The sequence below is a fragment of the Giraffa tippelskirchi genome, chromosome 5 (genome assembly GCF_054371585.1).
Source record: "Giraffa tippelskirchi isolate mGirTip1 chromosome 5, T2T-mGirTip1v1.2.pri, whole genome shotgun sequence".
NCBI lineage: Eukaryota > Metazoa > Chordata > Mammalia > Artiodactyla > Giraffidae > Giraffa > Giraffa tippelskirchi.
The window spans coordinates 102,808,724-103,385,439 of NC_137279.1; the positions used below are offsets into that span (position 1 = coordinate 102,808,724).

The window sequence follows — 576,716 nt, forward strand, 5'->3', positions numbered from 1 at the left end:
TTCAGAAAAGCCCTCAGAAAACCTGTGAGGCAGGCAAACTGTGATGCTGGTCAGTGTTCAGATGGCTCTCCTGTGCTTTCCATCTGCTCTTCTCATCTCCTGCCTTCTCCCCACAGCTTTGGGATCCTCCTCATTGAGGTGCCCCACTCAGGTTCCCTCTCCCTGCCCACAGGCACCCTCTGCATATTCTAGTCCCTTTCCTTGACAAAAATGTACCCATCCTGGAAAATGTTCTTAATAGAATGGTAAGTGAAAATAATAAAGTAAGATAAAATATTGTATAAGTAGTTGCTATGGGTGGAGTTTTAGTTAAAGGTAGATATTTAGGCAAATCACCATACAACCCTCGATGCATATGTTGAAGTCATACCCCTGCACCTCAGAATGTGACCTTATTTGCAAGAATGGTCATCATGAAAGTAATTATTGGAGTTGAAGTGAGGTCATATTGGACTAGGGTGGGTCCCTACTCCACTATAACCGCTGTTACTATAGAAACAACACAATGTGGAGAGACAAACATGGGAAGAAGGCCATGTGAAGATGAAGGCAGAGACAGATAGCAGAAGCTGAGGAACAGCAGAGATTGCAGAAAATGACCAGAAGCCAGGGCAAAGGCCTAGAAGAGAGTTTCCCTGCTGATCCCAGCAGGAACCAACTCTACTAACACCTTCATCTTAGATTTCTAGCCTCCAGGACCACGAGACAATACATTTCTGTTGTTTAAGCCTTTCAATTTGTGGCAGTCTTAGTAAACTAATAGAGATAGTATAATCCCGATTTTGTTAAACAAAGCAAACTCGTATATATTAGGGATTCTCCTTCTCTCTGTCGGAGAAGGCAATGGCACCCCACTCCAGTACTCTTGCCTGGAAAATCCCATGGGTGGAGGAGCCTGGTAGGCTGCAGGCCCATGGGGTCGCTAGGAGTCGGACACGACTGAGCGACTTCACTTTCACTTTTCACTTTCATGCACTGGAGAAGGAAATGGCAACCCACTCCAGTATTCTTGCCTGGAGAATCCCAGGGACGGCGGAGCCTGGTGGGCTGCCGTCTATGGGGTCGCACAGAGTCGGACACAACTGAAGCGACTTAGCAGCAGCAGCAGCAGCAGCTTCTCTCTGTCTCTCACACATGCACACACACAAATACGAGAAAATATATACTAAAGTTAATAGCAGTTATTTTGGGAAGGTAGATGAAGAGTAATTTTGCTTTATACTTTCCCCTGCACCTTTAGGTATTTTCTCAGTTCTCTTATACTCTGCAATACTATGTATTATTACCTGGACAAATCGTCTAGCTTCCGTAGCTTCATCTGTAATTCGAGAGAAGCCCTATCAATCTTCTAGGATTGTTGTAAGAATTAAGTGTCCGACACACAGTAGGTCCGTTGGTGTCCCTAGACTAGGGACAGCAACTCCAAAGAAGTAAAGCCAGGCATGATATATTGCCTGTGGTTCTTGTGTTCATCATTAGGGGACTGCTCAGTTCTTACCAAGAGGCTTTGCCAAGGCTACTAACCGGAACACATGGATGCTGCTAAGCACTGGTCCCTGAGTGCGGTAAGGGTGGGTGTGGGGAGCTAACTGGAGCTAACTGGATGCCTTGGGCCTGGGAAAGTTAGCAAAGAAAAGCAAGAGAGGGGACTTTCCTGGTGGTCCAGTGGTTAAGAATCCATCTGCCAGTGCAGGGGACGTGAGTTCAGTCCTTGGTCCAGGAAGATTCCATGTGGCACGGGGTAACTAAGCCTATGCACCACAACTACTGGAGCCTGCATACCCTAGAGTCTATGCTCTGCAACAAGAGAAGCCACCACAATGAGAAGCCCGCACACCGCAACTAGGGAGTAGCCCCTGCTCTCCACAGCCAGAGAAAGCCCATGCAGGAAGGAAGACCCAGTGCAGCCAAAAGTAAATAAATTTCAAAACATCATTCTATTTAAAAAAAAAAAAGCAAGAGAAGGTGGAAGGCTGATTGAAGTAAGATTGATTAAATGAGGATAACAGTCTACTTGGGGTAACATGTCTCGGTTTGGGATATGGATCCCATGGGGCAATGAAAAAGAAAGAGGGACCAAGACAAAGTAGAAAACATTGTCAGGAAAGCAAACAATTCCCTCCAATAGAAAGAATGTTCTGCCTCCTCATTTCTTCTCTGAAAACACTCCGGGAATGGTGTGGACAATGCAGCTTATAGCTTTCCACAGCCCACGGGAAGATGTTCTTTCCCAAGGAGGGTCGTTCTCCAAATGTCCCCTTTCTATCACATCTGTGATAAGACATTCTTTCCTGGAGACTGTTCAGATTGATGTTACTAAAACCTTTAGCTTTGCCTCTGAATTATCTGAAGGCTTCCCTGGTGGCTCAGATGGTAAAGAATCTGCCTGCAATGCAGAAGACCAGGCAGGGTTCAATCTCCAGGTCGGGAAGATCCCCTGGAAGAGGGCATGGCAACCCACTCCAGTATTCTTGCCTGGAGAATTCATGGATAGAGGAGTCTGGTGGGCTACAGTCCATGGGGTCTCAAAGAGTCTGACATGACTGAGCCACTAACACTTTCACTTTCTTTCACTTGACTTATCTGAGCAGAGAGTGTGAGTTGTCTTCAATCTTCAATTTAGCCATTTATGAATTCAAATTAATCATTGGTCTCCAAAAATTGAGGGGTTTTTGCTTCTTCATACCTAGCTGTGTCTTTGCTATCCTGATTCAAAATCCCAGCAATTTAGGGAAACGTTGGATCCCCACAAATGATGTTCACAATTCATGCATTTATGGGAGGTCACTGATGGCTTTTGTCCACTCCTCTGGCTAAAATCTACATTATCTTCTTTCACTTTATATTTGCAAGATTATGTAGCAAAATGGGAAAACAGTTATAATATTAAATAGTGAAAAGACAACACAAACATTGCATTTAATTATGATTCTGGCAATGTAAAAATAAATATACAAACAAAAAAATACACACACAGAAAATAAGCCTGGAAGAAAACCAAATAGTTAATAGTGGTTATGTTAGGGTATGAGGATTGTGGATTTTTTTCTTATTATTTATTTACCTAACATTTTTAATGTAATGGAAAAAATGCTTTTATAATTAAGAAACAGACTTATTAAGATAAGGTAGGAGGCAAAAGGAATAACAAAGTTTGATAAAATAAATAAAACAGGAAAGCTAGTTATAGATAAGGCGCTCTGAAAGTAAATACACATAGCTCGCAGCTCAGAGTGTGTGAACCAGTGGAGAAATAGGACCACAGAACTCTTATGGGAGACATCTTGTCTACTCTGAGAATGACCAAGAGGAAGAACAACACAAGATTTCAGACCTACTGGGCAATTGAGAAGAGCCTGAAAGCTAGGAGTCCAGGCACATTAGAGGTTGGAGGCTATCGAGACACTGTGAAGAAGTGACTAAATGTGGGGGTTTCCGGGAACTGCTTCAAGCATGACATGTGAGGCGCTGATACTGTTTATTTTTAGAAGTCCTGTTGAGAGGAGTATCTTTCACCCTCACTAAATTAACTATGCTCCTTGGAACTATGGACATCTTTCTGCTGTAGCAGCAATAGGATCAAAGCACGTGTTTAGAAAGAGAAGTGAAAAACACCAGATGTGAGCAAAACCACAAGGGGAATTTCAGACAGGCAGAGTGCACCGGATTACCCAATTTGGAATATGGCCCAGGCCCCGGGACGGGTAGACCCTCTGAGGACCTGGGTGGAGGGACAGAGATTATGGATCCTAATTTAAGCCAAATGCTGCTAACTTGATCCGTGACCTTGCTCCAGCCATTGACCTCCTCCAAACCACTTTCACCATCTGTGAAATGGAAGGACTGGCTCATTTCTTCACAAGAACAGCTGGAGGAAACCATACAAAAGCTAGAGGTAATAACGAGGCATCAGCTTGTGATCCTGAAGACTGCTGGCAAATTGTATTAGAATATATAAATACCACAGTGTATACACACTTGCAGCATGTATGGGAAGAATGTGTATAAAAAATGTGGGATTAAAGACTGTCACATCAGTTCAAAAAGTAAATAATCTACATGTTGACAATTGCAGGGGGTGTGACAGGATATTTTTTTTCCTGTCACACATAGTTCTTTAGGTCTCCTGGGATCACCCAAGATGTAGACTGAATAAATGTGAGATTTGGATACTGCTTAAGCTTCAAATTCCAGCTTTCTTTACCATCTAGTTATATGTAGCCATGGGTAACTTACTCCATAGGTTGATACCTTTATTTTCCCTTCTATGAAATGGGACTAAAACTAGTATCTACCAACTAGACTTGCTGCGAAGATTAAATATAGTATACCTGAAGAGTTTAGAGGAGTGCTGGGTAGATATGCTAGTTATTATTATCTTCCAAAACCTTCAATGTGGACTTGAAAGTTCTCTGCATTTCTTTATTCTCAGTTTTCTCATCCAAATGTTTCCAACATCCTTTCTCTGTTCAAGAATATTTCCTGTCTTATTCATCTATGTGGGATACTGCTCCCTCCAGACTTAAAACCAGTCTTACTCAACCAGTCTTACTCACCCTCCACCAAAGCCATTAATTTATTCCTATTCTTGCCAGCTTTGTAGGAATTGGGGTCAATTCCTACATTGACTCCACAACCAGAAATCTATGAAGCATCACTCCATCCCCTGTTCTTCCCTCCCTTGGTGTCTTACATAACAAGATGCCCTCTTAACCAGAGGTGTCCCGCTAAAGCTTAAAAAATATGGGTTTCTTCTCTTTAGGAAAAGTTGTCGGTCACAGTGTAGAATAAGGAATCACCTTGGAATCACTAAGGATGGCTATCTTTAGAAGGATTGGGCAAGGAGAGAAGGACTCATGGGTTTAATAAAATCCTCTGCCCAACCCTCTGGTGAAAAGTTGTCACTGAAGAGGAAGAGGGACGTGGTACTGGGTCCCAGAGGGCAGACATTGGAACTCATCCTAGATCATATAGCCGGGAAGTGGCTGCACAGGAGACCAGGAAAAAAGAAAAAACAACCTGAACAGCGAGAGTTACAATATTTGGGTGAAATAATGGAGGAGAATATTGAGGAATCACTTTCTCCAAAGTACCAGTGTGAATGAACCCTACTTTGGCAACCCTGGAGCGGCAGAAAGTGCTGGACACAGACACCACAACCCTTCCCTGGATAATGTTTGTTGCAGCCTCACCAGCACTAGCATCATTCCTTTTCAGGAGCACTTAGTTTTCCACCGGCACCAAGTTTTGATTTTGTGATCATTGTTATTGTCCTTATCATTGCCACCTTCAAATCTCTTCGCCTTTTTTCATCCCTCCACCATATTGTCTTCTAGGGTGTTTTTACTGCACTGTCATAGGACTCCCTAAAAACAATTTAATTTCATAGAAATGTCTGAGCCCCTATTTTATGATTAAATTCTAGTAAACACAAAGATGAGCAAAATAGTCACTGCTCTTAAGGAGATTCTGTCACATGGTTTAGATAGATTTAAATTGCTGGTTAACATATAATCCAGTGACGGCCTTGTGGTGGTGGTGGTGGTTTAGTTGCTAAGTCATGTTCAGCCCTTGTGACCCCATGGATTGTAGGCTGCTAGGCTCCTCTGTTGGAGAAGGCGATGGCACCCCACTCCAGTACTCTTGCCTGGAAAATCCCATGGATGGAGGAGCCTGATAGGCTGCAGTCCATGGGGTCGCAAAGAGTCAGACATGACTGAGCGACTTCACTTTCACTTTTCACTTTCATGCATTGGAGAAGGACATGGCAACCCACTCCAGTGTTCTTGCCTGGAGAATCCCAGGGACGGGGGAGCCTGGTGGGCTGCCATCTATGGGGTCGCACAGAGTCGGACACGACTGAAGCGACTTAGCAGCAGCAGCAGCAGCAGGCTCCTCTGTCCGTGGAATTCCCCAGGCAAGAATACTGGAGTGTGTTGCCATTTCCTTCTCCAGGGGATCTTCCCAACCCAGGATTGAACCTGGGTCTCCTGCATTGCAGGCAGATGCTTTACCAACTGAGCCACCAGGGGAGACCCCAGTGATGGCCTCGGTCCCGCTAATTGTCTTCCCTATTCGCTTGCTTTGTCCAGCTCATTTTTTAAACACATAGTTATTGAGTATATACTGTATGTTAGGCACTGGCCTAGCCTTAGGAGTCAACAACAAATACACATCATCTTACCTTTAGGAAGCATAACTAAGATGTGATAGAACTGGGCTTGACAATATAGCTGGCTGACTACAAAAGGAATAGGAAACACTTAATTTACCTGTCTCTCCTCCTGTAGAGTGAAGTGCACTCCACCGTCATGCAGTGAAGATGCAGTTGAAACATGCATCTCTCCTCCTGTAGAGTAAAGTGCACTCCAGTGTACTTTGTTTTCCCAGCCTTCATGCAGTGAAGTTACAGCTGAAACATGTGAAGTTCTTCTTTGAGTCCAGCTTCAGAGGCACTTGAGAAAAGGAGGGTTAAGGACAGATCTCCTTGCAGTGGCGAGAAGCTGGGACCTCTGCATCTGTGCTCCACACCACTATGTTCGGGAATCAAGTACCCTTCATATTACTTGCTGATTCTGTATGTGTTAGAATCTTTTCAATATTATAGATAAATAAGAAATAGCTTCAATTTCTTAATGAACACCTCAATAATTGAAGGTAAAATCTATTATATAAATATTAAGCTACAAGAAAGGGAAGGTCTTCCAAGGAAATGCTTTTCTTGTTAGGAGAAGCATTTAAGATGAAGGTAAGTATCAAATTTCCATTGACAGTGATAAAATTACTTTTTATAATATTAAATTGCACAGCTGACCGAATATCTGTAGTAAATCTCAGGTCCTCTGCCCACTCAGGATAAGATCTCAAGGCATGAAGGAATGACCTACTGTGACAAACTCAGACAACTATTGATTAACTGTGCTCACAGAACAGCATCATATTAGAATGGGAAGGAGCATTACAGATGGTGAGGACTTCTCTGGTAGCACAGATGGTAAGGAATCTGCTTGCAACGCAGGAGACCCGGGTTCAGTCCATGGGTCAGGAAGATCCCCTGGAGAAGAGAATGGCAACCCACTCCAGCATTCTTGTCTGGAGAATTCCATGGACAGAGGAGACTGGCAGCCTACCATCCATGGAGTTGCAAAGACTGAGGGACTAACACACAAACTATAGATTGTGTCAGATTATCAGCATCATGCAGTGAAGATGCAGTTCACTGCATAAAATTTGCAATCAGATGGTCCTAGATTCAATTTTCAGCTCAGAGTCTCTTTGCCACCTGGGCCTTGGCCAATTTACTTAGCTTCTCTGCCCCTTTATTTTCTAATTTGCATATTGCAGATCAGAATTTTTATCCAGGAGGGTTTTTTTTTTAAAGGACTGCTGCTGCTGCTTCTGCTGCTAAGTCACTTCAGTCGTGTCCGACTCTATGTGACCCCATAGATGACAGCCCAAAAGGCTCCTCTATCCCTGGGATTCTCCAGGCAAGAATACTGGAGTGGGTTGCCATTTCCTTCTCCAATGCATACATGCATGCTAAGTCACTTCAGTCATGTCCGAATCTGAGTGACCCTATGGACAGCAGCCTACCAGGCTCCTCTGTCCTCAGGATTTTCTAGGCGAGAATACTAGAGTGGGTTGCCATTTCCTTCTCCCTTTAAAGAACTAACGTAACATAATTGAAGGCACTTGGCAAAGAGAAGGCACTCTGTCAATGTTCTCTTCTGTATATTTTGCAGCTGAGGAACCAAAACTTGGAGAATTGGTCTAATTTGCCTGAAGACCCATGATTAACCAATGTCATCCCTGGACTAAAGCCCCAGGCTTCCCAATGCCTAGTCCAGCTGTCTTTATCATTTCCATAAGGGGACTTGAAACAAAGATAATTGGAAACACATTTATCTCTGGATTTCTAAAGCTTGAGAGGATGAAATAGAAAGAGAGGAGGAGGCTGAAGTGGGGGGAAAGGTGTAAAAAGCAGATTTACTTCCCTGGTTTTGCATGACTTTCCTGAGTTTACATTGCTTGAGCACATACCCACTGATGGTGGAGGGAAGTGGTGTAGCGTAGCCAAGGTGAGGTGAAAGACTGCATGACATCAATCCACAAAGTAAGTAGTCCACATGTTCCCAATGGAGGGAGGTGTGACATGGTGTCTTTTTTCTTCTCTCACATATAACTCTTTAGGTCTCCTCAGGCCACCTCGGACCTAGACTAGTTTTCCAGAAGGTCCTACATGAACCATTTCTTCAGAGTTCTGAGTTTGCTAGTGTGTGGACTTGGCAGAGAAGAGCAAACTAAAGAGGTTATGCACACAAAATCACTTGTGACTTGAAAATTATTTCAGTGTGCGGCTGGTGCTCCACGTGGTTGAGTAGAAAGAGCCCTGGGCCAGAGACAGGACGTCTGACTGCTTTCCCAGCCCTGCTGCTAACTAGCTGGAGGGTGGGTGGGGGGTGCCCAGAAGAGGAAGTTAACCTCTCTACTCATCTGTATTGTAACCTATAAAATGCCACCAGAAACACTTACCACATTTTATTTTCCTTTATCCTCACAAGAACTCCCTGAGGTAAAGAGTATTCTTTCCATATTAGAGGGAAAGACATAGAGGCTTGGAGAATTGTGACTTGCCCAATATCATCAGTGAGTAAATGGCAGAATCTGATAGAAACTGGACTTGGGGAACTTCCTTGGTGGTCCAGTGGTTAAGATTTTGCCATCCAATGCAGGAGGCGTGGATTTGATCCCTGACTGGGGAGCTGAGATCCCATATGCCTCATGGCCAAAAAAATAACCCAAAACATAAAACTGAAGCAACTTTGTAACAAATTCAACAAAGGACTTTAAAAATGATCCATATGAAAAAAAAATCTTTAAAAAGAAGAAATTAGGCTTGAACCAAGAATGTATTCTTAACCTCCAAGATAGACTACCTATATTTTGAGGGGAGAAATGAATATTAAAGTTTTAAAGTACTGTAAAGGAGTTTAAACAAATGTTTGTTACAATCAAGGGGTTGTAATCCCAAGGAGTTGCCTGTGCTCAAGTCATTTTCAGCTCATTGACTTTCTTATTCATTGCTTTTCATGTGGATCTGTGAGTATCAAACCGCAGTTATCCTCTTTCACCTCATTTGTTTTTGGTGTCAGGTCTCCTCCCACACTGGCTGCTCTCAGGAGGAGCCAGCACCATGTCTTGCCAAGTGAGGGAATGTAAGTGTGGGAAGCCATGCTCACACACTCAGAAGCAGGCTCACAAATGTCTACACTCATCAACACACGTGCATGCACACACATATATACACATATTAGTTTGTTATCCACATGCACCATCCATGGTTTCAGAACTTGGCAATTTAAGAATCTGTCATTATTATGACTGTGTATGTCATGTATAAATAATTTCCCAGAATTGGGCTTTGGAGTGAAAAATGCTGTGATAAAGTGATAGAAGGTGGAGGAATGCATGCTAAGGAGAATACCAAGAAACTTAGACACTTCTGGTTTCAGCCCCAACTTTGAATTCTGCTGTAAGCTTATGGATTTCTCCCAGCTCATTCAGCCCCCTGAAAGACTCCTACCCTTGGTGGGCAGTAGGTTTGACACAACATCAGTCTCTTCATGAACTGATTCTAAGCTTTCACACTCTTGTCTGCAGATTTGTTTTGGGCAGTGGTGGTCATCAGACTGTGAACCTCAGAGGTTCGGGGTCACATCTGTGGAATTCTCCCTTCAGTGGTTTGGCACTACATGCAATTAGCTCTTTGGTGATGGCAACACTTCGTTGCTGCTACTGCTTTTGGTTTGGTTTGCTTAGGAGGCAGACACAAAAGATGTTGATCCTCATTTAATTGTTAATATGTATAGCCCAGAACTGTTGTGGCATTTAACAAATGAATTTATTCATTGCATATGCAAACACCATGGTAATATTGTGTCATTTTTGCATTAACCCTTAATTGCTTCCCTGGTTGCTCAGACAGTGAGGAAGTCTGCCTGCAATGCGGGAGACCTGGGTTTGATCTCTGGGTCAGGAAGATCCCCTGGAGAAGGGAAAGGCAACCCACTCCAGTATTCTTGCCTGGAGAATTCCATGGACAGAGGAACCTGGCAGGCTACAGTCCATGGGGTCACAGAGCTGGGCACGACTGAGTGACTGACACAGGTTAATGGTTACAAAGCACGTCCATGATTAGTGTCACATTCAGACTCCCCTTTGAGAGGTAGAAAGGGATAAAAAAAAATATTACCTACTTCATGAGGATTAAATTTGTGAGGATTAAATGCAATAAACCACTTAGCATTGGGGCCTGGCACAGAGTAAACACTATTAAACATTTCTAGTAGCACCCTGCTGGCCCGTATCACTGATGAGGAACCACAGCTCAGAGATGCTAAGTTCAGGTTGTCTGGTTAAGTGGTGGAATTCAGTTAAGAATCTGTCTCCAGACTCCAAGGCCATTTTAGGAAATTATCAGTTGACACTGCAATTGTGGAAGGAAACAAGCCCAGCCTCAGAGGAAGAGCATGCATGACAGTTTTATGGTGGGTGAGTAGGCAGAAGTGTTTAGAGATAAAGCACTGACCCCTCAAGAGGGAGGACGAGGACCAGCCATGTGCCACAGGTGGCTGTGCTATTCATTTTTGGTTCTGCAAACGCTGTCTTCCCTCAGTGCCTTCACATATATTGTCCTGTTTCCCTCCTGCTTCCTTCTTCTCGCCATCCCCTTCACTTGAGTCATGCTCCAGGCTTCCAGGCTCAACACAAACAGTTCTTTAGGCAGCTTTCCTGCACACCTACTCATACAGGCCCCCACAGCGTGTATGCCGTGAGTATGTGTGAGTATGTGTGCTGTGTCCTAAGTTGTTTCAGTAGTGCCTGACTCTTTGCGACCCCATGGACTGTGGCCTTCCAGGCTCCTCTGTCCATGGGATTCTCCAGGCAACTGGAGTGGGTAGCCATTCCCTTCTCCAGGGGAGCTTCCCAACCCAGAGATCGAACCCAGGCCTCCTGTGTCTCCTGCATTGCAGGCAGATTCTTTACTGCTGAGCTACAGGGGAAGCCCCTTGTGAGAATACTTGTCTGATATTCTCCCCAGCTGGAATGGAAGCGATGAGAAATTATCAACTTTATCCCACTTGCTGGCTGGTGTATCCCCAGCACCCTTATGGTGTCTGGCACATTTGTTAAATGTGGACCAGCTGCTGGCCAGTAGAAAGATGGAGAGGAAGAAGATTAAGAAAGAAGTGAGAAGATACCAGCACGAACTTAAAATGTTTTGCCATTTTGCCGCAGATCTGCTCTGGGTAGTGCTACTGGAGGCGTGAGGAAATGTAGAGCGGGCAACTGGAAGGAATTGAAGGGAGACTCCAACGCACAGGAAAGGCATGGAGAAGTGAAGCAAAGTCAAGAGTAACACACACACAGGGAAGGGCCCATCTTAGGCCACAATTTCTACAGACAGTTGAAAGGAGGCTAAGAAGGAACCATTTCTCAGCCTCTTGTTGGTTGCCTTTTGCTAGAAAGAATCAGGATGCCTGCTCTCCACAGATGACTGACTACAGAACACAGAGGGGAAGAGGGAGGGAAGGCGTTTCCACTGGGGTGATATATTTCTGACCCTGCCTGTTGACAGCAAACAGTGGCGGTGGTGGGACTTTTGGCAGGAAGCGTCCACCTCTGGGGTCTGGGGGAGTCAGGACGGAGCCAAGAGGTAGAGCAACTCTGGCACCCCAGAGCCCCGGCTTCTTCCCTCTGCACCCTCGTGGAGGAGAATCCACGATCTCTCCTGCTTCCTCCTGGGTTAGGACAGCGGAGGGAGGACATGAGGCTGGTCTCCAGCGGGGGCCATTTCGTTTACATTCCCACCCCTGGGCCCTGGGAAGCCCCGAGTTCCCACACTCACTGAGGCAGGAAGGTCGCCACGGACACCTCATCTGTCCGGGTCGCTGACTGACTACAGATAAGCAGCAGCTGCTGCATCCACACTGGGGTTACCTCCCAGATTGCCCACCCTGGAACCAGGCGGACAAGGGTGCAACCTCTGCCCGCCAGTAGGGCACCCACAGGGCTTCCAGCTGAGGCCCGATGACTGCCGTGGGGGTCCCCTGCAAAACTCGCTTTAGCAGAGCTGCCGGACGTGACCAAGGAAAGACAGAGCCTTAGAGGCACCGGCCCACAGCTGTCAAGCACTTGACAGTTTTACAGTACTCTGCTGCATACTTTTTCTCACATCACTCTGACCACCACCCGTGAAGATCTCAGAGCAGGTGTTTTTGTGTCCATTTTGCAGATGAGTAAACAGCCTCAGGATGTTTGATAGATTTGCCCCAAGTTCTCACAGCTAGGCAGTGGTGAAAGCTGTTTTTGCACTGCCTAGTTGGTGGGTCTTTCCATTAGTACATGCAAACACAATATACCAAGTGGACAAGTTCCAGTTTTTATCCCTGAAAGAGAACTCTTTCTCTGCCCCAGGTTTAACCTGTCTTCTACTCAGGCCTGGGCTTTAATGAAAAACCCTTCAGGCTTGGAGTCTGAGTCATGATTCCTCTTCTGGTCAGCCAAGTAACTTAGCAGCTGTGTGATTCTGGAGTTGATTTTCCTGAATATTCGAATCCATGTGTTTAGAATGGAGGTGATGTTGCTTAAGTTGTGGGGCTGTGATAAGGGTTAAGAATAACAATAAACATCTATTGAGTATTTTCCATACCCTCGGCCCAGTTCTAAACCTTCATGTGCACTGATTTATTGAATTCTCACAACAACCCTGTGTGGAAGAGTGCTCAGTCACTCAGTCATGTCTGACTCTCTGCAGCCCCGTGGACTATAGCCTGCCAGACTCCTCTGTCCATGGGATTTCCCAGGCAAGAATACTAGAGTGGGTTAACATTTCCTCCTCTGGGGATCTTCCCAACACAGGGATGGAACCCGCATCTCCTGAGTCTCCTGCATTGGCAGGTGGATTCTTTACCACTAGTGCCACCTGGGAAGCCCCTACAACAACCCTAGTTTGACTCATATGTGCATGTTCTTTTACTTCACAGATGAGGAAACAATGGGAGAGAGGTACCCCAGGTCACACAGCAAATAGCAGAGCCAGGATTCTCACCCAGGCTGTTTGACACCAAAGCCAAGTGCTTAATCTCCACGTATACTCACTATGCAAATTATATTTACTATCTACAACAGGTAATCAGTAGCTGTTACTAGGAACTGGGGTGGGTATGGCCTGATTTATAAGCAAAGTGAAGGGTTAAGTATCTGAACTAATTAGGTAAACCGAAGGCTGGGCCACTCAGAAGTATCTTCAGTTCAATTTGCCATGGTTTCTCATTTCCCACTGTCAGCATCATTCCTTCAGAGCAGGAAGACACCTCAGGGACATTTGGCAATGTCTGGACACATTTTTGGTTGTCACAACTGTGGGAGTGCTACTGGCATCTAATGGGTAAAGCCAGGGATGCTGCTAAACATCCTACAATACACGTGGCATCCTTGCATCAAAGAATTATCTGGCCCCAGTGTTAATATGCTAAGGTTTAGAAATTGCTTTAATATTGAGTATTTTGTATCAAGACTACTGTTAACACAAAGTTGTCACATAGAAGGGCAAAGTAATGTCCTGTTTAAAATATGCTGACACAGTTCAATGTATGCAATATTTGTTATTACTATTGTTGTTGTCACCTTCACTGTTGCCAAGCAAAGATGTGTGCCCTAGAAATGATCAGCCGATTTGAGGCTTGTGGTAGAGTTAGAAAACTGAAGATGCTTTTCTGTCAAATTATGTTATCCTCCAAATTGTTGACATTTCTTCTAATTTGTTGAAATAGTTCATAAATAAACTCACATTTATGTTAAATAAAACATTTATGTTAAACTCACATTAAACTACATGCCACTTCCTTTCAGCAGGTAGTTCTATGAATCCCAAATAGTTCTCAGTTCAATCAGCTCTTCTTATGTCCCCCTCCCATTATGTATACACCAAACAGGTTTAAAAAAAAAACTCTTTTCTGACTTTGATTTATTTATTTTTAATTGAAGGATAATTGCTTTACAATACTGTGTTGTTTTCTGCTGAATAGCAACATGAGTCAGCCATAGGTATACCTCTGTCCCCTCCCTCTTGAGCCTCCTTCCCACCTCCCACCCCATACCACCCTCTAGGTTGTCATAGACCCCTGGTTTGAGTTCCCGGAGTCATACAGCAAATTTCCATTGGCTCTCTATTTTACATATGGTAGTGTATATACTTCCATGCTACTCTCTCCATTTGTCTCACCCTCTCCTTCCTCTCCGCAGCCCTTGTACCTCAGTCTGTTCTCTATGTCTGCATCTCCATTGCTACCCTGTAAACAGGTTTATCAGTACCATCTTTCTAGATTCCATATATATATGTGTTACTATAGGATATTTGCTTTTATGTTTCTGCCTCATTTCACTCTGTATAATATGCTCTAGGTTCATCCACCTCATTAGAGCTAATTCAAATGTGTTTTGTTTTATGGCTGAGTAGTATTCCATTTTACATATGTACCACAGCTTCTTTATCCATTCATCTGTTAATGGACATCTGGGTTGATGTTAATGGACATCTGGTTTGATGTCCATGTCCTAGCTATTGTAAATAGTGCTACAATGAATATTGGGGTATATGTATCTTTTTAGATTTTGGTTTCCTCAGGGTATATGTCTAGAAGTGGTGTTGCTGGGCCCTATGGTAGTTCTGTACTCAATATGCCAGCAAACTGGAAAACTCAGCAGTGGCCACAGGACTGGAAAAAGTCAGTTTTCATTCCATTCCCAAAGAAGGGCAATGCCAAAGAATGTTCAAACTACCACACAATTGCACTCACTTCACATGCTAGCAAATGATGCTCAAAATTCCCCAAGCTAGGCTTCAATAATATGTGAACTGAGAAATTCCAGATGTTCAAGCTAGATTTAGAAAAGGCAGAGGAACCAGAGTTCAAATTCCCAACACCCACTGGATCATAGAAAAAGCAAGAGAATTCCAGAAAAACATCTACTTCTGCTTCACTAACTATGCTAAAGCCTTTGACTGTGGATCACAATAAACTGTGGAAAATTCTTCAAGAGGTGGGAATACCAGACCACCTTATCTGTCTCCTGAGAAACCTGTATGCAGGTCAAGAAGCAACAGTTAGAGCTAGACCTGGATCAACAGACTGGTTCAAACTTGGGAAAGGAATCACCCTGCTTATTTAACTTATATGCAGAGTACATTATGCAAAATGCTGGGCTGGATGAAGCACAAGCTGGAACCACGATTGCCAGGAGAAATATCAATAACCTCAGACATGCAGATGACACCACCTTTATGGCAGAAAGTGAAGAGAAACTAAAGAGCCTCTTATGGATGTGAAAAAGAAGAGTGAAAAGGCTGGCTTAAAACTCAGCATTCAAAAAACAAAGATCGTGGCATCTGATCCCATCACTTCATGGCAAATAGATGGGGAAACAATGGAAACAATGACAGACTTTCTTTTTTTGGGCTCCAAAATCACTGCAGATGGTGACTTCAGTCATGAAATAAAAAGATACTTGCTCATTGGAAGAAAAGCTATGACAAACCTAGACAGTGTTTTAAAAAGCAGAGACGTACTTTGCCAACAAAGATCCATATAGCAATGTTTTTTTCAGTAGTCATGTATGGATGTGAGAGTTGGACCATGAAGAAGGCTGAGCAATGAAGAATTGATGCTTTTGAACTGTGGTGTTGGAGAAGACTCTTGGGAGTCCCTTGGACTGCAAGGAAATCCAACCGGTCAATTCTAAAGGAAATCAATCCTGAATGTTTGTTAGAAGGACTGATGCTGAAGCTGAAGCTCCAATACTTTGACCATCTGATGGGAAGAGCTGACTGATTAGAAAAGACCCTGATGCTGGGAAAGATTGAAGACAGGAGAAGAAGGGGATGACAGAGGATGAGATGGTTAGATGGCATCACCAACTCAATGGACATGAGTCTGAGCAAGCTCCAGGAGATGGTGAAAGACAGGGAAGCCTGGCTGCAGTCTATGGGGTCGCAAAGAGTCAGACAGACATGACTGAGCAACTGAACAACAACAACAAAAATGGTAGTTTTATTCCTAGTTTTTTAAGGACTCTCCATACTCTCTTCCATAGTGGCTGTATCAATTTACATTCCCGCCAACAGTACAAGAGCATTCTGTTTTCTCTACACCCTCTCCAGCACTGGTTGCAAAACAGGTTTTTTAAAGTCTGATTTTGTTGGCCTCTTTTTGAAAGTCCCATTAACTACTAACATCTTTGAAACAGTAAAAATTTGCTTCGTCAAACAGAACTTTGATCAGAAGAACCTTCATGTGTGAAGTATATGTGATCCTTGGCAGCACATCCAGCTTTCTTACGTTGTTGGAGAACACTATGCCTCACATCACTATGACTCGTTGATTTCCATCTTATTGTGCATTAGCTTCAAATATTCGATAAATAATCTGGAAAGGAGTTGTATCAATCACTTTAGGCTAGGTTATGATGCAATAACAAATGATCCCAGTAGTCTAACAACGAAAAACATTATTTCTTGTTCATGTAGTGTGTTCCTCATATACTGGTTGTGGCCCTGTTTCGTCTTTTTCATTCATCATTTAGGCTGCAGGAACAGGCCCTATTTGTGACATGGTGGTGTCATAACAGGAGGAAAGAGCAATGGTGGAACATGATAATTCTTGTAGCTTCTGCTCAGAATTGGCACACATCCCATATGCTAACATTCCATTGGCCAGTGCAAGTCAATAGCCAAGCCAGATGTCAATGGGGGCAGAGATGTATATTCTTCCCTATAGGCCCCACAGGCAGGGGCAGTGACCATTCTGAACAATAACATAATGTACTACAGGACTCTGTCTTTGCCACTGAAGTTACGAACTTCCTCACAGTTAGGGACTTGGCCTCGAATCACCTTTTCAAGAGATTTTTAGCAAGAAATGGAAGAAGAATATAAAGTGAAAGAGTTGAAGCGACCGAAATGTCAGATTCTAATGATTGATTTGTTGAGGAGCTGTGGTAGATGGCAAATGATAAGGAAAAGGCAAGAATCAAGGATGGCTTCTAGGACTCTAGGAGTGATAAGTGATAGTGCCAACTACTGAGATAGAGAATGGAGAAGGAGAGGAGGTTTAGAAGAAGAAAGGGAAGGTTTTATTTTGTGTTTGTTTCCGTTTTGTTTTTTTAGATCGAGAAGACAACTTTATAGCTTCTTAGATCTGTCCCCTGAAAATCCACTTTGTTGGTCCTATCACACTCTTCTCTTTTTTTAAGGAGTGGCAAATTTTATTTTTGACCCAATAAACATGAGGTGTCTTTGCAACATGCATGTAGAAACGTGCAGGAGACAGGTTAACTATGAATGTGTTCCCAAAAGGGTACTGAGCTAGAAACAAAGATTTGAAATTCAATTACATACAAGTAGTAGTAAGTAACAGCTATTATGATTATACTTATTGAGCATTTACTATGTCAGGCACTGTGAGAAGTAATTTACATACATTTTCTTACTTAATGTTCACCATATCTCTAGTCTGTGTAGCTTGTCCTCACTGTGTAGATAAGGATAAGGATATGAAATCTAAAGAAGCTTAAAAAAGCAAACAAAGCTTCGCCAAAGTCTCACAGCTAGGAATTTTTAAAAAACACCCAAGAACTTTATCTCTATAACCCACATTTCAACCGATTATGCTCTTAGTTGGAACCAAGACAGCGAATGAGAACATCCAGGCACTAGAGAAAGAGAGAAAAGATAAGAACAGTGGGTCAAAGGTAGGACACTGAAGAATATGAATATTCAAGGATCAAGGGGAAGATCCCTTAAAGAAGATAGAGAAGGAACAAGTAGGAGGAAACCAGAAGAGTATGTCTGAGTAGCCAAGTGTGTAGAGAGTGACAATGAAAAGAGAGGATCTAACAGGGGCAGCGACTTCAGCGTACTTGAAGAGCAGGGCTGGGAAAAGTCTTTGGGTGTTGACAGTTAGGCCTAGTTCCTGACAATATCTCTCTAGAAGCATCTATAACCAGTCATATTCCCCACCGAGAACCCCAGGAATAAAATATGAACCATAGGTGGCTGGTCATGTGCTGACTTTTGAAACACCAACCTGTTGCTGGTTCGTTTTCTTTGAGCTCTGCTTCCAGAGACTGCCTTGACTTTTTGACTTATTTGAGTAGGTCTTTGTTTCTGGGTCTTGGTGACCTGGCTCTTGGACTCTTACCTGTGTGTACGTGTCTGAGATTCTGGCCTATTCTCTCAGTTTAGGAAACCCAGCCTTACACCTTATGCCTACTGTGGTTACTATGTACTCCCAACTCCCAATCTGAGCAAATAAGTTTGGACACAGTCCCTTAATCCACAAGGCTGTGTCTTCTGCTAATTTTCTGCAACTCAGCTTCTGGAATTGAAATGAGGAATGTGGTTTCACATGGTGGCTGCAGTGGCTTCTCTGTTGTTGTTGTTCTTTAGTCACTAAGTCATGTCCGACTCTTTGAGACCCCATGGACTGCAGCCCTCCAAGCTCTTCTGTCCATGGGATTTTCCAGGAAAGAACACTAGAGTGGGTTACCATTTCCTTCTCCTGGTGATCATCCTGACCCAGGGTTAAACCTGTGTCTCCTGCATTGGCAGGCAGATTCTTTATCATCTGAAGCCACGCAAGCCCTATCTGCTCTGTAGATGTGGCTAATTACTGACAATAGGGCTGCTAGCTTTGAGATCATAGGTTACTGGTCAGACCTTGCCAAGCCTCACAATGCCCTGTTGTCAGAGCAGGCTCTTTGTCTTCAGATGAGTCCTCCCAGTTGCTGTGATTTTTAAATCCAGCTCTAACAGTTTATGGAGATACAAGAGTTATACTTGGGGACAAGAGGACACTGATGTGAATGGGACTTCTTATGTCTGCCAAGAAAGCAGGATGCTGAACAGTTGTTCAACTGTAGCCAGGAAGGCTCCAGTATGGGCACCACTGGGACTTTCTCACAGCCATGACATGACTGGTCCATGAAATGGCCAACTTCAACCATAGTGTAGATGAGTATCCAGACCTCCTCCACTTCCAGGGACCCTTACTGAGTGAACCAGTATTAGGGGGCTCCTCTGAGGTAAGGGCACCAGAATCCTCTGGTATCTCTGCTCTTATATTCAGCTGGAGGAATGTATCCAGCAGCCTTCCATGACCACAACCCCCCAGTGAAGGTTATTGGATTTATTGAATAAAAATAAAGAATACCTAGTTAAATTTGAATTTCAGATAAACAAATACTTTTTTTAGTATGTGCCATAAGACATTCAGAATATACTTATACTAAGAAATTATTCATCATTTATTTGAAATTCAAATTCTGCTAGGTGTCCACCAAAACCCCATAACCTGAGACTCAGTAGGAATTCCTAGGCCTTCAGATCCATTGGTCTCCACTTGCCCCAGGAAGGCACTGGGGCATTTTGTGAAGAAGAGAAGCAGAGAACTAGGTCTGTGCTAGAACTACTGGGGTCTTGATCTTATCTGGTCCCCTTATGCTCCTGGGGCAGCTCTGTGTCTGAAAATCCATGAAATCAGACCTTCTGAGTGCCTATGATCTTTTTTGCCTTCCATCATCTGTATCTGGAAGATCAAGAGTGAAAGATGGGTTTTTAGACGTATCTTGACATGGCAACCCACTTCAGTATCCTTGCCTGGAGAACTCCGTGGACAGAGAAGCCTGGTGGGCTACAGTTAATGGTGTCCCAGAGTCAGACATGACTGAACAACTAACACTTCACTTCAGACAACTTGTAGAGTCCATGATCTGTGGCAGCACCTGGTAATCGGTATCCTGCATGACTTTCCAAGGGATGGTTTTACATTTCCTGGACCATGTCCTAATAAACCCTTGAACACCTCCATACTTACCCTACAAAACTGTGCATCATATAATCCACAATCCAGCAATTCTGGATTAATTGAAGCATTAGCACCTCCAAAACAGCCTCCAGACAACTCCGGTTTGGTGTAGCCAGGTGTCTATCATTCTGTATTAAGAGGCCCTGATCACTTGACATAGACATTCCAAATGAGGCTTGATAGCATTTTGCCCTTTTCTGTGCAACTGACCTAGTAATGACCTCCCAAAAAAGAGAAGGAAGTTGGCCTGAGTGCCGAGCTGGACAATTTTTCATGCAACTCAAGTCTCCTTCCACCTTTGCCCCATTATAGCACTAGCTGACACTTACCCTTCTACACTGAATTTATTAATACAGGTCCTTAACTGTATCAGTACATTTAATGTTTATAATAACCCTAAGAGGAATATGCTGTTACTATTCCTGTTTTACAGATGAGGGAACTGAGGCAGAGAGACTAAGTAATTCCCCTAAGCTCACACAGGTTAAAAAATTACTAAGAAGTAAAATTTGAATGTGGGCATTCTAGCTCCAGTGTCTATCTTCTTAACCTGTGTGTCAGCCCCCAGCTTGGACCCATCTTAGTTTAACCTAACACTGTTGAGCTTGTGCTGTTAACATCGGTGCTCCTGATCTAGCAGGGCCCTGTTCTGTCCTCCATTATTCCCAAGCAGAATGGCTTGCTGTGAAGATGTCTTCAAGACCTCGGGGGTCTAATGCATGATAGTGAGCTCAGTCTGCAGTAGCCTGAAACAGCCTGGAAGCTTAGCTCATGCTATGCCAAGTGGCTTGCCTTATTTTAAGAGCCTTGGGTACTCCATTGGCTGCACACCCAGCAACAGAACCACAGGGCAATGGTCTATGTTGTAAGCCTGAATACAAGGGGTAGAAGAGGCATCCAACCTTGGAAGAGCCTGACTTGAGTATTTTACAATCATTCAGCCCAAATTTTCTTTCAGACATCTACCTGTGTTCCTAATCCAGATCCAGGGCCTCTTAGGTGCAACTCAGAGAGGTATGAAATACTAGAAGACCTCTATATGAGTAAGGTGTTCACATCCTGCTAGAAAGACCTGAATGCAGCCTCAGCTCAACCACCCACCTGCTCCTCTACCAAAACACAATCTGTGGCCCTCTCCAATATGATGTGTTCTGATACACTACCACAGTCACTTTGCTAACAAAGGTCTGGATAGTCAAAGCTATGGTTTTTCCAGTAGTCATGTATGGATGTGAGAGTTGAATGTGAATTCCATGGAATTCAGGAATAAAGAAGACCGAGAACCAAAGAATTGATGCTTTCCAACTGTTGTTCTGGCAAAGATTCTTGAGAGTCCCTTGGACTGCAAGGAGATCAAACCAGTCAATCCTGAAGGAAATAAACCCTGAATCTTCATTGGAAGGACTGATGCTTAAGCTGAAGCTCCAATACTTTGGCCACCTGATGTGAAGAGCTGACTCACTGGAAAAGACCCTGATGCTGGCAAAGATTGACAGAAAGAGGAGAAGGGTGACAGAGGATGAGATGGTTGGATGGTATCACTGACTCAGTGGATATGAGTTTGAGCAAACTCCAGGAGATGGTGAAGGACAGGGGAGCCTGGTGTGCTGCAGTCCATGGGTTTGGAAAGAGTCAGACATGACTTAGTGGCTGAATAGCAACAACCACGATCACCTGGACCTTAAGTAAAGATGACCTGGGCTTCCTAAAACATAGCGATGACTCCTTCGGGTCCTCATACACCTCCAGGATTCCACCTGTGGGACTTCCATCTCTGGTCTGTCCCTCTTGCCCTGTCCTTACTCTGTCTTAGAAGTAACAGTTTTATAAAGAAGGCATGCTTCCCTCCCTGCGTTGCTCCTCCCTCCACTGCAGCCATTTACTCCCTGGTGGGTAAAAGAGAGTTTCTATTTGCACAGTCTGTTAAAACACTGCTTTCTAACCAGAGCCCTTGGGCCTATCAAGTCCACATCCACCAGCCTGCCATCCCTAAATGGATGACAAGAGTAGTGCTTAAGGAATACCTGCATTCTTCTACTGCTCACACACAACTGACTGCTCGGTGGCTAGTGTCATTGCTGCAGATTTTGCTTTCAGAAATTATTGACTCCCTCTTTCAGAACTGCTTTTCTGTCCAACAATACTTTTCATCCTTATCACTTTTCTTGCACTTCTTCTCCCTTGCATTACTGATACTCTTGCAGCTAGAGAGTATCTGACAAGGTATGCAGCAACTCGAAGGAATCTTGATGAGTATACCAAGTTCTGTCCGGCAGCAGCCTTCAAAATGAAGAGTTGACTATGGGATGACATTTCGTCCTCCCCTAGCACATTCATTCTACCTACCTAGTGAAAGCTGAGGATGGAGGGTAATAATAACACCACCAGCAATGAAATTTGTCCTTTCTTGAATTCTCACTATGGGTCAGGTACTGTGCTAATTGCTTTGTGTATATTTTCTCACTTAATCCTCACAACAATGCAATAAAGAGTATACTATTTAACTTCCAATTTACAGCTGAGAAAACTGACTTGCCAAAGATCACATAATGAGTAAGTAGTAGAGCCAAATTTCACATCAATTTAAAGCCTGGGCATTCAGCCACCTTGCTGTCATTGTCATATATCAGCTAACTTCCTCCATGCTCAGTCTCCCAGCTTCTTCTGTTCTTTTCTCTACTCCTAAATCGCCAGCCACAACCTCAGTGATGAGGGGGAATAAACAAAAGAGGTATTCCCAAGAGGAAGTAGACTAATTATTACATCAAGACTGACCTCACCAACTGGACCACGGGAAAGAGTGAGGGCACAAGGAATGTTTTAATTTGGCCCTTTGAAACAGAGATCCTACTTAAAGTAATGAGGGATTTGTTATACTTTCCCGTTTCATTCACTGATGGAGCCCAAACACCTAGAACCATGCTTAGCTGGTAAAAGTGTTAGTAACTCAGTCATGTCTGACTCTTTGAGACCCTGTGGACTGTAACCCACGAGGCTCCTCTGCCTAAGGACTTCTCCAGGCAAGAGTACTGGAGTGGGTTGCCATTCCCTTCTCCGGGGGATATTCCCGACCCAGGGATCAAAGCCAGGTCTCCTGCATTGCAGACAGGTTCTTTACCATCTGAGCCACCAACGGGGAAGTCTAGTAGTAGATGCTCAACAAATACTAGCATGGAACTCAGGAAATTGGGATTGGTCCAATGAAGAACACAGGAGTCCTAGGAAATCTGACTGGTAGGAAAGTGGCTTTTAGTGGAACCAGATGACAGAGTCTACGGAACAGTGGCACACTACCTCCCAGCTACTCTTCAGGTTTGCTTCTTTTTTTCCTATTCCAACCAATAAATTCTGTTTACCCTTCATGTATTTTTTCTACCTTGTGATTTCTGCTTATTCATAAATTCTGCTTTCCTATCATACAGTCCTGCCTCCTTATAGATTTGGCTTGTATGACCCTCCAGAGCCATCACTCCATCATATGTCATTCTTTCAACTCCAGTCTCCAAGAGTACCTGTCCCTTTTCCTCCACATTTCCCGGTTTGAATCCCAAAAGGACGCTGATTGTCCAAACTCATCTCTTCCATCCAAGCCCTGATTTTTGGAGGGGCAGCCCTAATATCAGGGGCCAGTTCCTGGTCCAATCAGGAGCCATCCCTGGGTAGAGAACAATCTTGCTCTGCTTCTCAGAGCAGGGGGCTGTGGGTGGGGCAGTTTCATCTTGAAGAGGAAGTTGGGTGTGGCAGGCACTTTGTTGACATATCCAGTATAGGAGTGCTCCTGGGAGCCCATCTCTCATCTCTGAAAAGTGACTTTGTAAGTTACAACTGTTCATCAGGCATTCCCAGGAACACCAGGTAAATGCAGCTGGTAACTTGCTAAGTTTGGAATTCCACTTGGCCTGCCATCTCTTTGCACTCTTTCTTCTGGGACTGCCTTGGTGTGTCACCTATTACCTGTTTGGAGTTGGCTTTTTTTGGACTCTTTTCTACTCAGGCGAGTTGGCTTCTGACTAGACTGCTTGACTCTTGGACAAGGTAAGTGTTTGGATTCAACTTTGGTTCTGAATCATGCTTTCAGCTTGGATGAAATGGCCTCCCATCCTGCTCCTTTGCCCCCTGCTTTCTACTCAGATTACCTCTGCTCCAAGTTATCATGTGCCTGAGGGTGCCTCCCCTTCCCAGTCCCCCAACATACTCCCGAGGGAATGACATTAAGAAATAGTTGGTGACTTCAGTGAAAGCAATTTTAGAGGAATGGTTGCAGTAGAAACCAGATAGAATCAAGTTGAGGAGGTGGAAATAGCAAGTATAGACTACTCTTCTGAGATGAAAAGTAGAAGAAATCACCTGCATGTCAAGATTTGTGCTTTTTTTTAACTTAAGAGTTTGCGTGTGATTATTAAATACCTAATTTTGTAAAACATTTTGAAAAAATAAAAGTTATAAAGAATAAATATATAATTCCCTGTAATCCAGCTACCTGCATAATTATGATAGTTACTCATTTTTGAGCACCTACTAAATGGAAGAATTGTTTTAATCACTTGATTAACAGTATTTCTATTTACTATGTATTATAAAGTCCTAACTAGGCCAGAATTAAGACAGATATGTCTGTGATATAGAGTAAGACAATATCCTTTCCTCTCAAGAAATAATTGGCATCCATTGGTGTACAAGGGGGCTAAGAGTTTGCTGGGGGAAAACTCAAATTCTGGCTTCAGAAGGGTTTGGGTTGTGCATAGACATGTCTGGGGTAGTCCCAGAGGTAGACAGTGTGGGCAGGTACAGTGGGGCCCCTAGGGAGAGCACAGCCTGTTGAGGAAGGGGTCTGCAATAGTTAAGACTGGGCTTGAGTCCTGCAAGGCCATGGCCAGTCTTCCTGTTATGCAGCAGGGCCCAACTCAGCTTCCTCATGTGTGTCTTTCCAGAAGAAAACAAAGAGAGGCCTCTCTGTAAAAGAAAGAGCCATTTTATGAAATTCTGAAATGCCCTGGGGCCTGTCACCTGGTGGGTAACTGGGTGTAGCATCCAGGAAAAGAGCTTTTCCTTTCTCACTTTGAGAGTGGATGCTGACAGTCATCACAGGGGCTATCCAGCCCTAGATGTCCCACAAAACCAGCACCATGGGGCCAGCTCTAGTGGCAGAAAACATTTTTGTTTAATTCACAGCAAGGTAATGGTAGCTGACTTTAGTGAGTTCAGTAACACTTTACCTTGAGCATTAATGCTGAAAAATGGACTCTCTTACTTCCTGTTTTTCAAAAGCATCGTTGACTAGGGGAACAATGCAGGGCTCCAAATGAGGCATGGGTGTGGGCTTCTAGCTCACCCTGGTGCTAGCAGAGCCTGTGTCATGGTGTTAGGCTAAGTGAACTGGAACAATCATGATGGCATAACTGATTCAAGAACACAGGTAAGAGTTGCTCACTAATGACTCAACAACACATTTTCAATGAAGGTATTTGCACAAACAGCACCTTCCTGCCCTGTATAAAACCAAGCTCCCCACCCCCGAGTACCACCCACCCCAAATTTCTCTCCACAGCATTTACCAATTTCATGTACCACAATTTTTCTTATTTCTTTCTCTTTTAAAAAAGTTGTCTTTTTCCTACTGTAGAATGTAAGCCCATGAAAGTAGTGTCCAGGTCTATGGGTTTATTGCTGTGTACCCAGAGCCTAGATCAGGGTTGGCACAGAGCACTCAATGGTCACTGGGCTCATCTATTTTGTAAGTTTCTGAAATCTCTGGGGAAGGATGAGAACCATTAAGATTTTTAATTAGCATCTGGATTTATAGCCTGGAGGAACCTAGAATATGTGCTTGTGTTTATAATAACCCTATAAAGTCCATACTATAATATGCCTATTTTGCAGAAGAAATTGGGGATTAGAGCAAAAGCAACTTGCCCCAAGCCTCGTAGATGATAAGAGCCAAGGTCAGAATAAACTGGTCTAGTAAGTAAGTAAGAAGACTGTGCAGAAGGTGTTGCCAAAGTTGAGGCAACAGCTAACAAAAGCCATAACTGATATGGTAGAAATGCGAACAGAAAAAAAGAGATGGAAAGGAAAGAAGCTGTGAAGACTGATTAGAAACATCAGCACAGAATTCAATGCACTGATAGAAGTAGCCTATAAAAATCAAATGAGGAAAGAGGGATTTCTTCTAAAAGGGAGGTAACTTCATTTCCTTTCAGGGAAAAAGAGAGAAATAAACAGGTAAGTAAATGTAAGTCCTTGCAGCTTTGAGCATATTTACGGTAAAATTAGGAGACAAAGAGATGCAGGTTTGATCCCCTGGAGGAGGGTATGGTAAGCCACTCCAGCATTCTTGCCTGGAGAATCCCATGGACAGAGGGAGCCTGGTGGGCTACAGTCCATGTTCCAAAGAGTCAGATACAACTGAAGCAACTTAGCCAGCACACATGCATGATAAAATTATATTAATGTGGATTTCATACTTGGTTTTAATTGGGAAACAGATGAGAGTAAAATACCTTATGGAAAAGGAGTCAAAGTTGTGTCTTAACATGGAGAAGACTCTGGCAATAGTGTCCAAGGAATGTGTCAAGAAGGAGTACAAAGACTTGGGGAGAGGGGATTCTTCTTTATTTTTTTAGAGATTATTTATTTATTTATTGGCTGCACTGGGTCTCTGTTGCTGCTCGCAGGCTTTCCCTAGTTGTGGTGAGCAGGGGCTACTCTTCATTGCATTGCACGGGCTTCTTATTGCAGTGGCTTCTCCTGTGGTGGAGCAAGGGCTCTAGGGTATGAGGGCTTCAGTAGTTGTGACTCAAGGGTTCATTTGCCCCACAGCATGTGGAATCTTCTGGAACCAGGGATAAAAGCCATGTCCCTTGTACTGGCAGCTGGATACTTTACCACTGGGCCACCAGGGAAGTCCGAGAGGGGATTCTTAACATTTTAGGACCAGGGGATTTTTGGGGTTTCCTGGTGACTCAGAAGATAAAGAGTCTGCCTCCAATGCAGGAGCCTGGGTTCAATCCTTGCATCAGGAAGATCTCCTGGAGAAGGGAATGGCTTCCTACTCCAGTATCCTTGCCTGGAGAATTCCATGGACAGAGGAGCCTGGCAGGTTACAGTCCATGGGGTCACAAAGAGTCGGATGCAACTGAACTATGAACACTTTCACTTTCAGGGGGTTGTTAATCAGAAGTCCCTGGGCAATATAAGAGACCCCCGAAACAGGCCTTCAATTAGGGAAAAATAACTATAGGACCCAGGTGACAATGTCAGGCCACCTCCACCTTCCCCCTCACCCTTGACCCATCAGTTGGTATTGCAGACTATGCTGTGATTCTTCCAAGGGTTCTAGAAGGGGAACCAGAGGCAGATGACTGGATCAGAATGGCCAGCTAGGATGGTCAGTCATACATGGTGAGAGGCAGGTAGGGAAACTGAGAAGTAATACATACAAGAAGTGTCAGAAGGCAACATCCATCCCAAATCACACTGGATACTGGCTCTGGGGGTGGTAATGTATTTGTTCACTCAATCAATATTTACCGAGTACTCTTTATATGCCAGGCTCTGTGCCAGGCACTGGGCTAAGTGCTGGGAGTCGAGCTCCTAATAAACTATTTCCTTATTTCTCCCCTCTCTTCTGGAGAAAGAACTGGAATGACATCGGGCTCTCACTGGCACAAGGACTAGGCAATGGCTACATCTGCAGGAGGCAGACAGTGGCTTGAGCAGAGGGGTCAGGTTGGGGATGACATGGCCTGGCTGATATAACACTTAGATTATTCTGGAAATTTCTGTTTATTTTCTATGCTCAACTTAGTATTATTTATTTATGGTTGATAAGCAAATTAACTACTTTATAGTTTCTTGTAAGTCATTTCTATATATACAGTTATGACATTTGCTTGTGGAGGGGAAGGACTTTCAATTTTCAGTCTTAAAAGCAGCAGTGTGCCTAAATTACTGGGCCTGATAATTGTCTAAAACAAGTGTAGTTCAAATCACTGAATAGAAGCAGCAGCAAATAGGGGAAAGGGCATAATTCATCACCTCTTTATTATATGGCCAAACCTAAGTCACAGCAGGGAAGCCACAGTAGAGTGTAGGGATTTTAAATCACTACAAGGATAGAGGTCAGTGCATAGATAATCTGGAGAGATGATCCCACCCACAACCCTTTAAGACTACATTTGGTAACCACTTGACTCATAAGGGCAACCTGGCAATGAACTTCCCAAGTTAGGGTGTTCACCCCATTTCACCCAGCCTGCAAGTAGGCCTACAAGTAGGCCTACAAGTTTACTCCTATTTTCCATGGTACAAGAAGGGAATTGCAGAAACAGAGCTAGTGAAATCAACAACCCTAGTTCCTTGACTTATTAAATAGAATAGAGATGAATAGTCAAACAATTATTTGCCATTGTGGAATGTGTTTTCCCTAGTAACAATGTTGTACATACTCATAAGATTTCTATAATAGTCTATTTCAATCACTCTCCTATACAGGCTACAGACTCTTACACAGCATGTAGCCTAGTGTCTTTTGTGTACCTGAAACTCAAATTGTATTAATTGAAAGATAATTATACCAGTAGAAAAAGGGGAAAGAATAGTAAAAGAAATAAGAGGAGGAACCAAAATGAAAGTTCACTTTTAAATCATATTTAATTATGGATAAATGATTACAGGCATGGGTTCTAACTGAAAAGATTTCAATCTCTGCTCTAAGGTAAACAACAAAGATTGCAGGAGACTGATTTTAGGAGCTCCTTTTAAAAGTTTCTAGATCTGTGGTCTGTATCATTTTAAGTCTCAGTCCTGTAAGCATGAACGCTAAGTCACTTCAGTTGTGTCCGACTCTTTGCAACTCCATGGACTATAGCCCGCCCAGCTCCTCTGTCCATGGGATTCTCCAGGCATGAATACTGGAGTGGGTTGTCATGCACTTCTCCAAGGGATCTTCCTGACCCAGGGATAGAAGCTGCATCTCCTTACATTTCCTGCATTAGCAGGCTGCTTCTTTACCACTAGCGCCACCTGGGAAGCCAAGTCTTAGTCCTACACCCCCTTAAAAATTTAGGCCATCCATTGCTACAAAGAATTTTAAAGCAGAATCAATCAGTATACTTCAACTTAACGTTTATTAAGTGCCTATTCTATGTCAGGCACTTTTCTACACATTTAGTGTGTATTAACTTATTCAAATTTCATCACATTCTATGAGGTAGGTACCATTATTGTTTCTATTTTACCTAGGAGGGAATACTGGCACAGAGAGTAAGTAACTTGTCCAAGATCTCACAGGTTCTGTTCAGTTCAGTTCAGTTGCTCAGTCATGTCCGACTCTTTGCGACCCCATGAATTGCAGCGCGCCAGGCCTCTCTGTCCATCACCAACTCCCGGAGTCTACCCAAACCCATGTCCATCGAGTCAGTGATGCCATCCAACCATCTCATCCTCTGTCGTCCCCTTCTCCTCCCGCCCCCAATCCTACCCAGCATTAGGGTCTTTTCCAATGAGTCAACTCTTCACATGAGGTGGCCAAATATTGGAGTTTCAGCGTCAACATCAGTCCTTCCAATGAACACCCAGGACTGATCTCCTTTAGGATGGACTGATTGGATCTCCTTGCAGTCCAAGGGACTCTCAAGAGTCTTTTCCAACACCACAGTTCAAAAGCCTCAATTCTGCGGTGCTCAGCTTTCTTCACCGTCCAACTTTCACATCCATACATGACCACTGGAAAAACCATAGCCTTGACTAGACGGACTTTTGTTGGCAAAGTAATGTCTCTGCTTTTAAACATGCTATCTAGGTTGGTCATAACCTTCCTTCCAAGGAGTAAGCGTCTTTTAATTTCATGGCTGCAATCCCATCAGCAGTGATTTTGGAGCCCAAAAAAATAAAGTCTGACACTGTTTCCACTGTTTCCCCATCTATTTCCCATGGAGTGATGGGACCAGATGCCATCATCTTAGTTTTCTGAACGTTGAGCTTTAAGCCAACTTTTCCACTCTCCTCTTTCACTTTCATCAAGAGGCTCTTTAGTTCTTCTTCACTTTCTGCCATAAGGGTGGTGTCATCTGCATATCTGAGGTTATTGATATTTCTCCCAGCAATCTTGATTCCAGCTTGTGTTTCTTCCAGCCCAGCATTTCTCATGATGTACTCTGCACAGAAGTTAGATAAGCAGGGTGACAACATACAGCCATGATGTACTCCTTTTCCTATTTGGAACCAGTCTGTTGTTCCCTGTCCAGTTCTAACTGTTGCTTCCTGACCTGCATACAGGTTTCTCAAGAGACAGGTCAGATGGTCTGGTATTCCCATCTTTCAGAATTTTCCACAGTTTATTGTGATCCACACAGTCAAAGGCTTTGGCATAGTCAATAAAGCAGAAATAGATGTTTTTCTGGAACTCTCTTGCTTTTTCGATGATCCAGCGGATATTGGCAATTTGATCTCTGGTTCCTCTGCCTTTTCTAAAACCAGCTTGAATATCTGGAAGTTCATGGTTCACATGTTGCTGAAGCCTGGCTTGGAGAATTTTGAGCATTACTTTACTAGCATGTGAGATGAGTGCAATTGTGTGTGTAGTGGGCGACAATCCGAAGTCCTGCCCAGATAGTCTGAGCCACACCAGTAGCCAGTGTATACTACCTTAGCTCTGCAGAGTTTGTTTTCCCAGTATACATCTCCAAGTAAATGGTTTGTTCAAATAGCTCTTAGATGTTTAAATGTTTGGCACCTGTTTGTTGCATGATTACCTACTACCCTTCAAAATTCGTTAACTTTGTTTCTGAAAGACACATGCTTAGTTTTTTAAACCATCTTTTGCTGTCTTCTTTTCCGCAAGAGATAGTTGTTTGGATAATAACCTTTTAAGAAACAAAATAAGTATAGAATTACTTTTGTGAGGGAAAAATGGTAGCAGGCCATTCTTAGATGAGCTGGAGGTCAACATTTCAGATGTTTTTTGTTTTTATTGAAGTATAGTTGATTTTTTGGGCTTCCCAATGGCTCTGGGGTAAAGAATCCAACTGCAATGCAGGAGAGGCAGATTCGATCCCTGGATCAGGAAGATCCCCTGGAGGAGGGCATGGCAACCCACTCCAGTATTCTTGCCTGGAGAATCCCCATGGACAGAGGAGCCTAGCGGGCTCCAGTCCGTGGGGTCGCAAAGAGTTGGACACAACTGAGTGCCTAAGCATGACACACAGCACAGCGTTTTAGTAGACCTTATCATGCTGTTTTCTCCAGCTTCTGCTAGGACTATGAGGAGGAGGAGAAACTCATCTGGAGTGACGTTTCTCCTTCCCATTATTATTTCTTGCATAGGATATTAAAAGAAAGCTATTTGAAAATCTCACTTTGGTGATGAGGAGAGGAACAGCAAGTACAACCTGCATACTGGGAATTTTTCTAGAATTATTTTGACTTTCTTCATGAGATAAAAGAGAAGCTAAGTTACACTGTAAACTGTTTAAGTTTCAGACAGTGCCGTTTGGTTTGAAACATGCTGTGAATTTTAGAACTTTCTTTAGAACTTTGGTAACTTTGGCCAGGACACTTTTTTGGTTCCTCAAGATTATTAATCTTATACCTCCAAATATATTTCATATGTAGTTTAACAAATGATAATTAGAGGCTCTTCATGGGTTTGGGGTAAATGAGCCATTGAAAATAAGCCCCTGCTTAAATGACAGTGTCAGGGAGATGTACAAGTCAGGGACAGTCCCACTTCTTCCCACTTATAGGAGGGCTGAGAGGTCAATAAAGGGGCACTGTAAGAGGGTGAGCCCTTCTCTGGAGGTGGAACTGCTGTACCATACACCTTGTTTGTTTGGATAATATTCTGAGCCCCAAACCCACTCTGCTAGTTTAGTCTCTAAGAATAAGCCAAGCAACTGAAAACAGGGCCCTTGCTCAGCTAAGTCAAAACTCAAGGAATCACTAGCATTATGCGCTATGCCTGCCCACCTGGAGCACGAGAGTGTCTATGAAAGACTAAGGGAAGGGTAGTGTCACCACCATCTTTTTCTTCATGTCCACCACACTAATAAACAGGCCTCATTTCCTCATCTAAAGATTTGCTCTAAAGAAGGCATGACTCAACTGAAGCATCTTCAAATTACTGTGGCTGGTTTACAAACCATGCTGTAAAAGTATGCCCAGGCACAAACCACACTGTAAAAGTATGCCCTGGCACAAATTTACTGGCTGCTTTACAGTAAAAGGAAACCCAAGCATGTTGCTTATTATGAGAATGTGCTCAAAGTGAGAATTTTATTTTATGAATAGATAGTATATTAAGAAATTAGATAATTTATATACTTGAGTTCAATACTAGAGAGTGAATCATTTCTTAGGAAAAGGCTAATAAGACATTAAAAGTCAAAATTTAGAAACAAAATCTCTGATGAATTAAATTTAAATAATTGTATCCCAATATCAATGGAGAAAGACCACAGCAGAGAAGAAAACTGTGGAAGTTTGTTTTAAATTAAGAAAAACCTCTGGGTAAAAGATAGTAAAATTGTATTAGCCAAAAAAAAAAAAAAGAGTTGAAGACAGTTTAAGGTATAATCTTTCTTTTTTAAGATTTTTTTTTAATGTGGAACATTTTTAAACTCTTTATTGAATTTATTACAATACTACTTCTGTTTTGTGTTTTGGGTTCTTGGCTACAAGACCTGTAGGATCTTAGCTCCCTGACCAGGGATTAAACCTGCATCTCCTGCACTGGAAGCCAAAGTCTTAACCACTGGACAAGGAAAGTCCCTGAAGGTTATAGTCTTATAAAGAAAAATCAAATATTGTGAAGGCTAAGAAAAGCCCTTGTCTTTTTTCCCCACTTTGGTTAATAGAATTGGCTTTGTGATAGAGATCCTGAATTTTAACTTCTGGTAATCAGGCTAGTAGTACACTGATGAAGCAGCAATGTCAGAGCATATTCTACCAAGTCAAAGGTATATTAAAATTATGAAAGGGACATCAAGAACCTGATAAAGCTTTGTGTACCCTGCTGAGCTAATAAATAGACAACTAATTTAAGATGGATAAAACTGCTGGGTCTCTCAAGCTTCTAATGGTTTCAAAATGTATTTGTCTTATCACTTACAGGCTTTTAGTAATAATAATCTAAGTTCTGTGTATTTTCCTTTAAAAAAAGGAATAAACATTTGAGCAGTATTGTATTGTAACAATTCAATAAAGACTTTGAATTTGAGGATACAAATCTGTACCCCTTCAGCACAAAGAACCTATCCTTTTACTGTGTGAACAACATAACCAGAATCATGGCTCACTATTCAGAGTGGTTTATATAACCTTTGGGTCAACTTGTGTTTCATGGTGCAATAAGCTCTTGACACCTCTATAAACCAGAGGCAGATCTGTTGTTCGTATTCCCAAATATTGACTGCAAGCTTTGGAAAAAAAAAAAAAAAAGGACCCTCCCTTATAGAATTACGGAATGTTAGAGCAAAAGAAAACTGAAAGATGATCTTGAATAAACCACCATGTTATAGATGAAGAAAGTGAAGCATAGAGTGACCTGCTGATGTCTCATGAGGCTGGGACACAGCCTGGCTCAGAGCTCAGTTCCCCTAACTCTTAGATCCATACTCCGGCACCAATGTCATGTAGCCTCTCTCTTATTACTTGATGAATGAGTGTGGGCATCAGGAAGATAAAAATGAAAGAGATACACTCAACATCAACAAGCTCAAAATCTAATAGGGAAAATAGATATTTTGACAGACAATCCCACTACCAAAAAGCTTTATGTTATACTCTGTACACTATTGCTAGAATGGTCTTTCTAAAAATGTAATTTGGAACATTCTGTCTCTGCTCAAAACCCTGCAGTGGCTCCTCATTGCTTTTAAGGAAAATCCTCCTCTTTGTTCTCTGACCTCTTGTCTCACTGTGTCTTTGCTGATACCCCAGGGGAGCCATAGAGAACCAGTTGCTTTTCCCAAAACATGACCTGGTGCTTCAGCCTGTCAGGCCTTTGCTTATGCTCTCCTATACCTGGAACCCCTCCCTTTCATCATCTGTTAGGAGGGTTGTCTTTTTTATAAGACATTTCCTTAGGTTTCTCTCCTCCAATCTCCAGTCTCACAGGTGGAGGTGGACACTCCCTCCTTTGTTTATTGTTCACCATGCCCTGCCTATACTTCTTCTATAGTACTTCTCCTAAAGTACCTGTAGGACTATGTGATGTTGATTTCTTAAAAATATATAAATAAATGTATTTGCTCTTTATACTCATGTCTTTATGAATTAGAGGCAAGCTCCTTGATGGCAGTACCATCTTCTTTGTACCTTTAGAGTATAACTCAGCACCTCGTTCATTAAACTCCATTGAATGAACTACCCATAGAGGCCCCCTACTAAGTGCTATAGGCTTCCCTCATAGCTCCATCAGTAAAGAATCTGCCTGCCATGACCTGGGTTCGGTTCCTGGGTCAGGAAGATCCTCTGGAGAAGGAAATGGCAACCCATTCCAGTATTCTTGCCTGGAGAATCCCGTGGACAGAGGAGCCTGACAGGTTATGGTCCATGGGATCGCAAGAGTCAGACATAATTTAGCCACTAAACCACAATCACCACCACAAAGTGCTATGGCAACACAATGGAAGGAGCAGGGACCAGTGCTTGGAGGAGTACCCCAGAATGCACCAAGTTTTAGATGATTAGTAACCCATCAGAAGGCCTCAGAGGATGAGATGGCTGGATGGCATCACCAGTGCAATGGACATGAACTTTGGCAAACTTCAGGAGATAGTGAGGGACAGGGAGGCCTGCTGTACTACAGTCCATGGGGTCACAAAGAGTCGGACATGACAGGCAATTGAACAACAACAACCCATCTAAGTAGAGGGGCAGGGGCTGGCTCATACCTGGTGGCAAGAATAGAATGTAGAGGTCTAAGAAATGGTAGAAATGGTGGCAAGTTTGAAAAATGTTTGATTTTGTTGTCATTTAACTAGAAGAGTCTATAAATAAAGTCAGTCAAGGCCTGTGTGTGAAAGTCCTGGTAACCCATTAAAAGAAAAACATTCGATTGTGTCATAAAGAGCTAAAGAAAGAAGCGTTACAAAGGTTAGTATTCAAGAGTGTGAATGATTAGATCTGCCTGTCAAAAGAAAGGGCGATGATGCAACTGAGCAGATGTTGCACTAGAGATGGACAAGACTGGGAGCTGAGTCCTGGGAAGGCATTTGCTGATCTGAGGGTTCAGAGAACTGAGACTGGTCTTGGTGAGAAGTGATGAGAGCCTGAAGTGACGTAGTGGAGATGGAGAAAGGGAGAATGATTGGAAAAACACAGCAGTGGTGGAATGATGGATGGTGACTGACTGAAGATGAGGAATGAGGAAAAGGGAGGAATCATGAATGATTCTAAGCATGTATCTTGAATGTTTAAGTGAATAGCAGTGTCCTGATATGAAATGCAGGAAGGAGAGGTTTCTGAGGTGTAACACTGAGTGTGTGATGTCTGTAAGATACTTACATGAGTAAGCTGAGAAAGCAGTTGGAGATAGGTATCTCGTGCTCAGGAAGGCGCTTAGGTCATGAGTACATGGAGATGATAACTGAGTCTATAGGGGAGGATGAGAGCATCATGTGAGAGTGAGGGAAGAAGGTCCAAGATGAGGCCCTTGGGAAAGGAGGAGAGAGTGGAGGAAGAGACAACAATGACTAAATTGCATAAAATAAAGAAGTAAGAAGAAATCCAATGTAGAGTCATAGAAGCCATCGAAAAAGAAAGTTTATTTACAGAAAAGATAGTTAATGGTGTCAAAAGCAAAGAAAGGACAAAGATGATGAGGAGTGAAAAAAAAAGTCCTAGGAAAAAAGTCCTGTAATATAAGGCTGCAAACATACTCATTGGGGGCTGGAGGAAGTCCAGAATAAGCCAGGTCCAGTGTTCACCCAGTGAATCAGAGACAAAGGCTCCTTCTGTTTCCTAGTCCCATCCAGTCCATAAGCCTCGGGTTAGCTTAAGCTATGATTTATGCTAAATAGCTTCATCTATTTAGGGCTACTGAAATTGAGGGGGTTGGATTATCTCTGGCAAGAACTTAATAAAAAATTGAGGGACTCTCACATTAATTTTCATTTGCCTGAGTTGAGATTGGGATAAGGAGGTAGCTGACTAAAGAAATCTTTTTAAAAAATGAAAAAGAGCGGGAAAAGAATAAGCATTTACTATTTAAAAAACTGACCCGCCAAATAGTCCTATAAGTCTTCATTCTCCTGCCTCCACATAGTCTAGTGTCTATTTATAGGAACACTATAAGCTAGCATGGCCAATATAGGCTTCAGTGGGCCAGCAGAAATGCAATCACTAAATAATTTGTTTCAAATTCCTCAAAACTCTTTTACTAAGGGACTTATTAAGTGAGGGAAATCAACTTGAATTCTATGGGCAGGGTTGAAATTGAGGTTACAGAAACTGAAAGGAAGCACTTTTAAACTTTCAGAGCAAATTAATAATGCTATGACATACATGCAGGTCATCGGCTGACTTGGGTCACCGAGCAGGGTATGGATGAGTTTGTGGGTTACGGAATTCACACAGCGAGTCACGTGGGGCATGAACTATGCACTAGTCCAATGCAGGAGGACCTGGTAGCAGACCACAAAAGTTTGAAAGTTTTTAAAAAACAAACAAACAAAAAATGTACACCCATGGCTGATTCATGTCAATGTATGGCAAAACCCACCACAATATTATAAAGTAATTAGCCTCCAATTAAAATAAATTAATTAATTAAAAAAAAACACAGATAATTTGGAAAGCATCAATTCAGATCACAACCCGTTTGTAAGTTAAGACTTCCAATAGTTTGGGAAAAGCTACTTGACAGACTACTTTAACATGCCCCCAAAAAATTTGGCTATAAAGCGAGAGAGTGTTGGAAGTCTGTGTAAAAGATATGAATTGGTGATGGAAATGTCCAAAATTAACTTCTAATAAAACCTTCTAGATTAATTTTATGCTAGCTTATTTTTTAAGTTAATTTTTATTGGAGTATAGTTGCTTTACAATGTTGTGCTAGTTTCTGCTGTATAGTAGTAAGTCAGCTATACGTATACATATATCCCCTGTTTGGGGGATTTCCTTCCCATTTAGGTCACCACAGAGCACGGAGTAGAGTTCCTTGAGCTACATGGTAGGTTAGCTTATTTTTTAAGTTATTTTGTTTATAACAATATGCCTACGGTCTATATAATAGTATCTGGCATCCCACTCTTTGTGATCCCATGGATACCCTGCAGCATGCCAGGCTTCCCGGTCCTTAACTATCTCCCAGAGTTTGCTCAAACTCACGTTCCTTGAGTCGGTGATGCCATCCAACCTTTTCATTCTCTGTTGCCCCCTTCTCCTCTTGCCCTCCATCTTTCCCAGCATCAGGGTCTTTTCCAATGAGTCATCATCTGGCGCATCAGTTCAGTTCAGCTCAGTTCAGTCGCTCAGTCATGTCCGACTCTTTGCGACCCTATGAATTGCAGCACGCCAGGCCTCCCTGTCCATCACCAACTCCCGGAGTTTACCCAAACTCATGTCCATTGAGTCGGTGATGCCATCCAGCCATTTCATCCTTTGTCGTCCCCTTCTCCTCCTGCCCCCAATCCTTCCCAGCATTAGGGTCTTTTCCAATGAGTCAACTCTTCCCGTGAGGTGGCCAAGGTATTGGAGTTTCAGCATCAACATCAGTCCTTCCAATGAACACCCAGGACTGATCTCCTTTAGGATGGACTGGTTGGATCTTCTTGAAGTCCAAGGGACTCTCAAGAGTCTTCAACACCACAGTTCAAAAGCATCAATTCTGCGGCGCTCAGCTTTCTTCACCATCCAACTCTCACATCCATACATGACTACTGGAAAAAGCATAGCCTTGACTAGATGGACTTTTGTTGGCAAAGTAATGTCTCTGCTTTTAAATACGCTATCTAGGTTGGTCATAACTTTCCTTCCAAGGAGTAAGCGTCTTTTAATTTCATGGCTGCAATCACCATCTGCAGTGATTTTGGAGCCCCCCAAAATAAAGTCTGACACTGTTTCCAATGTTTCCCCATCTCTTTCCCATGAAGTGGTGGGACCAGATGCCATCATCTTAGTTTTCTGAATGTTGAGCTTTAAGCCAACTTTTTCACTCTCCTATTTTACTTTCATCAAGAGGCTTTTTAGCTCCTCTTCACTTTCTGCCATAAGGGTAGTGTCATCTGCAAATCTGAAGTTATTGATATTTCTCCCGGCAATCTTGATTCCAGCTTGTGCTTCTTCCAGCCCAGTGTTTCTCATGATGTACTCTGCATATAAGTTAAATAAGCAGGGTGACAATATACAGCCTTGACGTACTCCTTTTCCTATTTGGAAACAGTCTGTTTTTCCATGTTCAGTTCTAACTGTTTCTTCCTGACCTGCATACAGGTTTCTCAAGAGACAGGTCAGATGGTCTGGTATTCCCATCTCTTTCAGAATTTTCCACAGTTTATTGTGATCCACACAGTCAAAGGCTTTGGCATAGTCAATAAAGCAGAAACAGATGTTTTTCTGGAACTCTGTTGCTTCTTCCATGATCCAGCAGATGTTGGCAATTTGATCTCTAGTTCCTCTGCCTTTTTTAAAACCAGCTTGAACATCTGGAAGTTCCCGGTTCACGTATTGCTGAAGCCTGGCTTGGAGAATTTTGAGCATTACTTTACTAGCATGTGAGATGAGTGCAATTGTGCGGTAGTTTGAGCATTCTTTGGCATTGCCTTTCTTTGGGATTGGAATGAAAACTGACCTTTTCCAGTCCTGTGGCCACTGCTGAGTTTTCCAAATTTGCTGGCATATCCAGTGCAGCACTTCCACAGCATCATCTTTGAGGATTTGAAATAGCTCAGCTGGAATTCCATCACCTCCACTAGCTTTGTTCCTAGTGATGCTTTCTAAGGCCCACTTGACTTCACATTCCAGGATGTCTGGCTCTAGGTGAGTGATCACACCATCGTGATTATCTGGGTCGTGAAGATCGTTTTTGTACAGTTCTTCCGTGTATTCTTGCCACCTCTTCTTAATATCTTCTGCTTCTGTTAGGTCCATACCATTTCTGTCCTTTATCAAGCCCGTCTTTGCATGAAATATTCCCTTGGTAGCTCTAATTTTCTTGAAGAGATCTCTAGTCTTTCCCATTCTGTTGTTTTCTTCTATTTCTTTGCACTGATCGCTGAGGAAAGCTTTCTTATCTCTCCTTGCTATTCTTTGGAACTCTGCATTCAGATGGAAATATCTTTCCTTTTCTTCCTTGCTTTTCACTTCTCTTCTTTTCCCAGCTATTTGTAAGGCCTCCTCAGACAGCCATTTTGCCTTTTCACATTTCTTTTCCATGGAGATAGTCTTGATCCCTGTCTCCTGTACAATGTCATGAAGCTCTGTCCATAGTTCATCAGGCACTCTGTCTATCAGATCTAGTCCCTTAAATCTATTTGTCACTTCTAGTGTGTACTCATAAGGGATTTGATCTAGGTCATACCTGAATGGACTAGTGGTTTTCCCTACTTTCTTCAACTTAAGTCTGAATTTGGCAATGAGGAGTTCATGATCTGAGCCACAGTCAGCTCCCGGTCTTGTTTTTGCTGACTGTATAGAGCTTCTCCATCTTTTGCTGCAAAGAATATAATCAATCTGTTTTCAGTGTTGACCATCTGGTGATGTCCATGTGTAGAGTCTTTTCTTGTGTTGTTGGAAGAGGGTGTTTGCTATGACCAGTGCATTCTCTTGGCAAAACTCTATTAGCCTTTGCCCTGCTTCATTCTGTACTCCAAGGCCAAATTTGCCTGTTACTCCAGGTGTTTCCTGACTTCCTACTTTTGTATTCCAGTCCCCTATAATGAAAAGGGCATCTTTTTTGGGTATTAGTTCTAAAAGGTCTTGTAGGTCTTCACAGAACCGTTCAACTTCAGCTTCTTCAGCGTTACTGGTCAGGACATAGACTTGAATTACTGTGATATTGAGTCTTTTGCCTTGGAAACGAACAGAGAGATCATTCTGTCATTTTTGAAACTGCATCCAAGTACTGCATTTTGGACTCTTTTGTTGACCATGATGGCTACTCCATTTCTTCTAAGGGATTCCTGCCCACAGTAGTAGATATAATGGTCATCTGAGTTAAATTCACCCATTCCGTTCCATCTTAGTTCGCTGATTCCTAGAATGTTGACGTTCACTCTTGCCATCTCCTGTTTGACCACTTCCAATTTGCCTTGATTCATGGACCTAACATTCTAGGTTCCTATGCAATATTGCTCTTTACAGCATTGGACCTTGCTTCTATCACTGGTCCCATCCACAGCTGGGTATTGCTTTTGCTTTGGCTCCAAACCGTCATTCTTTCTGGAGTTAATTCTCCACTGATCTCCAGCAGCATATTGGGCACCTACCAACATGGGGAATTCATCTTTCAGTGTCCTATCTTTTTGCCTTTTCATACTGTTCATGGGGTTCTCAAGGCAAGAATACTGAAGTGGTTTGCCATTCCCTTCTCCAGTGGACCACATTCTGTCAGACCTTTCCATCATGACCCGTCCGTCTTGAGTGGCCCCACACGGCATGGCTTAGTTTCATTGAGTTAGACAAGGCTGTGGTCTGTGTGATCAGATTGGCTAGTTTTCTGTGATTATGGTTTCAGTGTGTCTGCCCTCTGATGCCCTCTCGCAACACCTACTGTCTTACTGTCTTACTGGGTTTCTCTTACCTTGGATGTGGGTTACCTCTTCACGGCTGCTCCAGCAAAGCGCAGCCACTGCTCCTTACCTTGGATGAGGGGTATCTCCTCACGCCGCCTCTCCTGACCTTGAAGGTGGAGTAGCTCCTCTTGGCAATCCTGTGCCTGCACAGCCAACGCTCCCTGGACGTGGGGTAGCTCCTCTCGGTGGCTGCCCCTGAACCTCGGGCGTGGGGTAGCTCCTCTCAGCCACGCTTCTGCACGGTCCGTTGCAGCCTCCGCGCTTCTCCGGGGGCCGCAGCGCTTGGACAGTAGGCATGGTAGGCACTAAATAGGTGCTTCGCTGGTAGCTCAGATGGTAAAGAATCTTCCTGCAATGCAAATCCGGGTTCAGTCCCTGGGTTGGCAAGATCCCCTGGAGATGGGAATGGCAATCCACTCCAGCATATTCTTGCCTGGAGAATTCCATGGACAGAGGAGCCTGGTGGGCTACAGTCCGTGGGATCGCAAAGAGTCGGAGATGACCTAGCAACTCAACACGCACACACATAGGGACTAAATAAGAATCTGTAAAATAAGGAATTAGCTATTCTAACTACAACAGAGAATAGGCCCCCGGAAAAGCTAGCAGGAGAATTTAAAGACAGTCCAAATATAGGTTAATGGGACTTAACACAGCGATAAAGAGAAGATCAACCTAAGAATTATTGGGCGTAACCTCCAGTTGTTCCCTTCTCAGCGGGGAGCATGGCCATCTCCTAAGGTCCAATCCTTGACTTTTCTTTTGTTTTTGCCCCCAATATTCTGTTACTCTCTGAGTCCTAAATATCTCTTTATTCTGACTTCTGCTGTTAGTCACCCTGCTGTAGTTGAGGGCATCTCACCACAGGGCTTTTGCAATAGCTTCCTAAATAGCCTCCCTGCCCCAGGCTCTTCCCCATTCAAACTTCCTTTCAAATTAAAAATCTGATATTTTCTTTTGTTTTGCTTAAAAGCATAAAATTCCCCTGATTTACCTTCTAAGCTTAAACTCTACCTAAGCTCCTTGGCAGGACAGCCCCCTACAAGACCTTTTATCATCTGGGACTTGCCTCACACCCAGCCTTTTCTTCTGCTCCCTACCTGGTAATCCTTGAAGCTCAGCGACCCTAAGCTCCTCGTAAGCCTCGCCCCAGGGTGTGCCATGCTAGTCCGTGCCTCTGTGTCTTTGGTGATGCTCTTCCTTTTTGTCTGGAAGGCTCTCCACCCCAACAATCTGCCTACTGCTCCATCTGTATCGGTGTTCTCTTGCTCCTGTGACAAATTACCACAAACTCAATGACTTTAACGTGACACAAATTTATTACCTTGTGTTTTGGCAAATTGAAAGTCTGAAGTGAGTCTTATGAGGCTAAAACCAAGGTGTCAGCAGAGCTGCATACCTTCTGGAGGTCATAAGAGATCATCTATTCTTTGTCTTTTCCAGCTTGTAGAAACTGCCCAGGGCTTCCCAGGTGGCTCTAGTGGTAAAGAACCCACCTGCCAATGCATAAGAGATGCGAGTTCAATCCCTGGGTTAGGAAGATCCCCTGGAGGAGTGCATGGCAACCCACTCCAGTATCCTTGCCTGGAGAATCCCATGGACAGAGGAGCCTGGCAGAGCACAGAAACAACATGCTCTTTTGGCTAATGGCCACATCATTCCAACCTCTGCTTCCATTGTCACATCTCCTCTGGCTCTGGCACTCCTGTCCCCCTTTTATAGAAGGATCCTTGTGATTACAATGGGCCCACCTAGATGAACTATGATTTTTCTATTTTCCCCAAATTAATCACATCTTCAAAGTCTCCATTGCTATGATATCGATCTTCACAGGATTAAGACACGCACATCTTCTGGGAGCCATCATTCTGTCTACCACAATTGATGTGTCCAGTTGATCTCTTAAAGCTCAGCTCATATATCACTTTTTCTCTGCTAATCTTTCCATTCAGAGCTGGCCCCTCTCTATTTTGTGTCATGTACACGCTACCATCATTGCACGGATTACCTTGCATTGCATATGTTAATTCTTTAGACATGTGTGGGCTTCCCTGATGGCTCAGTGGTAAAGAATCTGCATGCAAATGCAGGAGACACAGGTTCAGTCCCTGGGTCCAGAAGATCCTCTGGAGAAGGAAATGGCAACCCACTCCAGTATTCTTGCCTAGAAGATCCCATGGACAGAAGAGCCTGGAAGGCTACAGTCCATTGAGTCAAAAAGAGTTGGACATGACTAAAATAACAACAAAAAACACATGTATATTTCTATGCAGAACTCCTTCAGGGGCAACTTATTTATCATTGTATCACCAGCACCTAGCACAGTACATGACATATAGTAAAACTGAGCTAAATTAATTTTTAAAATGTGCTGGGAAATGTGACCATTCACTTTTATGTCACCTACAAATATAAATTTAAATGGTGACTGAAGTGTGTCCCGAACTCTCCAGCATCATCTCCTATCACTCCTCCCCCAACCCTGCCTACTTTCACAACTATTATACTTCCCCTCACATGGTCACATGGGCTTTCTAACCCTTCTTGATCATGCCGTGTGTTTTTCCATCCTCGTCTCTCTATCTATAATGCTCTTTCTCCAACTTTTCTATTTTATGAATCTTGATTCATTCTTCAAGGCACAAATCAAAAATTTACCCTCTGGAATGTCTTTTATGCTCTCTTTAAGACACAATTAACCACTTCATTGGGATGCTAGGATATTTTGTACACATCTATATTATATATCTCCGGAGAAGGCAATGGCACCCCACTCCAGTACTCTTGCCTGGAGAGTCCCGTGGACGGAGGAGCCTGGTAGGCTACAGTCCATGGGGTCGCTGGGAGTCGGACACGACTGAGCGACTTCACTTTCACTTTTCCCTTTCATGTACTGGAGAAGGAAATGGCAACCCACTCCAGTATTCTTGCCTAGAGAATCCCAGGGACGGGAGAGCCTGCTGGGCTGCCGTCTATGGGGTCGCATAGAGTCGGACACGACTGAAGCGACTTAGCAGCAGCAGCAGCAGCATATTATATATCTCACATTGTGTTATTCTTGGTTTTATACATACTGTTCCCCCATGAGAGTGTGAAAGGACCATATCCTGTTTTTACCTATCCTGGGCATATAGCAAGTGCTCAATGATGTTTATCAAATTAAATTGAACATAGGAACAGATCAGCTTGGAGGGGATGAGCATTGAGGGCAGTGGGAAGGAACCAAAGATAAAGGATGCCCTTGAGAAAGGTAAGGAGAAAGAAGGAGACTGAGAAGACTGTGTTCAGAGGACCACAGAAGTGGAGAGTGATGAAGACCTTAGGTGGAGTGACTGACCTTTAAATAAGGGGGAGAGTGTGAACAGTGGTACTAAATGCCATGGAGATACTGACCTGGAAGATCAATGAGAATGGCTGTTGTACTTGACCTGTAAGAGATCCTAATGGCTTTAGGAAGCCCAAGTTTTGGAGTGCTCAGTCAGGGATCTGGGTCCACTCCTGTTTTTAGGTCAGGAGAGAAAAGTTCTCCAGAAGATAAATGACTGGAGGAATAGTAAACCAGACTTCTTATCTGATCAACCTGTTCAAATGCCTGAGGACATGAATACCACAGCAAAGCTCCAAGTCAGGTTAAAAGGCTTGCTTCTTTCATCTGATACAGAAGGCTCAAAGGACTGGAAGAAGTTAGTTCTTAGAGAATGCAGGGGTCAGCTTGACGTGTTTCCCTATGATAACCAGAGATTTTCATCAATGGGGCACAATGAACCCGATAGTCGAGGGCTTTTTAAGATGAAAGACAAAAAAAAAAAAAAAGATGAAAGACAAATGTCCAATCTGGCTTCAGAGCTGGGAGCAATTTCTCTTCCATGGAGCTTTTCTGGATACTGGAATTTTTCTCTATGAGGCATCATATGACCCGATGAACCAATATTCTCCATGCCTCTGCCTGCCTTGAACCTTGCTCTTTTGTCTTCCCTCAAAGCTACTTTCTCCAACATATATCCTACTTGGCTAACCTTTATGGCCAGCTGTCTATCTTGATCAATTTCAAAATTGATTTAGACAAATTCTTATGCCTACCACTTGCTTGGATTTTTCCCCAAATTGATTTCATCCAGCATTCATAATAGTTCTATGATCTGTTTCTGTTACGGCCTAGTTCAGTCTACTCTAGCCTGGTAGGCCATGTAATTCTCAACAGTAGTGTGAATATTTCTTGGGGATGAAAAACAGCTTTTTTTTTTCCTTAATTTTTATTTTTTGGCTGCTCGATATGGCATGCGGGATCTTAGTTGCCTGACCAGGGATTGATCCTGTGCCCCCTGCAGTGGAAGTGTAGAGACTCAAAAACTGGATCGCCAGGGAAGACCTGCAATTTAATTTCGTGAAGTATGTGTATGTGTGTGTGTGTGTCAGTCGCTAAGTCGTGTCCAACTCTTTGCGACCCCATCAACTATAGCCCACCAGGCTCCTCTGTCCATGGAAATCTCCAGAAAAGATTACTGGAGTGGGTTGCCATTCCCTACTCCAGGTTCTTGATGTAACAGTTCAGTTCATTCTCTCAGTTGTGTCTGACTCTTTGCGACCCCATGGACTGCAGCATGCCAGGCTTCCCTGTCCATCACCAACTCCCGGAGCTTACTCAAACTTATGTCCATTGAGTCCATGATGCCATTCAACCATCTCAGATGTATAGTGTAGATATAAATACTGGGCTTCCCAGGTGGAAGGAAATGACAACCCACTCCAATATTCTTGCCTGGAAAATTCTATGGACAGCGCAGCCTGGCGGGCTACAGTCCATGGAGTCCTAAAGAGTCGGACACAATAGAGTGACTGAGCATACAGGCTGCTGCTGCTGCTAAGTCGCTTCATTTGTGTCCGACTCTGTGCGACCCCATAGACGGCAGCCCACCAGGCTCCCCCGTCCCTGGGATTCTCCAGGCAAGAACACTGGAGTGGGTTGCCATTTCCTTCTCCAATGCAGGAAATTGAAAGGTGAAAGAGAAGTCACTCAATCCTGTCTGACTCTTAGTGACCCCCACGGACTACAGCCTACCAGGCTCCTCAGTCCATGGGATTTTCCAGGCAAGAGTACTGGAGTGGGTCGCCATTGCTTTCTCTGGAGCATACAGGCACATAGATATAAATGCAGAACTTAAACTGATATAACAATATATCTGTGGTATTAAGATGTTATGGAGAAGCAATTAAAAATGTCCAAAAAATATCCTTAGGAGGGCAACAATGAGAACTAAGGGTAGAGAAACACTGTGAAAGGTGTTAAAGCTTAAATTCAAGCGCCAAGAGGAGTACAAGACAGTGGATGGTAAGGAAATGGAGGTAGCCATGGTTGGTTACTTGACTGAGAAGTACATTATGGAGAAGATTTCAGTCTACCAAACACATTTTGAGCATTTACCATTATGTGCCATGAGCTGTGTGAAACACTTTCATGTTTGTTAGCAAAAAGCTTCTCTTTATTTTAGTCCCAATGGGCATGTTCCTTGTGAGAACAACAGCGACATTTTCTGTTGAGACAGTAGCCCACCTCTCTCCTCTCTGCTTCAGTAGCTTTCACGCTAATTAAACATTTGGAGGTAACTCATTCACATTTTGCAACATAATACAATGAAAAACACAGCCCAGCTTGTGTTTGTAGAAGCTCCTTTCATGGCAGTCTTTCAACCTGTTGGGCAATTTAAAAGATGCAATTGTAATCATGACTAACTCATTAAGATGCTTGAGGGAAACCTGAACGTCCCTAACCTACTTTTGAAAAAAGAGAAGCAAGGGGAATACAGGAGTGGGAAGAATCCAAGGCAAACAATTTCAAGTCTTTGAACAAAGGGCAGACGCTGGACCCTCCTGGGCTGGGCTTGAGGAGGCTGGGACAAGAAAACAGAATGTTTCTTAAAGAAAGCCTAGTAGTCACTAGTGTCTGCGTGCTCTTCTAGAGTGTGACCTTTATTTGGTTGTTTGTTTTGACTTTTAAAGTGCCCCTCTTTGTTCTCTTATGGCATTCATTAAGAATTTACCACTGAGTCTTGGCCTTTTATCCTAGTCAGGTCATCTCTGCTGTGTATTCATCCCATGTATTTGACTCCTGAGCATTCTTGTTTTCCTACTTTCCTGCTTTTGTCCTCAGTGCTGAAGCTGGGATGATGGTGGTGGTGGAAGGCTGAAGGGGAAGGATGAATGAGCCACAGTGTCCACCGAGAATCCATAGCCAACTCTTGGCAACTTATTGGAGGTAAATCTTGTCTTCAGCTTCTTGTTGACTTTATCACCCACTCAGTGTGCTTAACTTTGATGGATGTTATCATGAGCTCTGTTTATTCACATTGTCAAGAGCACCAGTTGAACAGGGAAATATTCAGAAAAACATACTCTTTAAGTGTCAAGTTGACTTGAGAGGAAGAAACATCATTGTTTTACTGAACTTGGCATTGTTGTACAAATAAACAATCATTCATATTTTATCAAACTACTTGTGCATGTAGTCACAGTTTTATTCCTTCTTCCTGGTCAGATTTTGTACTTCAGAGGATGGAGAAGAGGAGAGGGGAAGATTTTTAAAACACCGCTTTGAATTGGGTTGGGGGTGGTCTGAGCCATGGGCTTCCCAGGTGGCACAGTGGTAAAGAATCCACCTGCCAATGCAGGAGTTTCAGGAGACTTGGGTTTGATTCCTGAGTCAGGCAGATTCCCTGGAGGAGGAAATGGCAGCCCACTCCAGTATTCTTGCCTAGAAAATCCTGAGTGACTGAGCATGCATGCACAAGTCTGAGCCACAGATAAAGGTATCACTTCAAGGGATAGGGAATCATCTCTTCTTGGGAGCACCAACGGATTGGAGCCATTGGCCACAGGAGAAGAGAGACAAGGGTCACTGGTGAGTAATCAAAAAGAGTTTCTCCCATTCTGGGTCATTTTTACATTGTAGCCTAAATATATTTCTTAAGTTTTATAAATTCTTGGAACGTCATATATACCCAAACAGTTTTTTCAATATAGTGGGTATTTGTAGACTGACCTAGAATTTAGGACACCTTGAATTTAATCCCCGCTGTGACACTGGCTGTGGAGAAGGAAATGGCAACCCACTCCAGTATTCTTGCCTGGGGAATTCCACGGACAGAGGAGCCTGGCGGGCTACAGTCCATGGGGCTGCAAAGAGTTGGACACAACTGAAGTGACTTAGCACGTGACACTGGCTGACTCTGTAACTTTCAGTTATTTTTGGTTCTCCAAGATAATATGAATGCAGTAATAGAAAACACACAGGTGTTAGGATTCTTGCAACTGTAATTATTACAATTGTAATAATTATTACAATCCTACCCATAGCACATATTAGCTTGTTGAGTAAGAAGTTCTTTAACTCCTTTGCCTTGGTGTCTTTATTTGTTAAATGGAGATAAAGATATCTCCCTTGCAGGAATGTTGTGAGGATCTTATGAGATCATGTATGTAAAACACCTCCTCCTACACATAGGAGTCACTAAGTAAATGGCTGCTCTCGTAGGAAGATCTGTGTGGAGATGGGGAAAGGCTAGGTGACAAAATGCATGGGTTGTTCTGAGCTCATTAGCTGCTCAATGGTTTCATTAGAGAATGAGGAGAATGCAGCCTGGTCCCATAGAAAACCAGGCCTGTTTTATTTCTGCAGGATCTGGTCACCTCGTAATCAGAATTTACAGGAGTAAGGGAGGTGAGGAGAGACAGAGAGAGAGAGAGAGAGAAAGAGAGAGGGAAAACGGGAAGCACGGAGGGGAGCTGTGCTCTCCAAAGGCAGAGACTCTTTAGCATTCCGTCAGCAGTGGAACCGGAATGAAAAGCAAATGGCTGACTGCTCGTGGTATGATCACCAAGGCCAAACAACCAAACTGTTTCCTGCTCAGTCTCCACAGATGTTGTTCCTTAGTCTGGATAAGTCCCCTGGAGAGTATTTTACTGAAAGAAAGAGGCAGCTGCATAACTGCCTGGTTCATGGAACTGACAAACCAGTGTGTCATCAAAGAAAGAGAGAGTCATGGGAAATAAAAGCCTGTGGTTCAACCTCCCAGTCAGGGAGTCAGGTGGCTGTGAGGTGGCATGTTGGACTCTTGCTCATTAACACAGTTTCTCTGTATGTCCTCCTCCTCCTCCTGTTTGTCTGCCTATTACTGGACTCCACTGGGTAGGCAGTGAGTGTCTACCCCAATCACTATTTATTCAAGTACTATGTACTCAACATTCATTCACACAACACCACACACCCACATTGAGTGTCTTCTATGAGAATGATGAAATAATAAGATAGACCTAGACTGTGCACTTAAGCAGGTCCCAATATATTAATAGTAACCATATATTCAACTAATTTGATAAGCAGTGTGTGTAATATGGGCTTCCCAGGTGGCGCTAGTGGTAAAGAACCTACCTGCCAATCCAGGAGATGTGAGAGACAAGGGTTCGATCTCTGGGTTGGAAAGATCTTCTGGAGGAGGGCATGGCAACCCACTCCAATATTCTTGCCTGGAGAATCCCAAGGACAGAGGAGTCTGGTGGGCTACAGTCCAAGGGGTCGCAAAGAGTCGGACATGACTGAAGCAACTGTGCACACACACACGCATGTGTAATGTGCAGAAATCAACTGTAGAGGGGCTCAGGGAAAGATGCAACAAAGCTGAAGAAGGCTTCACAGAGGAGGTGACATTGGAGCTAGTCCTCGAGCTAGGATTCCACAGGTCAAGTCTGGTTGGAGGAGAGGAGGGAGAAAGGGCATATCAAGCACAGGAAAGTGCAGGCATAAAGGTGAGGGGCATGTGGGCCACAGCACATCTGGGAGCTGGCTGGCAGGTTGATGCACCTGGAATGTGGGGTGTACCATATCGGGCAGCAGCAGGAGAAGAGGTAAGTATGGCTGGAATGCCAGGGTTTTCTGTGGCAGCCTGTAGAGTTTGGACTATACTTGTATTTTGGATAGTCCTGTGGGCATCAGTGCAGTGAATTGACTGCAAAAAGGTGAGACAGGAAACTGGGAGACCCGTTAAGAAATCAATTGTGTAGAGTGCAAAGTGTTCAAGCAGAATGAGATTGAAAATGAGTTTGCTGCATTTGACAATAGGTCTCTGGTGATATCTACAAGTAATTTCACTAGAAAAATTCATGCAGAAGTCAGGTTACTCAGCCAATGGTTCACAACATATGGTCTTCAGACCAACAACATCAGTATCACCTGGGAACTTACTAGATACGCAAATTGCCCCCCAAAACAAAACACTGGAGTCCAGAGATTTGTTTTCACATGCCCTCTGGGTGATTCTGAATAGACTAAAGCTTGAGAACCAGTGACCTAAACAAATCTTTCTCCATCTCTTCTTTAAGGATTCCTTACTAGGAATGCTATCCTTCCAATAACTGAGCTGTCTTGTCTTATTGCACTGTGTCGTATGCTTTACCAGCTGTCTTCCCCAATAGATGGAAGACCCTCAGGAGTAGGGACTGCTTTGTTCATCTCTATTTCCACATTGTTTTCACATAGTAGATGCTCAGTAAATGTAGGAAGAGGAAGCTATAGTGGGTTGAAGAAGTAAGAACAAAAAGGGCAAACTACTCCTTGAAGAAATTGGAGAGTGAAAAGAAAGAGACCCATTTCTCAACTTGTGCAAGCATGAGTTAAGGCTGGAAGAAGATTGTTGGCTGAGGGGATTAAGCCAGGAGGAAGGGAGTGAGGGATGTGAATGACAGCAGGGCAGATGGATAATGAACGGCAACATGGTCTTGGAAAAGGCAGAAGATGAAATCAGTGGCCAATGTAGAAGGATTAGCATTGGAATGAAGGAATGATTTTTCTCTGAGATACAAGAAAAGCAAAGGTGGGAGCATAGGAGGTAAGTTGTAGAGTTGAAGGGAGAGAGGTTGGGGAATTTTTCTATACTGGCAAATGGCTTGCCACTATAGAAATGGGGGAGGGCTAGGAAAGGTTACAGGGGAGGTGATGTCTGAACTAGATGTCTTTAGTGAAATGGGAAGTAAGACCTTTTGCTGGGAAGGAAACAGGGAACAGAAAGAGGCTAGAGGAGAGTGTTAAAGGCTTGTAAAACCACAGAGGTGTGGTAAGGGGTGCAGAGGCAGATGGACTGAGGTTAGAGAGCAGCAGTAAGGGATTCTTAGGGGCTGATTCATTTCGGCTGCTGAAGGGCCCACGCATTCACCCCACTGGCTTTGGCAATGGAAGCAGTATGGGTGGATTGTTTGCAGAGGCTGTTTCTGCAATAGGATGGACAATTCTGGGTACAGATCCCAATACTAACATAGAAAGCATTCTAGCTCCATATGTCATCAATGCTGTAGTATTGTGCAGACAATAACAATGTTACTTGATGTATGACAACTATGTAGCAACATAGGAAAAGATTTATGGTATGTGAAATAGCTGAGAATGCAGGATTGATTATAACTATTTGAAATGTCATATGAAGGAACAACTGAATAAATATACCAAAATGCTATCAGTGGTGGCATTACAGGTGATTTCCCCTTAATTTTTAAATATATATATATAGTTTTGGGCTTCCCTGATAGCTCAGTTGGTAAAGAGTCTGCCTGCAATGCAGGAGACCCTGGTTAAATTCCTGGGTTGGGAAGATACCCTGGAGAAGGGATAGGTTAGCCACTTCAGTATTCTTGGGCTTCTCTTGCAGCTCAGCTGGTAAAGAATCAGCCCACAATGTGTGAGACCTGGGTTCGATCCCTGGGTTGGGAAGACCCCCTGGAGAAGGGAAAGGCTACCCATTCCAGTATTCTGGCCTGGAGAATTCCATGGACTGTATAGTCCATGGGGTGGCAAAGAGTCAGACACGACTGAGTGACTTTCACTTTCATATAGTTTATAATTTTAAAAAGATATGGCAATAAATAGAATTGGTTCTTTCTCTCCTGGCTTTGTCTCTTATTAGATACACATAGAAGGCAGTATTTCAGAATAAAAAGTTGTCATGTGGAACCAGCCTACGTAACTGCCTGACTTTCTCTTATGTGGGAGGCAGAAGCAGGGAAATAAAGTCCTTAAGATGCCTTAGGGTTGGAGGCTGACAAGCAAGATATTGGGCATCATGTATAGGGGAGCACAAGGGAGGTATACGATTAAGCTCTGCCTCAAAAGAAGCTTGGAAGACCAGGCTTAAAATAAATGAGATGAGGACAACTTATTCACTTCTTAAGTGGATGATCTGAACCAACAGATGGGATTGGATCGCTCAGGCAGAGACTTGTGGGCAGGAATATATACCATGCATAAGTTAACCATGTGCCACTGGAGGTGGTCAGCTACATGGGCTGTGCCATTGCTTGGCAGGTGCGATCCTGGGCAAATTCTCAGACTCCACTTTGTCTGTGAAGTAGGAGTAATAATGACTACTCATAAGCTGGCTGGAGCATTATAAACAATCAAGCAGGTAAAGTGCTGGATGCAGGGCCAGACACTCAGGAAGTGCTCCATAAACATGAACTGCTGTTATCATTACTGATGATTGTTGTTATTATTATCTATAAATATTTATGATGGAGGAGACTGATTTAGAGTAGGGGCTCTCTGAGTTATTGGGAGGGACTTTTGGGAGGTGCCCTGAGTGAGGTTCTCTTTTACCTCTAGAATGATGCTGCGGCTTCACCCCTGCCCTTCAGGAGGGAAGAGGGGGCTGTGTAAGGAGGAACTCCACGCTGGTTCTTCTTTTTCTAGTGTTCGTGCTACTTCCCCACTTCTACGCAGGTGCATATTACTCCAGGGCACTCTTTCACCTTCCTCTCCCACTCTTCCGTTCTGTGTTTCTTCTCTTCAACTCTTCTTACTTCCCTTTTCTTCTCGAAACCCCAAGTCGTGGACAAGCAAGGAACTCTACTAAATCTTGCATGTTCCAAGTTGGCCTTTTCAAAACTTGAAATCTGTCTACTAATTCCAGCACTTGGAGTCAGTTTGTGTTCACCCTATCTACTCCTTCACTTACTTACCAATATGTCTGTTCCCCCAACCATTGTCTTGAGTAAATACTCTAAAATTATAGTCATCAGCAGACAGGCAAGTATTCCAGACCATAGGAGTTCAAATAAGGAAGGCTCTTTTGAGCTAACTATATCTTGCAAAAGAAACCAACGGATGTGTAAACTGTCCACAGGGCTCTTCTCAGCAATGAGGTACACTTTCCTGGACTCAGATGTAGATCCTAATGTGGAAAACATTCTCTGTCTTGTTAGCATCTGTTCTTCTTTTCTTGCTTAAACTTTCAGTAAGTGTGATACAAGGGAGCGAGTCGGCAGTTTGAAAGAAAAACAATTCGGTCTGCGGTCTGAGCAAGAGAACAGAGTATTTGTATTGTACTGTTCTTAACAGAAATCAGAATAATTATAAACAACAACAAGTTTGTATCCAGCAGATCCACCTACTGAATTCCAGGTTTACAGTCCACTCCACACTGGCAAATAATAATAATGTACTTTCAGCTTTGTTGGAAACTCTATCAGTGTATTTACAAGGTCATTATCTTCAGCAATAGATACCTGCTCTGAGTCCAGCAATTACCACCTCTGTCTCTGCACACATTAGCACACACACACACCACTGATTTGTACTTTCCTATAAAATTACTCTTTCCCTTTTTAATTAGAATGTTTTCAGAGCAAACCCCATCGTTAAGGCCATGTACACTTCCATGTAAATACCTGCTGCCACCCATTAATTATCTCCTGATGAATTACTCTAGAAGGAACTTTTTTTATACTTACTTTCCTTATTCCCGATGTTCCCATCCTCATACTTAGTTATTAACTACTTTGAATTCCACATAAGTGGACTTGGATGTGAGTTGCATTCAGATAGTTTAAAACATTTTTCCAGACTTCAAGGTGGAAACTTTCTGTATGCCTGGACCTCACTGCTCAAGAATTTCTTGGCTAATTGTGAGGGAAGAAAATAAGAATACTGGGTGGAAACAACTGAATAGTTTATGAGAACAAACACCTTAACATTTCACAAATATCCAGAGTTGCATAACCATTTTAGTGACTGAAACACTGCAACTCATTCAATAATATTGTGGTTTGATAATTACACATTTGTAGACTTACTCTGTTCTTGAACTAGGGTGACATGCTGATACACACAGTTTAATTCTCTTTTACATCATTATATATAAAAAGAATATACTCATTTTGAAATCGAAGCATAAAATATTGATACTTAGAAGAAAATTTCAAGTCAGGGATGCTCTAAAGTGAGCATTCTCATACTAACTTTCCTACTTATCTCATGGATAGCAAAGAATTTTGGATTGCTAATTAAGTTTCATAGGTGATATTTTCATATGGTACATAATACATACATATGTAGAAGATTTAACTATAAAAGGATAATCTTAAATGTTCCTCTCCTTGACATCAATTAAACTGAGATAATCACATTTCTAAAAGAGCAAAAATATGTCAAGGAGCTCACATCACAATTTCTTATATTACCCATTTGGGTCTAAGTGCAGTTGAAGGGTCTGACTGCCTCCTAATTCTCAGAGCTAGTTTAAATCTTGAGATTAACTCCTGCCTTCTGTAACTTATCCTTTGGCCAAACTCATGGACCTCTCAGAATGTCTTTATTGGACACTTATTCCATGCAAGATGTAGAACTGACTACTGTGGGATTATAAATATGGATAAGAAATGGTTCTTATGGTTATACCATTTACAGTCCAGTTGTATAGGCCACCTCAGGTCATTTCCATATTGGTGGCTAGAGACAAGACGAATTGAAAGCAGCCTCAGAATTAATCCCTGTGATCTTTACTTTCCCATAGCCCATAGTGCTTTATCACTGTTGTCCTTATGTTGTCTGTATGTTGGCTTTCCACACTGCACTGTGATCTCTGGAGAACAGGGACTGGGTCTGATTCCTGTCTGCACTGCCATGGAGTCAAGGACATGTTTTGCAGAGAGTAGGCTCTCAAAAAATGCCTTTAAACTAAAGAATGCATTCACTTGCTTAGGTTTCCTAGTTATAAGTAGGTCAGCTTGTTCTGTTCCAAAATGGAAGTGATAAGAAGCTGTGTCCAGACCTCTGCCCAGAGGTCCCTACCCTAAATATTATTTTGGATGTGCTTCACAGGGCTGCGGATGGGATAGTGGAATGAGACAATAAGAAATCAGAAAGAGTGGGGTTTTTGTCTCAGCTCTGTCACCAATTACTTCTATAACCTCAGGCAAGACACTTAAATGCTCTATCTCAGTTTCTTCATCTGTAAAATGGATAATAATGACTGGCTTGGCTATTTCCCACGACTGCTTTGAGGATCAAATGAGATAATACACTTAAAAGTGTTTTGAAAGCCTAAAGCACTGCACGAATGCAAGGCATTATTTTCCAAAGAAATCTTCCTTTTAATCCCTGCTTCCATAAACATTTTATTACACATTCCTGGGTTCCTGGGTTGTGTGGTGAGATGTATGGACTAGCTTGATATGTCAAGCTATGAAGTAGCTTGATATATTAACCTATGTTTGATACGTACTACAGAATCTCTTCTTCAACATGTATAGTGTTCAGCCAATTCAGCATTGGATTGTCCAAAACACCTAAGCTTTCTGTCAACATGGTACTTGTACCTCTCCCCAGTTCATATACATATATATATATATATACACACACACACACATATACTTTTCATTCAACATTTATTTAAAACATGCATTATTGAGCACTTATGTGCAATAACTACTATGCTACAAACTGGGGCAAAATAGACAAATAACACAGGATCTCTGCCATTGAGGGTTTTTTTCAGCTTATTGGATCTGAGAGAATAAATTGAGAACAAGTACCTAATTCTGCATTTGTCTTGGGAGGCAATTTTATGTGTGAGTTATAATTAGTAAGGACATATATGTATATTTTCAGTTTTGGCAAAACCAAAACTATTGGTGGCTTTTATTCATGTTTTTCTACTGCTGATGGTCTGTAGATTTTAGTTTGGTCTTGGAGACTGAGTTTTTTCCCCAGATGAAAGTTTGTGGGATCTCATTTTCCTATCTATCAGTCAAGTTATAGAAATTTAAGAAATGGCAGTAACTCTGTTTAGTTACAGGATCGCCTGAATATTTTCCTGCCAGTTCCTCCTATACAGTAGAATTTGCTTTGACTAGAAGCACTGTCCTTGGGGGAAGGCCATTCCCCAATCTAGTTGAGTAATTAAACTGCTGAATACATTTTGGGTTGACATCACCAGGTAGATCCTAGCATCTTATGTCCTCAGAGGCACCTCAAGATGGTGATGTTTGGAGACACCACCACAAGACCCCTGGCTTCTGATACGGATCATCTAAGTGCACACAGTGGAATTTAGGTTCAGCTTTGGGGAGAGACCAGTAGCAGAAAGTATATTTCAGTGCAGTTCCATTCTGGTAATCAGTCAGGCTCCTCCCCACTCTCCTTAAAGCAGTCAACAGCCATGGCTGCTACTCTGCTGAACCGTTTTCCCACTTCAGCTACATTGCTCTTTTGACTACTTATCTACTCCACCAAACCTCCTTTTCCTTCTCCTGTCATTCCTATGTCTGGGAATAGCTCAGTATACTTCAAGACACTGAGGTCCCTGCTGACTCCTTGGTCTACCCTTCCTCTCTCACCTAAGCAGTTACTGGTCTTAGGAGTCAATGGTGGTCTTTTCTGTACATCTGGAGCCCCTGCCTAAGTTCTTATCTTCCCGCTGTAGGGAATAATTTCTCATCTCTATTGTTCACCTGCCTCTATGCTCGTTCCCTGGGCTCGATATAGATTAGACCTCCAACCATGAGAAATTGTCTCTTCTTTACCTCATTCATCTTCTGGTCCTCCAGTTCTTAGTCCAGCTATTGAGGTCTGCCAGGAATCTTTCCCTGACCACCCCTGTTCTGAGACATGACACATAGTCCCTCAGCTGTGGACCCACAACATTCTACTTGTCACATTGGATATTGTCAGTTATTAATACTTGTCTCTCTTTCTTTATCCCTCAACTCCTCATATAAGATTTAGACCATGGTAAATATTCACCAAAATGTCAGTTGATTGGTTAAACTTACTTGCTCTCATCTCCCAGTCTTTGCTGATTCCAGTTTCTTCCCTTGATTTTTCAGCTCCCTTTTTGTTTCATTTTTACCAATTTATATTCATAACTTTTTTCAAAACACATTCTTTCAAATATCTCTTCAGTCATAGCCTTCTACTTCCATTTAGAACATTTACTCTATATTACTTTTGTCCTTATGGGGTCCTATGCAAAAAGTTTAACACAATAACTAATCCAACAAAATTTATATGTGAGCAAAATAATTGCTTTCCTTGAAACAGTCACCTTGAGAAATCACATACCTATTTTAATAATGTTGTCATAGCCATAGTCATTTCTGGAGCTGCTCTTTGGAGGTGATTACTTTTACACTCTTCTGGGTATATTTTAATAGTGACAACTCTAATCTTTGCAGGTGCTTTTGAAAATTTGTATACGGCCAAGTCATTAGGAATGGTATTTAGTGAGTAAGACAAATGATCAAGCTGGTAACCCCACAGGTCAACAGCTAAAAAGTAATGTTATCGACTCTTTCTGAACACATTTGTAGAAGGGAAATTCCGAAACTATTTTGACTAATTATGTTATTTTTGAAAAGAGTTTCTAGCATCTCAAGCTGACTACTTTCAATAATAGCACTCACTTCTCTATTATAAAGTGCTTGTTAAAATTCAGTTTGGAACTTCACAGACAGATTATACTGACTTACATTTGTTTGGCATTGTTTTATTGTACATTCTAGTTCTTATGTGGGGCTTCCCTGATGGCTCAGACAGTATAGAATATACCTGCAATGCAGGAGACCTGGGTTTGATCCCTGGGTTGGGAAGACCTCCTGGAGAAGGGAATGGCTACCCACTCCAGTATTCTTGCCTGGAGGATTTCATGGACAGAGGAGCCTGGTGGGATACAGTTCCTGGGGTTGCATGTGATGGATACTGGGAATGAATAAGGCCATGGTCCTTGCCCATAAGAACTTCCTGATCTGGTTGAGAAGATAGAAATTCCAATGATCTTGTGTGAAAAAATAGATAACAGTTGAAGATAAAGAAGTATTGCAGTGGAGGGACTGTCTGCAGGGTACAAATTCATTACAGTGTCTGTAGATCCTTCTCGGGACTGAAGGATAAATGATTAGAAGTTCACCAAGAGGAAGAGGGAAGGGGGCTACAAGAGTCATTCCAAATCTGGGGACAGAATGTACAGAGACTGAAACAAGAAGTTATGTTTGGGGGAATCTCAAGTCATTCAACACTGTGAATGTGTAAAGTTCACAGTGGGACTGGGAGGACAAGATTTGGAGCCCAGTCAAGTAAGGGCCTTATATTTACCATTTTTAGAAGTTTGGCTCCCTATAGGAGCCAGGGAGAGGCTCTGTGGGTAAGATTCCCCTTCCCAACAGGATATAAACTCCTACATCCAATTAGTAACAGAGGTTTGCCTCCCCTCTCCCCCCCCCCCATTTTTTTTCCCTTCCTTTCCATTCTGGCATTTAGCTCCTTACTGGAGACCTTCATCACCCCATGCCTGGACTGTTTCACAAGCTCCTGACTGGTCCTTGGACTCTAGTTCACCTTTTGCTCCTGACAGTCAATTTTGCACAGGATTATCAAGCAACCTTTCTTTCCTTCAAGTCTCACTCCTGTTCAAAACCTTCAATGGTTTTCTATGACCTGAGAGATAACCATACCCTCCATCCCCTGCTTGTCAGTCAGGGACCTGCATAATCTGGTCCCAACCTCTTCTCCCTCCTTGACTCTGGTCATTGCTAATAATGCCAGACTCATCTACTGACTCTCTTATCTTATTTGCTTTCATGATGGCTCTCCCCTGGAGTGCTATGCTCACACAAACTTTTTGTTTATTTCAGTTCTTTTCTTACAATAACAAGCCCACTTGTACCCATACCTGATCACATCCCCCACTCTCCTGTCATGAAAGTAGACATTATTTTGGTTATATTCGTTTATTATATACTGTGTGGTATTCATCCATAAATAATATAGTTTTTCTTTATATCTCCTTCTTCAGTTAGCTTTTTTAAACTATCACTTCAATATTTATCTCTATCTCTCTAGATAAATCTCATATTTATCTCTATATATGAATATAGTCTTTTGAATTGTTGTATTGCATTTCATTTTTAAAATATACCATACATTATTCATCCATTTCTTCATGGGTGGGCATTTAGTTTCCAAGTTTCAGATATTATCATCTTACAACGGGATATCCTTAGCTGATCTCCTTGTCCTATGCAAATTTTACTAACTTTTTAAGATTCTGCTTTCATCCCAGCTCCTCTGTGAAAGAAGCAGCAAAGTCTCGGTCCTCAAAACTAGCTTGTGCATCATGTGTCTTTAGTATTAGTCCATTGTACCAGGCAAACTGCGGGCACACTGCTACACAAAGTAAGGCGATTAAGAAATGTTTGCTAAATGAATGACTGACTGAATGAATGAATGAAGGGTGCAACACAATCCATTCGATGGCTCTGTTCATTTTAAATGGACTTTGGTGCCTTGGCTCCCATAGCCTTCTTTGACAGCACTGGTCCTTCTCTGTCGCATTCCTCCAGCTAGCCGGGGAGTGTGTGGATGTGTGGTTGTATGTGGGCGATACCCATCTCGCTGGATGATGTCTGTCTCTCCCGGAAAGTTCACTACCCTAGTGATTCAAGTTCAGAGTCTTAACACCACCCCTGGCAGAGGCGCGGCCCTGAGAGACGCTCCAGCGCCGAGTGAGTTAAGGCGCGTCCGGACTCGACGCGGGTTGGCAAGGCTGGAGGGGTGTCTGAGGACTCATAGTAGATCCCTCCGCGCGCAGTCCGGGCCGGCGCTTCTTCCTGCGGGAAACCCCTGGGTGCCGAAGGCGGCGGGGCCTGGCCGCGGCGACAGCGGGGCGGGGTTTGCGGTGGGAGGAGGCGGCCGAGGCGGAAGGACACACGAGGCTGCTTCTCTGCACACCCGAGAAAGTTTCAGCCAAACTTCGGGCGGCGGCTGTGGCGGCGGCCCAGGAACGGCGGACTTGGGGTGCAGGGCGTGGAGACACTGAAGCCTGAGCTTCGGGGCGCCGCGCAAGGCCGTGAGTCGCGGAAGTAGGAGGAGGGGAGGAGAAAGTGGGGGCTCCCCTGTCGGGACCCCCTCCCCATGTGGATCTGCCCAGGCGGCGGCGGCGGAGGAGGCGACCGAGAAGATGCCCGCCCTGCGCCCCGCTCCGCTGTGGGCGCTGCTGGCACTGTGGCTGTGCCGCGCGGCCCCGGCGCGTGGTGAGTATCCGACCGAAGGGTGCTGTCCCCTGCGCCCTGGCTCATGCCCCTCTGGGCCAGCCGGCCACCTGGGGCGACTATTCCCACCCTTCCGTCCTCCACTTTGCGAGAAGGCCGGGTTCGGCCGTCGGCGTGGGGTGAGGCCACTTAGTTCCTAAAGTTTGGACATCATCGGACCGCTCCCTGGGCGCGCCCCCTCCCCCTCGTCCCTCGCTGCCTGCAGCTCCCCTCCGCCTTTGGGTCCCACACACGCCTCCTCGGCCGGAGGGAGGCCGGGCAGCAAGCCTCAGAAACTCCCTTTCTTGGAGCACTTGTGTTCGGGGATTTGGGAAATTTCACCCATTTGGCTCCGTGTTTCCTGGGGTCGGGGGAGAGCCGGGGGCGGGCTGCCTGGGACAACCATCCCCGGCCGCGGACCGCAGATGGGCTGAGCGCAGGAATGCCAGATTCTGATGTGGAGGGAGCGGGGGCAGGGCCTCCCAACCCGGCGGCTTGCACCTTCACAGCCAGACTCAGCAATGCTGAAGGAAGGCCCACGGTGTGACTGGGTGGGTTTGGTTTGGATGGGGACAGGCTTTTGCGGCGCGCCCGAGTTCTGACGCTCTGAGTTCCACGGTTCCCCACGAATCCGATGTGTAAAGTTTGGCTCGAGTCTTTGAAAGGTGGAGGCAGGAGCAGTAGGAAAACTGGTGTGGCTGCATGCTGAGCCACATGATTTAAAAATCTCTACTGCTGTTATTCTTTGCTAGGCGGAGAGCTCGGGCGCAGTTTCAGAGTCTGTGTCCAGCCTCAGGAATGTGGTGTGACGATCACCAACTCCTCCAACCTGGCAGCAACTAAGGCTGTTCTTTTGGCATGGTTGGGGGTGGGGCAGGGGCGGGTGAAGAAGAGTGGATACGTTAATTCAAAGTGGTGCCTTCCAGAGCTTCTTTTTGGTTGGATATCTGCAACAGTCTTTCTGAACACGGTTGGATCGAGGAAAGGAAATTCAATCGTATCTTACCCATCCCACCCACAATCGTAGAATCCAAATTTCTTTCCATACTGTTTCGTGGAAAGAACCTGGGCTTTGGAGCTCTGCGCTTTAATCCTGGGTTCAAATCCAGCTCTGTTGTATGAACTCACCAATAAAATGGGAATGAAATTACCCAACTAATAGGATTAATTACGAGAATGTATATTACACTGGTGGCAGTCAAAAGGTATTCAGAAAGTCCTTTGCATGCAGGACTTGGGTTTTTTTTTGTGTGTGTGAACTCTCTGCTTCCAGTGGGATGGTGGCTTGTGCATGTTTGTTGAACTGGAAGTGGCCCCTTCTTTTCCTAGCCTAATCTGAAGAAACAGTTTCACCTTTACGAAAAAACCTAGTACTTGAGCTATGACTCTTTGCAAAGAGAAAGTAATGAAGATGATGGGCTTTAGAAAGATTTGCTCTTTGTACATTGTTAACAGGCAGTCGACATGCCAATCACAGATGTTGAAAAGACATTAAAGTTATTTATCACAGTGCTGGGTTGTTCAACACCAAACCTTTCTTGGAAAGTTCAAAGTCCATACACCTCCGGGTCCCTAAGAATTTCAGAAGTGGACCAAGATGCTGTGTGATGATGAACCAAAACATATGATAGTATTTTTGCCTTTCCTTTTTCTTTGAGCGAAAGCTTTAGTAAAGTATAAATTTAGGATAGAGAGGAGTATAAACAATGGGCCAGTCTGAACATTATAATCCTTGGTCTACCATTAGCTTGTTTTAGTAAATTATCTTCATGTTCTGTCATCTCCTCACCTATGAAAGAGAACCAGAAATCACTTATTTTAGAGAGTTGGAGGGCATAATAAATATGTTTGCAAAGTGATTTGCTAAATTATGTGTTTAATGGTAAGACATGTCAGGAATAGGATTACTTTGACACACAGGGCTTCTCTCATTCTAGGACCTATACTTCTGCCCTGATGAGGTACTGCTCTTACTAGCTAGCTTTCAGATGGACAAGTCGAGTGTTAGTGTTAGTTCAAAGACAGGATTTAGATATTTTGATTTCTAGACAGGTGTTCTTCAGAAGCTAAACTACATAGGAATAGAAGAGATTAAAAAGCCCTTTTCTCGGTACAGATCTTGAAACTTTTCAGAGTCTAGCAGTGAAAGCTTCTTGAATCTTCTCAATTTATTATCATTGTGTTTTGCCAAGGTATCAATTATAACACACCCTTTAAAACTTTTGAGTGTTCCTATATTTGGCTAGTGGCCAGTTGTTAATTTAAACATCACTGAGTTCCTGAAGCAGGGAGCTGTCAACCCATCTGTCTGATTGTCTAAACAGCTATCCAAGACCACCCCTTGCTCCTTGTTTTCTTTTGCTTTGCAATGGGAAGTCACTCTCTGGTTTTGCTGCCTGCTAGATGATTTCTCAGTTGAATTCTTCTCTTTCTTTTAAAAAATCACAAAGAGTAATTGTTTTTTCTTTCAGATGAAGATAAAATTTACCCTAGAACTTGTTTCTTCTTGTTCTTTCTGTTTTATTATTTCTTTTTGGGGAGGGAATGAAGGAGAGTGATTTTGTTTTTAGTCTCTCTTTTTCCTGATGTTTTTGAATTTTTTAAAAATATCTACCCACATTCTTGGTATCTCTGTGCCATTCCCACTCTGCTGCCTCTTCTGCGAGCTGCTTATAGCCTAGAACAGTAACTTTTGGTTCACCTGAACTGTAGTCGCTGACTTCAGGACCTTTAGAAAATGTTTGAATTCAGTGGGATATGCTTGGATGCTTCAGACCAGCCTTACAATACATTTAAAAAATATCACACCCGCAGAAATTCTATTTTACCCACAGAATTTGCATTGATCTAGTTCCCACTCTCTGATGCCATTCCTAGTGGTCTCACTCCGTACCTGGTCCACTGTGATAGAACAAAGCTCCACATCCTGGCTGCATCAACATCATCTGGACTGCCTCTTGGCCTCAACACCCAAGGATTCTGGCACAGTCGGTCTGAGATTCCATATTTTGAGATTCTGTATTTTTCAAGGTTTACAGGTGATTATAATGCAGTAACTTGGTTGGAGCCCAGTGATATTTCATTATTCTCCCTCAGGTGTGTACCTGGGGTCTTTCCTTTTTAATGTTAATAATTTCCAGAACAAATGTATCCTTAATCAGCCATTCCAGTTTTTAACCCTTCTGACTCCCAAAGATTTTTGAAATTGGTGACATAAAAGCTGTGGAGTAAATAATATGTTATAATATATAAGAAATAATAAGTACTATTTCTTCTTGTTCATCTGAGCACAGTGGGTACACATTGTCTCTTTAGAAGGGCTTCATATATATTTGCATGATATTATTATAAACTGCCCCCTCCCTTTCCTCTTTGTTATCTCTTTTTCTTCAAGTTTCATTCACATGTATCATTTTTGGACACTTTGTCTATTGGTCCTTAATGGTTTTAGAGCAAAAAATTCTAAGCTATGATTTGAGTGAGAATATAATCAGATTTTACATTATCCTGATACTGTGCATACACTTTTAAGTGCTTCCTTTCTTGACATCTCTTGAGCCACAACCTGAACCTTTTATTTCACTCCCACTCTTTCCTTATTCTCCTTCTTTCATCTTTCCTTTCTCTTCAGATGACTTTAAGCCAAGGGGTTTTCTTCTCCTCTACTTTTCTTTCTTTATCTGTCTGCCATATGCATTGTCTTTTGGAAAGTTCACTGGTCTAGGAGCCAGAAGACCAAATTTTTTCCTCCAAGTCAGCTGTTAATTAGTCTTGTGATTCTGTGGGAGGGGCACTACTTTGGTCCTCCATTTGCTTAGGCACTTTGTTCATTATCACTGAGCCCATTACGGAAAAGTTGAGATAAGAATCTCTCTCCTGTGGTCCTCAGTCTAGTGCCTTGTCCACTCTCCACACCTCTTCCATCTTTTGTACAAATGAGCTCATGCACACACACACAAATCCTCAAGTGCTTATTGTTAGTGTGCCTCTTGAGGAAAAGAATTGTGTCTTTTCATTTGTGTTTGTTCTAATACCCCCACCCAACCGTAGGGTCACAAAGACTTGGATGAGACTGAGTACACACAGCACACACAACCCTTGTACCTAGCATGGTGCCTTGGCATCTGATAGGCACTCAATACATATTTGTTTCATTGAACAATTACTTTTAGTAGTTTTCTTATTCTGGACTACTATAATACGTCAAGACAGTTTTTTAAAAAAGTAGTATTTGCAAGAGTTATTGCTTACCTTACATTTGGGGGAAAACTGAATTTTCCCCTTCCCCAGATGTTTTATTTAAATTTGCCATTTTGAATTTCCATGTGTGTGTGTGTGTACGTGTGTGTGTGTGTGTGTGTGTGTGTGTGTGTGGTGGTTTCTTCTCTCTCTTTTTTTTCTGATCACTTCTGCAATTCATAAAGGTCGCTTTTACTTTGGAATTTAACCTCAAAGATGCTGGCATCCACCCTCTGCCTCTCACTTGAGTTGCCTCTACTGCATCCTGTATTACTATGGCAACAATTTCTATTATTTTGTCCAGAGTTGCCTCACCTTATTGTAATTTGGACATTTTGAAGACTCTTGAAATATATTATTTTTAAAATTAGAATAAAAAAACCTTTTTTATATTGGAGGATAGTTGATTAACAGTGATATATAGGGCTTCCCTGGTGGCTCAGTGGTAAAGAATTCACCTGCCAATGCAGGAGACATGGGTTTGATCCCTGATCCAAGAAGATCCTACATGCTGCAGAGCAACTAAGCCTGTGCACCCCAACTATTGAGCCTCTGCTCTAGAACCTGGGAGCCACAACTACTGAGCCCATGTGCTACAACTACTGAAGCTGGTGCGCCCTAGAGCCAGTGCTCCACAACGAGAGAAGCCATCACAGGGAGAAGCCCATGCATCACAACTGGAGAGTAGCCCCTGTGCTCTGAAACTAGAGAAAAGTCTGTAGCAATGAGGACCCAGCACAGCCAAACATTAATAAATAAAATTATATAAAAAAATGATCTGTTAGTTACAGGTGTACAGTAAAGTGATTCAGTTATACCCATACAAATATCTTTTGTTTCTCAGATTCCTTTCCCATTTAGGTTATTGTAGAATATTAATCCAAGTTTTCCTGTACTTTACAGTTGGTCCTTATTGGTTATCTACTTTAGTAGTATGTACATGTCATTCCCAAATTTAGGATACTTTGTTTAGATGATTTTTTTTTTGAGATTTATTTCCTTGTGAACCGCATATTGTAAACTTGAACTAGACCAAGCAGATATTTACATTTAGTATTTTGTTTTTTTCCCTCCAAGAGGGTTCCGTTGAAAATCACCATCACCAATAAAAAGCAAAAGGTGACACATGGTAAATACATTTTTCAGAGAACCACAGAGGGTGAGCTATCTCCAGAATGAAGTTTGTCCCTTAAGGGCAGTGACCATGTCACACACATCTCTTCCCTGGCCTGTGCCCAGCATGTGGTCAGCTGGGCAGTGGGTCCTTCCTGATCATGGCACCTGTGACTCCTGCTCTGCCCGCCCCAGCTTTGGGACATTCTGGAACACAGGTGATGGTGAGTCAGAGGTGTCTCCTTACAGTCCTTTCTCCTTTGAAAAGATCAGTTAAAGGTGGACCCCACCTATACGCTTTTATGCTATCTCTTTTTATTAATTATTGGGTAGTTGAAAGTTTCTTCTTTGTTGACTTATTTGTCGGGAGGAACTTTAAAAATTCATCTAGTTCCTTCTATCTGTCCCATGGTGATTCTGATCCTCTTAGAACATCCTGATTAAGGTGTAGCCTACCTTTTTTTCCCTTGATCACCTCTTCTGATAGACAGCTCCCTCCTTCTGGAGGCAGATGAGTCTGGATTTGGACAGCTGTAATTCTTTGAAAGATCTTCTTATATTCAGTTGTAATCTTCCTCCTTATGACTTGCACCTATTGGGATATTCTCAGGATTTTGTCTCAAGGAGTCCTGAGCCTTTTGTGAGTGTTAGGGATCCAGAGATACCCTTTACTGAACTGACACCCACCCTTCTGTAAAAGGAGTTAAACCCAGTGAGGACCTTGAAGAGGATCCCATCACGGGTGACTGCTTGGGTTAATCACTGTAGCCCTATGTGTTTTGTGCCTCCCTCCCCAGATGGCAGTGGTGGGAGGGAAGCATTTGTTGAGCAGTGTTTCCCCAATCTCTTGTATAATAAGAACACCTGGGGTCTTCTCCTGGAGATTATGATTCAGTGAGTCTGGAATAGTGTCTGTGAATTTGTATATTTAAGAAATGGCCTGGTAACTTTTATACTAGGGAAATTTTGAAATCACTGCAGAGAATCTAGGAAAGCTAAGGGCTTTTTTGTTTTGTTTTTGTTTGTTTATTCTTTGATAGTGCTAGAGATGGTTGCTTTGACTGTGGGTCTTGTGGTCACTTTTTCTCCCTTGAAAGTGCCTGCTTCTTATTGAATACCTAGCTCACTAGGGAGAAGAAAGCCACTTTGGTATCCTCAAAAGGCTAATAAAATTATTTAGTTGTAAAAAAGTGGGTTTTTTTGGCAGTCTATCCAAAGTCTTAGGACTGCCATGTGTGTGTCATGTATGACTTTGGTGGATACCTCCTTATCCCTCCATCAGGATATTACCTGAGATGCCAGAATACATAAAAATTCCAGTTTTCTTGGTGTCTGTTAAGGAATTCTGTCCTCATCCCTTGTGAATGATGCTGTCTTTGAGGATGTCTGTCTTGTTAACCCATGAACACATATCTAGTGTCAGGGATTTCCCTCAGATATGTTAGTGAAAAAGATGTAAAGGTCATTCCTTTCAGGCAGTCCTGCTTTTGGGGTGTCTGGGCTGCTGCAGCAAATAGAATAAGGAAGGTAAGATAAAGGGGGTCTGGAGGACTTCTTGAGCAGAACTGAGCAGTCTGCATGAAGGGGCTCAGAAGTGCGCCTCTAACAAAGACACTTGGTCTTGCTGTTCGTGATAGGAAGAAGGAAGTGGCTTCAGATCTGAAAGGATACGCTTATGGCCTCTAGATGGAACAAATAGCAGTGTTCGTTGGCAGTGGTAGAAAGTTGGCTGTAGGTCTGTTCTTTCTTTTCTCCTCCCCTGGAGAACCAGCTGTGTGGCAGAAAATACATTGTGACATTAAAAAGAATAGTAAAGCCAAGAAGCAGGAATGATATAAGACATAGCTAGGAGTGAGCAAAACAAAGCAATTATTTTATTAATTTGTTTATATATGTAAATATATAAATTTCTATATAATACTCTAGTAGGAGCCTTACTTAGCTCTAAGCCCTAAGCTATCAGATTTATTATCTGTGTAGCTGTGCTGTCTTACTGGTGTGTTAGGGAGGACTGTGGTGTGTTGTCAGCCTTAATTTGTGTGTTTCCCCTAGCATCACGTGGTAGGCAGTAAGGGTATTCTACTTTTCTAGCTGTGCAGGAGTCATTGACCAAATGGAAGATAGAGACCTGCCCCCAAGGAGCTGACATCATCATGGAGACAAGACAAATGAGCATGCACAATTAGGAACATGAAGTACAGTTACTTAGTAACTTATCTATACTGGCTGAGAGCAGTTTCCTGCAGTCAATGTGACTAAGAGCTGTAGGGTCTGGGGGGAGTAAATCTAGAAGCACCAGGGAACAGCAACCCCCAGCTCACCCCTGCTGGGCTTGTCTGCTATTCTCCTCTTTCTCTGTTGGAATTTAGAAGTATCAAAACTTGACTTGGGGGAAAGACAAAGAGCCCTTTGTTTGGTGGGGGTGTAAATATAAATTTGGCACATGTTGTGGTGTCTATTATGTCTGTTAGTGGGTTTGTGGCAAGAGAGAGGGCTGTGTTCTCAGACTTGGATGCCTAGCCTGATCTTGGACAAGTTAAGGTAGAAGTATCTCCTTTGGAAGATCTGGTTCTCAGTGGCAGTCGCTGAAGGAACTTCTGGTCACAGTCAGTCAGTGACTGAAGTGCAGTGTGGACACACCCCAAGTTGCTGCCTCAGGTGGCATTGATTAATCATGCTAACATCTCCCTCACCCTCTTGTGCTTGTCTTGGCAAAACCCTGTCCTACCGGCTCCTCAGAGTTTGGGCTTTATTGGATGATTGAATGAACTCTTAAGGGGTTCATTTTACTGCCTCTTGCCACTCTTGAACCTGTAGGCCAGTTACCACGGTCCAGCTCTGGTGCCCTTGATCTCCCAATCAGCCGCTGAGGGGCCTGTGTCTCTCTTCCCATTGGACAGAAGGACCTTCCCCAGAGACCTCTAGGGCAGTTTCTGGTCTTCCAGTCAGTTGCGTCTGCAGGATACTGGCAGTGACTCTAGTTCTTTGTATCAACCAAACATCATGCCAAGATGGATTCATCATCTCACAAAGGCAGGTTGTATCCACGGGCATTGCAAAACCTGTTTCTAGGCTAAGAGTAGTGCTCTCACCTCATATATTTATTTATAGGAAGAAAGCCTGGGTGTATTTTGTGAGGAAGGGAAACATGATAATAATATTTTGGTTGGAGTCAGATATTGTCTCCCTAATAAATATGGTATCTTTTAACAAATAGTATCCCTTTAAAATACAGATTTGCTTGCTGCCTAAAATGTGTACAAGAAGCTGTGGTTACAGTATACTACCTTGTTCAGAGACAGGTGCACTTTAACATTGGTATTTGCTTCTTTTTCATCTCTTTTCACTCTCATCTCTGTTTTGTGAGGAGATTCTGGGAGGCTTTTAAGCCTCAAAGATTAAATAATCTATTTTAACTAGTACCTAACAGGGAGAACCACTAGACCATTCAGGTATGACCTAAATCAAATCCCTTATGATTATACAGTGGAAGTGAGAAATAGATTTAAGGGACTAGATCTGATAGACAGAGTGCCTGATGAACAATGGACAGAGGTTCGTGACATTGTACACAGGAGACAGGAATCAAGACCATCACCATGGAAAAGAAATGCAAAACAAAATGGCTGTCTGAGGAGGCCTTACAGATAGCTGGTAAAAGAAGAGAAGCAAAAAGCAAAGGAGAAAAGGAAAGATATTCCCATCTGAATGCAGAGTTCCAAAGAATAGCAAGGAGAGATAAGAAAGCCTTCCTCAGTGATCAGTGCAAAGAAATAGAGGAAAACAACAGAATGGGAAAGACTAGAGATCTCTTCAAGAAAATTAGAGCTACCAAGGAAACATTTCATGCAAAGATGGGCTCGATAAAGGACAAAATGATATGGACCTAAGAGAAGCAGAAGATCTTAAGAAGAGGTGGCAAGAATACACAGAAGAACTGTACAAAAAAGATCTTCACGACCCAGATAATCACGATGGTGTGATCACTCACCAAGAGCCAGATGTCCTGGAATGTGAAGTCAAGTGGGCCTTAGAAAGCATCACTAGGAACAAAGCTAGTGGAGGTGATGGAATTCCAGCTGAGCTATTTCAAATCCTCAAAGATGATGCTGTGAAAGTGCTGCACTCAATATGCCAGCAAATCTGGAAGACTCAGCAGTGGCCGCAGGACTGGAAAAGGTCAGTTTTCATACCAATCCCAAAGAAAGGCAATGCCAAAGAATGCTCGAACTACCGCACAATTGCACTCATCTCACACGCTAGTAAAGCGATGCTCAAAATTCTCCAAGCCAAGCTTCAGCAATACATGAACCGTGAACTTCCAGATGTTCAAGCTGGTTTTAGAAAAGGCAGAGGAACCAGAGATCAAATTGCCAACATCCGCTGGATCATTGAAAAAGCAAGAGAGTTCCAGAAAAACATCTATTTCTGCTTTATTGACTATGCCAAAGCCTTTGACTGTGTGGATCACAATAAACTGGAAAATTCTGAAAGAGATGGGAATACCAGACCACCTGGCCTGTCTCTTGAGAAACCTGTATGCAGGTCAGGAAGCAACAGTTAGAACTGGACATGGGAGTACGTCAAGGCTGTATATTGTCACCCTGCTTATTTAACTTCTGTGCAGAGTACATCATGAGAAATGCTAGGCTGGAAGAAGCACAAGCTGGAATCAAGATTGCTGGGAGAAATATCAATAACCTCAGATATGCAGATGACACCACCCTTATGGCAGAAAGTGAAGAAGAACTGAAGAGCCTCTTGATGAAAGTGAAAGAGGAGAGTGAAAAAGGTGGCTTAAAGCTCAACATTTCAGAAAACTAAGATCATGGCATCTGGTCCCATCACTTCATGGGAAGTAGATGGGGAAACAGTGGAAACAGTCTCAGGCTTTATTTTTTTGGGCTCCAAAATCACTGCTGATGGTGATTGCAGCCATGAAATTAGAAGACGCTTACTCCTTGGAAGGAAGGTTATGACCAACCTAGATAGCATATTTAAAAGCAGAGACATTACTCTGCCAACAAAGGTCTGTCTAGTCAAGGCTATGGTTTTTCCAGTGGTCATGTATGGTTGTGAGAGTTGGACGATGAAGAAAGCTGAGCACCGCAGAATTGATGCTTTTGAACTGTGGTGTTGGAGAAGACTCTTGAGAGTCCCTTGGACTGCAAGGAGATCCAACCAGTCCATCCTAAAGGAGATCAGTCCTGGGTGTTCATTGGAAGGACTGATGTTGAAGCTGAAACTCCAATACTTTGGCCACCTCATGTGAAGAGTTGACTCATTGGAAAAGACCCTGATGCTGGGAAGGATTGGGGGCAGGAGGAGAAGGGGATGACAAAGGATGAGATGGTTGGATGGCATCACTGACTCGATGGACATGGGTTTGGGTAAGCTCTGGGAGTTGGTGATGGACAGGGAGGCCTGGCGTGCTATGATTCATGGGATTGCAAAGAGTTGGACACGACTGAGCATCTGAACTGAACTGAACTGAACTGAACAGGCAGAGGTTGCTATGCTGGCTTGCTTATTCAACGTTCCAATAAGAGAAAAATTGGTACTATTTAAGCACTAATACGTCTTGTTGAGTTTCTGAATGTGAATAGTCAAAACACTAGATAGTGTTAAATTGTTAACTTCTCTAAATGGTAAAGTGGTATGCTGCAAAGAAACTTTTGTTTAATTCTCTGCTTTCATGTGCTTTTGTCTATAAAGTGTAGAGACTCACTGAAGTTTGAGGACGTGTATATTTTGATTATTACTTTTTAGTGTTTACTTTGCTGAGAATATGCCTTTATTTGCTAGATATTTTTAAATTGGAACATAAAGGACATTTACTTTATTACAACATTTAAAGCACTTTCTAATCTTTATGAGGATTATTAGAGAAAAAAATGTGCCTGTAAATCATGCACGTTTGGGATGTTACTATATAAAGTAGTAACAATATGTCATGGTTCCTGTGACATAAACTTTTAAGAGATTTAAGGAAAATCTGGTTGTAACTGAAAACAAACATTGTAACATTTAAAGATAGGTTTACATAGCAACAGAATTATTCCTTATGTTTACATGTAATTAACTCATATTTATGCTTTGTTGATTTTCTCTGGCACCTTTACAAGAATTTTTTTGGGCAGGAGGTATTGGGCTTCCCTGGTGGCTCATTGGTAAAGAACCTGCCTGCCAGTGCAGGAGACTGGTTAGATCCTTGGGTCGGGAAGATCCCCCAGAAAAGGAAATGGCAACCCACTCCAGGATTCCTGCCTGGGAAATCCCATGGACAGAGGAGCCTAGCAGGCTACATACAGTCTGTGGGGTCGCAAAAGAGTCAGACACAACTTAGCAATTAAACAACAATTTTTAAAGTAATTATATTTAACGGTGGTTAAGGAGTTCATCACCAGCTCGATAAACATGAGTTTGAGCAAGCTCTGGGAGTTGGTGATGGACGGGGAAGCCTGGCATGCTGCAGTCTATGGGGTCACAAACAATCGGACACGACTGAGCGACTAAACTGAAGGACCTTTGAAAAGTATAAGAAAAATCCACAGTCATACCGCTGTTAATATTCTGGTGTGCATCATTTGGTCTTTTTATCAACTCTTAAAAATTGTAGATTTATAATGTATATATGATTTTCTGTTCTGCCTTTCTTTGATTTCTCCTTTGCTTTGGTTACATATTTGTCTCCATCATTTTTTTTCCTGCATAAATGACACTGATCTTTATACAGAAATTCCCCTCTTTAGGATATTTCTATTAAGCTAGATTTCCAGAAGAGAAATTAGTATGCCAAAGAGTGATTTTTAAAAATTGGGAAATAAGCAGAAAAATATAAGAGAAAATTAAAATCTCCAATAATCCCATCACCTCCAATCAAAACCCTCACTTAATATTTTATTACATTTCATACAGTTGTTTTTCTGTGCCTCTTACTGTAATTAAGATTTTAGCATATTATAGTTCTAAAATATACTTCTGTACCACTGAAAATATTGTGAACACTTTCCTATATATGTAAATACTTAATTTTTTTCTTTATATTTCTTTCTTTTTATTGAAGTATAGTTGATTTACAATATTGTATTAGTTAGGGCTTCCCTGGTGGCTCGTTGGTAAAGAATCTGCCTGCAGTGCAGGAGAGCCGGGTTCGATTCCTGGGTCAGGAAGATCCCCTGAGAAGGGATTGGCTACCCACCATATTCTTGCCTGAAGAATTCCATGGACAGAGATGCTTGGTGGGCTACAGTCAATGAGGTCACAAAGAATCTGACACAACTGAGCGACTAACAGTTTTAGTGTACAGCAAAGTAATTAAAAAAGAATATATATACTCTGTCAGATTATAGTTTATTATAAGATGTTGAATATATATATTTCCTGTGTATAAATATTTTTTAAGAACATGGTTTTAAAGGCTGCCTACTGTTTTATCTGAAGATTCTATTATATTTTATTTAAACTGAGATCTAGTCTTGGTTTCCAGCTTTCATAATTATAAATAATGTTGTGATGACCATTCTCATGGTAAATAATGGTAGGAATATATATTTTCTTAACATAAATTCCAAGAAGTCAAATTATTTTATCAAAGAAGATGGACCTTTTTGTGGTTTTTGATACACATTGCCAAATTTCATTTCATATAGTTTGACCAAGTTATCCTGTATTAGTTGAATATGAGACTGTCCATGTTTCCAGCCATCATCAACGCTGGTTTTATTTTTACGACTCTTTAACAATTTGATAAGTGGTAAGTGCATGCGTCACCTTAATTGATCTCTCTGCTTGCAGTGATCTTGAATGGTTTTCATGTGATCAGGGGCCATTTCTATTGCCTTTTCTTTTTATTTATTTTGGTAAATTGTGTCTTTTATTCATCAAGGTATTTAGTTTTTGGTTACTGATTTGAAATATTTCTTTAAATATTAAAGGTATTCGCTTTATCTTAAATGTGTCAAAACACACATGGATACATTAAACTACATAATATCAAATTGCTACAAGTATTGATATATCAAAAATTATTTAATAGCTTTTAAAAAATCCTTTGATTTCTAATGCACTTGGTCAATTTTCTGTATATTTGTTAACTGGTATTTTCTGTAATTACTTTAAAATTCTAATCTGACTGCATCATAAATCAACAAGCTGTCAGTTGTGTGTGCCCAGAAAATGCACGTTTACTTTAGTATCTTATAAAAAGATAATGGAGGAAGAAAAAAAAAACAGTCTATTCTAAAGCAAGCTCTGTTTTTGGATGGGTGGAGGGTAACCTACTTCTGTCTTGTCTTTTTAGATATCCAGGATCTTGGAACATCCCTGAAAGGTGGACCTGATATTCACTACTAAATCTGGCATTCTGACCTAATTTATAGTTGTACAGTGGTCTAGCTGATCCATTTGGTTAGTCAACAGGATGACTAAGAGTCTTTCTCCTCTCTCTTCACCAAATTGATTAGTTGTGGGACAGAACTGACTGAATCAACCTGTTATTTTGGCACCCCACGAACACCACCTGTTTCTTAGATTTCTCCCTCCAGCCTCCCACTGACCTAGCGCAGTGCTGTGTGCACAGTGGGTAGGAGATCCATGTTGTTGCTGAAGAATGTTGCAATAAAGAAGAGTAGATTGCTTTTTTTCCCCACGCTTGTATGTTCTTAAGGCATCCTGCTGCTTTTAACATAAGAGTTCCAGCTGAACTGCTGTATGTGGCAGCTCTGTGGGTCTTAAGTGTTTGATTCAGAGTAATTTCAGGCAATATGAATGCTTTCTTAAGTATCATTGGAATTTACTGAGCTGGTTGTTTGCCAGCTATTACCATATTTAGCATGAGGAGACCTGGAGAACAAGGACATTTCTGACCAACCAAAGAAGGAAACCTCTCTGAAGGATTGCAACATTTTTTTTTAAGGTATAGGTTAAGAGAATTGCTAGAGTGAGATTCCAGTCCCCCGGTCTTTGATATTCTGCCCCATCCACAAAATTAACTTATGGATGGGAAAAGAGGTTTGATGGTGAGGCTCTTTCTCACCCTGAAGTCTATTAATACTGTTTCTGGGAGGAAATAAGAGAATTCTTACTCATAGACTGCACTGAGAGGCTTAATCAGCAGGTGAAGTTGTTGCTTAAAAACAGGTTAATGGGTATTTATTCTCATCTTTCTTCTTGAAGGCTTATTACTTTTCTGCTTTGTCATGATCTGAATTTATTTTGGCCCAATCCTTTTCTCCTTCCTACTTTTGAAATTATCAGCCTTCTCTCTGTAGCTTAAAATTTCTCTGCCGCAGTTTTTCCATTTTAAAGATGAAGATAGTATTTGAAAGGACCACTCGGTACAATTAACATAAAACATAAAACGACCCTAACATTTACATAGCAATGCGGAGTTTACAGAACACTCTTACACAATTGCCTCCTTTAATCTCACAAAATTTTGGTTGAAACTGAGCCTCTGAGGGGTTAGTTGGCTTGTATACCATTGTTTAGCCCTAGATAATAAGTGACAGAGTTGGGACTTAAACTTGTGGTTTGACTTTTAAAACCTCAGCTTTTTTTTTTTAAATGTTTAATTCTTACTATGTGTCATTCTCTTAGGGCTTTATATATATTTGCTCGTTTAATTCACATAGCTGTCCTTTGGGGTAGACAGTAATTAGCTATGCTACAGGTAAGGAAATAGGAGCTTAGACTCATAGCTTTGGGTGTTGGGGCGAATAATAAGGTGGTTAAAGGATGGAGCCAGGATTCAGACCTCTGGCTCTTGGGCCTCTGTAGTCAGCCATGGCACTTTATTCCCATTCATACAATCATGCCGTAAAACAACCTTTGAGATGGGGAGTAGGGGAAACTGAGACCTGTAACGTACTCAGGATAATGGAATTAGTAAGTGGCAGAGTTGGGACTGATTGAATGATTGATTTAGTCTACTTGTCTCCATAACCCTTACTCATTCTATACACTCAGAATACATGTTTTTAATCATTTGTATATTGATAAGATTGTCAGTTCATTGAACATAGGAGCCAGCTGTTAGAAATCATTGGTATATTCTGAATAAAAGGATTGATTTTAGTTGGCTAATGGCCCTGGCCTTTTCTCAGTTGATTTCTGTCATCAGGACAAGCAGATTGAATTTGGGTTGAGAGGAAGGGAGTTCCAATTAACGGGGTCTTTAAGCCAGAATGGGCCACAGCTATGAGCTCTTCAGAAGCCTGCTCTCGAGATCAGTGGCCCAGCTCCTGAGGGCTCTGCTGGGGGACATTTCTGTTTGTGTTTTGAGAGACTTCTCTTTGAGAGGGAGTTGTCAGCTTAGAGGGAGAAAGGGTGGGGATACCCTGGGCTCTTAAATCACTGGTCCTGTGTCCCTGTTTCTTAAGCACTCTATGCCAAGATTTCATTATTTTTAAAGTGAAGGTAATAGGAGCATGTAATTGCTAGGGTTGTTGTGAGGACTCACTAAGTTAATAAGTGTTACATTCATGGTATGTGCCTGCATATAGTGAGAGTGCAGTAAATAGCAGTTACCGTTGGTGATGTTATTTTGTGTGGCAGTATAGACTGGCTTTTTGTTGCTTTCACTTCTTTTTAATCAAAAGTGGATGAGTGATTCAGATCCTTGGTGAGAAATAGGAGCTTCATGTTTGCAGCATGTAGATTGTTCACTGGTTTCCTGTGAGCCTATAAATATTTAGGGGCATTGTATTTGAGTCTGTTCCTTTAATGGGGTATACTTCTAATTTGGAGAATTTGTCTACCATACAAATTGTATTGATAGGTGCTGAATCATTTCCCCTTATTTATTAACCAGACATTTGTGGTTGGATTAGTTTAGTACAGAAACTGCTTTTTTTTGTCTGAGATATAGCTTTGAGGAGAATATCAGGGGGACACTCTTGTTGCCCCCTTTCCTATGACATGATAAACATCATCATGTGCCATCTGGTGTCACCATGCATTTGATGCTTTAATTAGACTCATAGCACTAAATGAACTATCTCTTTGAAATAACAGAAATACCTCATGGTCTGTTACTACAGCTTTTTGGGCTCCCGGAGATTTTGGAATCTCAGACTGGGAACAACCCATCTAGTCCATCCTTGATTTACAGATGAGGAAAGCAAAGCCTCCAAACTCGTTAGTCAAATGATGTATCAGTACATCCGACCCTCTGTTTTTGAAATCTGAGAAGGGAACAGTGAAGCAGTGGGAAGGGTGAGGTGGGGGAAAAGTGGCTATGTTGAAAATGTCAGTGATAGAGAAAATATTTGCCTGTGAGACCCTGCTTGTCTCTTTGGACCTCTTTGTAGTGGTTAAGACAACCCAACAGGGCTGGAGTCGTTAGTGATTCAGAATTGGATTAGCCAGGACTGGTGGAGTTACTTTCTCAGAAAAGGGTTTCATATTTTAACATTTGTTTCCCATGACAGTTTGCTTATTCTCAAGTTTTGGCAGCCATAAGCAAATGGTTGTCAGGTTTTTTTGTTTTGTTTTGTTTTAAGACAAAACTCCAAATTTTATTTTGCCAATTTAGTAAACTGTATTCTACCTACCACTCGTTTCTGCTCCCTCTGTAATTATTTCTCAAACTTTGTTTTTCAGTTGTGGGAGTACTATGAGAGGTTTTCTTTTATAGTCTGAGATATTTATAATTTTGTATAAGCACAATGTTTACAGAAAATCTAAGTGGTGCATATGTTAACTCAAATACCCTTAAAACACTTAAAATATTTTCCAGTAACTTTAATTTCCCCCCAAGGGCAGCTGCAGCCATTTACATTAAAAGGGAGGAGGTATATACTAAGGGTAACAGTTATTTGAATGTAATTAATGTAGATAAATGGGAATGTCACTTTGGAGGAACTGGAATATTTGCATCAAAGCTGACTGGGGCATGCTTCTTCATTAATAGAGTGAACAAAACAAAAAAACTGCCCTCCTGGAGCTTATAAGAAGTAACAGTAGTTTCCATATACTGAGGGTTTATTATGTGACAGATGCTTGTGGGGAAAAGTGCTATACCTGTTTGGCTTTAGACTGCACAGTAGGTGTTATAATTTGTACTTAGTGAAAGATTAAGGCATGGTCATCCAGGTCGCCTAGTTAGTGATATAGACCAGTAGGTGGTGCGGACCGGGAGCGGGAACCCCCTTTGCCTGACTCCAGAGCTCACACATTTACTCACTGTAAGAGATGCTGTTCGTCTGTTAGGGGGAATCCTGTAGCCCTACAGATAATGTAACTTTGGATTTAGTAATATTTTCCGCATTAAGTTTTACTTTTCGTAACATCCTACCTCTGAATGGACATTTGCATAATGTGGAAACAATTGAAATGTCAAAATTCCATTCTGAGGAGTTGCAGTTCTTTCTAAATCTATTTGAAAATGGGAAGGATAGATTTATATTTGTTGTAAACCAAGGAAAGTGGTTTAGAATTGCCCTCCTGATTGCTTCTTGATCTTAAAAGAAATTCTTTAATAGATTAAGACTAGGAATGAATGTGCAGCTTTTTTAAAAAAAAAACAAAACATTTTGGAAGACTTAGAATAGCAATTCAGAGTCATATGTGTGCCAGCCTTTTAAATTGCAGATAGCTTTTTCTTGACTGGGCACTTGTATTCTTATTGTATCTTTCTGAAAGGGATATAAAAGACCATGTATTAATAAAATGATTGGAATGCCTCAGCATATGAAAGTGGACGTAACCAGTTACTAAAACTGCCCAGGACTAACCTATCTTGGCCTGGGAACTTTGAAATTAACTGTGTGTAGCGTTTCTACATATGTTATTACAGAAAAAGCATGGAGATAACCTTGGCTTTTCTTCTTTTCTGTGAATCTTTTACATGTTATCTCCTTTGTCACTGAAAATTGGTGGTCATCTATAATAACAGACGAGAGAAGTATGTTTGACATCAACAGATAATCCCAGATAATGCCTTCTGTTTTAAAATGCAATCCTAAACATGCATGCTCAGACATGTGGGTCTTTTCAGACATACTGGACTTTCTCCTTCAGATTCAGTTGTGATTAGCTGCCTGTTGAATGGTTAAGGAGAGAATGCCCAGGGATATGAAGGATAATGAGAGAATAATGACAGTAAAGGTTGATTATTTATGACTTTAGATACCCTTCCAACTCCATTTTGATGTTCACTTTAGCATAGCTGCTGAGTTTTGGAACCAGTTAGGCCTCGCTCTGAGTCTCAGCTATGAGTATTATGTGAGTCACTTCACTTCTCTTAAGTCTCAGTTCCCAGTTTTATGTAATGGGAATGATAATAATAACTAACTTGCAGGATTGTTTGTATGTATTGGAAGCAGCATACTTAATTGCATGGTTCTGGGTACAAAAATAGGTGCTCAAGTGCAGGTGGCCCCAGAGTTTAAACTTGATTAGCATCTTGTCAGTTCCTCATTGGGAAGATGTAGTCTGGGAATACTTGTCTTGTTTTAATTTCTTTTAATGATTCCCTTTGCACTGCTTCATTGCCAAGGCAAGATTATGGACCACCTGAAGAACAGACTAAAGCACTATCATCTAGTAATGTAAAGTTTACAGGATTAATTGTGTAAATTAAAAGCCTTTCTAATACTTGTGTCTGCCCAGTTTACAGCATCTTGCTCCTTTCACCTTAGAAGGAATTGGTTCATAGAAAAAAATTGTTTAATACTTCAAGTCAGAGTCAGGAAACTTTCAATAAGGAGGATCTACTTGGTTGGCTTATTTGTTTCCATCTTTCACCCCGGAGTCTTCATGGAAATCAGATTTGAAATGTTAGAAGAAGTTGGCTTTCAGCATTGGGAAAGCTTATCTAATCAGGCATGTGAAGTGGCCTATGTCAGATTTCTGTGCCAGAGAAGGCTAAGGGAGGTTTAGGAGATTATCGCTCCTGCTTGTAATTCCTGAGCATTGTTGAGACACTAGGAGAGCAGTGGGGAAATATTTTAAAAAATTGTTGAAGTTGGCTACGCCAGCCTGATACACATAATACGTCCCATCCCGATTTAGGCTGGTCTCATCATATAGGTGTATGTGATCTAATTTAATCATGTAATTGTTTATCATTTTGGGGCCAGATGGTAAAGATTTTATGTTTCACAGAATTTTGAATTTACGTACAATAATATTTTACATTAAATAGTGCTTCCCAGCTTATCATCACTTTTGTAAACATGATCTTATTTGAGCCACCAGTAAAATCAACTAAGGAGGAAGGGCTGTTGATTTTTACAGATGAGAACAAGTAAGTCTCATGGTTAAGTGAACGCCTCTCAATCACACGGTGAGTGTATGGCAGAGCCATGATTGGAACCCATGTCTAATTTCTAGGGCAGTTCTTGTTTCATTATATCACATTGCTTGCTCTGTAATGTCGCTAACTCTGAGTTCTGTCCCCCGTGATTTGAAAGGATCCTCTTCCCTTCTGTTTGATTAGTTGTGTCAGTTAGAGCTTGGCAGCAGTGAAGCAGAGGTTGAGGATTCTTTCCCCAGGTGGATCAGTTAGCTTTTCTTAAAGCTGTTCTGTGCCTGCAGTAACCATTTGTCCCTGTTGCCTGGAAAGGATGTTGATCCAAAGTGAAACAGGCTGGAGAGTGTGGCTAACTCACCTCAACCCATCACAACTTCCGTATATTCTGCCAGTGAGTACATAGTGTTGTGTTACTTTACATGCACTTTATGTGTTCTGATGTCTGTTTCTTAGTATTTTTTCCTCAGCTGTTTTTAATGTCTCAAACCTTAGTTTAGTTCTCCTTGAATGGCCTGAAGTGTCTTTGTTGTTCCTTGCACACTAAGTCGCTTTAATCGTGTCCAACTCTTTGCAACCCTGTGGACTGTGGCCCGCCAGGCTCCTCTGTCCATGGGATTCTCCAGGCAAGAATACTGGAGTGGGTTGCCATGCTCTTCTCCTTGTTGTTCCTTACAGCATGGGCTACTCCTTTGTGTAATTTTATTTTATCGCTCTTGGCATTTCTCTCCTTAATCATCATAACCTTAAATTTAAACAGAATGTAAATTGTATATACAGATAGGTGTGTCAGTCTTGCACTGTCACTTATGTAAGTGCGTTTTAGCATTTCTTTTTTCCTTTTGATCAAAATGAGGAAATAGAAAATGTTTTGTCATGGTAGTTTTATGGACACACCCACAAGGAAATGCATAGCTAGCTTCTGTGGGAACTGTAACTGATACATTTTAGGGAAGAAAATGCATGATAGCTAAAAGTTTAACTCTGCCAAATGGTCATGGGGAAAGAAAGCAAAATGATGAAACGCATATTGCACTTCAGTTTAGCTTACTAATTCTGAGGCTAAAAACATATGAGTCTGTGACTTGTTTACATATATTTGGATATGAAAGTATGCTGGGTTTTCCACAAAAATGCATTTCACAAGTTGTACTTTTCAGTCAAGGGAACCATCTCAACAATTGCTGTTTCAGGTGTGCAGTGCGAAAAAGCTTACTGCCAAGAGTGGCTGGTTGGTTGAAATTTTGACATGTCAGTGTCAACAGACTGCCAAGTGGACCATTTTGTCTCCTCTAGCAGTCCGGTTGGACATTTGGCCATGCCCTGTGGTCAGCTGAGAGCTTCCTCAATAAAAGCCACTGTCATCCAACCACATGGGGGATGCACCTCTTTCACTAGGATGGACCTCTTTCACTAGGAAGAATTTGGCAGTTGTATATCACGAGAGCTGGGATTCCCCATGCTCCATCATCCTGAGGAGAGTGTTGATAGTAGCACTGTTTTTGTTCCTGAGGCACATAGATTATTCAAAATGCATATCATTTGTTGATAGGATATTGGGAATTGATTATATTTTTTAATTTATGTCAGATTGAAGTGAATAAGCTTGTTATATTCACTGTAGTAAAGAAATATTTATGGTTTTGGTAAAGTTGGATTTTTTACTTAAACAAACATCCCGACTTTAAGTGTGTGTGTGTGTGTGTGTGTGTGTGTTGGGAGGTAGAGAGAGAAACCTTGAAACTGTTTTTTAAAAAACTGTTTTAAAATAGTGCCTAGTCTCAACTGGCACCAGAGAATAATTATCCAGAATGCTATTTAGTTCTAGCGAAAAGATTTAGGGAAGTTGTAATGAGTTTAATAACCATCTGCACAGTGACATAGAGGGACACACCCAATTACACAAGACCTGAGTCTGAGAACTGTTGACGTGCAGTCATCTCATCAGCATCTGCTCATCATTATCAACAACAATAATGGCTCAACTATGTCTTTGGGGCCACATGAAAAGACAGTGTACTCATAGCTGAGGGCAAGTCAAACCTGACAAACAGTCTTCCCTGACCCTTTGTCCTCAAACCACCATTTTGTGAGGCTTTGAAATAATTCACTTTGTTTCTTGTATGTCATTAATTTTCCTTTTTAGATACTGTGTCTTTCCAGCTCAAATTTTTGCTAGAACCAGGAAGAGTAGTACTGTGGGTCATTTTTCTAACCCATTTCCTTGTGATACAGTTCATGTCAGTGGGTTCATGGTACTTTATGTATGAAAGTGTTCAGTATCTTTTCTAGTTTACACCTTTGTTACACCTGTTGTCAAACCACTGATGAGCACTTTCTAAAGTAAGTCATTTTGGGCACTGTGAGTCAAAGGGAAGGAATCAGTTCATAGGAATAAACTGGCATGTTGAGAAGATAACATCTAATAGATTGCAAAGCATTTTCATATGCATTATATCTTATATAAGGTCGTGTGTTCATTTGTGGAAACTGAGGCAGAGACCTTGTGAGACCAAGTCCAAGGTCATATTGTAGGTACCAGGGATAGTTGGAGAACCGAAATCTGGTCTTCTGTCTATTCTTTGGTGTGTAACTGGGTCATTATTTTATTGACAGAAATATGGGATCTTTCTTTTTTTAAAAGGTACCCTTTTACCTTTGGAAGGTATGTTAGCAGTTCTTTCTAGAGTGGAAAGAAAGTAGTTAATATTTTTCCGCTTTTTGATAAAAGCCACTGTTTTCTCTAAATGTTTTTGTTACTAACTAGAGTCTTATGGCATTGCACAGCTTATGACTGAAGGTGACTTTTGGAAAATTAAAATTTTATAGAAATTAATGAGCTTTTCCATGACTTTCTGAAGGAGTGGACTCAATCTAGTGATACAAATGTATTCTTTGACTTATCAACAGATGACAGATTTGATTTTGGTGTTTTAATGTTTGATTGACTTCTTTTTGGGGCATATATATCTGTGCACAAAATGGATGCTTAATAGGTTCTCATGAATTTGGTAAGTGGTCAAACACAAGGTGAGTATGGGTGGAGCAGTGCCGTGCCTTCAGTGCCAGGGTTGCTGTGTGCACACGGGCTGTGAGACCCAGCTTACCATTTAAGAGCTGATGGAGGAGATGTGGGTTCGATCCCTAGGTTGAGAAGGTCCCTTGCAGTAGGAAGTGGCAGCCCACTCCAGTATCCTTGCCTGGAGAATCCCATGGACAGCGGAGCCTGGCATGCTACAAAGAGGGAAACAGGACAGAACCACTGAGCACACACGCATAGTTTCAGGAAGCACTCTGAGCTCTGCTACAGAAGTCCTGATATGGGACAGTGTGAGCCTGGGGAATGTGCTTAGGTAAGAGACCATTAAGAAATAGGTTTTGCTTTGCTTCTAAGAATGAGGCCTTTGCTTCTTTGTTGAGTTTAGACTCCTGTTGGTGAGCTAAGGAGAAGCAGAAGAGGAGAAGCAATTCTTGAGAACTTCATGGAGGTTATAACTGGCTCTAAAGAGTCTTGGTTAAACTACCTGAGTAACTAGTTCCTAGGACAAGTGAACTTTGCAGGAGTCTTTTTGGTTATACATACAGCTCCCTGGGATTGCTGTAAGTTCCAGGTCTTCCCTGTTTGAAATAGTAGTTGTCCAGCTTGAATGGACATCAAGTTTTGGAGGGCACAGATTGCTGGGACCACCTCCAGAGTTTCTGATTGTGTAGGCCTGACGTGGGGACTTGATAATTTACATTTCTGACAAGTTCCCAGGTGATGCTGCTGCTGTTTTGGGAACAACACTTTAAGAACCATTGGCTTACAGCATCCTCAGGTGTCTGAGTTTGGGGAGCTATGCAAGGTTAGTTGGGATCTTTACATAATTCCTCCAGTATGTGGAGGTGAGCTTCCAGGTATATTAATTCATTCAGCAAGCGTGAATGTTTCAATTGTTAGAGGATACTATGGAGAAAGCACACAAAAATGCCTCCATTTGTGAAACTTCTATGAGCATAGGCAGGGATTAACGTGATATTAGTTCTTCTGGTTATCAGTGCTTGCAGGTGAGCCTATTTCTCCTCCTAGTTTCCTTCTACTTATTTTACTGTCTTCTGGAATTTTCAAATTTAGCAATAAGGACATTGATATTAATTATCACCATCACTTTTGAGTGTTTGTTCTATATCAGATACTGTACAGCTAAGTGCTTTTCATTCATTATCCTATTTAATCTTTAGAACAATCCTGGTGTTTTCATCTAGATCTAAAAGATGAAGAACTTTAAAAACTTTAAAAAGGTTGGTAACTTACCCAAGATTATGCAGCTAGTTAATGGCGGTGCTAGGTCTGTTTGAGTGCGAGGCCATCCATACTCTTTACTACCAGCCTTTTAAAATTACAGATTGTGACCACTAGTGGGTCATAAAATCAGTTTGTTAGGTCTCAAACTGCACTTTTTGGGGAAAAAATTGAATAGAGTAGAAAATCGCAAGGTAGGATAAGCATTGTTTCTTGAAATTCTTGTTTTGGCTGGGTATATACATAGCTGAGTATTGAGTTCTGACTCAAGAATATACTTGTTATAGTAGATCACAGTAAAAATGTTTGTATGTTTCTGCCTTCTTGGTGATGGAACTTTATGTCATTTAATAATTTTTTAAAAACAGAATAGAAAATTTAGGCCTTAGAAAAGTTATTTTTTCAAGAGCACGAACATTAGTGGCAGTACAAAGACAAGATGTCTGACTTTTCAGTCCCTGCATGCATGCGTGATCAGTCTTGTCCAACTCTTTTGTGACCCCAGGGACTGTAGCCCATCAGGCTTCTCTGTTTATGGAATTTTCCAGCCAAGAATACTGGAGTAGGTTTCCACTCCTACTTCAGGGGATCTTCCTGACCCAGGAATCAAACTCATGTCTCCTACATTGGTAGGTGGATTCTTTACTGCTGAGCCACCGGGGTAGCCAGCTCCTTGTCTACTGCTGTATCCCTCACTCCATGCTGCCTCCTTAAAAGTGCTCTATATGGGGCTTATCTTTCCACGTGATAGGAAATGTGCCATGGAACCTTTTGAGATGTTGACAAAATCTGAAAAGGGAAGTTGAATCTCAGCCTGCTCTGGGTAGGTGAAAATTCTGCCACGGAGCCCCCAAAGTCTACACATAAAGCTTTTACATTTCTCCTGTTAGTTCTCATATACTCAATGAAATGAGGATAATAATATTAACTAACAGTGTCAGGCTGTAAGCATGTTTCATATATTAACTCATTTCAGTAGTGATTATTTTGACAGGGTGGCCATGGCTGGGTCATGAGCTTGGCTGTTTTGAGTGAGAAGGGGCATCCTACCAGCATGAGTTAACACTTCTCTATGCTGGCTCCAGTTCCTCATTTTGTTCCTGCTGAATTCAGAGCTATTCTTCTCATAGCTGAACTTACCTGAGCATGATCTCAGCTTTATCTTCTTGTTTCAGATCACCTACCTTTAATAGGTAGATAATTTAGGTTCCTGTTACTTTTCCCCTTAAATTAGTGCATCACTGATTTGCATCAGGGGCAGGGCTGTAGATTGTCAGCGTGAACAGGTGATGGTAGACATTGGTCCCCCACGCAGAATGCTGTCCCAACACTGTGCATGAAGGAGCTTACTATAGTCTGCCCAGGAGTGCTGAGGGACACTTGGAAATCACTTGAGAAGCTTACAAACTCTTCCAGCAAACAATCCATGGAAGCTGAAGGAATGCAAAGTCAAGGCCACCCCTCGTAGGAAGGGGAGGCTAACACGTTCCAGTTAGAAGAATGACATGTAGAAGCAAGTAAGGATGAGGTGAAAACCTTCAATCATGAATTATAAAATTCAAACTAGAAGGAGCCTGAAAGGCCTGGAAGAGTGGAGTGGCAACTTAGATGGTAGAGAGCCAGGCATGGAACCTAGGTCTTCATTCTGTGGCCCCTTTCATCCTAAGATATGTGTACTGGATTTGTCTTCTGAACCATCTGATTACAGAAAAGAGTGACTCTCCTTACCCTAGTGTGAATGAAATAAAAGCACCAGGAACATGTACCAGGCTTATTTAGTTTCTTTGAATTTTTCCCCAAATGCTGTGATCCCCCTAGGGCTCCGTGTGTCCTAGTTTGTGAAATGCTGGGGTAGAGGAACCTCCAAACTTAAAAAAACATGTATGCCCCAAGAAAAACTTTTTCTTTGGAGTATGGACCCTCTCCTCCATGTAAGTAAATATTTATAAATTGTATGCCTGTACAACTATTAAACCATATGTACATATGTTAATCTTAGAGTTCAGTTATATGTTTTTATATGGTGAATATGTACACATTCTAAAAGTTCTTCTGGTACCCCAGTGGATGGTCTTGTACCTCTTCTACCTCTAGGATATACAGGTCTGATTTTGTAGACTACTGGTCCAGACTAAAAACTGAACAGTTCAATGTCAAAACTATTGGTTCTTTCATTAGATAGATTATTTTTCACTCCTGGTAATTTGAATGTCTCTCTGCAAAATGGTTTTTGAAGTTTTGAATTAAAAAGCTATCTTTTCAGAGTAGAAGAGATAAGGACGGAGGATATTGTGAATTAGATTGAATTTCTCCTTACAAAAGATTGCTATTTTTGATCTAAGGAGAATGAAGAATTTTCCTTTTTATGGTCAATGTTGGTGCAAAACCCTTCTTTGATGTCATTAATTAAGCCTTCCCTCCTCACTGCTATTGCTGTTAACCTGCTTCATAGTCCATATTAGAGACTTCTTCAGGGGTGCTAGTGGTAAAGAATCCGCTGGCCAATGCTGGAGATGCAAGAGACGTGGGTTTGATCCCTGGGTCAAGAAGATCCCCTAGAGTAGGCAATAGCACTCCACTCCAATATTCTTGCCTGGAAAATTCAATGGGCAAAGGAGCCTGGCGGGCTCCAGTCCATGGGGCTGCAAAGAGTCCAACACAACCGAGCACACACACACGTAGTTCATGTTAAGGCTCCGTAAATGTTTGCTGATTTTTTTAAACAATACTTTCAGCCTTAACTAGAAAGCCAGTTAGAAATGACAGAGCAGTAGGATGGAGAATATACTACACTTTCCTTTGGAATGCTGTTGAATACTACTGGTTGCATGAAAGGGTTGTTGATTTGTTTTAGGCCTTCTGCAATATTACCCACAGTTGAGCAAGATTTGTAATTAGAAGTAAAGAAAATAAATTAGTTCATTTCATTTCAGAGTTTGGAAGCTCAGGACTGTGAAGATTATCAAAGACAAAGAGACTTTGAGTAAATGCAGTGAGAATTAATGTTGATAATAAGAAATTCCATTTTTGTAGTAAAATAAAAAGGAATAACACTGGTTGTCGTTTGTGGAGAGATGCTGGAGGGCAAATTAGAGAGAGGGATAAAAGTCACTGGCTACACAGCAGAGCCAGACAAGCTCAGGGGCATATATTATGTACATGCAGCTATTTCCTAATATTATTTCAGTTGTGAGGATGCAAATCATTTCAAAATTAGAGCAGCTCAGTTCACTACTGTTACTGGAAAAACGAGTTAAACCAAGCACATGTCCTACTGAGGGTGAGTCAACAGTGTCATTTTAACATAAGGAGGGATAGTACATTAAGTGAGTTATTCCAAGTCCTGTGGTTTTCCTCCAGCTGAGCAAAGATCTGGTGTTTCAGAAATAGGGCTTAGATGAAAAAAAAAACTTGCCCATTTCCTCTCTCAATTATAGCTGTTTAGTTCTCTTTTGCCTGAACCTTTCAAAAACCTCTTTTCTTAGATTTTTGTCATCAGATTTCCTGAATTTTGATGGAACACTTATTTACAGAGAATATGTTATTTATTATAGACCCATTCTGGTTTAAAACTTTAATTTCTCCACCAATTTATGGGCCAGGCTTGGTATATGGTGTATTGGTATATGATGTCAGAGATCCTTTAAAAAATATAGTAAGAGAAACAGAAAAGTAATCTATTTTACCAAGTCATTATATTCTACAGTTCTTTAGTGGTATGGATATGAAGTAAGGTGCTATTTTATGGAACAAAATATCAAACTATAGTAATGAAATTTATCCTTTTGGCTTTGGAAGAGAAGAGTCTTGTATTTTCAGTCTTAAGGAAAAACAGTGCTCTTAGCTTTCTGAGGTTTTCTCAAGGGTGATCCAATGTCACTATGGGTATGTGTCTGAGTAGCTTATTTCTTGGTTTGGGAAGGTGAATTTTTGTCTTTTTTTCCTCTCAGTGGATATCTTTAGTTAGAGAGAAGCAGACCAGATGAGGAAAATATTCTCTCTTACGGATTCTTGGTTTACCACATTAGTTATTACCCATCTTGTCTGAGTAGCAGGCCACACTTTTCCTGTTTAGTGGTTCAGTTTTTATTAACTTCACTGCACTTGTGTTCTTTGAAGGAATTTATTTCTGATCAGTTGAATTATGGGTAGCTTCATCAAATGATGATAGGTTGCCTGCTTTTAATTGGGTCATCATCTGTATGAGTAAAACTTATCAAGATAAGATGTGATCATTCTTATGATCTGGTTCCGTAATTTCCCTTTGCTTCTGTGATGCTCCTCTATTATTAAGAAGCAGCATCTGGTTACAATTTTACAAAGGAAGAACTCTATACAATTTCATCTGTTCTCTTATCTCATAGAGCAGTTTGTTTTTGTCTTTTTCCTAAGAAATAATGTATAGTATCATATTGAATCCTAGAGTTGGCAAGTTTTCAAAAGTGGGGTTCTTTTTTTGTAGAGGTAGGAGTGATACTAGTGAATAGATGTCAGTCCTTGTTAGGGCATGTGCATGAAGAGTGATTCTGAAAGGGAGCATTGGTGGCCCCTCTTATCCTGGGTACTCAGTCTTGCCTTGTTTTTGACAAGCCTGTGGTCATTAGCTGATCTTTGGCATGAGTGTTTTTTGTATATGTAGCTGGTGTGTGGGTGCTTATCTACATGAAAATGTTACAGTCACACATGTGCATGATAGAGGCTTGCAGGTTTTTGTGGGTCTCAAGTTCTTCTGACTGCATTGCAACAGGTGTACTGAGTGAAAGGATGCTGAACTAGTAGGTAAAAGAATTGTATTTTAGTCCTGATTTGGCCATCTTGTCTTGAATGACTTTGAATAAATCCCTAGTTTCTTTGAGTTGCAGTTTCCTCTTCTGTAAAATGGTGCTAATAATGATTTGCATACTTATAAGATTGTTTCGGGGATCAAATGAGATCATTTTTATGAAAATGTTTTGTAAAGTAGGAAGGTTCTTTTATTATATATTATCTTTGGCCAGTTGATCTGGGTATATTCAGCCTTCTCAGGGCTGAGAAATTGAGGGTGGGAGCTGACTTTCTGATTTGTTTGGCCACAGTGTTCACACTGGCCTTAGAGTACTTGTAGGTTTGGATGGGAGGACATAGGTAGAAATAAGATGAAGATTCCTGTGCTGGGATGTTAATCCTGTGTGAAGGTATGAAGGTGTTAGTTCCTCACTTGTGTCTGACTCTTTCTGATTCTATGGACTATAGCTTGCCAGGCTCCTCTGTCCATGGAATTCTCCAGGCAAGAATACTGGAGTGGGTTGCCATTTCCTTCTCCAGGGCATCTTCCTGATCCAGGGATCAAACCTGGATCTCCTGAATTGCAGGCAGATTCTTTACAGCCTGAGCCACTAGGGAAGCCCATGTTGCCAATCAATACCACCCCCATCTGTAAGTGCTTGTTGTTGTTGCTGTTGAGTCCTGTCCAACTCTTTGTGATCTTGTGGACTGGAGCACAACAGTTGCTTGTTAGTCTCATTTTACTGGGGAGGACACTGAGCAGCTAACTTATTTAGGATACAATTGGCCACTTTCTGAAATTCACTTCTTTAGAGTTATCCTTTGAGGGCTAAGGTATTGTGTCTTTGGAAGGTTGATGATTTGGGGTTATTTTCTGTGGAGGGAGGTGGAAACTCAAGTGCTTAAATTTATAAACTTGTACTTAACAATTCTAAAGTCAGATTACGTTGAGGGAGAGGATACTTGACTCATTTGATGTTTTTAGCATAAAACTTAGAGTATTTGAGACTTTGTGTGGTAACTTATATTTAGGTTTACTGCCAAAGTGATTACAATGCCTTGGTTTTAATGTTTTCGATGAGGTAATGTGTGCTTTGGTGGGGAGGAGGAGAGATGTTATTTAATCACCAGCAAACACTAATACGCTAATAACTACATTCACTAAATCTTTTGTGCCTGTGCTTGAATTGAGGGTTACTTGCTTTCATGCTGGTTTTCTGAAAGACTTAATCCTGTTAATGTGGTGAGGTGATGGTGAGAAGGACATTGCCACTAGGCCTGGAGTGGTACAACTGGTAAAACTCCCTTTGTAGATCCTCTTGTTCAACCTGAGTGTCACTCCCATGTTCCCAAAGTGGAATGAATTTTTATTGAGAGCATTTTAAGAGTGATAAACAAAAGAGATTAAAATATCTCCTCCGTCAGGTCATTGTGACCTTAGAAAGTGAGAACAAACTATCATTTTGCAGATTTTAGTTTTGTCTTCTTTTGTGGGAAATTAAGGACTTGTTTATGTTCTCTTTGAGGGAGATAGAAAGCGACTGGCCTGCTCCTTCAACAGTTTGGCTAGCAAAGATTTTCCAGGCACTTTCCCTGTGCCTGGCATCATAGCTGGGCTGAAGCGAGGTGGAGCAGACAAGGTGCAGGCGTTGCCCGGTCCAGAGTCTCTCTCCTTTGCTGGAACTCCCGTGGGCTGCCAGGCGGGAGGAGTGCAGCAAAGCAGATGAAATGAGTGGTCGGCCAGGGATTCTGCTTAAAAAAAAAAATTCTTCTAGGAATTTATGACTCATTTATGAGAGTAGGGGAAGCACTGAACTCCAGAAAGTCAACACCCCTTACTGGATTTACCCCTCAAATTTTAATTTAATACATTGGAGTTTAGATCATTGCTTTCGCTTTTTCTGAGAACTCTGGACTGAAACTGGGACAAGGGGAGTCTTTCAGCCTCTTTTAGAACCAAGAAAACCTTTGTTAAAGGCAATGTAACTTTCGCCAAATCAGATGTTGCTGCAGATAGAGAAACCTAGATTTCCTTCCCTTGTTTGAAGACACAAATTTTGATATGGTCACTTACTGATGTACAGATATACCTTGGAGATACTGTGAGTTCAGTACCAGACCATCCCAATAAAGCAAGTTACATGAATTTTTTGGATTCCCAAGGCATATAAAACTTAAATTTATACTATTCTGTAGTCTACTATGTGTGAAATAGCATTATATAAAAAATATATAACTTAATTAGAAAATACTTTGTTGCTAAAAATGCTGACCACCATCTGAGAATGCCATCAAATTGTAATCTTTTCTCTGGTGAAGAGTCTTGTCTCAATATTGGTGGCTGCTGACTGATCAGGGTGGTGGTTGCTGAAGACTGGGATGGCTGTAGCAATTTCTTAAAATAAGATAATGAATTTTGCTGCACTGATTGACTTTTCTTTTTGTGAACGATTTCTCTGTATCACTCAATGCTGTTAGATAGCATTTGACCCACAGTAGAACTTTTTTCAAAATTGAAATCAGTTTTCTCAAACTCTGCTGTTGCTTTATTAATTAAGTTCAATAAAATATTCTAAATCCTACATTGTCATTTCAACAGTCTTCACAGTATCTTCACTAGGAGTAGATTCCATCTCAGGAAAATGCTTTCTTTGCTCATCTGTAAGAAGCATATCATAATCATGGGGATGGTATGCTTAAGTTAAAATTTTATCATGAAATTGATCAAAATAACCACATCTTCAGGCTCTACTTCTAATGAAAGTTCTCATGTTATATTTACCTCATATGTAGTTATTTTGTCCACTGGGATCTTTTTGTAAAATTGAAATATAGTTGATATACAATATTTTATTAGTTTCAAGTATAATACATAATCTGCATACATTATAGAATGGTCACCATGATAAGTCTAGTAACCATACTGCTACTGCTAAGTCACCTCAGTCGTGTCCGACTCTGTGCGACCCCATAGGTGGCAGCCCAGCAGGCTCCGCCGTCCCTGGGATTCTCCAGGCAAGAACACTGGAGTGGGTTGCCATTTCCTTCTCCAATGCATGAAAGTGAAAAGTGAAAGTGAAGTCGCTCAGTCGTGTCCAACTTAGCGACCCCATGGACTGCAGCCTACCAGGCTCCTCCATCCATGGGATTTTCCAGGCAAGAGTACTGGAGTGGGGTGCCATTGCCTTCTCCGCTAGTAACCATATGTCCCATACAAAATTTTTGCAGCGTTATTTACCATATTTCTTATATTACATTCCTGTGCCTTATTTATTTTATAACTGGGTGTTTATACCTCTTAATCCCCTTCACTTATTTTGCTTTTACCTCATCACACTCTCTCCTCTGGCAACCATCCACTTGTTCTCTATATCTGTGAGTCTGTTTTCATTTTGTTTTGTGTTTTAGATTCCATATATAAAGTGAGATCTTACAGTATTTTTCTCTCTCTAACATTTCACTTAGCATACTACTCTCCAGATTCATCTATGTTTTTGCAAATGGCAAGTTTTTTTATGGCTGAGTATTATTCTGTTGTTATTATTATTATTCTGAGTATTATTCTGTTATTATTCTGGGCTTCCCTGATAGCTCAGTTGGTAAAGAAACCACCTGCAATGCAGGAGACCCCGGTTCGATTCCTGGATCAAGAAGATCCTCTGGAGAAGGGATAGGCTACCCACTCCAGTATTCTTGGGCTTCCCTCATGGCTCAGCTGGTAAAGAATCCGCCTGCAATGCAGGAGACCTGAGTTCAATCCCTGGGTTGGAACGATCCCCTGGAGAAGGGAAAGGCTACCCACTCCAGTGTTCTGGCCTGGAGAATTCCATGGACTGTATAGTCTATGGGGTGACAATGAGTTGGACACAACTGAGTGACTTTCACTTTCATTATTCTATTATATGTTTATATATACCACCTCTTCTTTATCTGTTCATCTGTTGATGGACACTTACATTGCTTCCATATCCTGGCTATTGTAAAGAATGTTGTTATGAACATTAGTGTGCATGTATCTTTTCAAATTAGTGTTTTTGTTTTTTTTGGGTAAATACCCAGAAGTGAAATTACAGGATCATATGGCAATTCTATTTCGAGTTTTTCGAGGAGCCACCATATTATTTTCCATAGTGGCTGTACCAGTTTATATTCCACCAACAGTTTATGAGGGTTCCCTTTTCTACACACGCTCACCAACACTTGTTATTTGTTGTATTTTTGATGATAGTCATTCTCACAGGTGTAAGGAGCTATCTCATTGTGGTTTTGATTTGTATTTTCTTAATGATTAGTCTTGTTGGGCATCTTTTCATGTGTCTGTTGGCAATTTATATGTCTTTCTCCAGAAAAATACCTATTCAGAGTCTCAGCTCAATTTTGATAGAGTTTTCTTTTTATTTGTTTTTGATGTTGATTTATATGAGTTCTTTGTACATTTTGGATATTTACTCCTTATCAGATATATCATTTGCAATTATCTTCTCCCATTCAGTAGATTGTCACCTTTTTGTTTTGCTGATAGTTTCCTTTGCTGTGCAAAAGCTTTTTAGTTTGATATAGTCTTATTCATTTATTTTTGTTTTGTTTCATTTGCCTGAAGAAACAAATCCAAAAAAATGTTGCTGAGATCAGTGTCAGAGACCATACTACCTATGTTTCCTATGTTTTCTTCTAGGAATTTTATGGTTTCAGGTCTTACATTTAAGTCTTTCATTCAGTTTGAATTTATTTTTGTATATTGTGTGAGAAAGTAGTCCAGTTTGATTATTTGGCAGGTGGTGGTTTAGTTTTCCCAACATCAATTATTGAAGAGACTGTCTTTCCCCTATTGTATATTCTTACCTCCTTTTAATTGACTATATAAACGTGGGTTTACTTCTAGGCTTTCTGTTTTGTTCCATTCATCAGTGTATCTGTTTATGTGCCATATCATACTGTTTTGATTGCCACAGTTTGTAATATAGTTTCAGTTTGGGAACATGATATCTCCATCTTTGCTCTTTCTCAAGATTATTTGGCTATTGAGGGTCTTTTGTGGTTCCATACAAAATTTTTAGGGTTATTCATTCTGGTTCTATGAAAAATACCATTGATATTTTGATAGGGATTTTCTTGAGTCTGTAGATTTCTTTCTACAGTTAGGACATTTAAACAGTATTGCTTCTAATCCGTGAGCATGGTATATCTCTTCATTTGTTTGTGTCATCTTTAGTTCCTTTCATTAATGTCCTAGTTTTCCTGGTACAAGTCTTTTATCTTTTAGCATTATTCCTAGGTATTTTATTCTTTTTGATACAGTTGTAAATGAGATGGTTTTCTTAATTTCTCTTTCCGATTATTATTATTGTATAGAATTACAACAGTTTTCTGTATTTTGCATCCTGCAACTTTACTGAATTTGTTCTAATAGTTTTTTTTTTTTTGGTAGCATCTTTGGATTTTCTACATATAGTATAATGTAACAATGATATATAGTATAATATATAGACATTTAGTATAATGTAACAGTATCTGCAAACAGTGATAGTTTTACTTCTTTTCTTATTTTAATTCCTTTTATTTATTTTTCTTGTCTGATTGCTGTAGCTAGAACATCCAATACTATTTATATTGAATGAAAATGGCAAGAGTGGGCATCTTTGTCTTGTTCCTACTCTTGGAGTAAATGCTTTCAGCTTTTCACCATTAAGCTGAGGGCTTGTCATATATGGCCTTTAGTATGTTGAGGTATATTCCTTCTGTATTCATTTATTGAGAGTTTCTTTTATCATAAATGGATGTTAAATTTTGTCTAAAACTTTTTCTGCACCTATCGAGATGATAATATGATTTCTGTTCTTCAATTTTGTTTGTTGAGAAGTTTTAAATTACTGATTTAGTTTAAATTCTGGTAATCAGTCTGGTTATATCTTGTATTTCCTGATTCAATTTTTGGGAAATTGTACAGTTTTAGGAATTTATCCATTTTTTTCTAGGTTGTCCATTTTATTGACATAATTACTTGTGGTAATATGTTATGGTTCTTCGTATTTCTGTGGTGTTTGTTGTAACTTCTTTTTCATCTTTGATTTTAGTGATTTCAGTATTTTTCTGCTTCAGTTCAGTTCAGTTCAGTCGCTCAGGCGTGTCCAACTCTCTGAGACCCCATGAATTGCAGCACGCCAGGCCTCTCTGTCCATCACCAACTCCCGGAGTCTACCCAAACCCATGTTCATCGAGTCGGCGATGCCATCCAACCATCTCATCCTCTGTCGTCCCCTTCTCCTCCCGCCCCCAATCCTACCCAGCATCAGGGTCTTTTCCAATGAGTCAACCCTTCGCATGAGGTGGCCAAAGTATTGGAGCTTCAGCTTCAACATCAGACCTTCCAATGAACACCCAGGATTGATCTCCTTTAGGATGGATTGATTGGATCTCCTTGCAGTCCAAGGGACTCTCAAGAGTCTTCTCCAACACCACAGTTCAAAAGCATCAATTCTGCGGCGCTCAGCTTTCTTCACCGTCCAACTCTCACATCCATACATGACCACTGGAAAAACCATAGCCTTGACTAGATGGACTTTTGTTGGCAAAGTAATGTCTCTGCTTTTAAACATGCTATCTAGGTTGGTCATAACCTTCCTTCCAAGGAGTAAGCATCTTTTAATTTCATGGCTGCAGTCACCATCAGCAGTGATTCTGGAGCCCAAAAAAGTAAAGTCTGACACTGTTTCCACTGTTTCCCCATCTATTTCCCATGGAGTGATGGGACCAGATGCCATGATCTTAGTTTTCTGAACGTTGAGCTTTAAGCCAACTTTTTCACTCTCCTCCTTCACCTTCATCAAGAGGCTCTTTAGTTCTTCTTCACTTTCTGCCATAAGGGTGGTGTCATCCGCATATCTGAGGTTATTGATATTTCTCCCGGCAATCTTGATTCCAGCTTGTGTTTCTTCCAGCCCAGCGTTTCTCATGATGTACTCTGCATATAAGTTAAATAAGCAGGGTGACAATATACAGCCTTGACGTACTTTTTCTGCTTAGAGATGTCCATTTAACCTTATACTGTGAAGCCTGTTTGTGTGTGTTAGTTGCTCAGTTGTGTCTGACTCTTTGTGACTCCGTGGACTGTAGCCCACCACGCTCCTTTGTCCATGAAATTCTCCAGGCAAGGATACTGGAGTGGGTTGTCATTTCCTTCTACAAAAAGGCTGATTAGTGGTGCTGAACTCTTTCAGCTTTTACTTATATGTAAAACTCTTTATCTCTTCTTCAAATCTGAATGATAATCTTTTTGAGTAGAGTGTTCTTTGTTGTAGGTTTTCCCCTTTCATCACTTTGAATATACTGTGCCACTCCCTTCTGGCCTGCACAGTTACTGATGAAAAGTCAGCTGATAGTATTATGGGAGTTTCCTTGTACTTATTTAGTTGCTTTTTTCTTCCTTCTTTTAAGATTCTTTTTTTTTTTTTTTTTAATTTTCACCATTTTAATTATGGTGTGTCTTGGTGTGAACTCTTTGGGTTCATTTTGTTTGGGGACTCTCTCTGCTTCCTAAACTTGGATGTCTGTTTCCACCCTCAGTTTAGGGAAGTTTTCCACTATCTGTCAATCTTCAGATAAGTTCTGTGCTCTTCCCTCTCTTTTTTCTGGGATGCCTGTAATGCAAATATCAATATCTGATGTTGTCTCAGAGGTCTCTTAAACTTCATTTTTAGAAGTTGTTTTTTCTTTTTTCTTTTTAGCCTCAGTGATTTCCACTATTCTGTCTTCCAAATTGCTTATCTGTTCCTCTGTATCATCTAATCCAGTATTGATTCCTTCTATTGTATTTTTTATTTCACTTGTTATATTCAACTCTGCTTGGTTCTTCTTTATATTATGTAACTTTTTTGGTGAAATTCTCATTGGGTTCATCCATTCTTCTCCTGAGCTTGTTGAACATCTTTATGGTCATTACCTTGAGCTCTTTATTGGGTAGATTGCTTATCTCCACTTTGTTGAATTCTTCTAAGATTTTTGTCTTATTCCATCATTTGGAACATATCCCCTGTCTCCTCATTTTTCCCAATTCTCCATGTTTATTTCTCTGTGTTAGGTAGGTCAGTTATGTTTCCTGATCTTAGAGAAGTAGCCTTATGTAAGAGATGTGCCATTGGGCCTAACAGCATGCTCCACTCTGATCACCGCAGCTATCTATTCTGGGGTATTGCCTATGTAGGCTGTGTCCACCCTACTGGGGTATCAGGGATAGCTCTCGTGTGCAGGCTGATTAGTGGGGCTGGTCCATGGCCTGGCTGACTGCAAGGTCATGTCTCATGCAGTAGATGTAGGCCAGCTTGAGGGCAGGTTAGGGTTCCCATGCAATTGACCATGTGACCTGGGGGTCTGAGTTTGGCACTGGGTTGCTGGAGGGTAGGGCTTCCACTAAAGTCTTGAACCTTCCAAAGTCATCCAAGAGGGTTTGAATCAGTTTATTCCAAACTCCTAAATGTTGATATTTTGACCTCTTCCCATGAATCACAAATGTTCTCAATAATATTTAAAAATGGTGACTCCTTCCTAGGTGGTTTTCAATTTCCTTGCCTAGATCCATTAGAGAAATCTCCATCTAAGGCAGCTGTTTAGTTCAGTTCAGTCACTCAGTCGTGTCCGATTCTTTGCGACCCCATGAATTGCAGCACACCAGGCCTCTCTGTCCATCACCAGCTCTCGGAGTCTACCCAAACCCATGTCCATCGAGTCAGTGATGCCATCCATCCATCTCATCCTCTGTCATCCCCTTCTCCTCCTGCCCCCAATCCTACCCATCATTAGGGTCTTTTCCAATGAGTCAACTCTTCGCATGAGGTGGCCAAAGTATTGGAGCTTCAACATCAGTCCTTCCAATGAACACCCAGGATTGATCTCCTTTAGGATGGATTGATTGGATCTCCGTGCAGTCCAAGGGACTCTCAAGAGTCTTCTCCAACACCACAGTTCAAAAGCATCAATTCTGTGGTGCTCAGCTTTCTTCACCGTCCAACTCTCACATCCATACATGACCACTGGAAAAACCATAGCCTTGACTAGACAGACTTTTGTTGGCAAAGTAATGTCTCTGCTTTTCAATATGCTATCTAGGTTGGCCATAACCTTCCTTCCAAGGAGTAAACGTCTTTTAATTTCATGGCTGCAGTCACCATCAGCAGTGATTTTGGAGCCCAAAAAAATAAAGTCTGACACTGTTTCCACTGTTTCCCCATCTATTTCCCATGAAGTGATGGGACCAGATGCCATGATCTTAGTTTTCTGAACGTTGAGCTTTAAGCCAACTTTTTCACTCTCCTCTTTCACTTTCATCAGGAGGCTCTTTAGTTCTTCACTTTCTGCCATAAGGGTGGTGTCATCTGCATATCTGAGGTTATTGATATTTCTCCCGGCAATCTTGATTCCAGCTTGTGTTTCTTCCAGCCCGGTGTTTCTCATGATGTACTCTGCATATAAGTTAAATAAGCAGGGTGACAATATACAGCCTTGACATACTCCTTTCCTATTTGGAACCAGTCATTGTTCCATGTCCAGTTCTAATTGTTGCTTCCTGACCTGCACACAGTTTTCTCAAGAGACAGGTCAGATGGTCTGGTATTCCCATCTCTTTCAGAATTTTCCACAGTTTATTGTGATCCACACAGTCAAAGGCTTTGGCATAGTCAATAAAGCAGAAACAGATGTTTTTCTGGAACTCTGTTGCTTCTTCCATGATCCAGCAGATGTTGGCAATTTGATCTCTAGTTCCTCTGCCTTTTCTAAAACCAGCTTGAACATCTGGAAGTTCACGGTTCACGTATTGCTGAAGCCCGGCTTGGAGAATTTTGAGCATTTCTTTACTGGCATGTGAGATGAGTGCAATTGCGTGGTAGTTTGAGCATTCTTTGGCATTGCCTTTCTTTGGGATTGGTATGAAAACTGACATTTTCCAGTCCTGTAGCCACTGCTGAGTTTTCCAAATTTGCTGGCATATTGAGTGCAGCACTTTCACAGCATCATCTTTGAGGATTTAAAATAGCTCAACTGGAATTCGATCACCTCCACTAGCTTTGTTCGTAGTGATGCTTTCTAAGGCCCACTTGACTTCACATTCCAGGATGTCTGGCTCTAGGTGAGTGATCACACCATCGTGATTATCTGGGTCGTGAAGATCTTTTTTGTACAGTTCTTCTGTGTATTCTTGCCACCTCTTCTTAATATCTTCTGTTTCTGTTAGGTCCATACCATTTCTGTCCTTTATCGAGCCTATCTTTGCATGAAATGTTCCTTTGGTATCTCTAATTTTCTTGAAGAGATCTCTTGTCTTGCCCAATCTGTTGTTTTCCTCTATTTCTTTGCATTGATCACTGAGGAAGGCTTTCTTATCTCTCCTTGCTATTCTTTGGAACTCTGCATTCAGATGGGAATATCTTTCCTTTTCTCCTTTGCTTTTCGCTTCTCGTCTCTTCCCAGCTATCTGTAAGGCCTCCTCAGACAGCCATTTTGCTTTTTTGCATTTCTTTTCCATGGGGATAGTCTTTATCCCTGTCTCCTGTACAATGTCACGAACCTCTGTCCATAGTTCTTCAGGCACTCTGTCTATCAGATCTAGTCCCTTAAATCTATTTGTCAGTTCTACTGTATACTCATAAGGGATTTGATCTAGGTCATACCTGAATGGACTAGTGGTTTTCCAGCTGTAGCCTTACAAAATGTATTTCTTAAATAATAAGACTTGAAAATCAGAATTACATATTGATCCATGGGCTGCAGAAAGGATGTTGTGTTAGTGCCATGAAAACAACATTAATCTCATAGTACATGTCCATCAGAGCCCTAGGGTAACTTCAGATGAATTGTCAATAAGCAGCGATATTTTGAAAGGACTTTTTATCTGAGTAGTAGGTCTCAATGGTGGGCTTAGTATATTCAGTAAGCCATGTTGTAAAGAGATATACTCTTATCTAGGCTTTGGTCCATTTATAGGGCATAGACAGAGTAGATTTAGCATATTTCTTAATGGCCCTAGAATTTTTTGAGTGGTAAATAAGCATTGGATTCAACTTAAAGTTAGCAGCTACTTTAGCCCCTAACAGAAGAACCTGTGTTTTGAAGCTCTGAAGTCAGATATTGACTTCTCTCTAACTGTGGAAGTCCTAGAGGGCATCTTCTATACAGGGATGTTTCATCTACTTTGAAAAGCACTTTTATTAATTATCTTAGCTAGATTTTCTGGATAACTTGCTGCAGCTTCTACTTAGCACTCTGTTTTTATGTTAAGGAGATGACTTCTTTCCTTAAACCTCATGAACCAACCTCTGCTAGCTTCAGACTTTGTTTCTGCAGCTTCATCACTTCTCTCGGGCTTCATAGAAATGAAGGGAGTTAGGGCCTTGTTCTGGATTAAGCTTTGACATAAGGGAGTATTGTGACTGGTTTATTCTTGTCCAGACCACTGAAACTTTCTCTGTATCAGTAATAAGGCAATTTTACTTTCTTATTCCTCATGTATTCACTGGAGAAGCACTTTTAATGTCCTTCAAGAACTTTTCCTTTGCATTCACAATTTGGCTAAGCATTTGGTACAGGAGGCCCAGTTTTCAGCCTATCTCAGCTTTCAACTTGCCTTCCTCACTAAGCTTAATCATTTTTAGCTTTTGATATAAAGCTAGATGTGTAACTCTTCCTTTCACTTGAACTCTTAAAGGTCATTGTAGAGTTATTAACTGACCTAATGTCACTTTTGTTATGTCTCAGGGAATATAGAAACCCCAGGAGAGGGAGAAAGGTATGAGAATGGCTGGTTGGTGAAGTAGTCAGACCACACATATTTATTGATTAAGTTCACTGTCTTATATGGGGACAATACATGGCACTCCAAGACAATTAAAATAGTAACATCAGATCACTGATCACAGATCATCATAACAAATACAATGGTAAAGAAAAAATTTGAAATGTTGTGAGAATTACCAAAATGTGCACAGAGACGTGAAATGAGGAGTAGCCTTGGAAAAATGGCACTGACAGATTGGTTCCATGCAGGGTTGCCATATACTTTCAGTTTGTAAAAATGCAATAAAGTGCAATAAAGGAAAATACAGTACAATGAGATAAACCTGTGTACAAAATTTTGTGTTTGCCGTCTTTCTGTCTCTTGCAGAAGCTATTAGATGAGCAAGAATGGACACAAGCACTTGCAGGCCAAATTGTGACTGTTAGTGTGCTGGGCTGTTTTTATTAAAATGCCTGGTGTGACTCCACAGAAATCTAAGTAATCTTAGAGACAAATTCTTGCTTATATGCACAGTAAAGAAAGAATATGAGTAGATGAAAGTTTTTGGGAGTTGAAGGAATAGGATTTTTCAGAGAAATTGATTAAACTTTGAAATTAGCGGCTTTTCATCAAATATTTTTAAACATGGGTAAAGTGGAAATTTGGGGCTATGTTTCATGTTTTCATTTCCCCTTGATATTTAATAAAGATTTTATATTTTCCTTCTGTTACCTGTCCCTGTTCCAAGATTGTTGCCCCAGGCATGTTCTCTGGAAATGGGAATGATATGCACTTATCATCTCCAGACTTAGATATTTTCCTTGCAGTGCTGGTTTGTGGGCTTATCTGGAATATTCTGGTTATGAACCTATGGTTCAGGACCTACTGAACTCTTGGGTTTAGACAATTCTCAGTGATGTGTGAAGGAATTTTGAGTTGAATATTGTCCACAGGTGAATAGGGTTTAGTTTTGACTATAGATACAGGGCCTCTGTGAGCCAGATAATAATAGAGAAATAACACAAATGTTAGGAATTTAGCCTCTGCAAACCCTGACTTCAGAACGTTTCGTGGGACTTTCTATAAGATTCAGACCTCCTATTATGCATTAGCATAATACACTGATTATGGTGTTCCAGTCACTTGATTCTTGGGAGTAACATTTATTGCTGCCAACCAATGATTTTTAAATATCCTTCCTGTGAGGAAGGATGCCCATGGGGAAATCTGAAGCTGTTCTCTGGGTTTTCCCTATTTGGTTTGGGGAAGTTTCCATAATTTTATATAATAACATATACAATTTAGGTTTTTTAATTTTCATTTTTGACATATTTTTGTCCCTCATTTCTTTCTTTTTAGGATATACCTCTAAATTAACAAACAGTAGAAATTGTCTACTCTGTTTAAAAAGCATTCTGAACAATGTAAGCTAAAAGGATGCTTTGTTTCTTTTGGGTGGGTAGCAAGATTATATGTATTTATAAAATTCTTTTCCAGCAAGGGTACTTAAAAGTGTGTATTTAAAATTAAGGACTTTTTGAAAAATGAACTGTACTTAACAAAATAATCTTTTAAAAACTTTAAAATGGGAGTGTTTACTGAAAGTACAGGAAATTGGTGGCAGGCAGAATTTGTCTCTGATAACAGAACAGATAGAGACCATAGAACAGGAAAGATAATAGAAGATATAAGACAATGGAGTAATACCTCAACTGGCCTTTTTTACCACTAAGGAATGCAAAAATATTTAGTCCTTTGTGTAGAGAATAATTTTATTCCAAATGTGATATAACTTCTTACCCTCTGTTGGGTTTTATTACACTAAGATCCTGACCCTTTTGGACATGAAAACCTTGTAACTATTTTGGTCAGTGACATTTTACAAAAAGATACCAGGTGGTGCTAGTGGGAAAGAATCCGCCTGCCAATCCCAGACACAAGAGATGTGGTTTCAATACCTGGGTTGGGAAGATCTTTTGAAGTAGGAAATGGCAACCTGCTCCAGTATTCTTGCCTGGAAAATTCCATGGATGGAGGAGCCTGGCAGACTATGGTCCATAAGGATTGCAGAGAGTCACACATGACTGAAGTGATTTAGCACACGTGCAAATCAGTGAATTTACTCTTGGGGAAAATGGTACTGGAAAATGGTACATTCTATCTTAGCTTAGTATTCACTTGGAATTTTTTATAACTATGTTTTTCTTCATTCGCCACCTAGATGTAAATTATTTGGCTTTCATTCAAACCATTTAAATCAATTCTTACCGTAATACACATGGCTTAAGATTCATGGGTGAGGGTGTATCTTCATTCATGCAAATTTTAAGACAGGAACTTACAAAGATGTTTTAGATTTGTGAAGATTAAAAAGTATGATTCTTCTCTCTCAACTTTTCATCCTTGTTAAAGGTCAGAAAATTTGCACCATTTTTTCCTTCTTCTTTTACTTTTCTACTCCTTACACAATATGAAGTCAGAATTAGTAAGCACGGTATCCCTACACTTATTAAAATTGGAGCTTTAGAATGTTTGAGACACATAAACTGATGATTGAGTTTTTAAATAGGTTTTGTCTGAGTTTTAGATAGTTAGTTCATTGAATATCTTATGAGTATTGCATATACCTCCTATGGTCCAGGCACTGTTCTAGGTTCTGGTTATACAAAGATGAGCCAATCATGGTCACTGCCTTTAGGGAATTTGCACAGAGTTGGGGAGAGATTGGTGAGCCTGTACTTATAATGCAGCTGCCTAATATGTTTTGGGGAGTACAGAGGAAGGACATGTAAATTAGACTGAAGGGACATGTAAATCAGACTGCAGGGTCTCTGAGGGCTTCTTAAGGAAGGTAATGGTTTATTTGTGATCTGAAATATAAGTAGGAGTTAGCAAGATGGAGAAGGAAGAAAGAGATGAGAAGTGTTTTCCAGGTGGAAGAATATGCATATGTGTAAAGATGATTATTAACAAATTGGCTACATCTGAATTAAAAGTATATGTGCACTTCTCATATCTTGCATTTCATATGGAAGAGTAAGTCCATTTTCACCCACAAACTAGAAATTAAAATTTAACTCATAAATTAATTTTTTTGCAGTCTTAAAAAATACAGCAAAACAAAAGAAAAAGGAAAAAAACATAGTGTGTAGCATACGTCAATATAGCACAGCAAGTGTTAATCAATTTTGTTTTTGCAATAAGTCCAATATTACAAAATAGGACAAAACTGGAATTTTTAAAGTCAAAGATTATTCAAGATTCATCAACTCACTGGGATGAATATCTTTATAAAACAAAAATGCTGTAAAATAATTTAAAAAATACCCTTATTCAATTTTTTGTTGGTTATATTTTCTTAAAGACATGTGAGTGTATGCATGTGCTCAGTTGTGTCTGACTCTTTGTGACCCCATGGACCACTGGGCTCCTCTATCTATGGAATTTTCCAGGCAAGAATACTAGAGCAGGTTGCCATTTCCTTCCCCAAGGGATCTTCCCAACCCAGGAATTGAGCTGGTAGTCTCTTGTGTCTCCTGCATTGGCAGGCACATTTTTTATACCACTGCGCCACCTGGGAAGCCAAATCAAAGCATCAGTTCAGTTCAGTCACTCAGTCGTATCCAACTCTTTGCGACCCCATGGACTGTAGCACGCCAGGCTTCCCTGTCCATCATCAATTCCCAGAGCCTGCTCAAACTCATGTCCATTGAGTGGGTGATGCCATCCAACCATTTCATCCTCTGTCGTCCCCTTCTTTTCCTGCCTTCAATCTTTCCCAACATCAGGGTCTTTCCCAATGAGTCAGTTCTTCGTATCAGGTGTCTGTTGCATCGCAAAGTCAATACTTTACAAAGTATTGGAGCTTCAGCTTCAGCATCTGTCCTTCCAATGAATGTTCAGGGTTGATTTCCTTTAGGATCAAGGCATACTAGTTTTTAAAAAATGGGAATATTTTGCTATGAATCTTATATCTTAAGTCAGTTTCTGTGGGTCTGTTGTCAGTATCTCTTAAGTAGAAAACAAATGTCCTATTAGATAATACCTGTAAGGGGCATAGAAATCCTCAAAATGCTATCAGGGAAATAAAATTAGTATCTCCCTTATTGCATTTATGTGCCTTTTTATCAAGGCAGATTTCAAAGAGGAAGACAGATGTTTCTCCACTTTGTTTTTATTTAAATGTACTACTTGGGATTTGAAGCTTCTGCACTTCTTCTGTTTGTTTGGATTTTCTTTCATGGCTTGATCCCAGAAAAATGGAATGAAAAATTTAGTGAAAGCTTTGTTGTTTGAAATTGCAGGGTGCTGTGAGACTTACTGCAAATCCCTGATGTCTCCCTGTCTGCCTTCAATTCTCCTATTTTTGGTAATAATGCAAGCAGTCATTTTAGAAAACTTTGCTTTGTTCATTTTACTGAGCCTCTTCCAGACACCATGTGCCTGAAGCAATAGCAGCCAGCCACAGCCAAGGTCCTAGGGCGTAAGCTCAGACTTCATCTTTCTCAAATGCTACCACTTGAAATTTGCATAAATGTTGAAAAGAAAATTAAAAGGGCCCTCTATACCTCCTCTTCACATATTTTAGGAACCCCAGCCATTCAAGGCACTAAAATGTCTTTTGAGTCATCTGTGGATATAAAAGCACAAATAGATACCATCCTGCAGACAGAGGGAGCAGGATATGGAAAAAAAAATCATGTGAGACAGACAACAGACAGAGGCTTATTTGAAGAGGCTACAAAGCAGCAAGTAATGCCAATTTAAAGCGATTACATGTTAATGCAACAAGTGAAACACATTTGAAGGCTGCTCAGATTACACTGGCTGGGGTGCAGACTTAATTACTCATGTTAGAGATTCTGAAAACAAAGGGAGGCTTTTAGACCAGTGATATGTACCTGACATGATACTGAAAAGCCTTGGAAAAACTTAGGTAAATGCCTAGAGAAATTTTTAAGGACGATTCCAGTAAGTTGGATACCTGAGGTCTGTCCCTACGTGGGTAAATTCCTGAGGCACTGGAACTGGTTAAAATCAATGACAGTTTATTCTATTGTTTGCTGTATTTATATACAAGTGAGGCTGATAAACATGAATAAATACTAGAACCTTGTCTGGACTGAGTTATACTTAGAGTTAAACAACAAAGGTTTGTGTTGTATTTCTTAAAGGTTCTTTCTGAAGTGATTCTGAAATTGATATTGAGAGAAGGCCTGCCAAAGGCATACAATAAAAGCACTTTTTATTTCATTCCTATTTATCTTAGAGTCATTTGGGCAGGTTGTATTCTGTCTGTCCCTACTCCTAACTTCCCTAGACTGTGTGGGCCGTGAGGATAGGAATTGTTTTTTTTCTCCGTTTGATTTTCTTGCAATAATTAGTAATGGGCCATGCTCAAGAGTAGTTGTTTAACAAATATTAAAAGCACCATATTAAAACTGAATGACATTTTTTGCTCATATATAGTGTTATTTTACCTTTCATGAATCACTTCTCCTTATGCTTGCAGTGCTATATACCTTTTTTTTTAAAAGCAATGAGTGACTTTTTTTTTTTTTTTAAGATAGTAGTTTAGTATCTCTTTTATTAGACCTTTATTGGTGACAGTTGTGAAGAATTTATTCATTTATTTATAGTATGACCTAAATTTCTTAGGACTCTTAGTTTCTCAGTTTGTTTAAAGTGGGGTCTCATTGATACAAGAAGTTCCTCTAAAGCCACGATTTATCATGAAATCAATTTATAAAGAATTCAATTACCTACTATGTGAAAGTAAGTGAAGTGAAAGTCACTCCATCGTGTCCAACTCGTTGCCACCCCATGGACTATACAGTCCATGGAATTCTCCAGGCTAGAATACTGGAGTGAGTAGCCTTTCCCTTCTCCAGGGGATCTTCCCGACCCAGGAATCAAACTTGGGTCTCCCTGCATTGCAGGACTCCTACTATGTGAGCAAGCCTTTTTTGAGTTCTTACTATGTATAAGACATTGTTCTAGGCTCTTTAAATGCATTAATTCAGTTAATTCTTACCAGGGCTCTGAAGGCAGAAAGAGGATAAGAGATAGTAAATGAGGGAGCTAGAATTCCAGCTGAGATCCTGATTGCAGCATTTATTCTTCAATCACTGAACTAGATTGCCTCAGTTATACAGAAGAGAAGTAGTTTCTGTCCTCTAGGAACTTAGAAGTGTAAAAGCCGAGAGAGTTAGAAGACAGTACAGAATTGAATGCTAAACTTTTTAGCATTTATTAGTGAGTTATTAGTGTTACAAGAGTAGGGGTTGGCCTGAGAGGACAGAACTGTCCAGGGGAAGCTTTCTGAGCCAGGCAGGAGGCGAGCTGGGCTGGGAGGAAGGAGTAGAATTTAGACACTAACGGGGAAGTAGCAATCAGAGGAAGCTGAGATACTAGTGGAGGCAAGGAACTGAGTTCATGGTGATCTATTCGAGCTAAAGGCTGCATTCAAAGCGGTTCCTGGTAACGTTGGACCCACTGTGGGCTGTGATCTTGAAGGCACAGGTGAGGGCTTAGACTGGAAGAATTAAGAAGTGACTTGTCCCTGGAAGAAAAAGTGCCAGGCTTGGCACTGTATCCACCCAAGGAACTGCACCGACCTTTCAGCTGGTTCTTCTGAAGCCAAGCTGAGAATAACTTCTGAGAACTGAATAAGAACTGAAAGCCACTATTTGTAGATGGGCAAGTGGTGGAAGGACACGTTGCAAGTGATACTTCTGGGAGGTTAGAGGTGATTAAAATAAAATCCTTACCATTTGGGGGGAGCTGAGAAAATGGGTAGCTTCAGCCTAGTCTCAAAAGGAGTACCTTGCATAAGCTTATATCAGAAAGCGGGGGGTGGGGAGGAACCTTCATTACACTGGAACATTTAATGGTCCTGAGTTTTTCAAACACAGATCTGGTTGTATTATTTTCCTTGCTTAGGGCAGCCCAGTAGTCTGTCCTCACCCCTAAAGCAGAAGCCGTAGTCTAACCCCTGCCCGCCTTCCTTGCTATCTCCTGTTAATCTCCCCTTTGTTTAATAATTTCTAGCCATACAAACATGGAATACCAGTCTCATTCCATCTTCGGGCCTTTACGCTTGGTTTCCTCTTTTGGGGATCACTCTTTCCCCGTATCGTCATGATGCGTGTTCTTACCAACTGAGAGAGGCCTTGCCTGGTCACCGTATCTGAAGTAGGTCCGTGTACCTCTGGCCTTCCTGGTTATGTTGTATCCCAGAACTGGGTTCTGCTTCCAGTGCAATCTGTCACTTACCACTGTGAGTTAACTTTATTTATTCATCTATTATGTCTTTGCCTAGTAGAAATGAGGTTCATGTGGACGGGGACAAATAAAAAATGATTTTTCGGACATCATGGCCTGTATCTCGCATAGTAGATGCACTGTAGTATGTTTGTTTCTTCATTCTTCCTCCTTCCTTCCTTTTTTTCCTTTTCTTTTTGCTTTTGTGGCTTTCGGGATCTTAGTTCCCTGACAGGGATTGAAGCCATACCCTGGGCAGTGAAAGTGCAGAGTCCTAACCACTGGACCTCCAGAGAATTCCCTCTGTGTGTTTCTGAATATTGGAAAACTAGTCCCCAAATACACAGAAATGTGGGGACTTCCCTGGTGGTCCACTGGTTGAGAATCCACCTTCCAATGTGGGGGATGTAGGTTCGATCCCTGGTCAGGGTACTAAGATCCTGCATGCAGCAGGGTGACTAAGCCCTAGCACTGCAACTAGAGAAAAGCCCAAGAGCCACAAAATTTAAAAAAAAAAAGAGAAAATGTGTGAAATTTAGCATCTAGATGTTGTGTCACATTGCCAAGTGATGGAGTGATGAAATTGGAATCTACTGCTTCTTTTTGTTTTTGCCCTTTTGGGGGGCAGGGGCATGCACATACAGATACACAGTATATGAGATTGATATTTATCAAGCAGTATTTATTGAGTAACATTTGTAGCTTAAGATGAGAATTCTGGAAAAAGTTACTTCTTTTGTGAGTGACTAGTTTCTCTGAGTCTCTTAACACTTTAAGCATCATTTCTTTGATTAGTATGATTGAACATTTCACTTTCTACTCTACAGATATAAAGCTGCTTTAAATTTTATGAAGTTTAACTGTTTTACATTGGGAAAGAGTAAATTGAATTTTGAAATGAGGTCTTTCCCAATCTTACTGTCATGGCTTTGAGTTATCATAGTTTTAACTTCTGTTTTTATGACAAATAATTACAGTATTCTTTTAGAAATAGCCCCTGAACAACGTAGTGTCCAAATTTTACTCATTTTACTTTTTTTTTTATTTTATTGGTCGTTCATTCATTCAGGCACTATATTGTCATGTACATCATCCAAGACTATCCAATGTATTATATAGTCTTAGGAGATTCCTTAAAGTGGACTATCATGCCTTAATACAGCTGTTGTCTCCAAGTGTGATTCCTCAAATTAGCATCACCTGGGAATTTGTTAGCAATGCAAATTCCCAGGCCCCCTTTAGACTGATTCCCTCAGAAACTGTGGGAATGGAGTTGGGTAGTTTGTGTTTTAGCAAGCTCTCCAGATGATTCTGATACACACTAAAGTTTGAGATCTGTGGTTTAGTAAATGTTAAAAGTTCAAGGTAGCATGATCCTGCAGATCAGTCACATAGCATTAATTATTAGCCTTGTAAGCCCACCTCCTCTTTGGTCACTGAATTTGATTGGTTCACTGAGACTAGGCTGTAAAGTTATTTTCTATATTGATTGCCACATATTGACTTTAGGTTGTTTATATTTCTCTGAACCTGTCAGTGTAATGATTTGCCAGGACACTTAATAGGAACAGACTGATTTTTTTTTTTTTCTTTGCATCCATGGCTTTCTGAGTCACAGGTGGCTGGCTTCTTATATCCTTCTGGATAAATCTCTCTAGGCACCAGACATGGCACTCATGTTGTGTTAATGAGGGAGCGGTCAACTGTTGGATCACAGGGGACCCTCCAGGAGTATTTAGTTCACCCCCACTTGGTTTACAGGTTAGGAAATTGATCCGCCACGAGGTTCTGCTTTTCTTGCAGGGGTGCAGTTCATTTGTGGTCAGGACAGGATTTCAGGACTTCTGACTCCCTCTACTGCACCAAGATTCCTGCAGGGGGAGGACAGAGCTGTGGCTTGCTCTGTGCCTGCAGAACATTCCTTTCCTACTGAGAGGTTGCCTTTTTATTTTTTTTTTAAGAAAAAAGCAAATAGAAAAAAAAGTCAGGAAGTACTCATTGAAACTAATAAAAGTGTCTAAAGAGAATAAAAAAATCAGTTTGAGAACTTTGGTATGGAGGAAATAACCTGACATTAACTGTTTTAATTATAGTTGTTGCATTGGGCTTATCAGTGTGGGAAGAGGGAGCATTTGAGCCCTACAGGGAAGTGGGATATGGACAACAAGATGACCCTCTTCCTGCATATGCCTGTTTGGACTACAACCTAGTGACTGCTTGTGTGATCCCCACAGCTGTCACGGAGATGGGGCTGGACTCAGTAAAGCCCTGCAGTATCATAGCTAGTGCTAGGGTGGAATGCCCCATGAAGTGGTCTCTTAATCTCCTTGGCCTTCACTTTCCAATATGTGGGTATAATAATACCTATTATGCCCAACTTGAGAAGAAAAATGTCATAGTGGGTAGCAGCATTTTACTGTGTTCAGAGGATAGTCTCTCTCATGAGATCCAGACTCCCTAGGTTCAAATCCTGGCTCTTTAACTCACGGTTGTGACAATAGGTAGGCCACTTATGCTTTCTTTGGAAATGAATTTAATGAAATTAACTACTTCATAGGGTTGTGGGGAAGATTTAATTAGTCAATGTAAATGCTTTAGAACAATACTGCTGTGTGTTAACTATTGTTGTTACTAGTTTTAAAAAATATTATTGCCTTAAGAGATGAGATTTTTATAAACTTTCATCAGTTGATAACAGTAGTGGGCAAGCAAAGGGTTCTCATGCAGTAATTGATAGCAGAGGAGTTGTTCTAATATCTAGCTTGTGCATGGGCCCTGCTGTGAGAAGAAGCTAGTATCCCCCAGAAGGGTAGACCTAGAGTCTCTGATGTTGTAATTTATTTATAGAGTGATATGCACACTCTATTCATAGAGTGATATGCACAGTTCAGTTCAGTCGCTCAGTCGTGTCCAACTCTTTGTGACCCCATGAACCGCAGCACGCCAGGCCTCCCCGTCCATTACCAACTCCCTGAGTCCACCCAAACCTATGTCCATCGAGTCGGTGATGCCGTCCAGCCATCTCATCCTCTGTCATCCCCTCCTCCTTCTGCCCTCAATCTTTCCCAGCATCAGGGTCTTTTCCACTGAGTTAGCTCTTTGCATCAGGTGGCTAAAGTATTGGAGTTTCAGCTTCAACATCAGTCCTTTCAATGAACACCCAGGACTGATCTCCTTTAGGATGGGCTGGTTGGATCTCCTTGCAGTCCAAGGAACTCTCAAGAGTCTTCTCCAACACCACAGTTCAAAAGCATCAATTCTTCAGTGCTCAGCTTTCTTTATAGTCCAACTCTCACATCCATACATGACCATTGGAAAACCATAGCCTTGACTAGATGGACCTTTGTTGACAAAGTAATGTCTCTGCTTTTTAATATGCTGTCTAGGTTGGTCATAACTTTCCTTCCAAGGAGTAAGCGTCTTTTAATTTCATGGCTGCAATCACCATCAGCAGTGATTTTGGAGCCCAGAAAAACAAAGTCAGCCACTGTTTCCACTGTTTGCCCATCTATCTGCCATGAAGTGATGGGACCAGATGCCATGATCTTAGTTTTCTGAATGTTGAGCTTTAAGCCAACTTTTTCACTCTCATCTTTCACTTTCATCAAGAGGCTCTTTAGTTCTTCACTTTCTGCCATAAGGGTGGTGTCATCTGCATATCTGAGGTTATTGATATTTCTCCCAGCAATCTTGATTCCAGCTTGTACTTCCTCCAGCCCAGCGTTTCTCATGATGTGCTCTGCATATAAGTTAGATAAGCAGGGTGACAATATACAGCCTTTTCCTATTTGGAACCAGTCTGTTGTTCCATGTCCAGTTCTAACTGTTGCTTCCTGACCTGCATACAGGTTTCTCAAGAGGCAGGTCAGGTGGTCTGGTATTCCCATCTCTTTCAGAATTTTCCACAGTTTATTGTGATCCACACAGTCAAAGGCACAGAGGAAACTCAAAACCAGGGCCTTCTCAATTTTGCTTTCAGGTATTTTCACGTGAACCATCCTAGGAGATGAATATCTTCATAATCTTCCAGAAAATGTTTCATGGACTTCAATTTTGGTTTTTATTGTTTGACAAGGTTTCTTTCTGTCTTGCCTTTCTAATTGTTACTGGGATTCTTGATAAGCATTTTGGTGATGAAAATTCTAACTCTAAAAGCTAAACGATCAAGGTATTGTAACTATCCAGCAAACAAGTGGCAGCCTTTGGGTAGACTTCCTCCGCTTTCTGCTGAACTCAATGAAAGTTTCTACTATTGCTGTTTATTTCTGAGCAGTCTCTTTTGGGAGGGAATTAGGATGGTGAAGTGCCTTTTTACTACAGGAATGAGGATTCAAGAATTTGAGAATTATTATTTTATTTATATATATATAAAATTAACTTTTCATTTTCTTTACTTAGATATCCCCCCTCCTCTACAAGCTCTATTCATGGTCTACTCCCATTCTTTGTGTGAGCCCCTTGAAGTTAGTTAGAGATTATGTTTTATTTATTTCTCTATGTTTTCTATTTCTGCCTTTTCTTTTGGATCCTAATACAGCATCTGGTACACATTAGGCTCTCAAATATAGTTTATTGAATGAATATTATTGATGTTTCTGGTTACTTCTTGAAGTGGCCTGTTTTGAAACTTCACATGAAGGCTTAAGTATTCATTGATATCATGGTGACCTAGTATCTACGGTCTTCCTGAATACTCGCTGATGAATCCTTACATTGCTTATCTTAAGTATCCAAATCCCAAGATGCTTGTGGTATATCATGGATTGGGTAGCATAACTTTAATTTTCTTAGTATCATTGGAAAAGGGTTGTAGCAGCCTAGAGAGATAGAAGCACAGAGAATTAAGAATGCTATTCAAGACCAGAGAGCAGTTACTATGGGAAGAGACTCTTGGGATGAGCTTTTCTACTATGACCCCAGAAGCCAAAATATCAAAAGATGACCTGAATTGGATGTTTCTTTAATGTCTAAGGGTTAAGATTAGTGACTTTTTTCTAATGTGCATTTGTTTTTATTTTTAGCATTGCAATGTCGGGATGGCTATGAGCCCTGTGTAAATGAAGGAATATGTGTTACCTACCACAATGGTACAGGATACTGCAAGTAAGTTTTTCTCTGTTTTTTTTTTTTCATATATCTTATTTTTCCTCAGTAGGAAATTGGGCAAAATTTGGCTCTACTATCCTATACTTAATACTTCTGTAAAATGTTACTGGTTCACTAACTTTTCTGATATAGTTTTTTGGAAGATGAGGATTTGGATGTCAGATAAATGGTTAGTAAGAACTTACTGTCTTACCCTTATCTATTTCATCACGATAAAGACTTTCAGTGAGTAACTTGTGTGTGTGTGTGTGTGTGTGTGTGTGTGTGTGTGTGTGTGTGTGTGTGTCTGTGTGTGTGTGTTCGCTTAGTCATGTCTGACTCTTTGTGACCCTTTGGACTGTAGCCCACCAAGCCCCTCTGTCCATGGGATTTTCCAGGCAAGAGTACTGGAGTGGGTTGCCATTTCCTCCTCCAGGAGATCTTCCTGACCCAAGGATCAAACCCACGTCTCCTGTGTTTCTTGCATTGCAGGCAGATTCTTTTCCCACTGAACCATCAGGGAAGCCCAGAGAGTATGTTCTTTAACATTTTTCAGTTTAATTGTTAAGTTAAGAAATCTTTCAGTTAAGAAAATTGCAGTTTTCAGATTAGAATCAATTGTCAATGTGTTAGCTCTGATCTTGTTTTTAAGTCAGACCAAATGCATGTTAACTTTAATTCTGCCTACCATAAATAAATATTAAAACCAATGTAACAGTTTTTTTTTCCTAATGTCAAATATCCAATTCTGAAGGAGAGTCTGTGAGAGAAGAAAATGCACACATGCCTGTAGAGATGGAGTAGGGAACAGGGGCTGTGGGTGAAGGTCATTATATGGATTTAAAAGAGTAAGGGTTAGGGTTAGGAAATGGCAGCCCACTCCAGTATTTCTTGCCTGGAAAATTCCATGGACCGAGGAGCCTGGCGGGCTACAGTTCATGGGGTTGCAAAGAGTTGGACATAGCTGAGCATGCACACACTAGCCACGCTAGAGAAGAATTAGGATGAGGAATAGGACTAGGGAGTATAGGCTAGTTCTCAAGAGTGTTTCTTTTCTTCCTGTCTGATCATGAAGTGTAGCCATACTTTTTGTTTGAGGAAGCCTGTGAGGTAATATTTTAAATTGCTTCTCTAGGTTTCCTATGGATAATTTCCCCCGCTTCTACCTCAATTGAAAATTTTTGATAGGAACATGTATCCATTCTATTTTTTAATAGAAAATAAGATTTGGTAACACAACATTTATCTTCTTTAATTCTTTTTGTGGAGTGTATTTGTTCTTTGCTTTGTTAGAAGTATTTGCTTGATAAGCATTTTAAGTGAGTTTATCCAACATAGTTTTTGTTTCTTTTCTGGATATTTAGCTGAATAACTTAACTGTAATAATTACATTTGTTCCAATCAAGTCTATTCTGACACCAGGATTTATGTTCTTTAATGTTATGAACAAGAATTTTTCCAAGTCAGAAAAAATTTTCTTCACCAAAGTGAAAATATTTTAAGCTGTGATGACAGTAAAGCTTAACAATAGGTTATTTGGATTGGAATAAAGATAACATTGGAAATGAAATTTTTTATGTAGCTGATTATAAGCTGTTCACTTAGTTTTTCTAGCTGGGAAAAAAATCCAACCAAAAACATGTGATGTAGTCTCCTCTAAGAATGGAAACACAACTGGAGATAATAAGGAAAGGAACTTAATACGTTAGAATTGGCCACTGAAATCTTGTTTAGTCTCTTTTTGGCATCTGGTGTCTTAGTTACTTGCCTCATTCTATTATTTAGCTATCTTGTGGTAGTTAACCCATTATATTATGATCATTTGTTGATAATGTTTGTTTCTCCCACTAGAGTATGAGAGGTCCTGGTCTTGTGCATTTTCAGTCTGGTATGTAGTTAGTGCCCAGCAGTATGTTTCTTGAACCAAAAGATGCTCAGTAGGTATTATCATTCACTCGTTTATTTATTTATTTATTGAAGGATAATTGCTTTACAGAATTTTGTTGTTTTCTGTCAAACCTCGACATGAATCAGCCATAGGTATACATATGTCCCCTCCCTTTTGAACATCCCTCCCATTTCCCACCCCATCCCACCCCTCTAGATTGAAACAGAGCCCCTGTTTGAGTTTTCTGAGCCATACAGCAAATTCCCATTGGCTATCTATTTTACATCTATCTATCTATTTTATCTATCTACATATGGTAATGTAAGTTTCCATGTTACTCTTTCTATACATCTCACATGTTTTTAAGTCTATTTGTCTTAAATAAGTAGAGACTGGACCTTTCCTCTGAGAATTTTGTTTGCTTCATGTAGTATTCAGGATGTTGGTGCCATACAGAGAGGCAATTTAGTTCTATTTAGAGATAATTCAACTTGGTGACTTATGTAGGGAGAATTTCAAATACGTTCCAAGTGTTAGCCTACATATTTGTGGTCTGACATGGGGAGAGAAGATTCTAGAGGAGACTAAACTCTGAGCACATACCAGGAATGGACACTAAGGGTCATTTTGGGAGAGAAAACAGATCTGTGAGTCTGAGGCTCTCCAACCAAGGTGAGAGAGACAAAGTTGCCCTGAGTTTTCGGAAGAAGCATTGCTAGGAAACAGGGGACTCACTTTGTGATTGACAAAAATGGAGCTGCCAGAATTCTGTTGCTGAATACTTGTTAATTATTGATGGGGTGGATTGCTTATGGATATAGTTCTAGATATAGTCCTAGACATCCCTCAAATGACTTCCAACCCTGTTGTGAGGGAAACAACCTTCTAGTGAAAAGCAGAGAAAGGGGAAGAATGGGCAAGACCATCTTCTGGGGAGACCAATGTGGATAACAAAGCTTGTAAAAAGTGATTGTTTCTCTACTTCAGTAAAAGTAATATTAGCATCTTTAGGAGTAGCAGAATCAACATAAGTGGACACAGGGAAAGCAAGAACAATATCAGGGATGCCAGGTCACTCATCCTACAGTGGCACGCCAGCCAACATCCACAGAATGTTAAGCAAAATTTAAGTAAAAATAACATTTACTTAGCAGACCTTTCAGTATATCTTCACCACTTTTCTTTTTTTTCCCTAGGGAAAGAAGTTACTTCAGCTTGTTCAGTAAATATTATTTTCACAAAATGGTATATGAATATTAGAACACTTAGAAGATTCGTAAAAATCACATTTATAAAAATCACATCAGATATACAGGACTTAATGACTGTCTTTTTATTCATGAGATTGCTTAGTGGATTAAGGAAAGAGAGCTGAGGCCAAATTTCTTTTACTGGGGTGAGTGGGTGGGAGTTAATGGAAAATGTTTTAAAGTAGAAGGCAACTGACTGTCTCTTTAAAGAGCATAATGTTATTGACTTAGCTAAATTATAATGATTGTTTATGGAAATTATTGAAATCCTTGATAAGATCACATTGACAGATGAGGACAAGGTTAGTTTTGTACACAGCTCAACTGTTTTTTTCTAACTGCTAAGTAGTCTATCAGTCTGTGATTAGATTGGGAGCCAGACAAGAAGAACCTGTGTAATCTTGCATAAAACTCAATTATTGCTCCTAAATAGTTGTTGTCAGCTCTTAATAAAGCCCTCTCACTACACAGAGGTAAGACATTTCATTCTCTCCCTTGTCCTACTGGGAGGTGTAAATATATAATTAAGTTTGGCTGTCATTAATCACTTTCAAGTTGTTTTCTCAGGCTTTCAAATATAAACCATTCCAAATCCCGCTTTGATTAAAACTCGTGGGCAACTCAAGTTCACTAGAGTGTTGGGGGTGGGTGAGGTTACAATTTGCAAAATTCACAAAATGTGTCTTTTTAAGGACACGTTTATCATAGTTATTTAAAGTCCTTGTCTGCCAGTTTTTAGCATATGGGCTGTCTTTGGGTGTATTTCTGTCAACAGCTCTTTCAATTTCCCTTTACTTCATGTTTAAGGTAGTTTTTATTGTTTTCTGGATGTTGCAAGTGATGTGTTTTAAAATTTATCTTCTACTAAAGAGTGTTACTGGAAGATCAGCTTGATGCTATGGAGGCTTGTATTTAGGTTCTGGTATGATGGGTCTGTTTTGCTCTTAGTCTGATGGTGTTTCTTAGTCCAGACTTGGAGTCTGGATACAGTCCTTATTCCCAAGGTATGACCCTTCAGTGAATTCAGTGGAAAGCATGAGGTGTTCACCACATACTGGGATGTATCTCAAGGCCCTCTAATTTGGTAGAACTTGAATTCAAACCTCTGACTCCCCAGAACCATGCTCAGCTTTTCAGCCTTCCAGCTCTTGCTTTCTGTTGTGTTCCTCATATCATCTTGTTGTGGAGTTACATGACATGTTTTGTAACATGTCTGGTTACAAAACTGGTTCTGTCTGGTCCAGGATTTCTCTTCCTCAGTTTTCAGAGGAATTTTGACAGTTCCAGATACCTTTGACTCCTTAGCTCTTAAAGGACTTCCATTCACTTGTGCTTCATGAACTGGGGAATACCTTCAGGGAAAAAGGTATATAAGTGCAGGTTTCATATATGTAGTTTGTTTTTTCCTTTGAGGCTCATATCCCTTCTAGTTTCTGCCTGCTTTGATTGCTCTCTGATACCTTTTAATATTTTGTCTGAAGTTTATAATTATTATAAATGAGAGAATTGATCTAAGTTACTCTGCCATTATTTCATTGGAAGGACTGATGCTGAAGCTGAAGCTTCAATACTTTGGCCACCAGATGTGAAGGGCTTACTCATTGGAAAAGACCCTGATGGTGGGAAGGATTGAAGTCAAAAGGAGAAGGGGGCAGCAGAGGATGAGATGGTTACATAGCATTACTGACTCTATTGACATGAATCTGAGCAAACTCTGGGAGATAGTGAAGGACCGGGGACCCTAGCCTGCTGGAGTCCATGGGGTTGCAAAATGTCAGACACGACTTAGACACTGAACAACAGCTCTGCCATTATTTTTAACAGTAAAAAATAAAATTTTAGGAGTCTTTCAAAGTTTTCTATATACCACTTAAGAGGTAACTAGCACAGTATTTGTGAAACAATAGAAAGTCACCATGAGTTGTATAGCTTCTGTGAATGGTTGATTCCTTTTGAGAATGTCTACTTTTTGCCAAAGTATCTAAGTAGAAACATTTTAAAGTAAATTATTATAAATAAAAAATGTTATAAAACATAATTGTCACATTTCACCTAAAATTTATCTATTTATGCTAAGAAACATTAAACTTAAACAACTAACAGTTTTCCTTGTCAGTATTAGGAAGTAGTGTTGGTGGTCCAGGCCTCCAAAAGCCATCCAAGAAAACCAGAGCCATTGCCTTCTTCATCCTCTTGAGAGAAGGAAATAGCAACCCACTCCAGTATTCTTGCCAGAATAATCCCATGGATAGAGGAACCTGGTGGGCTACAGTCCATAGTGTTGCAAAGAGTCGGACATGACTGAGCGACTGGGAATACAGGTACTCAAAATATTCTAGAGCCTGACTTATAGTATAGGATGCATCACCAGTGTGTTGTGGTGGTATTGCCCTAGAAGGCATTTTCAAAAGTCATGCCTGACTCAACATTTTCCACTTTGACTCACCTTGCTGGTGCACTTAGTGCTGTTCAGGGGCAGTATCAGATCAAAGAAAGGCACTGGGAAAAATATCAACTATTAAATCGCTTTCTCTTTTCCTGCTGAAACTGGTTTTGCCAGCAAGGTTCCTTCAATCTTGATAAATATTTGAAGGCAATAGTTCAAAATTAATGCAAAAATTATCATTAAAATATGCACATTTTAAAAAAAAGATGAAATCAGTACTGTTGATTTTTTTTTTTCCTTTTGCTCCAGGCTCCTGTATTGTTAGTCTGGCACTGGTGAGTAAAGTAACACATTTGAAAGAGCTCTGTTTGGTGACATGGAAAGGACAAGTTTTCATGTCAGACAGACTTGAAGTTGAGCCCCAGGTACTGTCAGTAATTAGATCTTTGGCAAGTTGAAGAGTATTATACTAGCTAACATTTATTGAGCATTTATTACGTATTAGCCTCTGTGCTCAATTAAGCTCTTTACGTGTATTTTTCTAGTCCTCAGGTAAGATTGAGCATGCTCAGTCGCTCAGTTGTGTCTGACTCCATGACCCCATGGGCTGTAGCCCCCCAGTCTTCTCTGTCCATGGAATTCTCCAGGCAAGAATACTGGAGTGGGTTGCCATTCCGTCTTCTAGGGAATCTTCCAGGCCCAGGGATTGAATCTGCGTCTCCTGTGTGTCCTGCATTGGCAGGTGGATTCTTTACCACTGAGTCACCTGGGAAGCCTCCTCATGTAAGGTAGATAATTTTAATATCCCTGTTTTACCAGTGAGTATATGAAAACTCAGAGAGGTTAAATATTTTGCCCAATATCACATAACTCTTTAAGTATCTGACCTGAGGTGTGCTCTTTGAAAATGTACTGTTTCTCTGAGTCTCAGTTTGCTTATCAGTAAAATGGGACAAAATTACCTATTTTAAAGTGGTAGTTTAAACAGGATCTTCTGAAACATTTGAAAGTGCGTGAAAGGTACTTTCAAATCAGGATTATGATTAAAATTCTATATAGTTTCCTTTAATTTTAAAGTAGAGACATAGGTAAGCTTGGGTAGCTCATAATATTGGGTTGGCCAAAATTTTGTTAGGGTTTTTCTGTACCATCTTATGGAAAAACCCATATGAAGTTTTTTGCCACCTGAATACATGGGCCAGGCTTGGCTAATGCTGCATTTCTGAGAAGTGGCCTTGACCATGAGAGCTCAGTGCAGTTAATGCAGATGAAATATAAGAAGAGAACAGTGAAGGTGGCGGTAGAGGATATTGTGTGCTAACATGCTTTTTAGTAGAAAAAATTAAACTTAAAACCTTGAAACTTCTCCCTTTTTTCCTAATGGAAGATGAGCAAGTCCAGACAGATTTTATGCAGCTGTGAAATTGAGACAGGTTAAATTCTACCACTTCTGATAAATGATGCTGCCAGCACAGGAATCACAAATTGTTAAATGCACAGCCTTATACTTGCAGTGTGAGTTATAGACATATAGATGTATGTCCTGTGAGGCTTTCTTTGTTTAGGACTTGGGTTCTGGACCTTTCAACAGAACCATTTCTAAGCTGTTGTTCTTATTAACGTTTATGTCCTTGAAAAAATTCTTTAACAAATATGTTGTGTCCCTAAGGAATTTTTCATGAAGTATGAAAAATTGATTAATAGCTCCTTATTAATATGTAATAGCAGAATTCCTGTGTTCTGTTCAACTGATCTTTATTCTTTAGGTTAGAAACTTTACAAACTTCAGTGTTAGGTGGAGAAGTAGAAAAAGGTGGTTCTTAGGCTCTGCTTGTATCCTTTTGCCTGTCTTGGGTCATTGCCAGTAAGTTAAACCAACTAATCTTGGCCTGCAAACCTGGCACAAATTGTTAGGAATTTAGCTAGGCTTCTTTCAACACAGTCCCCATTACACAGGTTAACCGTAATCCTAAGTAAAGTTTCTTTCTCATTGTTCCATTGTGTCATGTCAGCACCATTAATTTCATGTAGTAATTCCTTTATCCCCCTTTTCTTTTGACTAAGCAGGATGAGAAATATTTCTCTTTCATGATCTGGAGTAACTTAATTAAATCCTTCATTTAAAATTTTGGCTATCTGTCTTTTGTCAAGGCTAGCAAGATTGAATACAAAGGGTTTGAGGAAGTCAGAATGTGATAAAAATGTAATTATCTAAAAATTTCCAAGTACTTTTTTCTCTGTTAAGCTAGCTTAAATATGTGGGCATGGTGAAGCTTTTCATTAAGCCTCCTTCTTAGCATCCTGAGCTAGGAATTCTGTAGCTAGGAATGGAGTTTAGTGTTTCCTCCACCCCCATCCCCTCATTGTGTGAATGTATGTGTGTGTGTATATTATGTGTTTTGTTTTCATAGTTTTTAAGTTGTGTTTTGTTTTACATCTCAATGTCATTTACAATTTCTCTGGGGCGTCCTGAAGTTTTCTATACCCTATTCACTCATCATTGGTAATCTTCACTAGCACTTCATCCTCTGTGTCTGAAAATGTATAACTGACTCTCATACTGATGCCTTCAGTCTTCTGTTATTAATGCAGTTACCTTCTGTTTAAAATGTTCTTCTCCTAAACAATCTTCTACTTGGATCCAAATAAAGAGGCCTTTATGGAAAGTGAAAGCAAAGAATAATAAAGGCGTCATTTAAATAACAGATGGCATTACTCAGGATACATATCCAAGTGGAATGTTATATCCATTTTTTTTTTTTTCTTTACATAAGTTTGAGGAGAAAGTAGGTGTTAATGAGAAAAGAAGCTGATAAACCTTCTGTAGAATAGTAGCATTTAGTGCTCGGAGTCTATGTGGATTCAGGCTACCTTCCAACAGGTACTATGTGTATAGTCTTGTATCCTCAACACTGAAAGGCAGACTCTAAGACACTTTAGGATCATCGCTGTTTGTCTTAGTCAACTCAGGCTGCTATGACAGACTACCAAAGACCAGGTAGCTTAACCAACAGACATTTATTTCTCATGGTTCTGGAGGCTGAGAAGTCCACGATCAAGGTGCTGGCTTCCTCAATTCCCTGTGAGGACTTTCTTCCTGCTTTGTAGCCAGCCAGCTTCTCACTATATCTTCACATGGTGGGAAGAGAAAGTTCTGGTCCCTTTGACTCCTTTTAAGGGCACTAATCCCCTCATGAGGACCCCACCCTCTTGACTTCATCTGCTGAGTTATTTCCCAAAGTCCCCAGCTGCAAATAACATCACATTGGGGATGAGGATTTCAATATAAGGATTTTGAAGGGGTGCACTCAGTCCATAGCCCTCTTCAAAGAAAAGTTTAATTTTCATCAAACTGGTGTTTATTGAACTGGCTACTGTGATTAAGCACTGTGCAGGCTATTGTGATCAAACGTAAAGGCTGAGGAGGCCTGTGCTGTCTGACTTTCTTATTCACAAGTATTTATAGATACTTGTGGTATCTATACAGATACCTCAGGAGTGTCTGCTAATGAATGTTGTGTCTCTTTTGCATAAGACATGGTGACAGTTCTCTGATGTCTTGCCATCTTATTGGGGAGATGAGGCATACACATACATACATATATATATATACACACATATATATGTATGTATATGAACTGTGGAGATTGAGACAAGGGAATGACTGCTATGGGATGGAAGACTAAAATCAGAGAATTTTTTGTGATTCACTTATAATCTGAGAATAAATCTGAGAATATTGACTATGTCTTAGGAAATGGATAGGCAGAAGGATGGAAGTAGGGAGACTGAGGCAACTAGAAAAAGCTATGATTAACTGAAATAATCATTACCAATATTGTCACTGTTTTTTCCTTAATGACATAGTTTTAAAACTTTTTTTTTTTTTTTACATCGTGGGTGTTCTCTGTCTGTACTTCAGTTTGTGTGAGGTTTTGCTCAACTAGCTTGTGGATTTTTAATCTGTTTCACAATGACAGCTAACTGATTTGAAAAATCATTCCTTTAGCACATGTTGGCTTGAATGCCTGAGATAGGCTGTCTGGATTAAGGGATGAGGGGGGAGACCAAGGACAAAGAAGAGGGGGCAGCTGGGAGCAATCATCTCTCCTTCCCTCTGCCTTTTGGCCTTGACTGTTGAGTCTTGTGCTGCTTCCAGAACAGAGTGGCCAGGTAGGCTTTTGGACATTGTTTACAGGGAAACTCAGAATTCTAAATCTCTGAGGCAAGAAAAAAAAAAGGGTTGGGTTAGGAGGAGTGATGGAAAAACAGAGATATCAGGAGCAGGATCAGTCTTCATATAAGGCATAGTGCATTCTTGATCTGAGGCATCCCAACCTCAGATCTCTTCTGTCCAGCATATCATTGTCCTGATCCAGTTTATTTCAGGGATCCAGAGTAAGCAAGCATCTGTTAGACACATCTCTGGTTACCCCAAATTAGCTCATGTCCTTTTCTGCTTGTTTACTCTGATTATATAGTACAAATCCAAACCCTCAATTATATAGAATAAACCAGGGATGCCTATTCTGTGTGGAAAACATTTGATAGTGGTTATGATTCCTTTGCCAAGACCATGGCAGCGACTTGGCCATTTAACCGCCTGTCCCTTTAAAATTTTGAAATGCTAGTGGTTATTGTGTAAGCCAGAGACATCTCCTTAAGGAATGATTTTACTGGGCAACTTGCCCCTTCTGAAATCTCACTCAGCCTGAAAAGTACCTCAGGAACCTTTTTGACTTTAATTTTCCTCTTAGCTGCATTTGTAAGTAATATTTGTGGTGTCTCATTCTCTGTCTCATATTGTTAAAACTCATGGCCTTGAATTTCTGGGTCACTATTAGAAAATGGACAGAACTTGATTACTAATGAAAAGTTGACTCATTTCCTCCTAGGCAAAGGCTGACACTGACAATCAGAGTTTATAATTAGTTTTTAGAGAAGCATACTCTCTAATTATGGGACATCACCTATTCTTTCCTAAATTTTATGAAAATTAATGAGAGCATTATGAGCTGAGGAAATGAGTAAGATAGGTACTTATGCTGTGTTGAGATGATGTATAAAAATTATGTCTGGAAAAATGAATGAATTTAATTAAGTGGTTGATTCCCTGCAAGCTTAAATTTGGTGCATCTCTTCTGAGACGCACACAGTCATTTTTAGTCTTGTGTGATTTGTCAGTGGATCAGAGTCCATAAAGAAAGGGACTGCAGTGTCTACCACTATTCTGTGCTGAGGAAAACAGGCTTTCATGTTGGCCATATGATTTGGGGAAGAGGCCTTTCTTTCCCTTTTAGGTTCACAGTTCCTCTTTATTCTCCATATCTTGTTTAAATATATCGCTCTTTCTCTTTTGCTTATTCTTTGGTTCCTTATGCTTCCTGCAAGGGGTTAGCTGAAAGTGTGGGTTGTGCAACAGTTCCTTTATACAAGTGTGTATTGAATTGTCTGTGTGCTTAGAAGGATGAGAGTTAGGTAGCATGAAGAATGTAAAAGAAGAGACACATGCACAGTTCTTGCCCCAGGGAGTCCCTGCTTAGAGTGGGTTGATGGTCAAGACATAAATAACCACTGACCCCAAGCATTACCATCAGCAAGCATCATTGCATTCTCAGGCAGTATTGCTGAAGAAATTCAAAAGCCAAAATTGTAGAGTCATCAAATTCAGGAGGTGGAAGGGATTTTGTCAAGCACCTTTCCCACTCATCTTGTTTTATAAGATGAGGAACCCAAGGCTTAACGTGGCCAAGTGACTTGTCCTGTATTACATAACTGATTGGAATGTAGAGTGGGACTAAAAGCTGTTTCTCAGCCCCCATTAGGTGACCTAAAGATTCAGCACTATTTCTTTTCATTCTTGGTACCAACTCTCAAGGGACTGCTGTTCAGGGTGAAAACAGAGAAGGGGAAGAGAGAGAAAAGCAGAATTAAAAACAAACAACTTAGGGCCTTTATGAGGCAGCTTGAAAGACCAAGAATTTAACTCTAGCTATACATTTTATTTTTTAATATTCCACGAAACAAAACAATGTGGAAATTCTTTTGAGTTCCTCCTAAAGTAGGTCTTTAATCCTCCTAAAGGATATTAATTATCCACAGGGGCTGTAGAACATACCTAAATGGAATCATACAATTTTAGAGTTAAAGGCAATATTAGAGGTTATTTGGCCTAGCATCTTCTTTTAATACATGAGGAGACTGAGGCTCAGAGAAGTAAAGTGGCTTTTTCAAGATTCACACCTAGTGGAAGAACCAGGGCTTGATCTAGAGGAAAGGTCTGTGGGGAGCCACTCAATCAAAAGCTCTGAGAACATGCTCAAGTCTCCGATGAGAGTTTTTGTAAAATAATATACTAGCTACATTTTTATTCTCTTTCAGATAAGAAACCGACTCATTACATATCTACCTACCTACCTATCTGTCTTCAAGTATGCCCTGAGTATGTCTCACCTACCAGTAGACATGGGTTTTTAAAGCAGAATGATGCAGGAGAATGTAGCCACGTCAGGTGTGGCTTTGCCTTGCCTCCGTTTAGTAAGTGAAGTGCCTCTCAGGATGCAAATGCATCTTCACTTTGTGTGAACTTGAATGTGTACTTTCAGGGTTCTTATTTGATATTCAGTTTCTTTGGTTTGGAAGGTCACAAATCATTGTAATATCTTTAGCTTTAAAAAAATTTGTTTTGACCCTTTGGGCCTGATCCCATCTTTTTAGGGAAGTAGTAGTTTTTGTCTTGAGTCACCACATTAAGTTTATACGCTCTAATTCTTTTCCTTAATGTCTGTTCTTTTTATTATTATTGGTTCTAATTATGCAGAGTTATAACAATTGACAATGATGATTCTCTGATGATTGGGTTGCCTTTCTGAAATTAAACATGGTTCTTAACAAGTGCTCCTAAAGTGGCTGACTTCTAATAAACAAAAAGTTAACCTAAATTGCAAGCACTTGTTTTGAAGGTGTTTTTAGCCTCAGTTCAGTTCAGTCCCTTAGTCGTGTCTGACTCTGCGACCCCATGGACTGCAGCACGCCAGGCTTCCCTGTCCATCACCAGCTCCCAAAGCTTGCTAAAACTTATGTCCATCGAGTTGGTGATGCCATCCAATCATCCTCTGTCGTCCCCTTCTCCTCCTGCCTTCAATCTTTCCCAGCATCAGGGTCTTTTCCAAGGAGTCAGTTCTTCGCATCAGGTGGCCAATGTATTGGAGCTTCAGCTTCAGCATCGGTCCTTCCAATGAATATTCAGGACTGATTTCCTTTAGGATGGACTGGTTTGATCTTGCAGTCCAAGGGACTCTCCTGTGTACATTTTAATACTGTCCTTGCCTTAAATCAGGGATCAGTGAACTTTTTCTTAAAGTGCCAGATGATAAAGGTTTTAAGCTTTGCTGGCCAAGAAGCAAATTAAGGATATGATGTACATACCTATATACCTCTTTAAAACATAACCACTAAAACATGTAAAAGCCAGTTTTAGCCCCTGGGCTGGAGGTGCAAAAACAGGTGGCCTGTAGATTTTGCCCAGGGCAGTATTTGCTCACTTTTATCTTAGAGTATAGTAGCCATTTGAAATGCTTCATGTCCTTGGATGGCATGAGATATGGAAGAACCATTCTTTGTGCTAAGCTTTTTTTTTTTTAAATATACAAAAGGAATTCTTAAAGCAGCTGTTGCTGAAATTAGAACAAAGAATTATATCTGAATCTTCCTGTATCAGTTTTTATTTGATGCGACTTTTCTAGTTGAGATGATCTACACTGGAGGTCTGCACCAAAGCCAAGATCCTGTTAAATAAAGAATGTTTTTAAAAAATAAATAAAAAATCACATTTTTTTCTTTGACAGTAACTGTTCTCTTATTGTCATAAAAGTAATAAGTGTTGTGAAATGTCATTAACTTCATGAAAGTTATCTTTTGTGTGGAAAACTTTTGGGGGTGATTATTGTGATGGTGATGATTTTAATAATTATCTTTGTTCTCAAAAGCTTACAATCTAGAGGAAAACAGATAACAAACCAAATCCAGTCCCAGCTGTGTAGTTGTTGATAGAGCATGCTTCCAAGTATAGACACCACTAGGCTAAGACTTTCACATGTACTACCAGCATCAGCCATGTAGTGAGGGATTGAAGGTTTTGCTGTTTTTGTTATAAGAATACAAGAGTACATAAAACAATGATAGCATTGTGTTTTTAAAAGAAATAATCTGTATAGTATCTGGATGTATGGCATATAAATCTTATCATTAGACCACTGTTTAGTTTTGCAAGATTTCCGCTTTGTCCCTTTGGAAGCATAAACTTTGATTTCATACAGCAGATCAAGTGTAGGTGAAGGAAATTCCAAAGCTTAGGAACAATTTTTTATAAGTCATGTGAGTTTGAATATATACAAATATAGGCAGCATTTGTAGGAAACTTTTCTGTTTAATTCATCTAACATTTATGAGTGTTATGAGTGCCAGATACTAAGCTAAAAATTACTTTATTTGGATATGCTATCTCAGTGTTTCTCAACCTTTTTATCTTTATCACCCCCTTGCCCCAAAGGAGCATTTTTAGAGTTTTTTCCCCCTAATCTCTCTACCCCAACCTCAGGCAATATTAATACCATAGATATATTGTATATCAGTTTATCTATCATAGCCCTTTGGAAGACCATTATAATATCTAAGGTTTTTTTTTTTACCCCCAAGAACCATTATTTTTATGCTTTGGGTTACAGCTCTATCTTTTATGGAAACTAGTGGTTTTGGTCTTGAAGTAGGATTCAAGGCACTGTTATTTATTTCCTCATGCTGTCCATTGTTTTTATTACCTGTGGTTCTAGTCTAAGCCCATTTAAATGGGATTTTATAGTGTTTCAGGACATTTTGAAATTATATTTTTCTATGTATTATATATATTTCAATACATTATTCATTGAATGGTCTTGCATACCTATACATGTGATTATTACATTTTTTTGGGAGAATGACATATTCAGAATCTACAAAGAAATATTTTTTATTTCTCTTCAAACTTATCTCTCAAAGTTCAAAAAAATGCAGGTTTTTCTCCTGCCTACTCGCGCATTCAGGTTTGGTTTGATATGATTTGAGTACAGTTATTTTCCAACTAGGAATCCTTTTAGGCCAAACCATCATATGCTTTTGGAACTTTCTGCCATTAGATATTTTTTGGACTTCAGAATTTTACAGGTGGTCATTTCCTCATGTTAGAGAACAGAAAGCAAACACACTCAGTTTTTTTCTCTGAAATTTTAATTTTTACTGCTCAGTGTCTGAATAATCTAGCAGTTTATGCTACTGAGGCCACTTTGTAGGATGTTCTATCACTCAGGATCCTGGTGGTTCATGTAGTCAGTGTTTTATTAAAGATTAACAAAAGCACAAGAGAAAATGCAGACTCTGTATGTGTGTGTGTGTGTGTGTGTGTGTGAGAGAGAGAGAGAGAGAGGGAGAGAATGTTCTTATTTGGGGAGAAAGTATGACTTAAAAAGTCTACTCCATATAGGTTTGGCTGACTCACTTTGAATGATTTAGAGGTAAGTGAAGGTTAAAAAGTCCTGTATATATCAGGAATCTTAATTAGTATTGATAGTCCTTTGGGTAAAAAGCTCAACCTAGTGGTTCCCAAACTTTGAGTATAATTAAAGCCTTTTGAAGGTGTAAGGATTCTATGGACCCTTGCATTTTGCCTTTTGGCTTTGGTTAAGAATATGAGCACTGAATAGTTGAATGCCTTCTGTACGCCAGTTCTTGTATTAGGCACCGTGAGTCTAGTGATAATAATTCTCGGTCTCTTGGGGAAGAAACAAATAATCATATTATAAGATAATGAATGATATATGTTAGGATTATGGGAATATACAGCAGGGGGCATCAAGCCTATTTCTCAAAGGAAATGAAATTTGAGCTGAAGCTTAAAGGAATTTTAGGTCTTAACTATGAGAAGAGGGCGGGGAAAAGTGTTTGGACTGAGTGAACAGCACGTACAAAGTTCTGGAGGTGCATTAGAACGTGTTCTAGGAACTAAAGAAACCGAGCCTGGCGAGGGTGTAAGGAATGAAGGGGTGATGGTCTGGAGAAGAAGCCAGCTCTCAGTCTCTTGTTTGTATACAATGCATGATGTCAAAATATACTGAGAATTCAATAACCCTTTATAATGTCTTCACATTTTAATAACTGTAACAGCATTTACAGGCCATTTCATATGGACAGGACATTATTTAATAGTCTAGAGAGTGATTTATAAGCATTTGCAAACTCCTTGCAGTAACTGTACAATGTTTGGGAACAACTGGCTTAACTCATTTGTTTTTGCCTATTACTCTGAAGGGTGCTTTTTGTAAACTCATGTGTTTAGAATACGTTTGCCATATTTTAATCACAAGTAGATGCTTTCTCAGGATCCATTCAGTGAAATTTGGTAAAGGTATGGATTGTATGCTAGAAGACAGGAAAGACCACCTTCTGTTATGGCAGCAACAGGAGTTTTCCAATGCTGTTTGTGTACCCTTGTCCACTCTTTCAAGTGATGATTGAAGAGGCTAGGCACTCAGTTCAGCTTTTGAGCTCTGATAAATGAGCCCAGACTATAAACTGGAAGATAAGGGTGTTTGCAAATTCTTGTGTAAATAAAGCATGGTTTCCCATTGCAGTGGTTACTGATTTCATAGTTTCTGATGAAGATGAACAGTGCTATGAATTAACAGTTTTGAAGTGTATACCATGGCAGCTTCTTTCTGGTTTAGATATATTAAAATCAGTGTGTGTTTATTGCTTTATTCATATGGGGGGGGTAGTGTTGAAAAACCCAAATGCATGGAAACCAAGTAAGGTGGAGCTTCAGAAGATAATTCCCAGCCTCACAATTCCCCGTGAAATTCTTTTCCTGTGGGAAACTTTTAATTTGGAAGCATTCAGCCTAATGTGGGAACCAAGATTAACATTTTCTGAAATACTACAAGAAAAGCAGAAATGTTCTGCTCAGGAAGCTGAATTTACATAGTAGAAAAATGGGCTGTCCTACAGTATTTGGTAGTCTTTATTAGTTGTGATAAAAAAAAAAAGTTGTGTGTGTGTAGGAGAGAGAGAGAGAAAGAAAGAGAGAGAGGAGGGAGAAATTGATTGTATATTGGTCTTTGTTTCCTTTACATCAAACCAGCAAAGCCCTAGAAAGTGTGTTTTACCACAGACGGCCCAACACTGGGCCCTAACTCTGTACATGAATACTTTTTTTTTAGTTCTTTTTGTTTTTCCTTCTTGCTGAGTAAGCTATAGTATTTCCTTTTTTTTAATTTTCTCTTTCTCTTTTGGGGGAAGGGAGGTGAGAAGGGGAGTGGGAATGGCAAGAAGAAGTCAACATCACAGAACTCTTCCCTTTTTCCCTCTTTACCAGGAAGTTAGCAAGACGTCTTCCTGTACCTTTTTTATTTTTTTAAAGTCAGTAATTAGCATAACCCAGTGGTTACCTTCACACAGAGTTACAGAATCAAAAAGTTGACAACCTGATGAGATGTTCAACTGGAGGTACTGAGAGGAGGGTGACAGTGAGGTTGGATTAGTAGGTTGGGCCTCTTGAATTCCAATCCAAGAGTTTAGACTTGATTCTGGAGACTCTTGGGCATCTAGGAGTTTGTAAGCCAGAGCCTTGGGAATTAAGCATTATATAGGAACTTTAACTGGTTACAGTTAGCTTTGGCTGTTAGCAATCATTTTTATCTACTTTAACAGGGGCCCGAGGGACGGGGAGGGGGCAGGAAACTAAGCTGGCATTATGGTCACAGGAAAGAACAGACTGATTTGGGACCTTTTCAGACTGCAGACCTTTGTTACTGACCAATGCTTAATTTGGTTTCTGGGTTTTGTAATTTTTTTTCCCTCTGCCCTTACCTCATTTACCTTAACAACAGCTCCCCCTTCTCGAGCTCAGCTAGGGCAGGCTGCCACTGCGGATTGGGGGGCCGAGAGGCCTAGAGCAAGAAGAAAGTGGGTTGAAAGCAGAGTTCTGTTTAAAGAATTTTCTGCTGGAAACCAGCCCAGAGGGAGTAAAGAGGAGCTTTAATGAGGAGCAGCTGCAGGGCCGACGCAACCCACATGAGACATTCTCCCCCACTCCGTTCCACATTCTGTGTAGTTTTTAAAAAATCATGATTTTGAAATAGCTGTTTTGTAAAGCATGCCTCTCTTTTTCTTCTTCTTCTCTGTGGTGGTGTTTTGCTTTGTTGTTTTACTTTTTTAATGACCAAATCCTCACTAAAAAAAAAGCTGAAGGCAGAGCTGCAGAGAAGCCCTGGGTGCCATTTGGGCTCACCCTGCTGATACAGAACGGTCGGTGGAGAAAACAAGGAGAGAGAACACTGGCTTTTATTTGGAAAAGGGGCTTATTTCCTGCTCAAACTTTGGTCATCTTGGAGCTGACACAAGCTACTACAGTATTTTAAGCCTTTCTCTAGACGAGTGGCTATTCACTTAGGAAACTTGAAAGAACAAATTTTTCTGTCCTGTATTACTAGGGAGACTGATCCTGAATCACAGCCATTGCTAGATAGATTGGAATTGCTATTCAAATCCCAGCTTCGTTGAAATCTGTAAAGTGGCTACATGTAAACGAATCCAGGCTGCTGGTGACATGTGAGAGCTGGGGTCTGGTTTTCATCTGTTTTATTGAGAGGGGACTTATGGGCATCCATTCAGTTGGAATGTTTTCTAGTTCCGTTAGGAGAATCCTCTGTTTTTCTCTCTCTTTTTTCCCCTTCATTCCTCCCCTTCACTTCATTCTGCATGTGTGTGTTTGAATAGTAACAATGAAAGAGTGGGCCTCTTCGTGTCAGAAATGGCAGACTTTTTCAGAAAAATGCGTGACTGTATGGAGCTGATAAAGTGTTCAGATTAGTTTATGAAATTGTTTTACAGGAAAAAAGCGCCCTCCCACAAAACTTTCCCTGTACTCAAAGCATCCTCTGTGAACTATGTTCTTTCAGAGATCCAAAGCCAGAGAAGGGAAGACACGAGGAGGAAGTCACTGAGAAAACTACTTAAATAAGTTGTAAATTTCCTCCAGAGGAGGGCATTCATATAGTTTCAGGAACCAAAGGCAGTTTTTAGGGGTTGTTTTTTTTTTGTTGTTGTTATATTTTTAGAAGGTTTTTTTACATACACCTTTAGTTCAAGATGTAGGCTATTTTCCAAAAAATGATACTGGGGTAACTCAATAGAACTATAGATTTGTAAGGGGACTTGGATGATAAAGTCAACTTGAGCCATCTTGAGAAGAGAGCTATTTAATCTCTTGTTTTCAGTGGAGAGTCCCAGTTCCCACTGAGACTAACAAGGCATATGGTGTACTCCTATTACAGTTGAACGTGGATTTGCAAAGTTGAAAGGTCTCCTGTATTAGGAGATGGCGTCCTTTATTTCTGGCTGTCTCACTTACCCATCTCTCCCCTTTCTTCCTGTGTCCATAATTTCTTCCTGTGTCCATAATTCATCCCTGGGATGTGAGGGATGATCTTGTACCCCAGGATGATTTTTTTTGGTTGCCTTGCCTTGTGTTCTAACAGGCAGAGCCTCACATGAGGTTGAGAGGGGATTTTGCAACATAGGTGGTCATAGTGTTCAAGCCACCTGCCCCAGGGTCTGAAGACTTGCTCTTCCCCACAAAAATATCAGTTTGAGAGAGACACAGGGAAGACCTCACTATGGCTTAATGAAGAAGAGCCATATTGGAAGAAATAATGTAGTTTATAACATGGAATACAACTACTGTTAGATCAGAGATGGGTGAGATGGTTTGGAGAAAGCTTAATAAAGGATATAGGTTTTGAACAGATCTTTGAAACAAGGATAGAAGAAAGGAAAATAAATTAGAGATGGTAAAATGTGATACTTCTCACTGGTGATTAGATAGAAGATTTTCATATAAGGAACAGTAGATCTGAGTGTGGAGATAATTTGGAGTGCTTAAGTTATGGGTCACTAAGGAATAAGCTGGATGATAGGAGTGGGGCAGACAAATAGGTCATAAGAAAGGCTGGGCAATGAAACTAGCTTCTGAGCAGAGAAGTGACATGATCAAAATTATACTTGAGAAGGATCATTCTTTAAGTAGTGTGGTTACTTTCAGGGAGCAATTTTCTCCCTGAATTTAATGAAGAGGTGTAGATAGGATGCTGGTGTAGTTGAGATAATAGAACTGACTGAATAACAGCCAATCTAGGGGTAAAACTTCATAGAATACTTTCAGTTAAGTGATGCTTTATATTTTGATGAAGACTAGGTAAAGACAGAAATACAGTTGTAGGTAATCCAAAACTAGGGTAAATTTCTGGATTTATAGACAAACTTGCAGCAGGTCAGTTTGGTGTCCTTATCAGTACAACAGAGGTTCAGACCAATTGACTTCTGAGATTTGGTGCAGTGTTGAAATTCTGTGATTATATGAATAAAGTGTAAAGTTATCTAAATAAAGGAAACTTGGGGTAAAGATTCAGCATGTTGAATTGAAAAGAAAGAAATTACAGGACCAATTATTGCATTCAAAAAAACATGGTGTACTAATAAAGGATGGGTTGAATATGGCATAAAAGTAGTTCATGTGGAAAGAAAAGTGTGGACTTTTTAACTGAATCTGGATTTTGTAACTTTTATAAAAGTGAACACAGCTTTAAGCAGCAATAGTAGAAACAACAGTGTCCAACTCTATGCTGTAGTGGTAAGAACATATGTATTATGTGTGGGTTTTTTTTTTTTTTTCCCATTTTGGGTCCTACCTTTTAAAGAGGTTTTTGATGAACTAGAATCATCTAGTTGGGGGTAGGCAGATAGCCCAGTTTTGAAGTATGTGGGCTCTGGAGTCATACCTGGATTTGAGGTCTGCCTCTAATGTCTACTAGCTCTGAAATCTTCGTCTTTCTAAGCTTCAAGGTCCTCACATACAGAATGGACATAATGATATAGCATAACTGTTAGAGGGAGTAATAAAAACAAAATGCTTAGCAAATACATAATACATAGTAAGTTCTTCAAAAATGTTGGTAACTCTTATTATTATTACTATTGTTATCTCAAGCATACGAGAGCCACTAAAATGGTGAAGAAGTATGGAATAGTCCAAAGCATTGAATCTTGGAAAAAGAAAACAAAACAAAATAATTACCTGTAAATTCTTGAAGGGCCATATGTAAGAGAAGCTTGTTCCTTTTTTGTTCTAGAGGACAGGCATAGCCAGCAAATGGAAATTATAGGGAGGCAGAATTATTTTTTTAAATAAGATATAACTCACATACTAAAATTTTTTTAATTAAAATTTTTTATTGAAGTATATAGTTGATTTACAATGTTGTGTTAGTTTCTGGTGTACAGCAAAGTGATTCAGTTATATATATATATTAATATATATATATTTTACCTGGTGGTTTGTTATAGGATATTGAGTATAGTTCCTTGTGCTACACAGTAGGACCTATTATTTATCTATTTTTATATATAGTAGTTTGTATCTAGGAACTCTACACTCTTAATTTATCCTTTCCCCACTCTCTTTCCCTTTTCATTTGTTTTCTACGTCTGTGAGTCTGTTTCTGTTTTGTAAATAAGTTCATTTGTATCATATAATAGATTCCACATATAAGTGATATCATGTGTTATTTGTCTTTCTCAGACTTCATTCAGTATGACAATCTCTAGGTCCATTTATGTTGCTGCAAATGGCATTATTTCATTCTCTTTTATGCGTAACATTCCATCATGTGTGTGTATATACCACATCTTCTTTATTCATTCATCTGTTGGTGGACATTTAGGTTGCTTCGATGTCTTGCTATTGTAAATAGTGCTGCTATGAACACAGAAGTACAAGTATCTTTTCGAATTACAGTTTTGTCTGGATATATGCCAAGGAGTAGGATTGCTGGATCATATTGCTCTATTGTTAGTTTTTTAAGGAACCTCCATACTGTTTTCCATAATGGTTGCGCCAATTTACAGTCCCACCAACAGTAATTCATATACTATTAAACTGACCCTTTTGAAATGTACAATTCAGTGGTTTTTAGTATATCCACAGTTAAGTGTAACTATCAGCATTATATAATTTCAAAACATTTTCACTACCTTCCAGAGACTCTCCCTATTCTTTAGCAGTCCCTCTCCAGTTCCCCTCTTCCCAGCTCCTGGTAACACTAATCTACTTTCTATCTCTATAGATTTGCCTGTTCTGACCTTTCACAAAAATGAAATTATACAATATGTGGCCTTTTGTGTCTAGCTTCTTTCACTTAGCATGATATTTTCAAGGTTTGATACATATCACAGTGTGTATCAAATCTTCATTCCTTTTTATGGCAAATAATATTTCATTGTATCGATATACCACATTTTATTTACCCATTCATCGGCTTTGGATGTTTGGGTTGTTTCCACTTTTTTTTTTTCCACTTTTTGTTATTATAAATAATGCTACTGTGAACATTCTTTACAAATTTTTGCATTGATTTACATTTTATCCTTCTTGGTATATACATACCTAGGAAGGAAGGCAGAATTTGAAGACATCAGAAAGAAAAGCTGCTGGACAATGAGATCTACCCACACCGAAGACAATTCTATTGTTGAAGTAGTGAGCCAATATTTTATCTTACTTAACGAATGCATGGCATTTACTATGCACTAGATAACTGTTCTAAGTGCTTTACAATTATTTAAAACCCTACAAGGTAGGCACTGTTTTTAACTTTATTTTACCACAAGGAGGTTTAATAACTTGCTCAGGATCACTCTCAGAGTAAATGGGATTGAAATCCAGGTGATCTAATTCTAGTGTCTGCACTTTTAATAGTAGAAAGAGGATAATTTCAAGTATTTATTAAATTCTATTTCTTAGACATCATACTTAGCTGCTTTTATTCCCATAGAGGCTGTGATCATCTTTCAGGGATATTTTAGAAAGAATTATGTCTTTGGGTAGAAATTACATTAGGATGTCTTGAATCCCATGGTTCTCTTATTATTATACAGTGACGGATGGAAGTGGGGGGAAAAGCCAGCAACAAGATGTCTGAGGCTTTTTAATTGATCATACTTTTTATCAGAAAGGAGACGGTGAGTGTCTATGATAAGTACTATAGCAATTCAGTTTAACAAGACTTCAGAACATAGTCCTAATGGTGAATGGAAGCCTTAGAAAAACGGAGAAATCAAAGTTTCATGGAAATATGACAATACTTTTGAAATGTATAATTTCAAGTATTGGCAGGATATGTTAGGGTAAGTAAATGACTTTTAGTAACTGAACATATGGAACTGGTGCTGGATACATGAAGGTAGTTGCTTAAAACTAAATGAACAAAAACCAAAATAACAAGTACATAAGGGAGGAAAGAGCAGTCCAAGCCAGACTTAAACTCCAAGTGGCCATAAATTGATGGGGAGGAAGAAGAAGAGGATTCCACAATCTAAATTAAGAATTTGCCAAGCTTTGAGGTACAGAGGGAGTCATAGAAGCCAAATGTAAACCAATTAGAGTGATGGAGGTATGGTCAGCAATGCCTCCTCTTAAGAATTTCCTTATGAAGAAATCTAAGGTACCTGAGACCACTGAACTTGACAAGTTCTGAATTTTGCATAATTTTCAAATGTCATAAAATATTATTTTCTTTTGATTTTTCCCCCCAACCATTAAAAAGTGTAAAAATCATTTATAGCTCTCAGGCCATAAAAAAAAAACAAAAAACAAGCAATGGATCGAAGTAGACTCACAAGCTCTAGTTGTCACCTCTATTTTTACTGGTTTCTTAAACACATCTTAGTTGAAACATTTTTCTTTTAGTGGTAGGAAGCAACAATGTAGATTAAACCTTAGTAACAGATAATTCGGGAATACTTTTGTTTGGCTCCAGAATCTTCCCTGGTGGCTCAGATGGTAAAGAGTCTACCTGCAATGTGGGAGACACAGGTTCAATCCCTGGGTCAGGAAGATCCTCTGGAGGAGGAAATGGCAACCCACTCCAGTATTCTTGCCTGGAAAATCCCATGGACCGAGGAGCCTGGCAGGCTACAGTCCATGGGGTTTCAAAGAGTTGCTCATGACTGAGCGACTTCACTTTACTCTAGAATCTTCCATATTGCTTCATTTTTGTTTTCCTGGGAACCTTACACTTTCATTATGTTTATGAAGCTAATATTTAAGTAAATTTGTGTTCTCTGAGCAGATGCCACATGATAGTGTTGGGGAGGTGGTGATGATGGTAGCAAAGCTTGGGCAAAGCCCACCCAGGCTTGAAAGTTTGTTATTATTTATAAGGTAAATAATTCCCATATGGGAGAATCAGGAGTTGTCAGCCAAGCTTAATGCCCAGAAGACTGTTACTGTGCATGAGAATTGTGTTGCAGTTTTAACACCATCCATAACAGATTTCTCAAATAAGTTGCAAATGCTTTTAATAATATGGTTAATTTTAGCTATACTACATTGGCAATTTTTGCTGCTTTACTTAAAAAATAATTAGAAAACAACCTATTCTATTATAGAATCAAGCTGTGATTTGAATAAAGCATTCTATTTTCCTCAGTAAGTACAAAGAGAGAAAAAAGTTTTTCATTTGCAAAACTTTAAAAAATATTTATAAAGTTTTTCACATACTTTGTTCAATTCTTACATGAGCCTCATGATGGAGGTAGCTTTATTAACTATTTAAAATGTAAAAGAGCTGATAGTGAAGTTAAGTAATTTATTCAAGGTCATACCACCAGGACTCCAGATAGGCCTTCTGACGATATGAGGTGGATACTCCTCATTGGAAACTTCAGCCAGTCTTTGGTTTCAGTGCTGTGCCCTCTCCTCACTGCCTCTGATTCTCTAGCTTTACATGTTCACAAGGATGTTCAGAGCTCTACCTGCTCCTGATTCTGCTGTGCTTACTATACAGAGCTCTGAGAAGAGATGAGGAGGCTGGGACTAGCTCCATCACTGCCACTGAAGCTACTTACTAGTTCTGTTTCCTCTTCCATTCTGTCTTAGTCCCCAAATATCTGGTCCTCCTTCTTTCCTCAAAACTATGACCTCTAAAGACCTTATGTGGTTAACCAGTGGCTACTAAACATCGTGGACAGGTTGGCAAAGACAAGAAGGAATGAAACAGAACCCCAGGACTTAAAGTCTGGGTGGTTGGGAGAGTCAAGAGACAGTGACTGAGCTTTGGAGGATGCAGTAGGAGCTGGTTTTGAGGGGGAGAATTTAGTTTGGTTTAAATGTATTATCTTCAAGGTAATGGTGGAACAGCCTTGTAGTTAGTTTTCTATCCTCCAAAAAGTCAAATGGAGAAATAGGCTGAATTGAACCAAGTATCTGGGGCGACAGCCAAATGGCAAAATTTATAGTTAGAATCAAAGACTTTTTGTTCCTTTTAAATGCTTCTTAGAGATCCTGTTTAAACAACCTCTTCATTATGAAAATAGCGACTTTCTATGCCTTTTTTTATGGTGTTTGGAGAAAATTGTTATAAATATTACACACATTTTGGGATGGTTGTGCATCTTATGAATCAGTGGTGGCATGTAAAAAGATTTCTCAACATAATATTTGGGAAATGTTGTAGACTGTTGTTCTTGAATTGTTTTCGCTTCTTCACTTTGGTGTTTGTATGGTACCTTACATATTTTTAATGTTATTTTAATGTTATGCTGTGATTTTTTGGTTAGGAAAGCTGCTTGCTACTAATATCTTTGCAGATTTAAGTTTCTGAAAAGTCTCTTTGAATTCTTCCCCATTCCTGAACCTCCTTTTCCTTTGTCACAGTCTCAACCCCTTGAACATGATCCAGAAATCTAGATATGGGCCAACTGATGTCTCAGTGGAAATAAGAAAAACTTATTATTCCTCAGTGCTTAATTGAAGCCACCTGATATTTTACAGATTTTAAATTTGAGAGGATAAGGGGATCAGTCCATGCATTATCATGTGTGTCTTAATTCTATCAATTGACTTAGTCAAAAGGAGAAAGTTATTGAATTTGAAGACAAATCTCCACCATGCTGCACAATACAGTGCTGTTACAGCGTACCAGCCTGCACCTACATGAAAAAAGCCATGGTTGTATTTTGCCTCTGAATAAGGATCATAATCAAAAAGACATGAGAGTATGTGGTTAAGTACTCTAAACACTTCTCCTAAAGTGAGACAGTCTTATAGGTTGTGCCTTCAGGTTTCTCAATTCACAATCTAGTATTTTCTTGAATGAATTGCATTATCTGGTAAGTCTGTGGACTTATAAGAAGTCAAATGTTTTCATGGACTCCTCTCTTTTCCATATAGATGTCCAGAGGGCTTCTTGGGAGAATATTGTCAACATCGAGACCCCTGTGAGAAGAATCGTTGCCAGAATGGTGGGACGTGTGTGGCCCAGGCTATGTTGGGGAAAGCCACCTGCCGATGTGCCCTGGGCTTCACAGGCGAGGACTGCCAGTACTCTACTACTCACCCCTGCTTTGTGTCTCACCCCTGCCTGAATGGAGGCACCTGCCACGTGCTTAGCCGGGACACCTATGAGTGCACCTGCCAAGTCGGTTTTACAGGTAACAAGTGGGACTCAGGCCCATACTTTCATATTCTCAGCAGGTACTTCCATTTAGTGTCTTTTAGATACTATCATCTGGTTCCTTATGGTCCCCCTCTATAGTACATGGAGAAGGCAATGGCACCCCACTCCAGTACTCTTGCCTGGAAAATCCCATGGACGGCAGAGCCTGGTAGGCTGCAGTCCATGGGGTCGCTAGGAGTCGGACACGACTGAGAGACTTCACTTTCACTTTTCACTTTCATGCATTGGAGAAGGAAATGGCAACCCACTCCAGTGTTCTTGCCTGGAGAATCCCAGGGATGGGGGAGCCTGGTGGGCTGCCGTCTATGGGGTCACACAGAGTCGGACACGACTGAAGTGACTCAGCAGCAGCAGCAGGTATAGTACATGTTTATCATTATGGGAAGGAACTGGAATGTTCTAGTCAACTATCATTAACTTCCTTTTGAAAGGGGAGAAAGAGAAAGCAAAAGGGTCAAATACTCTGCAGTGGTTGACTGCCTGAAGTGTATATATCAGGACTGGGGATCATAATTACTTCCCTGTCACTGGAAGAAAAGTTGTTAGTGTTATTGATAACTTATTCCTTAAAAACTTCTCTCCCCAGACATTCAGGACACTGGCTTTTCTGGTTTTCTAAACCAATTGTTTCTTTTGCTTCTCCATTGCCTTGTCCTTGTCCTTGTCCTCATGCATTTAATTTTTGTGTTCTTTGAAACTCTGCTTTGAGCCCTCTTTTGAGCCATATGACAGCTTTCCCCAGGGAATCTCACTATCTCAAGTTTCTTCAGCTGTCATCATCTTCATCTCCTGCTGATGACTCTCACGATCATCCTTTTTGCTTTACACTGACACTGAGATTCAGGCTCGTGTTTCTAACTATCTATTGCATATTATCCTTGGAAATTCAACAGGTACCTGAAACTCAACATGTTGGTATAGATAGTGACACCAGTGTACCTTCCAAATACCCCAAGCTAGAAACTCCCTCTCATTTATCTGTACCCCACTTGGACTCAGGCATGCATTTTAATCTGAGTTACTTCTCATCTGTCTACTTCCCTCCATTTCCTCTTCTGCTCTGTAGTTGACATTCATGTCCTTTCTCACCTGGACTCCTGCAGTTGTTTCCTAGTTGGTTTCCTCACCTTTACTTTCTCCCCATCTTGTTTACCTGTCACACTGCCACATCTGTAATTATACATGCAAATCCTCTCACAAACTCACCTGCTTACCATGCCTAGTAGCTTTTCATCACCTGCAGAGTAAACTGCAGACTCTTTTACTCGGCTTTCACAGCCCTTCACAGTCTAGGCCTTGCGTCTTTTTATAGCCTCACCTTCCCACAAGCATCTCGCTTTAGTGACGCCAGCGTTCTCATCATTTCCTGAAAATGTCATACTTCCTGTTGCCTCCGTGCTATTGCATACCCCTTTGCTGGAATGCCCTTTTCCACATTTGGAGGTTGCCTAATGTTATTGTAAACTCTCAGTGACCCTCTCACGATTCCCTTACACAGTTAGTCTCTGTGTTCTATTATTTTATGTGTCATAGTTTATTGTAATTAATTTTTACATGTCTCTCATTTGACTGTATTATGAGTTCTTCAAAGGTGGGTCTGAGCTTTATTCAAAATGAACCATAAGTGTTTATTAACTTAGTTGTGAAAAGGAGAACTATTCACGGTTTCGTCCTCCAGTATATCAACAATTCTGTAAATCTAATTAGAAAATGAAAAACACACTCAGAAAACTAGACTGGATCATTCAGTTTGGAATGCTTGTTCTATTGGTTTTTCGTTAAAAGGTGTTGTTACAGTTATATTTCCGTCATGACTATGACAGCATTGATACTGTGAGTCACTGAAGAGATTTGGTGGTGAGAGAATAATTTTTCCTGATTGTCAGTTTCAAGTTGTTTTGCTCTACAAGGCAAGGGAGGGCATATCCACTTAAAACATTTTAATCCTGACTCTTGGAAATGGCAGTGATACCTTCTTCATAATTAAAACGTTACTCTGAAATAACCCTCAAATTAAAGCAGATTCCTTGCTATTAAAAAGATCTCTTCTTGGTTGTCCTTAGGGTGCTAGTCATCTTTATACATCTGCCACTTTCATCTACCAGTTTAGGAACCACCACAGGTCAAGCTCACCCTTTTAGTTTTAGGATAGCTCACTATGCCACCTCATCAGACCTTATGAGCTCACCTCACTCATAGATGAAAAAAACAGAGGCAGAAGGTTAGTGCTTGTACAAAACGTATATGGGAAACCAAGGTCAGCAACCTTCTTGTTTCAGTTGTAGGCAAATACTCTGATATACACTTTTGGCAGAAGTAACCGTTTTTATCTGTTCTCCACTTTAGGTAAGTACTCTCAGTACAATGAAGGAAAATAGGGAGAAAAATTAAGGTTTTTAATTCTGTCTTCCCTGAGGTATACATGCTGTACCTAGACTTTTTTTTTTCATCTTTTCCCTTTGATTTGATATTCCTGGTAGACAGAGAGTACTTTTGTGTACTCATGTGTCACCTCTCTCTCCCTTTTAGAGAATTTGTCATGACTCTTACTTGCTTTTCTATGGGGAGGTGGGGTCAAAGATTTGGATGTTTACCTAGACAACCAACTGGAGTATTAACACATTCAGGAGATTCTCAGATCTTTAGTTTTGAAAAAACTCAAACTCATGAAAATAGAAAGTCACGTGAATACCGAATTTACTAGTAGCATAGGAGTATTTTTTTTTTTCCCTCTCTCTCTCTACCTCAGAGAATCTGTTTTGATTCCTTGAGATCGGATACTGTCTTCCGGATTCTTTCTAGCACTTTGCTACCTGAGAGAGTCCACAAGAATTACCTTTCTAGACCTTTATTCTTATGACAGCTTCTAGTTTTTTTCATGTTTAAGAAGCCAGAGATTCTTCATCTTCTTCAAACACATCCTGCACTATTTTTGTCAAGACCGCAATTAACAAAATGTTTCCCAGAATACGTGTGCATATGTGTTGTGTTTAAGGGAAATAGAAGTCATATTGTTTTTATCATCTAAGAAGTCTGTTTAGTCACAGTGTATTGTGGAAAATATCAGTACACTTTATTTTCATTCAAAAGACATGATTTGAGAGCCCACTCTAGGGATTGGAGCCCTGCTAGTGTGACAGGTGACATAATAAAAGAAAACAGCAAACTTGGGGTATGTGTTTGCATGTGTAGGGGTGTGTATGTGAGGGAAAGAGAGGGGGTGGGGGTTTGGGTACCTGAGCGGAGCAGTAAGGATGACTTTATGGCAGTGGTGACTTATGAGTAGAATTGTCAAGACAGTGGAGCCCACTGGGTGAACAACAAGGAAGACAGCCTTCCAAACAGAGGAGTATCTTAGGCAGAAACAAAGAGGTGTGAGACACTAGGTGGATCCAGACCCTTCTGTGCTGCAGGGATTCTTGTAGGCTTCCTGTGATTCACCTACAGTCACTCCTGTGCTCCACTGAGTCTTTGTGTCTCAGCTAAGGGCCCTGGAGAGTGCTCCTGTCAGATGAACTTGGGGAGGCTCTGATATGGGCTTCCTGTACAATTCAGAGAGCTTAGGGATTCTCCACGCAATGGCTTCCTTACATCACCTGTTGGGTAAGAGATGTGGGGTGGGATGGGGTTGACACCCATTTCTGTGGGCAGTGCTTACTTCTATTATCTTTCCTGTAGGTAAACTGTGCCAGTGGACTGATGCCTGCCTGTCCCACCCCTGTGCAAATGGAAGTACCTGTACCACTGTGGCCAACCAGTTCTCCTGCACATGCCTCGCAGGCTTCACAGGGCAGAAATGTGAGACTGATGTCAATGAGTGTGACATTCCAGGACAATGCCAGCACGGTGGCACCTGCCTCAACCTCCCGGGTTCCTATCAGTGCCAGTGCCCCCAGGGCTTCACAGGCCAACACTGTGACAGTCCCTACGTGCCCTGTGCGCCCTCCCCCTGTGTCAACGGAGGCACCTGCCGGCAGACTGGTGACTTTACCTTTGAGTGTAGCTGCCTTCCAGGTAAGGAGTCCCCCTAGTGTCCTGGGTTGGGGGATGCACCTCCAGCGGGAAGGAAGGGGATGGGGTGTGGTTCAGTGTTCCTTGAGGAAGTATCCTTCCCAGCAGGGAAAAGGGGAAGTGAGAATGTTGCGTGGGGTGGTTTGCTGGTGAGAGAGGAGTTTTATGGGCCCAGTGTGGTCCGTAAACTGAACAGGGGGTAATTTAACATGTCAGAGTTTATGATGATGAGTGACTTGGAAATTGTTTATTGTCCTTTTTGGAGGAACAGTGAGAAAAAAGAGAAACAGAGCTCTGGGAAAGGATTGATAAGTCTATAGAATGGAAAGGAACACAAGGAGAGCTAGACATTGAAAAATTTATATGTGTGATTAATAAAATGCTTTAAACTGAATTGATAGTAATAATAGATGATCAACTTTCTTATATGCTTTTACCTCTGATGGAATAATGGTACCTCCCTACTCTTTTATAATTTTCCTTGAAATTCTGGTCTTTAGAAACCTCTCTGTGTAGCCTCTCTAACTTTGGGGTAACCCTACCCAGCCTTGAAGCTGGAGACTTTTGCAGCTGGCGTGGTGGTAGTGCTCTGTTAATGAGTGAGCACTTTTTGATGAGCGCTGATAGATTATGTATGGCACAATGACACATAACCCAAGACAGAAGCAAAAGAGGAGCAATGTGTGGGAGCTTGGGGCCCATTTTCTGTAGGATGGAAAAAGGATCAAGGCTGGCCAGTTCACTAAACTCCTTATAAAACTGATGAAGAGGCCGAAAACTGAGAATTTTGATTGAGAACAGAGCACAAGTGGCTGGAGCAGATGAATCACTAAGCAACAAAGATTCTGTTTTTATACAAATATCCTTAGTGCAAAAACAAAAGAAGGAAAACCCGTAGGGGGGAATAACGTGCTGAGTAAGCAGAATTGCCTCAAAAAACTATTCTAGCCACTCTTTTGGAGTATGAATCTTAGATTCTGGTGTTGTGGATATGGGTCACATGTAATGGGATCGTGTGTTTTCTCTTTTGGGGATTAAAGGTCATACGTTAGTCTTCAGGATAAAAGCAAATGGTAATTTATTCATTTCATTCAGTTAAAATTTTTTGGCTGGCAGCTATGTTCTAGGCACCATCCTGTGTACTTGGAATACACAATACAAGACACTGCCACATTATAGAAAAAGATACTACTTAACCATAAGCCACGAAAACAAGCTGTTTAATTGCCTTGCTTTCGGTTTCTCTTTCAGTGAAGAATAGATAATGCTGTCAGTTTAGACACTAAATATTTATTTACCTAATATTACTGTCATCCACATTATCTTGTAGAAGGAATAACTAAAAGATATCTTTATTCAATCCTGCTTTTGTTTGCATTTTAAGGGTTGAAAGAAGGAAACAGAAATGTAAACAATTTAATTTTGTGAATATTCTAATAGTCTGGTATTCTAATAGCCTAAGTGGCTAGTAATTGAGGTTAGTGCAATTTATTGCTGACCACTAAACGTGTCTTTTAGTTTCAAGAAAATTAGTTTTAATAGTTGCCTAGAACAGGAGGTTGATTTGGCAGCAAAGTACTAACGGGAAGTTAGAGAAGTCAATAAAGGAAGTTTTTAGCTGGGAGAGAGTGATTATTCACTCCCATAGCCTCTGCATTGTTATCCGTTAGCCACGATAAGAACCTTAGGGAATTCTGAGAGTGTGTTCAGGAAAAGATCTGTCAAACTAGAATAGTATCTCCTCCTTGAGAAAGGAAATAACCAGGGATTCCACAGCTAGAGGCTGCCAGGGCTGGTGGGATGGAGTAAGGATGTCTTGGCTGTCTCTTACACTCCGCTTATAGTTTAAAGCAAGACATTTTTTTTTTTTCTTTAATATACTGATGAAGTGTGTGTATGTGTGTGTATTTGAGATTGGGATGGGGGTGCAAGGCTAGCAGCAGAAGATTTGGCAAAGAGCAAACTAACATTTATTTAATGCCTTTTATAAGTCAGGCACTGTGCCAGGTACTTCTGCAGCCATTAGCTCTATTACACAAAATCCTTGGGGATAGGTATTATTGTTCAAGTTTTCCCAGGTGAAGCAACTCAAGTTTTGAGATGTGAAGCAATTTACCCAAAGTTGTACAGATGACATGTGGTTAGGCTGAGTCCTGAAATCCAGGCAGGTTATTTCCAACTGTTAACTGCTTCTCTGCCCCTGAAGGTACTTTGAAATGTCTAAGACCTTTTGTTAAATGTTTAGGGATGTATGGGTTAAAAAAAGTAGGTTCATGTTAAAATAAAAAGGAGATACTTCTAATTATGATCGATAGTATTTGTTACATACCAGCCTGTGTATGGGCTTCCCAGGTAGCACAGTAGTACAGAATTTGCCTGCCGATGAAGAAGACACAAGAGATGCGGGTTTGATCCCTTGGAGTAGGAAATGGCAACCTGCTCCAGCATTCTTGCCTGGAAAATTCCATGGACAGAGGAGCCTAGTGGGCTACAGTCCATGGGGTGGGGGGGTGCAAAGAGTCGGACATGACTGAGTGACTGAGCACATGCCCACAGGCTGTGTATGGGCATCATGCAGATATCCAAAAATAGTGAAGTAGGCTAGTTGCTGCCTTTCAAGGTCCCATGATCTGAAACAGATGATGTCTGCTTGGACAATATAGAAGGAAATTAAAAAAGAATTAAAAACAATAGATGATGCAATAACACTGTGAATAAATATATATTTATACAATGTGTAAGATTTTATGCTCATTGTTTTATGTCCCAGGTGGAGTTTGCAAAGTATTAACTTTATTTCCACATAGGGAAATAATGTCTGGAGATGATTTTCTTTTACAGAGTCCTTTTTATAATGCAATACCATTCTCCTGTCCCTCCTGCATTGCCCCCAACACTAGTCAAGAGACTAAAATGTTACTTAAAATAGCAATCACTATCTCAATGTAAACAGCATCCTTATTTGAAGAGAATCATTATTTCTGTTCTAAAGATGGGGAAACCAAGCCAGTGACAGGTAAAGTCACTTTTGTCCAGGTTCTGCAATTCTCAGATGGCTGCTTCCCACCACATTTCAAATCTTGGCAGTTTTAACTGAGGCCTGCCCTGATCACCCTATTTCAGATTGTAACCTCGCCCTTCCCCCTTCATCTCTGGCCTTGGTCTACCTTTTCTTTTCTTTTCTTTTTTGGTAACACTTGTCATCATCTTACTGTATAATTTTCACTATATAATTTACCTCATTATGTCTATTGTTTATTGTCTGTCTTTCCAAATTCTTCTGCCTCTTCTCCTCTCCAGAGTGAAAGCTAGGATCTCTGTTTTTGTTTGGTGATGTATCCCAAGCACCTGGAAACTGTGACAGGTATATAACAGGCACACACCTACTGACTTTACAGGCTGAGTTTAGTATAGTACGGTAGTACTGAGGGCATAACTTTGGTTTTCTTATTTTCTTCCTGGTAACATACCTGCTAGACTTAGTGTAGCTTCTCCTTCTGTACTGGTTTACACTAGTACTGAGTAAAAAGAATTGGAATTCTTTTCAACTCTAAAACTCAGTGAACTCCACATAAGTTAGTGCTTATATTTGAATGGTTATGATATAGTTCTTTTCCTGCAAAGAGCACTATAGTTACTGAGATGATTTTAGTATTATTTTAAGATTGATGGGGGAAATTAAAACTGTAAATATGACTCATCCTGAGTAATAAAGAAAGAAATGTTTCTCAGTAGAGGGAAGAAAAAAGGAATATGTTCAAGAGGGAGCTGATAGAATGAGACCAAGGAACTGTATTTCATCTTCTGCTTGGTTCAGCAACTGTTAATAATCCAGATCCTTCATAAACTACCAGTAGGTAAAGTTTTTAGCAGAAACTGTAAGGAAGAGTACTCAGCTAGAATAATTTTAGCTAAAGAACAAAATAGAAGATACATTCTTGAATCAATGACTCCCAATATTTTGGGGTTTATGAGTTAAGCTGTTTGTATGTCTGTGGATATATTAAGAAGTAGCAGTGTACTGTTTGCATCTCCTGGCTTTGCCTGTGAGTTCACAGTTGGACTGGACAATCCCTGATGAACTTTCCCTTTTTCTTTCTCTCCTGTACCTCCTTATTCCTTTATGATTTTTAAACTTCATAAAAAGCTGCCCAATCTGTTCTTTCCAAACAAAGAAGGTTTATCCTTTGTAAATCACCCCTATACTTTACAGGCTTGATTATATGTAATATCCCTATATCATTAAAATAAAGCTTAGCCACATTCTGTGGCTTTTGTGTCTGCTCTGCAGTTGCTGAGCTTAAAAACTCTTAGAAATAATTCCCTCTTGCATTCTCATATGAACAAGGCATGTGATGTTCTCTGGGGTATTATACTAATCATATTCTGGCAGATTTCTCTGGAGCAGATGCAGAAATTATTGTACCATTTTGCAGGGCGCATTCTTTTAGCCCCCTTAGTTTGGGCCCTGAGTCCAGTTTTTCTTGATGTTCCTTCAAGTTTTTCCTATCCTCCCATGCTTGACAGTTTTGCCCCTGCTATCTCCTCAGCTTTCTATCACTTACCTCCCCCTCCCACCCTGCCTTTTTGTATAGAATTTATTCCTTGTGATGTGCCAAAGGCATCTATTTCACTGAAATGCCTTCTGTATTCCCCACCTCTGGGGGGACTAGAGACTCTCTAAGATCTTTCACAACCTGTGTACCTCTAGCACAACACTTATTAAACTGCCTGTTCATCCTTTCCAATAGACACTCTCAACTGCCTGCCCTCCCGCCCCCAGTATCCAACGTTGTGCCTGGCACAAATTGAGACTCAGTAAATATTTGACAAATGAATGAATTGGATGTGATAGAGAAGAGCATTCCTATATTCTGTAATTAAAAAAAATGTTCTGAAGTTATTTCTTTTGAATCCCTTTACTGATTTCTCTGACTTCTTGGCAGGTAAAGTTAAAAAGGAAAGTAGAGCTCATTTGGGAGATACAGAGGGAGGCGGGTAGGAACAGCAGCCTGGGTGGGTGGTGGGGCTAACATTCATGGGCCAGCCATGGGGTCAGTGAGCTCACTGGGGCCCATCAGAGGATGGATAAAGTGTGCCAAGGAAACCAGTGGGATGGAATTGGGACCAATTTGCTCTTTTAACAGGCTTCTTTCCAGAGGGCAGGGAGAGAAGGTAGCCTGTAGCTGTTTACCTTTGGTGCCTTTGTCCAGTTCCAGGTATCCCTGGGTTTTCTTCACTCTCTTATCCCTGTGCACGGAAGCTCTTCCTGAGGACCTTCAGCCTGGCCTAGGAGAATCCCAGTTGTGTCATCTCAGCTTCCCCTTTCTGCTCTCCTCTTTGAGCCTCTGCACCAAGTCTTTCCACTGTCACACCTTCTAGGGACTTGAAATGAAAAGATATGGAAGCTCTCTTGAGAGATGCTGGTATCTGTGTGGGATGACAAGTTCAAACGACACTTTTCTGCTCCCCACCCTCCCTGTCATCATTTATCAGTTACGTGGCCCATGGTTTTATAACAGCACAGTCTTAAAAATGTTCCTTCTGAGTTTAATTTCTCTCTTTTTGGCCTTTTAAGGATGTGAGTTGGCTTCGAGCAGCGAACTCCTTTTAGTACAGTCATGTGAGCCTTTCCATAAGTCGGCTACACCCATCCCACCCACAGGTCTGGAGACTTGTCTGCTTCCCTTTCCCTTAAAACCTTAAAACATTTTAAAGAAGTGATTGCACTGTAACTTATTCACTTAAGCCATATCCGTCCTCTTCACCCCCTTAACCCTCTACCTTGGGTAGACTTTTTATAAGAATTTGCTAGTTATTTCGAAAAAGAGCCCTGTATCTGTATTTTTAAAGCTTAAATCCTGTCTTAATTTTAAAGGAGAACTGATTTGGCTAGAGTTTTCTCAGACATGGGAACTTTTGACCTAAGGTCAGTTTTTCAGATTTTTGGAAGAGAACTCTGGGGTCCCAGAGACCATACTGACCGAATCTAGGTAAAGTTTCTGGTTTAGGACTGACTCCTGCCTCCTAGCCATGTAGAGTAAGTCAGCCAGGTGGCCCTTCTTCATCTGTAACATAAAAGGATTAGAGTAGATAATCTCTAAGAGATGTTTTGATCCCACTGATATGTAATAGTATTAGCTAAAACACAGTGCATCAGGCATTGTTTTAAGTGCTTTTCCTTCTAATATAACAGTTTTATTGAGATACAATTTATATACCATGTAATTTTCTTTAAAACACACTATTCAATGGTTTTGAGTATATTTACAGATATGTGTGACCATTACCACAATAAATTTTAGCTCATTTTTATATGACTTCAAAAGAAACTTTGTTCCCGTTAGCAGTCACTCCCTAACCCCCCCTCCCCTCGCCCCCCCCCCCGCACCTACTCCCTCCCAGTAGTAGGCAATTACTCATCTACTCTCTCTATAGAGCTGTCTATTCTGGACATTTCATATAAATGGGAACACATAGTATGCTTCTTGTGTATGAATTATATTCCATTATATGGATTTACCACTTTGTATTTATCCATTCATCACGAAATAGACATTTGGGCTGCTTCTGCTTTTTTTTTGACAATTAAGAATAATGTTGCTCTGAACATTCTTGTACAAGTTTTTGAATGGGCATATATTTTCATTTCTTTTTGGTTTTACTTATGAGAGGAATTGCTGGGTGGTATGGTAACCCTATTTAATCTTTTCAGAACTGCCAGACTATATCCCATAGTGGCTGCACTATTTTATTAATATATTCCAACCAGCAGTGTATGAGGATTCCCAATTTCTCCATTACCTCACCAGCACTTTTTGCTATCTGTCTTTTAAATTGTAGCCATTCTAGTGGGTGTGAAGTGATAGCTTATTGTGGTCATGATTTGCATTTTCCTGATGGCTGACGCTGAGCATCAGTTCATGTGCTTATTGGCCTTTTGTATATCTTCTTTGGAGAAATGTCTATTTAGCTCCTCTACCCATTTTATAACTGGGTTGTTTGTATTATTATATTATGGATATTGTACTTTAATTTTGTTGTAAGAATTCTTTGTATCTCCTAGATATATGATTTGCAAATATTTTTTCCCTTTCTGTGGACTGTCTTTTTACTTTCTTGATTGGTGTCCTTTGAAACCCAAGTGATTTTAATTTTGATGAATTCCAAACTGTCAGTTTTTTCTTTTGTGACTTGTGCTTTTGGTCATGTGTAAGACATCTGTATCTAGCCCAAGTCTCAAAGATTTCCCCCTATATTTAATCCTAAGAATCTTATAATTTTAACTCATACATTTTTGAGTTCATTTTTGTTTATGGGATGAGGAAGGAATCCAACTTTATTCTTTTGCATCTAGATATTCAGTTGCTCCAGCACAATTTATTAAATTGTTTTTTTCTAACTCATTTAATCGTTAAAACAACCTTTCAGGTATGTCCTTTTAATTAGTCCAGAGAGGAAAGAAAGTTTAAGTATTAACCATATATAATATCTTGCCCATGTTCACTCAGCTACTGCATGGAAAGTGTGAGAATTGAATCTAGGCAGTTTAACCCCAGAGGCCATGCTTCAACCATGAATTAACTCTTTCACCTATTTGCCTTTCTGCCTAAATAACTACATTCTCAAATAATAACCATTCTCAAAAATAGTCATGAAAAGAAAACATTTTATTTCTTATATGTTATGGTTATGTTGAACTGTTTCTGCTGTCTTAATTTGTCTGTGGTTAGGCAATGGCACCCCACTCCAGTACTCTTACTTGGAGAATCCCATGGACAGAGGAGCCTGGTAGGCTGCAGTCCATGGGGTCACTAGGAGTCGGACACAACTGAGCGACTTCACTTTCACTTTTCACTTTCATGCATTGGAGAAGGAAATGGCAACCCACTCCAGCGTTCTTGCCTGGAGAATCCCAGGGATGGCAGAGCCTGATGGGCTGCCGTCTATGGGGTTGCACAGAACTGGACATGACTGAAGCGACTTAGCAGCAGCAGCAGCAGTGAATTCTGTTGTAACAGTTCACAGTTCAGTCGCTCAGTCGTGTCCGACTCTCTGCGACCCCATGAATTGCAGCACGCCAGGCCTCTCTGTCCATCACCAACTCCCGGAGTCTACCCAAACCCATGTTCATCGAGTCGGTGATGCCATCCAACCATCTCATCCTCTGTCGTCCCCTTCTCCTCCCGCCCCCAATCCTACCCAGCATTAGGGTCTTTTCCAATGAGTCAACCCTTCGCATGAGGTGGCCAAAGTATTGGAGCTTCAGCTTCAACATCAGACCTTCCAATGAACACCCAGGATTGATCTCTTTTAGGATGGATTGATTGGATCTCCTTGCAGTCCAAGGGACTCTCAAGAGTCTTCTCCAACACCACAGTTCAAAAGCATCAATTCTGCGGCGCTCAGCTTTCTTCACCGTCCAACTCTCACATCCATACATGACCACTGGAAAAACCATAGTCTTGACTAGACGTACTTTTGTTGGCAAAGTAATGTCTCTGCTTTTAAACATGCTATCTAGGTTGGCCATAACCTTCCTTCCAAGTAGTAAGCGTCTTTTAATTTCATGGCTGCAGTCACCATCAGCAGTGTTTCTGGAGCCCAAAAAAGTAAAGTCTGACACTGTTTCCACTGTTTCCCCATCTATTTCCCATGGAGTGATGGGACCAGATGCCATGATCTTAGTTTTCTGAACGTTGAGCTTTAAGCCAACTTTTTCACTCTCCTCTTTCACCTTCATCAAGAGGCTCTTCACTTTCTGCCATAAGGGTGGTGTCATCTGCATATCTGAGGTTATTGATATTTCTCCCGGCAATCTTGATTCCAGCTTGTGTTTCTTCCAGCCCAACGTTTCTCATGATGTACTCTGCATATAAGTTAAATAAGCAGGGTGACAATATACAGCCTTGACGTACTCCTTTTCCTATTTGGAACCAGTCTGTTGTTCCATGTCCAGTTCTGACTGTTGCTTCCTGACCTGCATACAGGTTTCTCAAGAGACAGGTCAGATGGTCTGGTATTCCCATCTCTTTCAGAATTTTCCACAGTTTATTGTGATCCACACAGTCAAAGGCTTTGGCATAGTCAATAAAGCAGAAATAGATGTTTTTCTGGAACTCTCTTGCTTTTTCGATGATCCAGCAGATATTGGCAATTTGATCTCTGGTTCCTCTGCCTTTTCTAAAACCAGCTTGAACATCTGGAAGTTCACGGTTCACATATTGCTGAAGCCTGGCTTGGAGAATTTTGAGCATTTCTTTACTAGCATGTGAGATGAGTGCAATTGTGCGGTAGTTTGAGCATTCTTTGGCATTGCCTTTCTTTGGGATTGGAACGAAGACTGACCTCTTCCAGCCCTGTGGCCACTGCTGAGTTTTCCAAATTTGCTGGCATATCAAGTGCAGCACTTTCACAGCATCACCTTTGAGGATTTGAAATAGCTCAACTGGAATTCCATCACCTCCACTAGCTTTGTTCGTAGTGATGCTTTCTAAGGCCCACTTGACTTCACATTCCAAGATGTCTGGCTCTAGGTGAGTGATCACACCATCATGATTATCTGTGTCGTGAAGATCTTTTTTGTACAGTTCTTCTGTGTATTCTTGCCACCTCTTCTTAATATCTTCTGCTTCTGTTAGGTCCATACCATTTCTGTTGTAACACTGGCTAATAAATTCAAGTTCACAGTTTCAGTTCCTTATAGTTTGGCTACAAAGGCTTCATCACCTCCTTGACATCTTAGTCAACCATATTTAGTCTTAGTCACCAGGGAAATCAAGTTGGGGGGGATGGCCAGTATCAGTTCTAGGACACCACCAAACCACACAGGTTCTAACAGTGGTGGGCCAGGACCCGTTATTTCTCTCCTACATTCTGAAAGTATCTAACTTTTCCAAAGAATGTTTTCATTTACGAGCACTAGACTAGAAACAGAAACTTCAGTTGTGTTTCAGGGACTGTACTTTGTGGATCTATCGATTTGCTCTCACTTTATCATAATTTTGGGTGGGCTTAAGCAGTTCAGCATTTACTGACTCAATCCATTTGTAAGACTGTCATATGATTAAACAGATATATGAGTGCATGCTAAGTCACTTCATTCGTGTCCGACTCTTTGTGACCCTGTTGACTGTAACCCAAGCAGGCTTCTCTGGCCATGGGGTTTTCCAGGCAGGAATACTGGAATGGGTTGCTATTTCCTTCTCCAGGTGATCTTTCCAACCCAGGGATCAAACCTTCATCTCTTATGTCTCCTGCACTGGCAGGCGGGTACTTTACCACTAGCATCACCTGGGAAGCCCAGAAGATATATGAGTAATATGATTAATTTTTTAAAAATCTGAGTCTATAAATTTTTTCGTAGTCTTTCTCAAGCTTACTTAATGACTCCTCTGCTTGCATAGACTTCTTACCAACTACCTGGAGAAATAGAATTCTCTTCAGTCAAGCGTTTAATTATCTCCATCTTCTACAAAGTAATTTCCTTTGGTCTCTGGGTAATTTTTTTGGTTACTTGGTTCATACTCATATACACGACTGCTACTGTATTCAGAGAAACCAGCTATGTTCCAGTGTAACAGAGCAGATGTAGAACACCACAGTAGTTTGTGCTAAGGAATGAAGAAAGCAAGGCGTGACTGATGTCTGCCCACTCACCAGACTGCAATGTCCTGAAAGCAGGAACTCTTTCTTTTACTCAACTATACCAGTGCCAATATAAGACCCAAATATGTGTTTGAGTAAAAGAGAGAAACTTAAGGGACATTTTGAAGAGGCCAAATAGTTAGTCATATGTATTTCAAATAAGGGAACGTTCAGTAAACTTCCTCTCTTGTTTTAAAGCTGATAGTCTTCCATTTTCATAGTAAAGAGATTTGGTAGCAAGGAAAGAGAAAGAAAAAAGCCTAATGTATAAATTATATAGGGGAACATACTATGGGGAATTAGGGTGAAGTTTGATGTGCTAGTTTTATTTTTCATAAAAGGGAAAAATCAAGAGGAAGGAAGCAGTGCTATAAGTGTGCAAGGGAGGATGAACAATTTGAAGAGTTGGCAAGTTTAGTTAGTAATAATGCCACCCCATATTCAGATAGCTTTTTATATTTATATTGTGTTGTACTTACGATGTGGCACTTATAACAGCCTCGAAAGACAGGCTGGGCAGGTGCAGCCAGACTTATTTTACAGATGAGGAAGCTACTTTAGAGCTTGTAATTTACCAAGTATTAAATGGCTTATAAGCAGTGAGGTTAGAACTTGACCCTTATCTTCAGACTTTCAGTTCAGTAATTTTTTTATGTCTCCCTATTCTCCCCCATGATTTTCCCAAGAAAAAAACAAAAAGGAATTTAAATTTAATTAGGTAATGTTTTATTTGTTCTTCCCATTAATCTAGCATGGAGCTGGGGAAAATCTAATACCCTTTTTTTTTAGAACCAGCTGTCCTGAGTAGACATTTATCTTCACTGGGATTTTATTTCATGAAAACACTTTGAAATACTTGTGAGGTAACTATGAAGGCATGTCATTGGCATAATGAGTCGTTTTAACTGTCTATGCCTGAGGCAAGAAAAGACAGAAGATTGGGGGATTTTTATATGGTGAGTCTTGGGTTGACCATCTGCTGTCTGTTGAACTGTAGTAATGAAGTCAGTCTGTTCTGATGACCATGTCCTGTGGAGAAGAGCAGATCACATCATCTCTGAGAATTTATCATTTCCTTTAATCCTTCTCTTACTAGGTTTTGAAGGAGTCACCTGTGAGCGGAATATAGATGACTGTCCTAACCACAAGTGTCAGAACGGAGGGGTATGTGTGGATGGGGTCAATACATACAACTGCCGCTGTCCCCCTCAGTGGACAGGTATGTATGGTGTGACCAATCAGTCAGAATGGGGCATGGGTCAGTAAGCAGAGGCAGGTTGTTACTGAAGTGGGCCCCTTTTGCAAGACTGTCTGTGCTATGTCATTGGGTATAGTGCTAACCCCATACGTCCCCCCATGTTCACTTAAAGAGATATTCTCACGGACATTTATTGGGCAGATGTTCTGAACTCAGTACCACGCTAAGTGCTGTAGGACAGCTGTCCCCAACCTTTCTGGCACCAGAGACTGGAAGATCTCTGGTGGAAGTTTTTTCCATGAACCAGGGGTGGGAGAAGGGTGGTTTGGGGGTGATTCAAGCATATTACATTTATTGTGCACTTTATTTCTGTTATTATTACATCAGCTCCACCTCAGATTTTCAGGCATTAGATCTCGGAGGTTGGGGACCCTACTGTAGAAAATAGGAGAAAGAGCATTACTGAAAGACTCTGAAGTTATTATCTGGCAAAGCAACACATTGCCTGGAACATATTAGATGCTTACTAAATATTTGAGAGGAAAAGAACATAGTTAAATGCAAAAATATAAATATTCTTACCATATACAAACAAAAAATGTTAACTGTGTGAGATAATAGATGTGTTAACTAATCTTAATTTGGTAATCATTTCATACTAAATATGTATATCAAATCATCACGTCTATACTGCTTGAACTTACACATATGTTTATGTTAAATATAGCTCAATAAGTCTGGAAAAGGAAAAGAAACTACAACTTGTCAAGTTTCAGTGTAGTATCAATGAATGTTCTAAATTATATGAAAAGATTATTAGAATATTCTTCCTTCTGCTCTTCTGTCATCAAGCTAAAAAACTCCGAAAATAAGTTGTACAGACTGGGAGAGTTCAGAGCTTATTGTCTGTACACAGAAATCTATCTTATCTTATTGTTATGACGTAATTATGCAGAGGGTTGGGCAGGTCCTCTTGAAGACATTACTTTTATGACACCTGTCTACATTTCTGTATTTTCCTTTTTTTGTATCCTTTTTTGCACATAGATTCTTCTGCCTCTGACATTAGAAGAGTAGACTTGCTTAAATTTACAACCATTTGGAAGTTTATAATGTTGTCTTCTTTTCTTCTTATTTTTGAAATTGAGTCTGTATAGACGTTTAGTTCCAATTTCTGTTTGTATCTATTTATCTAACTGAAAATGGAGACAAGTAAGAACTGATTAAGCAATTAAGAACTGGGCCTTTTGGAGAGAAGTTGTTTGATTTAATATGGAAACCCAAGAACAAGCTAATGTTATTAGGAAGAAGCTATAGTACCAGCGAAGGATTGTGCCTAGCCTTTAGTCCTGATCTTGTATTGCTGTTGTTACTACCTGATATTCTTCAGCATCTCCAAATTTCCTTCCCTCATCTTCAGCAGCTAATTATTCAGAGTACTCTTTAGAGCTGTAGCCTATGAATAGAAAAAGATTAAAAGGGTTTAGAACTTCAGTAACATGATTTCCTGGAAGGGCACGCTTTTCAGCTTTTAATCCCCAAACTGTCTGTTTAAAAAAATACTTTCCCACTGGGTTTCCCTGAAGTTGGACTTCCCCTAGAATTTCTTCTTGATATCTTGATCCTAGGACTTCACTCCCAACGCACTGGTCTTGCTGTCATATTCTCTCTTCTCTTCAGATTTTGCCATTTCTGTGGTGATTTTTTTTCTTCACAGGCCATTTTTTTTTTCAACTTAAAAAGAGTACTCTGTGATGACCTAATGGGAGGGAAATCCAAAAGAGAGGGGATTATATATATATATATACCTGATTCACTTTGCTGTAGGGCAGAAACTAATATACTATACTCCAATAAAAATTAATTAAAAATAAATAGAAAAGATTACCATAAAGTTAATTATGTGACAAATAGTAATTGGAGATATTTAATTTTTCTCTTTTTAATGATCCTCCCAGAAGTATTAGGCAGGATGAGATACACATTAGGAACCTGACCTCATTCTAAGTCTCTCCCTTGCCCTGTGGGAGAGAGTGGCTCTGTGTGGTACCAAGGCTCCTGATGCCAATGAAGATTAAATGATAATTGTGATTTCATTGTTGACTTTTCTTTGATACCACAAATATCCTTTGATTTCCTGCTTTGATATTAATTGGGAAAGCTCAATCTTGGGGAAAGGTTTCCCAGTGAAATTATATTTTACCAAAATGTCTTCCCCCAGGTTGTTTAATAGATACCTTTTTCCCCTACGAAAGTCCTTAAAAGATGTTTCTTGTTTCATGTATTTTTGTATTGTTTTTCTAGAGGGGATGGCAGAAATGATAAATATGTTCAGTGTGTCAGTATTTATTTCTTTTGACCTGCTGTCATATAAGGTACCCTTAGTCTTTGGTTTCCCACCAGTTTCCTTCCTCTTTTCACTGATGCCAATCTTTGATTTCCAGTGACAACCTTGTTTTTTTGTTTGTACCACATCTTATGTCTTCGTTCAACCATTTCTTTTTTTAATATTTATTTATTTATTCACTTTTGCCTGTGCTGGGTCTTTGTTGCTGCATGGGCTTTTCTCTAGTTGCGACGAGCGGGGTCTACTCTCTAGTTATAGTGCAGGGGCTTTTCATTGCAGTGGTTTCTCTTGTTACTGAGCACAGACTCTAGGGCATGTGGGTACAGTAATTGCAGATGCCAGGCTCTGGAGCACTGGCTCAATAGTTGTGGCACACAGGCTTAGTTGCTCTGTGGCACGTGGGATCTTCCCGGACCAGGGATCGAACTGTGTCTCCTGTATTGGCAAACAGATTCTTTACCAATGAGCCACCAGGGAAGCCCCACACTGTTTCTTGTCTCTAGATTTCCTTCTCCACTCCTTTCCCTATAGTCCTCACCAGTTTTGCCTGCCAGGAGCAGATCAAATGGTTACCTTCTTCAGGAAGACCCCCATGCCCTCTCTCTATGCTAAGCTAAGTGTTACCTTCTGGGCTCGCTTACTACCCCATACATTTCTTTGTGATAATGCTCACTGCGTTAATATTGGCATTATTCTAGGCTTGAGGTAATAGAATGGGGTCATTGAATTGTTGATGACAGCAGATACTAGAGCTCTTTATAGATTTTTGCTGTCAGTAGCATATAGCCGAGCTCCTCATTATCCCAGCCCCAACATCATTCTGAGAAGAGTAGAAAAATTGGGGATTGTAGGGTTCCTATTTATATTGGTATTAGATCTATAAATAAATTCATACAAGTATTTTCTGCTTTGTCCAAATTAAAGAAATGAATGTGGCTGGGGGCTGAGAGTTATCTAATGCTTATTAGCACCTAAATAATGTGCTGATTACAATATTTTATTTTGTGTAATCTTTGCAATAACTGTATGAAGGGTAGAGTTTTAGCTCTTCCTTTTACAGATGATAATAGACATTCAGAAGGGTTAAACAATTTACTCATGGCTCACAGTGGTTGGATTAGGGTTTGAATCTACGCTTGTTGAACTCCAAGTCTGTGCTCAAATCTATGGTCTTTTTTTTTTTAAACTACAGATCGACTGACTGTATGAGTTATCTTTAAAAATATTTTTATTGAGGGCTTTGAGTCGTTTTTAATAGATTGAACATTTAATTTATAGTTTTATTATTCTAGGTAGGATATTCTGATTTGTTCTTTCTGTGTGTGTGTGTGTTCCTGGTTACTTAGAGATTAGAAGTTAATATTAAGTAAATGTTTTATATTCAATCTGGTGGCTTTTTCACTATATTTCAGAGGCTTATTGCAACTCCATTCAGAATTCCTTTTACAGTTTTCAGCTGCAGAATTGAGGTATGAACTGTTTGTCTGGCTTTTGACAAAATTGAGAAGGAAGGGTTGGAGCCAGCTAAGAGACAAAATTTAGTTGCCAGCTATCTGAAAAAAAAAAGATGAAATTGTGTAGTTAAAAAAACGTAGGTATCAGTTTGAAGTAAATGCAGATTTGGGAATTGGCCACATTTTTAATGGGAAGAGCCTGATAAGTACCATGTTGTCTTCATAAGTTCACCTACAAAGAAGGCTTTGATCTTTTGTAGCAAGTTCTAGACTTCAACATGACCAGAAATTTTTTCCAAGTCTACTCGTGGTTTGATTTGGAATAAATGAGTCACGTTCCCTTTCTTCAGAAGCTTTTATTTACTTCTCACAGAACTGCTATCCCTTAGTTTCTTATTGAGGTATTGGGAAAATAAATGGTGCAGTTAAAAAGCTTTTCGAGCTTTTCATTTATTTAGCAGACAGTTATCACGTAAGACATTTCAGGTCCATGCTGCTTGATATGGTAGCCACTGCCAGATCTTGCTGTTGGGCATCTGAAATATGACTGGTCCAGACTGAGAAGTGCCTCTACTGTAAAACACTTGATTTTGAAGACTCAGTATGAAAAAAAAGTAAAATGTCTCACTAATAATGTTTTAAATATTGATTAGATGCTAAAATGATAATGTTTCGAATACATTGAGTTAGATAAAATATAATATTTAAATTAATTTCACCTTGTTTTCCTTTGTTAAGTTCTACCAGAAAATTTTAAATAACATCTATATCTCTTGTGATAGTTCTATTGGACAGCATTCCTTTGATGCAGAGAGGTTCTATGTAGAAGCATCCTCTTTGATCCTGAGTGGCAGAGGGATGGACATGAAACTATCCTCAAGGGGCCCTTGTATTGACCTCACTAGGGGAAAGTATGTTGGTTTCCATGTCAGGTGTGGACAGAACTGTGTCCAAGCTCTGTCCAGAGCGCTTTTACCTGACATGGTTGTCTAGAATAGTACTAATTTGTACCTACAAAGGTTAGCACTGTTCCAGACAAACTAAAGTCCAGGTAGAAGAAAGAAATTGATGTTGGGAGTTGGGCAAATGATTTACTTTTTAAAATAGGAATCTTGTTATAGAGGTAAGTCAGTAGTTATATGTTTCTTTAGGAAGTGGAAGTTTACCTAAGAATTTGATGAAGCCTGAGCACAAATATCTATACTGTTACCGTATTTGGCTCCAAGCCATCTTACGAGAACAATTCTACTCTGGCAGATATCCATTTAAGAAAAAAAAAAAGTTATAAAAGGCCCCAAAATTATTCGAAGTCGTGCAGACTAATGTTTTGTCTACATAGGTTGTTATTTGAATTTTCCTTTTAAAGGTTCATTTCCTTCAGAATTAAAGTTGACTCTAAACTCAACTCACAAATTCCTCTCTGGCAGCTTTTGGTTTTGGGTTCACTCCTAGGGCAGACGTGATTTATTTTCCTGTGCTTGTTATTAACCCAGAAATGTAATTTCAACTTGGGCTTGGAATCGTGCTTTGGGACACTAAGCAGAAGTGAACAATGGAAGTTAGGTGGACACGAGTCAAATAAACCGACCACATTTTCTCTCAGCTCTTCTTTATGGCATGATGAGCCTAAAGTGTTAGTTAAGATTCCCTTTGCTGTCAGTTGCTCCAACTTCAGCAAAAATTTTTTGGCATGAATCAGAAAGTATATATACTGCCAGAGATGGTGTCTGGGAATGGAGTCTTTTCATGGTATATTTTTATTTTGAACTCAGTGCTCCCAAGCTGTTCTCCAGAATAAGGAAGGCTTTTCTCCAAACTAGTTTTCTGTGTTTTTAATACTATAGAAATGGAGCTTTTTGGTTGAGAGTGGAAACTAAGTATATCTGGGATTGCAGACATTTTTTTCACTTGTATTCTGCATGGAGGAATGGAAAAATGCATCTCCCATTATAATTTATCTGCTGTCAGCTTGATTGTGGGGACTTGTTATTAGGCCTGGTTTTTGGAATTCTGCTTCCTCTCCCAATTTCAGTGTGCTATCAGTTGGGCAGACTGCCAAGAGTGCTAACCTGAGGTACTTTCATCCCAGAGATCTCAGAGCTGATTAATAGTCATGTTAGTGGGAACAGGGGTGAGTAGTTACTGTGACCCAATACAAAATGCAGGAGGTGAGACTGAGGGATCTTTTCTGTCTTCATGTCCATTACTCACTGTCTGACTTTTGCTCTATCCCAGAAAAGATCTAGTTTTTACTCCATGATTTTTCATGCCCTTACAGATGGTTGTAAGGTAGCTTCAGTAACAGATATTTGTTGAATAACTAACAATTATATCCAATACACTATGCTAGATGCTATAAGAGACACAAAGAAGAAATAAATCAATTCCTCTCTTTGATAAATGGTCACATTCACTAGGAAGAAATAAGAAAGTCTACACATAGCCACAATAGAAGTTAATAAGTAGGAGTGATCATGAGTTTGAAAGAAGCATGGATAGGATTTGTGGACCATCTAAGTACTTGGTTGGGTGAGGGGGAAGATTGAGAAGAGTTAACATCTATTTTTAAATGTGAGTAATGGGAGAATAAGGAGACTTTGACAGAGATAAGGAAATAGGCTAGAGATGATGATGAGTTTGAGGTGAGTTTTCCAAGTGAAAACGGTCAGCAGTAAGACCTAGGCAATCAAAATAGAGGTGGGGTTAGAGATTCAGACTTTGAGTCTTAGTTTTGGTTGCCTGGGAGGTGTGTAAGGAAAGTGTGTGGGCTGAGAAGGCCAGAGGATTTGGACCTGTTTGGATCTTAAGTCTACACTTCAGAAATGAGGAAAGGGATCTAAAGAAGGAAGGTGAGAGAAGGGAGGACTGAGAGTTCAGAAGAAGCTCTGCCATTATAGCTTCACTGAGTCAGGAGTGCATTTTAAGATTGTGCCTTTGACTCAACTCTATATGCCTCTGTTATAGCACCTGTAATATTATACTGATCTAACTTGTTTATATACTTACCTCACATAATACACTCTTAGCCTCTAGAGAATTAAGAACCTGTCTTACTTATTTTGGCATTTCCAAGACCAATTTTAACAAATGATGATAATTGAAAGAATGGCAACCAGGAGACTCAAATATTAATGTTAATTGCAGAGAGTCAGAATTTTTGAGGTCTTTAAAAATCTTCTAAAATGGAGTTTCTCTGTAAAGGAGAGAAGAAAGCCAAATTGCAAGAGGTTAGAGAGAAACATGGGTGTTGAGGGAGGAATAAAGGGAGAAGTGGAATAGATCACTTATTCAAGATTTTGTAGAGGTAAAAAAGGGGAGGGAAAGGGAGAAAGAAAGAGGGAAGTACTGGGCAGTAGCTTCAGGGTACAGGAACTTCATTCATATGACCAACCCTAGAACCTTGGCTAGACTAAGAGTTAAGGCAGCTAGGAGGGGTTGGTTAATGAAGTGGGTTATTTAGGGTGGTTTATTCTTTCCAGGGCTTTTCTGGTGGCTCAGACAGTAAAGAATCCACTTGCAATGCAGGAGACCCTGGGTTCAATCCCTGGGTCAGCCACGACTGAGCAACTAACACTTTCACTTTTCATTTTACTCTTTTAAGTTTTAGTGGGAAAAATTAGGTGAACTGGTTGTTGGGAATGGGAAAGAAGGGTGATTGAAAGTTATGGTCAGAGAGTGGAAGTACCGATTTGGGATCTTGGATTTGCAACAATGAGTATCTTCTAATGAGATCCAGAACATGAGTCTGTTTGTGATAATGAGATGTGGAGGTCTGTAGAGTTGAGGAAAGTGAGAACTCTTGGCTTAGGTGACCTTATTGGTCCTCCACCCAGATGTTGATTTCATAGGAGATGGGAGAGCAAAGAATGATAAGATAAACCATGTGTTTAAGTAATTCAAGGAAGTAGAAACTAGTCCACGAAGACAATAGAGGTGAAATGATTTAAATTATATATAATGTTTACTCAGTTGCTTCAGTCTTGTGACCCTATGGACTGTAGCCTACCAGGCTCCTCTGTCCATGGGTTCTCCAGGCAAGAATACTGGAATGGGTTGCCATGCCCTCTTCCAGGGGATCTTCCCAACCCAGGGATTGAACTCACGATGCATCTTCTGCATCCTCTGCATTGCAGGTGGATTCTTTACCCACTGAGCTACCTGGGAAGCCCATATAATGTTTAGTGCTTTTTAGATTTTAAAAGGTATACATGTTTGGAATAATTTGGATTTGAATCAATGTTTCTGCTTTTCTCTATCCAAAACAAAACTATATCCTCTTTTGTAAGGTAAGGAATAAGCATACTTTTACTTCTTTTAATCTTCTCTTAACTATCCAGATTTTATAGGATCTGGGATTTTAAAATTTATATTATAGTATTATTATTACTCAAACTTAAAGTCTTACTCATGTTCTTTAACATTACTGATATTCATACTGTTTTAAAATTCTATTTATAAGACTTTAGACTTAGTTATATGTGTAACTTGTTCTGTGTTAACTAGTAGTGCATTTATATCACAACCTTCTTACAGAGCTCATGAATATTTGAAAAATATTTTTTAATTTAGTTGCCTTCATATACAAATGGCATCATGTATAGATATTGAACTTTTAGGTCACAAATTATATTCTTATGAAGTTCCTAGACATTATTCCTTTGCTTCTTGTAGTGAGTATTATAGAGAAGTCCAATGTCTTCTGAGTTATTCTCTGTCTCCCTCTCTTTATATCTCTCCTCCTCCTTTAAAATCAGAACTTTAACCAATATTGGTATAGGCATGTTTCCTGTCATTTTTTGAGTTCTTTGGATCTGCAAACTTAGGTTCAGTCTCATCTCAGAAAAGATTGTTTCTCATTTGTTTTTGTGTCTTTAGAAATACCTTTACACTATGTCTTCATTCTTCCCCAGAGCTAAAATCTTTTCTCTCGATATTTTAATCTTTTTTCCTTTGCATTTCATAAGAGCTTCTTAAGCTCTTTTTTTGCATAACTGATTTGTTTTTCTTCATTGTCAGTTCTGTTTATAGTTGCCAATTCTGATTTGTGTTTGAACTGCATTCTTATTTTCTGATAATATTTGCTCATTTTGTCTAGGTCCTCTCTATTTCTGCCTTTCTCTCAGCCTGCCCCATTTTATCAGAGTATCTTCATTTCTTCTGAAAGAGTATATAAATTGTACACAGACACTGCATGTGTATAAAATTTTTGAGAATATAGAACCAATTCTTTCTATAATGTACTCGTTTCAGGAAGTGTGTATTTTTCACTTGTATGCTTTTCATCTACATTTTACATGGTATATCTACATCTTTTATATTGCAAATGTTCTAATGAACACCAGGTTGTTGTTTGTTTGTTTGGCTTACTCATTCTGCTCATTAGTAATGCCTTGCCCATAAATAGAGTAGTTTGATTCTCTTTGGAATCCCTGGTACAGTTAGTTTTTGCTTCCAGGGAGGTGAGGGCTCTTTCTGTAAAATGTTAACAGCCTAGCAGCCCAGAGAGGTGGGAGAGAGCCAGAGTGTGTATTTTTCCTCCTAGCAGGAATACAGAAGTCTGGTACCATTTTTTTCTCTAGGTAGAGAAGCTTCTGTGCCAGGCGTCAGTTCTCTAAACACTTGGCATTGGCACAGCATCCATCGCTCCCATACAGTGGCTGAGCCTGGTTGCTCTTTGGTGCTGTTGCATCTGGAATTTGCCCCAAAAGCACCACAGACTTTTTTGATGCTGTAGAGACCACAGGAGCCCTGGGACTCCTCAGTTCTTTAAATTGCTATTGACCTGGAATGGTGGGATGGAGTTCAGTCCATTCTTCCCACAGGAGCAGGGTGAGCTTTCTGAAGCACAAATTAGATCATGTTATTTCTTTGCTTGAAATGATTCAGTGGGTCCCCGTTGTCTTTGGATAGAGTTCCAAGGCTCTGCACATAACTACCTGTCCAACCTTATCTCCACTGATACATGCCTTATAATTAAACCACAGTGGATTTTTTCATTGCCTCAGATGAGCCATATTTTTTTACCTTCTATTCAAACCTATACACATACACTTCCTTCTGCCTGAAGTACTCCCACACCATCCTCCCCCACACCATCCTCCTACATTCCTACACAAACTAGTTAACATATAGAGTCTTTGTCTCTCTCTCTTTCAACAGTAATTTATGATTTCTTCAGCTGTAATGTACTTATTCTGACTTTAAGGTGGCATCACATGGCATACTTTTGGGTCCATTCCAATGATTCCTGAGGTCACTCTTGTACTTATCTCTGTCATTTTATAGATTTGTGCAGTCCCTGGCACTCGGGGGTCGTCTGGGTTTGGAAGACATGACATTGAACCATGGATAAAAAAGAACTTCAGAAACAGTTGAAGCAGGAGGACATTGTGATCTTAGAATATCAATACATATGCTACTATTACTGTTAATATTTGGATGATAAATTCTTGTAAATGAAACTTTACGTAGTTTGAAGGTGGAATCTGTAGGAATATGAATTTTCAAAATACACACAAAAATACTGCCTTGATGCAGGCTGCCATTAGGCCATAATCTTGGCTTAATTATCCTCCACTTGACCTGCAGGACATAGTTCTTCTGTGTTCTCTCACTCTGTGGTCCTAAGGCAACATGTATGTATTACTGCATTTCTCACCCTCTATTATAATTATTTGATTGGTTGTAAAACCCTCTTTTTTCTGTATATTCTGGGTAGAATCCACAGCTATTTTGTTTACCAGTGTGTGTAGGTCAGGCCTGGCACATAATTTATACATATTTGTTAAATGAATGAATGGAGCATTAAATTTTCTCATTGTTCTGGCCCAACATCATGCCTCCAAATTCAGGGCTATCACTGGGTCCTGTCAGGGTCTCTTCTCCTTACTTCCCTGAGATACATTAGTATCTTTCTTCATCGTGGACCAGGTCTGTGCTGTCTGTAAATCTGGACTAATTTTGTATGAGAGGATTACATTTGACTATCATTGTAAGCACTCATCACAGTGTCTAGTACCTAGAAATAGCTGAATAAGTCTATTTTTACAATTTGAAGTCAGTAGCACCACTAGGAAATAAAAGAGTGGTTCTTTGCCTGTTTACCTTCATGCAGGTGGAGGCAACTGGAAGAGGAAGGTTGCTTACCGACTGGGATGTAGTCTTTAGGGAAATCTTAGGTTTCAACTGAAGAAGTAAGGTGCTCCAACAATGTAGAGTCACCTTGAGACGTAGTTGAAGGATTAAGGTTAAAAGGCTAGATATATTTGCTGTGGTATAAACGTGATGGAGTTTAGCAGCTAAGGAAGAGAGTGGAATGAGAGATATGTATATTGATGGGGGGATGTAGACAAAGGGATGAAGAAAACTTTGGCAGTATGAGTAGAATAGAGACACCCTGTTCTACTAGGAATAAGAGTTGAAAGATGACTATTGAGTTTAGAATGATCTAAGTGAGGGGGAAAATAGCAAATAAAATTTGTTTAAACAAATATTTTGATTACTTCTCAAGAAACACTATTAGCTAGGCACTATGCTAAGTGCTAAGAGTTCACTGCTGAAGTAAATGGTACCACCCATTTCTCCGTGAAACTTGGAGCATGTGTCTAGCATATGTTTAGTGAGGAACACAGGCATAAAACATGTAATTATCTGTAAGATTTTGAACTATAATGAATAGCTAATGGGAAAAGTAGAGGTTATTTGGAGAACATATTAACAGGCAGAACTATCTGAGTTTGGAGTCGGCATGTACTGTCTTTCAGCTGTGGACAGTGGGTATGAATTATTAGGAGATCATTGAGCCTAAAATGCTCCAGGTGCAGAGTCCTGTGCAAAGACCCATAGTGGGGAAAGATTGTGATCATGTTGAGAGATGATAAAAATAAAAAGCCAGAGTGCCCAGCACTAGTCATATTTCAAGGGGAAAGACTGGAGTGATAGGCAGAAAATGTAGAAAAGATTTAGAATTTTATCCTAAGAGTAATGGCATGCCTCAGAGGGTTTGAACAGGCAAATGGCACAATCCATTACCCATGGTGAGGTCAAGCTCATGATTCTTTAGATACTATATTGATCAGGATGCATGGAAACCAGGCTTTTGTGGAGTCTGGCAAAGATGATGGTGTCTAGGGTTAGCAGGAACATTCACCGAGATTCTTGCATTTATCTGCATGTATATCTCCTATGCCTACTATACCTACAGGATCTTGTTAGACACTTGTAACTCCAGCCTCATAGGCACATTTGTGTGCTTGTACATTAGTGCATGCACACAGTCTCTCATCAGGCAGACCCTGTAGACTCCAGTGTTTGTACAAAATATTTCAACCATCTTTAGCCCTGGGAGGTTGAAGAATAGTTGAGCTTGTCCTCTGCCCTTTCACTTCAGGAGAAGAACAGAAAATCTCCTGTGTGTAGAGGAGAAGGTTTGTAGGACAGAGGTTAAAAGAATGCCCTGCTACGATAGGAAAAGATGAAGCTCCACACCTCAGGAGTCTGGGTGACTGCTGGCTGGGAGGATATATTGGAGACCAAACTCTCTTGATTTAACCAAAGAAGAGGAGGTAGAGGGTCAGGGCAAGGGTCAACCAAGCTCATTTTTTACATGTTGTTCATGTGGTGACTGTTGCAAATGAGAGCTGACCCTTAACAGGGCCACTGATGTGGTAAAAGTTTTTCCCACACACTTCACACTTGAGAGATGACTAGGAAGGGCCAGGGCTTCTTCCAGAAGTGCTAAGGCTCAGTGATCATTTCTTTTCTTTCCTTTCCACCCTTCCTCCTCTTGTTTCCCAGTCACTTGTAACTCAAGTCAGATTGATGTTTTGTTTGTGGTGTCTTGAGAAAACCATAGTGAGCTGTTCGTATCCTCATGTGTTGCAGCTCATAAAATGGTGCCTTGTGTAGTGGTCCTCAGTTCACATGGCCAGAACTTGATGCTAGTGAGGCTCAGGTCATAGTTTCCACTTCAGTACAGTCCTGTTGGGTTCACTCTGTTACAGTTTCTGCCACAAGTGCTGCTGGTAGTCTTACTCATTCATCCTTTGCTTTTAAGACCATAGATGGAGCTGTAAGAAAAGATCATTATGAAAGTGACCCCACTCCTACAAAATCAATATGGTGTACTCTTTTTTCTTGTTTTCCTTTTATAAAATAAATGTATTTTTTGATTGAAGTATAGTACATTTACAATTTTGTGTTAATTTCTGCTGTACAGCAAAGTGTTACAGTTGTACATATGTATACATTCTTTTCTAAATTCTTTCTCATTATGGTTTATCATATGATAATTGAATGCAGTCCCTGTATTATAGTAGAACTTTGTTTTTTATCCATCCTGTGTATAATAGTTTGCATCTGTTAACCCCAGACTCCCTTCCCCACCCGCCTTCCCTTTGCCAATCACAAGCCTGTTCTCTGTGTCTGCGAGTCTGTTTCTGTTTTGTAGGTAGGTTGATTTGTGTCTTATTTATAATTGAAGTGTAATTGACCTACAATATCATTTTGGTTTCAGGTGTGGAGCACAGCAATTCAGTTATATATATACATACACACACACATACACACACATATGTACATATTCTTCAGATTCTCTTCCCTTATAGGTTATTATGAAATATTGAGTGCAGTTCTTTGTACCATACAGTAGGTCCTTGACATCACTAATTATTAGAGAAATGCAAGTGAGAACTATAGTGAGGTACCACCTCACACCAGTCAGAATAGCCATCATAAAAAGTCCATAAATAATAAATGCTGGGGAGGGTATGGAGGAAAAGGAAGCTCCTATACTGTTGGTAGAAATGTAATTGGTACAGCTGCTGTGGAGGAGAGTATGGAGGTTCCTTAAAGAACTGAAACTAGAGCTACCATGTGATCCAGCAGTCCCACTCCTGGCCACATATTAAGAGAAAACCATAATTTGAAAAGATACATCCATCCCAGTGCTCATTGCAGTACTATTTACTGTACTCAAGACACAGAAGCAGCTTAAATGTCCATCAGCAGAGGAATGGATAAAGAAGATGGGGCACATGTATACAATGGGAGATTACTCAGCCATAAGAAAGAATGAAATAATGCCATTTGCAGCAACACGGGTGGACCTAGAGATTATCATAGTCAGTCAGACAGTTGTTGTTCAGTCGCTCAGTCATGTCCGACTCTTTATGACCCCATGGCCTGCAGCATGCCAGGCTTCCCTGTCCCTCACCGTCTCCCGGAGTTTGCTCAAACTCACGTCCATTGAGTTGGTGATGCCATCCAACTGTCTCATCCTCTCTTGGCCCCTTCTCCTCCTCCCCTCAATCTTTCCCAGCATCAGGATCTTTTCCAGTAAGTTGGCTCTTCGCGTCAGGTGGACAGAGAAAGACAAATATCATATATATCAATTATATGTAGAATCTAAAAAAGTATGAATGAACTTATTTGTAGAACAGACATAGAAAACAAACTTATGGTTACCAAAGAGGAAAGGGGGATGGGGGAGATATAAATTAGAAGGTTGGGATTAACATACACACACTCCTATATACAAAATAGCATGTTTATTTTTCTAATGGTGGGTTAGTAGTGTTGTCTGTAGTTGAAGGACTGCTTAGATGTTTTGCTCTTCCTATATGTTTCTCAATCCTGTTCTTCCCTCAAGATAGTTTTGAAGACTAATTTGAAATGTTGTGATCACACATCCCAGTGTTCCTTTTCAGCACTTGATTTCCACTTTTAAGTCTGTCTGTTTCTTTAAAAAAAATTATTTATTTATTTATTTTTGACTGTGCTCAGTCTCTGTTGCTGCGCTGGCTTTTCTCTAGTTGCGGTGTGCGGGCTTCTCATTGCCGTGGCTTCTCTTGTTCCAGAGCACAGATTCTGCGGCACATGGGCTTCAGCAGTTGTGGCCGGTGGACGCGATCGTTGCAGTTCCCAATCTCTAGAGCACGTGTTCAGTAGTTGCGGTGCACAGGCTTAGTTGCTCTATAGCACGTGGGATCCTCCCGGATCAGAGGTTGAACCTGTGTCTCCTACATTGGCAGGTGGATTCTTGACCACTGAGCCATCAGGGAAGCCCAAGTTTGTCTATTTCTAATTCTTTTTCTAACTAGCTGTGTAAACGTGGATAAGTCACTATACCTCTCTGGTCCTACTTTTGTTTGTAAAATGAGCACATTAGATTGAATCTAAGGTCTGTTTCATCACTGATACCAAGTGTCTGATACAGTGGCTGATATATAAACTGAGGTGAATGACCAACAGAATTCCCTGCTCTCATGGTACTTTTAGTCTAACAGAGACGGTAAAATGTAAATGAATATAAAATTACACCATTTGATAAATGACAAGATGGACTGAATGGAGTAGATGCAATGAAGGAGAAAAAAGAGGAAATGTGAGCTTGAAGATCTACCTAAGTTATGAAGAAGGTCAAGGTGGTGGTGGTGGTTTAGTCACGAAGTCATGTCTGACTCTTGCAACCCCGTGGACTGTAGCCCGCTAGGCTTCTCTGTCCATGGGATTCTCCAGGCCGCGATACTGGAGTGGGTAGCCATTTCCTTCTCCAGGGGATATTCCCGACCCAGGAATCGAACCCAGGTCTCCTGCATTGCAGGCAGATGATTTATCAACTGAGCTGTGAGGGAAGGTTGAAGGTCAAGGTATGAGATGTTAATTGGCTATATAAGTAAGAGGAAGAAGAATATTTGAGGTGGAGAGGACAGAGTATGCAGAGGCTCTGAGGTAGGAAAGAACTTGTTTAAGGAAACAACAGTAAGCCCTGTGGCTAGAATAAAATATATGAAGGAAAGATAGAGACTTGAGATACATTTAGGAGGCAAAAGCTATCACCCAGAGAATTATCAGTATGCACTAGTGGCTCTGAGTGTTTAAGGTGGCGCTAACAGTAAAGAACCCACCTACTAGTTCAGGAGACATAAGAGATATGGGTTTAAGAGACACAGGTTCGATTTGGGTCGGGAATATCCCCTGGAGGAGGAAACGGCAACCCACTCCTGTATTCTTGCCTGGAAAGTCCCAAGGACAGAGGAGTCTGGTGGGCTACAGTCCATGAGGTCGCAAAGAGTTGGATACGACTGAGCAACTTAGCATGCTAGGTGTTTAAGGTGTCAGCCTTCATACTAAGTTAGTCCAGGTTTATATGGCAGTAGAGAAAGTAGTTTCTAGAAACAAGTTATTGCCTTTCTAATAGGAGATGGATAAAACCTAATAGCCCACTGCCTTAATCCCAATGTTAGATACCAGTAGCCTGCAATAACTGGCAGGTGAAATTAGTAAGAGGGATAATTGATGCCCTCACAAACTTGCCCAGCCGAGCTTTGTGCAACATATTTTGGGAGTTCATCAGCAAGGTTTGCGTGCTGGCACAGATGATGGTACATGCTGAGACTTGTTTGGATTGAAGGTGTAGTAGCTAGGTAGGGCATGGAAAGAATGCAGCTCTGTCTTTTCACCAGGGGCTTTTATATGCTAGGTAGCTAGCTCCTAACTTAGTGCTTTCTCCTTTTCTCCCAACTAACAGAAAGTCATTTGCTTTTAGTTCACCCTATATTCTACTGGCAGACTAATGTTCATATGCAGATTTGATTATACCTTCCCTCACCTGTGAGCCTGCAATAATTTTCCTTTGTCATATCAAGTTCAAAATTCATATACGAATTCAGAGCCTCAAATGATCTCCAGCCTTTTCTTGTTTTAAACCCAACTCAAGAATACACTCTAGTCCCTTTGATATGTTCAAGATCTAACTGCACAAACCTGAGTGAACCTTCTTCCTCTAGCCCAGGCTGATGCTTTTTTGCCATAAAGTAGTGGGAAAAGCTGAATGCACCCAACCTCTCTAGAATGTCACCAAAAAACTTTACTGTTTCAATATTTAGTGACTTTTTGTCATTGTCAATTTCTACCAAGGGTCCTCTTTCCTTGACTCATGCTTCCATTCCTTTTACGTGTGCTTTAAGACCCTAGAATCAGGGACTTAGTCTGTAGGTCTTATTGATCAGACCTAGAGTTGGGTAATTAACTGTGCTGTAGTGGAAAGAACAGTAGTTTTAGAGTCAAACTGATCTGGGTTTGAATGACAGTGCCTCTCTGACTTACCAGTTTATGACTCTGGGCAGGGGTGGTAGGGTTGGTGGTTACTTAACCTTTCTGAGCCTCATGTTTCTTATTTTTAGGCTTCTGCAATGGTTTCCTCCTTTGCCAAGAGGGAGGTGACATGAAAGAAGTGCCGTATGTTAGTAGACTTTCCATTGGGAATTTTGGAACAAACAATTTTGTGGCACCCTGGTCACTCTTCTAACATTCCAAATGTAATAACTGGTTGCTGGAATTGGAATGAGGAAAAAATTCTGGCATAAATATGCCTGGGAGGGGTTTTGTTTTGTTCTGGAGAAATATGCCCGAACCTTAGGGGAAAATGATCCATTCTATGAAAGATTACATATAAACCAGGATTCTTTTGACTCTCCAGATTTGATTTCTCTAACAGTATCTGACACCAAACACAAAACGTCTTAGGTATTTGACCTTCAAAAATCAATCTCATTGGAAAAATAGTCAACTGTACTCAAAAAATATATTTGAAGTCATAAGTTTTTCCAGTAATCCGATCATATGAGTCATGATTTTAATCCTCCCCTCCCCCAGCCTCTCTCCTTCCCCATGCCTTTTGTGCTTGGGAAAACTAGATGCAGAGAGGTTGTTTTGATATGGTGAGATTCACACCTTAAGTCTTTGTTAAGGATTTGAGAGTCAGCAGCTCTAGTTCAAATCCCAGCCCTTCTGTATGCCCTGCCTCATGATAGGTGAATTATGTCACCTCTCTGAGCCCGTTTTCTCAATGAGATGGTGACCGCAACACCTCAAGCCCAATACGTGGTTCACAGTAAGCAATCAGTGACACTTGATTTCCTTTCCCAAGAGTACAAAATTTTCATTCCAAACATTATTTCATTAAGCTAGTCTGTCTCACTATAATATTTAAGTGTCTGGGTGTTATATAATGTATATGAAATATATATGAGATTTTTAAAATACACAGTGTCTTATACTCAGAATTATCGTAGAACCAATAAGAAAGAAAAACAACTTCCAAATTTCTCACATTCAGCAAGTCAGTTAAGTTTGATGGTAGCATAGGTATTTTGAGTTAGCATTAGTGTAAGAGACAAGACTCTGAGGAATTCCCAGGTTAAAGAAACTCTTCACCTGCTTCTTGGTTATGTTTTCATTTCTATATCCCACCTGCATCTTAATGACACATCTGTCATTACTCTGAGGTAGCATTTCTGCCAGTAAAGTAAGGGAGCAAAGCTTTCTGTACTAACTGACATCATCTATCCTGGGGGAAATGGTTGCTCCTGCACTTCCTCCCTCCCTCGGCAGTAGTTAATGCTGTTGGATGCAGTAGACAGATCCCCATCTCAAAGTAGGGAAACCCGCTGGAAGAGACATCTCTCAGAGTGGCTGTGCTCGTAAATAGGCTTAGAAACAGCCAGTCTTTGGGAACAGCTGGAGCTAGTAACTTGAATGTCACCAGATTCTGTTTTTCTTTTCTGTGCACTTCTGATTCACTGTTATCACACTATGTGTAGACTGGTCACATTTTTCTTTTAGTCCATGTGGCAAAGGGTCCCTAGTCCAAAAGTTTGGAAAAGAGACACAGTGACATAGCTTGTATCAGATGCCCATCCTGGAACACGAAGGTGTGATCGTGTAAATACGTGGTGGCTCCTTCAGGTATTATATGGATGAAGTGGACTGAGAAGAGCAGCACAGAAGGAGGGGGCCTCAGCACAGAGTTCCGAGTGCCCACACACTGCCGTCTTAGGGAGTGGGATCTTAGCTGGGAATACAAAAAATGCTCCTAAACCGAGTTTGCTTGCAGCCCAGTGATGGGAGATGGATGTACAATCAAAGTGCAATAGAATGATGTTGGTTCTGTAATAATGGATGTATTGGTTAAATAGGAGTAAAGAATAGGTGGTCAGTTAGGTTGGCTCAGACACAGAAGCCCCTGTTGACAATGATGGCTGCACAACTGGGCACTTTGCAGACTCTGAAAGTCCTTGAGCCAGCTGACTTATTATCTGGGGACTAGGTATCTCCCTGGTGTTTTCTGAGTATGAGTGCCCTGTGCTTTGTTGTTAAGAGGCCTCTGCATCAGAGTGCCTTTTTGAATTATTCAGTGAGTTTTTTACAAAGAAAGAATTAAGGATATCTTGAGGGTTTTGTCATGTTCTGTTTTAGAGAATTCATATGATCTGAATATTCATTCCCTTTGGTAGCTTCTTAAACCTATTAAAAGACAACTTATTATAAAACAGGTTCATCAACTTGTTTTACAACTCAGGTAACCTGGCACTTAACTGCTGGTTAATTACAAATCCCTTGCTTTTAAGTAGCTTATAAATAACTCCTATTCCTTGTCATGACGCCCGAGAGCGTTTGCCACAGTCCCTATCCTTTGCTGTTGCGGTGACCTGTGGTATATCCATTGGTGGTCTCATGTTTATCATCCTTTAGTTTGCTTCCTCAGGCAGAACAAACTGATCCTTTTCCATCTTCTGTTGCATGAGGTCAACTTTCTACATCTTATTCCACTGCTGCATCATTGGCTCCAGTCTCTTCATCTTGGCTTTGCGTTTCACATTTATAGTTTACCAAGGCTTTTATTGTCCTTAACTCCTTGATTTTTCTCTCTGCCCTTTCTTGCTCTTGCATGTATTTTTAAATTAAACCTTCTATTTTGAGATAATTGTAGTTTTGCAGAAAGTTTTAAGAACTAACAGAGAAATGCTGTTTACCTTTAACCAAGTCTTCCCCAATAGTAACATCATCACCTTGCAAGACTACTATCTAATATCATAATCAGGATATTGACATTGATATAGTCAAGATACATAATGATAGCCTTAACATTTTGATTTTTAAGGTTGCTTCTCATCCTTGCTCATCTCTTAGACCCTTCTCTCCTTGCTCTTCTCATATTCATTGTCCCAGGGATTTATCCAAATCTGATTTAAGGAACTTACAAGACTCAAATTTTCTCTCTGATAGGCTGGCTAGACTTCATGCTGTCAAGAGTTTCTAGGGATAGAACTTGCCTTCCCTAAATTATTTGCCAAGAATTTGGATGTCTCTAGGTGGCCTTAAAAGTCATGTGAGAACCGGGTTTGTTTGTGAGTTAATTTTGCCATAAGTTCACGCAGGTCACATGAGGGTGAAGAACGTGTGGGGGTTGGTATGGTACTAATCCTTTGAGACTCAGAGCCCTAAACAAAGACACTTTTCCCCCCAAAGGACAGTTCTGCACAGAGGATGTGGATGAGTGTCTACTGCAACCCAATGCCTGTCAGAATGGGGGCACATGTACCAACCGCAACGGGGGCTATGGCTGTGTGTGTGTGAATGGCTGGAGTGGGGATGACTGCAGTGAGAACATCGATGACTGTGCCTTCGCCTCCTGCACCCCGGGCTCTACTTGCATCGATCGTGTGGCCTCCTTCTCTTGTATGTGCCCAGAAGGAAAGGCAGGTAAGGCTGGCAGAAGAACAGAGCTGGGAAGGGTGAAAGGGCTGGTAAGCATTCAGGACTTCTGCCTCCGTCTCTTTCATCCCTTTTAGGGTATGTCCTTTAAGTTTCATTGTTTGGAACACGGCACTCAAGGCCGTTCTTCTGGAAATGTAATTGGTAGCCAAAGTGCTGTGAAGTCAGTCTTCTTCCTTAGGACTTTTAGCTCTCAACTCCATGTATCTCAGTGTTTCATCCCCCCAGAATGAAAGTAACTCTTGCCTTGGAAACATCTGTAACCTCCTTAAGATTTTAAGCTAAAAGACAGCTTAGAAATTAAGGTAAATTTCTCAGAAATTAAGACAAAATTACTCACAAATGGAGGTAGGCACTTACTTTTAAGAAGAAATAATCCATTTACTCAGAAAAGGTTAGCAAGAGGGAAACAATGAAGTATATTCCAGCTCTCAATATTGCCCTATAGGGGAAGGTTTTCACCAACTGCAAAGTTAACGTTGCTCTAGCCTCTCAGTTTAACAGTTCTGGGTCTAGGAATAGAGCAGTGAGAGGAGGAATGTTACAGAAGGAGATTGCTTAGCGATAGAACTTTGTGCCCAGCAGTTTTGAAATGTTCCTGTATCTATGCCTTTTCAAAAGCCCCGCCTCCAGCTTTGTAGAAGAAGCCTTAGTCACCTCTTCTTAAGCTAATTGCAGACTGGAAAATCCAGTTCCCATGTGAACTATGCAGAACATGGGGCCTAGTCATGTCTTCAGAGTCCTGAGGGCACTTGAGCAAGGAATGTTGACACTATTAAAAAGCTGCCCAAGTATAGGCTGATGATGTTCAGCTGTTTTTTTTTTTCTTCTTCTGAGGCTAATGAAATGCAGGTGGCCCCAAGATCATCAGGTAGCATGATCTTGGGAAAGTGGGTTGCCAGATAAAATACAGGATGTGTGTAATATTTGGGACATAGAGTAAATAATTATTTGTTGTTTATCTGAAATTCAGATTGAACTGGGCAGCCTCCATTTTTATGTGTTAGACATGACAGCCCAGTGGGAAGGATATCTTCCTTTTCCTGACTCCAGCATCTAACCATCTCACAAATCCCTCACATTATCTACCCTTGAGGAGGGGTCCAGCTGAAGGCTCAGAGTCAGGGTAAAGGGAGAGGTGTCTGCAGAAGCTTCTGGCTTTGCATTTAGCTGCAGCATGTCCCTAAGGCAGGATCAGGCAAAGGGGAAATTGCCTCTAAATCTTCAGATTGGATTCTGATGTGCCAGTCCTAAGGTGTTCAATCCTCCATGAAAGAGAAACTCATTCCCCAGGTAAGGGACATTTTCTCTTTCTTCTCCTTACCCCACCCCTGTGACAGGTCTCTTATGTCATCTGGATGACGCGTGCATCAGCAACCCTTGCCACAAGGGGGCGCTGTGTGATACCAACCCTCTGAATGGACAGTATATTTGCACCTGCCCACAAGGCTACAAAGGGAGTGACTGTACAGAAGATGTGGATGAGTGTGCCATGGGTGAGTACACAGAACCTTTCCTATTCCTGTCAGTCGAGCTCAGCAGACATTTCAGCTGAAGCACATTTCACTCTATGAGCTTGTTTCACCCAAAACTCAGACCTGTTACATGCCCTCTGTTTACAGCTGACCTTTCAGTGTAACCGTATAGTCTATCCTGGGAATTCAAATATATAGAAGGTTTGTGCTTGACTCTTAACATGGATCCCTACCTTAGTGACTGTTTGGAGATAAGAACAGCAGAGACACATGAGAGTTGAGATTGCCCTCGTTTGTCTTTCTTTCCCTGTTTCCTTCCTTCCTTCTTCACTTAATTATTTATTTACTTACTTTCTGATTGATTGATTTCTGATGGATTGATTGACTAGAAGGACATAAGAAATTGAGAATCAGATTACTAAAGGACTGGCCCTAATGCTACTAATCTGACTCACTTCTGTAGTCCACATTTGTGGAAGCTCCGTCGAGTGCTTTGATCCTGCTTATGGGCACTTGTGTCTTCCAGCCAACAGCAATCCTTGTGAGCATGCAGGAAAATGTGTGAACACAGATGGCGCCTTCCACTGCGAGTGTCTGAAGGGCTATGCAGGGCCGCGTTGCGAGATGGACATCAATGAGTGCCACTCAGACCCCTGCAAGAATGATGCCACCTGTCTGGATAAGATTGGTGGCTTCACGTGTCTGTGCATGCCAGGTACTTGAGCTGTTGGTATGTGGGGTCTAGAGCGGAGACCTTGCACTGTGCTTCTCTTAGGCAGAGCACTCAGTACAGTGTGGCATTTCCGTAAGCTCTGTTGGCATTTAATCCCTAGCCACGGGGCCCTTAGGGCTTCCCTGGTGGCTCAGTGGTAAAGAATCTGCCTTCAGTACAGGAGCCTCTGGAGATGTGGGTTTGATCCCTGGGTTGGAAAGATCCCCTGGAGGAGGGCATGGCAACCCACTCCAGTGAGAATCCTGTGGACAGTGGAGCCTGATGGGCTATAATCCATTGGGTCACAAAGAGCCAAACACGACTGAAGCGACTTAGCACGCACATATGCAAGGGGACCCTTAAGGACTAAGGCCCATGTTAAAATTCTTAGAACTATGGAAAACAATCCCATCATGTCAAAACCCAGATGATTGTGAGAGAAAAATTCAGAAGATTTTTAAAATGCAAGTATACTTTGATTTAATAAAGTATTTATCATAAAAATTCTTTAAATAGCAAGCTTTCCTTATCCCCTGATATATTACAAATAGCATACCATTCCATTTATAGAAAATAATTTTACCCATAATTGTATAGGAACTTGCCGTTTATCTCATGGTGAGATACACATGCTGTGTTATATCTTGGAGCTCTTCTGCAGAGGCCTCTGCTTTGAATCCTTAGAGAGCACAGCTGAACTTTAGCTTAAAATGACAGCTGTCAGGGGCTACTTGGCCTGATTACGGGTGCTAACCGCTCTAACCTTGGCAGGCCCTCCTGACTTTAACTTGTACCCGGAGTACAACAGCATCTCTGATTCATTCAGCTGGTCCTTAGGACTGGGGACCCTGTAGGCCTGGCACTGTCCTGAAAGCAATGCCTGGACTGATCAGAGAATGTAGTTGAGTCTTTGTTGGCATGCTAGGTCTTACCAAGGTCTTTGGAGGTAACCTCTTCTCCATCTCCACAGTGCCATGGATATCCCAGAATATGCCTGTGTCTGACTGATGCTCAGAGTGACTGTTTCCAATCATGGCATAGTCCTCTTTTCCCTCTGCAGAAATGTTCATACTCATAGAGGGTGTAGTCATCTTTACGAATTTGTGCTTTCTTGGCTAGAATATGCCTTTGTCTTTTTCTAAGCCACTTGTGTGGTCCATTTTGTTCAGGTTTCAAAGGTGTGCATTGTGAGTTGGAGATAAATGAATGTCAGAGCAACCCTTGTGTGAACAATGGACAGTGTGTGGATAAAGTCAATCGCTTCCAGTGTCTGTGTCCGCCTGGTAAGTGCCCACCACCTGCCCCTGTTTTCTTTGAAAGCAGAAAGCCGACTGACCGCAGGGAAGAGAGGAGGGAGAGAATGTGTGTGGGCTCTACATGAGGAAGTCATTAAAGCGAGCGCTTCGGGACAGGAGTGTGTGTGTACAGAAGTGGGGGATTTGTTTCAGCTAGTATATCTTCCAGATCCTTTGTGGCCAGAAGTCCAAGTCTATTCTGAATGGCCCATGACCTCACCGTCTGTGTGTACATTTCAGAAAGTTCATACCTCATGGAAGCCCTTAGTTCTAGGTTATTCAGGATTTTATTTTTTCCCGTGAGTCATATTCTTGAAACCCTTCTCTGAGATGATTATTTTTAGACATTTCACCCATGGGTACATTAACAGCACAAGTCAGTTCTTTCCAAAGAATGCTGTGTCTCTGCTTTTATCCCCTACAGCCATTGTGGAAGACAGGCTGAATTTTCTGCCTTAGGCTATAGCCTCTCTTGTTGTTTCTTCAGAGAGAAGGTCCCAGTTCCTGTGCAGCTACATTCACTTCTTAGGGGGTTCTGCCTGTATGCATTCAGTTCCTACTTTAAGTTGAAGTGAAATCTATACTGGGAAGAAAAAGAGGTGGGAGGGATGCTCAGGTGCCTCTGATGCCCTGAGCCTCACCCAGTTATCTCAGGTACCTGTTCAGGAGAATAATTCTCCATGTGCTGATCCAGGGGTATAAACCCTGCCAATAACAACCCACTTCCCCTTGGGCATCATTTTGATAGTAAGGAAAACATAAGATAATCCTTTGACTTGTGTCATCATGTGCCCTTTTAAGGATTCACGGGGCCAGTTTGCCAGATCGATATTGACGACTGTTCTAGTACTCCGTGTCTGAATGGCGCAAAGTGTATAGATCACCCAAATGGTTATGAGTGCCAGTGTGCCACAGGTAAGAATTTTTCACTTATTCCCCTGGTAGGTCCATCTGCACTAAATAGGAGACTCTCCTCTTCTAGCTGCCCTGCCAGGCCAGTCTACTAATAGGCTGCTCTGTGTTTAGAAGGGGCTTCTTCCAGCCTCTTTCTTGCTGCTCTCACTGTTTCCTTCTACAACACCTGCTTCCTTCACCACAATGATGGCCTGGCCTGGACATTGCCATTTGGTGTCCCCATCTTTCTAGGGCAGATTTTGGCAATGGTGAGTTTCCAGCTGGCTTGCCTTATTCCTCTGGAAAAGGGAAGAATTCCAGTTGAAAACTGTTTGTCATTGGGGCTTCTCAGCAGGAGGCCTGTCTCTGTGTTTCTTGAGGCAAGTGATCGAACAAAGGCTCAGAAATGCAGTGGTAGGCAAGTGCAGAGATTTTCTGCATAAATCTGATTGATGCTTTGAGAGTCGAATGTGTATCTGAACAGGGGAGAGAGCTCTGTCTGGGAAAGTTTGGGTCCTCTTTACTGACTCCTGCTACTAGAATCAAAAAGAATGTTTACAAATATTCTACATTTCTGATCTGTAGCGACATTTCTAATTTCGGAGTGGATTTGAATAAGCCAGACATTTCTTGTTACACATTTGCTTCTGCACAGACCATTATTGTATAGAGAAGGACTAGAAATTATTAGAAAAGATGATTTCCCAATTTCTTTTTTATCTGACTGTTTAAGAAAGAAATTATGAATATAATTCAAGACATTTTTTCTTATTTTAGAAAATGGATCCTTAAAAGATTTTAAGCATCATGTGCATGATTTTTTTTGTGATCACAGAAAAACTAACTAAGTCATAAAAATAAACAGAGAATTACTATTTCAATAGTATTAGAATATTACCACTTATTAGGCCTTCTCAGAGTGGGCCCTGTCAGATGATCCACTCAACTTCCTTTTCTTTTCACAAACTCTGGTCTCTGTTGGAAAAGTTTCAGGTTAGGTCTTCTGGCTAGATTATGCTTATGGCATATAACCTTCACTGGAGAGAATTTAAACTTTGAACTCATGTTTAAAAGGGAGGAGAGTCCTTCTAAAATCTCTTAAACGGATTTAAGGTTGGATAAAGGAACTCTTATTTGCCCCTTTTAACTGTCTTAACTTGGTCATTTTATTTAACAAGTATTGGTTAAAAACTTACTATATTTGCATGGATTCCTGGGAGGCTGGGAGGAATAAAGAAAAGTTCTATGTCCTCTCAGGTCAGAATTGGAAAGATAAGGTACATGAAGTCATTAATTTAGTACCTATATATGCAGACTGGTTTGGGAGGCAAGGCATACAGAGATAAATATATTAAGGGAAATTATAGAGAGCTATTCCCAACTGAAGTCCAGTATGCAATGAAGATGCAGTTAAAATGTCTCTTCAGTGAAATTATTGATCATTTAGAAAAAGCTATTTGAATTCTACAGATCTGACGTGAACAACTTCGTTTTAAACAAAACTGTCTAGGCTTGCCTTATAAGTCAGTGCAGATAGTCAGTTCCAATTGCTTATGGCCCCAGTAAGAATTGTTTAAGATGTGGGATGTGTAGGATTAGAGGATGCTGGAGCTACATGTATGCTCAGGTGTGGAATGTGCACCATGGGTTTTAAGTATCTTGGGTACAATTCCTTCCAAGGATTCACTGGTGTGTTATGTGAGGAGAACATTGACAACTGTGACCCTGATCCTTGCCACCACGGCCAGTGTCAGGATGGCATTGATTCCTACACCTGCATCTGCAATCCAGGCTACATGGGCGCCATCTGCAGTGACCAGATAGATGAATGCTACAGCAGCCCTTGCCTGAATGAGGGTCGCTGCATCGACCTGGTGAATGGTTACCAATGCAACTGCCAGCCAGGCACGTCAGGTAAGCCCACTCTTCACTGTCTATGGAGTTTTCACTGTTTCTCTAAAACAGTGTACACAGGTGTCTCAGACTTTGTCAGCACATGCTTAGATACCAAAAATATAGTCTTGATTCTGAGAAGCACAGCCAAAGCACAGCCAGAAACATCTCAGAGGCAGATGGCTCTAGCCTGTAGGGAAGTCAGAGACAATAGCTTCACAAAGCTGATGGTTCTGTGTATGTGTTTTTTATCAAAAGGAGGCATACCACTTCAAAAAATTGAAATTATTATTGAAAATTGAAAACCTTCTTACTTTTGTGGCTCGATTGGATTGTCTTTTTTGTTTTAACTTCCAGCTTACTCAGATGAATGAAGTTGGTCCTTCCCTCTCCATCCCTCCCGTTCTTCCCTTCCTTTCCTCTCTTTTAGAGTCCAGTATCTTTAATGGAGAAGGAAATGGCAACCCACTCCAGTATTCTTGCCTGGAGAATTCCATTGACAGAGGAGCCTGGCAGGATATATTCCATGGGGTTGCAGAGTCAGACATGACTAAGCAACTAACACACTATCTTTAATGGGTCATCTTTCTTCTGCTGTTTTTGTCTGCTGGGCTTTGGGCATTTGGGGGACTCAGAGGGAGAAGAGAGACTCTGCAACATGTCTGGGTCATTGTCAATTAGAATACAGAGCTTCCCATCCCCAGTTCATGGCTGTTTCCTGCCTCCAGTTGAATGACGGCTTGTTAGTCATGAGGGCATGCTACTCCTTGCTGGGGAAATGTTGAACTGTTTTCTCAGGCAGCAGCATTTCACAGATTTCAGTGGATTCTGTTTTACTTATTTGAGGAATAATTATGGTCACAACTGTGGTTAATGGACAGAGAAGTTCTGTGTCTCAGATCAAAGGAAAATGTATTAGTGGAAGATTAACTAGTGTGTGCCTTTGTTAGAAGGGAACCTGCCAATACAAGGAGTGATTTATTGAGAACTCATTCTCCATTTAAGGAAAATGGCCTGTGTAGGGGGCAAAGGTGGGGGAGGCGGTTAGCTGCCCTCATTTTATTTTGTTATTTCCAAATCCATTTCTTCAAACTTGTCAAAGGCCCTGGTCTTCATCCAGGAACTCGTACATGCCAAGTTTGAAAACAAAGTCCTTTTTGAGTTGCTCAAGCATACGAAAAACATCCCATGCCTTCCCAGTTGAAAATGCCTTCCCCCTCCCCACGTTTAGATAACTCTCTAAAAGAGCTGAATAGATCTTTGTGAAACCTTCCAAAAGCAATTTGCTTCCGGGCTGGTCCCCAGACATGAGAAATTGCAGTAGGAAAAGAAATTTGAGAGATTTACAAGCAATTGAATGGATGCCTTTAGAATGGTGGGGCTGTTTTAGGCTTTGCTATCGTTCCCATTGTAAAAATGTACTGGAAACCTGGGTGAGTGGTGGGCTGGAAAGCATTTTGTTTTCTTTGGGATTATATTATTATGCCAGGATGGATCAGGTGTGTTCCCTGGGGAATACAGAGACATCAAGGTGGAAGTAGCTGTCAGTGAGAAAGGCAGGCAGTAAATATCAGCGGTGTGCAGGCAGCATAGAGAAGGAAGGCACAGGTTCTCTCAGAAAACTGCCAAATTCATTCCTGTGACTGTTTGGAGAATTCACGCAAAGAGATGCAGACCACATAAAGAGATCTTGGTCTGTAACGGGCGCAGAAGGACCGGGCATATACAAGGAGCCTGGGTGAAAGGATTCATTCAATTAACCATTACGAATACACTCTTGAGTTGTAATCTAAGAATCGACAACCCATTCATAATATAGTCTGAGTTGGTAGCTTGGGGTTTGGATGAGTGTATAGATAGAAGGGATACTTTACAATCGCAGGTTATAAGTGTGGTTTCTCACTCACTAAGTACTTAAAGCGCAGTACGCTACCCAAAATCAATTCTAATACCTTTTTTCACCTGGGATCTTAAGTAAGTTTGGGGGAATTTCAAGTTATAGAAACTGCATTGACTAACTAAAAGAATCATCAGCAAAAAACAACTACAAAACAGACAAGCAGAAGGAATTCTGTGAAAGCACACAGAAACATCTTACAGATTCCAAGTGAGAATTGAATAATGAGGCTTTGGGAGGATTAGCGGGAAGTAGGGCCACATGCAGACCGTAGGTCACCCAGTTCATGTTCCAGCGTTCCAATGAGATAATTTCATTGGCCCAGCTTGAGCTGAGTGTCTGTTCCTGCTAGAATACAACATGGATTTGGGGGCAGAGTCCCATTAAACCACATGGCTTCCTGGGGCCTGCCTTGGTCTGTTGTGGGTTAATTGGGATTGTCAATCAAGGGCTAGACACATCTCCTAAAGGTATCCATTTGTAATTAAGGAATGTTGAAACCTTTGCCTCATCTGTGGCTAGCAAGGCAGCATAGCCACATTAATCACAGGGACCAGTGTGGTGCGGAGAAGTGTGTAGAATCCAGAGAGCTGGGTCCACATCCTAACTGTGCCGATGTAACTGTGCAAGTGCATGATAAAATGGGTGTATCACAAATTGATTTGGCACTGAAGTGAGAAAAATAAAGTTATATCAAGTGGGAAACAGAGTATTTTGCTCACAATAATGACTCGATACCTTTTCAATATAATAATTATTAATAAATATTCACATAAAGTTTGAGTGAATAAATATTATGGCATTTTGTTGTGGAAGTTTTATTTGTTAGTTTGTATCCTAATTATCAGGCTTCATTTTTAGGCTTTTTAAACTGCCAAGATATTCTTTTATGATATCCAAATTCATCACTAAATTCATGTTAAATAATATAATAGTGAGTATTTTTACAGAATAGTGGTAACAGTAGGGATTGTTATATCTCTACTATTTAGTTCCCTATATCTATAATTAAACTTGCCTGAACATAGTCAAACTCTACCATTCATCTGGGGAATAGACCAGGAGGAAGGCAATATACCCCAGGAGAAAGCTATGACTCTGTAAGATTTGTCCTGAACTTTAGCCCTTAATAGTAACAGTCAGTATCAAGCTTATAGTAGTAGGTACAAGTTCCAAAATTCTAATGAAAGGTTAAATTTTACCTCTGGAGCACATAGTTGTTTTCCTTGAAATGGCAGGCTTGTTTCTTTCACTTAACTTTTTGCTAGGTACTTAGGTCTGAATAGTCCTGGTTTGTCTGTCAGTTGCTCTTTCAATTAAAATGGGATTCTGTGAAAAAAGTTGCAGTTTCAGTTCCGTACTCAGTCACACAACTGCTTTTCCTGGAGACTGCTATGTATGTTGGCATGCCACAGAATGGCTTCATGTGTATTTTCTATTTCATCACACAAAACAACAGAGGGTCAAGGTATAATCAGATCATAAAGTTAATAATTTTGGCAGCTTCATCAAAGTCATTCTTAAGTAAAACTATCTTTTTTGTATTGTTTTAACTGAGTACATGGAGGTGAAGAATAAAAGTAACACTAGTACAGTACAGTTTGATGGCACTTTCTGGATTCCTGCTAAGATGCCAGCAGTCATACGTCCATTGCTTTTTTTTTTTCAGTAAGATATTTATTGTAATCTAAAGCCATAGCTTTATCATCAAGATGGAAATATGGGAACTGGGTAATAATTTGGTTGGGTACAGTCTGATATTCCAAAGCAATCATGTCCATGGAGATCAATTAATAAGACCTACATAAGCAGTTAATGTTTTAAATTCAAAGATCCAAAACCAGGATTTTTGTCTTCCAACACCAACTCCTCTTCCTCGTTCACGACATCTGTCAAGAGTATTATATTTTCCTAGACATGCAGGTATGGTAACTCTGAATTTCCATGACTTCTCCCTTATTCTCTTCATTGACTCAGTTTCCAAGTGATAAAGACTATAACTCTTATGACCTCTCACATTCATCCTTTTGCTTTCATTCCTACTGGCATGTCCTTTGCCTTGGGCACCATTTCTTTAAACCAACTCCATGTCATGGCCTGCCCAGTGTTCTTCTCACGTTAATCCATCCTACACTATTCACACTGACCTTTCATGCCACTCCAAATCATTGGCTTGCTAACCAGGGCCCCATTAGTGAGATCGTTCATGGATGCTTCTCATCTCACCATTTGCCCATGTGTCCCACCCCTGGGGTTAAACAAATCACAATACGGCTCTTACTGTGCCTCCTGCTGGCTGTCAGCTGCCTTGCAGATTTCTTCAATGCTGAGCCACACATTTTTTTTTTTTTTAATCTTCAGTGTTTCTGAAATTAGGAAGCACTTTATATTCAAGGTCATAGAAAACTGTCAGCCTCAGAATTAAGGCAGAAGTGATGACAGACTCCTTGCTGCCTGTGACTGAGAATTTTTCAGTGTGTAAAAGGGATCAGTTCATCTAATTGTCATTGAAGCTGTATATTAACTTTGGATCCCTAATTTGTACTTAAAATGAGGTAACATATGCTATAAACTGCTCTGGATGCTCGAGGCAAAAGAGGTAAAAATCTCAGCCCTGATGGAGCATACATCATGAAGAACTGTTGCCAGGTTCTGAAGACTGTCTGTCACAGGGCCTGGTGAACTTTTTTTTTTTAATCAATTAATTTATTTTAATTGCCTCCATTGCTTTTGTAACATTAGTGCAAATGCCAACACAATAAAAAAGACAAATAGTGGCTTAGTGTGATTAATATAAGCATTTGACCTCATGATACTTTTGACAAGGTCTGGAGGACTGAACTTTCAGAAATGCTACTTTCCTGTATTCAGGGTTGGCTAGATACTCATTAGATTTCTTAACACCCAGCATCACAAACAAAGATCATTGGTATTTCTGTGCTAATATTGCACGGTTTCTCTTTGCTTTCATCTTTGCAGGTGTTAATTGTGAAATCAATTTTGATGACTGTGCAAGTAACCCGTGTGTCCATGGAGTCTGTATGGATGGCGTTAATCGTTACAGCTGTGTCTGCTCACCAGGATTCACAGGTAATGGTCCTTTTTGTTGGGAGACTCCTTCTTTAGCCCCCTCACTTTGGGAAAAGGGCATCTAAAGGTTAGCTACTTTCAAATATATCTGACTTCTTTGTCTCTTGGAAGGTTAGAAGGTTGTTTCTGTGCTTCTCTGGCACAGTTTTCTACTTACAGGCCTTCCCTGAACTGTAACATGAAACTTTTCATTAGTTAGGGTTTTTAGGCCATGTGTTTATAGCTACTTAAAAAGAGTTTCTTTTCAAACCATGACTTTCCATCACTGTGCTTAAGTTACATAGCTTTCAAATTTTTCTATACTTAGTAGTGAATGCCTTCTGTAAAGGCATGGCCAAGGTAAAATTCTATGAACACCTTATATGATTTTTTCTGAGTACTTCCTCTTATAAGTACTTGGGTAAGGTCAAAACTTAGCAAAGCAACCTATTTTTGGCTAGCATAGTGGGTTTTATTTTCTCTCCAGGAGGGAGAAAGTAAGTGACTAAAATAAAATTGGTTATAATTCTTCTCAAATTCTTCTTAATTAAACCCCCCAGCTAGAACATTTATATATGCACCATGTGTGCACACACACAAACTCACATGCATCTTTTCTCTTATCTCTTTTGTTGCTAATTACCTTTACCTTTTACCTTCCTGATCAAAAAGTACTAGGAGCTACCAAGGAAATATGAAGCCTCTTTCTGATACAGCTGTTTGTCAAAGGCACCATCAGAGGGTGTGTAATGTGCCAATCCCATTCTTTCTAGACAATGCCACACACAATAAGGCACTTACATAATGATGTTACCATTTCCTAAATACCATGTGGTCATTTGCAACCAATGTGAGAAACTTCCCACGGAGCTTTTCAAACTATGATGTCAAAAAGCCAAGAGATGCCTCTTTCTTGCTGGGAACTTACCTCTCTCTGTATTTCACAATTCTTTGCACTGCTTAGTGTGATGGTGGACACGAGAGAGGAATGTTTGTGGCCTGCGTGGTCACCGTAATCTCTGTTCACTGGAATATCACTCAGAAGACCAGGATGATGAGAGCTCTCATATCTAGTACCCAGCACTGCTGGTGTGGAGCCAGATGTACTTCTGTATCCTGAAATATGTTACTCCAACATTAAGTGACAGCCAACTGAAGTCCTTTCAGACAGAATGGCATATGTGCTTCTTTTACATAGGTAATAAGAAGAGAATGGCTACCATTTATTAAGGCCTTGTTTCGAGGTAGGAATTAAATCAAGTGCCTAATCTCATTTAATTGCCACTGCTATTATTATTTCTACAGTATTGATGAGAAACCCTGAATTCAGAGAGCTTAAGTAACAGTACCAATGCGCTGGGGCCAGCATTCCACCCTGGGGGGTTCTATTATAGAGTTCATACTCACTGCCACTTGACTGGACAGCATAAGTGGGTGCCTGCTGTGGTTTCTTTTTAGATATATAAGCCTTAGACTCGACTTAAATTTTTTGGAAATGTCAGTGAATCATATGCTCTCTCTTTTTAACATTTAGCAAATCAGGAAGGTCATGGAGGGAGGACATAGGCTAAAAATATTCTAAAATAAACTTAAGGTGTAGCATGAAACTGCATAACCAAGGAATGGAATGTTTTGGTTACTGGGTGGTACCCTGTTCTTGGAACTGTTTTCTATGTCTGTTTTTTCTATTTATTTTTTTAAGTCAGTTGCTGAAAATATCAGAGGCCACTGTGTTATATACTCATGACCCATAAATATAAGGTGTTTTAGTCTTGCCTTTATTTTAATACTGTTAACATTTTAGTACAATTTTAATAACAGCTTGAACAGATTTAAGGGAATTATTTTTCCGGACAAAATTCTCTGTTCCCTGCAGACCACTTTATACTTACTTATTGAATAGGAAAAGTAAGAAATCATGTGGCACTTCAGTACACTACTTTTCAGTTGTATAAACTACTTTTTCAGTTTCAAATTCATGTCCATTATTTTGTTGACTTCTTTGCTGCTGCTGCTGCTAAGTCGCTTCAGTCGTGTCCGACTCTGTGCGACCCCATAGACGACAGCCCATCAGGCTCCCCCGTCCCTGGGATTCTCCGGGCAAGAACACTGGAGTGGGTTGCCATTTCCTTCTTCAATGTATGAAAGTGAAAAGTGAAAGTGAAGTCGCTCAGTCGTGTCCGACTCTTAGCGACCCCATGGACTGCAGCCTATCAGGCTCCTCCATCCATGGGATTTTCCAGGCAAGAGTACTGGAGTTGGGTGCCACTGGACAAATAACAAGAAAAAAATTCAGTAACTATATATAGTGACAGATGTTAACTGGACTTATTGTAGTGATCATTTTTCAATATACACAAATATCACATCATTATGTTGTATACCTGAAACTAATATAATGTTATATGTCAATTATACAACCCATTCCAGTATTCTTGCCTGGAGAATTCCATGGACAGAGGAGTCTGGCGGGCTACAGTCCATGGGGTTGCAAAGAGTCGGACACGACAGAGCGACTAACACTTTAAAAATGAAAACACATTAGTCAGGAGTAGGGAAACACAATTTTAGAAAATATTACTGGAAAATTCCCAATAATTTCCAGATATAAGATACTGGTAATGTTCACTCTGATTCTCAGAGCTACATGATTTAACCACATTCTTACTATATTTTTAGGCTTTAAATCATTATTTGTATTTTGAAATCCAGTATCAACTGAAACAGGTGAGGTTTTAAAAGCTTTACAACTACCAAACCCTAGTGACTTTCAAATAGCATTTGAAAGGCTAAAGATGATGAGTAGCTACCAATATAGCTAATCCTCATCACAGTGTCATTATGCAGCTGTATAAAATCACCAAATTCAATGAAAAAAAAATAGATTCGAAGTTTACAATCTCGTCTTTCTTTCAGTCTCTTATAGGATTTTCTAATCAGGAATAAAGTGAATAAATATTTATAAATTATAAATTTGTAAATGTTGAACATGCAGTTGCTTTTGGTTCTCCAGCCATTAGCGAAGGCACACGGCTAAGCACAGAGGAGCATTGGGTTATGGGAAAAGTGGTAGAAAATAAGTTCATGCCTTTAAAAGGATTTAAAGTATGATCAGGAACCCAGACTGCGTACATCAGAAAATGACTAAAGACTAGGGATGTAGTCAAAAGCAAGGTATACACATTCAAAAAAGTATAAGTGATGAAGGAAAACAAATGTTTAGAATCAGGGGGAAAATGGGCAAAGGGCATTCTTTTTCCAAAGAAGATACACAGATGGCCAACAGGTACAGGGAAAGATGCTCAGCATCACTAATCATTGGGAAAATGAAGATCAAAACTATAGTGAAATATCATGTCACACCTGAAAGATTGGTTGTTATCAAAAAAATAAGAGATAACAAGTGCTGGTGAGGGTGTGGGAAAAGGGAACTCTCATGCACTGTTGATGTGAATGTAAAATGTTACAGTTATTATGGGAAAACAGTATGGCAGTTGTCAAAAAATTAAAAATTGAACCACCATAAGGTCCAGGAATTCTACACTTGTGTATCTAAAGAAATTGAAATCAATATTTCAAAGAGGTATTTGCACACACCCATGTTCATAGCAGCATTATTCACAATAGTCAAGATATCAAAACAACCAAAGCGTCCATCAGTGGATGAATGAGTAAAGGAGATATGTTGTATGTATTCAATGGAATATTATTCAGCCATGAGAGAGAGGGAAATCCTGACATTTGTGACAACATGAATGGAACTTGAGGACATTAAATGAGATAAATCAGACAGTGAAAGACAAATACTGTATGGTATCACTTAATGCAGAATATTAAAAAGCCAAAACTCCTGAAAGCAGAGAGTAGAATGGTGTCTATCAGGGTCTAGGCTGGGAGGGTAGGGGATTGGGGAGATACTGTTTAAGGGTACAAATTTGCAACTAGTAGATAAATAAGTTCTGATTGAATGCAATAACATAGTGATTATAGTCAGCAATACTGCATTATAAACTTTCAAATTGCTAAGAGAGTAGATCTTAATTGTTTTTACCACAAAAAGAAATGATGGTTATGTGACATGATTGAAGTGTTAATTAACTCTGTGGAGGTAATCATATTGCAGTATATAAAATATATCAAACCAACACATCATATACCTTAAACTTACACAATGTTATATGTCAATCATGTCTTAATTTAAAAATTAACAAAAAAACGTAGATAGGGAATTTTTATTATCCTCATTTAACAAATTAGGCAACTGAAAGAGCTTGATGTGTCCATGGTCTTAGCTAGTGAGTCTCACTGTTAGGACTGTGAGTTCCCAGAAGGCAGGCACCTCCCTAATTGTCTTTTTAGCCAGCATTTTCTAAAACTGTGTAGCACTCAGGGAGCACTTAGAAAATATTGCTGAATGAATGACCAGCACTCACATATGGAACCTCTGACATCCAACACTTGACTCTTGAGTCTGGACTATACCATGCTTTCATTCATTAAATACTAATTTGTTAGGCACCTGCCTACAAGATAAGAAACATTGGCTAATTTCTCATTCAGTAGTTACTGAGCCCAACAAGGTACATAGCCTTGTGCTGGGAGTTCATGAAATGCTAGGGTTTCCGATGCTACTTAAAGGATGAGAATTTTCTAGCGAAGCAGCTGTCAGTTCACCAGGTAGACTGCACAAAGAGGCACTTAACCCTCTCAGCTAAAGATGACTTGAAATTGATTCTGCTGAGAGCTTCAAAAGCAAATAAAGAAAATGTGAGAAGGATGACTTCTGAGAAGATTTTTCCCAAGAAAAGACAGAATTGAAAAAGCTTTTTCCTCTCATTCTCCACTGGATTTCAGACAGAGGATAGTGCTGTAGTTGAAGTGTTGTGGCTCTTATCTTGGTGCCAGTGGCAAGCATCTAAAAAAAAATCAGAAGTTGAAGCTAAGAAAGTAGTATTGTAGAATTGGTTATTAATAAAATACTTAAAAGGAAAACAGCAACTACTATCAGATTATGGGTTTTTTACCACATGAACCAACAATAATGGTTTAGAGAGCAGTAGAGAGTGAAAAAATGTTAATACCCATACTTTAAAAGGGTGTGTATCTATTTCATTTGGAATTTCCTGTTCTAATTGCAGGGTTACTCTTTCTTAAATAAAAATGCCTGGTTTTATCTGAATCAGAAAATTGTATTCTTTGAAATTTATAATTCCTTCATAGCAGTTGCTTGTCACCACTCATTTACAGAATTATGGGTTATTTTAAAATTTTATATCATTTTGGAATATATAGTTAAATCTCATTTATTCAAAACTTAACAAAGCAAAACTCCTATGTAACTGGCATACTTTATTCCACTTTATAGCAGACATCTTTTCAAAGTGCAATCTTGGGTATATTTTAGAGGAAGAACATATTCATTTCAATTTCATATATTCTGAACATTTACATTATAACTTGATGAAATAATAATTGTCTACATCAGAATTTCTCAAAATGTAGTATCTGAAACACCTACATTATTTAAAATGTTACTTTGGAGCTGTAAGGATTTTCTTTTAAAACAAGTACTTTTAGCAATCCTTGCACATTAAAATTTGAGAACCACTGGTCTATATTGAGAGACCCTGAATGGTTTTCTCAATGATCAGAGAACAATAAAATTATATTTAGATTTCTCTTCTTCCTGAGGCAGAAAATAGATTAATACAATTCTAAAAGTGAAAACAAATGGGTTTTCTTTTTAAGCAACTTAATCATTAATAGCCCACTCACTGAACATTCCTGTTAATTGAGATTTACCATGTATAGAAATGTAAAAGATTGACTAACTCTTACAAAAATGAATGCAGTAAACCAGCTGACAACAGTGATAATAAAAGCTTGAGAGTTCTCTGAACAGCAGCAAGAGGAGCAGCCAACTTTGACAGCATTTGATGTTCTCTTTTTGAATATTTGATGTAAAGTTTCCCCATTTCTAAACTGGAGTGAAGAAACACATGTCGAAACCCTACAACACCATTCCAGTATTTTGTTAACTTTGTTAAATTATCAAAGTACAATGCTCTCTGCTCCTTCCTTGCATGGCACTAAGTGCTATTGGATGTCTTATTCCTTAAGTCTTGACATTTGGTGCCCACGGCATTTTATAGCCTAGGCAGATAAAGGTATCTGCACAATAGATCTCATGGTCCTGGCTCTGTTCCCTAAGCATTTTGGATTTGACAGAAACTGTCCCCCTTCTCTACAGGGCAGAGATGCAACATTGACATTGATGAGTGTGCCTCCAATCCCTGTCGCAAGGGTGCAACGTGCATCAATGATGTGAACGGTTTCCGCTGTATCTGCCCTGAGGGGCCCCACCATCCCAGCTGCTACTCACAGGTGAACGAGTGCCTGAGCAATCCCTGTGTCCACGGAAACTGTACTGGGGGCCTCACTGGGTGAGTAGCTGTTGCGTATTCATCGTTTCTTATTGACCTGTGGCGAGCCAGTTGAGTTTTAGTACTGGCCATACCCTGAAGCAGTCAGTCAGGACTTGAGCTGAGACTAGGCTGAAGAGGTTGGTGATCCACATCATAGTCTTCCAAGTCAGCACGTCTTCCCTGCCTTCCATGACTGAGTAGATGGAAGGTAAGGAGGAATGTTTCATTCCTCATGTGGGTAGTGAGCACATGGGAGGAGTCCAGGGTTATTTTCTGAGTCTTTAGCTGTTGTGCTTTTAGTACTTACTGCAAGATTGAGTTCTGAGGGATATTCTATTTGACTTAACCTCCTACTTAAAAAAAACCCAACTCTGTTTCATAATGATACCAGTGGGTACCGCTGAAGTAGAGCTGGTCTCAGCTAACTAGAGTCTCGGCCCTGATGAAGTGTTCACAGTTGGCAAGCCCCTGAGAGTTGTGTAATGTGTTGGCAAGTAATTTTCTAGAATCACAGAGTGTGACATTTGGTTCCATGAAATAGTCCTGTGCTCTTGCTATGCCTGCCAGAGGATGGGACTTTGGCCGGGACTTAGCATTTGCCATGCTTACAACAGGTGAAAGAATGAAGAGTACGTTTAGAGGTAAATGGGACATCAAGTGATTTCCAAGATGAATTAACTCAGTATTCCTGTTTCAGAGTATAGCAGCCTTCAAAGCATCCCAACCCATTTACTTTTTTTCAAAAAAGAATCACCAGACAAGGAGGCTGTTACCTCCCAATATCACACTCTAAGTGCTAATGGTGTTCAAACTGTGAACAATATGCATACATTTCAGGTACCTTCATTTTTGTTTCATTTCCTGCTCAATACCCTTGGTGCTTTCTGGGAGCAGGGTTTCAGGTCAGAACAAAGCATGTCTCAGAAGTCAGACATCCCAGGAGCTCTTCAGGGTCACTTAGAGTCTCTGATACTACCGTGCTTTCTGAGTATCTGTTTTACACCAGAAACAAGTGATCTTAGGTTTCTTTACATTTATTTAGCAGAAAAGAAACTGCAGATTTATCAATGTCAATGCGTCTTTCAGATTGTCACAATTTGTTGTACCAACCACTCTTTACATATGAAAGCCCACTATACTTACTTAATTTTTCCAGTATTTTTGTGGGCCAGGAAGCTGTGTTTACTAAATACTCCAGATGGGCCCACATGATTCACAAGGTAACCCCAAGTGCAGGTTTGAAGAGGAACAGAAATGAGATTAGCCCACCCAGGAGCTCCTTGATCCTTCATTTCTTCAGAATTTTGTATTTCAACTGTGACTAAATTGTACATTCATACCACAAAAGTAACTTATTTCTGTCTTCTTTCAGATACAAGTGCCTCTGTGATGCAGGCTGGGTTGGCATCAACTGTGAAGTGGACAAAAATGAATGTCTTTCTAATCCATGCCAGAACGGGGGAACTTGTGACAATCTGGTGAATGGATACAGCTGCACTTGCAAGAAGGGCTTTAAAGGTGATGCAGAAGTACATATTTTTATGCCCTTTTTCTGCCTTTTTGTTGGTGCATACCGCTTGACTCACTTTCTTTCCCCTTTTTCCTGCTCATTCAGATAGCAAACTTAATTTGAGCGCTTATTATTTATAGGGCAGTTGGAGCATAAAAACATAAATAAATTTAAACATGGATTCTATTTTCAGACTAGCAGAGAGGTGAGCTATTGAAACAGTACCATTTAAGGTCAGCAACTAGAGCTCCACTCATACAACTTTGGACATTCTAATTGGGTATTCTAATTGTAAGCTCCAATGTAGGCTTGATTCTATGATAATTCAAAAGAGATATTGGTAGAAGAATGAAAATCTTGTTTTACTGTAATTGTAGCAATAATATCATGGGACAATCCATGTATTTAATACTTTTCCAACAAATTCTCTTAAACATTGAGATAGTCTTAGATGATACATAGTCACCTCTGGCCTTCTGGAAAAATGCATAGTAGTGAGTATTGTGTAAAATCACTTTTTGAGTTGTCTCTGTTATATTTCTCCTGTCACTTTTTTCTTTAACTCTCGAGAGAGAAACCTGTGGGTAAATCATACATATTTGTACTCCTTGATCCCTATAGTCATTTATTTCACAACTCAAAGTTGTGCCAGGCTACCGTGGCAGGGCAATATGTTTCAGTGTCACTTTACTTGATAACTTGAGATTTTTCTAAGATCATACTTTAGTCATTAACTTTTTGACATTCAGATATATAACATCTGTAAAGAAACTTACAGATTTAAAAGCACTTTTATTCCTTTGTCTCTTTGAGACTTGCTGATCAACAAAATAAATATCAAAATAGTTCACAATCGTACGTCTAGTGACTAACCGAGTACAGTTTGAACTCAGACTTCTATATTCTTAGACCATTATTTTCTTTTTATACGTGGCTTTAGTTCCTCAGTTTTAAGACTCTGTGTCAGGCCCTACTGCAGGCATAAAGGTGGTGGCATTTGGTAATGTCCTGTCCCCATGAATGTTTCCTTTTCTTTTTTTTCATAGTGGAAGTAGATTTTGTGTTTTGGATCAGGGGGAAGAGCTTTGTGACTTCAGAAAGCACTACCACATTGATGGTAGATACTGTGCATTTGAAAAAGTGGGCATAAATCAAGAAGCTTTGATTAACTGTTCAAATATTTTATCCCTTGATAACTTATACCCTGTTTTTAAGCCCTGACCAGATACTTTGTATAGAAGCTTCTATTTAGATACAGCAGTAGCTTTTTACCCTAGTGAACTTCTTGGTCAATTATAGAGAAATTACTTGTATTTGGACATTCATTAAACTTTCAAGCTATTAGAATATATTGTTCTTCCATTCATTTTTTGATTAAGCAGTTTTACTGACTGACTGTATGTCAGGGATTTTACACTGAAATGAATGAACAGGTGTTTCAGTGGCCTGAAGAAATTAATGCAGTTTCTGAGGTGTTTAATGTTTACCCCTGAGAGCATTGCTTAGTAATTGAGATATTGAGGAGGTTTCACTGTCTTTGATTTTTCCCCGTTTCTGTCTGCAGGCTATAACTGTCAGGTGAATATTGATGAATGTGCTTCGAATCCATGTCTGAACCAAGGAACCTGCTTTGATGACGTAAGCGGTTATACTTGCCACTGTGTGCTGCCATACACGGGTGAGTCCTGGGGTCCAGGGGCCAGAAGGGATGCTCAGTCTTGCCTTGTCATTCCAAACCTCGGAGTCTCAGACATGGGGTCTGTGGGGGCAGTGATGCTGCCCTGAGGAATCACTCCCTGATCACCTTTCCTGCCCTCACTGTCTAGGTCATCCTCTCTGAGAAAACACTGTGGCCTCTCTAGATGCAAGTGGTGGGGATACTTGTTTGCCTTTATTTTTTAGGGCTTGAAAAAATTTTCTTAATTATACATGTCTTGAATTGATACATAGCTGATGGTTTAGTCATTATCTGAATGGACTATATGGCCTGTGCTCTTGGTCTTAGTTTTGCCAACACAACAGCTACCACTCATCGGGTCATTTACTATGTGCCAGACCCTTTATATATTTTGGAGTATTTGCTCTAGTGCTCACAATAATTCTATAGAGTAGAGGTTCCTATTCCTATCACCATTTTGTACATGAGGAGGCTGAAGCAAAGAGAGGTTACTTGCAGAAGGTCACACAGGTAAGTAGTAAATCTCAGATTTGTCCCTAAGTCTTTGAATCCAAAGCTTGTCCTCTTTAACTGTCATTCCTCTCCTCACATTCATTGCCACTGCGTCCTCTGCAGAGAGGCACTACCCCTTGGATGGCGAACACACACAGAAGACATGGATGTGACTTCATTTCATATCAGGTGACTTTGTTTCAGGTGGTGTTATAGGAGTGTGCTTGGACATTTCTTTGTATTCTCCTGCCTCATTACTGCCATCTTGTGACTGGTTGTATTTGTGTGGCTCACTTGCCTCATGTCATCCATTTAATGGCTTTGCATGTTTCTCCAGTGCCTTGCATGCAGGCAGGAGCATGGCTGAGTTCTCAACTCCCCTGGAGTCTTGGCCTGTTGATAATAGCTGTTGCTAGTGACTCTAGGCTGTTTAGAGTGGCCAGATGCATGACTCTTTTACCTGAAAGACTTGATACTACATTGCTGTCTTTGTCACCTCTTTAGAAGAAACATTCATGCAGAGAAACTGCATTTAGCCATCCTGATTGAAAAAATCAATTATTGGAGATCCATAGCTATCCCAAGACAGTCTAAATAATGTCATTCCATAGCAATAGCAATCACACTTGTTGGAACTGAGCAGATCATATAATTTACAACTATAACGACTGAGAATTGATGGTAGTAGGGAGATATAAGCAGGTGTCATTATGCTTTGACACATTATAGGCTTATCTGAATGTGACTAAGGTACATAGCTCATTGGGAAAATATTTGCCTTCTTGCTATTCAACATTGTAAGAGTATCTGACTATATGCTGGCTGTTGGTTTTTCTACATATTAGGATCTTACTAAAAGAATTTACTATGCATGAACTCTGGGAAATTATATTAGATATTACAGATTAAAATTTCAGTGCTGAGTGTTGCTAAGGGTTCTGAGTGTCATTGAATTTGGCCAGCATGAAGGGAGCTAAGCAATGTTGCCTTTCCTTGTGAGCCACTGTTCTGACCAGACACATTAAGAACTGGTTAGGGGAACTTCCCTGGTGATCCAGTGGTTAAAACTTCGTATTCCAGTGCAACAGAAGCAGGCTTGATACCTGGTTGGGAGCTAAGATCCCACATGCCTCATGGCCAAAAAGCCAAAACATAAAACAAAAGCAATTTTGTAACAAATTCAATAAAGACTTTAAAAATGGTCCATATTGGACTTCCCTGATGCTACTGCTACTGCTGCTACAGCTAAGTTGCTTCAGTCGTGTCCGACTCTGTGCGACCCCATAGACGGCAGCCCACCAGGCTCCGCTGTCCCTGGGATTCTCCAGGCAAGAACACTGGAGTGGGCTGCCATTTCCTTCTTCAATGCGTGAAAGTGAAAAGTGAAAGTGAAGTCACTCAGTCGTGTCCGACTCTTCGCGACCCTATGGACTGCAGCCTACCAGGCTCCTCCGTCCATGGGATTTTCCAGGCAAGAGTACTGGAGTGGGGTGCCATTGCCTTCTCCGCTTCCCTGATGGTCCAGCAGTTAAGAATCCATTTGCCAATGCTGGAGACACGAGTTCGATCCTTGGTCCGGGAAGATCTCACGTGCCTCGAGGCAGCTAAGCCCGTATGCCACAGCTTCTAAAGCCCATATGCCTAGAGCCCATGCTCCCCAACAGGAGCCCTGCAATGAAAAGCCTACTACCCATTGCAACTAGAGAGTAGCCCCTACTTGCCACAAGGCCCGTGTGCAGCAACAAAGACCCAGTGCAGCCAAAAATAAATAAATTAATTTTATCAGTGGTCGTGGGACTTCCCAGGTGGCACTATTGGGGAAGAACCCACCTGCCAGTGCAGGAGACATAAGAGACACAGGTTTGATCCATGCATGGAGAAGATCCTCTGAAGAAGGGAAAGGCAACCCACTCCAGTATTATTTCCTGGAGAATCCCATGAACAGAGGAGTCCATGGAGTCGCAAAGAGTTGGACATAACTGAAGTGATGTAGCAGCAGCACAAAAAATGGTCCACATCAAAAAGAACCTTTTAAGAAAAGAAAAACTGGTTGGAGACATTGATGAAAATTTGTGGTAATATTTTTTTCTTTTTGAATGCAAAATTTTAGGATAAAATTTTAAATTGAGTTAGTTGTTACTTGACCTTATTTATTTATTTTGTTGCAACATTGTATTAGTTGCAGGTATGCACTATAGAGATTCAAATATTTAAAGATTATACTCCATTTAAACTTACTATGAAATAATAGCTGCATTACCTGTTCTGTATCCATGTAGATTATTTATTTTAGGCCTAGTAGTTTCTATCTCTTAGTCCCCCATCTCTACCTTGGTCCTCCCCCTTCCATCTCCTGCTATTAACTGCAGTTTGTTCTCTATACCTGTGAGGCTGTTTCTATTTTATTATATTCATTTGCTTGTTTTGTTTTTTAGATTCCACAGATAAGTAATAACATACAGTATTTGTCTTTTTGTCTGACTTGTTTCACTAATCATAATACCCTCTAAGTCCATCCATGATGCAGATGGCAGAATTTCATTCTTTTTTATTGCTGAGTAATATTCTTGTTTGTATGTATGTGTGTGAGAGAGAGAGAGAGAGAGACAGAGAGAATCACAAATCACATCTTCTTTATCCATTCATTTGTTGATGGATACTTAGGTTGGTTCCATAGCTTGGCCATTATAAATAACCTAATGCTGATTTGAACATTGAGGCGCATGTATCTTTTTGAATTAGTATTTTCATTTTCTTCAGATGTATACCAAGGAATGCAATTGCTGGATCATATTGTAGTTCTGTTTTTAGCGTGAGTAACATCCATACTGTTCTCTATGATGGCTGCACTAGTTTACATTCCAACCAATAGCATCAAGAGTTTCCTTTTCTTCACATCTTTACCAGCATATTTTATTTGTATACTTTTTGATGATAGCCATTCTGACAGATGTGTGTTGTAATTTGACTTCCAAAACAACTTAATCTCCCTTTTTAAAAAAGTTTTCATTGGAATATAGTTGATTTACAATGTGTTAGTTTAAGGTATACAGCAAAGTGAACTCTTTGTTTGTTTTTGAGCTCTTTTAGATTCTTTTTCCATGTAGACCATTACAGAGTATTGAATAGAATTTCCTGTGCTTTATAGTAGGTCCTTACTGGTTATCTGTTTTATATACAGTAGTGTGTATATATCAATCCCAGTCTCTAATTCACACCTCCCCTCCCCTTGGTAACCATAGGGTTGATTTCTACATTTGTAACTCTGTTTTGTAACTAAGTTCATTTGTACCCTTGTTTTAGATGCTAGCTATAAAGTGATATCATGTGGTATTTGTCTTTGTCTGACTTATTTCACTCCATATGACAATCTCTAGGTCCATCTATGTTGCTGCAAATGGCATTATTTTGTTCCTCTTTAAGGCTGAATAATATTCCACTGCATATATATACCACATATTTTTTATCCATTCCTCTGTTGATGGGCATTTAAATTGCTTCAGTGTCTTGGCTATTACAAATATTGATGCGATAAACACTGGGGTACATGTATCTTTTAGAATTATGATTTTCTATGGTTATATGCCCACAAGTGAGATTGCTGGATCATATGGTAGCTCTGTTTTAACTTTTTTAAGGAACCTCCATATTGTTCTCAATAGTGGCTGTACCAGCTTATATTCCCACCAATAGGGTTGGAGTGTTCCATTTCTCCATACCCTCTCCAGCATTTATTGTTTGTAGATTTTTTGATGATAGCCTTTCTGACAGGTGTGAGGTGATGCCTCATTATAGTTTTGATTTGTATTTCTCTAATAATTAGTGATGTTGAGCATCTTTCCATGTGCTTTTCTTAGCCATCTATATATCTTCTTTAGAGAAATGTCTATTCAGATCCTCTGCCGATTTTGTGATTGAAGTGGTTTGGGTTTTTTTTTTTTTTTTTGATATTGAGATACATAAGCTGTTTGTATATTTTGGAAATTTGCCTTTGTCAGTTGCTTCATTTGCAAATACTTTTTTCCCATTCTGAGGGTTGTCTTTTCATTTTGTTTACTGGTTTCCTTTGCTGTGCAAAAGCTTTTAAGTTTAATTAGGTCCCATTTGTTTGTTTTTGCTTTCAGTTTCGTTACTCTGGGAAAGTGAAAGTGAAAGTTTCTCAGTCGTGTCCGACTTTTTGCGACCCCATGGACTATACAGTCCATGGAATTCTCCAGGCCAGAATACTGGAGTGGGTAGCCTTTCCCTTCTCCAGAGGATCTTCCCAGCCCAGGGATTGAACGCAGGTCTCCCACATTGCAGGCAGATTCTTTACCAGCTGAGCCACAAGGGAAACCCAAGAATACTGGAGTGGGTAGCCTATCCCTTCTCTAGGGGATCTTCCTGACCCAGGAATTGAACCAGGGTCTCCTGCACTGTAGGCGGATTCTTTACCAACTGAGCTATCAGGGAAGCCTTACTCTAGGAGGTGGATCAAAAAAATCTTGCTGTGATTTATGTCAAAGAGTGTTCTTCCTATGTTTTCCTCTAAGAGTTTTATAGTATCCTGCCTTACACTTAGGTCTTTAATCCATGTTGAGTTTATTTTTATGTATAATGCAGGGAGTGTTCTGATTTCATTTGTTTACATATAGCTGTCCAGTTTTCTCAGTACCATGTATTGAAGAGGCTGTCTCTTCTCCATTGTATATTCTTGCCTCCTTTGTCATAGATTTGGTGACAGTGGTGTGTGAGTTTATTTCTGGGCTTTCCAGCCTGTTCCATTGATCTATATTTCTAGTTTTGTGCCAGTACCATACTGTTTCGATAACTGTAGCTTTGTAGCATGGTCTGAAGTCAGGGAACCTGATTCCTCCAGCTCCATTTTTCATTCTCAAGATTGCTTTGGCTATTTGTGGTGTTTTGTGTTTCCATGCAAATTGTAAATTTTTTTTTGTTCTAATTCTGTGAAAAATGCCATGGGTAATTTGATAGGGATTGCCTTGGGTAAAATAGTAATTTTCCAATCCAAGAACATGGTATATCTCTCCATCTGTTTGTGTCATCTTTGATTTTTTCATCAATATTTATAGTTTTCTGCATACAAGTGTTTTGCCTCCTTAGATAGGTTTATTCCTAGGTACTTTATTTTTTCTAATATAATGGTAGATGGGATTGTTTCCTTGATAATCTTTCTGAGCTTTCTTGTTAGTGTCTAGAAATACATGTTTCTGTATATTAATTTTGTATCCTGTAACTTTACCAAATTCATTGATGAGCTATAATAGTTTTCTTACAGTGTCTTTAGGGTTTCTTTATGTATCATATCATGTTACCTGCAAACATGTGACAGTTTTACTTCTTTTTTTTTCAGATTTGGTTCCTTTTATTTCTTCTCTGATTGCTGTGGCTAGAACTTCCAAAACTATGTTGAATAGTGGCGAGAGGACATCCTGGTCTTATTCCTGATTTTAGAGGAGAGGCTTTCAGTTTTTCACCATTGAGAATGACTTTTGCTTTGGGTTTGGTGTATATGGCTTTTATTATGTTGAGGTCGGTTCCCATTATGCCCACTTTCTAGAGAGTTTTTGTCATAAAGGAATGTTGAATTTTGTCAGAAGCTTTTTCTGCATCTATTGAGATAATCTTATGGCTTTTATTCTTCAATTTGTTGATGTGGAGTATCACATTGATTTGCAGATATTGAAAAATCCTTGCATCCTTGGGATAAATCCCATCTGGTCCTGGAGTTTCATTTGTTGAAAGATTTTTAATCACAGTTTCAATTTCAGTTCTTGTGATTGGTCTGTTTATATTTTCTGTTTCTCCTTGGTTCAGTCTCAGAAGTTTGTACCTTTCTGTGAATTTGTCCCTTTGTTTTAGGTTGTTCATTTTATTGGTGTATAGTTTCTTATTGTAGTCTTTTACGATTCTTTGCATTTCTATGGTATTCATTGTAACTTCTCTTTTTTCATTTCTGTTTTATTGATTTGACTCCTTTTTTTTCTTGATGACTCTTACTAAAAGTTTATCAATTTTGTTTATCTTCTCAGAGAGCCAACTTTTAGTTTCATTGATCTTTGCTGTTGTTTTCTTTGTCTCTATTTCATTTGTTTTTTGTCTGATCCTTATGATTCCTTTCCTTCTACTTACTTGGGAGTTTGTCTGTTCTTCTTTCTCTAGTTGCTTTGTGTTGTGTTTGGAAAAGATGCTGGATGTGGTTTCTGTTTTCTTAAATATACTGAGGTTTGATTTGTGACCCAAGTTGCTCTCTATCCTGGAGAATGTTCCCTGTGCACTTGAGAAGAAAGTGTGTTCTGCTGCTTTTGGATGGAATGTCCTATAAATATCAATTAAGTCTATCAGATCCAATGTGCCATTTAAGGCTTATGTTTACTTATTAATTTTCTGTCTGGATGACCTGTCCTTTGGTATTATGGGTGTTAAAGTTCCCCACCATTATTGTGTTACTGTTGATTTCTGCTTTTGTGGCCGTTAGCATTTGCTTTGTATACTGAGGTGCTCCTATGTTGGGTGCCTATATATTTGCAATTGTTATATCATCTTGGATTGATCTGTTGATCATTATGTAGTGTCCTTCCTTGTCTTTTGTAACAGTCTTTGTTTAAAGTCTGTTTTGTCTGATATAAGTATTGCTACTCTAGCTTTCTTTTGATTTCCATTTGTGTGTAATATCTTTTTTCATCCTGTTACTTTTACTCTGTGTGTGTGTCCTTAGGTCTGAAGTGGGTCTCTTGTAGACAGCATATATGTGGGTCTTGTTTTTGTTGCCATTTAGCCAGTCTGTGGCTTTTGGTTGAATCATTTAATCCATTTACATAAGTATCGATATGTATATTCCATTGCCATTTTCTTAATTTGAGGGGTGTTTTTTTAGGTCCCTTTTTTTTCCCTTTCCTCTTTTGTTCTCTTGTGTTTCCTGCCTAGAGAATTAATTTCCCTTAGTATTTGTTATAAAGCTGGTTTGGTGGTGCTGAATTCTCTTAGTTTTTGCTTGTCTGTAAAGCTTTTGATTCTCTGTCAAATTGGAATGAGAACCTTGCTGGGTATTCTTGATTGTAGGTTTTTCCCTTTTGTCACTTTAAATATATCATGCCACTCCCTTTTGGCCTGCAGAGTTTTTGCTACAAAAGTCAGCTGATGGGGATGGGGATTCCCTTATATGTTATTTGTTGTTTTTCCCCTGTTGCTTTAAATACTTTTTCTTTGTATTAATTTATGTTAGTTTGATTAATGTGTGTCTTGGCATGTTTCTCCTTGGGCTTATCCTCAATGGGACTGTCTGTGCTTCCTGGACTTGGGTGACCACTTTCTTATTTTAGGGAAGATTTCAACTGTAATCTCTTCAAATATTTTCTCAGGTTCTTTCTCTTTTTCTTCTTTTTGGACCCCTATAATTTAAATACTGGTGCATTGAATGTTTTCCCAGAGGTCTCTGAAACTGTGTTCATTTCTTTTTTTTTTTTTTAAATATTACTTATATATATATATTTCATATTGACCTTTTTGGTCCACACCCTGCAGCTTGCAGGATCTTAGTTTCCCAAGCAGGGATTGAATCTTTGCCCCCTGCAATGGAAGAGTGGAGTCTTAACCACTGGGCTGCCAGGAAAGTTCTTTTCATTATTTTCTCTTTCTTCTGTTTCACCACAGAGATTTCCACCATCCCGTCTTCCAGGTCACTTATCCCTTCTTCTGCCTCAGTTATTCTGCTGTTGATTCCTTCTAGTGTATTTTTCATCTCAGTTCTCGTATTCATCTCTACTTGTGTGTTCATTAGTTCTCCTAGGTCTTTGTTGAACATTTCTTGTATCTTCTTGATCTGTGCCTCCATTCTTTTTCTGAGGTTTTGAGTCATCTTTACTATCATTATTCTGGATTCTTTTTCAGGTAGATTGCCTATCTCCTCTTTATTTAGTTGTTCTTTTAGATTTTTATTTTGCTCTTCCATCTGCTAGATGTTTCTTTGTCTTTTTATTTTGTCAGACTTACTGTGTTTGTGGTCTCTTTTCTGCAGGTAGCAGGATCATAATTCCTCTTGCTTCCGGTGTCTGCCCCTCTTGCTTCTGGTTGGTCCAGAAGCTTGTGCTGTTATCCCCTTGAAAAGGAGTTTGATTGATGTTATGACAAGAGCCTGCACTGGATATTGAGCAGGGCCTCCCCTTGCTCTGTGGCTGTCATTGCCCTGTTAGAGACAGAATCTGCTCTCTGTTTGTTGGAGTAGAAGCCCCTAGATCTGTTTCTTAGCTGTGTTTCTGATTTGTGGTATGAGGATTAGAGCATTTCCACTGGAGAGAAGCCACTGAGTATTCTTTCTCTGGGGCTGTTCACCTGTGAATGTGCTCTGTTGTGTCCCTTTATGCCTGTTGTGTGGGCTCACAAGGTACAGTATTCTTGGCACTGCATGCTGCCCAGGTAGGAGGGTGCTGGGTAGGGATTGGAACATGGGTACCCTTCACATGGCGATAGGGGTGAGCTGGTCACACAGTTTGAGGAGGGGCAACAGAGGAGGCAGTGACAGGGATGTGCAAGCCAGCCTCGGTAGGAGCCCTCTCTAGTGCTCTGGAGGCAGGGGTTGGTATATGAGGAGAGAGCCTACAATGGCAACCTCACCCCTTGTGCATTACTCAACAATGGTGCTTCATTTCTGTGGTTGTCCAGGCTTCCTCCACGAGCATTCTCAGTTGCAGAGCTCTGCAACCCCACCCTCTCAGGCTGTCTCCTCACAACCATGTTTTGCCAAAAGTTAAAATTTCACCTTAGGTTCAAAACATTTGTTAACAAAAGAAACCACTCATTATACACAAATAAATAATTTCAATATCTAATAGAGAATTACCTATATTACTTTTAATAAACAATCATTAAAAGAAAAGAAAAATAGAACAGTAAAGAAAAGTAACAGTCCATATATCACCAAATTGGGTTTTGACTGATATCCAGACTCAAACAGTGCTGGGAAGTCCTGTGTGACAGTAGTCTGGAGCCCCAATTAGAAAAAGGTCCCAGGTAGCACATCTGCTCCATGGGGGGGACTTCAGAATTGTAGGTTGGGCGTTCCTACTTTTAATCCCAGGCCACAGACTGATATTGTCATCAGTCTGAGAGCAGATTGCAGCTCTGGTTTAATCTTTTTTTTTTTTTTTTACAGTGCCATTTGTTTTATCTGGTAAATCTTGGAATGTTGTTAAGCCCCTGGTATGGTTGGCCAGACCTCCTCCAGGGGCTCAACAATTCCAGGACCTGCCCCCTTCTCATCTTTGGTGCCATGCAACTTGCACTCACCACAGGAAGGTAGTCAAGGAAGTGTCCAGGCAGGTCAGAAGCCAGGTCAGAGGCCTGCTCTGCTTTCTTTGTCTCTCAAGCCTGAACAAGACAAGACTACATCCATTTAATTTCCCTAACAAACCAACAGCAGGCCCCTCCCCGGGTCTGCTCTCCAAACCCCACATTCCAGCACCCAGCACCCAGCACCCATGCGCACTGGCAAACACCTATCTCAGGCTGGGGCGTGCAGGGCCGTGGCATGGACCATCTGTGTAGGTCTCACTCTGTCCTGTCTGTCACAGACCAGCTCCTGGACTATCCTCTGAACCCCCAAGGCTCCCCTCTGCTCCAGCTCGTCTCCCTGCTGGTAAGAGGCCTTCCCCAGACGCAGGGACCTCTCCATACCTTCAGCCTCCCCCCGCACCCCGAGGGGTGCAGGTATCACCCTGCGTCCTCTCCTCTTCCTTTGCCTTCTTTCTTTCACCCTACCCATGATGTGGGGATCTATCTTGTCCTTTTAGGTGTCCAAGGTCCTCTGCTAGTGTTCGGCAGGTGCTCTGTGGGAACTGCTTCACGTGTAGATGTATTTTTGATACATTTGTGGGGAGAGAGAAACTCCATGTCCTCCTACTCCTCCACCGTCTTGGAAAAAGCCCATCTCCCTTTTAATGAAAGTATTCTTTTTATTTTTTTTCTGGAATCTTATATTCAGTATGCTAAGGTAGGAAATGTTGGTGGGCAACTATTAATGTCATGTTTTGATGTTGAAATAAGGAGAGATGTTACTAGATAATTAGTATCACTTCACTGGTTTCCACCTCTGATGGCCCTCTGACCAACCCCATTGCCTTTTGGAACAGGCCTACAGAGGTTTTAAGAGTAGGAGGCTGTGTCGTTACTTCTCTGCAAGGTGGATCTATGTGGCTAAGCTTCTGAGTAGCTGAATCTTAGCTATGAAGATGCAAAAACTCTCACACCTGATTGATGTCAGTTTCTAAATCCACATAACTACTTGTGATAATAACATGAAGATGACAGCAGCCCAGCAGTTGTTGAGTCCTTACTCAATGTGCTGGGCCCTATGCTAATAAGGACTTTGTAAACATTTTTTCATTTAATCCACAAAAAGCCTCTATGAGTTACATACCATCCTAATTCCCATCTTATTTATGTGGAAGCTCAGAGACTATAACTTGCCTGAGATCACACTGTGAGTTATCACATCGGATCCAAGGCACAAAGATCTGTAGGTCTCGCAGATCCCGAAGCTTATTCATTATATTAGATCTGAATTTGGAAAGCATCCTTTGGTATAGAATTTGGGGAAATCTCAGTTCCTTGGACTTTTTCTCTATAATAAACTCTACCATTTGATTTACAGGCAAGAACTGTCAGACCGTATTGGCTCCCTGTTCCCCAAACCCTTGTGAGAATGCTGGTGTTTGCAAAGAGGCACCAAATTTTGAGAGTTACACCTGCCTGTGTGCTCCTGGCTGGCAAGGTAACAGCGTCAGAATGTAGAAACCAAGAGCATTTAACAGAGTGATCTGGTTATTTGATGACACGGAGGATCTATCTTTTGAGGCTTGCCCTTTTTTGTCAAGAACACAGGCCTTGTATAAAAGCTGAAGCTGCTAACTGGAATGTTTTAGAAAGACTTTCCATTTTACATGTCTTTGCCGCCCCCTAGTGGCTAGAAGACTCCAACCAGAGTCTGAAACTAGGATGTTCTATGTAGAATTTTAGCATCTGGGCGGCAGGTTGCTAGGGGCACAGAAACCTGAAGGAACTTCCCAAAGCAGGAGACCAAACAGAATATCCTTGCAGTACCTCCACCTACCCTAGCTAAAGCTCAGCCCCCACATAAATTTCTGTGTGGGAATCGACTTCCAAAGACTGGACCGTTCATTGCCCCTTTGTTTCCAGGTCAGCGGTGTACCATCGACATTGATGAGTGTGTCTCCAAGCCCTGCATGAACCACGGTCTCTGCCATAACACCCAGGGCAGCTACATGTGCGAATGTCCTCCAGGCTTCAGTGGCATGGACTGTGAGGAGGACATTGATGACTGCCTTGCCAGTGAGTACGCCAGCCTGCTCCTGCACCCCTGGGGGAGATCAGAGCCAGGGGAGCAGAGGAGGACTTTGTGGGGGCACTTGCCTCTCGGTGCTGAGGCTGGCCATCCAATAGTTTATCACCTGTCTTTAATCTTCATATTTTAAAAATCTTCATTTTGAAGCTAGTGGCTTTAGTAGTTAATACACGGGAGTCACTTTTAAGCATTGCCTTACTGATTTTTGTACATTGTCAAAGTGGGGACAATGCTATGAAAGGTTCTAATAAAAAGCAGATCTCTTGAAGTATAATTAAGTATACAACACACTGCCAGAATTTAAATGAATCAGTCCAGTAAGTTTTGACATACGACAACTGAAACCAGTATTTAAGATACTGATCACATTCATCCCCCCGAATGTATTTCATCTCTTGTAACTTAACCCTCCTTTTTACTTTTCCTGTCTCAGGCAACTAGGGATCTACCTCTGTCACTGTAGATTTGTGTGAATGTTTTACAATTTTATTTTTCTCTGAATGCTCTACTTGGCACTTTACATCTCAGGGGAATCTTTTCATTCTGACTGGTATGAATGTGAACTGTGCTCAGCATAGTGTAAACTTTAGGGATTGTTCTGCCTACTTCTTTCTAGTGGTTATTTATCCAGCTTCAGTAGTTTCAACATATGCATGTGATGTACTTATCAGTAGTCATCTCTCAGTATCTGAGGGTACTGGTTCTAGGACCCCCTGTGGATACTAAAATCTGCAGATGCTCAAGTCCCTTATATAAAACGGTATAGTATTTGCATATAACCTATGCACATCCTCTTGTATACTGTAAATCATTTCTTAATTACTTGTAATACCTAATGCAATGTAAGTGCTATGTAAATATTTGCTGGTACATGGCAAATTCAAGTTTAGCCTTTTGGAACTTTCTGGGTTTAAAAAAAATTTTTTTCTTCTGTCCTTGGTTGGTTGAATCCATGATTGTGGAACACATGAATATGAGGGGCCGCTTGTATTCAGTTACTTGTGTGGTGATTAAATCATTAAACTTCAAACGAGCTTATCATAATGCATCAAGAATAAGGGCATCTTAATTCACAGCATATATCATTTCAGATTATCACATGGATGGCACTATACTAGGGGCTGACAGTGCCAATATAAATAAAACCTTACGTTTATGAAACTCATAGTCTCTTAGGAAATAAAGACAGATAGACAAATAATTCCAACATTATATGACTAATGGTGAAAAAAATATGTCCAAGGTACAACTGATGGAGAAATTTAAGGGAGTGGGATCAAACTATTTGGATTCCTTTCCCACATTAATTAGTATATCAATCAAATTTCTACTATTTAAACATTTTTTCCTATTTGAAGTAGGACTAACAATACTTGCAACTAGTTTAAAATTATTCAGTAAATTACTGTGAGTTGCTTGAAAGGTGCTATAGAAATTACAGTAGCTGTGTACTGTTATGTATAAGAAGGGATAATATGACTTCTCGAGTTATTCCAGTAGACACTGCAAATGAGCCTTAGAATGAAATTAGCCTAGCAGATGACTAAGGTATAAATATCTCTCTTATAAAATAAGGGCTGCATTACCCACCTGGTGTTTAGTTTTCTCTTTATGTTTATGACCTGTCTTGTAATTATATTTCAAGTTCCTTAAGACCAGGAGCCACATCTTTCTTTTCTTGTTCTGATTCGAGTGCCGTCTGTGTTGCAGAGGACTGTGCCATAATAATAGCTCAAAATTTCTTGATTAACTGTTATGGCTGTAAAGTGTTCTCTAAGATCAAGCTATGTGATATTTAAAATTTAAAAATGCTTGTTTCCTAGTTGTATGTAAATCTAAAAAACAACAAACAAAAACAAGAAAGGAAGGAAGAAAAAGGGAAGAAAGGAAGAGGGGAAAGGAAAAGAAAAGATTGATCAGCACAAGGGGACTAGTTTTATGAGTATTAATTTTGCAAAACAGTGATGCATGTAAAGTTCTTTCCAGCTATTAAACAGATTCTTATTAAGAATCTCAGGCAAGTGTTACTGCATTCATTTTTGTAAATGGAGGAGTCAGGGCAAAATAGATGTATGTAAAGAAAAGTCAGAATTGTTACTGTTGTTAGTGTGGCTCAGTTCAGGGTACTCACTTTTATGAGTCTAAGGTTAAATGGATGCTGCTGTTCAGAGTTCTAATTCTTGTGTGCAATGGCTTAGATCCTTGCCAGAATGGAGGTTCCTGTGTAGATGGAGTGAATACTTTCTCCTGCCTGTGCCTTCCTGGCTTCACTGGAGATAAGTGTCAGACAGACATGAATGAGTGTCTGAGTGAGCCCTGTAAGAACGGAGGGACCTGCTCTGACTATGTCAACAGTTACACCTGCAAGTGCCAGGCGGGATTTGATGGAGTCCACTGTGAGAACAACATTGACGAGTGCACGGAGAGGTGAGCAGCCCGTGTCCTCAGGCAGCAGTGTCTTATGGGAAAAGGGAGAAAGGGGAGGAACCTACAGGGTACTGTACTGGGACTGAGGGGCCGCAGAAGGCATCTCCCGGGATCCTACCACACCATCATCTCCTATTTTCTAGTTTCTAATTCCTTGTAGACATCTAGTTACAAGTTCAAGGCAGAGGTTGAAAAACTTAGTGAGATGAATCATCATTTATTTCTTACACAGGGAACAGAAAGAGCTATAATTCTATTTCAGCTCCTTTTGGTCTCTTATTAATTTCAGTTGACAAAAAAATCCTACTTCTTTACAGATTTGTCATCCCTCTTTAAGTAATTTCTTGGAGGTTTGATTCTTTTTTTTATTATCAACAAATTTGTTTTGTTTCTCTTCCATAAAGAAATATAGAATCAAGAGCTATTTATTTGATATGTTCCTTATAAGTTAAATTGACTTAGAGATAAAATGAAATGTGATACATGGAGAGCTACAGAAGGGCTGGGTAAAACCTGGAAGCCTTCACTTTCTCTGGGAGTCTCTAATAAGCTCAGACTTTTGAATACTCCTCAGATCTTTTTGGTTGTGGAAAGGAAGCTGAGACTCAGGCTGATTGGTGCCCATTCTTGTTTGGAAAAAGGTAGAGTTTACTGGATATAGGAGCACCCAAAGGTGCTCAGGAGTATTTGCTTCTGTAATATCTTAGATGTGAGGAACCTTACTTTTTAAATAGCAGGTCAGAGGATCCAGATTATCTAGCTGATGTTGTTTTTCCTGTGTGCTTCTCAGCTCCTGTTTCAATGGTGGCACGTGTATCGATGGGATTAACTCCTTCTCTTGCTTGTGCCCTGTGGGCTTCACCGGTTCCTTCTGCCTCCATGAGATCAATGAATGCAACTCTCATCCATGCCTGAATGAAGGAGTATGTGTTGATGGCCTGGGTACCTACCGCTGCATCTGCCCATTGGGCTACACTGGAAAAAACTGTCAGGTAATTAGATTTCATCCCATTCATTCAGCTCCCACAGAATGGTTGAATGTTACACCTGTTCCTTTCCTAGGCAAATAAGCTCCACCTGAAAGAGAAAATTCTGGGTCTTAGGAATGTACCGGAAATAAATCTGGATAGCTTCTTAATTTTACTTCTAAGATAACTAAGGTAATCTAAGTTCTTAGATAGCTTCTAAGAATTACCAACTTCTTCACCTGGTAGATTCCAAAATGGTGATACTGGCAAGATTATATGGGTTAACACACATAAAATTGTTATAGCAGGCTAACCTAGAGCTGCAGAAAATGCATATGGGAAATAAGCACATTGATATCATTTAGGAAATACAAAAAGGGAAATAAAGAACAATCAAAATACAGTTTTTAAATTCAAATACAACAGGTAAGGGGATAATGATAATTATGCCCTACAATGTTGTAACAGTCTCAAAACCAAATTATTCACGTGTCTTTCAAATTCAAATATTTAATAGTCGTTTTCATAGACTTTTAGGATGGAAGGACCCCTCAGAGCCTACTAGTCTAGCCTTTCATTTCATGAACAAATAAATTGATCCCAAGAGGGTCAAAGTGACTTTTCTAAGGTTGCACACCAAACAGCATTATGTTTAATTTTATGCAGTTTTACCTCTCAAACAATGGTGGAATGATAGAATATCATACCAGCAGTCCAAAGAATTTAGAAATAAATGCCCAAATGTAACCAGCCTTTCAGAGTACACTTCAGTGAAGCTTTGGCTGTATTGGACATGCAGATAAGCACCTCTGCATATTAAACAGCTTATTGCTGATTCTCTGGATCAGGCGGCTATTCTTCATGGGGCTTCTGCTGTTCTCACAGTGTGGTGGCCCTCTGCCCTTCCCCCTCTTTCACAAATGGTCAGTGTTGTGAGTATGGCCTTCCTCTCCCCAGGAGCCAGGCCACCACATGTGGGTTTTGGAGAAACCCACATGTTTGCCTCCTGCTTTTCAGAAGCCTGAGTTTCTCCCATCAAAATAAGTTCTTTGTTTTGTGGATAGGTTCATTTGTGCCATATTTTAGATTGCACACATATGATAGCATGGTTTTTCTCTTTCTGACTTAACTTTACTTAGTATGATAATTTCTGGTTCAACCCATGTTGCTGCAAATGGCATTATTTCATTCTAGTAGGAGTCCATTTTATGTATGTACCACATTTTCTTTATTCATCTGTCAGTGGACATTTAGGTTGTTTCTGTGTCTCGGCTAGTGCTGCTAGTAGTGCTATTAACATATAGGGGCTGATAAACCACAGGGTCCTGCTGTATAGCACAGGCAGCTATAGTCAATATCCTGTGATAAGCCATAATAGAAAAGATTATAAAAAAAAGAATGTCTATATATGTATAACTGAGTAACTTTGCTGTACAATAGAGATTAGCACAGCATTATAAATCACCTATACTTCAATAAAAAAGTTCTCATTTTTTACTAACAGTAAAAAAGTAAGCTTTTTGACAGTTTTTAGGTTTATTAACAGGCTTTAAGCCTTTAAATCCTGAACTCATATTCACCACAGACAGACTTGATCAAGCCCATGGGATTTCTCACTCCAGAGTAGCACATAGAAGCTATGGACCTATCTGACAGCTTTAGCTCTCTTTCTAGCCCCACAGCGTGGCCATGTTTCTAGACATAAGCATGATGTAGGGAATAACTTAACCAATTAAGTTCCTCATATTCTTAAACTTATCTGGTAAGAATTTTTGAATAGCAGAGCTGAAAGAATTAGACTGTATAAAATGATTAGCTTATCTGGGGACAGTGAATCTAAGTTTAAGGCTTGGGTGAGGGCTCTTTTTTTATTAATTAGTGTGCTTTCCTTTGAGTTCTTAAAATGCAGTGTAACTTTTTTTCATTCCTGGTGTCTGAATGTTGATATATGTGTCTGCCTCTGTTTCAGACCCTGGTGAACCTCTGTAGTCGGTCTCCATGTAAAAACAAAGGTACCTGCATTCAGGATAAAGCAGAGTCGCGGTGCCTGTGTCCGTCTGGATGGGCTGGTGCTTACTGCGACGTGCCCAGTGTCTCCTGTGAGGTGGCGGCCTCCCACAGAGGTGAGCCCTGCCCCCTGAGACTCAAGGGTCAGTCTATGAAGTACTAACGAGCAGCACTGTAGGGCTAGAGTTGTTATAGACAGGAGTGAATGGGCAAGACTCTGGAGAAAGGGTCTGAAATGGAAGGTGAAGGGCAGGGGAGCAAGTCTAGAGATTCCAAAAAGGAATGTACTTGACATGGAAGGAAGGCATGTTCCATTTTCAGCACCTGTTTATTTTTTTAACTGATTTACTTTTAATTGAAGGATAACTGCTTTACAGTATTGTATTGGTTTCTGCCATACAGCAACATGATTCAGCCATAAGTATACATATGTCCCCTCCCTCTTGAACCTCTCTGCCACCTCCCACCTCATCCCACCATTCTAGGTTGTCACAAAGCCCCGTTTTGAGCTTCTGAGTCATACAGCAAATTCCCACTGGCTACCTGGTTGACACACAGCAGTGTTTATGTTTCCATGCTTCTCTATCCATTTGTCCCACCCTCTCCTTCCCCAGTGTCCCCTGGCTCCGGGTCCATCAGCCTGTTCTGTGTGTCTGCATCTCCACTGCTGCCCTGCAAATAGGTTCATCAGTACCATCTTTATAAATTCCATATATATGCAGCACTTACTTATTTTTAACATGAAGCAAATCCTGAGGGTTATGAACTAGACAAGAATAAAATATGACGTGTCAGCCACCTTAGATTAGTTCCCCTGAACCTGACGTGTTGTGTGCTGTTCCGTGATGTTCCTTCCTCCACTGGGTTTCCCAGGGGTGCCCGTTGACCGCTTGTGCCAGCACTCAGGCGTCTGTATCAGTGCGGGCAACTCGCATCACTGCCAGTGCCCCCTGGGCTACACCGGGAGCTACTGTGAGGACCAGCTTGATGAGTGCTCATCCAATCCCTGCCAGCACGGCGCCACCTGCCGGGACTTCATTGGCGGATACAGATGTGAGGTAAGAGGAGCAGGCAGAGGTCAGAGACCTTCCAGAAGATGGCACTCCTCTTACAAACATGGGCATGTTGAGTTTAGCTGCATATGTCTGATTTTCACAATTCATAGATTTCTTTTCTTTTTACCAATCATGATTACATTGTTTTCTAATCACTGGTTCTTTCAGTCCCCTGTGCATTAAGTTAGAAGAGCTCTGGTAAGCTATTTTCACAGAAGTCTGGAACCATCTTACTTCCACAGGATTGCTTCCAGAATCCAGAGCTAACATACTCTGCCAGGGTGCATTTCCCAGCCTGCCCAGCCCAGTGGCCCCTGGTACTTCCCTGAATAAGTAGTTGAGATAGGAGAAGTCACTTTGAGGAATGGCCCTTTGACCCATGTCATCTTTGTAAACAGTCATTGGTCAATTGACTAATAATTCTCCGTTCTGTGTAGCATCATACTGTTACATGGGTATATTTGAGGGTGTATGTATCATTTAAGGGACATATCATTGTCTTCTGCATGCTACAGTCCACGGGGTCACAAACAGTCAGATATGACTTAGCAACTGAACAACAATAGCAACAACATCATTGTCTTTTTAATGTCTGGGCTGATAATAATTAGATCAAGATGTTGACAAAAGACCAGAGACGTGAATTTGATACCAATTTAGGCCACCAAGCAACACTGAGAAAAACTCTGCTTCTCTGCTTCTCATACATGAGCCAAAGATGGCTTCAGTATATTGGTCCCTGTTTTTTATTTTTAGCTCAAAAGCCACAGGCACCAAACTCAAATTTTGTACACATCCAGTTGTGTTAAACATAGCCCTAAGAAGTAGAATTTATTCACTTAGGGCCTGCCTGCTTTATATGTTCTGCAAAACTGCACCTGACACTGCTAGCCATAGGTAAGATGAGCCCCAGGATGTGAAGATACCAAGCCACTGCTGTCCTTTAGAGCTCTGTGACCCAGAGACTCTGGCCTGGCTGCTGAGTCATATCACCAAACATGTAAGCCCCCTCTCTGTTACCCTCTTCCCTCTGAGTTCATCTGCCCTCCTCTTCTTATCCTTTTTTATCTCTCTATGAGTCACATCTCTATTAAGGTTTGCATGAAAAGTCCAATGAAAGATGTTAAAGTTATTCATATGCAGTTTTCACTATTAATTGAACATCTTTTTATTCAGCCTATACACAGATCTTTGTTTTGAGCTCTCAAAAGTACTCAGACAACATTTTGTAACTGTTGCTGTTGCTTTATACATTCACCAAAAATGGCATTAAAAAAAAGAAAGGAGATGTTGCATAGTTTTAAACCTACTTATAAAATTTGATAGCTGTACTGGGAAGCACACAGCAATCAACTACAGTAATTTTACTATGAGGGACTCAAAGCATTGCCCAAATAGAGTCACTTCATGGTCAGTATTTTCTTCCTTGATTAGCCCCGAAAGCTCTAGAACGCCTACATCTAGCACAGCTAGCTTGCCCACCTCTTTGATGCCCCTACCCCTATATCAGCCAGTTTCTCACACATAAACATGTAGTTTCCTGAACCTGGAGATCAGTAAATACACGCATTATCTTTACTACCATCCACATGTACCACTTCTGTGAGCCACTGGGTCCTCATCACATACAAAGGAATGAATGTTTTAAAGATGGGAAAACCTGCACACAGAAGGGATGGATGGCTTTTGCACAGGCATCATTTGAGATATCCCTCAGAATATTCAGTCCTTGCCTTCCTTTTCAAGTGGCTTTTTTGGCTAGATGTGATAAACACCAGTGAGCTGTGGGTTGACTCTGCACAAGATGGTGAGTAGGGAGTGTGATGATACCAGAGAAGCATACAAAAACTGGGTGGGGTTTGGCAGGAAAGGGTCACAGTAACTTACCCGATTTCATTTGCTCTCATGATGTGCATCCAACAACAGTCCAACATTTTTTGTTCTTTTTGCTTTGCTCTTGGCAGTGTGTCCCTGGATATCAGGGTGTCAACTGCGAGTATGAAGTGGATGAGTGCCAGAACCAGCCATGCCAGAACGGAGGCACCTGTATTGACCTTGTGAACCACTTCAAGTGCTCCTGCCCACCAGGCACTCGGGGTATGAAATCAGCCTTACCTGTCTTCCATCCAGGGCATTCTCTAAGTTATAAATGCATTTTTAGTCTCGTGAAGGGATTTTTAAAACACAATTCAGCATTATTCTGAATCTTAGAGATTCAAGCCATTTCATTGCTTTCTTGCCAAGCTTTGGTGGTCTGACGTCTGTTCTCAATTCTGTCTGGTTGTTGTTGAAACCCATGAAACACAGAATGTGCAAATGACATAATGTTGCAGCACAGTTAATCTGGCTAGCAAGATCTCTTGGTGCTTCGAAGGAAAACAACCAGTAGCCTCTTGAATAAATTATTTGTATTTACCAGCTTGTGTATTTTTCTAAACTTCCAAGTCTTGCCTCCGTAAAGTGGGGAAATGAATGAAATGAAAACATTTGCCTATTTTCGTAAGCCCAAGGGGAGAAGGTTGATGGTCCAAGAATGAACTAAGAATTACAATAAGACCTAATGAGATACAACCCTAGATGGTGGATGGTGGAGCCATCATTCCACCAGGGGCATTTCCCTGCTTCCAAACAATCTCCTGGAAAGAGCTTGGAGTATTATTTTTTAGAAGAGATGTAGTTATAATGGTGCCTGCTCTGAGCAGCATGTGAAAAGAAAAAGCCATCCACAATGGTGGAAGATTGATTCTCATCAAAGAGAATAGAATGTTAGAGAAATATCTATAGTGTCTTAAACCTTTGGGTCAGTGAATTTTGGGTTTCCTTCTTGAGTTCAGAGTTGGCTAAATTAGAATGGAAAAGGACCCCAGTAGCAGGCTAGTTATTGAGCAGTGAGATTAACAGGGAAGACAAACCTAAGGAGAAACAGCCTTTAAATATTTGAAGATTTGTTCCATTAAAGGAGAGTTGTTCTCTGCTCAGTAGTTGAAAGAGAAGTAGAGGTTAATTTTAATTACTTCTAGAGGTAATATTATCCATTAAAAATCCTGTTAATATAATATAATAATTGAGGTCACATTAAATTTATGAATTTGTATAAAGAAGACGGACATCTTTAGAATGAGGAGTCTTCCTAACCAACCCATTGTGTCTTTCTGTTTATTCAAGTTTCCTTTTGTGTCTTTCAGGTCTACTTTAAAGTCTTCGTGTAGGTGTAGCACATTTCTTGTTAAGATTATTCTTAGATATTTTATCTTTTGCTATTGCTATTGAAACTGAGGCCTTTTTTTTTTTTTTAACACTTTCCTTTCCAATCGTCTTGCTATTACAAGTGGTAAGAATACAGGACTGTTTTTCTTTCTTCTGTAATTTTTTGAATTAATCATGAAATCACTTCTAGAATAGTTATTGATTTCTTTTGTTTCTTCCTCGAAAATATGTACGGATGTTCATACTTGATGGCTCTTTTATGTCTGTAGCACATTAAATGAGTTCTGTTTTAAATGGAATAACCTTTGAGCTCTCAAAAGGATATTTCCCTTCTATTTTTTGATAAAAGATATTTGTGCACTTACACTATTTTACAGAAAAAGTCATTTGTGTGATTCAAAATTTACTTCCAATTCTTACCACTGATTACTTGTAATCTATTTATTTATGGTTATACTCTTTTTAACTGTTTTTATATTTTAAATCAAAATGAATAAATTAATGAAAAGTTACCAAATCTCTCTCGAGTTCCAATTTCCTCACCTTTCAAGTGGAAAAATAATACTAGCTATGCCCTAAGGGATTGCTTCATCACTGGGTTGTGTGTGGAGTACATGTGAAGTCCTGAGTACATTCTTTGCTTACTGGTGCCCAAGAGGATGGCCACCATCCTGGGTCAAGCGTGTGTTATGCCCTGCCTGACCGAAATGGTCCCACCAGAGGCTGAGCAAAGTAGCCTGACTAATTGTGAAAATGCCACCAGGGCTGGTTTTCCCTTCCTGGAAGGCAGAATTCCAAGAACTGTCATAATTTTCTCTCCCTCGTCTTTCTCCTCCAGGCCTGCTTTGTGAAGAGAACATTGACGACTGCGCCAGGGGTCCCCACTGCCTTAATGGTGGCCAGTGTGTAGACAGGATTGGGGGCTACAGTTGTCGCTGCTTGCCAGGCTTTGCTGGAGAACGCTGTGAGGGGGACATCAACGAGTGCCTGTCCAACCCCTGCAGCTCTGAGGGCAGCCTGGACTGCGTACAGCTCACCAACGACTACCTGTGCGTCTGCCGCAGCACCTTCACTGGTGAGCTGAGCACCTTTCCAACTGCCCCAGCCACTCTGCCTCGAGGTGGGGTGGGGGTTTCAGTGAGGAAACTAGGCCCTGCATGACACATCCCAGACCCAAGGGAAGCTCTCCTGGCCCATGGACTATAGCCTGCCGGGCTCCTCTGTCTATGGGATTCTCCAAGCAAGAATACTGGAGTGGGTTGCCATTTCCTTCTCCAGGGGATCTTCCTGACCCAGAAATCAAACCCCGGTCTCTTGCATTGCAGGCAGATTCTTTACCATCTGAGCCACCAGGGAAGCCCACAGGTAGTCATTGGTGAGCTGTATGTAGTCCAGGCTGCCCTCAGAGCTGCAAGGGTGAAAATCTAGACCAGCTTAATTCAAGGGCCCAACTTTTTCTTAGGTCTGTGCTCCACAGATGTTTGTGTTTCCTGAGAGATGCTATCTCTTTTGTTATACATTAATTACATCATATTGTAGCAGAAGTATGAAAAAAAGAAATAGAATGTTGGGAGTAGTTGAGAAAAGTAACATTTTTAAATTGAGGTAAAATATACCTAAATAAAGTTCACCATCTTTACCATTTTTAAGTATACAGTTCAGTGATATTGAGGACATTCACATTGTTATGCTACCATCACCACCATCCATCTCTAGAACTCATTTCATCTGAGCAAAATAACATCTCATGTTCAAGAACCTTACATCTAACTCTGGTTTTGTCACCCTGCCTCCTGTGGCATGTAGCGACTTGAGTGACTGGGTAGTCGCTGCCATAGTGACCTTTCTACCTCTCTGGGATCCAAAGAAGCTTAGGGTCTTCTGTGACACTTAAAAGGAATATATCCAAATTGGGGTATGTTTAACCAAAAATCAACTGATGAGGGTATAAACAGGAAAACTTCAGAGGTCACAAGCAGGACCTGCACACTAAGACTTGGCTGTGTTCATCACAGATTACAAAGATGAGTGAGTCCTGCCTCAGAATAGGGGTTTTATCATAGACAGTTGCTAATTATTTCTGGAGAAGGGCAACTTGGTGACTTTGGCGAGCTGAAAGAGCTGTTTATATCTAAATATGGCAGTACCATCAGTTACCCAGAAATATGTCTTGCACTCCTAGGGTCAGTTCAAATCTTTTGCTATAGAAGTATTCTTTGGAAGTCAGATGAGAGTCTGCAGTAGTCTACTTATTAGTAATATGGAAAGTTGAACTCTGCTACATCCTGGGCTTATTATATCCAGACATCCCCCATTTCCAATTTTAAAGATATATTACCTTTAAGAACTTTGGAATTTTATTTTAAAAGGGGGGAGATGGATTTTGAAATATGGAAAACACCTAGGTACAGCATCAAAAGAGAAACAATCCATTATGAACGTCATACATTTGAGGCAACCCTGGACAGAGACTGTGAACAATCTGTCGTCTCAGACTGGTCATGATATGCTTGAAAACTAGAAGACGACTGACTCCCTTTCATTACCTCTGAGGCTTCCTTTATCTGGAAATGCTGATGAGCACTACAAAGAAAGAAGGAAAGAGGCGAAAGGAGTGGAGACCACCTTGAATTGGGGTCCCGTAGCCAGAAGTGGTGTTTCTACATTTTCCACACCTGTGAATTAAAAAATCCTTTGACTCTCAATCACAATTATGATGGGAATATTAATCTGTGGGGTTTTTTTGTATGTTTGTTTTAAATTTCTATTGGAATATAATTGCTTTGTAATGTTGTGTTAGTTTCTATTAACACAAGCTGTGTAGGTAACACTAACATAAGCTGTGTTTTAAAACAATGCCAATAAGGTTACAGAAAGGCTGGAACATTATTGAAAACAGGTGTCACTGATGAAAATTCAATATAAACTGCAAATCAACATTTTTTAAAATTAATTATTTTAATTGGAGGCTAATTACTTTATAGTATTGTGGTGGTTTTTGCCATTCATTGACATGAATCAGCCACAGGTGTACATGTGTCCCCCCCATCCCAAAAGTTTTTCCTTTTAATTTTTATTACAGTATAGTTGATTTACAATGTTGTGTTATTTTCTGCTGTACAGCAAAGTGAATCAGTTATACATATTTATCAATCCACTCTATTTTAGATTATTTCCCCATATAGGTCATTGCAGACTACTGAGTTAAGTTCCCTGTGCCATATAGTAGGTTCTTATTAGTTATTGCTTTTATCTATAGTAGCATGTATATGTTAATCACTGTTTTAGATGTATTGGCCTGGTGTAGCCTGTCTTATGAAGTAGACAGTGTTAACAAAATGCAGTGAATTTTTGCTAAATGTTTTTGACTTATGAAAGCTAAAGTGCCTTCCAAAAAGCCTAGGTGTCATTTTCTTTCTTTTTTTTTTTTTTTTTGAGGGATTAGTCATTTTTTGTACACATCTTGTTCTGTGAGTCAGTTCAGTCATGTGCCATTTGCACTTATTACTGTAGACAAGACAGATGAGGGAACTGTCCTGAGTGGGTGATGGGCCAAGGATGTTGGGCTCTAGCATGTGCCTTCCTCATCCTCTCATGTCTCCTTAGGCTTAGAACTCAATTCTCACACCTCTTGCTCCCTCTCTAATCCTTTGACTAGCTCACATCCCAGTAGTGTCCCGTTCAATAACCTGAGTTACTGCTTCCACCTTTTAAATACCCCCTTTCATTTTCTACTCGGAGGTCGTCATTGTGAAACGTTCGTCGACGTGTGTCCCCAGATGCCTTGCCTGAATGGAGGCACTTGTGCTGTGGCCAGCAACATGCCCGATGGTTTCATCTGTCGTTGTCCCCCGGTGAGTGCCACAGCGCCCACTGAAGGAGGATGCTGTCTTCCATATAGCCTGTGACAGAGCCAAGACAAAACCTGGAATTTCCGAGCTCTGTGGGGAACTTTCTCGGTGGGGACGTTTCTTAATGTTAGCCTCTTTAGGAGAAAGGGCTTCAGTTTTCCCTTTAGAACTATTGAAATACTTCCAGAAACAGTGAGCTCCCTGATCTGTGACTGTCAATCCTCAGAAGTACTAAGGGCAATGGGATATTCCCTTGGGAACAGGGCTAGTGTATTTGGCTTCGGGGTCTTGTGCTGGAGGGTAGTCTTGCTGCCCAGACTGGGACAGAGTTATTGGAAATGCTACTCTGCTCACATCCCTCGACAGCAGTTATTTGGGAACAGACTGCTTCTTCAACTAGAAGGAAGTCTAATGTTAGCCATTTGCTGTGCAAACACTTTTGCTCCTGCCAGAGTCTATAAGCTTCCTAACAGATGAGCGGAGGGATATCAAAAGGAAACCTATCCAGTAACCTTGGCCTGGACTGAGCGAGAAGTCCAAAAACGAAATGACATAGGAAAGTCTTTTAGACATCTAATCCTCTGAAGTGAGTTTTTTCCCCTGTAAAGTCATTGTATGAATGATCTACTGATGATTTGGAAAGGTGCTAATAGGTTCGGTGTCACCTTATTCCTAACGTGAACTCCAGACTTCATTTCTAGAGGCAAGCTCTTAGAGTTTTATAAAAAAGTTCTGTATTCATCCTGGAACCACCACCCTGACCTGTAGGTTGACTTGAAGAAGTCTCTTCCTAGAACTCGGTCCAGGAGGCTACCTGGAGGGATCTTAGCCAAGAGCCTAGTCTTTACCTCCCTAGAGGTGTGGCGGTGAGAGGGCTGGGGGGGAGAATGGGGTCTGCCCTCACGAGTCACCTGCCATCCTCATTTGTTCACTGATTCCCACAGGGCTTCTCTGGGGTGCGGTGCCAGAGCAGCTGTGGACAGGTGAAGTGCAGGAGAGGGGAGCAGTGTGTGCACACGGCCTCGGGCCCCCGCTGCTTCTGCCCCAACCCCCAGGACTGTGACTCGGGCTGCGCCAGTAGCCCCTGCCAGCATGGGGGGAGCTGCTACCCTCAGCGCCAGCCTCCATACTACTCGTGCCAGTGTGCCCCGCCATTCCGGGGCAGCCACTGTGAACTCTACACCGCCCCCACCAGCACCCCTCCCGCCACCTGCCTGAGCCAGTATTGCGCCGACAAAGCTCGGGATGGCATCTGCGATGACGTGTGCAACAGCCATGCCTGCCAGTGGGATGGGGGGGACTGTTCCCTCACCATGGAGGACCCCTGGGCCAACTGCTCCTCCCCACTGCCCTGCTGGGAGTACATCAACAACCAGTGTGACGAGCTGTGCAACACAGCCGAGTGCCTGTTTGACAACTTTGAATGCCAGAAGAGTAGCAAGACATGCAAGTAAGCGCCCAGGGTCCCCAGAACTGAGGGACAACGCTGTCACTAACACACCTCCGTCTCTTGTTCTTTTGCTCCTAACCACTCCGGTGCTTCAGCCCCAGCCTCCTCTGCCTTTTGGACTGGCACCCAGTTGCCCTCTTCTTCCTGGTGTCGCCCTGCCCCATTGCACGCTACCCTGTGCTCTCCCTTGCTGACCGAGGGGCAGGAATGCTCACTGCACAGCCACTCTCTCTCTCTGCCTATCTTGGCTTCCTCGCCTGCTGCTGTCACAAGTTCCCAGCGGAAGTGACTTTTGGAAGTGTTACCCACTGTCAGGCAGCCTCTCACATAATCTGCCTGCAGCATGGTTGCAAAGGTCTGTACTCTTCTCCATTCATCCCGTGCCTTTCCCTAAGACTAGGTTTCCCTTCCAGATTTATCAGGAAGCATCTGCTAGATTAGTCAGCTTACCCCTCCTGGTCTTCACTGCTGCAGTAATAGGGGACATTGTGGGTTACATAATAGCTTTCCATTTAGTCATCCTATTTGGTTCAACCCTGATTAATTCTCAACAACCTTGTGAGGCATAGGTGTTGTTAATGGCCTTTAACAGGCCAGGGAAGGGAGACTTGGGAGGTTCAAGAACTTGCCAGAGCACATATAGCTCCTCCCGACTCCTGATCTCCTCACAGAGTGGCAGGTTGGACTGGGTGGACTTGATGGTTACATCAAGGGATGGGAGTGAGGAGAGAGAAGGGGTGAGTGGAAATCAAATGATTTTTGCATCAACAGGGTTTGGGAGTCAATTTCCATTTCCCAATGTTTGAAAGATGCTGTACAAATTAGATCTGGTATCCTGTGTGGGACACACTTCTAGTGAAGATTCAATCTTGATTAGAAAAGAAATGGGCCATATCAAATGGGCCAAAGGTCAACTGTACAGCATCTCTTGTTGGTATGGGGCTACTTTCCAGTTTCTGGAAGCGCTCTCTAGAGTCTTGTTTTAGTGCTGAAAACCCAGAAGCAATGGATACAAAAATAAAGGAAACATGAACCAGGTAGATTTTTGTTTCAAATTTGTTTACAAATCTGATTTAACGTGATGAAAAGCTGTCTAGGGGCCCATGAGTTTAGTGAGTAGTTTTGTTTCTCATTTAGAGAGTACTCACTGATGCTAAGGTGTGTAGACTATATATACTCTTAAGAAGTTGGGCATGGAGAGTCACAGAAGGCTTCAGAGGACATTCAGGATCTAACCTGAGCCATAGAAGATGGGTAGGAAAATCCACATTAGTTCCAAGTGGAAAACAAATAGAGCTCCACTGTGGTCTTACCATATTCTCTGCCTCCCTCTGCCTAGATATGACAAATACTGTGCAGACCACTACGAAGACAACCATTGTGACCAGGGTTGCAACAGTGAGGAGTGTGGCTGGGATGGGCTGGACTGTGCTGGTGACCGGCCAGAAAACCTGGCAGAGGGCACCCTGGTCATCGTGGTGCTGATGCCACCTGAACAACTGCTCCAGGATGCCCGCAGATTCTTGCGGGCACTGGGCACCCTGCTCCACACCAACCTCCGCATCAAACGGGACGCCCAGGGGGAACTCATGGTCTACCCCTATTATGGTGGGAAGTCAGCTGCCATGAAGAAGCAGAGACTGACACGCAGGTCCCTTCCTGGAGATCAAGAACAGGAAGTGGCTGGGTAGGTGTTTAATTTCTGAACTTCTTAAAGCTTAATTTTATCAAGCTGAGCACTTTGATACACAGATGTCATAACTGCAACTGCACCTATAAAGATGAAAGGCCAGAAAACAAGTCAACCAAGTAACACAAGCCAGTAATCCCAGTCTTTACAGTTAGTGCTAAAGGTTTGCCTTAATCTTGGAATCCTGAAAAGTGGGCTGAAGCAAGTCAAGTGGCAGGATGTCAGAACGGGCTCCTCGTGCTAGAATCTAACCATTTGCCAGAGTTGGCGTAAATCCTTCTAGAGATGACTCCTCTTTGTATTAATCCTGGACTTCTTTTCAAGGCCCTTCATTTCTGTCTCTTTGACAAGGGTGATGTTCTGCATATATTATGTCATCCACACTCAGGATTTTTTTGGTATCTCACAATGTTCAGCTTGCTAGCTAGCTCAAGTACAGATGCAGAGAGAAAGGAGAGTAAGGAACAAAAAGCAAGAGGCAGGGGTGTGTTTTTAGAGTAGCTGTATGTACCGTTGAGTACACCAGAAGGGGGAAGGGGTAGAAGCAGCCCACCAAAGGCAACTTCACCCCATTTTCTCAATTTGTCTTATGTTGCCTAAATGTCAGAACACTTAGATGCAGCCAAACCAAGGAACGTGAAAGTGTTAGTCACTCAGTCGTATCCAACTCTTTGTGACCCCATGGACTATAGCCCACCCTAAGTGAGAATTAGTGTTTAGGATGTAAACCATATCTTAATTTCCGGAATCTTCCTGGAAACAGCATCCCAGAGGTAGAGAGCCCCGAGGCTGAGGGTGAGGAAGGGGCTCACATAACCCCTCTACCTCAGATTCCTGGGTTGACATTTTCTCGCCATTTCTCCTTGGCTCCCCTCAGCTCTCAGGTGTTTCTGGAGATTGACAACCGCCAGTGTGTTCAAGACTCAGACCAGTGCTTTAAGAACACAGACGCAGCAGCAGCTCTTCTGGCTTCTCACGCCATCCAGGGGACCCTTTCGTACCCACTTGTGTCTGTCGTCAGTGAGTAGCTCTAAAATTAAGGGGAAAGTGTGCTGAGGAAGGTGTCACTTGCAGGCAGAGAGAACGGGGCACAGCTTACAACGTGCAGCTCTCTGTTTCTTGGGGCTAGTGAGGTCAAAGTTGTTCTCTGAAGGAGTTTAGTGGGAATATTGAGAGGTGGATGTTTTATTCATCACTTTCCCTATCTCTCTGCACTTTCAGGTGAATCTCTGACCCAAAAACGCACTCAGCTTCTCTATCTGCTTGCTGTTGCCGTTGTCATTATCTTGTTTATTATCCTGCTGGGGGTTATCATGGCAAAACGAAAGCGCAAGCATGGCTCCCTCTGGCTGCCTGAAGGTTTCACCCTTCGCCGTGACTCCAGCAACCACAAACGTCGTGAGCCAGTGGGCCAGGATGCTGTGGGACTCAAGTAAGAGTTTGTCAACAAGCTACTATTCACAGTAATAACAAGTACGGATACATGGAAAATTAGATCTTGTTGAATCATGATTTTAAATTCAGAGCTCTGGCCATGCCATGCTACTATACTTGACCATGATACTGAATGCCTGCTTTGTGGCTATAAAATAAGAGTCTGGATGCTTCAATTCTGTACATATTATCACAGTGATGCTCAGCTTCTGTGATGAGACACACCTTTGTCGTAAGCTCTTGCTTAGTGGGAAAGGAAATGATATTTACTCAGGCAATGCGATGTAATATTACCCATTTTTCCCCTGGGTCAAGGCCCCTGAAAGTCTGATTATAGCCATGAGAGAGTGTGATGATAGAAAAATTATGAAAATTTCTACGTTCTTTTATGATATAACTCTGCTTTTATTTTATACCTTCATGATTCTGTCATGTCAGAAATCTCTCAGTGCAAGTCTCAGAGGCTAACCTAATTGGTTCTGGAACAAGTGAACACTGGGTTGACGATGAAGGGCCCCAGCCTAAGAAAGCCAAGGTAAGCTGGCCATGGTAGAAACACTATTATTAGCCATTGTCTGCTGATATTTCACATTTTTGTCCTTTGGTATCTAGAGTGTCATGAATGGGAAAGAAGGGTGGTAGTCTGTACTTGTTGCCCAGGCCTTGACTATCCTAGGTTGTCTCAAAAATCAGGAATATTTAGGTCATTGATGGCCTTGGGTTACTATGTAAGTTTTTCAGGAAGAACTCTTTAAAAATAATAAAACAAACATGCTTCCTTCCTCAAATGTCATGTTGATGGTACTTGAATAAGGACTATTATGTGTAAACACCGGTTTCTTTCATGGCTAGCTCTCTCCCTTATTCTCTCTGGATACTTCAAGGGAAGGTGGAGTTAGTCAGTGGAGGAAAGCCAGTGATCACTGACTTTGGAGGCTTTAAATCTTGATCCCTGGAAACTAAAGCCATATAGCAGTAAGAGGTACATTGGGCTGAGTCTGACATGAAAAAGGAGACCATTCACCCATAGACATACATGGCTGGGATATGCATGTATGCCATGGGTATTCTGAGGAAATAAATGCTTGAGGAATACAGGCATGTACTACATCATGATGGTTAAGGAAATTACTACAGTCAGGACTGGATTCAAGTCCAAATCTCCGGCACATTATTTAACCTCTTTATATCTAACTATCCTTAATCTGTAAGATAGGGAAAATAATAATGATTCTTTCAATACGGATGAATTGCCTTACCTGTTTTCTATCACATACTGAATATTCCATAAAGGTCAGCTGCTTTTAAAAGTATAATAATTGCTCAGCAAATACTTCCTGAATGCTGGCTCTGTGCTGGGCACTGGGGTGGATACAGAGTACAAGGAGGCAACCTTGAACAAGGCTTGCTCCCTGTCCTGAGGAACCTTTCAGGCAGCAGTTGAGAACTGCCATGCAATGCTGTGTAAGTACCTAACACAACGCTTAGTTAAGGAGAGTGAGCAGCGTGTGTTCTTTAGGACCAATAAGAGGAATTAAAGTCTGCTCTCTACTCGAAGGGTAGCTAGAAGTCAGTCAATCAAAGAATTGGGAGAGATCCTGGGGGCAGGCCAGAGTGATCAGGAGAGTTGTCTTCTTCTTTCAGGCTGAAGATGAGGCTTTGCTCTCAGAAGAAGATGACCCCATCGATCGGCGTCCATGGACACAGCAGCACCTGGAAGCTGCGGACATCCGTAGGACACCATCACTGGCTCTCACCCCTCCACAGGCAGAGCAGGAGGTGGACGTGCTGGATGTGAATGTCCGCGGTCCAGGTCAGTGCCTGCGAGCCTTCTCTCTTCACTGCGCCATGCCCACGCCTGGTTCCACCTTATCCCTGTGTTTGCCCCTCTCAATGATCGACGAAATCAGACTAGAAATCAGCTTGAGGAAATGAATGTCTAAGGAAAACAGGCTTGCAGAAATTATGAATTTGTATGAGAAAAGAGGCAGGATTTCATTTTGCTTCACCTTCTGCATGCATACATGCTAAGTTGCTTCAGTCGTGTCCGCCTCTTTGTGATCCCATGGACTGTAGCCTGCCAGGCTCCTCTGTCTATGGAGTTCTCCAGGCAAGAATACTGGAGTGCATTGCCATGCCTTCCTCCAGGGGATCTTCCTGACAGAGGGATTGAACCCACCTCTCCTGCATTGCAGGCAGATTCTTTACCACTGAACCACCAGGGAAGCCCTCACATAATGCATGTTCAGCAACAAAAAGGCTGATTATTTGGGATATATTTCAGTGGGATAAAAAAATAATATCCCAAAACAAAGGAATAGAGAATTTGTGTAGTTCGTACCTTTAATACTGGGTATTTTAAAATGTTGTCCAATTTAAAAAAGCATAGCACTTAGAAACTTGAACAGAAAAGCTTGTTTAACTTAGAGACTAGCTCCTCTTTACAGAAAGGATACTATCAAGGAAAAATCAATTGCCACTTATCACAAGAAGCACAGGGATTTTTTTCCCCCCAAAATAATTTTCTTCAAATTGAGCTCTTCCAGTAATAGGGTTAAGTGAACATCAATGTCCTTCCCCTCCTTGAATACTATTTGGAATTTCCCTTTCCTCCAGATGGGTGCACCCCACTGATGCTGGCTTCTCTCCGAGGAGGCAGCTCAGACATGAGTGATGAAGATGAAGATGCAGAGGACTCTTCTGCCAACATCATCACGGACTTAGTCTACCAGGGTGCCAGCCTCCAAGCACAGACAGACCGGACGGGTGAGATGGCCCTGCATCTCGCAGCCCGGTACTCAAGGGCAGATGCTGCCAAGCGTCTCCTGGATGCAGGTGCAGATGCCAATGCCCAGGACAACATGGGCCGCTGCCCTCTCCATGCTGCAGTGGCCGCTGATGCCCAAGGGGTCTTTCAGGTAAAGATCATGTAAAGAGTTGATCCCTAATGAATCTAGACTATTTTCCCTTCCTTAAGACATGTAATAACCCATTATATTTGTTCAGTGATTCTTTGAGAGAATAGGGCAGATGATAGAGTCATGCTTGCTGGATAGGAAAGCAGGAAAGGGAGGCGGGCAGACAGAGCTGACCATATACAGCCAGCTCATAGTACAGCAGATAACACCAGTCTTCTGATTGTTAATCAGTGCTTTGTTTTTTGTTTGTTTTTGATGAGGCAAAATACCTCCCAAATGAAAAGATCAGGTGCATGACACCTGCCTCCGACTAGTAGTTAGTCAGCTTCTCCCTTTACATTTATCTGACTATATGGGCTTCCAGCTGCTCCTTGGTGGTTTTCTTGACATGAATTCACAGTGCACATCTGATGCCATATTATTTTAGCCTTATGAGGAAATTGAAAGCATTCTGTATCATCTTAACTTGTACACCATAATTGAGGTTGTGGTATTTTCCCACATTCCCTCTTATTTCTTTAGAAAGCAGAAGTACGTTAGTTTACAAAGCCATTGTAGAGCTTGAGTTTGTTTGTATATTCATTCATCCTATTCCTTTATTCATTCATTCAACAAATATTAGTTGACTGACCCTAGGAGAACCTGGACACAAAGATAGCAAAACATTCCCTGCTCTCCAGGAACTTACAGTACAGCCTCAACTCTGATGCTCTTATCTTAGCTTCATTATTTTTTGTATTTGGCTGACTCTCTTTTCTGTACTTTCTTGTGTTCTAGATACTGATTCGCAACCGAGTAACTGATCTAGACGCCAGGATGAATGATGGCACTACACCCCTAATCCTGGCTGCCCGCCTGGCTGTGGAGGGAATGGTGGCAGAACTGATCAACTGCCAAGCAGATGTGAATGCAGTGGATGACCATGGTAGGGATGAGAATCAGGGATTCATATTCCTACCTGCAAAGCAGGCCTCTAGGGAAAGAAATTGTTGCATGATCCTTAAAGAGCTGTCTCAGATCCGAATCTACTGAAGATTCATTCATTCATTTATTCCTTCTTCGTTTTGCAATATTGAGTTCAGAGATTTGAGACAGTGCGAAGTCCACAGATGAAGTTGGGAAGGGATTATTAGTGAGAGTTCTTGGATCTCAGAGCAGGTCTATGAGAGGTTTCCCTGAGTAGGTTCTCAGGTATACCACTCTTATTATGAGGATATGAGAGCTGACTTCATGGAAGGGGTAGGGTGGTGAGATATTCTAACTGTATATCCTGGCATGTAATAAATAAGCAGGTTATTGTCTTCAGCATGTGACAGGGTAGATACTGCCACACGAAGGCTGTGGTACCATAGACAGATGATCCTTTTACTTAGAGGTCTTCTGAAAGCTAGGCAGCCTGTACTGAAGTATTTCTAGAACAGGGGAAAATGAAGATAATACTTTGGTTTTTCCGGTGGCTTCCAGCTGTTGTCTGAGAAGTTCAAGGTTTCCTTGTACAAGTCATGACACTTCCCGATGGGAGGAGTAGGACATGACCTCTTACTCTGTCTGCTTATAAAAATGTTTTTTCCCCACAGGAAAATCTGCCCTTCACTGGGCAGCTGCTGTGAATAATGTGGAGGCAACCCTTTTGCTGTTGAAAAATGGGGCCAACCGAGACATGCAGGACAACAAGGTACAGTCTGGGCTCTGAGCTGGGGGGCAGGTACAGCAGTGCCTCAGATTATGAATGATGCCATTCCTTTTCTCCTGTAGCTGTTCTAATGAGAATAGACAAAGATGGAAGCAGATTGGGCAAGAAATGGGTCCAGAGAGCCTGAGTGCTTGCATTGGGCTTATCCAGTGAAGTGTCAGGGTTGACCCTTAGCCTTCTCAGTCTGCACCAGGCTGTCCCTTTGATAACTTTGATGTAACCTTTTCTGCCTTTCCATCTTTGACATTTCCCTTTCTCCTGGTCTTTGTTCTATTCACACACACTTTCTTCCTTTTCACTTGTTTGTTCTTATTTGTTTTCCTGATGCTCCACGTCCTCCTACATGATGTTTTCCTGCTTCCTTTGACTTCCATGTCATGCTTCCTTTTCTTGCTCACCTATCTTCTCTGTTCATATCCTCTTTTCCATTATTTTGTTCTTTGTCTCAGATGTTTTGTCTTTCTTTCTTTCACTTGCCCTTATTTTTCTCAGTTCTCTACATGCTTTAGGTTCTTCCCCTCATACCTTTATTTCTGTTATTCCTTTTAGAACCCTATTTTGATAAGCTCAGTGCTCTTGCAGGTGAATTTATGGCTCAGGGACATGCTTTATTTCACACTTTCCCCACTAAGACATAGCCCTCAGTAGGGCAAAGCTGGCTCTTGGGGAGGAGTAAAATAATTTTTCTTTATGTATAAATTACAGATAGCCATTCAGTACATAGGTAGGTGCACACTTTTTATCTGTGGTATTAAAATTTCATGTGGGAAGGCAGTTAGGAAAAAAATGTCTAAAGGAGTGATGACAAAAAGATTGAGAAACATGGCTGTATTCTCAGGAGTGTTATTAAAATGCGCTCTGCATGGGCTTTTTCTTTTTTTTTGTTTTCTGTAGGAGGAGACACCTCTGTTTCTTGCTGCCCGGGAGGGGAGCTATGAAGCAGCCAAGATCCTGTTAGACCATTTTGCCAATCGGGACATCACAGACCACATGGATCGTCTTCCCCGGGACGTAGCCCGGGACCGCATGCACCATGACATCGTGCGCCTGCTGGACGAGTACAACGTGACCCCCAGCCCTCCCGGCACAGTGCTGACTTCTGCACTCTCACCCGTCATCTGTGGGCCCAACAGATCTTTCCTCAGTCTGAAGCATACCCCAATGGGCAAGAAGTCTAGACGGCCTAACACCAAGAGTGCCGTGCCCACTAGCCTCCCTAACCTTGCCAAGGAGGCCAAGGATGCCAAGGGGAACAGGAGGAAGAAGTCTCTGAGTGACAAGGGCCAGCTGTCTGAGAGCTCAGTGACTCTGTCCCCCGTTGATTCCCTAGAATCTCCCCACACATATGTTTCTGACACCACCTCCTCTCCAATGATCACATCCCCCGGAATCTTACAGGCCTCACCTAACCCCATGCTGGCCACTGCCGCCCCCGCTGCCCCAGTCCATGCACAGCATGCACTGTCTTTCTCTAACCTTCATGAGATGCAGCCCTTGGCTCATGGGGCCAACACTGTGCTTCCCTCAGTGAGCCAGCTGCTGTCCCACCACCATATCGTGCCCCCAGGCAGCAGCACCGCGGGGAACTTGGGTAGGCTACATCCAGTCACTGTCCCGGCCGACTGGATGAACCGCGTGGAGATGAATGAGAGCCAGTACAACGAGATGTTCGGTATGGTCCTGGCTCCAGCTGAGGGCACCCACCCTGGCATAGCTCCCCAGAGCAGGCTGCCCGAAGGGAAGCATTTAACCACCCCCCGAGAGCCCTTGCCCCCCATTGTGACTTTCCAGCTCATCCCCAAAGGCAGCATTGCCCAACCAACTGGGGCTGCCCAGCCTCCATCCAACTGCCCTCCAGCCGTTGCAGGTACCCTGCCCACCATGTATCAGATTCCAGAAATGGCTCGTTTGCCCAGTATGGCTTTTCCCACAGCCATGATGCCCCAGCAGGATGGGCAGGTTGCTCAGACCATTCTCCCAGCCTATCACCCCTTCCCAGCCTCCGTGGGCAAGTATCCCACACCCCCATCACAGCATAGCTATGCTTCCTCCAATGCTGCTGAGAGAACGCCCAGTCACAGTGGTCACCTCCAGGGTGAGCATCCCTACCTGACACCGTCCCCAGAGTCTCCTGACCAGTGGTCAAGTTCATCACCCCACTCAGCTTCTGACTGGTCAGATGTGACCACCAGCCCCACTCCTGGGGGCGCTGGAGGAGGTCAGCGGGGACCTGGGACACACATGTCTGAGCCACCTCGCAGCAACATGCAGGTCTATGCATGAAAGAGTCTGCCTCCAGCCTAGACACAGAACTCCTCTTGTAAATGCTGCTGAGGAACAAATGAAGGTCATCCGGGAAAGAAATGAAGAAATCTCTGGAACCAGCTTCTGGAGGCAGGAGAGAGGAGAGGCTCTTATCTTGTAGATAACACAAAGAAGTGAGTTCATTAGCTTCACTGTGCATCTGCAGGGTTTGGGGAACACGGAAAGGACACGGCTCCTTGTAATCTCTTGTCCGTCAAGTCCCCAAGTTCACGGAACTGCAAGATGAATACAAGACTTGGGACCACATTTCCTCTCTTCAATACAGAGAATAAGATGGATGCCTGTTGTAGACATTCTTGCAGCCTGGAGTGCATTTTTCAGCCTTGGGGGCTTCTGCCATATCCATGAGAAGATTCTGCAGTAGATTCCTACTGGGAATTGTGCCATGGAATTCTGCCAGATGTGACCTGTCTCCTATTCTCATCCTTGGAAAATCCTTTTGACTCCATTTGGTGCTTTAATTGTGCACCTCTCTGTGGCTGGAACCCCACCTGCATGGTCCAGGGCAGGACCTTTGTGCTTTGAATCATTCCTGCTCTGGAGGCACCTGCAGCCTCCCTTTTCCCTTCTGTTTTCCCAGTGTCCCTAGGAGCCTCATAGGGTTTACCTTAATGGTCTCAGCAGAAACCTTTCAAGTATGTATCTTTAGAAAATGGACATAGTCCTTTCTCCTACATATCATTCCTAAAAGAAGAAGGGGAGCAAAATATTTTTCTTTGAACCCATTTAGGGGACCAGGACCCCCTTCAAGAAGCTGCACCTAAATTCTCTTGCCTACATACTGGGTTCCTACAAACCTTACCAGGAAGAAGAGTAAGGATCTTTTTTTCCATTTGTTCACCTAGTAAGTGTGAAGGTTTATCCTTGGCAGTGTAGCTAAAATAACCCCTTAAAAAAAACAAAACCCAAACAGACCAAGGTTTGGAATGTTGGAATGACCAAGAGAGCCAAGCGATAAGCTAACTCATGTAAGAAGTGATTACCCACTAACCAGTTCCTGCCAAGCATTCTGTTCACTGCCAGCATCAAACATGTTTGTTACAGGCGTTAGAGCCCTCGGCCTGCTTCACTCACACATCCAGCAGATGGAGATTGTTGTAGTTGTTGAGCCTTAAAATGACATTCCCTTGCCATTTAGAACTGAACTTTCGTCTGCTCAAGGGCCTCCTCCCCAGCCCCCATGACAGTCACCTTCCGCTAGTCAGGTGGTCACAGTCTCTACTTCCTGACATTCCTTCTGATCCCAGGCCCCTTCACCTATCTTCCTGTCGCACTTTGTGGTCTGATTACTGGTGCACCCAGTAGGTTCTCACTGAACACCTGGGTTTTCTATGTTCAAGTGTGGGAGATAGAATGCTGGCCTAGTTTCTGTGGCCAAAGCCAGTCTTACAAGAAGGTTGGAAAGTGAGGAATTATGAGGTAGCCTTTGCTATTTTTCACTCCCATTTCCTTTCCTTTCAGGCGGTCATGGGATTCCCCATTAGGCAAGTAACATAGACATTTATCAGGGATATTTTCCTCTCATAGAGTCACCTTCTAGATGATAATGGACAAGAATAGACTTACTGTCTTGTCACCTTCATGTTCAGAGTGTGATTGCATCTCACCGAAGTCTGCTTCCTGTATTTGTGGTCTTGGCAATTTTTTTGACCCTCTGTCAAGGACACAAGCATTCTATCCAACACTAGAAAGAGGAGAAAAGTAGTTTTCTTCCTCTTCTCCCTGAGTTAGCTAACAACTGGTTCTGTCTCCACACTGTCACTTTTGCCCGGTGCTATGATACCATGACACATGGAAAATTAATTCTTCTGGGGGCATTTTGTAGATATTAATAGGTGGTCTGCCCACTCCATGTTGGCTTCAGTGATAGTTTTCCTTACTGCCTTGCCTGAGAGTGTTTATCAGTTCTTCCCATTTACCAGATTTATCTGTCTGTGGCTTCATGTGGAAACCGTATGTGTCCGTTAGCATGGAAGTTTACAAAGAGTTTTTCTAGTCCTGCCCAAGTTCACTGAACTAAAAATATACTTCATTTTTCCCTGACATAAGCAGATTATTTTTTTTTATTCTGTATTTTATTCTCTCATGTGGTAACTCTACCAACCCCTTTCATAGTGTGAAGCATTTTATCATTCTGAATGGTGACTCTTTATCCTTGGACCCATTCATTGATTCACAGATGGGGAGGACCTATTTCCATGGACTACTGTGGACCCCACCACATCTCCACTTCTCTGTCATCCCATTCCAGCCCCTCTTCTTCAGAGTGTCAGCTCTGATCCAGAAGCTCGATCCCTTATAGCCTTCTCCATCTGCAAGCACACTGTGGGCCTTACTAGCTTGCTCCTCTTTGGGATCCTTTGGGTTTTGTGGAAATAAATATGAAAGCTGCCATTACAAACAACAGGCTTCAGTGATAAGGAAGAAGACACTGTCTTTCAAGCATTTATGAGTCACTTAGATTGTTAAGAACCTGTGAGTTGTATAGTATTGAGTAAAAGAGAAAATAAGATGAAGAATTACTTTCTCATCTGGGTTCTGAAGTGGAGACTTAAGTTTGTATGGGAAACATCTTTTATGACAGGTCTAGGTCACCCTCTTTGTCCCTCACATTCTTGTTTTATCTTTAGAAATTCTTCCTTTGAGTCATCTTCTGTCTGCCTTTGGGGATATATTTCTTATTTGTTTGTTTCTTTTGTTTTTTATTAAGCATCATTTTCTGATTTACATGTTGGTGAGGGAGGGAGAGGTTTGAGGGAACGAGAGAGTGGGAGTTAAAGATTTTATGTAAGCAATCAGCTATGATGCACAAGTCCATTCTCTCATCATTGTTAAGTTTGCTAGTTCATAATTCTTGCATAAAAGAGAACCAAAGGTATAATATTCCGTTGGCAAGTGGTTTGGGGATTTTGGCCTTAACTAATACACTGAATGTACGATGACTGAGAGGACAAGTTTATGTGCCCTGAGGCTCCCACTCATAACTGTTCGGTACTGTGGCTTCTTACTTGTGTACATTTCTCTTAAAAGTGATATGATATCTGTTTGTATGAGAAACCCAATAACCAATAAAATGACTGCATATTCCTAACTATACGTGGTAAGGAAAATGCACAATTTGTTTTTAATTTTCAAAGTTTCATTCTAAAAGTAGTTACAACAAAATTTATATGGAAGCATTTTTATCACAAAATAAAAAAGTTACATGTCAAGCTCAACATGGAAGTTTTTATTTTCCATTCTTCATCCCTACTTTGCAATGATTTAACTCATGATGTCATAATTTGCTGAGAGAGAAAACATTTTCTTTTCATTCTGAATCCCATATAGCCTAGCACTAGTCTTTTTTTCTTTGTCCAAGTAGTAGTAGTTCAGTCACTCAGTTGTGTCTGACTCTGCGACCCATAGACTGCAGCACACCAGGCCTCCCTGTCCACCATCAACTCCCAGAGCTTGCTCAAACTCCCGTCCATCGAGCCGGTGATGCCATCCAACCATCTCATTCTTTGTTGTCCCCTTCTCCTCCTGCCTTCAGTCTTTCCCAGCAACAGAGTCTTTTCTAATGAGTCAGTTCTACGCATCAGGTGGCCAAAGTATTGGAGTTTCAGCTTCGGCATCAGCCCTTCCAATGAATATTCAGGACTGATTTCCTTTAGGATTGACTAGTTTGATCTCCTTGCAGTCCAAGGGACTCTCCGGTCTTCTCCAACACCACAGTTCAAAAGCATCAATTCTTCAGTGCTCAGCTTTCTTTATAGTCTGACTCTCACATCCATACATGACTACTGGAAAAAACCATAGCTTTGACTAGATGGACCTTTGTCAGCAAAGTAATGTCTGCTTTTTAAATGCTGTTTAGGTTGGTCATAGCTTTTCTTCCAAAGAGCAGGCGTCTTTTAATTTCATGGCTGCAGTCACCATCTGCAGTGGTTTTGGAGCCCCCCAAAATAAAGTCTGTCACTATTTCCGTTGTTTCCCCATCTATTTGCCATGAAGTGATGGGACCTGATGCCATGATCTTCATTTTTTGAATGTTGAGTTTTAAGCCAACTTTTTCACTCCTCTTTCACCCTCATCAAGAGGCTCTTTAGTTCTTCACTTTCTGCCATAAGGGGCTTCCCTCATAGCTCAGTTGGTAAAGAATCTGCTTGCAATGCAGAAGACCCAGTTCAATTTCTGGGTTGGGAAGATCCCCTGGAGAAGGGAAAGGCTACCCACTCCAGTATTCTGGCCTGGAGCATTCCATGGACTGTATAGTCCATGGGTTCACAAAGAGTCAGACACGACTTAGCGACTTTCACTTACTCATTCTTTCTCCAGACAGAGAATAAATAAATGCTCTTGAGGAAAAGCTTCTGCTAAATAGGAAGCATCACAAGACTAAGTTGCTTTTCTGTGCATTAAATGGACAGTGGCTCAGGAAGAAGTCCTTTCTAATGGAAATGTAGAATATCTGCTAAAGCAAGAATTGAAATTTAGGATATAACTAATAAAACTGATTGTGCTGTTAACTAAACCATTAATTTCCAATGTTATTCCTCTTTAAATTTTGGATAGAGTTAACATATATGGCTATAAAATATTTTGCATATATACATCTCTCTCTCTCTATATATATATATACACACATTACCAAGTTCTTTCATATATTTACTTGTAAAGGCAACCAGTGAGGTGTTTGACCACAAATATTTGACATTGATACTATATTTTAAACACAATTGGTATCATACTGGGGTTATTCTGAGAGTGCTATAATTTTATATAAAATACACTTGAGTCTTCATGTTGGGTTTTGAAATGATGTAAAAGAAAAATGAATTTGAGAGCTAAGGAATGTCTTGCCTAAGTCTGGTTCTCTGCAGGCTGGCTTCTTAGAGCCTTTCAGATTCTGTGGCAATGAAAATTTGCTCCATGGAGCTGTACTGAGTGGATCTGGGCTGTCCATCATATCCTGTTCCTGCAGCTGGAAGTATAGAAACCTAGTGCTTGATCATGCAAGGACTGTCCAAGGCTTTCCTGGGCATGAAATGCAAGAAGGGAGAGCAGGGCTGGAAATCTTGGGCTGCTTTATCACACAGCTGGACCAATAGACTTGGACCCCAGGCCGTGGTCACACCAGAGGGGGGACTGGGCTTCCCTGTCATGTAGCTAAAAGGCCTCACAGCTCAAGGAGGGGCAGGGAGTTCTTTTCTCAGGACATGATAAATGAACAGTCATCTTTAATGTCTGCACACTTTCCATGATGTGATGGGCACTCGGCAATCTACAAGTCTGTTACTACTTCTGCTTCCAAGTTCTCCCAATGAACACTTTCTCAGGCTTGCTGCGTGGTAGTTGGGTAATTCACCTCATTTGGTGACAGTATTTTTCTCTTTTTTTTAGGCCAAGCCACATAGCTTGCAGAATCAGTTCCCCGGCCAGGGGTCGAATCCGGGTCAGCGACAATGAAAGTGCAGAGTCCTAACCGCTGGACTGCCAGGGAATTCCCTGGTGACAGTATTTTTTAAGTGAAATATGAATCAAGTGCTTGCAAAAGTCCTAAAGAGAGGTGGTGCACGTGAAGTGTGTGTGTGTGCGTGCACAAGCATGTGTGGTTGTGGTGTGTATTTGTAGCTGTGTGAATGTGTGTGAAACGGAGTGAATATAACTTTTCCTTCTTTTGAAATGGACCTTAACAAAACACATTTGAAATATTTGCACCAGTCAGGTCCCAACTGCAAAGTGTGGGCAAACTTAATTCAAGAAGGGCTATTTGCCAAAACTGATTATGACATGCATGTAGGGTTTGAGGGAAGCCTAAGGGCTGTGGGGGGTGGAGTGTTGGGGAATCCTAAGGGGTGGTGCAAAAAGTCCTGGTTATCATCAGCATCGATTACCACTCCCAGGTCCAAAGCAGGAAAAGGCTGGGAGAGGTTACTGAAAACTGGAAGGAAGGAGTCCTATAGAATGAGTTAACTCAAAGAAAGCTGTGACTTCTGCCAGGGGCACCATGAGCCCCAGGCCCCCTCATTACAAGGAAGCCAAGAAATGAACACCCTGATCTCATTCCCCACCACACTTCCACCCTGGACTTTGTATTTGCTGAATCCATGTGGAAGTCTGAACATATGGGAGTCTGTTGCAACTGAACTGTTGATACAGGTCAGCTTCCTGGAGGAGAGATCTTGGTGGAAAAAGGAAGAGAGTGGATCTGGAAGGTGAAAACACAACAGTATCTAAAAGTTTTCCCTCCAATGATAACATTTTTTATAATAATATACAATGGAAAATTACTCAGTCTTTAAAAATGAAACAATGCCAACTGCAGCAACATGGATGGACCTAGAGATTGTCACACTGAGTGAAGTAAGTCAGAGAAGGAGAACAGTTGTATGACATCTTTTATATGTGGAATCTAAAATGAAATGATACAAATGAATTTGCTTACAAAACAGAAACAGACTCAGACTCAGAGAATAAATTTATGGTTGCTGGGAGGAAGGATAGAAGGGAAGGATTAGATAGGGTGTTTGGGATGGTCATGTACACATTGCTATACTTAAAATGGGTAACCAACAAGGACCTACTGTATAGCACATGGAACTCCACTGAATGTTATATGACAGCCTGGATGGAAGGGGCATTTGGGGAGAATGGATACATGTATATGTATGGCTGAATCCCTTCACTGTTCACCTGAAACTATCACATTGTTAATTGGCTATGTATGTTAGTTGCTCAGTCGTGTCCAGCTGTTTGTGATCCCTTGGACTGTAGCTCACCACGCTCCTCTGTCCACGGGATTCTCCAGGCAAGAATACTGGAGTGGGTTGCCATTTCCTTCTCCAGGGTATCTTCCCAACCCAGGTCTCCCCCAATACAAAATAAAAAGTTAGAAGAAGAATATATATTTATTGCTCATGTGGAAGCTGATTTCCTGGTAATTGAATTAATTACAATGTTCCAATGATAACATTTCTAAAATACTTCTACTGACAGCCTGCCATTGACATGTGAAGGCAAGAAACACAAAGTAAAAAAATCATGTATTGACAATCATGACTTAACTTCTTTTCCTGGTCAACTAGTGTGTTTCTTCACCACTTTGAGTACTCAAACTGAAGACAGTTAGGGTGGATAAATTATGGTGCTGTCACTCTATTGGAATACCACTCAGAAATGAAAAAGAACAACATGCGGCAATATGAAGAGCTGTCACTGACTTAATATTGAACAAAATAAGCCAGACACTAAAAATACATTCTGTATGATTACATAATATGAGTCAGAAAAGCAAACAGCTCATAAGGATCTGAATAGTGGGTACTTTGGAGGGACAGGGGTCTTGGCTGAGAAGATGGTAAGAAAAGTCTATTTTGGAGACTGGAAATACTTGACTTTGGTGGCGATTTCATGAATGTATACATATACAATATTTTATGTAAAATTTACTTAAGATTAGTGAATTTTACTATGGTGAGTTATACTTTAATAAAACGTATCTACAATACTGACAGAAATGTATAAACACCTAATAGAAATATTATAATATATAACTATATATAATTTTACATTAGAAAACTATAAAGCATTAATGCTTTATATTTTATAGTATATGCCTATATTTCCTCACTGATTCCATTTGCTTCCCTTTCTTCCTCCCTCTTTCCTTTTTTCAGTTACTGATTTTCATTAATTTAATTTATGGAGATGATTTCATGCTGAACAACATTGTTATTTATAACAGATAATCCATGAAGCAAATATAGTTTCAAATTCAGTTATATAAATTGTGAAACTGCAGAATTGCAAAATGACTTAAGTGAGCAAGGCAAATTAGCTGTTGACTAGTGGGTAGGAGTTCTGGATAATTAATACTTGACTGCTATTTCGCACTACCTGGTGCCAGGCTGCCCTAGCATAAATTGTTAGGGTTGAGTCTGGGTTCTATAATTAGAGACTTGCAAGCTGTGACGGTGAAGGAGCAGCTGAGAGGAGCTACCCACGTCCAAGGTCAGGGGCGGCGGCCGAGAGGAGCTACCCCACGTCCCAGGTAAGGAGCAGCAGCTGTGCTTTGCTGGAGCAGCCGTGAAGAGACACCCCATGTCCAAGGTAAGAGAAACCCAAGTAAGACGGTAGGCACTGAGAGAAGGCATCAGAGGGCAGACAGACTGAAACCACAATCACAGACAATGAGCCAATCTGATCACACAGACCACAGCCTTGTCTAACTCAATGAAACTAAGCCATGCCGTGTGGGGCCACCCAAACGGACGGGTCATGGTGGAGAGGTCTGACAGAATGTGGTCCACTGGAGAAGGTAATGGCAAACCATTTCAGTATTCTTGCCTTGAGAACCCCATGAACAGTATGAAAAGGCAAAAAGATAGGACACTGAAAGATGAACTCCCCAGGTTGGTAGGTGCCCAATATGCTACTGGAGATCAGTGGAGAAATAACTCCAGAAAGAATGAAGGTATGGAGCCAAAGCAAAAACAACACCCAGTTGTGGATGGATCCGGTGATAGAAGCAAGGTTTGATGCTGTAAAGAGAAATATTGCATAGGAACCTGGAATGTTAGGTCCATGAATCAAGATAAATTGGAAATGGTCAAACAGGAGATGGCAAGAGTGAATATCGACATTCTAGGAATCAGTGAACTAAGATGGACTGGAATGGGTGAATTTAACTCAGATGACCATAATATCTACTACTGTGGGCAGGAATCCCTTAGAAGAAATGGAGTAGCCATGATAGTCAACAAAAGAATCTGAAATGCAGTACTTGGATGCAATCTCAAAAACGACAGAATGATCTCTGTTCTTTTCCAAGGCAAACCATTCAATATCACAGTAATCCAAGTCTATGCCCCAATCAGTAATGCTGAAGAAGCTGAAGTTGAACGGTTCTATGAAGACCTACAAGACCTTTTAGAACTAATACCCAAAAAAGATGTCCTTTTCATTATAGGGGACTGGAATGCAAAAGTAGGAAGTCAAGAAACACCTGGAGTAACAGGCAAATTTGGCCTTGGAGTACAGAATGAAGCAGGGAAAAGGCTAATAGAGTTTTGCCAAGAGAATGCACTGGTCATAGCAAACACCCTCTTCCAACAACACAAGAGAAGACTACACATGGACATCACCAGGTGGTCAACACCGAAATCAGATTGATTATATTCTTAGCAGCCAAAGATGGAGAAGCTCTATACAGTCAGCAAAAACAAGACCGGGAGCAGACTGTGGCTCAGATCATGAACTCCTTATTGCCAAATTCAGACTTAAATTGAAGAGTGGGGAAAACCACTAGACCATTCAGGTATGACCGAAATCAAATCCCTTATGACTATACAGTGGAAGTGAGAAATAGATTTAAGGGACTAGATCTGATAGAGTGCCTGATGAACTATGGACGGAGGTTTATGACATTGTACAGGAGACAGGAATCAAGACCATCCCCAAGAAAAAGAAATGCAAAAAAAAGCAAAGTGGCTGTCTGAGGAGGCCTTACAAATAGCTATGAAAGAAGAGAAGCGAAAAGCAAAGGAGAAAAGGAAAGATATACCCATTTGAATGCAGAGTTCCAAAGAATAGCAAGGAAAGATAAGAAACCTTCCTCAGCGATCAATGCAAAGAAATAGAGGAAAACAATAGAATAGGAAAGACTAGAGATCTCTTCAAGAAAATTAGAGATACCAAGGGAACATTTCATGCAAAGATGGGCTCGATAAAGGACAGAAATGGTATGGACCTAACAGAAGCAGAAGATATTAAGAAGAAGTGGCAAGAATACACAGAACTGTACAAAAAAGATCTTCACGACCCAGATAATCACGATGGTGTGATCACTCACCTAGAGCCAGACATCCTGGAATGCGACGTCAAGTGGGCCTTAGGAAGCATCACTACAAACAAAGCTAGTGGAGGTGATGGAATTCCAGTTGAGCTATTTCAAATCCTCAAAGATGATGCTGTGAAAGTGCTGCACTCAATATGCCAGCAAATATGGAAAATTCAGCAGTGGCCACAGGACTAGAAAAGGTCAGTTTTCATTCCAATCCCAAAGAAAGGCAATGCCAAAGAATGCTCAAACTATCACACAATTGCACTCATCTCACATGCTAGTAAAGAAATGCTCAAAATTCTCCAAGCCAGGCTTCAGCAATATGTGAACTGTGAAGTTCCAGATGTTTAAGCTGGTTTTAGAAAAGGCAGAGGAACCAGAGATCAAATTGCCAACATTCGCTGGATCATCAAAAAAGCAAGAGAGTTCCAGAAAAACATCTATTTCTGCTTTATTGACTATACCAAAGCCTTTGACTGTGTGGATCACAATAAACTGTGGAAAACTCTGAAAGAGATGGGAATACCAGACCACCTGACCTATCTCTTGAGAAACCTGTATGCAGGTCAGGAAGCAACAATCAGAACTGGACATGGAACAACAGACTGGTTCCAAATAGGAAAAGGAGTATGTCAAAGCTGTATATTGAAACCCTGCTTATTTAACTTATATGCAGAGTACATCATGAGAAATGCTGGGCTGGAAGAAGCACAAGCTGGAATCAAGATTGCTGGGAGAAATATCAATAACCTCAGATATGCAAATGACACCACCTTTATGGCAGAAAGTGAAGAAGAACTAAAGGGCCTCTTGATGAAAGTGAAAGTGGAGAGTGAAAAAGTTGGCTTAAAGCTCAACATTCAGAAAACTAAGATCATGGTATCTGGTCCCATCACTTCATGGCAAATAGATGGGGAAACAGTGGAAACAGTGGCTGACTTTATTTTGGGGGGCTCCAAAATCACTGCAGATGGTGATTGCACCCATGAAATTAAAAAAACCGCTTACTCCTTGGAAGGAAAGTTATCACCAACCTAGACAGCATATTAAAAAGCAGAGACATTACTTTGTCAACAAAGGTCCGTCTAGTCAAGGCTATGGTTTTTCCAGTGCTCATGTATGGATGTGAGAGTTGGAGTATAAAGAAAGCTGAGCACCGAAGAATTGATGCTTTTGAACTGTGGTGTTGGAGAAGACTCTTGAGAGTCCCTTGGACTGCAAGGAGATCCAACCAGTCCATCCTAAAAGAGATCAGCCCTGGATGTTCATTGGAAGGACTGATGTTAAAGCTGAAACTCCAATACTTTGGCCACCTGATGTGAAGAGCTGACTCATTTGAAAAGATGCTGATGCTGGGAAAGATTGAGGGCAGGAGGAGAAGGGGGAGACAAGAGAATGAGATGGTTGGATGGCATCACCGACTCAATGGACATGGGTTTGGATGGACTCTGGGAGTTGGTGATGGACAGGGAGGCCTGGCATGCTGTGGTTCATGGGGTTGCAAAGAGTCAGACACGACTGAGCGACTGAACTGAACTGAACATTGTAAATCATCGCCTGCTTCTTATATCTATTTCAGACAATCTAAGCCAGCAAATACTGGTATGTAATGACCCAGGTTATGTCTTCCTGTAATAATTGTCCCGTGTTTCTCTCTCCTTCTCCTGTCTCTCCTCAATCACCCCTTTCCCTTCATTCCTGGAAAAGTTTTAAGAACAAGGACGTGGCAGAGGATGGACACCAAATAATAATCATGTTACATCAGAATCTCTTCACTATGGTTATTGCAGGACACTACATAGAAGAATTGGAAAGGAGGAAGAGAAGGTATCTTCCTCTGAGATTAATAAGACTGTATACCTAGACAATCCAAGAAAACTTACTAAAAACCTAACCTAAACCATTAGAAATTCAGTGAATAAACACAGTGTAAAATTATAGAAAAACCTTTGTTGTAAACAAAACCCAACTTGAGGACTTAATTAAAGAGAAGAGCACATTTACAATAGCAAAAACACACACATGTATCTCACAGCAATAACCTTTAAAATAATTACTAGCTGCAAATATTAACAAATACCCAGACTCCTGAATTTAAGTCATTGCTGCTTGTTGATCAGTTAAAGCCTTAGTTCTGCCCAATTCTTCCCACCTGCTAGTAAAAATCAGGAGTATATTTGATTATGCCTGTAACTTTGATAATGTTCACTATACACTGAATTTTTTAAACCTATCTCAATATCACCTACAGGCTTCTGCATGCTCAGTCGCTAAATCATGTCTGACTCTTTGTGACCCCATAAACTATAGCCCACCAGGCTCCTCTGTCCATGGGATTTCCCAGATAAGAATACTGTCATGGGCTACCATTTCCTTCTCCAGGGGATCTCCGTAACCTAAGGGTCGAAACTGTGTCTCCTGCATTGGCAGGCAAATTCTTCACCACTGAGCCAGCTGGGAAGCCCAATATCATCCCCTAACACAAGAACAAATCCCATAATAAGCAAGCCCTTCCTAACACTCACTAACTGAGACACCACATCTCCCCTTAGTGTAATTTTCCCTACAGCAAAAAGCATCAATGAATCCATCTTTGTTTGACTCACTGGGATGCTCCTTGTCGTTTGACTAAGGGACATCAGCAGAGGCCTGTGCTGACACTCCAAGACAGGGAGAACATCTTTTTAACACTGTGTTATATACAGAGCAGGACTTTCCTGGTGGCTCAGACAGTTAAGAATCCACCTGCAATGCGGGAGACCTGGGTTTGATTCCTGGAGGGTTGGGAAGATCCCCTGGAGGAGGGCATGGCAACCCACTCCAGTTTTCTTGCCTGAAGAATCCCCATGGACAGAGGAGCCTGGCAGGCTACAAGTCCATGAGGTTGCAAAGAGTCAGACATGACTGAGCACTGTCAAAATAATAGTTAATGAATTTTCCAAGAATATGTGGAACATTCATGAAAACTATACCTACAGAAATCCATCATAAAATCTTAGTATAGTTTCAAAGAATCAGTAGCATATAGAGAGTTATCTCTGAACATCTGTCAAATTAGAAACAAAAATTAAAATCTATCCAACACCCTTATATCTTTGAAAAATTATTAAATAAATCAGTTATTAATAAAATATGCTAGAAGGTATTTAGCAACTACACAGAAATTCTTATCAAATACTACCACAATTTTTTTTAATATTTATTTTATTATTTATTATGCTGTGCCAGGTCTTAGGTGTGGCAAGTGGAATCTTCAGTGGCAGCTTGCGGGATCTAGTTCCCTCACCAGGGACTGAACTCGGGCCCCCTGCATTGGGAGCACAGAGTCTTAGCCAGTGGACCACCATGTAAGTCTCACTACTACTATTTTTGAAATACTAATTATTAGAACTATGGGAAGAAACCAATGTTTTTAAAAAATTTTTATCGGGGTATAGTTGATTTATAATGTTGTATTCGTTTCAGGTATACAGCAAAGTGAATCAGTTATGCTATACATATATCCACTCTTTTTTAGATTCTTTTCCCATATAGGCCATTACAGAATATCAGGTAGAGCTCCCTGTGGTATACAGTAGGTCCTTATTAGTTATTTATCTTATATAGAGTAGTGTGCATATGAGGACTTCCCAGCTGGCACAGTGGTAAAGAATCCACCTGCCAATGCGAGAAACTCAAGAAATACAGTTTCAATCCCTGTGTTGGGAAGATCCCCTGGAGAAATCAATGGCAACCCACTACTGTATTCTTGCCTGGATAACCCCACAGAGAGAGGAGCTTGGTGGGCTATAGTCCATGGGGTCACAAAGAGTTGAACACGACTGAGCAACTGAGCACATACACACGTTACTGCTGGTAAACATATGTTCGTTTTCTACATCTGTAACTCTACTTCTGTTTATAGATATAGTTATAGAAATAACTCTATTTCTGTTTAAAGTTTTAAACTTTATAAACTTTTTTCTATTCCACATATAAGTGATATCATATGATACTTGTCTTTCTCTGTATGACTTACTTCACTTAGTATGATAATCTCTAGGTCCATCCATGTTGCGTCAAATGGCATTATTTCATTCTTTTTTTATGGCTCAGTAATATTTCATTGTATATATGTACCACATCTCCACACATTCCTCTGTTGATGGACACTTAGAGGAAAGCAACCAAAGTTTTTAACTAGAAAAACACTTGTCTAAATATTTATACCACAGCAGAAAGGCTGAATCAATAACCTAAGCATTTTTTAAATACTGTATTGAAATATTGTTAATTTACAATGTTGTGTTAGTTTCAGGTATACAGCAAAGTGATTCATATATATATATATGTATATATATATATATATACATACATACACACTCTTTTTTAGATTCTTTTTAATTGTAGGTTATTATAAGATATTGAAAATAGTTCCCTGTGCTATACGGTATGTCCTTGTTGGGCTTCCCAGGTGGCGCAAGTGGTATAGAATCCACCTTCCGATGCAGGAGATGCAAGAGATGTGGGTCCTATCTCTAGGTCGGAAAGATCCCCTGGGGAGAGCATGGCAACCCACTCCAGTATTCTTGCCTGGAGAATCCCATGGACAGAGAAGTCTATCGGGCTACAGTCCGTTGGGTCACAGAGTCAGGCATGACTGAAGTGACTGAGCACACACAGTGTGTATATATCAATCCTACACTCCTAATTTATCCTCCCCCACCCATCTATCCTCCTTGGTAACCTTAAGTTCATTTTCTGTGTCTGTGAGTTTTGTTAATAAGTTAATTTGTGTCATTTTTTTTTAGATTTCACATATAGCCACATCATATTTATCTTTCTCTGTCTGGCTTACTTCACTTAGTAGTATGATAATCTCTAGGTCCACCCATGATGCTACAAATGGTCTTATTTCATTCTTCTTTATGATTAATATTCCATGAGATATATCTACATATCTGTCTATATATATCACATCTTCTTCATCCGCTCATTTGTCAATGGACATTTAGATTGCTTCCATGTCTTGGCTATGATAAATAATGCTATGAATATTGGGGTACATATATCTTTTAGAGTTTTCTCCAGATATATACCCAAGAGTGGGACTGCAGGATCATATGGTAACTCTATCTTTTGTTTTTTAAGGAACCTCCACACTATTCTCCATAGTGGCTGTACTAATTTACATTCCCACCAACAATTCAGGAGGGCTCCCTTTTCCCCACATCCTCTCCAGCACTTATTATTTGCAGACTTTTAAATGATGACCATTCTGACTGGTGTGAAGTGTTTGATTTTCATTTCTCTACTAACTAGCAATATTGAGCATCTTCACATGTGTCTGCTGGTCTGTAGAGAAATTTCTTATTAGGTCTTCTGCCCACTTTTTGATTCAATTTTTTTATATTAAGCTGTATGAGCTGTTTGTATATTTTGAAAATTAATCCCTTGTCTATAACATCATTTGCAAATGCTTTGCTCCATTCCATAGATTGTCTTTTCATTTTGTTGATGGTTTCTTTGTTATGCAAAAGATTTTACTGGATCCCATCTGTTTATTTTTGTTTTTATTTCCATTACTCCAGGAGATGGATCCAAAAAAATACTGCTGTGATTTATATCAAAGTATTCTGCCTATGTTTTTCTCTAGGAGTTTTATAGTATCCTCTGTTATATTTAGGTCTTTAATCCACTTTAAGTTTATTGTCATATATGGTGTTAGAGAATGTTCTAATTTTATTGTTTTACATGTAGCTGTCCAGTTTTCCCATCACACTTATTTAAGAGAGTGTCATTTCTCCATTGAACTTTCTTGCCTCATTTGTCATAGATTAACTGACCATAAGTGCATGGGTTTATTTCTGAAGTCAGGGTGTGTGATCACTCCAAACTTATTCTTTCTCAAGATTGTTTTGGCATAACATTTTGTTTAAGAAACTAGACAAACAACCATAGACTAAATCTAAAGAAATACAAGGTAAGAAATAATCATGCAAGCAGAAATTAATAAAATAACTAAAAGAAAGTAGTAAAGATGGTTAAATAAAATAAAATTATAAGAAAGCACAACTAACAAGCATTAGGGAAATAAAAGCAGAATCTTTTGGCAGATACAGTAGATAAATCATGAATATAAACAAATTTATTCTAATATGTTTTGAAATAATTAGTCCTAGATGCTATAACAATAACCTGAACTTTAAGAGAACAGATAGTGCCATCATAAACCTTCCAGAGAATTAAAAAACACTCCTCAACTCAACATATGCATCTAATATAACTCTGATAGAAAAACCCTGCAAGGATAGTACAAGTGAGGAAAATTATAGATCTACCTAACCTAGAAACATAGAGACAAAAATTGTAAATCAATTATTAACAAACTGAAACTAGCAACAAGTTCACAATGATGAATATAAGCCCACTATGACTAAATTTTTCCTCAGGAAAGAAAGGATGGTTAACACTTAGTAAATCAATTGCTAGGTGTCACCACCTTAGGAAGACCCATACAATCATTTCAGTAGAATTAACAAAGTATTTGGTAAAACTGCATCTTCATGATAAAAATTATGAACTATAACAGCAAATTAGAAACCAAGACAGAATAAACTAAGAAAGAGAAATAGAGACCTAAAACTAATAAAGAATGTCTATATTATATAGAAAACATAATGATACTTATGTTTTGAAACTTAATGATACATAATGAACCTTAATGATAAACGTATAAATGTATTTCCTTTAAAGTTAAGTATAATACAGATGCCAGCTCTCATATGGTCTCAATCTCAAGTTAATCTGGAAATCCTATTCTACAAAGGAAAGAAAAAAAAAACACTATTATTGCTTATAGACCACCTGATTATATGCATAGAATGTCCAAAGTGAAAGTGAAAGTCTCTCAATCGAGTCTGACTCTTTGCCACCCCATGGACTATATAGTCGATGGAATTCTTTAGGCTGGAATACTGCAGTGGTAGCCTTTCCCTTCTCCAGGGGATCTTCCCAACCCAGGGATGGAATCCAGGTCTCCTGCATTGCAGGCGGATTCTTTACCACCTGAGCCACAAGGGAAGCCCAAAATGTCCAAAGGCTAATATAAATTTTTAGAGCTTGTTGCCATTAAAAAACCAAGAAAACTTTTAAAATCAGAACCTTTTCTATTAGTGATTAGTTGAATTCAACCAAATGGTGAAGTAAATTATATGTATTCTAGCCATAGGGTTCAGGAGTCTATCTACCCAAGTCAGCTGAGGAAAAACTGGGTAATTGAGGGTATGGGTTTAGAAGACCTCTGTGGACCAGATCGAGAACATTGACTGGTGAAAATGGGTTTGGCTCTTTAATTTGTGCCCCAGGAAGAATCATCCTTGAAGAGTGTCATCCTCATACCTGGTCCCAGCCTCAAATATCTGGGTGAGAGCAAATAGAGCTTTAACTTGAATTCTGTAATCTTATCTTCGCTGACTTGTTGTTAGGTCACTAAGTCTTGTCCAACTCTTTGTAACCCCATGGACTATAGCCTGCCAGCCTCCTCTGTCCATGGAATTCTCCAGGAAAGAATCCTGGAGTGGGTTGCCTTTCCCTTCTCCAGGGGATCTTCCCGACCCAGGGATTGAACCCATGTCTCCTGCACTGCAGGCAGATTTTTTTTTTTTCTTACCATCTGAGCCACCAGGGAAGCCTGATATTCTTCAATCAATATTCTTTAGAGTTGTCTTTACATGTTAATAGCCAGTCTCTAGTCATTCCATTCTCTTGTTACAGTTAATAATTTTTTTACATTACATTTTCCTTTTTCAATTATGGTAGAGTTTCTTTCTACTGACTGAACCCAGACTGATAGATTCAGATGGCAGTTTTTTATTTATTTACTTACTTATTATTTTTGGCTGTGCTGGATCTTCACGCTGTACACAGGCTTTCTCTAGTTATGGTGAATGGGGGTTACTTTTCATTGCATTATGCGGTGCTTCTAATCGCTATGGCTTCTCTTTTCACAGAGCACAGACCCTAGGGTGCAGGCTCAGTAGTTGTAGTTCACAGGCTCTAGAGCATTCGGGCTTCAGTTGTTGTGGCGCATGAACTTAGCAGCCCGACGGAATGTGGAATCTTCCTGGAGCAGGGATGGAACCTGTGTCCTTTGCATTGGCAGGTGGATTCTTAACCACTGGATCATCAGGGAAGTCCCAGAAGGTAACTTCTAAGAGAAATAAATGTTGCTTTTGTTGTACTTAGTTTTATCCTAAATATGAATAATGTAGAAGCATTTTAAAACCCATATAATAACACTTACATTAATTATTAGCAAAGGGACATAAGGAATCATAAGAGCCATCTCAAAAACTTGAAACTATATATTTTTTTATCTTTTAGGAGAAAAAATAGGGAGGGACACAATACATTGAGTTATAATTTTTTAATGGAAGTAAAAATACTTGTTGTTCAGTCGCTCAGTCATGTCCAACTCTTTGCAACCCCATGGACTGCAGCACGCCAGGCTTCCCTGTCCTTCTGGAGCTTGCTCAAAATCACACCTATTGAGTTGGTGATGCCATCCAACCATCTTGTCCTCTATGTTCCCTTCTCCTCCTACCTTCAACCTTTCCCAGCATTAAGGTCTTTTCTAATGAGTCAGCTCTTCACATCAGGTGGCCAAATTATTGGAGCTTCAGCTTCAGCATCAGTCCTTCCGATGAATATTCAGGGTTGATTTCCTTTAGGATTGACTGGTTGGATCTCCTTGCAGTCCAAGGGACTCCCAAGAGTCTTTTCCAGCACCACAGTTCGGAGGCATCAATTCTTCGGTGCTCAGCCTTTTTTATTGTCCAGCTCTCACATCTGTATATGACTACTGGAACAGTCCTGGGAGGCCCGGTGTGCTGGCATAAGTTCTTTTGAAGGACTGCCATTATCCCTACCATAGTTTGGCCTCAGGCCAGACTATAGGGAGGGAACACAGCCCCACCCTTCATCAGAAAATTGGGTTAAAGACTTACTGAGGATGGCCTTGCTCACCAGAATAAGACCCAGTTTTCCCCAGAGCCAGTGTGACCCATCAAGAAGCTTGCACAAGCCTCTTATCCTCATCCATCAGAGGGCAGACAGAATGAAAACCACAGTCAAGAAAACTAACCAAACTGATCACATGGACCACAACCTTGCCTAACTCAATGAAACTATAAGCCATGTCGTGTAGGGCCACCCAAGATGGGTGGGTCATGGTGGAGAGTTCTGACAAAACATGGTCCACTGGAGAAGGGAATGGCAAACCACTTCAGCATTCTTCCCTTGAGAACCCCATGAACAGTATGAAAAATACTAGCCATATGTAATCTATCAGCACTATCCCTTCAACAATATCTGTGTGAATCTATGCTAATCTGTCAGCCTAAAGATTAATGATTTATAAAGCATATTAATTGTCTTGTCTTAGAAATAGATCAAAAATTTATGTTATAAAAACTTTTTCACTGTGTAATATAAAATATACACAAGAGAGCTTGAAACAGTGCTGAAGAGTTATATTACCAGAACCGGAGCTCCCTAAAAGCTACATGAAACATACTCTTCCCTGGTCCTATTCTTCCTTGATTATAGCCCTTTCCCTTCAGCCTAGAAGTAACAACTCTCCTGACAGTTCTGCTCATAACGTCCTTGATTTACTTTTATCAACTATGCATGTATCCCTACAAATAATGCTTACTTTTGACTTCTATGCTCATTTGTGTTTTGTTTGTAATATTCATTCATGTTGTTACATACAACCCAGATTCATTAGCTTCATTCCATCAGTCACCACTGATGAAAATTAGGCTTTTTTTTCATTTTGGGGAGTATTGCTACATCCATTAACCTAACTGTCCATTTGTACACATTTTTGTAGGGCAGGAATGGAATTTCTGGACCATAGAGCATATTTTCAACTATATAAGACAATGCTAAACTGGTATCTAAAGTGATTTTATTGATTCATTGCCACTCAAGTGTAAGATGGTTCTTATCATTTTGTATCCTCATCAAAGCTTCATATTACTAATTTCTTGAGTCACTGCTAGACCTGATGGGTGGAGCATCAGATAGCAGCTTTAATTTGCAGTACTCTGTTTAATAAGGTGATTAAGAACCTTTCCATTTGTTTATTAGCTACCTGAATGTTCTCTTATGTGATGTACCTGTAGAAATCTTTTGCTCATTTTTCTATTAGATTATCTGTCTTTTCTAATTGATTTGTTAAAACCATTTATAATGCCCTTTATCAGTTATAGGGTTATTCAATACTTGGTCCAATAATAAGACAGGATTATACAACCCCTAAAATACAGTATTGTACTCCATACAAAAAATCAGAGATGGGCTAAAAGAATTTGTTAAAGCACATATTAGACAGACATTTTTACAACTATAGGATGAGGAAGGACAAAAGTATGGCATGAAACCCAGAAGATAGAAGACCTGTAAGTGAGGTGGATGAAACTGGAGGCTATTATACAGAATGAAGTAAGTCAGAAAGAAAAACACCAATACTGTACATTAACACATATATTTGGAATTTATAAAGATGGTAACGATGACCCTATATGTAAGACAGCAAAAGAGACACAGATGTAAAGAACAGACTTTTGGACTCTGGGGGGGAAGGCGAGGGTGGGATGATTTGAGAGAATAGCATTGAAACATATATATTACCATATGTGAAATAGATAACCAGTCCAAGTTCAATGCATGAAACTGGGCACTCAGTCAGTGCACTGGGACAACCCAGATGGATGGGAGGGGGAGGGAGATGGGAGAGGGCTTCAGGATGTGGGGACATATGTACACCCACAGCTGATTCATGTCAATGTATGGCAAAAATCACCACGATATTGTAAAGTAATTAGCCTCCAATTAAAATAGATAAATTAAAAAAAAAGTTTTCACATGGGAAAAAAGGATAGCTATGCGTAGTGATGAATATTAGCTAGACTTATGGTGATCATTTAGCAATATATACATATAGTAGTCCTCCATTATTTACATTTTCACTTCCCATAGATTCAGTTACCTGCGGTCAACTGCAGTCCAAAAATACTACAGTTTATCCCTAGGTATCCATGGGGAGTTGCTTCCAGGATCCACTACAGATACCCAAATCCTTGGATGCTCAAGTCCCTTAGTCTACTCTCTGGATCCTTGGTTCTGCATCTGTTGCACCAGCAGATTCAATCAGCCATAGATCACATAGTACTGCATTTATTTAAAAAATCTTGTATTAGTCAACAATTCAAAAATGTGTATTCAAGGGTCAACTGTAAAGGAAAATTACCTTCACAGTGCCTACATCATTCATTTCACTTCATCTCACTGGGTCAGTATTGAATCATCTCATATGTTCAGTTGAGTACAGGAGAGTAAGATATTTTGAGAGAGGTCTACATAGCTTTCATATATTGTTGTAAGTGTTGTATATTACAACAAGTGTATTGTTGTAATTATTTTATTTTAATATTACTTGTTTTGGTTAATCTTTTATTGTGTCTAATTCATGAATTAAAATCATAGGAGGAATGTATAGGAAAAAGCATAGTATATATAGATATAGGGTTGTTACCATCTGTGGTTTCAGGTATCCACTGCTGGTGTTGGAATCTATCCCCCATAGGTAAGTGGAAAGTATTGTTTAGAGAATCAGATTCTTTACCACTGAGTCACCTGGGAAACTCATCTTTTTCTAATGAGTATTAGACAGTTGGATATTAAATACTGCTAGAAAGTAGAAAATTGAGCCTTCTATAAGTGTGCTGGCTAATATGGCAGCTAGTAGTAACATGTGGCTATTTAAACTAACCAAAATTAAAATAAGTTTGACAATCAGTTGCCCTGACAAAAGTCACATTTAATAGGTCCATAACTGTAGAGGGTTAGTGACTACATATAAAGACTCCACCTAGAGCTTCCCAGATAGCTCAGTAGTAAAAAAATCCACTTCCCTGTGCAAGAGACGTGGGTTCAATCCTTGGGCCAGGAAGATCCCCTGGAGAAGGAAATGGCAACCCACTTCAGTATTCTTGCCTGAATAATCCCATGGACAGAGGAGCCTGGCAGGCTACAGTCCATGGGGTCACAAAGAGTCAGATACAACTGAGGATGCAACATTCACTCATTCACTCAAGGAGACAAAGAGGACCCAGGGAGAGGTCAGCTGGGATTTCAGCAGCCATTGTCGGTACTTGCTCAAACAGTATCATAAAAGCAGCCCTGACTTCTGACAGCAGCCCAGATGGTTCAACTCTAACTACAACACTGGTATCCCCAGGCCCAGGTGAAGGGATGCTCCCACCCTGTCCACTTCATGGCACAATGTTGCACTAAGTCTGGGAAAGCCGTAACAGAGGAAAGACTCGACCTTGAGTTGTATCTGAGAAGAGTTGTAGACACCTGAAGACAGTGCATTAGACCTTGGCAAGTGCACAGGCACATGAAAAGATGTTCAGTATTGCTAATTATTACAGAAGTGCAATTCAAAGCCATAAGATATCACCTCATACCTATCAGGATATTGTCAAAATGCCTACAAGCAACAAATGTTGGCAAAGATGTGGAGAAAAGGGAACATTTACACACTGTAGGTGGAAATGTAAATTAGTGCAAACACTATAGGAAACAGTGTAGAGGTTCCTCAATAAACTAAAAATAGAATGACTATATGTTCCAGCAATTCCACTCCTGGGTATATACCTGGAATAAATGAAAACACTAATTCCAAAAGAAACATGGACCTAAAAGTTCATGGCTTCACTATTTACAACCGTCAAGACATGGAAGCAACCCAAGTGTCCATTAACAGATGGTTGGCTTATGAAGATGTGGGATATGTACAGTACATGCAATGGAATATTACTCACCTGTTAAAAGGAATGAAATCTTGTCATTTGCAGTGATGAGGACAGATTAAGGTAATATTATTTTGTGTGAAATAAGTTGGAGAAAGACAAATACTGTATGCTATCACTTTTATATGAAATCTAAAATATAATACAAATAAATACACATTTAAAATAGAAACAGACTCAGATATAGAAAACAAACTATTGTTTACCAAAGAGGAGAGAGAAGGGAGAAGGTGTAAATTAAGGGTAGAAGATTCAGAGTTACAAACCACTATATATAAAAGGAGATAAGCAACAAGTGTATATTGTACAGTACATGGAATTATAGTTGTTATTTTGTAATAAATTTTAATGGAGTATATTGTATAAAAACACTGAATCACCATGCTAAATACCTGAAACTGATATAATACTGTAAATAAACTCTACTTTTCAATTAAAAATTTAAACTATGTGAAGGAAAATCCACAAATATGTGGAAATGAGACCATGCACTCTTTAAAAGCCAGTAAGATAAAGAAAACATTATAAGAGAATTTGGAAAATATCTGCAGATAAATGAAAATGAAGCCACACCATCCCATCTCATGGGATGTAGAAAAAGGTGTATAAAGAGAAAAATTTATAAAAGTGAACACTTACATTAAAAAGAAACCAAGATCTAAAATAAATAACTGTACCTTACACCTCAAGGAATTAGAATAAGAGAAAGAAAACCAAACCCAAATTCGGCAGACAGAAGGAGAAAATGAAGATCAGAGCAGAAATAAATGAAAGAGAATTAAAAATAGTATTTAAAAAAATGAAACTGAGCTCGTTTTTTCAAAAGATCAATAAAATTGACAAACTTTGAATGAAAATAAGAAGAAAGGAAGACTCCAATATCTAAAATAAAAAATGAATGAGGAAACATTACAATTAATGTTACGTAAGTAAAAAGTACAAAAGACTACTATGAATAATTACATGCTAGCAAATTGGATAACTTCAGAAATGGATAAATTTTTAGAAACAGAAAACCTACCAGGGATGAATCACAAAGAAATAAAAGGTATACATATGCCTATAACAAGTGAGAAGATTGAGGACTAATCAAAAGGCTGTCAACAAAGAAAAGCTCAGGATTAGAGGGTTTCACTGGAGAATTCTACCAAATATTTAAAGAAAAATTAACATCAAGACTTCTTAAAGTCTTTCAAAGAATTGAACAGGCAGGGGGCATTCCCAAACTCATCCTATGAGGTAAGCATTACCATGATATTAAAACCAGATAAAAAATAACAAGGAAAGAAGACCTCAGAGCAGTATCCGTTATGAATATTAATACAAAAATCTTAAAGAAAATACTAGCAAACTGAATTCAAGAACACGTTAAAGGGATCATATTCCATGACCAAATGGGATTTATACTGAATGAAAGGATGGTTCAAAACATGAGAAGTCAATCAATGTACTATACCTTATTAATAGAACAAAGGATAAAACACATATGAGCATATCAATTGATGCAAAGTATTTGAAAAAAATCAATACACTTTCATGACAAAAACACTCACAGACTAGGAAGGGAAGAAGACTACCTCAAGATAATAAAAGTCATAAATAAAAAGTTAACATCATACTCAATGGGAAACCTTTTCTTTCAAGATCAAGTACAAGTGGGCAAAGATATTCACTCTTGTCATTACTATTCAACATAGTACAGGAAGTTCTAGCCAGAGCAATCAGACATGAAAAAGACATATAAAATGGAAATGAAGAATTTAAATAATCTCTCTTTGCAGATGATATGGTTTTATATACAGAAAAACCTAAGGATTCAACAAAAGAAAAAACAAAAAACAAAAAACCTTTCTTAGAACAAATGAATTCATCAAAATTATGGGATACAAAATCAACACTCAAAAATCAATGAGCAAACTGAGATGGAAAGTAAGAAAACAAGCCCATTATCCTAAAATACTGTAATACTATAGCCTTTAAAAGTATAAAATACTTAGGAATATATTGAACCAAAGAGGTGAAAAAAGTGAGAAACCATAAAACATTGCTAAAAATCCCCCAAAGATGCTTCAAATTAATGGAAAGACATTAATCGGTAAAATATAATAATTGATAGTCATTATGATGGTTTAGTCCTGGCATAAAGATAGATATATAGACCATACGGTATAGAATTGAGAACCCAGGGATAAACCCTTCCATATATGACCAAATGATGTTCAACAAGAATGTCAAGACTACACAATAAGGAGAATACAGTCTCTTTAATAATGTTGTAGGGAGAACTGGATATCCACATGCAGAAAAATAAAGCTGAACCCTTACCTTACTTACACATATACAAAAATTAACTCAAGGTGGATTAAAGAACTAATTGGAAGAACAAAAACTATTAAATTCCTAGAATGAAAAATAGAAATAAAGCTTTAGGACACTAGATTTGGGAATGATTTCATGGTTATGACACTAAAAACCACAAGTAACAAAATAAAAAATTGATAAATAAGAAGACCACAACAAATTTTAAATCTGCAAACCAAAAGATACACTCTAGAAAGTGAAAAGGTAATCTACAGAATGGGAGAAAAATAATTGCACATCATATGTCCAATAGATGCATATCTATCAGAATATATAGGACAGTTCTTCAACTCAGTAATAAAAAATTAATTTGATTTAAAAATGGGCAAAGGACTTGAATAGATAATTTTCCAAAGAGGCTATACAAATGGCCAATAAGCAAATGAAAGAGTTTCAGTATAATCAGCAAGGAAATGCAAATCAAACCACAATAATACATCACCTCAACCCATCAGAACGGTCACTATTAAAAGTTGGGAAAATAAGTGTTGGTAAGGATGCAGAGAAGACAGAAGCCTGTAAACTGTTGATGGTAATGTAAAATCATGCAGCCATTAAGAAAAGGAGTATAGAGTTCCTCAGAAAGTTAAAAATAGAATTATCATGTATCTAGCAATTGAACTTCTGGGTATATGTCCTAAAGAACTCAAAGCAGGATCTCTAGGAGATATTTGCACACCCATTTTTAAGGCAGCATTAATCACAGCGGTCAACCCAAATGTCTACCAACAGATGAATGACTAAGAAGTATGGTATATACATACACAGAAGAGCATGCATGCTTAAAAAGAAATTATCTACATCTGTTATTATCAATGACTTAGAATCATTTACAATATATTGTGTATTGAAAAATGGCAGTGTCTAAAATAAAGGAATAGTATGTAATATTTTTAAATATAACATGCTATCTGTATTTTATGGCATATCCTAAGATGGAGAAAGAATTATACCTAAAAATTCTGTTTCAGTGTGGGAAGAGTTTATTAAAGACAGATGCAGGCTGAGGATAAAGGAAAGGCTTGCATTTTCTACTCTATGTAACTCATCTTTTATAATATATATGCATTGTTGTTAATTTTTGTAAAGAGAAACAGGTCTAAGCAGGCTATTTCCATAAAGTTTTGTGTTAACAAACAGATGCTGCAGAGTTTAGCCCAAAGATAATATTGTAGCAATAGGAGCTTCAGAATTAGTGTTTTAATCAAGAAATAATGCAGTGGTGGAAAGGACAATGAAAGGTATGAAAACGATGATAAAATAGAATGAATACAGAAGACAGATTCCCAACTGCCTTCCCCAGTTTAGGCTGCTGGGGACTTGAGAACATTAGCCAGATTTACAGACTGAGGAAATTGTAATTCCTGGTTCCCAACCTGAACTAGGAGCTCAGCAGACTCAGTGAAACTTTCATTGGTCCCTAGTCAGCTCTCTGCCGAGTTCTCCCCTTCTTCATGTCCTTTATGTCCACTGCCTCTCAGCTCAGTAATTGACTTGACTAGGAACCTGAATCTGCAGACAGGCCCTTCCTTACTGTCTGCTAATTACACTCACAATTCTAGGAATCCATCAGCAGTTGAACTTCTGGGTATATGTCCTAAAGAACTCAAAGCAGGATCTCCAACCAGGTCATTTCCACAGTACACAGGCCTCCTCCTTTGCTGCCCCCTGAGGGAGGTTCTCTCTGAGGGATTCCCTATCCTCTGCTGGAGGCTAAGGGGAGCTTTATACCAGCGCTTGAGAATGGCCAGGACCCTTCCCTCTAACAATCCCTCTTTTAAAAAAATTATTTTTATTTATGAAAAAAAATTTTTTATATTATACCAGAGTACAGTTGATTAAGAATGTTGTGTTAATTTCAGGTATATAGAAGAGTGATTTAGTTATACAAATATGTGTATCTATTCTTTTTCAAATTCTCTTACCATTTAGGTTGTTACGTAATATTGAGCAGAGTTCCCGGAGACCTGGGTTTGATCCCTGGGTTTGGAAGATCCCCTAGAGAAGGGAAAAGGCTACCTACTCCAGTATTCTGACCTGGAGAATTCCATGGACTGTATAATCCATGTGGTCACAAAGAGCTGGACACAACTAAGCAACTTTCACTTTCACTTTCCCTGTGCTATACTGTAGGTCCTTGTTGCTTATTTTATATACAGCAGTGGATACTAGTCAATCCCAAACTCCCTAGAACTCTCCAGCATTTTTTCTGCTTCTTTCCCCCCTTTCACATCAAACTTCTTGAATGTGGTCTAGACTTCCAAATCCCCATTTCACATCACAACCTTCTGGTATGTGGATCCTGGGCAGTTCCTCCAACAGTTCACACTAAAGTCGCCACGGCTTCCTTTTGCTAAATGGAGTGTTTCTGGAACTCTCCTCATATTTCACCTGTTGACCAAAGGTGCTACCAGGTGTGGGGGTGGGAAGGTAGTGTCTCGGCTTATTTTCTCAGGCTCTGGGGCTCCTCTGGCCACCTCGGATGCTCTTTCCTTTGGCTGCAAGTGAGCCCAGCAGAAAAGTGGAATGATGAAGTAGCGCAATGATGAAGTGGGCACAGCAGCCTATGAACCATTCAAATTAACACATGGGAAAATCAGGTGTATCCTAAAGTCTATAGAAACAAGAAATGGGCCCAGATACAGTGAGAATTTAGCAAGTTCTCTGTTGTTCCTCTGATTCTTTAGTCTTTCTTTCCCCAAGCTGCTGTCTTCTCCGACCCGCATGCCGACAGCCTAGCTTTTCATTTTATTCTCGCGCACCTTCCTTGGATTCTTCCACGTGCGCACAACGGCACCGCCCAGAAAACGAACTAGATGCGTTGGGCGGGGCGTGCAGCTGCAGGGGAAATCAGCTAGCCTCAGCCTGAACCAGCTTGGCCCAGGGCTGCGCTCCCACGCACCAGCGAGCTCCGCACAGCATGCACTGCTCCCGGCGCCTCTAGCGGAGGTCCCTGCAAGGCTGACTCGCAAGGCCACAGTGGCAGGGACTGACTCACTGGGGAAGAGGCTGTGCCATGAGGTCAGCGAGGACCTGCTTCTCCCCAGGCCGGTCACTAGTCCTGGCGGTACTCCTGGTTGACTCTCTTGGCAAGGATTTAATTTTTCACCCTGTGTGGGGCTTTGACTCCTATGAAATCACCATTCCCAAGAAGCTGAGCTTCCGTGGAGGGGAGCAGGGAGTGGCCAGGCACGTGTCCTACCTCCTGCAGGTAAAAGGCAAGAACCGTGTCCTTCATCTGTGGCCCAAGAGGTTTCTGTTGCCCCGGAATCTGCAGGTTTTCTCCTTCACAGAACAGGGGAGACTCTTGGAAGATCACCCTTATATACCCAACGACTGCAACTATATGGGCTGGATTGAAGGAAATCAGGATTCTGAAGCTACGATAAGTACATGCATGGGAGGTCTCTGGGGCATCCTGAAAATTGATTCCAATCATTACCAAGTCGAGCCCCGCAAAGCTTCTTCCAATTTTGAACACGTGGTGTATCTCCTGGAGAAAGAGGAGGAATTTCCCTATGATTCCTGTGACTCCACTAATGATGAAACAGAGCAGATGCCCCAGCATGAGAACATGGCTCCGATACCAGAATTTACTGAGTCATATATGCACCAAAAGTACTTGGAATTAGCCCTGGTCTTTGATAACAGTAGGTATTTATATCTGAACTCCAATCTTACTCAAGTCATAAATGATGCCATTCTTCTGACTTCAATTGCAGACTCTTACTTTCAAGATGTCCGTATGAGAATACAACTGTTAGCTGTTGAAGTATGGACAGACAGAGACAAAGTAGCACTTAATTTCCCAGAGTTGTCACAAGTTTTACGCCAGTTTGTGCAGTACAGGTCACGTGACCTACATCTTCGGGTTTCGGCAGATTGGGCACACCTGTACGTTCACAAAAAGTTTAAGGATGCACTTGGTCATCACTGGGGAAGTGCATGTAGTATGATGCCTTCTGGATCTACAAGTTCTATGCTAGATAGAAACATCCTTGGACCCGCCACTTGGACCGCTCATGTTCTGGGCCATAGTGTGGGAATGACCCATGATGACAAATACTGCCAGTGTAAGGGTAGGCATAGTTGTATCATGGGCACTGGACGAACTGGGTTTAGTAATTGTAGTTATGCCGAATTTTATTCACATGTAAGTTCAGGATTAAACTGTCTAAATAATCTCCCAGGCCTAGGCTATGTGGTTAAGAGATGTGGAAACAAAATTGTGGAAGAGAATGAGGAATGTGATTGTGGTTCAGGAGAGGAGTGTAAAGGAGATAGGTGTTGTCAACCAGATTGTAAATTCAAACAAGGTGCCAGCTGTAATATTGGACTTTGCTGTCATGACTGTCAATTTCGTCCATCTGGATACATGTGTCGGGTGGAAGAAAATGAATGTGACCTTGCAGAGTACTGCAATGGGACCTCAGCTTTCTGTCCAAGTGATACTTATAAGCAGGATGGAACCCCTTGCAAGTACAGGTCCCGTTGTGTCAGAAAGGGCTGCCGATCCAGGACTATGCAGTGCCAAAACATTTTTGGGGCTGATGCTTTGGGGGCTCCTCTTCAGTGCTATGATGCAGTTAATGTAATAGGTGATCAATATGGGAACTGTGGTATTTTAGGAGTTCGTGAGTATGAGCAGTGTCCCAAAGAAAGGTCCTTATGTGGCAGGCTACAGTGTATAAATGTCGAAACCCTCCCTGATATGCCAGATCACACTATCCTAATATCCACTCATCTGCATGAAGAAAATCTCATGTGCTGGGGCATTGGCTATCATCTAGCCATGGTACCTATGGGGTTACCTGACCTGGGTGTGATAAATGATGGTACCTCCTGTGGTAAGGAGCGGGTATGTTTTAATAGAAATTGTGTGAATAGCTCAGTCCTGAAATTTGACTGTTTCCCTGAGAAGTGCAACCGCAGAGGAGTTTGCAACAGTAACAGAAACTGCCACTGCACGTATGGTTGGGCCCCTCCATTCTGTGAGGAGGTAGGATATGGAGGAAGCATTGACAGTGGGCCCCCAGGACCACTAAAGGAAGGGGTGCCTATCTCAGTTCAGGTTGTGTCCCTTATGGCAATGCGCCTTATTTTCTTAATTATCTCAGTGATTCTTGTGTTATTTTGGAATGTCCTAGAACACTTCTGAAGCCAAAGAGAAAGAAACACCACCAAGTAGCACTGGAGTAGAACAATTCAAGGCATAAAATATATATATCAAGAAACCCAAATCGTAATCAGGCAATCCACAGTAACTCTATTTACTACACAGGGTCATAAATTGAACAAGCTTCTCATTTATCCATACAGCTCTTTTTCCCTTCAATTTATTTTACCTAATTTTCTTTGAGTTTTTGATCAGCAAATAAAAAGTATTCTTGATTTGGAAACAAATCAGTGCATCTTGCTCTCCCCTTAGTTTGTGATGAAGTTTGGATCTCCTTTAAAAAATGCCCTACTGGTTTTCTGAACACTCATATTGTTAGTTTCGTAGAATTACAGTGGATTTCAGGGTAGCGTACTGTCTTTCAGTCCCAGCAAACAAAGCCATCGTCTACTTTTCCCTCTGTCTCCCTCAGTGTCATCAATGAAATCATCAGTGTCTGTGCCCTATGTTGAACCATGAATGGTGACTGCCACATTTTGTACATAGAAGGTGATAGTTTAAGAGGGGAGTCCTTCACTGTGCGGTTCACTGTAGCTCTGTAGAAATCTGGTCTCTGACTCAGTGTTTGGGTTGGCCTTGGTTGGGTTGGGGGCTCAGAGGACCGAGTGGCCCCTTCATAGGAGTCAATGACCACCTCTTGCTCATCATCCCAGTTCTGTGACAGCCGAAGTGTTTTGGTTATGTTCTGGGCTGAACCCTCCTCCTGTTCCCTTAGCTTCCCCGGAGCTCCTTCTTCCCCAGGCAGTACTGCAGGTCAACTATACCCCACTCCAATCTCCTCTTTTCTTAGCCATGTAGTTCTTCTAACTAAAGAAGTTGTGGGGCTTCCCTAGTGGCTCAGGCAGTAAAGAATCTGCCTGCAATTCAGGAGACCCGGGTTTGATCCCTAGCTCGGGAAGATCCCTTGGAGAAAGGAATGGCCACCCACTCCACTATTCTCGCCTGGAGAATCCCACGGACAGAGGAACCTGGTGGGCTACAGTTCACGGAGTCACAAAGAGGCAGACATGACTAAGCACACACAAAGAAGCTGAGGGACACTCATGATAAAGAGTATCCCCTTGGACTGTTTGGGGACTCCTCTTAACTCAGAGTAGAAAGAACATCAAGATAGTTTTTTGATCATCATAATTCTAACTTTTATCAAACTTAGCCATCATCAGAAAACATCCTAAAAAAAGCAAGGACATGTGGTTATATAGCTACAATACTGAAAATGGTAACTACCATTTATTGTATTTACTCTGTGGCAGACAATGTTCTAAGCACTTCACCAGTGCCAATATGCATGAAAGTGAAATTCGCTCTCTCCTGTCCAACTCTTTACAACCCCATGGACTATACAGTCCATGGAATTCTTCAGGCCATAATAATGGAGTGGGTAGCCTTTCCCTTCTCCAGGGGATCTTCCCAACCAAGGGATTGAACCCAGGTCTCCCGCATTGCAGGCAGATTCTTTACCAGCTGAGCCACAAGGGAAGCCCAAGAATACTGGAGTGGGTAGCATATGCATAGTCCTGAATATAAGTCTGTGAGGTAGGTGTTATTTTCCTGTTTTCTAAAAAGGAAGTGGAGGACAGTGAGGTTAAATAACCTGTTCAAGATTATATAACTAATAATTGATGCCATTATTCAATGTAACTTTATATGAATATCTGGAAATTCAATTTAGGGAGGAGGATTTATTTAAAAACTTAAGCTTATTTATACATCATAGATATTTTCAACATTTTTGTTGTGATAAAATGTGTAAATATTATTTACATAAAGCATGCAGTGTGATAATTTAATATATATATATTGCAGAGTGACTACCAAGATCAAGGTAATAACACATCCATCACCTCATATACTTCAATTCTCAGAGGGTAAGGATACTTAGCAGCAACTCTTAACAAATTCCAGATATACAGTACCATATTATTAACTCCATTTATCATGCTGTATATTAGAACTTATTTAATTACAACTGAAAGTTTGTACCCTTTGTCTTACATCTACCCATCTACCCATTTTCCCCTCTCCCCAGTCCCTAGCAACCATCATTCTATTCTATTTCTCCTAATTGGTCCCTTTAAAAATTTTTTTCAGTTGTAAGTAATACCATAGAGTACTTTGTTTCTGTGTAGATTTTTAGTTAACCTAATGCCCTCCTGATTTATTCATGATTTTTCAAATGGCAGGAATTTTTTTGGCTAAATAATATTCCATTGTGTATACACATGTGTGTAGTTTACTAATCCATCCATACATTGAAGGACGTCGAGGTTGTTTTCAGTCTTGGTAATAGTGAATAATGCTGCAATGAATGAGAGACTCCAGCTATCTCTTGAAGGTACTAACTTAACTTGCTTTGGGTATGTAGCCAGGAGCGGGATTCCTGGATTATAAAGTAGGTCTATTTTTAATTTTTTGAGGAACCACCATAGTATTGTCCATAATGGCTGTACCATTTATGTTTCAAAGAACAGTGTTAAAAGGTCCCTTTTTTCACTACTCACCAACATTTGTTTTTGTTTTTTCTTGTTTGTATGATCATAGCCATTCTATGAGATGTGAGGTGATATTGCATTGTGGTTTTGATTTGCATTTTCCTGACGATTAGTGATGTTGAGTACCTTCTCACCTACTTATTGTCATCTGAATGTCTTCTTTGGGAAGATATCTATTCAAGTCCTTTGTCCATTTTTTTAATTGGACTATTTGCTTTTTTGCTGTTGAATTTTGAGAATAGTACATATATTTTAGATATTAACCCCTTATCAGATATATGTTTTATAAATATTTTTTTCCTATTGTGTAAGTTACCTTTTCAATTTATTGATTGCTTTCTTTGCTGTACAGAGGATTTAGTTGGGTGTAATCCCTCTAATTTTTTTTAGATTTTTGCTACCTGTGTTTTTGGGAGGCTTTATCTAAGAAATCATTGCCAAGACCAATATCAAAAATCTTTTCCCTAAGTTTTTTTCTAGGAGTTTTAAACTTTCAGGCTTTATGTTCTTGAGTATATAGTTTAGTAGTGTTAGAGATGCATTCACATTGTTGTGAAACCAATCTCTGGAACTCTTTACATCTTGCAAAACTGAACCACCATACACATTAAATAAAAGCAGTTCCCTTTTTCTTTCAGCCTATGGAAACCACTATTCTACTTAATGTCTCTATGAATTTATGTTTCTATCTAGGTACCTCATCCAAATGAAATCACATAATAATTTTTTGTTACTGGCTTATTTAATTTAGCATAGTGTCTTCAAGATTCATCCATGTCTGCATTCTTATGCAGGTGACAGAAATTCCTTCCATTTAAAGGCTGAATTATGTTTTATTATATATATGCTCACTTAGTCATGTCCAACTCTGCGACTCCATGGACTGTAGCCTGCCAGGCTTCTCTGTCCAAGGGATTTTCCAGGCAAGAATACTGGAGTAGGTTGCCATTTCCTTCTTTGTATTATATGTATATACCACATTTTGTTTATCTGTTCATTTGTTGATGGAAAGTTGGGTTGCTTCCATCTTTTACTTATTGTGTTAATGCTGCTATGAATATGAATGTACAAAAATCTGTTCATGCTTCCTATCCCTTTGGAGAAATACCCAGAAGTGGAATTGCTAGGTGTTTTGGTAATTCTATTTTTAATTTTTTGAAGACACCATACTATTTGTCATAGCAATTGCACCCTTTCACATTCCCAATAGCAGTGCACAGAAATCCAGTTTTTCACACTCTTGCCAACACTTGCTATTTTACAGTTTAGAGATAATAGACATTCTAGTGGATACAAAGTGGTTATCTATTGTAGTTTTGATTTGCTTTTCCCTAATGATTAGTGGTGTTGAGTATATTTTTGTGGGCTTATTGGCCATTTGCATATTTCCTTTGGACAAATTTTTGTTCAAGTCCTTTGTCAATTTTTAAACAATTTTTATTTTATATTGGAATATAGTTGATCTACAATTTTGTGTTAGTTTCAAGTGTAGATCAAAGTGGCTCAGTTATACACATAAATATATCAATTTTTTTTTTCAAATTCTTTTCCCATATAGGTTATTACAGATTATTGAGCAGAGTTCCCTGTGCTACCCAGTAGGTCCTTCTTGGTTATCTATTTCATATATGGTGGTGGTTTAGTCGCTAAGTCATGTCCGACTCTGGCAATCCCACGGGTAGCCCACCATGATCCTCTATCCATGGGATTTTCCAGGCAAAAATACTGGAGTGATTTGCCATTTCCTTCTCCACGGGATCTTCCTGACCCAGGGATCGAACACAGGTCTCCCGCACTGTAGGCGGATTCTTTACCAACTGAGCTACCAGGGAAGGCTATTTCATACATAGTAGTGTGTATTTGTCATTCCCAAACTTTCAATTTATCCCTCCTGCCTCCATGTTTCCCCTTTTTGTAACTGTAAGTTTGTTTTCTAAGTCTGTGAGTATGTTTCTGTTTTGTAAATAAACTTATTTTATCATTTTTTTAGATTCTGCATATAAATGATATCATATGATATCTTTCTCTAACATTTCACTTACTATGATAATCTTCAGGTCTATCCATGTTGCTGCAAATGCCATGTGCTGTAAATGGTATTATTTAATTCTTTTTTTTTTCCTTTGGTTCCTGAAAAAATTATATATACCACATCTTCTTTATCCATTCACCTGTCTATGGGCATTTAGGTGGCTTCTATGACTTGGCTCTTGTAGGCAGCAATGCCATTGGGGTGTATATACCCTTTGGAACCATAATTTTCTCTGGATATATGCCTAGGAGTGGAATTGCTGGGTCATATGGTAGCTCTGGGCTTCCCAGGTGGCACTAGTGGTAAAGAACCTGCCTGCTAATGCAGGAAATCCAGGTTCAATCCCTGAGTTGGAAGATCCCCTGGAGGAGAGCACGCTAACCTACTCTGGTATTCTTGCCTGGAGAATCCCATGGACAGAGGAGCCTGGCGAGATATAGCTCATAGGGTTGCAAAGAGTTGGGCATGACTGAAGCAACTTCGCATGTACGCATGCATGGTAGCTCTATTTTTAGTTTTTTAAGGAACCTCTATACTGTTCTCCAAAGTGGCTATACCAATTTACATTCCAACCAATAGTTTAGGAGTGTTCCTTCTTCTCTATATACTCTCCAGTATTTATTGGTTGTAAATTTTTTTATAATGGCTATTCTGACTGGTATGAGGTGGTATTTCATTGTAGTTTTTATTTGCATTTCTCATAGTTAGCGATGTTGTGCTTGTGCCTCTTTTCTTGTGCCTCTTGTCCATTTGTATGTTTTTGGAGCAATGTCTATTTAGGTTTTCTGCTCATTTTTTAATTTTTTTTTATATTGAGTTGCATGAGCTGTTTATAAATTCTGAAGATTAATATCTTGTCAATTGCATAATTTGCAAATGTTTTCTCCCATTCTGTGAGTTGTCTTTTCATCTTGTTGACGGTTTCCTTTGCTGTGCAAAAACTTTTAATTAGGATCCATTTGTTTATTTTTGCTTTTATTTCTATTACTCTAGGAGACAGATCAAAAAAGATATGCTACTAACTATCCCTTCCCCACCCCACCCCTGCCCACCCCACCCCCCACCCCCCGGTAACCATTAAGTTCATTTTCTAAGTCTATGTGTCTCTTTTTGTTTTGTAAGTAAGTTCATTTGTATCATTTCTTTTTAGGGGTAGTTAGGGACTATGGGGGAGAAGGCAATGGCACCCCACTCCAGTGCACTTGCCTGGAAAATCCCATGGACAGAGGAGCCTGGTAGGCTACAGCCCGTGGGTCGCTAAGAGTCGGACACGACTGAGCAACTTCATTTTCACTTTTCCCTTTCATGCACTGGAGAAGGAAATGGCAACCCACTCCAGTATTCTTGCCTGGAGAATCCCAGGGGCGGGGGAGCCTGGTGGGCTGCCGCCTATGGGGTCGCACAGAGTCGGACATGACTGAAGCAACTTAGCAGCAGCAGCAGCAGGGACTATGGAAAGGTCATGTACAAACTGCTATATTTAAAATGAATAACCAACAAGGATCTATTGTATAGCACATGGAACTCTGCTCAGTGTCACGTGCCAGCCTGGATGGGAACTGGGGGGTTGGAGGAGAATGTATACATGTATTTGTATGGCTGAGTCCCTTTGCTGTTCATCTGATACTACCACAACTTTGTTAATTGGATACACCCCAATACAAAATAAAAAGCTTAAAGTTTGGGAAAAAAAGATATTTCTGTGGTTTATGTAAAAGAATGTTCTGCCTAGGTTTTCCCATAAGGGTTTTATAGTATCTGGTCTTACATTTATGTTTTTAATCCATTTTGAGTTTATGTTTGTGTTAGAATTGTGGTGTTAGAGGGGCTTCCCAGGTGGATCAGTGGCAAAGAATCTGCCTGCCAATGCAAGGAGATGCAGGAGACATGGGTTTGATCCTTGGGTTGGGAAGATCCTTTGGAAGTAGAAATGGCAACCCACTCCAGTATTCTTGCCTGGAGAATCCCATGGACAGAGGAGCGTGGTGAGCTACAGTCCAAGGGGTCACAAAGAGTTGGACACAACTGAGTGAGTATGCACACACACATTGTATTAGAGAACATTCTAATTTCATTCTTTTATGTGTAGCTGTCCACTTTGCCCAGCACCACTAATTGGAGAGACATTGCTTCTTCTCTATTGTGTATTTTTGCCTCCTTTGTTGCATATTAATTGATCATAGGTGTATGGGTTTATTTCTGGGCTTTCTGTCCTGTTCCATTGATCTATATTTGTGTTTTTGTGTGAGTACCATACTGTTTTGATGAGTATAGCTTTGTAGCATAGTCTGAAGTCAGGGAGCCTGATTCTTCCAGCTCTGTTTTTCTTTCTCAAGCTTGCTTCGGCTGTTCAGGGCCTTTTGTGTCTCCATACATATTTTAAGATTTTTGTTTGTTTGTTTTAGTTCTTTGAAAAATGCCACTGGTAATTTGATAGGGATTGCATTGAATCTGTAGATTGCCTGAGGTAGTATAGTTATTTTGACAATATTGATTCTTCCAATCCAAGAATATGGTATATCTTTCCATCTGTTTGTGTCATCTTTTCTTTCTTTCGTCACCATCTTATAGCTTTCAGAGTATAAGTTTTTTGCCTCCTTGGGTAGGTTTTTCCCTAGGTACTTTATTCTTTTTGATGTGATAGCATAGTAAATGGGATTATTTCTTTATCTTTCTGATCTTTCATTGTTACTGTGTAGAAATTCAAGCAATTTCTGTGAATAAATTTTGTATTCTGTAACTTTACTAAATTGACTGATGAGCTCTAGTAGTTTTCTGGTAGAATCTTTAGGATTTTCTGTGTATAGTATCATGTCAGCCACAAACGGTGACAGTTTAACTTCTTATTTTCCAGTTTGCATTCCTTTTATTTCATTTTCTTCTCTGATTGCCATTGCCAGGACTTCCAAAACTATTGAATAAAAGTGGTGAGAGTGGACATCCTTGTCTTAGTCCTGATCTTAGAGAAAATGCTTTCAGCTTTTCACCATTAAGTGCGTTGGCTATAGGTTTGTAATAATGGCATGTATTATGTTGGGATATATTCCCTCTGTGCCCACTTTCTTGCAAGTTTTCATCATAAATCGATATTGAATTTTGTCAAAAGATTTTTCTCCATCAATTGAGGTGATCATGTGGCTTTTATTCTTCAATTTGTTAATGTTGTGTATCACACTGATTAATTTTCAAATATTGAAAAATCCTTGTATCCCTGGGATAAATCCCACTTGATCATGGTATATGATCCTTTTAATATATTGTTGGATTTGGTTTGCAAGTGAAAGTTTATAACAATATAATAGTACTTCAGAAAACAAAAAAATCCCAAATAAGCCACCTAACCTACACCTAAAACAACTAGATAGAGAAGAACAAACAAAACCCAAAGTTAGTAGAAGGAAAGAAATCACAAAGATTAGAGCATAAATAAATGAAATAGGGATGAAGAAAACAGTAAAAAAAAAAAAAAAGGTCAGTGAAACTACAAGCTGTTTCTTTCTTTCTTTTTTTTTTGGGGCTATTTCTTTAAAAGATAAACAAAATTGATAAATCTTTAGCCAGACTCATCAAGAAAAAAAAAGGGAGCAGGCTCAAATCAATAAAATCAGAAATGGAAAAGGAGTTACAACTGACACCACCAAAATAAAAAGGATCATAACAGACTATTACAAGCAACTATATGCCAATAAAATGGAAAACCCAGAAGAAATAGACAAATTCTTAGAAAGACATGCTCTCCTAAGACTGAACGAGGAGGAAACAGAAAATATGCAGACTTATCACAGGTACTGAAATTGAAACTATGATTAAAAACTCCCAACAAACAAAAGTCCAGGACCAGATGGCTTCACAGGCAAATTCTGTCAAGCATTTCAGTCCAGTTCAGTCGCTCAGTCGTGTCCGACTCTTTGCGACCCCATGAATTGCAGCACGCCAGGCCTCTCTGTCCATCACCGACTCCCGGAGTCTACCCAAACCCATGTCCATCGAGTCGGTGATGCCATCCAACCATCTCATTCTCTGTCATCCCCTTCTCCTCCCGCCCCCAATCCTACCCAGCATTAGGGTCTTTTCCAATGAGTCAACCCTTCGCATGAGGTGGCCAAAGTATTGGAGTTTCAGCTTCAACATCAGACCTTCCAATGAACACCCAGGATTGATCTCTTTTAGGATGGATTGATTGGATCTCCTTGCAGTCCAAGGGACTCTCAAGAGTCTTCTCCAACACCACAGTTCAAAAGCATCAATTCTTCGGCGCTCAGCTTTCTTCACCGTCCAACTCTCACATCCATACATGACCACTGGAAAAACCATAGCCTTGACTAGACATACTTTTGTTGGCAAAGTAATGTCTCTGCTTTCAAATATGCTATCTAGGTTGGCCATAACCTTCCTCCCAAGGAGTAAGCGTCTTTTAATTTCACGGCTGCAATCACCATCTCCAGTGATTTTGGAGCCCAAAAAAATAAAGTCTGACACTGTTTCCACTCTTTCCCCATCTATTTCCCATGAAGTGATGGGACCAGATGCCATGATCTTAGTTTTCTGAACGTTGAGCTTTAAGCCAACTTTTTCACTCTCCTCTTTCACCTTCATCAAGAGGCTCTTTAGTTCTTCTTCACTTTCTGCCATAAGGGTGGTGTCATCCGCATATCTGAGGTTATTGATATTTCTCCCGGCGATCTTGATTCCAGCTTGTGTTTCTTCCAGCCCAGCGTTTCTCATGATGTACTCTGCATATAAGTTAAATAAGCAGGGTGACAATATACAGCCTTGACATACTCCTTTTCCTATTTGGAACCAGTCTGTTGTTCCATGTCCAGTTCTAACTGTTGCTTCCTGACCTGCATACAGGTTTCTCAAGAGACAGGTCAGATGGTCTGGTATTCCCATCTCTTTCAGAATTTTCCACAGTTTATTGTGATCCACACAGTCAAAGGCTTTGGCATAGTCAATAAAGCAGAAATAGATGTTTTTCTGGAACTCTCTTGCTTTTTCAATGATCCAGCGGATATTGGCAATTTGATCTCTGGTTCCTCTGCCTTTTCTAAAACCAGCTTGAACATCTGGAAGTTCACCCCGGAAGAGTTAACACCTATCCTTCTGAAACTCTTCCAAAAAATTGCAGGGGAAGGAATACTCCCAAACTCATTCTATGGGGCCACTATCACTGTGATACCAATACCAGACAAAGATACTATGATGCCATGGAAAAGGGAAAATTTTAGACCAATATCACTGATGAACATAGATGCGAAAATTCCTCAACAAAATATTAGCAAATCAAATCCAACAATACATTGCTCATTTTTAAATCTGATTGTTTTTGGTTTTGTTGCTGTTATTGTTGGGTAGTAGGAGTTCTCTATGTAGTCTGGTTCTTTGCCCATTATCAAATGTATGATTTACAAATATTTTCTTCTATCAGTTGACTCTTCTCTCTGCTGATTGTGTTCTTTGTTTAAATTAAAATTGTACATATTTATGGCGATCAACCTGGTGCTTTGATATACATATACATAGTGGAATGATTCCTACCGACAAGTTAATTAAGAAATCCATTTCCTCACAAACTCGCTCTTTTGTTTGTGTGCTGAGAGCACAATGAAATGTACTCTCTTTTCAGTATATAATACAGTATTATTTATAGTCATCATATTGCATATTATATCTCTAGTTCTTCATCCTATGTAACTGCAACTTTGTACAGTGGTAAAAAGAAATGAACTATCAAGTCATGGAAAAAGAAAAATCTTAAATATTTATGAATGAACCATTCCTGCATCTGTTGCATCTGTGTATTTAACCAACCAAAGATCACATAGTACAGGCTTTATTTTTCAAAAATCTTGTATTAGGCAACAATTCAAACACACATTGTTCAATGGTCAACTATAAAGGAAAATTACCTTCACAGTGCCTACATCATTCACCTCACTTGATCTCATTGGGTCAAACTTCAATATCTCATACGTTCAGGTGAGTACAGAAGAATAAGATATTTTGAGAGAGAGAGGACCACATTCACATAACTTTCTTAAAAGCATATTGTTGCAATTATTTTATTTTAATATTAGTTGTTCTGGTTAATCTTTTATTGTGCCAATTCATGAACTAAAATTTATCATGGATATATATGTACAGGGTAGAGAATAGTATAAACAGATATATGGCTTGGTACCATCTGTGGTTTCAGGCATCCACTGTTGGCCTTGGAACCTATCCCCCACAGGCAAGGGAAGAGTATTGTGTAGAGAATTATTACGTGGTGCACCCACAACTTGTTGTTGTTCAGTCACCAAACATGTCTGACTCTTTGTGATCCCATGGAGTGCAGTATGCCAGGCCCCCCTGTCCCTCACCATCTCCTAGAGTTTGCCCAAGTTCATGTCCATTGACTCAGTGATGCCATCTCATCCAACCATCTCATCCTCTGTCACCCTCTTCTTCTGCCATCAGTCTTTCCCAGCATCAGGGTCTTTTCTGATAAGTTGGTTGTTTGCATCTGGTGGCCAAGTATTGGAGCCTCAACTTCAGCATCAGGCATTCCAATAAGTATTCAGGGTTGATATCCTTTAGGATTGACTGGTTTGATCTCCTTGCTGTCCAAAGGACTCTCAAGAGTCTTCTCCAGCACCACAGTTTGAGAGGATCAGTTCTTTGGCACTCTGCCTTCTTTATGGTCCAACTCTAACATCTGTACGTAACTATTGGAAAGACCATAGCCTTGACCATATGGACTTTTGTCAGCCAAGTGGTATCTTTGTTTTTTAATATAGTATCTAGGTTTGTCATAGCTTTCCTTCCAAGAAGCAATCGTTTTCTAATTTCATGGCTGTAGTCACCATCTGCAGTAACTTTAGAGCCCAAGAAGAAGAAATCTATCACTGCTTCCACCTTTTCCCCTTCTATTTGTCATGAAGTGATGGGACCGGATGTCATGATATTAGTTTTTTAATACTGAGTTTTAAGCAGGCTTTTTCACTCTTCTCTTTCACCTTCATCAAGAGGCTCTTTAGTTCCTCTTCACTTTCTGCCATTAGAGTATCATCTGCGTATCTAAAGTTATTGATAGTTCTCTCAGAAATCTTGATTCCAGCTTGTAGCTCATCCAGCCCAGCATTTCACATGTTGTACTCTACATATAATTTAAATAAACAGAGTGACAATATACACCCTTGTCATACTCTTTTCTCAATTTTGAACCAGTCAGTTCTGCATAAGGTTCTAACTGTTGCTTCTTGACCCACATACAGGTTTCTCAGGAGACAAGTAAGATGGTCTGGTATTCCCATCTCTTTAAGAATTTTCCACATTTTTTTATGATCCACACAGTCAAAGGCTTTAGCATAGTCAATGAAACAGAAGTAGATGTTTTTCTGGAATTCCCTTGCTTTTTCTGTGATCCAGCAAATGTTGGCAATTTGATCTTTGGTTCCTCTGTGTTTTCTAAATACAGCTTATACATCTGGAAGTTCTCAGTTCATCTACTGCTAAAGCCTAGCTTGAAGGATTTTGAGCATAACCTTATTAACATGGAAAGGGAGTGCAACTATCAATTAGTTTGAACATTCTTTAGTATTGCCTTCTTGGGAATTGGGATGAAGATTTATCTTTTCCAGTTCTGTGGCCATTGCTAGGTTTTCCAAATTGGCTGACATATTGAGTGCAATACTTTAATAGCATCATCTTTTAGGAACTTAAATAGTTCTCCTGGAATTTCATCACCTAGCTTTATTGGCAGCAGTGCTTCCTAAAGCCCACTTGACTTCACACTCCAGAATGTCTGGCTATAGGTTAGTGACCACCCCATCATGGCTATCTGGGTCATTAAGATCTTTTTTTGTACAGTTCTTCTATGTATTTTTGTTATCTCTTCTGCTTCTATTAGGTCTTTACTGTTTCTGTCCTTTATTGTGCCCATCTTTGCATGAAATGTTCCTTTGATATCTCCAATTTTCTTGAGGAAATCTCTAGTCTTTCCCATTCTATTGTTTTCCTCTATTTCTTTGCATTGTTCATTTAAGAAGGCATTATCTCTCCTTGCTATTCTCTGGAACCCTGTATTCAGTTGGGTATATCTTTCCCTTTCTCACTTTTTGCTTCTCTTCTTTCTTCAGCTATTTCTAAAGCCTCTCGGACAACCACTTTGCTTTCTTGCATTTCTTTTTCTTTGGGATGGTTTTTGTCAGTGACTCCTGTACAGTGTTATGAACCTCTGTCTATAGTTCTTTGGGCACTTTGTTTACTAGATCTAATCCCTTGAATCTATTCATCACCTCCTCTGTGTAATCATAGGGGATTTGATTTAGGTTGTACTTGACTGGCCTAGTGGCTCAGCTGGTAAAGAATCCGCCTGTAACGCGGGAGACCTGGGTTCAATACCTGGGTTGGGAAGATGCCCTGGACAAGGGAAAGGCTACCCACTCTAGTATTCTGGCCTGGAGAATTCCATGGACTATACAGGCCATGGGGTCACAAAGAGTTGGACACGACTGAGCGACTTTCACTTTTACTTTCACTGACTGGCCTAGTGGTTTTTCCCTGCTTTCTTTAGTTTAATCCTGAATTTTGCTATAAGGAGCTGATGATCTGAGCAACAATCAGCTTTAGGTCTTGTTTTTGCTGACTACGTAGAGCTTCTCCATCTTCGGCTGTAAAGAATGTAATAAATCTGATTTGGGTACTGCCATTTGGTGATATTCATGTATAAAGTCATCTCTTGTATCATTGAAAAAGGGTGTTTACTATGACCAGTGGATTCTCTTGGCAGAATTCTATTAGCCTTTGCCCTGCTTCATTTTGTACTTCAAGGACAAACTTGCATATCTAGCATGCATGCATGCATGCTTAGTTGCTTCAGCTGTATCCAACTCTTTGTGACCCTATGGACTGTAGACTGTCAAGTTCCTCTCTCCATGGCATTCTCCAGGCAAAGACACTGGGGTGGGCTGCCGTGCCCTCCTCCAGGGGATCTTCCTGACCTAGGAACTGAACCTGAGTCTCTTATGTTTCCTGCATTGGCAGGCGGATTCTTTACTACTGAGCCACCTGGGAAACCCACATATCTTACACACTTACAACTTATATAATGTTGTCAATTATATCTCAATTTAGAAGTATATTGACATTAAGCTACTATAGTAAATTCATTCTCAATAATCAGAGAAAGTCATTTAAAATAATGAGCTATCTTTTTCTAATGAGCCCATATTAAAAAGCTGGATATTAAATATTGCTAGAAATGTGGGAAATTGAGCCTTCCATAACTGTGCTGGCTAATATGGCAGCTATTAGGAACATGTGGCTATTTAAATTTAAATTAACCATAATTAAAATAAGTTTGACAATCAGTTGCCTTGACACAAAAGTCACATTTGATAGGTCAATAACTGCAGAAGGTTAGTGGCTATAGTATTAGACTATGTAACATTTCTACCATTACAAAAAGTTCCATTGAACTGACTAAAGACATCAGCAAAATGGTGAAACAGGAAGCCCTGACTCTCCTGCTTCTACTACAAACTGATACAATACCTCTATGAGAAATCCAAAAACCAGTTAAAAGATTATCACCCCACATGAGAATGAAGCCATCTTCATGAAATTTGGCTATAGTATTTGCAACTTGATCCACCTTCTCTCACCAGAGATCCTCCCCACTATCCCCTGATCCACAAACACACATACGCAGCACAATTCGGAGGAAACCCTCAACTCCCGTGTTCTCCTTGGGAAGGGAAAGGAGTAGTATGTAAGTACAAGTGACTTTCAAGGGGGTAGGTCAACGGACAACTGTCTGTCTTGCCTGTATTTCTGTACCGACAGTAACAAGGGTGCCAGTTCAAGGGGGTTCAAACAAAGATATAAACCAGGCACCAGGGTGTGCAGCACTACAGACTGAAGCCAGGTGGAGCTCCATGTTGGTCATTTACTACAACACTATAGACAGGCTTCAGTGTTGCAGTGGCAGCTCCTAAATAGAAACTGCCAAATCTCTTCAACAATATTTCTTGTGTATACAAGCCCAGAAAGGGCACATAGACACTATACATTAAACATACACACAGAAAAAAGACTTAAGAAATCTTCAGAATGTCTTGTCTGGCTGTGTGGAGAAAATCCATCTGTATCACACCAGTCTGGGAGAGTTGGCTGATGCTTTAGATGTCAAAATCTTAAGCAGAACAATAACAATAGCAACAAAACAAAACATACAAAGAGACAGGCAACCATAATATGTTAAAAGGAACCAATTTCATCTCTAGATAGTAAACCTAAAGAAATGGAGATACATGAATTGCTAGACAAAGAATTCAAATTTACTGATCAATGAATTCACTGAGATCACAGATAGACAACTATATACAATCAGGAAAATGATGCATGAACAAATGATATCAACAGAGAGACAAAAACCATGAGGAAAAACCAAACAGAAATTCTGGAAATAAAGAATTCAATACTTAACTGAAAAGTTCACTGGAGGGCATAACCAGACAGGAAATAAAAGTCAGCAAATTAAAAGATAGAACTTTTATCATTAGTGAAATAGAGGAAGAAAAAAGAGAATGAAGAAAGATGAAGAGAGTCTAAGGGACTTAGGAGATATGATCCATGGAAACAATGTACCCAAATGGGAGCCCCAGAATGTGAAGAACAGAGGAAGGGGCAGATAAACTGTTTGAAGAAAAAAAATGGCCAAAAGTACCCCAAATCTGAGGAGAAAAATAGACACACAAATTTAGGAAGCTCAGTAAACTCTAATAAGGATAAACATAAGGAGACATATACAGAGGCATATAGTAATCAAACTGTCAAAATTATGAATCAAAGTGAGCAGTTACATGCAAAATAATGAGATTAGAACATTGCCTCACACCATATATAAAACAAACTCAAAAAGGATTAAAGATCTAAATGTGGGCCTATTAACATTCTTATCAGATAACAGCATAAGAATCTAGTATTATTATAATAGCTATATCTACCACGACTCTATATTTTTAAAATGTGACTTTTTAAAACTCTAATCCAAAAAAATCTGAAAAGCCAAAAAAAAAACAAAAGACCTAATTATAAGATCAGAAACCATAGAACATAGGCAGAATACTCTTTGGTATAGATCTTTGCATTTTTTTTTTTTGATCTGCCTTCTAAGGCAAAAAAAATGAAAACAAACATAAATAAATAGAATCTAATTAAACCTAAAGCTTTTTGCACAGTTTACAAAAAGATAACCTATCAAATGAAAGAAAATATTTGTAAATGATGCAACAGACAAGTGTTAATATCCAAAATTTGCCAATGTCTCAAACATCAAAAAAAAACCCACAATAAATTGGCAGAAAACCTGAATAGAAATTTCTCCAAAGACAATATACAGATGACTAACAGGCATGAGAAAAGCTGCTCAACATTGCTAATTATTAGAGAAATGCAAATCAAAACAACTATGAGGTAACACATCACACTGGTCAGCAATGCCATCATTTAAAAAGGCTACAAATAACAAATGCTGGAGAGGGTGTAGAGAAAAGGGTACCCTCCTACACTGTTGATGGGAATGCAAATTGGTGTAGCCACAGTGAAAACAGTATAGAGGTACCTCAATAAACCAAAAATAGAACTACCACATGACCCATCAATTCTACTCCTGGACATATGTCTAGATAAATGTAAACACTAAGTCAAAAAGATACATGCTCATCAATGTTGATAACTTCACTATTTACAATAGCCAAGGGTGGAAGCAAACTCACATGCCAAGCAACAGATGTTTGGCTTAGGAAGATAGGATATTACTAAGCTGATAAAAAAAAAAATGAAAGCCTGCCATTGTGACAAGTGGATGGACCTAGAGAACACAATGAGATAAGTCAGAGAAAGACATACTGTATAATATCACTTCTATGTGGAATCTAAAAATTACACAATGAACTTATCTACAAGACAGAAAAGACACACAGACATAGAGAACAGACTGGTGGTTGCAAAAGATAGTTTAAAAAAAAATCAATGGAACGAGTTGATTTTTTGAAAAGATCAACAAAATTGACAAACCTTTAATGATTCTAAGTAAGAAAAAAAGAAGACTCAAATATCTAAAATAGAAATGAATGAAAAAACATTACAACTAACATCACATTTAAAAAAAGAATTACAAGCGACTGCTATGAATAATTCTATGTTAACAAATTGGATGACCTCAGAAATAGATAAATTTCTAGAAACAGACTACTACCAAGGATGAATAACAAAGAAATAAAAGATACAAACAGATCTATAACTAGTGGGATACTGAAGAGTAATCAACAGCCTGTCAACACAGAAAAGTTCAGGATCGTTGTTTTCACTGGAGAATTCTACCTAACATTTAAGAAATAATTAACATCCAGGCTTCTTAAACTCATTCAAAGAATTGAAGAGGAATGACATTCTTAAACTCATTCTATGAGGCCAGCATTGCCATGATATCAAACCAGATGAAAGATAAGGAAAGAGAATCACAGGGCAGTATGTCTCATGAATATTGATATAATAATCCTAAAGAAACTACTAGCAAACTGAGTTCAACAGCACATTAAAGAGACCATATTCCATGACCAAATGGGATTTATACTGAATGTAAGGATGGTACAAAACATGAGAAATCACTCAATGTACTATACCTTATTAACAGAACAAAGGACAAAACCCATATAAGCATCTCATATAGACACAGACAAAGTATTTGAAAAAATTCAATACACTTTTATGACAAAAATGCCTTGCCGACTAGGAAGGGAAAAAGACTACCTCAACATAATAAAACTCGTAAATAAAAAGCTGACAGTTAACATCATACTCAATGGGAAAAACTTTTCTTTTAAGATCAAGAACAATTGAGCAAAGATGTTCACACTTGTCATTACTATTCACCACAGTTCACGACTTTCTAGCCAGAGCAATCAGACATAAAAAAGAAAAGACATATAAAATGGAAAAGAAGAATTAAACTCTGTTTGCAGACGATACGGTCTGATATACAGAAAAACCAAAGGATTCTGCCAAAAAAAAGAAAACCTTTTAGAACTAAAAAATGAATTCATCAAAGTTGTTGTTGTTGTTCAGTCACCAAGTTGTATCCAAATCTTTGTGACTCCAGGAGTTCAATGACACATTAAAGCGATCATATTCCATGACCAGCAGCATGCCAGGTTTTGCTCAGATTCATGTCCATTGCGTCAGTGATACAGAAGACAAAATCAACACTCAAAAATTAGGGACATTCCTATATGTTAACAATGAACAAACAGAGATGGAAATTAAGAAAACAATCCCATTATACTAAAATTCTATAATACTTCAGCCTTAAAAAGTATAAAACACTCAGGAGTGTCCTGAACCAAAGCAATAAAAGAAGCAGAAAACTGCAAAACATTCCCCCCAAAAAAGCAAATTTGAAGATACTTCAAATTAATGGAAACACATACCAAATTGGTGTAGCTGATTAGGTGTATACCAGGGTCATGCAATAGAAGACTTAATATTGTTAAGATATAATAATTGATAGTCATTATGATGCTTTAACTGGAATCAAAATTTCTGGGAGACATATCAATAACCTCAGATATGCAGAGGACACCACTCTAATGGCAGAAAGAGAAGAGGAACTAAAGAGCCTCTTGACAAAGGTGAAAGAGGAGAGTGAAAAGGCTGGCTTAAAACTCAACATTCAAAAAACTAAGATCACGGATCTGGACCCATCAAGTCATGGCAAACAGATGAGCAAACAATGGAAACAGTGACAGACTTCATTTTATTGTGCTCCAAATCACTGTGGACAGTGACTGCAGTCATGAAATTAAAAGAAGCTTGCTCCTTGGAAGAAAAGGTATGACAAACCTAGACAGCACATTAAAAAGCCAAGACATCACTTTGCCAACAAAGGTCTGTATAGTCAAGGTTATGTTTTTTCCAGTAGTCATGTAGGATAGAGCTGAACCTTAAAGAAGGCTGAGCACCAAAGAATTGGTGCTTTTGAACTGTGGTGCTAGAGAAGACTCTTAGACTGCAAGGAGACAGTCAATTAGAGAGTCAATTAGACAGTCAATTCTAAAGGTAATCAACCCTGAATGTTCATTGGAAGGACTGATGCTGAAGCTGAAGCTCCAATACTTCAGCCACCTAATGTGAAGAGTCGACTCAATGGAAAAGACCTTGAAGCTGGGAAAAATTGAGGGCAGGAGGAGAAGGAGGCAACAGACACTGAGATGGTTGGATGACATCACTGACTCAATGGACTTGAGTTTGAGCAAACTTCAGAAGATTGTGAAGGACAGGGAAGCCTGGCGTGCTGCAGTCCGTGGGGTCGAAAAGAGTCGGACACGCCTGAGTGACTAAACTGAACTGATAATGTATCTAGCAATTCAACTTCTGGGTATATGTCCTGAAGAACACAAAGCAGGATCTCCAGGAGATATTTGGACACCCATTTTCAAGGCAGCATTATTCACCCAAATATGTACCAACAGATGAATGACTAAGAAGTGTACATACATACACAGATGAGCATGCATGCTTAAAAAGGAGAAAATTCTGTCACATGCTACAACATGAAGAAACTTCAAGGATATTATGCTAAGTGCAATAAGCCAGTCACAAAAGAAAAAACACTGTGTGATTGTACTCATATTCAATACTTTAAGGAATCACAATCATAGCAACAGAAAGATACTTCCTATGAATAGGCAATAGGGATGACATTAGTGATTTTTAGGTATAAAGTTTCAGTGTTACAAGATGGAAAAGATCTAGAGATCTGGTAAACAAAAATGTGAATATATGTTAACACTATGGAAATGTATATTTTAAAACGGTTAAGATGGTAAATTTAATGTTACTTTTTTTAACCTTGATGTTTAAATTGTGTTATTGAACAAACTGCTTTACAGATATTTGGTAAACCAACACAGAACTTTTTAGAGGAAAAAAGTTTGATTTTAGAGACCTCGATTAATTGAAACACATTTTCTTTGATCTAACATTTCTAAGAATCCATCAGAACTGGCAAAGAAGGTATGTGCTTGTATATATTTACACATAAATTTATCTTAATCACCAGAATAGAATATATTTATCAATAAGAAAAATGTAACAATGTGAAACAATGGTTGTATCATGAATACATAAAGAAAATGTTTAAATAAAGAATTATGTGAATAGTATAGAATATTATGTTTTTGTTATGGGCAATGATCTACATCTCTTATCAATCGCTTAGAAAATTATTTACACTATATTGTATATGAAAATGGCAATGTCAAAAGTATATGAATGATATGTATTATTTTAAAATATGATTTACTTTCTATATTAAATGGAATTTTCTAAGATAGAAAAATAATCATACCTAAGATTTCTGTCTCAGTGTGGGAAGAGTTTATTAGAGACATATACAAGTTGAGAGTAAAGGAATGGCTTGCATTTTCTACTCCGTGTAACTCAGGGCTATTTCCACTTTTTAAAATATATATGCATAATTTTTTAAATAAGGAAAAATACATCAAAACAGGCTATTTTCATAAAGTTTGTGTTAATGAACAAATGTTGCAGAGTTTAGCCCAAAGACAGTATTATAACAATAGGAATTGTAGAATTAGTGTTTTAATCAAGAAATACTTCAATGGCCTAAATGAAAATGGTATAGGTATGAAAAGGTTAATAAAACAGAATGAACGTAGAAGATAGATCCCAACTGCCCTCTACAATTTACACTGCTGGAGACCTGACAACATCAACCAGATTTCCAGACTGAGGAAACTAATTCCTGGTTTTCAGGCTGAACTATGAGCTCAGCACACTTGCTGAAACCCTCATTTATCCCTAGTCAGCTCTCTGACTTTTCCCCTTCTTCATGTCTTTACCTCCACTGCCGTTCAGCTCAGCAATGTGACTGGGAACCTGAACCTTCAGACTGGTGCTTAACCCTTCAGTTCAGTTCAGTTGCTCAGTCGTGTCTGACTCTTTCCGATCCCATGGACTGCAGCATGCCAGGCCTCCCTGTCCATCACCAACTCCCAGAGCTTACTCAAACTCATGCCCATTGAGTCGGTGGTGCCATCCAGCCATCTCACCCTCTGTCGTCCCCTTCTCCTCCTGCCTTCAATCTTTCCCAGCATCAGGGTCTTTTCCAACAAATCAGTAACTTAACCCTTACTGTCTACTAATTACACTCAGGGCTTCTCCTGCCTGCCGACCAGGTCATCTCCACAGTGCACGGGCCTCCTCTTTTGCTGCCCCCTGAGGGGGACCATTTGAAGGGATTCCCCATCCTCGGCTGGAAGCTGAGCACAGCTGTTCTGGCACTTTCTCACAGCACAGGAGAATGGCACCTTAAAAATCTCCATTTCCTGAGAAGATCTTGTCATATTCTCCATAGATGAAGTCTACTTGTTTTGTTGTTTCTGCTTCACTGAGTGTCTGGACCACAATACAGAAGCCAGAAATGTGAATATTCTTTTTAATTCTTGCTTCTTTCATGTTGGGAGAAGCCATTCAATCAATATGTCCACAGGGTGCACTTCTGTCCATTCCCAGAGAGACAGCAGAGGTGACTGATAAAGACTACAGGTTGTGGGGGAGGGGTGACTGCCTAAGGGTGTGTGGCAATTGTGCTACCTAACATCACCACATGAACAAAAGTAGAGTTTCATTTCTCTCAAGTGTGGAGCATCCATGACAAGAACATCTGCAAACTAGGCTTCTTTGTGATGAGTTAAGGAGCTGATTCAGGCAAAGATCTGAGAACAGTGGCTAATACATGGTAAACCTTCCATAAATAACTATGTATTTCATGGGCCCTGCAGTCCTTTTCTGGTCCACAAACAACATTGCTTGCCTGGATTGTTACAAGATCATCTTAACTAGTCTCCCAGATGCAAGCCCGTCCTACTTTTTAACCTTTCCCTGTAATACAACTTGAATTGATTTTAGTCTTCCTGGATTCTCCTGGTATTTGACTGTTCCTAGACTCTCCATCCAAATAGCATACCCACACCAAAAATCACGCTGATCCCTGGCACCCTAAGGACACACAGCAGAAAGAACCATCCGGCAAAATGAACTTAGAAACATCCACTTGCCTGAAGCCAGGTGGGGGGTTGGGAACATGAGTCAGCTCTGATTTTCTCAGGCTCTGGTGGTCCTCTGGCTGGCTCCAGGGATCCTTCTCTTTGCTTCAAGAGACTCCCAGCGAACTCTGAGAATGGTGTAACGGTGAGGTGGGCACAGCACCTGTGAAACAGCCGAATCAGCCCATGGAAAAATCAGGTGTGTCCTGAAGCCAACAGAAACAAAACAAATAGCCCAAGAGACAGTCAGCCTTTGTCAAGCTCTCTGTTGTTCTTACTCTTTAGTCCTTTTCCCTTTCCCAACCTGCTCTCTGCCTTCTCCCACCAGCGTGCAAGCAGCCTCGATTTTCATTTTATTCTCGCGCACCTTCCTTGGATTCTTCCACGTGCGCACAACGGCACCGCCCAGAAAACGAACTAGATGCGTTGGGCGGGGCTTGCAGCTGCAGGGGAAATCAGCCAGCCTCAGCCTGACCCAGCTTGGCCCAGGGCTGCGCTCCCACGCACCAGCGAGCTCCGCACAGCATGCACTACTCCCGGCGCCTCTAGCGGAGGTCCCTGCAAGGCTGACTCGCAAGGCCACAGTGGCAGGGACTGACTCACTGGGGAAGAGGCTGTGCCATGAGGTCAGCGAGGACCTGCTTCTCCCCAGGCCGGTCACTAGTCCTGGCGGTACTCCTGGTTGACTCTCTTGGCAAGGATTTAATTTTTCACCCTGTGTGGGACTTTGACTCCTATGAAATCACCATTCCCAAGAAGCTGAGCTTCCGTGGAGGGGAGCAGGGAGTGGCCAGGCACGTGTCCTACCTCCTGCAGGTAAAAGGCAAGAACCGTGTCCTTCATCTGTGGCCCAAGAGGTTTCTGTTGCCCCGGAATCTGCAGGTTTTCTCCTTCACAGAACAGGGGAGACTCTTGGAAGATCACCCTTATATACCCAGCGACTGCAACTATATGGGCTGGATTGAAGGAAATCAGGATTCTGAAGCTACGATAAGTACATGCATGGGAGGTCTCCGGGGCATCCTGAAAATTGATGCCAATCATTACCAAGTCGAGCCCCGCAAAGCTTCTTCCAATTTTGAACACGTGGTATATCTCATAAGGAAAGAGGAGGAATTTCCTAATCAGATCTGTGGCTTAACTGATGATAAAACAACAGAGCAGATGCCCCAGCATGAGAACATGGCTAGGACACCGGACTTCACTGACTTATATACACATCAAATGTACATGGAAGTAGCACTGGTCTTTGATAACAGTAGGTATTTATTTTCAAACTCCAATCTTACTCAAGTCATAAATGATGCCATTCTTCTGACTTCTATTATGGACTCTTACTTCCAAGATATCCGTCTAAGAATACATCTATTTAGTGTTGAAGTATGGACAGATAAGGACAAAATTAGAGTTAATGTTTCAAAGATAGAGCAAGTTTTAAGCCAGTTTTTGGTATACAGAACAAGTGTATTAAATACTCGGGTTCCCGTAGATTGGGTACACCTATATCTTAAAAGAACATTTTCAGATTTACTTGCACATTCCGGGGGACATGCGTGTAGTCAGTTTTATGCTGGATCTGTAAGTGTTTTTCCAGATGTAAATATCCTTGCACCCGCCACTTGGTCCACTCATGTACTGGGACACGGTGTGGGAATGCCACATGATGAAGCATACTGCCAATGTAAGGGAAGGTATAGTTGCATCATGGGTACTGGGCGATATGGGTTTAGTAACTGTAGTTATGCCCATTATTTTGCACACATATATAAAGTTTCAAATGCAAGGTGTCTAACTAATATCCCAGGCCTAGGCTACATGCTTGAGAGATGTGGAAACAAAATTGTGGAAGAGAATGAGGAATGTGATTGTGGTTCAGGAGAGCAGTGTGAAGAAGACAGGTGTTGTCGACCAGATTGTAAATTCAAAGAAGGAGCCAAGTGTAGCACTGGACTTTGCTGTCATGACTGTCAGTTTCGTCCATCTGGATACATGTGTCGGATGGAAGAAAATGAATGTGACCTTGCAGAGTACTGCAATGGGACCTCAGCTTTCTGTCCAAGTGATACTTATAAGCAGGATGGAACCCCTTGCAAGTATGAAGCCCATTGTTTCCAACAGAGTTGTCAGTCCAGGTATATGCAGTGCCAAAAAATTTTTGGACTTGATGCCAAGGATGCTCCTCATCAGTGCTATGATGCAGTAAATTTATTAGGTGACCAATATGGGAACTGTGGGATTTTAGGACTTCGTGATTTTCGAAAATGTACCAAGCGAAATTCAATATGTGGCAGGCTACAGTGCATAAATGTCGAAACCCTCCCTGATATGCCAGATCACACTACTGTAATATCCACTCATCTGCATGAAGAAAATCTCATGTGCTGGGGCATTGGCTATCATCTAGCCATGGTACCTATGGGGTTACCTGACCTGGGTGTGATAAATGATGGTACCTCCTGTGGTAAGGAGCGGGTATGTTTTAATAGATACTGTGTGAATAGCTCAGTCCTGAAATTTGACTGTTTCCCTGAGAAATGCAACCGCCGAGGAGTTTGCAACAATAACAAAAACTGCCACTGCATGTATGGCTGGTCCCCTCCATTCTGTGAGGAGGTAGGATATGGAGGAAGCATTGACAGTGGGCCCCCAGGACCACTAAGGAAGGAGGTGTCAGCCTCACTTGAGGTTGTGGTTCTTATATTAATGCGCCTTGTTTTCTTAATTATCTCATTGATTGTTGTGTTTTACAGGAAAATCATAGAAAGCTTATAAATCTAAAAAGAAACATCACTAATTAATGCTGGAGCAGAACAATTCAAGACAAAAACATGTCAAGAAACCAAAAAAGTAATCAGGCAATCCACAGTCACTATTTATTACACAGGGTCATAAATTGAACAAGCTTCTCTTTTATCCATATAGCTCTTCCTTCTTCCTACCATTCCTTAACCTAATTTTCTTTGAGGTTTTGATCAGCAAATAAAAGGTATTCTTAGCTTGGAAACATATCAGTGCATTTTACTTTCTTAGCTTTCTTGTTTTTGTTCAAGTTTGGAATATACTGAAAAGAACACCCTAGTGGCTTTCTGAATACTAGTATTGTGAGTTTTATAGAATTACAGTGGATTTCAGGGTAGAGTCCTGTGTCTGTTTTCAGCAAAGTCATTGTCTCCCTTTCCCTCTGACTCCCTCAGGGTCATCAGTGACATCATCTGTGTCTGTGCTCCATGCTCATCTATAAATGGTGGCTACCACATTTTATTAATATGTATAGAAAGCCATAGTTTAAAAGGCTCAGACGGTAAAGAATCTGCCTGCAGTGTGGAGACCCAGGTTCAATCCCTGGGTCGGGAAGATCCCCTGGAGAAGGGAATGGCTATCTACCCCAGTATTCTTGCCTGGAGAATTTCATGCTCAGAGGAGCCTGGCAGGCTACAGTCCATAGGGTTGCAAAGAGAAACAGCTGAGCAACTAACACACACATAGTTTACAAGGGAAGTACCTCAGTTAAGGATCTTCCCCTGTTATAGTCACTGTGTGGTTCACTGTAGCTCAGTTTACTTGTAGTCTCTGACTTAATGTTTGGATTGACCTCAGTTGGGTGGGGGTCTTCCCAGATGGCACTTGTGGTAAAGAATCTGGCTGCAATGCAGGAGATGTGGGTTTGATCCCTGGGTTGGGAAGATTACCAGGAGAAGGAAATGGCAACCTGCTCCAGTGTTCTATCTGGAAAATTCCATAGACAGAGGAGCCTGGTGGGCTACAGTCCATGGGATTGCAGAGAGTCGGACACGACTGAGCAACGAAGCAGCAGCACTCTAATCTACCATAACTCCTGAATTGCACCACAGTCTACGAAGGATGACAAGACCTGGCAGGGTCCTGGTGGAAGAATCCTGTGTTTTGGGTTTCTGCTTGCAGAGAAAAGTCTTTTGTGAATATGTGCTGGGGGACATCTGGCCTTAGGTTTGCCACACCCCTAAAGAGAGCAGAAGGCAGTGAGAAATATCATTCATCCCAAGTATACCCATGTCTGCTTCCAAGTACCCTTCTGCCTGGTGCTTTGGCTGGAAGAGAGGAGGACTTAGTGACCCCTTCAGAGGAGTCAATGACCATGTCTTGTTCATCATCCCAGCCCTGTGACAGCCCAAGTGTTGTGGTCTTGTTCTGGGCTGAACCCTCCTCCTATTCCCTTAGCTTCCGCAGGGCTCCTCCATCCCCAGGCAGCACTGCAGGTCAACTATACCCAACTTCAAACTCTTCTTTTCTTAGCAACGTAGTTCTTCTAACTAAAGAAGCTGTGGGAAGTTCATGATAAAGAGTGTCCCCTTTGACTGTTTGGGACTGATAAAACTATGGCTATAATACTGATAATGGTGGCTACCATTTATTGCATGTTCACTCCGGCCAGGCAATACTCCACACACTTCACCAGTGTCAATGTGCATATTCCTGAAAGTAACTCTGTGAGGTAGGTGTTATCATTTTCTCATTTTTCAAAGCACATTTGAGGACAATGAGTTCAAAAAAACTGCTCAAGATTGCATAACTAATAATGACATTATTCAATATAGCTTTATATAAATATTAGGAAATTGAATTTAGGGAGGAGAGTTTGTTTAAAAATTTAAGGTTGTTTAAACATGATTTTAAATTTTTAATTGTGATGGAAGTGTACAAATATATAAATTTAAAGTGTACTACATGAAAATTTAATATGCATAGATTGTAGAATTACTACTAAGATCAAGATAATTAACACATCCATCACCTCACCTGGAAAGAACCAGTAGGATAGTCTCTGTCATAAACCCCCCAGAAAATTAAAAATGAGGAAAATACATCTCAGTTCAATTTATGAACCTATTATGACTTCATTAGTAAAATTCCTACAGGGACAGCACAAATAGGAAAAATTATATATCATCTTATCTATAAACATAGAGGGAAATGTATAAATCATTTCCAAGCTGAAACTAGCAATGAATATTATATAAACCCATCTTGACCAGGATTTTTCTTCCTTAGGAATAAAAGAATGGTTAACATTAGTATATCAATGAATAGATGGCATCACCTTTGGAAGATTGATACAATCATGTGAATAGACTCAAGACAGTAATAGGTAAAATTAAATCTTCATGATAAAAATTATTAAATCGCACATCAATTTAGAAACAGAGAGGAACTTCCAAAACTAATAAATGGTATCTACCACCATCTACAGCAAAATAGTAATGATGAACTTATAAACAGGTATAAAGCAGATGCCAACTACATATGTTCTATTCAACTTGACCTAGAAGTCCTAGTTTTAGCCCGGAAAACAAAACAACAACAATGACAATCACCACTTATAGACCATCTGGTCATATACATAGGAAGTCAAAGAGATAGTATAGACTATTAGAACTTGCTGCCGTTAACAAGGAGAAGATAAAGTTTAAAAATTGGGATCTTATGGTGTTTAGATAAATCCAAGTAAGCTGTGAAGGACATTACATGTGGCTGTGAAGTACTGGAGTCTTTCTACCCACGTCAAGTGAGAAAAACTGGGTTTTTGAGGGGTATGGATTTGGAGATCTCTGTTGACCTAGGGAAGAACACTGATGGAGGGAAAAACGGGTTTCAGCTGTGCCACCTGTGCCTCAGGAAGAACTACCTTGAAAGAGTGCTGTCCTCATTCCGGCCTCAAATATTTTGGTGAGAGCAAATTGAGCTCTAACTTGAATTCTGTAATCTTGCCTGTCCTGTCTGGCAAATATAACTCTTCAGAGCAGATTGTGTAGATTATCAATTCATTACCAGTTAGCTCTACTATCACCCTTTCTGCCTATTCTGTGCAAATGGATCTGGGCCTTTAAATATCTTAGCTTTGTTAGCTGGCACTATGCTATCCTTTTTCAGGAGAGGGTGATGGAGAGAAAATTTAAGAGAGATTTGCTTCTCGTGCTCCAGTGACTCCCTACACAGGCTCCTCTGGCCAAGTAAGTACTTTTCCAAGTGCCAGGCACCTGAAGTGTAGACTGCCTCTGAAGTGTCCAGAGTCTGCAGTGTAGGCAGCCAGAGGCACCCAGCAACTAGTATTAATAGCAATTCCAGGAACCCACTTTTCCCCAGGTGGTTCCGTAGTAGAGTGTGTTGGAATGCCCCAGGGATATACCTTCCCATGAACAACTTTCTCCAGTGCCCTGCAGTGCCTCAGTGAGACACCTTCCTGTGAACAGCTTTCCCCAGGACCTTAGAGGTTGGACTTCTGGCATGACCCACCAGAGGGGTTCTCAGTGATTTATCTGCTATTTAGTTGGGCTATGCCCTCCAAGAAGATCTGGATCTCAGTCCTAAGAAGAGGGCAACTCTTCTGGCTGTGGATGCTAAAATTCACCCCTACGGGTGGTGGCTATATCATAAATCATGTATTTTATCATCAATTTCATTTATGCATTGTATCCACTACTGTTACTGAACTCAGGTCCAGCTTCTTGCTGCTCAAAAATCAGTACCTGAAAGAGAGGCAAATGGTGGTAAAAAGGAACACAGCTTTTAATCAGAATGCTGGCAGTCTTGGGAGAAGGTAGATTCACGTCCGAAGACCAACTCCAAAGAGTCTGCTCAGCCATGAAAGCCTTTAAAGGGGAAAAGGGAAGTGATCTCATTTAATCGTTGAGGTAGGGGTTCAGAGTCATCACCAGCCCCCTGTAGGTGCAAGCTTGTTGACTTCTTGTGATCTTTCCTCAGATGAGAGCTGTTCACACAGTTTGTTTACAAGTTTGCTGAAGGAGAAACTAGGGAAGAGATCTGGTCATGCTGATTACCTATTCTTTATTTCTACTTCTTTGATCTATGGAAAGAACCAACAGGTTAGGCAAAGCAGTCTGTGATCAAAAGATTGGGCAGATATGCTAGGTCCAGAGATAAGTAGAGCATGGCTGCCTGGTTTAAGGTAATAGTGACAAGATGAGAGGGGCCTCTTTCAGAGAGCCCTTTCCTGCAAAGAGCTCTTTCTGACCAAAAGCTGCTTACACTACTACAAAATATTTAGATTTTCTTTGTATTTTAATAGCTAATCTCTTGTCATTCTAATCTCCTGTTATAGTTAATAATTATTTTTCCTCTTTTTTTCTTTCTTTTTAACTGCTGTATATTCGATGTAAAATATTATGCAAGTTCAGGTGTACAACATAGAGATTCACAATTTTTAAAGGTTATAGTACATTTATGTGCTTCCCTGGTGGTTCAGACAGTAAAGAATCTGCCTACAATGCAGGAGACCCAGATTCAATCCCCGGGTCGGAAAGATCCCCTGGAGAAGGGAATGGCTACACACTCCAGTACTCTTGCCTGGAGATTTCTGTGGACAGAGGAGACTCGTGGGCTACAGTCATTTGTAGTTATTACAAATGTTGGCTATATTTCCTCTGTTGTACTACATATTCTTGTAGTTTATTATATACATAGTAGTTTCTACCTCTTAATCCCTGTCCCCAATCTCACCCCCCACCACACCACCAATTTTTCTTTCCCCCAGTGGTAACCTCTGGTTTGTTCTCTTTATCTGTGAGTCTATTTCTGCTTTGTTTTATTCACTACATATATTTTTCAGATTATACATATAAGTGAACATCTTTTTGTGACTTATTTCACTTAGCGTATTACCCTCCAAGTCTATCCAGGTTGTTGAAAATGACATTTTATTCTTTTTATGGCTGAGTAGCAGTCCATTGTATATTTTAATATATATATTTGTTTTTGTTGTTGTTCAGTCTTAAGTCGTGTCCAACTCTTGGCAACCCCATGGACTGCAGCAAGTCAAGCTTCCCTGTCCTTCACTATCTCCGATAGTTTGCTAGAACTCATGTCCATTGAGTTGGTGATGCTATGCAACCATCTCATCCTCTGTCACCCTCTTCTCCTCCTACCCTCAGTCTTTCCCAGCATCAGAGTCTTTTCCAATGAGTTAGCTCTTCGCATCAGGCGGCCAAAGTATTGGAGCTTCAGTTTCACCATCAGTCCTTCTGATGAGTATTCAGGGTTGATTTCCTTTAGGATTGACTGATTTGATCTCTTTGCAGTCCCAGGGACTCTCAAGAGTCTTCTCTAGCACCACAATCGAAAAGCATCAATTATCCTGCACTCAGCCTTCTTTATGGTCCACCTCTCACATCCATACATGACTACTGGAAAAACCATAGCTTTAACTATACAGACCTTTGTCGGCAAAGTGATGTCTCTGCTTTTTAATATGCTGTCTAGGTGTCTTTTAATTTTATGGCTGCAGTCACCACCTGCAGTGATTTTGGAGCCCCCCAAAATAAAATTTGCTACTATTTCCACTTTCTCCCCATCTATTTGCCATGAAGTGATGGGACCAGATGCCATGACCTTAGTCTTTTGAAAGTTGTTTCAAGCCATCTTTTTCACTCTCCTCTTTCACACTCAGCAAGAGGCTCTTTAGCTACTCTTTGATTTGTGTCATTAGAGTGGTAACATCTGCATATCTGAGATTATTGATATTTCTCCCGTCAATCTTGATTCCAGCTTGTGATCCACCCAGCCCAGCATTTTGCGTGATGTACTCTGCATAGAAGTTAAATAAGCAGGGTAACAATATACAGCTTTGATGTAATCCTTTCTCAATTTTTAACCAGTCTGTTGTTCTATGTCTGGTTCTAACTGTTGTTTGTTGACCTACATACAGTTTTTTTCAGTAAAGTAGTCTGGTATTTCCATCTCTTTAAGAATTTTCCACAGTTTGTTGTGATCCACATAGTCAAAGGCTTTCCTGTAGTTACTGAAGCAGATGTTTTTCTGGAATCCCTGTGCTTTTTCTATGATCCAACGGATATTGGCAATTTGATCTCTGATTCCTCTACCCTTTCTAAATCCAGATTGTACATCTGGAAGCTCTCGGTTCATGTACTGTTGAAGCCTAGGGTGAAGGATTTTGAGCATTACCTTGCTAGCATGTGAAATGAGTGCAATTGTACGGTAGTTTGAATATTCTTTGGCATTGCCTTTCTTTGAGATTGTGATGAGAACTGACCTCTTCCAGTCCTGTGGCCATTGATGAATTTTCCAAATTACTATATACATCACATCTTCTTTATCCATTCATCTGTTGATGAACACTTGGGTTGCTTCCATATCTTGGCATTTGTAAATACTGCTGCTGTCAACATTGGGGTGGTTGTATTTTTTCACTTCAGTCTTTTCTTTCTTTTTTAAAAAATAAATACCCAGGATAGAAATCTACAGTGTATGGTAGTTCTATTTTTAGTTGTTGGAAGACCCTGCATATGTTTTCCATAGTGACTGCACCAATTTACATTCCCATCAACTGTTTAGGAGAGTTCCCATTTCTCCTATCCTTGCTAATATTTGTTATTTGTGGTCTTTTTTCTATAACAGCAAATCTGACAGGTGTGGCATCTCACATAGTCTTAATAAGAAATTTCTCTGATGATTAATGATAATGTGTGACTTTTCATGTGCCTATTGGCCATCTACATGTCTTCTTTGGAAAAATTTGTCTGTTCAGATCTTCTGGACATTTTTTGATTGGGTTGTTGGTTTTTTGATGTTGAATTTTATGACTTGTTTATGTGTTTTGGATATTAACTTCTTCTCAGTCTCTCATTTGCAAATATTTTCTCCCATTTAGTAGGTTGTCTTCTTGTTGATGGTTTTCTTTGCTCTGCAAAAGCTTCTAAGTTTAATTAGGTTCCATTTGTTTATTTTTGCTTTTATTGTCTTTGCTTTAGGAGACAGTTACTAAAAATATTGCTGATTTATATCAAAGAGTGTTATGCCTGTGAGTTTTATGCTTTCTGGCCTTAGATTAAAAGAGGTTTTTAATCCTTTTTTAGTTTATTTTTGCAAATGGTATTAGAGAGCGCTCTAATTGCACTTGTTTCCACAGGTAACTGTCCAGTTTTCCCAATACCACTTATTGATGAGATTGTCTTTTCTTTACTGTATATTCATATATTCACAATATGGTATCTTCTTTTTATTGATCCCTTGATCATTAGGTTATGTCCTTCTTTGTCTCTTTAACAGTCTTTATTTGAAAGTCTGTTTTGTCTGATATAGATACTCTGGCTTTCTCTTGATTTCCATGTGTGTGGAATACCTTTTCCATCCCCTCACTTTCAGTCTGTATATGCATCTTTCTTTAGACCTGAAGTGAGTCTTTTGTAGGTGGCATATATACAGTTCTCAATTTTGTATCTATCCAGCCACTATATATATTTTGATTGGAACATTTAGTTCATTTTTATTTAATTATTAATATGTATGTTTTCTTGCAATCTTGCTGTGCTGTGCTTAGTCGCTCAATTGTATCCACCTCTTTATGAACTCATGGGCTATAGCTTGCCAGGTTCCTCTGTCCATGGCGATTCTCCAGGCAAGAATACTGGAGTGGGTTGCCATGCCTTCCTCCAGGGGACCTTCCCATCCTAGGGATCAAACCCAGGTTTCCCACATTGCAGGTGGATTCTTCACCATCTGAACCACCAGGAAAATCCATTGAATACTGGAGTGGGTAGCCTATTCCTTCTCCAGGGGATCTTTCTGACCCAGGAATCAAACCGGGGTCTCCTGCATTACAGGCAGATTCTTTACCAGCTGAGCTACTGGGGAAGGTAATTGTTTTTAATTGTCTTATTGGTCTTTTTTGTTCATTTCTTCTTTTGTTGTCTTTTGATTCAATGACTGTGTTTAGTATTAGGTTTTTAATTGTTGTTTTGTGTAAGTACCTGTTATAGATTTTTGGTTTGTCATTACCATGGTGTTAATATATAGCAATCTATATATACATGTGATCATTTTAAACTGCTGATCTCTTAATTTAAAGATCAACTATAACAAAACATAGTCAAATGTCTTATCTTAGAAATAGATTAAAAAATTGTGATTCAACTTTTTTGACTGTGAAATATAGTAAGTACAGAAATGAGCATAAAGGGCCCTGGAATGGTTAAACAAATATGTACAGGAAAACTTGTGCTTAAAAATTATATTACCAACACCACAGTCCCCTGGAAGCTACACAAACCATAACCTGCCCCTCTACCATCCATTCTTGATTATATTCCCTTGCCTTCACCCTAGAAATATCAACTCTCCTGACAACTCTCATCATTTCCTTTCATTATATTTATCAGTTATGTATGTATCTCTAAAAAATAAAATTCCAGTTTACCTGATTTTGTCCTTTTTCTTTTGGTTTTGTTTGTAATATTCATCCATGATGTGGCATGGATTCATTATCCATTATCTGATTCATTATCTCCATTGCCACAGTCACCTGGTAGAATTTAGAACTGTTTCCAAGAGTATTGCTATGTCCATGTATACTTGTGTACAATTGTACACATTTCTGTTGGGTACATACCTAGGAATGGAATTTCTGGATCATAGTGCTTATTTTAAACTATGTAAGCTAATGACAAACATGGTTCTAAAGTGGTTTTACTGATTTACATTGCCACTCTAGGTAAGAGAATTACTATTCTACAGCCTCATTAAAACTTCATATTATTAATTTCTTAAATCTTTGCTAACCTGATAGGTGTAGCCTCATATAGAAGCTTTTCAATAATGTGTCTGAGAATTTTCCATTTACTTTTTTGGCTCCTTGAATTTTCTGTGATGTATCTATAGAAGTTACTTGCTTGTTTTTTTTTTTTTTTTAGATTATCCTTCTTTTTCTCATTGATTTGTCAGAAGTATTAATATTTATAGTGCCCTGGGTTGGTAGAATTACTTACTATTTGATTCAGTGACAGGACAGAAAGATAGCACACTTTGAAGACAGCATTGTATTTCCTACAAACAAATGAGAGAGATACTAAGCAATATTTTTAAAGTGCATATTGCACAGATATTTTTACAATCATAGGGTGAGGAAATTGCCAGAGATCAAACTGCCAATATCTATTGGATCATAGAAAAAGCAAGAGAATTCCAGAAAAACATCTACTGCTTAACTGATTACACCAAAGCCTTTGACTGTGGGGATCACAACAAACTGTGGAAAATTCTTAAAGAGATGGTAATACCAGACTACCTTACCCGCCTTCTGAGAAATCTCCATGCAAATCAAGAAGCAACAGTTAGAACTGGACATGAAACAATGGTTCCAAATTGGGAAAGGAGTACTTCAAGGCTATATATTGTCACCTTGCTTATTTAACTTATATGCAGAGTACATCATGCAAAATGCTGGGCTGGATGGAGCACAAGCTGGAATCAAGATTGATGGGAAAAATGTCAATAACCTCAGATATGCTTCCCTAGTGACTCAGCTGGCAAAGAATCCACCTGCAATGCAGGAGACCCTGGTTCAACTCCTGGGTCAGGAAGATCCCCAGAAAAGGGATAGGCTACCCACTCCAGTATTATTGGGCTTCCCTGGTGGCTCAGATAGTAAAGAATCCGCCTGCAATGTGGGAGACCTGGGTTTAATCCCTGGGTTGGGAAGATCCCCTGGAGGAGGGCATGGCAACTCACTCCAGTATTCTTGCCTGGAGAATCCCCATGAACCAAGGAGGCTGGTGGGCTACAGTCCATGTGGTCACAAAGAGTCAGACATGACTGAGTGACTAAGCACAACACAATACGCAACATGCAGATGACAGCACCCTATGATAGAAAGCAAAGAGGAGCTGAAGAGCCTCTTGATGAAAGTGAAAGAGGTGAGTGAAAAAGCTGGCTTAAAACTCAACATTCAAAAAACAAAGATCATGGCTCCGATCCCATCAGTTCATGGCAAATAGATGGGGAAACAATGGAAACAGTGGCAGACTTTATTTTCTTGGGCTCCAAAATCACTGCAGATAGTGACTGCAGCCATGAAATTAAAAGATGCTTGCTCCTTGGAAGATAAATCTAGACAGTATATTAAAGAGCACAGACGTTACTTTGCCAACAAAGGTCCATCTAGTCAAAGCTATGGTTTTTCCAGTAGTCATGTATGGATGTGAGAGTTGGACCATAAGGTAAGCTGAGCACCAAAGAATTGATGCTTTTGAACTGTGGTGTTGGAGAAGACTCTCAAGAGTCCCTTGGACTGCAAGAAGGTCAAACTAGTCCATCCTAAAGGAAATCAGTCCTGAATACTCATTGGAAGGACTGATATTGAAGCTGAAGATCCAATACTTTGGCCACCTGATTCTAAGAACTGACTCATTAGAAAAGACCCTGATGCTAGGAAAGATTGAAAGCATGGGAAAAGGGGATGACAGAGGACAAGATGTTTGGATGGCATCATTGACTCAATGGACATGAGTTTGAGCAAGCTCTGGGAGTTGGCAGTGGACAGGGAGCCCTGGCGTCCATGGGGTGTCAAAGAGTAGGACATGACTGAGTGACTACCTGAACTGAACTGAGGGTGAGGAAGGAAAGCAAAATGACATGAAACTCAGAAGCTAGAAAAGTTTAAAATGTTCTGTATAATAAAGGACACTCTAAAAAGTGAAGCGACAAACAACAGATTGGCTGAATTGATTTCCAATTTATAAGCAGCTCCATGAAATTGAAAAGCACAGCGAAGTTTGTAATAGAAGAATGGGCAATGGATATGAACAGAAAAATGTAAGAATTATTGAATAATGTATTGTGTATTGAAAGTGGCTAAGATAGTAAATCTTAAAAGTTCTGATCATAAGACAAAGTATTATAATGATGGGTGGTGATGAATGTTAATTGTATTTACTGTGGTGATGGTTTTACAATATATACATATACTGAATTATTATGTTGTATGACTGAAACTACTATAATGTTATACAGCAGTTTTTCCTGAATGTTAAAGAAACTTAAGTGGATTGGTTGAGATAGTATAATATGTTCAACCTCACTAATAACCAGAGAATGCAACTGAGCTATTGTCTTTTTCTAAAGTGAGTCTACAAATGAACTGGATAATAAACACTACTAGAAAGTTTGTAGAAATAAGGCCTTCTTGAGCTGTGCTAATATGGCAGCTAGTAACCACATGTGGCTATTTAAATATAAATTCTTTAAAATTTCAAATTGAGTTGAAATTCAGCTGTTCAGCCACAATAGCCATATTTCAAGTGTTCAATAAACACAGGTGGTTAGTGGCTACAATACTGAACAGCTGTAACATTTCTATCATTGCAAAAAAATCCCTCCAAGAGACTGTAGTTGTAAATGAGATGTCCGATTAGGAAGCCCTGACACTGCTTCTCCCACTACAAACCAACAAAATACTCTGTGAGGACTCCAGAACACAATTAAAAACATCTGCTCCCCAGATGAGCATGAAGTGAACTGCACGGAAGATGAAAACGGATTTGTTTCATCACTATTCACGTTCTCTCATCTCATCTCTTATCCTTCCAAAATTCATAGCCCCCACACCAACTGCCATCCTTATACACATGATGTCTTCTATTCGAAAGAAAACCCTCAACTTTCATCCTTTCTTGGTATTGTAGGGGAAAGAATAAGTTTATTGAAATCACATGTAGGTTGGAGATAAAGGAAAGGCTTGCATTTTCTACTCTATGTCACTTAGGATTGTTTCCACCTTTTACAATACATACATATAATTTTGTATGTAAGAAGAAATAGGACAAAGCAGGCTATTTCCACAAAGCTTTGTGTTAACAGATGTTGCAGAGGTTAGCTCCAAGATAATACCGTAGCAATAGGAGCTTCAGAATTAGTGTTTCAATCAAGACATACTCCAGTGGCCTAAAGGCAAATGGTATACATATGAAAATGATGATAAAATAGAATGAATATAGAAGATCTCAATTGTCCTCCACAATTTAGGCTGATGGGCACTTCAGAACATCAACCAGATTGACAGACTGAAGAAACTGTGATTTTTGGTTTCCAACCTAAATTAGGAGCTCAACACACTAGGTGAAACTTTCATTTATCCCTAGTCAGTTCTCTGCTCCGTTCTCCCCTTCTTCATGTCCTTTACCCCCACTGCCTCTCAGCTCAGCAACTGACATGACTGGGAACCTAAACCTTTAGACAGACCCTCCCTTACTGTCTGCTAATTATACTCAGGGCTTTGCCTGCCAACCAGGTCATATCCACAGTACACAGGCCTCCTCCTTTGCCACCCCCTGAGGGAGGCTGTTACAAGGCATTCCCCATCCTCTGCTGGAAGCTTAGCAGGGCTGTGTTCTGGCGCTTTCTCACAGCACAGGAGAATGGCACCTTAAAAATCTCCATTTCCTGAGAAGAGCTTGTCATATTTCTCCTCCATAGGTAAGTTGACTTGCTTTGATGTTTTCTTCTTCCTTGAGTGTCAAGACCAAAATACAGAAGCCAGAAATGGGAATATTCTTTTTAATTCTTGCTTCTTTCATTTAGGAGAATTCATTCAATCATATAAATCAAGCAGAGGCTGCTTTATTCCTATTTTTTGAAGCTGTCCACTTCTGTCCCTCCCCAGAATGACAGCAGAGGTAACTGGTAAACATTACGTGTTGTGTGTGGGTCAGGCGGACCGGGTTGTGTGTGGCAACAGTGCCACATAGTAACACCATCAGAGCAAAAGTAGAGTTTCAGTTCCCTCGTGTGTGAAGTATGGATGATAAGCATTATCATCTGCACACTAGGCTTTTTTGTGAAGAGTTAATGGACTGATTCATAAGAAGAGCTGAGAACAGTGGAGGGTACACAATAAGCCTTCCAGAAATACTATGTATTTTATGGAACTGCATGCCATTTTCTGTTCCATAGACAACATCATTTGTCTGGATTGTTACAAGATCATCTAACTAGTCTCCAGATACAAGCCCCGTCTTATTTTTTGACCTTTCCCTGTAATACAACTGGAATTGATTTTAGTCTTCCTGTATTCTCCTAGTATTTGACTGTTCCTATATTCTACATCCAAAGCACACCCACACCAAAAAGCATGCCGATCTCTGGCATCCTAAGGACACACAGCAGAAAAAGCCACTAGGTAAAATGAACTTAGAAACGTCCGCTTGCCTGAAGCCAGGTGGGGGGCGGGGATATGAGTCAGCTCTGATTTTCCCAGGCTCTGGTCGTCCTCTGGCTGACTCCAGGAATCCTTTGCTGCAAGAAACTCCCCGTGAACACTGAAAATGGTGTAATGGTGAGGTGGGCACAGCACCTGTGAAACAGCCGAATCAGCCCATGGAAAAATCAGGTGTGTCCTGAGGCCAATAGAAAAAAAAAATAGCCCAAGATACAGTCAGCCTTTGTCAAGCTCTCTGTTGTTCTTACTCTTTAGTCCTTTTCCAACCTGCTCTCTGCCTCCTCCCACCAGCGTGCAAGCAGCCTTCCTTGGATTCTTCCACGTGCGCACAACGGCACCGCCCAGAAAACGAACTAGATGCGTTGGGCGGGGCTTGCAGCTGCAGGGGAAATCAGCTAGCCTCAGCCTGACCCAGCTTGGCCCAGGGCCGCGCTCCCACGCACCTGCGAGCTCCGCACGTACGCATTGCTCCCGGCGCCTCTAGCGGAGGTTCCTGCAAGGCTGACTCGCAAGGCCACAGTGGCAGGGACTGACTCACTGGGGAAGAGGCTGTGCCATGAGGTCAGTGAGGACCTGCCTCTCCCAAGGCCAGTCGCTAGTCCTGGTGGTGCTCCTGGTTGACTCTCTTGGCAAGGATTTGATTTTTCACCCTGAGTTGGGCTTTGACTCCTATGAAATCACCATTCCCAAGAAGCTGAGCTTCTGTGGAGGGGAGCAGGGAGTGGCCAGGCACGTGTCCTACCTCCTGCAGGTAAAAGGCAAGAACCGTGTCCTTCATCTGTGGCCCAAGAGGTTTCTGTTGCCCCGGAATCTGCAGGTTTTCTCCTTCACAGAACAGGGGAGACTCTTGGAAGATCACCCTTATATACCCAACGACTGCAATTATATGGGCTTGGTTGAAGGAAATCAGGATTCTGAAGCTACGATAAGTACATGCATGGGAGGTCTCTGGGGCATCCTGAAAATTGATTCCAATCATTACCAAATCGAGCCCCGCAAGGCTTCTTCCAATTTTGAACACGTGGTGTATCTCCTGGAGAAAGAGGAGGAATTTCCCTATGATTCCTGTGACTCCACTAATGATGAAACAGAGCAGATGCCCCAGCATGAGAACATGGCTCCGATACCGGAATTTACTGAGTCATATATGCACCAAAAGTACTTGGAATTAGCCCTGGTCTTTGATAACAGTAGGTATTTATATCTGAACTCCAATCTTACTCAAGTCATAAATGATGCCATTCTTCTGACTTCAATTGCAGACTCTTACTTTCAAGATGTCCGTATGAGAATACAACTGTTAGCTGTTGAAGTATGGACAGACAGAGACAAAGTAGCACTTAATTTCCCAGAGTTGTCACAAGTTTTACGCCAGTTTGTGCAGTACAGGTCACGTGACCTACATCTTCGGGTTTCGGCAGATTGGGCACACCTGTACGTTCACAAAAAGTTTAAGGATGCACTTGGTCATCACTGGGGAAGTGCATGTAGTATGATGCCTTCTGGATCTACAAGTTCTATGCTAGATAGAAACATCCTTGGACCCGCCACTTGGACCGCTCATGTTCTGGGCCATAGTGTGGGAATGACCCATGATGACAAATACTGCCAGTGTAAGGGTAGGCATGGTTGTATCATGGGCACTGGACGAACTGGGTTTAGTAATTGCAGTTATGCCGAATTTTATTCACATGTAAGTTCAGGATTAAACTGTCTAAATAATCTCCCAGGCCTAGGCTATGTGGTTAAGAGATGTGGAAACAAAATTGTGGAAGAGAATGAGGAATGTGATTGTGGTTCAGGAGAGGAGTGTAAAGGAGATAGGTGTTGTCAACCAGATTGTAAATTCAAACAAGGTGCCAGCTGTAATATTGGACTTTGCTGTCATGACTGTCAATTTCGTCCATCTGGATACATGTGTCGAGTGGAAGAAAATGAATGTGACCTTGCAGAGTACTGCAATGGGACCTCAGCTTTCTGTCCAAGTGATACTTATAAGCAGGATGGAACCCCTTGCAAGTACAGGTCCCGTTGTGTCAGAAAGGGCTGCCGATCCAGGACTATGCAGTGCCAAAACATTTTTGGGGCTGATGCTTTGGGGGCTCCTCTTCAGTGCTATGATGCAGTTAATGTAATAGGTGATCAATATGGGAACTGTGGTATTTTAGGAGTTCGTGAGTATGAGCAGTGTCCCAAAGAAAGGTCCTTATGTGGCAGGCTACAGTGTATAAATGTCGAAACCCTCCCTGATATGCCAGATCACACTATCCTAATATCCACTCATCTGCATGAAGAAAATCTCATGTGCTGGGGCATTGGCTATCATCTAGCCATGGTACCTATGGGGTTACCTGACCTGGGTGTGATAAATGATGGTACCTCCTGTGGTAAGGAGCGGGTATGTTTTAATAGAAATTGTGTGAATAGCTCAGTCCTGAAATTTGACTGTTTCCCTGAGAAGTGCAACCGCAGAGGAGTTTGCAACAGTAACAGAAACTGCCACTGCACGTATGGTTGGGCCCCTCCATTCTGTGAGGAGGTAGGATATGGAGGAAGCATTGACAGTGAGCCCCCAGGACCACTAAGGACAAACATGCCCATCTCTCTTCAAGTTGTGGTTCTTGTATTAATGCGCCTTATTTTCTTAATTATCTCAGTGATTGTTGTATTTTACAGGAAAATCATAAGAATCTAATCCAAAGAGAAAGAAATACCACGCTTTAACCCTGAAACAAGGCAGAAAAAGAAAAAAACACCAAAAAAGTAATCAGGCCATCTATAGTCACTCTACTTTTATTACACATGGTCATAAATTGAACAAGCTTCTCATTTATCCAAACCAATCTTCCTTCCTCTTTCAATTTATCTTATCTAATTTTTTGAGGTTTTGATAAGGAAATAAATGGTATTATTCATTTGGAATCAAATCAATGCATTTTGCTTTCCTACTTCACTTTCCCTTTAGTGTCTGTTCAGGTTTTGAATATCCTTAAAAGAATGCCCTAGGAGCTTTTCTGAACACTCTCATTGTGAGTTTCATAGAATTACAGTGGCTATCAGGGCAAAATCCTGTCTCTCAGTTCCCAGCAAACAAAGCCATTGTCTCCCTTTCCCTCTGCTTCCCTCACTGTCATCAGTAAGAATCATCTGTGTCTGTGCTCCCCACTAATCTATAAATATTGATTGCCATATTTTATATATGTATATATATATATATATATATATATATATATATACATATAGAAAGTGATAGTTTACAAGGGGAGTCCCTCAGTTAAGGATCTTCCTCTGTTACAGTGACTGTGCGGTTTGCTCTTTAGAAATCAGGTCTTTGACTCAGTGTTTGGGTTGGCTTCAGTTGGGTTGAGGACTCTAATCTATCATAACTCCTGCATTGTACCACAGTCTACAAATGATGACAAGACCTGGCAGTATCCTGTGGGCAAGGCCCTTAACAGAAGTCTGTGCTTTGGGTTTCTGCTTGCAGGGACAAGACTTTTGTAAATGTGTGCTGGGGGACATCTGGCCTTAGGTTTGCCACACCCCTAAAGAGAGCAGAGGGCAGTGAGGAACACCTTTCATCCCAAGTACACCCATGTCTGCCTCCAAGCACCCGTCTGCCTGGTGCTTTGGCTGGGAGGAGAGGAAGACTGAGTGGCCCCTTCAGAGGAGTCAGTGACCACCTCTTGGTCATCATCCCAGCCCATTGACAGCTGAAGTGTTTCTGTCTTGTTTTGGGCTGAACCCTCCCGCTGTTCCCTTAGCTTCCGCAGGGTTCATCCTTCCCCAGGCAGCACTGCAGCTCAACTATACTTCACTTCAGACTCTTCTTTTCTTAGCTACATAGTTCTTCTGACTAAAGATGTCATGGGACGTTCATGATAAAGAGTAAGCCCCAAGTACTTGGGGATTCTTCTTACTCAGGGGAGAAAGACCAAGATAACCCCATTCTTGTGATTATAATTTTAACATTTATCAAGCTTGACCATCAGAAAATGTCCTTAAAAATCAAGCACTTCTAGTTATAACTGCAATACTGATAATGGTGGCTACCATTTATTGTGACTTGACTGTGTGGCAGGCAATGTTCTTAGCACTTCATCAGTGTTAACGTGCATAGTCCTGAATATAGCTCTGTGAGGTAGGTATTATTATTTTACAGTTTTCCAAAAAACAAATTGAGGGAAACAATGTTGATGTTTGGCTGAAACCAACACAATTTTGTAAAGCAATTATCCTTCGATTAAAAATTAATTAATTAATTTAAAAAAGAACTTTTTAAATATTACAGATCTGTAATGATATTATCAAGAGAGCATTATGTGAATATCAGGAAATTGAATTTAGCAAGAAGGATTTATTTAGAAACTATAAGGATATTTTATTGCTGTTGTTATAATTGCTAGGTTGTATCTGACTCTTTGTGACCCCATGGGCTATAACCCACCAGATTCCTCTGATCATGGAATTTCCCAGGTAAGAGGAGTGGGTTGCCGTTTCCTTTCCCAGGGGATCTTCCCAACTCAGGGATCAAACCCGCATATCCGCCATTGGCACGTGTATTCTTTAGCACTACACCCTAGTAAATTAAAAAATTTTTTTAATTGTGATATATCATATTAACCATTTTTCCTACCATATTGAGGAATAATTGACAAATTATTATACAATATTAACATATTACAACAAATTATTATATACAATATTAACATATTTATGTTGTACAATGTGATGATTTTATATGCATAAACATTTTAGAATAACTACCAAGATCAAATAATTAACACCTCCATCATCTCACATAGTTAAATTGTTTTAAGGAAGTCTGAATGCCTACATCTGGTCCCATCACTTCATGGGAAATAGATGGGGAAACAGTGGAAACAGTGTCAGACTTTACTTTTTTGGGCTCCAGAATCACTGCTGATGGTGATTACAGCCATGAAATTAAAAGACGCTTACTCCTTGGAAGGAAGGCTATGGCCAACCTAGATAGCATATTTAAAAGCAGAGACATTACTTTGCCAACAAAAGTACGTCTAGTCAAGACTATGGTTTTTCCAGTGGTCATGTATGGATGTGAGAGTTGGACGGTGAAGAAAGCTGAGCGCCGAAGAATTGATGCTTTTGAACTGTGGTGTTGGAGAAGACTCTTGAGAGTCCCTTGGACTGCAAGGAGATCCAATCAATCCATCCTAAAAGAGATCAATCCTGGGTGTTCATTGGAAGGTCTGATGTTGAAGCTGAAACTCCAATACTTTGGCCACCTCATGCGAAGGGTTGACTCATTGGAAAAGACCCTAATGCTGGGTAGGATTGGGGGCGGGAGAAGGGGACGACGGAGGATGAGATGGTTGGATGGCATCACCGACTTGATGGATATGGGTTTGGGTAGACTCCGGGAGTTGGTGATGGACAGAGAGGCCTGGCGTGCTGCAATTCATGGGGTCGCAAAGAGTCGGACACGACTGAGCGACTGAACTGAACTGAACTGAATGCCTACAAGCAACTCAACAAATATCAGGTATAAAATGCTGTATTACGAAGTATGTTTGCCATGCTGTACATTAGATCTTCAGAACTTATTTTATTTATAACTGAAAGATGATACTTTTGACTTATATCTACCCATTTTCCCCTCTACTCTGCCCCTGGAAACCACCATGCTATTTGGTTTCTACGACTATGGCATTTTGTTTTGTTTTATATTTCACAAATTAGTCATACTGTATAGTGCTTGTATATCTCTGTGTTTCTTTTCACCTGGCATAATGCCCCCTAGATTCAGTCATGGTTTTCCAAATGAAGGATTTCTCTTTCCAGTAGTTTATTGTTGGCGTACAGAAACACAACTCTTTTTTAGAAGTATAAAATGTCCCAGTAAATACAAATAGGGATCCCAAGTGGCTAGGTGGTAAAGAATCCACCCACAATACAGGAGACTCAGGTTTGCTCCCTGGGTCAGGAAGATACGCTGGAGAAGGCAATGGCAACCCACTCCAGTATCCTTGTCTGGGAAATCTCAAGGACAGAGGATTCTGGAGGGCTACAGTCCATGGGGTCTCAAAAGAATCTGACACGACTTATTGACTAAACAACAACAACAAATACAAAGGAGAAAAACTTTGTGATTTGGGGTTAAGCAAAGATTTGTATTCAGACTGAAGTTGAAGAAAGTGGAGAAAACCAATAGACCATTCAGGTATGACCTAAATCAAATCCCTTATGACTATACAGCAGAAGTGAGAAATAGATTTAAAGGACTACATCTGATACACAGAATACCTGATGAACTATGGATGGAGGTTTGTGACATTGTGCGGGAGACAGGAATCAAGACCATCCCCAAGAAAAAGAAATGCAAAAAAGCAAAATGGCTATCTGAGGAGACTGTACAAATAGCTGTGAAAAGAAGGGAAGCGAAAAGCAAAGGGGAAAAGGAAAGATATTCCCATTTGAATGCAGAGTGCCAAAGAATAGCAAGGAGAGATAAGAAAGCCTTCCTCAGCAATCAATGCAAAGAAATAGAGGAAAACAACAAAACGGGAAAGACTAGAGATCTCTTCAAGAAAATTAGAGATACCAAGGGAACATTTCATGCAAAGATGGGCTCGATAAAGGACAGAAATGGTAGGGACCTAACAGAAGCAGAAGATATTAAGAGGTGGCAAGAATACACAGAAGAATTGTACAAAAAAGTTCTTCACGACCCAGACAATCACGATGGTGTGATCACTCACCTTGAGCCAGACATCCTGGAATGTAAAGTCAAGTGGGCCTTAGAAAGCATCACTATGAACGAAGCTAGTGGAGGTGATGGAATTCCAGTTGAGCTATTTCAAATCCTAAAAGATGACACTGTGAAAGTGCTGCACTCAATATGCCAGCAAATCTTGAAAACTCAGCAGTGGCCACAGGACTGGAAAAGGTCAGTTTTCATTCCAATCCCAAAGAAAGGCAATGCCAAAGAATGCTCAAAGTATGGCACAATTGCACTCATCTCACACGCTAGTAAAGTAATGCTTAAAATTCTCCAAGCCAGGCTTCAGCAATAAGTGAACCGTGAACTTCCAGATATTCAAGCTGGAAGTTTTAGGAAAGGGAGAGGAACCAGAGATCAAATTGCCAACATCTGATAGATCACCAAGAAAGCAAGAGAGTACCAGAGAAACATCTACTTCTGCTTCATTGACTATGCCAAAGTCATTGACTGTGTAGATCACAATAAAGTGTGGAAAATTCTGAAACAAATGGCAATACCAGACCACCTGACCTGCTTCTTGAGAAACCTGTATGCAGGTCAGGAAGCAACAGTTAGAACTGGAAATGGAACAACAGACTGGTTCCAAGTAGGAAAAAGAGTACGTCAAGGCTGTATATTGTCTCCCTGCTTATTTAACTTATATCCAGAGCACATCATGAGAAACGCTGGGCTGGAGGAAGCATAAGCTGGAATCAAGATTGCGGGGAGAAATATCAATAACCTCAGATATGCAGATGACACTATCCTTATGGCAGAAATTGAAGAAGAACTAAAGAGCCTCTTGATGAAAGCGGAGAGTGAAAAAGTTGGCTTAAAGCTCAACATTCAGAAAACTAAGATCATGGCAACTGGTCCTATCACTTCATGGCAGATAGGTGGGGAAACAGTGGAAACAGTGGCTGACTTTATTTTTCTGGGCTCCAAAATCACTGCAGATGGTGATTGCAGCCATGAAATTAAAAGATGCTTACTCCTTGGAAGAAAAGTTACGACCAACCTAGACAGCGTATTAAAAAGCAGAGACATTACTTTGCCAACAAAGGTCTGTCTAGTCAAGGCTATGGTTTTTCCAATGGTCATGTATGGATGTGAGAGTTGGACTATAAAGAAAGCTGAGCACCGAAGAATTGATGTTTTTGAACTGTGGTGTTGGAGAAGACTCTTGAGAGTCCTTTGGACTGCAAGGAGATCCAACCAGTCCATCCTAAAGGAGATCAGTCCTTGGGTGTTCATTGGAAGGACTGATGTTGAAGCTGAAATTCCAATACTTTGGCCACCTGATGTGAAGAGCTGACTCATTGGAAAAGACCCTGATGCTGGGAAAGTTTGAGGGCAGGAGGAGAAGGGGACGACAGAGGATGAGATGGCTGGATGGCATCACTGACTCAATGGACATGGGTTTGGGTGGACTTAGGGAGTTAGTGATGGACAGGGAGGCCTAGCGTGCTGCAGTTCATGGGGTCGCAAAGAGTTGGGCATGACTGAGCGACTGAACTGAACTGAACTGAAAGATTTGTAAGACATTACACCAAAAGCATAAGCCATAATTGAAAAAAAAAATTGAACTTCGTTGAATTAAAAACATTTATGTTTCAAAAAAACATTATGAGAAGGAAAATACAAATGACAGACTGGCAGGAAATGTTTGCGAACCATTTATCTGATAAAGCACTTCTATTTACAAAATATAAAGAATTATTTTAACTCAATGATAAAGAGCAACCCAGTTTTAAAGATCAGCTGAAGGCTTGGACAAAAACACATGCAAAGGTACTCAATGTCATTAGTTACTGTTGTTGTTGTTTAGTCACTAAGCATGTCTGACTTGTTTGCAACCACATGGACTGTAGCCTGCCAGGCTCCTCTGTCCACAGGATTTATCAGGCAAGAATACTGGAGTGGGTTGCCATTTCCTTCTCCAGGGGATCTTCCTGATCCAAGGATCAAATCCATGTCTTCTGCATTGCAGATACACTAGTTATTAGGGAAGTACAAATTAAAACCACACTAAGATATCACTTTACATCATCTAATGGGGTTATGTTTTTTTAAAAAGACAATACCAGGTGTTGCTAAGAATGTGAGAAACCAGACCCTCATACATTTCTGATTGGAATGTAAAATGATATATACACTCTGGAAAACACTTTGACAGTTTCTTAAAAGTCAAATGTAGCCTTACCAAATGATCTAGTACCTCCATTCCTATGAAAATCTTCAAGAGAAATGAAAATATAGGTTCACACAAGATTTGTTTGGGAATGTTCAGAGAAGCATTGTTCATAAGAGCCAAAAACTGTAAACAACTCAAATTCCCATCAACTGATCAATGGATAAGCAAATGTGGTATTTCTATACAAAGGAATTCCTCTCAGTAATAAAAGGCAAGAAAATCTGATACAAGTTAAAACATAAATGAACTTCAAAAACATTATACTAAGGGAAAGAAGCCAGTTGTAATAGAATATATGTTATCTTATCCAATTTATACAAAATATACAGAAAAGATTTATAGACAGAAAGCAGAGGTTGCTTGAGGTTTGGGGAAGGAGTAGAAATTGACTGCAGAAGAATCAAATGAGGAGGGAAATTGAGGTAAGGAAAATATTATAAAACTGGACTATGTTGATGGTTTCACAACTCTATGAATTTACTAAAAATCATTGAATCATACATTTATAATGAGTGAATGCTATTAAATGTAAATTTAAATTTAAAAAGGACCTATATATGAAAGCAACTTAAGTGTCCATCAACAGATATATAGACAAAGAGGATGTGGTACTTATACATATATATAATACGTATACATACGTATAGATAGATAGATAGAATAGAATATTGCTTAGACATAAAAAATGAATATTTGACATTTGCATGTTCTGCTGAGAGATTTATAGTCTGCTGAAAGACTTACTTTCAGTTTCAGGTTCAGAGGATTGGCTGGAAAAATAAGCAATCTGCACTTTAGTAAGTAAGAAATAAGGAGGTTTATCATGTTAATAGTAAGTTATAGTATGAGGACAAGTAATATGGTAAGAGATACATATATACATTGCCAAATTAGGAAAACAATTCCCAAAGTAGTATTTGTTGCAATTGTTCAGTTGCTCAGTGATGTCCAACTCTTTGTGACCCTATGAACCAGGCTTCCCTGTCCTTCACCCTCTCCCAGAGTTTTCTCAGACCCATGTCCATTGAGTCTGTGATGCCATCCAACCATCTCATCCTCTGTTGTCCCCTTCTCCTCCTGCCCTCAATCTTTTCCAGCACCAGGGTCTTTTCTAATGAGTTAGCTCTTTGCATCAGGTGATCAAAGTATTGGAGCTTCAGCTTCAGCATCATTCCTTCCAATGAATATTCAGGGTTGATTTCCTTTAGGATTGACTAGTTTGATCTCCTTGCTGTCCAAGGTACTCTCAAGAGTCTTCTCCAACACCACAGTTTGAAAGCATCAATTCTTCAGCACTCAGCCTTCTTTATGGTCATATTCTCCCATCCATGCATGACTATTGAAAAAACTGTAGCTTTGACTATATGGACCTTTGTTGGCAAGTGAAGTCTCTGCTTTTAAATATACTGTCTAGGTTTGTCATAGATTTTCTTCCAAGCAGTAAGCATCTTATAATTTTGTGACTGCAGTCACCATCCGCAGTGATTTTGGAGGCCAAGAAAATAAAGTCTGTCATTGTTACCATTGTTTCCCCATCTATTTGCCATGAAATGATGGACTGGATCCCATGATCTTAGTTTTTTGAATGTTGAGTTTCAAGTCATCTTTTTTCACTCTCCTCTTTCACCTTCATCAAGAGGATCTTTTAGTTCCTCTTCACTTTCTGCCGTTAGAGTCGGATCATCTGCATATCTGAGGTTGTTGATATTTCTCCCAGCAATCTTGATTCCAGGTTGTGAGTCATCCTGCCTAGCATTTCACATGATTTACTCTGCATATAAGTTAAATAAGCAGGGTGATAATATACAGCCTTGACATAATCCTTTCTCAATTTTGAACCATGCCTGGTTCCATGTCTGGTTCTAACTGTTGCTTCTTGACCCGCATACAAGTTTCTCAGGAGACAGGTAAGGTGGTCTGGTCTTCTCATCTCTTTAAGAATTTTCCACAGTTTGTTTTGATCTATACAATCAAAGGCTTTAGCATAATCAATGAAGCAGAAGTAGATTTTTTGGCACTCCCTTGCTTTTTCTATGATCCAACAGATGTTGGCAATTTGATCTCTGTTTCCTCTGTGTTTTCTAAATCCAGTTTGTACATCTGAAAGTTCTCAGTTCACTTACTGCTGAAGCCTGGCTTGAAGGATTTTCAGCATTACCTTGCTAGCATGAGAAATGAGCACAATTGTATGGTAGTTTGAACATTATTTGGCATTGCTTTTCTTTGGGATTGAAATGGAATCTGATTTTTTCCATTCCTGTGGCTACTGCTGAGTTTTCCAAACTTGTTGAATATTAAGTGCAGCAGTTTAACAGTATCATCTTTTAGGATTTGAAATAGTTCAGCTAGAAATTCACTAGCTATGTTCATAGCAATGCTTCCTAAGGCCCACTTGACTTCACACTCTAGGATGTCTGCTTCTAGGTGAATGACCACGCCAAAGTGGTTCCCCGGTCATTAATACCTTTTATGTATAGTTCTTCTATGTATTCTTGCCACTTCTTATTAATCTACTTTGCTTCTATTAGGTCTTTGCCATTTCTGTCCTTTATCATGCCCATCTTTGCATGAAATGGTTCCTTAGTATCTCCAATTTTCTTAAAGAGATTTCTAGTCTTTCCCCTTCTATTATTTTCTTCTGTTTTTCTTTGCATTGTTCACTTGAGAAAGCTTTCTTATCTCTCCTTGCTATTCTCTCGAACTCTGCTGCTGTCTCGTTTCAGCTTCTCCTTTGTCCTTGGATGTGGGGTATCTTTTTTTTGTGTGTGTGTGTTCCAACACCCTCATGCTGATGGTTATTCAGCTAGTTGTGATTTTGATGTTATTGCAGGAAAAGATGACCGCACAATGTATACATTATCATGTGTAAAATAGAGAGCTAGTGGAAGGCTGCTATATAACAGAAGGAGTCCAGCCTGGCACTCTGAAATGACCTAGAGGGGTGGGAAGGGAGGAGGGAGGGAGGCTCCAGAGAGAGGGCATATATACAAAATTATAGCTAATTTATGTTGTACAGCAGAAACCAACACAGCATTTAAAGCAATTATCCTCCAATTAAAAACAAATAAATAAACAAATATACAAAGAACTCATTCAAATCAACATAAAAATAAACAATTAAAAGACCGGCAGAGGACTCAAATAGACATTTTTCCAGAGAAGACATAAGATGGCCAACAGACACAAGAAAAGATACTCAACATCACTAATCATCAAGGAAATGCAAATCAAAACCACGAGATACCACCTCACACCTATCAGAATGGCCATCATCATAAAGACAACAAATAACAAGTATTGATGATGATAATGTGGAGAAATGGGTACCCTTGTGCACTGTTGGTGAAATTGTAAATTGATACAGCTGCTGTGAAAAACAGGATGGAGCTTTCTCAAAACATTAAAAATCGAACTGTCATGTAATCCAGCAATTTCAGTCTGGGTATATACCCCAAAAAGACAAAAACACTAATTCAAAAAGATATATAGATTCGAATGTTTATTGCAGCATCATTTACAATAGCCAAGATATGGAAGCAATCTAAGTATTCATCAATAGATGAATAGTAAAAAAGAAAAGATGTATATACATGTATACAGTGGAATATGACTCAGCTCTAAAAAGAATGAGATCGTGCCATTTGCAACAACATGGATAGATATAGAGGATATGCTAAGTGATATAAGTCAGGCAGAGAAAGACAAATACCACATGATCTCTCTTGTACGTGAAGTCTAAAAAACAAAACATGAGAACAAAACAAAATTAAAATAGACCTATAGATACCGAGGACAAACGGGTAGTGGCCAGAAGGAAGGGAATGAGAGGTGGACAGTATAGGTGAAGGAAATTAAGAAGTATAAAGCTCAATTATATAATATATAAGTCACAGGGATGCAATGTACAGCATAAGAAATATTGTCAGTATTAATGTACTACTTTGTACGGGGACAGATGGTTACTAGACTTATCATGTGATCTTTTCATGATGTTTGTAAATTGTGTAGTGTACCTGAAAGTGACATAATATTGTACATCAACAATAGTTTTCTAAAAAGAACAATAGCATGGTATTGGCATATAAATAAGTAGGTAAGTGGAAGTGTGGCACCCCACTCCAGTACTCTTGCCTGGAAAATCCCATGGACGGAGGAGCCTGGTAGGCGGCATTCTATGGGGTCGCAAAGAGTCGGACACGACTGAGCAACTTCACTTTCACTTTTCACTTTCATGCATTGGAGAAGGAAATGGCAACCCACTCCAGTGTTCTTGCCTGGAGAATCCCAGGGATGGCGGAGCCTGGTGGGCTGCCGTCTATGGGGTCGCACAGAGTAGGACACGACTGAAGCGACTTAGCAGCAGCAGCAGCATGGAGAACTCAGAAGTAGATCATAGTCTATAAAAATTGATATGTGATAATGACATATCAAATTAGTAAGAAAGTATAATTAAAAAAATAACCAATGCTGGCACAATTAGATATCTATTCATCTGGAAGGAAATAATGTGGGACATTTTCCTCTTCATACTCAAAAAAAAAAACCTCTAAATGGATTTAAACCTTACATATAAATTTTTTAATTTAAAAATTTTAAACTTTCAAGAAAATTTAACAAAGTATATCTATAATGGTGACTTAGTAACACATTTTTCAACTAACACTGGACATCCAAGAAATGTAAAGAATAAAAGGATGTATTTGATACCACTGGGGAGAGTCAGACACGACATAGCCACTAAACAGCAATAACAATTTGATAATAATTAAGCCTTTCAAGTTTTCTTTTCATTTAGCTTTTTTTTTTTTTTTTTTTGATGTGGACCATTTTTAAAGTCTTTATTGAATTTGTTACAAAACTGCTCCTGTTTTATATTTTTTGGTATTTTGGTTCTGAGGCATCTGGAATCTTATTTTCCCCACCAGAGATCAAACCTGCACCCCCTGAATTGGAAGGAGAAGTCTAAACCACTGGACCACCAGGAAAGTCCCCTTCCATTTATTCTACATGTTATATCTCTTTATTTGTTAAGAATTTTTATTTTTTGTACATAGACTTGGAATCTTCTGACCTTGATAAACTTAAAAATTAATACTAATAATTTTAAGGTTTCTTAGAATTTTCTATATACCTGTTTTCTGCAAACAGACAGTTTTATTTCATTTCCCACACTTTATTTTATTTTATTTCTCTTTGAAAGCGTTAGTTACTCTGTCATACCTGACTCTTTGCCACAGCCTGGACTGTAGCCTGCTGGGCTCCTTTGTCCTTGGAATTCTACAGGCAAGAATACTAGAGTAGGTTGCCATTCCCTTCTCCAGGGGATCTTCCCGACCCAGGGATCAAATCCAGTTCTCCTGCATAGCAGGCAGATTCTTTACCATCGGAGCCACCAGGGAAGCCCTTTATTTCTCTTTATTTTTCCCCATTGGCTAAGGTCCCCAGAATAGTATTAAATAGATGTGATGATAGCAGACATCCTTACATTGTTCCCTATCTTTGGTGGAAAGCTTGCAGCACTGTATCTTTAGCCGTGGTATTATCTGTATGTTCTTCATAGGAACCTTTTGTCAGATTGAAGAAAGTTCATCTTATTCCTAGTTGTGAAGAGTTTCTTTCTAAAAGTATCAGTGAGTTCTGGTGTTGTTGAATGCTTTTTCTTCATCTATTGAAATGATTTGTGTAACATTTTACTTCATTATGTTAATAGAGTGAGTAATATTGATTAGTTTTCAAATGTTGAACAAACTTTGCAATTACGGATAAATCAGGCTTGCTCTGGATGTGCTTATTATACCCCCTCAGATATGTCTGGATTTGATTTGCTAATAATTGTAGCGGATTTTTCATATGTGTGTTTGAGAAATAATTGTGTATAATGTTTTTTCTTATAGATGAGTCAGGAAGTTTCTTCCCTCTCTATTCTCTGAAATGATTTATATAATATTTCCATCATTTCTTCCTTAAGTAAATGGAAAAATTCAATAAGAACATCTGGGCATGAATTTCATTCTGTTTTAGGTTTTTATTTATTATGAATGCAACTTCTTTCATATACAGAGGAAAATTACTATTATATATTTCTTCTGGTCATTTTTGCTGAATTATATTTTTCAAGAGATTTGTCCATTTTATTTGTTGTTGCATTTATGGGCATGAAGTTGTTCATTGTAATTTTTATCCTTTTAATATATATAGAATTTATCACCTTTTAAATTCTTGATTAATTTGCTAGCTGTTCATCAGTTGTGTTCATCTTTTCCAAAACCAAATTTTTTTATTTTTCTGTTGTTTATTTCCGATTTTATTGATTTCTGCTCTTTATTATCTTTTTTGCTCCACTTACTTTGTGTTTAACTTGACTGTCTTTTTCTACGTTCTTAAGGTGGAAATTTACATCGTCTTTAAAGCTTTCTTATTTATGTTTATGTTTTTATATTTAATATAAACATTTAAAGCTATATATTTCCTTCTAGTTGCCTCTTTAGTTGACCCCACAAATTTGAGTATATTGTGTTTTTATTTTCATTAAATTTGAATTATTTTTCAGTTTTTTTGTGATTTATTTTTTGACCAGGTATTATTTAGCAGAATATTATTTTAAGCTTTGATAAGGCTAGTCTAGAATAGGTTTTATTCTAAAGCATGGTACTTATTACTAAGGTACTGCCTTTCTGGTGAGTACCTGGTGTGCTAATGAGGTATTAATGAGATCTCCCCACACCCTGGATGGACAGTAACTTCAACAATTATTTACCAACACTGCTGGACCTCAAATACCTCTGATCTATACTCAACCACTCTCTGTTAAGCCTCAGCCAGTCTTTTCCTGTACAGGGACAGCCTAATCCTTGGTAAAGTGTTTACATGAAACACCCACATGTATTTTGAGGCCACCTCTCTGCACAGCCTCTTGGTCCCTTCTTTGCTTGAGGAAGGGGGCATGTGGCGAAGGATGTGGGAGGCTTCCAGGAGCTGAGAGAGGCCTCCGGCTGGTGGCCAGCATGAAAATGGAAATCTCAGCTCCATAATCACAAAGAATTAAACTCAGCTGACAACCTAAATGATCTTGGGAATGACTTCTTTCCCAGAAATCCAGAAAGAAACAATACCTGGATAACAACCTAATTTTAACCTATGAGACTTCAGGCAGAGGGCTCAGCTAACCCATTCCTGGACTTTTGACTCATCAAAACTGTGAGATAATAAAAAGTTTTGCTTAAGCTTTAAGTTTGTGGTAATTTGTTATGCAACAATAGGAAATGAAGCAAATATAAAATAAAAAAAGACCTTAGAGTGGTCACAAGTACTAGATGATGGGGAAGGGATGCCTATATGCTGAGTTGAATTGGGTCTGTTTCTTCCTCAGCTGATTAGTGTGGTCTATTAAGATGAGCAACTGTACACAGATTTGGCACCAGGTGGGTCCTGTGGAAGAATCAATCATGTGATATAGAGTAGACAAGAACACCTTAAATTTGACATCACTCTCCTATTGCAAGAGTCAATAAAAGATTCATGAGAGTCTAAATATTTATTCTCTTTTTAATAAGTTAATATGCAGAAACAAAAGAGACTGGGGGAAAAAGTCAGAGTTACCATAGGAAAACAGTTTACAGTTTCATCATGTGTGTTTGGTTGGAGAGAAGTGGTAAATGCTTTCTTTTCACGGGCTAGTCCTGAATCTGGGAAGATGTCAGAGCTCTGGATTTAGAGGACATTTCCTGGGGTTGCTGATTAGTTATGTCTTCTGGAGCTTGAAACATAAGTGGTGTATTTTCATAGCCACTACATATCCTCCTATGTTTGCATTACGCAAAGCCAGAATTGAATAAACCCTAGAAGGTCTGGGTATTTCTCTTTCCTCACTCATCTCAGGAAACGGCCTCAGATGGACTTCCCCGGTGGTTTAGTGGTAAAGAATCCACCTACAATGCCGGAGAAGTGGAGACGCAGATTCTATCCCTGTGTCGGAAAGATCCCTTGGAGGAGGAAGTGGAAATCCACTTCATTAATATTGCCCAGAAAACCCCATGGACAGAGGAACATGGCCGGCTACAGTCCATGAGGTTGCAAAGAGTTGGACGTGACTAAGCAACTAAACAGCAACAGCCCTCGGCAGAAGGCCTGGAGGAAGATTTACAGTGTACATTTGTGGCTGCATTGCAGAGTTCATTCCTTCTCAGAGAAACTGAGTCTCCTCTCAGTCAAGGAGTTCCAAGTCTAAGAACAGGAAGAGAGGTCACAGTTCAGTTCAGTTCAGTTGCTCAGTCGTGTCTGACTCTTTGCAACCCCATGAGGTGCAGCACGCCAGTCCTCCCTATCCAACATCAACTCCTGGAGCCCACCCAAACTCATATCCATTGAGTCAGTGATGCCATCCAACCATCTCATCCTCTGTCATCCCCTTCTCCTCCTGCCCTCAATCTTACCCAGCATCAGGGTCTTTTCCAATGAGCCAGCTCTTTGCATCAGGTAGCCATTGGAGTTTCAGCTTTAACATCAGACCTTCCACTGAACACCCAGGACTGATCTCTTTTAGGATGGACTGGCTGGATCTCCTTGCAGTCCAAGGGACTCTTAAGAGTCTTCTCCAACACCACAGTTCAAAAGCATCAATTCTTCGGTGCTCAGCTTTCTTTATAGTCCAACTCTCACATCCATACATGACTACTGGAAAGACCATACATAGCCTTGACTAGACAGACCTTTGTTGACAAAGTAATGTCTCTGCTTTTTAATATGCTGTCTAGGTTGGTCATAACTTTCCTTCCAAGGAGTGAGCATCTTTTAACTTCATGGCTGCAATCACCATCTGCAGTGATTTTGGAGCCCAGAAAAATAAAGTCAGCCACTGTTTCCACTGTTTCCCCATCTATTTGCCATGAAGTGATGGGACCAGATGCCATGATCTTAGTTTTCTGAATGTTGAGCTTTAAGCCAACTTTTTCACTTTCATCAAGAGGCTCTTTAGTTCCTCTTCACTTTCTCCCATAAGGGTGGTGTCATCTGCATATCTGAGGTTATTGATATTTCTCCCCGCAATCTTGATTCCAGCTTATGCTTCCTCCAGCCCAACGTTTCTCATGATGTACTCTGCATATAAGTTAAATAAGCAGGGAGACAATATACAGCCTTGACATACTCCTTATCCTATTTGGAACCAGTCTGTTGTTCCATGTCCAGTTCTAACTGTTGCTTCCTGACCTGCATACAGGTTTCTCAAGAGGCAGGTCAGGTGGTCTGGTACTCCCATCTCTTTCAGAATTTTCCACACTTTATTGTGATCCACACAAAGACTTTGGCATAGACAATAAAGCAGAAATAGATGTTTTTCTGGAATTCTCTTGCTTTTTTGATGATCCATCGGATGCTGGCAATTTGATCTCTGATTCCTCTGCCTTTTCTAAAACCAGCTTGAACATCTGAAGTTCATGGTTCACGTATTGCTGAAGCCTGGCTTGGAGAATTTCAAGCATTGCTTTACTAGCGTGTGAGATGAATGCAACTGTGCGGCACTTTGAGCATTCTTTGGGATTGGAATGAAAACTGACCTTTTCCAGTCCTGTGGCCACTGCTGAGTTTTCCAAACTTGCTGATATATTGAGTGCAGCACTTTCACAGCATCATCTTTCAGGATTTGAAATAGCTCAACTGGAATTCCATCACCTCCACTAGCTTTGTTCGTAGTGATGCTTTCTAAGGTCCACTTGACTTCACATTCCAGGATGTTTGGCTCTCGGTGAGTGATCACACCATTGTGATTAACTGGGTCATGAAGATCTTTTTTGTACAGTTCTTCTGTGTATTCTTGCCAGCTCTTCTTAATATCTTTTGCTTCTATCAAGTCCATACCATTTCTGTCCTTTATTGAGCCCATCTTTGCATAAAATGTTCCCTTGATATATCTAATTTTCTTGAAGAGCTCTCTAGTCTTTCCCATCCTATTGTTTTCTTCTAGTTTTTTGCATTGATCGCTGAGGAAGGCATTCTTATCTCTCCTTGCTATTCTTTGGAACTCTGCGTTCAGATGGGAATATCTTTCCTTTTCCCCCCTTGCTTTTCACTTCTCTTCTTTTCCCAGCTATTTGTAAGGACTCCTCAGACAACCATTTTGCTTTTTTGCATTTCTTTTTCCTGCATTTCTTGATCCCTGTCTCCTGTACAATGTCACTATCCTCTGTCCATAGTTCATCAGGCACTCTGTTTATCAGATCTAGTCCCTTAAATCTATTTGTCACTTTCACTGTACAATCATAAGGGATTTGATTTAGGTCATACCTGAATGGCTTAGTGGTTTTCCCCACTTTCTTCGATTTAAGTCTGAATTTGGCAATAAGGAGTTCATGATCTGAGCCACAGTCAGCTCCCGGTCTTGTCTTTGCTGACTGTATAGAGCTTCTCCATCTTTGGCTGCAAAGAATATAATCAATCTGATTTCGGTGTTGACCATCTGGTGATGTCCATGTGTAGAGTCTTCTCTTGTGTTTTTGGAAGAGGGTGTTTGCTATGACCAGTGTGTTCTCTTGGCAAAACTCTATTAGCCTTTGCCCTGCTTCATTCTGTACTCCAAGGCCAAATTTGCCTGTTACTCCAAGTGTTTCCTGACTTCCTACTTTTGCATTCCAGTCCCCTATAATGAAAAGGACATCTTTTTTGGGTGTTAGTTCTAAAAAGTCTTGTAGGTCTTCATAGAACCGTTCAACTACAGCTTCTTCAGGATTACTGGTCAGGGCATAGGCTTGGATTACTGTGATATTGAACGGTTTGCCTTGGAAATGAACAGAGATCATTCTGTCATTTTTGAGATTGCATCCAAGTACTGCATTTCAGACTCTTTTGTTGACTGTGATGGCTACTCCATTTCTTCTAAGGGATTCCTACCCAGAGTAGTAAATAAAATGGTCATCTGAGTTAAATTCACCCATTCCAGTCCATCTTAGTTCGCTGATTCCTAGAATGTCGACATTCACTCTTGCCATCTACTGTTTGTCCACTTCCAATTTGCCTTGATTCATGGACCTAACATTCCAGGTTCCTATGCAATATTGCTCTTTGCAGCATCGGACCTTGCTTCTATCACCAGTCACATCCACAATCGGGTGTTGTTTTTGCTTTGGCTCCATCCCTTCATTCTTTTTGAAGTTATTTCTCCTCTGGTCTCCAGAGAGGTCACAGATTCTACTTTAATGACTCAATCAGGTTGCTGTTGCCTCAACCGGTTTTTCTAATTATTATGTAAATCAAACCATTTTGAAGTAGTGCCTGCCTGCTTAGTCGCTTCAGTTGTGTCTGACTCTTTGTGACCCTACAGATCTCCAGTAGCCCACCAGGCTCCTCTGTCCATAGGATACTCAGGCAAAAATACTGGAGTGGTTTGCCATGCCCTCTTTTAGGAGATCTTCCCCACCCAGGAATCCAACCCATGCCTCTTATGTCTCCTGCAGTAGCAGGGGGTTCTTTACAACCTGGGAATTAGGCTTCTTGTTTATTTTGCTCCTAGGGACTGTATGATGTTTAATCACCACCACATATCCCTGTTCCTCCAGGTAGTTACTCCCACCTTGTCTCTAGGGGGTTAAGTACCTCCACCTGCCCTGTGTTCCTCCAGAATCCTATTATTCCCATTAACATCATGGATGTTGGAAGCCAAATCTGTGGTAGCATCTCCCACCATCACCACCAGCCTACAGACAATTCAACCACAAGGCCTTGTTCTGTATACCAGTGGTCTTCTCATCCATGCATATCTTATTGCCTTGGTGGGAGGCAAAGAAACAGATAATACCGCTACACAGACCTCCTGAGAGTTGGGACTGGGGAAGAGGGGCCACTGAAATAACAGAAGGATGCAGCTACTGTCAGAGGCTCAGTACCAGAGCAGGGATAGAGAGGGATAAACTGATTCCACTCTCTTCTCACTTTCCAGCCTCCCTCTGGTGCCTTCCATTGGCCAAACCTAACTGAGAGCCTGCAAACAAGGGAGTCCAGGGCATGCATCCTGAAGGAGAACAGACTTCAGTGTCAAAAAGCAGGACAGAGATGCATGGAGAGCAAATGGTGGAGATGATGAGAGTGAAACAACAGAAGAATACCAGCTAATACATTAGGTAGCACTAATATTCTAGGCATTGTTCTATGCATTTTACATGTGTTGGATGAGTTTAATCATCAGCAAACCCTGTAGGGTAGAATGAGTACTATCCCTGACTTAGCATTGAGAAGACGGAGTCTAAGTTCTCCCACCATCTGCTCACATTCAGAAAAGAAAATCCAGCATAAATCACTAAACCAGGAGTCAGTGTGTTGGGGTTTGCAATTGTCATTCCAACAGACATGTTATAAAAGGCAAGCTATTTCTGGCTTTTCAGATTTGACCCTGAAAGGTCAGGTAGCATTGGGCCTGGGGCAATCATGTTCAATTATGTGTTGAGCATACAAAGAATGCCAAGCTAAGGGAGGAAGCAAAAGATACCCAAAAGGAACCACAGACCATTGGACGACCTTGGAGTCAGTATCTGCATCAACCACTAATGGCTTCTTATTTCCCCAGCGAGCCCACAAGGCCTAACCATGCTTTATTTATGCAAGATGCTCTCTGTACTTTCAATAAGCCCGCTTGAATTTGAACTGGCTGGAGATGATTTCTCCACTATAAACAAAAACGTCAACTATACACAGTCTCCAATGAACTGTGACTGCAGAAGTCAAGTCTAATCCCTGCTTTGATTCCACTATCTCCTTATAAAATGAGGAGGAGGGAACTATGACCTCTAAATTCTCCTATGGCCTTGACGTTCTGTAAGTCTGGTTCCTTTTCAATCACTTTGATTTTGGAAGCGCATATCCTGAAGTAACCTGTTGAACACCTTCTCTCTATGTGCCCAGACATTCCTAGGGCTATTTCAGATAGGAGGTTCTCAGGTTGCTGTACTCACAAACATTGAACCAACTCCACGACCATCTGTGTTACGACCAAATGTTTGCTCATTTGACGTGTGCATAAAGGGAGGAGGCAGATAGCAAACTTGCATATTATAAATTTTGTCATACAAAAAGGAAACAAAGACAAGACATTGCAATAAAACCATAGATTTATTGATTTTAAGGCCAAACCCTATGAAGGATGGCCATAAAATTCTTATCTAAAGAATGTTTAGGGAATGGTTGAACAAAGGACATCATTCAGGGGTTTGAAGTGAGCATATGGGCTATATCAGGGAGAAAAATAAACAAAGAATTTATATTCTCTCTGGAAAAACAACTGATGGCCTTTTCCGAAGCACTCCCTCTGACTCTACACCATGACCTTAAGGCTTAAATTTGATGCCAATTCACTGCTTCTTGGCATTAAGCCTGCATTCTTCTCTTTTATTTTTTAAATGTAGTTTTGGGGAAAAACATTTCTCTTTTAAATCTTCCCAAGACCCGAGTTTCTTCAGATATGATGTTGTTTTGTTTGACCATCCTTATCTTCAAGGATTACCAAGAAGGGACAGAGAATATGTGTATCTGCCCCATGGGCACAGATATCATGATTCATCCTGAGACGCTTCCATGCCAGTGACCCCAGGGGCTCCTATATGCTAATCACTTGAACGTTCTGTATGGTTTGGCTGAAACTCATGCTGGTCCTTGGATTCTTATCCAATTGACCTACTCTTTGGAGTCCAGATGATGGTGGTGGTGAAAGTGACCCTGTATCCCATACTTATGCCTCTGAAGTCATTAGTCATGTCCCTAGACAGAAAAATTCACACATATACATAGAGAAATCCCTTCAAAAGTAGCAAAATCTTTCCCTCTATTCATCCATTATTGGTGGGAAGGTAAAATGATATAACTTCTATAGGAAGAAGTTTGAAAGATTCCTTATAAAACTAAACAACTACTGATTCTATGACTCAATAATTTCTAGGTATTTATCCAAGAGAAATTAAAACATATACCCACAAAATGACATATATGAGAATGTTCATAGCAGCTTTTTTATTATAACAAAAACTAAAAACATTCAGGTATCTATCAGTAGGACAGATAAACTATAATATATTTGTTCTATGGAATACTAAAAACAAATAAATTATACAAAACAACATGAATGTATCTTAACATTTCATTGAGTTGAAGAAGTCATTCACAAAAGAACATATACTCTTTAATTCCATTGATAGAAATTCTGGAATTTAAAATTGATCTTTGATGGAAAAAAAATTGGAACAGCACTTGCCTATGGATGGGGTTAGGAATTGATCTGGAAGGGACACAAGGAACTTTCGAGGGTGATGGAAATATTCTAGAGCTTCACAGGGATTTGATTTACACATTTGTATGCACTTGTCAAAACTCTGCAAATGTATACTAGATATTTGTGCATTTTGTTGTGTGTAAATTTTCCCTCAAAATTTTTAAAAATGTAAATAAATATTAAACTTTAGTAACTGATATGTATGTTGAAATATTTAGAGGGAAGTGTACAGATGTCTACAAACTACTTTGTTCAGTTTAGTTCAGTCACTCAGTCATGTCCAACTCTTTGTGACCACATGGACTGCAGCATGCCAGTCTTCCCTGTCCATCACCAACACCCAGAGTTTGCTCAAACTCATGTACAGTGAGTCGGTGATGCCATCTAACCATCTCATCCTCTGTTGTCCCCTTCTCCTCCTGCCTTCAACATTTCCCAGCATCAGGGTCTTTTCCAATGAGTCAGCTCTTCACATTAGATGGCCAAAGTATTAGAACTTCAGCTTCAGCATCAGTCTTTCCAATGAATATTCAGGATTGATTTCCTTTAGGATTGACTGGTTGGATCTCCTTGCTGTCCAAGGGACTCTCAAGAGTCTTCTCCAACACCACAGTTCGAAAGCATCAATTTTTTAGAGCTCAGATTTCTTTATGGTCCAACTCTCACATCCATACATGACTACTGGAAAAACCTTAGATTGGACTATATGAACGTTTGTCGGCAAAATAATGTGAAATACATCCAAGAAGACCCATGGATTGATAGGTAAATTGGGAGATGTATAAATGTAGAGCTGTATGATAAAGCAAGGATTTTTTGGTCAGTTTTGTTGTTGTTGTTGTTGTTGTTATTGTTTAGTGTCTAAGTCATGTCCGACTGTTTGTGACCTCATGGACTATATATAGCTCACCAGGCTGCTCTGTCCATGGGATTTCCCAGGCAAGAATACTGGAGTGGCTTGGCATTTCCTTCTCCAGGGATTCTTCCCAGCCCACAGGTTCTCCGAACTTGTGTCTCCTGCATTGCAGGGGGATTTTTTTTTTTTTTTAACACTGGTCCTCTAGTAAAATGCTAATGATAGAATCTAAGTGATGAGCATGCTGGTAGAAATATACCACCTTTGTAAAAGTCTTTCACTTTGTTTTATGTTTGAAATATTTTGTGATAGTGAGGTATTTCAATTGTTTGGAGATCCCTCAATGAGGGAAACTGCCATCCACATCACGCCAGCCACACTACGGACTGACTGTTCATTAGATAATTCTCACCCAGAATACATTTTATAAGGTGTTCATTTAAAAAAAAAATCTGATATTTGTTAAGTTCTTACCATGTACCAAGCACTGTGCAATACCCTTTGCATTCATTATCTCATTTAATGTTCAAAGCTTTCTTATGGTAGATATACAATTCATGTCTTATTTTTTTTAAAATAAAAAACAGTATTCTTCAGACTAAGTACCTACCCGAAGACCCTCAACTGATAAAAAAGAAGAGCTCGATGAGATTCTGAATCTCCCACGCCAAAGCCATGCACAGAAAACTATGTTCCCTTCTTCCCTGCAGAAGAAAAGTTTGAAGCTAGCAGAGGTGGGTTCATGCGATTTAAGGAAAGAAGCTATTTGTGTAACATAAAAATGCAAGGTGAGGCAACAAGTGCTGACATAGAGGCTGCAACAAGTTATCTAGAAGTTATTTAACAAAAGATAATTAATAAAGGTGGCTACACTAAACAACAGGTTTTCAGTTCAGATGAAACAGCCTTGTATTGGAAGAAGATGCCACATAGGACTTTAATAGCTACAGAGGAGAAGTCAATGCCTGCCTCCAAAGCTTCAAAGGATAAGTTCACTCTTGTTAGGGACTAATGAAGCTGATGACTTTAAGCTTAAGCTAATGCTCATTTATCATTCAAAAAATCCTATGGCCCTCAAGAATTATACTAAGTTATTGTGTTTTCATTGTCACTTGTTTCTAGAAATTTTTTTATTTCCCTTTGGATTTCTTCAGCAACCTGTTGGTTATTTAGAAATGTGTTGTTTAGTCTCCATGTGTTTGTGTTTCTTACACTTTTTTTCGTGTAATTTATATCTAGTCTCATAGCATTGTGGTCAGAGAAGATGCGTGATGTGATTTCAATTTTCTTAAATTTACTGAGGTTTGATTTGTGACCCAAGATGTGGTCTATCCTGGGGAATGTTCCATGTGCACTTGAGAAGAAGGTGTATTCTTCTGCATTTGGATGGAATGTCCTGAAGATATCAATGAGATCCATCTCATCCAATGTATCATTTAAGACTTGTGTTTCCTTATTAATTTTCTGTTTTGATGATCTGTCCATTGGTGTGAGTGGGGTGTTAAAGTCTCCTACTATTATTGTGTTACTGTCAATTTCTCCTTTTATGTCTGTTAGTATTTGTCTGATGTATTGAGGTGCTCCTATGTTGGGTGCATGCTGCTAAGTCACCTCAGTCGTGTCCGACTCTGTGCGACCCCACAGATGGCAGCCCAGCAGGCTCCGCCGACCCTGGGATTCTCCAGGCAAGAATACTGGAGTGGGTTGCCATTTCCTTCTCCAATGCATGAAAGTGAAAAGTGAAAGTGAAGTTGCTCAGTCGTGTCTGACTCTTAGGGACCCCATGGACTGCAGCCTACCAGGCTCCTCCATCCATGGGATTTTCCAGGCAAGAGTACTGGAGTGGGGTGCTGCATAGATATTTACAATTGTTATGTCTTCCTCTTGGATTGACCCCTTGATCATTATGTAGTGTCCTTCCTTATCACATGTAATCTTCTTTATTTTAAGGTCTATTTTGTCTAATACGAGGATTGCTACTCCAGATTTCTTTTGCTTCCCATTTGCATGGAATATATCTTTCCATCCTCTCACTTTCAGTCTATATGTGTCTTTTGATCTGAAGTGGGTTTCTGGTAGACAACATATATTTGGGTCTTCTTATTGTATCCATTCAGCCAGTCTGCGTCTTTTGGTTGGAGCATTTAATCCATTTACATTTAAAGTAATTATTGATATATATGCTCCTATTGCCATTGTCTTAATTGTTTGGGGTTGATTTTCTAGATTTTTTTTCTTCTCTTCTATTTCTTGACTATATAGGTCCATTTAACATTTGTTGTAAAGCTGATTTGGTGGTACTGAATTCTCTTAACTTCTTCTTGTCTGAAAAACTTTTTATTTCTCCCACAATTTTGAATGAGATCCTTGCTGTGTACAGTAATCTTGGTTGTAGACTTTTCCCTTTCAGTACTTTAAATATATCCTGCCATTCCCTTCTGGCCTGCAGAGTTTCTGCTGAAAGATAGGCTGTTAAGCATATGGGGTTTCCCTTGTATGTTACTTGTTGCTTCTCCCTTGCTGCTTTTAATATTCTTTCTTTGTGTTTAGTCTTTGTTAGTTTGATTAGTATGTATCTTGGCCTGTTTCTCCTTGGGTTTATCCTATATGAGACTCTTTGTGCCTCTTGGATTTGATTGACAATTTCCTTTTCCATGTTGAGGAAATTTTCAACTATAATCTCTTCAAAAATTTTCTCATACCTTTCTTTTTCTCTTCTTCTTCTGGGACCCCTATAATTCAAACGTTGGTGCACTTGATATTGTCCCAGAGGTCTCTGAGACTATCGTCAGTTCTTTACATTCTTTTTACTTTATTCTGCTCTTCAGAAGTTATTTCCACCATTTTACCTTCCAGCTCACTGATTTGTTGTTCTGCTTCAGATATTCTGCTATTGATACCTTCTAGAGTATTTTTAATTTCAGTAATTGGTTGTGTGTCTCTGTAAGTTTATTCTTTAATTCTTCTAGGCCTTTGTTAATTGATTCTTGAGTTTCCTCCATTTTGTTTTCAACATTTTTGATCATTGTTACTATCATTATTCTGAATTCTTTTTCAGGTAGTTTGCCTATTTCCTCTTCATTTACTCAGACTTCTGTATTTCTAATTTGTTCCTTCACATGTGTAGTATTTCTCTGCCTTTTCATCATTTTTTTTAACTTATTGTGTTTAAGGTCTCCTTTTCCCAGGCTTCAAGGTTGAATTCTTTCTTCCTTTTGGTTTGGCCCTCCTAAGGTTTGTGTATGCTTCTTATAGGGTAAGATTTTTGCTGAGTTTTTGTTTGTTTGTTTGTTTGTTTGTTTTTCCTCTGATGGGCAAGGCTGAGTGAGGTAGTAATCCCGTCTGCTGATGATTGGGTTGGTATTTTTGTTTTGTTTGCTGTTTAGATGAAGCATCCTGCACAGGGAGCTATTGGTGGTTGGGTGATGCCAGGTCTTGTATTCCAGTGGTTTCCTTTGCGGAAACCTATCAAAGAACTTTTCTTTTCAAAAAGTTCTCACTATTTCATACCCCTAGTGTTAGTTCTCTGGTAGTCTAGAGTCTTGGAGTCAGTGCTTCCACTCCAAAGACTCAGGGCTTGATCTCTGGTCAGGAACGAAGATTCCATCAAATTTTGTGTGGGTCTATATATTCTTTTCTGCTGGTTAGGTACTCCTGTCTGCTCTCAGCTGGCATTCTGCAAGCACTTCTGTGTCTGAAGGTTTATTCCTGATGTATCCATGGAGAGAGATATACTCTACTCAAAACCTATGGGATGCAGCAAAAGCAGTCCTAAGAGGGAAGTTTATAGCAATACAATCCTACCTCAAGAAACAAGAAAAACATCAAATAGAAAACTAACTTTACACCTAAAACAACTGTAAAAAGAAGAAAAAAAACCCAAAATTAGTAGAAGGCAAGAAATCATAAAGATCCAAAGAGAAATAAATGAAAAAGAAATGAAAGAAACAATAGTAAAGATTAACTAAACTAAAAGCTGGTTCTTTGAGAAGATAATCAACATTGACAAACTTTTAGCCACACTCATCAAGAAACAGAGAAGAATCAAACCAAAAAATTAGAAATGCAAAAGGAGAGGTTACAACAGACAATGCAGAAATACAATTAATATACAGATTTTAATATTATACAATTATTATACAGATACAATTATTGTAAAGATTATACAGTGGAAGTGACAAATAGATTTAAGGGACTAGATCTGATAGACAGAGTGCCTGATGAACTATGGACAGAGGTTCGTGACATTGTACAGTATACAGGGATCAAGACCATCCCCATGGAAAAGAAATGCAAAAAAGCAAAATGGCTGTCTGAGGAAGCTTTACAAATAGCTGTGAAAAGAAGAGAAGTGAAAAGCAAAGAGAAAAGGAAAGATATTCCCATCTGAATGCAGAGTTCCAAAGAATAGCAAGGAGAGACAAGAAAGCCTTCCTCAACAATCAATGCAAAAAAAGAGGAAAACAACAGAATGGGAAAGACTAGAGATCTCTTCAAGAAAATTAGAGATACCAAGGGAACATTTCATGCAAAGTTGGGCATGGAACAGAACTGGTATGGACCTAACAGAAGCAGAAGATATTAAGAAGAGGTGGCAAGAATACACAGAAGAACTGTACAAAAAAGATCTTCATCACCCAGATAATCACGATGCTGTGATCACTCACCTAGAGCCAGACATCCTGGAATGTGAAGTCAAGTGGGCCTTAGAAAGCATCACTATGAACAAAGCTAGTGGAGGTGATGGAATTCCAGTTGAGCTATTTCAAATCCTGAAAGATGAGGCTGTGAAAGTGCTGCACTCAATATGCCAGCAAATCTGGAAAACTCAGCAGTGGCCACAGGACTGGAAAAGGTCAGTTTTCATTCCAATCCCAAAGAAAGACAATGCCAAAGAATGCTCAAACTACCGCACAATTGCACTCATCTCACACACTAGTAAAGTAATGCTTCAAATTCTCCAAGCCGGGCTTCAGCAATGCATGAACCATGAACTTCCAGATGTTCAAGCTGGTTTTAGAAGAGGCAGAGGAACCAGAGATCAAATTGCCAACATCCACTGGATCATCGAAAAAGCAAGAGAGTTCCAGAAAAACATCTATTTCTGCTTTATTGACTATGCCAAAGCCTTTGACTGTGTGGATCACAATAAACTGTGGAAAATTCTGAAAGAGATGGGAATACCAGACCATCTGATCTGTCTCTTGATAAAGCTGTATGCAGGTCAGGAAGCAACAGTTAGAACTGGACATGGAACAACAGACTGGTTCCAAATAGGAAAAGGAGTACGTCAAGGCAGTATATTGTCACCCTGCTTATTTAACTTATATGCAGATTATATCATGAGAAACGCCAGGCTGGAAGAAACACAAGCTGGAATCAAGATTGCCGGGAGAAATATCAATAACCTCTGATATGCAGATGACACCACCCTTATGGCAGGAAGTGAAGAAGAACTAAAGAGCCTCTTGATGAAAGTGAAAGAGGAGAGTGAAAAAGTTGACTTAAAGCTCAACGTTCAGAAAACTAAGATCATGGCATCTGGTCCTATCACTTCATGGGAAGTAGATGGGGAAACAGTGGAAACAGTGTCAGACTTTATTTTTTGGGGCTCCAAAATCACTGCAGATGGTGATTGCAGCCATGAAATTAAAAGATGCTTACTCCTTGGAAGGAAGGTTATGACCAACCTAGATAGCATATTTAAAAGCAGAGACATTACTTTGCCAACAAATGTCCGTCTAGTCAAGGCTATAGTTTTTCCAGTGGTCATGTATCAGTGTGAGAGTTGGAAGGTGAAGAAAGCTGAGCGCCAAAGAATTGATGCTTTTGAACTGTGGTGTTGGAGAAGACTCTTGAGAGTCCCTTGAACTGCAAGAAGATCCAACCAGTCCATCCTAAAGGAGATCAGTCCTGGTTGTTCTTTGGAAGGACTGATGTTGAAGCTGAAACTCCAATATTTTGGCCACCTCATGCAGAGTTAACTCATTGGAAAAGACTCTGATGCTGGGAAGGATTGGGGGCAGGAGGAGAAGGGGACGACAGAGGATGAGACGGTTGGATGGTATCACCGACTCAGTGGACATGGGTTTGGGTAAACTCTGGGAGTTGGTGATGGACAGGGAGGCCTAGCATGCTGTGATTCATGGGGTTGCAAAGAGTCAACATGACTTAGCGACTGAACTGAACTGAACTGATAAGAGCCCATTATGAACAACTATATGGCAATAAAATAGATAATCTGGATGAAAGGGGCATATTCTTAGAAAAGTTCAGAGTGAACCAGGAAGAAACAGAAATTATGATCAACTGAATTACAAGCACTGAAATTGAAGCTGTGATCAAAATCTCCCCAAAAACAAAAGCCCACGACCAGATGGCTTCACAGGAGAATTCTATCAAACATTTAGAGAAGAGCTATTGCCTATCCTTCTAAAACTTTTTCAAAAAATTTCAGAGGAAGGAACACTTCCAAAGTCATTCTACAAGGCCACCGTCATCGTGATACCAAAACCAGACAAAGGCAACACACAAAAAAGAAAACAAAAAAAGGCCAATATCACTGATGAACATAGATGCAAAAATCCTCAACAAAATTTTAGCAGACAGAATTCAGCAACACATCAAAAAGCTCATACACCATGGTCAAGTTGGGTTTATTCCAGGAATGCAAGGATTCTTCAATATAGACAAGTCAATCAGTGTGATATACCATATTAATGAATTAAAAGATAAAAGCCATATGAAGATCACAATATATGCAGAAAAAGCCTTTGACAAAATTCAGCACCCATTTATGATTAAAACTCTTCAAAAAGTGGGCATAGAAGGAACCTACCTCAACATAGTAAAGGCTGTATATGATAAGCCTACAGCAAACATTATTCTCAATGGTGAAAAACTGAAAGCATCCCCTCTAACATCAGGAACAAGACAAGGGTGTCCATTTTCCCCACTATTATTCAACATAGTTTCTGGAAGTCCTAGCTACAGCAATCAGATAAGAAAAAGAAATAAAAGGAATCCAGATCAGAAAAGAAGAAATAAAGCCCTCACTATTTGCAGATGACATGATACTGTACATAGAAAACCCTAAAGATAGTATCAGAAGATTGCTAGAGCTAATCAGTGAATTTAGCAAAGTTGCAGGATACAAATCAGTACACAGAAATCACTTGCATTTCTATATACTAACAATGAAAAATCAGAAAGAGAAATTAAGGAATCAATCCCATTCAGCATTGCAACAAGAAGAATTAAATATCTAGGAATAAACTTACCTAAGGAGACAAAAGAACTGTACACAGAAAATTAAAAGACACCAATGAAAGAAATCAAAGACGACATAAACAGATGGAGAGATATTCCATGTTCCTGGGTAGGAAGAATCAATATTGTGAAAATGACTATACTACCAAACACAATCTACAGATTCATTGAGATCTCTATCAAATTACCAATGGCATTTTTCACAGAACTAGAACAAAAAATTTCACAATTCATATGGAAACACAAAAGACCCTGAATAGCCAAAGCAGTCTTGAGAAAGAAGAATGGAGCTTGAGGAATCAACCTTCCTGACTTCAGATTATGCTACAAAGCAACAGTCATCAAGACAGTATGGTACTGGCACAAAAACAGAAATATAGATCAATGGAACAAGATAGAAAGCCCAGAAATAAACCCATGAACCTATGGGTACCTTATTTTTGATAAAGGAGGCAAGAATATACAATGAGGCAAAGACAGCCTCTTCAATAAATGGTGCTGGGAAAACAGAACAGCTACATATAAAAGAATGAAATTAGAACACTTCCTAACACCATACACAAAGATAAACTCAAAATGAATTAAAGCCTAAATGTAAGACCAGAAACTATAAAACTCTTAGAGGAAAACATAGGCAGAACACTCGATGACATAAATCAAAGCAAGATCCTCTATGACCCAACTCCTAGAGTAATGGAAATAAAAACAAAAGTAAACAGGTGGGGCCTGATTAAACTTAAAAGCTTTTTCACAGCAAAGGAAACTATAAGCAAGGTGAAAAGACAACCCTCGGAATGGGAGAAAATAATAGCAAATGAAACAACTGACAAAGGATTAATCTCCCAAATATACAAGCAGCTCATACAGCTCAATGCCAGAAAAACAAACCACCCAAACAAAAAGTGGGAAAAAGACCTAAACAGACATTTCTCCAAAGAAGACATACAGATGGCTAGCAAACACATGAAAAGATGCTCAACATTGCTCATTATTAGAGAAATGCAAATCAAAACCACAATGAGATATCACCTAACACCAATCAGAATGGCCCTCATCAAAAAGCCCACAAACAATAAATGCTGGAGAGGGTGTGGAGAAAAGGGAACACTCTTGCACTGTTGGTGTGAATGTAAATTGATACAGCCACTGTGGAAGATCGCATGGAGATTCCTTAAAAAACTAGGAATAAAACCACCATATGACCCAGCAATCCCACTCCTAGGCATATACCCTGAGGAAACCAGGGTTGAAAAAGACACATGTATCCTGTTGTTCATTGCAGCACTATGTACAATAGCTAGAACATGGAAGCAACCTAGATGTCCATCGACAGATGAATGGATAAAGAAGTTGTGGTACATATACACAATGGAATATTACAGCCATAAAACAGAATGCATTTAAGTCAGTTCTGATGAGGTGGATGAACCTAGAACCTATTATACAGAGTGAAGTGAGTCAGAAAGAGAAAGATAAGTATCATATTCTAATGCACATATACAGAATCCAGAAAAATGGTACTGAATAATTTATTTACAGGGAAGCAGTGAAGAAACAGACATAGAGAACAGACTCATGGACATGGGGAGAGGGGAGGAGAGGGTGAGATGTATGGAAAGGGTAACACAGAAACTTACATTACCATATGTAAAATAGATAGCCAATTGGAATTTTCTGTATGGCTCAGGAAACTCAAAGAGGGGCTCTATATCAACCTAGAGGGGTGGGATGGGGAGGGAGATGGGAGGGAGGTTCAAAAGGGAGGGGATATATGTATACCGATGGCTGACTCATGTTGACATTTGACAGAAAACAACAAAATTCTGTAAAGCAATTATCCTTCAATTAAAAAAATAAATTAAAAAAAGAATTATATTAAAGCTACACTGCGTCTCCTTTATAAACGAGACCTCAAAACCTTGATGACAGGTCAACAGCCTGTTGACCTGTTTACAACATGGTTTAATGAACATTTTAAGCACACTGTTGAAAACTATTGCTCAGAGAAAAAGATTCCTTTCAAAATATTATTGCTTATTGAAAAAGCGTCTGGTCACCCAAGAACATTGATGGCAATGTACAATGAAATAAATGATGTTTTCATGCCTGCTAACACAAAATCCTTTCTGTAGCCCATTGATCAAGAAATGATTTTAACATTTAAGTCTTATTACTTAAGAAATACATTTTGTAAGGCTATAGTTGCCATCAATAGTGATTCCTCTGATGGATTTGGGCAGAATAAATTGAAAGTCTTCTGAAAAGGATTCACAATTTTAGATGCCATTAAGAACATTTGTGATTCATTGGAAGAGGTCAAAATATCAATATTAATGAAAGTTTGAAAGAAGTTGATTCCAATCTTTATGGATGAATTTGAGAGGTTCAAGATTTCAGTGAAGGAAGTAGCTGCATATGTGGTGGAAATGGCAGAACTAGAAGTGGAGACTGAAGATGTGACTGAATTGCTGTAATTTCATGATAAAATGGATGAGGAGTTGCTTCTTATGGATGAGCAAAGGAAGTAGTTTCTTGAGATAGAATCTACTCTTCAAGATGATGCTACGAAGATTGCTGAAATGACAGCGAACTATTCAGATATAACATACACTCAGTTGATAAAACAGTGGCAGGGTTCAAGACGATTGATTCTGATTTTGAAAGAAGTTTTACTGTGGGTAAAATACTATCAAGCAACACTGCATGCTACAGAGAAATGACTGATGAAAGACAGAGTCAATCAATGTGGCAAACTTCATTCTTTTTTATTTTAGGAAATTATTCCAGAAGCCCCAGTCTTCAGCAACCATTACCCAGATCAGTCTACTTCCCTCAATATTGAGGCAAGACCCTCCACCTGCAAAAAGATTATGACTCTCTGAACGTTCAGATGTTGTTTAGCATTTTTTAGCAATAAAGTATTTTTACTTAGGTCTGTACATTGTTCTCTAGACATAATACTATTGTACACTTAATAGACTGCAGTGTAGTGTAAACATAGCTTTTATACACACTGCAAAACAAAAAAATTCGTGTGACTTGCTTTACTGTGATATTTGCTTTTATTGTGGTGGACTGGAACTAAACCCACAATACCTCCAAGGTATGCCTATATATGTTTTATGCTTCCAGCCTACTAATAAACATCCTAAGGGTCTTAATTATCATCCCCATTTTCTTATCAAGGTAATGTCTATTTTGAATATTATTTCTTTATTTATTTTCTCTAGTTACAGTGAGCAGGGGCTGCTCTCTAGTTGTGGTGTGCCAGCTTCTCACTGTGGTGGCTTCTCTCACTGTGGCACTCAGGCTCTATGGTGCTCAGGCTTCAGTAGTTGCTGCACATGGGCTCAGTAGTTGTGGTTCCTGGGCTTTAGAGCAGACATTCAATAGTTGTGGTGCACAGGCTTCACTGCTCTGCAGCATCCAGGATCTTCCAAGACCAGGGATCAAACCTGTGTCTCCTGCATTGACAGGCAGATTCATCACCATTGAACCACCGGGGAAGCCCCACGTTAATATGTTTGAAGACGACCCCCCACCTCAAAAATGAATTATCTTTTAACTCAGCCGTGCAACCCCATGAGCTGTAGCCTGCCAGGCTCTTCTGTCCATGGAGTTCTCCAGGCATGAATACTGGGATGGGTTGCCATTTCCTTTCCCAAGGGATCTTCCCAACCCAGGGATGAAAACCTGGGTCTCCTGCATTGCAGGTGGACTCTGTAACATCTGAGCCACCAGGGGGTGCCTGCTATTATTATAATCTTTTCACATCTCTATGTATGCATACATTATTCAGAAAATATAAAAAATGGAAACTAATGTATATTGTGTATCTTTTATGTGTGAAGAATCTTGGAGGCTTTAATATATTGAGTTTGGTCCAGCAAACACATTTTGAACACCACCCAAGTGCCAGACAAAGAGATAGAGATCAAGTCACATTCCTGTTCTTGAGAGTGGGATCCATGCCCACAAATAAATAATTTCCATACAATAAGGGAAATCTTCTTACAAAAGAGGGGCTGATTTAGGGTAGGGATCACAGAGGAAATAAAGCCTGGATTGAACACACTGAAGGATGAAGAAGAGAGCTAAGGATGTATAGACTTTTCAGTTTACAATTCGGTGGCATAACTTCCATTGTGTTTCTTGGGCAAATCAACTGATGCTTTGTACCTGGCAAAACCTGTCACAAGTATAGACAACATTTTGCCCAGGAAATGTGGAGAAGAGGAGATTGCAATATACCACCTGTCCACTACAGCGGGGGCTGGGTGGGTGGCCATAAACTCTATGTCGTCAAGACTAGAGTTTCTCCAGACTGGCTGTAAAAGTTAATGAGCACCTCCTCGGTGACTCATTTCCTCTCTCTTACTGATACCAATTGTTCCAATATTATGGGATATTACAGGGCTTTTTTGCAGTAGTACTCAGGGTCAACATCTCTGTCAAATATAATAGGACAAAGCCCAAGGTTGTAAAAATTTGCACCTTAGGGGAAAAGGAGGAATTCTGATAGTTTCTTAAAATAATGAATGGTTTATGCTGTTTTCTTAAAAGGTAGGATTGGAAAGCATTTCAAGACTCACCTTCTTATTATATGTTAGTCCCTTCAGATTTTTCCAAATCCCTCTACCAGACTTTCCTTTTCACATTCTCCTAAAGCACCTTAAAAAAAATCATCTCTTTCTCTGATCATCCATTAGGTGCTCTCCACTCCACTGCCCCTGCCTGACTGTGGTTCTTTTTTCATGCAAGTCTACTAGTACTGAAATGTTTAGCTGTCAAAAAGTAATTGACCTTTTTCCAAAAAAATCTTCCACCAAGAGTAAAGTATGAAACTGCTCATTAGTTAAAATGGGTATTAAGTAAGTTGCTGTCACACTAAAGCTGAAGACAATTTCTGCTTGACCTGAAATGATGAAGCAATGAAAAGCTTTACTATCAAACTCAAAATGGAGTTCACTGGTCATTTGAAGAAGAAGGCAAAGGGATCTCTGCCATTCACATTTCAAACAGGGAAACTGGAGTCAAAAAAACATCCTGCAGATATGATGAAAATTTCTTACTAAAGTGAAACCTAGGTGTCAGCTTGGCGATCTAATTAAATTTGACTCGTTGGAAAGACCCTACTGCTGGGAAAGATTGAGCGCAGGAGGAGAAGGGGGCAATAGAGGATGAGATGGTTGGATGGCATCACCAACCCAATGGACATGAATTTGAGCAAATTCTGGGAGATAGTGAAGGGCAAGGAAGCCTGGCATGCTGTAGTCTGTGGGTTCGCAAAGAGTTGGACATGATTTAGTGAGTGAACAAAAGCAATAGCTTTCCTCCAAAACTTCTCACAATTCCTTCACGTTATCAGGACTTACTTCTATGAAGCTGCTCTCTGTTTCTAAGCTTCCCAAAAATAACAGCAAATTCTTTTCTGTTTCATATCAACCTCCTTCGATATCCACCCCCATCCACCCCCATCTTCTTGGTCTTTCCTGTCTGGTGTGGTAGCCACTAACCACATGAAGCTGTTTAAATTTAATTGACAAAAATTAAATAAAATTAAAAAATTCAACTCCTCATTCTCACTAGCCTTATTTCAAGTCCTGGATGGCTGTATGTGGCTAGTGGCTAAAGCATTGATAGCCCAGATTGGGACATATCCATTATCATAGAAAAATCCTATTGGGCATTTGTACCAGTGTGTCATGACTCGATGAGAACTTACTGGATATTATATTTGTGGCTATATGCCAAGAGGTGATATTTCTACTTTCCATCAGAAAATTTGTTTTGATGTGTTTTTAACCACCCTCCTCTTTTCAGAAATGTACCATCCATCTGGAACTTCCCTGGTGGCCCAGCAGTAAAGAATCTGCTAGCAGTGCTGGAGCCACAGGAGGCTCGAGTTCAATCTCTGGGTCAGGAAGATCCCCTGGAGGAGGGCATGGCAACCCACTCCAATATTCTTGCCTGGAGAATACTTCTCTTCCATGGACAGAGAAACCTGGTGAGTTACAGTCCATAGGGTCTCAAAGTGTCAAACACAACTGAAGCAACTTAGCGCACACACACACACACCATCCATCTGGGCTTTCCAGGTGGTGCTAGTGGTAAAGAACCCACTTGCCAATGCAGGAGACATAAGAAACGCAATCCCCATCCAACTGCTTAAAGGGGAAGGGGCTTATGTTTAACAGGTAATGTAAAAAATAAAATTCATCTAGTAATATCCTACCACATACCATTAGGAAACTGAGGCTCAAAGAGGTTTAGGAGTATGCCTAATGTTACACCGTGAGTAGGAAACAGAATTAGGATTTGAACCAAGATCCTTCAGAAACCAAGCCTTGTGCTTTTCCCTCCCAGAGCATCATCAGAGTGGCAGAGGTCCTCTAAGGTAAACTTTGTAACCACGGAACCATTAGTTTTCCCTGTCCTACTATGAATTTATACACAGGCTGGAAAAAAATCCAATAACAAAGGCTGAGTAGCATCATAAAAAAAATACTGGACTGGGAGTAAGAAAGCCTGGTTTCTGATATCAGCTTCAGTCCAACTAGCTGTGAATTGAGCCAGGCAGAGTACTTCTCTGGGCCTCAGGTTCCTCATCAGTAGAGTAAAAGAGTAAAAGTTGATAAGCACCATTATTCTCTCCAGCCTTAAAATTATAGTCTGTCTAGGTTGCAGTCTAGTTAAGGTTGAATACTCTCTGAAACCTACAGCATAGTTTAATCCTTTGCTATCTATAAGAGGAGAGGAGAGCTTGTGACCCTTTCCAAATGGGTTATTAAAAAAAAAAAAAAAGCCTGTGATTCAACAAACAGCTAGATTGGGAGTCAGAAGGGTTAGAGTCAATGTTCAACACTACCACTGACTGTGACTTTAAACTTGGATTCTGGTTCAAAGGAATCTGGAACAAGGCTTCCTAATCTCTCCTTACATCGAGTTTCCAGGGTGTGAAATGGAGTAATGTCCTACTTCACTCCCAGAGATTCTGTTAGGATCTCGCTTGATGACTTAAGTGAAAACACTTTATTGTAAAATATTTTACCACTGCAAGTTATTCTGACATGGCTGCTCTGTGTTAGAACAAAATTTCAGTGACTTGTTCCTCAGAAACAAGGAGGAGCTCCAGGAGGTACTGGGGGAACCAGGAACACACTGAGGGTGATTTGTACTTTTGAGAGTAAAGTGCTCCTTAAGCAGAGCACAGAGGACATAACCTACATCCAGCCCCGATGACAAATCCTTCCAGCAAGGATAGAAACATCATGATTCTCCAGAGCGGAAGCAAGCCATCTTTATAGAAAAAAGGAAAACTAAAAGAAATCAACAATATGAAGAGATAAAAAGAGAGATTAGAAAAGAGAGGGAAAGGAAGATGGGCTTATAACAGGTATCAATGGAAATAATCAATAAACAATCTATAATAGGAGTAGAAAGTTTTATTTGAGCCACAATGAGGGCTATAGCCCAGGAGACACAGATTCAGGAAGCACGAACTGTATTCTGCTAGATCACAAATGGGGGGAGGTTTATAAAGGCAAAATTGCAAAATTACATAAGTTGTTTGTCAAGAATTGTAACAGGAGCTGGCAAGACGTAAGGGTGTTTGTTAAGCAAGGATTGGTTGGGGCACTAAATAGTTGCACAGTTACAAGGGGAGATATTGAGGTCACGAGGTTGCAGTGGCAACTGCCAGCAGATATTATTTTGAAAGTAGCTGGTGGTATCCTTGATTCTGCTACAGTTCAGAAAATTCAAGTTCTCAGGGATACAGGAACATGTCTGAAACCACATTCACAATGGCCCCCCCTACAGCTCCATTTCGGATGCCTGAACCACAGTTTTTCCATTTTGATTATTAAATGCATTCTTTTCTTTAATGGTTAAGACAGATGTACATTTTCAGGTTTAATAGGTCACAAACAGGATGGGTTTTATAATTTTCAGAAAAAAAATTTATTAGAGTATAGTTGATTTACAATGTTATGTTAGCTTCAGGTGTAACAGCCAAGTGAATTAGTTATACATATATATATATATATATCCAGCCTGGGTTGCAAAGATCTGCCAGAGAAGGAAATGACAATTAATCCCTCCCCTGCTATCCCCCGATAACTGTGCTTGTTTTCTACATCTGTAACTCTATTTCTGCAAATAAGCTATTCTAGTTAGTGTAAATTTCAGTTAAATCATATATAAACCAAAATTACTTTCCTATCCTTCAATACGTGTAATTTTCTTCCATCACAACTTACAGGATATTGCTAAGATGGGTTGTAAAAAAAAGACTCTATTTGTAATTAGGGAGAGGTTCTCTTAAATAATTAAAACACAACTTAGATATGTTCTCAATTCATATCTCATACAGTTCACTTTGACTGTAGATAAGACTTTTATGGATGGCTACTGTTTGTAAACATCACCACTGTGTGATTAAAGCAAACATCATATAATTCCTGAGGCAAGAAGATATAAGAACTTCAGAAACTGCCTGGGATCTCTAAGGACACTGAAGAAGGCAGGGGTCCTCAGAGCCTTGAATGCCAAACAGGTAATTAATCCTCCATGCCGTTGAGAGCACAGGGCTTTCTTTGAATATCTGTTTTTCTTTGCCATCTTTTAACTGGGCCAGAAAGGACAAGTTATAGTTCCAAACATGTTAATCGTGCTTGTGTTGCTGTTTTGTTTAATTTAAATTACTTATTTCCTTTCTTGTCTTATAAAGAGCATTGGCTTTGGTCTCAAATAGTGTTGAGTTAAATCCTGGCTCAGCAATCTAGAAGCTGTGAAACTGTAGGATAGATACTTAATCTCCATAAACTTTAGGGTCTTCATGTGCAAAATAAGCTAATGATATCTGGAATGCAGCCCAGTTATGGGGATTAAATTGGATGACATGGGAGCGTTCAATGAATGCCGATTTGTTAAGATTCAGTTATAGGTTACAGTAGTGCCCCTGCCTTATCCTGGTGGCACTCTTCGAAGTTTGCTATCCTCAGTCAGCTGGGGTCAGAAAATATTAAATGGTAAACTCCAAAAATACAAAAGTCATAAATTATAAATTGTGCCATGCTCTGTTCTGAGCATCCTGATGAAATCTAGCATGATCCTGCTTATTCCCACCCAGGAGGCGGGTCATCCCTTTGTCCATTGTACTGCTTCCTTCCACCCCCACTCCCACCACGCTGATTAGCATAGGAAAAACAGTATATATAGGATTCTCTAATATCTGTGGTTTCAGGGGGTCTTAGAACGTATTCCCTGCAGATAAGTGGGGAGGACTATATTTAAAAAGATGCTGAACCTCCCTTCCCCAGATTGTTGACCTGAGAGCGAAGTTTTTACCATTTGTATCTTGAAGCGGGTACAGGACAGCCAAAATACCTCTATCACTTTTGGAATGGAGGCTCCTCAGGGGAATTAATTGCAGGGTTGAAAAAACCCTGATGCTGGGAAGGATTGGGGGCAGGAGAAGGGGACGACAGAGAATGAGATGGCTGGATGGCATCACCGACTCGATGGATATGAGTTTGGGTAAACTCCGGGAGTTTGTGGAGAGGGAAGCTGGCATGCTGCGATTCATGGGGTCGCAAAGAGTCGGACACGACTGAGCAACTGAACTAAACTGAACTGAATACCATAATTAAAAGAGAGACAGAGAGGTCCTCACAGCCACACACTCTTCACTCTTTTGTTTCCCTCCTTATCAACGCTGTGTCAAAGTGTCCATATGGACCTAATCTTTAGATTTTCTGGGAAAGTTTCCATTTCAAATACTCTGTTCCACCATTTCCCTTAAACAATCTATTATTTGAGAGTTAGAACATGTATGCTGATTTGGGGATCATAAAGTGTGCTCAAATAAAAATGCAGTGAATTATTCATTTTAGTAATAATTTGGGAGAAAAATCTTGGTCCCAACGCCATGCTTACACTAAAGTAGCTGTCTAAATGGATGAAAATAGAATAGAGGTAGATATTTTAATCTTATGTGGATGGCAATGGCCAGTTTTTCAAATATAAATTCCAAAAGTTATAAAGGAGATGATAACTATGACAATTTTTGAAATTTTTAGTAGGCAAAAAAATATATTGTAAACAAGAGAAAATACAAACTGGGAAATATTTGTAGTAAGATACAAAAGACAACAAATATACAAAGAAAGCCCTCCAAATTCCTGAGGAAAAAGACAAAAAATCCAACAATAAGCTGTGGAAAGCTGTAAACCAAATATTCATAAAAGAAATTTTAAAAGCTAATCATTATATAAAAAGACATTCAACTTTATCAGTATTTTTAAAATGAAGTTTTTCTTTAATATACCAAAATTAGCAAGAAAAAAAAATTGACAAATCAGGTGTTCATTAAGGGCTGGGGGAAGCAGGATTCCTGCCCACTAGTGTTAGAATGAACACACAGTACAGCCAATTCAGAGGGCATTTTTAAAATTCTTTTAAATTTATTTTTTAATTGGATTATAATTGCTTTACAATGTTGTCTTTGTTTCTGCTGTACAACAACCTGAATTAGCTATGAGTATATGTATATCCCCTCCTTCTTGAGCCTCCCTCCTACTCGTCTAGGTTCAGAGGGTATTTTGGCCAAGAATATCAATGTGACAATTTGTGTGTTCTGTGAAATTACAACCCAGACTTCCCAGGTAGCGCTAGTGGTAAAGAACCCACCTGCCAATGCAGGAGACGTAAGAGACAAGAGTTCAATTACTGGGTCCAGCAGATCCCCTGGAGGAGGGCATGGCAACCCACTCCGGTGTTCTTGCCTAGAGAATCCCATGGACAGAGAATTCTAGGGACAGAGAAGCCTAGCAGGCTACGGTCCATAGGGTTGCAAAGAGTCAGACCCGACTGAAGCAACTTAGCGGGCTCTCACGTATGTGAATTTATACTCAAGAGAGAAGCAAAACTTCATAAAAGTTATGTGAGTGGAAGAAGGTTTATTACAATCGATCTGTTTCTGAGAAATAAAACCAGGTTACAGAATTATATGACTCTATACAAAATTATGTAAACAACACATGCCTAGAAAAATGTTAATAAGCTCTTCACTCAGTTGTTTCTCTGGAAGATTATTTCGTATTCTCTAGTTTTTCAGTGATGTTTTAATAATTTGTGTACTATTTAGTCACAGGAAAAGATAAAATTATTTTTTTTGAAGTGTGATATCTCTCCTAAGTGTAAAGGGAAGAAAGTTGAACAAAAGTCAGGAAATCTTGTTATAGCTGGAGTGATAATAAGAAAATGACTTCATACCTCAGGTTTTCTCGACTGTAAAGTGGAGATATTAGATAACATATTCAGTTTTAATTCTAACGTTAAAAAACTCACGGTTGGGATTGACTTGATTGACTTAAACTATTAAAGCTCAAATACTGCCTCATCTGAGAGAAAGCTTGCTTTCGACGCCCTCTGCTGGCTGTCATGAAAATAGCAAGGGCGGGCTCTCCAGAGTATACCAAAAGCTTTCAGACTTGAAACCATTCAGCCCAGCAGAGTTAGATCTTTGGCATTGGCTCAGAGGCCTGGCATAAGATAAAATTTCCTAATCCTTATATTTAGCTTGAGATTCCTATTTATTTATTTATTATTGAAGTATGTTGTTGTTAGGTCGCTCAGTCATGTCTGACTGTTTGCCACCCCATGGACTGCAGCATACCAGGCTTCCCTGTCCATCTCCTGGAGCTTGCCCAAACTCATGTCAATTGAGTCTGTGATGCCTTCCAACCATCTCATCCTCTGTCATCCCGTTCTCCTCCTGCCTTCAGTCTTTCCCAGCACCAGGGTATAGTTGATTTATAATGCTGTTAGTTTCTGGTGTACAACAAAGTGTTTCAGTTATACGTATATGCATATGTTCTTTTCCCAATTCTTTTCCCATTTGGGTTATTACAGAAAAGCAGAATTATTATTATTAGTAAAGTGGAGCTCCCTGTGCTATACAGTAGATGCTTGTTGATTATCTATTTTTAAGATACTCTGTATATATCAATCCCAAACTCTCAGTTTACCCTTTCCCCATACCTTTCCCCTTTGGTAGCCATAAGTTTGTCTCCTAAGTCTGTGAATCGCTTCCTGTTTTGTAAGTTCCTTTGTTTCATATTTTAGATTCCATGTAAGTGATATCATATGGTATTTGTCTTTCTCTTTCTGACTTACTTCACTTAGTATGATAATATCTAGGTACATCACATCTTCTTTATCCATTCATCTGTTGATGGACATTTAGGTTGCTTCTATGTCTTGTCTGGGGGCTTCCCTGGTGGCTCAACTGGTAAAGCATCCACTTGCAATGCAGGAGACCTGAGTTCAATCCCTGGGTTTGGAAGACCTCCTGGAGAAGGGAAAGGCTACCCACTTCAGTATTCTGGCCTGGAGAATTCCATGAACAGTATAGTTCATGGGGTCGCAGAGAGTTGGACACTACTCAGTGACTTTCACTTTCTTCATGTCTTGTCTATTGTAAACAGTGTGAAATGGACATTGAGATGCAGGTATCTTTTCAAATTCCCTTTGTTGTATAATTTGGGTTTAGCCAGAGAAAAATTTTTCCTTCATTTATGATTTGGGCTTCCTAGGTGGCACAGAGGTAGAGAATCTGTCTGCCAGTGCAGGAAATGCAGGAGACACATATTTGATCCCTGGGTTAGGAACATCCCCTGGAGGAGGAAACGGCAGTCCACTTCACTATTCTTACCTGAAAAATCCCATGGACAGTGGAGCCTGGCAGGCTACAGTCCATGGAATCACAAAGAATTGGGCACAACAGAGCGACTGAGAAGCATGCATTTACTAACATGATTTGGCTTTTATAAATTCCTGAGTCCACTTCACTAGTGCAAATGTGTTGAAATTTCAGATCTGAGTGAATCCAGGAGTATCAAGGAAAACTGACAAGGACTCTGAGATCCGTGCTTCCTGAAGCACTTCTGTCCCTGGGGGAACAGGAAGATGGCTCCGAAAAGCATGTGGCTGGTTTTTCTGATGAGCTGTGTAGCCAGCACTGAAGTCCTGGGTGGTGAGTATCTGTCACTAAGCTGGAATTGAGCCCACAGTTAATGTTCTTTGTATGGTTGTAAGCCATAGTGAAACCATCATCAATCAAATGTAGATTATAATAATTATTTTGCAAGTTTATTGTGAAGGTTGGAGGTAATGTATTTAAAGTACCTGACACCTGGCAGTCAAGAAATGATAACTATAATCAGAACTACACAGTGTTTTGTGCATTGTTTTCCTATTTGAACATATTGGGGAATTCCAGTTTGCAAAGAACATACAGACTAGTTGGAGAGATGGCTCCAACACACATATAGGCCCAGCATCAAATATAAAGTCACATGTCAGGACTTCCCTTGTGGTCTAGTGGCTAAGACTCTGTGCTCCCAATGCAGGCAGCCGGCTTCAATCCCTGGTCAGGGAACTAAGATCCCACATGCTGCAACTAAGACCGGGCACAGACAAATAAATAAACAAACAAAAATAAAATATTTTATAAATAAAATACCGAAGTAACACATCTGTGAGGTAGTAAGCAATACCGTAGAATCTACCAGTGGAGAAAGCAGGGGAAGAAAGCTGCATATACGAGCTAAGAATAAGTTATCCTGGCTGCTTTGACAGTCTGCAGAGGCCCTGCCGGTGTCGTATGTGGTACAGGGAGTGAAGAAACTCGCCTGAGCAGCACTTCTGTTGAGAAGAGGCCTCTTGAGAGGGCCCAGGGCTGCACATGACCCAGCACTTCTCCCAGCAGGAATACCTAGGCCAGGGGAGAGAGTGACGGGAAGCAGATACAAAGAGAAGCAGGGTTCTTGGGGCCTCATGTGGATGCTCGTGGCTGAAGACTGTGGGTCCAGCTACCAGCTCTCTTGACCATCTATGGCCATTCAGAACCTGGGGAACTCAACCACTTTCTCTGGAACATGCTAGCATGTGAAAGATTGGGAGAGGCTGCCCCAGCGGGCCACATTCCATGGCCATTTCTAATCAAAGGCCTGGGTAGTTAGTGCCCTGCTGCTCTGGCCCTGGCTTCCCTGAGGGGGCTTGAAATTTGCCCAAACTGTGCCATGGAGAGTGAGCTGTCCAAAAAGGGGGGGAAGGTGGGGGGAGGAGAGACAGTGAAGGAGTTTGGAATGGACATGTACACACTGCTATATTGAAAATGGATTAGCAACAAGGACCTACTGTACAGCACAGGGAACTCTGAGCAAGGTTATGTGTCGGTCTGGATGAGAGGGGAGTTTGGAGGAGAATGGATACACATACAGACATATATATATACACACACACATATATATATGGCTGAATTCCTTTACTGTTCACCTGAAACTATCACAATATTGTTGATTGGCTATACTGCAGTAGAAAATAAAAAGTTAAAAAAGCAAAACAAAAAACATCCTAACTAGTTACTATTTTCAAAACATATTACATGGGTTATAATGATAATGTGATTAGTTTGATAGCTACAATTTATTAAGTAGTTACTATTTTTTGACAATTACTAGATACTCAGTGCTAATCATTGTACATGCATTATCCCACTTAATCCTCCCAATAATCCTATGATTCAGTATATAAACAAGAAAACCAAAACTAAAAGAGTTTAAATAATGTCCCCAAGGCCAAACTTCTAGTAAATAGTGTAGTAAAAAGACTATTAGTCATCCAGGTGGGATGTTAGGAGCCAAAACCTCCTGACACTGCATGTGTATGGATGAGGAGGTCTAGGACCATGAGTGGCGGGATCAAGATTCTAGGGCTTCTGGGCACTGGCCCCTCTCCCAGGTCCCTCCTCATTCCCCGTGAGTGTCTTCAGTAGGTTACTTCACCCCTGAAGAGGTTTTCTTATCTGTCCAGTGGGGATCAGTTCAGTTCAGTTCAGTCGCTCAGTCAAACTTGCCAGTGGGGATATACATCCTTATTACTTAGGAAAGCTCTGGTAATTAAACAAGACAATCTGAATGAATGTACTTGGCCCATAGGGTTTTTTAACAAATAAATTGAGCCTAACGACTACAATGGTGCAAACTTGGTGGCTCAGATGGTAAAGAATCTGCCTGTAACACGAGAGACCCGGGTTCAATCCCTGGGTCGGGAGGATCCCCTGGAGAAAAGAATGGCAACCCACTCCAGTATTCTTGCCTGGAGAGTCCCATGGACAGAGGAGCCTGGCGGGCTACAGTCCATGGGATTGCGAAGGGTTGGACACGACTGAGGGACTAACACTTTCAATGACTATAATGACCGAGAGCCTCTATTTAGAGTAGACCATCTTGGGTGGTCAAATCCTATCTCTATCACTTATTTGCTGCGGGGCTCCAGGACATGACAACTCTCCGCCTTTGTTTTCTCCTGGAACTGAGGATAATGACAGTCACTTCACAGGGTTATTATGGGGGTGACTTGAATGCCTGGAACAGCTCCCGGAACATAGTAAAGGCTCCACGAAGTGTGAGGTGGTAGAAGGCGGAGCAGCAGCCCCAGAAGAGCAGCACAGTTGCCCCTCCAGGAGCTCACGAGTCTCCTTCAGGGAGCCGTGGCCATGGCTGTAGTATCGTGAGGTGAGTGGCGAGGTGAGGGAGGAGGAAGGAGAAGAAAGAATGAGGCAGAGAGACAAACAGTCATAGACACAGGGAGACTCAAACAGGCACAGAGACCAACAGAAAGTTGGTGAGAGACAGAGACACCAGGGTGAGTGGAAAGGCAGCAAGAGAGAGAGAGAGAAATACATGGAAAGGGTCAGAAAGACGCAGAGAGGCACAGAGGGAGCTGAACAGAGAGACATGGACAGAAACACAGAAGGACCCTCAGAAACAGACACAGGGGCCTAGAAACAGAGAGAGAGTGCTGGGGGTCTGGCTTTGAGCGTGATCCAAGGTTTGCTTCGCCCTGACCCCCTCGAGGTGCTCCAGTGTGCTCCTGGGAGCTCTGCCCTCACTACCTGGATTCAGAAAAAAATAAAGTGCCTGGTGATGGAGGATCTGTGCTAACACATTTGCCCACAGGATGCCAAGCAGAGTCACTTCAGAGTTCAAAAGAGAAATCAGAGAGAACTGAACTAGGAGCACCTGGTGTGAAGCAAGGGGCCTTCATCCTCAGACTGGAGTCAGAGACTTGGACTCCTTTCTTCCACCTCTTTCAGAATCTTTTCACCAGTGTTCAGTTGAAAAGCATGCTTCGTAATCTCTCTCTAGGCTTTTCCTTACCGAAATTCAAGCCTTTACATTTGGAGTGGTAATCAGTGGTCAGCCGTCTCCTTAAAAAGATCAATTTTTACTCTAAGAGTCAAGGACGTCTTTTACTTTCTTTCCCCGTGATAAAATAACCAAGGCATCCCAACCCTCTAATGATTTTCACTGCCACATTTCCAATTTCTTGGTTTTTTATAAAAGCCAAAGTTGAGAGGTTTGGTGGCAGGAACACAGATTCGTAAGTTAGAGAACTGAATCTGAAAAGTGGCTTTTCCACCTCCCATCTTAGACAGGTGACCACCCAGCCTGTTTCCTCACCTCCCTGAGATATATATGTAGTACAAATAAACCCCTTAGATAGTGCCTGGTGGCAGAAAGCACTCTGCACGTGGAAGCTGGTGATAATGCAACAAAAGTAGGAACAGTGGCATAAAGGTGTTCTTTTTATTTAACATCAAATGCTGATGCTCTGTATTTCTAAAGGTAGTAGAAGGGAAGGTATTTAAGCATATGAGCTTCTATGTTGCTTGTTCCTGATACATTTGAGGTACCCCTTTGTTACCCAATTTGACTGCTTGTTGCTTATAAAGGAAAGGTGCTTGACTCAGAAAAGCTGGCAATCTAGGGAGAAGGTGAACTTGTGTCCAGAGGCCAACTCCAAAGATTCTCTTCAGCCTTGATGATTTTTAAAGGGAAGAAACAGAGAAGAATCTTAATGAATTATTGATGCAGGAAATTGGATTCTGCATTATTCCCCACTGTGTGCAGAGTGGTTGAATATTCCAATGTCATCTTGCCTGCATGATCTGCCTGCAGGATTGAGAAGGGGACTATTAAGGATAGAGCCTCTTGATGAATGTGAAAGAGGAGAGTGAAAAAACTGGCTTAAAACTCAACATTGAAAAAACTAAGATCATGGCATCCAGTCCCATTGCTTCATGACAAATAGATGGGGAAAAAGTGGAAACAGTGGCAGATTTTATTTTCTTGGGCTCCAAAATCACTGCAGATGGTGACTGTAGCCATGAAATTAAAATATTCTTGCTCCTTGGAAGAAAAGCTAAGAAAACTTAGACAGCGTATGAAAAAGCAGGGACATCACTTTGTCGACAAAGGTCTATATGGTCTAAGCTATGGTTTTTCCAGTAGTCACATATGAATGTGAGGGTTGGACCATAAAGAAGGCTAAGCACTGAAGAACTGATGTTTTTGAATTGTGGTGCTGGAGAAGACTCTAGAGAGTCTCTTGGATTGCAAGGAGATCAAATCAGTTAATCCTAAAGGAAATCAACCCTGAATATTCATTGAAATGACTGATGCTGAATCTGAAACTCCAATACTTTCCATCCTCATTTGAAAAGACCCTGATGCTGGGAAAGATTGAAAGCAAGAGGAGAAGGGGACGACAGAGGATGAGATGGTTGGATGGCATCAGCAATTTGATGGACGTAAGTATGAACAAGCTCCGGGAGATGATGAAGGACAGGGAAGCCTGGTGCGCTGCAGTCCAGGGGGTCACAAAGAGTCAGACATGAGTTAGTGACTGAACAACAACAACAACAACAACATTTTTTAACTGCCAAATTCTTCATTTTTACTTTTTATCTAGGAAAACAATCAGCAGTTTAGACAAGGCGTAGTATGCATTCAGGAGAGCATAAGTCAGGAGTTAGGTTAAATTGCCTAGTGATTTCATGCCTATAATTAGGCTCTTTCAAGGTTAAACAGAGGGCTTCCCAGGTGGTGCTAGTGGTAAAGAAGCTGCCTGCCAATGCAGGAGACATAAGAGATGCGGGTTTGATCCCTGGGTCGGGAAGATCCACTGGAAGAGGGCATGGCAATCCACTCCAGTATTCTTGCCTGGAGAATCCCACGGACAGAGGATCCTCATGGGCTACAGTCCATAGGGTCCCAAAGAGAGTCAGACATGACTGAAGTGACTTAGCACATAGGCAAGGTTAAAGGCAAACAAAATGGGCAAACAGAAAAGGGCAAAAGAGATACTTTCACATTGAAACTTTTCTTGCTGTGCCTCCACTAGGTTAGTCATTGTCCATCATTCACAGGTACAAAGCGGAACACAAGCAAAGGATCTATGTCAACAATGAGTGCCATGTTCCAAGATGGAGCTGGGGCTGCTGCACAGGAAGCTGTGTTTCACTGGGGCCATAAGACCAGGCTGTGAACACCCTTGAATGCCCAGCTGAGTGGAGAGCTTATCTGAAAGCAACAGGAGATTTGTAGGCAAGGAATGAAGTAGAACAGGGCTTCCCTGGTGGCTCAGCAGTAAAGAATTTGCCTGCAATGTAGGATACAGGGGTTCAATCCCTGGGTTGGGAAGATCCCCTGGATCAGGGAATGGCAATCCACTCCCGTATTCTTGCCTGGAGAATTCCATGGACAGAGGAGCCTGTCAGGCTTCAGTCGATGGGGTCTCAAAGAGTTGGACACGATGGAGGGGTAACACACACAATGAAGTAGAACAGAAGCATAAGGCAAGCAAGTGACAGCAGTGTCATCTGCCTGAGGAGAGAGGAGATGCTATGTGACCACAACAGTCCATGGACATGCACTGGGGGTGGAAAGACTCCTGCAGCCCTCTATGGCATTACCACGCAGCCACACTGGCACAAAGTCCAAACTTACTGGCTCAGCATCCCCCTCATTATCTGGGTCCTCTGCATTTCCAGCAGTCTCAGTGACATGGCCCATTCATCAGTCCACTAGCTGAAAGGGTTTGTGCTTCTCTCTGAATCATGGTTTCCCTGGCTTCTGGGCCCTGACTCTCTCCTTCTGTTTTCTACAGCGGTTGCCTGACAGATCCTCTACACGTAAGGCAAACCTAAGTACTTGCTCTTCCTGCTGCCATTTCTCTGCTCACCCACCCCCTTAGCCTAAAATGTTCCCCTCCCCTGGTTACTGACTTACAACGCCCCATTCTCAAGTTCCTGCCAAGTTGCCATCTAACCTGTCGTGCATTCCCCTAGATAAAAAAAGGAAAAACCCACCTGCTCCCTATGATGCCTAAAACTACCAATTTATGCCCCTCATCCATTCTTGTGATCTCTTGAATTACATCTGTTTGATCTTGCTACCAGCGTGGGGATTCTGCCAGTTGCTGAAGATGTTTATTCCAATTACATATTCCATTATTGAGGGGATTAGCCCAGGGATGGGCTTGAAGGACCACTGGGTCCATGGAAAATAGTCCTGAGCTAAAACATCATTGATTGCTCGACCTCCTTAAACCCCTACTTGACTAGCAATGATGTTTAGGGTCTCCTGAAATCGGTGTCAGTTCAGAGCCAGTGCCTAGTATCCTCAAAGATCGGATTATCTCCTTTTCCCCAGTGCTGAAGTACTCTGGTAAAAGACCACAGCCCCCTCTGGAGATGCTAGGAGAAATGTGAACAGTATAAAGATGTGGCAGCAGAGAGAGATCCTTCCTCCAGGACGCTCAGCCTCTCCTCCTTCAAGGGGACCTAGGTCTTAAACTGGCTCAGCTGTTGAATTGCTTTTTCTTTCCTTTGTAACTTGTATTTGCCTTTTGTTTGTGCACAGCCAGTATCCTGAGACCTAGCTGTGCTACCGGGTGGTTTTACCACAGGTCCTATTGTTACGGATACTTCCGGAAGCTGAGGAACTGGCCTGACGCTGAGGTAAGAAATCTGGCTCACGCTCAGAGAGGTGTCTCTAAAGCAAGGGAACACCCAAAGCTCCAGGTATCATTCAACTCAGAGCCAAGGGTCCTTCCCTGGTGTTCTGAGAAGTCACCTGGCAGGTAAAGTGGAGAGAAAAGGGTTACCCCTTCAACTCCTTTAATGTTGTAAGCATCGATGGAGCACATAGAAGGGAAAAAGGTGGAAGTAGTGACATATTTCCTCTTTTTGGGCTCTGAAATCACTGCAGTGGTGACTGCAGCCATGAAATCAGAAGACATTTGCTTCTTGGCAGGAAAGCCATGACAAACCTAGACAGTGTGTTGAAAAGCAGAGACATTACTCTGCCAATAAAGGTCCATATAATCAAGGCTATGTTCTTCCCAGTGGTCACGTACAGTTGTGGTTGTGAGAGTTGGACCATAAAGAAGGTGGAGCACCGAAGAATTGATGCCTTCGAACTGTGATGCTGGAGAAGATTGAGAGTCTCCTGGACAGCAAAGAGATCAAACCAGTCGATCTTAAGGGAAATCAACCCTGAATACTCATTGGAAAGACTGATGCTGAAGCTGAGACTCTAGTATTTTGGTCATTTGATGCGAACAGCTGACTCATTGAAAAAGTCCCTGATGCTGGGAAAGATTGAGGGCAGGAGGAGAAGAGGGCATCAGAGGATGAGATGGCTGGATGGCATCACTGATGCAGTGGACATGAACTTCGGCAAACTTTGGGAGATGGTGAGGGACAGGGAGGCCTGGCGTGCTGCAGTCCATGGGGTTGCAAAGAGTTGGACACGACTGGGCGACTGAACAACAACAAATCGATGGAGAATGTGCTACAGGCCTAGACCCTGGAGGGGCTGCAAAGGCATGAGAATGAACCAGAGACAGCCTCCCCTCGGGGAGTCCATTATCAGGGAGAAAGACAGGAGCACCCTAAGCCAAAGAGGATGAGATGAGGAACTTACAGAAAGAACAACTTGAATTGCTGTACAAGATTTACCAGGCTCAGAGCTACCTGACACAGAGTGAAGCATTCTGAATACATGGAAGGGCTTAGTGTCCCCACAACCCAACAAATGCATTGGTTTTATTTCACTGAGGCTTTCCTAAGAGATACCCATGTAGCCAGTCAGAGTAAGTTACCTCGGAATGTGAGGAGTCAGGGCTGCTGTGTCTCTGAATTGTGGTTGTTTTACTGGAGTGACCGACTGGGGAGACCAGTGGGGATATGGGGTACAATCTGGGCCCACAATGGCCTCAGACATTTGTACTGCCTGTCCCCAGAGAGCCCAATGCTAACTCCACTAAAACAAAGAGGAAGATATCCAGGGAGCTTTGGAATAATATGTGTGCTCAGTCACTTCAGTCATGTCCGACTCTTTGCGACCCCATGGACTGTAACCGGCCGGCTCCTCTGTCCATGGGATTCTCCAGGCAAGAATACTCGAGTGGGTTTCCCTGCCCTTCTCCAGGGGATCTTCCCAACCCATGGATTGAACCTGCGTCTCCTGTGTCTCCTGCATTGCAGGCAGATTCTTTACCCACTGAGTCACCTGGGAAGCCCGCCAGGGAAGTCCAGGTCTATATTGGAATAATATAGGTGTGCATTTAAATCACGCTTTGTCAGGCATTAGTATGAGCTATACTTTGCTTTATCAGTTTTCTTCTGTAACACGGGGATAATACTTTCATTCCATGGGGTTGTTGGGGTTGTTGCAAAAAACCTCTGGCACATGGTAGATGCTCAATTCAAATTTTCAAGGCAAAAACAATCCATAAGATTGCTACCGAGCCTTAGCAGAGTTAACCACTCCTGAACCAGAGTGCAGAGAAGATGTTGGGAAGGACTGGAGAAATTGACTCCACAGCGCTGTGCTTCTTGATTCCTAGCTGCTATCTTAGCTCACAAAACAGTTGGAGGCAATGGAGCTGGCGTGAAAATGACAGGTAAACCCAATCTCAGACTGAAGAAGCAGAGTTCTGGGTTCTACCCTGTGAATATACAAGGAAAATATCACTTAAACCGACTGAGCCTGTTTGCTCTTCTGTCCCAGGAATCTTTGTGATTGGTACCCTCCCTGAACATGGGCTGGTAATCCAGCTTCCACACCTCACAAATTTGAAAGGCAAATGAAATTATGGATGTAAAAATATTTGAGTTTTGTAAAGTGGTTGGCACTTAGTGTGAGGACTGCTAAGTCACTTCAGTCATGTCCAGCTCTTTGCGGGCCTGTGGACTGTAGCCCACCAGTCTCCTCTGTCCATGGGATTCTCCAGGCAAGAATACTAGAGTGAGTTGCCATGCCCTCCTCCAGGACTAAATTATCATTAAACAGTAACCACATCTAATACCGAGCAAGTTCAAAGGCAAGCATTAGAGTAGCAACCACAGTCAAACCATGCTTTTATTAAATTAAGTTTTATCATGTAGGCAGATCCTGTAACAAAGCCCAGGAGAGCATCAAGTATGCATCTCTGTCTGTAAAGTGTGTGTATATAAAATGATGTTTTCAATTGGGCAGTAAGTTTCTAGTTAGAGAATGGCACATTTTACAATCAATGGCCTCAGATGTGTTGAAGTGTATTACTCTAATACATCATTATGACAGTTCCATCCTCGTAACAACTCCTTTGTGTAGCCATAATTATGTCCTCCATTTTACAGATGAGGAAGAGAGGTACAGGGACTTGTCAAGGTCACATACACAAATGAGACGCAAGTCCAGACCTCAGGCGCTTCCACTGGCCCTAAAGCTCGTGACCTGGCCCTGAGGAGACCTGACACCTGTGACATTGTGCTTTCTCCCATGGTGACAGGAAGTCTTCTGTGGGGTTTAGATACTGAGAGGAAATGGGGGCTGGGTGTGTGCATGCTGCTTGGTGAGCTAGGGTTCTGAGGTGAAGGCTGTGCTTTTCTTTCTTTTTTATTTTTTTTCTAATTTTTCTTGAAATACAGTTGATTTACAATATCCTGTTACTTTCAGGTGTACAGCAAAGTGATTCGGTTATACATATACCTCTATCAATATATTCTTTTTTAGATTCTTTTCCCTTATAGGTCTTTACAAGATATTGAGTAGAATTCCCTGTGCTAGACAGTAGATCCTTATTGTTTATCTGTTTCATATATTGTAGTATGTATATTTTAATCCCAACCTTCTAATTTATCCCTCCCCCTCTGACCCCTTTGGTAACCAGAAGTTTGTTTTTTATGACTGTGAGTCTGTTTCTGTTTTGTAAATAAGTTCATTTGCATCATTTTTTAGATTCTGCATATAAGTGATATCATATGGTATTTGTCTTTGTCTGACTTACTTCACTTAGTGTGATAGTCTCTAGGTCCTTCCATGTGGCCACAAATGATATTATTTCATTCTTTTTTTATGGCCCAGTAATAGTCCATTATTACTCAGCCCATAATGGACTGTTACTCAGCCATAAAAAAGATATACCGTATCTTCTTCATCCACTTGTCTGTAGATGGACATTTAGGTTGTAGGCTATGTTTTTAAAGCTCATATCTCCTCCTTGCCCTCAGCTCGAGTGTCAGTCATATGGAAACGGAGCCCACTTGGCATCTGTCCTGAGTTTAAAGGAAGCCAGCACCATAGCAAAGTACATAGGTGCCTATCAAAGAAACAAGCCGGTGTGGATTGGCCTGCATGACCCGCAGAAGGTAACCTCAGACTTGGCCCACTAATGGCCCCTTGGGAAAAGCAGATGGACAGCTTCAGTCTGGGAAACGGCCCCAGGCCCACTGACAAGGGCACACACAACAGACCTTCAGTCACCTGCCTCCAACTGATAGAGGCCAAGGCTTCCAGGTTAGGGACAAAGCAATGTCCTCCACTTACAGACCTATCCATTTAGAGCCCTCTCAAATCTTTTTAAACACAAAATTACCAGCTCCTCAGAGCTTTTCAAAAAAAGTTTCTATAATTATATAGGGGTATATACATATACAAATAAACACAGACACACACAGAGAGTTCATTATGAGATCCCGCTTAATTAAATTCCAATTAGATCTTGAGTTAAAGTGGAAAGCTTTCAGTTAAGCTTTTCACTAGATGCTATCATGTGTTTTATGCCACCCTTAACTTTCTTCACTAGTCTTTCATTTTACCGCTCTCAGTACCTCTTTGTAAGAAATGACATGTGAGGTTGCTGAAGTCTCTGTGTAGAACTTGCAACTTATAGATTCTTTGTGGGGCTTCTATGTTAACCAAAAAAGCACAAAGAATACAAGGAGAAAAATCCTAGACTTTGTGTTTCTTAATAAGCTTTGCTATAGATGTTACAAATAATTTACACAGTTAATTTTACATTGTTAGTATTCACACTGCTATCAACCAGTGCTCTCTCATTCAAAGACAGGATAAATATTTACATCTATTCCTATCTGATTTTTAAAATTTTATATATTTTTTTAATTGAAGGAATTTCTACCAGATTTTTTTAAATTTAATTTTTTACCTTCATGACTGAGGCTAATAAACAGTCTAACGAATTGTGCAATGAATGTATTAAAGAAATACAAATTAGAATAACAATATAATTTGACTTAGATTACTAGACTTTTGCTTTGTCTTAATGAATAATATTTTTAAGATAAAGAGAAATTTCCCAGTGAAGGAAAGGAAAGTCGCTCAGTCGTGTCCGACTCTTTGCGACCCCGTGGACTGTAGCCTGCCAGGCTCCTCCGTCCATGGGATTCTCCAGGCAAGAATACTGGAGTGGTTTGCCATTTCCTTCTCCAGGGGATCTTCCCGACCCAGGGATCGAACCCAGGTCTCCCGCATTGGAGGCAGACGCTTTAACCTCTGAGCCACCAGGGAAGTCCAAAAATGAGGGTATAAATTCTTACAAGTGAACCGTTTTTGAAAAGCAGTTTGGAAATGCATTTTAATATTCTTAAAATATTCATGCCCCTTGGCCATTAATTCTACTTCTGGAATTCTAGTTTTAAAAAATAATTTTAAGTACAGAAACAGCTTTACAAATAAAGTTGTTCATAGCGATATTCTTTGCAGTAATTATAAATTGGAAACAACATAAACATCAATCAATAAGAGAATTAGTAAGGTAAATTGTGGTACATTCTTACCATTAAAAAATGTTTGGAAAGCAAAATACTACAAAATTGAATATATATGTTTTAAAGACTACCACATTTTTCAGTACATAAAAATATTGTGATAGATAAAAATGGTTACACCACAAGTAAATATGGTAAAATATTAGTAATGTTGTCTTCCTGAAGATTAAATGGAGTGACTTTTCTATTTTCCCTTCACACATTTCTGTGCTTTCCCAAGTTTTACAGTGAAAGCTGTGTTTAAGGGGACTGCAGTGACCATCTGGGCTGTGAGCAGGTGGGCAGGCTAATGTGTACATGTCTCCCATCTCCTGTCATTTGCAGAAGCATCAATGGCAGTGGATCGATGGAGCCATGTATATTCACAGAGCCTTGTCTGGCAAGTCTGTGGGTGAGAACAAGTACTGTGCTGAGATGAATGCCAAGACCAGTAAGTTCTACCACATCCCTTCCTGAATCTCAGCTCCTTCTCTTTCCTGTTAAGAGCAAAGCTGGACATTGACTCCTCTTTGCACCATTTCACACCAGCAACTCTACAGGACAGTGGCCTTGTCACAGACATTACTCACTGACCATTTGTGACCATTTCACAATCTTTGCCATATCATTGTACCAGCCATTCAGTTATCAACATTTTCTTTTACTCCAATCACTTTTTTCTTTTTTCTTTTTCAATAACTCATTTTAACTGAAGTATAGTTGATTAACAATGTTGTATTCATTACTGCTATACAGCAAATGATTACATTCACTTTTTTTTACATTCACTTTTTTATGTTTTTTCATCATAGTAAAAGTCACATAATATAAAACACACTATTTTAACCATGTTTAACTGTATAGCTCGGTGGCACTAAGGACATTCACATTGTTGTGCAACACTCACCTTTCTCCATCTTCCCAATTTTTCACCTCTTTAAACTGAAATTCTGTCCCCATTAAACACTAAATCCCCCTTCTCTCTCCCCACATCCCTATCCCCACCTCCCATCCCTGGCATCTACCAATGACTTTTCTGACTCTATGAGTTTGACTGTTCTAGGTATCTCATGTAAGTGGAATCAAATAGTATTTGTCTGCACCTACTGTATATTGGAATGCATTTTTAAGACTAACTTCATATATGGCCTCTGAGCAGATTGAAGCCTCTTTTCTCCCCATTATGCTACACAGTGGGTTCTCACTAGTTACCTATTTTATGCACAGCAGTGTGTATGTGTCAATCCCAATCTCCAATCCATCCCCTCCCCTTTCCCCTCTAGATGTCCATATGTTTGTTCTCTACATGTGTTTATCTTAAAATTCTATCCTTTACCACGAAGGGGAAATATGTCATATTTGGGGAATCCCAGACTACAGGGAGCAAATATGTGTGACTGCTTTCAGGCTTCTTTATAGTCAGGGTTCTCCATGAGCCCAAGAAACCTCACTTTGCCTGCCTTCTCACCTCATATTCTCTGAGTTTCCTTCCAGAACATAGTGCCCAGAACCTCGGCTGCAGGCTGGGCACTATTACTGCAGCCTCTTCCGTTCTCTTGCCTGCCTTCAAGCTTTGCTTTTCATGCTCCTATGTTAGGGTTTTCAGCCTTGCTACAAATGCCATTTGGGGTGGGTAATGCTTTGTTGTGGGAGCTGCCCTGTGCATTGTAGGGTTAGCATTCTCTAGTCACTAACCAGCAGATACCAGCAGCATACACACACACACACACACACACACACACACACACACACACACAGGTTGTAACAACCAAAAATGTCTGCAGACTTTGCTAAATGTCCCCTGAAAGTGTTAGTTGCTCAGTTATGTCCAACTCTTTGCAACCCCATAAACTGTAGCCTGACAGACTCCTCTGTCCTTGGAATTTGCCAGGCAAGAGTACTAGAGTGGGTAGCCGTTCCATTCTCCAGGGGATCCTCCTGACCCAGGGATTGAACCCACATCTCCTGAATTGGCAGGCAGATTCTTTACTGTCTGAGCTACCAGTAAAGCCCTAAATGTCCCCTGGGGGGACAAAATCACTTCTGTATGAGAACCACGGCTAATAAGTGACATGAAAAGGAAACAGAATGTCAAAGATGTAAAAGATGCTTGATCTGAAAGAGAACATCCCAGTGTGTTTAAAAGGCCCTCATAGTGTCACCAGGATTCCCCCACTAGCCAGGGGGTTGAGCCTGGGCAGGGCCCGGACTGAGAACTCAGGTACTGGGGCTCAGGTGGCAAGGGACCTGGAACAGGTTTACTATTGTCTGAAGAATAAAGGTTATATGCACAAAAGAATGAGAAAACTTTCTGACAGCAAAGTGATGAACAGGTGGAGACAAACTCTGAGGTGAGCTCTAAGCAAACCTTCAGATGTAAGTGGGTCATATCACAGACCAAGGAAGGACTTCCCACAGTCTTGAAGGGACTACAGTTGCTGTTTAAGGAATAAGTCCTCTCTGATGGGAGGAATACACCAAGATCAATATGTAGAAGCTACCAAATGTAAATTTCTATCCAAGCTAAGGAAAATATTCTGAACAATCAGCACTGTCTAAAAATATAATGAGCTACCCTAGAAAGTAGTGAGAAACCCATCAGTAGAGTTAATCAAGCAAAAGTGGACATTGTGGTTGTTATTGGGGCTTCCCTGGTGGTTTAATGGTAAAGAACCTGCCTGCCAGTGCAGGAGACATGGGTTTGATCCCTGGGTTGGGAAAATCCCCAAGAGAAGGAAATGGCAACCCACTCCAGTATTCTTGCTTGGGAAATCCCATGGACAGAAGGAGCCTGGCAAGCTAAGTCGGACACGACTTAGCAGCTGAGCACACATGCATGTGGTTGTTATTGCAGCTGCAGCATTAAAAAAGAGAAAGACAAATACTGCATATTTATGCATATACATGAAATCTAGAAAGATGTACTGATGATCCTATGTGCAGAGCAGCAAAGGAGACACAGACACAAAGAATAGACTTTTGGACTCAGTGGGAGAAGGAGAGAATGTGATGATTTGAGAGAATAGCATTGAACCATATGCATTACCATATGTAAAATAGATAAGCAGTGCGAGTTTGATGCATGAAGCAAGGCGCTCAAAGCCGGAGCTCTGGGACAACCTAGAAGGATAGGGTGGGGAGATAGGTGGAAGAAAGGTTCAAGATGGGGGTGCTGCATGTATGCCTATGGCCGATTCATATTGATATATAGCAAAAACCATCACGATATTATAAAGTAATTATCCTCCAATTAAAATAAATTAAAATTTTAAAAGAGCATTAAAAGAGGCTCATGGCACATGAGAGTCAGCTAAGGAAAAATTTAAAAATATGAATTTCAGGGATCGCTTCAGACTGACAACATCAGAATCCCTGGGGCTGGATGCCAGACCGAGCTCCAGGGAAGCAGTGAACCAGTGGCCTCCCAAGGTCTCTCCCACGATTCTAAGGCTTCAGATAGAGTTCTCAAACAGAAACCTTCACACTGTCAGTCTCTGTCCACATCAGCAAAGCTCCCAACAATGAAGTATCCTGTGTGGGAACCAGAAGCCAGTCGTCCACCTGAGAACACCAGGCCGCAGGACACTTCTCTCCCCATTCATTCAGCCCAGCTCTCCACTCTCAGGATACAGGCTCTCGAGGCAGAAAAGCTCAAGGAGTGAAGCAACAATTAGAAACTGGTGAAGGTAGAGTTTAAAAGAGTATTCCCCTCAGCCCTGTCAATGTCACTTTATATTTATATAACAGGTTTAGCTTCACCAACTCAGGGGCTATATAGTTTGTTTAAGGCTCATAAGGTACAATATTAGTGTCCCCAATTACAGCCACACACATTCGGTGAGTGTGCTTCTCTGTGTGACTGGACTTGTTCCTTTTTTCTATCTGTTTAGAAAGACCAGGACCCTTTGGAAAATTGTATTTCACAGTGCTTCCTGAGTTACCTACTGGTTCACCATGAGATATTGAGTAATGATAACTAGGGTTCTACAACCGAAAAATAAATTTCATGTTTAATATAGTTTAGGTCAAGGACCTGGGCTCTGCATTCTGAATGCCTGGGGTAGGAGTCTACTTCCTTCACTTAGCTGTGTGACCTTGACTAGATTCCTTACTTCTCTGTGCCTCAGATGCCACTCTGTACAGAGGGAAAAATAATACTAATCATTGTGGTGGTGGTGGTGGTGGTTTAGTCATTAACTCCGGCTCTTGCAATCCCAAGGATTATATTCCACCAGGCTCCTCTGTCTATGGGATTCTCTAGGCAAGAATGCTGGAGTGGGTTGCCATTTCCTTCTTCAGGGGATCTAGTCAGGATTCAAACCCTGGTCTCCTGCATTGCAGGCGGATTCTTTACCAACTGAGCCACCAGGGAAGCCCAATATATGTCAGATGCTTATCAGTGTGCAGACTTGGCTCGTGGCTTTCATGGCCTGGAGGGGAGGCGAGTATGGTCTCCTACACCCCTCCCTGAACCTCCCCCTCTTTCATGGAGGAATGAGGGAGGAGAGACACTTTCCTAAGTTAGTGCCCACTGGAGAGCTTGCTGTGTTCCCCATGGTTGTTTGAAGGTTGTGCCATGTTCTCTTTGCCCCATACTTTGGCAGTGCCCAGAATGTTTGCGTCTCCATCTCATTAACACTTTGTGGCCCCAGCTCTGGGCCCTATGGCTAAGGGAGTGGTCAGGACCTATCTCCTCTTCCTCCTGAGAACCAGGCACCTCAGCTTGGTTTGCCCGGCTGTACCTCCATGCCCTCCTTCCCAGGCTCTTATCCCATTGACCTGACATAACCTGGTACCAATGCCAGGGCCAGATCTACAAGTCAGAGCCAGGCAGACAGCCAACTGGGGAGTAACTCATCACTCAATGGTAGACCCCCCAGATTGACAAGCCATTCTGTGGAGCTTATTTTCTGGAAGAGAAAAAATTGAACCTCTCCTCAAAAATACTTCAGTCCTTCCAAAGTCCTTCCTCTCTGCCCTCCTTTATATATAAGTGGCCCATTGGGACATGGCTGGCTTCAGCAGCTTCTAATTCTGTGAACTTCAAATGGGAGCTTCATAGAGCCTCAGCTGTGTTCCTTACAGCATCCTGTTTCAAACAAGAAAGGACTCCTCCCCACATCCTCCTTTTCAATTGATGTATGTCAAGCTCCATGGGGCTCGTCAAGCTCTCATCTGCCAATACAGGAGATACAAGTTTGATCCCTGGGTCAGAAAGATCCCCTGGAGAAGGAAATGGCAACCCGTTCCAGTATTCTTGCCTGGGGATCCCGTGGACAGAGAAGCCTGGTGGGCTACAGTCCATGGGGTTGCAAAAGAGCTGGACATGACTTAGCAACTAAACAGCAACAACAACAACAAAATGTCAAGCCCTGCGTTCCTCAAAGGCAATTCTGGTACGGAGCTTCTGCAATTGTGTATGATGCTTAAATTATTTTTCTTTTAGTCCGTCTTGGAGTTCTCCAGAGAAACAGAAGAAAGAGAAGGTAGAGTGAGACAGACAGAGCATGTGGGATAGAGAAATTTATTTTAAGGAATCAGCTCATGGAGTTGTGAAAGTAAAAGTCACTCAGTCACGTCTGACTCTTTGTGACCCCATGGATTATACAGTCCATGGAATTCTCCAGGCCAGAATACTGGAGAGCATAGCCATTCCCTTCCAGGGAATCTTCTCAATCCAGGGATCAAACCCAGGTCTCTCACACTGCAGGTGGATTCTTTACCAGCTGAGCCACCAGGGAAGCCCTCATGCAATTGTGGGGGCTGGCAAATCTGAGGTTCACAGCACAGGTCAGCAGGCTGGATGTTCCTGCAAGTTGATGTTGCAGGCTTGAGGCTGAGAGTAATCTGAATTCCTTCGTCTTCTGGGGACCTCAGTCTTTTCTCTTAAGGCCTTCATTGATTAGATGATTAACAAGTTATGGAGGGTAATCTGCTCTATGCAAAGTGTACTGATTTAAATGCAAGTGAAAGTGAAAGTTGCTCAATCATGTCCAAGTCTTGCGACCTCACGGACTGCACAGTCCATGGAATTCTCCAGGCCACAATACTGGAGTGGGTGGCCTCTAAATCACATCTAAATAGAAAAATACCTTCACAGCAAAAAGTAGACTGGTGTTTGACCTAACAACTGGGCACTACATCCTAGTAAGTTCAGTTCAGTTCAGTCACTCAGTCTTGTCCAACTCTTTGAGACCCCATGGACTGCAGCACGCCAGGCCTCCCTGTCCATCACCAACTCCCAGAGTTTACCCAAACTCATGTCCATTAAGTCGGTGAGGCCATCCAACCATCTCATCCTGTTGTCCCCTTCTCCTCCCACCTTCAATCTTTCCCAGCATCAGGGTCGTTTCAAATGAGTGAGCTCTTCGCATCAGGTGGCCAAAGTACTGGAGTTTCAGCTTCAGCATCAGTCCTTCCAATGAATATTCAGGACTGATTTCCTTTAGAATGGACTGATTGGATCTCCTTGCAGTCCAAGGGACTCTCAAGAGTCTTCTCTAACACCACAGTTCAAAAGCATCAATTCTTCGGTGCTCAGATCTCTTTATGGTCCAACTCTCACATCTGTACATGACTGCTAAAAAACCATAGCTTTGACTACACTTGACATCCCAGTCAAGCTGACACAAACTTTTGTACCCCATCCATGGGTCCAAGCAAAACACCCAGATAATGCTGATAAACTCAACACAGCAGTGGGTGGATTTAAATATCTGTTTATTTTCTTACAGATTTTTCAACTTGGAGCAGCAAAGAATGCGACAAGCGTCAACACTTCCTGTGCAAGTACCGACCCTAGAGCAAGAATCCAGATCCTGCCAACCTTGGCTCAAGGCCCTTTCTTCTTCCTTCTCTGCCATGCTGCCTATATGATCATTGTCTCGAAGAGTAAACATAGCAACTAAGACTGATGAAGCCCTTATTCCACTGATATTTTAAGCTCAGAGGCAGGGATGTCAACATTGGTATGACAGTGTCTTCTAGCTCTAAATATTCACTCCGCAAGCCCTTTCCATAGTATTCTCCTTTCCTCCTCCCCACCTCCACTATCTTTAGCAGATGAGGAGTGCATCTCCCACTGATGAAAGAGCCAGGTCTTTTGTCATCAGGGATAAAGGTTTGATGGCAAGAGAAGAAATTCAGGAAAAAGCCTCTTGCCCTATTCAGCTTCTGCATTCCTCCACCCTCTCTCTATTGCCCTCACCCACCTCCTGAGCCATCTGCTTACTTTTCCGTTTTTCATGGGACATTTACCAGGAAAGTCTCTGCTAAGCAGATATAGACCATAAAATTTCAGGGCCATTTTTAAATGAATGATTGTGTGCAGAGAAGTTTGTTCTGTTCCAGTTCAGTAGCGATGAGAGGGAAAAGGTGAAATAAGACTCAGAAATCACACCCAAGTGTTTCTTCATTTCCTTCCTTCTAGTATTTGCTTTCCACCTCCTTAGCATAACTCCTCCCCAGCCGCAGCCATGGTTAGATAGAGCAGAGATGGAGGTGGCACACTTGACCAGCCTCTAAGCATGAGCAAGTGGGTGGGAGGTTGTTTCATTGTAAGCCCTGCAGCTTGTGAGGGGAGGTGACAGTCCAAGCAGGTGCAGGGGTGCTGACCTGGCCTTGGGTGCTCTTGTCTTTCCGGGTGCTGACAACTCATGTCTTGCTCAAATCTCGTTGCCTTGTGAGGTTTGGGGTGGTGGCTCCAATGCCGAGGAGGTTATTGTTTCCCTCCCTAGGTCAGGAATCTACTTGGCAATGTAAAAACGAAACAATACAGACTGACAGTTACAGAAAAGGTGACTTTGGTGTGTGCTCCCATGCCCGTTTCTTAGCAACAAACACGACCAGAGAGAAAGGACATGTGGCTTGGCCGTGCAGTCAGGCTGTGTGGCCACTTGCTTCATCCACACTGCACTGCCGACCAGTGAACACACAATCTTACATCCCAACCTGAGGATGCTCCCTATCACCTAAACAGGCTAAGTCCAGCTGCCAAGCGTGGACTGAAAGAAGAGAGGGGAGATGAAACAGAGCATCAGCCTGACTCGCCTCCCCCTGCTCTCCTTCCTTTCTTCGCCCTTCCTTCCATGGCAACCTTGTCACTATTTTGGTTGTCAAAGGAAAACATCAGAAATGACGTATTGCTCCCCAGAAGCGTTAAATAGCTTGTTCACACAAAGGATAAATCTTCTCTTAGTGAGAGTTCAGACAAGATGACAGGCAGATGGTAAAAGGTCATTCTTCCAAAGCATATAGTTAGCTTCAGCAAAAAGAAACCACCAACTCCCAAGAGGGTTCTGGGGCAAGTCACGGTCAGGAAATCAAATCAAAGTATCAGATTCCATGATGGAGATGGTAAATAAACAGGGATTACCAGACAGATAGGAGTCAAGTAAGAACCTTATTAGTACCAGAAGTGAAATAATTTAAATGATAAGTGGATAACAATCCTCCCAAAAGGTAGAGGTTCTTAGTTTTTTTCTGACTGTGGCACATATGAGAGATATGGCTCAACTGTGTGTGTTAGTTGCTCAGTTGTGTCAGACTTTTTGTGACCCAATGGACTGTAGCCCACCAGGCTCTTCTGTCCATGCAGTTCTCCAGGCAAGAATACTGGAGTGGGTTACCGTTCCCTTCTCCAGGAGATCTTCCCAACCCAGAGATTGAACCCAGGTCTCCTGCTTTGCAGGCAGATTTTTTACCCTCTGGGCCACCAGAGAAGCCCATGGTTTACCTACCTCCTCTAATTCAGTTACACTCTCCAAAGAAAAATAATACATCATGATAACAAAGAAGTAGACGTGAACAAAATAAAAATCCAAAGAATAAAAACCAGCAGACACAGCAATGAAAGCAAAGTAAAACCTAACAGTTATTCTATAAATATACGAAAAGTATTTAAAATGTATTTAGAGAGAGTTCCAACTGAAAAGCATCACCAACTTAAAACATCTTGGTGAGATAACAATAATTAAGCCCCCCTCCCTGAAATTGGGCTTCCCTAGTAGCTCAGATAGTAAAGCTTCTGCCTGCAATGCAAGAGATCCAGGTTCAATGCCTGGGTCAGGAAGATCCCCTGGAGAAGGAAATGGCAACCCACTCTAGTATTCTTGCCTGGAGAATTCCATGGGCAGAGGAGCCTGGCGGGCTACAGTCCACTGAGTCACGAAGTCAGACACAACTGAACGACTAACATACACACACACACTCCCTAAAATCACTGAAATGCCAACAATCTGCCTGTATAGGTGCACAGTGCAAGCTTCATTGCCTTCCCACTATCTTATTAGAAGGCTGATATGGTTCTCAGTCAACTCTAGAACTATGTGATTTTCTTATGCATGTGGAATTTTAGTAATCCTTAATAATTCATTGAGTAGGTATATTATTCAACAAACTTTTATTTGATGCATGTTATCTGCTATGAACTCTTATCAGGAACTGATAAGCCATGAGTGAGCAAAGCAGATAAAGTTCTTTGCCATCTAGAGCATACCCTTCAGTGGGGATGAGGAATGGAAGTAGGAAAGTATTAGTCGAGGGCTTCCCTGATAGCTGAGATGGTAAAGAATCTGCCTGCAGTGCAGGAGACCGGGGTTCAATTCCTGGGTCAGGAAGATCCCCTGGAGAATGGAATGGCTACCCACTCCAGTATTCTTGCCTGGAGAATTCCATGGACAGAGGAGCCTGGTGGGCTCTAGTCTATGGGTTCACAATTAACTAAATAATAATAAATAAGTAAATAAATAAGAAAACAATTAACTAAATAAGAAGATAAAGAAGTATGAGAAGGTGACCAAAGTTGTAATCAAAATATAAAGCCAGGAAGGGCTATAGGGAGCAGGCATGAGTGGGAATATGTATGGAATAGTGTGTTTTTTGCATAACTGACAACTAGCCTGTCTCAAGCAAAAGGAGAATATATTGGTTTATGTTATTCCACACTTTATAAGTAGATTTGGCTTCAGGCATAACTTGACCAAAGGCTCAACAATGTCACCAGGATAAAGTTTTCTCTCTGTATTTTTTTTACCTTTTCTGGGAATTAACTTTATTATCAAATCCCACCTAGTTGCAAGAAGGCTGCAGCAGCTCCAGTCCTCACTTTATCGGGCAAGAACCACATCCCTTAAACAAAAGCCTCCATATTAAGCCTCATTGGACAAGAATCTCCTGAATGAGTTATATGCTCATTCCTCAACCAATCACTATGGTCAGGAGGATAGAATGTGATGGTTTACTTCAGTTCAGTCACTCAGTTGTGTCTGGCTCTCTGTGACCCCATGGACTGTAGCACACCAGGCTTCCCTGTCCATCACCAACTCACAGAGCTTGCTCAAACTCATGTCTATCTTATCCTCTGTCGTCCCCTTCTCCTCCTGCCTTCAATCTTTCCCAGCATCAGGGTCTTCTCCAAGGAGTCAGTTCTTTTTTTTTTTTTTTAATAAATTTATTTATTTTAGTTGGGGGCTAATTAATCAGGTGGCCAAAGTACTGGAGTTTCAGCTTCAGCATCAGTCCTTCCAATGAATATTCAGGACTGATTTCCTTTAGGACTGACTGGTTTGATCTTCTTGCAGTCCAAGGGACTCTCAGGAGTCTTCTCCAACACCACAGTTCAAAAGCATCAACTCATTGGTGCTCAGCCTTCTTTATGGTCCAATTCTCACATCCATACATGACTACTGGAAAAACCATAGATTTGACTAGATGGATCTTTGTTGGCAAAGTAATGTCTCTGCTTTTTAATACACTGTTTAGGTTGGTCATAGCTTTTCTTCCAAGTAGCAAGTGTCTTTAATTTCATGGCTGCAATCACCATCTGCAGTGATTTTGGAGCTCAAGAAAATAAAGTCTGTCACTGTTTCCATTGTTTCCCCATCTATTTGCCATGAAGTAATGGGACTGGATGCCAGGATCTCAGATTTTTAAGTATTGAGTTTTAAACCAGCTTTTTCACTCTCCTCTTTCAATCTCTGGTTCCTCTGCCTTTTCTAAATACAACTTGAACATCTGGAAGTTCTTGGTTCACGTACTGTTGAAGCCTCACTTGGAGAATTTTGAGCATTACTTTGCTAGTGTATGAAATGAGTGCAATTGTGCAGTAGTTTGAATATTCTTTGGCATTGCCTTTCTTTGGGATCAGAATGAAAACTAACCTTTTCTAGTCCTGTGGCCACTGCTGAGTTTTCCAAATTTTCTGGCATATTGAGTGCAGCACTTTCACAGTATCATCTTTTAGGATTTGAAATAGCTCAGCTGGAATTCCATCACCTCCACTAGCTTTGTTTGTAGTGATGCTTCCTAAGGCCCACTTGACTTCAGACTCAAGGATGTCTGGCTCTCGGTGAGTGATCACACCATTGTGGCTATCTAGGTCATGAAGATCTTTTTTGTATAGTTCTTCCATGTATCCTTGCCATCTTTTCTTAATATTTTCTGCTTCTGTTAGGTCCATACCATTTCTGTCCTTTATTGTGCCCATCTTTGCATGAAATGTTCCCTTGGTATCTCTAATTTTCTTGAAGAGATCTCTAGTCTTTCCCGTTCTATTGTTTTCCTCTATTTCTTTGCATTGATAACTGAGGAAGGCTTTTTTTTTTATCTCTCCTTGCTATTCTTTGGATGGGTATATCTTTCCTTTTCTCCTTTGCCTTTAGTTAGCTAAGTTTTATTACATGTAACTTCTCTAAAGCTCAGGGGTTTGGTTAACTTCACCTAAAGGACAAGGCCCACTGCTAGCAAATGTGTTGTTTTTGTAGGGAATAAACAAGAATTGTGCCCCTCCGGGGAGACAGAGCCCCATGGACCCGCTGGAACGAAGCAGCTAGATTTTAATCCCAACTTGACACCTTAGCCATGTACTTTTGCGCAGTGTACTAGCTACACAGCCCTGTTGTATGTGGCCCTGGGGACACATGGGCTAAGAAAGGTAAGGTTGTTCTCTGTGCTCGTGTGCGTGCTCAGTCACTTCAGTTGGGTCTGACTCTTTGCAACCCTATGGACTGCAGCCCATCAGATTCCTCTGTCCATGGAGTTCTTCTAGGCAAGACTCCTGGAGCGAGTTGCCATGCCCTATACCAGGGGATCTTCCCAACCCAGAGATCAAACCTGTATCTCCTTCGTTTCCTGCATTGCAGGTGGCTTCTTTACCGCTGAGCCACTGGGGAAACCCTGGGGATAAACAGCCATTCTTTGCAAATGTCTGTTCTAAGATCCCATGGCAGGACTTCAGAATCAGATGTCTAAACTTCAACTGGAGATGCATCTGATATAAGAAAGAGGAAAATCAGGTCGAAGTTGTTTCCCAAAATGTGCTCACTTATATATTAATAAGACTCCAACCATAATCTATGGCAGTTATTACTGTGGGAAGAGCAAAGGTTTGGAGTTAAGCGGCTCTGGATCTGACTGACAAGCCTGGAGTCTCCCGGCCTTGGTTTAAACCTGTAGGTGGGATTTGAGGATCGAGCTAGTTAAAACGTATAAAGAATTTGAGATGGGGCCTGGCAGAAACCTTACAGATGTAGTTGTCTTCTGTGAAAGCCACATGAGCTGTGGTAATTAGCTGCTTGACTACCATGCCACAAACATACATCCTCTGCTGAAACACAGGGAAACAGCTGTCTAGGAGAAACCCTGGGTCCCAGAAAAGTCTGTGGATGTGTCTTCCTGGCATATGCATGACCACATAGAAAGCAATACTATGGCCTTCAGTATCTGTGGGTTCCATATCCATGGATATGACTAACCACAGGTTTAAAATATTCCAGAAAAATCCAGAAAGTTCCAAAAAGCAGAATTTGAGTTTACCTTGCACCGGAAACTATTTATATAACATTTATATTGCATTAGGTGTTATAAATAATCTAGAGATGATTTAAAGTATACAGGAGGATATGTATAAGTTATATGCAAATACTGCACTATTTTACATAAAGGACTTGGCATATCCACAGATTGGTATCTGGGAGTAAGGGTGGGAATCCTGGAACCAACCCCCATAGATACTTAAGGATGACTATACAGACACAGGATGGTGGAGAAGGCACATATCAAGTATTAACTTTAAAATGCAACACATTTCTATCAGACGTATGTGAAGTCCGTAGTCACTACATAAATAAAGGAAAAGGAGAGCATGAACATTAAGCCAGAAGCCATTTATTATAAGATCAAATATAGGTGAAAATCTCTGTGATTTTGGGTGAGATGTCTTAGGACACAAAAAGCAAAAAGTATAAAAGAAAAAAATGATAAATTGTACTTCAAATGTTCAATCTTCTGTGCTTAAAAAGTACTGTTAAAAAGCTAAAAAACATGCCACACAGCATTGAATAAAATATTTATACAACATTTATCTGACAAAAGACTTGCAACTGAATAAGACAGATAACTCAGTTTTTTTAAATGAGCAAATGATGTGAATAGACACTTCATCAAAGAAGATATACAGATGGCTGAAAGCACATAAATAGATTTTCAAAACTATTATTCATTAAAGCATTGCAAATTAAAACCAAATGTGATTATCCCAGGAAAATAAATGTGATTCAACAGAAGAAAATCAATGTAATATGTCACTTTGATAGAATGAAGAAAAAAAAATAAATGATGATCTCAATTGATGAAGGAAAAACATTTGACAAACTCCATTGTTCTTTAATAATAAAAAGAAATCTCAGGAAATAGGACTAAAAAGAAATTTACTCAACACGATAAAAGGCATTGAAAAAAAAAAAACTCTACAACTGATATCATACTCAATGGTGAAAGATTGAACACTTTCCTCCAAAATTAGGTGTGAGACAAGAATTCCTGCTTTCATCACTACTATTCAACATTGTATGGAAGTTCAAGGTGGACAGGTTAGACAGGAAAAAGAAGTATAAAGCATCCAAATTGGAAAGGAAGAATTAAAACTATCTCTGTTCATGATCCTATATATAGAAAAATATTAGAAAGTTATTAGATCTAATTAGCAAATTCAGAAATGCTTCAGGGAACAAAATCACCATGCAAAAATCAGATGTGTTTTCATACACAATCTAAACAAACAATGAACAATCCAAAAAGGAGATTAAGAAAGCAATTCCATTTTAAATAACATTTTAAAAAAGAAAATACTTGGAAATCAGTTCAGTTCAATCTCTCAGTTGTGTCGAACTCTTTGAGACCCCATGTATCGCAGCACGCCAGGCCTCACTGTCCATCATCAGCTCCCGGAGTTTAAACTCAAACTCATGTCCATCGAGTCGGTGATGCCATCCAACCTTCTCATCCTCTGTCGTCCCCTTCTCCTCCTGCCCCCAATCCTTCCCAGCATTAGGGTGTTTTCCAATGAGTCAACTCTTCGCATGAGGTGGCCAAAGTATTGGAGTTTCAGCCTCAACATCAGTCCTTCCAATGAACACCCAGGACTGATCTCCTTTAGGATGGACTGGTTGGATCTCCTTGCAGTCCAAGGGACTCTCAAGAGTCTTCTCCAACACCACAGTTCAAAAGCATCAATTCTTCAGTGCTCAGCTTCCTTTATAGTCCAACTCTCACATCCATACATGACTACTGAAAAACCATAGCCTTGACTAGATGGAATATACTTCACTAAAAAACTGAAGAATGTGCACACTGAAAACTAAAAACCATTGCTGAAAGAAGTGAAAAAAAAAGACCTGAATAAATGGAAAGGCATCCTGTGTTCACAGATATGAAAATTTAATATTGTTAAGATGCCAATATTACTCAAAGAAATCTATAGGTTCAATGTGGTGGTGGTTTAGTCACTAAGTCATGTCTGACTCTTTATGACCTCATGGACCATAGTCTGCCAGGCTCCTCTGTCCATGGGATTCTACAGGCAAGAATACTGGAGTAGGTTGCAATTTCCTCCTCCAGGGAATCTTCCTGACCCAGGGACTGACCCAGTGTTTCCTGCATTGCAGGCAGTCTCCTACATTGCAAGCAGATTCTTTACCACTGAGCCACTAGGTTATATAGATAAGTTGTAGCAAATCCATACAATAGACTACTACTCAGTGATAAAAGGAGAAACTGCTGATAAACCCACATGGACAAATCTCAAAATCATTATGCTCTTGGCTCCTTCAGTTCAGTTCACTCTCTCCTTCATGCCTGACTTTTTGCGACCCAATGGACTGCAGGATGCCAGGCCTCCCTGTTCATCATCAACCCCCAGAGTTTACTCAAACTCATGTCCATTGAGTCGGTGATGCCATCCAACCATCTCATCCTCTGTTGTCCCCTTCTCCACCTGCCTTCAATTGTTCCCAGCATCAGGGTCTTTTCCAAGGAGTCAGTTCTTGAATCAGGTGGCCAAACTACTGGAGTTTCAGTTTCAACATCAGTCCTTCCAATGAATATTCAGGACTGATTTCCTTAAGGATGGACTGATTGGATCTCCTTGCAGTCCAAGGGACGCTCAAGAGTCTTCTCCAACCTCAAAGTTCAAAAACATAAATTCTTTGGCACTCAGCTTTTCTTATAGTCCAACTCTCACATCCATACATGACTACTGGAAAAACCATAGCTTTGACTAGATGGACCTTTGATGGCAAGGTAATGTCTCTGCTTTTTAATATGCTGTCTAGGTTAGTCATAGCTTTTCTTCCAAGGAGCAAGCATCTTTTAATTTCATGGCTGCAGTCACCATTTGCAGTGATTTTTGTGCCCCCCAAAATAAAGTCTGTCAGTGCTTCCATTGTTTCCCATCTAGTTGGCAAGAAATCATGAGACCAGTTGACATGATCTTCATTTTTTTCAATGTTGAGGTTTTTTTTTTTGAACGTTGAGTTTTAAGCTAGCTTTTTCACTCTCCTCTTTCACTTTCATCAAGAGGCTCTTTAGTTCTTCTTCACTTTCTGCCATTGGGTGGTGTCATCTTCATATCTGAGGTTATTGATATTTCTCCCGGCAATCTTGATTCCAGTTTGTGCTTCATCTAGCCCAGCATTTCTCATGATGTACTCTACATATAAGTTAAATAAACAGGGTAACGATGTACAGCCTTGACATACTCCTTTCCTGATTTGGAACCAATCTGTTGTTCCCTGTCCAGTTCTAACTGTTGCTTCTTGATCTGCATACAGACTTCTCAGGAGGCAGGTAAGGTGGCCTGGTATTCCCTTTTCTTTAAGAATTTTCCACAGTTTGTTGTGATCCACACAGTCAAAGGTTTTGGTGTAATCAATAACACAGAAGTAGATGTTTTTCTGGTATTCTCTTGCTTTTTCGATGATCCAGTGGATGATGGCAATTTGATCTCTGGCTCCTTTGCCTTTTCTAAATCCAGCTTGAACATCTGCAAGTTCATGGTTCATGTAAAGTTGAAGTCTCTCTTGGAGAATTTTGAGCATTACTTTGCTAGTGTATGAGATGAGTGCAATTGTGCGGTAGTTTGAATATTCTTTGGCATTGCCTTTCTTTGAGATTGGAGTGAAAACTAACCTTTTCTAGTCCTGTGGCCATTGCTGAGTATTCCAAATTTTCCGGCATATTGAGTGCAGCACTTTCACAGTATCATCTTTTAGGATTTGAAATAGCTCAATTGGACCTCCATCACCTCCACTAGCTTTGTTCATAGTGATGCTTCCTAAGGCCCACTTGACTTCAGACTCAAGGACGTCTGGCTCTAGGTGAGTGATCACACCACTGTGGTTATCTGGGTCAATAAGATCTTTTTTGTATAGTCCTTCTATGTATTCTTGCCACCTCTTCTTAGTTCCATTTTTCTTTGAAAATCTCCAAATTACTGTTAGAAAGACAGATTTCAATTTTAACTTTTTGAAGTATCTTCTGCTTCTGTTAAGTCCATACCATTTCTGTCCTTTATTGTGCCCATCTTTTCATGAAATGTTCCCTTGGTATCTCTAATTTTCTTGAAGAGATCTCTAGCCTTTCCAATCTATTGTTTTCCTCTATTTCTTTGCATTGATCACTGAGGAAGGCTTTTTTATCTCTCCTTGCTATTCTTTGGAACTCTGCGTTCAGATGGGAATATCTTTCTTTTTCTCCTTAGCCTTTAGCTTCTCTTCTTTTCTCAGCTATTTGTAAGGCCTCCTCAGACAACCATTTTGCATTTTTGCATTTCTTTCTCTTGGGGATGGTCTTGATCCCTATCTGCTGTACAATGGCATGAAACCCCATCCATAGTTCTTCAGGCACTCTGTCTATCAGATCTAATGCCTTGAATCTATTTGTCACTTCCACTGTATAACTGTAAGGGATTTGATTTAAGTCATACCTGAATGATCTAGTGGTTTTCCCTACTTTCTTCAATTTATGACTGAATTTAGTAATAAGGAGTTCATGATCTGAGCCACAGTCAGCTCCCGGTCTTGTTTTTGCTGACTGTATAGAGCTTCTCCATCTTCGGCTGCAATGAATATAATCAATCTGATTTTGATATTGACCATCTGGTGATGTCCATGTGTAGAGTCTTCTCTTGTGTTTTTGGAAGAGGGTGTTTGCTATGACCAGTGTGTTCTCTTGGCAAAACTCTATTAGCTTTTGCCCTGCTTCATTTTGTACACCAAGAACAAATTTGCCTGTTACTCCAGGTATCTCTTGACCTCCTACTTTTACATTCCAGTTCCCTATGATGAAAAGGACATCTTTTGGGGGTGTTAGTTCTAGAAGGTCTTGCAGGTCTTCACAGAACCGTTCAACTTCAGCTTCTTCAACATTACTGTTTGGGGCATAGACTTACTTGGATTACTGTGATATTGAACGGTTTGCCTTGGAAATGAAGAGATCATTCTGTTGTTTTTGAGATTGCCCCCAAGTACTGCATTTCAGACTTCTGTTGACTTTGAGAGTTACTCCACTTCTTCTAAGGGATTCTTGCCCACGGTAGTAGATATAATGGTCATCTGAATTAAATTCACCCATTCCAGTCCATTTTAGTTCACTGATTCTTAAAATGTCAGTGTTCACTCTTACCATCTCCTGTTTGACCGCTTCTAACTTACCTTGATTCATTGACCTAACATTCCAAATCAGTGGGCTTTGATTACAGAACTTACACAGAACTGGGAAAACAGACTCTTGGAGGGCACAGACAAAACCTTGTGCACACCAGGACCCAGGAGAAAAGAGCAGTGACTCTGCAAGAGACTGACCCAGACTTGCCTGTGAGTGTCCAGGAGTCTCTGGTGGGGGCGTGTGTCACTGGTGGCCTACTGCAGGGTCAGGGGCACTGAGTGCGGCATTGCGTGCAGGGGACCTTTTGAAGGAGGTCACCATTATCTTCATTACCTCCACCATAGTTTGGTCTTAGGTCAAACAACAGGGAGGGAACACAGCCCCACCCATCAACAGAAAATTGTATTAAAGGTTTACTGAGCATGGCCCTGCCCATCAGAACAAGACCTAGTTTCCCCCACAGTCAGTCTCTTCCTTGGGCTTCCCTTGTGGCTCAGCTGGTAAAGAATCTAGCTGCAATGTGGGAGACCTGGGTTTGACCCCTGGGTTGGGAAGATCTGCTGGAGAAGGAAAAGGCTACCCACTCCAGTATTCTGGCCTGGAGAATTCCATGGACTGTATAGTCCATGCTGTGGCAAAGAGTATGACACTGAGCAACTTTCACTTTCAGTCTCTCCCAACAGGAAGCTTCCATAAGCCTCTTATCCTTATCTGTCAGAGGGCAAACAGAATGAAAACTACCATCACAGAAAATTAATCAAACTGATCACATGGACCACAGCCTTGTCTAACTCAATGAAACTATGAGCCATACCGTGTAGGGCCACCCAAGATGGATGGGTCATGGTGGAGATTTCTATAAAGATGTGGTCCACTGGAGAAGGGAATGGCAAACCACTTCAGTATTCTTGCCTTGAAAACCCCATGAACAGTATGAAAAGGCAAAAAGATAGGACACTGAAAGATGAACTCCCAGGTTGGTAGGTGCTACTGGAGAAGAGTGGAGAAATAACTCCAGGAAAAATGAAGAGATGGAGCCAAAGCAAAAACAACACCCAGTTTTGGATGGACTGGTGATAGTAAAGTCCAAGTAAAGTAAAGTCCAATTTTGTAAAGAAAAATATTGCATAGGAACCTGGAATGTTAGGTCCATGAATCAAGGTAAATTAAAAGTGAAATTAGATGGAAAGAGTGAACATTTACACTAAATAACATTTTACTCATATAAATGTAACTTTGGAAAGCTAAGCATCTCTTCTGATTTGACAACTCTTCCCATGCAACTCATTTAATAGTATATTAAATAAACCTAATTATTTCTAACAGCTGTCTTTTTATAAGATGAAAAAACAAATCTGTATGACTTACCAGGGCTTTTTGGAAAAACTGGGAATTCTGAAGGTAGTTTTAGATGCAAAAGATACATCAAAGTACTATTTTTAAATTTTATTTTGAAAGTAAAATTTGATTTTAGGAAGGCAGAGATCAAGTTGTCAGGAGATTCAACATTTATAATAGGAAAAAGATCATGGTGCCTAAGAAGCAATATTCAATAAAACAATAAAACATTGAGAGAGAGAGAAGGTAACATGATTATAAAGAACTTTAGTTCTTTCTTAAATGACAAACTTTATTTTCTTAAATAATCAAGAGCATAATAAACTCAACACAAACCATAGAAGGTTATTCTGGTAGACATACATAGAATCTTTGTGGTTCTAGGCAGGTTACAGCATGAAAAAAAAAAAACCATAACCCTTTATATTCATAGCTTAAAGCAATAAACAGTAAATTAGGAAATAAGCACATTGAAATTAAGCCCACTTTATAAGATTTTAAATACTTCATAATTTTCAAAGTCAAGTATTATAAACCACGCCAAATAAAATCGATTTAAAAATTTTGAATTCATTGGACTCTTTTATATTCTGGAACAAACTGATGTTTTACTTTATGACCATCTCAGAGGGGTTCATGAGGTTAACACTAAGTTTATAATATTGCTAAAATATTATTAACATGCCATGCATTCATTGTCACTATCTTCAAATGAATCAATAAGTAAGCATGTTAAAATTTCTGTTGCTATTTCAATTTTCAATAAAGCTGACTCAGTGGAAAAGATCCTGATCATAGAAAAGACTGAAGGCAAAAAGAGAAGGAAACAGCAGAAGATGAGATGGTTAGATCGAATTTCATGTTCACCGATTCAGTGGACATGAAGTTAAGCAAACTCCGGGAGATGGTGGAGGACAGAGGAGCCTGGCGTGCTGCAGTCCATGAGGCTGCAAAGAGTCAGACACGACTTAGCAACTGAACAACAACGACAAGAGAACATTAATAGTTACAAGCCACAAACAAAGCTCCTTGCAATCCTCAGTAAGCATGAAGAGTACAAATGGGTTCAGAGACCAACAAAAAAGTACTTTAGGACAAGACTAATCTTTTCCTTAACAAACACATATGTTCAGAGCTGTATTTTTCTGAAATTATTGTTCCCAAATAGAGTCTCACGCACATATATTAATCATAACTTTAAACCAAAGTAATTTCTATTTCACAGAAAAAAAAAAACTTGGGGGAGACAACTGGGGTTACACACCAGCTTCTTTGCAGTCTTGAAGAGCTCAAATAGAACACAACTTTCTATAGCCATACTTTATACAACTTCTCAAAACAGCAAAAATGAACATGTTCCTTAATAGACCCAAAGATATATGTCTCTCTGAGGCATATTGGAAGAAGCAAAAACAGAAAGTTAAAATTATGCTAGTCATTAATGTTTCAGTGTTCCATCTTACTTAGAAGTTATGTAGGTATCCAATGAATACTCATTAATTCAACTTAATGTTGGTCTAAGGTTTTAAGTTACCTAAACATTTTGAAAGTTATCTTCAAGTTGACTTACTGCTGCTGCTGCTAAGTCGCTTCAATTGTGTCCGACTCTGTGCGACCCCATAGATGGAAGCCCACCAAGGCTCCCCTGTCCCTGGGATTCTCCAGGCAAGAACACTGGAGTGGGTTGCCATTTCCTTCTCCAATGCATGAAAGTGAAAAGTGAAAGTGAAGTCACTCAGTCATGTCCGACACTTAGTGACCCCATGGACTGCAGCCTACCAGGCTCCTCTGTCCATGGGATTTTCCAGGCAAGAGTACTGGAGTGGGTTGCCATTGCCTTCTCCAAACTGACTTACTACAAAACATAATTGTTGTTAAAATAAAATTTTATCAGAATAATAAATCAATTTGATAAAACACATTTTTCATTTTTTTACATTTTTGACAACTCTAAGTAATAATAGCTTATTTGATCAGTAAATCTGCATAAGTTATAGCTATACAGAATAAAAATCTACACTTATATTCATTTCTGATAAGTCAGTGAATACTTAGTTGTTTTTACTAACTAAAATTATTAAACTAGCCTCATTTACCAAATGTTTACCTAATGGACATGAATTTGAGCAAACTCTGGGAGACAGTGGAGGACATAGAAGTCTGGCATACTACAGTCCATGGGGTTGCAAAGGGTTGGACACAACTTAGTGACCGAACAACAATGAGTTCTTAAAACACGTCTGAGTTAGTTTTTATAAGAATGTTTTTTAAAATCTAATACATTGAAAATACCAGAAGTTCAATTTCCTTACCTTCTTGGAGTTTTAGAAATATTCAGTGTATATATGTGCTTATTTACTTATCTCATTAGCTAATCAGAATAGAGATCCTTTAGCTTAAGATAATTTATAACCCAATAAGTTAACAGCAGCAGCAAATAGGGAAATATTACACCCTGTCACAGCAAGAAAAGACATTTCTGAATTAGATACATAGACATCCAGACTGAGAAAAGGGAGTTTATAACTTCAATTTTAGAATTTCAGCTATGAGTCAGAATAAATTCATAATTATAAAACTCACTGGTCCATTTCAAAAAGCATTCTCTTTTGAGTAGGTACTAATTCTTAGTTAGTTCAAGCTCCAAAGAGACAAATAGACCAGCAAAAAAGACAAACAAACCAGATTCTCTGTCACCTCTCACCCAGTGAAACAAGGTCTAGCAACTATTAATCCACTTGTAGAGATCATCAAGGGAACAGACCGTAAAACCAGGCTCCTGATTGAAAAGACCAATAAACTAGATTCTCTGTGAAGAAATGACCTGGGATCTCTTACCCAACAGTGACAAATTACTTTTCTTTGCGACCCCATGGACTGCATAGTCCATGGAATTCTCCAGGCCAGAATATTGGAGTGGGTAGCCTTTCCATTCTCCATGTGATCTTCCCAACCCAGGGATCGAACCCAGGTCTCCCACATTGCAGGCGGATTCTTTACCAGCTGAGCCACAAGGGGAGCCCAAGAATACTGGAGTGGGTAGCCTGTCCCTTCTCCAGTGGATCTTCCCAACCCAAGAATCGAATCAGGGTGTCCTGCATTGCAGGCAGATTCTTTACCAACTGAGCTATGAGGGAAGCCCACTTTATATATAGAAATCATTAAATAGTCAGACCATAAATCCAAATTCCTAATAAGGAATAATTCATCCTATCCCTCAAATATCGGAGACCTATGCTCTGACTGCTGACCACTGCTACTCATCACAAAGGTGCAAACACTGAGGCGTTCTCCTCCCACCTCCCTCCATTGCTGCAATACCTCCTCTTTCAGCTGAAGTGACTTCCATAAAACTGAAAGAGCAAGAACCCTTCTCCTCCATGCCCTCCCTTCATTTTTCTCTTGTTCCCCTCTTGGGAGCCAGACAATGAAGACTAGGATATTCAAAAGCAACCACATATGTGAGGGAAATTAGAAAGTGACTGTGGGCTTCCCAGGTAGTACTAGTGGTAAAGAATCCGCCTGCCAGTGCAGGAGACACACGTTTCATCCCTGCGTCAGGAAGATCCCCTGGAGTAGGAAATGGCAACCCACTCCAGCATTTTTGCCTGGAGAATCCCATGGACAGAGGAGCCTGGCAGGCTACAGTCTGCGGGGTTGCAAAGAGCCGGACATGACTGAAGTGACCTAGCACGCATGCACGTAGGTACCCACGGGAAGGCAAAGTCTCAGAAAAGACTTGAGAAAACCTCAAGTTCACACCTCAGGCTGATCCTTAGCACAGAGATAGCCTACAACAATCAAAAGAAAACAAACAATAAACAAAAACAAAAAACTATGGAGAATAGACAGAAAGTGATTTCCAGAGCCACTGCTTCGGTTAGATTCAGTTTCAACCAAAAAGCCACAAGGCTCACAAAAGGAGCGTGGTTTGTCCTGCTACAGTTTAGATTCTTTTGGCTTTAAACAGTTACTTTGTGGCTCAAATATCACCATAGCTTTTCTTACAAACTGCAACAGGCCTCCATTCTTTGACAGCTGTGAAGCAACACTCTGCCCTGACTCCACACCATGTTACATAGAAAGTCAGATTACGTTCTCTCCCACTTGCTTATAGTTTACATTTGGTGCCAATCAATTTTACCATAAAAGCCAATTCGGCATGAAAATCTCAAGGCATTACTCAGAAATTAATTAAGCATAATTATGTAGAATGTTATTTTTTTCCCACATTATCAGCAAAATGAAAATATACTTTTAGAAGTTTTTTTCAGAGAACAGTCAAACTCTCTAAATTAGTCCTATGGGGGGGCAGGGGTACATGACTCTAGCTTGAGACACATCTTTCAGTGTTTAGGTTCTTAAGGCAAGTATTTATACTCCCTCATCAGCCCAGGAGTTCTCGTACTTCATGTCAGAAGACAAGAAAAAAGTATTCATTTTGTGGTACAATGCACTTGGGTGCTAATCCCAGGTATGTCAATCAATAGCTATGTGACCTTGAAGAGCTCGCTCAACCTCTCTGAGGTGGTTTTTCCACCTGTGAAATGAGGGGGGATAAAGATTCTTTTTGAGGATCATTGAGTAGATTTAATGAAACTGTCAAGGCAGGTAACATGTGTCCCTATACTTCAGTAGCAAATCTTCTAGCTAAAGAAAGAACATTCTTGGATGGCTTTACTCTCAGTATTTAACTGTATATTGCCTCAGGCAGTCATCATCCATGGATAAGAATTCAACAGAAAGTTTTGGCATTCAGTTAAAGTTCCTTAGATTCATGGTGAGCACAGTTGTCACAGGGAAAGAGGTGGATCATCTGCATGGGCAGTTCTAGAACAGGGGTGACACACGGTGTTCTGAATAATGAGAGGGTGGCCCAGCCTGTGACTGACTCCGTAAATGCCTGGAAGCAGCTTTTCCAACATAGTGGTTGTTCTTTGAGGAACACTGGTTGAGTACAAGAGGGGGACCCAAGACAGTGGTGAGCTTAGAGCTCTAAGCACTGACCAACACCTGGACCAGAAATGCTTTTCCTGTGGCAGTGGACAAATACATCAGCTGAACATGTCTGACCACTCTCTGTCCACTCTCAGAACACTCAGACGACCAAGAGCTGTAGCAGCAGACCAGTATCCGAGAGAGCCATCTGCTCCTGTGAAGGATACATGCATTATACATGGGTGGCCTGGATGCTCACAACCACTGCAGATTTTCTGAACAGCAGTGGACTGTGATGAGACTGAGTTTGAATGGGAGCAAATATAAAGTGGCTTGCAAAAGTTTTCATAAGAGTCACTCAGTCAGGTCCAACTCTTTGCAGCCCCATGGACTGCAGCACACCAGGCTTCCCTCTCTTTCACTATCTCTCGCAGTTTGCTCAAACTCATGTCCATTGAGTTGATGTCATACAACCATCTCATCCTCTGTCATCCCCTTCTCCTGCCCTCAATCTTTCCCAGCATCGGGGTCTTTTCTAATAAGTCAGCTCTTTGCATCAGGTGGCCAAAGTATTGGAGCTTCAGCTTCAGCATCAGCCCTTCCAATGAATATTCTGGGTTGATTCCTTTAGGATTGATTGGTTTGATCTCCTTGCCGTCCAAGGGACTCTCAAGAGTCTTCTCCAATACCACAGCTCAAAAGCATCAATTCTTCAGCGTTCAGCCTTCTTTATGGTCCAACTCTCACATCCATACATGACTACTGGGAAAACCATAGCTTTGACTATACGTATTTTTCACTGGAGAAGAGAGAGTAAATGCAGCTTTATTGGAATATTAAATTTTCTGACTTCCAATGTGATAATAGAGCAGGGAAATACCCTTAAAGTTATTTTTTAAGATTCTGAACTTCTCAAAAGACTCTTCTTAGGACACAAGTGAACATGACAGAGCCTGTGTTACAAAAGCATGCCTACTGTCCATGCTGGGACCAACCAACAGAGACAAGGGCTGGCATATGGAGCAGCCAGTGGAAAACTCCATTTGGCTGCATTGAAATGTGAGATGCTACAGACATAGATAACAGACTTCTGTGGGATTAACAGATACAAATTAGTATGTATAGAATGGATAAACACCAAAGTCATACTGTATAGCATAGGGAACTATATTCAATATCCTATGGTAAGCCATAATGGAAAAGAATGTGAAAAAGAATATATATAAACATATAATTGAATCACTTTGTTGTACAGAAAAAATTAACACAATATTATAAATCAACTATACTTCACTACACTTGATCTTAGCCAAAAGATCGAGAAGCGATCAACTATACTTCAGTAAAATAAAATAAAGAAATGGCTGACTTCCCAGGTGGCTCAGTGATAAAGAATTCACATGCCAGTGCAGGAGCCATAGGAGATGTGGGTTTGGTCTCTGGGTCAGGAAGATCCCTGGAGGAGGAAATGGCAACCCACTCCACTACTCTTGCCTGAAAAATCCCATGGACAGAGGGGCCCTGTGGGCTACAGCTCATGAGGTTGCTAAGAATTGGACACAACTGAATTGACTGGGCATGCATGCATGCAAAGAAATGTGAGATGCTAAAAGAATCTTCCCCATAACTCCCGCTTGCACCCCTTCTCCCGAGAAGAAATATTTAAATGTTGACTGGAAACAGTATTAAATTACTAGATAAAGCAGGTATCAAAAAGAGGTATCACAGGTATCACAGGTATAAAGCAGGTATAACAAGAGGAGGCTAAGCTGGTTCTGCTCCATGGCTGTATGGAAGTTCTTGGAAGCTCGTAAAACAGTGCTTAAAAATAAAGAGAACTGCCAAATTATATTGTTAAATTTCTTGTAACATCTCAGAGAACAGAAGAGAGAGCCTCAGGCTTACAGCAATTTAGAGGATTACCCTAATTTTAAATGAAGTCGCTGAGATACACAGGAGGAAGAAAAGAACTTTAAGTATCATGTTACAACACAAGACTTTTGAAATGAGCCATGGAACAAGGTCCTGCAAGCCTGGACCTGGTCCTGACCTTGGAAAGATCAGGCTTTTCTGGACCAAGCTCTCCAGAAGGAACTCCTAGAGAGACATTATGGGAGAAACCTGCATTGACCAGAGAACTGGTAGGCCATCCAAACAGTCACTTCTAGTGAAAACGACTCAGCGGAAACAAGAAAAGATGACGATATTGGCTGTTCTCAGATAACGAATCAAAGAGTAAAGTTGGACCGAGGCACTCGAGGTTGAATTTCTGCCAGCAAGATCTTAAGGAATGGAAGAGACATGTCCCAACCCCAGGTCAAAAGTTTGTACCAAGAATGCCGTCGTTTTCTATTGATTAACAATTTATCACAAACTTAGTGGCTTAAAACATTGCATTTGTTATCTCAGAATGTCCATGGGTCAAGAGCCTCTGTACAGCTTAGCTGGGTCCTTTTGCTTTTCCAGAGCCAAGACCCAGATCTTAAAGGCCATTACAGCTCTCTGCCATCTGGTTCCCACAGAAGGTTCAAACATGGTGATCTATGTCTTCAAAACTGACTACAGATAGTCTCTCTTAAAATGTACTATAAGCACAGGAGTTACTACTTGAACGCTATCAATTCTAATTCAATTGGCTGGAAGTAAGTCCCAACTTCCATCTACACTCAAAAGAAAGAAATAACACAAGGGATGTGACTCAGAGGTCATCTCAGAGTGTGTCTGCCATACATTAATACAGTACAATTCAGTATTGTGTATGTTTGTGTACATGTGCACATAGACAGGTGTGTCAGGTTCATCATCACCTTGATCTGTGTTCCTCTGGATTCAGATGTTGAACTAAGGGTTCACATGGAATTGGGAGATGATCCTAGGAAATCTGCAGGGGACTGAGGAACTGAAATAGGAAAGAGGGGCAGCTAATAAAGGATGTGTGAATGAATTATGAACTATTGACAACTTGAGCCTTTATCCCTCTAAAGAATTCTGGAAGCCCGCCTGCTTCACATGCCTCAGAGGTATCATATACTGGGGCAAGGGAACTGAGGTATTTATACACCAACAGCAGGCACTGAAAATGGTGAGGCCTGAGAGGATATGGGCAGACCCAGGCTGCAACTTCACAATCCCAAATATCACAAAGATGATCACTAGACTCCCACCCTTGGTATTTAGCATCTAACTACCCTGAGAAAAGGAAAACAGAGGAGAAGAAGATGAATAAATATTCTATATATGAACTGTTAAGTTAGTGAAATACCAGGTCTCACTTGAAATCTATCCCTTGGGGAGAGAATTTCTGAATCCCAAGCTGTAAATATTTGCAAGTACTTTTCTCAGGTGAAAATACAGTGGAGTGAGAGCATTTATTCACAAGAACTTCCAGAAGAATTCTTGAAGACCAGAAGTCCAGACAGGGCCATTCTCCGAGAAGGCAGCAGATAGAGCAAAAAAAAAAACAAAACTATCCCTTCCAGGGAGTTGTCGCAAACAGGGAAGGGCACTTGACTGGAGCAGGAACTGAAAAGATCCCTGAGCGTGAGGGTTACAGCAGAGATACAGTGGAGAGAGGAGAGAGACAGGACCCTTGGTTGGCCAGGCAAGCAAGGAGGGCCTTTGAACAGAATAGGAATGTCTAGTAAGACTTCTTTAACTCCTTGATGAGGTATAGAAGCCAGCATATCAAAGTACACACCTTAGTGAATTTTCACAAACAGAACACACCCATGGAACCAACACCCAGATCAAGAAACAAAGCATGACCATTACCCTAGAAGCCGCCCTTGCACTCCATTCTAATCATGACCTCTTCCCCAATGGTAACCAACAGCCTGACCTTAAACAATATGATTAGCTTTGCCTGTTTCATGCTTTAAATGGAATCACACAATCTCTACTCATTTTTGTCTGACTTCTTCCACTCAGCATCATGTATGTGGGACCATTTGTGTCGCTACGTAGCTGTAGATCACTCATTCTCATGCTATATAGTAGTGTATTCTGCAAATATGCCACATTTTATGTGTCCATTCTACTGATGATGGGCACTAGGGTAGTTTTTTTTTTAATTAGTTTATTTTCTATTTTTTAACTTTACAATATTGTATTTGTTTTGCCATACATTGACATGAATACACCATGGGTGTACATGTTTTCCCCTTCCAGAACCCCCCTTCCACCTCCCTCCCCATCCCATCCCTCTGGGTCATCCCAGTGTAGGGTAGTTTGTTGAAAGAATTTAGTTCGTATTTTTGTGATGTACAAAACAACCTTTTTCTCTGTCTCAACACAAAATCTTTCATCAATAATGTATGATATGAAGGGATTGTTTAAAGTGAATGCAAGGAACTTCCAGGTCCAGAGTGTCAGAGACCATGTGGGGTAGAGCAGGAGGCACATGAGAACCAGTCACATCAGGTTGATTTTTTTTTTAATTTTGTTATCTTGAATTACTCACTTGGGATTCATTCAACAAAAGTGCACTCAAGTCATCTACTCACACTGACTAGAATCCAGGCAGATCTAGAGAGAGGTCTCTAGAAACCTGTTTTATTTTTCTTCTTTCTTCCCTTCTTAAGAAATTCCTTATTCTGGAACTGTTGATTATAAAATTCCACTTAAGATCAAGGAAATGAACATGTGGCCCAATATAACAATTTAAAGTTTATATCTCTGGAATTTGAATCTTGAGAATTAAACTTTGTTTGGAACTGAGTTACCTAATTTGCACTCTAATAGAAAGTTTGTGAATTCACACTTCTGCAGTTCTCAAAGGGTCCCTGGTTCCTCTCCTTCTCAAGATCACACATAGATAGCCCTTCTTTCCAGTCTGTTCAGGGTTCTTTTGTTTACCACCAAAGAACCTGAATTGTTAAAGCTCCTCTGACCAAAAATCTCTCCCTTATATGCCTATCTAAAATGTTTCATAATTTTCAAGTTAGTAATTCCTTGAGGGTGAAAACAGGTGCAATATTACAGCTGTTGTATGAAAGTATTGGGGAGGGAATCTTTAGTAAGCTAAAATTAATTAGTGGTAAAAAATCCACTTGTCAATGCGGGAGCCACAAAAGACAAAGACTCAATCCCTAGGTCGGGAAGATCCCATGCAGAAGGAAATGGCAACCCACTGCAGTATTCTTGCCTGGAGAATTCCATGGACAGAAGAGCCTGGCTGGTTATAGTCTGTAGGGTCACAAAGAGTCAGACATGACTTAATGACTAAACAACCACAACAACAAAAGTTGTCATAGACTTTTCAGCTCTCATTTATCATTCCTTCATGAAGGGATAGAATATAGAATAGATAGTTTTGGGGTTAGAATGAGGCAGTTTGGCACACAATACCCTTTCAGGTGAAAATCTCTGGGGAACTGGGAGTAAAGTATGAGGATATAGGTAGTTGTCAGCTGAGTAGAAGCAAACAGTGGAGACAACTACTGATGGTCCTCCATATCCACAAACTCTACAGACACAAATCCAACCAAAATTGAATCAGAAATATTCCAAAAAATATTCCAGAAAGTTCCAAACATCAAAACTTGAATTTCCCAAGCTCTGGCAAATGTTTGTGCAGCATTTACATTGTATTTACAGCTACTGACATAGCATTTACATTTTATTAGGTATTATAAGTAATCCAGAGATGATTTAAAGTATGTAAGAGGATTGCGTAGATTATATATAAACACTATGCCATTTTATGGGTTTCTCTGGCTCACACAGTAAAGAATCTACCTGCAGCGTGGGAGACCCAGGTTTGATCTCTGGCTTGGGAAGATCCCCTGGAGAAGGAAATTATTCTTGCCTGGAGAATTCCATGGACAGAGAAGCCTGGCAAGCTACAGTCCATGTGGTCCAAAGAGTAGGACATGACTAACACACACACACACATGCCATTTTATGTAAGAGATGTGCCATTTTGTATATAAGATTTTGGTATACATGGGGTTCCTGGAATCAATCGTAAGGATATTGAGGAACTGCTGTGTTGTGAACGTCACTGGTTAAGCCAGTCTAACTTGTGGTAGGCAGTCAGGAGTGTGCCCTCCTATCCAGAACAAATGGCCCAGAAAGAATATTTTCTGGTTTTGTTCTTGTTTTCTTTCCCCCAGTGATTCTCTGCACCCTACTATGTGCAGCAGGTTTGGGAATCATGGAGTTAAATGACTTCTTATAATAACTTTGCATTAGATTTTACCTCAATATGTGTCTTTTGTTCATTTTTATGTGACATTGCTTTCCTGAACTTTTAAAAGGTAGTGTGGCTCAGGGTAGATTTTCCAACTTTACAGAGCTCTCTCTTCTATTGTTTTCTTGCTATGTTCGGAAGTACAGCAGCAGGCTTCCTGGGATTTCCTGGCTCTGTTCCATTCCCCAGTATTTACTTTGGCCTCCTCTTTCCTTTGTGGCTGTTGTTCTTCTCCTACTCAGTTTTGATTCCATTCCCAGCAGTTTCTATTCAATGTCCTTTAAATCCTGGACAAGAGCCCTGTTTCTTCCCAGAGTTCACATCCAGTCCCCACTTTGCAAGAATGAACTGTGCTCATCTCTTCCCAGCTTTATACTCATGTTAGTAGCTTGCAGTTAGCCATGGTGGAATTATTTATACTGTGTGTGTGCGCTAAGTCATGCACTGACTCTTTGCAGCCCTGTGGGCTGTAGCCCGTCAGGCTCCACTGTCCATGGGATTTTCCAGGCAAAAATACTAGAGTGGGTTGCCGTTTCCTACTTGAGGGGCTCTTCCTGATCCAGGCATTGAACCTGAGTCTCCTGCATTGGCAGGTGGGTTCTTTACCACTGGGCCACCTGGGAAGCCCATTTATACCATGGAAATCAGCAAACACCACAGAGTGGGTTGTTAAACAGTTACCAGCACACTGCTGGCTATGCTGCTCTGGCTCCTGGGATCTTACTGGGGAGCTGGGAATTGGAGCTTGCACTCACTGGCATTGGGATGGGCAGAACCACTCCCATTTGAGCTAGGGCTCCTGAATTGGTCTGCCTGCTCTCTGGCACTTTCTCATTGGCTGTTCCAAGGTTCTCTTGTTCTCAGATTCCTAAGACACACATTGCTGACCACTGCTTTCTCCCTCACAGATCCCACCGCAGGTTTTATGACTGTTGGTATATCCTCATCCACTTGAATTTGGGGTCACAGCGATTTGCTGTCACTTAGCTTTATTGCAAATATTTATGAGATTTTGGGTTTTCTCTACCTGTTTTTATGCAGGAATTCAGAAATTCAAAGACAATGGTACCACTATATTCCCAGAATCTACAAGTTAGATACAGATTTGCTCTAATTTTTAAATTGTCTGTGTTCAAATCACTGAAAACTACTTTGTGAAACAGTGAATTGGGCCCAGACCTGTCACTCTCCTTCCATGAAACCCCTAAAGGCCTCCCTGGGGCATGAGCTGGAGGGCTGCTGATCAGTCTCAGCAAAAGCTTTCATAGAACATCCTTCTTCTCTGCTACTAAGCCAAGATTCCCGCTTTGAGTTTGATGACCTTTTACCTGCTTCCCACAGACTCTGAATTTCCTCCAGCTTCCTGATCATGTTTAACTCATTAGAAGCCAAAGTAATAAAATAAAACAAAACAAAGTTTGAAACCTTTCATCTTCTCAACTAAGTTTGAAACCTTTAATCTTCTCATGGACAGCTAGTTTTCGGGAACTTCCTCATCCAGTAAAGAAGATTCCAGGACTCATGGTCAGAAAATATCCTCTCAGGTTTAACATGAGTTCCTCACTTGGTAAATAACATAATTTTCCACAAGACTTAACCAGAGAAAGGCACTTGAGATATAGTCTTTAAAATATAATATTACTCTATTAGTCACAATTCTCCAGAAAATAGAACCTATAGGAGATTATATATATATATATAGTTCTACTCAGATTTTCAGCTGACTGAATGAGCCACATCCACATTAGGGAGAGCAATCTGTGTTACTCAGTCTATCAATTAATATGTTAAACTCATTCAAAAATTCACTCACCAAAACATTCAGAATAATGTTTAGCCAAATATCTGTGTATGTTGTGGGCCAGTCAAGTTGACACATAAAATTAGCCATCACAATTACTAAAATGTATTGAGTATTTTCCAAGTATTAAAAACTTACAAGTTATTTAATCCTCACAACAAGCCATAAAGTACTTAAAGTTATTATTCCAATTTCATATATGAGAAAATTAAAAGTTGGGATATTAAATATATTGACTGAGGTCTCCCACTGAGTAAATAGCACATGAGGATCCAAATCCAAGATTTTATACCCTCCTGTCCTTTTTCCCTTTCTTCCCTCCTTCATTCCTTCTTTCTTTCCTCCCTTCCTTTTTTCTTTGTTTTCTTTCTTCCTTTCATCACAAATTATTTCCTCAAGAAATTAGCAGATCTTACTTCACATTAGGAAAGAGTTCTTTGTATATTGATTTTGACATAGCAGCATTTGATTTGTAACTGTTAACCTAGTTAGCAGTTACGTTAAAGAATTAAATTAATCTTTTCATTAAAGGATGAATGAAAGTTTCTGATATGGTAAGAAGTGAGAGAGTTTTTAATCATCTTTCCATTCCATACTGTGTCAGCAACTCCACAGGAGGCCTGAGCAAAATGGAACTATTTGGGCTTCCCTGGTGGCTCAGTGGTAAGGAATCCACCTGCCAATGCAGGAAACGGGTTCGATCCCTAGTCTGGGAAGATCCACATGCTGAGGAGCAACTAAGCCCGTGCACTATGACTATTGAGCCTGTGCTCTAGAGCCCGGGAGCTGCAACTACTGAGCCCACATGCTGCAACCACTGAAGCCTGCAAGCCCTAGAGCCCATGCTCCGCAACAAGAGAAGCCACTGAAATGAGAAGGCTGTGTGCTGCAACTAGAGAAAAGCCCGCGAAACAATGAAGGCCTAGCACAACCAAAATAAAAATGATAAAATTAATTAATTAAAACAATAGATGCTTGCAGAGGTGATGAGGATGTTTAAAATAAAAAAAAAGATGGTACTGTTTGAAGAGCTGTGGAGTCTGAAATCAATCCACTGGGTCTAGGCGATACCGAGGAATATGGTTCTGCCTAGAGTAGACAATTCTAGAAATTGAGGAGAGAGGCCACCATTAGCTGTGATGAATGGTGTGGGTGGTGTTTGGTGTGGGTGAGTCAGTCTCTGGGAGGATCGGGGACCTTGTGTAGATGAGACAGATGGGAAGGAAAATATGAGAACATTTCTTTGCGGAGTACATCATAAACAACATAATAGTGTATAAACAGAGTGAAGGGGGAAAGTAACTTTTAAATTAGAATAAAAGAAAACCAGTATGGGGAAGGGGGCGGGACATTTGAAGTATATTCATTCACCCATTACCAGTTGGAGGTGCTTAGAGTTTTCTCTATTGATGTTATATTTTTTCACCTATAATGTATCTGTTCAGAAACTGTCCATAAGGATACATATGAAAGCATTAATCCTGGTTTTGATGGAATATATTTTATGTTTGCTTACTAGTACTTTTCAGAAATGAGTTTTGTCTTCATATTAAGAAGAGAATAATCAAAGAAATTTCCTTTGTGGGAAAAAAAAAATCACATTTGCTGTCTAGACATTTATACTAAGAATTCCAGATATTTGACAACAATTTTCAGGCTTCAGAGTTTTCACAAGAGTAGGAGTCCTTGGCTCTACCACATGACCAAAGGTTTTCGTTTTTCTGAGCCATTTACTCTGTTGAATGGCTTAACTACCTGACCTTCCATCTAGATCCTATCTCCCCATGACCAAACATGAACTGATTTCAAAATGAAGGGGGGAAGTTTCCAACGGGCACAAGAGGAAATTTATTCTGCCCTCTTATCCTGGGCTTGCAGGTCAGCCCAAAACCAGACTAACCCAATCACTATGCATAGAAAATCCCTTACCTCATCAAGTTATGGTAAAAAATGATCTGCAGGTATAATTATTCTAGTTTGATGTCCTCCATCTTGGACCCAACAATGTTGCAGGTTGTTCAGTTCCTTCTTTAAACTTTTTTGCCAAATTCCTTCAAATCATTCTTCCTCTCATCTCTTGAAAGGTTAACAGCATTCACCCAGCAGAAATTCCCTTGATTTTCCAAGGTCCAGTCAGAATGCACCAAATGAAATGCATGGTTTCTTTGGTAGGAAGAAATGTGGTAGTGGGCAATGAGAGGAAGCCCAGCGATATCTACAGATCCTTTTCAGCCTATAGATACTGGTTCATTTTCTCACCCTTTCCCCAACATATAAGGATAATAATAACAATATTCATTTATTAAACAACTACTGTGTTCAATGTCTTACATACATTTAACCATCACCACAAACCAATGATGCAGGAACTACTATTATCCACCCCTAACAAGTGAAGAAATTGAGAAGAAAATGATTCTAAGAAAGGTTAAATGACTGTTTCAGGTTGTTCAAGTAAGATACAGAAAAGTTAAGATTCAAATCCAGATCGGCATGGTTCCAAAGTCTATGTGAATACCTCTGTACTATAAGATCTGGTAGCTGTAGATATGGAATTTGTGGTTTTACCATTATTCCACTCTAAATTCTCTCACCCATCCCACCTTCGCAACCATTTCTCTTTGTATCTATTTTTATAAAATAGGTGTTTTTGTTTTGTGAGTAGTTTAAACTTACATAAATGCTACTTTGCTTTACTTTAGCATTGCATTTAAGATACATCTATCTTGCTATTTGTGGTGTTTCTAACCATTTCATAACACTCTGGGTTATATTTCAACCACATTTTACCTATTTTCTCTCAAATGATGGATATCCAAATTACCTCCAACTCTCATATGAATTCAGTTTTACTTTTTTCCACACGTACATTAACCATTAAATAATCTATCCTCTCCCAATTTGTTAAGTATTAATATTGCTACTTCAGCTTTCTCTTGATTTATATTTGTCTAGTATGTTTTATTCCAACCATTCATTTTCAACTTTTGTGTGCCATTGTGATTAGCAGGTATCTTTTGTAGGTGGTGTAACGTCAAATCATTTTTTATTCCCATCAGATACTTTATGGTTTTTAATTAAGTTTAACCCATGTGAATTTTGTTATATTTGCTACCAATATTTATTTCAGACAACTTATTTCATATTTTCATTTCATTTTAAAATCCTCTCCTGCTTTCATTTAAATAGATTAACTTTTATTCTGCTGGTTAAATGACACATTCTATTTTTGTTCTTGTGATGGCTGCCTTATGACCAACACTTAGTTTATTTACTTGGCTTTTTTCCTGACTTTATCAACATCTAGATCTTTGCTCTAACACAGATCTCTTGCTCCTTCGGTCTTTTCCACCCCACCCCCCTATCATGTAGATATAACTAGGCTTTTTTATTAAAGTTGTTATAGTTTTGTTTTCTCATTTTCTTTATTTTGAGATTTTTCCATAGACAATGATACGTTTAACAAATTATTAGATCAATGCCACTTTTTTCTGTAGTTAGTGCCACATCCTCTCGAGTTTATTTCTCTTTTCATTTGCTGCTTCCTCCAACTTGGTTTTCATCATGAGTCTCTGAGTACCTGAGAACATATTTGTTATGCCCTAATTTGAATGACAACTTGTGTCACTTTCATAATTATTTAAACGTATTACTTCACTATCTTGAGTCCAGTGTTGCTATTAAGCAGCGCAATACCACTTGAGTTTTGTTCCTTTTCAAGCGATCTTTCTTTCTAGAAGTTTTTAGAATGTCCCCTTTGTCTATATGTACTCTGGATCCATTTTCTCCTTGACTCTTTTGCTTGTTCCTCAATAAGTTTTTTTTTCAGACTGATATGTGTCTTCTTTCTTTAAAAGTGGAAAATGTATCTTAACTATTTCTTCTGTTTTTCCTTTGGGTATTCCCATTATTCAAATATTGATGCTTTTACATCTATTCTTCCAATCTCTTAGCTTTTTTAAAACAATATTTTCTCTTTTTGCTCTTTCTTATTGGCCTTTTTTGAGAGTTTCTCAATTGACTATTCCTACTCACTATTTTTAAAAATCTATTCTGTAATATTTCTCATCTATATAGTCTTTATTTCAGCATTATGTAGAATTAGTTATATGTGAACTCTTCATTGTGATTCTTATCAATGACCTATAGAACAAAATCTTCCTTCCCCTTCTTAAGGGCATGTAGGATGATCATTTTAAATTCTTGATCTGTCTGTTTCAAACATTCTGTTCAGTGCACTAGCTTTCTTTTATAGACCTCAAGGCATGTGAGTTTAATTTGGCATATGAGTTCATGCTCCTGGGGATGATGGATACTCTCCAGCACTGTGTGATGGGGAAACACTGAAAATCTGGCCTCATTCTGTGTTCCTCAGGGCACATCTCAAGTGAGCCCCAGACATTGCAGAAACATTGATGACTATCCTGTTTGCTGCTACTTCACCAGGAGACTCTTCTGACCAAGGCTGCACAATTAAACTGCTGGGAAACAATAGCACCTGGAGAAAATATTGCTGGGTCACCTGTTAGTGGTTTGAGAATGAAGGTTTGTTAGAGTAGTTGTCAGTGTATGATTGGTCAGTCTGCAGCTCTCTTCATGAACAAGGCACCAGGGAAAGCTTTTTCAGTCTTCCTCCTCCCCTTGTGGCTTTCAGCCATCCTTTCCCTCCAAGCTCCAGCCTTCATCCAACTTCATCCCCACCTCTCTCCCACACCCCTTGGTCCAGGGCATCCTTCAGACTCCTTAGGGATTTCTCACAGCTTTCATTCTAAATTGTTCTTCAAATTTATGCTTTACACATTTTTTTCTACTGTTTTCCAAGTGGATTTAGGAAGAGGCATTCAACAGCCTATGACAGTTTACCATGTGGCCAAGCAGAAAAAATTTGGGTTTGATAAAATGTTATACAAATATAAATGATGATAATTAAGATAAATATATGATAATTATCTAATAACAAAATTTTGATAGCTCCAAAAAAAAAGGATATTACTTATGCAAATTAGTTATTTTGTGACATATTTGTTATTGACACAAAATGGTCATGGCAAGGTAGTTTGCTTTTTTTTCAGACTGTTTAAATGTCTGAGATAATGAAGGCCGGACAATAAAGGCCAAAGAAGGGATGACAGATGATGCTGGGGTGTGCTCATGGAGACTCATGGGAAACTCTACCATCACTACTCTGTGCCTTCCCTGTGCAAATATTGAATCTTTCCCTCTTGAGACTGTACATCATCTTGCTAGGTCTGCTCCCTAGATGATACTGCAAACACAAGGTAACTCCTGGAACAGTGTAACTCAGGGTAAACAACAAACACCAGTGCTCAATGCTTTTCTTCTGAGAAATATCATCAGGCTCCAAGCCCTTTCCCCTACTTTTCTCAGGACCTCACACCTAATTAGATAGATAGGAATAAATCTATGACACTTACTAGTCCTCCCTCACAAAACTCTGGAAGCTTTAGAATCAAAGGTCTGAATGTTACCCCAGGTAATCACAGAAGGCAAGACCTGGCAAAGAGAGGTTAGTTAACCAGTAATAAAATCATAAGCAACACTGATACGCCTCCCCTTTCATAGCAGAATCCACGTGGAGATGTGATGAAAGAGTCCTCAGTCTGGAGTTACAGCAAAAATAGTGCTCCCAGACATTGCCATGAACTAGTCACACACCCACAAGCAAGGTCATTTCATCTCTGGAAGCTTCATGCCTAAATCAACTTATTAGAACTGGTGTAAGTACAGATTGCATGTGAGAGCATTTCAAAACTGATGAAGTATCAGATATGCTTGGGTTGAAAGAGTATTATTATTAAATAAACAAAATTTATCTCCCTAAACATAAGGCTTGTGCCTAGATCTACACTTTCTATAGAAATAACTCCTACATAGTTTCAGATGCCTAGAAATCTGAAAACTCCTTTCCTTTTTTTTTTTTTTTTAGGTCAAACCTTTCTACAATTTTTTTTTAATTCTTTTTTTTATGTTTTTAACGCCAAAAACATTTTGTATTAGGGTATAGCTGACTAACAATGTTGTGATAGTTTCAGGTGAACAATGAAGGGACTCAGCTGTACATATACATGTATTCATCCTCCCCCAAACCCCCTCCCATCCAGGCTGGCACATAGCATTAAGCAGAGTTCCATGTGCTATACAATAGGTTTTTGCTGGTTATCCGTTTTAAATATAGCAGTGTGCACATGACCTTCACAAAGTCCTCTACCCTGGGCCCTGCCACATCCCCAGCAACCATGAGTTAGTTTTCCAAGTCTGTGGGTCTCTTTCTGTGAAAACTCCTTTCCTTTACATTGAGATATAAAGTGTAAATCTGCGTGACTGAGGATCCACTTCAACTTATCAGCCATAGGAATCTTGGCTAAAGACATTTTCTGTGCATTTGTTGACATAAGGACTATGAGTTTTTGAGGTAAAAGAGGCAGGTGTAGCTAAAGATGGTAAATCTAGATGCCCAGGAATGTTGTTTATGGTTTTTCTCTCCTAAATCAGCTTTCTTGGCAGAATTGTTTTAAAAACAAACATTGTTTACGCAAGATTCACCCTAGATGTCTAAACTTTTTAATCCGTAATAATCAATGTTTCTGATTCTTAATGTTTATCTAGCACCTGACAGTATGGACCTAACAGAAGCAGAAGATATTAAGAAGAGGTGGCAAGAATACACAAGAGAACTATACAAAAAAGTTCTTCATGACTCAGATAATCCTGATGGTATGATCATTCACCTAGAGCCAGACATCCTGGAGCGCAAAGTCGAGTAGTCCTTAGGAAACATCACTACAAACAAAGCTAGTGAAGGTGATGGAATTCCAGTTGAGCTATTTCAAAGCCTTAAAGATGATGCAGTGAAAGTGCTGCACTCGATATGCCAGCAAATTTGAAAAACTCAGCAGTGGCCACAGGACTGGAAAAGGTCAGTTTTCATTCCAATCCCTAAGAAAGGCAATGCCAAAGAATGCTCAAATTGTACTCATTTCACACGCTAGTAAAATAATGCTCAAAATTCTCCAAGCCAGGCTTCAACACTACATGAACCATGAACTTCCAGGTGTTCAAGCTGGATTTAGAAAAGGCAGAAGAACCAGTTGCCAACATCTGTTGAATCATTGAAAAGACAAGAGAGTTCCAGGAAAACATCAACTTCTGCTTTATTGACTATGCCAAAGCCTTTGACTGTGTAGATCACAACAAACTCTGGAAAATTCTTAAAGAGATGGGAATACCAGACCACCTGACCTGCCTCTTGAGAAATCTCTATGCAGGTCAGGAAGCAACAGTTAGAACTGGACAAGGAACAACAGACTGGTTCCAAATCGAGAAAGGAGTACGTCAAGGCTGTATGTTGTCACACTGCTATTTAACTTATATGCAGAGTATATCATGAGAAATGCTGGGCTGGATGAAGCACAAGCTGGAATCAAGATTGCTGGGAGAAATATCAATAACCTCAGATATGCAGATGATACCACCCATATGGCAGAAATCAAAGAAGAACTAAAGAGCCTCTTGATGAAAGTGAAAGAGGAGAGTGAAAAAGTTTGCTTAAAGCTCCACATTCAGAAAACTAAGATCATGGCATCTGGTCCCATCACTTCATGGCAAATAGATGGAGGAACAGTGGAAACAGTGGCAGACTTTATTTTGGGGGGCTGCAAAATCACTGCAGATGGTGACTGCAGCCATGAAATTAAAAGATGCTTGCTCCTTGGAAGAAAAGCTATGACTAACCTAGACAGCATATTAAAGAGCAGGGATGTTACTTTGCCAACAAAGATCCACCTAGTCAAAGCTACAGTTTTTCCAGTAGTCATGTATGAATGTGAGAGTTGGACTATAAAGAAAGCTGAGTGTCAAAGAATTGATGCTTTTGAACCGTGGTGCTGGAGAAGACTCTTAAGAGACCCTTGGACTGCAAGGAGATCCAACCAGTCCATCCTAAAGGAAATCAGTCCTGAATATTCATTCGAAGGGACTGATGCTGAAGCTGAAACTCCAATACTTTGGCCACCTGATGCGAAGAACTGACTCATTTGAAGTGACCCTGATGCTGAAAAAGATTGAGGGCAGGAGGAGAAGGGGATGACAAGGATGAAATGATTGGATGGCATCACTGACTCAATGGACATGAATTTGAGTCCCAACTCTGGGCATTGGTGATGGACAGGGAGGCCTGGCATGCTGCAGTCCATGGGGTTGCAAAGAGTTGGACATGACTAAGCAACTGAACTGAACTGAACTGAACTGATGCATTGGAAGAATTGATGCTGAAGCTGAAACTGTAATACTTAGGCCATGTGAGTCTGCAAACAGCCTACTCATTGGGAAAGACCCTGATGCTGGGAAAGATTGAGGGCAAGAGGAGAAGGGGACGGCAGAGGATAAGATGGTTAGATAGCATCACTAACTCAACGGACATGAATTTGAGCAAAGTCTGGGAGATAGTGAAGGACAAGGAAGCCTGGCGTGGATATATATATATATATAATATATATACATACATACATATATATATATATATAATATATATATACATACATATATATACACACATATATCTATCTCCATGGAGTCACAAAGAATTGCACACTGCTTAGCAACTGAACAACAACAAAACAATGAAATATGAGTCAAAGTAATCAGCTGAAAGTGAGCAGAGAAAATGGGCTGAAACAGAAGAGGAGGTGTGACTGGTCTTTTGGAACTGGGAGAGCAAATGAGCTAGGTAAATGTAGTCGAATTGCCAGTCTATGCTGAACATCCATTTGAGATGTGTGGTTGTAAAAGTAAACCTAACCAGTGCACACTACACTGTATTTTTCTTCAGCCTTGGTTAGCTGCTCAGATGCAGGCATAGAGTAGACCAAGAGTGGGTTTAACCAAAGTTGAAGGTTTGCAGGGTCAGCTTGGCAGAAAGACTAAAGGAAAGGTGTGTGCAAGGGACTGTTTGCAGTAATGCATCAACAGTAATCTGAGCTGAGAAAAGAGGCCCATGAGGATGCTAAAAAAGTGAAGAAGTGAAGGAGTCAGTGGTGGGCCCAGTGGAAGAAAAAAGTGAGGGTATATTGAAAGTGAGCTGGGAAGATAGAAGTTGTTAGAGTTGGGCTGCATGAAATGAAAACTATGAAGGTGGATAGATGTGGTACTACAAGATCCAGAGTATGAGTATAGAAACTCATACTATAGATCATCATACCAAGTAGATTGTCTCTTACATGTGAAATTTAACAAATGATATACATGAATTTATATACAAAACAGAAATAGAGCTGCAGACATAGACCTGCAATCTAACCCTTTGTGACCCCATGGACTGTAGCCTACCAGGCTCCTCTGTCCATGGGATTCTCCAGGCAAGAATACTGGAGTGGGTTGCCATGCCCTCCTTTAGGATACATACACTACCTTATATAAAATAAATATCCAACAAGGACCTACTGTATAAAACAGGGAACTACACTCAATAGTTTGTAATAACCTGTAAGGGAAAAGTATCTGAAAACACTTTGCTATAAGTCAATAGCAAGGAGAAGGGAGCATTTTAGGCTAAAGGGGTGGGTGACCAGAGAAATGGTGGCAGGAAGAGCAACCACTTAAGTTTGCTTTACACGCAAGGTGTCTGTCAGGCAAGCACTGCAGAAAAGAGAAAGAAAGAGTCAGGGTCCACAAACCAGGGAAACTGTGGTTCAGAGAGGCACAAGCTCTTCCAGCTAGTGGATTGGTGAATGGATCACTTCACTGAAACTGCTGGAAACACAGAGGGCCCAGATGATGAAGGGGATGCCGAGCTAGCAAGTTTGGACTTCGTGCCAGTGTGGCTGAATGCCAGCACTGTAGATGGGTGCAGAAATCTTTCTACCCCCAATGCATGTCTACACAGCATTGTAATTCAACTATACTTCAATAATATTAATAATAAAAAGAGTGTGAGTGTGGAATGGGAGGCTGGGGTCAAACGGGAGACAAAATCATGGGAGCGGGGACTTAAGTGAGAGGCTGGCATGAATGAATTATCTATGCAGAGACAGACATCTCCAAGAATGCTGAAGATTGAGGGTGGAAAGGAAGGCAACGATCCCTGTGCTCCTGTATTCATGAACAAGAGCAGTGGAGCAAGACTGATGATTGACTGCAAGAAGGAAAGGCACTGAGTGGCCCAGATTGATGACATGTGCTTGTAGAGAATGGGACTGTTGAGAGGAAGGAGAGGAAAAATATTTTGGCAGTATCACTGAAAAGCAAAAAGATTATGCTATGCTATGTCACTTCAGTCATATGAGTATAGAAACTCATACTAGAGATCATCATACTAAGTAGGTTGTCACTTATATGTGAAATTTAACAAATGATATACATGAATTTATATACAAAACAGAAATAGACTTCCAGACATAGACCTGCAATCCAACTCTTTGCAACCCTATGGACTGTAGCCCTCCAGGTTCCTCTGTCTATGGGATTCTCCAGGCAAGAATACTGAAGTGGGTTGCCATGACCTTCTATGCCTTATTCCAAGCACTTCAGTACCTAGGGTACCAGTGGCCAGGGTGGGGCGCATATGGTGGAAAGCAAAGAACGCAACTACCATGTGAGAGCTGCAGTCTGAGACCAAGAAAGAAGCAAAGGAAAAAAAAGTTGGCAATAAGGAATTTTCAATGGGTGATAGAACTTTGCCAGTGTCTCAGTGGAAGGACACTGGTGACAGAGCAAAGTGGGAGATTGCATTAGAGCAATAAAACACCAAGATGTATGGAGGCAAGAATCTAAAGATGACAGAAGACCTAGGAGACTTGGACTTCTGGGGGCACCTGGAAGGTCTCTGTCTTCAGGGAAATGAAGTTGCCTTTGTCTTCCCTGAAGCAAGAACCACTCTGGCTTCTCTCTCTGCCCTCCACAGAGTCACATTACACGGAGGGGTTACTGAGCAAAGTGAAGAGTGAGTGCATGACTCTTGTAAATGACAGAGGAAGATCGGGGCATGAGAGAAGGGTGGAGAGACAGAGACTCATTGGAAGATCAGATGACAGGACCCTTTTTATTGCAAAGTAGAAGATGAACATGGAACGAGTCAAATCTGGAGTGAAATGACATGACTGAGTCCCCAGCCTGCTCTTCACTAGCTGTAGGTCTTTGAGAAAGCCAGATCACCGGTCCACAGGTCACTAGCCTCGTAGCTAAAGCAGACCTTTCCTCTTCAGCAGATACCGTGTTTCAAATGACGATCATGTCTTCAGGGCTCTGGTTCTTTTACTGCAGCACTTACTGCATTGCACTTGGAAACTGTGTAGAGCTATGATAAAGTGACTGTGAAAATAGGAGACGTAGAGCAGGCTCCATATCCTCTCTAATAGCCCTTTGCCTGTGTGCCAGCACCCACTCTCAACTACTTGAAGGGCTTCTGTGAAAAGATTCATTCCCTTTGATTTCAAAAGATTTTTCTTTTTATTTCAATACATTAAAATACTGGGTTGGGACTTCCCTGGTGGTACAGAGAATAAGAATCCACCTGCTAATGCAGGGGACATGAGTTTGATCCCTGGTCCGGGAAAATTCCACATGCTGTGGAGCCTGTTTGCCGCAACTACTGAGCCCGCATGCTGCAACTACTGAAGCCTGTGTACCTTTAGAGCCCATTATCTGCAACAAGAGAAGCCACGGCAATGAGAAGCCCATGCGCCGCAACAAAGAGTAGCCCCTGTGCACCACAACTAGAGAAACCCCATGAGCAGCATAGAATACCCAGTGCCACCAAAAAATAAATAAATGAATGAATTTTTTTACTTTTAAAAATTGGGTTGACCAAAAAGTCCATTTGGGGTTTCCATAACATCTTACAGGAAAACCTGAACAAAATATTTGGCCAACACAATAATAACAGGTAACTAGACAGAGAGCTCCCTGGACTGCCAAGTGAAAGTAATTCAGACAAGGGTTCAAGGCAGACCAGGTGGGGGTACCGTAGGACATGTTACAAGGAGCACCATGGCCTCCTGAGCTGGCTGAGCATAAACAAGGCTGCCACAAGAGCCCAAGAAAAGGAGGAATCAGTGCCACCCTTTCCCACACATGCCCAGGAGCAGGGCAGCTATGTACATGTTGGAGAGATGATGTTTTTCTTTGACTCGCCCATATACTAAATGAGACCTTTTGCCCAGTTCTAGAAGCCATGGAGCCTTGATAAGCAGGGGCAGGGCTTCCGGAGGCAGGAGTCTCCGGGATCTATAAAGCCCGAACCAACACCACTGGGCATCTCCCCCAAGGACTGTGAATTGCTGGCTTTCAGCTCGCTCCTCCAAAAATGCAGCGGCTGTTGACTCCAGTGAGGCGAGTGTTGCAAGTGAAGAGAGTGATGCAGGAAGCTTCCTTCCTGCCAGCCCGCCTTCTCCCAGCAGCCCACCCCAGGTGAGTCCCGCTGGTCCCCAGGACCGCACGGGTTATTCTGAGAAGCAGCGAGGAACCAGTAAAAGAGAGACATGAGGACTCATTAGAATCCCAATCAAAAGTTGACAAGTCTTGGGCACAGCCTTAGATAAGCAAGTTAACCTCTCAAGGTCTCAGTTACCTCATCTTGTAAACAGACAGCCCACGTCTGTTTACAGAATTCCGAGATATCGAATCTCCGCCCCTGCTGATGTCAGCAAGACACATTTTACTCCCCTAGAGACACAAAGCAGTAGAAATATCAGTACCAGGGTCCACGGCATCCTCCTCCCCAGCACTGTTTTCACCTTTCACCCAGGCCCTGCTGAGACCTTCAGGATGCTGTTTCAACTGCAGTGTTAGTAAAACCAGCTGCTGCAAGTCACTGCAGCCAGATTCAGAATGGACTGAGATTAAGAAGGTGTTTCTCTGCTCTCTGATTTCAGGAAAGGGGAACATGAGTGTAAAAGATAAGAGTTTGCCTGTGTGTGTGCAATATGCTTGTGCACAGAAGCGCACACACACTCCTTTCCTTTGCAAACATTCTCCCAGTTTGGCCCAAGTACTCGCAGTCTCCCAGCATTGATTTAACACAGCAACCACTAGCACCCTAGGGTCCCTAAATGATCCACTGTACTTTAGGACTAGCCTTTTCTTACCTCCCATCTCTACCTCAAGTTCCTTGGATAGATTTTTAATATTTATTTATTCATTTATTTATTGCTGCATTGGGTCTTTTTCTTTTTGACTGCGCTGGGTCTTCATTGCTGGGTGTGGGCTTTCTCTAGTTGTGGTGAGCGGAGTCTACTCTCTAGTTTTGGTGTACGAGCTTTTCATTGTGGTGGCTTCTCTTCTGGTGGAGCATGGGTTCTAGGTGCACAGGCTTTAGTAGTTGCAGCACATAGGCTCAGTAGTTGTGGCACACGGGCTTATTTGCTCCATGGCATGTGGGATCCTCCTAGACCACATGTGTCCCCTGAATTGGGAGGCAGATTCTTAACCACTGGACCACCAGGGAAGTTCCTGCGTTCATGCTAAGTAGCTTCAGTCATGTCTGACTCTTTGTGACCCTGTGGACTAAAGCCCACCAGGCTCCTCTGTCCATGGGACTCTCCAGGCAAGAAAACTGCAGTAGGTTGCCAAGCCCTCCTCCAGGGGATCTTCCCAACCCAGGGACCGAACCATTGTCTCTTACATCTCTTGCATTGGCAGGTGGGCTCTTTACCACTAGTTCCACATGGGAAGCCCTCCACGAATGTTTAGAAAACCACCTTTGGTCCAGGGTCTTCCCTCGCCTGGTACCAAGGGAACCTGGGTATGTGGATGTGTCGGGTAGGAGGTGACACTTTCTAGGCTTTTTATTTTCTCCATGACTCCCCACCTTCCTCCACACTCTCCTCCTCTCCCTGCATACAGGCCAAATGTCCAAGCATTTTACCTGGTTTTGTATTTGTGAGGAAGGGATTGACATATATTTGCTTGTTTCAATAAGCAATCATTGGCTGCCCTCCAGGAGACAGAGCTCAGTCTTCAACAGTCTGCCCCACTTTCGACATTCTGGGTTCAAATACTTGGAATCAGGGTTCACATTTCTCTTCTAATGTACGCATGGTTCATCCCATTTTCCATGGCCTGATGGGTATTAAGAGTGCTCCTTATGACTCTCCTTTTCTCTGTGTGTCTGTTCCCTCTAACCTAACCTGCATCAGCTCTAAATCTACCAGAAGGACTGCTCCCCACCCCGTGTGCTTCACCACCTTTAAAATTAAGGGAGAAATGTGCCCTCCACTTCACTGTTGCACACTTGCTTTTCTCATGTGTTATTCCCCCGCTCCCCTTCACTCTCTGCTCCAGGTATCCTTACCAGTTCAATCACCACTTGCTATGGCACTGCCTCTGTAGCCCCCCTGCCAATTCTTCATCAGCAGAAACTCCACTCATGCATCAAGGTTGACTTCAAATCTAGTCGCTTCCTTGAAACCATTCCTGATCCTCCCACACACAGATCTCTGCTTCCTTTGAACTCCTGTGGGGGTTTTTGTGACCTTTAGCCCTTTCTGACTGTCAGCTGGGTTACATAGTATGCATGTGCTTATCTCATTCCCCCCACTGGTTGAGGAGGCTCCCAAGAAGCTTGACCTCCTTTCTTTACCCATTCCCTTCACCCCTACAGCCCTCCACGGTACAGTGCCTAGCATGTAATAACTAATTTTGAAACACAAAAGAAGGAGGCAAGAGGGAATAAAGAAATAAAAGTTTGATGCATGTTCTTGAACCAAGCAACACCAGAACAAAACCGGTTTTAAACTAAACAAAGCTATTATTTGCTTTTTAATTAATTAATTTATTTTTTAAAAATTTTTATTAGAGTATAGTTGTTACATTGTGTAAGTTTTTGCTGTACAGCAAAGTGAATTGGCTATACGTATACATGCATCCCTTCTTCTTTGGATTTCCTTCCCATTTAGGTCACCACAGAGTATTGAGTAGAGTTTTCTGTGGTATACAGTAGGTTCTCATTGGTTAACTATTTTACACACAGTTTCAATGGTGTCAATCCCAATCTCCCAATTCACCCCATACCTCCTTTCCTCCTTGATATCCATACATTTGTTCTCTATGTTTGTGTCTTTACAGTATTCTTTTTTATTGGCGTATAATTGCTTTACCATGTTATGTAACTTTCTGCTGTACAATGAAGTGAATCAGCTATATGTATACATATAAAGAGTTGGACATGACTGAGCGACTGAACTGAACTGAACTGGACTGATCCCTTCCCTCTTGAGCCTCTTTCTCACCCCGCTCCATCCCACCCCTCTAGGTCATCACAGAGCGCAGAGCTGAGCTCCCTGTGCTAAGCAGCACATTCCCACTAGCTAGCTATTATACACATGGTAGTGTATATGTCAATCCTAATCTCCCAATTCATCTCAGCCTTCCTTCTCCTGACCCTCAGCTGTGTCCATAAGTCCATTCTCTATAAATATCCAGTTCAGTTCAGTTCAGTCTCTCAGTCATGTCCAACTCTTTGTGACCCCATGAACTGCAGCACGCCAGGCCTCCCTGTCCATCACCAACTCCCAGAGCCTACCCAAACTCATGTCCATTGAGTTGGTGATGCTATCCAATCATCTCATCCTCTGTCATCCCCTTCTCCTCCTGCCCTCAATCTTTCCCAGCATCAGGGTCTTTACTCAGCAACTAAAAGGAATGCAATAAGGTCATTTGTAAAGATGTGGATGGACCTATATAGTCTGTTATACAGAGTGAATTAAATCAGAAAGAGAACAACAAATATTGTATATTAATGCATATATATATGTATTATCATTTAGAGAAAGTACACAATTAGATGGATATTCTTAACTCCTATAGTCATGTTTCTGGAAACGTCTACATCTTTTCTTCAAGGCTCTGGAGTCCATTTCCAAGTACTAACCTCCTGCCAAGACAGTTACAAAAGTTACCAAGAGACTCATTCTTGGAATCTTTCCTTGAGACTTGAGATTTCTCACTGGGGAGAGGAATGGAGTGAGCTTAGAGAAGACAGAGAGAGAATGAGGATGAGGGAAAATCCAGTCAAGCACAGGACTGAGATCCGGCTAGCTATTAGTTCCTAGTACTGGGAGCTCCTCCACAAACATTTGAGAGTATAGACTCCACTTATTTGAGTGGCACCAAATAAATAGGGCAGAGAACTAAACTTCGATCCTCTTTGGTCAGATAGGAATAAACATTCATCACTTAGACTCACTATCTTGTGATTACATGATCCACTTTTTGCTCCCGCAGTCCTTTAAAATGACCTCTGTTATAGAAAAACTGGCGTTAAGAGAAGCCCTGAGTCCTCAGGATGATGGATGGATACATTCCATCTGAACTACAATTTCTGTGGCATAGAGCTAAATTGATAAGCCTGCAGAGCCATCTTATCACTTCCACTAGCAGGAATTCTGTAGCCAGATGCACATCAAAGGAATCTGGCAGCACTCAGGACTGAAAGGACAGAATATTTCTTTAAAAAAAAAAAAAGATTTATGCGTTTATTGGCTACACTGGGTCTTCATTGCTGCTCCCAGGCTTTCTTTAGCTGTGGTGAGCGGGGTCTATTCTTCGCTGTGGAGAGAGCAAGGTTCTGATTGCAGTGGCTTCTCTTGTTGCGGAGCACACTCTAAGTCACTGGAGCTTCAATAGTCGCAGCCTGTGGGCTCAGTCATTTCCATTCCTGGGCTCTAGAGCACAAGCTCAGTAGCTGTCGTGCACTGGCTTAGTTGCTGGGCAGCATGAAGGATACTCCTGGAGCAAGGACCGAACCCGTATTTCCTGCATTGGAGGGTGGGTTCTTATCCACTGAGCCACAAGGGAAGCCCCAGGGCAGAATATTTCTAACACATGAGAAACTAAGAAGTTACCCTGGGCGTAACACTTCACCAATGTTTGCCTTGCTTTCAACATCTGGAAAATTAAGAATATTTCTAAAGTAACCAGCTTTCAGGTACTTTTATATGGAACAAATGGAAGATGTGCTTGGTGAGTTCTTTACTGCTAGCTAGAAAGAGAAATTCAGATCTCCAGGGGGATTAGGAATCCGGACTGAAAAGAGGTGCTGGGTCCAGGAAAGAAAGTTCATCTCTTCCGTCTTTACTGACCCTTTCTCCACTTTTTCCTCTGCTTCCATTTAGAATTGCCCTTGGAACTTCCTTGGAGGTTCAGTGGTTAAGACTCTGCCTTCCAAGGCAGAGGGCGTGAGTTTGATTCCTGGTCAGGGCACTAAGGTCCCACATGCCGCAGGGTACAGCCAAAAATTATAAAGAAAAAATAGAATTTCCCTCTCAGCCTTCTATATTCCCACAGCCTTTGCTTGTTCCACATGTTTTTAGCCATAAAAATACCAAAGGGACAATTACCAAGGATAAAAGGGTAAATTAAACAGAAAAATACAGCGATTCTAAATTTGTATTCATCTGATAAAAAATAGAAGAATCCTAAATTTGTATCTATCTGATATGTTCAAAATAAATTTTTTAAAATGAAAGAAATGATTGCTGTATTGCCTTTTAAGGAAACTAGCTAGAGACCATTCACAGAATTTTGATTGTTTTCTCTGTTACAGTTTTTCTACGGTTCCGGCTGTCCCCTTGGCCAAAACAGATACTTGGCCAAAGGATGTGGGTATTCTTGCCATGGAGGTCTACTTTCCAGCCCAATACGTGGACCAAACAGAGCTGGAGAAGTTTAACAAAGTGGAGGCAGGGAGGTACACCGTGGGCTTGGGCCAGACCCAGATGGGCTTCTGCTCAGTCCAGGAGGACATCAACTCCCTGTGCCTGACGGTGGTGCAGCAGCTGATGGAGCGCACGCAGCTCCCCTGGGACTCTGTGGGCCGCCTGGAAGTGGGCACTGAGACCATCATCGACAAGTCCAAGGCTGTCAAAACAGTGCTCATGGAGCTCTTTCAGGATTCGGGCAACACTGACATTGAGGGCATAGATACCACCAATGCCTGCTACGGTGGCACTGCCTCCCTCTTCAATGCTGCCAACTGGATGGAATCCAGCTCCTGGGATGGTACGTGCTGCCAGAGGCCTTATGTAAGAAGGGAGCTGGGGTAGATGCTGAAGCCTCAGTTTTGCTTCTCCGTTCCCCGGGTAGGTTCATCCACCGAAGAAAGGACACATTACGCACACAGCTGTTGTGATCATCCAACAACCACAATGACAGCAACCCCTCAGACTTGGATGCTTTCATACAGTCATTCAGGGAGCATGTTCACATAGCCATTCACTGAGTCCTCATAACACCCTAGGAAGTGGGTGTCATACCTGTTTTATGGATGAAAAAAGTGGAAAATCTAATAATTTACATGTTGTTTGTGACAGGAGCAAGAAACCAAACCAAATTCAGTATATTTCCTACTTCAGTGTTCCTGTTTGTCTAAGGTTTCTCTTAAGTCTCTAAGAGGCAAAGAGATTGGTGATGTTAAAAGATTTAAACAAGTGTAGGTGTTAAGGAGAAAGCACCCTGGTAAAAATAGACCCAAAGAATCACAGGGCAGACTATGACACAGGGTATTTCTACTCTCTCTCCCTCGCCTGGTTTCTAGGAGAATTAGAAACCTAGCTTTATCAATAACTGATGATAAGTCCCTTAACCTCTGCAAGACTCGGAGTTTTTATTTGCCTACCTGCTTTCCAGGGCTGATAGAAGAACTAAACATGGTATCAATGGAGATGTGAAAAAACATTTTCTGGACAGACAAGGCCCATTTACTAAGTTGGAAACTGGAACTTAAAACTTTAGAAACCATAATAAGCATTAATTTAAAAATTAATTATGAAATCTTGATGTTGGTGGGGACCTTAGAGATTATCTAACCCAGTACTCATTTTAAAAAGAGGCCAAGAAGAGTTTAAGCGCTTTTCTCTGTTCATGAAGCAAAGCAGTACAATTCCATATACCCATTCATTGTTTTTCCAATTGCCCTGCATGGCCTCACCATCAATAGTTCCATTGATTTGCGATGTTCCAGACTCTACATCCTCAAATCTGTCCTTAACAGTGCTTTTCTTGCTTGGTATTTGTATTATTACCTCTCCAGCAACCCCTACTACCAACACCACCAATCTACCCAACCAAGCATTTAGTTAGAGTACAAATTAAAGACAAGGGACACTCACCAGCCTTTAATAAGGAATCAGAGCCTATATTTGGGGGCATTATCAGCTTTAAGCATGTCATTTCAAATGAGTAGTTTCTGCTGAATGGTTGGGTATTCCACAGGAGAGGGCTGCAAATGCATCCGTCTTTAATGTGTTGTCTTGTTGGGAAAAATATTAAACAAACATTAGGGAGTGAATTGTTAGTCTGTACTTTCATAAAATGCATATTTAAGCTTGAGCCTAATGGCAACCTCCAAGACCAGACAAGGCCAGTGTAGATGTGATTTCTGCTTCTGAACTGGCCAGCCATCCACCTGCGACCTTTAGAAGGAAGGAGGTGGTTCTGGGGCTCACCAAGAAGTTTTGAACCACTCCAGAGAGACAGCAGGGTAAGAGGGAAGGAAAGAGCGGTACTGGCTTGAACTGCCTGAGAGACCTCTTTTCCTTACCTTTGGTTATGAAGGTAAGTGAAACCTACAGTGTATATGTATATATGTGTGTGTGTACGTAGATAGACAAAAGGGTTCAAAGTAAAGAAAAAATTCCTTCTGACACCCCATTACCAATTCCCAGAATTTAATCCTCATAGTTTCCATGGATTCTTTCAGAAATTTTCTATGTAGTTACCTGTAAGCATATACTTATCTATTCATTTTTTAACATAGCACACATTATTCCTCATCTTTACTATGTCTTAGAGGTTATTCTGTAGATATCTCTAGATACATACAAGGTCTACTTCATTCTTTTAAAAGATGTTATAATATTCTATTAATGGGTACACCAAACCTTAGTCCTACATAGATGGATATTTAGATTGTTGTATATTTTTTGCAATTATAAAATGTGTTAATATTTAAGACAATAGCTTTGCATGCTCATGATAATATGTTGTAAGAATAGATTCCTAGAAGTGGAATTGCAGGGTCGTTTAATTAAAAAGTTTGATAGAATGTGCCAAATTGCTCTTCAAAATGTACTAACTTCAAACTTTCTTTTTTTTATTTTTTTTATTATTTATTTTAGTTGGAGGCTAATTATTTTACAGTATTGTAGTGGTTTTTGTGATACATTGACATGAATCAGCCATGGGTTTACATGTGTTCCCCTTCCTGGACCCCCCTCCCACCTCCCTCCCCATCCCATCCCTCTGGGTCATCCCATTGCCCCAGCCCTGAGTATTTGTCTCATGCATCGAACCTGGAACAGTGTTCTATTTCACATATGATAATATACATGTTTCAATGCTATTCTCTCAGATCATCCCACCCTCACCTTCTCCCACAGAGTCCAAAAGACTGTTCTATACATCTGTGTCTCTTTTTCTGTCTCGCATATAGGGTTATCATTACCATCTTTCTAAATTCCATATATATGTGTTAGCACACTGTATTGGTGTTTTTCTTTTGTCAGTTTAATAAGTAAAGTATATATCATTGATTTTCCTTTGTTATTGTAAGAGAATTTTGATATTTTTATGATGTTTATTGGCCATTTTCCTATTATATACCTTTCTGATGAGACATTTATCTATGAAGGAAAATGATTTTTTGTTGGCTGTAAGTATTATAAATACATCCCCAGTTTGTCTTTTGTATTTCTGATAGAAGGTTTTCATTTTTAGGTATTCAAATTTACTGGTCTCTTTCTTAATGGCTTGTATTAATAAACACTCTTCTATAGTTTCCAAATTTTATATAACATATAAATTTTGCTTATATATATATTATGTTTATTTATTGTATATTTATCTTATACTTTTATATATTATTTTTATATTCATATATATAAAATTGGGGAGAAAAAATACTGTTTTGTTGGAGTGGTTAAATAATCTTAACAGAAAATTCTTGGGTTTCAGTGAATTTGGGTTGGAATTCTGACTAAATCCTTATCCCATCATCTATTAGCTGTGTGACTTCAGGCGAGTGACTTAAGTTCTCTGTGCCTTGATTCCTTTGTCTATAAAGAGGAGATAACTGCTTCTGACAAGTTAGGTAGAATACTAAAAGTACTGCCATGTCTTTTCCACACACCCACGTTTAGGAGCAAGCAGTACTAGATGAAGAAGTAACAAATAATATTCAAGACACAATTATTTATTGAATAATCATCTTCCTATTATAGAAGTAGTTTCATAGATCATCTGCATTAAATGTGGTTACTGAACATTAACTCTTCTCACAAAGAAAGTGGTACTAAATTTTTCAGAGCACCTTGTTTAGGATCCAGTCAGAACTGAGTTTGAATACAAAATTCCACATTCACTAAATGGGTGACCTTAGACAAATTACCTGAATTCTCTGGAATGTCATCCTCTACAAACGTGGACATTACCTGACTCAATGGATTGTTTAAAGGATTGTTTGAGGATAACTGGTGTCTAGGATTTCAAATATTAGTTTCCTTCCCATCTTTTGGCCTTCTGTGATTTGGAAAGAATTTCCACTATAGCACTACAAAGACTACAAACCTAAATTATCTTCAAAAGTGCTAATTTATGAATTTTTTGTTGAATAAATGAGGAATTTTTACAGCCTGAGTCAGAGAACACTGAGTTTTGACATTGCATTTCCAATGCAATGTCATTTACACTTCACTAGAGTGTAAGTTTCACGGGAGCAGGAATTTTTATTTTGGTTCAGTGATCTATTGCCAGTACCTAAAATTGTGCCTGGCATAGAGGAGGCTTTCATTCTACTGGAGATTTGGCAGTAATAATAATTATTTCTTTTCTCTTTACAGGTCGCTATGCACTGGTGGTCTGTGGGGACATCGCAGTCTACCCCAGCGGTAACGCTCGCCCCACAGGCGGGGCTGGAGCTGTGGCCATGCTGGTTGGGCCTGAGGCCCCTCTGGTCCTCGAGAGAGGTTTGTAGTAAACTGTGCAGTAAACACGGTACAAGGGGACTGCATGGCATGGCCGAATGCTTAGCTCTTAATTCCAGGTTGGCATATTCAGGGCTGAAGTATGGGCTTGAGGATGAAACTGCTTGCCTTCAAAAGACTAGACTGGGGAGCAGAGGGCAGGGAGAAAGGGAAGAGAAGGTTCAGCAAGGTGGCTTCATCTATACCATCACCCATCAGGATAGTGGATAGTGTTTGGATTGAATGGCATTTGTGCCGCTGACAAGGACCTTTTGGGAGCTAAACTGACCATTGAAGATGAAAGAAAATAATTGGATATAAAGTAAGAGCTTTCCTTTGAGACTTTTGGTGTCTGTTCCAGATTTCTTTAAGCCCATATAGGTGCAGAAATGGAAATATACATCTCACTTATAAAAAGGCATTCATCTAATTAACTCCCTTTGAACACCTGAGGGATAATTAGTGGGCCTTGGGCTTGGACATGAGACAGATAAAGACCAGGGGGCTTGCACAGGGATCTCCCACCCTCTCTGCTCAACGTGGGCTGCACTGTGCAGTTTCTGAATCCCCCTGTGTGCCTCACCAGGGCTTAGGGGAACCCACATGGAGAACGTGTACGACTTCTACAAGCCAGATGTGACTTCAGAGTACCCACTGGTGGATGGGAAGCTCTCCATCCAGTGCTACTTACGGGCCCTGGACAAATGCTATGCATACTACCGTCAAAAGATCGAGAAACAATGGAAGCAAGGTATGGGGCTCAGAGGGCCGAAGTCACGGACTCTACTGACATGAGGCTGAGAGTGTGTCTTAAACTCTTAAGACAAGGACTCTTTTCTCCTCTGCAAATGATCTCAAGAGAATTATTTCACATATTCTTCTTACATGCTTCCCTGGGTCTAGGCTGAAGTCCCTTTGGAAGTCATCCAAAGTCAAGTATGAAATTGCCTTTAACTTGAACTGAGTAAAAGACAGTAAACAACCCTAAGCCATAGCTGAAGCCTGCAAGTGTCAGCCACCTGGGGAGGTAGTGTGTGAGTCAGAGTGACCATGTCTTGTGGCTGCTAGGATTCATTTCTGTTGAAGTTAGGAGTGATTTGACTCAGTTTATAGTTTGCCACCTTTTAAAGTCTGATTGACGCTGAAAATTCTTACCTATATTTTCAATATACTTAAGTGTTATCAGTAATTTTCTTTCTCTGCATGGTAGCTTTGCAAGTTGATTTTATTTTCACCTTTAGCTTCTGAAGTTTTCTGCTAAAAAATATGTGCCGATTTCATAATCAGATAAGAAACAAATCTTATTTTAAAAATACAGAGAAACTTACCTACCTTAAAAAAATAAATAAAAAGGGTTCTTACCTGTTTAGCTATGCCTAGCTGGGTGTCTGAAAAAGGCAGGTTTCAGCGTGGGAAAAGGCATACGCTGAAGCGTCAGAGCACAGATGCTCTAGAGGTGGCCTAAAGCATCTTGGCCCTTTCCACTGTGCTGGGTGGGATGCTGTTTGCCCCCGTGATAAAGGAGTCAACTTAGACCTCTCAGCCTCTGCCCACCCATTGTAAAATTGCTACTGGCTAATTGGTAGCTCAGATGGTAAAGAGTCCACCTGCAATGCAGGAGACTTAATCCCTGGGTCGGGAAGATTCCCAGGGAAGGAAATGGCAACCACTCCAGTATTCTGGCCTGGGAAATCCCATGGACAGAGGAGCCTGGCGGGCTACAGTCCATGGGGTCCCAAAGAGTCGGCCACGACTTAGCAATTACACAACAGCAATCGCTCTGGCACCCTCTGAACTCATGACATTTTATGGAATTTGATCAATGCTACTTTGAATCTCAGCACCAAACTGTTAACTTCCTAAGGGCAGAGGGTGCATTGCTCTTCTCTTTGGAGTGAAAGAATGTCTGGAGTGTAGAGTCAGAGACACTGGAATCTAAAGCCAAAATCAGCGGTTTTCAAGCTGAGTGACCTCGGACATATAACGTAGCTTCATATTTTGGACACTCTGTTTTCTCCTCTGGAAAATAGAGAAAATAATACAATATGAGGTTGATTTGAGGAATTATCTCTCACAGAAGTTGGCAACGGCAGATAGGAAGAAAACATTTCTTTCTGTTTTTTTTTAAAACATTTATTTCTTTTCCTTTTTTATGAGTAGTGTGCATGCAAAGTCACTTCAGTCCTGTCCGAATCTTTGCAACCCTATGGACTATAGCCTGCCAGGCTCCTCTGTCCATGGGGATTCTTCAGGCAAGAATACTGGAGTGGGTTGCTGTGCCCTCCTCCAGGGGATCTTCCCGACACAGGGATTAAACTGACGTCTCTTACATCTCTGTGTTAGCAGGCATGTTCTTTACCACTAGCACCACCTGGGAAAGTGCTTAGTAAAATGCTTGTAAAATGAACAAAATGTGTGTTTACTGTAGGTAGGAGCTCATTCTCTGGGAGGCCTTAGAACAGGTAGATCTTGGAAAGGGTCACACTGCATCCTTGCTTTCATACTTCTTCCAGCTGGCATCGATCGGCCTTTCACTCTCGATGATTTGCAGTATGTGATTTTTCACACGCCTTTCTGCAAGTTAGTCCAGAAATCCCTGGCCCGCCTGATGTTCAATGACTTCCTGTTGGCCAGCGGTGACACACAGACTGGCATCTACAAGGGGTTGGAGGCCTTCAGGTAAGTCCTCTTCAGGAGGAGCCTAGAGGCTCATGAGGGGTGAGAATGAAGTGAGAATGGGCTTCCTCATGCCTTGAATCTGGACAACTAGCCACTCCTATGGGGCAAAAACAACAATCCTCTAACATAGTAGAAATGACATCAAGTCCTCGTGTGGGTGACTGGGTTATTGTCTACATAAGGGCCTCATCTTGTATCTCTGGGAGCAGAGGGACCCTGCTGGCACCTGCCAATCAGGTAACTTTAAGAAGTTTCAGAGAATAAGAAAAAGGGAAAGGGAGTGTGCCTAAATCATTCGGGCAATAAACATGTTATGAACATCAACTGTGTGTCAGGCATCACATGAAACTCTAGGGACATAAAAATGGGTGTGATTCCATGTTCCTTGCCTAGAGGATCTCACAGTCTGTACGGAAACACCTAGAAGCAAATAATCACAGTGCAGGATGGTAACTTGGGGAAGGTCTGGTCTCATTCTCACTTGCCATTGCCTTAAAGAACGTCTAACTTGTTGCCTCCACCCCCTCATCTGTGAAAAAGGGATGGTCCAGCATACTCCCCCTCCCTGGATGTCAATGAAGAGGGAGAATGCTGTTTACTGATGCAATACTCCAAGGCATTTAGAAAAAAAGAAACTTCAACACAAAGAGATCTCACTGGGAAGGGAATCTTTTCCTTTCTTTTTGATGTTCTCTCATTTTAAGTTTTAGAGTATTCTACCAACATCTGTCCCCATTTCTAACTACTACTGCTAACCCTGCTATTAACTAACCAAAACAGCAAAGTTAGGACAAACACTACTTCTAAGACTTGCCCCATGGAAAAAAATTTTAACATATACCAAAAATACTAGGCTAATATTTTTAATATATGAAAGTTTCATCAGTAATAAGATAAACCCACTAAATAGAAGATATGGACAAGAAATTCCCTCAGGGAAGAAATGCACATATGCATATTTTAAAATGTGCATGCCCATTAGTAACGCATATAAACAAGTTAATATTTTCTTTACGTGTGTGCTTAGTTACTTGGCCGTGTCTGACTCTTTGCAACCCCATGGACTGTAGCCCACCAGGCACCTCTGTCTCTGGGGATTCTCCAGGTGAGAATACTGGAGTGGGTTGCCATTTCCTTCTCCAGGGGATCTTTCTGATCCAGGGATTGAACCCAGGTCTCCTGCATTGCAGGCAGATTCTTGACCAACTGAGCTAGGATGGCAGCCCAATGTTTTCTTTACGTAGCCTTTAAAAATTTTGAATACCCAGACTTGAGGCTATGAGAAAATGAGCAATAGTGGACGGATCTGGGGGAGTAAAAGGGAAACATGAATCAAAAGCCTTAAAGATGTGCATAACTTTTGGCTCAGTAATTTCACCTGTTTAAAAGAACATGTAGTTATTTCTCAAACAAACAAACAAACAAAAAACCTACCACATGATCCAGCAATTTCACTCCTGGGTATACATTTGGAAAAAAAAAAACAACACTAATTTGAAAAGACACCTGCACTCTGATGTTCAGATCAGTATTATTGACAATTGCCAAGATGTGGAAGCAACCTAAGTGTCCATCAATAGATGAACGATTGAAGAAGATGTGGTTTAGATATACAGTGGATTACTACTCCATTAGATAGATATTGAGCTTCCCTGGTGGTTCAGTGGTAAAGAATCTGCCTGAAATGCAGGAGACACCAGAGACGCAGGTTCCATCCCTGGGTCAGGAAGATCCCCTGGAGGAGGGCATGGCAACCCATTCCAGTATTTTTGCCTAGAGAATCCCCATGGACAGAGGAGCCTGGCGGGCTGCAGTCTGTGGGGTCACAGAGAGTCGGACATGGCTGAGTGACTGAGCACAGACAGTTATCAGTGGTACACTCCAATAGATATACAATAGTATAAAATAGGCTACAAGGATGTATTGTACAACATGGGGAATATGGCCAACATATTAAATAACTCTAAACAGACAATAACCTTTTAAAATTGTATAAAGAAGGTTTTAATGGAAAAAAACTGTTTGTTTCATGAAAAAAAATAACATGTAGTTATTCACTATTTCAGCTAATGAGGCTAGAAATGGGGAGTTTGGTTAAAGAGGAGTGCATCCTATAATGGTCTATTTGGCAGTCTTTAAAAATAATGCTAAAGGAGATGATTTCATGTTATAGAGAAAATTAGTTAAGGACGCATGCTAAACAGAATGTATAGCATGGTTTCATTTTTCAATAAACTATAAAAGTTGGAATGGATTCCATAAGAAAACTATGACCAACGCTCTCTCTGAGCGGTAAGACTATTAGTGACACTTCCTCTGTATTTTCTGTATTTCCAAATATTGTATAATAAAAACATGTGACCCAAAGTCTTCTCTCCAGTAGCTGTTATACTTTCTGCTTGCTGCCTTCTTCCTTCATGTGGCTTCTCATATGGCCTGTTCCTTTGGCTGCCTCACAGGGGGCTAAAGCTGGAAGACACCTATACCAATAAGGATGTAGATAAAGCATCTTTAAAAGCCTCTCTGGACATGTTCAATAAGAAAACCAAGAACTCCCTCTACCTCTCCACGTACAATGGAAATATGTACACCTCATCCCTGTATGGATGCCTGGCCTCACTTCTGGCCCAGTGAGTACTGCATCTGTCCCCACCTCCTCTTACTCTGGCCTCTGGTCTGAAGGGTCAACCAAGTCTCATTCCTTTTCTTGTACAGAATTTTTTCAAAAAGGAAAGAAGGAAGGAAGGAAAATGAAAGAAATGCATTTCAAAGGTGTATGTGTAGGTAGATCGACCATCAGTATTAAACAGTGGTTCCTTGGTGGCTCAGATGATAAAGAATCTGCCTGCAATGCAGGAGACCCAGGAGTGATCCTTGGGTAGGGAAGATTCCCCTGAAGAAGGGGATGTCTACTTACTCCAGTATTATTGCCTGGAGAACTCCATGGACAGAGGAACCTGGCAAGCTAGAGTCCTTCGGTTTGCAAAGAGTCGAACATGACTAACACTTTTTCCAAACTGAAATGCATGTATCATACCAGCACATGTGTAAGATCTATTTGGATACATCAAGAAAATAGGAGAAATTTTATGCATATTTTTATCTCTTCCATTTAAAATGCTGTACTCAGTAAAGCATTGTGATTAAGAGAGTCTAGCTTTCGAACCCACAATTTATGTTCAAATCTCTTTACCATTTATTAACTTTGACCTTGGAAAAATGACTATTATGGGCCTCATTTTTCCCAACTGTAAAATTTGTATAATAACAATACCTACCGTCTAAAATTTTGATGAATGTTAAATGTCAAAAGCAATGAAAACAGTAAAAGCTCAGCAGGTGCCCCAGTGTTAGTTTTTATTTTTATAGATATTCAATTTTGTGGATTTTAAAAGAAAATACTTATAATATAGTACATGTATATAACATAAGAGAAAATATATACATGTATGATTGGACTTGTTCAGATTATTACTAAAGAGGAGATAATTTAAAAATTTACAACTGCTGAAGCATTGCCAGTCAACATGGGAGCCTTGAGGTGAATCCAGTGGTCTGACCCCCACTTGGAGGTAACTTCAGAGTTCACTGAATTCATCTTGTCTTCATGGGTAGGGAGAAGTTCCTTTTATACCCCAGAAACTCAGTTGTGCTCACTGTGACTTCTGTATCTTGGATTTTATTTATTTATTTATTTATTTTATTTATTTTTAATTTATTTATTTTAGTTGGAGGCTAATTACTTTACAATATTGTAGTGGTTTTTGCCATACATTGATATGAATCAGCCATGGGTTTACATGTGTTCCCCATCCTGAGCACCCCTCCCACCTCCCTCCCCATGTATCTTGGATTTTAGCTGTTCTCCTCTTGGCAAGTTTTCTTCCTTTTAGGCCTACTCCCAGGATCTTCCAGAACTCCCTCTTTGTGTAGAGTGCCCAGAGCCCATTTCTAGTTGCAAGAGGTTGACTAGATTGGTGGTTTATTTGCAGAGCAGAATATAATGCTGATGTGTTTTTCTGGGCTTTGATTTCTCTCCCTGTAGTCACTCTGCCCAAGAGTTGGCTGGCTCCAGGATCGGTGCCTTCTCTTATGGCTCTGGTTTGGCAGCAAGTTTCTTTTCTTTGCGGGTGTCCCAGGATGCTTCTCCGGGTGAGTCCAGTCTTTTGATCAGGCACTCCTGGCCAGTTTCATCTGGTAAAAGAAACCACTTTCTGCTTCCCCACTACTAAAGCTCCCATCTTGACAGAATTATGTTGTGACTAAGAATAAAGGAAAGCCCTGAAGTGATTTAAGCAATGGAATAAGCTGTATTTTATGTATTCGAAGCACTTCCCTGGCTACTGATTAGAGACTAGATTGATGAGGAACAAAGGTGAATATGGGAAAACCAGTTAGATTGTTTCAACAAATAGTCTAGGCAAGAAGTGATCATGGTTTGATTGCAAGTGATTAAAGAGAAGTTGATGGGTTTGACATATCCAGTAAATTTGTGCTAATTATTTTATGATGGATGTAATCAAGGGCATACATCAAAGCACTAAATGGCATACACCTTGACTAAATGAAGGTTTGCCTTAGTTTTGCTAATGCTGTGTTTGCTGATCTTGATCATTTCTTGACATTCTAAGCCACACACAGAGCACTTTTCCTTGGAGCAGCAGCTCCCACAGAGCTGACTCTACACTGGACTCGTGATTGGTAGCAGTGATGACAACAATGTAAGTTTACAGGTCTTCCTTTTGCTTCCCAGGCTCCCCGCTGGAGAAGCTGGTATCCAGTACATCAGACCTGCAGAAACGTCTCGCCTCCCGGAAGCGTGTGTCTCCTGAGGAGTTCACAGAAATAATGAACCAAAGAGAACAATACTACCACAAGAGTAAGAAAAAAAAGGTGGAAAGAGAGGAGGAGAAGGCAATTTTTCTCAGCTTCTGTGCCAGTAACTGAGTGGCAGGAATTCATCAGAAGTCTAGAATATAGCAAGTGAGAGTGATGATTTCTATAATATATAATTGGGAAAAAGGTTTGTTTGGTGCAAAGGGGGACAAATTGAGTGGGGAAGCAGAAGGCCAAGTTGGGAAGAGGTAGGAGTCAGCATGTGGCTTCTCAGTCCAAAATATAGTCACCCAAAACAGGAAACATACTGGACAATGAAGTCCCATGGAAGCCAGATGTATGGTCTTTGAAAATACTGATAGTATCTAAACAATGGTTGAAAATGCCCAGACTTTGGAGCCAGAAATCCAAGTCTAAACTGACCTGTGACACTTGCCCCCTATTTTTGAGAAAATTATTGAACTTTTCTGAGTTGCTTCCTTTCTAAAACCATACCAACTTTGCAGGATTGCCAGAGATTAATGAATTAATTAATTAATGATGTTATCGGCAAATACTACTGTTTCCTGCCAATTGCCCCCTTTCCTTACCAAATATAAAACAAAACAGTACCCCCAAAAAGCAACAAAGGAAAAGTAAACCAAAGCTAAAGTTAAGACTGGAGAAACCAAACGGTGATTTTAAAACCAGGATAACCATATTTTTTCAAGCAAAACTGGGGACCCATTATTTGCACTGAAAAGAAGACTGAAGTTATGGAACTAAGAATGTTCAAAAACAACCTAGACTTAGTAGTTAGTTTATCTGGAACCGGAGACATGTTAGATGAAAAAAGAAGACAACTAAAATAAAAAGACCTTTGAGATGAATGTTAATGGACAAAGCTTTGAAATACTACAGTGAATCAGAGTTGGAAAACTTAGGGCAAGAAGGAAGTGTCTATTAGAAAACAGGATGCTCTGAGGTACCCCTCAAGCTCAGTACCTTCGGTAGAAGGACATGATGAAGATTTCAGTGGAGGATGGGCCTGTTTACCGTAGGAAAGCGGTATATTCTATAATAAAATTTCTAGTCAACAAGTCTTAGGTACTAGCCGCAAGATAGCTGCTTCTGGTTCTTCTGCTAGCCCAGAGCTCTGCTGGGTGTAGACAAGGTGACCTTGCAGCACAACCAGGAGAGCTCCACATGAAGCTCTAGATGTCCCTGTTAGCATTTTCTCTTTCTCAGCCCCATAGAGCCCTTTGTGAATACTGCCTCCCTTCTTGTTCCACAGTGAATTTCTCACCACCTGGTGACAAAAACAGCCTTTTCCCAGGCACTTGGTACCTGGAGCGAGTGGATGAACTATATCGCCGAAAGTACGCCCGGCGTCCCGTCTAAAGGTGGTGAGTGAAATGTTGGAGTGTTAGTGGCTTAAAGATTTTCTTCTGGGCAACAGATGCAGTTTTGTTTTTTTTTTTCACTTCTTTTATATTTTTATTGGGAGTGTAATTGCTTTATAATGTTGTGCTTGTTTCTGCTGTACAACAGAGTGAATCAGCTGTATGTATACATATATCCCCTCCCTCTTAGACCTCCCTCCCACCCGCCACCCCGATTCCACCCATCTAGGTCATCACAGAACACCTAGCTGTGTTATATAACACAGTGTTATATAACACAGTGTTATATAACAGATGGAATTCTGAGGGCGTAAAAGGCCAGAGAGTTTTAAAAAAAATATTCACAACCTAAATGTTGAGAGTTATGTTTTATTTGGTGGGAATTTTTAAGACTTCAAGTCCGGGAGTCAGCATCTCAAGTAACCGAGAGAGCTGCTCCAAAGAAGTGAGGGGGGACACCAGGTTATATAGAAATTTTGTAACAAAAGGTAGGTAGTCTGAACTTCAAAAGATTATTGCTTGTTGAAGAAAACCAGATATCCCAAGTTAGGGAACTTAGCACTTTTCCAACTTTTCTGGCTTTTCAGCATAGGGGAAGATGCAAGAGTATGGGCTCACTGAAATCATTCCTTTGATATTCCTTTGACACCTCAGCTATCTAGGGCTAGTTTCTTGTGTTTTCACAAGATATCACAAGATTTCACAAGTTTCCTCAGGGCTCACATTAGAGGGCTGCCGTCTCTGACACTGTGACATCCTTTGTTTACTCATATGACAGGCAGCATTCCATTTATCAGTAGCTTTCAAAATGACCAGAGGTGGGGAGTTTGGACCATGATGACCAAGTACAACTCTTGGGACTCTTTGCCTGCAAAAGGCAAAAGCTGGGGGAGGGGCATGTCCTTAAATCTTGAATCTGAAAAAAGAGTCAACTTGTTCACCTGTTCTCCTCCTGATAAGAAGGTTGATAGAAACAGAATTAGAAGCTTGACAGAAACAAAATTAGCATCTGTAAAGGGAAGCGGGATGTGAACCTGAAACTGTGGATCTCAGTACTCCAAAGGGGCGAGTCAGTAACAAAGGTGAATAGCATCAGAGAAGGTACACACAAGTCTGTTGGAGACAGGTTCATAAGGTAACAGGTGCTGGGGATTCTGTGAGAGCCAGCTGGAGAGAGCCTTGGGCTAAGGGGCTGTGAGCAATCCCTTCTTCGTGAGATTTCTTCTGGGGAGAAGCAGTGAGATTTGGGGGGAAAGTGGGGAGAGGTGTGAGGAGAGAAGAGTTTGATGGGGGAGGATTGAGTCAGGAAGAGAACTAAGAGAATTCTTTACGGTACTTTTTAAAGGGAAATCAAAGAGTGGGAATTAGAATCCTGTAGTTCACCTACCCAGGAATCTGCCTTCAGTTTATCTTCCAAACTGGTAAAGATAAGCAGAATGGAAGAGCAAGAAGCAATTTCTTTTGTTTTTCTGGTTTTTCTGGTTTTTCAATATTTTTCCTCACTTTGGAATATGAAGGGAGAAGACTAAAAAGGCTTGCCAAGATCAGGGTAGGAAGCAGGGAAAAAGAAGGCGGTCCCAAGTAAATGAGAGACCCAGATAAAATAGGGAAACTGCAGGTAAGGCGTGTCCTCTGTTCACTCCGAACCACTGCCAGCATTCTGGCCCCTACGGGGCAGTTGAAATGTGGCCTGAGATGTTACAGGCAAGGCAGGGTGGGCAAGGGTGCCAACAGGTCAGGCAGCAGGCTCCACAAGCAGACTCTTCAGATTTTGGCCCTACCTGGGAGTCAACTGTTTGCTTATTTGTTGTATGTTCTCGTAATATGATTCTTAAGGGCAAGAGGGAGTCATTAACTATATCAAGCTAGTTCAGTCAACAAAAATAGAGAGGGGAGAAAGAGAGAAAATTGGGAGTTTTCAAGGGAGAGTTTCCAAATCAGGTTCCCTCTGTCTCCTGGTCCACAAGGTTGTGAAAGTCACTCAGTCGTGTCTGACTCTTTGCAACCCCATGGACTGTACAGTCCATGGGATTCTCCAGGCCAGAATACTGGAGTGGGTAGCCTATCCCTTCTCCAGGGGATCTTTTCCCAACCCAGGAATTGAACCGAGATCTCCTACATTGCAGGTGGATTCTTTACCAACTGAGCTATCAGGGAAGCCTGGTATCTATGAAGAGAAAAGCTGAGGCTCATTCTCGTCTCACAGGAACAATGAGCCTACACCATGAGATCTTAGCTGAAACAAAGATTTTATGTCAGCATGATGCTCTGTGGAGCTCTGGCTCTGCACTGCCCAGTCTGCTCTCCCTTCATAGACAGGACATGTCATGGGGACCTTGCCCATCTCGCAACCTTGGCTCCTGGGGCAGTGGGCTCAGGGCACTCAGGTGTCTAGATTTGTTGCTAGAGGGTGTTAACTTAAAAAATAGCTACAACCTAAAAGTTGAGAGTTACATTTTATTCAGTGGGAATTTTGGGGACTTCAAGTTAAGGAGACAGCATCTCAAGTAAACCTGAGGGAACTGCTCTGAGGAGGTGAGAGAAGGAGCCAGATTATGTAGATGTGTTTTAAAACAAAGTGAAGTAGCCTGAACATTGAGAGATTATTGTTAAAAGAAACCAGATATCCCAAATTAAGGAATTTAGCACTTTTCTGTGCATTGTTGTTGTTGCTGTTCAGTCGTTCACTAGTGTCCTTCTCTTTTGCGACCCCATGGACTGCAGCACGCCAGGCATCCCTGTCCTTCACCATCTCCCGGAGCTTGCTCAAATTCGTGTCCATTGTGTCGGTGATGCCATCCAACCATCTCATCTTCTGTCATCCCCTTTGCCTCCTGCCTTCAGTCTTTCCCAGAATCAGGGTCTTTTCTAATGAGTCAGCTCTTCGCATCAGGTGGCCAAAGTATCGGAGCTTCAGCATCAGTCCTTTCAATGGATATTCAGGACTGATTTCCTTTAGGATTGACTGGCTTGATCTCCCTGCAGCCCAAGGGACTCTCAAGAGTCTTCTCCAACACCACAGTTCAAAAGCATCAATCCTTTTGGTGCTCAGCCTTCTTTATGGTCCAACTCTCACATTCATACATGACTACTAGAAAAACCATAGCTTTGACGATACTGACCTTTGTTAGCAAAGTAATGTCTCTGCTTTTTAATATGCTGTCTAGGTTGGTCATAGCTTTTCTTCCAAGGAGCAAGCGTCTTTTAATCTCATGGCTGCAGTCACCATCTGCAGTGATTTTGGAGCCCAAGAAAATAAAGTCTCTTACTGTTTCCGTTGTTTCCCCATCTATTTACCGTGAAGTGATGGGACGAGATACCATAATCTTCGTTTTTTGAATGTCGAGTTTTAAGCCAACTTTTTCACTCTCCTCTTTCACTTCCACCAAGAGGCTCTTTAGTTCCTCTTTGCTTTCTGCCATAAGAGTGGTGTTATTTGCATATCTGAGGTTACTGATATTTCTCCCAGCAACCTTGATTCCAGCTTGTGCTTCATCCAGCCTGGTATTTTGCATGATGTACTCAACATATAAGTTAAATAAGCAGGATGACAATATACAGCCTTGACATACTCCTTTCCCTATTTGGAACCAGTCTATTGCTCCATGTCCGGTCCTCACTGTGGCTTCTTGACCTGCATACAGGTTTCTCAGGAGTCAGGTAAAGTGGTCTGGTATTCCCATCTCTTTAAGAATTTCCCAGTTTGTTGTGATCCACACAGTAAAAGGCTTTAGTGTAGTCAATGAAGCAGAAGTATACGTCTTTCTGGAATTCTCTTGGTTTTTCTATGATCCAATGGATGTTGGCAATTTGATCTCTGGTTCCTCTGCCTTTTCTAAATTCAGCTTCAACATCTGGAAGTTCTTGGTTCACATACTGTTGAAGCCTTGCTTGGAGAATTTTGAGCATTACTTTGCTAGCGTGTGAGATGAGTGCACTTGTGTGGTAGTTTGAACATTCTTTAGCATTGCATTTCTTTGGGATTGGAATGAAACTGACCCTTTCCAGTCCTGTGGCCACTGCTATTTTCCAAATTTGCCGGCATATTGAGTGCCACATTTTCACAGCATCATCTTTTAGGATTTGAAATAGCTCAACTGGAATTCCATCACCTCCACTAGCTTTGTTTGTGGTGATGTTTCCTAAGGCCCATTTGACTTCGGACTCCAGGATGTCTGGCTCTAGGTGAGTGATCACACCATTGTGGTTATCTGCGTCATTAAGATCCTTTTTGTGTAGTTCTTCTATGTATTCTTGCCACCTTTTCTTAATATCTTCTGCTTCTGTTAGGTCCATACCGTTTCTGTCCTTTATTGTGCCCATCTTTGCATGAAATATTCTCTTGGTATCTCTAATTATTTTGAAGAGATATCTAGTCTTTCCCATTCTATTGTTTCTGTGTAAGGGAAGATGCAAGAATCCAGGCTTACTGAAATCATTCCTTTCATATGCATCTCAGTTATCCGGGCCGAATCCTGTGTTTTCACATCCTGAGTTCCTCAGGGCTCCCTGTAGGCAGCGTCTTCCCCTGCTGTCTGCCAGTTATTCTTCACCTTCTTGAGTGCCCTGGAAGGCTGGAATCGCTGATGACTGTGACATCCTTGCTTATTGATGTGGCAGGAAATACTCCATTCCTCAAGGGGCAGTGGAACACCCAGACCTAGGGATGCAATTTAGGAGAGCCCCCCTTGGGCAAGAAGCAGATGTGGGAATGGGATTGCCCAGGGTGAGACTCATGATTGATGTCCTTCTTTTGTTTCTTTAAATTTACAGATATGTGGAGAGTTTCCTGGGAAAAGTGCTACAGAACGTCTGCCCTCTTTCAACTGTATAAACTCCCCTACTCTTAGCTGGTAAATAGATTGCACTGGACACAGAGCCCTGTAAGCACTGGCCCCATAGAGTGAGGGGCCATCCTTAGTGGGTCCTTATGCCTTTCCCTGCTGCAGTCACTGTCATGAGCTTGCAGAGCTCTCTATGAAGAGGAGAGACTCAGCCTTGAATCACGGACCGAAAGTGTGGAGGGTCCATTGGCTCCTTCAAGATCCAGATAACTCGCCTCTCATTTCTTATAGCTTTGTCATTATTGTTATTATTATACTTCCATGCTGTTATGTCTTTGTTTCTTAGGGTTTTCTGTGAATTCCTAATTTCCATGTTTGGTACTAAGCTAAAACAACACAATTAAAAAGCAAAGAAAGAGAGAATGACTCCTGTGTTTCTTGGAAACTAGGACACAAACCGTGCAGCAGCTGTCATGACTCTAGGCTCTGAGGCCCCATTCTCCACATGCACCCCCACAACAGTAAGCTTGGTGAGCACTCACCTCACATCTTCCCTCTTGCCCTTTCGATTCCATTATCTGAGAGGTACAGGGTGAAACACAACCTCCACTCCCAGCTTCCTTACCTAATTTAAAGACACCTTACCGGGACTCCCCTGGTGGTCCAGTGGCCAAAAAACTCATTGCTCTCAATACAGGGGGCCCGGGCTCAATCCCTGGTCAAGGAACTAGATCCCACATGCTGCAACTGAGAGTTCCCGTGCCATGCTGCAACAAAGATCGAAAATCCCTCTGCCCTTACCGAGACCCAGCACAGCCAAATAAATAAAGACATCTTACAGAGCCAGCAGACAGGGAGACAAGGGCCAGAGTTGACTTTAGGAGCTGAGGATCAAAGTCCCTTGGTCTCATGCCTTGTCAGTGTTTTCTGAACAAATAAACATAGGTCAGAGGTTAACAGGTTACATTTTTGGCTCCTCCAGCCAAAAAAAAGTTTCAATACCTAGCAGGAAATTTTCCCATTAGGATCTTTTTTCTCCCTTGAGTTGGGACACTGCTTCATCTAGAATCTTTTTGTGAAATAGCAATGGCTTGGGACTGAGGGGATGGAGCTGAGAAGGGGAATGGGAGGCATCCAGTTATTTCCTAATAAAGAGTCTCCTCCACCACCCCAGAGAGAAAGGGGAATGTGGAGGAGGGAAGACAGTTTCTGGGGTGGGGGGTGGGGGTGGGGAGGGCTGGGGGTGGGGAGGAAGCTGTAGGGTTCACGGGACACTGAGCACATGGGAAAGAGTTGCTCCTCCCACCCCCCTCTACCCCTTGGACTTCTCTGCCTGTTGTTCCTTTCACAGTAGGTGCCAGAAAATCCAAGATAAACCCCAACGTGAGCACTAAGCCTGCATCAGCTGACTCCCTTCCCAGTCCCTCTCCAGGTGCTCCCTGAACTCCTGCCCTATTACACAAGCTGCAGCTGCCACCCACAAACGCCCCTTGGCTACCAACCCCCCACCCCCACCCCAACCTTTGCCTGCTCCTCAACAAGCTGTTTGGGGGCCCTCAGTCTAGTTGGCACCCCTGGCAGGACAATATACACCTTTCCTAAGATCCCTGCAGTAGTGTCTGTAGTCATGGGAGAAAAGCCCATATTCCCCCGAGTTCTCTTATGTGTGTGTATATATATATATATAATGTTGGAGCATAGGTGATTAACAGTGTTGTGTTAGTTTCAAGGGTACAGCAAAGTGATTCAGTTACACATATACATGTATCTTTTCTTTTCCAAATTCTTTTCCCATTTAGGTTATTACAGAATATTAAGCAGGGTTCCCTGTGCTATACAATGGTTAGTCCCCTGTTGGTTATCTATTTTAAACATAGTAGTATGTACATATCAATCCGAAACTCCCAATCTGTGTCTCTCTGCCCCCAATCCTTCCCTCCTGGTAACCATAAATTCATTCTTTAAGTCTCTGAGTTTGTTTCTGTTTTGTAAAAAAGTTCATTTTTTTTTTTTTAGATTTTGCATATAAGCAATATGACACTGGAGTGGATTGCCATGCCCTCTTCCAGGGCATCTTCCTGACCCAGGGATCAAACCCACATCTCTTATGTCCCCTGCATTGGCAGGTGGGTTCTGTACTCCTACAGCCACCTGGGAAGCCCCCAAGCAATATGATATTGTATGATATTTGTCTTTCTCTGTTTGACTTATTTCACTTAGTGTGACAGTCATCTGAATTCTTGAAGAAGGGAACTTGGGGCCTTGCCTTCCCTCCATATAGCTCACTGGGGGGTCTTGGTGCTAAATCTTCCTCCATTGGCCTTAGCAATCAGGAGCTTCTGTGTCACCCAGTGCTGGAACCAGGCCTGCCTCCACTTGGGAGTCATTTGGACACTCTGTGGGGGTGATATTAAAAATATTAGTATTTAACAATGAAGATATCAGAGTGCCAGCTGAGTGTCAGCCCTGGTTCGGCTGCAGGGCACCCAGGAGGGCATTGGTCATTGTCACTACTGCACGGACAGAGGCTCCCAGCCTCTTCAACTCCTCCATGTCACTAACTTTGATACTAAGCCCTAGGCCTTCTTTTGGTAACTCTGGATCCACTTCATGAAAACGGACTCCGAAGAAAGCCCACTCCTCCTGTGTCAGGTCAGCAGACAAGGGAATGATTTTTCAGTTGCCCAATCACTATTTTCACCTTAAGGTCAGCTACTATCTTACAGATAAAGAACTTCCCTATGTGGGCAAAAAAGTCACCCAGGACAACCTAGAGCTGGAAAGAGGATGGAGTGATGACTAAGTAAGGGTATTGTGGGCTGTTTTATACATCTCAATCAAGAATACCTACATGTCATATTAAAACAGATGTGGAGGACTTCCTTGGTGGCCCAGTGGTTAAGAGTCCGCCTGCCAATGCAGGGGACATGGGTTCAATCCTTGGTGCGGGAGAATCCTACATGCCATGGGGCAGCTAAGCCCGTGCACCACAACTCCTGAAGGCTACATGCCCGATAGGCTGTGCTCCACAACAAGAAAAGTCACAAGGAGAAGCCCACGCACAGACCCCACTTGCTGCAACTAGAGAAAGCCTGCACATGGCAACGAAGACTCAGCACAGTCAAAAAATAAAATGAATGAATTAAAAAAAAAAAAAAAGATGTGGACAGTGAGCCAGTCTACTGACCATGAGGCAACTTCCTGTCTTCAGGGGACATGTTAGACACACATGTACACATTTCTAAATCTCAAAATTCTAGGAGTCAGCATTCTGAAGCCAGTTCTCTCCTGTCCCAGTATTTGTTCTGTCTCCACCACGGGAAGCAAACCCTGCTTACCAGCCAAGCTACACAAGAAAGAATTTCACTCTAAGGTTAGGCGGTATGGAGACACCACAAACCACAGATGAACATGAAGGAGTAACCAGCACCAGCTGGATCTTAAACACACTTGCCTTTTTAAATTTAGGAGCATTTATGTGGACAAAGTGATGCAGTGAATGTGTCCCATGCTTTCACTGGCCACTCATGTCTAGGAAGATACTGTGGGCTGTTCAAGTAATTTTGGGTTTCTAAATTACTTGAGTAATTCTAAATTACTTTGGGTTGCTCTGACCTTAGAGCACAAAATAAGGTTTATCTAGAGGAGTTTGGGAAGCTGAAAATTGAGTTTGACTTTTTTTTTTGGCTGTGCTAGGTCTTTATTTCTGTGCACGAGCTTGAGCTTTCTCTAGTTGTGGCGAGCAGGGGCTGCTCTCTAGTTGCGGTATGGGGGCTTCTCATTGCAGTGGCTTCTCTTGTTGCAGAGCATAGGCCCTAGGGCATGCAGGCTTCAATAGCTGCAGCACATGGGCTCAAGAGTTGTGGTACCTAGGCTCTAGAGCACAGGCTCAATACTTGCGGTGCACGGGCTTAGTTGCTCTGTAGCTTGTGGAGGTCCTCCTGAATCAGGGATCGAACCCATTTCCTGCATTGGCAGGCGGATTCTTTACCACTGAGCCACCAAGAGAAGCCTCTGAGCTCAACTTTACTTTTAACTAAATTTAACTTCATCAATCCCAGCCCGTCTTTCTAGCTAGTAGTGGACTCCGGTGGCCCCCTCCCCCCACCCCCCAACTACCAGATGCAAGACCTCTTTCCATTTGGAGGGAATGGGTTGTCTGATGTCAGGACAACCATGTCTAGATCTGGCAAAACATTACTACTAGTGCAAAGGAGGGCCCTTTGGTGCCAGGATTCCATGTAAGAGCCCTGAGTGAGACCTGCTCATCTGCTCTGAAAGAAAGGCCTATGGATGAAGGAACCAATGTTTACCAAGAGCCTTGGGCACTTCCCACAAATCACTTGTTACCCATTCAATCCTGAGAGGTGTCACTGTCCCCGTTACTGATGAGGGAACAAAGGCTTAACGGAATGACACTGTACTCAAGGTCAGAGCAGCTCCAAGCCACTTTGCTGTTCATGTCTGAGTCCATCCCCTACCAGGTGTGCAAGGCCCTGACACATGTTATAAGCTCCTGGCAGATGTCAGCACAGTGAGTGGCTACAGGCGGAGTTTCTATTGATCTTCAGTTTAGTCACAGCACTGAGGCCACAGGAACGGGTTTGCTGCTGCCAGTGGCAATCAGTTACCCTGTATCGGGCCTTCTCAGCATGGGGAAGTCTCCACAACAGGTGCTCTGGGTGTGAGGTGGGAATAGACAATCTCTTACTGACAGAGGGAAAACAACCCTCAAAAGGTGAAACCCTTAAGGCACAGGAGTACTGTTCTGACACGTTTCATGAAAATCTTAAAATCAAGTGCTATACTGTCAATCCCATACTAAACTGGGGCTTCCCAGGTTGTGCTGGTGGTAAAGAACTCGCCTGCCAAAGTAGGAAACTCAAAGAGACGTGGGTTCGATCCCTGAGTCAGGAAGATCCCGTGGAGGAAGGCATGGCAATCCACTCCGGTATTCTTGCCTGGAGAATTCCATGGACAGAGGAGCCTGGCAGGTTATGCTCCATAGGGTTGTGAAGAGTTGGACACGACTGAAGCAACTGAACATGCACGCATGCACACACCGTATGAAACTGGCTTTGTGAATTTGCCAAATATCTTCAGGCCCCATGTCTTTACTCACACTATCTTCCTCTTATGAAACCTTTCCAAACATCTCCTGGGAGCCACCATCCTCAACTCAAATCATTCTCCTCTGGTCTCAACAGAACTCACACACCCCTGTTGTGGCTCTTTCCTCACTGCTTCCAATGACCTGTGTGCTCTGTCCCCTAGCAGAGGGAGATGTCTACAGAAGCCGTCTGAGCTCTAATAAACCTCCCCCTGGGCAGAACACCTAACCCAATGCCTGGTACACATTGCTATACATGTTTGGTGAATTACATTTATCAGTGTGCATCTATATTCCCAGGGGATCTAAAATAGCACAGCGTGTGTGTGTTCATCACTCAGTCCTGTCTGACTTAGCGACCCCTGGGCTGCAGCCCACCAGGCTCCTCCATCCATGGAATTCTCCTGGCAAGAATACTAGAGTGGGTTGCCATTTCCTTCTCCAAAATAGCACAGGGATGTGCTCAAATCCTTGAAGTTTGTTCCTATAAAAATGTCTCTTAAAAACTTGAGACGCAGGGAAAGGGTCCTCTTCAGAGCACCCCCACACAGACATGTAGTCCACCCTAGATCTCTCTTTATGGGTCTCCCTTTATGGGTCTTACTCACCTACAGCCAAAGCCCAGCCCCACAGCTGCCCGCGGATGCCCTCTGGTGGCTCTTCCTGGGTAATGACAACACAAAGCTGCCCAGAGAGTAGAGGGTAGGTAGGCTCTTTATTGGGAGGTCATTGCTGTGCCATAGGAGGATAGAAGTCAGAGGAGACACAAGCAGTGTCAGCCTCAGAAATGTGGATCTCCTCTCCAAGTGGATATGTTTCTTCAGAAAATCCCACGAGGCTGGGACAGGTGAGCCCAAGGTTAGTAGCGGAACTGGAAAGCCTCGGTCACGTGCGGCTTCCAGGGCTCCAGGCTGGGGAGCAGGGAGGAGATGCTCATGACGTGCCAGGTCTCCCCATCTGACACCACGGAGCTCTGGTAGGACAGCAGCTGCACCCCTGCCTCTGCCAGGAGGCCTGGAAGTAGAAGAAACCCCTGGTTAGCACCAGGCACAGGGGAAGGAGAAGCAGGAGGCTGGGAGCAGGCTCACAAGTTTTGATTTCCAACATCAATGTTGCAACAGGGGTGGTAGTCTCAGAACTGAAGAGCTGAGACAGGGAACAAAGGGCTCTGGCCAGCTCCCTCATTATTCCAGTAGCTTCAGGAACACCTTGACCATCAGGCAAGGCAGGGGAGGGAAGATTAGCCACAAAGAGTCAAAGCCACCAGTTGGACTTGCTGGCTGGCAGTTTTATCCGGACCATCAGCAAGGGAGAAAAGCAGGGGAAAGTTCCTCTTGGCATCTGGCAAGGACATTGATATCAGGCCCCCTGAGGCCTGTAGATACTCATTCTCTGTTATACTTGTAAGTGCCCCAGGACCTGGAGCAGGTTTGGTGCCAGGGGCCTGAGGCAGGTCCAAGATGCCCACGACTGCTGGAGAGGATGCTCAGACAGGCTTTGTTGGATCAGGCTAACCACCACCCAGCCCTGCCGTCAGGAAACCTGCAACTCGATGTCTCTGAACTCCAGGATACACCTCTACAGGCAGTCTCAAACTGAGTCCTCAACGTGGTGAGCACCTGGCTAGTAACAGGTTGCTCTGCAACCTCAGATAAGGCACTTAATCTCACAACTCCACATCCAGCCCCACATGTTCTGGAACCTGCTGCAGATCTAGTGATGCCCGCAGGCATGAAGAGGGGCTGAAGGAGGCAGAAATCCACAGAGTGCAACCCCAGGACAGAGCCCTCCACACACACACACATGGCCATCCCTGCCTCCAGGGCACTGGCCAGCCCCACAGGCCCTCCTCACCAATCATGGTCGGCAGCATCGCAGGGTTGGAGGCCTGAGCCCGGAACATGAGCAGGGGCTGGCCCGGGTGGAGAGGCACTTCTGGTCTGAAGACAGCTCCGTTGAGCGCCTGCAGCAGAGGCATGGTGCCCTGGACCAAGCCCACGGCCTGGTAGGGGGCACCTGCCAGGGCCACAGTCAGGAGGCATTCCCCGAAGTCCTGCTCCCCTGGTGTGGCAGGGTTGTGGGAGGTGGTCACCTGTAGAGAGGAGGCAAAGAGGCGCAGTGATGCCCACTCCCTCCCTTGGCCTAACTGCCAATCTGTGGGGCATCAGCCTGGCCGCCACACTTAGCAATTCAGGGTCAGGGGAGAGGGCAGATGGGCAAGCCTGGCGCCCCTGAGCATGAGCTTCTTCCCTGAAGGAGGGCAAAGAGATCTACAGGATACAGATAAAGGCTTGGAGAGGAGGAGAAGGCAGAGGGAGGAGGCAGGGCTGTGAGAAGGGCTGGACAAGTAGCCCAGCCACCAGAGGTGGTCCAGCCTGGTCCCTCCAGTGCTGACTTCCTGCTCCCTGCAAAGAAGCAGTGGCCAACCCAGGATATAAGAGAGCAGGCGGAGGAGAGGAAGGGGGCCATGGGAGCTCACTGCCCACTGCCTCCGCCAGCTCCCACTGGCTGAGAAACACAGACTTTGATCTTAAAAGGGAACCAGCAGGGAAGCCACCGCAGGGAAGCCATGAGGGGCCGCAGGGGATAAGAGGATGTGTGGCGAGCTCCCGGAGTTTGCAGACTAGCCCAGACCCTGGGTGGGGTGGTAAAGGAGTTCTGGATGGAGAGTTAGAGGCGGATGCGGGGCCACCTCCCAGCTTCCAGCCGGGCTCTGAGATCTCCTTCTTGGCTGTGAAGTGGGGGTCCCGCTGGTCCTCTCGCTCACAGAGCACTTATACACACAGCACCTTCACGGGTGTCAATTCTCACGGTGATGCTCGGGGGCCGGCGGGGGGGAGGTCATGACTGTCTCCCACAGGGAGGCACTGTCACCGGCACGACTCATGCCCTCGAGGGCTCCCCATCAGTGAGCAGAGCTGCGAGGAGCTCTGAACACAGGAGAGAAAGGCAGTGCTGACAGGATGGGGGGGAGGAGATGGAAGGGAGGGGAGGGGAAGGTGCGCACATTGAGGCCGGCCTCTTTCACCAGCAGCGTGGCGTTCACCAGGTTCACATTCGCCTGGTGGGACGCGTCCTTCAGGAGGCCGACGATGACGGCGGGGGTCAGGCAGCTCCCAGAGTTCTTCAGGGATGATCCTGGGCACGGAGAAAAGTTGCCGTCAGGGCGCTGTGTGTTGAACAACACAGGAGTGGGCAGTGCACCCTGGCCCTGAGCAGGGGGTCACACGGCTCCTCACCACCCTGGGGGCCCAAGCCCAGGCTGCTGGGCAGTTCTGCTTCCCTCTGGGAGATGGAGAGGAGCCAGGGGTGGGGGACACACTGGGGGTCCACACCAGGGAGGCTCTACCCCACTCTAAGAAACTCCTCTCCAGAACCCAGCCCAACTCCACTGTCCCTGGCCCGGCCACCTGGGTCTGCCTGTACCCTCACCCCTACCTGGCACTTACACGGTTGCTGGTCTCAGGAAGTGGAAGCAGAAAGGGGCAACTGAAGCACCTGAGCCAACCTCCCTGCCTCGTCTCCTTGGGGCCCGGGCACCCGGCCACCCCTGGCCCTGCCCCTTCCAGGTATTGGCAATGCTAGCAGTCTACCCCCTCACCACCCCACCACTCCAGTCTTTCCGCAAGTGAGTAGATGTCCAACAGTCAATGGGGAGGACAGGCCTCTGCAGTGTACAGGGGACCCACTCCCCAGCTGAGTCCCTGAGGATGTCAGTCTGCCAGAGAGCCCAGCTTAGAATGTTCCAGAGCGCAAAATACCCCCAGCACCTGCCTCATCTGACACACCCGCCTCAGCTTTCACTTCACAGGTGAAGAGCCCACGGCTCAGAGAAGGGGAAGTCCCACGGCAGGTAAGCAACTGGGTCAAAATCGGAATAAAGGTTCTGTCGCTTCCCCCGGACTCCCTCCACCCACCCTACTGCCTCCCAAAGGAAACTCCGAACCTTGCGGAGGTCCCTCTCGCATCCCAAACATGCACATTTTAAAAATACTGCATAACGACTTATGAAAATGAAGCATACTTCCCAATGACTTTGCGAACCCCTCCCTTTCTGTCCTCACTTGGTAGCAAGCGAGCCATACTCAGATGGAATGTGAGACGTGGGGTCACAGGAATGGGAGCATCTCCAAGCCCCTCACTGGTCTGTGGCCTGCAGCGGACACACCCACTGGGATGCAGAGTCCACAGCCCTCTTCACCCTCCCTCTGCAGAGTCCCCACCTCACCCTGTGTCACCACCTGGATGGTCCCTTTGGGAGACCCAGCCCAGGCCTGCATCAGCGCCCCAAGAGCTTCAGCCAGACTGACCCAAGGCTTGGTGTGTGGATAGAAGATGCTGGTAAGGGCCTGGGCATTTACCTGCAGAGAAAGGGGAGCAGGACTGAGGTCAGGAAGGGGAGGGACAGGGCACCCCTGCCCGACTCGGCTCCCAGACAAGGTCTTAAGGCCAAGCCTTAGCTCCACATGGAGAGCAGGCAGCAGGGGGCCAGCCTGGTTTTTGGGTGCCTTGGGGTGACAACCTTCATCAGCCACCCACAAGATGACAGCTTGTTCCTTTTGCTGAGGAGCGCTATAGAGCCAGAAAATGGCACAGCTCCCTGGCTCTCCCTATTGGCTCCCCTAAACACAAAAGGCTCCCCCACTTCAAACTGCCAAAAGGAGAGCAGGGAAGAGAGGGAAGGGACATCTCCCTCTTTTCTGAATGTGCCAGCCATCCCTCCCCAACTCCACCGGAGATTTGATTTTCCTGTGCAGAGGAAGGAAGATGGGTCTTTGACATAAACCATGTGGAAAGTCACAGATCACTTAGACCTAGAGAGGTGGGTTTCTCTGGAATGGCTTTCCTATCTGCCTTCATTTTTATTTTCTATCGTGATTTTAAGTGTGTTTTTACACTGTCACAAAACACTCTGTCTAAATACCACAATTTGTAAGGCTGGATTTATATACATTTTTTTTTTGCCACACCACACAGCTTGTGGGATCTCAGTCCCCCAACGAGAGATTGAACCCAGGCCACAGTAGTGAAAGCACTGAGTCCTAACTACTGGACCACCAGGGAATTCCCTGAATTCATACACTTCTGATGATCCTATCACTCTTCAAATGTGGACTCCTGTGAAGTCCACCTCAGGCCTGCTGGGCAGCTGAAAAGAGGCAGAAGCCACATAATCCTCCAATGCTGTCAAGTCTAGGGTCTGGCCCGCTGGACCCCCCGCTGACAATAAACCAGCATGTTCTGGGTCACAATGTCTATTTCATCTTGTGGTTCAAGATGTCCTGGCTCTGAGTTAAGTATCTGGCCACTTACACTGAGGCAACCTGTAAAGAGAATCATCTAAGAAGGATTTAATTAGAATCCTGGGGCTGGAGGCAAATCAATCAGGCAGATGTAATGAGAGGAAAATGTGGACGTTTCTATTCCTGTTTTCACAGAGAAAACTGGCAGAGAATTAAAGAAGATGGAGTCATAATGATGGAAACAGCCAGGAGGCAGGACTCCCCAGCAGACCCTGCTGGGTCTGGGGGCCCAGGTGTGACCGCGCCCCATGGCCGGCTCCCCTTCGATCCTCTCTGAAGGGCACAGAAAGAAAGGGCAGTGAGTCCTAGAACTGCGAGGGGAGAACTGAAGGGCCAGGAAACAGCTGGGGGGTGAGAACTGCAGCGGGCAGGGGGAAAGTGCTCACAGGAGAAGCCCCACAGGCATGCACCACACCTAGTTCCTCCCCCACGCAGGCCAGGGCAGTGCTCGCCACAGGTCTGCCGAGTTCAACGGGGCATCTGTCTTCCCTAGAAGATGAGCGGGAGGCTCCAGGAAGATCCGAGGCATTTGGGCGCCAACCTGATTGTCACGCTGGTCTGTGCCTCGGGTCACAGCAGAAAGGAACTGGAGAGGACCCAGTAAAGAATGAGGGACAGTAGGGCTTCCTGGGTGACAAGGAGGTCTTTCTTACAAATGCCTCTTGTACCCGAGCCACTGCAGGGTAAAACAGGCATTTGTTCCTAATTTGAGACTAAGTTTAACGATCTGACTGAGATCTGACCACATAAGTAAGAAGGGGACATTTCATGAGTCCCTTACTTTCTCAGGGTGTAGAGGTCACGGTGGCCTGGAGAGCTGGGCTCTCAAACAAGGGCTGCACAAAGCACCCTGTGTCTTTCTCCCGCCATAACTCTGTCCTCAGAAGCGAAAAGCCCTGTGCTGAAGGTCAGCCAGGAAGGGTCAGGGACCACCCTCCAGCCCTGCCTCCCCCATTCATTATTGGTTAAGTATTTGGGGTAGAGCCACATGAGCTGCAGAAAAGCTTTACATCCTGCTTTGGGGTTGTTGTTTTTTTTTTTTAATCCTCTGAAAACTTAAAGAGTATAATTAAGGACTAAAATATAAACTCATGAAATCTTAATAACAAGAATGTGGCTCATGGCCAAAGGATTGGGATGGAGACAGGCCAAGCAAATATTTGTGAAGGGGCAGGTGGCAAGCCCCCTGAAGAAGAGTTATGCGTTCCTTATTCACCCCTGCCGTGCCGAGTCACTTCAGTCATTGACTCTTTTGCGACCCTATGGGTTGTAGCCCACCAGGCTCCTCTGTCCATGGGATTCTCCAGGAAAGACTACTGGACTGGGTTGATGTGCCCTCCTCTAAAGGATCTTCCCAACCCAGGGATCGAACCCATGTCTCTTACATCTCCTGCATTGGCAGGCAGGTTCTTTACTACTAGTGCCACCTGGGAAGCCCCCCTTATTCACCCCTGTGTCCTCAAAGGGCTATGACAGCATCTGGCACCCACTGGAGCTTCGGGACCATCTGAAGACTGAATGAATGAGACAGGACTTGAAGTATAAGTCAGGTTCAGCTTGGAGAAGAAACAAAGGCCCAGGAAGGGCCCATTGAGAGCACAGTCAAGAAGTCATGATTTGGGGAAATTAAGGGGCCAGTGGGCGTGGAGAGTTCCTTAGCAGGGGTGATGAAGGCTGTGGGGGCAGGGTGGGCCCCTTCTCAGGATTCTAAGTGGGGGGGAAGAGAGATGTGCTCAGTGTTACAAAGTGCGATGAGAACACCCTATCAAGGCTTCTCTACGGTCCGTCTCCCCCACTCACCCAACCTTGGGCACCCCGCTATCACGCCTGCCTCACTCCTTCACTCCCAAGGCCTGCAGAGAACAAAGGAGCCTTTCTCTAGAGGCATGGCGCAGGGGGGGAAAAAAACAGTGTCTCAGCAGCAAGCCTACAATAGAACAAGCTAAGCTGGCTCCAGGGTGCCGGGCCTCAGCTCTCAAGGCTAAACAACAGGGCAGCTCCTGCCGCCCCACCCAGAGCACTGCTGGCTTGTCAAGTGCAGTCCCTTATCTTGGGCTGCCAGGGCTGAATCTGGTCACTGCTCAGCCCCACTGTCCCCATTCCCAGCTAAAATATGCCCTCCTCTGACTTCTCCTTCCGGGCCCAGCCCCACAAGGCATACTTACAACCCCCGCCAGGGACTTCCCCTTCACCATGTCCACAAACTGGAGGGCGATCTCCTCCCCGCAGCGACTCTGGGCCTCCTTGGTGCTGGCGCCCAGGTGGGGGCAGCTGATGACATTCTCATGGTGCACCAAGGCCCAGTCCCGGGGTGGTTCCTGACCAGAAAGAGACATCTCTGGGTGGGGTGCTATGGATTGCCTCAGGAACTGGAGGGGGAGAGAGCAGGAGCAATGCCAACTCCTACTTCTGTTTCGCCCGGGTGGTCAGTGGATTCAGTAATAATTGGCTTCCTCCCGAATGTTCCATCACAGCAGAACAGACAGAGTCGTAGACTGGATTCCAATCTCAGCTCCATCGCTTACTACTCATGTGCTTTGGGCACATCTCCGTCTCTCTGAGCCTCAGTTTCCCTATCTGTAAGATGGGTTAATACTACCTACCTCCTGACACAGGTGTTATTTTTGGCAACATAATTTCTCCCACTAGAGACAGTAAGCCAAGGCCTTTGCTCAGCTGGGCTTCCAGCCCAAGGCCCTTTGTTCCCAACTCCCCTCCGCCCCCTACACAGAGCAGGCACTTACCTCTGTGAACACGTCCAGCGCGGCACCAGCACACTGACCCGACTCCAGGGCCCGGAGCAGGGCGCCTTCATCCACGATCCCTCCTCGAGCACAGTTCACCACGCACACCCCCTTCTTGCACTGGGCAAAGGTGCTGTCGTTCAGCAGGCCTGGGAGGGAAGGAGGCGCTGTCCTGCAGCAATGGTGTTGGGAACCACCTGCTCTGGCTCCGGAGGCCCCACCTTCCCCACCACATGTGTGGGCTCTTCCCCACACGCCTCCTTCCTGGGGGGCCACAATCTCTCTGGTCTCACTGCTCCCTTCTCAGATGCTCTGGACCAGGAGCATCTAGTGACGGATTTGGACCAGACTAAGTTGAGAAATATCTCAAACGTCCCTGAGATCTCAGTGCTTCAGGCAGTGGTCCAAGGAAGTATCCATGGGGTCACTGATCCCACATGTTGACCCAGTTCACCCAGACCCTGCGCATTTCCAGCCAGCTCACCCCTCCTCAATCTGATGCCGGGCCGTATAACAAAGCATCACTGTCCTTCATGCTCACAGGATCTGGATGCCACCTTCCCACCATAGCTGGTCCCCATCGTGGGCAGAAGGCCCAGACTGAGGGCCCACCCTTCTCTGGTCAGTGGCTTCTGTGGTCAACCCACAAGGTAGGGACACACCTACCTGTGGTGGAGGGCAAGAGAGGTGTGTGCACAGTGATAAAGTCACAGAGAGGCCAGATCTGCTCCAGGGGCAGCTGCTGCACACCGAAGGAGGCTGAGACCTCTGGTGAGATGATGGGGTCGTAGCCTATCGTCTGGGGACATGTGAGAGGGAGAGGGTAAGTGTCACTATTAATTGTTCAGTTCAGTTCAGTCACTCAGTCGTGTCCGACTCTTTGCGACCCCATGAATTGCAGCATGCCAGGCCTCTCTGTCCATCACCAACTCCCGGAGTCTACCCAAACCCATGTCCATCGAGTTGGTGATGCCATCCAACCATCTCATCCTCTGTCGTCCCCTTCTCCTCCTGCCCCTAATCCTACCCAGCATCAGGGTCTTTTCCAATGAGTCAAGTCTTTGCATGAAGTGGCCAAAGTATTGGAGTTTCAGCTTCAACATCAGTCCTTCCAATGAATACCCAGGATTGATCTCTTTTAGGATGGATTGATTGGATCTCCTTGCAGTCCAAGGGACTCTCAAGAGCCTTCTCCAACACCACAGTTCAAAAGCATCAATTCTTCGGCGCTCAGCTTTCTTCACCATCCAACTCTCACATCCATACATGACCACTGGAAAAACCATGGCCTTGACTAGACGGACTTTTGTTGGCAAAGTAATGTCTCTGCTTTTAAATATGCTATCTAGGTTGGCCATAACCTTCCTTCCAAGGAGTAAGCATCTTTTAATTTCATGGCTGCAATCACCATCAACAGTGATTTTGGAGCCCCCAAAATAAAGTCTGACACTGTTTTCACTGTTTCCCCATCTATTTCCCATGAAGTGAAAGGACCAGATGCCATGATCTTAGTTTTCTGAACGTTGAGCTTTAAGCCAACTTTTTCACTCTCCTCTTTCACTTTCATCAAGAGGCTCTTTAGTTCTTCTTTCTGCCATAAGGATGGTGTCATCCGCATATCTGAGGTTATTAATATTTCTCTCGGAAATCTTGATTCCAGCTTGTGCTTCTTCCAGCCCAGCGTTTCTCATGATTAATTAATTAATTAATTAATTAATTAATTAATTGTTAGTACTGGTATTATTAATCATGGCTACTGTTTATGGAGCACTGACTCTAAACTGAGCACTACTGTTAAGCCTTCCCTCCCTGGTGGCTCAGATGGTAAAGAATGTGCCTGCAATGCCAGAGACTGGAGTTCAGTCTCTGGGGTGGGAAGATCCCCTGGAGAAGGGAATGGCAACCCACTCCAGTATTCTTGCCTGGAGAAGTCCATGGATAGAGGAGCCTGGCGGGCTACAGTCCATGGGATTGCAAAGAGTCAGACCCAACTGAATCATTATCACAATACCTATTTATCTCTCAAGGTAATTCAAGGGGGTTGGTACTATTATTCTTCCTACTTTAGATCTGAAGAAAGTGGGGCATCCTTGCTGGAGCAGGCAGGGTCAGAATTCAAAGGGAGGTTTGCCCACCTCCAAGCTCCGGACCATGAACAGGTGCAAGAGCAGCTGGTATGTGGCTGAACCAGTGAAGCTCAGACACCCTAGGAAAGTGGGGAGCCCTGTGATGATCCTGTGGGGAGCAGTGATGCAGTCAGAGGGCACGAGGGAAAGGAGGGGAGAAGCTGGCTGCAGCTAGAGGCCCCACAGGCCAGAAGACAGGCAGGCATGCTGCCCACTTCAACGGAGCCAGGAAGAGGTGAGGAAGGAGGGCGGTGGTGGTGCCCAGCAGGGCTATCAACAAGACAGACTCACCACTGGGGAAGGGGTGAAACACCAGCGCTGACACCAGCTGGGTAGAGTACGGTTCTGTCTGTCAAAGGTTCTTTTCACAAGGCTTAAAGTGTATCTCGTCTTGGAAGGCATAACTGGGTGACTAATCAGGCAGAGGTATAAACAACTAAAGGCAGATCCTTTCAACAAGGCAGGTTTGACTGGGGAGGGGAAGGACATCAAGAGGAGGAAAGTGAGACTTAGAGGCACCTGGGTTGGGAGGATCCAGAAAGAACCACAGTCTGAGCTGGCGGGTAGGCGACAGCCCCCAACACAGAGACACCTCCCTGAGGCTGCAGAGAAGGAAGGAGGGTTGGCTCCTGGGAGATGAGGGCAGACAGGGAACTCGGGGTGTAAACTTCATCGTCCCCATGAAATCAGCCAAAGGTCATCACATATTGATGGCAAGAGGGAACGCTAGAAACGACAAAGCTCACAAGAAGGAAGAAAAGGCACAGACTCACAGCTGATGACGGCAAACACCTTTTGCATTAACTGTGTGCCTCATGGGGCTTCCCTGGTGGCTCACTGGTAAAGAATCCACCTGCCAATGCAGGAGACAAGGGTTTGATCCCTGAATCGGGAAGATCCCCTGGAGAAGAAAATGGCAACCCACTCCAGTATGCTTGCCTGGGAAATCCCATGGACAGAGGAACCTGGTGAACACAACTTAGCAACTAAACAACAAACAACAACATGCATCTCATACTTGATGAGTTAGATACTATTACTTCTCTGTTTTACATATAAAGAAACTAAGGCAGAGGTTAAATGATTTGCGTGTTCAATTGCTAGGTCGTGTCCGACTCTTTGCGGCCCTGTGGACTGCAGCCCACTAGGCTCCTCCGTCCATGGGATTCTCCAGGCAAGAATACTGGAGTGGGTTGCCATTTTCTTCTCCAAGGGATCTTCCCAACCCAGGGATTGAACCTGCATCTCCTGCATTGGCAGGTGGATTCTTTACCACTGAGCCACTTGGGAAGCCCATTAAATGATTTAACCAAGGTCATAAAGGTAGCAAGTGGCAGAATTGGGACACAAGTATTCTGGATCCAGGGTCCACACTCCTAATTTCCACCTGCTAATCAGGGGTGAAGTGGGGAGGCCCACAGCCCCCACCTGAGAAAACAGGGATAGAATGAGATGGAAACATCTCTTCTACATCAGAAAGAATCCTGGCTACCAGCCACATACCTCTCAGCAGGGGCGATGCTTTAAAGGTTGCCGAGGCAGCATGAGCAGCTGGGAAGAATGTGAAACCAGGTAAGAAGCATTTTTCTCTTTGCAACAGCAAAGACCTAACCACTTCCTGCCTGGTCTACCCAAGAGAACTTCCCCAGGCTCTCTCCTTGGGCCTGGCCCATGTCAGCCACAGTGACCTGACGGGGAAGAGGTGTAGAAGTCATAAGAATCTCAAGGGTACTGAAGTGCTCAAGAAGGCAGGACAGTTGACTGAGCTGTGCAGGTCTGCAGGACCCAAGATAAGGACTCTGAACCAGGAGATGGGCCTGAGTCCGGCCTCAAGTGCAGTCAACTGTGTGTCCAGGTACAAGTCAGTGCCTCCAGACCTAGATCCTCAACTTTAAGAAAAGCAGCACGTGGACAATTTCAAAGTGACCCCTCCTCTGACTTTTAACAATTCAATGTTCCATGAAAAGAAAGCTCCCCGAGAAAACATTCAGAGTTGGCCCAGGATTAAACCAAACACAAACAGAAAGAACACAAAGCCTAATATTTCAACAGTGGTTACCTCTAGGTGGTAGAATTAACTTTTTTTCTCCTTTATGCTTTCCTATACTCTTTCAAGTTTCCCCCACTGATCATGAATTCTTTTGAAGCCAGGGAAATATAAAAGTTATTTTAGAAAATCATGGCAACCCCATGGACTGCAGCACACCAGGCTTCCCTGTCCATCACCAACTCCCAGAGCTTGCTCAAACTCATGTCCATCGAGTCGGTGATGTCATCCAACCATCTCATCCTCTGTCGTCCCCTTCTCCTCCTGCCTTCAATCCACAGCCTTGTCTAACTAACTCAGTAAACACTGGCAAGACCCAAAGGAATCGATGACAACTGGAGCCTTGAGTTAAACATCCCTCCCTTCGGGCTAATGTCAGACTCATCACAATACTGGCCACAAAGAAACTGTTACGAGATGCTAGTCTGCTCCTCACCGAAAACCTGATAAGAAAGTACAAGGCTCAGCTCCTGATCAGCTGGGGCCTGTTAAGCCATCCCAGGGGACAGGCCAGCTTGAGTGAGTTGAGCCTCCAGAGTTATAATCTGTTATCCAGCAACATTACTGAGGACAAGAATATTAGTGTATTAAGACTCAAGTGATTCAGAACACCAGCGGGCTGCAGGCTGCCAGATTTATCCAGAAACCCACACCTGTACCTATGGCTCAAGCGTGTCAGCAGCTGCTCTAAGGGCCTCCAAGACTCCCTCTAGGCCTGTGCTGGCATAGATGGGCTCTCCCCTCACCCATCCCCACTCATACACCACATGCTGTTGGGAAGCCACCTGGCTAAACTCCCCCTTCCCTAAGTGACAAGACAGTCACAAAGGGAGGGAGGAAAAGGGATGGTCCACTCCCAGCATCTGAGCACACAAGGTCTCTCCTTACAGCTCCTGTGGCATGATGGGGTCAGGTCTTAAATCCTGATACCCTAGAGAGGGTCAGATAACAGTCATCCCATTAACAGCCTAACTGGGTTTCCCAGGTGGCACCAGTGGTAAAGAACCTGCCCGCCAATGCAGGAGACATAGAGACGCGGGTTTGATCCCTGGGTCGGGAAGATTAGCTTGAGGAGGGCATGGCAACCCCCTCCAGCATTCTTGCCTGGAGAATCCCATGGACAGAGAAGCCTGGCGGGCTATGGTCCATGGGGTCGCACAGAGTCGGATGTGACTGAGCGCACACATGCCAGCCTGATTAGTGGTTAACAGCCTGGTGACAGATCAGGAACAGGGTAAGACCCCAGGTGCTGAGAGAGAAGAGGATGATAAAAATAACATCTACAGGCTTTACTGTTCTGCTCAAGTCAGCCCAACCAGAACAACTCAGGGTCCCCCACGCCTTCTGGTCCACTCTATGTCCCTTTTTAAACAAGACCTTTTTGATGTGGAACATTTTTAGTCTTTATTAAATTTGTTACAATATTGCTTCTGTTTTCAGTTTTGGTTCTTTGGCCAAAAGGCATGTGGGATCTTAGCTTCCCAACCAGGGATGGAACCTGCAACCCCTGCATTGAAAGGTGAAACCTTAACCACTGGACCTCAAGGGAAGTCCCATCTTTATGTCTTTAGGTTGCTCTCCCAAGTTACTGTAACAAACCCAGTCCTTAAAAATTTGACACCATTACCTATGATCACACAGTGAACTCATGGCCAGGACCATTTCACAGTTTAAAGAAACTGGTAGCCCACTGGGGTGATGTATACTCAGAGATGTGAGGGGTCAAAGGGCATCTGTGTCTGTGTTCACATTCCCTCTTCACTTGCTGGCCAGGTAGTTATCTGGTCTTGCAAGTGTATCTGCAGTGATGGGGACTCACTCTCTCCTGAGACCACTTATTCCACTGGGGCCAGCTCTGTCTGTAACTCCACCTCTCCAGCCTGCACTCTAGTGATCCTTCCTGGGTCTACTTCTCAGAGAGCGTGACTCTTCTATACCAATTCCCTTTGGCTATTTCAAGGCCTCCCCTGTGACTCCCACATCTTGATGAGCTCAGAGATCCTAGTGCCTCCAACCTTTCTTAGGACGCACAGATGTGTGGGCTCCCTTGCTGTGACCCTATCTCCAAAGTTTCACAGTCTTGCAGAACATGGGGTCTTGGACTGCTCAAAAACTCACAACAGGAGTTGATCAGTATAGAGCATGAAGAATGTCACTCCCTTGTTCTGAAAGTCATCTTTTAATGCTGCGAAGAGTCACAGAATCTTTTCTATCAACCATGTCACTATTAATCACACTGAACTGTTGTCAACTAAAGGCCTCCTCTCCTGGAAAAGCCTTTATAAACACCTCTACACCCAAGTCTACTTGCTCTGGGGCCTCATATGTGGGGCACTGTATTCCAATTGTGGACATGTATTCCAATTAAATTTCCTATTAGGGTACCCAATTATTCTAGACTTCCTATGCCTCTTAGGACCTAAGTCTGAACTTTTAAGGATTAATTACTTCCCTCTGCTTCATGTCATCCACAAATGACACATCATCCAGGCTGCTGATGAGCACAGTGAGCAAAGCAGAGCCCTGCACCATCCTGAACCAATCCCCCTGCAGACTGAGATGAATACATCCTTCAGCCAATTACCAAACCCTCAGCACCAAGCTCATGATCTCCGTCTTAATCTCAAAGGTATCATGAAAGACCTCACCAATGCTTGCTAAAGTCCACATTCTACAAAAGATCTAAAATGTTCATCGTTGAGGTAATTGCCAAATAAAAGCAATTTATCCCTTCAAAGGAATTCCATGCAACAGTTTAAAAATACAGTAAATCTATCTATTCCAAGACATATGTTTTTATCTTAAAAACATGCACAACATTTTACTGTCTCTAGGCTAAAACTCCTCTATAGGTACAGAACTGTACCTATATCCCAGAAACCTGTATTCCATGTAAATACAGAGAAAAAGTCCGAGATGACAAACTGATGTTACCTGAGGGATTGGGATGGTCATCTAGGATTGGGATGGTCATCTAGGACACCTTTATCTAAATTTCAATTTTTATGAGAATGCATTCACTTATTACATGATTATAATTTTAAATAGTTAAGATATATACATCTAGGATGTCCCATGATATTACCAGTTTACTACTGATTTCCAAAGAGAAACCAAGACTAGTTTGAAACAACTTGTGTTTACACAAGTAAACACTCATCCTGCCTGGATGCTGATAAATCATCTCTTTAACAATTTGTTCAAGAATCTTCCTTCCTTGACCTTTAGAAAATCATGCTCTCCGCAGCTGCTCAAACATCAACCAAGGTTCAGATGATACAGGTCAATGATTTCTCTGCACTGAGATATGATTTAAAATGTGTCAGACCCAGAAACCTGTTAGGGAGTTGGATCAAAGTGAGCAGCTGAGTACAAAAAGGGGCCACTTTGGGCTGGTGAGAAAGAACCAGAGCCAGGCTGCTCTTGAGGGGCTGGGGTGTATGTGGGGTGGGGGTACATTCCAAGGTGTGTTTCAGGTTTTCAAAGAACATGTACCAGAAGCAAAACAGTCTAGTGACCATCCAGAGACATCTGGACAGAAGAAACCCCCAGCGAAGCAGATATATGTTGCAACACAAAAAGGTACCCACACCCTCAAAACCATGCTGGGAACAGAGCATGTGGGCATGTGGTATGTGCTATGCCCAGAGACACAGATGAGCACTCATATGCAGGGTCCAGACATCTCTGATCTGAGCCCTATCAGTCACTTCTGCTGCTGATGCTCAAGGTCCTGTATCCCTCTGTGCCTCTGGGAAGCAGCCAGGGCTGCAGTTAAGTAGCTGAGTGCTGCCAAAGGAACAGACAAACTTATCAATCACTTCAATTATTCAGGAAACTAGATGGCTTCGCAGGTGGTTCAGTGGTAAAGAATCCATCTGCCAAAGTGGAATTCTATCCCTGGGTAGGAAAGATCCCATGGAGGAGGAAATGGCAACCCACTCCAGTATTCTTGCCTGAGAAATCTCATGGACAGAGGAGTCTGGTGAGCTACAGTCCATGGAGTCAGAAAGAGTCCAATAAAACTGAGCGACTGAGCACGCATGCACGCCAAAAGAACAGACAAGCTTACCAATCACTTCAATTATTCAGGAAACAGGGTAGGGATTTTTGTTTGGCTTAAGTCACCACAAAAGTCTCACGTCCTTGACAATGAGCGTTGCCAAGCTAGAAGAGCCCAGTGTACTGTGGTGCCCTACGGGAGGGGAGCGCACGTGATAGAATGACCGCTGGGTCTGGCAACCATCCCAAAGTTACCGCATCATCAGTGAAGCACTCACATGTTCAGCTACATGTGCCCTGAGTTTTACTGAACCCCTGACCCCTGCTTTTAGATGATCAGAATTTTCCAGGAGCTGAACCTTTACCCTGAGCTCTCACAAACAAGGAAAAAGGAGAGAGTGCTTCCTGTGGCTTGTACAAAGGACATGGCTTTGGTCTGCTTCCATGATCAATGGATCCTGCTGGGCCATGCCCCCTCTCATAGGGAGCCAGAAAAAGGTAACTCTCCTTCCTGGTGCTAAAGCTTAGCAGAGATGTCTGGCTGACTTCAGTCAATATGATAAGTAGAGAAGATGCAGATTGTGGTACAAAGGGATGCCCACTTGTTCACCATCCATTTGCTATGAGCCCTTAGCAAGAACTTACAAAATGCAGAGGTTGATATAAAATTAAGGGTTACTCTATAGGGTCTCTCCTAATGCAAAGTGAGAAGGACATACAGAAAGGAAGGAGCAAGGGAAAAAGGGAAAATTCCATTCAGCTTTATGTAAATGTTTCTAGGCCTGAAATAATCTGATTTTCAAAACCACCTTCCTTAATATTTCCTGGCTGCAGTTTGAACCCACAATACCTCTCTCCACAGCCACAGTAAACATGGAGATGCCCACCAGTCCACCTAGCTGCCACACCTCTCTCGCCCACTTGGGCACCCTGTGGGTCTCCTCTCTCTTGGCACAGTCTTCTGGATGGGTCCCCAGGGTGGGGGCTAGGGAGTGGCACTGCTTCTGATGACAACCCTCCTTCAACCAGAAGAACTACTGAGCTCCAAGCACAGGATAAGACAGAGCCTTGATTGGTGGTGGGGTCAGGGAAGATTCCTGAGAAATGTGTGAGTTTTCCCAGCCACTGTGGGGGTCTATGATCTTTTCACAGTGTATGAAAGTGGAAGTGTGAGTTGCTCAGTCGTGTCCAACTCTTTGTGACTCCCTGGACTGTAGCCTGCCAGGCTCCTCTGTCCATGTGATTTCTCAGGCAAGAATACTGGAGTGGGTTGCCATACCCTTCTCCAGGGGATCTTCCTGCCCCAGGGACTGAACCTGGGTCTCTGGCATTGCAGGCAGATTCTTTACCATCTGAGCCACCAGGAAAGGCCCTCACAGTGTATAGGCAAACACATTTCCATCTCTTCTGGACTATGGAGGGGAGCTAGAAGATGGACAGCAATGGCTCCACTACAAGGTTACAAATTTGCTCCTGTTTTCTGAATTATCACAGGAGACAGAAGCAGCAAAACAAGGAGGCCCTCACAGAAGGGGAGGAAAGGACAGGCAGGATAAGACTCCTCTCTGCTTCACAGGGACTCAGGGCCATTACTCATCCCAGAGCTGAAGGATCTCCACCAAGTATTCCCAGATGCAGAGTTCAAGGGTCTAGGTCAGTGGGCCCATGTTTCCTGGCTTTACCACCTATTTACTCAGGGGCTCTAAAGAGGGCATCAGATTTTCCTAGGACAAAGCCTTCAGCTTCTCTCAAGCAAACTGCCTCTTCCAAAATTGCCACAGGAAGCCCCACATCAGGAGTGGTAACTTCTTACCTTCATCCCAAAGGACTGCATTCGGGTGGCCACCTCTCTCCCAATTCTGCCCAGGCCAAGAATTCCTAGGACCTTTCCATTCAGCTCGGTTCCCATGAACTGCAAACAGGGAAAGAAGCCGAAGTCAGCACCTGCAGTAGACCGTGGACACCGAGCCAGGCAGGGTGAGGCAAGGCCAGCCGCTCACCTTCTTCCGCTCCCACTTGCCATCCTTCATAGATGCCGCCGCCTGAGGAATCTGCCTGCAAGGACAGACACATTCAGCAGGCCCACGCAGACCCCACCAGCCCAGGAAGGAGGCGCAGTGTGAAGGCTGCATGGCCACTACATCTGCCAGGCATCCCCTGATGAAGACAAGCTCAAGCTAGGTCTGGGGGCTCAGCTTCAGAAATACCGAGGATGGACAAAGGGGCGCAGCAGGAGGATCCCTTGACAAGACCTGGCTTGGAGCCCTGGGATTGTCTCCAGCCAAATGTCTGGGAGGAGGTTCTGAGTCCATCTCAGTTGCTTGAATATTGGCCTCAGTGACTCCGGGCAGGTAAAAAGCAATAGCTAATCCTGCAGCATTTGTAGAGATAATGAAATGGTGTATTGGGGGATTTTTAACAACACCTAATGTTCCAGAAGCACAACGATTTCCATTTTCTTATTTCATTCAGAGCTACAACCTACAACATCTTCCACTGTATCAGGGCATAGCTGAATACTTATTCTCCCTTGAGAGTTAGACTACACTGGGGTGAGCAGGTACTACAGTCTGGACACTTCCAACAACCATAGCACCTCCTGTCTCACCACACACACACACACACACACACACACCCCACAAGCACACACACACACACACACCCCACAAGCACACACACACACACACCCCACAAGCTCCACAGCCTATCTCCTCCTATCAGCCAACATGGAGGTCTGAGTCTCCATGTGATTTCCAGAGGAGACAAAGGAAATTAGGGCAATGTGAGAAATCAGAGGCAAGATATGTTATGTGGATCATGGTCCTCCAGGCTCTTCCAGAAGTGAGAAAGGAAGAGATAAGAAACAATGTTTAAATATCAGCTCATTTAAAGCTCACAATAACTGCATGGCGGGGGCTGGGGGGAGAGTTGGGAGGGATTGTGGGCAATGGAGGTTAAACACCTTGCTCAGAATCACTCAGCCAGAAGTATCAGAATGAATTCAAAGCCAAGGAAGGCATCCCCACCAGTCAGTCTCCTAAGTATTTCAATGCAGGCTTTCCTGCCGGCCATAAAATTCAGCGGTGTGTGCATGTCTGCATGTGCCAGAGAGAAAACAGAGATTCCAAGATAACCGTTCCCGTATTTCCACTTCTCTGAGTTCTGATACAAAGCTTTCTTTCCTGTCTACAAGTTACCAGGCACAGACTTCTATCTGAGAATGAGGCTGACGGAGAACCTGCTCTACCGTCACAGTCCCATGAACTCATGGGCAAACTCAACAAAACTCACGGAAGAAGCCCCATCTCACTGCTCTGGCCCATCAGGCCTCACTTCAAGAAGGACAATCTCCTCACTTCACTGAGGACAATGACTTGCCTCGAGGAAGCAAAGCCAGACTGATCAAACCCGACCGAGTGAGACAAACCTGCCTCCTTCTGTCCTCTCGCCTCCCGACCTCTGCCCAGCCGGCTGCACGTGCCATCTGAGGTCTGTGTGCAGCACCACAGGGTACAGGAAACCCCCGCACCCTCCCTCTGGGTGCTCCACCCAGCTGGCCATGGTGTCTTCCCAGGTTTTAACACTGTGGGGTCCTCAGCAGGCCAGTGTGAGGAGGGCCACATGTGGGCCCAAGACCTCCTGAGAATTAAATGGAGGCCGACCTGACTTACAAGAGGAGGGAAAGCAGGCAGAACAGTGAAGCCTACCTTTGTTGCATTCTCCTCACTGTCTTTCCATGTCCTTGTTCTTCTCCAGCACCTCAGGACCAGGCATCTGGCCAAAATGCCCCAGCGCAAGGCCCATCCCGGCCTGCTCTCCACCCACATTGCCCAGGGCTCTCAACCTCACTGTCCACCACCCCACCCCACCCCACCCCTTCTACTGCTTGCTTCCTGGCTGAGAAAGCAGACTGATTAAACCAGCGCACAGTGAGTTATGAGACTGGTGATTCCTTCTTACAGGGTGTTCCTTTATTAGTTTTGATGCATCATTGATGAGTGAGGTCATGATGAGTGGTTGGGAACCTAAATCATACCACTTTGCCAACTCCTTTAAGTAAAGTTGACTTCCCTGGTGGCTCAGATGGTAACGCATCTGCCTACAGTGCAGGAGATCTGGGTTTGATTCCTGGGTTAGGAAGATCCTCTGGAGAAGGAAATGGCAATCCACTCCAGTACTCTTGACTGGAAAATCCCATGGACGGAGGAGCGTGGTAGCTTACATACAGTCCATGGGGTCGCAAAGAGTCAGACATGACTGAGCAACTTCACTTCTTCGTTTAAGTAAATTTGGTCGTGGAATAGGAGGAAAACTATTCCTGACTCCCAAGGGAACATTACCTCCAGAAAAAAAATGTGAGAGAATTAGAAAGCTGCACTGGGATCCTTCCCTCATCCCTCAAAAACACAAACAAACACACACCATTGAATTTAATAGCACGTGTGACACCAGGGCATCAGGCCTAATTACTTCTCCAGATGTTCTGGGAGATCCAAATAGCCAGCTCAGGGACCCCTTCCAGACTGGGTCCCTTCTGCTGAGCAATTCTCCCTATTCCGCCCTTTTTCCAACCTCCTCTCCTCTTCACTGACCAGTGAGTATTAGTGAAGACCTAAGATCTCAGGTAGAAATCTTGGGGAAGAGTTAGAGCAAAGGTGAATGCCCTCAGACCCTCTCCCAGGTTTTGAGAAGGGGAAAGAATCATTTCTTAGGCCCAGAAAGTTTCAGGCCCCTGAGTAGAGGAGTAAGGGGTCCTGGTTGCCTGGGTTCCCTGGTTTAAGGATCCACGGATCTGCAAAGGGACCCAGAGCATCTTTCTACCCATCCACTGGCTCCTTGCCCTTCCCAATGACCCATTACCTGTTCAGCAGCGGGGGCTCAGACAGTCACTTTACCACCCAACACAGTAAGACTTGTGTACATCTGTGCAATATTCACTGGTCCCTAGGCTGTCCCCTCTTCAAGAGATTCGACCCTTTGAGATCTCTTGTGTTATGAACCCACAGGTCATGGTCCCAGGGATCTCAGGGAAGCTTTCTATTCCATTCTCTTACATATAGATCTGCAAGGACAGTGACAGAGGTAAGCCCCAGGAGAATCGGCCTGGCTGGGGAATCCAGAGAGAGCTTTTTGGATGAATTAACACTCGAGCTTAACCTTGAAGAGTAGTTTTAAGAGTTAAAGAAAGAAATGGCAGGGACGGATACCCAGGCAGCAGAAACAGCATTTGTGAGGCTTCGAGATCAGAGAAGGCTTTGTGTGTGTGGACAACTACCGCTGTGACTGGCGCAGGGGATGGGTGTGGAGAGCAGACGTGAGTAAGGAGAAAGATCACTCATGTATTTCTCAGTGGGCCTGCTCCCAGGTAATGAACGTGATAATGAGTGATAACAAGTGATCAGTCGAGGACTGACAGCCTTGAAGGTTCTTAGCAGCCTGCACATCACCAGGCTGAAGTGTTTCTAAGTTTTTCTGGGTCAGTTTGCTTAAGGAGTCATAATAACTGACAGATCACAGCGAGTAACTCTCCTCAGAAGTTAGGGACTCACTTACCTGGCGAGACACATGATCAGTCCACAGGTGAGCTCCGCAGCACTGAGGCTGTTCCCATTGGGGGTACTGTGCATGGAAAAAGAGGGGGGTTATCTGTCAGCCAGACCAGGATTCCCACTCCTGTCCCTGTGGAAAGCCTCCCGCTCTCCTGCTCCACAAGCTTACCAGTTCTTTATTTCTCTTGTTTAGCTTTATGGGTTATTTCTTTACATTTTTAAAAATTGAAGTATAGCTGATACACAATATTATATAAGTTAAACATGTAAAATATAGTGATTTACGATTTTTAAAGGTTACACTCCATTTATACCTATTATAAAATACTGTCGCTATTCTCCATGTTGTACAATATATCCTTGTAGCTTATTTTGTACCTAATAGTTTGTACATCTTAACTACATACCCCTATGTTGCCCCTCCCTCCCACTGGTAACCGCTAGATTGTTCTCTATATAATGAGTCTGTTTCTTTTTTGTTATATTCACTAGTTTGCTATATGTTTTAGATTCCTTACATGTGATATCACACAGTATTCGTCTTTCTCTTTCTGATTTATTTCCTAATGCCCTCCAAAACCATCCAGGCTGCTACAAATGGCAAAATTTCATTCTTTTTATGGCTAATATTCTATTATATGGGCTTCCCAGAATGGCTCAGTGGTAGAGAATCCACCTGCCAATGCAGACGACATGGGTTCAATCCCTGGGTTGGGAAGATCCCCTGGAGTAAGAAGTGGCAACCCACTCCAGTATGCTTGCCTGGAGAACCCCATGGACACAACAGTCTGGTGGGCTACAGTCCATGGGGTCACAAAGAGTCAGATACGACTTATAGACTAAACAACAGCATTCCATTGTGTGTGTGTATATATATATATGTCATATCTTCTTTATCCATTCATCTGTCCATGGACACTTAGGTTGCTTCTGCATCTTGACAATTGAAATAATGCTGCTATGAGCACTGGGGTACATGTATCTTTTCAAATTTGCATTTTTGTGTTTTTTTCCAATATACCTAGGCGTGAGATTGCTGGGTCATGTGGTAGGCCTATTTTTAGTTTTTTGAGGAAGATCCATGTTGTTCTCCACTGTGGCTACGCCAATTTACATCCCCACCAACAGTGTATAAGTGTTCCCTTCTTTCTACATTCTCGCCAACATTTTGAGCTTACTTGTTCTTAATGCAAACCCCCAACCCCACACCACCAGCCCTGAGTTCTATGATGTATTCCTGCCCTAAACCCAAAGTTGGAAGAAAACCCTTTTGCCCTGGCTTTATGTTTTCCTGCGGAGGGACCCCCATTTGAGAAACACACCTGGCCTTTCTCTACCCAGACTTACTTCTCCCAAGGCAGAGAAGCATCTCATTAGATGGGGAGAAAAGTGTGTGGTTCAGCCCTTATCTGACTCCTCTTATTTCAGGATCTACCTGCCTACAGAAAACACAAATCTCTGCTGCTCCATGCCATCAAGCTTTATTTTATTGGAGAACAGTTGATTTACACTATGGTGTTAGCTTCACTCATCTGTACCTGTGACAGAGGCAGAGGGTGGCCCTTTGACCATAGACTTTTATCAAGTTGCCCAACCTGGCTTTTATTAGAAACAAAGCTAATGTTTTTATCTTCTCCTGTTGGACTTCTCTTACTTTTTCTCAACAAGTTTTGCACTGAGAAAGCTTCCTCACATGATAAATCAAAGGGCAATGTTGATTCTACCCATCTTGCAGAAAGGAAGATAGAGACAAAACCCATGAAACTATTTTTCTTTTCTCAAAAGATTCTCCTTACTGTTTTTAGAATATTAACACACATGTTTACCCTTTATCCCCTCTACTGGGTCTTTTCTTCTCTGAAAATGAAGGTTATAAGGAGAAAAAAGGTCAAGAGATTCTATTTTTAAAACATTAAAAATCAAGATAAAAGGATTCTCAGAGTCTGTCTTTCTAAGAACACATGGCTTCCTGTCACCCCCAGCTAATGACCAGACTACACCAGATATGGGAGGAGGTGCTGGGGCCAGGGGGCTGGTGCTTCTGGATCCAGGGTGAGATTGAAGGATGGGTTGCATGTGTGTTCTCAGTCACTCAGTCATGTCCAACTCTTTGTGACCCCACAGACTGTAGCCCTCCAGGTTCCTCTGTCCATGGGATTTCCCAGGCAAGCATACTGGAATGGGTTGCCATTTCCTCCTCCTGGGGATCTTACCAACCCAGGGATTGAAGCCACGTCTCTTGCATTGGCACGTGGATTCTTTACCAGTGAGTCACCTGGGAAGCCCGGAGGATGCTACTGGTTAACATCATTTCTGTTGGATACTGACCTCAGGCCGATAACCAGGTCAGTTAACCCCTACCCCTACAGAAGGAAGTGGAGAGGAGGGAGGGGAAGGTCTTGATGATGATGAGGCTCCCGAGGGAAGAGAAGAAATGGAGGACGGAGAAGTGGACAGGGATAACCTTGCCACTCCATCTTATGTCAGAGTGGTGCCAGAAATAAGGCATGCCTAGCACTGGCATGATGCTATGACCCTTGCCATGAGTTTCTGCAAAAAACAGCTCTAAGGAGGACCCCTTCCTTCTTGGCCCCGGAGTCTGAAAGAGAAACTGGGGTCCCTCCCCAGAAGGGCACAGGGAAGGGAGGAAGAGAAAGAGTGGGCAAGTCTGGTTACTAGCAAAGGCTGTGCTGCAGCACAAGAACCATCATCAAGTGGAGGCTGCAGAACCGGGCTCCATACAGAACCGTAGAGGGGGAGGGGCAGGGGTGCAGCAGAGACAGACAAATCCACTAAGGTTCTTCTGATTCCTCAACCAGGCTGCAGTCATACAAGCATCTGTGGGGTGAGTTTGTGAAGCATTTTGAGATTATCAAGACAGCTTCTATGTCAAAAACCCGGGGAACCACTAAACAGTGAGCTCCGACCTGCCCCCACCCCATCTGTTCTCAGCCTGGAGCAGGCAGCCTCCTGGACCCCCTTCTGACTCTACAGGTATCTCCTCCCTCCACTCGGTCGGTCTCCACACTCAGTCCCACCACCTCCATGACTTACTTCATGACCAGGATGCCCTTTCTGGTCGCGGCCTCCAGATCCACGTTGTCCACACCCGTGCCAGCCCTGCCCACCACCTGCAGCTTCTCTGCCGCGTTGATGATGTCAGAGGTCACCTTGGTGGCCGAGCGGACAATAAGGCCTTCACAGTCCTGAGGCAGAAAAAGAAACACCTGGATCCACAGAGTTGATCTTTGTACGGCCTCTCTGTCCAAGGTGGGAGTCTCTGCAGGCTGGCTGACGCTGGATACATTCAAGGAAAGGAAGGCATGTGTATGCACACAACTCTGAAAGCCTTCGCCAACAGTCAGGCTTGGGTTCAAATCCAAGCTCCAGCCCTGACAAGCTAAGACTCTGAGCTTCGGCCTCCTCAGATGTGTGAGGAGGAAATGAGACAGGACAGGTACAACCCCTGGCATGATATCTGGCCCTGCTCAAGGGACATCACTTCCTTCATCAGACACGGAGCTACTGATAGGGTGAGGTGGGATCAGATTCTACTTTGTGAGCCCCTATGCCTGGTACACAGAAGGCACTCAATAAATGTTGGTCAGCTGAATGACTACGTGAAATTAATCAAAGGCAAATTATTAAAAGAAAAACACTTCCTAAAATAGAAACCACAGTAGAGGGAAGGAGAGAAAACGATTAAGCTGGTTCACAGTTGCTCAGAAAACAAAGCAATATTAGACTAAAACTAAACCTATGTGAAAAATCAGACTTTTTGGATTCATCACAGCCATTTTACCTGGGCTAAGCCAGACCCGGGGACAATCGCCCTTAGGCTTGTCCAGCATCTGATGGTATATTCTGCAGAATAAGGATGCTGTGCCAAATACTCAGCGAGAAGGCCCAGGAAATGGAGCAGGAGAGCAAATGCATACTCTGCCCCATGCTGGCTGTCCCAGGTTGGTGAGCAAGCTGCAAGGGTGTCTGCATAAGCAGCAAGCTGGGAACCAGGAGGCTGGGGTTCTAGGTCCTGTGCTGCCAATGACACGTTGGGTCACTGTGCCAAGTTATGTCACCCCCACTCCTGGTCTCCTCCTGTAACACAAGAGCATTGGAATAGACATCTGATCTGAAACCTGTAACTCGCCCTGCATTTCCCCGGTGGGGCTCCCAGCTGGATCCCATGAGAACCTTCTTGCTTCCCTTCCCATCACATGGATTCCAAAGACAAAGAGGGGCTATTGGCATCTGGCTTCTAGGGTGAGGGCCCACACTGTTTACTGTGCACAAGTCCAGAGCCTAGCAACAAGTTTGGACAAGTTATATGCAGGGAGAACAGAGGGTTATTTTCCCTCCATAGAGGGGAGAGGAGAAAAGCAGCTTACTCTGCAGTCTACTTAGATCTGGAGGGCTTCTCAACACTGGGATGATTCTTTAGAAAAGGCTGAAGAACTACTTCTCTGGAGGTGTGAATGTTTCATGCATGCTCACTGGCTGGTGCCAGAGAGAGCTGCATCGAGGACCCTTCACCAGCACTCCACACCCTTTCGTGTCTGTGGTTCTGAAATAGAATGCTCCTCGAATACTCTCTCCAAAGCTGCCAGCCCTTCCCCAAACCCTGGAAATCTTCCCACAGGGCAGATTGGCTGTAGAAGAGCATATAGACTCCTCAGGAGTCCACCCCATCGCTGCAGACTCCAAGGACAAGCACAGAAACAGCACGGAGTTTTTAACAAGCAGAACCTCTCTCTGTGGAAGGATCTCCCTTACGGAGATTAATCCTACAGTCTCTCTATGTTTCCCTCAAGGGTGTGTCCCAGCTTTCTCTGAAGCCACGAGGTCTGAAGAGCCTCCAGTTAGACCAGCTAAGATGTACAGGCAGAGCTCGCCCATCCCAAGTGAGAATCTGCCTTTGCAGACTCCCATTCAGCAGACGATCTGGACATCCCTGTGGCCAGAGTTCACAAGCTTGCAAGGCCTCTTATATCCTCAGCTACCTCTGTTCCTGTTCATTCAAACACAGCATCAGTTAATTCATTCCAGGCAATTCCCTGGCGGTCCAGCAGTTAGGACTCTGCATTTCCACTGCCAAGAGCCCAGGTTCAATACCTGGTCAAGGAACTAAGATCCCATAAGCCACACGTGGTGCCCCCCCCCCAAAGTTAGGATTCAGTCAATCTGCACACATTTACTGACAGTCTGTACTCCCAGGCACCGCCCCCTTCTCAGGCCCCCTGCCATCCCTCTGAGACGTGGCTCCCTGCTCTCCCCACCTCTCCTCTACTTCTGCAAACTGCAGCCCACATCCTCTCAGAAGTCTGCTGTGGTTATAACTTTCTTCTGCAGCATCCCAAGGTCCTCTCTGGCACTCCTGCAACGGGAATCTCAACACCACATCCACTCTGCCGTCTGCTGTTCTCCGCTCTGTGTGTGCTGAATCCGTGTGACAGCTGGCCGGAATAGGCATTCGCCGCACTTGGTTTTCCTTCCTACTCCCAGTCCCTCAGCGGCCTCAGAGCTGGAAAACAGCAGGACCCTGTTCTGCTGGATTTATGGCTGTTCCAGACAAACTATGCCAACTCACCAGTGGAAACCCATTCACGTTCCTCAAGTTCATACATGCTTCCTTTCCCGAGGAGGACAGGCTTTGCCTTGGGGGTGATTTCAGCATTGCTCCTGCCTCACAACTGAACAACCAAGCGACTAAACACACACGCACGCGCTGACTTAAATAATAGGCGACACCAAGGAAAGTCTCCAGATTATGTTCCCCTGGCTACAGAGAATGCAGGCAGGCACTGTTTGGCACAATATATGTGATCCTCATTAAGTAGATGGCTATGTAACCTTTGCAAACCAAATCCTAGTGTAAAGGCTGGAAATGTGCTATTTTAAAAGAGCCTTTTAAAACATGGAATCTTGCATGGAAATTTATTCTCTTCTTTTGCTTTCTTAAAATTCAGAGATAAAGATACAAAGGTGTCTCAGAAAGTTAAATGCATTACCAGCCTGCGTTTAGTGGATTCTGACCAGCATTGTTATTTAATGAAACGGAAGAAAATATCAGAACACAGCACATATAGTATGGGTGTTCTTTCATGAAACTTGAGTGTATGTGTGTACACATATGTGTGTGTATACTGAGTTAACGGTGTAAAGTGAATTTCCTATTGTGGGTCATGGTCAAAGTCTAAAAGCCACTGATACATGGTAAGACTTAAATGTTTATCATTAGATTTGTTTAAGATGATAGAAGAGGGGTACACAGTCTAAGTAAGAGTTTTGTTGAGTTCCAACAAGAAGCTTCATTATTTCAAGCCAGTGTTTTCCAAACTTTTGACTAAGGCCCACAGTAACAAACACATTTAGCCTTACTATGTGTATCGCTCTCTGATATTTACTTTGTTTTCTTTCCTTTTTAATGCTAATCACGACCCATTAAACAGACTTCAATACCCACTAATGAGCTGTGACTGAAAAGCATGGTTCTGGGGAATGACTGTAGTTCTGACCACAGTGAGAGAGAACAAACTGGGCCTGCCAAGAATACCGAGGAGTGTGAAGGGAGGCCAGGCGTGGTTCCTGCAACCTGCTCCAGCTTCTTTCGGTATGAAAAATGTTTCAACGGGGGAGGCCGGGGCCGCTAACCCACATACCTCTCTACTCAGAATAACAAGAAGTAGCTTGGATAGGAGGTCCCTTCACTGGCCCAAGGAGACTAATCTGTATTCCAAACTTAGAGTTTTTTTTACAAAGACAGACATGAAAACTGGGCATGCCCAAATCCCTCAACAATGTAGCCAACAAACACCTCTCTTCCTGCCAGGAGTTTGCAGTGCCTTTAAAACATCCTCTAAGTCCCAGCCCCCGACTCCCAGTCAACCTCCCAACATCCTGGAACCCTGCAACTAGTGACCAAGGGCTCCCATTCTTGTCAGTTCCACTCTTACTTACCACGCCCTCATCCCACCCTAGCCCAGGGGTACAGGATTTTCATTTCCACAAGAAAGCTGGAGAGCCCCTGAGTCCCATCCACACTTCCCAGCCAGATGGTCTGGTGGAGGTGAGGATCTAGAGACCACTACACTGCCTTCTGGCCGTTGCCCAGAGCCAAAGCCACTGCTACCATCTGCACAAAGGAGGAGGTGACAAGTGAAGTGCCTGTCTCCCATTCACTCCGAGGGTGCTCCAAGGATCAGCTCCTGAGTCCTTGGCCCCCACCAAGTCAAGGCTGATCACCCTCTTCTCCCCACTTGAGCAGCAGTGGAGCAGGCAGAGGCTTAGGCTTCTGATGGTCTCATTTAGCACTCAAATACTGTGTTATTTGGCCACTAGCTTCACAGTCTGTTAACTAGGCTCCCTAATCAGCTGACAAGCTTCTGGAAGATAGGAACCAGTTAGAAACTTCTCTGAGTACAGGACTGGGGCTGGATACAGTACCATGGGGCAGGAGCCGATAAGGGTTCCAAGGAGAAACCCAGCAAGAGATACAAAGGCAGTTACGAAGACCTTGTGATTGCCTCACCGCTAGAGCAACAGCTGCCACCTCTGTGGTTTGATTTAAGGGACTCTCAAGGGAGGAGTGAACGGTGGAGGGGTGGATCCGCGCTGAGTCTGGCCGAAGCTGGTAGGAGGCTACAATGCCGGATGTGGGAGTTGAGGGGCAAGGGAGAATACTTCCGGACGGGTGGGGTGGAGACACCTGGGCGCTGGGTGCAGTACAGAAGTAAGTGTGGTGATGGGAGTGAAGAGTTCCCAAAATAAATGTTACAAGCCTAGACGAGGCTACCAAATCTCGCAGGGATTTTACAAACAAGGTAAAGAAAGATCCGAAGTAGACGGCACTAATTATATAACACGACAAGCGGTGATACGCTCCTGAGAAAGATTTGCTAAGAAATACACGTTTCATGGGAGCGTTTGGGATCGGATTCTCCATGGATCTGGCCATACCTTGCCGCGCCGAGGCCGAAGGTGAGGCCATCCGCCGAAACCGCTGGCGGAGACTAAGCCTGGACCGCCGGAGACGCGGTCACCGCTGCGCGGCCGGCGCGGGGATCTCGGGCGCCCCACCCATCACCCGCCCCTCTTTGCTCGGAGCGCTCCCCGGCGGCCGAGGGGCGGTGAAAACTCTCCGTAGTCTTGCATCAGATTAAAGGCGGGTATGGCGTTTGCTATCCCAGCCCGGCCGCTTTCCCTGCGGCTTCTGGGGGAGCTTGCTGGAGCAGCCACGGGACAGGCTGGACTCCACCAGCGTCCCCCAGGGAAGGCAGGACTCGGCTGGGCGAGCCAGGGCTGGGCCGGCCAGGGAAGGCTCGCCGGTCCCTGAGTTCGAAGAAGGGAAGCCACTTTGGCGCCCCTCCCCCCGGCACCCTCGCGCGAGGCGGGAGAGAAGGCGCCGGGCTGCCAGGGCCACTGCGCGCCAAGGCCCTGGGGAGCCGCGCTGGCACCCCGCGGACAGCCTGTACTTTGCAGTGTTGGCGGGAGACGTTCCAACGTGAAACACGCGGTTGCAAACTGAACAGAAAGTTTGCATCCTGCAGCTTGCAGACGTTGGTTCCTCCCTCCTTCTCCCTCCACCTTCCCCAGCCCCCAAACTCGGGAGACCCCCAAGACTGACACCAGGTAGGAGGTGAGGGTGGGGCGCGCTGGGCCGAGTGTGTCAACCACTGTCCACGGAGGATGACACGCAGCCCTTGTCCTTCTCACGCTCGCCTAACCTGCAGCTCGGCTATCAGCTCCTCTTTGCTCAGGTTCTGCTTCTCCACCACCTGCAGCCCTCCATCTTGCAGGATCTTCCGGCAGCAAGGGTCCAGGCTATCACTGATAAGCACTTTGCGTAGATCTGCAAAGGCCATTGCTGGAGTCGGCCTTGGAATCTGCAGCTTTTCCTGGGCACAAACACCTAAAGCGAAGCGCGGCTGCTTCGGCTGGCGGGCTTCAGTAACTGGGCAGGATTCGCGATTGGACAGAAACTCTCCAACTCTCTGTGACTCCGCCCCCTCGTCGTGGTTCTGAGCCTTCAGATCTCCTCCCACTTCATTGTCCTCTGGAGACAGTTTCTCAATCTCAGCCAAAGTATTTCTCTATAGCCGATGAGCAGACAGAAGCATTTTTTGCTGAGTAGCTGATTCATATCTGAAAATAAGTTGAGAAATATTCGCTCTCATCATGAGAGAAATATTTCCTCTTCACTTTCCTCTTAAGGACCTAACTCTTTAACAAGCATTTATTAACGCACCTACTATGTGCAAGGCAAGGTGCTGGATGCTTTTTGAATTTCAAAAAGACATAGCTCCTTTCCTCTGGTGGCTAACATTCGAGAGTACCAAAGACACAGATGTGGAAAGTTAAATAATAAAAAGCAACAGGGAACTGTTTCTGAAACCTCACAAAACCATGATTAATTCCAAATGAAAAATGTAATGAAAATTATGAATTTGAAAGAGAACAAGGGACTGGTGCATTTGGACCAGCCAAAATATTTGTTCAAGTTCAATATTCTCCTCTTCCACTACTTCCTCTCTGATTACTTAAAAAAGAAGAAGAAAAAGAAGAAAATGAGATGTCAGTCTGGCCTAATTTATATATTGACCAAGGAAGCACTTCCCAGCCCTTATCTCCTTTATGTTTAAACCCTACAACAAACATGCTCTTCCATGCCCTATCTTACAGAATACTGGAAAATCCTATTTTGGATTTTTTAAGGCCACCTAGGATCAGAAACAGAGTCAGGGACCCTCACAGATGAATTACACTCTCTTGTAATGAAGCTTTGGATAGAGAGTGTTGACCCTGCATAGTCCTATAGGATAAGGATCTTGCACCCAAGCGTTGTGAATAGTGTAGGACAACAGAACACAAAGGTTAAGTGGGCTGGATATAATGAATTCTAATTCATCTGACTTAGATGACTTGGGGTCAAGGGTTGGGGTTACCCTTGAGATACGGTGGGCTTTAGATTCTACACTGAATGGAAGCAGAGGGTGAGTCCAGGAAACAGTTGAGTGAAAGAGGTAGCCAAAATGGGTGCTTCCCAAGTTGCTTCGTTAGCCTCTGGGGCCAGGTCCACTGTCTGCTCCCAGGGCCTCCAGGGCTGCTGGGCACCTCCTGAGAGGAAGAGAAATGAAATACTCAGGAGTGCTGGAATGGGGAAGCAAGAAATCATCCAAACCAGCAAACAGCATAGCCAAATTATCTTCTTTCCTATTGGGAGTATTTGGTCTAACTTCTGATGAACAAGTCAGAAACTTGTTCCTGTTTTAAATTTTCTATAGCATTGTCTTCAAGTTATCTCATAGTACCTTGTGTAAAACAGATAGCTAGTGGGAAGCCCTGTGATGACCTAAAGGAGTGGGACAGGGGGCATGGGAGGGAGGCTTAAAAGGGAGGTTATATGAGTATACTCATAGCTAATTCATGTTGTTGTACAGCAGAAACCAACACAACATTGTAAAGCAATTATCCTCCAATTAAAAATAAATTTTAAAAAAGAAGAAAAACAACACTTAAAGTATAGCATTCAAAGAATAAATAGAAATATGCTGAAGTGCTTTAAGAGCAAGAAGGAAACCTCCCAGCACAAACTAGGGGCAGCAGGAAAGATTCTAGAAAGGTTGCCTTTGAGCTGACACTTCAATGCTCATTGAAGGCAGGCACTTGAAGAGGTCCAAGAATACAGAGATGAATACAACTTATTCTGCCTTCAAACTGCTCATGGTCAGTCACCTAATCTTGAAAGCATATAGGATATAAGAATAGGAAGCTTCCATGTAGAGGGAAAAAAATAACATTTACAAAAACCCAGAGAGGTGAAGAATCATAAGATGTTCACAATGGCTTCTCCAGGCGTATTGGCTGTGGAGGTGCCAGAGGAGCAGATAAGACTACAGAGGAGCCAGCAGTGAAAAGTCTTGTCCAGGGAAGAGGTTTCAACTTGACTCAAAAGGTAGTATAGAGGTGCTGAGCCAATTTTTAGAAGTGATATGGTTATACTGGGCTTCCCAGGTGGTGCTTGGAGAAGGCACTGGTGACCCACTCCAGTGCTCTTGCCTGGAGAATCCCAGGGACGGAGGAGCCCGGTGGGCTGCTGTCTATGCGGTCGCACAGAGTTGGACATGACTGACGTGACTTAGCAGCAGCAACACATGGTGCTAGTGATAAAGAACTCACTTGCCAATGCAGGAGACATAAGAAATGTGGGTTTGATCCCTGGGTCAGGAAGATCCCCTGGAGAAGGAAACGAAAACCCACTGCAGTAATTATTGCCTAAAGAATCCCATGGACAGAGGAGTCTGAAGGGCTACAGTCCATGGGGTGGCAAAAGAGTCAGACACAACTGAAACAACTTAACACACATATGCACACGTACGCACACACACTGTTATGTTAGCTGGCTGAGCTGAGCCTTGATGTGCTCAGTTGCTCAATTGTGTCTGAGTCGCTCAATTGAGTCGCTCAATCTGGAATGGGTTGCCACTTCCTTCTCCAGAGCCTTGATACTGTTAGTTCAGTTCAGTTCAGTTGCTCAGTCGTGTCTGACTCTTTGTGACCCCATGGACTGAAGCACATTAGGCCACTGAGTCCATCACCAACTCCTGGAGTTTACCCAAACTCACATCCATCGAGTCGGTGATGCCATCCAACCATCTCATCCTCTGTCGTCCCCTTCTCCGCCTGCCTTCAATCTTTCCCAGCATCAGGGTCTTTTCAAATGAGTCAGCTCTTCGCATCAGGTGGCCAAAGTACTGGAGTTTCAGCTTCAACATCAGTCCTTCCAATGAATATTCAGAACTTATTTCCTTTAGGATGGACTGGTTGGACCTCCTTGCAGTCCAAGGGACTCTCAAGGGTCTTCTCCAACACCACAGTTCAAAAGCATCAATTCTTTGCTGCTCAGATTTCTTTATGGCCCAACTCTCACATCCATACATGACTACTGGAAAAACCATATAGCCTTGGCTAGACGGACCTTTGTTGGCAAAGTAATGTCATTGCTTTTTAATATGCTGTCTAGGTTGGTCATAACTTTTCTTCCAAGGAGTAAGCGTCTTTTAATTCCATGGCTGCAGTCACCATCTGCAGTGATTTTGGAGCCCAGAAAAATAAAGTCCGCCACCGTTTCGACTGTTTCTCAGTCTATTTGCCATGAAGGACCTGATGCCATGATCTTTGTTTTCTGAATGTTGAGTTTTAAGCCAACTTTCTGACTCTCCTCTTTCACTTTCATCAAGAGGCTCTTTAATTCTTCTTCACTTTCTGCCATAAGGGTGGTGTCATCTGCATATCTGAGGTTATTGATATTTCTCCCAGCAATCTTGATTCCAGCTTATGCTTCATCAAGCCTAGCATTTCTCATGATGCACTCTGCATATAAGTTAAATAAGCAGGGTGATAATATACAGCCTTAACGTACTCCTTTTCCTATTTGGAACCAGTCTGTTGTTCCATATCCAGTTCTAACTGTTGCTTCCTGACCTGCATACAGATTTCTCAAGAATCAGGTCAGGTGGTCTGTATTCCTGCCTTGAGAACCCCATGAACAGTATGAAAAGGCAAAAAGATAAGACACTGAAAGATGAATTCCCCAGGTCGGTAGGTGCCCAATATGCTCCTGGAGATCAGTGGAGAAATAACTCCAGAAAGAATGAAGAGACGGAGCCAGAGAAAAAACAACACCTGGTTGTGTATATGACTGGTGATGGAAGCAAGGTCCGAAGCTGTAAAGAGCAATATTGCATAGGAACCTGGAATGTTAGGTCCATGAATCAAGGCAAATTGGAAGTGGTCAAATAGGAGATGGCAAGAGTGAACATCGACATTTTAAAAATCAGTGAACTAAGATGGACTGGAATGGGTGAATTTAACTCAGATGACCATTATATCTACTACTGTGGGCAAGAATCCCTTAGAAGAAATGAAGTAGCCATCATAGTTAACAAAAGAGTCCAAAATGCAATACTTGGATGCAGTCTCAAAAATGACAGAATGATCTCTGTTCATTTCCAAGGCAAACCATTCAATATCACGGTAATCCAAGTCTATGCCCAGACCAGTAATGCTGAAGATGCTGAAGTTGAACGGTTCTGTGAAGACCTACAAGAACTTCTAGAATTAACACCCAAAAAAGATGTCCTTTTCATTATAGGGGACTGGAATGCAAAAGTAGGAAGTCAAGAAACACCTGGAGTAACAGGCAAATTTGGCCTTGCAGTACAGAATGAAGCAGGGCAAAGGCTAATAGAGTTCTACCAAGAGAATGCGCTGGTCATAGCAAACACCCTCTTCCAGTAGCACAAGAGAAGACTCTACACATGGACATCACCAGATGGTCGACACCGAAATCAGATTGATTATATTCTTTGCAGCCAAAGATGGAGAAGCTCTATACAGACAGTCAGCAAAGACAAGACTGGAAGCTGACTGTGGCTCAGATCATGAACTCCTTATTGCCAAATGCAGACTTAAATTGAAGAAAGTAGGGAAAACCACTAGACCATTCAGGTATGACCTAAATCAAATCCTTAATAATGATACAGTGGAAGTGAGAAATAGATTTAAGGGACTAGATTTGATAGAGTGCCTGATGAACTATGGACGGAGGTTTGTGACATTGTACAGGAGACAGGGAGCAAGACCATCCCCAAGAAAAAGAAATGCAAAAAAGCAAAATGGCTGTTTGAGGAGGCTTTACAAATAGCTGTGAAAAGAAGAGATGCAAAGAGCAAAGGAGAAGAGGAAAGATATACCCATTTGAATGCAGAGTTCCAAAGAACAGCAAGGAGAAATAAGAAAGCCTTCCTCAGTGATCAGTGCAAAGAAATAGAAGAAAACAATAGAATGGGAAAGACTAGAGATCTCTTCAAGAAAATTAGAAATATCAAGGGAACATTTCATGCAAAGATGGGCTCAATAAAGGACAGAAATGGTATGGACCTAACAGAAGCAGAAGATATTAAGAAGAGGTGGCAAGAATACACAGAAGAACTGTAGAAAAAAAGATCTTCATGACCCAGATAATCATGATGGTGTGATTACTCAGCTAGAGCCAGACATCCTGGAATGTGAAGTCAAGTGGCCCTAGGAAGCATCACTATGAACAAAGCTAGTGGAGGTGATGAAATTCCAGTTGAGCTATTTCAAATCCTCAAAGATGATGCTGTGAAAGTGATGCACTCAATATGCCAGCAAATTTGGAAAACTCAGCAGTGGCCACAGGACTGGAAAAGGTCAGTTTTCATTCCAATCCCTAAGGAAGGTAATGCCAAAGAATATTCAGACTACTGCACAACTGCACTCATCTCACACGCTAGTAAAGTAATGCTCAAAATTCTCGAAGCCAGACTTCAGCAATACATGAACCATGAACTTCCAGATGTTCAAGCTGGTTTTAGAAAAGGCAGAGGAACCAGGAATCAAATTGCCAACATCCGCTGGGTCATCAGAAAGGCAAGAGAATTCCAGAAAAACATCTACTTCTGCTTTGTTGACTATGCCAAAGATGTGACATAAATGTCATCAAACAATGAAGAACAGAAAATTCAGCTGTGTATTCTAATGCTTTAGCATCCTAGAAGATTGCACTAGTCTTCCAATGATTGCTGCAAAATATTCAGACCTGATCCTCATTGGGCAAATTTGGGACATGTATCTGTCCTTGAACCATTCTCTGTGGCCTGTGGAAGGGACATGCTGACTGGCCAGTCTGAGAGAAAGCAGATTGGAGGGAAAGATTTGTTCCATCTGAAGCGTACACTAATAGTGTAAGAAAAGTGGGTCCCCAAAGGAAAATTCAGGGTGCTGAACCCAAAGAAGGGATGTGAAGACTGGGGGATGGGCTAGCAACACCATGGAAAGGAGTTTGCATTTTATTCCAACTAGGATGGGAAGCCATTGAAGGGTTAGTTACAAGAAGGGGCAAGTATCACCTAAGTTTAAAAATGATCACTCTGCTTTAACACACAAAAAGTCCTCTTTTACAGTGTTGTTTTGATGATAATGATGAAGATAACAATAAATATAAAGATGATAATGATTAGAAGAAGAATGGGTCCCTTGTTTGGCACATGAAGCCACTCAGTAAGGTACACTCATAACTTGAAAAGGCAACTCTCTGATGGTGAAACTAATAAGAATCACTGGCTAATAGATGAATTTAATCACTTGAGAAAGTAAACCATCCTGAGAGAAGGTAAATGCCTGAAATAGGACTTTGGGGAACCACCAGATCATATGAAGGGAAGAAGAATACTATTTCATCCAAATACATTTGAATGTTAAGGGGAGAAAACTCATAATATGATCAACTGTATTATAATTTTTCTGCAAAAAGAATGTATTAATAGAAAGACTGGTCTGCACCTTCAAAAGGGTGATGCGAGGCAAGTCTTGGCTTTTACCCGGCACTGTTCCAGCATAAAAAGAAGAAAACAATGCATGCGACCACAGGCATGTGATGGTCATTAGCAAGGTGAACCCTGTTGTGGTACAGAGAGAATTCATCAGATAGAATCATAGTCTATATAAAAATACTCCTGCTGATTATGCGACTCTTTTTCTTACCATTCTTCTTTACCGTCTTAGCCACCAGGGAAGACCTCTTTTTCTTACCACTCTTCTGAGTATTTTATATTCCAGATACCCTCATGCCAGTAAGTGACCACTGGGTGGGATCTCTTTCTCACCAGATGCCATCATCTTTGAGTCCTGTGGCAGAAGGAGAAACAGGCAGAAACTTATAAGCCTGTTTTGTGAAGGGTGCCTGTCACGAGGGGGATGCTCTGAGCGACAGGAGCAAGGGAACAGTGTGTTCCCTTGTGGCAGTCACCAGACAGGCAATCCTCCTGTTCACCAACATGGGAACTTTCCGATTTGTTCTCTGGTCTCTTATGAGTTAAGCTAGTGAGAGCCTCTGAAACTGATCAATACTAGGGGCTCTGAAAAAATCAAAATTTTAAACCTTTTGACCCAAAAATGGGCCCTGAGCTACTGCTTTGGGAGTCTAGTCGTCAGAAGGCTTCCTTGTGCCATCTCAAGCTCTCCCTTCCTTACCTTCAGCTGCAGTGTCTTGGAACTTATTTAGGTCACTGAGCCCTACAGGAATTCAATGAAAGCTACAAACCCTCTCATCTTCTAAACTGTGTAGACAGATTTGAGGACTCGTGAGCCTCTTGAAGCTTATTCCTGGGCCTTACAGGATACCATGACCCTTTTGTTAATGTTAAAAAAAAAATTCAACCAAGTAAAATTGAAGATCTAAGTGGCTTCAAGGATTCAAGAATGAGCAGTATCCTGTATAACGACTAAAAAGGCTCTCCTGAGGGTTGCAGAAGGAAAAGAGAAAAGAGAGCAGGGCAAGGAAGTCATTAGCAAGAGAAAAGAAAGATTTTAGGCCAGGACATCTTTTGGGGACCAGTAGTAATCTGTATCACATGAATTGCCTCTTGTTGGGGTGGGAGAGGGAAATGGAGAGGGCCCACAGGACACATTACCTCGTTGGTGCTGAGCAGAAACTGGTCCCAAACTGGCTGATTAAGATTACATTTCTGGGGAAGGTCGAAACTGCTATTAAGTCACATATCAAGTCTAGGTTTGGAATCACCGGCTTTAGCACAAGCGATGCCATTTTGGGCCTGTGGTTTTCTCTTTAACATTAGAAACCCATATTTTACATGGATTAGATATGATAATAAAATGCAAAATGGACATAATAATGATACAAATATTTACTGATCATTTTTAAGTGCTAGATATGTATAATTCAATAAATCCTCACAGCAACTCTACAGAGTAGGCATTCACTATTCTCATTTTACAAATAAATGATAAATCTGGGACACATTGCTACTTTTACCCCAATTTTGCAATTTAGGGAAGTAAAGATGACTTGCTAAAAGTCACAAGACAATAGATAATAAAGTTGAAATTATAACTTTTCCTTACATCGCTAGTTAAATTTCTAATTGTGCTGTCCTTAAATCTTTCAAAGTGAAATTAAAGGTCCTTCCGTTACTAGAATACTATATTCAATTTAGAAACAATAGCACAAAAGGCTTGAATGTTACAGCTATTGACAACAGCCAGAAGCAGGGATTCTGTGCTGCCTGAAAAGTTGTCCAAGATATTTGTATTTACTAAGAAATGAGAGTGGTAGCAGAATAATAGTCCTCCAAAATGGTCCCCCACCAGGGCTTCCCTACAAAGACCTGGCCTTGATTCTTGGGTCAGGAAGATCCCTTGGAGAAGAGAATGGCAACCCACTCCAGTATTCTTGCCTGGAGAATTCCATGGACAGAAGAGCCTGGTGGGTTACAGTCCATGGGGTCCGAAAGATTTGGACGCGACTGAGAGACTAACACACACACACACACACACACACACACACACACACACACACAAGATGTCCACATTCTAATGACCACACACACACACACACACACACACAAGATGTCCACATTCTAATGACCAGAACTTGTGAATATGTCACCCTATATGGCACAAGGGACTTTGCAGATGTGATTAGGTTAAGGTGTTTGAGGTGGGGAGATGACTCTGGGATCTGAGGGGTGGATGTGAGACAGGAGATAGAAGGGCCCCAGGCTAGACATTTACAACTGGCCTCCTGAAATGGTAAATATCCTGGCCTTATGTCCTGTGAACACCTTAAGATAACAACCATGGCAGAAACAAAAAGGGACTAAACCTTGTTTGCATAAAAAATCAGGAGGTCATGTATTTCTCATCCTTGAGGCAAGGGAGACATTTCACAGGTGCAGAAAGGCTTCTTGGAGGTCAAAAAGGAGCAGTGGTTGTTGCTGTTTGGGGGCTTCCCAGGTGGCACTAGTGGTAAAAAACCCAGTTGCCGATGCAGGAGACGCAAGAGACAGGAGTTTGATCCCTGGGTCGGGAGGATGTCCTGGAGGAGGGCATGGCAACCCACTCTAGGATTCTTGCCTGGAGAAGCCCATGGACTGAGGAGCCTGGCAGGCTATAGTCCACGGGGTTGCAAAGAGTTGGACATGACTGAAGCAATTTGGCATGTTGTTGCTTAGTTGCTAGGCACCACTCAGTAATATGTAATACTAATGTGTGATGCTGTAGGCCTCTGGGCTGGTACCCATCTTGAAAAAGAGCTGTGCATGCATTTGAGGAGGGTTCTAGGGTAGGTTAGATGTGGAAAAAGAAACCAGTTAATTGGGTAAAAGTAAACAAAGGCCTCTTGGAGGGTGCAAACAAAACCTTATACACACCAGGGCTGCCGCGTCCAGCACAGCAGGTGAGAAAGACCTGAAACGAGGGCGAGCACATAATGAAAAGACAAATACATATAATTTGGCAAGTGAGGAGTCAGGGGGCCCTCCTGCTCTCCATGGCAGGAAGACAAAATGCCTCCTTTCTGCCTGCACTTTTATTGGCAGAAGTCACATGTGATCATTAGGGAATAGCGATACTGGGGAGTTTGATTAACACAGGTTCAGCTGTTGATCAGGAATATCTTGCTTTGTTTCCATGGATACGGACCCGGGGGTAGGCAGTGAAGCGGAGGGGAGAGCACGTCCTGCCACAAGAATGTCCCTTCGGCATACTTACTAGGACAATCAGGAGGGCGCACTTTGCCACACCCCTGAGTCATGGGGCGGTTCTGGTCTCTGCTCCGCCAGGCTGCAACACAGGACCCAGGAGAAAGGAGCGGTGAACCCACAAGAGACTGACCCAGACGTGCCCGTGAGTGTCCAGGAGTCTCCGGTGGAGACCTGCTGCAGGGTCAGGGGCATTGAGTGTGGCAGTGCATGCAAGGGACTTTTTGAAGAAGGTTGCCATTATGTTCATTACCTCCACCATAGTTTGGCCTCAGGTCAAAGAACAGGGAGAGAACATAGCCCGCCCACCAACAGAAATTCCGATTAAAGATTTACTGAGCATAGCTCTGCCCATCAGAACAAGACCCAGTTTCCCCCTCAGTCAGTCTCTCCCATCAGAAAGCTTCCATAAGTCTCTTATCCTTATGCATCAGAGGACAGAGAGAATGAAACCTACAATCACAGAAAACTAATCAAACTGATCACATGGACCACAGCTTTGCCTTACTCAGTGAAAATATGAGCCTTGCAACCCAAGACAGACCGGTATGGTGGAGAGTTCAGACAAGAGACAAGACATGGTCCACCAGAGAAGGAAATGGCAAACCACTCCAGTATTCTTGCCTTGAGAACCTCATGAACAGTATGAAAAGGCAAAAAGATAGGACACTGAAAGATGAACTTCCCAGGTGGGTAGGTGCCCAATATGCTCCTGGAGATCAGTGGAGAAATAACTCCAGAAAGAATGAAGAGATGGAGCCAGAGCAAAAACAACACCCAGTTGTGGATGTGATTGGTGATGGAAGTAATGTCAGATGCTGTAAAGAGGACTATTGCATAGGAACCTGGAATGTTAGGTCCATGAATCAAGGTAAATTGTAAATGGTCAAACAGGAGATGGCAAGAGTGAACATTGACATTTTAGGAATCAGCAAACTAAAATGGACTAGAATGGGTGATTTTAACTCAGATGACCATTATATCTACTACTGTGGGCAAAAATCCCTTAGAAGAAATGGAGTAGTCCCCATAGTCAACAAAAGAGTTGAAAATGCAGTACTTGGGTGTAATCTCAAAAACGACAGCATGATCTCTGTTCATTTCCAAGGCAAACCATTCAATATCACGGTAATCCAAGTCTATGCCCTGACCAGTAATGCTGAAGATGCTGAAGTTGAACAGTTCTATGAAGACTTATAAGACCTTCTAGAACTAACACCCAAAACAGATGTCCTTTTCATTATAGGGGACTGGAATGCAAAAGTAGGAAGTCAAGAAACACCTGGAGTAACAGGCAAATTTGGCCTTGCAGTACAGAATGAAGCAGGGCAAAGGCTAACATAGTTTTGCCAAGAGAATGCACTGGTCATAGCAAACACCCTCTTCCAATAGCACAAGGGAAGACTCTACACATGGACATCACCAGGTGGTCAACACCGAAATCAGATTGATTATATTCTTAGCAGCCAAAGATGGAGAAGCTCTATACAGTCAGCAAAGACAAGACTGGAAGCTGACTGTGGCTCAGATCATGAACTCCTTATTGCCAAATGCAGACTTAAATTGAAGAAAGTAGGGAAAACCACTAGACCATTCAGGTATGACCTAAATCAAATCTCTTATGCTTATACTGTAGAAGTGACAAATAGATTCAAGGGATTAGATCTGATAGACAGTGTCTGAAGAACTATGGACAGGGGTTCATGACATTGTACAGGAGGCAGTGATCAAGAAGAAACCCAAGGAAAAGAAATGCAAAAAGGCAAAATGGTTGTCTGAGGAGGACCTACAAATAGCTGAAAAAAGAAGAGAAGTGAAAGGCAAAGGAGAAAAGGAAAGATATACCCATTTGAATGCAGAGTTCCAAAGAATAGAAAGGAGAGATAAGAAAGACTTCCTCAGTGATCAATGCAAAAAAACAGAGGAAAACAATAGAATGGGAAAGACTAGATATCTCTTCAAGAAAATTAGAGATACCAAGGGAACATTTCATGCAAAGATGGGCACAATAAAGGACAGAAATGGTATGGACCTAACAGAAGCAGAAGATATTAAGAAGAGGTGGCAAGAATACACAGAAGAACTATACAGAAAAGATCTTCATGACCCAGATAATCACGATGGTGTGATCACTCAGCTAGAGCCATACATCCTGGAATGTGAAGTCAAGTGGCCTTAGGAAGCATCACTACAAACAAAGCTAGTGGAGGTGATGGAATACCAGATGAGCTATTTCAAAGCCTAAAAGATGATGTTGTGAAAGTGCTGCACTTGATATGCCAGCGAATTTGGAAAACTCAGCAGTGTCCACAGGACTGGAAAAGGTGTTTTCATTCCAATCCCTAAGAAAGGCAATGCCAAAGAATGCTCAAACTACTACACAATTGCACTCATCTCACACGCTAGCAAAGTAATGCTCAAAATTCTCCAAGCCAGATTTCAACAGTATGTGAACCATGAACTTCCAGATGTTCAAGCTGGTTTTGGAAAAGGCAGAGGAAACAGAGATCAAATTGCCAACATTCACTGGGTCATTGAATAAGCAAAAGAGTTCCAGAAAAACATCTATTTCTGCTTTATTGACTATGCCAAATCCTTTGACTGTGTGGATCACAACAACCTGTGGAAAATTCTTAAAGAAATAGAAATATCAGTCCACCCTACCTGCCTCCTGAGAAATCTGTATGCAGGTCAGGAAGCAACAGTTAGAACTGGTCATGGAACAACAGACTGATTCCAAATAGGGAAAGGAGTATGCCAAGGCTGTATATTGTCACCCTGCTTATTAAAATTATATGCAGAGTACATCATGCAAAATGCCAGGCTGGATGAAGCACAAGCTGGAATCAAGATTGCTGGGAAAAATATCAATAACCTCAGATATGCAGATGACACCACCCTTATGGCAGAAAGCAAAGAAGAACTAAAAAGCCTCTTGATGAAAGTGAAAGAAGAGAGTGAAAAAGCTGGCTTAAAACTAAACATTCGGAAAACTAAGATCATGGCATCTGGTCCCATCAGTTCAGTCACTCAGTCATGTCCAACTCTTTGCGACCCCATGAACCGCAGCACTCCAGGCCTGCCTGTCCATCACCAGCTCCCAGAGTTTACCCAAACTCATGTCTATTGAGTAGGTGATGCCATCCAACCATCTCCTCCTCTGTAGTCCGCTTCTCCTCCTGCCTTCAATCTTTTCCATCATCAGGGTCTTTTCAAATGAATCAGCTCTTCATATCAGGTAGCAAAAATATTGGAGTTCCAGCTTCAACACCAGTCTTTCCAATGAACACCCAGGACTGATTTCTCTTAGGATGAACTGGTTGGATCTCCTTGCAGTCCAAGGGACTCTCAAGAGTCTTCTCCAACAACACAGTTCAAAAGCATCAATTCTTCAGTGCTCAGCTTTCTTGATAGTTCAACTTTCACATCCATACATGACTACTGGAAAAAACATAGCCTTGACTAGACGGACCTTTGTTGACAAAGTATGTCCCTGCTTTTTAATATGCTGTCTAGGTTGGTCATAACTTTCCTTCCAAGGAGTAAGTGTCTTTTAATTTCATGGCTGCAATCACCATCTGCAGTGATTTTGGAGCCCAAAATAATTAAACCTTCCTCATGGCTCAGACGGTAAAGCGTCTGCCTACAATGTGGGAAACCCAAGTTCAAACTCTGGATTAGGAAGATCTCCTAGAGAGGGAAATGGTAACCCACTCCAGTATTCTTGCCTGGAAAATCCCATGGACGGAGGAGCCTAGTAGGCTACAGTCCATGGGGTTGCAAAGAGTTGAACACGACTGAGCGACTTCACTGTTTCCACTGTTTCCCCATCTATCTGCCATGAAGTGATGGGACCAGATGCCATGATCTTTGTTTTCTGAATGTTGAGCTTTAAGCCAACTTTTTCACTCTCCTCTTTCATTTTCATCAAGAGGCTCTTTAGTTCTTCTTCACTTTCTGGCATAAGGGTAGTGTCATTTGCCTATCTGAGGTTATTGATATTTCTCCCAGCGGTCTTGATTCCAGCTTGTGCTTCATTCAGCCCAGCGTTTCTCATGATGTACTCTGCATATAAGTTAAATAAGCAGGATGACAATACACAGCCTTGATGTACTCTTTTTCCTATTTGGAACCAGTCTGTTGTTACATTTCCAGTTCTAACTGTTGCTTCCTGACCTCACTTCATGGCAAATAGATGGGGAAACAATGGAAACAATGAGAAACTTTATTTTGGGGGGCTCCAAAATCACTGCAGATGGTAATGCAGCCATGAAATTAAAAGACACTTGCTCCTTAGAAGAAAAGCTATGACCAACCTAGACAGCATATTAACAAGCAGAGACATTACTTTGCCAACAAAGGTCCACCTAGTCAAAGCTATGGTTTTTCCAATAGTCATGTATGGATGTGAGAATTGGACTATAAAGAAAGCTGAGCACCGAAGAATTGATACTTTCGAACTGTGGTGCTGGGGAAGACTCTTGAGTGTCCCTTGGACTCCAAGGAGATCCAACCAGTCCATCCTAAAGGAAATCAGTCCAAAATATTCATTGGAAAGATTGATGCTGAAGCTGAAACTCCAGTACTTTAGCCACCTGATGCGAAGAACTGACTCATTGGAAAAAACCAATGGGAAAGATTGAAGGCGGGAGGAGAAGGGGACGACAGAGGATGAGATGGTTGGATGGCATCACCGACTCGATGGACATGAGTTTGAGTAAGCTCTAGGAGTTGGTGTTGGACAGGGAGGCCTGGCATGCTGCAGTCCATGGGGCCACAAAGAGTTGGACACGACTGAGTGACCGAACTGAACTGAATGGAGAGATTAAGTAGCACTGAAACAAAAATAAATTTTAGAAGCTAGGAAGGGTAGTGGAAAAAAGTGAAAGTGTTAGTCGCTCAGTTGTATCCAACTCTTTTCGACCCCATGGACTTGTGGCATGACCCAGTCCTCGGTCCATGGAATTTTCCAGGCAAGAATACTGGAGTGGGTTGCCATTCTCTTCTGCAGGGGATCTTCTCAACCCAGGAATTGAATCCAGGTCTCTTGCGTTGCAGGCAGTTTGTTTACTGTCTGAGCCACTAAGGAAGAGTAGATAGAATATAAATGAACTCCTCCCATGGCCCCACTTGTAATTAAGAAGAGAATTTACATAAAATCAACAAACAGACACTGGGTAGTCCTCCTTAAGCCTAAAATGAGGCAGGATGGATAGGACGAGAAACCTTTCCTGCTTTTCCCTTCCTCAAGCATCTGTTTCCTGATGTGGTTAGCTGATTAAGGGTGACTGAAGCCAGAGATAAAAGAGACAGGAAATGAAGGGCAAAAGGCTGACTATCCCCCAACCAGCTCAAAAATATGGATTTTGAACCACTGGAGTGAGGCTCTATAGGCAAGATCTGAAAAAGGTATTTAAGGGAGGTGATCGTGAGTCACAGGGGGATGGATGCAGCTCCAGGGCACTCAGCTGACAGAGGTGGGAGACAGGAGGGGTGCACTGCCCCCAGTCCTCATTCATTCTTTCCACACACTGTTTAAGTGAGTCACTACAACAAATCAGGCAGTTGTAGGGTCCTAGCTTTCATAGAAGTTACTTCTAGTAGAAGTGACAAGCATTAATCTAATTATCACACAAATTTTGTGGGGTCATAAGCATTTAGTCCATAGCACCCTCCAAAACTTAAGCATTTCTCCCACTCCCAAACCAGGGCTCCGGTGTCAGTCTTCCTCAACATATACCTCGAGTGCAGCAGTCCTTACTTCTACAGCTCAGAGCACAGGAGATTTCAGAATCAAATACATATGGTTAAGACAAGAATTGATGCTTTTGAACTGTGGTGCTGGAGAAGACTCTTGAGAGTCCCTTGGACTGCAAGGAGATCCAATCAGCCCATCCTAAAGGAAATCAATCCTGAATACTCACTGGAACGACTAATGGTAAAACCAAAGCTTCAGTACTTTGGCCACCTGATGTGAAGAGCCAACTCATTAGAAAAGACCCTGATGCTGGGAAGGATTGAAGGCAGGAGGGGAAGGGGACAACAGAGAATAAGGTGGTTGGATGGCATCACCGACTCAATGGACATGAGTTTGAGCAAACTTCGGGAGTTGGTGATGGACAGGGAGGCCTGGTGTGCTGCAGTCCACGGGGTCGCAAAGAGTCAGACATGACTGAGCAACTGAACAACAACAACAAAGACGAGTTACAAATTCAGTCTCCATTTATGCAGTTGACATTGACTGTCAACAAGGCATTAATCTTTCTTTCTTTTTCTAATTTTATTCTCCTTCCAGATAGCAAGCTCCCTATTTCTTGGTTCAATAGTAGGAAAAAATTAGCCCTTAGACTAAGTATTGTTTTGGTCTTGCATGACAAAGCTTAAGAGAAATACCTGAAAAGAGCAAACTGTTCCCAGTGAAATCAACCACATCTCAGAACAATTTGAGAATATATATAGACATACAATAATAGCCAGCATGCAAGAAGGTAAAATTTGCCATGTACAGAATTCAATAAAAGTGACCAGGCAAAGAAACGGGAACATGTGACTCATAACAAGGAGAAAAACCAGTCAATGGCAGCAACCCAGAACTTGGCACAGATGATAGAATGAATAGACAAGAATAGAAAAGTCAGTGTGATAAATTTGTTCCATATATTCAAAAAACTAAAGGAAAGATTGAACATGTGAAGTATAGACACGGATAGTATAAAAAAGAGTCACATTCAAGTTCTAGAGATGGAAACTACAATGTTCGAGATGGAAAGTCACAGGATGGAATTAACTGCAGATTAGACATTATAGAAGAAAAAAATGGTAAATTTGAAGACATATCAATATAAACTTCCCAGAATTAAATACTACATAGAATAACAGGGCTAGGAAAAAATTAGCAATGAAAAGTTGGAAAACTTCAAGTAGGCTAATATAAATGTTATGGAAGTCCCAAAGGAGAGGGAAGGGGTCGGGGTTGGGGTGGAGAGAAAAAACATTTGAAGTAACAATGAGCGAAAACTTTTCTCAGTTTGGTGAAAATTATAAATCAACACATTCAGAAGCTCATTGAATCCCAAGCACAAGAGGCAGAAGAAAATTATACCAACTATCACAAAAAGTTGGAAAAAAATCTTAAAAGCAGGCAGCGGGAAAAAAAAACACATAATGTTAAATATAGTGAAACAAAGATAAGAATTATGGCAGATCTGTCATTAATGCAAGACAGAAGAAATTAAAACAATCTCTTTAAAGTACTAAAAAGGAAAAATAAAAATCTATCCACCTAGAATTCTAAGACCAACAAAAACATCTTTCAAAATGAAGACAAAGGGGGCTTCCCTGGTGGCTCAGTGGTAAAGAATCGGCCTGCCAATGTAGGAGACACGGATTCAATCCCTGGTCTGGAAAGATCCCACATACTGCAAAACAACTAAGCCTGTGCGCCACAACTATTGACCTTGAGCTAGATAGTTGTGCTCGGTGAGGAGTCTAGGGGCTTATGTAAGATGAGGGCTTGCAGTCAGGAGTCGGTGATGAAAAACGAAGGTGTTAGGATCTTGTCAAAAACAGTCATAAGCTGGCGTTAGTAACCCAGTAACTGAGTCTGGCAGTTCAGTGGCTCTGCAGCTTTCTTGCTAATCTGTAAAAAACAGAACTACCAAGGGGAAGGAAGTGTTTAGCATAGAGTCAAAAGATGTGTGTGCGTGTGTTAGTGGCTCAGTCGTGTCCCACACTTTGCAAGACCATGGACTGTAACCCACTCCAGTATTCTTGCCTGGAGAATCCCATGGACGGGGGAGCCTGGCAGGCTACAGTCCACAGGGTTGCAGAGTTGGACATGACTGAAGCAACTTAGCATGCAAAGAATCAAAGGAGAGAGGTGCCAAATGTAGCTCCTGCAGAGTTAGGGGACAGAAAAGCAAACTTAGTTACAGACGTGTAGTGTTAGAAGCAGTTAAAGTAAAAAAAAAAAAAAGCTAGGAATGTTCAGATCTGCTCACTGTTCTCTTTATCTGCTTTGTTTTCAGGAAAGGGAAAGAAAAAAACTCATTCTTCTTTTTTCCTTTTCATCCAGAGGTTTTAAATTTAGAGATTGACACAGGACTTGGGCTCTTAAGAGAGGAGTGGGGAAAGACAAGTTAACTGTGAATTCTAGAGTCAAGCCCATGATTTTATCTTCTTTAGCAATTTGGTCAACAATCTGTATAACCAGTTATTAGGCAATATATGGTATATGCAGATAAGCAGCATGTGTCTGTGTTCCCCAGAAGGCAAACTCTTGGGAAATTAGACAGGCAGATAAAGTAAAAATTGTCAGTCCAATAATCAGAAGCTGTCCTAGTGACCTCATATTGAGTTAAAGACCTGAGCTAACAAACATTCAGTTTGATCGTATAGTGGCTATAGGAACTTTGATTAATCACTTCCCTATGTAGCTCATACGAAAAATAGAGTTGTGAATGTGTCCTGGAAAAAATGATTATATAAATGTTTTGAAAATACATATTCTAAACAACTGTTACTTGTTATTGCTATTCGGAGATAAGAAATTAGTCACTATTGTTTTGAATATGTTTGATTTTTAAAAAGGCAAATGTGTTCAAAGATAACCATTTTCTGTCTTTCTTCTATTCTATAACCATTTCCTTAAACCTGTTTTCCCTGAAGCCTTTTAATGTACTGATCTTTTTTTCACTCCAGTCTCTTCTTGCTTTGCCTGTCTGTACAAGGTTATGAAAAGTACCTCAAATACAATTCAAACAAACAAAAGAGTTGATGCAAATAATACAAATGTTGATTTATTCATTTATGTATGTATTTACTCATATTCATGGTTCAATTAAAGTATGCCAGGAACTATACAAATTAAAAAGATGCTATATCCTTAAAGAGCTCACAATGTGTGGGCCACCCACTCAGGTAAATCAGTGACATTATTACCGAGCAGTGTGGGAAGTGCTAATGCAGGTTCACATATCCTCTAAGAAATCAGCTAGGCTGTCTGAGCTGTGGGGCTGGGCTGAGGCAGTTCCTAATACCAGGGACACCGAGCTAAACATTGCAAGATTCCTAGAGCAATCTATCTAGTAAATAAATCACACCTTGTGTAGAGGGAAACTGCAAGTAGATCAGTAGTATCAGAGTGTAGGATGTGAGGGAGTAGTGATGAATAATGATGCCGTAGTTATCTTATTTATATAGAAGCAGTTTGTGAGCTACAGTGACCACCAACTGCACGCTGTTATTGTTAGAATATATAGGGCTTCCCTGGTGGCTCAGTGGTAAAGAATCCACCCGCCAATGCAGTAGACACAAGTTCAATCCCTGATCCAGGAGGATCCTGCATGCAGCAGAGTAACTAAGGCTGTGCACCGCAACTATTGAGCCTGTGCTCTAGAGCCTGGGATCTACAACTACCAAAGCCCGCAAGACCTCGAGCCCATGCTCTGCAACAGGAGAATAAGAGAGGCCACGGCAATGAGAACCCTGCAACTGGAGAACAGCCCCTGCTCGCCACAACTGGAGAAAAGCCCACGTAGCAACAAAGATCTAGCACAGTCAAAAATAATAATAGATTTTTTTTTTAAAGAATATATATTTTGTGTCTAGATGCTTTGGCTAGAGAGATGATGATAACATAGGCAATATCTCCAACCTATTTGGATAAGGCGCTATTACAGTAAATCTGGCAAAACCATATATCAAGGCAGGAGATTCACTGAAAGATCACAAACAGTTCTGCGAAATCCTCTGGCATGAAATGCTGCAGAGAGTGATGATTTTGGTGCAGAAACACAGCAGGGAGCAAAGGGACAGCCTGTAAATTGGAATCTTATCCCAACCCCTGAGGGTCAACAGATGTCCACGAATAATTATCCAGAGAGTGGAAAAACTGGCTTGTTGAGATTTGGGGATATTAATAACGCCCTGTTTATCCAGTGATCCTTTCCCTCAGGGGAACCGGGGAGGGCTTGGCACGCATCCTCATTACCCACAACGTTGTTCCCGCTGTGACTGGCAAGATTGGGACGCATCATTAAACACACCGTTGTTGGTACAGCAGAAGTAATGAAAGGTACAGATAGTCTTCCTTGGGCCACCCCAGGAAGTTAGGTCCATTCAATAGTGAAGAAATATTTACAGAGAGTGTATTTGCCTGGCACATAGTATGTGCTCAATAAACATTAGCCTCCTATTCAATCACACAGTAAATACTGCATATTTATTTATTGTGGAAGGGATCTAGAAACAGACTTACCATGCTCCTGGGCCAGAACTTCAGCTCCCACATGTTTTTCTAAGTCCACCCTAGCAGACACAGATAACTAACTATCAACTCTGTTCTTGTCCAAGGCACACTACCTTATGGGAACACACACAAACCATATTTCCAGCCTTCTTCAAGTTGACTGGTATCACATGATTGACTTCTAGCAATGTAAGCAAAATTGATGAAAACCAATTCCAGTTCTGGCCCTTAAAATCTCCTTCATAGTTTCTGCTTCCCATAACAAAAGAGTACGATGCTACAGGACCAATCTCCCCAAAGAAACAACTATCAAATCTGAATATAATGCAAAAAAGCAACTGTCTAATGGTGTTAGAAAGTACTAGATAATGAGTAGTACACTCTTTGCTTGGTCCATAATATATAAAGAACTCCTGTAACTCAATAAGAAGAAGACAACTTGATTTTTTTAATGAGCAAAATATTTGAACAGATATTTCACAAAATAAAATATGCAAACAGCCAATAAATACATGAAAATATGCTCAACATCACTAATTGTTAGGATTGTGTAAGTGAAAACCAAAATTATATTATATATCCACTAGAATGGCTGAAATTAAAGACATTGACAGTTCCAAGTATTGAGGAGGACCTGGATCAACTAGAACTCTCATCCATTTCTGGTGAGGATGCAAGATGGTTCAGCCATTTTAGTAAATAGTATCAGTTAAGCATGTACTTACTATATGAACCAGGAATCAAACTCCTAGGTATTTACACAAGAGGAATGAAAATACATGTACAAGACCCTACATATGAATGAGTTTTATTCTGAGAGCATATTCCTAAGTCAGATTTGTAAGTCCAATAAAGTTAACCTAGCTACTCAACTAACACAATCAGTTCTATAGTACTATACTGCAATAGGTTCATAATACTTTTCACACAAATATTACATACATAAAAAGCAAACACAAAAAATAAAGAAACCATTTTCAATCTTACAATACAGTACCTTGAAAATTACAGAAGTCCAGTACAACAGCTGGCCTACAAGGGCTTGGCACACATGTTCACATCTTTGAAAGTTTGCTGCTTAAAGGTTCATATGCAGGGGACTTACTGTATACACACAAGATACATATTTATCTACAAGTCACAGAAGAACTACTCATAATAACTAAAATCTGGAACTCATCCAAGTGTCTATCAACTGGTAAATGGATTAGCAAATTATAACATATCCATACAATAAAATCTTACTCAGCAATAGAAAGAAATGAACTACTAATACAATTATCAACATGAATTATACCAAGAAAAAGAAGTATGACACAAAAGAAGACATACCATACTTCATTAAGTGTGTGGGTACATTCTCAGTCACTTAGTTACATCTGACTCTTTGCAGCACTGTATTCTGCCAGGCTCCTTCCATGGGATTGCCCAGGCAAGAAGAGTAGAGCGGGTTATCATTTCCTTCTCCAGGGGATCTCGCTGACCCAGGGATTGAACCTGCATCTCCTGCATCGTCAGGTGGATTCTTTACCACTAAGCTGCCTGGGAAGCCCATTTCACTAAGTACAAGGAATTTAAAAACAGGCAAAATTTATCTATATTGACAGAAAGTTGCCTGGGTCTAAGGGTCAGGAGAGGGGATCAGATGTAAAGAGGCATCAGGAACTTACTGAGAACTTATTATGTTGAAAATTGGTGATTGTCACAGTGGACAAACAACTGTACACAATTACCAAAAGTTCATCCAACTATGCCATTAAAGTGGGTGAATTTTATTTTATGAAACTCTAACTTGAGCCTCTCTCTCCTACTCCTCTGCCTGCTGATGGTGGTAACCAGAGAAGTCTTGGAAGTTCTGTGTTGACAATGGTAGAGCCCCGCATCACCATGGCCCCCAAGTGAATCCCTGGGAAGGAGTCTCATCAGCGTTGCCAACTAGGAACCTCACACTGGATGGTTTTATGAGTGAGAAGTTATTACAATGTTAGGTCTCTGAAGTTTGGGGATTTACAGAAACTACAATTCTCTTAAGTAGGAACCTGTCGAGTAAAACTTCATAATAAAGAGAAGAGAATCAAGTCACAGACGCTCAGCCCGGGAACAGAGTCAACAAAACAATGATGAGAGAACTGTCTGTCATTTAGTTGGCCATCCTTCAAACTCCAGACTCACGGGTGCACAAGGAAGAATGGACTGCAAGGAAAAGCTTGTAAAAACCACGAGACAGTTCCACTAAAATCTCCATGTTTGTGCTGCTTTTTAGCCTGTGTCCCTGATTCTGTTGTAGCGGGCTTATCAATAGCATAGAAGCAAGCTAACTAAGGAGCTGAACTGGTCTTAGTTGGCTGATGGGAGAAGGATGAGAAGAGGATGCGGCAGTTTCTGAGATTTCTCAGGTTTCTATGGCAGCATTAGCAAGAGGATATGTTTCCAAAGAGAGACACTAAAAAGCAGGGGAAATTGCACACCACAGCTGGGAGGATTAGCTCCCAAAGACTCAAGAATTAGTCAGGAAGGATTTGAAGACTGGAATTTCTGCAGATTGAGTAGGGGTAGAATCAGAGAAATATTATCCAAATATTGTTTGTGTGACTGATGTTCACCCCTGGGGTGATCTCACCTGTAGACACCTATGATTTGTCTGTGTGGGTTTGTGTTTTTGTGTCTCTGTGTTTTTCATGATCTTTGTAAAAAAAATAGGCAAATGTATAAATAAAGTATGAAATAGACATATACATTCAGTTCAGTTCAGTCGCTCAGTCGTGTCCAACTCTTTGCAACCCCATGAATCGCAGCACGCCAGGCCTCCCTGTTCATCACCAACTCCAGGAGTTTACCCAAACTCATGTCCATCGAGTCGGTGATGCCATCCAACCATCTCATCCTCTGTCGTCCCCTTCTCCTCCTGCCTTCAATCCCTCCCAGCAACAGGGTCTTTTCCAATGAGTCAACCCTTCGCATGAGGTGGCCAAAGTATTGGAGTTTCAGCTTCAACATTAGTCCTTCCAAAGAATACCCAGGACTGATCTCCTTTAGGATGGACTGGTTGGATCTCCTTGCAGTCCAAGGGACTCTCAAGAGTCTTCTCCAACACCACAGTTCAAAAGCATTAATTCTTCAGCGCTCAGCTTTCTTTATAGTCCAACTCTCACATCCATACATGACTGCTGGAAAAACCATAGCTTGACTAGACGGACCTTTGTGACAAAGTAATGTCTCTGCTTTTTAATGTGCTATTTAGGTTGGTCATAACTTTCCTTCCAAGGAGTATGCGTCTTCTAATTTCATGGCTGCAGTCACCATCTGCAGTGATTCTGGAGCCCAGAAAAATAAAGTCTGCCACTGTTTCCACTGTTTCCCCATCCATTTCCTGTGAAGTGATGGGACCAGATGCCATGATCTTAGTTTTCTGAATGTTGAGCTTTAAGCCAACCTTTTCACTCTCCTCTTTCTCTTTACATACACTTTCACGTATGCATTAAAACATAGTAAAACAGTAGGTTTATACATAATTTTTACTTTTGATTCTGTTCTTGTCACTATTGTTTTAATAGAAACTCATAATTACATATATATGTATATAATTACATTTGCATTATGTGTCTCAGGGTCTACATTCAACCCTGTCCCTTTTAAAGTAGTTCTAAAAATAAAGCTACCATATGACCCTGCAATCGCACTCCTAGGCACACATCCAGAGACAAACATGGCCCCAAAAGATACATGCCCTCAATGTCCATTGCAGCACTGTTTACAATAACGAAGACATGGTAGCAACCTAGATGTCCATCAACAGAGGAATGGATAAAGAAGATGTGGTACATATATACAATGGAATATTACTCAGCCATTAAAAAAGAATGAAATAATGCCATTTGTGACAATGTGGATAGACCTAGAGAGTATCATACTGAGTGATAAGTCAGACAGAGAAGGAGAACTATCATATGACAACCTTTATATGCAGAATCTAAAAAGAAATGATACAAATGAACTTACCTACAAAACAGAAAGATACTCACAGACTTAGAAAGTGAACTTACGGTTGCCAGGGGGAAGGGGTAGTTAGGGACTTTGGGAAGGTCATGTACACACTGCTGTATTTAAAATGGATAACTAACAAGGACCTACTGTAGGGTGCATGGAACTCTGCTCAATGTTATGTGGCAGCCTGGATGAGAGTGGGGTTTGAGGAGAATGGACACATGTATATGTATGGCTGAGCTCCTTAGCTGTTCACCTGAAACTATCACAACATTGTTAATTGGCTATACCCCAATACAAAATGTTTCTGGTGTCAAAAAATAAGTAAATAAAAAAATTAAAAAAAAAAGACCAACTAGCAAAGTCATCCACTAGCTTTAACACATGGTGCTTGGTTGAATTAGTTTAATTAATTTGATAACATAATAGGCTTCTGAATAAATGAAAACAGAAAGTTGGAAAAAGACAGCACCCTGGGGAAAAGATCAGAATGCAGAGGCTTGATCCGGTTCAGATGCAACACGCTGCAGAGGTGTGTAGCAGAGAGAAGTGCGGGAGACAGCTGTATTTTAGTGGAATGGGATGGGGGAGGGTGTAGGGGCTGCTCTGGGAGATAGTTTAGCTGAAGAGAAGCACTTTGGTCTTTTCCCTAAAGTGTAGCTCACTGTCCTGAAACTTCAAAGAAAGGGCATTCCTGACCTTGTGATTCACGTGAGCTAGGATTATCAGTTGACCTCATTTCAAAACTAGCCCACATCTACTGCATTGATGCGGGCAGAGGTCAGAGGCTCAGTGGGTCAGAAGAATGGAAAGAAGCCTAGAGAGCCTCTAGTTGATGAAACACATGTGCTTTTTGGCCCACTGGGTGTTTCAAAAAAAATGTGTGCCAATATTGGAAAATTAAGGTATTACTATTTCCCAAGCTCGTTAAGATTTCCACTTCTTTCAAAAAATCTGAAAACACTACAATACTGGTGTTGGGTACGCCCGGGACCCACTCATTAGCAGCAGTCCTCATTAGGAAGGAAGTGTTTGCCCTTCCTGGGTCCCACTCTGGAGGTGGGGAACTGTGTTGTTGGGGAAGAGCAGGGCAGAGCTGAAAGTGCAGGGACTAGTTAAGTTACACACCAGAGCACCTGTGCCCCTCATGGAGTTTCATCCCGGAGAAGGCCTGGGTCCACCGCCCTCAAACACTGCCCAGGCTCCAGGGGAATCCTATTGGTTCCCAGGGAACCTGTTTGGGATTTCAGAAGTTCTCTGGCCTGGAGTTGGTTTTATTTTTCAGTCGCAGGCACTGCTCTCACCCTTGGCAACCAGAACTTATTCCTGGCTCCTCCCAACATCCCTTCAGGTTGGACATCAATATCCATTCCCAGCTTATAATGGATCAATATTTACTCTTTCAACAATTTCTGGTGGCTAATAATCTGTCAGTTGCACAAGATGCTGAAGCAGTGACAACAAGCCACAGCCCAGGCCAAAGAAGACGTTAAAATGGTTCATGCCCAAGGCAGCCGTCTGTGGGGTCGCACAGAGTCGGACACGACTGAAGTGACTTAGCAGCAGTAGCAGCCCAAGGCAGACACGTGTGACTTGGTAATAAAACTCTATCCACCAGATGGCGCTCAAGACATTCCAGTTTCTCAAAATGACGCTGGGACAGCAAGTGATGGTGATGGGGGGTAGTAGTAGTAGTGTTAGTCGCTAAGTCATGTCCAACTCTTTGCGACCCCGTGGATTGTAGCCTGCCAGTCTCCTCTGTCCATGGGGCTCTCCAGGCAAGAATACTGGAGTGGGTTGCCATTCCCTTCACCAGAGGCTCTTCCCGAACCAGGGATCGAACCCTGGTCTCCTGCATTGCAGGCAGATTACCGTCTGAGCTACAGGGGATGGGGTAGCGGAAAACAAAACCAAAATTTATTCCTTAGAAGACAAATACCACTACGCCTTTCATTTAGCATGTACTCAGATGTTCTGTCACGCCTCGAACTGGTCCGTTTGCCAACCCCCAGGACTCTGGGCGTGGCGTTTGGACATTTAGGCACTCCAGTTCCACACCGCCGCCTGCCCCGCCAACCCTAATCTCCTGAAGGCAGAGCGCTTGAGAGAGAGCAGGAAAGAACAGGCCATCCTTGAGGTGTGCTCCGGGGAGAAAATTCCTCGTTGGATGGGGGCCTGGATGGAGAACTTACCAGTGTTCATTACCCAGCTGGGCAGCTTCCTCTGGGAACAAGCCACGCCTCTCCTTGCTGGTCGTGCCCTCTCCCCATCTGCTCATCTGCTCCCTAATTTGATCAAATATATTGATTTTTTAAAATGTACCCATCCTTTCCAACTATTTATAGCTTTTCAAAATCTCTTCTCGGACTATAATAAGCTTATCAAAAGTAATGCAAACAGAGAAATTAATGATTTAGAAAGGATGTAATTCCAACATAATTCAACTCTTGGAAATACCCACTGATAAAAGTGTGGCTTATGTTCATCTAGAAGAGAATTTCTTAACCTCTGACACTGCTGGTATTTGGGGCCAGAAAATTCTTTGGAAAACTGCCCTGGGCAATGTGAGGTGTTCGTCATCAGTAGTAACCTCGCTGCTACCACCCAGTTGTGACAACCAAAAATGTACTCAGTGCTGAGCAGTTTCATGCTATACATGCTTTCCAACTTGTTTTTTCTCTTTTAACTTAATAACCCCTCTTGGCCATCTTTTCCATTTCAGAACCAGAACATCTGGATTCATTACTTTCTTTATTGTATCATGATTTATTCAACCTGGTATCTTCTATTAAGGACCATTTGAATCATCTTTACTTTCCCTACTATTACAAATGTAGTTGGATTAAAAAAAATATATTATTTGAAACCAAAACTGTCTGTAGCCACTTTTTTTTCCTCTGTGGTGCTTCGTAGTCTGTGGGATCTTGGTTACTCCACCGGGGATTGAACCCACGCCCCCTGCAGTGTGCAGGATTCTAACCACTGGACCACCAGAATAGTCCCCACTTGTGCCTTTTAAGGGAAGGGGAAAGTTATATTTCATATCAAAAGGAAAGCAAACATCTACGTTGAGTCCTGCCCCCAAGGCCACAGGTGCGAGGCCTTGCACCAAGGCCACAGAAGTGGAGCCCAGAATCAAGGTCCCCTTTGGAACCTTGCCAAAAGCCCTCTGATAGTCGGTAACAAGCTTCCTGACTCCCAACTAAGCAAAGATGCCCACTCCAGGAAACACCCTATAGCGCCCCAACCAATCACCTCATGCCAACTGTCCAGCAGGAATATTCTCTCTCTTGAGGCTAAAAAATTGGCTACTAACTCATGAAACCTGTAGGCTTTCCCTGTTCTGTCAGGAGATCGGCCCATTGGGCTTGCAGTGTCCAATTTATCTCTGCTCTTTGTTTTTATTAATAAACTCACTTCCTTCTGTAAAGCTCTGTGTCTGGAAATTCTTTTCCAACCCATGCTCGACTGTCCCAACAATCTATACTGCTTCCCTTTTCTTTATAAGAGAGAGAGAAAGTCTGGAATATGAAAATCTCTGTATCTTTCTGTTACTAGAGCTTGAGGCCAAATTAATGAGCCTTTGCGTAGTCTGGCTGATTACTGAAGCTTTAGGTAGGCTGGGGGCTGGGGAAGATGTAGAAAGAAAAGCTGTTCTGAAAAACAGAAGGAGGCATTTTCCCTGTCCCTGAGCAGCCCAAGTGGGAGGCAAGCCCTGGAAACATGGCCTGATAAGATGTGAGCGCAGTCCAAAGGTGAAGACAGGAGGCCAAATGACCATCAGGATAGGAGTCCATGGGGAAATGCAGCCAGTGAGAATTTCCTCATGAGAGTGTAGCCAAAGGACTTTTATGTATAAGAATGTCTAACATTAAGTTTTGAATGAGTCCATTTGTATGGCTATAAAAATCCCTTTTGTCATCTCAACCCTGTAAAAGTTGCTACACATTCAAATGCTTTGGGAGGTGTTTTTGTTGCTGTGCTTCATCTTGCTTTAAGAAGATGGAAAATCAGGGAAAGGGGACTGACGGCCATATGTAAGTTTGTTCAGATAAAAAAAGATGAGACTAGCTGTGAGAGGTGAGGCCCAGGTGGAACCAAGGATTCAGGCAGAACCAGATCTCCCAGGGAGACAGAAGTAACTATGAGAAAACAAAACAGTCAAAACTCATGGAAATCGTGAGGTGGGCAGTGAACAGTTTGATTAGTTTCTTGTGTCAATTTCGCTTAAACCTCAAGGTATAAATAGCCTGCTAGCAACTGACTTATACAACCAGGACTGCAATGACATCATTGTTTATACACCTTTAAGTTTTTTGCAACATTTCTTCTTTTGCTTATTCCACAAACATTTATTGAATTCCTACTCTTCTCTGGACAGAGCAATAAGCAATAGTCAATGGTCTTAGATCCCTAACGGTGAAGTTTGCATTCTTTTAGTTAAATTGCTGTGTCAAAGGACATGACAATTTCAAAGTTCTGAAAGATATTTCAAAATGCTATTTCCCATCTGGAAATGAGATTCCTCCAGGCTTCATTTATATTTGCTAATGATTTAGTATGTTTCCTCATTCTTAAATCTTATCTGTCAAAAGTGTATACCAATACATCATGTGAATCTCTAAATTGATTTTCCCCCTAAACATCCAACTGGTTTTTTGGAGCCATAATTTTTTCAGTAGTTCAAACTTCTACAATTGATTTGTGATGTTTCCCTCGTGATAATTTTTTTATTGTTTGTTTTTAGTCATTTATTTATTTAGCTGCCCTAGGTCTTGGTTGCAGCATGTGGGATTTAGTTCTGTGACAAGGAGTTGAACCCCAGGGCCCTGTATTGGAAGCATAGCCACAGGACCATCAGGGAAGTCTCTCCCTCATTACAGAGTCTGTTTCCAAACTATTCCTTCTGTTTCACTGATTTGACTATCTTTTCTTATGTCAGAACCACAATTGTTTTCATTATTATAGCTTTATGAGTAACTTAATCTCTGGGGAGGCAGGTACTACCTCTTTACTGTCTTTTTTTGTTTTGAAAATTCTTAGCTATTTATTCTTTCATTTGAAGCTAGGAATTGGGGAAGTTTAAAATCTTTACAGTAGTCAGTCTGCCCATCCTGGTATGCCTCTTCACATGCAGGAAGGGTCTACAGTTGTACTCTACTTGCAAACTAACAAGTTAACTTCCACAGTTTTATGGATGTTGGCAGAACACATGAGATACCCAGGTCAGAGACAAAGGACTTTATTTCTCACGGCATTAGCAATCATCAGAGTTTTGTTATCAGTTACCTGGGCCTGATTCCCATTGGGTGATGTAAGGAAGGCCAGGGACCACCTGCATCTGCAGAGAGTTGCGTCACAGAAGAACTTGGAGCTTAGGGAAATCAGATTTTTACAAAGGACGTTTTTCCTGAAGGGAGATATTCTCTTTATTATACTGGACAGTAAGCAAATCTGTCCCTTGCTCTGGATGGAGACTATCTCTAGCTTTCAAGGCTATTCACTATGCAAACAGCCTGGAAAAGATACAAGACTACCAGTTCTACTGCCCACAAGATGTGCAGAAATGGGAGAGACTATGAAAAATTGTTTCCCAAAACTTTCAGCCTATGATAATTCAATAATGATAAGAATAACTGTAATAATGATAGTGACAATAAAAATGAGGCTTAGTTAATTCTAGTTCCATTTCATACTAGCTTTGTGATCTTGAGCAAGTTAATCTGTTTCCCTAAACCCCAGTTCCCTCTTTTATAGAATGGAGATAATGATAGTACATAGCTCATAAGTGTTGCTATGAAGCTTTATTAATTGATGACTAAAGGGCTTTTAAAAGATTAAATTACATAGTGAATGAAAAGCACTCAGTACGATGTCTACCATGCAACATGTGCTCATTTAATATGAATATTATCTTTACTGTTATCAAAAGAAGATACTGAATTATATGGACCTTGGGTTTGGTCACTGTACTTTCTGTCCTTATTAATTTTAACTATTTTTTTCAGTTTATTTCTCTGAGTGTTCTAGTGGATGTTATCATTTGTAAAATCACAATTATCCGTGTTCTCTTTTCTAACAGATACTCTTATTTTTGTGACATATCAGTGTATTAACCAGGACCTTTCAAATGATAACAATATTAGAGATAGTAGGTATTTGGTGAGATGACTTGCAATGATTCATGTTAAATACTGTTTCTCTTGCTCTGAAGTATATATTCTTTATCATTTTTAAGGAAGCATTCTTGTATGAGCAGTTTTTTTTTAATAGACTTAATTTTTTAAAAGAAGTGCCAGAGTCGCAGCAGAATTGAGCAGAAAGTACAGAGAGTTCCCATAAACTCCCTACCCTACCCACGCACAGTCTCCCCCGCTCACCTCCCCACCCCCATGTCGACACCCCACACCAGTGTGTTACGTTTGTTGCAACGGATAGGCCAGCGCTGATACATCATTATCATCCAGAGTCCATAGTTTGCATTAGGTTCATTCTTGGTGTTGTACCAACTATGAATGACTAGGGTTTTTTGTTTTGTTTTTAATTTATTTTTAATTGGAGGATAATTGCTGTACGATGTTACACTGGTTTCTGTTGTGCAGTAATGTGAATCAAGGCAATGGCAACCCACTCCAGTACGCTTGCCTGGAAAATCCCATGAACTGAGGAGCCTGGCGGGTTGCAGTCCATGGGGTCGCTAGGAGTCGGGCACGACTGAGCGACTTCACTTTCACTTCTCACTTTCCTGCATTGGAGAAGGCAATGGCAACCCACTCCAGTGTTCTTGCCCAGAGAATCCCAGGGACGGGGGAGCCTGGTGGGCTGCCGTCTATGGGGTCGCACATAGAGTCGGACACGACTGAAGCGACTTAGCAGCAGCAGCAGAAGCATATTCATATCCCCTCCTTGTTCAGCGTCCCTCACACTCCCCCCATGCCACCCATTTAGGTCATCACAGAGCACCAAACTGAGTCTCCTGTGCTATACAGAAGCTTCTCGCTCACTATTTTACACATGGTAGTGTATATGTGTCAGTGCTACTATCTCAATTTGCCCCCCGCTCCTTCCCCCACTGTGTCCACAAGTCCTTTTTTCACATCTGTGCCTCTATTCCTGCTCTGCAAATAGGTTCATCAGTACCATTTTTTTTTCCTAGATTCCATATATATGGGCTAATATATGATATTTGTTTTTCTCTTTCTGACTTATTTCACTCTGTATAACAGGCTCTAGGTACATTCACTTCACTAGAACTGACTCAAATTCGTTCCATTTTATGGCTGAGTAATATTCCATTGTATATATGCACTACAACTTCTTTATCTGTTCATCTGTCAATGGACATCTAGGTTGTTTCTATGCTTTGGCTATTGTAAACAGTGCTGCTATGAATATTGAGGTATGTGTGGAATGACTCGTTTTTAAAAATCTTTATCAGGAATAGATATTTTATCAAAGGACATTTTACCATCAACTGAATTGATACGGTTTTCTTTTTTGAGCTATTGCTGATATTAATGGACTTTTTAATAGTGCTTTGTCCTTGCATCCTTGATATAAAACTGCACTTTCATCATGATTTCTTGATTATTGGTACTGTCACATTTGACTCATTGGTATTTTTGGTCAGGATTTTCATATGCATGCTCATAAATGGGTTGAACTGTGATTCCTAGTGTGATCTTTGTCAGACCTAGCAAAGGCCTTCCAAACCGTCTTAGCCATTCTCCCCTCAATTTAATCTTTTTTCTATTTAAAAAAATCTGTTTTTTACAATCATTTTGCCCCTTTCAGTTTGCAAATAATATACTCTCTAAGAATTGACACCAATTGCTTCCAAATTCTTCCAAAAAACAAAAAAGGAGGGAATACTTTGCAACTCATTCTCTGAGGTTAGTATTACCCTGGTCCCCAAAGCAAAGACATCATAATAAAACTACAGACCAATATCCTTTATGAGTTGTTGTTCAGTCACTAAGTCATGTCTGACTCTTTGCAACCCCACAGACTGCAGCATGCCAGGCTCCTCTATCCTCTCCTACCTCCTGGAGTTTGCTCAAATTCATGTCCATTTAGTAGGTGATGATATCTAACCATCTCATCCTCTGTCGCCCACTTCTCCTTTTGCCTTCACTCTTTCTCAGCATCAGGGTCTTTTCCAATGAGTCGGCTCTTCGCATCAGGTAGCAAAAGTTCTGAAACTGTAGCTTCAACATCATTCCTTCCAATGAATATTCAGGGTTGATTTCCTTTAGGATTGACTCGTTTGAGCTCCTTGCAGTCCAAGGGACTCTCAAGCGTCTTCTCCAGCACCACAGTTGAAAGCATCAACTCTTCAGTGCTCAGCCTTCTTTATGGCCCAACTCTCACATCCATACATGACTGCTGGAAGAACCATAACTTTGACCACATGGGCTTTCTCAGTAAAGTGATGTCTCTGCTTTTTAATATGCTTTGTCATAGCTTTCTTTCCAAGGAGCAAGCATGTTTTAATTTCATGGCAGTCTGCAGTGATTTTGGAGCCCAAGAAAATAAAATCTGTCACTTTCCATTTTTTCCCCATTTGCCATGAAGTGATGGCATCCTTTATGAGTACTGACACCAAATTCCTCAACAAAATACTAGCAAGTTGAATCCAGCAACATGTAAAAAGAATTATACACCTTGACCAAGTGACTTTTATCCCTGGAATACATGATTGATTTAGCATGTAAAAATTAATATATTACACTACAATCAATAGACTAAAGTACAAAATCCATATGATCATTTTAATAGATGCAAAAAGAAGATTTCATAGAATCCAGTACCCTTTCATGGTGGAAAGGCTCAACAACTAGGAATAGTAGGGCACTTCCTCAGCCTGATAAAGGAATCTATGAAAGACTCACAGATAACATCATTAATGTTTAACATTCACTTAATGGTGAAGACTGACTGAGCTCTTCCTAAGATCATGAGTACTGCAGGTGCTAGCTAGGGAAATCTGGCCAAAATGAAATGAAATGCACCCAAAATTAAAAGGAAGAAGTAAAACTATATCTGCAGATGATATGATATGATATAGCATAAAGGAAATAGTAGGGCTTTACTGAAAAAAAAAACTATTGGAATTAATGCCAAGTTTTAGGATTTAAGAATGATATAAAATTGCCCTTCAATATACTTTACGAAAAATCTAAAAAAAATAAGAAAACAGTTTATTTCAAACAGCACCAAGATTAATAAAGCAAGATTATAAATTAATACCAGGAATGAATTTAGCAAAAGATGTATGAATTTTGTTCTCCGAAAACTGCAGAATATTGTTGAATGAACTTAAGACCTAATAAATGGAAAGCTTTCTCATGTTCATGGATAAGAGAACTTGATATTGTTAAGATGTCAATACTCCATACATTGATATACTGATTCAATATACCTAAAAATTGAACAGAGATTGACAAATGAATTCCAGAATTCATATGTACATGAAAGGCACCCAAAATAGCCCAAACAACCTTGAAAAAATTGAAAGGTTTATACTTCCTGATTTCAAAACTTAGTAGAAGCCACAGTAACCAAGACAATTCAATGAGGGAAAGAATAGTCTTTTCAAGAAAGTGATGCTGGGGCAACTAGATTGTTGTTGTTTGGTCAGTCATGTTTGACTCTTGTGACCCCATGGACTATAGCCCGCCAGGCTCCTCTGTCCATGGGATTTCCCAGCCAAGAATACTGGAGTGGGCTGCCATTTCTTTCTTCAGGGGATCTTCCCAACCCAGGGATTAAACCCACATCTCCTGCGTTGCAGACAGATTCTTTACCACTAAGCCATCAGGGAAGCCTTGGGGCAACTAGATATCCACATGTAAAAGAATAAAGTTGGACCCTTCCTCAATTCATTCATAAAATTCAAAAATGGGCCACGGATATAAATTTAAGAACAAAGTCTACAAAACTCTTAAGGAAAAAACATGGGGATAAATTTTTGTGACCTTGGTTTAGGCAAAGCCTTCTTAAATGCAATAATCAAACTACAAGCAATGAAAGACAAATAGATAAATTCAGTTCAGTTAGTTCAATCACTCAGTCATATTCTTTGTGATCCCGTGGACAGCAATACGCCAGGCTTCCTTGTCCATCACCAACTCCCAGAGCTTGCTCAAGCTCATGTCTATCGAGTTGGTGATGCCATCCAACCATCTCATTCTTTGTTGTCCCCTTCTCCTCCTGCCTTCAATCTTTCCCAGCATCAGGGTCTTTTCCAATGAGTCAGTTCTTTGTATCAAGTGGCCAAAGTATTAGAGCTTCAGCTTCAACATCAGTCTTTTCATTGAGTATTCAGGATTGATTTCCTTTAGGATGGACTGGTTTGATTTCCTTGCTGTCCAAAGGACTCTCAAGAGTCTTCTCCAACACCACAGTTCAAAAGCATGAATTCTTCAGCACTCGGTTTTCTTTATAGTCCAACTCTCATATCCATACATGACTACTGGCAAAACTATAGCTTTGACTATGGTTAATATAATAATGTAATATCATAGATAAATTATATTTCTTCAAATTAAACACTTCTGTGCTTCAAAGAATACCATAAGGAAAGTGGATAGTTCACATAATGTAAGATAATTGCAAATTATAAAGCTTATTAGACATTTATCCAGAATATAAAAAAAGAAACTCTTAGAATTCAACAATGAAAACAATCCAATTTTCTTAAAAGAGCAAAGGATTTGAATAGATATTCTTCCAAGGAAGATATACAAGTGGCCAATAAGTGCATAAAAATAGGCTCAACATCATTAGTCATTAGGAAAATAGACCACCACCTCACATATAACCAGAACCCCTCTGACCCCTCCTCTGTTGTCCACCATCATTTTGATCATCTCTGAGACCTAGTCTTGCCACTGCTGTCCTTCTCTGGACATCTGAATCTCTCCCAGTCTCCTGTGCTCTCTTTTCTCTGGCCAATATATCAACGTGTCCAGTTCGTCTGTGTTTTATGAACCCTTAGAGATATGATTCTAGCATTTCTACCACAGTCCTACACTTTCAGGGCTCACAGATACCCTAGGAATGCTGAGGACTGGTTGGAAGAGTAGAAATAACTACTCTACATGATACCTAAACAGCTGCTCCTTCTAACTCAGGTTTTCCCGTTCTAGACACATGTCTTTATTCCTGGTCATTTGCTCTCTAGGGGGCAGTCTGGAAGTCCTTACTGTCCTGCCTTCTCAGGGTTCTCTAGTTCACAAGATATCCTATATATTTCTGAACTCCATTTACAAACAAGGTTGAAGTTCTTTCTAACTAGTAGGGTGACCAATTCATTCCAGTTTGCTTAGGAGTTCCCCAGTTTTAGCACTGAAAATCCCATGTCCCCAAGGCCTCCCCAATCAGTCCCAGGCAAGCCAGGATGATTGGTCACCCCAGCAACCTGGCTCCTGGACCCTAGAATGACCCTATTAGAGTACCTGAACATCGTTTAATTGCCCTCAAATCTTCTATGGCAGCTGAGAAGCTAACACACTCAGTGCACACATAGGACCCTTAACGGGACTGCTGCTGCTGCTGCTAAGTTGCTACAGTTGTGTCAGACTCTGTGTGACCCCATGGATGGCAGCCCACCAGGCTCCTCTGTCCCTGGGATTCTCCAGGCAAGAATACTGGAGTGGGTTGCCATTTCCTTCTCCAATGAATGCATGCATGCTAAGTCGCTTCAGTTGTGTCCGACTCTGTGCGACCCTACGGACAGCAGCCCACCAGGTTCCTCTGTCCATGGGATTCTCTAGGCAAGAATACTGGAGTGGGTTGCCATTTCCTTCTCCAGTATCTTTATTGGTGTTGTTGTGATTTAGTCATGTCCGACTCTTTGCGGACCCTATGAACTACAGCCCACCAGGCTCCTCTGTCCATGAGATTTCCCAGCCAAGAATACAACAGTGGGTTGCCATTTCATTCTCCAGGAGATCCTCCCAACCCAGGGATCGAACACACGTCTCCTTCATAGGCAGGCAGATTCTTTACCACTGAGCCAGCCCATTGCTTATGTTTACATGCCGTCTACTGGCTAGACCTTGAGAATAAAATCGAGAAATTGAGAATTACAAACCACAAAAACTTTGGCCCACAGTCCATTGAAGAGTCTGACCTAAATCTGAAAGAAACAATTCTTCTTGGTCAACATGAAACACATCTATCCAGTTCTTAGCCTGGACCTGAAGAATCTTCCATTTCCAGACCAATCATTTGCATAAAAGCAAGACTCCCAGGGAAGTGAGCCAGGTGAAGAGAAAAAGCACAGATCATCACCAAAGACAGTGACATCAGACAGCCTGAACATCCTGGTGACCCATCACAAGAGATCCTGGAAGGCTCAGTTCTTTAGAATGAGTGTCAACCAAGGAGAGAAAATTTTCACTCTAATGCCCTGAAGCTTGGAGTAAACAGGTTGGATTGGCTAAAGTGCATTGAATTGGGAGGTTCATCAGCATTAGAATGAAAGCTGTCAAATAATTAAATACTAACTAGCCCATTATTCTAAGATGACACTCTGTGAACAGAACTGATTTTAGGTAGTGGTCCTTAAACACAGTAAGATGAAGAATAGTCTGAAGTCAAAGTATTGCAGCAAAAACAAACAAGCAAAAAACTCCCAAAACAAAAAACAAAGTCCACCCCCCGCCATAAAATACTACTATACTAAACGTTGACTAAATGAATACGTCTCTTCTGATACTAGATTTTAGAATAAGTGAGAGGAATAATTTTGAATGGAATCGAGAATTTTTTCCCATGACTTTCTTTTTTTCTGGGGAAATTTCACCATTTGGCTCAAAGTCAGTTCAGAAAGCCTTCTTGTTTATGGAATAAGTAGGAGGTGAACTTGAGAACCACTGTTCTAAGGAACAAGTAAAATACATAAGGATTTGTGCTTTGGCTTGTTGTAGATCTGGTTTCTTAAGCTAAACATTTCCTACCACCGTGATCTTTGCTTTGCTCTTCATTTACCTTGCAAATCCTGTTATTCAAACAGCTCAAAGATGTCCAATTTATTGAGCATTTACTGTATGGAATGAGAGCTAGTTTTCTCCTTCTTTAGCATTATCCTGTTTACTTATTACCCTAGGCTTCCAGTTTTTTTCCCCAAGTGGCTACCAGAGGGATCCAGGGTGATTGTGTATACTCTCTGCAATGCATGGACTTAGTCCCATAGTCAACAAACCTCACTCAGCAACTGGGGAAGTGAATTATTGGCGATGGGGGAGGGGGATAGAAAGCCTGTTGCAAATGAGTGTCCTATGACTCCAAATGGTGGCTTTGGAAAGAACCATTAGTTCTTCCCTGTTGGGTAGCTTGGCTTACCACCTGGAAAACTGCTTTGCCTAGATCCTATCAAGTTCAGTTACAACCCTTTTGCAGCCGAAAAGGTTTCAGGGAAATGGGTTGATGGTTTCCTACTGTAGACCCATTTGTTCTGGTGTTGGCAACAGGCAAAACTCAGAGGGTGGGCAAAATGTCCCACTATTTGCCCTGGTTAAGCCATATCCACTTTGTCCACCCCCAATATCCAGTCCGCTCTCTTTCTCCATTGGTTTACAACATGAAGGGTGACCTTGGCGAAGTCCTTAACCACTTCTTATTCAATTTCCATGGAAGCAACATCATCCACCACACAGGTGTTGATCAGAAGAAGTCACATGTAGGTGACTTGTAAGAAAGTGTGTTGCTCTAAAGTATGTTCATCTTGGTCAATTCTTCCTGGAGGATGCAACAGAGAATTGAACTGAGTTCTGTAAATCTCCATTAGGGGGCGCCCTTTCATTCCAAATTCCCTCAGCTGTTCTAAATTCAGCAAGTTGAATGCCAACGCTTTTTTCTTAGCTTTAACTGGCAAGGAATTGGGGGGGGGGTACATCTCATGCCTGCTCAGTCTAGAAATTGGACACAGTTCTCTTTTAATTTTATGACCAGAAAGAGTCGCTTTCTTTAGCAAACAATACCCTAGGAAATCTGTTGATTTTGAAGCCTATTTTTAATGGGATAATATTATTGCCAGCACTGCAGAAAAATAAATGATAAACAATATATTCATATGTATAAACTACAGTAGAGTGTGGTAATGGGGTGCAAGCCACTTGTGGGGGGAGAGGGCCCAAAAGCCACTTTGGCAGGGACAGAAACGGTTGTTTAAAGTTGATCTTATGTTAGGTGTTGTACAGGTATTATTTCACTTAATCCTCTATAACATGGGTGAGAAAACTATGACCCAAGGTCATATTCGTCTGGAAGACTGGTTTTGTAAGTGAAATGTTTCTGGAACATGGCCATACTCATATGTTTACCAGTTATCTGTATGGCTTCACCGCAGAATGGCAGTGACCATATGACCCATCGAGTCTGAAATATTTACAATCTAGTTCGTTACAGAAAAGGTTTGCTGACTCCTGCTTTATAACCAGGTGAGATGGGAATTTCTGATGAATAAACAGCAATTCAGAAAAATTCAGTCACTAGCCAAATTCACAGTTAGAAAATTACCGAGTTAGACTTTGACTCAAAGTTGACCTTCTGCCCAATGTACTTGCTGTTTCTGCTTTTACTACACAGCAACCTCCGTGTGTGATTAAGTGCCTACACAGGCCTGGTGTTTCCCACTGTGGATTTCACTTATTATCATGATTTCAAACTACTTTGCATTGTTTTTCAGGATCTGCATCATCTGATTTCAGCTTGCCTTTCCTGCTTCATCTCCTACCTCTCCCCCAGTGAACCTTGCTCGAGTGACCTGGTACCTTCACTGTTTCCAAACACATCTTTTGCTTCTTCGTTCCATATTTTCATTTCATGATTTCACTGCCTCCAAATGAATACCCTCTCTGCCTCTTGAGATCCTGCCTCATCCTTCAGGAATCCCACCTTGACCGTCTATTTGGAAGTGATCTCTCTTCCAACATGAGCAGCAGTTCTCTGTCCTGTTGATTTAGCCCTTATGATCTGCTGCCTTGGATACGCTTTGATAGGCCTGTCTTATCTTGTAGAGGAGTAATGAATCTCCTGAGAGTGAGAACTGTATGCACCCCACTCCCTGGGAGACTGAATCGTTCACATGGGGACCATGTAATGGCAGGCCCGTTGATCCATGAACATTCTTCCACAGAGATAAATTCTGTTCACTCTTCCACTCAACTCAGCATGTCACTAAAAGTGCAGTATTGGCATCTGAATATGAGGTGTGAATGTGATAAAGTGAAGAAAACTAGGGAAAGGAAATAAGCAGCTAACCCTTATTTTTTAATCTAGGATCACAGGACTAGATGTCCCTTCTGGTACCTTTCCTAAGACAACATGGGGAATAGCAGCATGAGGTCAGGAGTCAGACCTTGGATTTGAAATCTGACCCTGTTACTTGCTGTTGGCTGTGTGGCCTTGGGCAAATTACTGAGCCCTCTGAGCTTCAGTGTCCTCACATTTACAGTAGAGAAAGCAGTAATGACTAATTGGTTTGTTGTGAGGAATGAAGGGGGGCTTCCCAGGTGGTGCTAGTGGTAGAGTCCCCCTGCCAATGTAGGAGACCGCGGGCAGGTTACAGTCCATATGTTGAAAAGCGTGATACACTTAAAGCTCTTTGCAGAGTCTCTGCATGTATGAAGCCCTTTAATTATTCCCAGCCATTGTTTTTCCAAAGTTCTGTCCTTAAATGGGCACCAAATCTCAGCTTTTAGGACTGACTGGGTCCTGTTCACCCTGCTGCTGCTGCTGCTAAGTCGCTTCAGTCGTGTCCGACTCTGTGCGACCCCACAGATGGCAGCCCATCAGGCTCCCCCGTCCCTGGGATTCTCCAGGCAAGAACACTGGAGTGGGTTGCCATTTCCTTCTCCAATGCATTAAAGTGAAAAGTGAAAGTGAAGTCGCTCAGTCGTGTCCAACTCTTCACGACCCCATGGACTATAACCTACCAGGCTCCTCTGTCCATGGGATTTTCCAGGCAAGAGTACTGGAGTGGGGTGCCGTTGCCTTCTCCGCCTGTTCACCCTACTGTTGTGCATTAGCCATCCATCCTGACCAGGTCAACAAACAACACTACAGAGTTCAGTTCAGTCGCTGAGTCGTGTCCAACTCTTTGCGACCATGTAGATAGCAGCACGCCAGGCCTCCCTGTCCATCACCATATCCTGGAATTTACTCAAACTCATGTTCATTGAGTCGGTGATGCCATCCAACCATTTCATCCTCTGTTGTCCCCTTCTACTCCTGCCCTCAATCTTTCCCAGCATCAGGGTCTTTTCAAATGAGTCAGTTCTTCCCATCAAGTGGCCAAAGTATTGGAGTTTCAGCTTCAGCATCAGTCCTTCCGATGAATATTCAGGACTGATTTCCTTTATGATGGACTGGTTGGATCTCCTTGCAGTCCAAGGGACTCTCAAGAGTCTTCTCCAACAACCATAGTTCAAAAGCATCAATTCTTTGGCGCTCAGCTTTCTTGATAGTTCAACTCTCACATCCATACGTGACTACTGGAAAAACCATAGCTTTGACTAGAAGGACCTTTGCTGGCAAAGTAATGTCTCTGCTTTTTAATATGCTGTCTAGGTTGGTCATAACTTGACTTCCAAGGAGCAAGCATCTTTTAATTTCATGGCTGCAGTCACCATCTGCAGTGATTTTGGAGCCCAAAAAACATAAAGTCTCTCACTATTTCCACTGTTTCCCCAACTATTTGCCATGCAGTGATGGGACCAGATGCCATGATCTTAGTTTTCTGAATGTTGAGTTTTAAGACAACTTTCTCACTCTCCTCTTTCACTTTCATCAAGAGGCTCTTTAGTTCTTCTTCACTTTTAGCCATAAGGGTGGTATCATCTGCCTACCTGAGGTTATTGATATTTCTCCCGGCAATCTTGATTCCAGCTTGTGCTTCATCCAGCCTGGCATTTTGCATGATGTACTCTGCATATAAGTTTAATAAGCAAGGTGACAATATACAGTCTTGACGTACTCCTTTCCCGATTTGGAACCAGTCTGTTGTTCCATGTCCAGTTCTAACTGTTGCTTCCTGACCTGCATATATATTTCTCAAGAGTCAGGTCAGGCAGTCTGGTATTCCCATCTCTTTCAGAATTTTCCACAGTTTATTGTGATCCACACAGTCAAAGGCTTTGGCATAGTCAATAAAGCAGAAATAGATGTTTTTCTGGAACTCTCTTGCTTTTTCAATGATCCAACAGATGTTGGCAATCTGATCTCTGGTTCCTCTGCCTTTTCTAAATCCAGCTTGAACATCTGGAAGTTCACGGTTCAGGTACTGTTGAAGCCTGGCTTGGAGAATTTTGAGCATTACTTTGCTAGCGTGTGAGATGAGTGCAATTGTGTAGTAGTCTGAGCATTCTTTGGCATTGCCTTTCTTTGGGATTAGAATGAAAACTGACCTTTTCCAGTCCTGTGGCCACTGCTGAGTTTTCCGAATTTGCTGGCATATTGAGTGCAGCACTTTCACAGCATCATCTGTTAGGATTTGAAATAGTTCAAATGGAATTCCATCACCTCCACCAGCTTTGTTCATAGTGATGCTTCCTAAGGCCCACTTGACTTCACATTCCAGGATGTCTGGCTCTAGCTGAGTGATCATACATCGTGATTATCTGGGTTGTGAAGATATTTTTTGTATAGTTCTTCTGTGTATTCTTGCCACCTCTTCTTAATACCTTCTGCTTCTGTTAGGTCCATACCATTTCTGTCCTTTATTGTGCTCATCTTTGTATGAAATGTTCCCTTGGTATCTCTAATTTTCTTGAAGAGATCTCTAGACTTTCCCATTCTATTGTTTTTCTCTATTTTTTGCATTGATCGCCAAGGAAGGCTTTCTTATCTCTCCTTTCTATTCTTTGGAACTCTGCATTCAAATGAGTATATCTTTTCTTTTCTCCTTTGCCTTTTGCTTCTCTTGTCTTCACAGCTATTTATAAGGCCTCCTCAGACAACCATTTTGCCTTTTTGCATGTCTTTTCCTTGGGGATGGTCTTGATCCCAGCATCCTGTACAATGTCACAAACCTCCGTCCACAGTTCTTCAGGCACTCTGTCTATCAGATCTAATCCCTTGAATCTATTTGTCACTTTAGCCCACTGCAGTTTGCAGGGTCGCCAAGAAAGGAGATGATGATTGCCCTACTCACAGCAGCTACATTTTAATAGAGCCATAGGAAGCAGAAATGCAGACCTGTCATCTCCTCCCCACTCTCCAAACACCATTTATAGCAGGCATGTGGTTCCAAACTGGAGACAGTTGGGAAAGAGTCGCCTGTGCTAGTCTGCTAATGTAATGCCTCCGGGTCTCTCGCGTAGGGAACTCTCTGTTAACAACATGTTCCCTTCATCCACCACCTCCAGGAGAATCCACTTTCTCATTTTTACTCTGTTGTTGACCTGGGGCTCCAGCTTAGCCCCACCCACCTATTCCTTTCTTCTCTACACTTTCTCAGCTGTTTATCCGTTCCAAGACACACTTGAGTTTTCAGATTTAAAACTGGACTCTCCTGCAGAATGAGGATTTGGGGTTGATTTAAGCAGTGAACAGATAGAGAAGTTCCTGGTATTAAACATGGGCACCGAATCCAGTCTGAGTCACTGAACTTGGGCCTTACAGCTCCAGGCTCTTTCCTTTTCTACTTGGTCAGCCAACTTTTTCAATAAGGTCCTTGAAAACACCTGGTGTTTTCTGGTGAGCCTGGGGTTTTATTTCTGCTTCTAGTTAAAACTGCATTCTTTGGAACCATCTGAACTCTTAGAATAGTTATTCCCCTGGATTCTTTGCTTTTAAAGTCCTTCACATAATATTTATCTCCAGAGTCCCCAGCCTGGGATAAACGCTTATTCTGACTTTCACGTGTGTAAACCCAAATATCACAAAGATGTAGCTAAGGGCATAATCCCAATTTACCACCTGGTCAGCATTCTACCCCCATCCAAAAAAAAAAAAAAGCAGTCTTTTAAAAAAATATTCAGTTATTTATTTAGCTGTGCCAGGTCTTATTGTGGCACATGGAATCTTACTTGTATCATCTGGGGTCTTTCGTTGTGGTACACAGCATGGTCTCTCTGGTTGTGGCACATGGGCTCAGTAGTTACAATGTGCAGGCTTACTTGCTCCACAGCATGTGGGATCTTAGTTCCCTGACCAGGGATCAAACCCACGCCCCCTGCATTGCAAGGCAGAATCTCAACCAGTGGACCACCAAGGAAGTACCCCCCCGCCCCACCATACAATCTTGATATAAGATGTAATAATAACTCTCCATAACTCTTCCTTTTATTTTTTAATGAGTACACAGGTTGACTAGTTCCTTTTTCACCTGACCTTTTGAAGCCATTAAACTGGTTTCTTTATATCAGTGGCCAAAACAAATCATCATGAATAAAATCTCACAGGAAAAAAAAAAAATGCATTATTTTCTCTTCAAAGTTAAATCACTTAAACTTTGGACAGACTGTGTCGTAGGCAGAAGAACATGCTGGTACCATCCAAACACACAAGACACAACCATCCTAGACAGAATTTCCATTTGTGTGGACCTGACTGGAGTCAAACATTTCATGGACTGGTATCAGTAATCTCTATAAATAACTATCAGTGTTAATGATTAAAGGAACTACTACCAAGCCCTTTGGCAATGGATGAAGTATTTCTGGAAGCAGCCAGAAGAAACAAGCTTATACAGTGCAGGAGAGGGGAACAAAGTTAGCAAAAGAAGAGAATGTAGGTGAAGTCCTGGACCAGAAAGGATTTCTGGCTGAGAGTAGTCAGGAATTAAGCCAGGAACTTGGTGCAGCTGGAGTACTGACTATAGGTCCAAAAAGAGTTGACTTGGGGGATCAGGTCCAGGAAGAGGCTTAGTGTGTTTGTGGAGGGGGACTGCCCTCAGCGCCCAGGCACCCAAGGCCAGACAACATGTAGCTCTGCACTGGGAAAACATGAAAGTGTTTAGTGTTAGTCGATCAGTCATATCCGACTCTTTGTGACCCTGTGGACTGTAGCCTGACAGGCTCCTCAGTCTGTGAAATTCTCCAGGCAAGAATATTGGAGTGGGTTTCCATGCCCTCCTCCAGAGGATCTTCCCCACCCAGGGATCGAACCTGTAACTCTTAGTCTCCTGCTTTGGCAGACGGGTTCTTTACTGCTGATCCACCTGGGATAATTTGCCCCAGTTATACATGCATGCACTTATCTTTAGCTCCTTATAGTTTCCTTGTATTTTGTTTCCTAAGGAGACATTCGTCCAGGTGTAAGCACTGCAGCAAAGTGTTCCAGGTCCAAGCCTGTCTCACTCTGTCGAGTCGAACAGAAAGAGGTAGGTAGGTAAGTTCTACACCCCTCCGGAGATTGTGAACCCACCCAGTGCACACTGCAGCAAGGACACTCAGTGGGAAAGACAGGGAGAGGACTAAAGTGGAGCGAGATTCCTCCTGCAAGAAGCTTTGAGTTTAGCTACAAAGACAGACCAATGATTTGTGCAAAACATCTCATGAACCAATGAAGATAGTATAAAATAAAACACAAGTCTTTTGTGGTACAGTCTATCAGAACAGGCATTCACAAGGCTGGAAATATGATAGTGGAAGGAGCAAAGAATTTAGAGTAAAAAAAAGAAACATCTGCAGAATAAAAGAACGGAGCCTTAGCCAATGGATTGAAGCCTCAAGGGGCAGATCCAGAGCCTGGATAATGTGGTGAATCAATATTCAAATCAATATTGTTTAATAGAGAGGGGTGACAAAAGATGATGCCCATTTCCATCAGCGAAAATGAACTCTCTCTTTAGGCTCAAATGAAGGATTTATTATTTGCACCAAGTATAGCAGAATATTCTACTTATTAGGAATTGTCTTTTGTTTCACAGCTTTTCCAGCATTCAGAACTGGAAAGCATTAGTCACTCACACTTAGCCATGAGCAGAGAAAACTTACTTGGATATAGTTACACAGACTTATTCAAGATATGGTTCTAAGAAAATATTATTCTTAAATCACTGGAAGGGTCATATAGTATGTGAAAAGTGACTGTTATTTTTAATCTAAATATTTAATTAACTCCATTAGCATTCCAGACATTAGCAAGAATGTATTCATGCATCACTTGTATAATCTATAATGTGAATATATATATATAAGTACTTTAAAGTTTTCTTTCCAGTACTTATTTATTGGCTTCACACCAATATAACATTTACTGCATTTCTACAGCTTTTGTTCTCTCTTCATTTTTCCTTTCCAACCAGATGACTTTTATGTGATGTATATTAAAGGAATTAAAACACACACACACACACACACACACACATATATATATATTTAAATCTGTTTCCCTGCACAGTGTCACGTACTTTTGGTTTCAGAATTCAGCTGCCAATTTCAAGTCCTCTTGGAACTAGGGCAGGACTCTGATTACACCAAGAAACAGGCATGTGTAGATCACAGAAAACCTCAGCTAAGATAAATCTGCAGCCCTGGGAATGTTTTTACATTTCTATCCAAGGAAACTTCCTTCTTGAGTGGGAATAGAACCAGTTTACATTTCATCACTAGTGTTGAGAGTGTTGGTAGAAATGTGAGTGAAATGGTATAGCATCTCGGGTTTATTCCCAGGATATTTGAGTGCCTCTGTGGATTGAGGCCTGGAGCAGCTGACCCTGCCTTTCTGGCTCTTCATTTGTGACTGTACTCATGCCAGTGAAACTCTAAAACTCATTTTCCTTATCTCTATGGGGATATTAGTATCTACAGAGTCTACCTCATTGGGTCCCCTGAAGCTCAACTGAGATAAAAAAAATGTGAAAACATTTTTGTAAACTGGACAAAGTTGGCTATAGGTAGGCTGCTACCTTGTGAGAGGGGGAAAATGTTAGATTGGCAAAGAAGGGCTCCAATGGGAATCCTGACTTACAGCACCCTTCAACTTCTTGGCAACACTTCTCTTGAGTGCATGACTCAGAATATATAAGGTAGTGAGGTATCTCTGAAAAGAGTAATGGCTTGGAAGTACAACTCTAGGTCAAGTTTCATCACCTCACTACACTGAGATATATGAATTTGGGTAAATCACTTAATTGTCTTTGTTTCTTTATCTGTAAAAGTAGATGTTTGGACAAAACAGCCTTATATGTTCTATAAATATGAAAACCATGCTTTCAGATTTTCTAAGATATTTGTTGTGTCACTGAGTCGTGTCCAACTCTTTTGTGACTCCATGGACTGTAGCCCACCAGGTTTCTCTGTTAGGATTTGCTGAAATGTGCATAGGGAAAGTTCAACAACCTGTAATCCTCACTGTGTTATCCTCTGGTGTCATACACTAGGCCTGACACATAGTAGATGCTCAATAAGTAAATGTTGAATATAAGAATAATCACTCAATCACAGTAGTAGCTGATTTTATACTTACTTTAGTGTAATTTTATTCATTTCAACAAGGATGAATGTTTAGATATAAAACTCCATATAATTAATAAGGTAATTAGTAAGAAATACTTTTCTAAGACATTACTTAGATGAATCCATGAATCCAAAAAATGACTCTGATTTTGGTTTGAATAAACAGTGGTCATCCTGCCTTAACCAGGATATAGTATTCAATTTCAGGATTTTCTGGCGCTTGTCTATATGATTTCTTCTAGCCCTAATGTGTGAGGTAATGCCAACTTTACTTCTATTCCTCCCTACCCTCATGCCCACCCCCTCATCCTCATTTTTACTTTCCAGGTATTAGTTTACTTTCCAGGCATTACTCTGCAGTAAATGCCAAGTCATTTCTAAGCTCAGAATCTCTGCATATAAGATTTCTTCAACTCTCCCTTCCTCTGTCACCTTGTCTAACTCCTACTCTTTTCAGGCTCAGCTTGAAATTTTACCAGAAAATGTTTTCTGACCCCTAAGACTGGGTTGGTAGCACCTTGGATGCTACTCTGATGTAGCTTGTCTGCATCAGGCTATTTATCACATTAGACTGTCATCAGGCCATTAAGGTAAAGGGGATCAGAACACAGACACTGGAGTTTACTGTTGGGGTTCATAGCCCACTAACAGGCTGAGCTGGGCAGGGATTGCCTCTTAAACAACCTCTGTCATAGGGTTGTTGAACATATTAAATAACTGAAGGAATCATGTATGGAAGCATATAGAACAAGATTTGGTGCATAGTATCATATAACGTTTGCTGATTCTGGTGTGAAATGTTATTATCTGCTTGGTCAACTTGAGCCTACAAGACTCCTCAAGAGTAGGAAGCATGTTTTATTCACTGCTGTACCCTAGCACTGCAAATGTTTCATAAATAATTTTTGAATAAATGGAATTATCTTTTCTGCCTCACTGGAACTATACTGGGGGACCTTCTTACCTGATAAACCTAGTGATGAAGCCGCAATGCTTCAAAGAAAAGAGAGGCCCAATGGGTGGAAGTTACCTTTCAAGTCTGCTGATGATAAAGCAATGCTATTCAAAAATAGGATAAAGTTTTTGGTCACATCATTTAAAAAGCTGTGACTAGTGGTAAACTATAGGAAAACTGGCATTCCAACGGAAGTGATAATTGATGCTGTTGCACGTAGACAGAGTAAAAGAAAACAAAGCAGTGTAACTCCACCTCCTCTTTCAACCTATAAGGACTGAACCATTTTCTTTTCAGTTTGTCTCATTACCCCAGTGCTGCATCCACAGCCCACACTCTTTAGTTAGCAAGGTTTACAGAGTCATTCAGTGGTAGAATTCTTGCCTCCCATGCAGGAGCCCTGGTTTGATTCCCAGCCAATGCATCATGCTCGTGTTGGGCTTCCCTGGTGGCTCAGATGGTAAAGAATCCACCCGCAATGTGGGAGACCTGAGTTCGATCCCTGGATTGGGAAGATCCCCTGGAGAAGGAAATGGCAACCCACTCCAGTATTCTTGCCTGAAGAATCCCATGGACAGAGGAGCCTTGTGGGCTATAGTCTAAGGGGTTGCAAAGAGTTGGACATGACTGAGCGACCAACACACACACAGTGTCATGCAGGTCCTGGTCTATGCCTACTTCTCTAGCCTCAATCATCACCATCCTGCAGGACTGTCTGCCCCATCCCCTATTCTACAGCATGTCCCTCACCTGATGTCCAGCTCTTCACTCAGAAAAGCTACTTCTATATCCATTCCTCTGTTGAAGATGTGTACATACATCAGTGGAATAGTTGTTGTTCAGTCGCTAAGTGGTGTGCAACTTTTTGTGATCCCATGAACTGCAGCATGCCAGACTTGCTTGTCCTCCACCATCTCCCAGAGTTTGCTCAAGTTCATGTCCATTGAGTTGGTTATACTATCTAAGTACCTCATCCTCTGCAGCCCTCTTCTCGTTCTGCCTTCAATCTCTCCCAGCATCAGGGTCTTTTCCAGTGAGTTGGCTCTTTGCATCAGGTGGCCAAAGTATTGGAGCTTCAGCTTCAGCATCCATCCTTCCAATGAGTATTCAGGGTTGGTTTCCTTTGGGATTGACTGGCCTGATCTCCAGTGAAAGATCCAATGGAATAATATTTGGCTGTAAAAAGAATGAAATTGTGTCATTTGCAGTGACATGGATGGGCCTGGAGACTGTCACCCAGAGTGAAATAAGTCAGAGAAAAATAAATATCATATACTAACACATATATGTGTAACCTGGAAAGATGGTATAGAGGAACTTATCTGAAAAGCAGAAATAGAGAAAAAGACATAGAGGACAAGGGTATGGATACCAAGTGGGGAGGGCAGGTGGAGTAGATTGGGAGACTGGGATTGCCATATACACACTATTGATACTATGTATAAAATAGATAACTAATGAGGGCTTCTCTGGTGGCTCAGTCAGTAAGGAATCTGCCTGCAATATAGGAGACCCAGGTTCCATCCCTGAGTCGGGAAGATCCCCTGGAGAAGGAAATGGCAACCCACTCCAGTATTCTTGTCTGGAAAATCCGTAGGGTACAAGAGTCGGACACAACTTGGTGACTACATCACCACAATGAGAACCTACTGTATACTAATGTATAACCTACTGTATAGCACAGGGAAGTCTACTCAGTGCTCTGTGGTGACCTAAATGGGAAGGAAATCCAAAAAAGAGGGATATATATATATATATACATATACATATATATGTGTGTGTGTGTATATATATATATATATATATATATATATAAAGAACACCAATAAAAAAATAAAAAAAGAACAACTACCTCTATTCTTTAAGACTCAGTGCTGGTGTCAGCACTGGGAAAGCAATCTCTGACAATCCTGGTTTCTCCTGTGCTCCAGTTTGCTGTGTGAGCTCAGTGACAGTCATCTGCTCATGTGGTGTCATTTTTCCACCAGACTGCTATCAGGACATGCAGCTTTCATTCTGGCATCACTGGAACCAAGCACCGTGCGTGGAAGGGAGAAAATATACACTAACACAATAAGTGTCCAACCAACAGATGGACGGACGGATGGATGGATGGAACTGCACTGCTCTCCCCTTCACAGTCTCACTGTGAATGTTCTTATTCTTTCTTCTTGCCTCTTGAGGCCTTAAATTCAGTCTCTGAGGTGTACTTCTGAGCAAACTTGGGTAAATGTAGCCTCTCAGAGACTCATTTTCCTTATTTGTGACACAGAGACAATTTGTGAATCTAAGCAAATAGATGATTCATTGTTCACAACAAGTTCCACATAGATGATCACATATCTGTAAATAACAGTTTTGTTTTTCTGTTTTTAATATTTACACCTTTGATTTTTCTTCTCCTGTTGGGTTGCCATAGATTTCCAGTACCAAGTGGAAGAGTAGTAGTGATATTGGATGTCCTTATTCTGCTTCTAATCTTAGAGAGAGGGTATCTTTCTCCATTCAGTCAAATACAGACTTATTTTAGAAGATTAGTGGACCAAATATCTTTCTAATCTTTGGCATACATAGGTGACGGAAATCTATACCTTAGTCTGTGTTTCTATTTATTTTCCTGTGGCTCAAAATTTATTTTACTTCTCTGCCCATCCTTCAGGGACAAAGGGTTCTGGGGTATATGGAGCTCAGCAAAACAATGACAACAAACACAGTCTTCTGCTCATGTTCTGGGGGAGAGGGGAGTCATGTGTAGGAGGCAGACTATTTGGAAGCCAGCCCCTGGCCCAGCTAATCCTGGTAAAATGTGCTCTTCCCTCCACTGCTTTTGATCAGATGGGAAATATTCTCACTTTCCCCTCCCCCAAATTCTCTTCTAGGGATTAAGATAGTCAATATCTGAACACATCAGACTTTAATAAAAGATTCATTTTAATACAAAATACTTTAATAAAAAGTTTACTTTAAAAAAGTGTATTCAGCGGGGACTTCCCAGGTGGTCCAGTTGTTAAGAATTCGCCTTCCAATGCAGGAGACACAGGTTCCATCCCTGGTCATGGAATATATCCCACATGCCATGGAGAAACTATTCCCAAATGCCACTATATCCCACATGCCACGGAGCAACTAAGCCTGAGTGTCACAACTAAGCATCTGTGTAGCCAAAAATAAATTTAAGAAAAAAGAGAGAGAGAGAAAAGTGCATCCAATGGACTTCTAAGGCATTATGCTAGTGAAATAAGTCAGAAAAAGACAAAAACTGTATATCATTTATAGGTGGAATTTTAAAATTCAACAAACTTACACCCTGCTATAGATAAAATAGGCAAACAATAAGGACCTACTGTAAAGCACAGGGAATTATACTCAGTATCTTGTATTAACTTAGAAAAGAATCTGAAAAAGAATATATAGATACAGTCATATAAATATATGACTAAATCACTTTGCTGTATACTTGAAATTAGTACAAGATTGTAAATTAACTATATTTCAGTTAAACAAGAACAAACAAAAATATAGCAAACTGGTGAATACAACAAACAAGAAGCTGATTGACAGATGTAGAGAACTAGTGGTTACCAGTAGGGAGAGGAAAGCGGGCAGGGGCAAGATAGAGATAGGGAGTAAGAAATACAAACTATTATGTATAAAATAAGCCTACAAGGATATATTGTACAACGCAGGGAATATACCCAATATTTTATGATAACTATAATGGAATATAACCTTTAAAAATCACTACATTGTATACCTATAAGTCATACAACATTGAACAGCAACTATATTTCCATTTTAAAAAGGTGTATCCAAGAGAGGTTGCCCACAAGTGAACACTGATACTCCTCTCAGTTGCTTAAAAAGTATTTCTTTATTAAATGTGCTCCACAGATATCTTTTCTGCTATAAAAGCTGAGTACTGTGCTAGATTCTTGGGACAAAACTATGAATAAGACAGATATAGAACTTACTGTCATGGAGTTTGTAGGCTACTTGCAGGAGAGAAAGCAAACAGGGAAAATTAAGGATAAAATGTTTCAAATATGAAGAGAATAAAAGATTAACAGAGAAGAGGAGGAGATCCTTTTAGATAGAGTGGTCAGAGAAAGTCTCTCTAATGAAGCGACATTAGGTTTAGGATGAGAGAGAGCTCCCCTCAGAAAGGTTGGGACAGGAGTTGGGGCTGACTCAAGGCAAAATCCTACTAACAAGCGAAGCAGGCTAAAGAATAACTGTAAGAGTTGAATATCTTTTTTTTTTTTTTTTAACAAAAGAACCAGTAGAATGAAGAAAACATGACTGAGCTCTCCCAATAGTCAGGCACTGACTGATCCATGTGTTTGTGTCATTTCAGTCCTAGAAGGAGGTCAGTTTATCATACAGCCTGGATGATGGGAGTAGACAGCTGGCACTGTCAACATCAGGGGGTCTACTGAGAGCACTTCATCGATAGTGTTGCCCTGTGAGTCTACCCCGTCCTATTCTCTCCTCTTTCCTGAGAATTTCCACCATGAGAAACACTGAGAAGCAGTCAGAATCTCCGCGTTTAGTCATGAAACAGGCAGAAATCCAATTCGATTAGATAAATAAACAAATCACATTATGTTGTGTGTGTGGGGTGGGGTGGATTTAGTCATTCACGTAACCCAGAAGAACAGGGATAGATTAGGAAAGACTGAATTGAAGGCCTCATATAAACACTGTTTCCCCCCCTCTTTCTGCTTTTCCTTGTTTTGACTCCACTTTCAGGCCACACCCTCCAGCATCTCCAGTTTGTGTTGTCTTTTCAATTAGCAATTCCAACAGGGAATGAGGGCTTCTTTGACCTTAGCTTCCGGGTCACGTGCCCATGTCTGACCCCATTGCTGGCCTGGGATGTGGGAGGTGCTGACTGGAAGGCCTGGGTTACAGACCCAGCCCTGGAACTGAGGATGAAGAGCCAGGGGTGGGGGGAGGGTAAGAGCCTCTTCCAGACAAATCTACAGTTCTTTGATCAGTTTAGCTATTTTCACTTTAACTCTCAAGAAAGATTCTCATTGACTGTTTCCCCTCTGTGACCACAACTGCAATGGGAATTGGGGAGAGTTCCCCATTTTGGGACTACACTACTTTAAGCTCCCAGTTGCTAATGTAGGTCAGTGGTGTGGAGTTCTGCTGCACTCTAAACATTGACCTGGGGGGCTCAGTTTTTAAGGAAAGATTTTAGGGCTGATTCACCTTTCAGTCTTCAGCCTAATGACTGCCATCTTGACCTCTGCCTAGGGGCAATCTGTATCAGTGAACTGGGGGTGAAGAAGACTAAAGATTGGCCTCTTGAAGCGAGGCTGTGTTCTAGTGTATAGGTCCTTTAATTAGGGTGACCTGTTTTAGAGCTGTCACTCCAGTGTAATTATTAATAGCACCCCTACTCACACTCAAAATTGTTCCATTTGGATGATACATTATATGGTCACCCTACTTAAAATGGGGTTATTTCTTCCCTTTCTTAGACAGAAATGGCACAGTAGGAGGAGTCTGATATAGACTCTGCAAACAGTCTTTCCATTATGAGGGTTTTGTTTTTGCTGTTTAACCTTCAAGCGTTTGCTGTCACTCTGGAAGGAGCAGAGAATTTCATTTTTCCAACCTGGCATGGCTCAATACATCTGATTCTTGACCATTTAAGTTTCCTGGCTAGAGGCAGAAAGAGCATCTTTTAGCCAGACTGTAATTTCTTCCTCATTGCTTCTACATAGGCCCAGGTTCAATATCAGCATGTCTGTTTCTTTAGAACATTTATAAAAACTACAGGGAGCCCAAACCTTTGAAAACCCTGACATATGTCAGTCAAGACCTCTAAAACTCCACCCTTGAAATGCTGGGGTCTGAGATCTTTCATTCAGTTTTTTGATTACCATATAGCAAGTACTTCCAATTCTCCAGCCTGGTACAGAGGGGTCCTTTCTACTGTCACCCTTCCTCAACTTAGCCAACTGCATATTTAAGAATCTGTATCACAATACCCCATGACAAGCTAGCTCTATTGGAGAAGGCAATGGCAACCCACTCCAGTACTCTTGCCTGGAAAATCCCATGGAGGGAGGAGCCTGGTAGGCTGCAGTCCATGGGGTTGCATAGAGTCGGACACGGCTGAGCGACTTCACTTTCACTTTTCACTTTCATGCATTGGAGAAGGAAATGGCAACCCACTCCAGTGTTCTTGCCTGGAGAATCCCAGGGACGGGGGAGCCTGGTGGGCTGCCGTCTGTGGGGTTGCACAGAGTCAGACTCGACTGAAGCGACTTAGCAGCAGCAGCAGCAGCAGCTAGCTCTATAGAACTCTATTGGCCATAAGAGATAAGACTTAACTCAAAATAACGTAAGCTAAATGTTAGTTTAGTACTAAAAAGTAACTAACGTAACTAAAAAGTCTAGGAGTATTTTGGCTTCAGGCATAATCAACAATAGCATAAGGATTTGCTTGTGATAGTATTTCCTCTCCCACACACACACACATACACACACAGACACACACACACACACACATCTTTTCTCAACTCTGCTTCTTCTGTTAGCTTATCCCTTGCACAGCAACAGAATAGATTCATTGGCATGTGTTGATCTTATACCCACCATGATCTGCCACTCTCTAAACCACAATGACTAAGGGTTGGGAAGGGAGTTATTTTCCCAAAGTTGCTGTTATCAAAAAAGGGAGATGGATGCTCTCAAGGGTAAGAAAAACAATAGAGGTCCACCTTATATTTGAAAACTTAAAAAGTGTAGGTGCAATTTCCCATTTTGAAAGGTGAGGATGAGAACAGTTATTTAGTTTACGTCAAAAAAAAAAAAAAAAGCAAGGGTAAAATATTTGCTTACTTTATTAATAAAATAATACCCAAACCCACAGTCTTAAAAGCTTAGACTTTTCTGAAGTTGCTGGGTGCTTTTGGAACTTGTCATCGAATTGGAGAACTTGACATCCATCCTCTAACAGCTGGGGAGCCTTTCTTTCCCCCCTTTATCCGATTATCTATTACCTTCCCCTGAGGACGAGGAGTGTAGGGGAGGGCTGATGACGAGGGAGAAAGGAATGTCATTTCTCTCTGGTCTCAGACTCTGCATATTTTTGCTGGGAATGTGCAGTTTATTAATTGTAACCTTAATATCTTCAGCAATGATCCGTAACAGGAATTAGTTAATTCAACAAGTATTTGTTGAATGCCTAATTCCTTACCCTTTCTCTCTTCTCTGTCTTCACTCTCTGTCTCCTAATCCCTTCCCATCAGCATTTAAACGTCCCCAAGGATCTCTCATCTTAAAAACCAAATAAAACTCCTACAAACAGAGAATTCTCCTTAGATCCTACTTCCTTCTCAGCTACCCCCACACCTCACACAACCAAATTTCACACACTAAGCATCCCGATGTACTATCTGCATTTTCTTGTCTCCCATTCCCTCTTCTGGTCACTCCTGTCCTACTCCTGTACTCACTGGAACAAAAGAGTTTATGGAAAGAGCACCATTTTCTGGGAACACAGACATCTTTGTTCAATACCCTGTGGTAATTGTCTGTGTGATGTTAACTAGACTGAGCTTCTTGAGGGTAAGATTCGAGGGCACGCATGCTCAGTGGATCAGTCGTGTCCAACTCTTTCAAAGCTATGGACTACAGCCCACCAGGTTCCTCTGTCCATGGAATATTCCAGGCAAGAGTACTGGAGTTGTATGTCATTTCCAACTCCAGGGGATCTTCCCGATCCAGGGATCAAATCTTCGTCTCCTGCATTGGCACGCATATTCTTTACCACTGTCCACCTGGGAAGCCAGAGGGTAAGACATAGCTTGTAGTTAAGTTACTCAGTAGATATCCTACTGTTGAATGTTATCCTTTGTCTACTCTAGGCATAGTGACTAGTACAAGTTAAACTGATCTTTGTTAAAGTAATGAATTAACTTGGATTGGCAAAATAAAATGAGGAGCAGGTTTGATATGGGATAGAGATAGTGAAGTTTCAGGTATCATGAGCTGAAGTTAGAGATGTAGAAGGAGGAGAGGGTACCATATTAGAAGCATGGCAGAAAACAGCTTCAACCAAGGCCTGGTAGATAATGTTACATGCTACAAGCGAGTATATCATTTTTTTCCCCAAGCTGAACCCTAGAAAAGGTTAACAGATTTGCCAAACCATCATCACCAATTTATCTTTTGGGAGAGGGGCACGCTTTCACTGGAATGTTACGAGACTGCAAACCACTAAGGAGTAGTAATTTGTAGGGAATGGAAAATTTGAGGATCACAGTACTGTTCATTTAGGTGGATAATCGACACAGTGCCATGCAACAGGAACTCCTGGAAGGGAAGCAAGCATATCTTCCTGCTTCTCATCAATTCTACAGCTTAAATCAATCCAGCCCATTCCATGCCTGTGGTTACTCATATAGTCTCTAGTGGCCCTTCTTTGATTTTCCCATGAGGGTCCTGGGAACTACACAGGAATTTGTGGAGGATGTTACAGACCCTTGATAGTCTGAAAGCAGAGTTCCTCTGTTGTAGCCAACCTCCTCCTTCCCTAACCCCTTCACAGGCACTGGCTCTACAGTGGCCACCACGTCCGTTTCGTAGAAGCCAGGAAACAGAATCCTAAAAGGTGAAAGGAAAAGACAGGCACAGAGTTCAGCAAGTTCCTCATTCAAGAGCACACGGGTTTTTACGTGTCTTATAGTTAATTCATGTACTTTGTTTTCAATTTCTTAGTTGAATTACTTTTCTTGAAAAGATGCCTGGGACAAGGCCAACATCGCAGGGAGGAATGTCACTGGGTCAGGATCTGGGAACAATCAGCTCTTCTGGTTTTAAGGATGAAGCGTCAAGATCTTAAGGAATCTGAATTCCTGGTGAGCAGTCAACTACGTTCATTCGCCCCTAGCAGCATTCCGGTGACTTAAAACAGAAAAAAGAAAATCTATTTTAAAAAACCCAGTTGACCGAAAGCGAACCCATCCCTAACTTCTTCATTTCTAAAATAAAAGGCCTCTCCCATCGCAGTCCCCCCGCACACAGCGACAGATCAACGGCAGGACTCTACTTAGGGACTAGGGCGCCCTGCGTCCACCAGAGCCGCCGGCTAGGCGCGAGACGCAGGGCGGGGCCCAGGGTCCGACCCGCCCGCCGCTCCCTTCCCGGGAGCGCTTCGGAGAAGGCGGTACTGCCTCTCCTCCAGGCCCGGGGACCTAGTCCGGCCGGGGCTGCCTCCCGGGCGCCCGCTGCCGTGGTGGCAGGAAGTCCCCGGGAACTACAAATCGAAGCATGCTGGGAACATTTCCCTGCTCCTCCCAGGAAATGTCCTTTGTCCAGCCCTACGGGAAGCCCCAGTGAGGAGTCAGCCGGGCAACCAGCCAGTCAGCCAGCCAGCCCGCGGCCGCTGCAGCCGCCGTCGCCGCCGCAGCACAAGGGCAGTCGCGCCGCGGCGCGGGGCTTGGGCCCGGGCGCGCGGTGCCCTCGCCCTTTGCCGCGCCCGCCGCCGCGCAGGTAGGAGCGTAGCTGCGGCTGGGCTCCCACGCCGCCCGGGGATCGGGCTGATCGGGACCCGACCGGACTGCTGCGGGGATGGGGCGTGCGCCCCGGAGCGGGTGGCCGTACCGCTGGGCGAACTTGTACCGTTTTCTGTTCCCCCGAGGCGCAGGGGCCCCGGGGCTGTGGGCGCGGGGTGGGGGTGTACTTACGGCCCCCCAAGCCGGGACCAAGCTCCTTTCGGGGTTTGTGGCGAGGGGCGGGGAGAATGAGGCTGGTAGCGAGGGAGGAGGCAGCGTTTGGAGAGGCAGTCAGACCGTCCCACCGACCACCGAAGGGGGCATCCGAGACCCTCGGAAAAAAACGAAGCCCAGGGAGGAGCTTGGGAGGCAAGGAGAAGGTGAAGGGCTTTGTGTGCAGCTGCGGACGGGGACCGACTGCACCCCCCTCGCCTTGTCTCCCCGCGTCCCCAGCCCCATTTGGGACTATGGACAGTGGGGATGGGAGACTCCGAGGAGGGCCAGCGGGTCATCTCGGGTCCTTGTGAAATGTGTGCTCCCTTTTCCTCTCAGCTGTATTCTAGTCTGACTCGGAGTAGCTAGCGGCTTGGGCTGCCATCAGACTGGACAAATGGCACAATGGGGATGAGAGGGTAGACGGGGCAGCAGCAGCTCGCCGTCCTGGGAGTGGTCGCCGCCGTTTAGCCCCGGTAGGCTTCGCGCCCCCAGACGCCCATATCGCCGGTGTGGCCAGGCTGATACCGTCACCCGGGGTGAATGCCGAGGCGGAGGACTGTCAGTGGAGGCACCGGGTGAAGCGTGATGGGAGGAGAGGACGAGTAAGAGGTTGAGGGGGAGAGTCAGCGCAACAGGGAGTCAGCTGAGTGTACCTGATGGCCACGCTTCGAGAATCGGAAGGCCACTCCTCTGGGATTTTCCGATTTTCCTTTTTCCTAACCGCCCCGTCCCTACCCCAAATAATGAATCACCCACCCTTTGCTACGTGAGCTGGATTCAATCTGGTGGTGTTTATCTTTGCTCTGATAGCTGGCCTATTTGTCCTTTACCTATAGGTTGACTTGAATACTCGGCATCCCCGATGGCGTTATCCTCCTCTCGTGGGACTCAGGGTGTGGTGAAGGCGGTTGGATAATAGCTACTGTGATGGATGAGTGGGCAACTTTGAAACACAGCCCAGGTGTTACTGCTGTGTACCTGAACTCCCTCGCCTAAGCAGCCCGTTTCTCCTTTCTACCCGCCCCCTACTTCTGTTTATTTTACTGCTCTACAAGTATTTTTACCTTCTGAGCCACCAGAAAAGCCCAAGAATACTGGAGTGGGTAGCCTATCCCTTCTCCAGCAGATCTTCCCAACCCAGGAGTCAAACCGGGGTCTCCTGCATCTCAGGCAGCTTTACCTGCTGAGCTACCATGGAAGCCTTCTTCTCTTAAGCCAACATAGGGATATTATTTAACGTGGCATATGTTTTAAGAGCCAAATGAATCTTTAAAGATGGCATTTGAGTGGTGAGGCAGGAGTACCCAAGGCTCATGATGATGTGGTAGGCACAGAGCCCTGTCTCCTATATAAATAGCTTGTAGGGAAAAACAAAACCTTTTCCACTGGCTTCTCTAGAAGAGATGAGGCATCTGGAATGACTTAAGAATGGAGTGGGGAAAAACCCAGTTGTTGAGGCTGAGGACATGAGATTGGCAAAATAAAGAGAACACGCTCTGTGAATTCAGAAGATTTCCAATTGGAGCATATTGGCTGTGTGTGTGCGTGTGTTGGACGTGGAGGTTATTGTTGGGGGGAATTTGATATTCAAAGTTTAGCTGGGCCCCAAGAAGAATATCATGACACCATAGTGAACAAAGGTCATAAATGAGAAGTCAGGCTTCCTATTACAGAAAGGAGAACATAGATGGCCTTCAAAAATGACTGGGATTAAGGGGATGAATGGAAAGAAATCAGGTTGAGAAGCACTGGTGATGGAACTGAATTGGCCTGGGAAGGGTGACCTCACTGAAGGTTGGATGACTAAGGCTGATGGGGTTGCGTCTCATTTCCTCCGCTTCCTCTCAAAGCTCTTTGGATTTCCTCTGAAGCTACACATTTGCCCAATTTCTCATGTCTAGTTAAGGCAAGGAGAAAGGGTAAAAGCTGGTTAAAGATGATAACTTAAGGCAAGAAAGATCTTGCCTGTTCATGTAGAGTGAAAAAACAAAACAAAACCCTGCAATGTCATTAAGAGGTCTGGAGCCTGATCCTATGTTAATGCCATTTGGGCTTTTCCTTTGATCTGTGCTCTTACTTCTTTTTTTCTTTTCCTTCATTCTGTGCAGCCCCACCCTCCCCCATCCTCCGCCCCCACCCTGCCCCTTTCCTAACAGGTTTCTTAGTACATAGTATGTAGTGTTAATGTAATCAGAAAGGTAACTCCAGAGTTTGGCATTCAAAACCCTTAACAATTCAGTGCTTACCTACCTCTGTTCTCCACTGGACCTAGGTCACCTCATATTACCTTCTTGCAGCAAACAGCTCCTAGTCTGAGATGCAACATTCTTCCACCTGTGTGTCTCCATCAAGTTGAACTCCATGCCTGTTGGGCATCCCTGCCCTGCCCTGATTATTATCTCCAAATTCTAGCCCAGCTGGTGCAGAAGTTTTATAGAAGTCTTTCTAGACCTCCCAGTCAGAATCCATCTTATCCCCATTGTACTCTGCATCCTCTGAAGGATACCCATCTCTGGTCTGCCTTGTGATAGTTAGATGTTCTCCTTCTCCCCTCCAAAAAGTAAATCCCTGAGGGCAGTGGCTCTGTACCCTACACTTTAAACCTAACAAGTGCACAGAGGATGCTATTTGAAAAACATGACTAAATGAAGGAATGAGTGAAAGAACTGAAAAGAATACATATGTCTTAATTTATCTCTTTGTGTGAAAAGGAGGATGAAGCCTTTTTACAGACCTGTAAGGATTCACTGCAGATTTGACTCTAAAGCATCTAGGCTTTTTCGTTTTGTTCCTGCATTGCTGCTGCTGCTGCTGCTAGGTCACTTCAGTCATGTCCGACTCTGTGCGACCCCACAGACGGCAGCCCACCAGGCTCCCCCGTCCTTGGGATTCTCCAGGCAAGAACACTGGAGTGGGTTGCCATTTCCTTCTCCAATGCGTGAAAGTGAAAAGTGAAAGTGAAGTTGCTCAATTGTGTCTGACTCTTAGCGACCCCATGGACTGCAGCCTACCAGACTCCTCTGTCCATGGGATTTTCCAGGCAAGAGTACTGGAGTGGGGTTCCTGTGTCAGGAGACCCAAAATGGATCTGTTACAGTGTCTAGTACAAAGACACTCATGAAAAGTTGTTGAATAGGGTCTTTGTTAGCCTAAATTTTTAAACTCTACAGGCAGGATATAGAATGAATTAATCCTAAGGGGATAACCAATGACTTTTGCCATGTTCTTGGAGGTGATATTTTCTTCTCGGTTGTGAAAGTTCAGTGTGCTTTCTAGAAAGTAGCACTACAAAGATCATCCTGCTATTTGCAACTAATGACTCCCATCACGTCGCTTTGACTTTTATAGCCCAAGCAGTCTACTAGGATTAAAATGTGGCATATAGAAATTCAAGACAAATCAGACTTTCAAACATTCCTTAAAGACATTGCAATTTTGTAGTTGCTCATTTATCTCTAACTGGAAAGATATTTATGCTTTTTTTTTAATGTGATGAGAAGAGTTACTGTATATTGATCATTTATGTATCAGTTATTGTTGTTTAGTTGCTAAGTCATGTCTGACTCTTTGCGACCCCATGGACTGCAGTCTGCCAGGCTCCTCTGTCCATGGGATTTCCCAGGCAAGAATCCTGGAGTGGGCATTTATTTTTCTAAGGGATCTTTCTGACCCAGGGATTGAACCCACATCTCCTTCTTGGCAGGCAGATTCTTTACCACCGAGCCACTTGTTTTTTATGCTTTTTTTTTTTTAACGTGATGAAGGAATTACTGCATGTTGGACATCTGTGTATCAGCTATTAAACTAGAGAATTTCTATGCATTGTCTTAATCTGATGATTTACATATTACAATCATCTCTGTTCTAAAAAGGAGGAAACTGGGTCTCAGAAATAAATTAGGGATCTTGCTTGGAGTCCCAGATGCTGGAGATAGACTGGAATTTAGGTCTATTTTCAAAATAGTGTGTGTTTGTTTTCCCTGGGAGAAAACTGCTGGATATATGTTCTTCCTCTGAGGTTCTTCACTTTCCAGATTTCCTTCCTGGAATATTGTTGGGCTTCTAAATGCATCCTAATGGATCTCCTCTGAGAGACCTGGTTTCATACATTCATTAATTTTATGCCCTCATAATTCCATGGCCATCATTTGGAAAGACCAGGTTCAGAATCCATAGTAAGACCTTTGGGCATAGAACTGTCTCCCTGGAATTCTTTCCCCTTTTCTCCCAGCCTATTATCTGAATTCTTTCTGTCTTCCCTCCAGGCCAAGTCTCACCCTTTCCCCCTTCTGTAGCCTTTCTTGACCACTTCTGGCCACATTCAGGCTCTCCTCTAACCTTTGGCATTGCCTGAAATACCTGAGGCTCAGTACCTTCTTGATGCGTGTAGACTTGAATGAGCCCCCACTGTGTGCTGGAACATTTGCATATTCTCTGCGCAAGGCAGGGACTGCATGTCCAGAACACAACCCGGCATATGGTGGACTTTCAGGAATTGTGAATTGGTAATGAATTGGTAATGACTCAAAATGCAAAAGTGTAGGCATGAAACATTATTTGCATGTCGCCAGTTTGTAGTAATGAATTGGTAATGACTCAAAATGCAAAAGTGTAGGCATGAAACATTATTTGCATGTCGCCAGTTTGTAAGAGAGAGATCGATCAGAGGGTCATTTTCTTAGTTATTATAATTTTCGTCCTCTTCACCAGACTGCCCGAAAAATTAAGCACCCTCTGGAAATAAGTGAGAGCAGATCTGGGTATTGCTCAGTTGTACGAGCTTGATCATGGTGTTTTATTGATGTTGGGTAGATAGGCTTCCCTGGTGGTTCAGCTGGTAAAGAATCTGCCTGCAATGTGGTAGACCTGGGTTCGGTCCCTGGGTTGGGAAGATCCCCTGAAGAAGGGAACGGCTACCCACTCCAATATTCTGGCCTGGAGAATTCCATGGACTGCAGTCCATGAGGTCGCAAAGAGTCAAACCCGACTGAGTGACTTTCACTTCACAGCATGGGTGGGGTCACAGCTTCAGTACCTTCCTCCTTGCTGTCATGCACACCTTCTGCCATATCTCCTAGGAGAGGCAGGCTTTTATGGTGCACATCAGAGAAAATTGGAGGGGTTTCCCTGCTGCTGCAGATATGGGGGAAAAAAAGGCTGGAATGAGGAAGGAAGATAGTTCCTTCTGTTTTTACCTCTGAGAAGAGTAGCATGATTTGTATGGGGTATGGAATTGGGTTTTATTGCATCTTGTATTAATGGGGATGTTAAAAAGATCAGCAGCTGCTCCTCTGTGGGTGAAGAGGCTTTGCCACAAGATTGAAGCCATCTCCTGAGGTTTACTGAGTCTTCTTTTCACTGACCTCAAGGCCCCACAGTGCTGTGGACGCCTGGGTATAAACACAGTGTGTGTGGGTTGTTAAAAGCACATCAGTCATTTAAAATGAGGATAGGCAGTTCTTGGGCTTCCCAGGTGGCGCTAGTGGTAAAGAAGTCACCTGCTAATCCAGGAGACCAGAGACTCGGGTTCAGTCCCTGAGTCAGGGAGATCCCCTGGAGGAGGGCATGGCAACCCACTCCAGTAGTCTTGGCTGGAGAATCCCATGGACAGAGGAGTCTGGCCCGCTTACAGTCCACAGGGTCAGAAGGAGTCGGGCACAACTGAAGCAACTTTGCATGTACACAGCACTTTGCTTGGGGTCCCTGCACTTGTTCAGCAAGTCATGCACAATACACCCAGAGGCTGGCAACAGTGTTCCAGTCAGATGTGTGGAGCACCACCTGCAATTCTCTAGTTTCCCGTTCCTGCAGAGGGTCAAGTCTGGGTCATGTGCACACAGCTCTAATTTGCTAAAATGTGTGTAAAGGGGAAAAGAGCCTACATTCATTCAGAGAGGCATTTGAGATATATTTTCTCCCGAGAACTTTGTCAGCATCTTACCCAGACTTACAAAACAAGAACCATTCTATCTGGGTTTTACTAATAAGAAATGTATCACCTTGGTCTCAGTATCCTGACTATTCAGGAGGTTAGCTCATGCCCGATGCTTGATCATGCTTAAACATGGCACTCTGGGAAGAACACCTTTCCAGTTATTGAACTTTTTTTCCCACACATAAAAACCTTGGTCAATTTCAAAGAATCTTAAGAAAAAAAAAATCCCTCATGAAGGTATTGACAATGATTACTGGTAGCAGGAAGTAGTTTTGAGAGCAGTGGGTTTTAGAAATTATTTCATCTGAATGTAATCTCCACAAGGCAGAACTTAGTGTAACAGGTAGCACATGGTACATGTTAAAAAAAAAAATTGCTGAATGAAAGGATGTATTACACTTTTAAAACATTTCACTTTGATGCTTTCCTAATATGATGGCACTGCCAATTTTTTATAATGAGATATGGCAAAGGGTGTAGCTTATGTGTGATATTAGATGGGGAAGGGACCTTTTATATGTACATATACATTTTTTTAAAAATAGATTTTGTTTTTTTAATCTTTTAAATTATTTTTAAAATATTTATTTGGCTGTGTTGGATCTTAGCTACAGCAGGCAGAATCTTTGATGGGTCAGGTGAGATCTTTCCTTGTGGTGCACAGACTCTCTAGTTGTGTCTTGTGGGACCCAGAGTGCTTGAGCTTCAGTAGTTGTGGCACCCAGGCTTAGTCGCTCCATGGCATGTGGGATCTTAGCTCCCCCACCACAGACTGAAGCTGTGTCCCCTGTATTGCAAGGTGGATTCTTAGTCACTGGACCACCAGGGCAGTCCCTTAGACTTTATTTTTTAGAGCACTTTTAGGCGCACAGCAGTAATTTTTTTTTTAATTTTATTTATTTATTTTTGGCTATGCTGGGTCTTCGTTGCTGCGTGGGTTTTCTCTAGTTGTGCTGAGTCCGGGGCTACTCTTCCTTGCAGTGTATGGACTTATTGCTGTGGCTCTAGGGAGCGTGGCCTCCAGTAGTTGCAGCTCCTGGGTCCTAGAGCACAGGCTTAATTGTGCCCACCAGCTTAGTTGCTCTGTGGCACGTGGGGTCCTCCCGGACCAGAGATTGAACAGGTGGTCCTGCATCGGCAGGCGGATTCTTTACCACTGAGCCACCAGGAAAGCCCTCACAACTATATTGAGCAGAAAGTACCGAGAGTTCCCATATGCTCTCTGTGTCTTTTCATGATTTAATAGCTCATTTTTTTTTTTAACTCTGAATAATATCATGTGAATGTACCACAGCTTATCCATTCACCTACTACGGACATCTCAGTTGCTTCTAAGTTTTGGCAATTATGAATAAAGCTCCCATAAACTTCTCTTTGTGGAGACGTAAGTTTTCAACTTATTTGCATAAATAGCCAGACATACAATTGCTGGATTTCACCAATGCAATGGACATGAACTTGAGCAAACTTTGGGAGATGGTGAGGGACAGAGAGGCCTGTCCTTCTGCAGTCCATGGGGTCACAAAGAGTCGGACACGACTGGGTGACTGAACAAAAACATAACATGCTTAGTTTTCTAAGAAACTGACAAATTCTCTTTCAGAGTGATTGTGTCATTTTGCCTTTTTTGTCAGCAGTGAATAAGAGTTTCTGTTCTTATACATCCTCACCAGTATGTAGTGTTGTCAACGTTTTGGCTGTTCTAATAGGTTGTTGTTGTTCAGTCGCTTAGTCATGTCTGACTCTTTACAACCTCATGGACTGCAGCAGGCCAGGTCTCCCTGTATCTTACCATCTCCCGGAGCTTCAAACTCATATCCACTGAGTCAGTGATGCCATCCAACCATCTTGTCCTCTGTCATCCCCTTCATCTCTTGCCCTCAATCTTTCCCAGCATCAGGGTCTTTTCCAACGAGTCATTTTTTCACATCAGGTGGCCAAAGTATTGGAGCTTCAGCTTCAGCATCAGTCCTTCCAATGAATATTCAGGGTTGATTTTCTTTAGCATTGACTGGTTTGATCTCCTTGCAGTCTAAGGGACGCTCGAGAATCTTCTCCAACACTACAGTTCAAAAGCATCAATTCCAAAGCACAGTTCAAAAGCACCACAGTTCAAAAGCAAACAGTGAGATATCACTACATACCTATTGTTCTTCTAATAGGTATGTAGTGGTATATCATTGATTTACAGTTCCATAGTGACACGTGAACTTGTGCCCCCTGCATTGGAAGTGTGGAGTCTTAACCACTGGACCACCAGGGAAATCCCTGCCTATTTTAAAATTAAGTTACTCATTTTCTTACTGTTAAGTTTTAAGAATTCTCTGTATATTTTGAATAACAGCCCTTTATCAGATATGTGTTGTGCAAATATTTTCTCCCAGCTTAGGTTCTCATTCTCTTGATATATTTTCATATATATGAAATTTTCTTATCTTTTTTCTTTTTGAGAAGTATACCAGATCTATTTTAATATAAAACAGGTTTACCCCAGAATTGAGGACAGATAGTGTGAAATAAACTTGAAGAAATGCTCCCCTACTTAAAAAAAAATTATTTATTTCATTTATTTTTGGCTGTGCTAAGTCTTCTTTGCTGCATATGGGCTTTCTCTAGTTGCAGCTAGTAGGGGCTACTCTCCAGCTGCGGTGATCAGGTTTCTCATTGTGGTGGCTTCTCTCGTTGTGGAGCACGGGCTCTAGGTGCATGGGCCTCAGCAGCTGTGGCTCCCAGGCTCTAGATCACAGGCCCAGTACTTGTGGCCCATCAGCTTAGTTGCCTTGAGGTATGGGAAATCGGACCAGGGATTGAATCTGTGTCTCCTGCATTGGCAAGTGAATTCTTAACCATTGGACCACCAGGGAAGTCCCCTACTGTTTTTTTTAAAAAATAAGGTAAATGCCAATTAAATTTAACCAGACTGTGGCCACAGCCTTTAATTAGCTTGGGGGCAGTTACTATAGGAACTCCTTTTATTTCTGTTCCCCCATTCCCTCATAGGTACTTGTGTTTGTTGATTGAATTAGTGGCTTAGTAAATATTTCTGGTCACCTACTTCCTAAGTGGCACATACCCTTTTAAAAAACTTCTTTAAGAGCCTATGTGTGTCTCATAGCTTAATTATGGACCCTTAGGAAAGGATTTCTGTAGGCTGATGACTATAAGTGAGAAGAGAAATCAAGATGTGCAGATCCTTCCTGTCAGAGCGAGCATACAAAACAGAATCCCAAAGCCCATGAAAACTGCTGGAGAACAAACTTTGGTCTGAGTAGACACTCTAATAATAAATATTGAACACAGATTTCTCCTGTATGTGATTGTGCTTCCTGTCGCCCTCTCCTCCCAAGCAACTTTTTATTTAGTCTCCTGACTACTTTGTAAAAGTTGAGTGTTGATCTTTTTTCATCCTCATTTAATTTCTGTTGGTTCCAGTCCTGTCTTTCCTGCAGGCATGAGAGAAAGGCAGTTGTCCTGTCCGATTAGGAGAGCCCAGGAACATTTCCACCGTGGGTCCAGACACAGCTCTGGGCCACCTCTTCTTTGCACCACCGAGTTGCGTGTTAAAGCCTTGGAGAGGAGGCAGGACACGCACAAGAGTATTTGATGCCAACAAGGGCTGTGGTCATTTGGCCATGGGACTCGGGATTCTCTTTTGAGAAGGTTCTAGCTTTTGAAGCTAATCACCACTTATCATATCTACCTGTGTAGCAGGATAATTAAGCATGCTTGGCTCCTGGTGCTGACAGGTTATTGGATCCAGTTAGGGGAGCTAGCTTGTTTCCAGGGCTCTCTGCCTGACGTGATCTTGGCCAGATAGCTAGATTTCCTGGTCCTATTAGTCCTTCATTTTGAGACCGAGGAAGGAAATAATTAGCCCTAACTTTATCCATTTAAAGCACTATTTGACATTTTGAGAATGACAGATGTAATATAATATATACAGGATGAATATATATATTCTAATATATATAGAATGAATAAACAAAAAGATCCTACTGTATAGCACAGAGAACTGTATACAGTATCCTGTATTAAACGATAATGGAAAAGAATTTGAAAAATAATGTATGTGTGTATATATATATATACGTGTGTGTGTGTGTGTGTATATATATATATATATATATATATATGCGTGCATGCTAAGTCACTTCATTCATGTCTGATTCTTTGCAACCCTATGGACTATAGCTCACCAGACTCCTCTGTCCATGGGATTCTCTAAGCGAGAATACTGGAGTGAATCTCCTCTGGGGATCTTCCCAATCCAGGGATCAAACCTGGATTTCTTATGTCTCTCCTGCATTGGCAGGCAGATTCTTTGCCACTATTGCCACCTGGGAAGACTCATATATATAAAGTGAGTCACTGTGCTGTACAACATTGTAAATCAACTATACCTCAATACAATAAATTTTTGTACTGAAGAACTATTTGAGGGCTCATTTTGTGGGGAATCATGAAAGTGTATAAAGCAATATGTTCCCACCAGGACTTACAGTTGGGAGGTGGGAGGGAGGGAGAGAAGGCAAACAATAAGGTAACTTATAACTATGATTATATATATTTTTAATATAAATTTATTTATTTTAATTGGAGGCTAATAAGTTTACAATATTGTATTGGTTTTGCCATACATTGACATGAATCCTCCTCGGGTGTACATGTGTTCCCCATCCTGAACCCCCCTCCCACCGCCCTTGATTATATTTTTAAAACTAACATTCAGTTCAGTTCATGTCCAACTCTCAGTCATGTCCAACTCTTTGCGACTCCATGGACTGCAGCATGCCAGGCTTCCCTGTCCATCACCAACTCCCGGAGCTTGCTTAAACTCATGATGCCATCCAACCATCTCATCCTCTGTCATCCCTTTCTCCTCCTACCTTCAATCTTTCCCAGCTTCAGAGTCTTTTCTGATGAGTCATTTCTTCGCATCAGGAGGCCAAAGTATTGGGGCTTCAGCTTCAGCATCAGTCCTTCCAATGAATATTCAGGACTGATTTCCTTTAGGATTGACTGGTTTGATCTCCTTGCTGTCCAAGGGACTCTCAAGAGTTAGGCAGAATGAAATAAGGAAGAGTATCCTAAAGAATCATATACAAAGTGAGATAATAATAATTCTCCCTGAGCATTTAACACTAATCTGATAAGGTAGACCCAGTCGTTTCTCTCATTTTATAGATGAAAAAGCCCAGGCTCAAAGAGATTGAGCTAGAGACTGAATTCACACAGGTGGTCTGGCTCCAGAATCTGAGCTTTCATTTGTTTATTGGAGTATAATTGCTTTACAATGTTGTGTTAGTTTCTGCTGTACAATGAAGTGAATCAGCTGTATGTATACATATATCCCTTCTCCCTTGGACCTCCCTCCCCATAACCCCTTCCCACCACTAGGTCATCCCAGAGCACCATCTGAGCTTTTAACCACTACTGGTATTGCTTCCCACTAGAAAAAGGAGAGACTTGTTTCTTGAGAGAGAACAGCGCAGTGAGAGAGGAGAAACACAGGGTGCCTTTTGGGAGGCTTGAATCATGCCTTTTTGGCTGAGGTTAGCTGGCAGAAGTCAGGGAGAGGTTAGAGCTTTCAGCTACATTGTTGAGGGCTTGGAGTTTGCACTTCTCTGCTTCTCTGGACAGAATGGCAAGTCAGTTAGAGGTTTCTGAGCAGGAGAATGGCGAATGGTAAATGGAGTGGCAACTATGTTTTAAGATGCATCCGGAAGTGTCTACTACAGTAATAAGGGAAAATAGAGGAGAGAACTGAAAAGGAAGGACTTGGCAGCTGATTGGATTGAAAGGAGTGAAGGGAGGGGCCAAAGTTGACTCCAGGGTTTTAAACCTGATGAGTAAGAACAAAGAGGCTTTTAACAGAAATGGGCAGCTGATTTGTAATGGAGATTTGAAAGGAGAACTAATGTTTTTCAATATGACTAGGGCCAGATCCTTTCCAAATGGAAATTCCCTTCGAGTTTTCAACAACCTTTCAAGGTAACTTGTTGCTCTCATTGTATAGATGAGAAAAGTAAGACTCAATTTGGTGAATAGCCATCCTAGGAGCATAGAGTGTATAAGTGACAAACTTCTGTTTGCAGCCGGATCTGTTGATGCCATTACATGTACTTTCCTTCCTGTTTGGACTGCCCATCACCCCCCCCCCAACCCCCTGCCCCGTGTCCTGAGTCCCATGTGACATATGGGGCAGCACTTCAGTACAGAAGGGACATTGAAGCTCCTCAGCTGTGATGCTTGATGCACCATTAGAAATATGGACCTAGAATACAGGTCAGGGGTTGGGGGGAGAGTTTTGTATTCGTGGGGTCTCTAGACAGTGGAGGTATTTACTGAAAACTAGGGGAAGGGGCAATGTGATTGAGAGGAGAGGGAGAAGAAAATGTAAACAGAAACATGGGCGGTCGACCTGTTGGTAGATAAGAGAAGGAGGGTGCTGAGGGAAGTGGCGAGGCCTAGAACAGTGGATGCTAAGGAATGAGAGAATTTCAAGGACAGCATCTCAACAGGATTTCTGTAGTCATTTATTTCATCTCGATTATGTATGTCCAGCATGTTCCAGTGTTGATGGTGAGATCATAGAAGAGACTGGATATTGGATTGGAAGATGGAAAATTATAGCTGACACTGATGTGAGCTAGACTCAATGTTAGAAATGACTATGATCTACTGAGATGGTACACACCTGGGAAGACCATGGTTCACTAGGAAACTGATGTGTGTGGTGATGTGGTTAGAACTGATCAGGGCTCACTGACACCAGCCCTGCTTTTCCCAGTAGCTTGTAAGACCTGTTGGCTCTGCAGAAGGAAATATAATATTATTTAATAACTGGCTTTAGGCATTTAAAAAATGAAAAGGAAGGAAAGTCTCTGCAGAAGAAAAAGTCTCTCCTTTCAATGAAAGGGTTTCATAGTTTGAATTTTTAAGAGTCTTTAAAAAATATTTTTAATTGCATGATGGAAATACTCTATTTAAGATTCTCTTTTAAAATTTTAATTTAATATTTTTGCCTTTTGGCCACACTGCATGGCACGTGGGATGGTTTCCGGACCAGGAATTGACCTCTGGCCTCTGCAGTGAAAGTGCTGGATCCTAGCCACAAGGCCAGCAGGGAACTCCCTAAAATTCTTTGAAAATGACATAGTCACTACCAGTTGTTCAGGTTGATGCTCCATAGGTGTTCTTTCCAGCTGTCTGTGTTTTATGATGACTTCTTTTGCAAATGCTGTACCAAAGACATAGAAGTATTCATTGTTTACCGTAACACTCCCATTAAGTCAATGTTAATTCAGAATGACTGCTTTTTTCTGGGCAACAAGATGTCTTTTTTCTCTAAGAAAGACAGTAGGTAATCCAAAATCTGTTAATTTGGAGATCATTTCTGAGGATCACATGAATTTAAGTTTGAAGAATATCTTTTATGTTTTTTAGAGGAATACTGTTTAAAATCAATTTGGGGGATGTGGGGGAAGCAAGAGTCCAAAAGAGAACAAGAAGAATAGGAAGAAGGAAGGTAGTGTCAATGAATGCTGTCAGAAAAGCCAGACTAAACCCATGAATATGACAGAGTTGGCTGGGAGAGTCTGGTGCAGGGGAGATGGTACTTGAAAGGAATCGGGCAACCTCAGTGGTAGTCCCAATTCTGCCACCAACTCCCTGTGTTTGTGAATTCAGAAAAGGCATTTATCTTCTCTGGTCCTCATTTTCCTTATCTGTAAAATGGTGGATCCCTTAAAGAAATGTTCAACAAAAACACGTGAGATCCTCTCAACTGTGGATGGAGTCTCTTCCCTTAGCTTATGGTTGGCTTGCTCCTGCCATCTGGCCCACTTCAGCACCACCTTCCACATAGAGAATGCAGAGCTATTAAAACAAGCAAAAAGGTAATGATAGAAAAGAGGGTGAGTCTGAGAAACTGTATTTGTAGTCATGGGCCATGTTGGATGAGTATGGGTGAGTGGTTCAGTTCAGTTCAGTCGCTCAGTCGTGTCCGACCCTTTGCGACCCCATGAATTGCAGCACGCCAGGCCTCTCTGTCCATCACCAACTCCCGGAGTCCACCCAAACCCATGTCCATCGAGTCGGTGATACCATCCCACCATCTCATCCTCTGTCGGTGGTACCCTTCCTTAATGGTCCTTTCGTGTGACCCAGGCTCTTGGTACTGAGGAGTTTGAGTTTATCCCAGAACTCCCTTCTTCACATGGCTATTTCCATGTTATTATGTATTTGCAGGCAGGATGATTTTGTGAACACTCTGATGATTTGTTAGGAATGAGTTGGTGACTTAGGCCAGATTTTAATTTGTTTTCTTTTGAGAAGAGAAGGATTAACTAACAAAGCGTTTTGTGTCCTGGGTAGGTTATGGCTTGATTTACGTGCTCTGACTCACTGCCCAAATAAGCTGCTGATGGGAGCCATAAACCCAGGGTCAAACTTGTATAAATTAGCCACATCCCAGAGAGGCAGTGTGTTAGAGGCTGGAAGAGCAATTTAACATTCTCTCAGTGCACCTGCCATATAACACAAGCGATCAGGACATGAAAAGCAGATGAACTACTGATGCCAAGTCGCCAGCCTGAGTATTTCAGCCAAGCACCATAGGCTATGCTAGGTTGAGTAGAAAGGGGATTAGAACACAAGTTGAGATGCCAGGGATTTAGGCTCCTGTCTGTGCTCAACTGGTGCATTCATGGGTAATTCACTTACCCTTTCTGGGTCCCTGTTGCCTGACTTATCTGTAATATAGGATGCTAGACTAAACCAGGGCTTCCCTGGTAGTTCAGCTGGTAAAGAATCCACCCTCAATGTGGGAGACCTGGGTTCGATCCCTGGGTTGGGAAGATCCCCTGCAGGAGGGCACGGCAACCCATTCCAGTATTCTTGCCTGGAGAATCCCATGGACAGAGGAGCCTGGTGGGCTACAGTCCATGGGGTCGCAAAGAGTCGGACACAACTGAGTGACTAAGCACAGACACAGACTAAACCAGCAAATTGGATCAAGCAAGTTGCATTTGCCATGTCCCTCATTCTGCTCCATCCTTTTTGAAACTTACTGATGTTTTTGTTTGTGGTAATGCCTGATTTGGGGTTTACTGTCACTATCATCTCTTCTCCACCTGCCCACCAAAAGATCTTGTGGCATATAGTAGTGAAACTGCTGTTATTCCCCTTACCCAAAACTGCTCTGGATGTTTTATGAAATGATAGGAATGCATCATGAATCCTCTTAGTAGAGGTTTGTATCAGGGATTTTGCTTTGTTTTGGTGTCCTGTAACTTTTCAGAGCCCAAGGGAAAGCTATGGGCCTTCTCATCAGAAGAAAGGTTCTGCAGACACATTCATGTAAGGTATCCCGAGTTCATGGACTCTCAGGGCCCTCAGGCTAAGAACCCAGGCCTAAGAAAAATACCATTATTCTGTTTACAAGCTTGTTTAGGACTACTGCTCTCTTCAGGAAATGCCAGGAGCTGGAGGTAAAAGGACATAAGGAACCCAAACAGCCTGAGCCTGATGATTGACTTAGGAACTGTGATGTTCAAGCTATGAGGGGGCCCTGGACACTCTGACCTCCTTCTTGAGACAGATGCCCACTGCTTAGATGAAAGTTGTGTCCTGTCATTGCTTCCATGCACCACAGACTTACCGGGTACTCTTGGTTAAAATGGAAACTATCTGCAAGCCTTTAGTTTCCAGCATGAAGTGGGAACATGATCTCTTCTAGCTGTTCTCTTTGTAATGTGGTATGAGTATATTTGGATGGCATCCTTAGTGTTTCCCTGAGAAGGACACTAACTTAAAAGTCCTCAGTTTGGGCTAATAAAGTAATTCTGTTCCTGCCAGGGTGCATCTCATGGAGATAACATTTTCATAAATCACTAGTGTATTAGCTTCCTTTTCATCTACACACATTTTTTGAAATCCCTTTACAACAGTGGTCCCCAGCCTTTTTGGCACCAGGGAACAGCTTTGTGGGAGACAATTTTTCCATGGACCCAGGCAGTGTGGGCTTGGGGCGGGGAGCGGGGGAAGGATGGTTTCAGGATGATTCAAGCGTATTACATTTATTATGCATTTTATTTCTATTATTATTACGTCTGCTCCACCTCAGATCGTCAGGTATTAGATCCCAGAAGTTGGAGACACCTGCTTTAGGAGATCATTCTGGAGATGACCAGTTATTGATGTACTTCATCTGTTGGACCCTTGCATCGGTTTGTTGGCTTGACTTTACTGGGGATAAAGCATTCCCCTACCAGAGCTGTCACAGACAGGGCTCCCAGCCAGGTTTATTTTCTCTATTCCCATGCACCACCACCCCACCCTCATTTTTGGCTTTGCCACTTGGTTTGTGGGATTTTAGTTCCCTGACTGGGGATTGAACTTAGGACCTTGCAGTAAGACTGCAGAGTCCTAACCACTGGACTGCCAGGGATTTCCCTCCTCTTCCCTCTTGAGTGTAGAGTGGCTGAACTGATGGTGGAAATAAACACACACTGGCTGTGGTGTTAAGAACTCCTTCTTTGAGTTCTTGGGAAAAATGCAAGTAGATGAAAGCAGAAACAGTTTTCTGATTCTATTTTGTATATAACAGCTGTTCCTCTATTTCATAAAAAGAAAAAAAAGAAGAGATTCAAAAGCATGAAACTTAAATTTCTTTCATCTTTTCCCCTACTGCCTCTCCTCTCAATACCCATGTGCTCTATTCAGTATTAAGTGTTGTAATCACTCCTGATTTGGCACACTTTGTAAAACACAGACTAATCCTTTTGTGGAAGTTACTGACATTGTATTGTGGTGTGCTCAGAATGTAAATAGATACATGCGTGTGTGCTAAGTCATTTTAGTCGTGTCTGACTCTGTGCGACCCCGTGAACTGTAGATCCCAGGCTCCTCTGTCCATGGGACTCTCCAGGCAAGAATACTGGAGTGGGTTGCCATGCCTTCCTCCAGGAGATCTTCCTGACTCAGGGATTGAACCTGCATCTCTTATGTCTCCTGCAGTGGCACGCAGGTTCTTTACCACTAGTGTTACCTGGGAAGCCCTAAATGAATATAAGCAACCTTAAATTTCAGAAAAAATGATTTATGTTTTCTGTTTTTAAGCTTTATTAGTAAGTTTTCTAGTTACCTGGGAAGCCCTAAATGAATATAAGCAACCTTAAATTTCAGAAAAAATGATTTATGTTTTCTGTTTTTAAGCTTTATTAGTAAGTTTTCTAGTGAATGCAGAAGTAAAATCAGATCTACCACCACCTAGCTTCAACAGAGATCAGTGTATGCCCATCTTATTTCATCTATATATACTCCCCTCTGTCCTGGAATTCCAGACATATCACTTCAAATAAAGCAAATTCCAGACATAGCATTTCACCTGTAAATATTTTCTTATGTATTTCTTTAAAACACAAGAGTAATTCCTCAGTATCAAATAACTAACCCTCATTCACAAGTGCACAATTGTTTTATACTTTTTGTAGTTTGTTTATTTGGGATACAAATAAGGTCTATACATTGAGGTTGGATGATACATTTCAAGTGTTTTTAACTTGTATGTTTTTCTCCTTTTGTATTTTGCTATTTTTGTTACCATTTTTTTTGTTGTTGTTACCACTTTTGAAGAAACTGGATTGTGTCTTAAATTTTTCTATGATCTTGGTTTTGCTGATACTGTTATTTTTGAGGAAATAAGAGTAACACAAGTAAGTGAATTTTTAAAAGGTGTAGTTACGTGTATGTAAATGTTTCACTTTATGCTGAAAACAGTCTAGCTACGGAGTTTAAAATTTTATTAGGCAGAAACACTGAAGGATTAGGTGACATCACTACCATTTTTATTCTTGCTTTCTCTTCATTGGAAGACACCTTGGCAGGTTATATGGAGAGGTATCACCCACTGCTGAAATGAACTGGGCTGAAACATGCCAGCCATTCTTCATCAGTGACGCCAAATGGTTATTTTAGGAAGATAATTGGAAGGGCTGTTTTTCCTGTTGAATTTGCAGTGGGAAACTCAGGTGATTGAATGTGTGCCTCAAACCTTTTGGTCCCAATATTCTTCTCTCCCTATTCACTGTGATGACCATTCTCTTGATGGCTGTTCATTCCAGTGGAATATGATCACAGAATAATTTGGGTTGGAAAAGACTTCCTGAAGTCACCTAACCCCATCAAATAACCTTAACAAGGGATTCCAGCCTCAACTCTCCCAGAACAAAGCTGTTCTAAGTCTGTGTTCCCTTTTGTCCTTCAGTGAAACAGATTATTAAATTGCATCTCTTTCTGCTATAGGGGAGGGGTGCCTATACACATACATGTGTCTGTAGATCTTTAATTAAGATTGATTTTGATTCTTCCCCCACTTGCCTTCTACAGTGCATATACCCTGAGACGCCCATTCCACTCTCTGTATATAATAATAGTTTTTATGAAAAATAAGACGTTTTCATGAGTAAATGTCCACGTAGGATGGGATTATTGCAGACTGTGTTTTTTAGCCACGGTGTGATGGTTAATTTTATGCATCAACTTGGCTGGGCCAGTAGGTACACAGATATTTGGTCAAACATTATTCTGGGTGTTTCTGTAACAGAGTGTTTGGATGAAGTTAACCTTTAAGTTGGTAAACTTTGAGGAGTCACATAACTGGGCTTGCCTGGTGTCTCAGTGGTAGAAAATTCGCCTGCAATGCAGGAGACATGGGTTTGATCCCTGGTTGAGAAGATCCCCTGGAGAAGAAAATGGTAATCCACTCTAGTATTCTTGCCTGGGATAATCCTATGGACAGAGGAGCCTGGTGGGCTACAGTCCATGGGCTCACAAAAGATTCAGACGAGACTTAGTGACTAAACAACTGGAGCAGCCACAAACTTTGAGGAAAGCAGACTGACCACCGTAACGTGGGTAGGACTCACCCAGTCAGTTGACTAGAGCAAAAATCTGATTCCCCGGAGCAAGGAGGGGCTCTCCAGTAAACAGCCGTCAGACTGGAACTGCAGCATCAGTTCTCCCAAGTCTTGTCTGCTGGCCCACCCTGCAGAGTTTGGAGCTTGCCAGTATGGAGCTTGCCAGTCTCCATAAGCACACAAGCCAATTCCTTATAGTAACTCTCTTTCTCTATACAGATCCCATTGGTTCTGTCAAATTGGTTCTGACAAATAGTGTGGGGGAAAAAGACAAGTAAGTATATGCCCCAAATGTATCTGGCTGTTCTCGAAGTGATGTTTTATATTAAAGAGATGGAAAGATCACTGGAAAAGCCATTAGAAAAGTGAGATTCTGGCCGTAACTTTTCTAGCAAACCGTCTTTCAGTCTCTGATGTGGTCACTTTCCCTCTCTGAGCCTCTATTTCCCATCTGTGGAAGGAGTTTCAGCAAAAGGATTCCCGAGTGTATGATTCCATGAAGTACAAACATGGAACATTTGAGCCAGCTGCTGAGGAGTTGTGTGTGTGTGCGCTCAGTTGTGTCTGACTCTGCGATCCCACGGACTGCAGCCCATCAGGCTCCTCTGTCCATGGGATTTCCCAGGCAAGAATACTGGAGTGGGTAGCCATTTCCCTCTCCAAGGGATCCTCCTGACCCAGGGATCGAACCTGTGTCTCCTGGGTCCTCTTGCAATGGCAGGCAGATTCTTCACCACTAGTGCTACTTGGGAAGCCCCCTGAGGAGTTACCTGAAGTCTTCTGAGGACTGCTCAGGTGCTAGATAAGAAGAAACGCTGAGGGTGTACACAAGTAGTGGTGGTAAATGATGCTGGGCAGAGCAGAGAAAAATATCTTGAACGGAAGGATTTTCTGTGCATCAGGTAGAATATTCTATTTCAGTTAAATGTAAAATATGGATGAGCAAACACCTGCATGAAAACCTTTAGCTTCTGTGCCTTCCCATCTTAGGGCGGATGGTCTAACTTTGAAGGCGCTTAGGATCTGTCTCTGCATTGCAGTAATTCTTATTTTGTGCAGAAGGCGTGGGATGGTGGTGCAGGCTTGGCAGCTGTGACAAGCTGAGGCCCTTCAGCCAAACTGAGGGGCTCTAGCCCAACCAATAGACAGGAAATGCCTGACCCCAAGGACATATGTGCTATTCTTGACCATAAAGATTGGAAAGAATCTCAGACTAGCTCTGGCCAACAGGGTTGTAAATGGATTTCTCTGTTGCCTTGGTTTTGAGCCTTTCTCTTTTTTTTTCCACTTGGGCTTCCCTCTCCAGGTTAAAAAAAACAAACAAACCAGTAACCACAAGGAGGAAACCATATTATTTTAGCTTCTCCTGTCTGGAGAGTGGTCAGTACTTAGCTGCAGTAATCTTTTGGCTCTGTCTGGAATCACCATGCACCTCACCACAGCAGTCTGCCACTTGGGAGGTTGGCATGTGGGGCTGGACAGTCTGGGTGTGTGCCTGGGAAGTCAGCTGCCCCCTGGGATGTGGACACATTCCCGGGGTTCACTGGAGGCATCTCCTCCCTGTATGGGGATGGAGTTCTTTGCCCTTTGCATCCTTTCTGACCACAGGCTCACTCAAGAGGAGGCAGGGCTCCCATGGCCACATGCCCCTGGTTGACTGTTTACCCAGTTGATGCTTGAAGACTGACAAATAATTAACCCCCTGGAATTCCCGGTTAGACCCCAGTTACAGTCATGAGTTCAGCCTTGGGAGCCACAGACTTAAATTGTTTTTCCAACATTTTACCCAGCCGGGCGTCCCTGTTGGACTCGACGATGGAAACTCTCCCCAGGGAGAGCTTGGTGCGCAGGGGGCGTGGGAAGTGAAGGGAGGAGGCACCGGGGCTGTGGGGGAGGCGGGAGACTGAGCCGCTCCGAGGTAAGGAAGGGACCCGCCAGAGCAAAGGGGACAGGAAAGGAGCTGCTCCTGGCCGCTTCCTTCCCCTGACATGACAGCCCCGCCGGCCTGGCTCCCGGCCACCTGGCAGTGGCCTTGGCACATGACTCCCCATCCTGCCTGAGAATGGCCAGGGAGAGGTCTGTGCTCAGGCGGCGGCTCCCCCAGCTTGGTCCCGCCTGCCCTGCCTGGGGGTTGGGGGTGTTAGGGGGTGGGGAGCTACAGGTGGACCTGCTCCTGGGGTGAGGGGCATCTGTCCTCTTCCCTGGGAGTAGGAATGCGATGGCAAGGAGACTGGAGAGGCCTGACAATACCTCGGAGCCCTGTCACCTGGAGCTCAGCTGGCGAGCCTAAGTTCTTGTCACATGGAAAACTGGGTGACCCTCGGTGCTCACCCCACAGAATTACTCAAATGAGAGGGATGCCCTCTCGTGCAGGGTCAGCTCCATTGGTGGTCCCAATGGAAGACATCTGGCCACAGGGGAGCTGTGAGCACCACCCTCTACCACTCCCATCCCCACCAGCAGGTGGCGGGACTCGCGGTTCCCTGCACAAGGCCCCAGAAAAGGAGGGTCAATGGCTCTTGCATGAGAAAGTGGGGGAGAGGTGTGTGCTTTTCGGCTTCCACCTCTTGGCAGGAAGGGAGGTTGAATCTATAAAGTGGGGAGGCTTCTGCTGTTGGAAAGGAATGGCTTTTGCCTTTCTAGAGGTCCAGAGAGGGGCTACTGGGAGAAGGTGCCAATAAACTCAGGCAGGTTAAATTCCAATTCTGGCCCAGCTGCTGGCTTCACTTCCCCTTCTTCCACGGCATTCCCTCCCACCCTCCCTCCCTCCTTCCACCATAGTTGATCACATTTATTTCCACTCTGTAGCAGTATCTTCAGACTAATCTTTCAGATGGGGTTGAGTTTGTCTGGAAGGCACTGCAGCCTAGTGACTTAACAGTTAGAAACATTACTCTATTTTGGGATGTGGGGAGGGTGTGGGTTGAGAAGAAAGGAACATGAATATACTGCAAATTCTGAAAACTAGGATCCGAGCAGTCTTGGCAAAGTTGGCTGATCCCACCCTGAAGTGATCTGACCCTGGAGGAGGTTTCTGTGGTGGCGCTGGTGGGTGTTGAGGGAGCTAACAGCTGGTGGGTGGGGGGTCAAGTAAACAAGCTGGGGCTGGAAATGTCTAAGGAAACTGACAACGGTGCCTCCCTGGATTCACGCGCCTTTCTTGTCACGTGACTTTGAGAAGTGGATTCAGGCACATCCAAACCCAATCTCCTCATCGAACAGAAGTCAAGAGGGGCAAATACTTAGAGTCACATAGCACAGTGTCTGTGGTGGTCAAAATCGAGGCTCTCCGTGCTAGTTCAGTGATTAGAACCAGATGGTGCTAGTGGTAAAGAACTTGCCTGCCAATGCAGGAGGTGTAAGAGACGTAGGTTCGATCCTTGGTTCAGGAAGATCCCCTGGAGGAGGGCATGGCAACCCACTCCAGTACTCTTGCCTGGAGAATCCCTTGGACAGAGGAGCCTGGTGGGCAACAGTCCATGGGGTCGCAAAGAGTTGGACACGACTAAGTGACTAACATTTTGATTTTTTCATTTTCCTCCTCTCTGAAGATGAAATGCATACCCTGCTTCATTAGGTTGTTGTTAAGATTAAATGATGTTAAGTCCCTAGAAATGACCAAGAGATGGTTTAACATTTTAATAAGTAATCTTCTGATTTTCCTCTCTGAACCTGTGTAAACGTGTATCACGATATGTATGCTAGTGTGCATATCCTAATAAACGGGATTATTTTTAAACCAGCTAGTTTTCATCTAATAATACATTGTGACTGCCCTTCCTTACCTCTAAATAGCCTTCTCTGTTACTTGATAGCTGCCTAGAACCCTGTGATATGATGGATGGAGCTGAGTGCATATTCTGGTTTTGCACGAACATAATGCATTTTTTAACAAATTGGAGATGTTGTACCATGAATGTATCTCTCGAGGTGACAGAAGCTTCCCACTCTTCTTAGAACATAACCTAATCCTCCCTCCCCTGGTATGAATAAGGATCTGGACATCCTCCCTTTGGGAGCTCAGAGCCTCCATAACTCTGAGTAGGGCACCATTATGAATTTCATACACCAGCCCTAAATGGGGAACTCAGACTCTGCCTCTCCTCCTGTCTCCCCACTTAAATCTAAAAAAAAAATGTTTATTTATTTAGTGTCTCTGGTATGAACTGTCTCTTGGTTCCCAAGAAATCACAATCAGAAAGTCCACTGTTGCATCTTTGCTGTCTGGTATGTTCTCTGAGAAGGCGCTCTGTCCTTCTTAAAAGGCTTAGATGTAAAACCCTAAGATTTCCTGCTTCCCAATGTAGACCCTTAAGCCCTGCCCCTCATGGTGGAGAGCAGCAGTCATTTCTGTACCTACCCTGCCAGTTTAGTTTTATGAGTTTCTGGTGACGCTCATTCTTATTTGATTTGCTTTATGGATATAAAATTCTTCTTGCTGGTCTTAGGTTGGCAGAAATAATTGATTAGGTTCCCTTTAAGTTCCCCCCCACCTCTCTGCTGCTTTTGCTTTTAGTCACTAGCAAACCAGTAGGTCACAAACCTTCCTCTTACCTCTCCACCCCTTACCTTCATAGTGTATTACACATGCTGACCCAAGGGGTGTAGCTGTCTATTATAGAGACTGAGCTCCAGGAGACAAGAGAGTGACGGGTAGAAGTGATTTAGGGTCAAGAGTCCCTTGAGGGATAGACTTCTTAAACAGTTTATGGCTTTAAAGGGATTTTCTCCTGTAGCCTAATCCTGCATTTGGGACCTGGCACTGTAGCCAGTTACACGTTCTAAAGGGACTCTGCTGTGTCTCAGGATACTGCTGAGTGACCATCCTCAGTCCCAGACATTTTCCTGTGATGTTTAAGAGAAAGGCTTGATTTTTCCCTCTAATTGAGGGAGTATATCATCAACTCTAGATGGCGCTGGTGGTAAAGAACCCACCTGCCAATGCAGGAGACATAAGAGACATGAGTTCCATCCCTGGGTCAGGAAGATACCCAGGAGGAGGGCATGGCAACCCACTCCAGAATTTTTTCCTGGAGATTCCCAGAAACAGAGGAGCCTAATGGGCTACAGTCCATAGAGTCACAAAGAGTCAGACACGACTGAAGCGACTTGGCACACACAGAGCACACACATCATCAACTCTGAGGATAGATATAATGTGTTCTTTAGGGCCATGAGCCTGTCAAAATTAAGGAGGGGCTGCTGTGTCTCTGAGGTCTGTTGAAATGGCATCAGGACTTAGAAGAAGACTGTGAATGCCACATCTGGACTTCTCAGAATATCAAGTTCAAGTATTTTCCAAAGTGCTTTTTTAATGTTTCCTTCTGACACCCTCCCTGAGAGAAAGATTAAGTAGCATTATCCTCCTTGCACTGATGAGGACACTGAAACAATAAGAGGTTTACTGACTTGCCTTGGGCTCTGGGGGAAGGCTGGCCCCACTGGAATGGCGGCTTCTCATAACTCCTGCTTTCCATGCCCAAGAGTCCGGTTGCAGAGCCCAGGCTGCCTCTAGGAAGCCCTCTCAGTGGAAGCAGGCAGGAAAAGCTGAAGTAGGGGCATCTTACTCAACCATAATTTTTTTTCCAAAGATTTTTTTGATGTGGATCATGTTTAAACTCTTTTGTTGAATTTTTCACAATATTCCTTCTGCTTTATGTTTCAGTTTTTTTGCCTGCGAGGCAGGTGGGATCCTAGCTCCCTGACCAGGGATTGAACCCACCCCCCACTCCCCCACATTAGAAGGCAAAGTCTTAACCACTGGGCCACCAGGAAGTCCCACTGCTCAGTCATATTCTTGCAAGTCCTGTTTGGGGACTGCCGAGGCAGAGAAAGAGCTGGACACTTCAAAGTCAGTCCAAGATCTTTGACCTATAAACTGTTTTGCTGCCTTGAGCTAAGCTGTAAGAGTGATAGATGGCAGGGGTCAATTATTTTTGGCTCAAGTGCTCAGACTTGGCAGGGCGCCCTATACATTTGATATATAAACCTGATATCTACAAAAGGTTTAGGAATCTGATGTCACCTTCTCTCTACAGCTCACATGATGGCCTGTTCTGTAGAGGGGCTCTGTAGATGGCAGATCCTAAAAGCTCCACCTCATGCTTTAAAGTAAAGAGAATCAATTGAAAAGGAGGCTGCTCTGGGTGGCAGAGGCACAGTGTCAACTCGTGAGGCCACATACCAACTCTCCCTGGACTACAGTTTGATCCGCTTCCATCCATGAAGTGGATGGGTTTCCCTGGTGGCTCAGACAGTAAAGAATCTGCCTATAATTCAGGAGACCTGAGTTTGATCCCTGAGTCAGGAAGATCCCCCAGAGAAGGGAATAGTTACCCACTCCAGTATTTTTGCCTGGAGAATTCCATGAACATAGGAGCCTGGCAGTCTAGTCCATTGGGTCACAGAGAGTCAAACACGACTGAGTGACTAACACTTTCACTTTCATGAAGTGGATTATTCTATTAAAATGGCTCTATAGCTTTTAATGTTGGGGTAAGAGTGGTATTCCTATTTTACAGATGAGAAACCTGAAGCTCAAAAAGGGGACTGCACAAGCCTAAGGCTAACTTGTAAACAGTACCATTCTGGGTACCACACCTCTCTGTTTTAGTTTTGCTGATTGTGCCAGGGGATGTTCCTATTAAGGTCGATCTACAATTAAAGTGCATAAATAAGGCAAAATATGTAATCAGGTTCTAGAGATGGCTTCTAATACAGAGGGTCCCTCCACCTGTCCCCTTGAGACCTACTAAAGCTTGAACTTCTTGGCTCACTACTCACAGGAAGCAGCAAGTCCTCACTGCAGAGCCAGGTGCTTCTGCTGGTAGTAACACAATCTTAGATGAGAAGTCAGTATACTGATGCTTCTGTTATTCTTGTGTCTTGACTGTACTTTTTCTCTGGTTCCTTTGAGGCTCCCTCCTAATTGGCTAAAAATCCTCACAAAGACTGTTGTGGGTTTCAGGAGGTCAAGATGCCCCCCCCACCCAGTTTTACTGAGGTATAATTGACAAATAAAAATTGTGTATATTTAGAGAAGGGCAAGCTTTAACAAGAGTAAAGAACTCATGGAACTTTGAGGCAGCATGATTAGTTTAATCCCCAATTTCTGCCAATCTGGCTGAGACAGCAAAGAATCTGCCTGCAGTGCAGGAGACCTGGGTTTGATCCCTGGGTCAGAAGATCCCCTGGAGAAGGCTGAGCACTGTCACTAACACCAGCAAGAAAAATTTTATATCAATAAAGAAATCAAATAAGTGTCACCAGAAACTCATAAAACTAAGATGGCAGGGTATGGTACCCAGAATGGTACTGCTTACAAGTTGGCCTTACGCTTGTGGGGTCCTCTTTTTGAGCTTCAAGTTTTCTCATCTGTAAAATGGGAATACCTCTGTTACCCCACTGTTAAAGCTATAGAGCCATGCTAATAGAATAATCCACTTCATGAAAGTGTTCGTCACTCAGTCCTGTCTGACTCTCTGTGACTCCATGAACTGTAGCCCGCCAGGCTCCTTTGTTCATGGAATTCTCTAAGCAAGAATACTGGAGTGGGTAGCCATTCCCTTCTCTGGTCAGGGTATCTTCCCAACCCAGAGATTGAATTCGGGTCTCCTGAATTGCAGGCAGATTCTTTACTGTCTGAGCCACCAGGGAAACCCATCCATTTCATAGATGGAAGCGGATCGACTGTAATCTGGTGACAGTTGGCATGTGGCCCCATGAGTTACCACTGTTCCTCTGCCACCCAGACCAGCCTCCTTTTTGATTGATTCTATTTAAAGCATGAAATGGAGCCTCTAGGATCTGCCATCTAGAGCTTGGAACTCGATACATTTTATTGGACTGGGCCATCAATTTTCATGACAGTCAAAGCTAGACCTGGTGAGGGGATGAGGCCAGACCCACATGATCTTGATCTATGTTTGTTTTGTCTGGAGCAGGTATTCCTGGTCACCTCCCTCATCCTGTTCTTCCTGGATGGAACAAGAAGACAAACAGGGTGTGTGTGAAGCCCAGGACTCACAAGACAAGGGCATGGGCTCTGATTTTGAGAACTGTGAAGACAGGGAAGGGGACCCAGATGAAAGAGGAATGGGCTCTAACCCACAGGATGCAGACAAGAGAGAAGGCCACCTGGAGCAGGAGATAGGCTCCAACCCACAGGATGAAGCTCTAAGAGGACACTCAGAGGAGAGGGAACTGATGTCTAACATCTGCACAGGTGAGGAAAGAGCTGGGGAATTTCCGTGGAAGTTAGCCCATTCACATTGTTTTCTAGCTCCTTCAGAGTGATAATCAGGGGCAGCATTCTTAGGAGGCAGCTCTCTAGAGGAGACCATTAAGCAGATTCTGTACCGCCTTATAGCATCTTCCCAGGTGGTGCAGTGATAAAGAATCTGCCTGCCAAAGCAGGAAATGCAAAGAGACACAGGTTAGATCCCTGGGTTGAGAAGATGTCCTGAAGCAGGAAAATGGCAACCCACTCCAGTATTCTTGCCTGGACAGAGGCAGGACAGAGGAACCTGGCGGACTAAAGTCCATGGGGTCACAAAGAGTCGGGCATGACTGAGCGATGGCACACACACCGTCTTAAGTCTGAGGAACATCTCTTTTCTTTAGTCTGGTCTGGGGAGGAGCTGTAACTGGTAAACAAGGGTGAAGAGGGTAACTCACTGGCGTGCAGTTTATAATGCAAAATATTGCTATAAAATGACACTTGTAACAGCACAAGAAGGAACACAGGTAATACTAGGTCCTACCTTCCCGGGGTTGCTAGAGAGTTATATGAGTTGCTTAGCACAGATCCAGATGCTTATAGTTACAGTCATCATCCCTGCTTGCAGATAATAAACCCAATGGTAAAAGACCTGCCTGGTTCACATGGCTAATACCCAAAGTGCCCAAGGGCTCTCCTAAATCTTTGCTGTTCTTCATCTAGAAAGAGTAAATTCTGGGCCTCCATCCACTTCCTTGGTTCCATCTTTGGGCTTTTGTTGCTTGATCCTGCTGATGCCCTGGGGACTGAAATGAGCTGAAATACCTTACAATCAGGATCCTGAGGTTACAGTTCTTCCCCAGGACACCTCCCAGACCCCCTGTGTCCACCCCTGCAGTGCACAGAATGGTCTTTCATATGCCTGGGGATAAGCAGCCAGAGGTGGACTCACCAGCTAGCTCCAGATCCTGCACTCACCTCTCCTTTTCCCTACTCCCCACCCAACCACTCCTACACACACACGTAAAGCCCTTAAGTTGGGATGTGTTTGGTTGTTCCACCTTAAGCTGTTGCAGACTGACCAATCATACTAAAAAACAGATCAGTGAGTTAGGCCAGGTGGTCTCTTCTTGTGGTTGGCCAGAGTGGCCTTGTCTTTTGAGGCTAGGGCCTTGAAAGGGATTGGTGGGTCCTAGAGTAAAGCGCAGATCTCTTCTGAGATCACAGAAAGTCCCACCTGGCCCAGAGTTGACCATCTCAAGAGCGCCGCCAGGCCTTCAGGCGGCCTCGCTGAGCAGAGCCCCAGGTCCAGTGGGTGGGGCCTAGGCCCAGAGACAGCTGCCTGAAGAACTGGAGGGGTGAGGGGCAGGTGAGCGCTCTCGCTTTAGGCCATCCCTGAGTCTCCAGGTGGGAAGGAGGCTGGAATTGGGGGTTGAGTGGGCAGGGACGTTGGAGAGACATGTTAAGAGGTCCCGGGGGAGGAGATTACCCTGTAGCCCACACTCGTATTGAGACAGGCTTCCTCTGGGTTTACCGCTTGAGCGCCCAAGCGTATTCATCCCCATGGCCGCCTTTTCTGTTCCAGAGGGGCTGCTGAGCGAGGAAGACGGGGTTGCAGGCCGTGAGGAAGAGGATGACCCATCTGGCGTAGCTGAGATGGCTATGTTCCCAGGGCTGTCTGAGTCCGACAGCATTTCCCGGAGTCCCCAGGAAGAGGAGGAAGAGGAGAGCGCAGGGGAGAACCGGCTAGAGGAGGAAGAGGAGCAGCCGTCCCCTGCCGTGCTTCCCTGGAGGCGGCACCTCTCCCTGGGGAGTCGGCACCGGGGCGACAAGCCCCCCCACCGCCGCTTCCGCCGCCTCCACCACCCCATGTCCATGGACCTCGGGGAGCTCGACAGCCTGATGGCCAGCATCATGGACGCGCCCACCATCTGCCCCGACTGCGGGGAGAGCTTCAGCCCCGGCGCCGCCTTCCTGCAGCACCAGCGCATCCACCGCCTGGCCGAGGCTGCCGCGGCCGCCAGCTTGGAGCCCTTCGGCTTCGCGGGCGAGTGCGGAGCGGTGGTGGGGATGATGGGCGTGGGTGGGGGCTTCGGGGCAGGGCCCGCGCTGGCCCGGCCCCCGCGCGAAAAGCCCTTCCGCTGTGGGGAGTGCGGCAAGGGCTTCAGCCGCAACACCTACCTGACCAACCACCTGCGGCTGCACACAGGCGAGCGGCCCAACCTGTGCGCCGACTGTGGCAAGAGCTTCAGCTGGCGCGCCGACCTGCTCAAGCACCGGCGGCTGCACACGGGCGAGAAGCCCTACCCGTGTCCCGAGTGCGGCGAGGCCTTCAGCCTCAGCTCGCACCTGCTGAGCCACCGGCGTGCACACGCCGCGGCCAGCGGCGCGGGGCCGGCGGCGCTGCGGCCCTTCGCCTGCGGGGAGTGCGGCAAGGGCTTCGTGCGCCGCTCGCACCTGGCCAACCACCAGCGCATCCACACGGGCGAGAAGCCCCACGGCTGCAGCGAGTGCGGCAAGCGCTTCAGCTGGCGCTCGGACCTGGTGAAGCACCAGCGCGTGCATACGGGCGAGAAGCCCTACATGTGCTCCGAGTGCGGGGAGACCTTCAGCGTCAGCTCGCACCTCTTCACGCACAAGCGCACGCACTCGGGTGAACGGCCCTACGTGTGCCGCGAGTGCGGCAAGGGCTTCGGGCGCAATTCCCACCTGGTGAACCACCTGCGAGTGCACACGGGCGAGAAGCCCTTCCGCTGCGGCCAGTGCGAGAAGCGCTTCAGCGACTTCTCCACGCTCACGCAGCACCAGCGCACGCACACGGGCGAGAAGCCCTACACGTGCATCGAGTGCGGCAAGAGCTTCATCCAGAGCTCGCACCTTATCCGCCACCGCCGCATCCACACGGGCAACAAGCCGCACAAGTGCGCGGGCTGTGGCAAGGGCTTCCGCTACAAGACGCACCTGGCGCAGCATCAGAAGCTGCACCTGTGTTAGGGCTGGGCCCAACGGAGGCTGCCCTGGGCGGGGTGGAGTGGGGCGGGGTGGGAAATCACGTGGGGACTAGGTGTCTTGGGGACAGACCCTATAGAAAGAAATGGGGGAGGAGGGCGGGAGGCACAATCTGAGGATGACTGGGGAGCCTTTTAGGTGTTAGGAGTCCCGAAGGGGTGGGTGGAATAAGTTGTTTTTTGGGAGGTGCTGTCTTTTGCCTGCCTCCTCCCTAACGGTGAAACGTTTGGGAGATGTGCTTGAGCGTGGTGATTTCATCAAATGCACGCTGTAGGGAGTGAAGGGTGTGGAGGAGCAGGCACTTTGAGGACTTTTAGGAAGAGGAGATGGCGGGGTGGGAGAGGGTACAGGATGGCAGGCAACACAGTAGATTGGGCTGTGATGGCCTCTGGGAAGCAGGGAGAGGGTGTAGATGGAGTGAGAGTTATGGGATAAAATCAAAGGCAGGTATGAGTAATTCTATCCTGGCTTCACCAGGTATTAAGCCACTGTTTGCCCTGCTCTCCCCACATCAGCTGCAGTCCCACAACAAGTACAGGAACTTTGTCAGTCCTACAGGAGTGGATATTTTGTGTACTCTTCCTTTCTCTGAGCCACAGTTAGCTGCTATTTTGAGGCGTCTAGGGGAAACTGGGCAGAATTTTCAGCTACACACCCTCATTTCCAGGGCAGACTCTCTGAGGTTTAGAAATTCATTCGTAACTGGTTTTCAGATCAGGGAGCTCTTGGTACTGCTCCTGGTTCTTTGCTACTTTAAAATAATCTAGCTCCATGCTGGGTGAGGGTGGTCTATGTGGATGACCAGACCCCCGCCCCCGGTGTCAGCTGTGTTCCAGGCCCAGTGTTTCTTCCAGGTCTCATCTGTGGTCTTGAAATGCTGGGAAATGGAACAGTCCCAGCCACGTGTGGCTTTTCCTTTCCCAGGTCAGCTTGATGCTTGTTTCAAGTGAAACTCGGGCCATCCACAGTTGCCCTAGTGACCTGCTACAAAAGTCAGTTTGCTCAGAGTTTTGCTGGCCTTCTGTGAGCAATCCAGGAAATCAAGATGTTCCCGTGTTGGGGTGCAAGGCTCCTTTGTCTCATTTGTATCTGTGTACCCCTCCCCCTCTGCAGTGATTGGGGAGCTATTCCAACTCCCACCTCCACCCATATGGTTACGGGCTCTGGTCTGAGCAGAAATTTCTCTTTCCTACACAGGGAGGCACAGTAGAAAGCTCAAGACTTGACACAAGGAGGGCACAAGCAGGGAGAGGTATAAATGCAAAATTGCCAAATAGCACAAGCAATGAATGTTGTCTGGTGGTTATATAAATGCCAAAATAGCACTTTTGTATTTGTAAAGTGCTTTCTGCTTTTTAGTGATTGTTAGTTTCTCCCGTCTTTGTGAGGCAGGACAGTATTATGACCCCTGTCTTAGGGAAGGCCGGGGGACAGGAGTGCGACAGGCGGTTCTGAACAGAGGCAGACAGCAATGTGGATAGGTGGGTCTGACCTATTGTGCTCTCCAGTTCAGCTGCTAGGAAGACTAACCTGTCGTGATTTATATAATAAGGACACTGAAAATTCTTATGCTTGATGGAAAAACTTAAGGCTAGTCTAGAAGGGCCAAAGATGTCCTTGTTGACAAAGCTGGTCTTTGTCATGTAATTATAGTGTCCTAGATATGTTCCATTTCTAGTCCGGGCTGTAGATGACTCTTGTATAGACTTCAGTTACCTATGCTGAAAATCCCTCCCTTAGGTTAGCCTTTAGAAGGTAGAGTTGTGGGAAGCTGTTTTGTTTTCTTTATTAGTGATTGTTACACTCTACTTTTCATGAAAGCATCTTCACAAACTGTTGGACACACTTGACAAGGAAAAAAAAAATCCACAAGATTGTTTTTGTTGTTTTAGAAAACTTTCTATGGATGCTGGTAAGTTATACTTGGTCAGTTGTATTTTAGCAAAGAACTTCTTTGGGGACTGTAGGAAAGCATGTTTTTGCCATCATAACACTTAAAAAAAAAATCCTGAGAAATCTGGATTTGTATAATGCCTGTTGATCTTGCTCTCTAAATTGGTTTATTGTTATTCATAAATGCAAATAGATTTTTAAACTATAGATAGTTTTGGAAGATACTAATTCCTTTTTATTTTGGTTGAGAGTAATCTGAGCAAAGCAAGTGTCCATTTATTCTGACTCTTGAAGTCTGAATACTAAGTGTATAAGACTCACATGAAAATAATATAGCCAATTTGTAGGTAATCTTATTCCTTTTTTTTTAAACGCACATCTACCTCTTCCAGCTGTTTTAAGTTCTCTCAAGTCTGTGCCTATGAAATCTCATCCAACTTTTGGTTATTCATGGGTTTATGATCCACATTCTGGGTCACTTGGTCTTTTGATGACATTTTCATACTCTTGCAGTCTCATCTGCAGCAGCTCTCGAGCATGGGTTCAATGGGAAGAGGAGACTGAAACTAATGTTCAATAATTTACTGGCAGCAGAAATCTTTGGATGTCACTGGCCTCCTCTGTTCTATCAGCTACTACTTCAGGATCCCTTCTGGGAGCGCAAAAGAAAACAGTCCAGCCACCAACACCCCACTCATGGTGCATCTAAGATGTGATTCCATTTTCCTTATGATTCTTCAGGGAACATAGCTGCATTGAGGTTAAATGCATTCAAGAAGTTGTTTCTTATATTTAGTCCTAGAAAATTAGTATTTCTAAAGCAAACGCTGGTAACTGTGGTTCACCCTTGAAAATGTTCATCTGAAGACTCCTACCAACTCATTCATGATGGAGGAGGCAAATGTATCATTTGTTTCTTGGGGAGCTGGGTCAAGTGCAGGCTGCACTTTTCTGAGAAGAACAGAGAGCAGGTTTAAATAGGTTAAATAGCTTGATTAAATATTGAGCTCTGAGTTGGAAGGAGAAGATAAGTTAACCCCTTGAGCCATGTGGCCTCTTTAAGATCCTGAGGCTATACATATGTGAAAAAGTACAAATTAAGAACCTGTGTTCATAGACAATCGGAACTGTGTTTCTGAAGTTTGTGCACATTTTCCTTCACTGTAATGTTATTTTACAACTGTTTGTTATAATAGTGAATAATTTAATGATCCTAAAAGTAACAGGTTTTGTGTGAGTGTGTGCTTGTGTATGTGAGAATTGCCTTATTTTCATGTTGTTTTATTTAAATGATGGTTCCTTGGACAGCATTCTGGTGTTCAGCAAACACTATGGAATATTTGTCATTAAATCCAGATCAGTCTTTTACCATGTCAGTCTTTCTTCTTTACCCATTAAATAGCACTTGTCATCCATTAAACAGCACTCAGTTCAATCTATGGAAGTTATGCTCTAGTAGAACAAGGGTCAGCAAGATGCCAAATCCAACCCATCCCTTTGTGTGAATAAAATTTTATTGGGAGACTTCCCTGGTGGTCCAGTGGTTAAGAATCCACTTCCAATGCAGACGACTCCGTGCGATCCCTGGTCAGGGAACTAAGATCCCGCCACAACTGGAGAGCCCAAGTACTGCAACAAAAGATCCTGAGTGCCAAAACAGACCCAACAAAGACAAATACATATTTTTTAAAAAAATTATTGGAATACAGTTCTACTTGGCCTTCTTACATAGTGTCTATGGCTCCTTGTGCACTAAAGTGGCAAGGTTGAGTAGTTGTGACAGAAGCTATGTGACCCACGATCCCAAGATATTTACCACCTGAATCTTCACATGAAATGTTTGCTCACTCCTGATTTAGAATGTTGGGGTGGATCCTAGATCATTCTGGAACTGGCTGATGTCTAAGTAGTCTGCCCATTCTAACCAATAATTCAGAGCAACATATCAGCACTAATGTGGATTTGGGCTGTTGGGAATGTGTTAATGTTATACTGTTGTAGCAATTTCCAAAGATCTGTCTTCATTCCTTGTAAGAAGCAATCTGTGGGGAATTTTGGCAGTAGGCAGGAAGACTACAGTGATGGAGGAGGGAAGCAGTTTCAGGTCCCATTTCTGATCTGTAAAAAAATGTATTCCTGAATCACACAACAAAGTATTTTCTTTCCCCCAGTTTTCAAAAATGTAGCTAAATGACTCCAGATAATATGGAATGGAACTTATCAGCTAGACTGACCTTTTGCTCAAAGTATTTTCTAGCTAGTCTCTGCCCGTGAAAACAATGACACAGCAGTTTGAAAAGAAGGGGTTCACAAGTAATAGAAAAGAGCATGAAAGGCAGCTTAATTTCTTTTAGTGATCGCAGCTGCCTCCTCGAGTGAGTATCCACAGCCCTTGTGCTGCTGAGCAGGGCCAGCGACTGCTGGGTTCTAGTCCCATAAGGAGGCAGTCAGTTCTGTGATTGCAGCATTTCTCCCTGAGCCTGACTATTCTGGCTCAAAGCAACCACCAGTCTAATTTCTAGTCCCTGGGAAGCTATGTTAAACCAAGCATTTGAAGTACCCGTTCAGTGCCCTATGGGAACACAGCAGTAAACCTGGCCTTAGGTGCTGCATGGTGAGGGGATGCTCAACCTGGGCTCCAATTAGGGCAGCCTCTATCCATGTTCCAGTTAGAGAAAGTATGTCTAATCCACTTGGAATTCTCCAGGTTTGATTCATTTCAGACAGATTTTCTTAACATAACATTAACTGCATGGTAGGATTACCTTGTTAGTTGCTAAGTCATGTCTGACTCTTTGTGACCCCATGGACTACAGCACGCCAGGCTTCCCTGCCCCTCAGTATCTCCTGGAGTTTGCTCAAACTCATGTCCACTGAGTCGGTGATACCACCCAACCATCTCATCCTCTGTCACCCCCTTCTCCTCCTGCCTTCCATCTTTCCCAGCAGCAGGGTCTTTTCCAGTGAGTCGACTCTTCACATCAGGTGGCCAAAGTATTGGAGCTTCAGCTTCAGCATCAGTCCTACCAATGAATATTCAGGGTTGATTTCCCTTAGGATTGACAGGTTTGATCTCGAGAGTTTTAAAAACAACCCTCTCCCAAACAAACAAAACCGTTCAAGTCACTGGTTAACTGGTCTGGGGTGATGTCCAAGTACCCGTGATTTTATAAAGGCTTCCCTGGTGATTTTAATGGGTATTTCATGGAAACTCAGCCAGGATTGAGAGGTCTGTAGGATGAATTAAGCACCTCCTTTCTTCCTTGGGGATTATGGTTAGGTAAGACTCCTAAGCCGCAAATCCTTTTGTCTGCCTTGGGGTACAGAGGGGACCAGTCAACTGCAAAGGGTATTGTCAGATACAGCAGGCTCTGCTGCCTGTCTGCTCTTGGTAGGCCTCTGTTTCACACATGCCTTCCCCAAATAATTAAAGATAATAAGTAAGAGTCAGGAAAAATGCCTGTCTTTGCTGTTCCTCAGATAATGCCCCAGGGGCATCGCTAGCTGCCACCAGCCCTTCTCTGTATTTGCCAGCTGCAGAAAGCCTGCCTTCCCTTCTTTCTGACCTTCATCCCTTGTCTCAGCTCACTCAACAAAGCAAAATTCCACACATTTCTCTTTCTCAGCTGCACTTGGCAGTCAAATTGTTTCCTAAATTTTGCCGCTGGAGGGAAAGAGGAGGAGGTCCCGGCTTGGGCAGATGAGTGTCGTGCTCTTGTCTTTCCCAGCCAGAGCTCAAGTGTCTGCAGTTCCCTGCTGCCTGCCTGTGTTTCAAGGTCACTTCTGCTAACCCCAGACACATTCCATTGGTTTTCAATTTCCAGCTGCCCCGATGGGATCCAGGTCACACCGTTCACAGCCCTCTGTATCCATCTGTGACGAGGTGACCCACCTCATCACAGTGACCAAGATGCTCAGCTTTGGAAACCAAAGAGGTGGGTGGCAAAGTGTCCCAAGTACCAAGTTGTCCTATGCTTAACAAGGTTGAAAAAAAGGTATCAGTGTGTGTACAGTGCTCAGGTTGGCATTCCCATGTATGTATTTGGAGGGATTTCATCCTGACTGAAAGGACTGAAAGGCTCCAGGCCCCCCAAGTTGCTGGAGACTAGGGATTCAATGGAAGCAGTTCAGAGCAGACATTTATCTGCAGAAGATGCTCCTTTGATTTCCCCTGCAGGAGACAGCCTTCCCTGTATACCTATGATTAAGCAAGAGTTGTTATTCCCACTGCTGAAAAACATGTGCCTAATCAGGGCTGGCTGTGTAATTTTCAGGGCTCTGCAAAATCAAAGGGGAGCCCTCCCGGCAGAGCATGAAGTCAAACACGGGTCACCTCGCAATCCACATGCTGGTGAAGATGCCCTGCTCATAACTACCAGTGACTTCACACTCCAGCTGGTTGGGGGGAGGAATCTAGATCCCTGGCAGTGAGTAGGCTCACCTTACCTTAATGGCCAGGGTCCATGCCAGGAGGGCCAGTAGCCCACCTCATGCCTATGCCCTGTCTCCAGCGTCTATTTTAGAAGAAGGGCTGACTTTGCTGGTGCAGTTTCTTCTGTTTATGATGGAAAGACTGCGTATGAGAAGCTTCAGTTTTCTAGGACAGACTGGTGACTGTACCAGAGTTTGCCACTGACCTCAGGGCCCCCTGGGCTTCGCTTGTGGCTCAGACGGTAAAGCGTCTGCCTGCAATGCGGGAGACCTGGGTTTGATCCCTGGGTCAGGAAGATACCCTGGAGAAGGAAATGGCAACTCACTCCAGTACTCTTGCCTGGAAAATTCCATGGACGGAGGAGCCTGGTAGGCTATAGTTCATGGAATTGCAAAGAGTCAGACACGACTGAGCAACTTCACTTATCATTTATCAGGGCCCCCTGCCCTTGCGAACAGAGTGGTCAGTCCACTTTTTCTTGGATTCCGTCCCAACAGAGCCTCCATTCTGTCATAATGAACCTCTTTCACACCTTTAAATACCAGGTCCCCTCCCTGCTCAAGACCCCCGGGATCTTGGGCCATGACAAAGGAAAAGGACTCCCCCACGAACTTCTCCCAGATGCCCCCGATGCTTTTTAAAATTATTTATTTATGGCTGCACTGGGTCTTCGTTACTACATGCGGCCTTTCTCTAGTCGGAATGCTAGGGCTTCTCGTTGTGGTGGTTTTTCTTGTGGAGCACAGGCTCTAGGGACGTGGGCTTTAGTAGCTGTGGTGCACGGGTTTAGTTGTCCCTTGGCATGTGGGATCTTTCTGAACCAGGGATTGAACGCATGTTTCCTGCCTTGGCAGGTGGATTCTTAACCGCTTGGACCACCAGGGAAGTCCCCTCCCTTGATGCTTTAAGAAGCACTTGCTATACCTTGGATTGAGCTGTCCTTACCCTGAGTCACTTGGGCTTCCCCGGCGGCTCTGTGGTAAAGAATCCACCTGCAATGCAGGAGACACGCAGGTTCGATCCCTGGGTCAGGAAGATCCCGTGGCAGAGGGCATGGCAACCCACTGCAGTATTCTTGCCTGGGAAGTCCTATAGACAGAGGAGGCTGGTTGGGCTATGGTCCTTGGGGTCGCAAAGAGTCAGACGTGACTGAGCATGCACACCCCCCGAGTCACTTAAGGGAGTGGGAGATTTTCTTATGAGTTCAGCTTTTCAGTAAAAGTAGGATCCCCTTATTTCTGTAGTACAAAAACTTTCTGGGCATGAGGTTGTTTCAGGTTGTATATCTAATTTCTAGAACCCTTAAAATCTTAGCAGCCAAGTTTTGCCTTCACGAAACCCTCTTTTCTCTCATATTCTCTTCACTTACTCATCCCTCACTCACTCTTCATATTTCTACCCCTAAGCCCCTAAGAAGTGTAGTTTCTTCTCTTTTTCCTGATTCTCACAATGAGGGTCCAACTTCTTCAGGTTCATTAACACCCTGACGTTATTGCTGCATTCTTTCTAGAATTGTCATTTCTTCTGCCTCCCTGCCTCCCTTTGCTCCCCACCTCAGCAATTCAGTTGTTTGTGTGTTTTGTCTGTCTGTCTATTCATCCACCTGTCATCTGTCCATCGTGTGACCGTTTTGTGACAGACACAGGACCAGGCATAGGGGACATAGAGATGAAATGGTGAGTTCTCACCCTCAAGAATATAACCGTGTAGTGAGGGAGGCAGAATATATGAATAGCGATTAGATATCCACATGGTGCAGAGGTGATAAAATGGGAAGCATTGGATGTTAAATAAGGAGTTGAGAAGGATGTGGCAGGAGAGGTGGGCGAGCTCAAAGCAGAAGGAGCACCATGCACTGGTACAGGAATATGTAAAAGATGATACATGCCAGCAGCTCCCAATTTTGGCCTGTTATTGGGGCATAAAGTTGGAGAATCTGGAGACAGGGCAGAGATTGGTGGGAATTTAGTCTGGAGAGGTAGGCAGGGGCTAGCTCTTAAGATTTTTTCTTTTAAAATTGAAGTATAGTTGATTTATAATGTGTTAATTACTGCTATAGAGAAGTGATTCAGTTATGCATACATACGTGTATATATATATATATATTTGTGTATGTATGTATATGTACACATATACATACATACATACATCCCTGAAGGAGGAAATGGCAACCCACTCCAGTACTCTTGCCTGGAAAATCCCATGGACAAAGGAGCCTGGTGGGCTACAGTCCATGGGGTTTCAAAAAGCTAGACACAACTGAGCGACTTAACACTACTACTACTAAATACATATATACATTTGCATATATATACATATATACAGCTACATAGAAATGTATATATGTATGTATGCATAACTGAATCACTTCTAAACAGCAGCAATTAACACAACATTGTGTTATGGTTTATGGTTTATAATAGTGAGACGGACCTGGGACACTTTGCTGCACTGTTGCAATGCTTGCACCTGGACACACCTCTCCTCAAGAAATAAAATACAAAGGAACTATACAGGACTCGGGACTAAAAATAACTGTGATTCAGTTGGGGCAATTCTGGATCCAAAAGATACAAAGAAATAAAAAACCTGCCACTTTTGAAGAGCCTGGAGGAAAAGTTGGGTGGGGAGCATGCCCCCTGCATGCAATACCACTGAAAGGGTGGGCAAAACAACTAAGTCACCCCTTAAACCTGACCCCTGGACACACCCCTACCCTCACCCCATAAAAGGAACAAGCTTGCCCCCCCCAGCAGGGGAATGAATGAGCAAGTAAGGGAACATGTTGTTTGTCCCCGTTCCCCTTCGCCGCAGCAGGGACCCCAATAAAGCATGGCCTGAATTTCTCATCTGGCCTCTAGTCAATTTCTCTTGATTGGGAAAGGCCAAGAACCTTGTTTGGTAGCAACAAGATATTGAATATAGTTCTCTGTGCTTTACAATAGGACCGTGTTGTTTATCCTTTCTATATATAAAGGCTTACATCTGCTAACCAGATATCCTCCCCCTCCTCCTTCCATCTTGGCAACCACCAGTCTGTTAAGAAGCTTTCTGTGTCGTCTTAAGACACTCAGGATTATCCTAAGAGTCCTGAGGCTCCTCCACTGGATGGTTTCACGGAAGAGAGTGACATGGTCAGTTTTTATGTTGGATGGATAACTCTGGCAAAACTACCGAGAATGAATTTCATGGATAAAGACTCTGAGGCAGGGAGGCAAGGCAAGAGGTGATGAGGTCCTGAACCAGGCTGGGTTACCAGGGAGGCAGACAACACCTTCAGGAGGTGTCTGGGAGGTGAAACCGATAAGACTGAATGATAGGCTGAAGGGAGAGTAAGGAAGGGCATCGAGGTCTCTGGCTTCAGAAAGTGGGTATGTGGGGTGCTCACTCAGGCCTTGCCCAAAGTAGTGTCTGTTCTGCCTCAGGCTGGCCTCAGCTGCCCTGTGTGTTCCCTTTGTTAACACTACATAAATCAAGCCTTTATTTCTTGCCTACATTCTTGAAGTAGCCTTTTAGTCTTTTCCAATCAATCCTACACATCACTGCCAAAGTAATCTTCCAGGGACAGCTGAACAACAATCTGCAGTGGTTTCCCATTGCATATTGAATAATCTCCACTTTCCATAGTCTGACTACTGATATTTGTTATTGAGGGGCGTGGGGAGAGGGGGCAGGTATGGAGACATGCTCCTTGTTCTTAAAGAGTCTAATTTTCCAGAGAAGGTGAGGCATGTGACATGTAGTTAAATGTCAAATGGTCTCTGAAAGGGGAAAGAAGGCAGTCTCCTATAGGTGACCCAAGGTAACCCATCAAGTTTTTCCAGGTGTGTCCTCCATTCTCTCCTGCATCTGGTCTTTTCATGCTGGTCTCTTCACTGCCTGAAAATGACTCCCCTCTCTCACCTCTGCATCTTTCCTGTCTCTATCGCCTCTGCCTGGCATACATTCCCCCACATTTCTGCCTGTTGAAGTCCTACCCATCTGTCAACGTCAAGCCCCAGTGCAAGGGCTTTGTGGAGTACCTTACCCAGAGAGGACCCTCCAAAAGCATTTTACCTTTCTAAGGACACTTGGTACATTTTACTGTCTACAGAACTCACCATGCCTCATATTTTATTGCTCCCACTAGACTGAGAGCAGAGATGCAAAACCAGAAGCCTTAGGTGTCAGTCCAGCCCACAGATGTGTTTTGTTATTTTGAACTCTTTTAAAATCAAAATTAATGTATTAAAAATTATAACCTATATAAAACATACGGAAAAGTACAGAAGATAATGTTACGTATACTCGAGACCTAGCGCCAAAAATGAACAGCTTGCCTTCAACACCTCACCGCCCATTTTTAAAGAAATAAGCTATTACTCATAAAATTTGAGCACTAACCCACACTGGTCCCATTCCCAGAACTGGTCTTCACACTGTTTTTAAAATTTAGAATTAGTTGACAGTATTTAGAAATCAAAAGATTTCACATAAAAAATTAGGAAGCTTTGCCTTCTTTGAAGAGTCAGAAGATCTGGTGACTTGGGGTGTATTCCCACTTGAGTCACGGGAGGGGGCTCTGTGACTGCTGCCCCCCTGAGATGAAGTATGTGCTCCCCTGCATGCCACACTCCCCCCTACTCCCTGAGGCCTCTTAGCTCTTGCCTGCCTCCCTTACACATGGTACCTGGCTCCTGCAGGCATGTGAGTTTGCCATCTTTATGTAAGATCTTTGAAGTCAAAAGCTTTTTATTCCTGGAACTGAACCACAACTTGCTGGATGACCTTGAGCAAGTTATTTACCTCTCTGTCTCCATTTCCTCGTATATCAGGCTAGGATAATAAGCGAACCTACTTTTGGATGTTGACTGAGTATTATTATATATATGGGACTTCCCAGGTGGCACTAGTGGTAAAGAACCTGACTGACAATGCAGGAGATGAAAGAGATGCAGGTTCAATCCCTGAGTCGGGAAGACTCACTGGAGGAGGGAATGGCAACCCACCTCAGTATTTTTGCCTAGAGAATCCTATGGACAGAGAAGCCTGGTGTGCTATGGTTCATAGGTTCACAAAGAGTCCAACATGATTGAAGTGACTTAGCAGGCACAGGTGGTGCTAGTGGTCCAGGACCTGCCTGCCAATGCAGGAGACATAAGAGATGCGGGTTCGATCCCTGGGTCGGGAAGGTCCCCTGGAGGAGGAAGTGGCAACTCACTCCAGTATTCTTGCCTGGGAAATCCCATAGACAGAGGAGCCTGGCGGGCTACAGTTCATGGGTCTGCAAACAGTCAGACAGGACTGAACGACTGAGCACACACACACTCATATAAAGTGTGTTAGAACCACGTTTGGTTCAAAATTCTGCTGGTTGAGGTTCACATTATTTTATCCAAAACCCTCAGGGCTAGATATGTTTTGGAATTCAGATTTCTTCTGGATTTTAACAAGGTTATAAGGGTATGTATCATATATTACAGTACACCCCAGCAAGATCCAGGTTAGCACCTTGTCATTAAACACAGTGAAATTTCTGCAGAAAAAAACCTAGAGTACACATGAAGTGTGATCCAGACTTGAATTGCTCTATCCATTCTGGGGTGGGCCAGGCTGCCTAGAAGGATTCAGGCCTTCAGGGAGAAGGTAGGTCTTGATCCCAGAGCTCCCAGATTTTGACTCTTTTGGGGATATTTGGGATTTCTTATGAGAGGAGAAATTGTGAGGTTGGGTTTTGTCACTGTCCTCATCTATTTGTTAATAAAGTAATTGAGAATATTGTAGTTGTCCTGCAGTTTCCACCATAGCTGTCTGGTCTGCCTTCCTCCAGCCCCTTCAGGTCCTTTGTCGCTTTTCTGCCTCTCCTTCCCCAGGCCAGTCACTCTCCTGCCAGCTCCACCTCGGCCCTCTGAGGCTTGCCTCCTCACGCTTGTGGGGCAGTCTAAACTACCTAATCTCCCCTGGCAAACCCTTCTCACCTGGAGGACCTGTGTCCTCTCTCCCAGCCCCTCCCCCGCCTCCCCCCACCACTGCTCAGCTTCCCGCTGCCTGGACCACCTCACTCAGTTCCTGCCTACGTCCCAGCTCTCTCCTCCAAGACCTAGCTGCGGTCCCACCTCATCCTTGAGGCTTTTCCCGATAACGTCTGTTCAGCTCCGTTCTCCAGACTCAGTATCCAGAGCACTTCACCGGGTGGCCGAGCACGTGGCTGACTTTGGTTCCCTCATTCACCCGTACCGCATGCAGTCACCCAGGTGTGTGTGGAGGGGCGGGGAGCGGAACGGTGCTGCGGGGCGGTTTCCATCTTCCCTCCGGTTCTCTGCTGCCCCCGTGCGGTGTTTCCCCTGTAGTGCACCTAGGGCTCCTGTGCACGAGCTCGGACCATCCCGCGCGGGTGTCAGGGAGCCCAGTGTCAGTAAGGACGCTGCTTCGTTGGTCAAAGCATTCCCAGGTCTTTATGCTCATTCAGTTGAGGCCAACAGCCAGCCAGATCCGCTCTCCTCTTTCTTCTCTCACACCAACCCCCGCTTGCCCTTTGGTGACAATGCCACCTCCCTCCCCTGGGAGAACAGCTCTGGTGGGTTTATGTTTGCGGGATTTCACTAGACTAAAAACGACGGGAGTGAAATTTGTCTCCGTCTCCACCACCCTCCCTTCCTCCCTTCCTTATCGGTATAAACATATGAGGGTTTGCACATCTTACCAGGCTGGACAGAGGCTGCCTCTTGGGTTTTGTGTACTGGAGGAAGGCAGGAAGCGGGTGTTCCATCTCTCACTTTGTCTCACGCCCGGGACCATTTACTGATCTCCCAGGGCTGATCCTCTGTCCCTTGTTGTTGTTGTTTTTTAATTTTTTCCCCTTTGGGTTTTTGAAGGTGATGGAAACCTGTTCCTCCGGGCCAGAGTGATTTGTCTCTTTTCTCCTTAAGAGCGAGTACTTAAACGATCTCCTTGGCGGTCATCAAATTCAACTGAATTCATAATCTGTAAGTTCCCTGGGTAAGAGAGAGGCCATCTTGGTGCTGGGTGTGACTCTGGTTGTGGCCGGGGCTCACAGAGACAGGCGACACCCTGCTCTAGACGAGACAGACCTGCCTCCCCGCCACTGACCCCCCGGGCCACCTCCTCTCCTGCTCGGGTCACACGTTCCTTGCTGGTCTGACCGTGTCTCTTTTGACTGTTCTCCAATCTGGTAATGAACACGCCCTCATTCAAGTCCCCAGACATGTCCCGACTGGCCTCCCTTCCTTGGGGAAACGGAGAAGGATGAGAGGACTAGTGGTTAGGGAGAGATGGAGGGAAGGGAAAGAGGCGGAGGAGGAGAGAGGGAAGGGAAGAGAGGAGGCAGGGTGAGGGAGAGATGGGGAGGAGGAAGGGGGAGGAGGAGGAGCCGGAGCTAAATCTGGAGGAGCTCAATCTCTACTTTTGCATGGAGTGGGAGAGACATTTTCAGGGACATTCACATCTGTTCCCTTTACTTTCCTAGGAACCCGTCATGTGGCTTCATTGTGTGATCTGAAAGAACGCTGGATTATTGGCTTCTGAGTTACCAGAGTGGGCAGCACACACATACATCCAAGTGTGTTCTAGGGACCTTCAAGGATGCTGGCACTGCTAGTGGAGCTGGCTTCTCCCTCTCCTCCCAGCTGATAAGGGTAGGAAAACCTCCCAGATTCGGTGAGGGGCTCTCCTTGGTCCCAGGGTGTCTCCTGCACAGGACCGGGCAAGAAGGAGGTGACCCAAGAGATCTGGGCTCTCCCAAGAATCAGTACCCCATGTCCAGTGCTCCCGCTGCACCCTGGCAGCTCATTCACCAGCAGCATACACAATTCAGTGGCAGATAAGGGTTTTCAAGTCAGTTTATCTGGGTTAAATGTCCCAGTCTCTCACTAGTTAGTGTGATTGTGAACATGTTTCCTTATGCATAAAAAGGAATAGTCAGTCATCCCTACTTCGTAGGTTTCTGGTGAGGGTTAAATAAGTGATATATGTGAGTCATTCAGTAGGTGCCTGAAACATAGTAAGTCCTTGTTAATTCTATTGTCCACCTCCCCAACACTCTGCCCAACCCCGTCCCATGCTGCTTCTCTGAATAGAAAAGGCTGATATCTGGAAATGGAGGGGAAAACCAAAGAGAATGTATTCACGTAAACCGCAACTTCCTCCAGATTAGTCATGAAAACATTGATCATTTTTATTGAGCTGCATGAGGGAATATGAACTTTTAAAAGAAATGCTTTCACATTCAACAAAGAAAGTGGAACTAAGAGGCAAAACTCGAAGTTAAAAGAGCCCAAACAACTCAGAATCTGCCACTGAGATTTTGGTACCAGCAGCTGCAGCAGATCACCTTGTCTGTCCCCTGGAGGCAGGTAGGGAAGAAAGCTTCCACTTGGGCCAGTGACAGAGACAGTGTCTGGTGGAAGGCAGATGGTAAGATGAGCATCTTCTAAAAGGGAGGCAGGAGGACCCAGGCTTGGGTCTGTGTTACTTTCTGTATGAAGCCTCAAGGGGAGCGCTCGATAGACATCTACTAACCATACCCACATGTCCACATTCCCATCCTTGTCACTCCTAGGTCAGTGAATCTTTGTTTTCAGGGTCTCCTTGTGCTGTTTCACCAGGGAGCCAATCCACTCCTTGGTTTTCTGCTTGGCTTCCTCCCAAGTGTAGAGGGGCTCATACCCCAGATCTCGCTGAGCTTTCTTATAGGAAAAGGTGAACACACTGTTTGAAAGAGTCACTAGGTGGCGGTTGAAGCCGGGGTTATATTTGTAAATTGGCCTGAGCAGGAAGCTCACTATTTCCAGCAGGAAGGCAAGCCAGTACTGCAGAGAAATAGGAAGGCTCATCCGGGAATCCAGGCAGAAGCCCCATTCTTTGCTCAAAGTGTAATTGAGGTCATCGTAGCTTTGGTGAGGTGTGTCGTCTGAGATGTAGTAGAACTGTCCTTGGATATTCGGGACCTTTTTGGGGTCGCGCAGGGCCCTCAAGGCCAGAATGTGGGCCCAGGCCACATTGCCAACATAGACTGGGTTGACTCTGGAGAACTTGCAGTGATTGGTCAGGATGCCGTTGTTCTTCAAGGCTCCGTGCATGTAGGCAGAAAGGAATGGGCTCCCCTCCCCGAAGATGTACATGGGCCTCAAGGCACAAGTGTACAAGGTGCCACCATTTTTCAGAGCCCACCCATTAGCTCCCAGCACAGCCTTCTCAGCAAGCTTCTTGCTGTATGGGTATGGAGAGGACCATACCGATTCACGATGCTCTTCTTCGTGGCCATCTTGGGTGATCTCCCTGTAGGAGTTGGGCCCAGCCACCTCTATGGTGCTGGTGTGGATAAAGACAGGCACGCTAGCCTGGACACAGGCCTCCAACAGCAGCTGGGTACCTGCCCGAAGGGAGCCCACCGTCAGTGTCAGGACACAGCCCAGGGCCAGCCCTGCCATGGACTGTGTCTGCCCCTCGTCCTGAAGTTCAGTGGCTAATACATCTGAGCAGTGCATTGTCTCTGGCTAAGAGCCAACCATGTTAAAGCCATAAGACAAAAGCGAAAATGAAAAAATGAAAGGAGAACAAGACTTGGGTTCTGGACTGCAAGCATTTGGATTTCATGGACTTTTGGGATTTATATAGAATATGTTTGTACTTTTAATGTTGGAAAAGAATGAGTTACCACTTTACATTTTGCAGAGTAAAGAAATTTTAAAATGATCATTTGTCATCTCCAGCACCTCATTAAAGGTGGGCTGAAATGAAAAAGTGAAAGTGTTAGTTCCTTAGTCATGTCCGACTCTGCAAACCCATGGATTGTAGCCTGCTGGGCTCCTCTGTCCATGGAATTCTCCAGGCAAGAATAGTGGAGTGGGTGCCATGTCCTTCTCCAGAGAATCTTCCCAACTCAGGGACTGAACCTGTGTTTCCTGCATTGCAGGTAGCTTCTTTACCGTCTGAGCCACCAGGGAAGTCCTAAAGACAGCTGTTGTAAACTTAAAAAATTAGGAGGCCATTCTCTTAGAATAAGGACAACTCTGGTCCGTGGCAGGACAGTTGAAGGACTCACATCACACACACACACACACACAAACACACACACACACACACACAGAGTTGTATGTAAGTAATGCGAGCGTGCATGCTAAGTCCCTTCAGTTGTGTCCAACTCTTTGTGATCCTATGGACTGTAGCCCACTAGCCTCCCTGTCCAGGGGATTCTCCAGGCAAGATGCAAGGAATATATACTCCTAAATATATGTTGAATTGTTGTTATTTTCTTATCTTTTTTTTGAAGACCAATAAAAAATTTTCACAAGGACTTTTTGTCATTGAGCAAATGAATGGTGGGTTCTGGGGAGAAGCTGGAGATCCGAACTGTGTTTCTGATTTTGCTTCTTGCAAAGGCCACTCCTAATTCTGACTATGACTCCTTTTACTCAGGTATGAAAAGCTGGGGCGGTAAACCATTTATCAATACTAGTATTCTGGAGCCTGGCAATGGCCTTATATATTGAGCCTGGTGAAGACCCAGAAAGGAGTGCGCCCTCTGCTGGTAATATCTGTCATGGGAGGATCCTGTAGAATTCCTCATCCTGGAGAGAATTTTAGCTCCTAGAGGTCTGCCGTCTACGGGGTAGCACAGAGTCGGACACGACTGAAGCGACTTAGCAGCAGCAGCAGCAGCAGAGGTAACCCAGAGTCTTCCCTACAGGAAAGAAATGATTTCCTGGAAAAAAACATCATTTTGAAGTGCTATTTTTTTAAAAAAACTTTTTAACATATTTGTGCAATTTTATTTTCAGGAAAGACAGCGTTATTAAAAAAATTTAAATCTAAAAGCAGAGATAACTCAGAGCTAATGGTAAAGAATCTCCTGCCAATGCAGGCAGTGCAGGAGACACATATGTGATCCCTGGGTTGGGAAGATCCCCTGGAGAAGGAAATGGCAACCCACTCCAGTATTCTTGCCTGGAGAACCCCATGGACAGAGGAGCCTGATGGGCTATGGTCCATGGGGCCAAAGAGTCAGACACAACTGAGCCACTGAGCATGCACTCACGTAAATTGCACGAGAAGAAATGACCACGATTGTGAAGCATTTTCTAAACCAGACAGTGATACAGTGATACTAGTTTTAGTCAATGGAGGCCTCTAACTCTTCCCAGGGATTTCAAATCCCCTATTGTTGGGAGCTGTGGAGAGTAGGAAATTATGGAGTAGGGGAGCTGAAAACTCAAGACCCATTAATCTTAGCACTCTTCTGGCAATTTGGGGGTAACCAAGGGTATGGCTAAGGCAGAACTAGAAAGGGTCTTTTTTGAGACTGTGATTTTAGGCCAGAGACGCAAAAGCAAAGCGTTGCTTTAGAAAAAGAGTCTCTGAGTAGACTAATTCTGGTGGGCAGGGTGTGGAAGGCAGATGTGCTGGGGGTTGGGATGCTGTGGTTCTAGAGAGACTGGCCTCTAGGGATCAGAGGAGGATACTACATAGCAAGCTAATAAGGGATTTAAGCTAATCCCTTGAGCAAATGTGTCTAGATTTAAAGTAGATTGGAAAGCTACAATTCAGAGAGAGCCAGCAAGCATTTAAGGGATAAAGATCTTAAGATGCTATACTTTGGGCACCTGGCTAGGAGCTACTCTTCAGTAATAGACCTGGTGGGACTTCCCTGGTGGTCTGCTTCTAAAGCGGGAGGGCATGAGTTCGATCCCTGGACAGGGAACTAAGATTCCATGTGCCATGTGGCAGAGCAAAAAAAATGAACGGAAAAAAAAAAAAAAAAGACCTGGTAGTGAATTGAAATTGAAGCTCCAATACTCTGGTGACCTGATGCGAAGAGGTGACTCATTGGAAAAGACCCTTATGCTGGAAAGATAGAGGGCAGGAGGAGAAGGGGGTGACAGAAGATGAGATGGTTGGATAGCATCATTGACTCAGTAGACATGAGTTTGAGCAAACTCTGGGAAATAGTGAAGGACAGGAAGACCTGGCATGATGCAGTCCATGGGGTCGCAAAGAGTCAGACACAACTGAGCGACTGCGCAAGTGACCTGAAGAGATGGTGTTATGGACAATGTAAAACTAGTCTTATTAAGAAGATATTACAAGGAAACCAGTGCTGGCTAATTCTGTACTGCCAGACCACTGTGAACCAGCTTTGGTAGTTTTCCTGTGAGGAATTCTTCTCGAGGGTGAGTAGAAGTTCTCTCAACATTCTCACTACCCTTATGATCTTTCCTTTGCAGGAAGTCTTGCCTGAAGGAAACCAGCCCAGAGCTGTGGCCCATCACTCCTGACCTGGGGGCACCTCGTATCACAAAGCTGTTAGTTAGTTCTTGGCCATACTGTGACCCCCACCTTATAGCCACACAGAAGGGCTAATGTGATGACCAAGGAGGCACTTGTAAGTTCTGGCTCCAATGCAGTGGAGGCAGGAGGTGGTTGGAGAACAAGAGCTTGAGGTTGGGGTTGAGTCAACACTTGGTTAGACCAGCAGAAAGGTTTTTGTGGCCTTTGGACTTACAGAGGCGTGGGTTTAAATTCTGGCCTTTTCACTCCTCTCCATAGGGCCTTAAACAAGTTATTTAGCCTGTCTCAGCCCCAGTTTCCTCATCTAAAAAACTGAGGATGATGACTGTGAATCTCTGTTGATTGTAAGAAAGTGTGTGAAAGTGTTAGTCGTTCAGTCGTATCTGACTGTTTGCAACCCCACAGACTGTAGCCCACCAGGATCCTCTGTCCATGGAATTCTCTAGGCAAGAATACTGGAGTGGGTTGCCATTTCCTCCTCCAGGGGATCTTCCCAACCCAGGGATTGAACCCGGGTCTCCCAAGTTGCAGGCAGATTATTTACTCTCCGAGCCACCAGGAACCTCTGTTGGTGGTGATGAGCAAAAACGCTTGGTGTCCACCCAGCAGGTGTTCACCAGGCTCCCCCTCCCTTATCCTGGCTTTTGATCCTCACTGGCCCACCTCCCTCCAGTTCCTCCCCAAGATCCTGTACCTTTCACATTGACGTTCATGATGATCTCTCGTGGGACAGCATTCTTGACATCGATGACAGAGGCGGTGTGGATGACCACCGAGGTGCCCTGGCAGGCCCCCTTCAGGCACTGCTCATCCAGAATGTCTCCTTCCAGCAGGGTCAGCTTGATCTTGCTCTGGAGCTCTGTGTGAACAGGAGGCAGGTCACTGGAAGGCTCTCGGAATCTGAAAGTTTCCTGATAAAGGTGCATTTTACCTAGGTCTTTAAGGACAGGTAGACTGAGGGGAAGGAGAGATAGGGAGGAGAGGTGAACAGCCCATGGAAGGAGCAAGTCAACAAGGACACAGGAATCAGAATGCACAGCGTTTCTTGAGAAAGAGCAAACATCTCTTTCCATCCCATCTCCTTCCAAAAAAGATAAAAAAGAGAGTTTGAGCTATAAGGAGTCAAGAGTGCCTGGAACATGAAATTGTGAAAGAGACTCATGGGGCATGTATAAAATTCATTAAGGAAAGAATTTGCATTTAATTCAAATTAAATGAAATGGGGAATCGGGTATGGGTTTGGAATTAAAGGAGAAATGTAAGCAAGAGTTTTGGTGTAGGAAGCAAACCCCGGCTGCAGTGTTATATAAAGTGGATCAAGGTGGGGGGTGGCTAAGAGAAAGCAAGGTGTTTGAGGGATTAATCGGGCCATGCACCACAGTTCACATGAGGAAGACTGGAACCAGGATCTAGCAGAGGGAGTTGAGAAGAGAAATACACAAGGTTTGACTTTCAGACCTTACCTTCCAGGTCCTGGTTCTTACTGGAGATGGGCTGAGAGGAAGAGTCAAAGGCAGCCCGAGTTTTTCCCACTTGAGTGATTAAGAGGATGGTGGTGCTTTTTAACAGGAATTTAGAATGGGCCTCAATGGTGGATTTAACTGCAAGAGCTCTGATTAGATATCATCATCAGAAGATATCAGTGCTGAAAATGAGCCAGCTACCAAGAGACTAACATTCTAGCCATCTCAGCCAAGGGTCACAGAGATGTCATCAGGGTCTCCGGCTCCTCTGAAGCCCACTGGAGGTGGCACAACATCATCACCTCAGATTAGTGTTGTCGCTCAGTTGTGTCCTACTCTGTACGACCCCACAGACTGTAGCCTGCCAGGCTCCTCTGTCCATGAGATTCTCCAGGCAAGAATACTGGAGTGGGTAGCCTTTCCCTTCTCCAAGGAATCTTCCCAACCTGGGGGTCAAACCCGGGTCTCCTGCATTGCAGCCAGGTTCTTTACTGTCTGAACTACCAGGGAAGCCCTACCTTAGATTAGCCCAAGAAATAAATGCCGCACATAGAGGTTGGATAAGTACCCTGCACTTATTTTGTGCTATTTATTTCACGCATGACTTTCAGCTTTCTAATTTCCTTTCCCAGCCATCTCATGAGACAGGGATTCCGATTTCCACTTTACAGGTGAGGACATCCAGGCTCAGAGGAATAGTCTTAAGTCGCACTTCTAACGAAGGCTCCAGCCTGCCCACCTGCCTTCAAGCCTTGCTTGCTGTCACATCACCCACTTGCAGGACAGCAGAGCCGTTCAGGATCAGTCAATTTAAACGAAATGCGCAGTGGAGGCCAGAGAACAGTGAGAGAGAAATCCAGAGTGAAAAATCTCCTGTGTTGCAGGTAGATTCTTTACCACTGAGCCACCAGGGAAGCCAGCCAGACCACCTGGGTTCAAATCCAGTTTTGCCATTTTCCAGGTGTGGGACCTTGAACAAGTTAATTAACCTCTGCTACACCTGGTCTGTATGTTTGTGTCCCCTCAGATCCATTGTTGAAATCCCAATGTGATGGTGTTAGGAGTTAGGGGCCTTTGGGAGGTTATTAGATCGTGAAGGTAGAGACCTCATAGACTGAATTTCCTTCTTAGGTTACAACTTGATAAAACCATCTGCTCTCCTTTAAGCCTCTTTGAGATTAGCTCCGCCCCAGCCCCTTCCGCTCCAAAAAGGCCACACAGTGGGAGAAAGGCAGAGGAGTTAGCTGGAGAGCAGAATTTTCTGATTGTGTCCCCACCTCTGCCCTGCCTGTCCCTTCCTCTTCCTCTCTTTCAAGGCTGACTTCCTAAGACCGGGCTCAAAGGCCAAGTGAGGAAAGACCGCTCACCCGTTAGTCTGCAGGGATGCAGAGTGACCAGCAGAGGGCGCTGTAGATGCCTCAGCTGGAATCCTTAGCTCCCTCCTCCCCCAAGCTTCTGTGGGCTTGGCCAGTGTTTTGCATAGACTGAATACGCGATGTAAGCTTACCTGTTGAGAGCTGGATTGGAGGGAGGCCCAGAGAGGAGCTACTACACTGACTAGTGGTTGAGAGCACAGATACTGCAGCCAGGACGTGTGTGACTCTTTGCGACCCTACGGACTGTTGCCCCCAGGCTCCTAGGTCCATGGGATTCTCCAGGCAAGAATACTGGATTGGGTTGCCATGACCTCCTCCAGGGCACCTCCCTGACCCAGGGATCGAACCGGTGTCTCCTGAGGTGGGACCTTAAACAAGTTAGTTAACCTCTGCTGTGTCTGCATGCTTCTGTCCCCTCAGAGCCATTCTTGAAATCCTAATGTGATGGTGTGAGGAGTTAGGGGCCTTTGGGAGGTTATGAGATCATGAAGGTAGAGCATGGACAAGATTAATGTTCTTATAGCAAAGACCCCAGAGAGATCCCTCATGCCTTCCACCGAGAGAGGGCACAGCAAGATGGTGCAGCTATGAACCAGGAAGAGACCTCTGACCAGAACTTGACCCTGCCTTGATTTTGGACTTCCAGACTTCAGGTGGCTCAGCAGATAAATAATTCACCTGCAATGCAGGAGACACAGGGAGTGCAGGTTCGATCCCCTGGTTGGGAAGATCCCCTGGAGGAGGAAATGACAACCCACTCCAGTATTCTTGCCTGGAAAATCCCATGGGACAGAGAAGCCTGGTGGGCTACAGTCCATGGTGTCACAAAGAGTTGGACATGACTGAGCGACTAGGCACACACACACACACACACACACACACACACAGACTTCAGAACTATGACCAATACATTTCAGATTATAAGATATCCAGCCTGCAGTATTTTGTTATAGCAGCCCAAATTGACTGGATTCTTCTATGCCTGTATTCTCATAAAAAAAAGAAAAAAATAAACCGGAGACACTGTTACCCATCCCAGAGAGAGGGTTGTGATGAGGAGCGAATGAGTTGACACACGTAAAATGCTGGGCTCAGAGCCTGGCACAAAAAGAACCCCATAAGTATTCTCTATCGTTACCTTGACAGAGGCCCCTGCCCACCCACAACAGCACCTGGCTTATTCCCCTTGAGAGCTCTTCCACTAGGTTGAGCATCACTCTCTCTGGGCATAAGTCATCAGCCTGCATATATTGCTGGCATGTAGGGACCGCAAAAGGTTGGTGTTAATCATTTGCGAAATTTTTTTAAAAAAATCAATGACACTGTTGAAGCAGAGGGTAGAGGAAACAGGATGTTTGCAGAGGTCGGGGAGGGGAAAGGAGAACAGAGCGATGGGCAAGGTCCAGGAGAGTGAGCTGGGGAGGGGGACTTTAAGTGGGGAGGGGAGTCCTGGGCAGCCAGGGTCTGTGTGTAGATGGCCAGTCCACCAGGGCTGGGGAGGGGAGACAGGGAGTTGGTTTGGGGGCACACAGGCAGGAAATGGGAGAGACTGAAGACTCACTTTGTCAAGAGTTGGCCCTCGGGCCATTGACTGGGGCTCGTCTGAGCTCTGCTCCCCATCAATCCCAGAGACCTCGACAAGTCGATTTACCTTTGTTGACCTCAATTCCTCATTGTCCAGGTGGGTGTTAACCTCTCCTACCTTCCTCACAAGGTTATTTTGAGGATCCGGGAGCAAAGCAGGTTGGAAAATACACTATAAATCAAGTGTTTGCCTTGGCACCATGGGCAGCAATCAGGAAAGAGAGCCATGAGCTGCTATAGCAGATTCTGTAGTCAAGTCCTTGTGATGATGAGGAGAGAGGTGACTAGTACAAAGAGACGTACAGGGAATCCACGCGAGGTGTGTCTCCATTCACGCTGCCTCTAGATCTATTTCTGGCTCTTTGTTGCATGCCTGTGCATCCTCTCCTCCCCCCTCTTTCTGGCTCCTTCTTTAATTCCCTCTCTCTCTCATTCACACACACACTCACAGACACATACACACACTCACACGCTTCACCCTCTCTTCCTTCTATTTGACCTTCAACAGAGATGCTCAGTGAAGCCACAGAAAGACAAGGGCAATCAAGAAGCTCCGGAACCCACTGGTGGCATCTCCAGGTTAACAGCACTGGCTCATCCTTTGCAGACAGTACACAACAAGTAATAAGTTGAAACACAGAAGACGCGTGGACAAGGGAGAAAATTGAAACACGATCTTCTAGATGAGAAGAACAGACTCCAAGTGTCTGGTCCCCACGGCCCACCCTCTCACCCTGGGTTGGGACCCCTGACCCATCTGGGACTGCACCATGTATTATCCTACCCCATCTTCTGACACAACCTGTGATTATGCCATGGTATTACCCCATCTGTGACCTTCCTTTCTGATAACGGGATTAGCCTTGATTTGGCTACAACTTTCCTTAAGCTGCTAGACAAGAACCCCCTCCCCCACACCCACGTAGGTCTTCAAAGGGTGCTACACACCCGTGACTCGAGCTCACTTACTAGAAAATTCCTCTCGAACTTCTGGTCTGAAGACTTTGTCTAGCACCCGGATTTCCTGCAGATCCTTCTCCTCTACCAACAAGCGGATGATCCTCTGGCCCAGAAATCCTCCTCCTCCGGTCACGAGGCAGCTCCACCCTGCCATGGTCAAATCTGAGCACAGAAACGCTCACCAGGAACCAGAAAGCACTGGGGAGCAGACTGGGCGGGAGGACGATGCTGGAGAGAGCCACAAAGAGAGTTCAGGTGATTCCATGCTCATAGAGACACTCTGTGTTCCTTCTATTCCATTTTTGCAAAAATCCCTTGTGTCCCCCTCCCAGGAGTAGCAGAAAGAAAGTGAGAAAGCTCTAACCAGTCAGATTGTGGCAAGCCAGATGAAAGCAGCTGGGTTCTGGTCCCCAGATCTCCAAAAGGCGGGACTGGAGAGAGCTTTATGTGCTGCTGCCTCTGACTCAGCCCAATCAGCCTTGAACTCTTACAATGTACTCATCGCTCACATTGCCTCACTTCCTCTCCGAGAGGTAGTGAGCTTTGCCTTATATCTCTCATTCCTCCAAGGCATAGGAAGAGAGAGCAAGTTTCGAGGCCACAGCGCGATAAAGATTCTTGGTTTTACCCTCAACAGGACTCCTGGCAGTCAGCGTCTGCTGCCTGGGATCCACAATCTGTGAACTTAAATTGGATGGGGAGAAATCTCCAGCAATGTGAACTGTTGCCTTGTGCAGCAAATACATCTGGAGGGCATGGGGGTGAGGTGGATCCACTGTAGCCCATTGTCTCCTCTGTCAGAGTGTTCTTTGAAATGTTGCTGTTTTGCAGAGTTTAGAGTTTAGAAATCTGCAGTGATGGAAGCTCCAATCACTAAATTCTGTGGAAGGCAATTTTCTTTCCCACCCAATGTATCTGGAGCCTCAGTTTCTCTCCCCCTGCAGAGCTCTGGGTTTCTGGAGGAAGAGCACCACTGAAGGGAAGCTATCTGGTGATAACTATCTAGTTCTATGACTTGTACAACTTGAGTAGGTGTATGGCTGTTAGCATAACTATTACCACCTTGGTCCCTTACAGTTTCTCCTGTCCTTTCACTAATCCTACCCAGGACTGTACAATGAATCACTTCTCTGTCATCAAGGGTTTTTTAAAAGATATTAGTTGTTGTTGTTGTTTGGTCACTAAATGGTGTCCGACTCTTTGTGAACCCATGAACTATATAGCCCAACAGGCTCCTCAGTCAATGAGATTCTCCAAAGAAGAATGTTGGATTGGATTGCCATTTCCTTCTCCAGGGGATCTTCCTGACCCAGGGATAGAACCTGGGTTTCCTGTGTCTCCTGCATTGGCAGGAGGATTCTTTACCACTGAGTCACCTGGGAAGCGCAATAGATATTGCTTAATAACTGTTAGGGCCAAATGGCCTCTATGTTCTGTTAGTCCCAAACAACAGTGAAACTATTTGCACTCTTGGCACCCATGAAACTAATTAACCCTTCATAAATACTAACTTAGGAATGTATGTCTTGTATGAAGGTGTTCCCAGCACCTACCCTCATACCCTAAGTTAGTTATAAAATTGTCCCCATGGCCCCTCAGCAGTGCTGAGTACATGTGTGAATGCTTCTGGGTCATTGTCCACCAAACCCTACTCTGTAAGTTACACTCTGATAAATTGATCCAATGATTACATGGAGCTGCCTGCTTCATTTTTCCTTCCCAAGATGTCTTCTCAGTTTGATGGCATGCCTCTAACAGTAGGGGTCTGTAGCTGTGGGCCATAGTAGCTTTTATTATGAATGCTTGCACTCAACCCACATTTTGTTTGCAAAAACACTCTCAGTAGATTCTTGAACAGATGATGCTTATATGCTTCAGAAGCCTATACCCGAGAGATGTCCAAATACCACTGCCAGCAGCATCTCAAGATACTGTCAAAAGATTGAGGTATAATTTACATGCATTAAAATGTCCAGATCTTAAACATTAGTTCAACGAACCATTGTAATTATGTGCAGCTGTGTAAGAAACCACCCAAAACTAGATCTAGACTGTTTTTTTCCCTGCAGAAAATTCTTTCCTGCCCATTTTCAGTCAATTCTCACCCTTCCAACCTACCCTGGAAATAGCTACCCTCTGATATTTAGTGGATAGATACTCTCCTAACTTTTCTTCTAATGTCTTCATCATGCTGGATGTATATTTAAATATAGAATTCATCTAAAATCAAGTTTTGTACACGGCATGCAGAAAATTTTACTATTGTGTTCCTCTATTGTCTATCCATTTTCTCTCATCAATTTCTCTTGTTTTAATTATTTGCTTGCTTTTATGTACTTTGTGTTCAATTTATACTTCTTCAAGTTTCTTGTGGTCAAAGATTAGATACTTGATTTCTTCTTTTTGACAATGGGCATTTGCATTTAAAGCTACAAATTTCTGTCTAAGCACCATATTACCTGCAACCAACAGTTTTTTTTTTTGTTTTGGCCTCATTGAAGGCATGTGGGATCTTAGTTCCCTGACCAGAGACTGAACCTGCATGCTACAGTTGAAGCACAGGGTCTTAACCGCTGGACCACCAGGGAAGTCCCTTAACAGTTTTGTTACCATTCAGGTAAAAATATTTTCTGACTTACCTGTGATTTCTTCCTTAATGTATGAGCTATTCATAAGCATATTGTTAAATGTCTAAAACCAGAGATTTTCTAGATAATGTTATCAATTTCTAATTTAATACTATAGTGGTTAGAGTATATAGTCCGTATGATTTTGATTTTCAGATATTTATTGAAAGTTGTTTGGTGGCTCAGTGCAAATGGTCTTAGTGAAATGCCACATGCGCTTGAAAAGAATTTTTTAAATTGCCAACAGTTGTTGAGAGTGATGCTTTATAAGAGTGGGTTTGATACCCTCCTTCAGGTCTCTCCCTCTTCCTGTGTTATAGACATTCTCCTCTTGTCACTTGGGACTTGACTCCCAATGCCTCAAACACCCTTGCTTGGGAAAGGCCCTGAGTTACCGCATCTTGTTCTCTGAAGCTATCAGGACTAACTAAAGGTCCTTGGTCTTACTGAGACCCATGGCGCCTATCTGAGGTCATCAAAGAGCATTGTACAGCTTTGCCTGCTACAGTGATGCTGTAAGTGGACATTTATACCTCCTATCCCCTCCAAGGCTGGGGTTGAAGAGCTCATTCCCCCAGCTCTTGGAAATGTTGGAGGCTGGTAGATTTTATCTAGTGTCTCTCTGAGAATTACCTTCAGTCAAAGAACCAGTAGAACAAGAATTCAGAGTCAATGAGTGGAACTGATAAACCTTGTAGACAGTGAGAGATAAAGGGGAAGGCAGATGGGGGCCAGAACATCACCTTTGTTTTATTTTCAAACATCTTTGCTGAGATAAATTTACATGTCATAAAATTAACTTATTTTAAGTATACAATTCAACTATTTTAAATAAAATTATGAACTTGTATAATCATCACCACAGTCCTATTTTGGAACATTTCCGCGTTTGTGTGTGTGTGTGTGCGTGCGTGTGTGTGTTAAGTCGCTTCAGTCGTGTCCAACTTTTTGCAACCCTATGGACTATAACCTGCCCGGCTCCTCTTTCCATGGGATTTCCCAGGCAAGAATACTGGAGTGGGTTGTCATGCCCTCTTCCAGGGGACCTTCCTGACCCAGGGATGGAGCCTGAGTTTCTTACGTCTCCTGCATCGGCTGGTGGGTTCTTTACCACTAGTGTCACCCGGAAAGCCCTGGAACATTTCTATCCCCACTAAAAGATCTCCTGTACTCATTAGCAGCAACTCCTCCTTCACATGTCCCAGCTATGTGAAAGTCACTCAGTCATGTCCAACTCTTTGTGACCCCATGTACTATACAGTCCATGGAATTCTCCAGGCCAGAATACTGGAATAGGTAGCCTTTCCCTTCTCCAGGGGATCTTCTCAATCTAGGGATTGAACCCAGGTCTCTGCAGGTGAATTCTTTACCCCAGCTATAGACAACCTTTAATTAACTTTCGGACTCTATAGATTTGCCTTTTCTGAACACCCTATAGATAGAGTCATACAGTGCGTGGTCTTTTGTGTCTGGCTTCTTTTACATACCATAACATACTTTTGAGGTTCATCTATCTTGTAGCATGTATCAGGATTTCATTCCTTTTAGGTGTCGAATACTATTTCATTTTATTGATATCCTATATTCTGTTTATTCATCCACCAATTGATAGTTGGGATGTTTCCCCGTTTTGTACTATTATGGATAAAGCTGTTAGGAACATTCACATATAAATGTTTGTGTGGCTGTATGTTTTCATTTCTTTTGGGTGGATAGCTAGGAGTGAATATTTCAGTTTTTCCACAGTATTGTTTCTTCATATTCTTCAGCTGACATTCTCTATTTTTTAAAATAATTATTTACTTCTGGTTGCGCTGGGTCTTCATTGCTTTGCACAGGCTTTCTCTAGTGGTGGCAAGTAGGGGCTACTCCTTGTTGTGGTGCACGGGCTTCTCACTACGGTGACTTCTCTTGTTGGAGAGCATGAGCTTTAGGCTCACAGGCTTCAGTAGCTGCAGCACGTGGGCTCCGAAGTTGCGGCTCGTGGGTTCTAGAGCATGGGCTCAGTAGTTGCAGACATGCGCTTAGTTGCTCCACAGCATGTGGAATCTTCCTAGACCGGGGATTGAACCCAGGTTCCCTGCATTGGCAGATGGGCTTTTATCCACTGTGCCACCAGTGAAGTCTGACGTTGTCTATTTTTAAAATCATAGCCATTCTTGTGAGTAAGAAGTGGTATCTCATCTTGCTTTTGATTTGTATTTCACTAATAATGAATGATGCTAAGCATGTTTCCATATGCTTATTAAACATTCCTATAGCTTTTTGGTGAAAAATCTATGTGATTCTTTGACCATTTTAAAACTGAGTTACTTATCTTCTTGTTTTGATTTGTAAAGTATTTTATATTCTATATCAAGTTCTTTCGTAGATATATGATTTGAAAAATATTTTTCCAAGTCTATAA

General features: G+C 41.9%; 9 protein-coding genes and 9 long non-coding RNA genes across 25 annotated transcripts; 10 read left to right on the top strand and 8 right to left on the bottom strand.

Annotated features, from left to right (window-relative positions):
- The first annotated feature begins 27,255 nt into the window (after nt 1-27,255).
- LOC145504802 (uncharacterized) lies at nt 27,256-33,406 on the top strand. The gene is made up of 2 exons (XR_014052519.1): nt 27,256-28,524; nt 32,458-33,406. It is a non-coding gene; the product is annotated as an uncharacterized LOC145504802 (long non-coding RNA).
- A 26,167-nt stretch (nt 33,407-59,573) lies between these two features.
- NOTCH2 (notch receptor 2) lies at nt 59,574-236,048 on the top strand. The gene is made up of 34 exons (XM_081486126.1): nt 59,574-60,004; nt 112,702-112,783; nt 138,607-138,866; nt 142,571-142,906; nt 154,647-154,769; nt 174,861-175,094; nt 176,447-176,602; nt 177,108-177,296; nt 178,463-178,576; nt 179,390-179,503; nt 181,163-181,396; nt 186,252-186,362; nt 192,592-192,784; nt 194,139-194,284; nt 195,841-195,954; nt 207,095-207,214; nt 207,640-207,792; nt 210,004-210,232; nt 211,023-211,224; nt 213,170-213,323; nt 214,081-214,265; nt 216,227-216,359; nt 218,308-218,544; nt 221,211-221,323; nt 222,265-222,770; nt 224,110-224,457; nt 225,338-225,480; nt 225,682-225,892; nt 226,333-226,429; nt 227,539-227,707; nt 228,511-228,812; nt 229,590-229,737; nt 230,390-230,487; nt 231,400-236,048. Exons 1-34 carry the CDS (start codon nt 59,932-59,934, stop codon nt 232,786-232,788), a joined length of 7,416 nt encoding a protein of 2,471 aa, XP_081342252.1. The 5' UTR covers nt 59,574-59,931; the 3' UTR covers nt 232,789-236,048.
- On the bottom strand, nt 147,807-156,391 carry LOC145504809 (uncharacterized). The gene is made up of 4 exons (XR_014052525.1): nt 156,320-156,391; nt 156,125-156,204; nt 148,888-148,971; nt 147,807-148,288 (listed from the first exon to the last, which is right to left on the bottom strand). It is a non-coding gene; the product is annotated as an uncharacterized LOC145504809 (long non-coding RNA).
- LOC145504808 (uncharacterized) lies at nt 210,434-285,055 on the bottom strand. The gene is made up of 3 exons (XR_014052524.1): nt 284,999-285,055; nt 284,707-284,900; nt 210,434-211,309 (listed from the first exon to the last, which is right to left on the bottom strand). It is a non-coding gene; the product is annotated as an uncharacterized LOC145504808 (long non-coding RNA).
- LOC145504810 (uncharacterized) lies at nt 223,813-225,490 on the bottom strand. Its single transcript, XR_014052526.1, has 2 exons — nt 225,286-225,490; nt 223,813-224,543 (listed from the first exon to the last, which is right to left on the bottom strand). It is a non-coding gene; the product is annotated as an uncharacterized LOC145504810 (long non-coding RNA).
- On the top strand, nt 260,695-263,283 carry LOC145504805 (disintegrin and metalloproteinase domain-containing protein 30-like). The gene has a single exon (XM_081486129.1). It carries the CDS (start codon nt 260,897-260,899, stop codon nt 263,036-263,038), a length of 2,142 nt encoding a protein of 713 aa, XP_081342255.1. The 5' UTR covers nt 260,695-260,896; the 3' UTR covers nt 263,039-263,283.
- Nucleotides 285,056-285,113: 58 nt separating the features above from the next.
- LOC145504804 (disintegrin and metalloproteinase domain-containing protein 30-like) lies at nt 285,114-287,698 on the top strand. Its single transcript, XM_081486127.1, has one exon. The coding sequence runs from the start codon at nt 285,316-285,318 to the stop codon at nt 287,464-287,466; it is 2,151 nt and encodes a 716-aa protein (XP_081342253.1). The 5' UTR covers nt 285,114-285,315; the 3' UTR covers nt 287,467-287,698.
- On the top strand, nt 285,114-397,333 carry REG4 (regenerating family member 4). 5 transcript variants are annotated; one of them, XR_014052520.1, is made up of 9 exons: nt 285,114-285,952; nt 337,827-338,010; nt 344,884-345,042; nt 351,779-351,876; nt 355,417-355,554; nt 357,301-357,406; nt 363,690-363,923; nt 394,749-394,900; nt 395,790-397,333. XR_014052520.1 is itself a non-coding variant. In XM_081486131.1 (6 exons), exons 2-6 carry the CDS (start codon nt 344,976-344,978, stop codon nt 363,755-363,757), a joined length of 477 nt encoding a protein of 158 aa, XP_081342257.1. In that variant the 5' UTR covers nt 340,378-340,560; nt 344,884-344,975; the 3' UTR covers nt 363,758-363,923. The 5 variants fall into 5 exon arrangements, 1 of the variants encoding a protein (XP_081342257.1); XR_014052523.1 differs by having other exon boundaries at nt 344,884-345,039; nt 395,790-397,328; XR_014052521.1 differs by lacking the exon at nt 394,749-394,900 and having other exon boundaries at nt 395,790-397,332.
- LOC145504811 (uncharacterized) lies at nt 299,147-301,025 on the bottom strand. The gene is made up of 3 exons (XR_014052527.1): nt 300,962-301,025; nt 300,685-300,872; nt 299,147-299,984 (listed from the first exon to the last, which is right to left on the bottom strand). It is a non-coding gene; the product is annotated as an uncharacterized LOC145504811 (long non-coding RNA).
- On the top strand, nt 301,023-303,621 carry LOC145504806 (disintegrin and metalloproteinase domain-containing protein 30-like). The gene has a single exon (XM_081486130.1). It carries the CDS (start codon nt 301,251-301,253, stop codon nt 303,387-303,389), a length of 2,139 nt encoding a protein of 712 aa, XP_081342256.1. The 5' UTR covers nt 301,023-301,250; the 3' UTR covers nt 303,390-303,621.
- A 3,912-nt stretch (nt 397,334-401,245) lies between the features above and the next one.
- HMGCS2 (3-hydroxy-3-methylglutaryl-CoA synthase 2) lies at nt 401,246-425,230 on the top strand. 3 transcript variants are annotated; one of them, XM_081486132.1, is made up of 10 exons: nt 401,246-401,585; nt 406,720-407,174; nt 411,011-411,136; nt 411,720-411,884; nt 413,647-413,812; nt 416,272-416,442; nt 417,858-417,964; nt 418,566-418,691; nt 419,922-420,033; nt 424,804-425,230. In XM_081486132.1, exons 1-9 carry the CDS (start codon nt 401,482-401,484, stop codon nt 420,026-420,028), a joined length of 1,527 nt encoding a protein of 508 aa, XP_081342258.1. In that variant the 5' UTR covers nt 401,246-401,481; the 3' UTR covers nt 420,029-420,033; nt 424,804-425,230. The 3 variants fall into 3 exon arrangements, with proteins under 3 accessions (XP_081342258.1, XP_081342260.1, XP_081342259.1); XM_081486134.1 differs by having other exon boundaries at nt 401,427-401,585; nt 411,011-411,140; nt 411,727-411,884; XM_081486133.1 differs by having other exon boundaries at nt 401,427-401,585; nt 419,922-420,030.
- LOC145504813 (uncharacterized) lies at nt 422,473-430,599 on the bottom strand. Its single transcript, XR_014052529.1, has 2 exons — nt 430,533-430,599; nt 422,473-425,741 (listed from the first exon to the last, which is right to left on the bottom strand). It is a non-coding gene; the product is annotated as an uncharacterized LOC145504813 (long non-coding RNA).
- Nucleotides 430,600-430,620: 21 nt separating this feature from the next.
- Nucleotides 430,621-460,651, bottom strand: PHGDH (phosphoglycerate dehydrogenase). The gene is made up of 12 exons (XM_081486135.1): nt 460,419-460,651; nt 454,750-454,901; nt 451,700-451,765; nt 448,147-448,201; nt 447,960-448,058; nt 438,638-438,770; nt 437,972-438,120; nt 437,393-437,545; nt 434,153-434,285; nt 432,932-433,062; nt 431,779-432,016; nt 430,621-430,938 (listed from the first exon to the last, which is right to left on the bottom strand). Exons 1-12 carry the CDS (start codon nt 460,554-460,556, stop codon nt 430,784-430,786), a joined length of 1,602 nt encoding a protein of 533 aa, XP_081342261.1. The 5' UTR covers nt 460,557-460,651; the 3' UTR covers nt 430,621-430,783.
- LOC145504815 (uncharacterized) lies at nt 452,164-460,628 on the top strand. The gene is made up of 2 exons (XR_014052531.1): nt 452,164-452,496; nt 453,835-460,628. It is a non-coding gene; the product is annotated as an uncharacterized LOC145504815 (long non-coding RNA).
- Nucleotides 460,652-517,136: 56,485 nt separating the features above from the next.
- ZNF697 (zinc finger protein 697) lies at nt 517,137-550,950 on the top strand. The gene is made up of 3 exons (XM_081495546.1): nt 517,137-517,389; nt 544,406-544,686; nt 546,266-550,950. Exons 2-3 carry the CDS (start codon nt 544,443-544,445, stop codon nt 547,672-547,674), a joined length of 1,653 nt encoding a protein of 550 aa, XP_081351672.1. The 5' UTR covers nt 517,137-517,389; nt 544,406-544,442; the 3' UTR covers nt 547,675-550,950.
- LOC145507984 (uncharacterized) lies at nt 519,562-523,767 on the bottom strand. Its single transcript, XR_014055270.1, has 2 exons — nt 523,217-523,767; nt 519,562-521,189 (listed from the first exon to the last, which is right to left on the bottom strand). It is a non-coding gene; the product is annotated as an uncharacterized LOC145507984 (long non-coding RNA).
- An 8,029-nt stretch (nt 550,951-558,979) lies between the features above and the next one.
- Nucleotides 558,980-562,786, top strand: LOC145507986 (uncharacterized). The gene is made up of 2 exons (XR_014055271.1): nt 558,980-560,979; nt 561,480-562,786. It is a non-coding gene; the product is annotated as an uncharacterized LOC145507986 (long non-coding RNA).
- Nucleotides 562,163-572,102, bottom strand: LOC145507985 (3 beta-hydroxysteroid dehydrogenase/Delta 5-->4-isomerase). Of its 2 annotated transcripts, XM_081495548.1 has the most exons (4): nt 572,047-572,102; nt 571,692-571,910; nt 566,994-567,158; nt 562,163-563,384 (listed from the first exon to the last, which is right to left on the bottom strand). In XM_081495548.1, exons 2-4 carry the CDS (start codon nt 571,834-571,836, stop codon nt 562,573-562,575), a joined length of 1,122 nt encoding a protein of 373 aa, XP_081351674.1. In that variant the 5' UTR covers nt 571,837-571,910; nt 572,047-572,102; the 3' UTR covers nt 562,163-562,572. The 2 variants fall into 2 exon arrangements, with proteins under 2 accessions (XP_081351674.1, XP_081351673.1); XM_081495547.1 differs by having other exon boundaries at nt 571,692-572,102.
- Between the last annotated feature and the right edge of the window lie 4,614 nt (nt 572,103-576,716).

Excerpts from the sequence above, each read along its gene's own strand:
- NOTCH2 (XM_081486126.1), top strand. The coding sequence starts at position 59,932 with ATGCCCGCCCTGCGCCCCGCTCCGCTGTGGGCGCTGCTGGCACTGTGG. Across the intron at positions 224,458-225,337 it reads CAAGAACAGGAAGTGGCTGG|CTCTCAGGTGTTTCTGGAGA; the intron begins GTAGGTGTTTAA and ends GGCTCCCCTCAG. Across the intron at positions 227,708-228,510 it reads TGTGAATGTCCGCGGTCCAG|ATGGGTGCACCCCACTGATG; the intron begins GTCAGTGCCTGC and ends CCTTTCCTCCAG.
- LOC145504805 (XM_081486129.1), top strand. The coding sequence starts at position 260,897 with ATGAGGTCAGCGAGGACCTGCTTCTCCCCAGGCCGGTCACTAGTCCTG.
- LOC145504804 (XM_081486127.1), top strand. The coding sequence starts at position 285,316 with ATGAGGTCAGCGAGGACCTGCTTCTCCCCAGGCCGGTCACTAGTCCTG.
- LOC145504806 (XM_081486130.1), top strand. The coding sequence starts at position 301,251 with ATGAGGTCAGTGAGGACCTGCCTCTCCCAAGGCCAGTCGCTAGTCCTG.
- REG4 (XM_081486131.1), top strand. The coding sequence starts at position 344,976 with ATGGCTCCGAAAAGCATGTGGCTGGTTTTTCTGATGAGCTGTGTAGCC. Across the intron at positions 345,043-351,778 it reads CAGCACTGAAGTCCTGGGTG|CCAGTATCCTGAGACCTAGC; the intron begins GTGAGTATCTGT and ends GTTTGTGCACAG. Across the intron at positions 351,877-355,416 it reads GGAACTGGCCTGACGCTGAG|CTCGAGTGTCAGTCATATGG; the intron begins GTAAGAAATCTG and ends CCTTGCCCTCAG.
- HMGCS2 (XM_081486132.1), top strand. The coding sequence starts at position 401,482 with ATGCAGCGGCTGTTGACTCCAGTGAGGCGAGTGTTGCAAGTGAAGAGA. Across the intron at positions 411,885-413,646 it reads CGAGAAACAATGGAAGCAAG|CTGGCATCGATCGGCCTTTC; the intron begins GTATGGGGCTCA and ends TACTTCTTCCAG. Across the intron at positions 417,965-418,565 it reads GTCCCAGGATGCTTCTCCGG|GCTCCCCGCTGGAGAAGCTG; the intron begins GTGAGTCCAGTC and ends TTTGCTTCCCAG.
- PHGDH (XM_081486135.1), bottom strand. The coding sequence starts at position 460,556 with ATGGCCTTTGCAGATCTACGCAAAGTGCTTATCAGTGATAGCCTGGAC. Across the intron at positions 438,121-438,637 it reads TCTCTTGCCCTCCACCACAG|GCCTGCTGAACGACAGCACC; the intron begins GTAGGTGTGTCC and ends CTTCCCTCCCAG. Across the intron at positions 430,939-431,778 it reads GATGCTGCCGACCATGATTG|GCCTCCTGGCAGAGGCAGGG; the intron begins GTGAGGAGGGCC and ends TTCTACTTCCAG.
- ZNF697 (XM_081495546.1), top strand. The coding sequence starts at position 544,443 with ATGGAACAAGAAGACAAACAGGGTGTGTGTGAAGCCCAGGACTCACAA. Across the intron at positions 544,687-546,265 it reads GATGTCTAACATCTGCACAG|AGGGGCTGCTGAGCGAGGAA; the intron begins GTGAGGAAAGAG and ends TTTCTGTTCCAG.
- LOC145507985 (XM_081495548.1), bottom strand. The coding sequence starts at position 571,836 with ATGGCAGGGTGGAGCTGCCTCGTGACCGGAGGAGGAGGATTTCTGGGC. Across the intron at positions 567,159-571,691 it reads AGTTCGAGAGGAATTTTCTA|AGCTCCAGAGCAAGATCAAG; the intron begins GTAAGTGAGCTC and ends CTGTTCACACAG. Across the intron at positions 563,385-566,993 it reads CATGAACGTCAATGTGAAAG|GTACCCAGCTGCTGTTGGAG; the intron begins GTACAGGATCTT and ends CCCTTCGGGCAG.